This window comes from Oreochromis aureus, linkage group 7 (assembly GCF_013358895.1).
Source record: "Oreochromis aureus strain Israel breed Guangdong linkage group 7, ZZ_aureus, whole genome shotgun sequence".
NCBI lineage: Eukaryota > Metazoa > Chordata > Actinopteri > Cichliformes > Cichlidae > Oreochromis > Oreochromis aureus.
Genome location: NC_052948.1, coordinates 43,955,009 through 44,531,724, shown reverse-complemented (window position 1 = coordinate 44,531,724; position 576,716 = coordinate 43,955,009). Strand labels below are relative to the sequence as shown.

General features: G+C 40.3%; 22 protein-coding genes, 2 long non-coding RNA genes, 1 other non-coding gene and 4 pseudogenes across 37 annotated transcripts in view; 13 read left to right on the top strand and 16 right to left on the bottom strand.

Annotated features, from left to right (window-relative positions):
• Positions 1–15,841: 15,841 nt before the first annotated feature.
• On the top strand, positions 15,842–32,895 carry tbx5a (T-box transcription factor 5a). Its single transcript, XM_031757556.2, has 9 exons — positions 15,842–15,986; positions 16,683–16,853; positions 17,663–17,757; positions 19,112–19,231; positions 20,150–20,297; positions 25,841–25,993; positions 28,833–28,924; positions 30,336–30,568; positions 32,303–32,895. The coding sequence occupies exons 2-9, from the start codon at positions 16,710–16,712 to the stop codon at positions 32,893–32,895; spliced, it is 1,578 nt and encodes a 525-aa protein (XP_031613416.1). The 5' UTR covers positions 15,842–15,986; positions 16,683–16,709.
• A 43,381-nt stretch (positions 32,896–76,276) lies between these two features.
• On the bottom strand, positions 76,277–76,734 carry LOC120441152. Its single transcript, XR_005613826.1, has 3 exons — positions 76,594–76,734; positions 76,405–76,477; positions 76,277–76,313 (listed from the first exon to the last, which is right to left on the bottom strand). It is a non-coding gene; the product is annotated as an uncharacterized LOC120441152 (long non-coding RNA).
• A 16,021-nt stretch (positions 76,735–92,755) lies between these two features.
• On the bottom strand, positions 92,756–101,697 carry LOC120441083 (annotated as a pseudogene).
• Positions 101,698–102,314: 617 nt separating this feature from the next.
• LOC120441082 lies at positions 102,315–110,435 on the bottom strand (annotated as a pseudogene).
• A 2,642-nt stretch (positions 110,436–113,077) lies between these two features.
• LOC120441283 lies at positions 113,078–119,896 on the bottom strand (annotated as a pseudogene).
• A 3,546-nt stretch (positions 119,897–123,442) lies between these two features.
• On the bottom strand, positions 123,443–131,798 carry LOC120441081 (annotated as a pseudogene).
• A 336-nt stretch (positions 131,799–132,134) lies between these two features.
• Positions 132,135–144,374, bottom strand: LOC116322503 (DEAD (Asp-Glu-Ala-Asp) box polypeptide 54). The gene is given in 23 exon segments (XM_039615834.1): positions 132,135–132,658; positions 132,822–132,913; positions 133,029–133,142; positions 133,231–133,250; positions 133,253–133,346; positions 133,437–133,585; positions 136,962–137,161; positions 137,249–137,326; positions 137,443–137,514; positions 137,517–137,583; positions 137,585–137,664; positions 137,816–137,947; positions 138,049–138,259; positions 138,355–138,486; positions 138,812–138,873; positions 141,512–141,633; positions 141,728–141,823; positions 142,101–142,142; positions 142,233–142,282; positions 142,408–142,596; positions 142,699–142,769; positions 142,854–142,980; positions 144,083–144,374. Coding segments are annotated over 23 exon segments (2,559 nt in total). The 5' UTR covers positions 144,200–144,374; the 3' UTR covers positions 132,135–132,416.
• On the bottom strand, positions 143,855–143,926 carry trnac-gca. The gene has a single exon. It is a non-coding gene; the product is annotated as a tRNA-Cys (tRNA).
• An 8,733-nt stretch (positions 144,375–153,107) lies between the features above and the next one.
• On the top strand, positions 153,108–160,529 carry LOC120441210. Its single transcript, XM_039615438.1, has 3 exons — positions 153,108–153,320; positions 157,341–157,481; positions 159,847–160,529. Exons 1-3 carry the CDS (start codon positions 153,251–153,253, stop codon positions 160,032–160,034), a joined length of 399 nt encoding a protein of 132 aa, XP_039471372.1. The 5' UTR covers positions 153,108–153,250; the 3' UTR covers positions 160,035–160,529.
• Positions 160,530–162,133: 1,604 nt separating this feature from the next.
• Positions 162,134–178,266, top strand: rab14l (RAB14, member RAS oncogene family, like). The gene is made up of 8 exons (XM_031742502.2): positions 162,134–162,288; positions 168,027–168,085; positions 168,945–168,998; positions 169,674–169,851; positions 171,361–171,427; positions 175,235–175,322; positions 175,718–175,748; positions 175,848–178,266. The coding sequence occupies exons 2-8, from the start codon at positions 168,034–168,036 to the stop codon at positions 176,023–176,025; spliced, it is 648 nt and encodes a 215-aa protein (XP_031598362.1). The 5' UTR covers positions 162,134–162,288; positions 168,027–168,033; the 3' UTR covers positions 176,026–178,266.
• Positions 178,267–178,558: 292 nt separating this feature from the next.
• On the bottom strand, positions 178,559–211,361 carry abl1 (c-abl oncogene 1, non-receptor tyrosine kinase). Of its 2 annotated transcripts, XM_031742633.2 has the most exons (12): positions 210,806–211,361; positions 209,696–210,048; positions 188,551–188,715; positions 186,885–187,180; positions 184,637–184,909; positions 184,347–184,431; positions 183,920–184,097; positions 183,174–183,358; positions 182,867–183,019; positions 182,687–182,776; positions 182,418–182,543; positions 178,559–181,909 (listed from the first exon to the last, which is right to left on the bottom strand). In XM_031742633.2, the coding sequence occupies exons 2-12, from the start codon at positions 209,820–209,822 to the stop codon at positions 180,267–180,269; spliced, it is 3,321 nt and encodes a 1,106-aa protein (XP_031598493.1). In that variant the 5' UTR covers positions 209,823–210,048; positions 210,806–211,361; the 3' UTR covers positions 178,559–180,266. The 2 variants fall into 2 exon arrangements, with proteins under 2 accessions (XP_031598493.1, XP_031598494.1); XM_031742634.2 differs by lacking the exons at positions 209,696–210,048; positions 210,806–211,361 and adding an exon at positions 192,801–193,484.
• Positions 211,362–213,063: 1,702 nt separating this feature from the next.
• Positions 213,064–217,500, bottom strand: exosc2 (exosome component 2). Its single transcript, XM_031742534.2, has 9 exons — positions 217,330–217,500; positions 216,879–216,980; positions 216,741–216,786; positions 216,519–216,608; positions 216,343–216,408; positions 216,194–216,262; positions 215,506–215,682; positions 214,064–214,192; positions 213,064–213,487 (listed from the first exon to the last, which is right to left on the bottom strand). The coding sequence occupies exons 1-9, from the start codon at positions 217,449–217,451 to the stop codon at positions 213,407–213,409; spliced, it is 882 nt and encodes a 293-aa protein (XP_031598394.1). The 5' UTR covers positions 217,452–217,500; the 3' UTR covers positions 213,064–213,406.
• A 1,176-nt stretch (positions 217,501–218,676) lies between these two features.
• ric1 (RIC1 homolog, RAB6A GEF complex partner 1) lies at positions 218,677–256,125 on the top strand. 2 transcript variants are annotated; one of them, XM_039615199.1, is made up of 27 exons: positions 218,677–219,303; positions 224,390–224,497; positions 236,724–236,803; positions 238,841–238,948; positions 242,372–242,517; positions 242,684–242,820; positions 244,932–245,020; positions 245,684–245,772; positions 246,531–246,675; positions 246,755–246,803; positions 246,920–247,096; positions 247,191–247,403; positions 247,631–247,669; positions 248,006–248,116; positions 248,897–248,986; positions 249,099–249,259; positions 249,872–250,010; positions 250,096–250,212; positions 250,354–250,761; positions 251,126–251,437; positions 251,637–251,795; positions 252,065–252,201; positions 252,317–252,597; positions 252,778–252,990; positions 253,074–253,251; positions 253,342–253,530; positions 253,632–256,125. In XM_039615199.1, the coding sequence occupies exons 1-27, from the start codon at positions 219,163–219,165 to the stop codon at positions 253,945–253,947; spliced, it is 4,332 nt and encodes a 1,443-aa protein (XP_039471133.1). In that variant the 5' UTR covers positions 218,677–219,162; the 3' UTR covers positions 253,948–256,125. The 2 variants fall into 2 exon arrangements, with proteins under 2 accessions (XP_039471133.1, XP_031598366.1); XM_031742506.2 differs by having other exon boundaries at positions 244,929–245,020.
• A 1,504-nt stretch (positions 256,126–257,629) lies between these two features.
• LOC116322424 (endoplasmic reticulum metallopeptidase 1) lies at positions 257,630–279,355 on the bottom strand. Its single transcript, XM_031742489.2, has 16 exons — positions 279,222–279,355; positions 276,153–276,573; positions 273,908–274,212; positions 272,041–272,168; positions 271,789–271,894; positions 271,294–271,440; positions 270,735–270,827; positions 268,109–268,321; positions 267,570–267,790; positions 265,212–265,386; positions 264,140–264,330; positions 263,671–263,823; positions 262,580–262,782; positions 262,380–262,495; positions 261,996–262,159; positions 257,630–261,007 (listed from the first exon to the last, which is right to left on the bottom strand). Exons 2-16 carry the CDS (start codon positions 276,425–276,427, stop codon positions 260,831–260,833), a joined length of 2,667 nt encoding a protein of 888 aa, XP_031598349.1. The 5' UTR covers positions 276,428–276,573; positions 279,222–279,355; the 3' UTR covers positions 257,630–260,830.
• Positions 279,298–283,892, top strand: oaz1b (ornithine decarboxylase antizyme 1b). The gene is given in 6 exon segments (XM_031742490.2): positions 279,298–279,500; positions 281,798–281,849; positions 281,851–281,937; positions 282,041–282,213; positions 282,584–282,669; positions 282,787–283,892. Coding segments are annotated over 6 exon segments (654 nt in total). The 5' UTR covers positions 279,298–279,375; the 3' UTR covers positions 282,918–283,892.
• A 4,048-nt stretch (positions 283,893–287,940) lies between these two features.
• On the bottom strand, positions 287,941–330,844 carry LOC116322423 (E3 ubiquitin-protein ligase UHRF2). 4 transcript variants are annotated; one of them, XM_031742488.2, is made up of 16 exons: positions 329,308–330,844; positions 321,612–321,995; positions 316,693–317,012; positions 305,976–306,194; positions 305,722–305,831; positions 303,979–304,165; positions 301,059–301,182; positions 294,779–294,886; positions 294,550–294,654; positions 294,345–294,451; positions 293,929–294,091; positions 293,484–293,621; positions 293,142–293,379; positions 292,762–292,910; positions 292,394–292,492; positions 287,941–291,117 (listed from the first exon to the last, which is right to left on the bottom strand). In XM_031742488.2, exons 1-16 carry the CDS (start codon positions 329,458–329,460, stop codon positions 290,971–290,973), a joined length of 2,751 nt encoding a protein of 916 aa, XP_031598348.1. In that variant the 5' UTR covers positions 329,461–330,844; the 3' UTR covers positions 287,941–290,970. The 4 variants fall into 4 exon arrangements, with proteins under 4 accessions (XP_031598348.1, XP_031598347.1, XP_039470790.1 ...); XM_031742487.2 differs by having other exon boundaries at positions 292,762–292,913; positions 329,308–330,843; XM_039614856.1 differs by lacking the exons at positions 321,612–321,995; positions 329,308–330,844 and adding an exon at positions 318,659–319,828 and having other exon boundaries at positions 292,762–292,913.
• A 4,157-nt stretch (positions 330,845–335,001) lies between these two features.
• On the top strand, positions 335,002–349,811 carry LOC116322444 (uncharacterized protein KIAA2026). Its single transcript, XM_031742514.2, has 10 exons — positions 335,002–335,677; positions 336,197–336,899; positions 337,242–337,442; positions 337,560–339,184; positions 339,275–339,336; positions 339,459–339,548; positions 339,657–339,772; positions 343,322–343,527; positions 343,735–345,762; positions 347,108–349,811. Exons 2-10 carry the CDS (start codon positions 336,208–336,210, stop codon positions 349,096–349,098), a joined length of 7,011 nt encoding a protein of 2,336 aa, XP_031598374.1. The 5' UTR covers positions 335,002–335,677; positions 336,197–336,207; the 3' UTR covers positions 349,099–349,811.
• On the bottom strand, positions 349,681–352,159 carry mlana (melan-A). The gene is made up of 5 exons (XM_031742592.2): positions 352,013–352,159; positions 351,130–351,222; positions 350,901–350,997; positions 350,610–350,717; positions 349,681–350,144 (listed from the first exon to the last, which is right to left on the bottom strand). The coding sequence occupies exons 2-5, from the start codon at positions 351,216–351,218 to the stop codon at positions 350,076–350,078; spliced, it is 363 nt and encodes a 120-aa protein (XP_031598452.2). The 5' UTR covers positions 351,219–351,222; positions 352,013–352,159; the 3' UTR covers positions 349,681–350,075.
• A 2,755-nt stretch (positions 352,160–354,914) lies between these two features.
• LOC116322505 (nipped-B-like protein B) lies at positions 354,915–377,240 on the top strand. Its single transcript, XM_039614757.1, has 47 exons — positions 354,915–355,072; positions 356,321–356,467; positions 356,882–357,047; positions 357,296–357,426; positions 360,094–360,202; positions 360,296–360,444; positions 360,721–360,851; positions 361,415–361,505; positions 361,634–362,158; positions 362,262–363,010; positions 363,083–363,815; positions 365,024–365,206; positions 365,479–365,550; positions 365,656–365,745; positions 365,835–365,935; positions 366,060–366,146; positions 366,230–366,461; positions 366,931–367,082; positions 367,183–367,263; positions 367,385–367,485; positions 367,577–367,706; positions 367,820–367,902; positions 368,037–368,169; positions 368,262–368,405; positions 368,498–368,584; positions 368,696–368,913; positions 369,006–369,108; positions 369,196–369,294; positions 369,511–369,657; positions 370,033–370,167; positions 370,272–370,370; positions 370,479–370,532; positions 370,640–370,748; positions 370,842–370,978; positions 371,093–371,233; positions 371,333–371,426; positions 371,963–372,117; positions 372,312–372,402; positions 372,495–372,668; positions 372,785–372,975; positions 373,115–373,222; positions 373,478–373,678; positions 373,812–373,958; positions 374,057–374,406; positions 374,494–374,668; positions 374,858–375,046; positions 376,525–377,240. The coding sequence occupies exons 2-47, from the start codon at positions 356,404–356,406 to the stop codon at positions 376,882–376,884; spliced, it is 8,001 nt and encodes a 2,666-aa protein (XP_039470691.1). The 5' UTR covers positions 354,915–355,072; positions 356,321–356,403; the 3' UTR covers positions 376,885–377,240.
• Positions 377,241–379,810: 2,570 nt separating this feature from the next.
• Positions 379,811–394,649, top strand: nup155 (nucleoporin 155). 3 transcript variants are annotated; one of them, XM_039615340.1, is made up of 34 exons: positions 379,811–379,987; positions 380,372–380,544; positions 382,197–382,334; positions 382,463–382,559; positions 382,722–382,792; positions 382,870–382,962; positions 383,312–383,575; positions 383,659–383,732; positions 383,842–383,933; positions 384,059–384,156; positions 384,244–384,411; positions 384,526–384,626; positions 384,744–384,914; positions 385,025–385,135; positions 385,295–385,389; positions 385,476–385,561; positions 385,709–385,850; positions 386,009–386,075; positions 386,898–387,013; positions 387,488–387,585; positions 387,709–387,842; positions 387,964–388,155; positions 388,384–388,522; positions 388,612–388,747; positions 388,837–388,990; positions 389,069–389,173; positions 389,952–390,106; positions 390,271–390,400; positions 390,500–390,613; positions 390,753–390,873; positions 390,983–391,093; positions 391,436–391,572; positions 391,696–391,802; positions 393,114–393,252. In XM_039615340.1, the coding sequence occupies exons 2-34, from the start codon at positions 380,403–380,405 to the stop codon at positions 393,250–393,252; spliced, it is 4,098 nt and encodes a 1,365-aa protein (XP_039471274.1). In that variant the 5' UTR covers positions 379,811–379,987; positions 380,372–380,402. The 3 variants fall into 3 exon arrangements, with proteins under 3 accessions (XP_039471274.1, XP_039471272.1, XP_031598345.1); XM_039615338.1 differs by having other exon boundaries at positions 379,811–380,007; XM_031742485.2 differs by having other exon boundaries at positions 379,812–380,107; positions 393,114–394,649.
• A 403-nt stretch (positions 394,650–395,052) lies between these two features.
• Positions 395,053–396,177, bottom strand: LOC116322547 (rhodopsin). Its single transcript, XM_031742646.1, has one exon. The coding sequence runs from the start codon at positions 396,175–396,177 to the stop codon at positions 395,053–395,055; it is 1,125 nt and encodes a 374-aa protein (XP_031598506.1).
• A 1,272-nt stretch (positions 396,178–397,449) lies between these two features.
• zdhhc8a (zinc finger DHHC-type palmitoyltransferase 8a) lies at positions 397,450–410,295 on the top strand. Its single transcript, XM_031742595.2, has 10 exons — positions 397,450–397,843; positions 404,238–404,359; positions 404,465–404,622; positions 405,298–405,470; positions 405,585–405,687; positions 407,239–407,330; positions 407,421–407,544; positions 407,644–407,758; positions 408,322–408,434; positions 408,528–410,295. The coding sequence occupies exons 1-10, from the start codon at positions 397,740–397,742 to the stop codon at positions 409,833–409,835; spliced, it is 2,412 nt and encodes an 803-aa protein (XP_031598455.1). The 5' UTR covers positions 397,450–397,739; the 3' UTR covers positions 409,836–410,295.
• Positions 410,296–423,764: 13,469 nt separating this feature from the next.
• arvcfa (ARVCF delta catenin family member a) lies at positions 423,765–443,352 on the top strand. The gene is made up of 16 exons (XM_039614436.1): positions 423,765–423,927; positions 430,519–430,695; positions 431,313–431,929; positions 433,297–433,775; positions 433,855–434,038; positions 434,137–434,254; positions 435,820–435,985; positions 436,780–436,797; positions 436,924–436,995; positions 437,806–437,933; positions 439,231–439,381; positions 439,467–439,659; positions 439,928–440,039; positions 440,370–440,457; positions 441,525–441,604; positions 443,216–443,352. The coding sequence occupies exons 1-16, from the start codon at positions 423,907–423,909 to the stop codon at positions 443,306–443,308; spliced, it is 2,697 nt and encodes an 898-aa protein (XP_039470370.1). The 5' UTR covers positions 423,765–423,906; the 3' UTR covers positions 443,309–443,352.
• LOC120440918 lies at positions 429,712–433,522 on the bottom strand. 2 transcript variants are annotated; one of them, XR_005613624.1, is made up of 4 exons: positions 433,389–433,522; positions 432,704–432,753; positions 432,560–432,605; positions 429,712–429,756 (listed from the first exon to the last, which is right to left on the bottom strand). It is a non-coding gene; the product is annotated as an uncharacterized LOC120440918 (long non-coding RNA). The 2 variants fall into 2 exon arrangements; XR_005613625.1 differs by lacking the exon at positions 433,389–433,522 and adding an exon at positions 433,227–433,350.
• Positions 443,353–445,811: 2,459 nt separating the features above from the next.
• On the top strand, positions 445,812–447,455 carry LOC116322395 (bone morphogenetic protein 10-like). Its single transcript, XM_031742442.1, has 2 exons — positions 445,812–446,139; positions 446,407–447,455. The coding sequence occupies exons 1-2, from the start codon at positions 445,812–445,814 to the stop codon at positions 447,453–447,455; spliced, it is 1,377 nt and encodes a 458-aa protein (XP_031598302.1).
• Positions 447,456–453,857: 6,402 nt separating this feature from the next.
• On the top strand, positions 453,858–461,189 carry smad4a (SMAD family member 4a). The gene is made up of 11 exons (XM_031742638.2): positions 453,858–454,223; positions 455,561–455,853; positions 455,963–456,137; positions 456,371–456,400; positions 456,480–456,683; positions 456,915–457,022; positions 457,501–457,551; positions 457,663–457,846; positions 457,947–458,115; positions 458,277–458,415; positions 459,201–461,189. Exons 2-11 carry the CDS (start codon positions 455,614–455,616, stop codon positions 459,410–459,412), a joined length of 1,512 nt encoding a protein of 503 aa, XP_031598498.1. The 5' UTR covers positions 453,858–454,223; positions 455,561–455,613; the 3' UTR covers positions 459,413–461,189.
• Positions 461,190–461,228: 39 nt separating this feature from the next.
• Positions 461,229–481,617, bottom strand: rfx3 (regulatory factor X, 3 (influences HLA class II expression)). The gene is made up of 17 exons (XM_031742639.2): positions 481,467–481,617; positions 475,939–476,051; positions 475,731–475,819; positions 474,252–474,510; positions 472,022–472,096; positions 471,529–471,710; positions 471,272–471,391; positions 471,027–471,151; positions 470,790–470,905; positions 469,490–469,605; positions 469,187–469,341; positions 468,976–469,073; positions 467,046–467,195; positions 466,727–466,935; positions 466,468–466,621; positions 466,263–466,305; positions 461,229–466,128 (listed from the first exon to the last, which is right to left on the bottom strand). Exons 2-17 carry the CDS (start codon positions 476,044–476,046, stop codon positions 465,848–465,850), a joined length of 2,280 nt encoding a protein of 759 aa, XP_031598499.1. The 5' UTR covers positions 476,047–476,051; positions 481,467–481,617; the 3' UTR covers positions 461,229–465,847.
• Positions 481,618–484,371: 2,754 nt separating this feature from the next.
• On the bottom strand, positions 484,372–501,052 carry glis3 (GLIS family zinc finger 3). Of its 4 annotated transcripts, none has more exons than XM_039615881.1 (10): positions 500,798–501,052; positions 499,907–500,371; positions 499,102–499,279; positions 497,875–499,021; positions 489,989–490,150; positions 489,777–489,887; positions 488,274–488,415; positions 488,017–488,095; positions 486,150–486,307; positions 484,372–485,518 (listed from the first exon to the last, which is right to left on the bottom strand). In XM_039615881.1, the coding sequence occupies exons 2-10, from the start codon at positions 500,271–500,273 to the stop codon at positions 485,397–485,399; spliced, it is 2,466 nt and encodes an 821-aa protein (XP_039471815.1). In that variant the 5' UTR covers positions 500,274–500,371; positions 500,798–501,052; the 3' UTR covers positions 484,372–485,396. The 4 variants fall into 4 exon arrangements, with proteins under 4 accessions (XP_039471815.1, XP_031598457.1, XP_039471816.1 ...); XM_031742597.2 differs by having other exon boundaries at positions 499,102–499,276; XM_039615882.1 differs by having other exon boundaries at positions 485,383–485,518; positions 486,150–486,282.
• Positions 501,053–573,568: 72,516 nt separating this feature from the next.
• Positions 573,569–576,716, top strand: part of unc5c (unc-5 netrin receptor C) — a 125,108-nt gene continuing 121,960 nt past the window's right edge. The window contains exon 1 of one of the 2 annotated variants that reach the window (XM_031742617.2): positions 573,569–574,461. In XM_031742617.2, coding sequence (XP_031598477.1) covers positions 574,344–574,461 — 118 coding nt within the window. In that variant the 5' untranslated portion in view covers positions 573,569–574,343. The remainder of the gene's footprint in view (positions 574,462–576,716) is intronic. The other variant, XM_031742616.2, reaches the window with a different exon arrangement.

Here is a 576,716-nt window from a genome sequence, read left to right as displayed (position 1 = left end):
TCTTCACTCTACAAACATGTTTGGTTTTGTCTCTGTCAGGCTTTGATGAATGTAGCTAATTTGAACACACAGGCTGCCTCCCACACATCTCTCCATTCATTGTGTTTGTTCCCACCATCAGTAAACAGCAGTATGTCAGTTCTATTTGAATCCATATATACCCAAGTTATAAATAAATCAGTTATCTTTGATGGAGTTTTTGGTCATGTACAAGACTACCTCATTTGTCAGTTTCTAGTTTTTCTTTAAATAAACCCAATTTTTGGCCAGTCAACAACTATTGACATTTCCCCCGTGCTAAGAGAGTTATAACCCACACACACTTAAAAAGGATGTTGTCAAACTTATGGCATGTGGGCCAACTGAAAGGTCCAATCCAGCTCTCTGGGTGGTTTTTCAAATTGTCATATTAACAGAGAAGTCCGTAATAATTACGTAATAATTACATTTTTCAATAAAATGGACTCCCATTCCTCGTTTGAGGGCTCCAGCGTTACTACACAGGTGTGGCAGTGTATCTAAAGGTCAGCATTTTTAGATCTTGAAGAGTTGTTTGAATCACAAGTACTTTTTTTCTTGAGTTTCTAAAATTCTCTAATATGAGAAGTCATTTCATATCATATCTTTTGGCTTTTGCAGCTTTGTGTGATGTGAAAATTGTAACATACATGTAAGGAGAATTCCAATTTCTTAAGAGATCACCAGCTGTTCATCACCTGTTTCGTAAATGGGTGGTTTCATTAAACGCAAATAAGTTTCCTGTAGGTTATTGAGCAACTGTTTTATTGACTTGGACCACATCTCTAACGTGAGTTTGACACCCCTAATTTAGGCCGACTCTAATTAAAGGTGAGACTTGGTATTTTATTTCTTATTGAGTGTGCAAAGGCTGAAAGAAAACCATGCGTGACTACTGTGCTGGGCTGGTCTGTATATTTTATTGTATGATCTTGTAGCGCTTTGAAATGAAGTGATAGTCTAACCCACAGTTGCCTCATTCTGTATTTTTTTGCCTACGCAGTTGCCTCAGGGCGTATCACTGAAACCCACATCACAGAGAAATATTTCCTCAATGCTGTTTGAGGGCCCGCACACTGAACAAAGAACAGGAACACCCAGCACAACTCCCTGCAACGATTCTTGATTGTAAACACATATTCATCATTAGAAACCGATCATGGCATGATCTGAGCATGCTGGTAGCCAGAAATGTGTCAAAGGTAAGCTAGACATAAATCAAAAGCACTTTAAGGGTGTGACAATACCATGGTGAATTTTTAATTATGGCCTGGCACTAATCAACTCTGGCTTAAAATCAGAAGTTACAAATTTCCCACGTGTGGGACTAATAAAGGTTATCTTATCTTATCTTAAAATCAGATCCCTGCTTCGTTAGGGTTAGATGACACCTGCTGTCACGATTACAGTTGTAAATGCAATATTAATGATGAATATTTTATCAGTCCCATTCATTAACCCAAATTTCCTGTTGTCACATTCATGGCACCGTAACACCATCACCTCACTTTGTCCTCTGCTTGTATTTCTGGTACTAAGCCACTAGAGTGCACTGTCACATCCACACAACCATCATTCTGAGGGTATTTGCAGAGTTCTGTTTTTGTGTGCTGTATGAGTGTTTCTGAAATAAGTTTTTTTCCCGTAAGTTAATTAATTAATTTCTTTCTTTATTTGTCATCTTATCCTAGTTATCTTTTTAAATGTGTTTCTGTCATATCAGCTTTTTAGTATCAGTGTTTTGTGACACATGGGTTCATTTGTATTTTATTTTTGCCAGGATGCATGTCGTCTTTGACACCTATAGTGGCACTGTTCTTTATTTTTGGTAATATTTTAAAATCTGTGTGCTTGCACCCATAAAAAGCAAAAACCACAGTGGATTTAAATTCGGCCACTCATTTGATGTAGTCTCCCTCTTTGCACAAATACACAGCTCCCATTGCTCCTCCCACACTTGGAACATTCCCTGGAAGTTCTGTTTTGTGAGCATTTAAAGACCACTTGCAATGCGTGCTCAATCTCTTCCACATGTTAAAATAGCAATTCTTCAACTTGAATTTCACTTTAATGAAGAAGGTGAAGTTGCCTGGACCCAAAACTGCAAAATAAAGTTGGTAGGAGCCACCATTATGTTGGAGGAACAAAAGAAACTTGCATGTTTTCAACATACTGTGAAAGAGCAAGTTTTTATGATGGAGGTTTGTGCACTGAGCAATTCAGGCTTTTTTACTGAATGTTCTTCTTTGGATGTCTAAAGACATTACTTAGTGTTGACGGTCTGTCCTTTGGGAGTGCATTCACTTTGCACAAACTCTGTGGATGTTAAACAAAACAAGGGCAATTCTCCTGGTAACACTCCTGACCTGACCTGACCCATCTTCTAAGGTCTTGGAGACTATAGAGGCTCTTCCACTGTAAAGTCAGCTTTTCGGTCTCTTGGATAGAGTTGTAAACACGATACTCATCACCAGTGATCCTTGACAGAAAGGTTGGACATCACAAGCCTGTTGGTAGAGATGCACACAGACTTTTGCTTCTGCTTCATTCTGTAAGAAGGTAACACAGATCTTGATGTTGAGTGTGGAATTTAATATAAAAACTCAATGAGCAAAACTTTATTCTAGCACCTGTTGCATCTTCGCGACCACTTGTCATACACCCTGAAACTGCGTGTGCAACAGTGGCATAGATTTTTTTTTTGTTCTCACCTTGCTTATGACAATATTTCCTTGTTGGCTGCTGCTCTTTTTTGTAGCCATACTGTATTAGAGGTCTCTAATAACTGTTGTTATAAGGAAATTTAGTGCTGAACACTAAAAGGCTTAACCGTTAAGGATGCCTGATAGAAAATGAGGCACAATATGCATTATGTGTAAGAATAAAGTGAGAGATGGTGACGAAACATCAAGTGGACCACTGTATGTGCATGAACTACAGGCTAAAGGGTTAAAAGTGTAATGATGGAAGGCAAAAAAAAAAGAAGCTTGCACTGCCTCCTCTTTGCATAGTCTAATTCTTGCTCTGCACTCCCATCTCTGTCTCAGTATCTCCCAAGAGATTCCTGGTCTTTTTTCAAGCACAAGCCCCCTGCTCCACTTAATCAAAAGCTGTTTCAATATGTAAACAATAAAGCACCTATATACTTCAGTGCTCTCTTAGTACACTCACTAAAGGCCACATAGAGACATACATAAGAACTGGGAATATCCTGAAAAACAGAATCAAGGTAATATGAAAATGCTACAGCAGAGTCATTTGTTTGTGAAGAAACAGTCATCCATAACATATAAATGTCAAAGTCAGAGCTACGGTTCATGCTAACTAACAATACAATCAAATACCTGCACATGAAAGTGAACATCGTCTGACCAGAAATGCAAGGCAAAACCACACAAAAACACGGTTCTACTGTGCATCGACACGGTCTAGAAGGAAACCTATGACTCATCCCAGAGGTCAGTGACCGCAGAGTAAAACATCTGGATAACCCAGAGCTGATTTGGAAAAAACGCTGCACAGATGAAAGTAAAATTAGCCACAAGTCTGAGAAAACTGTAGTTAGATCTTGAAGCAAGGACGGTGTTTGTGCACAGATCTACAAGAAAACTGGTCAGTTATCAAAAGTACACAAGAGCACATTAGCCCTGATCAGTTTACAAAACACTCCAAAAACATATTTCTTTTTTGTCATGGAGTATTGTGTGTAAATTGGTGGAGAACAATGAACTGAATTTCAGAAAAATCTGACACATAAGTAATCCTTCAAAGGATGTAAAAACTACACTGTATGTTTGGGGAGGGGAAAAACACCTTCAATAAAATAAGTACTTTATCAACTCTTGAGCCAGGGACTGGAAATAATCTCCACTGAAGCTGTGGGGCAATCACTAACCCAGGAAAAACTGAAGAAAGAATGGTATTAACTCCACATCAGCAAACTTAGGATCTCTAACTGTAAACATTTTAAGCATTTTTTGTGTTGATTATCTTTTAAAGAAAATCAGTGTTTCCATTCTCATATTGTAACTATAGGTTACTGTATTAAGGATCCAGGCTTTATTATTATATAGCATTTCCTAAGATTATAGCCTGCACCTCAAAATATGCTCTACAACATAGCGCATACCTCTAATAACTTAATAAATTCAGAATGATTACATGGTAAATACTAGGAAATCACACAGTTAGTGGCTGTTTGTATAATGAAATGCTTCCAAGTTGTTTTCCAAGTCAAAATACTTCAGATTTCATATTTGCTTCCCCTGCACCTGGATGAGGAGTGAGAAATAGCTCTCAATTCATTACAAAACATTGGTTGCTTCCATTGACCAATATGTACCACATGGGCGTTACCCGGGAAACGAGCCTTAATGAGGACAAGATCAACTTACCACAGGGGGAAAAAAATAAGACAAAATCTTATGACCTCAGTGACTGTTTGGCTTTTACAAAATTCCACTATATGATGCATGACTTGCAAAAAAAAATTTTAAAAATCACTTTAAGCTGAGTGTGAGCTTTATTTAAAATTCCCACACAATCCCACGATGGAAATTTATTAAGCAATCAAATGTAAAAAAAAAAAAAAAAAAAACCAGAAAGGAACTGACAGGAAAACCCTTCAGAGGAGAAAACTAGTTTTATAGAAATGAAACTGAAGTACAAAGAAGCAAACGTGATAAAAGATCAAACATGAGGTGGAAAAACTGGCACAAAAAAAAGTATAAGGGTGAGCATCAGATGATCTAACAGAGCATGAACACATAGACAGAAACCTCTACCAACACAGCTCACTCTGTGGGTACAATTTACTTTTAAAGGAATACTGTTGTATTTTGTATATATTCATTTTGTTTTCTTTGTTTATTTGTTTTTAATATACTTAGTTTGTATTGCAATAAAAAACAAGTGCAAAGTGGAGTCTTTTGTTATTTGCCCTGTTAAAATCCATTTTACTATACTTGACATAATTTTGAGCACAGTTATTCTTTTTTTTAATTTCAAGTTTATTTTGTTTTCCAAAAATATATATACTTGGAACACTGTACGTGTATTGAAATTGTTATAACCGGTTACTGTAACGCAAATAACAAAATCATAATAAAATTATTTAACTATACTGAAAAAGTACCCCATGCCAACATGTTCTTGTCAGTCTGAAACCTTATTGTCATTTTAATTATCTCTATAGCTATTTGACATTCAGATCAATGTACTGACCATGAAGCAGAGGTCAGAGGTCAAATATGGCATGATAATTTATTATTATATTTGCTTAGCTTCCTCTAATCATTTTTGTTACAGTGTTTTCAATATTTAGCCCTATAGAGATTTTTGTAATGAAGGAACATAATGATACAAAAGTATATCAAACATCAATAGTGGCCATTATCTGCCCTGTTGACTGCAACAGTCCTGTCAGTAAATAAAACAAATGTAAAAGTTTGCTGAGGCATCTGAAGTGCCACACTGGAACAGTTAAATGTTCGAATATATTTACGAGGAACTTAAGAACAATTTTTCTAAAGTTACTGAGCTTATTTGAATTTACTCATTAAAGCCCCTAAAAGGATAAAAGAGGAGTCAGTGTGAAATTGATGTGATACATCAGACGCCATTATGATCTTTAAATTGCATTTTATTTAATGATAAGCTAGTTCCTATTAACGGGGCAGATATCAGCCAGTATCAGTGTCTCCCTGATATGTTGGTGTATTATTGAGGACTGGTTTGTTTTAAAAAAGAAAAACATAAGTGATTGTTTTAGGTATTCAGATTGGGTTTTAAAGTCCAATCTCAGTGCAACCATTATTTATGTGTGCTTTTTGTGTAGACTATTGCTTGGTTGCCCCTCGATGAAAATGGAGAAACACCTGGATTGTCGGGAGCAAATTTTAACAGACTGTGTGTTGCCTAAATGAATCTTGGAAGGCCACAACTGCTCCTTAGCATCTCTGTAAATATATTCCTTGGTAAATAAATTACAAAAGATCATTTGCACTATGAAATGGAGGCAGACGCAGAGAGGGGAGATACTCTATGAAAGAGAGTAGCTGAAACAAAAGTCTGCAATCTGTGCCTTCACTGATTGTAACTGCTCAGTGGTCATTTGTCACAGGATGGACTTTCAAAAGCAATTATCAGGAGCAACTAAGGACATCTATGAAAAAAGCTTAACCTACACAATGGGCCGAACAATAGCAAACCCCTTTGTTACACCGCCTTCACACACTCCAAAGTTATGACTTCACTTGACCAGCAGATGGCCAAGTCAGTGAAGAAAAAAAACTTGCCTCTTCAAGATGTTGTTGTTGTTCCTTTGTCAAACTGATTTCAGAAGGTGTACCAAAGATGTGCACGCAGTGCAGAATGGAGTAGACATTAGATAATACTGACAACGTGACACAGACAATAAAACACATATCTATGGTGCAGAATGCAAAGATGTTGGAATAAATAAGGGATGAATAACTAGTTACTATATATGCAGTATATTCATGAGGACTGACTATAAATTTATATATGTGGTATATAAATATGTGCAAGCAGAATAGCAAATGTGAACACACAGCAAATGTGTGTTCTAAGTGTTCATCAGAGTGACAGCCTATGGATAGAAACTGCGCTCTGTGGCTCATACCTGAGGGGAAGAGTTAGAACAGAATCTGATACTGATACTTATTTATCTGCGATTTCACAAGAACTGTTAATGTGAAAAAAGTACCCTATGATGAATCAACGGACATGTTTATGTTGAACAGATGTATATGTCCCATTAGCATAAAAATGTCTTGTGATTCTAGTATTAGATTCAAAGTTAACAAGAGTCTTCCAAAAGAAGAAACAAGTTGACTTTGTGCTTCCTGCAGAGTTCAAATTCATGCTGTTATATCCCACAGTTCTTCTCCCATCAGTATCATCAGTTTTGCATTTTTCTTCTTCTTCTTCTTCACAGCTTGTAGGTGTCTTTACCACCCCCTTGTGGAAAGAATGATTACCATATTATTCCCCACATTACCTTTGATTAGCGTCAATTTTTTAAAAAAAACAAAAAACCGGCCCTGTGCTATATGCCCCCTTACCACCACCATTGTTTTTAAACTGTAACATTTTCTTACACTGTTCTGCTTTCTGTTGCTTTGACTCTGCGACCTGTCTTTGTGCTGCATACAGAATGTTTGTATTATCTATGTGCATATGTGCTGTGAATAACTGGAGTGCTTGTAAAATCATCAGATTCTCTTTGTAGATTTTCTCAGATTAAACTTTAGTATGTATCTTATTTATATAGCACGTTCACAATAGTCATCTCAGTGTGCTTCATACTGGCATATAAAGACTCTACACCAGGAGATCAGGGCACTTACAGCCCACTTTGACCTTAAGTGGGCCAGACCAGTGAAATGCCCCTCTCTGCCAGTGTAAAGAAGTTTAACTACACATTAAATCCCTTAATTATCTTCATATAAGAAAAAGGTACTATTTCAACAGTTCGTCTCAGTTATGATGCTTCTATAGTAAAAGGTAGAAGTCTGACACCACGACTCTTTGGGACTAAATTGTAGGTAAGAAATGTGTAAAAATGTGCCCAGGCTGTCCTCTAATAATAAAATTAAGTTTTTGCTTAGCTTTTCCTTTTTTTAAATTCTTTTCTTCATTTTTTGTGTTTTGTTTTTTAAACTATATGGACCGACTGTAAAAAAAAAACCAAAAAAAAGAGAAATTTCTATTGTAGAAAGTGAAAAACGTGAAACTTTTCTGTTGTTTGAATTCTCATCTATTACTTTGATGTTGTTTGAATGAGCAACCCAATATCACAGCAAAGCATGTAATAGACATGCCGGTCCACCGTGTCCATTTCACACTTTGCCCCTACAAAACGTGAAATGGACATGCATGCAAAAGTTGCAATAAGTTGCAGTAACAGCAGAGGGAGATATTTTATTTCAAGCCAACATGAAAATAATCACAGGGAAGCATTTAAACCGACACTATTAAGACATTTACATGTATATACACATTTGCTGCCTAGCTAGATGATTAAGGACCCTGGAATGTATTTCATATGTTTTTTGCTCACCAACTTTGTTGCTTTAAATATATCTCCACCCTGCTGTTACTGCAGCTTACTGCATGCAGTATTGTGACTTCTGGATACATGTCCATTTCATGTTTTGGAGAGGCAAAGTGTGAAATGGACACAGTGGACTGGAATGACGTTTGGCTCAGTAGCTGTAAAACTTATAAAAACACACTTAAGAGTCTAAAATCTATGCTTTTCTTCAGCCATCAATGGACAGGATTGGAGTCTTTGGCGGGCCAGATCTAGCCCACGGGACATATGTTTGAGACGCCTGCTCTACACCATTAAAAAAAACTCTCTTTTTACGGTTTGTTTCAAATTTCAGAAAAAGGTGAAAAAAAGCATCCTATGGGGATAGATTTGGCACAACTGTCAGCCCAGTCACACCCAGAGTGTATTAAGAAACCCTAAACACAAGACATGCATTTAATATGCAGCAGTGTTTCAGGGATTTTTTTTTCAGTGGTATGTTTTATCCCTCTTGTGGGCTTGAAAGTAACTTACCAGTATTTCAGACCATTCTTGGACATACCAAGGGTTCAGACAGGCCAAAGGAAGTACCTAATGCACAACTTGTGCATTTGACAGTCATAATTTGTGCATTTGAACGTGTCAGAATTGAAGGTGCTTTGACCTCACCAAAGTGAGACGTGATGGCCAACAGGCCTCCAGGTTTGTCAATGCATCCGTGTTGGAGCAGACCACCCTACACGACTCCTATTCTCATTACCGCAGATTTGTAGGCAGTCGGATGCCTGTGTCTGGTCTGTATTTGAATATATATATATATATGTGTGTGTGTGTGTGTGTGTGTGTGTGTGTGTGTGTGTGTGTGTGTGTGTGTGTGTGTGTGTGTGTGTGTGTTTTCAGGATATGTTTTTTCTCTTCTTTTTTTCTGACATACTGTCAACTATCTTGACAACTCAGATTTAAAGCAGTATAATGCACATCAGGTTTAAGGATATAACCTTAATCACATCTGAATCTGAAATGTGTATATTTGTTTTGTTGCTATAAAACCTTAAAGCTTTTGTTTATTGGCCTTTTCTTTAATTTGTAAGTTCACAGGATCATACAGCCAATCAACAATCTCCACTATGTTCTGATGCAACACTTTAAATGTAATTTGTATAACTATTCAGAATTTTTTTATACTAACTACAGGGATACATACATATTTGATTAAAAATATGAGTTTCCAATGTGTGCACTTCATTTTATTCACTTCCTGAATTTGGTCTATTGCTAACTATTGCTGCTAAATTAAATATTGCAATCATGAAACTGCATACATTTGGTATTTTCTGTACTTGAACTTTACATTTCAGGTCGACACCCACCTTACTAGTGTATTCAACAAGGTGCTGAAAACACTCCTCAGAGATTTGGGTCCTTACTGGCATGATAGCATCACACAACTTTTTAAAAATTTGTTGGCTGCACGATCCATGATACAAATCTCCGGTTTCACCACGTCCCGAAGGAGATCTACTGATCGAGCTCTGGAGACTGTGGAGGTCATTTGAGTACGGGGAATTCATTATCATGTTCAAACAAACCAGTCTGAGAAGAGCTGAGGTTTGTGACATGGTATATCATTCTGCTGGAAACACTCATATGAAGATGGGTACATCTGGTCATAAAGGTATGGACATGGTCAGCAACAATATTCAGATAGCCATGTTTAAACATGGCCCAAATGCTATTAAGGACACCACAAGCAGCATCCCGAACTTCTAAAACAGAGCAGGATCCACACTTTCATGTCGTTGATGCCAAATTCTGGTCCAAATATCCAAATGTCACAGCAGAAACTGAGATCCATCTGATCATGTAACTGCTTTTTTTTCAATATTTTCAATTCTGTGTTTTTCTAATATGCAATTTTCATGAATCCATAAAAACTAAGTTTCCTGTTTTTAGCTGACAGCAGATGTGATCTTCTTCTGCTGCAGATTTCAGTGTTGTGCATTCAGAGATGCACTTCTGCATACTTTGGTTGTCTAGCCATTCTCATCTGACCTGTAATATCAACAAGATATTTCTGCCCACAGAACTGTTGCTCATCAAATAATTTTCTTCTTTTCAGACCAATCTTTGTGAGTTAATACATTTCAGCATCCAAACCTATTATGGTGAACTCATAAAAGGATCACTAGGGGGCAGTAGAATACACGACATGAAGTGTAGCAGCTACAGAGGAGCGCATAAGATTAGTGACCAGCTACACGTGAAGATGAACTAGATCCAGATGTGCTGCAATCGACTTAATTCCAGTCACTTTAATCTAAATTATTCCAATATTCGATCTAACTGTCAGTCCTTACCTGCTTTAATATATGTGTTCAATTTAACAGAGGTTTTCGAAAGTTAAACTCGCAGTCAGTCTGTTTTTGAGTAAACATCCTCATTAAAAAAAAACAAACATAAAATCTTAGTTCTCCCAGACCTGAATACAGTCTCCTGCACCGCTGCCCTCAGCGCTGTGCCTGTGGGGGGAGGAGGAGGACGACGACTGTTGATCGGGAAGTTGGAATGTGGGTCCCTGTGTGTGATGTGATTGTTAGCAGAAATGTGTCAGCCCCAAGCTCACCGCCACCATCACACCACCACCACCAACCAGTACTCCTGTGCGCACAGCTCTGCTCAGGTTGTAAAAGTAGAGCTCTGTACATGAACATGCCTTCGCACGCACACACACACACATACACAATACATATACACAATATACCGCTCAGCCCAGCGTTGCCATGGAGGCTCAGATACCTTATCTTCGTTTCTTCTAGTGGAACAAGGGTAAACTCATTCACGAGGTCGCCGGTGAGGAGGGGAGTGGATAACGAGACAGCCAAAAAAGACTCAGAGCGGGTGGCAGACCACAGGCCCATGTGTGGCTATGGAGGGTGAAACCATAGTGGATTAGGCTAGAGTTTATAACTCTTCATGCTTATGCAGAGAAACTGAAAGACATGGGAGGCTAGTGGTGGCTGAGTGAGGACGTGGACGTTACTCAGCAGCAAATGAGGCATCAGTCGGTGAAACTTAAGTCCGGTCACTCAAACAACGCAATCAGCAGTTCTGACACACATTTTGCTCTCACGAAGCTTTTCATCACGATGCTGCCACAAATTAGTGCTTATAGTCTTTAAGGTTAGGTACTGATACTGCCTTGGCTCCCTGGCTTCGAAGGTTTTCAGTGGTTTGGGTTTTAAAGAAGCACTCAAGAAAAAACATATATATACTCCTCTTCTTTTATTATCAAGTAATAATTTTCTCCTGTGATGCTGAAATTTCTGCCGAATAAACCAACAACTGAGTGCGGAGGATTAATAAGAAGGTATCATGATATTCAGTTGTTTGTGTTTGGTTATAAATTAGTCATAAAATCCACTCCATGCTTCTGTGAGGCCCGTTAAATCTGCAGATAGGGAAGAGGTGTATAAACAGAGAATGTTAGTTAGAGGTGTACTAACATTCTAAATGAAGGTGAAATAGCGTGTGTGTGTGTGTGTGTGTCAGTAGATCCATCATTGTTTAATCACATTTAAATCGCCGCTAGTTTAGTCCTTCAGATCTTGGAAAAGATTGAGCCTTAAACATTAAAGCTCTGCAACTTTTGTTTTCCTTCTGTCTCCTCTCCTCCTGGCTCAGCTCACGATAGCCAAACTGTGGATGGGTTTTCACCCACAAACCTCACAGATGGTTTTTGGCGCAGTGCATCTGGGCAGCACTTTTCCGTGATCCAGGAGTTCCTGGTTGGACTGGTGGTTAGCCACACCAGCGCTTTCACCTGCCTGACTGCTTAAGTCTTACCAGACTTTAAACGGCTCCAAACAAGTGGCAACATCAGCTCACACACTCAAGCAGCTTGGGACAGTCAGAAGGAAGGTAGGGTGTGTCGCTCTGATTTGTTTGGCACTTTTTCATTTGCACCTGGATGAGTGGGATTTGTAGTTTTTGAAGAGGGGTTTTTTTTTTTGTTTTTTTTTTCAGATATAATGTTAAGGCCTTTTGTTTTGGTTTTTTGGTTTTGTTTTGTTCTTGTCTAGATGTGAGGAGAGTTTTTTCGTGCTTTAAAGAATACACTAACATACTCTGTGAAAAGCTCAAAGTACCCTCTGTCCTGTATTATCATCAGCTGTTTGACTTTCACCATTTTCTCTGTTTCTCTTGGTGAAAAATAATTTTATCTTCCTGGACTGTTCACGTTTTCTCTCATGCTCAGCCAACTACACGTCGCTGTGTATGCAATTTTAGATTTCAAATGCATTGTATTAATTTCGATTTTTTAATTCCTTAATTGTATATTAATATAAATGTGACGATTAGTCTCTCTAAATAATTTCGGTTGTAGATGGGATGATGTTTGTTGCCTGTACATTTTGTATACAGTGTTTGTCTAAATTATACATTATATTGTCTAAATATAATGTAAGTAAGTAAATGTTATTTTTATTGCACGTTTACAAACAGAGTGCCCCATAATCCCATAATAATAATTTTATTATTAGTAGTAGTAGTAGTAGTATGGCAAAAAATAATTACTGCTGTTTTTGTAGTTAATTCTGTAGTGGTTAACAAGAAACTCTAAACTCAACTTTTACCACGTGATCTAAAACGACGTCATTTTGAGGCAAGCTAACCATTGTGATTGAAAGTGATATTCTTATTATATGCAATGACTGTATTGTTTTCAAAATTCTGCCAATATAATTACAAATACTAGTATGTTAATGTATCACTGTTATGTTATGTTATGTTATGTTATGTTATGTTATTTTAAACCGAATCATTACAAAATAAAAGTTTCATGTTTATTTTTTATAGACCATTTATCCTTTAAATACTTTTATGTAAGTATCAGCCTATCATTTATATATGTGCACAAAGGCAAGACAAGCGGAACTTTGGCCCATCTGCGAGGCTTATTTTTTTAAAGATAAACTCGTTAATAAACAAGTTTTTTCCTTGATTGAGCTACAAAAAAATTAAAAAAAAATAAAAATCAAAGATTGTTTAAAGACTCTGAATACACTTTCGTTTTAATTTTGATTTCTGTAGGCTAAAAAATACAACTTTATCCGCGTTGTTTGAGATGGCTGCCTTTAAACTTTAAAGTCATGTTTAGTTTATTAATTATTAGTTTATTAATTATCTAATCGATTACCACGTACTCGCTGGTTCTCCAGGACCGAGCGTCAAAGTGTTTTTACTCTTTCTTAAGTAGCCTAAAACATAAGAACGTAAGATTACAGCTTTTTTTTTTTCTCTTTCACACAGGCTTTAAATTTTGGATTTCATACCTGCAGCTCCTGCATGAGTACCTGTCGTTTGAAGTCCTCATGAAAAAGCAAATAAACAACCAAGAAAACAACAGTTGTGCGTTTCATTTTACAGAATGATGTGCACAACCTCACACTGCTGGGTTGTATTCCCATTACTGACATTTTACTTCTAAGATTGTTTAATGGATTTTTGCTAGACTGCATTTCAATTACTTTTATTTGTTAACATCAGCGCGCAGAGTTCTCGCCGTGGACCAGGCCAATAAATAAAGTATGTATTCGTTTTATTTCTTCACTCTGCTCACACGTGGCTTGTAAACACGTGGAGTATCTCTGAATAAATTGTCGTCTTTATCATTTATCAGTTATGCAGTAACGCTGCGTGATAGTCATGTTTGCACTGACAACAGCGTCAGTGTCATTTAAAAGTGCTGCCTGGTCTTCTCCTGCAAACTCTTCGTTTCGTTCCCACATCAGCCTGCTCGCTGTTTGTGTGCACACCCGCTGTGTTTAAAGTTACCCACTCGACCAAGGAAATAAATTCAACTTTGAGGCGAAAAAATGTGTGACAGCTTCCCAATTTTTTTTTATTTATTTCTTTACCGCGTTGTTTTGTCTTTAAAGGGTAAACAAATAAACAACCTGACGAACGCGAAGCTTCACGAAATCTGCAAAAACTTCAGAGATATTCATTTGAAAAGTGGAAAATTATTATTACAAAGTTTAGGCGATTAGTTTTTTCTCCGCGGAAAAATGTTGTTACTCAAACATAAGACTACATCCCAAAAATATGTGTACATTATTTTATCTTAAGGCAAAGACGAACCAAATTTAGCATTTTTTTTTTCAGTCAAAAAAAAAATGAGGGTAAGTGAGCACATAGGGCCACCTTTCGCTTTTATCAGGAGGACCAAATTCAAATTAATGATGCTTATGGCTTTTTCAAAATCCTCTGTGAGCACTGCTAAAGTAGTGCAAATATCGACGAGTCACCATGGAACAAACACATAGCTCGAGTGGTGTCCGTGTACAACACTGACTGGTGAGGAACGTCACCCTGGGGGTGACTACGTAATGAGATAACAGCCTAAAATGCAAATGAGACCTTTAAGTGGGCACACTGCAAAAAATGAAGCGTTTGGCAAGTTGCAGGTTGTCGTAACGCTCCCGTGTTTCTTCGGAACTAAATGCTGTCCTTAATGGTCGAGTTAAATCTTTATTCTTTTCTTCTTCGTCGTCTTTGGTCTTATTTCAGGAGGAAAATGAGAATAGAGCAATTTCATCTGCAAAATTCACGCTTAAAAGTTGCTAGTTTGGCAGTGGCAAAGCCATTATAAAGTCAGCTAGATACGCCTTAGGGTGATGTACAATATTATGTTATGTATACATGGTGCAATACAAATGGATGTAATTTAGGGGGAAAGTGCTGTTTTTTACAATCTAAACTCTCTGCGGTGTGCAGGGTAAACCTGTGTGAAGCCAGAGGCCTAAAGATAGACTTCCTCATGTTCACCCCCAACATACACACAGACACTGAAAGAAAGAGGGAGAGAGGGAGTGAGAGATAACTATATCCCAAATGGCCAAATGTAGATGTATTTATTTTTTCTCCTCGGTTCTATGAACCCAGCTTGGTTCCTTGTTCTTGTTGAATGATTAACTGAATAGTAAAATAATGGTTTAAAGCCAGAGTCAAATTTCGATCGGTAAATTGATATCGTTAATTGCCCAGACATCAGTGCAAGTACAGGCAAAACATAGCTTATGATCCTTTTATTAGTCAGCTGTAATAATAAAGAGGGGCAACCTGTTGGCCTATGCCTACTAATGCATGCATGACTGAGCGTCACGCTTGATGAACTTGATTCTATTGTGTGTAAATCTACGGAGAGGAGACTGGTGCTTAACAACGCACCAGGCCGTCAATATCAAATGAAAGAGGCTGGAGAGTGGGATCACGAAGAGGTTTGGAGTGGATAAATAAGAAGACCTGGGGTGTGTACCAGTAAGGAATTATTGCCGGGGACATAAACCAATGCTCTTCCTGCAAAGGCAACACCTCGCCACCTCCCCATCCTCCTCCCTCATAGCCCCACACCGGCACTTCTACGTAGCGGACTCACGGTTGGTCAGCGACTCGCAGCGGAGAGTTGGAGAGGGAGCGCGCACGAAAGAGAGGGAGACGTAGCTCCTGACAAACCAGAGGCTGGGAGAGAGAGGAGGGACGGAGGAGGTGACGGACCTGCTCCGCTGGGAATAGGCTACAGCTTACTGCTAAGTGCCATCGGCAGAGTAGGCTCACAAAACGCACCTCCGCTGTAAAATGCAACAATAAGGCACCGAGCAGCGCCGTGTAGCTGTCAGCGAGTTCCGCGAGGATCTGCGTGGTTTCACTCCGCTTTGTAGGAACTAACTGAGGGCAGAAACAGTGGGGGATTCATGGGGAGTTTGTGCAGCTTCTTCGAGAAAAAAAAGCCTGGATTATCTGGTTTTTGATTGATTTCTTATTTCTTGGACGGGGCGCTGGACGTTTTCAAGGCGACACAGCGTTGCTCTACTGGGCCAGCTGCAGCCTGCGACCTCTTTTTGGTTTTTAGGTAAGCTGATCCTGATCTGAACCGACTGCGTGTACCCACCGTGACTGCATTCCATAACTCGTCCACATCGTAGTAAATGTTACTCCACGTTGCAGGAATCGCAGCTGTCTGCTGAAGTGACACCGTCTGAGTACAAATAATTTTTTTTAGGAGGCACCTCTGCGCTATATTTTTGCTGTGATCACCGCCTCGCAGGGCAATACAGCTCATGTGTTTAATTCCAGGACCATGAATGGGGGGGAAAAAAAGCGAGGGCCTGCTTCAGTGTGTCACAATAAAAGTCCTCGTAGTTTTGTAATGTTGTGAACATTGAAGTTATTCTCCTTAGAATAGCATATTCCGATTAAAATGACCAGTATTTGTGAAAAACACATTGCACTGAGCTCATTATTAAGAGTATTAAAATGCTTTGGGTTTAAACTTTTAACTCATGCCATTAACATGAACGCTTTCCATCATGTGTATTATATTTACATATGTTATGCTTTCATTTCTGAGCTACCAAAAAAGTATTTTCTCCACTTAACAAAATAGTAACAGCAATCATAATAAATGTGATCACACAGTGCAAATGAAGCTTATTTGTGTCTCTAAATTCATATTAACAAAATGTCTTGAAAGCCTTTCTTCAGTTATTCGGTTAGCTGAGAAGGTCGAGCTGCACACACTGACATCTCTGTTTCCGTCTCCCAGCAGCGACGTGTAGTTGTCGGAGCTCCGGTCATGGCGGACCAAGAGGAGACTTTTGTCCTCCAAAACTCTCCAGGTGGCTCGGATTCGAGAGAATTACAGAGCGATAATAAATCAGAGAAACAGAACGGGACCTCAAGCAAATCCCCGTCATCACAGACAACTTACATCCAGCAGGTCAGTGCCGGCGTGCAGGCCTCACTCTCACTGCCTCAGGCTGCAAGCTGCGGACTTAGGGGTTACATTCACTCATTTGCAGGAAAAAATAGGCTAGGCGTTTTGGTCAGAAGCAGGCAGATACCCTGCTGTTCTTGGCGTTAAAAATATAAAATATAAATCATGACTTAAAAACAGATGTCCGCACAGTGAATTGAGTATTTCTGCTCATTTTAGTTCTTTCAGCGTATATATTTAGGCTGTTTGGAGATAGAAATGTGATTGGATCTGATATTTAGTCAACTAGTGATTTTTTTTTTATTTGTGAAATGAAACAACTTCAGCAAAGTGTCAGCAAATTTGTAGTTTCTGTTAAGCTTCATAGCGTGACTGTGTGTGTTATAGTTTATCGTCATATAGCATTACAGATCAATTCTGTGTGGATTTATGTTCATTGCTACACGTTAGCTGTGACTATATTATTATAAAATCTTGTTTGCTGCTTCAGTTTTCACGCCAAAGGCTTAAGAAGTTAAAGGCTACGGTGTTGTGGCTGCTTTTAAATAGCTAATTCATAAGCTTATTATCCTCTGCATTATTTACAGCTTAGCCCTCAGCGTACAACTCGGTTGTCCAAAGTATTTGAATTTAATTAGAATTTTTTAAAGTGTTTTAATCAAACACTAAAGATTAGACCTACATTTTTTTGTATTATTTTTTATAACCTCTGAACTCAGAAGGCCTTAAAAGCATGCAGAGTAGCGCATGACACCTCTATGTATAATGCAACTTTAGAAAAACCATACACACTAAAGTGTTTTACTTTGAAGGGAATGGAGGGAATAAAGGTCTACCTGCACGAAAGGGAACTATGGATGAAGTTTCACGAGGTGGGGACGGAGATGATCATCACCAAAGCGGGACGGTAGGAGCATCTAAAACGTTTTCATTATTATTATTATCGCGATTAGAAAGAGTTCAGTAGAACTAATGGGTTCATTGACTGCGTGTCTGCTTGTTGATGAGGCGTTTAGTTATCTTGGCCGATTTTCGAGCTTAAATATAAACTATAAACCAGACTGGAATTTTCTTGCGTGGGGATCTGGAACCGTACAGAACCACAGAGAAAACACAAGAGCATCTGGTGGACGCTTTAGTGTTCTGCAGCACTACCGGTCCATATTTTAGTCTGGGTGGCCTTGTTGGGAAATGCGATACAGCGAGAGAGCCAACGTGCAAAACGTGCCCTGTTGTGTAAAATGTTACCGATTGTTTCTTTGCGTTGAAATAAAGACATTAAGGAGCATAAGGGCTGCCATTTGCGCCGTTTTCTCTGTATCCGCTGCAGGTGTGTGTGTGTAATTGCGTGCAGACACTTCTTGTGATCCAACACGTGTGCAACAGCATGTTGTGCAGGGACCGCGTGTGTGAATGTGTCCTGCTGTCAGCTCCACGGTCGCCCTCAGACTGTATCCAGTCAAAACAGCTCATGTTGCCTGAGTGTGAACTTTTATATGCGCCCGATGACTTTTTATGTCAAATAGCTTCGGAGCACCGCGTGTACAGGCTCCTACAAATGAGGAATATTTACAGTTGAACATTGCTGCATTTCGATGTGCTCTCCAGCGCGGGCAGAAGGCAGTTGCTTTCTCACAGCTGCAAAAAGTCTCCATTATATTCCCGTCAATCATTTCACTCCTGTTTTTGGCAAGAGATGATATTACACAGCATCCATCCTCGTCCGTTAGCCCTTCCTTTTCACTCGTGGGAGAGCTTAGGCTTTCTCTCAGTGTATGTGTGTGTTTTCTGCAATATGACAGCTACCAAATATCCAAAAGATTTACTAGAGGGATGTTGCACGTAAAAAAAAAAAAAAAGTTCTGGAACATATTGAATTTTTTTTATAATGGCTCCTCTCAGATCCAACGCCCTGCCTTGAAAGTAAGATTTTCCTCTCCAAACACCAAAGAGGGATATTTATATGTTTTAAATCCTCCCACTATGCTTCAAAATATTATTTACTTTTGGTTTGCTTATTAAAGAGTGAATGGCGCAGACTTTATTTTATATATCTATATATATATAGATATATAAATATAAATATATATATATATATATATATATATATATATATATATATATATATATATATATATATATATATATATATATATATATATATATATATATATATGTGTGTGTGTGTGTGTGTGTGTGTGTGTGTGGGTAGTCATGTATTGTTTTCTCGTGTGTCCACTACACTTTATTTTTCTGTACAGGAGAATGTTTCCCAGCTTCAAAGTAAAGGTCACAGGATTAAATCCGAAAACGAAGTATATTCTACTTATGGATGTTGTGCCAGCTGACGACCATCGATACAAATTCGCCGATAATAAATGGTACGTAAAAACATAACACAACAACGCTTCTGTGGAAGGATTTGCCTTGCGAACATTTTACTTTTACGCACCGATGAAAATTCGGGTCCTTGTTTTTTTTGGGGGGGGGTTATTTTTGTTCTTTTGGGGGCACAGCTACTCTCTCGCTTCCTCACTCTCTCTGGAGTTATTTGCAGCAGGGAGCGTTATATTGTCGTGATGGACGGGAATCGGAAGTGTGTATATTATTTCCGGGAGAATTATGAACTGTGTTTTTTCTAATATTTGCCAAGAAATGAAGTCAGCAGGCAGAAATGTTTCTGTCAGTGCTGAGTTTTCGGCGCTGACAGCAACAAGATCTACAGAAGACTTTTCCTAAAGCTATACTTGCCTACATGCTCACTGCATCGAAGATGTTTTTCACACGGCTGTTTGTCTAGAGTCGTTCTCCAAGCGGGTCTTTCTTCTTTGTGTCAGAGCATTTAATATTACTAGCTACATGCCAATGATGGCACTGACCGACGCATTAAGCAGGCCCTGAAACCTCTCCCGTCGATCCACATATGTTGCAAGACAGTGCCTTTAACTTCTAACGTGACTAGAAGCAATCCACATCCAACAATGGCACAGTATAGACCGCTTCCTTATATACTTAAGTTTAAAATTAATAAAGCAAATTTTGAAAAAGAGGTAAGCAACCATAGTTTAGAACTTTAAGTGCGCAAATTCCCATGTTTTGCCATTTTGTGCCTAATAATTAGAAACAGTGCCCCACTAATTTAAGTTTTTCCGTTTATAATTAAACTTTAATTTATTGTCAAATTTTATCAACAGGCATTATCTTCTGCTTCTTTCGACATGTTAGGACTGACTCAGTTGCGGCTAGCATGTGTTAGTCCAGCAAGTTTCTAAGCGTGTGACTGTGTTGTTGTGTATCAGGTCTGTGACTGGGAAGGCAGAGCCTGCCATGCCCGGGAGACTCTACGTTCACCCGGACTCTCCCGCCACGGGGGCGCACTGGATGAGGCAGCTCGTCTCCTTCCAGAAGCTGAAATTGACCAACAACCACCTGGACCCGTTCGGACACGTAGGTGCCTGCCTATCATCAATACTATTTAACCACATGGTTGCTAACCTGGTGCTGCACTGACCCAAATCCCGAGAATCCGTTAAGGCCCGACGTGTTACATGATGGCACTAAATGCTTGTCTGCAGGTCTCTGCATCGCCATTTAAATAAAAATGCCCAACGGTTTGTTATTATTAATATTATTATTATCATTATCATTATTATTATTACTCGCAGCTAATTAAAAGTACGTTTTATTGTCTTCTTGATATTAAAGATTTTACACACATTTTTAATTGATTAAAGATAATGCTCCTGCCTGATCATATTTTTTTTAAAGAGAGGCAATTTGTTTATTGATTTATTTATTTGCTTAAAACTTTGCGTTTGATCTGTTAAATGTGCATTAAAACTTAAACATTTTGGCCATTCTTTCACTGCACCTGTGGAGCCCAATTTTATTAAGTTCTGCTGTAAAGATGTGCTTTAGTGAAAGTAAATCATTTGATAAATTCCCTCCATCCCTCCATCCATCGCTTGGATGGAGGCCATACGTTTTATTATATAAATATGTTTATATTTTTTACGTTTTGTCTTTTTTATCATTTTTTCTGTGGGAAATGTTACTTTCAGTGTTAAAATGACTACGAAAATAGTAAGTAATGAAATGCATTCTGATGTTGAAAACGTCACAAAATTAATTTAAAAAAGTGAAATAGTTGCGGTGTTCAATTAGATGCAAATACTTCTACCACCACCACTACTACTACTACTGTAATACTACTACTACTACTACTACTACTACTAATAATAATAATAATAATAGTAATAATAATATTAATAATCCTGATATACTTTAAACACACACACACACACACACAAAAAGATTTTGTGCCATGTGAAGTTTTTTCTACTTTACTTTCCCAAAGTTGAATCTCCTGAGATTACAAAAAAATTTTGGTGATACTCTGTTTTTACTATTGAACATAATGAAATAAAGGTAGTGTTTTGAAGAGTCGCTGTGATCTTTAGATAAATATTCCAGATTGAGACAAATAATTTTTTTCTTATCATGCCATCATCTTATTCTTTAATATGTAATATGTTTGCTATGAAGGTGTAAGTAACATACCTTTTGTAGCACAGTTTTATTATAGCACCCCCTAGGTGCATTAGCCATGGACCTCCTGGAATTCAGCTTGCATGAGTAGAAGAGATCAACTGGGAACTTTTTTAGGAAAAAGGAAAAGGGCAATTGCACCACCACCCACCATCTCCTTCACCTCTCTCAGCAGTAAGAGGCTGTATGGTACCTATTTCCTAGCTTTAACTCCTCATTATTCTAAACTCCCTATCTGGCCCCAGGCCTTTGTGATTCCTGTCTTACCCAAAGCAGAAAGTACAAACATCACTTACTTCATCAACAAATGGGCCCTTTGGCGGCAGGTTTTCATGAAGAAAGGTATCTCAACGGGTACATTTAGGCCTAATTAGATGTCTTGTTGTAGAAACAGAGCATCCGCACAGTTAACTTTCTTACTAACAGGCTTAGCCATTAAAAGAAAATACAATTATAAAGTTGGCAAAGGTTACCCCAACAGCTGGTTTGCTTTCATGAGAAAACATTCTTAAAAGCAAGCTGTGTTTGTTTGGTTTTGCTTTTAGAGACGTATTACTGCACAACGCTCGATTCTGAAAAAAAAGAGAAAAAGATCTAATTGCATATGACCAATTATTGAATGCATTGTTGCCATTATACTATATTCCTATGTATGCTTCTGCATCCACTTAAGGCGTCGGTTTCAGTGTGATAATGAATCAGAGTGAAGCTGGTTTCAGCTTTCAACGTTACCCAAAAAAATGCATATGAATTTCAGCACACACAAGCCACTATCTGTCCACATGGCACCTAAAGGAACTGCTCCCTTGCCAATGCCCAGCTGGTGAGATGAAATTGAGTCTCAGTTGGAATGTGAGCAGCTTTGTGAATTTTGGGTTAAAGTGCGTTTTTGATTGGTTGCAGTGGTTCCTGGCTCGCCCTCTTTCGTGCTGGGAGAGAGCACCATGGGATTCATAAATGAAGCACTGGTGGCTGGCCAGAAATATACTCCATCAGCTTGTTGGTCCAGCTGGTTGAAATAACTTGTAGATGATTTATAATTACTAGCAGTGAGACATGAGACCAAAGCATATTGCTGATGCAGATTAGACCAATTCAGGACTGGCCTGAGGTTTTCTTCTAGAAATGTCTGTAAAACATACACGTCAGCGGGCCGGGCAGGACTGAGCTCAGTTTAGGAATGAGTCTAAGAGGACGTGGTGCCTTTGTCTTTATGCAAGGTTAATTGTTCTGTTTTTGGTTTGTGACTGTTTTATAACCCATTGAACTGTATTGCATAAGAGTGGAGTGTAACCTCAGTCTTAAAACAAATTTGTAAAAGCAAACATTTTAGTGAGAATCATGAAAGAAGGTAGTTTCAAGGAGCTTTGGAAATGTTATGAGAAAATCTTGTGGATTTGCTATTTTATTAACAGTTTTGTGTAGAAATATAGTGAAGAACAGTGGGTTGAAGTGGGCAGAAGGATATGTGCAAGGAACAGGATTTTTTAATTATAGACCGTATGTAATAGGTTACATGCACATAAGTCATTTTTCTGATATTTTACATCTTCGTCATATGAAAGTGTTGAGGCGGAGGTCTGTTTCGCTTAGCAGTTTATTTCAATAGTAATGTGTTTTAGTTATAGCAAAGCTAGGTAATGCATTTTAAATATGTGTGTCTCTTAAAAGAGATTTATTTAAAAAGACAAATATTAATCATAATGTTCTAATTTTGTGAAGTAACTAAGTATATATACTCACTTACTTTAGTTAAGTATTACAGGGTAACAGTTTTGGCTAGCTATTTGCTTTTTAGTTTCCATGAGATTCTACTTACATAAGAATCTTCTTTTAAAAAAAAGTTCCACATTTAACTGCCCAAAAGTGTAAATAAAAAAATATTCTTATTAGTTTAAGGTTAAACTTTGCCATCTGCAACATTATTATTTATGAGTTTACTAGCAAGTGCTATTTTGTTGTAAGTAATTTTATTTGTGATTCAAGTATCTTAAATTTAATCCCTCTGTAATTTGGCTTTAACAAAGTGTATTGCTTTGTTGCTTGTTATTCATATCCGTCGATACATATCAAAACCTCCACAACAGCACTAGTTTGGTCACAAACTTACAGATTTAAGTGGTGTTTTTTTCTGTGTCTGAATTCCTGAAGAGTTTTTTTTTGTTTCTGTTTCATACCAATCTGTAGTTTTTGCTTTGATGTCCGACTCAACTCCCAGAATATTTCTCAGTGTTATTTGTCTTACCCATCAGTTTGCTGCTGCACTCCTCTCCCAGTCTTCCCACACATGTTTTGTGCATGAGGGTGGAGTGTGAGGATCACACTGTTTATATTTGAATGGCAGTGTGTGATGAGCAATAGATGGTGGTGTACAAAGACTGCTAATCCTGAAGCTTGGGGAAACTCTCTGATGTGGAGGAACTTGAAAGTAAAAGGGCAGCAGCCCGGGACCCAAAGTGATCCCTCACTATCATTAAATGCGATCATCCAGAAGCTAGCGGGGGGGATTGAGGCAGAGATACAGGGAACCAGGCAGGGCAGTGACTGGGCCGCGGAGTTGAGGCGTATGCTGGGTCCCCAGTGGGTGGTCTACAGCTACCCCCTCCTTACTACCACATCTCATCCTAATAGCACAGATACTGGACTTTAGGAACCCACAGTTAGTGGGCCATGCTATTTTCCATAGTGAAATGTGCATTTAGACATCTATGCAACTTCTAATATGTCTTCATGACAGACATTTTTAGCCTCTTAAACCATACAGGGTGCTGTATGACATGTTTGCATCAGTGGACTAGTTGTTGTGGTTTGTTCCAATCGTGGACATATATGCAAACTAAGAAATAAGCAGGCAATGAATGCATGCATGAGAAAATGTGCCATGTACTCTGCTTTTTCTTTGCACTGTTTACATAGTTTTGAGTCGTGTTTTGAAGTCTCATTAATGATTCTAAATATTAAGACATATGGACTGCTGCTTAACAGACACATGAAAGAAGTTTTTTTGTTTGCTTGGTTTTTTTTTTTTCAAATACACCCTGACAAAACTGCAATACTGGAAAAATCCACAAAAACAAAAAGCTGCGTCTGCTTATGTAACCGAAGTGATCCACTAAACAAATCCTGACTGATGTTTTCTGTCACTTACTTCCATTAAATAGTTTGCATCTACAAGGTGCATGGCAGGCAGCTGAAAAACACTTTCTCCTGCCCATTACCAAAACCTATTCCAGCATGAAATGAGATCAAGTTCAACTGGGAATTAATAATGGATGACTATTGTATTATCTATGTAGGTCTCTATGGTTCATTCGCCTCTGAGAAAAGACTCTGGGTTATGTCTGTGTAATACTGCAGGATGCCCCCATAGGTACTGGAGGTCAGGGCAATCCCCCGGCTCTTCTCATGCTAGCACTGAGACGCAGGTTCAAAAACACTCTTTCAGATAAAATATAGGAGGAATGGGTAACGGACAGAATGCAGGGGTAGGTCAATTAAAAAGCAGTTACCATAGATTTTATTAGAACAATTTAAAGGGAATAAAAATAAAATAAATAAATAATATTTCTTCAAGATTGATGGCCTTGACTAACTTTTGATAGTGCCTCAAAAGAGAGGTTCATTCTGTTCATTGTAGTTCTCATAGACTGGTTTACTAAGGTAACAGAATATAAAGAAAGAGGGCATGCATATGTCTATCTCTTGAATTGATCTGTGTGACTGTCATGAGAAGTGCTGTATAAATAACATGGTAAATCAGTGTCACTACAGTAATAATTACAGTGAGAGACAAGGTTATATAACAAGTATATTTTTAAAGGGTTTAATTAGAACATTTTAAATCTTTATTCTATTTAAAACACGAGGAATGTTTAAATGACTGTGCTTTAAAAAGAAGAAGAAGAAGAAGAAGAATGCACATGGGCCGATTTTATTTTAAATATCTATAAAAAGGTAAAAATAAAACTTTCATTACAATTTGTAGTTCAATAAAAGTTTTTTGGCCAAACAAGTGTTTGTGTTTTTCAGAAACTATAGCTCAGCTTAGACGTTTTGAGAGGAAAAATGGCTTCCATTACGAAGTAGACAGAATTCATAAAATTACAGGGATGAAAACAATTTTATTGAGAAGTATAAGCAGACCAGTGCGTTGGTGAAGAAAGTACTGAAATAGACCTTTTGCAAAATAGACTGTAATCTTAGCATGTCAGCATGTTGCTCATGACTAATGTCTTACTAACATTTATTATTTGTATTATTATTATTATAACAAAATATGGCAACGTGTTTTCTTACAAAAAGAGATTTTTAATCTTTAAAAAACTTCGCACTCAAAAATAAAAACATTTGAGGACTGGTTGGGTGTATCTCATTTTGTTTAATTTTATTTTTAGAAATGACGTCAAATATATGTGTGTAACGCCACTTTCTCTTTATTGCAGATCATCCTCAATTCGATGCACAAGTATCAACCGAGGATTCACATCGTGAAAGCGGATGAAAATAATGGCTTTGGTTCCAAAAACACGGCCTTCTGCACTCACGTCTTCCCGGAAACGTCTTTCATTGCGGTGACATCCTATCAGAACCATAAGGTAAAACCTCGGGGTATTTTTGGATATTTTTGTTTTTTTATTTATTTTCGCGAAAGGGGCAGTATTAGGTTTACGTATTTTACGAGGTGGTTAAAAATCCGCAGTGTTTCAAACGAAGGTAAATATAGAGGGGGCAAAAATCAGATGTGCAAACAGAACCGTGCAGCCTGTTGCGCTCTCAAAAATGCCCCCGGTGCAAATGCAAAATTGCGCAAAGGTCGAATTTCACATTGAAGTTATTTTTTTAAAAAGTGTTTATAATTTTTGCACAAATTATTTTCGATAATTTTTTTTGTCAATTTTTTACGCAGCTATTGATCTTCTGTTGGATTAAAGGAGAGGGGAAATAATAGTTCTTTGAGAGTTTAAAGTTTTTCACTGAAAATCGCTGATATTAAACTCAGCTGCTGGCTACATTAAGGGAAAACTTCTGTTTCTCGACTAGAACACGTTTCACAGACCCAAGTCCGTGGCATGTTATTATTAAGGCTTTCGTTGGAGATAAATAGCTGCATACTTTGAAACAGTTCTAGTAATTTTTTTTAATTCATTTGTTGGTGTTTTATTTTCAGTCTATTTCGGTGTAGATGAGACTGTCACTGCGTGCTTTATTTCGAAGCTTTCCTTCGCATTGCTCGTATATAGACTCGCAAAAACAGATCGCAGTCTAAAAACTTAGGTTTAATTACGTATACCCGCACTAGGGAAACCAGATTTTACATATGCTATTCAAATGTTTGCCTTTTTTCATTTATTTTCTAAGCTTCTCTTTCTGAGTTAACGACGGAGCTTTAATTAACGTTATTGAGTTGTAAATTAAGTTTCTTACCGTGTTTTATTGGAAGCAGAAAACCTTGGAATCACCCTTGTTTTTCACGTATCTGGAATCTGGAAACTTATAACATCAGATTAGAGTTAAAGATGTGATTTCTTGTGCCGCACAGCCTCGCAGTTTGCTTTTGTTTGTTTTGGGGTTTTTTAAGTTGCCATTGCGTGTTCAGACTTGTGAAAGAAGCAGGAATAAAATTCAATATTTACACTGTCCACATTTCCGGGAGAGGGGAAAAAATCTTGGGAATACAAATATCTCCAAACAGCATCTGTTTAACATCCTTTAACCATGCAGGCCTATATGTTTTTAGTTTGGGGAATATGGGAGAAAGGGGCGAAAGCTCATAATGTCCCCGCAGCCAATCCAGGTCTCCGGGCTTCTGGGAACAGGAAGCACAAATGACCAACATTCTGTAGAAACCATTCATTATTTTCGAGCCTGTTACTAGGGGCTGAGATCGTAACTCCGGGCTAATTATTAGGGCTTTCCAGACCTGCAGGAAAAAAAGGGGCATTTCGGGTTTCCAGGCTTTTTTTTTTCTTGCCACATTTGTCTAATCAAACAGTTTTAAGCCTGCCAAAAGGAGTGGACTACGTGCTGCAGGCATGTGTCCAATTCACCTGTTAGACTCTCAGCTAATGAAATGGTCAAAGTCTCTGGTTTCAGCTCTTTCCTGTCGTAGCTGTAATTAAAGCATTTTTTCCAGAAACTGAGGTTTCTGGAGTCTTATGTTTTCTTAAGATTTTTGTCAAACTGGGAAGATGAATTAAGACCAGCTCATAGTTTTCTTCTTTTCTTCTTTCTTTTTTTTTTTTTTTTTTTTAAATAATCTTACTTGCACTACTTCACTTCATTTTGCATCTGGAAATGTGTTTATGTCAGCCTCAGTTATTTTAATGAGCACAGTTTGGACACAGCCTAGTCAAACTACAGTCTTTGAATTTTAACTGATTGTCTGAGTCTACTCCTAAATTGTTTTTTTCTGTTTTTCCTCCTATCTGCTAATTCTAGTCAGAACAAAATCTTTTGCAGAATATTTAATTTTCTCTCTGTAAACTCAACTGAGAATAAGATTGTTGGACTGGATAATTATTTGTCTAGGTGTATTTTTGGAAGACATGCAGGGGGTAAAAAAGGGCGAAATAGACTTTGAACTTTTAATGCCAAACTTTTAAAATGATGAGACAATGTATAAATGATCTGACAGACAGCTCGTATTAACAAGAAGCTAGCGAAGTGTCACATGAGAGATTTTACAAGGTTTGGTGAAAGTGTCAGCCAGCGTGCACACAAACTTCCAGTCTTGTCAAAAAGCTGGAAGCACACGAGAGCTGCCAGCTAATTACCTGCCAGAAACCACTGCTCACGAGAGGGATATCCCGGGATTGGGTTAAACCACTCTGGGATTAACTTATTGTTTATGGGTGGCTCTGAAAGTAATTTCTGCTTCTATTTGTTTGGTATTGATAGAGACGTTTTTTACCAAAACATTAAGTCATAGAATAAGTCTTATGATTTGTATCTGTCATGCACGAGCCAGCTATCTCCTAAGCTAGACATCATCTAATGTAACATCATAAATTAAGCAATGAAAGATGATTTATTTAGACATGTTTTTATTGAACTATTGCACTCAGGAACTCAGCTCAGAAAGTATCTCAGGTTTCTGGAAATATGATCTGTTATTTCACTCTTGGGTAGCTTGTGAACACTTACATGCATCCAAAAAAAAACCGTAAAGCCCCGGTTTTCTCCAAAAAAATATGTTTAATATTGTCATCATAAAACCCCTGAGTTGAAGAGGACTTGTCTTGTCTGACAGTCTGGCACACGGCGAAATGCTGCTTTTAAATAGCTGCTATTTCGATGCGTGTGTGGGTTGGCTGTAATTGGGTGCTACGCAGTGTTTTTAAATGCAGCTGACAATGAAATGACATAAGCAGCACAACAAATGACTCTTACTGCAACAGTGTATGTTACTGACACTACGTGTGTTTGCTCTTACAGATAACCCAGCTGAAGATCGAGAACAACCCATTTGCAAAGGGTTTCCGTGGTAGCGATGACATGGAATTGCACCGGATGTCCAGAATGCAAAGGTAAATGTGGAAAAAAACAATCAAAATGCACGTTATTCTTGCTTTCTTTTCTTTTTCTTTTCTTTTTTTCTTTCATAGATCCTGCCTCTGACATATGGAAATACTGACCCATACTAAATGTTGTGAAATGAGTAGATAAATGTTACCTCAATTAGGCAGGGGTTACTGACATCCTGGTCACACTGTCACTTAACGAGCCCCACTTTAATCCCTCAATCACCCAAATGCAAACCAGTCGTATGTGTTATTTTCAGTGAGTGTTATTTTCAATGATGTAAGTGTAGCTCTTGATAGTCAGCCAGTTTTCATGCTGAAGACTTTTATGGCTGATCTGGCAGAACCTCTGAAACACAACTGTAACATCTCTCTTCCATAGAGCTCTTTCTACCAGGATGTTTCAACTCCTTATGTGGACTGTGCTGTGTATGTGTGTGTTGGTGGTGTGTGTGTGTGGGGGGGGGGCAGCACACATTTGTGCTGAACTGGTGGTATCTCTTGGTCAGGCAGCCAAGGCACTACACGACCACATTGATCTCTCCCCTCCCTCGCTCTATTATTCAGTCCAGATGAGGAATGGAGCATGAGTCCGTACTGCGTGGAAAACACTTTTTCAAAGGAGAAAATCTGGTTTTGAAAAAACCCAACCCCCTTTGGGCAGCCAGTTCAGACTCTATGTGAATTCAAATGAGGAGAAAAAAAAAATCCCAAATCAGACCAAACAGGAAAAGTTGTTTGGCGTTTCCATAAGGTGTTAGAAGAATGCATCCACTCTAAAACCTTTACTCTGATGCACAGAATAATGATCAAGTACCTCACAATCAGTGTTGCAGCAAAAAAAGAAGTAGCTTTCTAAAAAACTGCGTGCCTGATTGTACTAGACGCACGTTAAGTTTCTTTAAGTAGGTGCGTTCCACGAGCTAATAAAACGTTTCAAGTGAAATGCATTTCAGCTATCAAAACTTGTAAATCTATAGAAGTTGGTGAGAGTCCAAACCACACTATCAATCTTTCATGCCTTTGTCCAATCCTGCAGAGGACAGTAAGCAATGCACGTCTGCTCTTGGTTACAATATTAAGGGGAGAGCTTATTGCAAAACCAGGTCAGGTTTTCAACTGAATCTACCCTTGAAATCAAAGAACTAGAAGTAGCAAAATGATCTATTGATGGATCCTGAGGATTTACAGGGGTGAAATACATCCTGGTATTTTAGACTGAATGTTTTTCCCCCCGAAAGGTTTTTCTCTGTGTGTCCTAAGTAGAAGTAAATCACTGATGGTGATCCTCGTTGGTTGTCTTTGAGAAATGATCTTATGATGAAATGCGGAAGATTAAAATAGTTCTGCTTTGTTGACAGCAAATTATAGTTGAAGATAATAACTAACAACTGTGATCGTTTGTGTGTGCACGTAGTACCAAGGAGTATCCGGTAGTGCCTCGCAGTACAGTGCGGCAGAGAGTGGGCTCCAGCCAGAGTCCATTTAGCGGGGAGGTCCAAGGCCTGGCCACACCAAACAGCCTGAGCTCCCAGTACTCCCAGTGTGAAAATGGTGTCACAAGCAGTTCACAGGACATGCTGCCCCAGTCGGGTTCCTACCCCCTGCCTCATGAGCATGGCCAAGAGTACCACTGTATCAAGAGGAAAGGTAGGCGACTCTAATATGGAGACTAGTGCAGAAGAGGATAGATTGGGGTTTTTTCAGTAGTCACTCTCCATACATTGTTCTTAGCTATAACACACTTTGTTTCCATGTTTCTGAATTGTATCTTTTATTTATAATATTTTTTTAAAATAAATGTTTATTCTTGAACACATCATGTGTGTACACGGAAATTTGTAAACTAAAACAAATGATTGAGACGTGTTATGTTTAACAAAGAATAATTTAAAATACAGTATCTGCTATTAAATATCGCTTTAAGTCATGTACAACCCCAATTCTAGAAAATCTGGAATGCCATGCAAATAAACACAAAATGCTTTTATTGGAAAATCTAATAAAGCTACATTTTCTTCACAGTAGAACATAGAAAACATGTCAGATGTTTAAACTGAGACATTTTAACATTTCATGGAAAAAATACAACCTCATTATGAATCTGATGGCAGAAACATGTCTCTAAAAAGTTGGGATGGGACAACAAAAGGCTGGAAATGTAAGTGTTACAAAAAAGAAACAGCTGGAGGAAAAATTTATATAACATCCTAGTTAGGCTAATTTGCCACAGGTCAGTAACATGAGTGAAGATAAAAAAGAGAATCCAAGAGAGGAAGAGAAGCCACATCAGCAACAAACAGCATGTACAAATTAAGGAGCAATTTCTGAATAATGTTCCTGAATGTAAAGCTGCAAAGACTTTGAAAGTCTTATCATCTACAGTGCATAATAACATCAAAAGATCCGTAGAATCTGAAGAAATCTCTGTGTGCAAGCAACAAGGCCGAATATCAGTTGGATGCTTGTGAGCGCCGGGCCATCAGGCGGCACTGCATTAAAAACAGGCGTGATTCAGTCATGGAAAAAATTGCACTTCTAGAAATTATTTTCTGTGAAAAGAGTTCATTGCACCATCCAGAGTTAAAAGTATCATGGAAAGAAGTACCCATATGTGAATATGATCCAGAAGCATTGCTGTCTTCTCTGAGCCAAGGCTCATTTAAAATGGACCGAGGCAAAATGGAAAACTGTTCTGTGGGCAGATGAATCCAAATTTGAAATTCTTTTTGGAAAACATGGACGTCAAATACTGTGAATGAAGGTGGAGAGTGGCTGTAGAGGCTAAGCCTACGCTTTAAGCACGGTACAAATTTCAGAAGCCTTCATCTCTCATCATATGGACATGCATCAGTGCCTATGGAGTTGGCAGTTTGCATATCTGGAAAGGCGCCATCAGTACTGAAAGGTAGATACAGGTTTTACAGCAAATATGCTCCAATATATTTAGCACAACAGTGCTAAACCCCAACTGTATCTATTACAACAGTATGGCTTCATAGAACAAGAGTCCAGCTGCTCAACCGGGCTCCATGCAAAAGCAGAACTTCATTCCTCTCTTAAAAGTTCAGCAGCTGGTCTCTTCAATTTCCTGATATTTACAGACTGTTGTTAAAGAAGAGGGGATGCTACACAGGGGTAAACATAGCCCTGTCCCAACTTTTTTGAAACATGTCGCTGCCATCAAATTCAAAATGAGCTTTGCTTAATAGTTTTCTTAATGTGAAACATGTTCTCAGTTTAATCATTTGATATGTTTTCTGTGTTCTACTGTAAATTAAATACCAGTTTATGAGATTTGCAAATCATTGCATTCTGTTTGATGACAGTTTGTATTGTCCATCTCTTGAATAACATTGCTCGCCTTTCTAATTCCACCGGCAGTGGATGATGACTGTCACTCAGGAGATCACAGCTACAAGAAAGCATATCTGGAGAGCTCATCGAGCGAGGAGGACCATTACTACCGCCCTGTTGGCTACGCTCAGAGTCTCAGTCTCTCCGGTGGGCCTTACCGCAGCGAGTCCAGCCAGCGGCAGGCCTGTATGTATGCCAGTGCCTCGCAAAGCGCTGAGCCTGTTCCCAGTTTGGAAGACATCAGCTGCAACACTTGGGCCAGTGTATCACCCTATGGTAGCTGTTCTGTCACCACCATGCAGCCCATGGATCGACTGCCCTACCAACACTTCTCCGCTCACTTCACCTCAGGGTCTCTGGTGTCCAGACTAGGTGGGGTGGGAGGCCACGCCTCTCCACAGCTGGGTGATGGCCACCACGCTGCAATGTACCAGAGCTCTATGACCCATCAGACTCTGGGCCGCCAGTGCAGTCCCGGGGCTGGGATCCAATCACCAGCAGCCGGTCTGCAGGGAAATGAGTACCTGTATACACATGGCATACCACGTACACTATCACCACACCAGTACCACTCTGTACATAGTGTAAGCATCATGCCAGAGTGGAGTGAGAACAGCTAAAGTTGTCCCCCCCCCCCCCACTCACTCTATAAATACACAAAAAAAAGAGGAAAAACACAACAAAGGACCAAAACAAGGCAGGGTTTAGATGAATTTATATTTATATTTTTTTAAAAGGTCTTGCTGTTCATCCTAAAGAGACCAGTGATGGATCACAGTGGATGTGCGTAGTAGGATGGTGCTGACTAGAACAGAAGGCATCTTATCACTTACCTTGTTGTGACAGCATATGCACTTATAAACAAACAAACAAACAAAGAGGAGCTGGACAAAAGCAGAAGCAAAGACTGCTCAAGAGCAGAGCACGCAGACACGAAAGAGAAGGTCAGAAATGCTTCAGAAGCATGTGGTCTGCAGGTCGACTGCGTCCTCGTGCGGCGGTGCTTTTTTTGGATGTCCGCATTTTTAGTCAGACCATTAAATGTGTTTGCAACCACAAGTACAAAGCTCTTTTTGGACTATGTAACAAATTTGTGTAAAAAACAAAAAAAGGACACTTTTCTTCTGTTATATTAGCCCAAGTTCTCATTTTTTAAATAGTTTTTGTAGTTAACAAGTTACATTGTAAAACTGTTATAACTTAAACCATGAATAAGCAAGTGTGAGCCTTTGTTGTAGCTCTTGCTTACTCTTAAATCTGTCAAAAGGGTTTGGGTTTGTTTTTTTGTTTGTTTGTTTTTTGTGTTTTTTGCTTTGTTTTGCTTTGTTTTTGTTTTCGCATACTTACATGCACTTCAAAAATCTTATATTAATTTAATGATGTGAAACGTGACAGAAAAATTGTTCATTCGTGCCCAGACGTTTCAGGCAGACACCACCCCCACCACATGCAACAGTGTTACAACCAAGCAGTAGCACTGAAAAACAGTGACACTGACCATGTTGAGAAGCAGAACAGCAGAACTTACTCTGGTAATGATTCTGATTAACCTTGGTACCTGATTAAATCAAGATTTAATCAGGTACTTGTATAATTTTATTGCAATGTGCACAGCACTCCAGTGTTGAGAATTCAAGAAAAGTGCAAAAAAAATTCTTTACACCACATTGCCCACATGCATGTACTCACACTAATATAAACTCCACTTGCAAAAGACAATGAAAATGTATCAACATATCATCCTGTTTTTCTCACATGGCATGATGGAAAAACTAGCAAAAACAAAACAATGATAAGAAATCTAAAATTCTGTGTCAGCATCCACTAATAAATATACATTTTTGTTATTGATAAATGTAGGCTACATAATATAATTAAAAGAATTTGACCCAGAGTAATCACATGGCCAAAACACAACCCTACGGTATCATTTTTCAGTCATGCTGTGTGTTTGTGGCCTTTTTTGTGGAGTTCTTCTTGCCTCAGCCTCATTAATGCATCGCTGAATGTGTTAAATGTTTGATTACAGCTATTTAACAGTTGGAGATCGAGATGTAGTTAGCTCTACAATACACAAACTCACAACTTTAGACAAAAACAGCATTCTTTCTCCACAAAATGTATTATTAGAATAGCAATATTATGACTGATGCAATTAAAGTGTTCTTCTGGACCTACACACTATTATAACTATATTATTACAACTTTCAGTAAAATCAGTATTAGTTATAATCCCTGTTGCAGAGGGCTAACAATCTGCCATCAGTAAAGAATGTCCAAAATGTCTTTCCAGTGTTCCGGACACACAATATTATAGTGGAACTCATTCCACTGAATGTGTTTGTATGTTCTCTATATGTTATATTTTTTATTTACATTGTCAAGAAATCAAAAAATGTAAACATTTTCTCCACTCAAGTGTTCGATATATTTTACCCGTTTGTTACCTGACAGTCAAGAATGGCTCATTCCACAGCACTTTGTCATGCTGCCAAACCCGTGCCACAGTCCATGTACTCATAGAATGAAGTGCTCATTATTTATTTGGACTGTGGAGCGTAAGCTACACTACAAAAAATAGGGTTCTCGGTTGATGGTGAACTGTTGTGCCTCACTCACATCACAATCATCTGAATATGTTGAAACTTACTGTAGTAAGCACTACAACATCAGACAGTTTGACAAAGCTTTTTGTATCTGCAACACCATCAAATGCCATGTTCTCCACCCTCCTGACATAAAAGCCTTGCCATTTTAAAAGGATGTGGTTTTTTTAGGGGGGTGGTCAAATTTTGATTGTGTGTTTTAATGCACAGTCAACACGTTTATCTGGTAAACGCTTAACGTGTGACAAGGAGACAGGTAAAGTAGCAGTTAGACATCAAATGGAATGTAAATCTGAGAATGCAGATAAAATATACTTGATTTCATTATGAAGCAAATGTCAGTTCCATCATAAAAATGAGTGTGGGTTAGCGGTCTGTTTCACACGTGGACAAAGGCTAATTTTTAAGTGCTTGTAGTCAATAGAATGTTATTTGTCAATAGTATTTATTTAACAACTATGGAAATCAGCTTGCTCCTGCATGTATCAAAGATAGATGGTTCAATTTCTTTTTATAGCCAGCTTTTTATGATTGTATAGGATTTTCTAATCATGCTTCTATAGAAAACAGGAGATTACTATACAGCTGTCAAAAAGTATCAAAACAAGAATGGAAAACATGAAAATGTGGATATCTTTGTAAATAAACATGTACATAACAGAATACCTGCAATAAATTAAAAAAAAAAAAATAAGAAACTTGCTGGATTGTCTTTAAATTTTTGGTTGCATTTTGTTTCAGATGTGGATTCACTGGCCACTTTATTAAGTACAGTTTGCTAGTATTGGGTTATACACCTTTTCTGCCTTCATGGCACAGATTAAACAAGGTGCCAGAAACATTCCTCTGAGATTTTGGTCCAGATTGACTTGATAGCATCACACAGTTGCTGTGGATAGATGCCTGTTCCACCACATCCCAAAGGTGCTCTATTGGATAGAGATCTGGTGAGTGTGGAGGTCATTTGAGTACAGTCAACTCATTGCCATGTTCAAGAACCCAGTTTGAGAGGATTTGAGCTTTGTGATATGGCACCATATCCTACAGGAAGCAGTTATGTGGGTAGATTAGATGTATAAATGATGCTCTGCTCGTATTAAGGGGATGGCCTTTTTGTGTAAGATTTTGCATGATCTTTCCTGTGCCTCCTCTCAAAGGTTGACTGAGTATGTAAGGTAGATTAAGCATTTAAAATTCATATAATCAAATGCTGTACGAGTGTTTGGTTAAACATGACTTGTGCACTTTGCTTGGTAAGTATGACTAGGAAAGCACTTTATAAATGTCAGTCCATTTTCATACATTTTGGTGTATAAACTATCCAGTCAATGGTATTTTGTTGTTAGTTTTTTAGGGATTTGCTCTTTCACTTACCAGTTATGTTTAATGTAAGTCAACGTGTAGGTTTCCTCTATGTGCATTTTCTGCAGTTTCCATGTATAGTGATTTTATTGTGGTTGACTTGTGGCTGGTGACAAAAATGTGCAGAGTCACATACCTATCCATGCAAATCTCCAAAGAGAAGGGTATATTAACATGTGCTTTATTGGTCTAAGAAGTACATACGTGGCTTGCCTATTCTGTCTGCCTTTAATAAAAATGAAACAGAAATCTCAAAAAAAGAATGGGGGAAAAAACTACATATCCTGGTGAGATTACTATCAAGCAAGCAAATAGCAGGTAGACTTTGTCAGGTAGCAGTAGACCTGACAAAGACAGAACAGCTCTTTTATTTCAAATTTGCAAAGCATTTCCAACATTATATCACTAACAGGAAACACGAGTTATCACTGAGTCCTCTAGAAAGATCATTTCTTTTGCAAATTTCATCATAAAGTATTGAACTTTTATTAACCTAACAGAGAAAAGTCAAAGGGTCATCGCAGCTGATTGCATCACATCCTGAGGGGAACATGAACACCTGAAGCAAATGTCATGGCAAATAATTCTGATAAAACAGAAATCTGAACGTCTTAGAGATAGTAAAGATAACGTGACCCATCAACATAAAATGTTTAGCAACCTTGCATGTCTTTACCAAATAATGGAAGAATTTCTGAGACCTTCTGATAACCCCACAGAAAAAACGTCAGACGGTGATTGAAGTAATTAGAATTCATTATAACGGAATATACTGTACCAGTCTTTACATCATAAATCCATCCAATAGTTCTAAAGACTTTTAATAAATGTCTGATTAAAGTCAGGGACTCACTAAAGTCAAAAGGCACTTTCAGACTGCGCGATTGTTGTTGTGCCCCATGCCACAGTCTTCCCATGAGTGTACCTCCCAGAAAATTCACCACAAGATCAGACCATGCAAAATTTATCTACAGGCCTCGGTTAGCGAATTAAAGATTAAAGTAGAAAAAGAGAGAACAAGTTTGGCTTGTTTTGAAGGGTTGGCGGAGAAAAAAGCACCTCTGCTCTAAAAACAAAGTTACATCTGAATAAACCACAAGACCTCTGGAATAACGTTCTTTGGACAGACAAGAACAAAGTGAAGATGTTTGGGGAAAAAATTTATATATCCTATCAAGATTAGTATCAAGCAGCAGGATTGGTTGATTCAACTCTGACAAAGATGGAGCTCCTCATACCAACTTTGGCTTCATTTACAGTCACAGGACCTGGGTACCTTGCACTGAGTCGACTATGAACTCCTCTGTAAACCAAAGTATTCCCAAGTCAAATGCTGGCCATCTGTCTAAAGCTTGAGTGAAACTGGGTCTTGCAACAAGACAATGATCCCAAGCAGCGCAGTAAATTTACAGCACAATGAATCAAGGGGTTGCAATGAGCCATTCTGAGTCCAAACCTCAACCTGACTGAATTAACTTTAGCTGACTAGACTGAGCTTAGTCTGAACTTGATCGCTGTTTGATTGTGATTATTTGCATCTTCTTCCCAGCTTCTTCCGCTGGGCCATTGCTCCACCCCTGCCCACAAATCTAAGCCTTGGTCTTAGTAACTCTCATCCCTCAGGCCACTCACACAAGGACTCTATACTCAGACCAAGTCCTTGGCACCACATTCAAGCATTTTGTAACTTGTCCTTTTAATGTGTCCCTCTCTCTTGTTTTTTATTTTTCCCTATTATCCTACTATTTATTTTTCCTGCACAGCTGGTGTGGAGCACTCACATTTGTGTTGTACAAGGCTACTCTACTCTATTCTGTTCTATTCTATTTTAACTTTGATGTGTCTCTGACACAGACACATTTGTACATTTCTGCTTTCAAGTCAAGCAGGTCATTCTCAGACACTTAAGTTGTAGGAATAGGAAGTAATTTTTATTTCAACGATCCGTGGCCAGTTGGGACGTACAGTACTGCCCAAAAGTTGAGCCACTCCTTTTTTCTTTATATTTTGCTTCCAAGCTGCCAGTCATGAGCAAAAGTTTTCCAGGGTTTCTGAAGGTCTTTAAAGGTTTTTGTTTGGACATTAACTGCTTTTTCACTCATTTCCAGTCCAGTTCTTTTACCTGACCATTTTCAGAGAAATGTTTTTTACTCTGTTGAACTACTTAACATTGATCTGCAGCATCTAACTATAGGGATGAACAGTATAGTGTCTGTGCTTAACAGATATTGCCAATATTTGCTTGTCTGCCTTCACAGACATGTGAACTTTAGTGAGATCCCATTTTTATTTCATAGGGGTTTAATATTACGTTAGCCCACCCTTTGCAGCTATAACAGCTGGGAAGGTTTTCCATGAGGTTTAGGAGTGTGTTTATGGGAATTTCTGACCATTCTTCCAGAAGCTTGATATTGATGATTTATCCCAAAGGTGTTCTGTTGGGTTGAGGCAAGGACTCTGTGCAGGTCAGTCAAGTTCTTCCACACCAAACACGCTCATCCATGCCTTTATGGCAACATGACTGTGCACCAGTGCACAGTCATGTTGGCTCCAAACTGTTACCACAAAGTAGGAAGCATGAAAATGTCCAAATGCTTCAGTATGCATTAACGGTTCCTTTCCTCCTGAAAAAATATCCCCATCCACCAAACTTTACATTTGGCACAGTGCAGTCAGACAAGTACCATTCTCCTGGCAACTGGCAAACCCAGACTCATCCATTGGATTGCTATAGAAGCGTATTTTGTCACTCCAAAAAACACGTCTCCAGTGGTGGTGTGTTTTACACCACTACATCCAAAACAATTGATCGACTGTTTCTGAAAATCATGTCCTTAAAAAAATGAGAAAAAAATCTAGCAAAGACCTGACACATAACAAGAAGCCATTTTGAAGAAAGGGAAATGAGACCGGTGCATGCAAAATTACACTGGACTGAAAATCAGTGGAATGATGAATCCAAATGTATAATTTTTGGGTTAAAATCATCAACAATACACATGGAGGAGGTCAGGGGAGACCTACAACAGCGAGCGTCTACAGCCATCTGCAAAACATGGCAGAGACTCTGTCATGGTTTGGGGCTGCATTTCAGCCATGGTGTTAGATCTTGTCAAAAATGATGGAATTATGAAAGCAGAAAAGTACCATCAGATTTTGGTCCACCATGCAGTACCATCTGGAAAGTATCTGAGTGGCTTCATTTTTCCCCGTGACAAAGATACCAAACACACTGCCAATATAGCAAAGGCAAATCTGGATAGAAAAACATACAATGAAACCCTATCAGTCATGGATTGGCCCCTAAGAGCCTAGATCTCAATATACTAACTTCTAATCCTGTCCCTCTTGGTTACTCCCAACAAAAATTTTAATATCTTCATCTCTGCCACCTCCAGCTCCATCCACTGTCCTTTTGTTGTGCCACTATCTCCATCCATAGCAAGAAGTTATCCTTGCGTTACAACTCTGTCACACAGTAACGCACCACTTCTGCCTTCATTCTTGCTTATTCTTATTCTTCTTTTACCCTTGAATGGTAAACATTTTAACATTTCATCAAATTTTATCCTTGAATGGTAATTCTTTATTAGGATTTGTGTCACATTATTTTTGTTTATTTTGCTTTTTTTGACATTCAGATCATTTTAGCAACTGGACTTTGAACAGAACAGGATCTTATGATAAGTCTTAGAGATGTACTGCGTTTTGCATAACTGGAGACTAGCAGGCCCGAGCCAACGGGAATCACAGGAGAATGGACCTCACTCATAATTAATTACTGATGTGACACAACCCAACAATGTTTCCAAATCTTTCAGGAGATACATAGTTTGTTAACAAAAGTGTGCAAGTAAGCCATGACAGTGGGCCAGGATGCAGAATCCTTGGACTGTAAAAGGGGCTCACCTAGATGGAATGCAGTCATTTTTAATGTGAACAATTACATATGTGTCAAAACGTTTGCTGTGAGATGGGTCTATTTGGAAACGTTGCTATTTTAGACCTGAAAGAAAAGCTGAGGTGCTTACATTAAGAGAAAGTGAACATGGATGTGGAAGTGAACATGAACAAATGAGACAGCTCACTTATGAAAATGACATGTTTACAGGAAACTAGAAAATACCAAACCTTGCAAAGTTCCATCACTTTACCCTCCTTATCCCGTTCTATCGCTGCTCTATTTGTCTTTGTTTCTGTCTCTGCCCATCCTTGTGCTTCTTCATCTCCGTTAACTCCCTCTGATCCTGCTCCCAATCCCTCTAACTACCCCACCACTCTCTCCACAACCCCATGGCCAAACACACTGACCTAGACTCCCAGCCTCCTTTGATGTGAGTGATGTGACCCCTGCGCTCTAGTTGCCCCTACACCGCCAGTCTTATCCTCTCAGAGAGCCGGCACAGCCCACGGAGAGGGCCAGTCATTAACCCCATACAACCCAGGCCTCTCCTCCACCGCTTAAACACATGATGTATCGCAACACCCACCCCCACACATCCCCCCAAGATTCACCCAAACATGCATGTGTGGGCGAGGGCCGATGATGCAATAGGCTCTTTAAACATTTAAAGAACGGGTCAGCTTTTCAAAGGGAGGACTTGAAACCTTTGGCCACTGCTTCAGTTATCATGGTCAGCAGTTGAAAGTCTGGAGATATGTCAGGAGGAAAACAAATGAATGTCTAATGAATGGAAAGCCTGGATAATAAATGAAACTTCATACTGGAAAATCACTGGTTTATTTGGATTATGAGTGTATATCTTTGCCATACTGGAACCGGCGGGGTTGGTAGGATGAAAAGAAACAACACTTTTATGCTGATTGAATATGATGAAATGAAGATGATGCATGCATGATGAGATGTATTTGTTATAATACCGTCACGCTTAGATGAGTGCAAGTACATTAAAACATCACTGAATTCCTATTTAAGTATCTTTCAGTTGACCCTACTTCATTTTGTTACTTCTGGAGAGAGAAAATTAAAACAAGTCATCTCAGAGTAATGATGAGTCATGGCCTCGGTCAACCTTAAAACTTAAACCTAAACAAATCACAGTCTGGGTGCCACGCATGACAAAGGAGAAGAGTGCAAGAACAAGAGCATTCCTAGGAGCAGAAAAACGAGGGATGGGAGGGGGGGGGGATTACTTTATTAAGATGTACTGAAACACAGATAACCACAGATGGATGAGCACCTCGCACAAAGAGGGTTTTCAGAGAATCAAATCCATCTCTTGCAGGAGTTGCAAACATCTGTTTGAAAAGTCATACTGATGCAACTCTTTGTCTTTTTCTTAAAACAGCGGAGCTCCCCTTTTGAAAACCTTTAGAAATCTGTAGAAGTCAACGTTTAAATGAAGTCTAAATGAACAAAAAGAGGAGGGGGCAAAGAAATTAGCTTGAACTTTGTGCCTCTCTGTGCAGTTCTAATAAAGATGAACCCATGTGGGCTTCAATCGACAGAGCATCTGGACCATCCACTTAAGGAGTAAATGCTAATATTGTCTTTCTGGCAAATCAAGCAAAGTCTAGCACAAATATCTTGGCACATATCCAGAGCTGATATTAATGCCTAGCTTGAAGTTTGTGGTGGGGTAGCAGTTGTGGTCAGTCTGGAGTTAGTAGAGTCCTCCATCAGATAACACATTTTCTGGTTCATGTAAAGATGTTCAGCGTATCAACAAAGATATGCATCAACGTGATGTGCAATGTGCATCTGTGCTCAACAGCCGTTTTTGCCTTAACGGTTAGCTAAGACAAGTCCTGGCAACCAAGCGCTGACATGGGAGAACAGACCCTTCCACCTCCCACCATTCAGTCTTTCAGCACCACTCCTGGCCAGAATCCTGGGGAGAGCCAGCAGGCAAATGGGGAGGGCTGGGAGCGTCCTTCAAGGGAGGCAGACAGGGATGTTGCAGTGTTGAAAGGGTGAGAACCAGAGAGTGACTTGGAGCCAGAGAGCAGTGCAAAAGCTGTTAAGCTGTGTCCGTGCACTAGAGTGGAACTTCCTACGTACTATTTTGCACATCAGAAAACAATCTAAAACTAACTAAGCTGTCCTAGAATCATCCGTCAAGTCATAACTCTTTGTGAAGTGTAGAAATGTTAATTTTCTTGTGTCATAAAATACCACATTGTGGAAAATCTGTTACAGGGTCTTCTGCTGTGCTCAGTTTGGTACATAAATTTGATTCTGAATATTCTCATTTCAGAACTGCTGGTTCAGACCTTTGTTGTAGATGCCACGACCTCAGAGTCTAGATGGTATCAATAACAAGCCCTCTGCTTCTTATTTAATGCAGTGGTGACATAATAATCAAATGATTAAATGAAAATATGTAGATAGCCAAACTTGTTGGCGCAGGTGGGATAAACCATCACTTTTTTTTCTTTTCCCTTTTCATGGGTTTTTGTGTCCAATCACAAAATAAATAAACATAAATTTTAACAAACTCCAGATTTAGCCTAAAAACATCTATGGTTTCAATATATGCTCTATGAATCTATTTTCAGATGCTTTCAAATAGTTATTTCTAATCATTGCAAGACTGTTATTAATTTGTTTACCCTTGCAACATCGTCCTACTATTTACAGTGGATTTACAATGGAGCTGTCTCATGCTTATGTAGAGGCCAATAAATTTAAACCAGAAGCTGATTATTATACTCAAGTCAGGTCATTCCTAAAGTAATTTACCACTATGAGTTATATGAAAAAGACTGAATGGTCATCTCTGTCTCTGATATCTATCAGCATTCATGTGTTTTGTCAATATTTTCAACATATTTCATGGCTTTTCGAAGTTAACACCCATGACACCAGATGACAGGATTAGTTAGATTTTAAAAAAACAAGTCAGACATGGGAACAACTAGTTTCCAGTAGTTTGGAGATCAATATATTTTAAAAAAAAAAAAACATATAGAAAGTCAGAAAGGCAAGAGGAGGGAATAATCTTCATGACTTTGATCTTTCAAGAATGAGATTGCAATACTTTTTGAGAAAAATTGTTTTGTGTAAAAGAATATTGAGAAACCCCTACTGAATCTAGGGCCAAATCAATTTATAGTAGCTGATGAGAGGTCTTTTCATGCCAGGTAAAATATGACTTTGCAACAAGTCCAATCCCAAAAGCCTGTGGACATCAGTGAATTATTGCTGTACCAGTCATGCTATCCAGTTTAGCACAAAGAGCACACATCTGTTCATAAACTACACAGTGACATCTTGGCAACTCTTTTTAATCATTGTCTGCATCAATCAGGATTTGCTTTTACCATTATGTTTCATCAAACAAGAACTATTCACTCCCCTCCAATGACAGCACTTTTTTGTTTTTTTGTTTTTATTCAACCAGCCATATCTCTCCTTGGTTGCAAGCAAAGACTGAGTGAAACATCATCATATCACTTGCGCAGTAAGGTCATCATATCAGATTTGAAAGAATGGATAACACTGCAGAAGTCCCATCCATCCCCATCACAGAGAGACCAGACCGGGAAGATCATAAGTGTTTCAATGTCAAAACTGAGTCCAACTGGAAAATGGCCTCCAGCTGTCTCATCATTAGAGCTGATAAGGCACCAGGGCCAGGCTCCCTGCATGCCTCTTTCAGTCTATGGGAATTACAGGTAGAGGCTTTAAGTACTGGACAAAAACAACCCATTTTCTCACATACCTGGGTCATAGTTTCTCCATATGGAACACATTTAGACTAGTCTCAAGCTCTCAGAGACTAAGAGAGCTTGGGAATCCTGCTTTGTTTCTTTCCAAACATTTTTTTTTCTTACTGTAACCTTCTGAGAAACAGTCTTCTGGATTGTATGTTTTTTAAGGTTATTTAATAGACAAAAATCATATTGTACTTGCAAACTTAGACAGTTTGTGTGTAATTATGTCTTCCAACCATTTTTTTCATTCTCATAAACTTATAATTAATCTATTAAAAATACATTAGAGCAGGTTTGAGGTTTGTCGAAGCCAACAACTTACATCATTATTACTGTCATTAGTCAGAAGTGAGCGTCTTTGAGTCACTGACCTATATTTAACTCCATTCACAAAGTTTTACAGCCTCTTCCAGAGTAAATAAAGGTGGATGCTTCTCACCTGGCATTGACAGCTGAGGTAAACAGGACTGACTGAATATCACTTTTATATGTACTGCAACCTTTCTTCTTTCACAGACGTGGTGTACTTGGTACTTGGTTAGTAATAAGAAAGTAATGTCATCCTAAGGGTTGCTTACACCCTCAGCACATTCCTTTTTTCTTCTCATCTATTTTATGCATTCATGGTGTAGATGTAAATAAAGTTGTGGTTGTGGTACTCAGCATCTAGCAAGCAAAGGAGCAAGAATGAAGAGTAACTTTTAAAAAAAATAAGGTATTTTCAGATTGAATTTTTTAAACATTTCAATATATCAGCAAACAGGCAAACCTTCTGTGTTTGTGACTGTGTTTTCCAGGGAAGGAAGAACACTGAGAGATGGAGAAGGATTTAAGAAAGACAGGAAACGAGAGGAAGATCAGAGAATATGCAAGGACAAATGTAAATGTAACGACTTGTCTCAAGTGCAGTTTTATGAACTCGTACGTTTAAATTTATAATTTATTTTAGAGTTTTGGTTGCATGAAAATACTATGCAGATTGGTACAGTTAACAGAACAGGCTAAGCTGCCTGTAAATGCCCCACTGCTGTACTGTGAGGCATTTACAGTGATGCACTATGTTGGATAGGTAGTGATTAGATCCACTTACCGAAAACAATATATTGCTCAAAAAAATTAAATGAAGACTTTTTATAGTACAGAATATAGTAACAAGTCAATTAAGCTTCTGGATTTGGATCTGGTCAGTTGACTAGTATCAGCTGGTGTTAATGAAATTAACAACTAGTGCACCAGAGGGACCACAATGAGACAACAGGAATGGTTTTACAGGTAGATGCTACTGACATTTTTTCCCTCCTCATCTTTTCTGACTCTTTTATCAATCATTTTGCATTTGACTAGTGTCACTACTGGTGGCATAAGGCGATACTATAGATACTAGGCAACCCTATAGAGGTTGCACAGCTAGTCGAAATCCTCCAGGATGGCGCATTAATGCGTGCAATTGCAAAAAGGTTTTCCAACACAGTCTCAAGAGTATGGAGGAGATTTCAGGAGACAGCAAATTACTCTAGGAGAGCTGGACAGGGTCGTAGAATGTCCTTAATCCATCAGCAGGACTAGTATCTTTTACTTTGTGCAAGAAGGAAAAGGATTAGCACTGCCAGAGCCAAATCCCTACAAAATAACCTCCAACAGGCCAATGGTGTGAATCTTTCTGACCAAAAAATTAGAAACAGACCTGATGAGGTTAGCGATGGCGGGCCCTGTGCTCACTCCCAGCCTTGTGGAGCCCGACTGGCATTTTTGCCATAGAATACTAGAATTGGCAGTTCCACCACTCGCACTCTGTGCTCTGTGCTTTTCACAAATGAGAGCAGGGTCACCCTGAGCACATGTGATGACCGTGAGAAGATTTTTGCTCCCTGTACGGTAACATCATTCAGCATGACTGGTTGGTGGTGGGACAGTGAAGGTCTGTGGAGACATATCCCTGGAGGGAAGCACAAATCTCCACATCCTAGGCAATGCCACCCTGACTGCCATTAGTCAGGGTGGCATGCTGGGATGAAATTCTTGGACCCATCATCAGACTCTGAACTGGTAAAATAGGCCTTGGGTTCCTCCTGGTGCATGACAGTGCGTGGCCTCGTGTGATAAAAGTATGAAAGTAGTTCCTAGAGAATGAAGGATATTACATCATTGACCTTCTTCCAAAATATTATTGGCCTATACACTCACCTGTCCTAAATCTGAATCTCTGGGACATTATGTTTCGGTCCATCAAGCGTTGCGAGGTTGCACCTCAGACTCTCCAGGAGCGCAGTGATGCCTTGGTCCAGATCTGGAAGGAGATTTGTCATCTTATTAGGAGCGCGCCCCGACACTGTCAGGCATGCATACAAGCATGTTTTTTCTGTTGTTTGCTGTTGCTGCTTTTCTTTTTAAACCCAGGAAGTGTTGCATTTACCACAGAACCATCAAATGACAATAAAAATGAAAAATAAACAGGAAGGAACCAAAGGTTCCCTCACACTGTGTCGCTTTGACTTATCCAATAGAATCAAGTGAAGAAAACAGCCACACTGTAAATGTTTAAATCGACTGGTTGTCTGTGTTAAAGCAAGGATTGTGAACATGTCACACCTAATGCAGAGGCAGCAGGACGCACTGAGTATAAATAATTTGATCATACAAATCTGTCGATTTACCATCACAGTGACAACAATGTACCACACCCTGGCACGAAAACCCTGCCGCATACTCTGTGCTAACTATGGGACACCTCAAGACTGCTGCCATTCATCTATAGGAATACTCAACAGGGAGCTCCGTAACTGCTGGGGGATCAATACTGTGCCCACAGAGTAACTGAACCTAAGGGTACTCAGGCAACAACACTGTCTGACCCCTCTATGTCTTGAGAGACAGTGTGTCAGCAAAGCAGGTCAATAAGTCTAGAGGAAGCAGTATGGGGCCATCACAGTTTGGGACAGTAAGCTGGCTTATCAAGCGTGCCACATCCTTGTAAATGTAGTTCATTTAAATTAAGTTAAATCTGTAAACAAATGTAAATATTGTGGCTTTTCATGTTTATAGTTTGCTGAAGTCTGGGTTTTATTTTATATTTACATTCACTGTTTTATTTAATTTATGATGAGTTTTTTCTAAAAATGGTCACAAACAACTACTATAAAGTCTTTAAAGATAATTGTATTATCTTTTAAGTTTTTAATATTGTAACTACATTACAAGGTGGCAAGAATGGACCAGTCTCTTATGGGACTGGGTCAATTTTGCTTTAAAAACCAAAAAAAGAACAGAGAATACCAAATACATCGCCCCTCTCTATTAACACCAGCTGCAAATCGATGCCTTTTATCCTCCAGAGGCACTCTTAGCTGCTTGTGGCAAGGTATTGATCTCCCTAAATGCAAGTGTCTGCATGTTGCGCTTGGAGAGACAATATGGTCCGTCTGTGTGCCATGCACCCCCAAGCACCCCTTCCCCTTTTGCCTTTGCTTTGACTCCGTGTCTCCCTCTCCCACCAGCCAGGCAAAGCAGCCAGCGTAGCACCTCCACAGAGGCCGACGTGTGACTTGATGCCATCAATAAAACCATCATCTGAGATGGACTTTCATCGCGCCCCACACAGTTAGTCAGGTCCTCTGCGATGAATCACCTTGATAGAGGCGGGCCCTTGAGGAGACAAACACTCAATATCTCACCAGTAGGTTCCCTTGGATCCATACCAGTTTGTGTTTCTGTTTTTGTCTGTTTTTCTGCTTTGTATTCCACGTCTTGAGGGTTCTCGGTTAGTCAGCAGCAACATTCACCAGATGAAAGAGTGCTGGGTTAAAAAGTAGTGTGGGTTCAAAGTGAGCAGTGGAGGAATGGCGCAAAAAGTTAAGAAGAAGGATTGTTCTCTCTGAAAGCTTCTGAAAAAGAAAGCTGAGCTCGTCAGGCATGTTGATTTGGTTCACGGTGTAATTTAACACCATTGTAAAACTGAAGGCTAGGTTACAGTGCTAATGATTGCCAAGCCTTTTGTGTGTCTGTGAATCAGCTGTTCTGTTTTTATCTTATCACTGACAGGTTGTTTGGTTTTTGTAACAGCTTATTATCTATGCATGTGGAAAAGGTCACACATTTGTTAACGTATGAGTGTGTATGTGCGTGTGGTGAGTGAGTGAGAGAGAGAGAGTCTTCTGTGATATCATGTTGGTGGTCTTTTTTATTCCCACTCTTGGCTAACAAACTGGCCTGTTGGCTAAATGCTTGGTAAATACTCATTTCTTTAGTAACTCCTCAGATCAAGCATGAAGTTATTACTTAAATAACTTTGCACCCTCTACTAGAATTTCATTTGCATATTGAAAGCACTGGTTGATGGTTAGGTACTTGACAGCTGACAGTAACAGTATGGAAGACACCCCACGGTTCCATATCTTAAAGGAGCAGCCTATCAAGACAGATGGCTCTGAAAGGACAATAAATGGCTAAACTCACTGATAGGACAACCGACAGACACCACTTATGATAAATAGGTCTTTAAATGCTGCACGCAAACACACGCTAATCTCTACGTGTCATCTAGATTATACTGGTTTGGTCTTGGTGATGCATGTGCTATAAGTGACCACAGAGTAACTAATGAAAGCTTTTTTGGAAGAAATCTGAAAAATGATGGGCTGCTGATTTATTTTTATTTTTTTTAGAAAATCTGGTGATTTATGAGGTCTGTTACCATCATTAAAGTCTAAGTAGAGAGTAGAAATTCCCTGTTATGTCTATGAATACTCTTACTAGTGTAGTTTATACAATCTTTTTTTTTTTTTACCCTCTATTATCCAGACTGTAGGTAACCTACTTCTGCTCTGTTTGGGCTCTCAGAGAGCGAACTTCTAAACCCGGCATTGGCCCAGTATATAGCTGAGATGGATGAGTGTGTGACAGCACTCTCCCTTTAGTCACTCTATGGGAGGCTCACGATGAACTACAAAATGCGTATGTGTGTGTGCGCGCGTGCTCGTCTGTGTGTGCACGTGTGTGTACTTGCTGTATAAACTCACCCAGAGCGACCCCAGGCTTGGGGGAGATAAAGACCTCTCCAAAAATGTAAACACTCTCTGAAGTGGCAAGCGGAGCAGCTGTAGTTGCACACACACATTTAGAGAAATGCAATCCCAATGTCAAGGTTAAGCGATGCACTCTTTCAAGGCTCACTTTCCCTCTTGACCCTCCTTCTTGTTGTTGGATCTGCTCTGGAGATTGGGTGCTGAAACATGGGCCACCTTGACAAAAGAAAAACAGTGACAATGTGTAGAGTGCTGGTGTGAGAGAATAGTGATATCGCTGGCTCTCAAGCTTTGAAAAAAAAAAACTCTGACAAGCAACTTTATAATGTAAAACATGGAACAAAGATGGAAGAATATGGACCTTTAAAACAAATGCATGTGTATTTAGGTTTTAGGTAGATTAAGATAAGAAATGCATGAAGTAATTAATCAAACGTTTTTGGAGATAGTGAGCTGTTTTAGAGTTTTGGGGTTTTTTTAGTAGTAAAATGTATTTATCAAAAGCAGTTTTCCACTGTTAAAGTGCAGCCTTAACTTGAAGATTTTACAAACCTGATAGCTGAGAGGAAGTTGATTAGTTGGAGTGCAGATCTTGCTTAGGTCCCTAACAACTGCAAAGCAAGCACAAATATGAACTTAGAGCATAAATGGCTACTTGAGCACTCACAATATGGCAACAGTTTAATGCTCAAAGATGTATGGTATTAGATCATTTCAGGTCATGTAGGTAATTGACTGTGATTTTTTTTTTGAATAGACAAAGGAACTACATTTACACGAGAATTTCCACAGACAAGCTTCACTGTAGCCCACTATATTATAATACTCTTAGTTTGTTTGAGATCTAACTTAACTATATATTGTTTTAAACCCAGGGAACCCAAATTCAACTGATTTTATGTCCTTCAATTAGATCACCAACAGTGATGAGCAAACTAAGCCAAATGCATGAAAAAAGTGCACCAACTTAGAGCAAATTAACATGGCAACAAAACCTTCGAGTGCTGTGTGTGTGATTACCGAGGTGATATTTATGTGTTTAAAGAATAGCACTTTACAAGTAGCTAACAAAGTGCCTTCAAGTTAATGAGGATGCTATGAAAACTAAGAGTGAACTGGGACAGCTCGCTCGTAATCTTTGCTTGAGTCCATCTTTATTATCTTGGTCAGCAGACAGAAGTGGATCCTGAGGTAAAAATACCCCAGCCTGCTTTCCATCAATGTGATGCACTTATCTGACATGTGAAATACATTCAGCAGGAGAAGTGTGTATACATACAGTACTGTGCAAAAGTCTTGAGTCACCAAGCATTTCTATATATATTCTTAAAAGGAGCCAGACTTTGGTGTAATTTTCTTTAAAGTAGTCTTGAGCAGTGGTTCTTCAGACTTCCTGAATGTCTTTCAAAGTCTTTCTTTGGATTTTGGCTGCTTTTTCTTTTTACTTATCCTGATTTTAGTCCTTGTACCAGTCTTTAAAATATACATAAAAATCCGGCAAAGACCAGACCTGAGAAATGCATTGCAACAGGTTTTATGAAGTGATGAAACTGAAATAAAAATTTTTGGTTTAAAATGTCATTAATTTATATGGAGGAGGTCAGGTGAGAGATACAGCTATTGGTGTCTACAGCCATCTGTGAAACACGGTGGAGCTCTGTCATAGTCAAAACTGATGAAATTACAAACACGGAAAAATACCACCAGATTTTGATCCACCATGCAATATCACCTGGAAAGTGTCTGATTGGCTTAGTTTTTCAGAAGAATGGCGATGTTAAACATATTGTCCACACCGTAAAAGCATACCTGAATAGGCCATGGATTGGCCTCCCCAGAGCCTGGACCTCAACATTATTGGATCATCTTCACAGAGAATGAATAAAAAGGAAGCCAACATCAAAAGAAGAGTTTTGAATGTCTTTCAAGAAGCCTGGAGAACTATTCCTGGCTACTCAAAGAAATTACAAACACGTTTGTCTAAGAGAGTTCATTATGCACTGCCTCATATGCTTAGTTAATTTCCATGTATGCTTGCACATTTCAAAAAATCATTGTACCTATCTCCTATTTTCCTAGCAAAATGTCATGAAATGAGGTGTGGCTCAAGACTTTTGCATAATACTGTACTCACAGGCAGAGCGTGGGATCCATAGAAAAATTTAAATAAGGATGAAATGAGAATGGCCACATTAGGCTGAAGCAAGTCACTCTCCATAAAGTGTGAAACACTCAGTCTAAATGAACATTTATACCCTACAAGGTTTAACATAGATCTTTTGCCTCTTTGCTTTTGTAATACTTGCTACAACCACAACAACAATCTGTAAAAAAGCACAATAAATGCAGTTACACAATATGCATATTTTTCTTTGGCCTTTCAATAAATGTATAACTTTTTGCTGGTGTTTTTTGGTTTTGCATGATGGGCAAGCTGGGAAAGACACTCCTTAATTTAGGTTTGCAATCGAAAAACAACCATCTACATCTACAAGTGCAACAGATATCAATCCAGCACATGGTGGAGATGGGGGCAAGGTTAGCTGGGTTTCAGAACAAGGTGAGAAATTTCGGCTTACAGTCTACAATACTTCCACTCTAGTAAGCAATTGATTTTGTCCCCAGTTTTCCTAAGCTCTGGACACTCTGCTGCCTTTGGTGGCACTCTTTCATTCTCCTGTGGGAATTGTGATAAAAGGACACCGCCGCTGAACAAGTTACTCAAATGTGTACCAGGTCATTCAGGAAAACACCTCCAGAGATGAGTGCCCTTGTTTTTAAACTGAGACAATTGTCCTCGCTGACTGCAGCATCCCTAAGCTGCTTAAGGATGCAAACTTGCTTTAAGTGCAAAAAGAAAGAGGAAAAGACCTGGAAGTAAATAAGACCAGAGGGGAAAAAATAAAAATGCATGTGCAAGTAGACCTTGTTTGTCTTTGCTAACGCATCAGGAAAAGTCAGTGACATTCAAGGAAGAGTAAAGACACGAGGAACTGGGACTGGCCACCTCAAACAGAAAAACAAGGACCAGCCAGACAACTTTCAGCAATAAAAGATATTTCAGCTGCAGGAGTGTCACAGTTTTAAAAAGTTTTAATGATTCATATAAATTCATGGCTTGAACAGATAATTTATAAAACAATGAAAGTTTGAATCCATCATTAATAATATGCCCTTAATATGCAGAGTTTATTCAAATAGTGCATATTTAAAAGTAAATAAATAAATAAATATTCTTTTATAGTTTTGTAAGGGTTTTGACTTTTTTCCAAAACAAAAAAATAGACATTTGGATCAGCTTTTAAACTTACAGACAAAAATGTAAAAATATGATGTTGTTAATGAATTACCACTCTCAGTTTGAGTTTGTATTTGAATCATTAAAAAAAAGCAAAAACAAAAAAACAGCATTGTTGTGGGTATTGAGGTTGTTCAAGTACTCCATTAGAGAAACAATAAAAAATGCATTTTGGATTATCTCAGATTTCTAGATGAAAACAAGATTACAAACCCTCATATTGGTTTCAATGAGCTTTATTGTGTTATACAGTTTTGTGTTTTTCATCACAGTATAGTATATTGTGGCAACTGGATGGCTGACAAGCATATGATCATGATGAAGTTACTTAATGAAGGGGAATACTAAAGTAACATAATCATTTCAACCGCTGCTTCAGCGGTTTGCCTGACTGGATGCCAACAATTTATTGCATTTGTCAGTTTCTAACATTCTTATTTCATTTTCTTCTGTAACATTTGGTCTTGTTTCCCCCCAGGCCAATCTCTTTGACTTTATCCATGATTTAGACGATCTCTGCTAGCTGCGTTACTCTATGTTTGTGATATACAGTGTTAATCTGAAACATGAACATGTTTCAGATCATCAAACAAATATTGTTTGTATATATTAGACAAAGAAAACCTGAGTGAATATAAAAGTGCAGTTTTTAAATGATGACTTCATTTATTAAAGGAACTGCTGCATATGAAAAGGTTTTATGTGACCTGTCCTGGGACTGTAGATGTAAATTAGCAGTTTTGCTATAATCTGGCATGTTTACACTTTATACATTTGGTATGTTGATGCTCATTAACATTTGTTGTCCCTGCTAAATATAAGAAAGAAAGAAAACATTTATTGCCCCTAAACCTAATAACTGGTTGTGTTACCCTTGGCAGCAAGAACTGCAATCAAGCGTTTGCAATAACTGGTAATGAGTCTTTAACGTTGCTGTGGAGGAATTTTGGCTCACTCTTCCTTGCAGAATTGTTTTAATGCAGCCACATTGTTGGGTTGTCAAGCATGAAGGGCCTGTTTAAGATAATTCCAAAGCATCTTAATCAAACAGGATTTTGACTAGTCCACTCCAAAACCTTTATTTGGTTTTTCAGCCATTCAGAGCTGGACTTGCTGGTGTGTTTCAGGTCGTTGTCCTGCTGCATAACCAAAGTAAGCTTGAGCTTCAGGGCGTGAAGTGAGCAGAATTCATGGTTCCAACAATTACAGCAAATCATCCAGGTCCTGAAGCAGCAAACATGCTCCAGACCATCACACTACCACCACCATGTTTGAGCAATGGTGTGATGTTCTTTTTATAAAATGCTGTGTTAGTTTTACACCGGATGTAACGGGACACAAACCTTCCAAGACGTTCAGCTTTTGACTCGTCTTGTGGTCTTGTGGATCATCAAGATGTGTTTTCTGGCAAAAATGAGGCACTGTCTGTTTTTGTGGTCAGGACTGTTTTCACCTCTTTCCATGGATGCCATCTTTGCCCAGTCTCTTTCTTATTGTTGAATCATGAATCTTAACTGGGAAAAGTGAGACCTGCAGTTCTTCAGGTCTGATGTTCTTTAGATATTGTTGTGGGTTATTTTGTGACCCCCCTGGATGAATCGTTGATGTGCTCTTGGAGTAATTTTTGAGGGTGGCTAGTCCAGGGAAGGATCGCCACTGTTCCGTTTGTGTTTTGTCCATTTGTAGACAATAGCAAAAAATTCCAAATGGCTTTGTAACCTTTTTCAGACTAATATATGTCATTGACTTTGTTTCTCAGCTGGTTCTTTAGCTTGTGACATCATGTGTATCATTTTAAAATCTTTTAGCCTACTCCACTTTGTCAGACAGGTTCAATTTTAGTGATTTCTTGAATCAACAAGTTTGGCAAGTGAAAAAAGGGGTTTGCCCAAAAATGTTAACCTTAATAAATGAAATAATTTTAAAACTCTACGGTATTTACTTCGATTACTTGTGTCTGATATTAAAATTTGTCTGATGATCTAAAACATGTAAGTCGACAAACATGCAAAAAGAAAAAAAAGATAAATGAGGAAGGGGCAAATGCTTTTTTATGGCACTGTACATAGATCTGCTGAGCATTGTTTTAAAGAAAATCAGGAATAATCAATCACAATGAACAGATCTTATTGACATTTTTCCAGTCGTGCACAGACGCAAGCAGTAGAATGGCAGCAGGAGTGTTGAGGGCATTAAGAGAGCAGGGAGGCATTCAGACGGGCAGGCGGCAGATAAAGAGGACTCTATTAGTCTCAGCTCATTGTGCCACTCTGATTTCTTTCCACTTTCTAATTGGCCGGCTTCTGCAGGCTTGGCGGCCATATTTCAGTTTAAAGGGGAAAGCTTCGCAGGTCACGGGAATAAAGGGGCCTGCTTGACAGGTCAGCAGTCTGATGTCTGCAGCATAGTCTTAGGTCAACGGTCAAACTAACATCAAGATAGGCAGCGGCAGTGTGGCTTGGCTCCTGCACTGAAGACTCAGTAAGCAAGTCAGCAGACTCACTGGAATGTTGTTCCTCAGCATTTCACCCAGAATATTTCTGCAGAAGAAATACCGTATTTCAAAAAACTTATACTGAGCTTTTGCTCCTGTGACTTTGGTTGCTCCAAGGAAAATTCATGCAGCATGTAATCTAAGAAGTAAAACAACTGCCAAATTAAGCAGCAGCAATTGCCAATAACAGACTTTGTATCCAGTTCTTGAATTAATGAAGTCGTCCTTCAATCATCACTCTCCTTAAGTTTGAAACTGTGGATTTTTAACTGCAACTTTCAACAGAGTATTACGTCCACCATAGCTCACATTAAGTCTAAAAGTATGACGTTCAGTGAATAAGTGTTCTTTCATTTTTATTGCCCCAGCTTAAGTGTTCTCAGCTATTACTATCAAATAGCCCTTTGCAACTTCAACATTTAGCAGCATGGAGGTTGAAGTTAGAGAAAATTTATATAGATATATAATAATTTGTTTTGCATATTATCGGAGCAAACAAAGGCAATAAAATAACAAAAGTAATCCAATTATGAGTAATCCATGAATTGCAGTAGTCGGAAGGATTAAGTAACTGACAACAGTATTTAGGAGGGATTTGCTGCGTGCAGCAGATCACATTGGAAACATACCCTACTAGCTCAATTAGCATTAAAGTTCACCTCAAGGAGATGAGTAGTCTAAAAACATGAAATTCACAGTGTACATTTGGACACACAAATACACACATATATACAAATTTGTGCACACACGCACACAATGCAGGGCAGCCTGCCTGGCACCAGACAGCAGTGCGTGGCCAAATGAGATGTGTGAGAGCCCCCTGCTGCCAAGAGACGGACAGGAAGAAGAAACAAACCCTCTCTAATAGAGACATGACATGCTCGCCGGGGCGGAAACTCAAACAAACGATTAATGGGCCATGGAGCCTTTAGTACGGCAGCAAAATATCCTCCACTGCTCCCCCTCTCTGTAGTCACTTGTTCTTGTTCTGTCCCATGTTGGCCAAGGGGGGATTGACATTTAAAAACCCAGGCCTCTACCCAGAAGCGACGTATTTTCTGCCACCCCTTTACTCCAGTTCTGCTGAGACACTTCAAGCGATGTAACACAACACAACTTAATATTGTGAACATCTCAGAGGGATCTCGTGCACTAAAGGAGAGTGTAAGACAGAACTATTGCCTAACTTTTTCTGTACTGTCCTTAATCAGATGTTGCTTCTATGATTTGAAACAAAGGCATTCTTTGGCTGCAAAGCTATCTAAAGAAGCAAAAAGGTCTGTTCCTATCAGGACAAGTGCTGCAATCATGTCTTACGGCAAAGAGCAGCTCACTGAACGCAGTCTGTAATGATAGTGATGAAGCAAGTACAGAGACAAAAGGCTTAAAGATAGCCACAAAGATGCAAACAGAAGCACACATCCCAAAATATCCCACGTGAGGCCATCTCACAAGTATGATGGAAGCTACTGATGATGCATCTCATTCTCAGAATTCTCATTCTGAGAATTTTGCTTAAGCTTTAATAGCAATGCACTACACAACTATGAAATGTAACCTAATCTGATTTTGTGGCAATGTTTCTTTAAACCATTAGTTTAAAGCTGGTCAGCCAAGGCACCTGAATGAGTCCAGGAAGTAATAGGCTCAGTGCAGTGTCCATTTTCATGGGGCCATGGAGCTCCATCCAGTCTAGTAGCTGCTCCTGTCTCTTCCTTCGTTTACCAGCGCATCTCCTCCAAAGCCCCAGCTCGGCAAAGAATAGCAAAGAAAGGCTGGGAGAAGGGAAGCCCCTTATGTTCATGTGTTTTGATTAGCAGGTAATGATCTTTGATCTAATGCGCTGACTGGGAAAGTGCGGCTCCCATTGAAATCCGGTGGATGCTTGGCCGACCTGGAGCCAGTGTCACTTCTCGTTAGGGCCTGCAGCTCCATGACCTCCCCGTTGCCAGTCCCAGGCCCCTCCTCGCAGCATGAGCACCCTGCGTAATGATATCAATAGCAGCAGGGGTGCAATGAATACAAATCCGCGTGCAGAATGTTTGGACAAGAATTCGCTCCCAGCCCTCCGCTCTTCCTGCTACCCCCCACCCACCAACCCCGTGCACCACCGTTCAACCTCAATCCCCAACACAAAGGGCTGCAATCTGGACGGTTGATTTCACAGAAAGTACTGACTGCAAGGGATAAACACCAATGTTGGCTGGCTACAGCTGATTTATAAAGTACTATAAAGACTTTTTTTTATCCCACCCCCACACCCAACACAAACAACATGAACAATGGTGGGTGTAAGAAATACTACTTGAAAATGTGTGTGATTGCAGTGAATTGTTTTGATGTATTCATGCATACAGCCAAACCTATTCAGCTGGAAACTATATGATAATGGTTGTTACATGCATAACTGAAAGAATACAAAACTCAGTTGTTCATTTGCATGAAATAGGACAATTCACAGAAATCTTCAGTTAGAATTAATGTTTGTTTTTCTGTACTGCAAGCTAAAAAAAAAAAAAAAAAAAAAAATCTATTATCTATCCTAGCTGGCTCACAAATTGATCTTACTTTGTCACTAGAGTAAAATTCTATTTTGTTTCTGTATTTTTTGTAAAATAAACAACAGCTGGCGGAAAAGAAAAACTCCTGCACAGTTCTTGTTTAAGGCGCGCTATTCCCTATTGAACACTCTGTGCAGTGTTGGACCTGACATGGCAGCCACCAGATTTCCGCCTCTGTTATTGACAGAGCCAGTTAAAGCAGCCTGACCACCGCTGCCCATAATAAAGGTACGTTTATGGAGCTGGCCAACAAGAACCTCAGTTAAAATCAGGGAGGAAAGAACCAAACATTTCTTTTCTGAATTAACAAGACTGGAAAAGTAATAAAAATCCCCTCTATGAGACCTGTTTATTATCAATTACTGCAGCACAATACAGCCACCTTGTGAACACACGTACATGTGCTTTAGCCATGCGCCTTTCTGCGCAGACTTCATGCCATGTGCACACAGGAGTCCTCTCTTCTTCACTCGCCCAGGTCATTACCGCTGTCTGAACACACCTCTGCGGCACAAAGCTTTTCAGCTGCGTTCTTCAATGTTTAATGTGCTGTGAGACACAACCGTGTGAAGAACAATATCCAAGACCTCATGTTTTTAATTACTAGTGTATGAAGAACAGGAAACATCCACAAAAGTGATAAACAACACAATTTCATAAAGGTGCTGAAACTCCAAAGTCATGTTTTTACATTTTAGCCTCTAAGTTAAAGGAGAGAGAGATGAAATCAAACTGAGAAGAATAACATGCAGCAACATAACAAAAACATAACAAAAGCCAGTGTCATTAGTTCATTTCCATGTTTTTATCATTTTTCTTTAATGGGTCCGTTCTCTCCCTTCCAAGCCGTTAGGGAAGGGAGAGAAGAGCCTGCTCTGAGAGATGACTCACGGACACGTGAGTGTCTTTGACACTCCCTTACCAGTTTTTTAAATGAAATGTGGTTTTGATCATCTTTTTGCAACGCTCACACGTCCTGAACGATCCACATATATGAGCCATGCTCCTTGTCAGAGAGCTTTCATAGCCTGTGGTCTGTCATCACTGAGGATGACACCATGTAAACTCTGTTAATTGCACACAACAAGAGTGCACGCTGTCAATATGTGGTGCTAGAGACAAATTAATAACGTCTTGGAGGAAGTGAGGTTTGCTGTGCTTTTACTGCGTTCTACTTCCTAAAATTGCCCTGTACCAACACTGTTCATTAGTATTACCATTATTATTTTTAATAGTCATATTGGTGTTATTGTAAGTATTAATATATATCTGTATTTAAGAACTCAGGGGAGACAATGAATTAGTCAAATGTGGTGCGTGTTGAATGATTTATGATGTAATATACAGTTGCCCAGAGTGGCATTTACACTGGTGTGAGGAGCCCCATCTCCTCTGACTCAACACTCAGGCTGTCTTTGTCTCGAAAGGTTTTTCTCAAGTACATCTTAAATGCATTATCATGAATATTACTACAGTAAATTAAATCTTTATGTGTACATGAAGCAGCTTCCTGGGGTCACACATCTTTTGTCATACAGCGTCCAGATTATTTAAGTCCACAGCTATTCTTTTTTTTTTTTTTTTTTTGCAGGCATTTGTCTTTGGCATTTTAAACATATGGTGAAAATGTACTCAGCACGTCCTGATTTTTTTTTCACCTTATAACAACTTGTCCTAATGCTTGATAATGTAATGAAAAGAGAAATGGCATCAGACTTCATCTGAATGAGAGGTAAGATTAAGATAAATAGCTACATCTGGCTCTCACTTGAAACTCTGAAAGGAAGTGAAGATAACCAAAGAGGGTCTGGTTATTCATCAACATCCAGACATGTGCCCATACCCGACTGTAACAGCTTGGAAAAACAGACACAGGCAGACAGAAACTCAGCAGCCGTGCATGCTCGAATGCAGCACCTGACTTTGGCCCATGGTTGTTGGTTTTTTTAAACATTCTTGAAGTTTTATTGTTGAGGAAAAGAAGGGAAAGCGATGAATTGACAGCTGGGCCAGGAGGGCACCTGGTTAATGTCACCTGTCATCTAGACTCTTAGTGCCCCACACATCCGCTTGCATCCCTCTCTCTCTCTTTTTCTTTCCATTCTTTTTCTCAAGGGAGCAACTTTTCCTCCAGATCCTGACTGACATAAACCCCGGAGCCTCAGACCCCAAACAGAATCTGCTGCAGACTCTGGGCTGCTTGTCTTCTGTCTACTTCATCTATCTCTTTCTTCCACGATTACCATCCCGTTAACCCCCCCCCCCCCCACCTCCCTTTGTTCTTGCAGTCGATCGATGCGCCATAACTCAACTGGCCTCTGGTGTTTGATGTCTGAGCTCTGGATATCATTTCAACCATTTTTGTTGAACCACTGAGCTACACTGATAATACCATGTCTCACGAACAAAGGCGCACAAATGATGTGTGCACGCAAACACACACAGGCACAATATACCCACACTTAATCCTAAAAATATATGGAAGCAATGAGATAAGTTGAGAGAAAAGAAAAAGAGACTGCAGTAAGTCTTCGAGCGTACAGCAAGCGTGAAAACAGCAGGAGTCCTGTAAAAAGACTGGCCATTCTGGACAGTTCTTGGTTCATGGAAGAGCCGTTAAAAGTGGACGTGCTGTGTGCTGGTCGTCAGTTGTAAGTCAGTCATTGAGGGGGAAAAAATGTAAAATAAGCTTTACGCAATGAATTTGCTTCTGACAGCATAAAGAGGAGCAAAAGCAATAACTTGCCAGTCAGAGAGGCAAGGTGTGCTTTGTTATGCGTGTGCACTTTCCAGAATACCGACTTGAACTGATGAATTACGTGTCTCCTCTTCTGATCGCTTTAATTGGTTCATCTAGACCAGACTTTTGAATAAATCCAAGAATGGCAGTTTATCCAAAAAGACCAGTTTATGAAGTCAGAGATCACATTTAAAAGCAGAATCTCAAAGTGAAGGCACTACAAAGCCTGTAAATGCTAAAAAATTTCAGAAATATAATTACTCGTGTTGCGGGAGTATGGGGTGTCTGGCCCACTGTTACGGGCCATTCGATCCCTATACAACCGTTGCAAGAGTTTGGTTCGCATTGCCGGCAATAAGTCGGACTTGTTTCCGGTGGGTGATGGGCTCCGCCAGGGCTGCCCTTTGTCACCGATTCTGTTCATAATTTTTATGGACAGGATTTCTAGGCGCAGCCAAGTGGCGGAGGGCTTTCACTTCGGTGGCCTCAGAATCTCATCTCTGCTTTTGCGGATGATGTGGTTCTGATGGCTTCATCGGTGGGGGCCTCCAGCTCGCACTGGAACGGTTCGCAGCCGAGTGTGAAGCAGCGGGAATGAGGATCAGCACCTCCAAATCTGAGGCCATGGTTCTCAGCCGGAAAAGGGTGGAGTGCCCACTCCGGGTCGGGGATGAGTTCCTGCCCCAAGTGGAGGAGTTCAAGTATCTTGGGGTCTTGTTCGCGAGTGATGGGAGAAGGGAGCCGGAGATCGACAGACGGATTGGTGCTGCGGCTGCAGTGATGCGGACGCTGCACCGGTCCGTCGTGGTGAAGAGGGAGCTGAGTGTAAAAGCGAAGCTCTCAATTTACCGGTCGATCTACGTCCCGACCCTCACCTATGGCCACGAGCTGTGGGTAGTGACCGAAAGAACGAGATCGCGGGTACAAGCGGCAGAAATGAGCTTCCTCCGAAGGGTGGCTGGCCTCCCTTAGAGATAGGGTGAGAAGTTCGGCCATCCGGGAGGGGCTCAGAGTAGAGCCGCTGCTCCTCCACATCGAAAGGAGCCAGTTGAGGTGGTTCGGGCATCTGACAAGGATGCCCCTGGGCGCCTCCTGGGTGAGGTGTTCGGGCATGTCCCACCGGGAGGAGGCCCAGGGCAGACCCAGGACGCGCTGGAGAGATTATATCTCTCGGCTGGCCTGGGAACGCCTTGGTGTTCCCCGGATGAGCTGGAGGAGGTGGCTGGGAGAGGGAGGTCTGGGCTTCTCTGCTTAGGCTGCTGCCCCCGCGACCCGACTTCGGATAAAGCGGATGAGGATGGATGGATGGATGGAATTACTCGTGACAACATAAAAGGTGCAAGAAGAGGGCAGAGCTTCTTTAACATAGTTTTTTGATGCCTTTTTGACTTTATTAAGTAGCGTAGTGAAAAATAGACAGGGAAATGGATTGACACATGCAGCAAAGGAGTCAGAGTCAAACCTGGCCTGCGGCATTCAGCCTTGGGGCAAATGGCTGCCTGCTCCCCCTGTAAGCTAAACTGGCACCCACAGGGAGTGCTTCTGAGAGTGAGGGTGACACATTAACATAAAACTTTTTTTTTTTTTACTTTAATCATTTTATGTTTGCTGTGCTGACCCAGCAGTGAACAGCAGGAACACAGCAAATGATGTTTGTTCATTTCTCCTCAGCTTTTCCCCTCTAACACATCGGTTCAATCATATTTCTTTTTTTGTTTATTTATTTTGCATATATTATATATATACTTGAGAATGTATTTTTGAATGTGACAATTTCTTAGTTAATAATAATAATATTAATAATGATAACAAATCTCCAGTAACATTTTGCCACCTATAACTGGTTTATAGTTTTATTAGATTAGAGTTGATTACTGTTACATTAAATGCAAAGACAGAGGTGCTGCTTATGGTAAAATTAAATGAAGCATTGTGTAGTTACTTCTGTTAAAATGCCTTAACGCACATTTAAAGTCAACTCATTCAAAATGTTTAAAGATGCATATTGAATCTCACATTGTGTCAAGCTAATTTTTCACAATGAAGTTAAGTATGAGTATGCATTAAGTATGAGCCAGATTTGTATGTATGTTCAATATGGTGCAACCATGTTAGCCATTTTTAGCCATTGGTGTTGAACTTTAAACAACCAACACTGTAGAATTTGCTGGCTGTTAATGTAATGCTCTAAATGCTTTACACCAGAAATTAGACTGTGAGCAGTCTGCTGCTCCAGCACTACTTTGTGTAAGGCCTTTAAGTTCCAGTCACTTACATTTACAGCGATCTCTCTAAATCTGAAAGCAGTGACATTCATTCTGTACATTTTATTGCCTTCTGATATAAATAAGAGGAGTAGGTGACAAAGAAAAAACAAAACTTTAAGGATTTTTTCCTTTTTTTTCCTACAGTGCATTTTAATTACAGTACAGTTCAGCTCCACCAAACAGAATCATGTTTTTTGTAAAGATCCTAATCTATAACACTCCTTTCTCAGCTCCCTTGAAGCGGACTCCAACAAAAAGAGCTCTGACTTGACCTATCATGTCATGAGATAGAGGAGTGTGTTCAGGTGCATTGAACTGGGAGGGAGTGCAGTTGTCATGTTTCCTAACGTGTAGCAGGATGTATTGCTGGCAGAAGCAGCAGGGGAGATCCAGAGTCTCTCCTGAACACTCAGAGCCTCATGAAAGAATGATGGTTGATTACCTGCAGGAGATGAGCTACACAGACCCTCCAGAGTCACAGGATAGCACGCTGTCACAGCCGAGCTCCATCGCTAAAGACGTCAAGGAAACATAAAGGGGGAAATCAAACCATTTGGGGGTTTTTTGCTGTTTTTGTTGCTATTTTTGAATATCAGCAAGAATATAAGGTCTCACACATTTCATATGTTATAACAGTTGTGTCGCTTGCTTTGTGTTTTGGCAGAAATGTGTTGTAAGCAAATTAAATTGACAAAAATCTCAAGTTTATATTGTGCAAACCTTATTACTTGTTTATCTACAACACCTGTCAACACTGTTACCTTACATTGACTTTCTACCTTAGAAAACACAGTGAAGTCCAATTTTCCTTTATATCCATCCTTAGATTTCATTGCTAATACACAATTTTGTGCCACAGCCTGGCGTTTTTGGGAGAACAAGATCCAGATGGTTTGAGGGCCCCGTCAGTTTTCCTCCACAAGCCACTCTGGTTATCGGCAAGTTCACTTCACTTCAAGGAACCACTGACAGCCCTGTTAATTAGCACCTTTAGCCCTTTTCCCCCAGACACAGACAACAGTAAGACATCCATATGTCTGCTAACTCTGGTCCTTGTTCTGCATCTTTAGCCTGTTTCTCTGTTTTAGGTTGTATATGCGGAGCAAAGCAACATCATCCTACAGGCAACTAAAGTGTTGCACAAACAAGGAAATCTGAGTTTGAAGATAACAACGCACAGCAACACTTACAAATGAAAATTAAAATCCAGATGACTGCTGTAATTACCTGAATGAAGGAAAAAGTGCTAAACCTGTGGGCCACATCTTGCAGTTTTTATTTTAACTTTTATGTCAAAATTAACAGCAATTAATATAAAATATAAAGTATTGGGTAAAAATTGTGGCATAAGGAAAATAATAAAACACTGACTTTTTACCAAGCTGTCATTGCAGTGCAGCCACCGCAGAACAAAAACGTAACCCAGAGTAACCCAAACTGCTTTGTTTGAAAATGAAAGCCATAAGAAGCAGTTCATAGCACAGTGGCATCAGTCCAGGGTCAGTACAGGCCCGTGGCCTCTACCCTCAGCGGAACTGAGTTTCTGACCTGGTGGTCATTTGTCCGAAGCGTAGGCTCAACCCTGGACAGCCTGCAGAGGAGGAGAATCAAGCCACAGCTTTGATCTGCAGTTGCTGTGAATTGGGAGTAATGAAAGTGCCCCTGCTAAATTACAGTGGAGTTCAAAAGACTAATAAATAATCGTGTTCAACAGTTACAGGTGACTGACACAGACGTATGTCATACTCTGCTTTTACCCAGAAAGCTTGAATTCTGGTGAATCAACACATAGCTGCCTGTAATCTGCCCATTTTTACATATTTAAAGCTCTACTGGCGCCCAATTTGACCAAGTGATCAAAACAAAATGAGGTCATTTATACAAGAGATTAAAAAAAGCTGACCACGGGTGTGATCCTGCCATGCGTTTGAAGTGGTCAGCTGGGGGCGGGACAAATTGGGTTGATTGATAGTTACTTGGCCTATAGGGCCGGCTGAGCTTCCTCCAGGAGGTCGTGTCCTGTCTGGCCCCTGTCCACTGGACACTTCCACAACATATCCGGGGTCTCGGCCCTCAAAACTGACTCATGCTTACAACGCATGCGCGCAAGCACACACACATACACACCCACATACACACATACACTGTACCCTCTTGGCGCCAAGCTGCAGTGGTGGTCAGGGCCTTGCATGCCATCCAGGGTCTGGTGTGACGGCGAGGGGAGGAAGCAAGGGGGAGTGAGAGATGTGAAAATAGTCTTTAACCAATCACAATCCATAGTTCCACTTATGGAAAAGGTTACAGCACTCCTCATCCCCTCTCCAGGCACCATAACTGTAATTTTAAGTCATTCTGTCTTTTACATCTATATTACTCAACACACCAGATGTAAAGAATATAACCTTTTAGCTCTGCACCTGGCTGTACAAATATTAGGCTTCAGGAGACTCCTGCAAACACCCCAACGCGCATACTGCAAATGAATAGTTGGGGGCCACTTTTCAAAATATTGTTAGCTCTCAGGGATCGCTGATGAATGGCCTCACACACAAACCTTTCCACACTGGGGAGTGTCTGAACGTGTGCTCATTTTAAACTCACTCACAAACAACCAGAACTTGTGCCACGGTGGGGGTTCACAGAAATGATTTTAAGTCATCTGAGTCTGACCTGCCATCAATGGTAATACCGCCATCTTTTGGTGACTACGGTAATGACAGGAGTGTATGTGCCTGTGTGGATATCCTTTCTTGTAAAACATTAACCACAAAAAGGTAACGACAGGAAATAAATACAAGACCAGATTTGTAAAAATATATAACACTGCTTGAGTGTATTAGTTTAGTATTAGATTATATTATTATAAGGTGGGGTTATAATTAAAAATATATAAAGAAACTTCTTGAAAATCTTTTTTATGCAATTTAAATGCAATATTAGAGAGACAAATATAGAAAAAGTTCGATTTTTAAAAAAGAGTTAAATGTGTATAAAATTCATGTTCATCACTTAATAAAATGTGCAAAAACTCTCTAAACACAATTACACAAGTCAAATGTTTTGAAGCTCTACAACATGAACCACAAGATATTCATGATGTGAAAATAAGAGAATGTGCTCAGCGTTTACAAAGAAACTGAGAACTTGATAAATATGAATAAAAGATACAACAACTGTCTGGATTGTCCAGATTCTCGAGAGCCTCTGTCTTAACAAACTTTGTCATCTTGTTATCCAGGGTTTGCTTTAAGCATCCTACTGCTTCAATGTCCAGTGATTATTTTGATTTTCACTGTTTCTCTGATCCTGTGGAAGACAAATGAAGTGTGGAACCACAGAGAGACAGACAGCTCACAGAGGGTGAAAAGAGAGTCTAGGAAAACATTCCTTAGACAAGGAAAGGAGAGGAGGGTAGAGGGGGGAGGAAAGGATGGAAAGATGTGGTTATGCTATTCTTCAATATGTTAAGTCAAACGCAAAAGGCTTTATGACCTGGATCAGGATGCATGGACGTGAAGTTAACTGTAGAGGGATACAAATGCACAAACTAACAATCCACAGTTAAAGAAATCAAATCCACAATGGTTCTTCTGAGTTAATGTAGGTAAGCAGTTTTTTTTTAAATGCTTACCCACCGATGAATGATGGTATGGGGAGGGATATTGTATGCAATGAAAAAGGTGCAGGGCCATTGGTCACTTTAGGGAGCCGGGTTCTGTGCCAGAGAGGGGTGGAAGGTGTTGACTAGATGCAAACGAGTCGGCCCCATCGAGAAGCGACAGTGGAGTTGATAACTCACTTTCCACCCACCCAGAGAGGACCTCTTTATAAGGGCTTTCTGACGGGGCCCCAGGCACCTGAACATCCCCAAAAATAACCCTCTCTGAGTCCTAATCCAATGGGATGATGAGCTGTGGCTCCGTGCCAGCATGTTTCCCCTCTCCAAAGCACAGTGGACTAAAAATCAAAATGCAGATGCTCTTAATTGTGTACAAACTAAATGTATGTGTTCGCAGCAGACGTGTGTTGTTAATTTACAAAGGCCTACAACTGTATATTTAACTAACTATTCAACTTTGGAACACGCACAAGCAACCCAACAACCTCTATTTTCAGGGTTTGTGGTCAAAGTGACACAAAATAAAGAGAATGTGGGAAGATGCTGAGGGTAATAAAAAAAGGGAAAAAGAAAAAAGAAATCCAAATCAGGGAAAAGGCTTTGCATACTGGCTGCATTTTACTATAATAGCACGCAGGCAAGCAGTGGAAACGCCATCTAGCAGCTCGCTGTAGATGTAATTGTCCTCGCTGGAAAGCCTCTTTCCTTTTCGCAGAGGGTGCATCCAGATTTACAGCTTGTCAGCAGTAACAGATCATAGCAGAGACACAGCTCCGTGGCAGTGACAGATTTTCTTTACATAACAATTGGAAGATCGTGAATTTTAGACGGCATGGCTTTCCAGAGAGCATATACTCAGGCAATTTAAGAAGGGACTCAGCTTAGACAGCTTATGTCATACATCAGTTAATGTTTAATGTTTCAAATCCACAAAGTCACTGACATATTAAAGTAATCATTGCTGCGGTGATGACAAATTGTTTTCCTGACATTTCATTCAAATATTTCCAAATAACGATTAATAATCTGAAGATAAGCAGAGGACATGTCAGACAGTGCACGTGCAGTTTGTAGCCGGGCTACGAGTGTGCTTGGGGTCAGAAGTTTTCCATTATCAGGACTGAAGGATTCTAAGCTGTTTTACTCATTTATTTATTTTTACACAATTTGATATGATGCAAGTGTAAACAGATTTTAGAAGCATCTCAAGAAGTGTATTTCCTTTCACAATATGCTTGCAATAGGTACTGCTGCAGCGCATTTCTGAACTTCAGCTTGTAACACTTCATCACAGTCCTTTCAGATTTTAGACATTCAGATTGGTTTGATGCCAATCTGGTTCCTATTTGTTTTAGTAAAAGGCTTACAGGCTACACAATCCCAACAGACCTTTCTATTTTAATTAGGACATTTCTGGCTCGAGACAGCCTGCAGTCCTTCCCTTGTGATCAAGCTAATTTTAGGTTCCCTTTAAGCATCTGCATAGCAGGTTGTTCCAAACATCTTCATAGGCTGCCTGTTTCCAAAACAAAGCCACAGCACTGTAATTATAATTTGACAATAAACCAAGCTAACCAGCATTTGACCCAACAACATCTCAGCTCCACCCAGTCTGCGAGGCCAGACCTTGAAAGCTGTATAAAACAAGAACACAACAACAACACTCACACACACACTCACACATAATGCCCCATTGAAGGTATTCATATTGTTTTACTTTTAACGAGTTGTTGGCATTTTTCCCCCCATAGAAAAATGAAATTACTGAGAGCGGTTAATGTCAGTCCTGTTGGCCCTGTCATTCCACAAGTGGCCTTTTGCCTTGTAAGCGATAGCCTGAGAAAGGGCAGCAATCTTATCACTGGAGAGAGCACACAGAGAAGAGAGCCAGACTGCATGCAAAGAAGGCTGCTTGGGAAAGAATGAAACACACACACACATCTGCAAAGAGATTATTACACTGATAAAAGATTAAGATTAATGAGATAACTATGGGGGAAAGAAAATCTAAATATATTGTTCTGATATCAAAAATGGAGGACCAAAACTGCCAAAATCACAAATAAGTAAAGAACTAACCAAATGAGTCAATGTGTAAAATATTATGCCGTTAAATACAACAAATAATATAATCAAAATAAAGGTAGGTATTACTTTACAAAATGTTATATATATTTTTTCTCTATTTATTTAGTCTATTTTGTTTCCCTAAACTCATTTATTTCTGTATATGTTATTTATTTTACTTTTGCACATCATCTATGCATTTAAAGTATTAATAAAGTAACATAAAAATAATTTTATATGATAATTAAGATATTAATTGAATAGAGATTAAATTAAATAGAGACTGCATTTATTAACATTAATATTTATTTATTTATTTACATAATTATTTGTATACGGCGGGGGGGGGGGGTACATTTGATTGTTATTATGGTATTTTACAATACTGAATTGTGAAAATCAGCTTTTCTGTATTTTAAAGTCGGACTATCCTTTACAGCACCAAGAAGGACAGAACGCAACAGATTGAGCGCCAAAATAATAAGCAGCACTACTTCAAAGTTTGCAGAGCTAACTACAAATGTAAACAAAAGACATTGCGGCTTTAAATCAACTACGCTTAATAAAGCAGCATGTCAAATTCTATAATTAAACACATATATGTATAACTGTGTAACATTTGCATCCTAGTGTTATATGACTTGCAGCACTCTGATGCTCAAGCTCTTGTCATATCTCAAGTGGATGCTGTGTTAGTCCTGGGAACTCTAAACAAAGATAAAGCTGCCGTTCCTGATGACTGGAGAGCCGCTGTAGCACTAGAGAGTGCCAGGACGGGTAGTGGGGACTTGAGATAGACAAGGTGGGTGAGGGATGGTTTCACAGAGGATGCGGATATGAAGAAAAGGTAGGCTGTGGTTCAGTATCTGTGCATGGGGATTAACTGATATCATAGGCAACATTCTCTCCTCCAGTCCAGATACTTTGGAGACAGACGGTTCAAATTCCTCGTCTGGATGTTATTCTCCACACAGTAAGACATATTCCTGGTTATGAGCTAGTAGAGATTAGTTAGCTTGACTTTTTTTTTCTAAATTGCTTAATTGTTTAGTTTGTCTGCCTGTACTTTTTGTTCGGTACTTAATATTGGTCTGTAAACAGAGGACTGCAAAATTTTAATAACACATTGATTAAGTTTGCCCAGTGACACAGCTTCATTTTAATGGTGCTTTTAATACAAAAATAAAGATCTTATTTAATTCTAAAAGTCCCTTTTTGTATGTAAGTGCATGAATGGCTTTTATGCCCCGTTATATCTATGATGTGCTGATTGTGAGTTCATTGGTCAAGATGAACTCCACAGGGTGTACATGCTTATCATACATGTATCTTGCATAATCACGTTTCTACATGCTACATTCACTATAGAAATATAATGCATTTTATTTGAGTTATTGGTTTAGCTAGATTTTATATTGTATGCACTGCTTTAGTTGATAAATTACATGTAGCCTTATTTTCTCTCTCTCTCTCTTTTTTAACAAGTAACTGAGCCTAAAAATTATACCAACAAATTAAAATGCATTCAGGATTTAAATCACAACATGAATACCAGGTTCAATTTTGGCCTCTGTTATAAAAAGTACATTAAACACAAAGATCTGCTTACTTTACCCACAGAAAGATAAGTTTTATGAACGGGTGTGATATAAAGAGCCCACTACTGGGAAATATGACAGCGCTCTGTCTCCATGGTTACTGTGTTGTGTTTGCACCAATCAATTGTTTTTCATCTTCAGCTGCATTCACACAGACAACTATAAGCCTCAAGTCTTCATGAGCCAGGAGCCAGCAGCAATGAATAAATGGGTAACTTATAATGGTACGTATGCATATCATCCCGAAACAACAGGAGCATTGTAATGACATCCAGATGGACTCCTGCTCTTCAATTGCGTTGTGTTGCTCTTTCCTGTGCTGCGCATGTGGTCATGTTTTGCACCCGCCAAGCAGCTGAAGGAATGACAGAAGTCTCTTTGGTCGGATGATTGACTGTTGGATCTTCTGCAGGAAATAAATTACATGATGTATTGAAATGTGGTCCAAAAAACACTGACATGTGACAGAGCCAGCGCATCACTGATGAGTGGAAAAAGTCTGCTACATACTATTAGTTATGAATATAACCCCGAAGATTAGTGCTTTTTAAAAACAATCAAATAAACCTTTTTTTTTAATCAATCGACTTAATGTTAAAAAAAAAAACAATAAATATTAGAGAAAAAGCAGATACTAAAATCCACACTGAGTTAAAATTTATTTTGTAAATTTATCTAGTAATATCTTACATTTCCAAGTTTATGAATAAAAATAAATGTGGATATTATAGGCATATAAAGTAACTGATGGCTTGGTCATTGTGGCTTTTTATAAAACAGGAATTATATTTCTTATTTTGTTGGTTTGTTATTTTTGTTGGTTAAGTGAACATACCCAATACAGTTATAATAAAGGTCGTCAATGTCACAGTTATCTTAGAACATACACGTCAAATTTCCTTTCTTCAAACTTTCCTTCCCTAAATGTAAGTGACTGACAAAAAGAGAAAACTTTACCAGACAAGATTAGAAGTATTTTAAAACTGGACATGTAAATGATGTTTACTATTAGGTCTGCACTTTATGGAGCGGAGATGTGAAAATTACTAAATTACTTGAAGAAAAAAAACTTCTATACCAGAGCAATAACTGAAAAAAAACATACAATAACACAATACAGACTCAATATCCACTAACCTATCCAGCTGCTTGTGAATGCAAATATCTAATCAGCCAAACACACGCCAGAAAAAAAAAGGTGATTTAAGTGACTTTGAAGGCAGCATTGCTGTTGGTGACAGATGGGCTGTTTTACCTTTTTCAGACACTCCTGATCTTCTCAGATTTTCTCAGGAATTTACAGAGAATAGTCCAAACAGAAAAGCGAAATAAACATTTCCCTGGGTAAAAATGCCTTGTTGATGCCAGAAGTCAGAGGGGCATGGCCATGCTGAAGGCAAGAGGAGTTCTAAGCCAGTTTCTCAACCCAGCCCATCTGATATCAAAAACCACAACACATTCAAAGTCAATTAAAAGTCGCCTTTCTTGCGCGTTCTGATGCTCGCTTTGAACTTTGAAATGAGACCACTTGGACAGCGGTAATGATAAATAATTGCAAATAGGGCATGTTTACAGAATTTAATGTGGTTTTTATACAGCACCTCTTATTTTAAGAAAAGATAGGCGAGACGATTAATGAAATTAATTGCAAATTAAGCACACAATATTTAATCTCTATTTTACCAGTTTGATAAGACATATTTCAGTACTCCAAAACACTTTTATTAGACTGCCAACATGCTTACAAGTAGTAAATCCAGGTTAGTGGATCATAATTAAACATAACTCTGTGGCAAACGCAGAGTTCAGCAGGCCATCAAGGAAGAAGTGACGTGCATTTCTGCAGTGTAAAGATGCACAAATCATTTTCTCCTTAATCTACAGTCACACAAAGCGCCAGGAAAATCTTTGGTGATGTTCTCAGATGATTCTGACGCTTACTTCCTCGTGATGTCCTCCACACCATCAACCCTCTGTCCTCCTCACAGCTTCTTCCTCAGCTTGCCTTTCTTATGGCCACCCCTCCAAAAACCTGACTTTTCACTTCTCCGAGCCACTTTTGTTCTTGGAGCGGAGCTTGCTCATCCCCCGCCCTGCAGGAACTGGTGCTTCTGCTTTTTCTTGCGCTGCTTCATGATCTGATCCTTTGTTTTCAGCTCCGGCGTGCTTTGTGGTCACCGGAGCTCTGTACGTTTGGACCTCGTCGGCCACGGCCACGACCTGGGAGAGGCACGACACAACAAAAAAAGGTTGGAGGTTATAGCTTGCAAGGCTGGAAGAGTGACGTTAAGTATTTACTTTTAGACTTGAGTTAAAACATGGTGGCTGATGGGCTATATTTAACAGGCAGACGTGTTTGTGCTATTCATTTTGATGCCGTCCTACCTCTTGCTGGCTTCCTGCCTCCTCCGCCTGTTTCTCCGTCTGATCCAGATCCTGTATCATCAATCTTGTATTTTTCTTCCACTCCTCATAACTGACATGTTGTCAAGTGATACAACATCTTCACAATACAGCTTAACATTGTCATAGGAGTAGAGAAGAGGGTCATTAAGAGCAGCACACAGAGAAGCTTTTGTTGGAAGGATACAAGTTCTTCCTGTTCTTCTTGTTACTGATAACCTGACCGCTGTCTGTTTTGATCTTCTTCTTCTGGTCTTCTTTTCCCGTTTCTCTCACAAAACGCTTCTTCTTACGGTCCCTAATAAAACAAAGGGGGAAAAAAGACTTTAAATTATAGTTTTAAATGACCATTTTGTGGATATCGAGTCAAACATAGGGAAATTTGTACCATTTCATCATTTTTTTCTGCTGGTTAAGGCGATCGCCTTCATCTCCCATGAGATCAAGGACAGCTGAAGAGGCCTGCTGTTCAAAAGCACTGCCCTCTCCACCGAGACTCAACCTGTCGACGCGTAACACAGGACAAAACAGCATAAAACACAAAGCCATTCACATTTTTTTTAAAAAAACAGATGCAACAGTTTAATGCCTCACCCTCTCTCAGAGTCAAAGTCTTTAGGTCTGTAAGGGATATAATACTCTTCATCTTTGCCTGACTGCCTTTTTTTCTTGGTCTTTGGTCGTTCTTCACCATCTTCCTGCTGACCTCTTCTTTTACCACCTACCACCTCTGAAAACACCCCTGGTGGAAATGGAAAGAATTACATGGTACAAAGTGACAAAACATGATACAGAGATCCTACTATCTTCCTCTTCTAGTTTGTATACAACATCAGCTACATCAAAACTGCATCTTATTTTGCTTCATCTCCATCAGACAGCACAAACAACTTTCTTTTTGACTCAAATATTGGTTTTGAATGAAAATGATGAAACAATCCTGGGTGTTGATTCAACTTGTGAGCAGGTTTTCTAATCCACCGTACTATTATTATTGACACTAGTACATGTTCTTGCTGCTGGCGAACTAATACACTTAAGAACATAAAGCAAAGCAAAAAAAAAGTGAAAAGTAGGTCTTGCCTATATAAATAAACATAAGACAATTGTGAGACTTTGACATAGTAACATCTGCAGTAATATTTACACCTCTGATGACATCCCACAAGGGTTAGCTTTATTTTGAAACCAAGATTGTTCACACAAAGTTTGTAATTGCAGAGAAATACTCCATTTATTTTGGTCATTTCATTCTCGAGCAGGAAGCTCACCTTTTTGTTATACCCTTTAGATGAATAGAGAGTTTTTAATTAAATACATATTCTTTAAATAATGTTCCCTCTTATAAAAAGTAGGATAATTAAAAACATTTTAAATTAAACAGAAAAATGTCTGTTTTTCTGTTGTCTGTTATATAACATTAGGTATGTTCGTGGCAATTAATTTCTTAATCAGCTAAACAGGTCATTTAAGAAACAGTCAAATATTAAGTTAAATTTGAAAACAGTTTAAAAAAAAATATCCCCATTCCAAAATTTCACACGACAATCTCATTGGCTCACGGAGTGATGATGTCACAAGGTCGCCTTAAGAACCTTTAATCCTTTGAAGTTTTTTCCACAAATAGGGGTGAGACACAGCTATTCTTAGTTCGTTTCTTCGCAGCATTTGTGTTTGCAGCCTTCAAACGTTCACCACAGAAAGTTTTGAAAGCTTTTCAGAGTCGCCGTGTACAACCTTCAACATGTACCCAACAAGACACCAACCAGAACAAAAAGATCACGCCGCTTCTCCTTCCTGGCGTGGCGGCCAATTTCCCCAAAATGACCTCTTATCCATCCAAAGGGCATTACATGACAGTAGGAAGGAAAACTACCACCTCCAGAATAAAATTCAAAAATTGAAGAAGAGAAACTTCAACTGGAGGAGAAGTGTAGACAGATGGAAGCGCAAAATAAAACCTGGAGGAAAGACAACAACGCCAGCCCGACATAGAAATTATTAATGAGGGCTGGGGAATCAGGTTTGGACAAGCCGAGAGCAGATCGTCTTCTTGATTAAAGAAAACAAACAGAAGACGGCGGAACTAAAGGAGATGTCCAACCAGCTTCAAGACAGCAAAGCTACTGTTGAGAAGACAGAATGGGATCTCCAATATATGGACTAAATGAATCAGCTGCTCCAAACAAAGTTCGATGAAGCTGTGAAAAGAAATAAAGAAATCCTCCAACAGAAGGAAGAACAGGAGACAAAGCAAATAGACTTGCAGCACAAACTCAAAGTCACGGAGGAAAAATACAGAATGCTGAAAGAAAAGTTGGATGAAGCACTGTGCCAAAATAAAGTCCTTCTTCAAGAGAAAGTGCAACAGCAAGAAACATTGAAAGAAGAGAAATGTATTGTCAAAGACTTTGAGGGTAAAAATCTAAAACTGCAACAGTTTTGTAATGAACTGAAGAACAAAACAAGTGAACTAGAAGGGGAAAAGGAAAAACTGGACAAAAGATGCTCACAGATGCAGAAAAGGATTGATCACATGGCGAGAAACAACTCCGAGCTCACTAAGGGGATATTGTTGGAATACAACAACTTGAAGCGCAAACACACTGAAATGCAGGCGCAAAAAGCAACACCAAGACAAAATACATGACGACCTGCAGCGTACTCTCCAAGACATCCACAGAAGAAATGAGGAGTTAGAAGACATGTACAAAGAAGTACAAGAGAGAAATGCAGACATGCACAAGGACAAGCTAATGCAGGAGGCAACATCCAAAGAACTCAAAGAAAAGCTTGAAGAAAAACAAGCAGCATTAGAAGAGGTGGAGCAAACATGCAAGAAACTTGACAAGCAAAACGCAGAAACAATCGATCAGTTGAGAACCCTCATCTTGGAGAAAAAGGCGCTTGTGGAAAAGTCCATGAAAAAAAGGAAAAAATGCTTCCGCTTGCCCTGGAGGAGGGACTCAACTGCTTCACCTGATGTAGCCTCGTCTTGCTCCACCTCTGTCCTTCCCCCCAACCAGTCCCGGCAGTTGACTGTCCCCTCCTGAGCCTGGTTCTGCCGGAGGTTTCTGCCCGTTTAAAGGCAGTTTTTCCTCCCCGCTGTCGCCTAGTGCTTGCTCAGAGGGGATTGTTGGGGTTTTCTCTCTTTTACCTTGTTTCATTAGTTACTAGTTTGACATTTTTGTTCTTACTTCATTATACCTTGTTTCATTAGTTACTTGTTTAACATTTTTGTTCTTACTTCATTTTACCTTGTTTCATTATTTACTAGTTTAACATTTTTGTTCTTACTTCATTTTACCTTGTTTCATTATTTACTTGTTTAACTTTTTTTGACTTACTTGTTTATAATAAACCAATTGAATTTATCTTTTGAGTATTTTTCGTCTAATCTTTACAGAATTTTTCAAAAACATTCATATCTGTCGCTTATTTTCTTCTTGAAACCTCATAAATGGTGAAGGAAAACCCTGGAACATGGTTTGAAACACTGAAATTGTTTCAGCTCAAACCGCCAAAGTCATACGTGTGTGTGTGTGTGTGTGTGTGTGTGTGTGTGTGTGTGTGTGTGTGTGTGTGTGTGTGTGTGTGTGTGTGTGTGTGTGTGTGTGTCACAGGTGACACGGTGTCACTGATTAGGTCATCATGTTTAGGCTCATTCACTCGAGAAATTATTTAGGCCAAATCTTTAAAACTGTATCATTGCATACACATTTTCAATTCATTTCAATCACAAATGCAGAAGTAATTATTTGCAGTATCTTATCTCATTTATTATGAGAACGTCATGCCTGATCATTTGCACCCACACCATCAAAAATGGGGGCAAAAGGGAGGAGATCGCATTTAATCGGTTATAACAAGAGGTCAGAAATATAAGTGCTGCAGAAACCTCTGAATCTCAGCTAAAAGCTCATGTAAACCATTTCTACAATCACCAAACAAAGCAAAGGAGCAGTTACGTCACCATGAATCTGTGGACAGGTAATATCCATATTTTGATTTATGATTTCCTGGAGTTCAATGTGTGTGCTTAATCCTTTATGAAACTGATCTGAACCTGCAACTACAACGATCCAGGGAGGAAAGAAAGAAGCAATACTTCACCCATGCTTACATTTAGATCACTCTCCTCCTTTTCTGTGATGTCACAGTCAGCAGTAGTGGTGGGGTTGATTGGCTGCTGCAGCCTGCTTTCTGCAGCTCGGTCCTCTCTGCTGCTTGCTGAATTTGTCCACTAGCCGAGTGTCTTTAGAGCGTTTGGCCCGCATCACCTCACTGGCTGGTGTTTTACTACTGGAGTTGATTTCGAAGATGGTCTATTTCAGGAGAGAATTATATGTTTCTTTGCTTATTAGAACACATTTTACCAGAAAATGCAGCGCTGTGACGTGTCTGCATCAAACTCACCGCTTTGGATTTGTAGCTCTTGATGGCATCGACTATTTGAAGGCACTCCAGTTCCATTTTTTCAGACCACACCCTGAAACAAATTAAATCAAATTCTCTTACTTAACTGCCATCAGTTCCTCACTGTTCCTTTTGATTATTTTCATAATTTCCCTCTTCTTGTTATAATTTATCCTCCTTTGAACTTACCGAGTACTGGATGGACACCCATGCTGGACAGATCTATGTTTTTAACCCGTCTGATGGACTCCGGCGAGGGGTTTGGCCGCGACTTGAGGTACTGCTTGTAGGCGTTCTCTGAGACACGGAGCAGATTTTGCAGGTCCAGCGAGTTTTCGTGAGACATGATCAGATGAGCACTTTCATCATCCAAGATCCTCTGAGGGACTCGACCAAACACACCTTCTGAATCTGGAGTACGAAAAGAAATGCAGACATTTCAATACAGTGACAGATAAAAAGAGCACTAAATAAAGTTTATTAGCAACCTCAAATGTGTAGCACATCAGTTAAACTGTTCATCTGTCACTTTAAGACCTGACAGGCATGCAGTAGAGTCTACCTTCTGTGTGTTCAGGCGAAGCAAACTGAACTGGTCGCCCTAGGAAGAGGTAGAGGTCGTGACATAAGGCATTTCATCAGGACAAATCAGACTATAGGCTGTGCCACTTGACCCGCCGTCCCACACGCCCTGATGGGAAAGACAGGGGGAAAAATACACGTAATGCTGGCCTAATCATTTCAAATTAAAGAGGCTGAATCACTTTGCTCGTTCTGCATACAGCTGCTCACCAACTCTGTACAAGAAGAGTTTGGCCTTGGAGGGGAAGTTGTAATTGATGACATTATCCAGCAGGGGGATGTCTATACCACGAGCAGCAACATCAGTCACCAGAAGCACCATGGCTTTCCGGTGCACAAATTTCCCAATGTTGATCTTCCTGGCAGTCTGATCAAGGGCACTGTAGATGTAGGCACACTCTAAACCTTCTGACGACAGCAGCTGGACAACAGAAAAAGATAAGAAGTCAACTAAAGCTCTAGTTTTTTAAACAATATTTAACATTCTCACAAATCTATGCTATACTGTTATCTTACCTCCTTTAGGTACTCCACATGGTGTTTGGTGGCAGCAAAGACCACTGTCTGTTCCTGAGGCTTCACTACGTTCCTCAGGAGGTGGAGCAGCAGAGCCGGCTTGTCATCCACACGCAGGTGGAAGAATGACAGCTGATGGAAGTTAGAAGAAATGAAAACATGCTCAAAGCCATGGAAACATCCAGGTGACTGTAAGGACTTTTGCTTTGGGCTTTACATTTAAATCATTCAACATTTCTGGGAGAAGAATACAAAAGGTTTGAATAGCAAGTGTCTGAAGACAGAGCACCAAGTAGAAAGACCAAGACACTGACACAGAAGCTGAATTAGCATAAGTTAGCATGTAGAGTAGATGCAATAATCCTGTACCGAGGTTGTTAAAAATGTATCAAAACCTTCCATCTAATTTCTCAGATTAAACAAAAGGTAAATAAAACAAAAGCAAGTTCTGCCTTTTTACCTTCGTCTGATCACTGAGCTTTGAATCCACATCCAAACGAATCAGTACAGGTTCTGTCAGGCCTGGGAAAAAAGTTTGTATACACCAGTGTGAATATAATTCCACAGGGTGTTCATGCTTATCGTACATGCACATGTAAATATACAGATACAATGAATAATAATATCTGTAAATACATCTACGTTCATTTTGTAGAATATGATCATGTCGCAAAGCCCAAAATAAATATTTGTAGATGTGTGTGCATGTAAAAAATAAGGTTAATGGACAATCGCTTATATTTTCTCTCTCTCTTTTTTAACAAGTAACTGAGGCTTAAAGTGATACTAACAAATTAAAATGCATTCAGGATTTAAATCACAACATGAGTACCAGGTTCAGTTTTGGCCTCTGTTATAAAAATTGCATTAAATACAAAGATCTGCTTACTTTACCCACAGAAAGATAAGTCGATGCGTTTTATGAACGGGTGTGATATAAAGAGTCCACTACTGGGAAATATGACAGTGCTCCATCTCCATGGTTACTCTGTTGTGTTTGGACCAATCAATTGTTTTTCATCTTCAGCTGCATTCACACAGACAACTGCAAACCTCAAGTCTTCATGAGCCAGGAGCCAGCAGCAATCAATAAATGGTATGCATGCATATCATCCCGAAACAACAGGAGCATTATAATCACATCCAGATGGACTAAATTAAAATTTGATCTCATACTGCTGTTGTGATTTGGCCCCATATGCATAAAACTGAATTGAACTACATTTAATTTCTTTTGTAAATTTATCTAGTAATTTCCAATTTTATGAATAAAAATAAATGTGGATATTATAGGCATATAAAGTAACTGATGGCTTGGTCATTGTGGCTTTTTATAAAACAGGAATTATATTTCTTATTTTGTTGGTTTGTTATTTTTGTTGGTTAAGTGAACATGCCCAATACAGTTATAATAAAGGTCGTCAATGTCACAGTTAGCTTAGACCATACACGTCAAATTTCCTGTCTTCAAACTTTCCTTCCCTAAATGTAAGTGACTTACAGAAAAGAAAACTTGACCAGACAAGATTAAAAATATTTTGAAACTGGACATATAAATAATGTTTACTATTATGTCTGCGCTTTACGGAGCGGAGATGTTAAAATTACTAAATTACTTAAGGAAAAAAACTTCTATACCAGAACAATAACTGAAAAAACAATATACAATAACATAGTACAGACTCACTATCCACTAACCTATTCAGCTGCTTGTTAATGCACATATCTAAACAGCCAATCACACGCCAGAAAAAAAGGAAGGTGATTTAAGTGACTTTGAAGGCAGCATTGCTGTTGGTGACAGATGGGCTACTTTATGTTTTTCAGACAGTCCTGATCTTCTCAGATTTTCTCAGGAATTTACAGAGAATAGTCCAAACAGAAAAGCGAAATAAACATTTCCCTGGGTAAAAATGCCTTGTTGATGCCAGAAGTCAGAGGGGCATGGCCATGCTGAAGGCAAGAGGAGTTCTAAGCCAGTTTCTCAACCCAGCCCATCTGATATCAAAAACCACAACACATTCAAAGTCAATTAAAAGTCGCCTTTCTTGCCCGTTCCGATGCTCGCTTTGAACTTTGAAATGAGACCACTTGGACAGCGGTAATGATAAATAATTGTGAATAGGACATGTTTACAGAATTTAATGTGGTTTTTATACAGCACCTAACTAAGTACTCCAAATTACACATCAGACGCCATTGCTGCTGCCCTTCACTATTCCCTCTCCCATCTGGAAAACAAAGACTTATACATCCAAGTACTTTTTGTTGATTACAGCTCCACCTTCAATACAGTCATCCCTTACAAACTCACTCACAAGCTGGCAACACTCGGCCTGCACCCCACCCTCTGTGGCTGGCTACTGGACTTTTTGACTGGCAGGCCCCAGTCCGTCAGGATCGGCAACAGGACTTCAGCCAGTATTATTACAAACGCTGGCGTTCCACAAGGTTGCGCCCTCAGTCCCATCCTCTACACCCTGTACACCCACGACTGTGTCACCTCCAACCAAGATAACATCATTTTGAAGTTCATGAACGACGCTGCAGTGATTGGTCGCATCACTGGAGGGGAAGAAGCAGCTTACAGGAGAGAGGTGGCGGTCTGGTGTCATGCTGTGAGGACAACAACCTCACCCTCAACACTGATAAGACAAAGGAGATAATAGTGGACACGAGGATGAAGAGGAGGCCTCACCAACCGCTGTTTATCCGGGGCTTGAAGTGGAGAGGGTGAGCAGCTTTAGATACCTGGGCGTCTACATCTCTGAGGACCTCACCTGGACACCGAACACCACACAGCTGGTCAAGTCCAGAGTCCAGAGGAGAGCTGCCTCCATCCTCAAAGACCCCACACACACCCAACACGGACCGTTCACACTTCTGCCCTTGAGACGAAGGTTCAGAAGTGTGAAATCCAGAACATCCAGACTCAACAACTCCTTCTTCCCCACTGCTATCAGGCTCATGGACAGCTGACCTATTTTTGAACAGTAATAATAACTTTTGCACATCAGGTCATCCTGCATATTAAGCTCATTACTCTTTTACACACATCTCTGTTTCACACTTCAATATTTTGTCTTCTTTTTTGTCTTCATTTATTTATTTTTACTATTTGTATTTTATATGTTGTATTTCTATTGTACATATTAATCAGCATCTGTGTGTGGACAGCAAAGAAAGAATTTCATTGCACAGAGAAATGCCTTTTTGATCTTTGGACACAGGACAAAAAACAGTTTGAATTTTGAATCTTGAAATTAAGCACCTAATATCTGTATTTTCCCAATTTGATAAGACATATTTCAGTACTCCAAAACACTTTTATTAGACTGCCAACATGCTTACAAGTAGTAAATCCAGGTTAGTGGATCATAATTAAACATAACTCTGTGGCAAACGCAGAGTTCAGCAGGCCATCAAGGAAGAAGTGACGTGCATTTCTGCAGTGTAAAGATGCACAAATCATTTTCTCCTTAATCTACAGTCACACAAAGCGCCAGGAAAATCTTTGGTGATGTTCTCAGGTGATTCTGACGCTTACTTCCTCGTGATGTCCTCCACACCATCAACCCTCTGTCCTCCTCACAGCTTCTTCCTCAGCTTGCCTTTCTTATGGCCACCCTTCCAAAACCTGACTTTTTCACTTCTCCGAGCCACTTTTTGTTCTTGGAGCGGAGCTTGCTCATCCCCCGCCTGCAGGAACTGGTGCTTCTGCTTTTCTTGCGCTGCTTCATGATCTGATCCTTTGTTTTCAGCTCCGAGCGTGCTTTGTGGTCACCGGAGCTCTGTACGTTTGGGACCTCGTCGGCCACGGCCACGACCTGGGAGAGGCACGACACAACAAAAAGGTTGGAGGTTATAGCTTGCAAGGCTGGAAGAGTGACGTTAAGTATTTACTTTTAGACTTGAGTTAAAACATGGTGGCTGATGGTCTATATTTAACAGGCAGACGTGTTTGTGCTATTCATTTTGATGCCGTCCTACCTCTTGCTGGCTTCCTGCCTCCTCCGCCTGTTTCTCCGTCTGATCCAGATCCTGTATCATCAATCTTGTATTTTTTCTTCCACTCCTCATAACTGACATGTTGTCAAGTGATACAACATCTTCACAATACAGCTTAACATTGTCATAGGAGTAGAGAAGAGGGTCATTAAGAGCAGCACACAGAGAAGCTTTTTGTTGGAAGGATACAAGTTCTTCCTGTTCTTCTTGTTACTGATAACCTGACCGCTGTCTGTTTTGATCTTCTTCTTCTGGTCTTCTTTTCCCGTTTCTCTCACAAAACGCTTCTTCTTACGGTCCCTAATAAAACAAAGGGGGAAAAAAGACTTTAAATTATAGTTTTAAATGACCATTTTATGGATATCGAGTCAAACATAGGGAAATTTGTACCATTTCATCATTTTTTTCTGCTGGTTAAGGCGATCGCCTTCATCTCCCATGAGATCAAGGACAGCTGAAGAGGCCTGCTGTTCAAAAGCACTGCCCTCTCCACTGAGACTCAACCTGTCGACGCGTAACACAGGACAAAACAGCATAAAACACAAAGCCATTCACATTTTTAAAGAAACAGATGCAACAGTTTAATGCCTCACCCTCTCTCAGAGTCAAAGTCTTTAGGTCTGTAAGGGATATAATACTCTTCATCTTTGCCTGACTGCCTTTTTTTTGGTCTTTGGTCGTTCTTCACCATCTTCCTGCTGACCTCTTCTTTTACCACCTACCACCTCTGAAAACACCCCTGGTGGAAATGGAAAGAATTACATGGTACAAAGTGACAAAACATGATACAGAGATCCTACTATCTTCCTCTTCTAGTTTGTATACAACATCAGCCGTACTATTATTATTGACACTAGTACATGTTCTTGCTGCTGGCGAACTAATACACTTAAGAACATAAAGCAAAGCAAAAAGTGAAAAGTAGGTCTTGCCTATATAAATAAACATAAGACAATTGTGAGACTTTGACATAGTAACATCTGCAGTAATATTTACACCTCTGATGACATCCCACAAGGGTTAGCTTTATTTTGAAACCAAGATTGTTCACACAAAGTTTGTAATTGCAGAGAAATACTCCATTTATTTTGGTCATTTCATTTTCGAGCAGGAAGCTCACCTTTTTGTTATACCCTTTAGATGAATAGAGAGTTTTTTAATTAAATACATATTCTTTAAATAATGTTCCCTCTTATAAAAAGTAGGATAATTAAAAAAAAATTTAAATAAAACAGAAAAATGTCTGTTTTTCGGTTGTCTGTTATATAATATTAGGTATGTTCGTGGCAATTAATTTCTTAATCAGCTAAACAGGTCATTTAAGAAACAGTCAAATATTAAGTTAAATTTGAAAACAGTTTAAAAAAAAATATCCCCATTCCAAAATTTCACACGACAATCTCATTGGCTCACGGAGTGATGATGTCACAAGGTCGCCTTAAGAACCTTTAATCCTTTGAAGTTTTTTCCACAAATAGGGGTGAGACACAGCTATTCTTAGTTCGTTTCTTCGCAGCATTTGTGTTTGCAGCCTTCAAACGTTCACCACAGAAAGTTTTGAAAGCTTTTCAGAGTCGTCGTGTACAACCTTCAACATGTACCCAACAAGACACCAACCAGAACAAAAAGATCACGCCGCTTCTCCTTCCTGGCGTGGCGGCCAATTTCCCCAAATGACCTCTTATCCATCCAAAGGGCATTACATGACAGTAGGAAGGAAAACTACCACCTCCAGAATAAAATTCAAAAAATTGAAGAAGAGAAACTTCAACTGGAGGAGAAGTGTAGACAGATGGAAGCGCAAAATAAAAACCTGGAGGAAAGACAACAACGCCAGCCCGACATAGAAATTATTAATGAGGGCTGGGGAATCAGGTTTGGACAAGCCCGAGCAGATCGTCTTCTTGATTAAAGAAAACAAGCAGAAGACGGCGGAACTAAAGGAGATGTCCAACCAGCTTCAAGACAGCAAAGCTACTGTTGAGAAGACAGAATGGGATCTCCAATATATGGACCAAATGAATCAGCTGCTCCAAACAAAGTTCGATGAAGCTGTGAAAAGAAATAAAGAAATCCTCCAACAGACGGAAGAACAGGAGACAAAGCAAATAGACTTGCAGCACAAACTCAAAGTCACGGAGGAAAAATACAGAATGCTGAAAGAAAAGTTGGATGAAACAGTGCGCCAAAATAAAGTCCTTCTTCAAGAGAAAGTGCAACAGCAAGAAACATTGAAAGAAGAGAAACGTATTGTCGAAGACTTTGAGAGTAAAAATCTAAAACTGCAACAGTTTTGTAATGAACTGAAACAACAAACAAGTGAACTAGAAGGGGAAAAGGAAAAACTGGACAAAAGATGCTCACAGATGCAGAAAAGGATTGATCACATGGCGAGAAACAACTCCGAGCTCACTAAGGGGATATTGTTGAATACAACAACTTGAAGCGCAAACACACTGAAATGCAGGCGCAAAAGCAACACCAAGACAAAATACATGACGACCTGCAGCGTACTCTCCAAGACATCCACAGAAGAAATGAGGAGTTAGAAGACATGTACAAAGAAGTACAAGAGAAAATGCAGACATGCACAAGGACAAGCTAATGCAGGAGGCAACATCCAAAGAACTCAAAGAAAAGCTTGAAGAAAAAAAGCAGCATTAGAAGAGGTGGAGCAAACATGCAAGAAACTTGACAAGCAAAACGCAGAAACAATCGATCAGTTGAGAACCCTCATCTTGGAGAAAAAGGCGCTTGTGGAAAAGTCCATGAAAAAAAAAAAAAATGCTTCCGCTTGCCCTGGAGGAGGGACTCTACTGCTTCACCTGATGTAGCCTCGTCTTGCTCCACCTCTGTCCTTCCCCCAACCAGTCCCGGCAGTTGACTGTCCCTCCTGAGCCTGGTTCTGCCGGAGGTTTCTGCCCGTTTAAAGGCAGTTTTTCCTCCCGCTGTCGCCTAGTGCTTGCTCAGAGGGATTGTTGGGGTTTTCTCTTTTTACCTTGTTTCATTAGTTACTTGTTTAACATTTTGTTCTTACTTCATTTTACCTTGTTTCATTAGTTACTTGTTTAACATTTTTGTTCTTACTTCATTTTACCTTGTTTCATTAGTTACTTGTTTAACATTTTTGTTCTTACTTCATTTTACCTTGTTTCATTATTTACTTGTTTAACTTTTTGTTCTTACTTCATTTTACCTTGTTTCATTAGTTACTTGTTTAACATTTTGTTCTTACTTCATTTTACCTTGTTTCATTATTTACTTGTTTAACTTTTTTGTTCTTACTTCATTTTACCTTGTTTCATTATTTACTTGTTTAACTTTTTTTTGACTTACTTGTTTATAATAAACCAATTGAATTTATCTTTTGAGTATTTTTGTCTAATCTTTACAGAATTTTCAAAACATTCATATCTGTCGCTTATTTTCTTCTTGAAACCTCATAAATGGTGAAGGAAAAACCCTGGAACATGGTTTGAAACACTGAAATTGTTTCAGCTCAAACCGCCAAAGTCATACGTGTGTGTGTGTGTGTGTGTGTGTGTGTGTGTGTGTGTGTGTGTGTGTGTGTGTGTGTGTGTGTCACAGGTGACACGGTGTCACTGATTAGGTCATCATGTTTAGGCTCATTCACTCGAGAAATTATTAAGGCCAAATCTTTAAAACTGTATCATTGCATACACATTTTCAATTCATTTCAATCACAAATGCAGAAATAATTATTTGCAGTATCTTATCTCATTTATTATGAGAACGTCATGCCTGATCATTTGCACCCACACCATCAAAAATGGGGGCAAAAGGGAGGAGATCGCATTTAATCGGTTATAACAAGAGGTCAGAAATATAAGTGCTGCAGAAACCTCTGAATCTCAGCTAAAAGCTCATGTAAACCATTTCTACAATCACCAAACAAAGCAAAGGAGCAGTTACGTCACCATGAATCTGTGGACAGGTAATATCCATATTTTGATTTATGATTTCCTGGAGTTCAATGTGTGTGCTTAATCCTTTATGAAACTGATCTGAACCTGCAACTACAACGATCCAGGGAGGAAAGAAAGAAACAATACTTCACCCATGCTTACATTTAGATCACTCTCCTCCTTTTCTGTGATGTCACAGTCAGCAGTAGTGGTGGGGTTGATTGGCTGCTGCCGCCTGCTTTCTGCAGCTCGGTCCTCTCTCTGCTTGCTGAATTTGTCCACTAGCCGAGTGTCTTTAGAGCGTTTGGCCCGCATCACCTCACTGGCTGGTGTTTTACTACTGGAGTTGATTTCGAAGATGGTCTATTTCAGGAGAGAATTATATGTTTCTTTGCTTATTAGAACACATTTTACCAGAAAATGCAGCGCTGTGACGTGTCTGCATCAAACTCACCGCTTTGGATTTGTAGCTCTTGATGGCATCGACTATTTGAAGGCACTCCAGTTCCATTTTTTTCAGACCACACCCTGAAACAAATTAAATCAAATTCTCTTACTTAACTGCCATCAGTTCCTCACTGTTCCTTTTGATTATTTTCATAATTTCCCTCTTCTTGTTATAATTTATCCTCCTTTGAACTTACCGAGTACTGGATGGACACCCATGCTGGACAGATCTATGTTTTTAACCCGTCTGATGGACTCCGGCGAGGGGTTTGGCCGCGACTTGAGGTACTGCTTGTAGGCGTTCTCTGAGACACGGAGCAGATTTTGCAGGTCCAGCGAGTTTTCGTGAGACGTGATCAGATGAGCACTTTCATCATCCAAGATCCTCTGAGGGACTCGACCAAACACACCTTCTGAATCTGGAGTACAAAAAGAAATGCAGACATTTCAATACAGTGACAGATAAAAAGAGCACTAAATAAAGTTTATTAGCAACCTCAAATGTGTAGCATATCAGTTAAACTGTTCATCTGTCACTTTAAGACCTGACAGGCATGCAGTAGAGTCTACCTTCTGTGTGTTCAGGCGAAGCAAACTGAACTGGTCGCTCTAGGAAGAGGTGGAGGTCGTAGACATAAGGCATTTCATCAGGACAAATCAGACTATAGGCTGTGCCACTTCGGCCCGCTCGTCCCACACGCCCTGATGGAAAAGACAGGGGGAAAAATACACGTAATGCTGGCCTAATCGTTTCCAATTAAAGAGGCTGAATCACTTTGTTCGTTCTGCATACAGCTGCTCACCAACTCTGTGCAAGAAGAGTTTGGCCTTGGAGGGGAAGTTGTAATTGATGACATTATCCAGCAGGGCGATGTCTATACCACGAGCAGCAACATCAGTCACCAGAAGCACCATGGCTTTCCGGTGCACAAATTTCCCAATGTTGATCTTCCTGGCAGTCTGATCAAGGGCACTGTAGATGTAGGCACACTCTAAACCTTCTGACGACAGCAGCTGGACAACAGAAAAAGATAAGTCAACTAAAGCTCTAGTTTTTTTAAACAATATTTAACATTCTCACAAATCTATGCTACACTGTTATCTTACCTCCTTTAGGTACTCCACATGGTGTTTGGTGGCAGCAAAGACCACTGTCTGTTCCTGAGGCTTCACTACGTTCCTCAGGAGGTGGAGCAGCAGAGCCGGCTTGTCATCCACACGCAGGTGGAAGAATGACAGCTGATGGAAGTTAGAAGAAATGAAAACATGCTCAAAGCCATGGAAACATCCAGGTGACTGTAAGGACTTTTGCTTTGGGCTTTACATTTAAATCATTCAACATTTCTGGGAGAAGAATACAAAAGGTTTGAATAGCAAGTGTCTGAAGACAGAGCACCAAGAAAGACCAAGACACTGACACAGAAGTTGAATTAACATAAGTTAGCATGTAGAGTAGATGCAATAATCCTGTACCGAGGTTGTTAAAATGTATCAAAACCTTCCATCTAATTTCTCAGATTAAACAAAAGGTAAATAAAACAAAAGCAAGTTCTGCCTTTTTACCTTCATCTGATCACTGAGCTTTGAATCCACATCCAAACGAATCAGTACAGGTTCTGTCAGGCCTGGGAAAAAGTTTGTATACACCAGTGTGAATATAATTCCACAGGGTGTTCATGCTTATCGTACATGCACATGTAAATATACAGATACAATGAATAATAATATCTGTAAATACATCTACGTTCATTTTGTAGAATATGATCATGTCGCAAAGCCCAAAATAAATATTTGTAGATGTGTGTGCATGTAAAAATAAGGTTAATGGACAATCGCTTATATTTTCTCTCTCTTTTTTTAACAAGTAACTGAGGCTTAAAGTGATACTAACAAATTAAAATGCATTCAGGATTTAAATCACAACATGAGTACCAGGTTCAGTTTTGGCCTCTGTTATAAAAATTGCATTAAATACAAAGATCTGCTTACTTTACCCACAGAAAGATAAGTCGATGCGTTTTATGAACGGGTGTGATATAAAGAGTCCACTACTGGGAAATATGACAGTGCTCCATCTCCATGGTTACTCTGTTGTGTTTGGACCAATCAATTGTTTTTCATCTTCAGCTGCATTCACACAGACAACTGCAAACCTCAAGTCTTCATGAGCTAGGAGCCAGCAGCAATCAATAAATGGTATGCATGCATATCATCCCGAAACAACAGGAGCATTATAATCACATCCAGATGGACTAAATTAAAATTTGATCTCATACTGCTGTTGTGATTTGGCCCCATATGCATAAAACTGAATTGAACTACATTTAATTTCTTTTGTAAATTTATCTAGTAATTTCCAATTTTATGAATAAAAATAAATGTGGATATTATAGGCATATAAAGTAACTGATGGCTTGGTCATTGTTGCTTTTTATAAAACAGGAATTATATTTCTTATTTTGTTGGTTTGTTATTTTTGTTGGTTAAGTGAACATGCCCAATACAGTTATAATAAAGGTCGTCAATGTCACAGTTAGCTTAGACCAGGGGTCGGCAACCCTAGGCACGTGTGCCACCGTTGGCACGCGAAGGGTTAACTGATGGCACGCACGACCATAGCTGGACTGGCCATCGGGCATAAGGGCATTTGCTCGGTGGCCCGATTATTATTACTTTATTTTTTTGGGTGGTGGACTGACCAGACGCTGGTCGGTGTGTAAAAATAACTCAGTTGTTTGGTGGTGGCTATGGCGGAGCTTCCACAGATTCAGTAAAATTAACAAGTGGTGGAGGCCAGCAGGTGGATGAGGGAAGGGGAGGCAGGAGGAGGAGAGACCCGAGGCAGCTGCCGGTCGGAGCGTCAGGTGAACTGAACTTAAGGTAAGAAGTTATGACCTGCAGTCTATCTGGGTCAGATATAAACCAAGTTTAGGTGAAGTTTATTTTCGTTGTGCTGACTTTTTACAGTCAGTTACAATAACTCGTACTGTGTACTAGCTAGCATGACGGAGTTTCTATACTGCTGGGCGGGTGCTGTGATTTTATTGATAGTGAACTTTATTTTATTCATAAGGTTAGTTAGTAGAGTTGCCAACCGTCCCGTACAAACGGAATCGTCCCGCATTCAGAGAAATTATTACGCGTTTCGTGTTGAGCTGAGAAGGAACACAGTTTGTCCCGTACTTCAGCCAGGATGGAAAAAGACACAAAGCTGGAGTTATTCTGTGTCTTTGCTGCACAGCTGCATCTTCTTATCCTCTCATTCTCTCCCCTCTCTCTCCTGTTGCTACTTCAATCGTGAAACTGATCAATGATCAGCTGATCAGCTTTTCTCTCTTGTTTGTTTATCGCTCACTTTGCGCCAGAAAGAGGAAACTGCCGGATGTCGCACTAAACAACAGGAGCACGTTTAAGCTTGGTCAGCTGTTGTTAGAATGTATTTAATATTAATTTCTAGTATCAGCTGATGTTTGCTGGAGCCACAGCTGTGAAAGCTGCTGGTCATGATATCGGTTTGTATATCTGGTGAGAGGGAAACATGAAGATGAAACCAGGAGATGTCCTTACTGAATCATCAGAGCTGAACAGGTGATGGAGAAACAGGTTTACCTTTTAGGTGACATGAATGAGTTGAAGGGAAGTTATGAGCTGTTTCTGAGAGACAAATAACACCAGGATCCTTTTCTATGTAGCTGACAGCTGGTAACTGTGCAGGGGCAGGTCTAGCAAAGTTTTGCCAAGGGGGCCAGGTAGGGCATTAACAGGGAAAGGGGGGCACAAAGAAACACTTTCTTATTCTCATTTAAAATGTCTGGCTGTTATTAAATAATTATCTAAAGCTTACAACCAATGTTTTTATCTGACGTAAAATGAATAGAAATCATACATTTACCAACAAGACAGTGTACATCACTGTCACAACAGCATTTGTTTTCATTCAAAGGCTTTATGGCTTTAATATCTGGGGGGCCGGTCTTTAGTCAAAATGCATCCATAGACTCGAGACACAATGCATTTTTGGGACTTTCAGGTGTATGGACCAATGTTTTATTTTCTGATCAAACCAGAAATCTTTAATGAGCAGCTAGATTTGTCTCGCATTAACTGGCTGAGTTAATGCCAGTTAATGCGACATCAAAGCAGCTGGAATCCACAGCTGTGCGTGTTCATGGAGCTGCATTTTCACCTGCTGGACATCACTACCTGACAAGTTTAACTGTCTTCAGAACATTGCAGAGGCCTTATTGACAGTATTTGGCTCTACATATCTGTGTGAGCAGATTTTCTCTCACATGAGTGTCCTCAGGTAGCTGTCTGAATCTTGGACACTCGGAGACCTGTGTCTCTGAGTGGGAGACCAGAGATCACATTAACATGTGTGTCTCTGTATTAACAAACATACCATATTGGCCCAGTTTATTTTTCTTGTCATTGTTGTGAGGAGACCATAAATAGCATTTGTATGTTCTGTTGTACAGTTCATTTGCTGTTATGGAGTTCTTGTTATGAATAAAAAGTGTCTTTTTTTGTTTCAAAATAGCTGATAACTATTCGCTGATAGCTGCCAACATCTGCAAACAAATATAATTCTATAAAGTGGTTCTATATAATGTGTAACTGTTAATATAGAGCGTTATTAAATTTATTGCTAATACAATCATATGGCACACTGACTTCTGAGGAAATTTTAAATGGCACTCACCATCAAAAAGGTTGCCTACCCCTGGCTTAGACCATGCATGTCAAATTTCCTGTCTTCAAACTTTCCTTCCCTAAATGTAAGTGACTTACAGAAAAGAAAACTTGACCAGACAAGATTAAAAATATTTTAAAACTGGACATATAAATAATGTTTACTATTATGTCTGTGCTTTACGGAGCGGAGATGTTAAAATTACTAAATTACTTAAGGAAAAAAACTTCTATACCAGAACAATAACTGAAAAAACAATATACAATAACATAGTACAGACTCACTATCCACTAACCTATTCAGCTGCTTGTTAATGCACATATCTAAACAGCCAATCACACGCCAGAAAAGAAGGAAGGTGATTTAAGTGACTTTGAAGGCAGCATTGCTGTTGGTGACAGATGGGCTACTTTACGTTTTTCAGACACTCCTGATCTTCTCAGATTTTCTCAGGAATTTACAGAGAATAGTCCAAACAGAAAAGCGAAATAAACATTTCCCTGGGTAAAATGCCTTGTTGATGCCAGAAGTCAGAGGGGCATGGCCATGCTGAAGGCAAGAGGAATTCTAAGCCAGTTTCTCAACCCAGCCCATCTGATATCAAAAACCACAACACATTCAAAGTCAATTAAAAGTCGCCTTTCTTGCCCGTTCCGATGCTCGCTTTGAACTTTGAAATGAGACCACTTGGACAGCGGTAATGATAAATAATTGTGAATAGGACATGTTTACAGAATTTAATGTGGTTTTTATACAGCACCTAACTAAGTACTCCAAATTACACATCAGACGCCATTGCTGCTGCCCTTCACTATTCCCTCTCCCATCTGGAAAACAAAGACTTATACATCCAAGTACTTTTTGTTGATTACAGCTCCACCTTCAATACAGTCATCCTTACAAACTCACTCTCAAGCTGGCAACACTCGGCCTGCACCCCACCCTCTGTGGCTGGCTACTGGACTTTTTGACTGGCAGGCCCCAGTCCGTCAGGATTGGCAACAGGGCTTCAGCCAGTATTATTACAAACGCTGGCGTTCCACAAGGTTGCGTCCTCAGTCCCATCCTCTACACCCTGTACACCCACGACTGTGTCACCTCCAACCAAGATAACATCATTTTGAAGTTCGCGAACGACGCTGCAGTGATTGGTCGCATCACTGGAGGGAAGAAGCAGCTTACAGGAGAGAGGTGGCGGTCTGGTGTCATGCTGTGAGGACAACAACCTCACCCTCAACACTGATAAGACAAAGGAGATAATAGTGGACACGAGGATGAAGAGGAGGCCTCACCAACCGCTGTTTATCCGGGGCTTGAAGTGGAGAGGGTGAGCAGCTTTTGATACCTGGGCGTCTACATCTCTGAGGACCTCACCTGGACACCGAACACCACACAGCTGGTCAAGTCCAGAGTCCAGAGGAGAGCTGCCTCCATCCTCAAAGACCCCACACACACCAACACGGACCGCTTCACACTTCTGCCCTTGAGACGAAGGTTCAGAAGTGTGAAATCCAGAACATCCAGACTCAACAACTCCTTCTTCCCCACTGCTATCAGGCTCATGGACAGCTGACCTATTTTTGAACAGTAATAATAACTTTTGCACATCAGGTCATCCTGCATATTAAGCTCATTACTCTTTTACACACATCTCTGTTTCACACTTCAATATTTTGTCTTCTTTTTGTCTTCATTTATTTATTTGTACTATTTGTATTTTATATGTTGTATTTCTATTGTACATATTAATCAGCATCTGTGTGTGGACAGCAAAGAAAGAATTTCATTGCACAGAGAAATGCCTTTTGATCTTTGGACACAGGACAAAAACAGTTTGAATTTTGAATCTTGAAATTAAGCACCAAATATCTGTATTTTCCCAATTTGATAAGACATATTTCAGTACTCCAAAACACTTTTATTAGACTGCCAACATGCTTACAAGTAGTAAATCCAGGTTAGTGGATCATAATTAAACATAACTCTGTGGCAAACGCAGAGTTCAGCAGGCCATCAAGGAAGAAGTGACGTGCATTTCTGCAGTGTAAAGATGCACAAATCATTTTCTCCTTAATCTACAGTCACACAAAGCGCCAGGAAAATCTTTGGTGATGTTCTCAGGTGATTCTGACGCTTACTTCCTCGTGATGTCCTCCACACCATCAACCCTCTGTCCTCCTCACAGCTTCTTCCTCAGCTTGCCTTTCTTATGGCCACCCCTTCCGAAACCTGACTTTTCACTTCTCCGAGCCACTTTTTGTTCTTTCTGGAGCGGAGCTTGCTCATCCCCGCCCTGCAGGAACTGGTGCTTCTGCTTTTTCTTGCGCTGCTTCATGATCTGATCCTTTGTTTTCAGCTCCGAGCGTGCTTTGTGGTCACCGGAGCTCTGTACGTTTGGACCTCGTCGGCCACGGCCACGACCTGGGAGAGGCACGACACACAAAAAAAGGTTGGAGGTTATAGCTTGCAAGGCTGGAAGAGTGACGTTAAGTATTTACTTTTAGACTTGAGTTAAAACATGGTGGCTGATGGTCTATATTTAACAGGCAGACGTGTTTGTGCTATTCATTTTGATGCCGTCCCTACCTCTTGCTGGCTTCCTGCCTCCTCCGCCTGTTTCTCCGTCTGATCCAGATCCTGTATCATCAATCTTGTATTTTTCTTCCACTCCTCATAACTGACATGTTGTCAAGTGATACAACATCTTCACAATACAGCTTAACATTGTCATAGGAGTAGAGAAGAGGGTCATTAAGAGCAGCACACAGAGAAGCTTTTTGTTGGAAGGATACAAGTTCTTCCTGTTCTTCTTGTTACTGATAACCTGACCGCTGTCTGTTTTGATCTTCTTCTTCTGGTCTTCTTTTCCCGTTTCTCTCACAAAACGCTTCTTCTTACGGTCCCTAATAAAACAAAGGGGAAAAAGACTTTAAATTATAGTTTTAAATGACCATTTTGTGGATATTGAGTCAAACATAGGGAAATTTGTACCATTTCATCATTTTTTTCTGCTGGTTAAGGCGATCGCCTTCATCTCCCATGAGATCAAGGACAGCTGAAGAGGCCTGCTGTTCAAAAGCACTGCCCTCTCCACCGAGACTCAACCTGTCGACGCGTAACACAGGACAAAACAGCATAAAACACAAAGCCATTCACATTTTTAAAGAAACAGATGCAACAGTTTAATGCCTCACCCTCTCTCAGAGTCAAAGTCTTTAGGTCTGTAAGGGATATAATACTCTTCATCTTTGCCTGACTGCCTTTTTTTCTTGGTCTTTGGTCGTTCTTCACCATCTTCCTGCTGACCTCTTCTTTTACCACCTACCACCTCTGAAAACACCCCTGGTGGAAATGGAAAGAATTACATGGTACAAAGTGACAAAACATGATACAGAGATCCTACTATCTTCCTCTTCTAGTTTGTATACAACATCAGCCGTACTATTATTATTGACACTAGTACATGTTCTTGCTGCTGGCGAACTAATACACTTAAGAACATAAAGCAAAGCAAAAAAAAAGTGAAAAGTAGGTCTTGCCTATATAAATAAACATAAGACAATTGTGAGACTTTGACATAGTAACATCTGCAGTAATATTTACACCTCTGATGACATCCCACAAGGGTTAGCTTTATTTTGAAACCAAGATTGTTCACACAAAGTTTGTAATTGCAGAGAAATACTCCATTTATTTTGGTCATTTCATTTTCGAGCAGGAAGCTCACCTTTTTTGTTATACCCTTTAGATGAATAGAGAGTTTTTAATTAAATACATATTCTTTAAATAATGTTCCTCTTATAAAAAGTAGGATAATTTAAAAATTTAAATAAAACAGAAAAATGTCTGTTTTTCGGTTGTCTGTTATATAACATTAGGTATGTTCGTGGCAATTAATTTCTTAATCAGCTAAACAGGTCATTTAAGAAACAGTCAAATATTAAGTTAAATTTGAAAACAGTTTAAAAAAAAATCCCCATTCCAAAATTTCACACGACAATCTCATTGGCTCACGGAGTGATGATGTCACAAGGTCGCCTTAAGAACCTTTAATCCTTTGAAGTTTTTTCCACAAATAGGGGTGAGACACAGCTATTCTTAGTTCGTTTCTTCGCAGCATTTGTGTTTGCAGCCTTCAAACGTTCACCACAGAAAGTTTTGGAAACCTTTTCAGAGTCGCTGTGTACAACCTTCAACATGTACCCAACAAGACACCAACCAGAACAAAAAGATCACGCCGCTTCTCCTTCCTGCCGTGGCGGCCAATTTCCCCAAATGACCTCTTATCCATCCAAAGGGCATTACATGACAGTAGGAAGAAAACTACCACCTCCAGAATAAAATTCAAAAATTGAAGAAGAGAAACTTCAACTGGAGGAGAAGTGTAGACAGATGGAAGCGCAAAATAAAAACCTGGAGGAAAGACAACAACGCCAGCCCAACATAGAAATTATTAATGAGGGCTGGGGAATCAGGTTTGGACAAGCCCGAGAGCAGATCGTCTTCTTGATTAAAGAAAACAAGCAGAAGACGGCGAACTAAAGGAGATGTCCAACCAGCTTCAAGACAGCAAAGCTACTGTTGAGAAGACAGAATGGGATCTCCAATATATGGACCAAATGAATCAGCTGCTCCAAACAAAGTTCGATGAAGCTGTGAAAAGAAATAAAGAAATCCTCCAACAGACGGAAGAACAGGAGACAAAGCAAATAGACTTGCAGCACAAACTCAAAGTCACGGAGGAAAAATACAGAATGCTGAAAGAAAAGTTGGATGAAACAGTGCGCCAAAATAAAGTCCTTCTTCAAGAGAAAGTGCAACAGCAAGAAACATTGAAAGAAGAGAAACGTATTGTCGAAGACTTTGAGAGTAAAAATCTAAAACTGCAACAGTTTTGTAATGAACTGAAGAACAAAACAAGTGAACTAGAAGGGGAAAAGGAAAAACTGGACAAAAGATGCTCACAGATGCAGAAAAGGATTGATCACATGGCGAGAAACAACTCCGAGCTCACTAAGGGGATATTGTTGGAATACAACAACTTGAAGCGCAAACACACTGAAATGCAGGCGCAAAAGCAACACCAAGACAAAATACATGACGACCTGCAGCGTACTCTCCAAGACATCCACAGAAGAAATGAGGAGTTAGAAGACACGTATAAAGAAGTACAAGAGAGAAATGCAGACATGCACAAGGACAAGCTAATGCAGGAGGCAACATCCAAAGAACTCAAAGAAAAGCTTGAAGAAAAACAAGCAGCATTAGAAGAGGTGGAGCAAACATGCAAGAAACTTGACAAGCAAAACGCAGAAACAATCGATCAGTTGAGAACCCTCATCTTGGAGAAAAAGGCGCTTGTGGAAAAGTCCATGAAAAAAAAGAAAAAATGCTTCCGCTTGCCCTGGAGGAGGGACTCTACTGCTTCACCTGATGTAGCCTCGTCTTGCTCCACCTCTGTCCTTCCCCCAACCAGTCCCGGCAGTTGACTGTCCCCTCCTGAGCCTGGTTCTGCCGGAGGTTTCTGCCCGCTTTAAAGGCAGTTTTTCCTCCCACTGTCGCCTAGTGCTTGCTCAGAGGGGATTGTTGGGGTTTTCTCTCTTTTACCTTGTTTCATTATTTACTTGTTTAACATTTTTTGTTCTTACTTCATTTTACCTTGTTTCATTAGTTACTTGTTTAACATTTTTGTTCTTACTTCATTTTACCTTGTTTCATTAGTTACTTGTTTAACATTTTTTGTTCTTACTTCATTTTACCTTGTTTCATTATTTACTTGTTTAACATTTTTGTTCTTCTTACTTCATTTTACCTTGTTTCATTATTTACTTGTTTAACATTTTGTTCTTACTTCATTTTACCTTGTTTCATTATTTACTTGTTTAACATTTTTGTTCTTACTTCATTTTACCTTGTTTCATTATTTACTTGTTTAACATTTTTTGTTCTTACTTCATTTTACCTTGTTTCATTATTTACTTGTTTAACTTTTTTTGACTTGCTTGTTTACAATAAACCAATTGAATTTATCTTTTGAGTATTTTTCGTCTAATCTTTACAGAATTTTTCAAAACATTCATATCTGTCGCTTATTTTCTTCTTGAAACCTCATAAATGGTGAAGGAAAACCCTGGAACATGGTTTGAAACACTGAAATTGTTTCAGCTCAAACCGCCAAAGTCATGTGTGTGTGTGTGTGTGTGTGTGTGTGTGTGTGTGTGTGTGTGTGTGTGTGTGTGTGTGTGTGTGTGTCAGGGTGACACGGTGTCACTGATTAGGTCATCATGTTTAGGCTCATTCACTCGAGAAATTATTAAGGCCAAATCTTTAAAACTGTATCATTGCATACACATTTTCAATTCATTTCAATCACAAATGCAGAAATAATTATTTGCAGTATCTTATCTCATTTATTATGAGAACGTCATGCCTGATCATTTGCACCCACACCATCAAAAATGGGGGCAAAAGGGAGGAGATCGCATTTAATCGGTTATAACAAGAGGTCAGAAATATAAGTGCTGCAGAAACCTCTGAATCTCAGCTAAAAGCTCATGTAAACCATTTCTACAATCACCAAACAAATCGAAGTCACCAAACAGTTAAAAGAGCAGTTACGTCACCATGAATCTGTGGACAGGTAATATCCATATTTTGATTTATGATTTCCTGGAGTTCAATGTGTGTGCTTAATCCTTTATGAAACTGATCTGAACCTGCAACTACAACGATCCAGGGAGGAAAGAAAGAAACAATACTTCACCTGCTGCTTACATTTAGATCACTCTCCTCCTTTTCTGTGATGTCACAGTCAGCAGTAGTGGTGGGGTTGATTGGCTGCTGCAGCCTGCTTTCTGCAGCTCGGTCCTCTCTCTGCTTGCTGAATTTGTCCACTAGCCCAGTGTCTTTAGAGCGTTTGGCCCGCATCACCTCACTGGCTGGTGTTTTACTACTGGAGTTGATTTCGAAGATGGTCTATTTCAGGAGAGAATTATATGTTTCTTTGCTTATTAGAACACATTTTACCAGAAAATGCAGCGCTGTGACGTGTCTGCATCAAACTCACCGCTTTGGATTTGTAGCTCTTGATGGCATCGACTATTTGAAGGCACTCCAGTTCCATTTTTTCAGACCACACCCTGAAACAAATTAAATCAAATTCTCTTACTTAACTGCCATCAGTTCCTCACTGTTCCTTTTGATTATTTTCATAATTTCCCTCTTCTTGTTATAATTTATCCTCCTTTGAACTTACCGAGTACTGGATGGACACCCATGCTGGACAGATCTATGTTTTAACCCGTCTGATGGACTCCGGCGAGGGGTTTGGCTGCGACTTGAGGTACTGCTTGTAGGCGTTCTCTGAGACACGGAGCAGATTTTGCAGGTCCAGCGAAGTTTTAGGTGAGACGTGATCAGATGAGCACTTTCATCATCCAAGATCCTCTGAGGGACTCGACCAAACACACCTTCTGAATCTGAGTACAAAAAGAAATGCAGACATTTCAATACAGTGACAGATAAAAAGAGCACTAAATAAAGTTTATTAGCAACCTCAAATGTGTAGCATATCAGTTAAACTGTTCATCTGTCACTTTAAGACCTGACAGGCATGCAGTAGAGTCTACCTTCTGTGTGTTCAGGCGAAGAAAACTGAACTGGTCGCTCTAGGAAGAGGTGGAGGTCGTGACATAAGGCATTTCATCAGGACAAATCAGACTATAGGCTGTGCCACTTCGCCCGCTTCGTCCCACACGCCCTGATGGGAAAGACAGGGGAAAAATACACGTAATGCTGGCCTAATCGTTTCCAATTAAAGAGGCTGAATCACTTTGTTCGTTCTGCATACAGCTGCTCACCAACTCTGTGCAAGAAGAGTTTGGCCTTGGAGGAAGTTGTAATTGATGACATTATCCAGCAGGGCGATGTCTATACCACGAGCAGCAACATCAGTCACCAGAAGCACCATGGCTTTCCGGTGCACAAATTTCCCAATGTTGATCTTCCTGGCAGTCTGATCAAGGGCACTGTAGATGTAGGCACACTCTAAACCTTCTGACGACAGCAGCTGGACAACAGAAAAGATAAGTCAACTAAAGCTCTAGTTTTTTAAACAATATTTAACATTCTCACAAATCTATGCTACACTGTTATCTTACCTCCTTTAGGTACTCCACATGGTGTTTGGTGGCAGCAAAGACCACTGTCTGTTCCTGAGGCTTCACCACGTTCCTCAGGAGGTGGAGCAGCAGAGCCGGCTTGTCATCCACACGCAGGTGGAAGAATGACAGCTGATGGAAGTTAGAAGAAATGAAAACATGCTCAAAGCCATGGAAACATCCAGGTGACTGTAAGGACTTTTGCTTTGGGCTTTACATTTAAATCATTCAACATTTCTGGGAGAAGAATACAAAAGGTTTGAATAGCAAGTGTCTGAAGACAGAGCACCAAGAAAGACCAAGACACTGACACAGAAGCTGAATTAACATAAGTTAGCATGTAGAGTAGATGCAATAATCCTGTACCGAGGTTGTTAAAATGTATCAAAACCTTCCATCTAATTTCTCAGATTAAACAAAAGGTAAATAAAACAAAAGCAAGTTCTGCCTTTTACCTTCATCTGATCACTGAGCTTTGAATCCACATCCAAACGAATCAGAACAGGTTCTGTCAGGCCTGGGAAAAAGTTTGTATACACCAGTGTGAATATAATTCCACAGGGTGTTCATGCTTATCGTACATGCACATGTAAATATATAGATACAATGAATAATAATATCTGTAAATACATCTACGTTCATTTTGTAGAATATGATCATGTCGCAAAGCCCAAAATAAATATTTGTAGATGTGTGTGCATGTAAAAATAAGGTTAATGGACAATCGCTTATATTTTCTCTCTCTTTTTTTAACAAGTAACTGAGGCTTAAAGTGATACTAACAAATTAAAATGCATTCAGGATTTAAATCACAACATGAGTACCAGGTTCAGTTTTGGCCTCTGTTATAAAAGTTGCATTAAATACAAAGATCTGCTTACTTTACCCACAGAAAGATAAGTCGATGCGTTTTATGAACGGGTGTGATATAAAGAGTCCACTACTGGGAAATATGACAGTGCTCCATCTCCATGGTTACTCTGTTGTGTTTGGACCAATCAATTGTTTTTCATCTTCAGCTGCATTCACACAGACAACTGCAAACCTCAAGTCTTCATGAGCCAGGAGCCAGCAGCAATCAATAAATGGTATGCATGCATATCATCCCGAAACAACAGGAGCATTATAATCACATCCAGATGGACTAAATTAAAATTTGATCTCATACTGCTGTTGTGATTTGGCCCCATATGCATAAAACTGAATTGAACTACATTTAATTTCTTTTGTAAATTTATCTAGTAATTTCAATTTTATGAATAAAAATAAATGTGGATATTATAGGCATATAAAGTAACTGATGGCTTGGTCATTGTTGCTTTTTATAAAACAGGAATTATGTTTCTTGTTTTGTTGGTTTGTTATTTTTGTTGTTTAAGTGAACATGCCCAATACAGTTATAATAAAGGTCGTCAATGTCACAGTTAGCTTAGACCATACATCGTCAAATTTCCTGTCTTCAAACTTTCCTTCCCTAAATGTAAGTGACTTACAGAAAAGAAAACTTGACCAGACAAGATTAAAAATATTTTAAAACTGGACATATAAATAATGTTTACTATTATGTCTGCGCTTTTACGGAGCGGAGATGTTAAAATTACTAAATTACTTAAGGAAAAAACTTCTATACCAGAACAATAACTGAAAAAAACAATATACAATAACATAGTACAGACTCACTATCCACTAACCTATTCAGCTGCTTGTTAATGCACATATCTAAACAGCCAATCACACGCCAGAAAAAAAAGGAAGGTGATTTAAGTGACTTTGAAGGCAGCATTGCTGTTGGTGACAGATGGGCTATTTTACGTTTTTCAGACACTCCTGATCTTCTCAGATTTTCTCAGGAATTTACAGAGAATAGTCCAAACAGAAAAGCGAAATAAACATTTCCCTGGGTAAAAATGCCTTGTTGATGCCAGAAGTCAGAGGGGCATGGCCATGCTGAAGGCAAGAGGAATTCTAAGCCAGTTTCTCAACCCAGCCCATCTGATATCAAAACCACAACACATTCAAAGTCAATTAAAAGTCGCCTTTCTTGCCCGTTCCGATGCTCGCTTTGAACTTTGAAATGAGACCACTTGGACAGCGGTAATGATAAATAATTGTGAATAGGACATGTTTACAGAATTTAATGTGGTTTTTATACAGCACCTAACTAAGTACTCCAAATTACACATCAGACGCCATTGCTGCTGCCCTTCACTATTCCCTCTCCCATCTGGAAAACAAAGACTTATACATCCAAGTACTTTTTGTTGATTACAGCTCCACCTTCAATACAGTCATCCCTTACAAACTCACTCACAAGCTGGCAACACTCGGCCTGCACCCCACCCTCTGTGGCTGGCTACTGGACTTTTTGACTGGCAGGCCCCAGTCCGTCAGGATTGGCAACAGGACTTCAGCCAGTATTATTACAAACGCTGGCGTTCCACAAGGTTGCGTCCTCAGTCCCATCCTCTACACCCTGTACACCCACGACTGTGTCACCTCCAACCAAGATAACATCATTTTGAAGTTCATGAACGACGCTGCAGTGATTGGTCGCATCACTGGAGGGGAAGAAGCAGCTTACAGGAGAGAGGTGGCGGTCTGGTGTCATGCTGTGAGGACAACAACCTCACCCTCAACACTGATAAGACAAAGGAGATAATAGTGGACACGAGGATGAAGAGGAGGCCTCACCAACCGCTGTTTATCCGGGGCTTGAAGTGGAGAGGGTGAGCAGCTTTAGATACCTGGGCGTCTACATCTCTGAGGACCTCACCTGGACACCGAACACCACACAGCTGGTCAAGTCCAGAGTCCAGAGGAGAGCTGCCTCCATCCTCAAAGACCCCACACACACCCAACACGGACCGTTCACACTTCTGCCCTTGAGACGAAGGTTCAGAAGTGTGAAATCCAGAACATCCAGACTCAACAACTCCTTCTTCCCCACTGCTATCAGGCTCATGGACAGCTGACCTATTTTTGAACAGTAATAATAACTTTTGCACATCAGGTCATCCTGCATATTAAGCTCATTACTCTTTTACACACATCTCTGTTTCACACTTCAATATTTTGTCTTCTTTTTGTCTTCATTTATTTATTTTTACTATTTGTATTTTATATGTTGTATTTCTATTGTACATATTAATCAGCATCTGTGTGTGGACAGCAAAGAAAGAATTTCATTGCACAGAGAAATGCCTTTTGATCTTTGGACACAGGACAAAAAACAGTTTGAATTTTGAATCTTGAAATTAAGCACCTAATATCTGTATTTTCCCAATTTGATAAGACATATTTCAGTACTCCAAAACACTTTTATTAGACTGCCAACATGCTTACAAGTAGTAAATCCAGGTTAGTGGATCATAATTAAACATAACTCTGTGGCAAACGCAGAGTTCAGCAGGCCATCAAGGAAGAAGTGACGTGCATTTCTGCAGTGTAAAGATGCACAAATCATTTTCTCCTTAATCTACAGTCACACAAAGCGCCAGGAAAATCTTTGGTGATGTTCTCAGGTGATTCTGACGCTTACTTCCTCGTGATGTCCTCCACACCATCAACCCTCTGTCCTCCTCACAGCTTCTTCCTCAGCTTGCCTTTCTTATGGCCACCCTTCCAAAACCTGACTTTTTCACTTCTCCGAGCCACTTTTTGTTCTTGGAGCGGAGCTTGCTCATCCCCCGCCTGCAGGAACTGGTGCTTCTGCTTTTTCTTGCGCTGCTTCATGATCTGATCCTTTGTTTTCAGCTCCGAGCGTGCTTTGTGGTCACCGGAGCTCTGTACGTTTGGACCTCGTCGGCCACGGCCACGACCTGGGAGAGGCACGACACAACAAAAAGGTTGGAGGTTATAGCTTGCAAGGCTGGAAGAGTGACGTTAAGTATTTACTTTTAGACTTGAGTTAAAACATGGTGGCTGATGGGCTATATTTAACAGGCAGACGTGTTTGTGCTATTCATTTTGATGCCGTCCCTACCTCTTGCTGGCTTCCTGCCTCCTCCGCCTGTTTCTCCGTCTGATCCAGATCCTGTATCATCAATCTTGTATTTTTCTTCCACTCCTCATAACTGACATGTTGTCAAGTGATACAACATCTTCACAATACAGCTTAACATTGTCATAGGAGTAGAGAAGAGGGTCATTAAGAGCAGCACACAGAGAAGCTTTTGTTGGAAGGATACAAGTTCTTCCTGTTCTTCTTGTTACTGATAACCTGACCGCTGTCTGTTTTGATCCTCTTCTTCTGGTCTTCTTTTCCGTTTCTCTCACAAAACGCTTCTTCTTACGGTCCCTAATAAAACAAAGGGGGAAAAAAGACTTTAAATTATAGTTTTAAATGACCATTTTGTGGATATTGAGTCAAACATAGGGAAATTTGTACCATTTCATCATTTTTTTTTCTGCTGGTTAAGGCGATCGCCTTCATCTCCCATGAGATCAAGGACAGCTGAAGAGGCCTGCTGTTCAAAAGCACTGCCCTCTCCACCGAGACTCAACCTGTCGACACGTAACACAGGACAAAACAGCATAAAACACAAAGCCATTCACATTTTTTAAAGAAACAGATGCAACAGTTTAATGCCTCACCCTCTCTCAGAGTCAAAGTCTTTAGGTCTGTAAGGGATATAATACTCTTCATCTTTGCCTGACTGCCTTTTTTTCTTGGTCTTTGGTCGTTCTTCACCATCTTCCTGCTGACCTCTTCTTTTACCACCTACCACCTCTGAAAACACCCCCTGGTGGAAATGGAAAGAATTACATGGTACAAAGTGACAAAACATGATACAGAGATCCTACTATCTTCCTCTTCTAGTTTGTATACAACATCAGCTACATCAAAACTGCATTTTATTTTGCTTCATCTCCATCAGACAGCACAAACAACTTTCTCTTTTTGACTCAAATATTGGTTTTGAATGAAAATGATGAAACAATCCTGGGTGTTGATTCAACTTGTGAGCAGGTTTTCTAATCCACCGTACTATTATTATTGACACTAGTACATGTTCTTGCTGCTGGCGAACTAATACACTTAAGAACATAAAGCAAAGCAAAAAAGTGAAAAGTAGGTCTTGCCTATATAAATAAACATAAGACAATTGTGAGACTTTGACATAGTAACATCTGCAGTAATATTTACACCTCTGATGACATCCCACAAGGGTTAGCTTTATTTTGAAACCAAGATTGTTCACACAAAGTTTGTAATTGCAGAGAAATACTCCATTTATTTTGGTCATTTCATTTTCGAGCAGGAAGCTCACCTTTTTTGTTATACCCTTTAGATGAATAGAGAGTTTTTTAATTAAATACATATTCTTTAAATAATGTTCCCTCTTATAAAAAGTAGGATAATTAAAAACATTTTAAATAAAACAGAAAAATGTCTGTTTTTCTGTTGTCTGTTATATAATATTAGGTATGTTCGTGGCAATTAATTTCTTAATCAGCTAAACAGGTCATTTAAGAAACAGTCAAATATTAAGTTAAATTTGAAAACAGTTTAAAAAAAAATATCCCCATTCCAAAATTTCACACGACAATCTCATTGGCTCACGGAGTGATGATGTCACAAGGTCGCCTTAAGAACCTTTAATCCTTTGAAGTTTTTTCCACAAATAGGGGTGAGACACAGCTATTCTTAGTTCGTTTCTTCGCAGCATTTGTGTTTGCAGCCTTCAAACGTTCACCACAGAAAGTTTTGGAAAGCTTTTCAGAGTCGTCGTGTACAACCTTCAACATGTACCCAACAAGACACCAACCAGAACAAAAAGATCACGCCGCTTCTCCTTCCTGGCGTGGCCGGCCAATTTCCCCAAATGACCTCTTATCCATCCAAAGGGCATTACATGACAGTAGGAAGGAAAACTACCACCTCCAGAATAAAATTCAAAAAATTGAAGAAGAGAAACTTCAACTGGAGGCAGTAGCGGTTTTAGATACGGGCGACACGGGCGGTTGCCCGGGGCGGCATCGTGGTGGGGGCGGCATCACGGGCATCGGCAAAAAAAAATAAAAAATTGCTCGTACTCATGGTGCCCCGACATCAGCCAGCGCATATTGGGAATGGCATAGGCACCGATCGGCTTTCTATCGCCCATTTGCTGGGAGTAAGGGCGCCCGCTGCTTGCGGCGCAGGGAGGAGAGGGCGGGGCGGCGGGGGATTCTCTGGCTGGCTGGAGCAGCATCTAATAACCAACTCGCAAAATAAAACAAAATAAAAACAAACCAACAACACGAAAACACCAGACATTATGATACAGACTTATAATTTGCACCGATGTTTTTCTATATTTCCCTCGGGATGAATAAAGCATAATCAATCAATCAATCAATACGCGAAAAGTGAGCGCGAGAGCCCTCGGTGCGCCTGCTCGCTGCTGAAGTCAAAGTAAACTTTATTGTCATCTCCGCTACATACAGTTCAGTATATTATAGAGAGACGAGACGACGAGGCTCCAGTTACAGCAGTGCAAGTAAACGAACAATAAATATTTAAGAGTAAAAAAATGAATATACACTTTAGGACTCGGGGTAAAGGGATCAATAACAATTTAAAATGTATATTTTATATTTTGTTGATTTAAAGTCTCACACACAACCCGTTTTTAAAGTTTAAAAAAGAGAAAAGAGGAGGAGTGTAGCGACTTCCACAGTCGCTAGAGGCCGGGGACTGAGCCTATTTGCCTGACGCGCTGTCAACTTTACGCAATAATGCGAGAGGTGGAATTGCTTGCTTGTTTATTAAAGTGCTTGAAAAGTTTATAGAGCAATGTGATCGGCTCGCGATTCAAAGTCTTAAAACATCACAGGCTCTAATGCAACAAGGGGAACTCGTTGTGCTGCGGTCAACAAAAATACAGCTACCCAGCCCTGCTCTGTCAAAATCAAAGCAGTGAAAGACAGACTGACAACGCCCTCTTAATGTCACCGCTACCACCCACGTGACTCCTGTTACACATCACCATAGCAACCAAACAAATGAAAACCCAGTGATCATTAAAATTCAATACATTTAATTATGGCTCCTACAAGAAGAAACGAGCAAAAGATACAGGTAAGCAGATGTGTCATTGGATAAAGGCAGGTCATGTATCCTAAAACTTTCAGAATACTTTCTTAATTATGTGGGTTACAGCTCCTCCAAGAAGAAATGGTAAAAATAGTTACAGTAACAGACTAAACTCCAAACAATATATACAATAATATAATATTAATATAATAGTAATTAGTCAGTGTCAATTGTTGATTTGTCCTGTTCTCATTGTATGACGAATTATGATGTCTGTTTAGTAGCCGTTTGCATACTATATTTTCTCTGTCTTCATATATGTGTGTGTGTGTGTGGGGGGGGGGAGGGAGTGTTCGCCCAGGGCGCCAAATAGGCTAGGACCGCCACTGACTGGAGGAGAAGTGTAGACAGATGGAAGCGCAAAATAAAAACCTGGAGGAAAGACAACAACGCCAGCCCGACATAGAAATTATTAATGAGGGCTGGGGAATCAGGTTTGGACAAGCCGAGAGCAGATCGTCTTCCTGATTAAAGAAAACAAGCAGAAGACGGCGGAACTAAAGGAGATGTCCAACCAGCTTCAAGACAGCAAAGCTACTGTTGAGAAGACAGAATGGGATCTCCAATATATGGACCAAATGAATCAGCTGCTCCAAACAAAGTTCGATGAAGCTGTGAAAAGAAATAAAGAAATCCTCCAACAGAAGGAAGAACAGGAGACAAAGCAAATAGACTTGCAGCACAAACTCAAAGTCACGGAGGAAAAATACAGAATGCTGAAAGAAAAGTTGGATGAAGCACTGTGCCAAAATAAAGTCCTTCTTCAAGAGAAAGTGCAACAGCAAGAAACATTGAAAGAAGAGAAACGTATTGTCAAAGACTTTGAGGGTAAAAATCTAAAACTGCAACAGTTTTGTAATGAACTGAAGAACAAAACAAGTGAACTAGAAGGGGAAAAGGAAAAACTGGACAAAAGATGCTCACAGATGCAGAAAAGGATTGATCACATGGCGAGAAACAACTCCGAGCTCACTAAGGGGATATTGTTGAATACAACAACTTGAAGCGCAAACACACTGAAATGCAGGCGCAAAAGCAACACCAAGACAAAATACATGACGACCTGCAGCGTACTCTCCAAGACATCCACAGAAGAAATGAGGAGTTAGAAGACATGTACAAAGAAGTACAAGAGAGAAATGCAGACATGCACAAGGACAAGCTAATGCAGGAGGCAACATCCAAAGAACTCAAAGAAAAGCTTGAAGAAAACAAGCAGCATTAGAAGAGGTGGAGCAAACATGCAAGAAACTTGACAAGCAAAACGCAGAAACAATCGATCAGTTGAGAACCCTCATCTTGGAGAAAAAGGCGCTTGTGGAAAAGTCCATGAAAAAAAAGAAAAAATGCTTCCGCTTGCCCTGGAGGAGGGACTCTACTGCTTCACCTGATGTAGCCTCGTCTTGCTCCACCTCTGTCCTTCCCCCCAACCAGTCCCGGCAGTTGACTGTCCCCTCCTGAGCCTGGTTCTGCCGGAGGTTTCTGCCCGTTTAAAGGCAGTTTTTCCTCCCCACTGTCGCCTAGTGCTTGCTCAGAGGGGATTGTTGGGGTTTTCTCTCTTTTACCTTGTTTCATTATTTACTTGTTTAACATTTTTGTTCTTACTTCATTTTACCTTGTTTCATTAGTTACTTGTTTAACATTTTTGTTCTTACTTCATTTTACCTTGTTTCATTATTTACTTGTTTAACATTTTTTGTTCTTACTTCATTTTACCTTGTTTCATTAGTTACTTGTTTAACATTTTTGTTCTTACTTCATTTTACCTTGTTTCATTATTTACTTGTTTAACTTTTTTTGACTTACTTGTTTATAATAAACCAATTGAATTTATCTTTTGAGTATTTTTCGTCTAATCTTTACAGAATTTTTCAAAACATTCATATCTGTCGCTTATTTTCTTCTTGAAACCTCATAAATGGTGAAGGAAAACCCTGGAACATGGTTTGAAACACTGAAATTGTTTCAGCTCAAACCGCCAAAGTCATACGTGTGTGTGTGTGTGTGTGTGTGTGTGTGTGTGTGTGTGTGTGTGTGTGTGTGTGTGTGTGTGTGTGTGTGTGTGTGTGTCACAGGTGACACGGTGTCACTGATTAGGTCATCATGTTTAGGCTCATTCACTCGAGAAATTATTTAGGCCAAATCTTTAAAACTGTATCATTGCATACACATTTTCAATTCATTTCAATCACAAATGCAGAAGTAATTATTTGCAGTATCTTATCTCATTTATTATGAGAACGTCATGCCTGATCATTTGCACCCACACCATCAAAAATGGGGCAAAAGGGAGGAGATCGCATTTAATCGGTTATAACAAGAGGTCAGAAATATAAGTGCTGCAGAAACCTCTGAATCTCAGCTAAAAGCTCATGTAAACCATTTCTACAATCACCAAACAAAGCAAAGGAGCAGTTACGTCACCATGAATCTGTGGACAGGTAATATCCATATTTTGATTTATGATTTCCTGGAGTTCAATGTGTGTGCTTAATCCTTTATGAAACTGATCTGAACCTGCAACTACAACGATCCAGGGAGGAAAGAAGAAGCAATACTTCACCCATGCTTACATTTAGATCACTCTCCTCCTTTTCTGTGATGTCACAGTCAGCAGTAGTGGTGGGGTTGATTGGCTGCTGCAGCCTGCTTTCTGCAGCTCGGTCCTCTCTGCTTGCTGAATTTGTCCACTAGCCCAGTGTCTTTAGAGCGTTTGGCCCGCATCACCTCACTGGCTGGTGTTTTACTACTGGAGTTGATTTCAAGATGGTCTATTTCAGGAGAGAATTATATGTTTCTTTGCTTATTAGAACACATTTTACCAGAAAATGCAGCGCTGTGACGTGTCTGCATCAAACTCACCGCTTTGGATTTGTAGCTCTTGATGGCATCGACTATTTGAAGGCACTCCAGTTCCATTTTTTCAGACCACACCCTGAAACAAATTAAATCAAATTCTCTTACTTAACTGCCATCAGTTCCTCACTGTTCCTTTTGATTATTTTCATAATTTCCCTCTTCTTGTTATAATTTATCCTCCTTTGAACTTACCGAGTACTGGATGGACACCCATGCTGGACAGATCTATGTTTTTAACCCGTCTGATGGACTCCGGCGAGGGGTTTGGCCGCGACTTGAGGTACTGCTTGTAGGCGTTCTCTGAGACACGGAGCAGATTTTGCAGGTCCAGCGAAGTTTTCGTGAGACGTGATCAGATGAGCACTTTCATCATCCAAGATCCTCTGAGGGACTCGACCAAACACACCTTCTGAATCTGAGTACGAAAAGAAATGCAGACATTTCAATACAGTGACAGATAAAAGAGCACTAAATAAAGTTTATTAGCAACCTCAAATGTGTAGCACATCAGTTAAACTGTTCATCTGTCACTTTAAGACCTGACAGGCATGCAGTAGAGTCTACCTTCTGTGTGTTCAGGCGAAGCAAACTGAACTGGTCGCCCTAGGAAGAGGTGGAGGTCGTAGACATAAGGCATTTCATCAGGACAAATCAGACTATAGGCTGTGCCACTTCGCCCGCTCTCGTCCCACACGCCCTGATGGGAAAGACAGGGGAAAAATACACGTAATGCTGGCCTAATCATTTCAAATTAAAGAGGCTGAATCACTTTGTTCGTTCTGCATACAGCTGCTCACCAACTCTGTGCAAGAAGAGTTTGGCCTTGGAGGGGAAGTTGTAATTGATGACATTATCCAGCAGGGGGATGTCTATACCACGAGCAGCAACATCAGTCACCAGAAGCACCATGGCTTTCCGGTGCACAAATTTCCCAATGTTGATCTTCCTGGCAGTCTGATCAAGGGCGCTGTAGATGTAGGCACACTCTAAACCTTCTGACGACAGCAGCTGGACATCAGAAAAAAATAAGAAGTCAACTAAAGCTCTAGTTTTTAAACAATATTTAACATTCTCACAAATCTATGCTACACTGTTATCTTACCTCCTTTAGGTACTCCACATGGTGTTTGGTGGCAGCAAAGACCACTGTCTGTTCCTGAGGCTTCACTACGTTCCTCAGGAGGTGGAGCAGCAGAGCCGGCTTGTCATCCACACGCAGGTGGAAGAATGACAGCTGATGGAAGTTAGAAGAAATGAAAACATGCTCAAAGCCATGGAAACATCCAGGTGACTGTAAGGACTTTTGCTTTGGGCTTTACATTTAAATCATTCAACATTTCTGGGAGAAGAATACAAAAGGTTTGAATAGCAAGTGTCTGAAGACAGAGCACCAAGAAAGACCAAGACACTGACACAGAAGCTGAATTAACATAAGTTAGCATGTAGAGTAGATGCAATAATCCTGTACCGAGGTTGTTAAAAATGTATCAAAACCTTCCATCTAATTTCTCAGATTAAACAAAAGGTAAATAAAACAAAAGCAAGTTCTGCCTTTTTACCTTCATCTGATCACTGAGCTTTGAATCCACATCCAAACGAATCAGAACAGGTTCTGTCAGGCCTGGGAAAAAAGTTTGTATACACCAGTGTGAATATAATTCCACAGGGTGTTCATGCTTATCGTACATGCACATGTAAATATACAGATACAATGAATAATAATATCTGTAAATACATCTACGTTCATTTTGTAGAATATGATCATGTCGCAAAGCCCAAAATAAATATTTGTAGATGTGTGTGCATGTAAAAAATAAGGTTAATGGACAATCGCTTATATTTTCTCTCTCTCTCTTTTTTAACAAGTAACTGAGGCTTAAAGTGATACTAACAAATTAAAATGCATTCAGGATTTAAATCACAACATGAGTACCAGGTTCAGTTTTGGCCTCTGTTATAAAAGTTGCATTAAATACAAAGATCTGCTTACTTTACCCACAGAAAGATAAGTCGATGCGTTTTATGAACGGGTGTGATATAAAGAGTCCACTACTGGGAAATATGACAGTGCTCCATCTCCATGGTTACTCTGTTGTGTTTGGACCAATCAATTGTTTTTCATCTTCAGCTGCATTCACACAGACAACTGCAAACCTCAAGTCTTCATGAGCCAGGAGCCAGCAGCAATCAATAAATGGTATGCATGCATATCATCCCGAAACAACAGGAGCATTATAATCACATCCAGATGGACTAAATTAAAATTTGATCTCATACTGCTGTTGTGATTTGGCCCCATATGCATAAAACTGAATTGAACTACATTTAATTTCTTTTGTAAATTTATCTAGTAATTTCCAATTTTATGAATAAAAATAAATGTGGATATTATAGGCATATAAAGTAACTGATGGCTTGGTCATTGTTGCTTTTTATAAAACAGGAATTATGTTTCTTGTTTTGTTGGTTTGTTATTTTTGTTGTTTAAGTGAACATGCCCAATACAGTTATAATAAAGGTCGTCAATGTCACAGTTAGCTTAGACCATACACGTCAAATTTCCTGTCTTCAAACTTTCCTTCCCTAAATGTAAGTGACTTACAGAAAAGAAAACTTGACCAGACAAGATTAAAAATATTTTAAAACTGGACATATAAATAATGTTTACTATTATGTCTGCGCTTTACGGAGCGGAGATGTTAAAATTACTAAATTACTTAAGGAAAAAACTTCTATACCAGAACAATAACTGAAAAACAATATACAATAACATAGTACAGACTCACTATCCACTAACCTATTCAGCTGCTTGTTAATGCACATATCTAAACAGCCAATCACACGCCAGAAAAAAAGGAAGGTGATTTAAGTGACTTTGAAGGCAGCATTGCTGTTGGTGACAGATGGGCTATTTTACGTTTTTCAGACACTCCTGATCTTCTCAGATTTTCTCAGGAATTTACAGAGAATAGTCCAAACAGAAAAGCAAAATAAACATTTCCCTGGGTAAAAATGCCTTGTTGATGCCAGAAGTCAGAGGGGCATGGCCATGCTGAAGGCAAGAGGAATTCTAAGCCAGTTTCTCAACCCAGCCCATCTGATATCAAAAACCACAACACATTCAAAGTCAATTAAAAGTCGCCTTTCTTGCCCGTTCCGATGCTCGCTTTGAACTTTGAAATGAGACCACTTGGACAGCGGTAATGATAAATAATTGTGAATAGGACATGTTTACAGAATTTAATGTGGTTTTTATACAGCACCTAACTAAGTACTCCAAATTACACATCAGACGCCATTGCTGCTGCCCTTCACTATTCCCTCTCCCATCTGGAAAACAAAGACTTATACATCCAAGTACTTTTTGTTGATTACAGCTCCACCTTCAATACAGTCATCCCTTACAAACTCACTCACAAGCTGGCAACACTCGGCCTGCACCCCACCCTCTGTGGCTGGCTACTGGACTTTTTGACTGGCAGGCCCCAGTCCGTCAGGATTGGCAACAGGACTTCAGCCAGTATTATTACAAACGCTGGCGCTCCACAAGGTTGCGTCCTCAGTCCCATCCTCTACACCCTGTACACCCACGACTGTGTCACCTCCAACCAAGATAACATCATTTTGAAGTTCGCGAACGACGCTGCAGTGATTGGTCGCATCACTGGAGGGGAAGAAGCAGCTTACAGGAGAGAGGTGGCCGGTCTGGTGTCATGCTGTGAGGACAACAACCTCACCCTCAACACTGATAAGACAAAGGAGATAATAGTGGACACGAGGATGAAGAGGAGGCCTCACCAACCGCTGTTTATCCGGGGCTTGAAGTGGAGAGGGTGAGCAGCTTTAGATACCTGGGCGTCTACATCTCTGAGGACCTCACCTGGACACCGAACACCACACAGCTGGTCAAGTCCAGAGTCCAGAGGAGAGCTGCCTCCATCCTCAAAGACCCCACACACACCCAACACGGACCGTTCACACTTCTGCCCTTGAGACGAAGGTTCAGAAGTGTGAAATCCAGAACATCCAGACTCAACAACTCCTTCTTCCCCACTGCTATCAGGCTCATGGACAGCTGACCTATTTTTGAACAGTAATAATAACTTTTGCACATCAGGTCATCCTGCATATTAAGCTCATTACTCTTTTACACACATCTCTGTTTCACACTTCAATATTTTGTCTTCTTTTTGTCTTCATTTATTTATTTTTACTATTTGTATTTTATATGTTGTATTTCTATTGTACATATTAATCAGCATCTGTGTGTGGACAGCAAAGAAAGAATTTCATTGCACAGAGAAATGCCTTTTTGATCTTTGGACACAGGACAAAAAACAGTTTGAATTTTGAATCTTGAAATTAAGCACCTAATATCTGTATTTTCCCAATTTGATAAGACATATTTCAGTACTCCAAAACACTTTTATTAGACTGCCAACATGCTTACAAGTAGTAAATCCAGGTTAGTGGATCATAATTAAACATAACTCTGTGGCAAACGCAGAGTTCAGCAGGCCATCAAGGAAGAAGTGACGTGCATTTCTGCAGTGTAAAGATGCACAAATCATTTTCTCCTTAATCTACAGTCACACAAAGCGCCAGGAAAATCTTTGGTGATGTTCTCAGGTGATTCTGACGCTTACTTCCTCGTGATGTCCTCCACACCATCAACCCTCTGTCCTCCTCACAGCTTCTTCCTCAGCTTGCCTTTCTTATGGCCACCCCTTCCAAAACCTGACTTTTCACTTCTCCGAGCCACTTTTTGTTCTTGGGCGGAGCTTGCTCATCCCCCGCCCTGCAGGAACTGGTGCTTCTGCTTTTTCTTGCGCTGCTTCATGATCTGATCCTTTGTTTTCAGCTCCGAGCGTGCTTTGTGGTCACCGGAGCTCTGTACGTTTGGACCTCGTCGGCCACGGCCACGACCTGGGAGAGGCACGACACAACAAAAAGGTTGGAGGTTATAGCTTGCAAGGCTGGAAGAGTGACGTTAAGTATTTACTTTTAGACTTGAGTTAAAACATGGTGGCTGATGGGCTATATTTAACAGGCAGACGTGTTTGTGCTATTCATTTTGATGCCGTCCTACCTCTTGCTGGCTTCCTGCCTCCTCCGCCTGTTTCTCCGTCTGATCCAGATCCTGTATCATCAATCTTGTATTTTTCTTCCACTCCTCATAACTGACATGTTGTCAGTGATACAACATCTTCACAATACAGCTTAACATTGTCATAGGAGTAGAGAAGAGGGTCATTAAGAGCAGCACACAGAGAAGCTTTTTGTTGGAAGGATACAAGTTCTTCCTGTTCTTCTTGTTACTGATAACCTGACCGCTGTCTGTTTTGATCCTCTTCTTCTGGTCTTCTTTTCCCGTTTCTCTCACAAAACGCTTCTTCTTACGGTCCCTAATAAAACAAAGGGGGGAAAAAAGACTTTAAATTATAGTTTTAAATGACCATTTTGTGGATATTGAGTCAAACATAGGGAAATTTGTACCATTTCATCATTTTTTTCTGCTGGTTAAGGCGATCGCCTTCATCTCCCATGAGATCAAGGACAGCTGAAGAGGCCTGCTGTTCAAAAGCACTGCCCTCTCCACCGAGACTCAACCTGTCGACACGTAACACAGGACAAAACAGCATAAAACACAAAGCCATTCACATTTTTTAAAGAAACAGATGCAACAGTTTAATGCCTCACCCTCTCTCAGAGTCAAAGTCTTTAGGTCTGTAAGGGATATAATACTCTTCATCTTTGCCTGACTGCCTTTTTTTTTTTCTTGGTCTTTGGTCGTTCTTCACCATCTTCCTGCTGACCTCTTCTTTTACCACCTACCACCTCTGAAAACACCCCTGGTGGAAATGGAAAGAATTACATGGTACAAAGTGACAAAACATGATACAGAGATCCTACTATCTTCCTCTTCTAGTTTGTATACAACATCAGCTACATCAAAACTGCATTTTATTTTGCTTCATCTCCATCAGACAGCACAAACAACTTTCTCTTTTGACTCAAATATTGGTTTTGAATGAAAATGATGAAACAATCCTGGGTGTTGATTCAACTTGTGAGCAGGTTTTCTAATCCACCGTACTATTATTATTGACACTAGTACATGTTCTTGCTGCTGGCGAACTAATACACTTAAGAACATAAAGCAAAGCAAAAAAGTGAAAAGTAGGTCTTGCCTATATAAATAAACATAAGACAATTGTGAGACTTTGACATAGTAACATCTGCAGTAATATTTACACCTCTGATGACATCCCACAAGGGTTAGCTTTATTTTGAAACCAAGATTGTTCACACAAAGTTTGTAATTGCAGAGAAATACTCCATTTATTTTGGTCATTTCATTTTCGAGCAGGAAGCTCACCTTTTTGTTATACCCTTTAGATGAATAGAGAGTTTTTAATTAAATACATATTCTTTAAATAATGTTCCCTCTTATAAAAAGTAGGATAATTAAAAACATTTTAAATAAAACAGAAAAATGTCTGTTTTTCTGTTGTCTGTTATATAATATTAGGTATGTTCGTGGCAATTAATTTCTTAATCAGCTAAACAGGTCATTTAAGAAACAGTCAAATATTAAGTTAAATTTGAAAACAGTTTAAAAAAAAAATCCCCATTCCAAAATTTCACACGACAATCTCATTGGCTCACGGAGTGATGATGTCACAAGGTCGCCTAAGAACCTTTAATCCTTTGAAGTTTTTTCCACAAATAGGGGTGAGACACAGCTATTCTTAGTTCGTTTCTTCAAGCAGCATTTGTGTTTGCAGCCTTCAAACGTTCACCACAGAAAGTTTTGAAAGCTTTTCAGAGTCGTCGTGTACAACCTTCAACATGTACCCAACAAGACACCAACCAGAACAAAAGATCACGCCGCTTCTCCTTCCTGGCGTGGCCGGCCAATTTCCCCAAATGACCTCTTATCCATCCAAAGGGCATTACATGACAGTAGGAAGGAAAACTACCACCTCCAGAATAAAATTCAAAAAATTGAAGAAGAGAAACTTCAACTGGAGGAGAAGTGTAGACAGATGGAAGCGCAAAATAAAAACCTGGAGGAAAGACAACAACGCCAGCCCGACATAGAAATTATTAATGAGGGCTGGGGAATCAGGTTTGGACAAGCCCGAGAGCAGATCGTCTTCCTGATTAAAGAAAACAAGCAGAAGACGGCGGAACTAAAGGAGATGTCCAACCAGCTTCAAGACAGCAAAGCTACTGTTGAGAAGACAGAATGGGATCTCCAATATATGGACCAAATGAATCAGCTGCTCCAAACAAAGTTCGATGAAGCTGTGAAAAGAAATAAAGAAATCCTCCAACAGAAGGAAGAACAGGAGACAAAGCAAATAGACTTGCAGCACAAACTCAAAGTCACGGAGGAAAAATACAGAATGCTGAAAGAAAAGTTGGATGAAGCACTGTGCCAAAATAAAGTCCTTCTTCAAGAGAAAGTGCAACAGCAAGAAACATTGAAAGAAGAGAAACGTATTGTCAAAGACTTTGAGGGTAAAATCTAAAACTGCAACAGTTTTGTAATGAACTGAAGAACAAAACAAGTGAACTAGAAGGGGAAAAGGAAAAACTGGACAAAAGATGCTCACAGATGCAGAAAAGGATTGATCACATGGCGAGAAACAACTCCGAGCTCACTAAGGGGATATTGTTGGAATACAACAACTTGAAGCGCAAACACACTGAAATGCAGGCGCAAAAGCAACACCAAGACAAAATACATGACGACCTGCAGCGCACTCTCCAAGACATCCACAGAAGAAATGAGGAGTTAGAAGACATGTACAAAGAAGTACAAGAGAGAAATGCAGACATGCACAAGGACAAGCTAATGCAGGAGGCAACATCCAAAGAACTCAAAGAAAAGCTTGAAGAAAAACAAGCAGCATTAGAAGAGGTGGAGCAAACATGCAAGAAACTTGACAAGCAAAACGCAGAAACAATCGATCAGTTGAGAACCCTCATCTTGGAGAAAAAGGCGCTTGTGGAAAAGTCCATGAAAAAAAGAAAAATGCTTCCGCTTGCCCTGGAGGAGGGACTCTACTGCTTCACCTGATGTAGCCTCGTCTTGCTCCACCTCTGTCCTTCCCCCAACCAGTCCCGGCAGTTGACTGTCCCCTCCTGAGCCTGGTTCTGCCGGAGGTTTCTGCCCGTTTAAAGGCAGTTTTTCCTCCCCACTGTCGCCTAGTGCTTGCTCAGAGGGGATTGTTGGGGTTTTCTCTCTTTTACCTTGTTTCATTAGTTACTTGTTTAACATTTTTGTTCTTACTTCATTTTACCTTGTTTCATTATTTACTTGTTTAACATTTTTGTTCTTACTTCATTTTACCTTGTTTCATTAGTTACTTGTTTAACATTTTGTTCTTACTTCATTTTACCTTGTTTCATTATTTACTTGTTTAACTTTTTTGACTTACTTGTTTATAATAAACCAATTGAATTTATCTTTTGAGTATTTTTCGTCTAATCTTTACAGAATTTTTCAAAACACATTCATATCTGTCGCTTATTTTCTTCTTGAAACCTCATAAATGGTGAAGGAAAAACCCTGGAACATGGTTTGAAACACTGAAATTGTTTCAGCTCAAACCGCCAAAGTCATACGTGTGTGTGTGTGTGTGTGTGTGTGTGTGTGTGTGTGTGTGTGTGTGTGTGTGTGTGTGTGTGTGTGTGTGTGTGTGTGTGTGTGTGTGTGTCACAGGTGACACGGTGTCACTGATTAGGTCATCATGTTTAGGCTCATTCACTCGAGAAATTATTTAGGCCAAATCTTTAAAACTGTATCATTGCATACACATTTTCAATTCATTTCAATCACAAATGCAGAAGTAATTATTTGCAGTATCTTATCTCATTTATTATGAGAACGTCATGCCTGATCATTTGCACCCACACCATCAAAAATGGGGCAAAAGGGAGGAGATCGCATTTAATCGGTTATAACAAGAGGTCAGAAATATAAGTGCTGCAGAAACCTCTGAATCTCAGCTAAAAGCTCATGTAAACCATTTCTACAATCACCAAACAAAGCAAAGGAGCAGTTACGTCACCATGAATCTGTGGACAGGTAATATCCATATTTTGATTTATGATTTCCTGGAGTTCAATGTGTGTGCTTAATCCTTTATGAAACTGATCTGAACCTGCAACTACAACGATCCAGGGAGGAAAGAAAGAAGCAATACTTCACCCATGCTTACATTTAGATCACTCTCCTCCTTTTCTGTGATGTCACAGTCAGCAGTAGTGGTGGGGTTGATTGGCTGCTGCAGCCTGCTTTCTGCAGCTCGGTCCTCTCTCTGCTTGCTGAATTTGTCCACTAGCCCAGTGTCTTTAGAGCGTTTGGCCCGCATCACCTCACTGGCTGGTGTTTTACTACTGGAGTTGATTTCAAGATGGTCTATTTCAGGAGAGAATTATATGTTTCTTTGCTTATTAGAACACATTTTACCAGAAAATGCAGCGCTGTGACGTGTCTGCATCAAACTCACCGCTTTGGATTTGTAGCTCTTGATGGCATCGACTATTTGAAGGCACTCCAGTTCCATTTTTTCAGACCACACCCTGAAACAAATTAAATCAAATTCTCTTACTTAACTGCCATCAGTTCCTCACTGTTCCTTTTGATTATTTTCATAATTTCCCTCTTCTTGTTATAATTTATCCTCCTTTGAACTTACCGAGTACTGGATGGACACCCATGCTGGACAGATCTATGTTTTTAACCCGTCTGATGGACTCCGGCGAGGGGTTTGGCCGCGACTTGAGGTACTGCTTGTAGGCGTTCTCTGAGACACGGAGCAGATTTTGCAGGTCCAGCGAAGTTTTCGTGAGACGTGATCAGATGAGCACTTTCATCATCCAAGATCCTCTGAGGGACTCGACCAAACACACCTTCTGAATCTGAGTACGAAAAAGAAATGCAGACATTTCAATACAGTGACAGATAAAAAGAGCACTAAATAAAGTTTATTAGCAACCTCAAATGTGTAGCACATCAGTTAAACTGTTCATCTGTCACTTTAAGACCTGACAGGCATGCAGTAGAGTCTACCTTCTGTGTGTTCAGGCGAAGCAAACTGAACTGGTCGCCCTAGGAAGAGGTGGAGGTCGTAGACATAAGGCATTTCATCAGGACAAATCAGACTATAGGCTGTGCCACTTCGGCCCGCTCGTCCCACACGCCCTGATGGGAAAGACAGGGGGAAAAATACACGTAATGCTGGCCTAATCATTTCAAATTAAAGAGGCTGAATCACTTTGTTCGTTCTGCATACAGCTGCTCACCAACTCTGTGCAAGAAGAGTTTGGCCTTGAGGGAAGTTGTAATTGATGACATTATCCAGCAGGGGATGTCTATACCACGAGCAGCAACATCAGTCACCAGAAGCACCATGGCTTTCCGGTGCACAAATTTCCCAATGTTGATCTTCCTGGCAGTCTGATCAAGGGCACTGTAGATGTAGGCACACTCTAAACCTTCTGACGACAGCAGCTGGACATCAGAAAAAAATAAGAAGTCAACTAAAGCTCTAGTTTTTTAAACAATATTTAACATTCTCACAAATCTATGCTACACTGTTATCTTACCTCCTTTAGGTACTCCACATGGTGTTTGGTGGCAGCAAAGACCACTGTCTGTTCCTGAGGCTTCACTACGTTCCTCAGGAGGTGGAGCAGCAGAGCCGGCTTGTCATCCACACGCAGGTGGAAGAATGACAGCTGATGGAAGTTAGAAGAAATGAAAACATGCTCAAAGCCATGGAAACATCCAGGTGACTGTAAGGACTTTTGCTTTGGGCTTTACATTTAAATCATTCAACATTTCTGGGAGAAGAATACAAAAGGTTTGAATAGCAAGTGTCTGAAGACAGAGCACCAAGAAAGACCAAGACACTGACACAGAAGCTGAATTAACATAAGTTAGCATGTAGAGTAGATGCAATAATCCTGTACCGAGGTTGTTAAAAATGTATCAAAACCTCCCATCTAATTTCTCAGATTAAACAAAAGGTAAATAAAACAAAAGCAAGTTCTGCCTTTTTACCTTCATCTGATCACTGAGCTTTGAATCCACATCCAAACGAATCAGAACAGGTTCTGTCAGGCCTGGGAAAAAAGTTTGTATACACCAGTGTGAATATAATTCCACAGGGTGTTCATGCTTATCGTACATGCACATGTAAATATACAGATACAATGAATAATAATATCTGTAAATACATCTACGTTCATTTTGTAGAATATGATCATGTCGCAAAGCCCAAAATAAATATTTGTAGATGTGTGCATGTAAAAATAAGGTTAATGGACAATCGCTTATATTTTCTCTCTCTCTTTTTTAACAAGTAACTGAGGCTTAAAGTGATACTAACAAATTAAAATGCATTCAGGATTTAAATCACAACATGAGTACCAGGTTCAGTTTTGACCTCTGTTATAAAAGTTGCATTAAATACAAAGATCTGCTTACTTTACCCACAGAAAGATAAGTCGATGCGTTTTATGAACGGGTGTGATATAAAGAGTCCACTACTGGGAAATATGACAGTGCTCCATCTCCATGGTTACTCTGTTGTGTTTGGACCAATCAATTGTTTTTCATCTTCAGCTGCATTCACACAGACAACTGCAAACCTCAAGTCTTCATGAGCCAGGAGCCAGCAGCAATCAATAAATGGTATGCATGCATATCATCCCGAAACAACAGGAGCATTATAATCACATCCAGATGGACTAAATTAAAATTTGATCTCATACTGCTGTTGTGATTTGGCCCCATATGCATAAAACTGAATTGAACTACATTTAATTTCTTTTGTAAATTTATCTAGTAATTTCCAATTTTATGAATAAAAATAAATGTGGATATTATAGGCATATAAAGTAACTGATGGCTTGGTCATTGTTGCTTTTTATAAAACAGGAATTATGTTTCTTGTTTTGTTGGTTTGTTATTTTTGTTGTTTAAGTGAACATGCCCAATACAGTTATAATAAAGGTCGTCAATGTCACAGTTAGCTTAGACCATACACGTCAAATTTCCTGTCTTCAAACTTTCCTTCCCTAAATGTAAGTGACTTACAGAAAAGAAAACTTGACCAGACAAGATTAAAAATATTTTAAAACTGGACATATAAATAATGTTTACTATTATGTCTGCGCTTTACGGAGCGGAGATGTTAAAATTACTAAATTACTTAAGGAAAAAAACTTCTATACCAGAACAATAACTGAAAAAACAATATACAATAACATAGTACAGACTCACTATCCACTAACCTATTCAGCTGCTTGTTAATGCACATATCTAAACAGCCAATCACACGCCAGAAAAAAAAGGAAGGTGATTTAAGTGACTTTGAAGGCAGCATTGCTGTTGGTGACAGATGGGCTACTTTATGTTTTTCAGACACTCCTGATCTTCTCAGATTTTCTCAGGAATTTACAGAGAATAGTCCAAACAGAAAAGCGAAATAAACATTTCCCTGGGTAAAAATGCCTTGTTGATGCCAGAAGTCAGAGGGGCATGGCCATGCTGAAGGCAAGAGGAATTCTAAGCCAGTTTCTCAACCCAGCCCATCTGATATCAAAACCACAACACATTCAAAGTCAATTAAAAGTCGCCTTTCTTGCCCGTTCCGATGCTCGCTTTGAACTTTGAAATGAGACCACTTGGACAGCGGTAATGATAAATAATTGTGAATAGGACATGTTTACAGAATTTAATGTGGTTTTATACAGCACCTAACTAAGTACTCCAAATTACACATCAGACGCCATTGCTGCTGCCCTTCACTATTCCCTCTCCCATCTGGAAAACAAAGACTTATACATCCAAGTACTTTTTGTTGATTACAGCTCCACCTTCAATACAGTCATCCTTACAAACTCACTCACAAGCTGGCAACACTCGGCCTGCACCCCACCCTCTGTGGCTGGCTACTGGACTTTTTGACTGGCAGGCCCCAGTCCGTCAGGATCGGCAACAGGACTTCAGCCAGTATTATTACAAACGCTGGCGTTCCACAAGGTTGCGTCCTCAGTCCCATCCTCTACACCCTGTACACCCACGACTGTGTCACCTCCAACCAAGATAACATCATTTTGAAGTTCGCGAACGACGCTGCAGTGATTGGTCGCATCACTGGAGGGGAAGAAGCAGCTTACAGGAGAGAGGTGGCCGGTCTGGTGTCATGCTGTGAGGACAACAACCTCACCCTCAACACTGATAAGACAAAGGAGATAATAGTGGACACGAGGATGAAGAGGAGGCCTCACCAACCGCTGTTTATCCGGGGCTTGAAGTGGAGAGGGTGAGCAGCTTTAGATACCTGGGCGTCTACATCTCTGAGGACCTCACCTGGACACCGAACACCACACAGCTGGTCAAGTCCAGAGTCCAGAGGAGAGCTGCCTCCATCCTCAAAGACCCCACACACACCCAACACGGACCGTTCACACTTCTGCCCTTGAGACGAAGGTTCAGAAGTGTGAAATCCAGAACATCCAGACTCAACAACTCCTTCTTCCCCACTGCTATCAGGCTCATGGACAGCTGACCTATTTTTGAACAGTAATAATAACTTTTGCACATCAGGTCATCCTGCATATTAAGCTCATTACTCTTTTACACACATCTCTGTTTCACACTTCAATATTTTGTCTTCTTTTTTGTCTTCATTTATTTATTTGTACTATTTGTATTTTATATGTTGTATTTCTATTGTACATATTAATCAGCATCTGTGTGTGGACAGCAAAGAAAGAATTTCATTGCACAGAGAAATGCCTTTTGATCTTTGGACACAGGACAAAAACAGTTTGAATTTTGAATCTTGAAATTAAGCACCAAATATCTGTATTTTCCCAATTTGATAAGACATATTTCAGTACTCCAAAACACTTTTATTAGACTGCCAACATGCTTACAAGTAGTAAATCCAGGTTAGTGGATCATAATTAAACATAACTCTGTGGCAAACGCAGAGTTCAGCAGGCCATCAAGGAAGAAGTGACGTGCATTTCTGCAGTGTAAAGATGCACAAATCATTTTCTCCTTAATCTACAGTCACACAAAGCGCCAGGAAAATCTTTGGTGATGTTCTCAGGTGATTCTGACGCTTACTTCCTCGTGATGTCCTCCACACCATCAACCCTCTGTCCTCCTCACAGCTTCTTCCTCAGCTTGCCTTTCTTATGGCCACCCCTTCCAAAACCTGACTTTTTCACTTCTCCGAGCCACTTTTTGTTCTTGGAGCGGAGCTTGCTCATCCCCCCGCCCTGCAGGAACTGGTGCTTCTGCTTTTTCTTGCGCTGCTTCATGATCTGATCCTTTGTTTTCAGCTCCGAGCGTGCTTTGTGGTCACCGGAGCTCTGTACGTTGGACCTCGTCGGCCACGGCCACGACCTGGGAGAGGCACGACACAACAAAAAGGTTGGAGGTTATAGCTTGCAAGGCTGGAAGAGTGACGTTAAGTATTTACTTTTAGACTTGAGTTAAAACATGGTGGCTGATGGGCTATATTTAACAGGCAGACGTGTTTGTGCTATTCATTTTGATGCCGTCCTACCTCTTGCTGGCTTCCTGCCTCCTCCGCCTGTTTCTCCGTCTGATCCAGATCCTGTATCATCAATCTTGTATTTTTCTTCCACTCTCATAACTGACATGTTGTCAAGTGATACAACATCTTCACAATACAGCTTAACATTGTCATAGGAGTAGAGAAGAGGGTCATTAAGAGCAGCACACAGAGAAGCTTTTGTTGGAAGGATACAAGTTCTTCCTGTTCTTCTTGTTACTGATAACCTGACCGCTGTCTGTTTTGATCTTCTTCTTCTGGTCTTCTTTTCCCGTTTCTCTCACAAAACGCTTCTTCTTACGGTCCCTAATAAAACAAAGGGGGGAAAAGACTTTAAATTATAGTTTTAAATGACCATTTTATGGATATTGAGTCAAACATAGGAAATTTGTACCATTTCATCATTTTTTTCTGCTGGTTAAGGCGATCGCCTTCATCTCCCATGAGATCAAGGACAGCTGAAGAGGCCTGCTGTTCAAAAGCACTGCCCTCTCCACCGAGACTCAACCTGTCGACGCGTAACACAGGACAAAACAGCATAAAACACAAAGCCATTCACATTTTTAAAAAAAACAGATGCAACAGTTTAATGCCTCACCCTCTCTCAGAGTCAAAGTCTTTAGGTCTGTAAGGGATATAATACTCTTCATCTTTGCCTGACTGCCTTTTTTTCTTGGTCTTTGGTCGTTCTTCACCATCTTCCTGCTGACCTCTTCTTTTACCACCTACCACCTCTGAAAACACCCCTGGTGGAAATGGAAAGAATTACATGGTACAAAGTGACAAAACATGATACAGAGATCCTACTATCTTCCTCTTCTAGTTTGTATACAACATCAGCCGTACTATTATTATTGACACTAGTACATGTTCTTGCTGCTGGCGAACTAATACACTTAAGAACATAAAGCAAAGCAAAAAGTGAAAAGTAGGTCTTGCCTATATAAATAAACATAAGACAATTGTGAGACTTTGACATAGTAACATCTGCAGTAATATTTACACCTCTGATGACATCCCACAAGGGTTAGCTTTATTTTGAAACCAAGATTGTTCACACAAAGTTTGTAATTGCAGAGAAATACTCCATTTATTTTGGTCATTTCATTTTCGAGCAGGAAGCTCACCTTTTTGTTATACCCTTTAGATGAATAGAGAGTTTTTAATTAAATACATATTCTTTAAATAATGTTCCTCTTATAAAAAGTAGGATAATTAAAAAAAATTTAAATAAAACAGAAAATGTCTGTTTTTTCGGTTGTCTGTTATATAACATTAGGTATGTTCGTGGCAATTAATTTCTTAATCAGCTAAACAGGTCATTTAAGAAACAGTCAAATATTAAGTTAAATTTGAAAACAGTTTAAAAAAAAATATCCCCATTCCAAAATTTCACACGACAATCTCATTGGCTCACGGAGTGATGATGTCACAAGGTCGCCTTAAGAACCTTTAATCCTTTGAAGTTTTTTCCACAAATAGGGGTGAGACACAGCTATTCTTAGTTCGTTTCTTCGCAGCATTTGTGTTTGCAGCCTTCAAACGTTCACCACAGAAAGTTTTGAAAGCTTTTCAGAGTCGTCGTGTACAACCTTCAACATGTACCCAACAAGACACCAACCAGAACAAAAAGATCACGCCGCTTCTCCTTCCTGGCGTGGCGGCCAATTTCCCCAAATGACCTCTTATCCATCCAAAGGGCATTACATGACAGTAGGAAGGAAAACTACCACCTCAGAATAAAATTCAAAAATTGAAGAAGAGAAACTTCAACTGGAGGAGAAGTGTAGACAGATGGAAGCGCAAAATAAAAACCTGGAGGAAAGACAACAACGCCAGCCCGACATAGAAATTATTAATGAGGGCTGGGGAATCAGGTTTGGACAAGCCGAGAGCAGATCGTCTTCTTGATTAAAGAAAACAAGCAGAAGACGGCGGAACTAAAGGAGATGTCCAACCAGCTTCAAGACAGCAAAGCTACTGTTGAGAAGACAGAATGGGATCTCCAATATATGGACCAAATGAATCAGCTGCTCCAAGCAAAGTTCGATGAAGCTGTGAAAAGAAATAAAGAAATCCTCCAACAGACGGAAGAACAGGAGACAAAGCAAATAGACTTGCAGCACAAACTCAAAGTCACGGAGGAAAAATACACAGAATGCTGAAAGAAAAGTTGGATGAAGCACTGTGCCAAAATAAAGTCCTTCTTCAAGAGAAAGTGCAACAGCAAGAAACATTGAAAGAAGAGAAACGTATTGTCGAAGACTTTGAGAGTAAAAATCTAAAACTGCAACAGTTTTGTAATGAACTGAAGAACAAAACAAGTGAACTAGAAGGGAAAAGGAAAAACTGGACAAAAGATGCTCACAGATGCAGAAAAGGATTGATCACATGGCGAGAAACAACTCCGAGCTCACTAAGGGGATATTGTTGGAATACAACAACTTGAAGCGCAAACACACTGAAATGCAGGCGCAAAAGCAACACCAAGACAAAATACATGACGACCTGCAGCGTACTCTCCAAGACATCCACAGAAGAAATGAGGAGTTAGAAGACATGTACAAAGAAGTACAAGAGAGAAATGCAGACATGCACAAGGACAAGCTAATGCAGGAGGCAACATCCAAAGAACTCAAAGAAAAGCTTGAAGAAAAACAAGCAGCATTAGAAGAGGTGGAGCAAACATGCAAGAAACTTGACAAGCAAAACGCAGAAACAATCGATCAGTTGAGAACCCTCATCTTGGAGAAAAAGGCGCTTGTGGAAAAGTCCATGAAAAAAAGAAAAAAAAATGCTTCCGCTTGCCCTGGAGGAGGGACTCTACTGCTTCACCTGATGTAGCCTCGTCTTGCTCCACCTCTGTCCTTCCCCCAACCAGTCCCGGCAGTTGACTGTCCCCTCCTGAGCCTGGTTCTGCCGGAGGTTTCTGCCCGTTTAAAGGCAGTTTTTCCTCCCCACTGTCGCCTAGTGCTTGCTCAGAGGGGATTGTTGGGGTTTTCTCTCTTTTACCTTGTTTCATTAGTTACTTGTTTAACATTTTTGTTCTTACTTCATTTTACCTTGTTTCATTAGTTACTTGTTTAACATTTTGTTCTTACTTCATTTTACCTTGTTTCATTATTTACTTGTTTAACATTTTTGTTCTTACTTCATTTTACCTTGTTTCATTAGTTACTTGTTTAACATTTTTGTTCTTACTTCATTTTACCTTGTTTCATTAGTTACTTGTTTAACATTTTTGTTCTTACTTCATTTTACCTTGTTTCATTAGTTACTTGTTTAACATTTTTGTTCTTACTTCATTTTACCTTGTTTCATTATTTACTTGTTTAACTTTTTTGTTCTTACTTCATTTTACCTTGTTTCATTATTTACTTGTTTAACTTTTTTTTTTTTGACTTACTTGTTTATAATAAACCAATTGAATTTATCTTTTGAGTATTTTTGTCTAATCTTTACAGAATTTTTCAAAACATTCATATCTGTCGCTTATTTTCTTCTTGAAACCTCATAAATGGTGAAGGAAAACCCTGGAACATGGTTTGAAACACTGAAATTGTTTCAGCTCAAACCGCCAGTCATACGATGTGTGTGTGTGTGTGTGTGTGTGTGTGTGTGTGTGTGTGTGTGTGTGTGTGTGTGTGTGTGTGTGTGTGTGTGTGTGTGTGTGTGTGTGTGTCACAGGTGACACGGTGTCACTGATTAGGTCATCATGTTTAGGCTCATTCACTCGAGAAATTATTAAGGCCAAATCTTTAAAACTGTATCATTGCATACACATTTTCAATTCATTTCAATCACAAATGCAGAAATAATTATTTGCAGTATCTTATCTCATTTATTATGAGAACGTCATGCCTGATCATTTGCACCCACACCATCAAAAATGGGGCAAAAGGGAGGAGATCGCATTTAATCGGTTATAACAAGAGGTCAGAAATATAAGTGCTGCAGAAACCTCTGAATCTCAGCTAAAAGCTCATGTAAACCATTTCTACAATCACCAAACAAAGCAAAGGAGCAGTTACGTCACCATGAATCTGTGGACAGGTAATATCCATATTTTGATTTATGATTTCCTGGAGTTCAATGTGTGTGCTTAATCCTTTATGAAACTGATCTGAATCTGCAACTACAACAATCCAGGGAGGAAAGAAAGAAGCAATACTTCACCCATGCTTACATTTAGATCACTCTCCTCCTTTTCTGTGATGTCACAGTCAGCAGTAGTGGTGGGGTTGATTGGCTGCTGCAGCCTGCTTTCTGCAGCTCGGTCCTCTCTCTGCTTGCTGAATTTGTCCACTAGCCGAGTGTCTTTAGAGCGTTTGGCCCGCATCACCTCACTGGCTGGTGTTTTACTACTGGAGTTGATTTCGAAGATGGTCTATTTCAGGAGAGAATTATGTTTCTTTGCTTATTAGAACACATTTTACCAGAAAATGCAGCGCTGTGGACGTGTCTGCATCAAACTCACCGCTTTGGATTTGTAGCTCTTGATGGCATCGACTATTTGAAGGCACTCCAGTTCCATTTTTTCAGACCACACCCTGAAACAAATTAAATCAAATTCTCTTACTTAACTGCCATCAGTTCCTCACTGTTCCTTTTGATTATTTTCATAATTTCCCTCTTCTTGTTATAATTTATCCTCCTTTGAACTTACCGAGTACTGGATGGACACCCATGCTGGACAGATCTATGTTTTTAACCCGTCCTGATGGACTCCGGCGAGGGGTTTGGCCGCGACTTGAGGTACTGCTTGTAGGCGTTCTCTGAGACACGGAGCAGATTTTGCAGGTCCAGCGAGTTTTCGTGAGACGTGATCAGATGAGCACTTTCATCATCCAAGATCCTCTGAGGGACTCGACCAAACACACCTTCTGAATCTGGAGTACAAAAAGAAATGCAGACATTTCAATACAGTGACAGATAAAAAGAGCACTAAATAAAGTTTATTAGCAACCTCAAATGTGTAGCATATCAGTTAAACTGTTCATCTGTCACTTTAAGACCTGACAGGCATGCAGTAGAGTCTACCTTCTGTGTGTTCAGGCGAAGCAAACTGAACTGGTCGCTCTAGGAAGAGGTGGAGGTCGTAGACTATAGGCTGTGCCACTTCGGCCCGCTCGTCCCACACGCCCTGATGGAAAAGACAGGGGGAAAAATACACGTAATGCTGGCCTAATCGTTTCAAATTAAAGAGGCTGAATCATTTTGTTCGTTCTGCATACAGCTGCTCACCAACTCTGTGCAAGAAGAGTTTGGCCTTGGAGGGGAAGTTGTAATTGATGACATTATCCAGCAGGGCGATGTCTATACCACGAGCAGCAACATCAGTCACCAGAAGCACCATGGCTTTCCGGTGCACAAATTTCCCAATGTTGATCTTCCTGGCAGTCTGATCAAGGGCACTGTAGATGTAGGCACACTCTAAACCTTCTGACGACAGCAGCTGGACAACAGAAAAAAATAAGAAGTCAACTAAAGCTCTAGTTTTTTAAATATTTAACATTCTCACAAATCTATGCTACACTGTTATCTTACCTCCTTTAGGTACTCCACATGGTGTTTGGTGGCAGCAAAGACCACTGTCTGTTCCTGAGGCTTCACTACGTTCCTCAGGAGGTGGAGCAGCAGAGCCGGCTTGTCATCCACACGCAGGTGGAAGAATGACAGCTGATGGAAGTTAGAAGAAATGAAAACATGCTCAAAGCCATGGAAACATCCAGGTGACTGTAAGGACTTTTGCTTTGGGCTTTACATTTAAATCATTCAACATTTCTGGGAGAAGAATACAAAAGGTTTGAATAGCAAGTGTCTGAAGACAGAGCACCAAGAAAGACCAAGACACTGACACAGAAGCTGAATTAACATAAGTTAGCATGTAGAGTAGATGCAATAATCCTGTACCGAGGTTGTTAAAATGTATCAAAACCTTCCATCTAATTTCTCAGATTAAACAAAAGGTAAATAAAACAAAAGCAAGTTCTGCCTTTTTACCTTCATCTGATCACTGAGCTATGAATCCACATCCAAACGAATCAGTACAGGTTCTGTCAGGCCTGGGAAAAAGTTTGTATACACCAGTGTGAATAATAATTCCACAGGGTGTTCATGCTTATCGTACATGCACATGTAAATATACAGATACAATGAATAATAATATCTGTAAATACATCTACGTTCATTTTGTAGAATATGATCATGTCGCAAAGCCCAAAATAAATATTTGTAGATGTGTGTGCATGTAAAAATAAGGTTAATGGACAATCGCTTATATTTTCTCTCTCTTTTTAACAAGTAACTGAGGCTTAAAGTGATACTAACAAATTAAAATGCATTCAGGATTTAAATCACAACATGAGTACCAGGTTCAGTTTTGGCCTCTGTTATAAAAAAATTGCATTAAATACAAAGATCTGCTTACTTTACCCACAGAAAGATAAGTCGATGCGTTTTATGAACGGGTGTGATATAAAGAGTCCACTACTGGGAAATATGACAGTGCTCCATCTCCATGGTTACTCTGTTGTGTTTGGACCAATCAATTGTTTTTCATCTTCAGCTGCATTCACACAGACAACTGCAAACCTCAAAGTCTTCATGAGCCAGGAGCCAGCAGCAATCAATAAATGGTATGCATGCATATCATCCCGAAACAACAGGAGCATTATAATCACATCCAGATGGACTAAATTAAAATTTGATCTCATACTGCTGTTGTGATTTGGCCCCATATGCATAAAACTGAATTGAACTACATTTAATTTCTTTTGTAAATTTATCTAGTAATTTCCAATTTTATGAATAAAAATAAATGTGGATATTATAGGCATATAAAGTAACTGATGGCTTGGTCATTGTGGCTTTTTATAAAACAGGAATTATATTTCTTATTTTGTTGGTTTGTTATTTTTGTTGGTTAAGTGAACATGCCCAATACAGTTATAATAAAGGTCGTCAATGTCACAGTTAGCTTAGACCATACACGTCAAATTTCCTGTCTTCAAACTTTCCTTCCCTAAATGTAAGTGACTTACAGAAAAGAAAACTTGACCAGACAAGATTAAAAATATTTTAAAACTGGACATATAAATAATGTTTACTATTATGTCTGCGCTTTTTTACGGAGCGGAGATGTTAAAATTACTAAATTACTTAAGGAAAAAAACTTCTATACCAGAACAATAACTGAAAAACAATATACAATAACATAGTACAGACTCACTATCCACTAACCTATTCAGCTGCTTGTTAATGCACATATCTAAACAGCCAATCACACGCCAGAAAAAAAAGGAAGGTGATTTAAGTGACTTTGAAGGCAGCATTGCTGTTGGTGACAGATGGGCTACTTTATGTTTTTCAGACAGTCCTGATCTTCTCAGATTTTCTCAGGAATTTACAGAGAATAGTCCAAACAGAAAAGCGAAATAAACATTTCCCTGGGTAAAATGCCTTGTTGATGCCAGAAGTCAGAGGGCATGGCCATGCTGAAGGCAAGAGGAGTTCTAAGCCAGTTTCTCAACCCAGCCCATCTGATATCAAAACCACAACACATTCAAAGTCAATTAAAAGTCGCCTTTCTTGCCCGTTCCGATGCTCGCTTTGAACTTTGAAATGAGACCACTTGGACAGCGGTAATGATAAATAATTGTGAATAGGACATGTTTACAGAATTTAATGTGGTTTTTATACAGCACCTAACTAAGTACTCCAAATTACACATCAGACGCCATTGCTGCTGCCCTTCACTATTCCCTCTCCCATCTGGAAAACAAAGACTTATACATCCAAGTACTTTTTGTTGATTACAGCTCCACCTTCAATACAGTCATCCCTTACAAACTCACTCACAAGCTGGCAACACTCGGCCTGCACCCCACCCTCTGTGGCTGGCTACTGGACTTTTTGACTGGCAGGCCCCAGTCCGTCAGGATCGGCAACAGGACTTCAGCCAGTATTATTACAAACGCTGGCGTCCCACAAGGTTGCGTCCTCAGTCCCATCCTCTACACCCTGTACACCCACGACTGTGTCACCTCCAACCAAGATAACATCATTTTGAAGTTCGCGACGGACGCTGCAGTGATTGGTCGCATCACTGGAGGGGAAGAAGCAGCTTACAGGAGAGAGGTGGCGGTCTGGTGTCATGCTGTGAGGACAACAACCTCACCCTCAACACTGATAAGACAAAGGAGATAATAGTGGACACGAGGATGAAGAGGAGGCCTCACCAACCGCTGTTTATCCGGGGCTTGAAGTGGAGAGGGTGAGCAGCTTTAGATACCTGGGCGTCTACATCTCTGAGGACCTCACCTGGACACCGAACACCACACAGCTGGTCAAGTCCAGAGTCCAGAGGAGAGCTGCCTCCATCCTCAAAGACCCCACACACACCCAACACGGACCGTTCACACTTCTGCCCTTGAGACGAAGGTTCAGAAGTGTGAAATCCAGAACATCCAGACTCAACAACTCCTTCTTCCCCACTGCTATCAGGCTCATGGACAGCTGACCTATTTTTGAACAGTAATAATAACTTTTGCACATCAGGTCATCCTGCATATTAAGCTCATTACTCTTTTACACACATCTCTGTTTCACACTTCAATATTTTGTCTTCTTTTTGTCTTCATTTATTTATTTTTACTATTTGTATTTTATATGTTGTATTTCTATTGTACATATTAATCAGCATCTGTGTGTGGACAGCAAAGAAAGAATTTCATTGCACAGAGAAATGCCTTTTTGATCTTTGGACACAGGACAAAAAACAGTTTGAATTTTGAATCTTGAAATTAAGCACCTAATATCTGTATTTTCCCAATTTGATAAGACATATTTCAGTACTCCAAAACACTTTTATTAGACTGCCAACATGCTTACAAGTAGTAAATCCAGGTTAGTGGATCATAATTAAACATAACTCTGTGGCAAACGCAGAGTTCAGCAGGCCATCAAGGAAGAAGTGACGTGCATTTCTGCAGTGTAAAGATGCACAAATCATTTTCTCCTTAATCTACAGTCACACAAAGCGCCAGGAAAATCTTTGGTGATGTTCTCAGGTGATTCTGACGCTTACTTCCTCGTGATGTCCTCCACACCATCAACCCTCTGTCCTCCTCACAGCTTCTTCCTCAGCTTGCCTTTCTTATGGCCACCCCTTCCAAAACCTGACTTTTTCACTTCTCCGAGCCACTTTTTGTTCTTGGAGCGGAGCTTGCTCATCCCCCCGCCCTGCAGGAACTGGTGCTTCTGCTTTTTCTTGCGCTGCTTCATGATCTGATCCTTTGTTTTCAGCTCCGAGCGTGCTTTGTGGTCACCGGAGCTCTGTACGTTTGGACCTCGTCGGCCACGGCCACGACCTGGGAGAGGCACGACACAACAAAAAGGTTGGAGGTTATAGCTTGCAAGGCTGGAAGAGTGACGTTAAGTATTTACTTTTAGACGTGAGTTAAAACATGGTGGCTGATGGTCTATATTTAACAGGCAGACGTGTTTGTGCTATTCATTTTGATGCCGTCCTACCTCTTGCTGGCTTCCTGCCTCCTCCGCCTGTTTCTCCGTCTGATCCAGATCCTGTATCATCAATCTTGTATTTTTTCTTCCACTCCTCATAACTGACATGTTGTCAAGTGATACAACATCTTCACAATACAGCTTAACATTGTCATAGGAGTAGAGAAGAGGGTCATTAAGAGCAGCACACAGAGAAGCTTTTTGTTGGAAGGATACAAGTTCTTCCTGTTCTTCTTGTTACTGATAACCTGACCGCTGTCTGTTTTGATCTTCTTCTTCTGGTCTTCTTTTCCGCTTTCTCTCACAAAACGCTTCTTCTTCTTACGGTCCCTAATAAAACAAAGGGGAAAAAGACTTTAAATTATAGTTTTAAATGACCATTTTATGGATATCGAGTCAAACATAGGGAAATTTGTACCATTTCATCATTTTTTTTTCTGCTGGTTAAGGCGATCGCCTTCATCTCCCATGAGATCAAGGACAGCTGAAGAGGCCTGCTGTTCAAAAGCACTGCCCTCTCCACCGAGACTCAACCTGTCGACGCGTAACACAGGACAAAACAGCATAAAACACAAAGCCATTCACATTTTTTAAAGAAACAGATGCAACAGTTTAATGCCTCACCCTCTCTCAGAGTCAAAGTCTTTAGGTCTGTAAGGGATATAATACTCTTCATCTTTGCCTGACTGCCTTTTTTTCTTGGTCTTTGGTCGTTCTTCACCATCTTCCTGCTGACCTCTTCTTTTACCACCTACCACCTCTGAAAACACCCCCTGGTGGAAATGGAAAGAATTACATGGTACAAAGTGACAAAACATGATACAGAGATCCTACTATCTTCCTCTTCTAGTTTGTATACAACATCAGCCGTACTATTATTATTGACACTAGTACATGTTCTTGCTGCTGGCGAACTAATACACTTAAGAACATAAAGCAAAGCAAAAAAGTGAAAAGTAGGTCTTGCCTATATAAATAAACATAAGACAATTGTGAGACTTTGACATAGTAACATCTGCAGTAATATTTACACCTCTGATGACATCCCACAAGGGTTAGCTTTATTTTGAAACCAAGATTGTTCACACAAAGTTTGTAATTGCAGAGAAATACTCCATTTATTTTGGTCATTTCATTTTCGAGCAGGAAGCTCACCTTTTTTGTTATACCCTTTAGATGAATAGAGAGTTTTTTAATTAAATACATATTCTTTAAATAATGTTCCCTCTTATAAAAAGTAGGATAATTAAAAAAAAATTTAAATTAAACAGAAAAATGTCTGTTTTTCGGTTGTCTGTTATATAACATTAGGTATGTTCGTGGCAATTAATTTCTTAATCAGCTAAACAGGTCATTTAAGAAACAGTCAAATATTAAGTTAAATTTGAAAACAGTTTAAAAAAAATATCCCCATTCCAAAATTTCACACGACAATCTCATTGGCTCACGGAGTGATGATGTCACAAGGTCGCCTTAAGAACCTTTAATCCTTTGAAGTTTTTTCCACAAATAGGGGTGAGACACAGCTATTCTTAGTTCGTTTCTTCGCAGCATTTGTGTTTGCAGCCTTCAAACGTTCACCACAGAAAGTTTTGGAAAGCTTTTCAGAGTCGTCGTGTACAACCTTCAACATGTACCCAACAAGACACCAACCAGAACAAAAAGATCACGCCGCTTCTCCTTCCTGGCGTGGCCGGCCAATTTCCCCAAATGACCTCTTATCCATCCAAAGGGCATTACATGACAGTAGGAAGGAAAACTACCACCTCAGAATAAAATTCAAAAATTGAAGAAGAGAAACTTCAACTGGAGGAGAAGTGTAGACAGATGGAAGCGCAAAATAAAAACCTGGAGGAAAGACAACAACGCCAGCCCGACATAGAAATTATTAATGAGGGCTGGGGAATCAGGTTTGGACAAGCCCGAGAGCAGATCGTCTTCTTGATTAAAGAAAACAAGCAGAAGACGGCGGAACTAAAGGAGATGTCCAACCAGCTTCAAGACAGCAAAGCTACTGTTGAGAAGACAGAATGGGATCTCCAATATATGGACCAAATGAATCAGCTGCTCCAAACAAAGTTCGATGAAGCTGTGAAAAAAATAAAGAAATCCTCCAACAGAAGGAAGAACAGGAGACAAAGCAAATAGACTTGCAGCACAAACTCAAAGTCACGGAGGAAAAATACAGAATGCTGAAAGAAAAGTTGGATGAAACAGTGCGCCAAAATAAAGTCCTTCTTCAAGAGAAAGTGCAACAGCAAGAAACATTGAAAGAAGAGAAACGTATTGTCAAAGACTTTGAGGGTAAAAATCTAAAACTGCAACAGTTTTGTAATGAACTGAAGAACAAAACAAGTGAACTAGAAGGGAAAAGGAAAAACTGGACAAAAGATGCTCACAGATGCAGAAAAGGATTGATCACATGGCGAGAAACAACTCCGAGCTCACTAAGGGGATATTGTTGGAATACAACAACTTGAAGCGCAAACACACTGAAATGCAGGCGCAAAAGCAACACCAAGACAAAATACATGACGACCTGCAGCGTACTCTCCAAGACATCCACAGAAGAAATGAGGAGTTAGAAGACATGTACAAAGAAGTACAAGACAGAAATGCAGACATGCACAAGGACAAGCTAATGCAGGAGGCAACATCCAAAGAACTCAAAGAAAAGCTTGAAGAAAAACAAGCAGCATTAGAAGAGGTGGAGCAAACATGCAAGAAACTTGACAAGCAAAACGCAGAAACAATCGATCAGTTGAGAACCCTCATCTTGGAGAAAAAGGCGCTTGTGGAAAAGTCCATGAAAAAAAAGAAAAAATGCTTCCGCTTGCCCTGGAGGAGGGACTCTACTGCTTCACCTGATGTAGCCTCGTCTTGCTCCACCTCTGTCCTTCCCCCAACCAGTCCCGGCAGTTGACTGTCCCTCCTGAGCCTGGTTCTGCCGGAGGTTTCTGCCCGCTTTAAAGGCAGTTTTCCTCCCCGCTGTCGCCTAGTGCTTGCTCAGAGGGATTGTTGGGGTTTTCTCTCTTTTACCTTGTTTCATTAGTTACTAGTTTGACATTTTTGTTCTTACTTCATTTTACCTTGTTTCATTATTTACTTGTTTAACATTTTTTGTTCTTACTTCATTTTACCTTGTTTCATTATTTACTTGTTTAACATTTTTTGTTCTTACTTCATTTTACCTTGTTTCATTAGTTACTTGTTTAACATTTTTTGTTCTTACTTCATTTTACCTTGTTTCATTATTTACTTGTTTAACATTTTTGTTCTTACTTCATTTTACCTTGTTTCATTATTTACTTGTTTAACATTTTTGTTCTTACTTCATTTTACCTTGTTTCATTATTTACTTGTTTAACTTTTTTTGACTTACTTGTTTATAATAAACCAATTGAATTTATCTTTTGAGTATTTTTGTCTAATCTTTACAGAATTTTTCAAAAACATTCATATCTGTCGCTTATTTTCTTCTTGAAACCTCATAAATGGTGAAGGAAAAACCCTGGAACATGGTTTGAAACACTGAAATTGTTTCAGCTCAAACCGCCAAAGTCATACGTGTGTGTGTGTGTGTGTGTGTGTGTGTGTGTGTGTGTGTGTGTGTGTGTGTGCGCGTGTGTCACAGGTGACACGGTGTCACTGATTAGGTCATCATGTTTAGGCTCATTCACTCGAGAAATTATTTAGGCCAAATCTTTAAAACTGTATCATTGCATACACATTTTCAATTCATTTCAATCACAAATGCAGAAGTAATTATTTGCAGTATCTTATCTCATTTATTATGAGAACGTCATGCCTGATCATTTGCACCCACACCATCAAAAATGGGGCAAAAGGGAGGAGATCGCATTTAATCGGTTATAACAAGAGGTCAGAAATATAAGTGCTGCAGAAACCTCTGAATCTCAGCTAAAAGCTCATGTAAACCATTTCTACAATCACAAAACAAATCGAAGTCACCAAACAGTTAAAAGAGCAGTTACGTCACCATGAATCTGTGGACAGGTAATATCCATATTTTGATTTATGATTTCCTGGAGTTCAATGTGTGTGCTTAATCCTTTATGAAACTGATCTGAACCTGCAACTACAACGATCCAGGAGGAAAGAAAGAAGCAATACTTCACCCATGCTTACATTTAGATCACTCTCCTCCTTTTCTGTGATGTCACAGTCAGCAGTAGTGGTGGGGTTGATTGGCTGCTGCAGCCTGCTTTCTGCAGCTCGGTCCTCTCTCTGCTTGCTGAATTTGTCCACTAGCCCAGTGTCTTTAGAGCGTTTGGCCCGCATCACCTCACTGGCTGGTGTCTTACTACTGGAGTTGATTTCAAGATGGTCTATTTCAGGAGAGAATTATATGTTTCTTTGCTTATTAGAACACATTTTACCAGAAAATGCAGCGCTGTGACGTGTCTGCATCAAACTCACCGCTTTGGATTTGTAGCTCTTGATGGCATCGACTATTTGAAGGCACTCCAGTTCCATTTTTTCCAGACCACACCCTGAAACAAATTAAATCAAATTCTCTTACTTAACTGCCATCAGTTCCTCACTGTTCCTTTTGATTATTTTCATAATTTCCCTCTTCTTGTTATAATTTATCCTCCTTTGAACTTACCGAGTACTGGATGGACACCCATGCTGGACAGATCTACGTTTTTAACCCGTCTGATGGACTCCGGCGAGGGTTTGGCCGCGACTTGAGGTACTGCTTGTAGGCGTTCTCTGAGACACGGAGCAGATTTTGCAGGTCCAGCGAAGTTTTCGTGAGACGTGATCAGATGAGCACTTTCATCATCCAAGATCCTCTGAGGGACTCGACCAAACACACCTTCTGAATCTGGAGTACAAAAAGAAATGCAGACATTTCAATACAGTGACAGATAAAAAGAGCACTAAATAAAGTTTATTAGCAACCTCAAATGTGTAGCACATCAGTTAAACAGTTCATCTGTGACTTTAAGACCTGACAGGCATGCAGTAGAGTCTACCTTCTGTGTGTTCAGGCGAAGCAAACTGAACTGGTCGCCCTAGGAAGAGGTGGAGGTCGTAGACATAAGGCATTTCATCAGGACAAATCAGACTATAGGCTGTGCCACTTCGGCCCGCTCGTCCCACACGCCCTGATGGGAAAGACAGGGGGAAAAATACACGTAATGCTGGCCTAATCATTTCAAATTGAACAGGCTGAATCACTTTGTTCGTTCTGCATACAGCTGCTCACCAACTCTGTGCAAGAAGAGTTTGGCCTTGGAGGGGAAGTTGTAATTGATGACATTATCCAGCAGGGGGATGTCTATACCACGAGCAGCAACATCAGTCACCAGAAGCACCATGGCTTTCCGGTGCACAAATTTCCCAATGTTGATCTTCCTGGCAGTCTGATCAAGGGCACTGTAGATGTAGGCACACTCTAAACCTTCTGACGACAGCAGCTGGACATCAGAAAAAAATAAGAAGTCAACTAAAGCTCTAGTTTTTTAAACAATATTTAACATTTTCACAAATCTATGCTACACTGTTATCTTACCTCCTTTAGGTACTCCACATGGTGTTTGGTGGCAGCAAAGACCACTGTCTGTTCCTGAGGCTTCACTACGTTCCTCAGGAGGTGGAGCAGCAGAGCCGGCTTGTCATCCACACGCAGGTGGAAGAATGACAGCTGATGGAAGTTAGAAGAAATGAAAACATGCTCAAAGCCATGGAAACATCCAGGTGACTGTAAGGACTTTTGCTTTGGGCTTTACATTTAAATCATTCAACATTTCTGGGAGAAGAATACAAAAGGTTTGAATAGCAAGTGTCTGAAGACAGAGCACCAAGAAAGACCAAGACACTGACACAGAAGCTGAATTAACATAAGTTAGCATGTAGAGTAGATGCAATAATCCTGTACCGAGGTTGTTAAAAATGTATCAAAACCTCCCATCTAATTTCTCAGATTAAACAAAAGGTAAATAAAACAAAAGCAAGTTCTGCCTTTTTACCTTGATCTGATCACTGAGCTTAGAATCCACATCCAAACGAATCAGTACAGGTTCTGTCAGGCCTGGGAAAAAAGTTTGTATACACCGGTGTGAATATAATTAGGATTATTTGCCTTTAGATGCAAAAAAATATGGAAGCTAAGTTGAATGAATATGTTTTATGATGAGAAAATAAGCCAGAAAAACTTTGAGAAACTACACCGTGGAGGGTTAATTTTTTAGATGAACCCAATGTGTAAAGAAAAAATTGATCTTCAGTTATACAAAACATTTCATAAAACAGACTGGAACATATACTTGGGATAAAGCAAGTAAACTATACTGGTTTTAATTATATTTACCTGATAAATTTCAGGTGTTTTTTCCCACATAAAAACAAAATTTTCTACACACACACGTTTAACAATACTTATATATTTTACAGGCTTTCTTTAAATGCCTCGGCATAAAACTCAAATCAAACATGCAGAGCTACCCACTGTGGTGACCCCATATAACAAAGGAGCAGCCAAAAGGAGCTTTTCTATATGCTTTCCTTAGGAGAGGGGTTGTGCAGGGCATGTCCCACTGGTGGTTCATAGACCCAATGAATTCCAGTGTAGGTAACCAGGGTAAAATTTAGAGTGAAGCTATGACAGGCCCCGTCACACAGGCTTAGAGACCAGTTATCAACCACCTGGAAGCCTCTGGTTTCTAGGCAAAATATATTCCCCAAATGTTTGTCTGCTGGAGGCTCTGGCTGTTGCCAGGTTAAAAAAAATAAAAAGTAAAAACAAAAAGGTTTATGTCAACTAAAAGTATTCTTCACTCTTATTGGTAGTTGCCTCAATCGTTTAACAGGAAGTTGAGGAAAGTTTCTCAGGTTACGCCCACTTCTCGTCGTCAGCAGTTATTTCCCATAATCCCCTGAAGTCAAAGAATGTCATTCACTCTCTATGGTCTCTGGTCACATGTCCCTCTCCAGTGAGGATCCAGGTAACAACTGTAGAAGTTTGTGTATTGTATCTATCTTTAAAGCAGGCTTAGGCTACAAAAGAATTTCCCAAGCCTTGAACATCCCACGGAGCACTGTTCAAGTGATCATTCAGAAATGGAAGGAGTATGGCACAACTGTAAACCTACCAAGACAAGGCCGTCCACCTAAACTCACAGGCCGAACAAGGAGAGCGCTGATCAGAAATGCAGCCAAGAGGCCCATGGTGACTCTGGACGAGCTGCAGAGATCTACAGCTCAGGTGGGGGAATCTGTCCATAGGACAACTATTAGTCGTGCACTGCACAAAGTTGGCCTTTATGGAAGAGTGGCAAGAAGAAAGCCATTGTTAACAGAAAACCATAAGAAGTCCCGTTTGCAGTTTACCACAAGCCATGTGGGGGACACAGCAAACATGTGGAAGAAGGTGCTCTGGTCAGATGAGCCCAAAATGGAACTTTTTGGCCAAAATGCAAAACACTATGTGTGGCGGAAAACTAACACTGCACATCACTCTGAACACACCATCCCCACTGTCAAATATGGTGGTGGCAGCATCATGCTCTGGGGGTGCTTCTCTTCAGCAGGGACAGGGAAGCTGGTCAGAGTTGATGGGAAGATGGATGGAGCCAAATACAGGGCAATCTTGGAAGAAAACCTCTTGGAGTCTGCAAAAGACTTGAGACTGGGGCGGAGGTTCACCTTCCAGCAGGACAACGACCCTAAACATAAAGCCAGGGCAACAATGGAATGGTGTAAAACAAAACATATCCATGTGTTAGAATGGCCCAGTCAAAGTCCAGATCTAAATCCAATCGAGAATCTGTGGCAAGATCTGAAAACTGCTGTTCACAAACGCTGTCCATCTAATCTGACTGAGCTGGAGCTGTTTTGCAAAGAAGAATGAGCAACGATTTCAGTCTGTAGATGTGCAAAGCTGGTAGAGACATACCCTAAAAGACTGGCAGCTGTAATTGCAGCAAAAGGTGGTTCTACAAAGTATTGACTCAGGGGGCTGAATAATTACGCACACCCCACTTTTCAGTTATTTATTTGTAAAATATGTTTGGAATCATGTATGATTTTCGTTCCACTTCTCACGTGTGCACCACTTTGTATTGGTCTTTCACCTGGAATTCCAATAAAATTGATTCATGTTTGTGGCTGTAATGTGACAAAATGTGGGAAAGTTCAAGGGGGCCGAATACTTTTGCAAGCCACTGTATGTAACCGATTAGACCCTGCAAACACCAGCAACCTCTAGCACCCACCAACTGGTCAGGGAATACACATTTTGTGCTACCAACCAGTGGTTGGCAGGTGTTCACCAACTGTTCTCTAGATCTGAGTGACTGGGACTTAAATGGATATGACTTTGAATGTAATTTTGGTAGTGAAAAGGTAACAAGAGTTCTTCATTAGATTCTACTAACTTTCATTTCCCAAGAAAAAAAGATGCTAACTTTTGTCTTTGTTTCATGATTAACAAAAACTGAGGGATGTGGGGCATGAAGGTGAGAGAAAGGCCAGAAGACAGTTAAACAGCAGCCATGGGAAAATATTAGAAGACAGTTTATGTATTTTCTCTAATATGCAGAAGATATCTCTGCATATTATATCTCTATCTATAATTTAGGCTGTTTACTTACAACACAGAGTTTCAATATTGTGACTTGGACTCAACTGAATTAAACCTAACAGAATAGAAATGAAACAGTTAATCTTACCAGCTCTGGCAAACTCCACCAACAGTTTAGGCAGGGTGGCAGAAAACAGCAGAGTCTGTCTGGTGTCTGGAAGTCTGCGGATGATCTCCTGAAGCTGCTCAGCAAAACCCATTTCGAACAACCTGATTGAGGAAAACATTCCAGAATTCAATTTGGAAAATTAGAACAATAAATAAAAAACAAAACAAAAAAATCATGAAAAATGCAATTTCTCACCTGTCAGCCTCGTCAAACACCACATACTCCACACTGTGCAACTTCAGGTTCATCTCCATGACAACGTGCATAAGACGACCAGGGGTACCGATGATTCTGAAGGGGGAGAATGCAGCTTAGCACTTCAGCATAAAAATCCATAAAATCCTATCTACCCTTTTTTTTAAGTTAAAACATAACTTTCAAAAAACTTGACCTCTGAATCCTAACCTTAAGGTCAAGGTCAGTGGGATTTGATACCTATTTGCAGTAGACACAACTATGGTATCAATTTGAAACTTCTACATGTCTTTGTTAACATATTCATTAACTTAGGTCTCCACGTTGGGGGGTTGGTGGGGGATTAAATAAATAAATAATTAAAAGCACTCACATGTCAGGGTTTTCATGGAGAGCAGCAAACTGATCTTCCATCCTGAAAAACAGCAGAGGCATTCACATTAACAGACGACATCAAAGAGCAACAAGAAGAACAAAGTAACAAGACAGCTAAGTAGTCACGCACCTGTCTCCACCAAGGATCAAAGCAGTCTTGAGACCGGTGAATTTTCCCAGCTGCGAGACCCCAATAGAGAAAGGAAAAGAGGTAGTACATTAATGACACGCCTAAAGATGTAGATAACGGCTTTATTTCACACTTTTCACCTGCAAGACCTACATGAACGGTAATTTCCACTCACCTCTTTCGTGAACTTCATGGTCTGTAGGGCCAACTCCCTGGTGGGGGTCAGAATGAGGGCCCTGGCTCCTGTTTGGGCCTGAGGGGCCTTCAGCTTCTCAAACATGGGAATCAGGAAGGCAGCAGTCTTACCACTGCCAGTCCGAGCCATGGCTACAACATCTTTTCCATCCAAAATTACAGGTATAGTCTAAAATGGTGAAAAGAAGGATGTAATAATTCACATATTTACATCACAGTGTAACATGACACAAATGTTTGATTACATAACCTCGAACCAGCACAAACAAACCTTTCTTTGGATGGGAGTAGGAATTTTGTAACCCTTCTTCATGACGCCTTTAAAAACAGGGTAACTGAGACCTGAAATCAGATATCAGACAGGTCATCGGGCTTTGTTTAAGCTCAAATGGACACATCCAAGTAGGGAGATAGTGGAAAACCTACCCATGGACTGAAACCCTCCAGATTTCTTTTTCTTCTTGTTTTGAGCTCTGACCAGCTCCCTGGTGTCTGGCTCCACATCTGACAAGCACTCTGATGCTGCGGGGAACCGTGGCAGTTTCCGCCCAGGCTGTGAGACAAAGAAACACGAGCACCACTTCTTAGCAAGATGAAATCTTCAAGACGTCTAAAAACCTGATCAAAACGTTTTACAGTGAAAGATTTCCATATTCCATATACTGAGAATGAATTAATAAAAATCTGAAGTGAGGTGGTCTCAAAACGGTTGTTGCTGTGATGTAAGAGCGGGAGACCTACATCTCTGATGCAGCAAAACACTAAATATCCACAGTGGCCACTTTGTTATTTACAGCTAACAAGACCTCATATAGTGTAAAAAGATGTCATGACATAAAACACCTGTTCATCTGCCAATCTCACTGCAGCAACTTAATGCATTAAGAATGTCGTCATGGTCAAATTAAGCATCAGAGAGGGGAAGAAAGATGATTTAAGTGGCTCTGAACGTGATATGGTTGTTGGTGTCAGACGGGCTGGTCTGAGTATTACAAAACCTGCTGATCTACCACACAACCATCTCTAGGGTTTACCGACAATGATCCAAAAAAACGAGGAAATATCCAGTGAGTGGCAGTTTTCTTGGTAAAAATGCCTTGTTAATGCCAGAGGCCAGAGGAGAATGGCCAGACGGCTTGGACCTGAAGGTAACAGTAAAATTGTACCCAAATAACCACTGGGTACAGTTAATGTATGCACACGAGCATCTCTGACAAATATTATGGACAAAAATATAGAGAGAAATTAGGGCAGTTCTAAAGGCAACAGTTAGTTTAACCTTTTTCTTATTCTAGAGACTAGTTTTTCATTCTACTTTCAGGGTTTAGTTTAGTTTAAAACTAGAGCGGAATGAAACAAACTGCTTTTGTTATTGTACTAACAAATAATTCAGAGTATATGAGAAGAAATTGTTAAAGGATTTTTTCAGGGGGCATCCGGATTTGAACCGGAGACCTCTTGATCTGCAGTCAAATGCTCTACCACTGAGCTATACCCCCTCTGCCTTCCACTAGCTCAGCAAAACCATGAGTAGCTGACACAGGTGCGGGCTCAAAACAGTGAGGCTAGAAATCGATGAATCGCACAGATCGCCGATAAGATGATTGAGAGACTCGAGAGGATGTGTAAGAAGGTTTTAAGGATTCAAAACTTACCGAATCATCGTTTTTAATTTCAACAGCCAGCTCAAAGTCTCCGTCAGAGTCCGTCTCCGGCTCTCTGTTGGCTGTGTGTCTCTTCTTCTTCGTCAGCTTCTTCTTTCTCTGGGCCATCCCGTCACTTTAGTGTCCTTTCAGCCCGCGGCAGGAAATTTGTTTTTCTCTACAGATTTCTGAATTATCCAAATGGCATCAAGTTTTCAAAACACCCCATCAAAAAACACAGCACGCAGACATGTTGAAAACACGTGTGAGCTTCGTTTTCTTCTTCTACCTCCAAGTGCAGTCGTGTGGCTTGAAGCTCAAGGCTGCCCCCTACTGCCAGGGAGTGTGTAACACATCCTAGATCACTGCTGCGCGCGTTAGAAGCTTTTTTTCCACCACAACAATATTTCATTTACATTCATTATTTAAAGACTGTTTGAATAAGTCTGTGATTACGTTTCTTAAATTTCTAGAATTAATTTGTTCACTCACCCTAAAAGTTAGATTGGATTTTTTTTAAAGAAAGCACTTATATAGTTTAAAATCTGAACGCTTTTAAAGATTAATCTGAATGCTGGTGTGCAGATTTTGAGCTCTCTGGGTTAATCTTTATATGCATGCACCCAAGATTTCACTTTTTATATATATATATATTGCCAGACTATTTAAATTCTGTTAAAAGCAGCGCAACGTTTGCCACTTGGCCTCTCACAATGGTGGGGTAACATTCATTTCTTAATGTATTCATCTATTTTAATCAGTGTATTGTACAAATGGAACCAAACAGGAACGCTGCTTTTCATTACTTTTTGATACGAAGCATCCTCACCCATTTGCCCTATTGTTTTAGTGTTTCTATATACATATAAAAGCTGGCACAGATGTCTCATTGCTGAGTCATAGTTTGAATCTCTACGATGTATTATTCACAGTCACAGACAGTTCCCATGTCTTGCAGCTTCAGTGTATCCGGCAAATTCACATTAAGATCACTAGGGTTGCACATTTTCGCAAATATAATCTCTCTTATCTGACTGATAAAAAAATCAAAGTAACAAAGCTGTGTTCTTTTTTTCTTTTCTTTTTTTTGGCTTGGTGCTGGGTATAGCTTAGCCCCAGGAAACAACTAAAGAGATAAAAAATATTCTTCAAGCATGCAAAAGAGCGTTACCCAAATATGATTTCATTCTGATGACTGTGTTTTTACATGACTCAAAAACTCGTGGAAGACAAATTCTTTCAGTTGCATAACTTTTTGTGAGTGCACAGCACATTTTGGCAGGGAAAGTCTACCCATCCACGCCACAACTGTCCTATATACAACCGTCATCCTGAAATATGCTCCAAAAAAACAGATTTTAGTTGCTGGCACAAACACAGGCTTGGGGGACAGAATCTCTAAGTTTCCGCATTAATTACGTGCAGTGCTAAATTTAGGATTATGCTTTTTAAATGCCACCTTATGAGCACATTAAGCAGAAAAAAAGCATTTTAATCATTGGTTATAACACTATCATTGATGGTATTACTAAACAGAGTGCTCCCTCTACTCTTTAAATGCGCCGTGTCAAAGATATATAGAACACATTCCCCACAAATCTTTGAAATTCAAATTAATCTTACACAACCGGATGAATGAAGGGATCAAATATTAGGATCAAATCTGAGCTTTTTTTATTTCTTGTCTTGTGGTCTTATTTCATTTTAGGCTAAAATGGTTTCGCATAAGACATTTTGGCAATATTTGCCTCTGGTAGTCTCCTGTAATCCACGCATCCATGTATTGATTTTTGCACAAAATAAAATGTCCTTTGTGGTTTCATTAAAATGCAAGTCGTGGTGTTGCTCAAGAAAACAGCTGCCCAAGATATCACCTCCCCACCCCCCAACTGTCATGTTGTAGTCATGCTGTCCGTTCACAATCACTCCCTTGTGCTTTTTCACACCTTTTTGTTAAACTACTTTTTTGTTTCCCTCTCAAGGGAACTCTTTTTATTATAAGTATATCATGAATTAAAACTAACAACACGTTTTCTGTTGGGTCGGTGTATCTCCAGCTCAGAGCACATTGTGCCCCTGCTCATAAACTTCACTTGTTCACAGCCAGCCACAGTTGAATTTTTTAAATCACCCAGTGGAAATGTGTCCTTTGGATGATAACACTGACACTGACAGCCAAAAAAAAAAAAAAAAAAAAAATATGTACTGTGCTGCTTGAAGTCAGTGGGCTGATGTACAGTAAATAAGTCAACACCATGGCAACAGCCTGGAGCTAATGCCATTCACACACACAGACATAGCCTGACTTTGGTGGCCTGCACCCAAATCTGTTCAGGGAGCTGAGAGGGCTGTGGGGCTTGCACACAGGCAATAGGTGCAGCGAGTCGCCAGGATAGGATTCCGCTTTTGTCCTTATGGGTGATTTAAGTGATAAAGCCTCAGGGGGATTAAGATATGAAGCTGGCAGCAGCGGGAAAGTTGTGGTGGTTTCAACTAGGCATTCAAATAAAACCGGGATTTTGGCATCAGCGTGCCTTCGGGTCAGCCTCCAAAGCTCTTGGCAGTGTCTTAACTCTCAGTTTTCCTACTTTGCAGAGCCCTCCTGAATCACTGCTTCATCTCCACATCATGTGACTCGGGCAGTTTCTTTTCTGGGGTTATTTATTATTCATCAGGCAGGGCTTTTAATGTTTTTGTTGATGGGTATCTTGGGCTACAGAGAAAAAAAAACAAAGCTACAGTAGCATGTTTTAATTTTCCTGTTGGGGACGTGGCTGCAGAACATCCCATCTTTCTCTAAGTGTGATCATAAGATCTTTAAACTGCAGATGTATTTTTGGTTGGAGGAGACTTTGCATAGAAGCTAAAACCTCTAAAAACTCTGCAGTGTGTGTTTTAGTGAGTGCACAAATACACTCGTCTGCCATTCAGTCTGTGAGCGAGTGAACGCTGAATGAAAGTCATTAAGGAAACAGATGTCAACATGTGTCAGGTTGGATTTTTCTAAAGATGTTTCTGTGCGTGGCAGATGCTGCCTCTAAGCCTCGGAGATTGAGGGGAATGTTTAAATTAAGAGATTATTGAGCTTATGGTTCGTAAAGCTTAGCTTTTAAATGGGGGTAGCAGTGAAATATTCTTCCATATCTGTGTCGACTCAATAATTTATCACGGCGCTCTTCAAAAAGCTGGCCGTGGGTTCAGTGGACCTTTTAAAAATAGTCCAAACATCCAATTAGTGTTGCGACTGATGCACTGTAGCATATCAGGCATTCAAATCCCTGCAGCAAGCCTTCAAACACTGGTTTGATTTTTCATGCCAGACGCTGTACATCCAAGGGGCACATTAATCTCGGAAATCTGATAACAGCTCCTCAGATAGTTTTAAATGGCCGTATGGGAGGAAATATCTGCTTTGGATTTTTGTTTCATGAAAGAAAATTATATCCAAGTTGTCAAATGCAAGAATTACACTGAGTGATGACCTAAAAAATGCATTTTTTTATAGTATTATTATTATTATTACAGCAAATTCTTTCAGCCCTTAAAGAAAACTTTCCATTACCATAATTTTAAAATCAGTCAAGTACAGCAGTTTGGAAAATATGAAGAACAAGACCTCAAACATTTGGACGTGTATTTAAGTTGTATATTTATTTATTTATTATCTCTGTAGTTCTTATTTATACGTTCTGCTCAACATGCCAACAGGCAGAGTGAATCATGCTGATGTGAATAACCTGGTGAGGTAGATAAGTCTCAGAGCCCGAGCAGAGAGGATGTTCTGCACAGTGAGTGTAATTCTCCTACCCCTATAGTGAGAGCAGCAGATGGCGAGAGGGCCCTGGGCTTTAACTGCCACCCCCACCCCCCCAAGCTCCTGGGCAAGAAGACAGAGCAGCCATGCACAAAATATCTGGCCACTGACTGGACCCTGCCACGCTTAGTGCCACAGGCTGATAAGACGCTCAGAGGAGCAGCACTCACATGCTCGAGTAGACTTACAAGTATGTTAACCTGGTGATTTCTCTGGACCCCGACTTAAACCATCATGATAGACATTGTAACCTCTGAGATCAACTCTCAATAGGTGATTTTGAATTTTGAAATGTTTCGTGGTTTTTGATCAAATTCAACTGAAAATAAAACACAAAGACACTTTGAAATGTTGAAATGGAACTTTTATATTTGGCCTGTTTTTTAATAATATGTCTTAACTTTGAATTTGGCACTAGCAGCATGTTTTCAGAACTATGCAATGCTGTGTATTGATGTAATAAAAAGCTCTTTAGGTTAGGTGTTTTTTTTAAAAGCGTGTCGGAGAAACTGATCCTATCAGATGTAAAAATGGGCAGGGGCTCGCCACTTTGTAAAAGACAGAGAAGATAAAAGGTTCACCAATTTAAGAATAACTTTTCTAAACGTAGGATTGCAAAGAATTTAGGCATGTCATCATCTACTGTAATATTATTAAAAGATTCAGAGAATCCAGAGAGAAAGCTCTTTATGTGAGGCTCAAGGCCCAAAACTAAGCTTGTGTTTGCATTACACTTCTTGAAACCGCTCAGTCTTTTCTCAGAACTCTCACTAAACCTCGTTCTCTTGTGGCAATATCTCACAATCGGATCAAAACACTTTTATTTATGCTCGAAACCATACAGCACCATCACGCGCAAGACACAAAGCAATGACTCTACTGAGGTTTCATTACATGCTACATCAGAAAATTGTACGGGTGGGTTTTTCCAGCCTCATGAGGCTGTCTGGCAATTCTACACAAGTTGCAAAATATGGAACAAATCAGGGATTGAACGCAACCCCCTCGCCTTCCTGGATCTCCTGCAACATGACTATACAGTAAATAGCAAAGATTATGGCAGCAACAGAGGATCTCTACTGAGGTAGGTTGTTCAATGTGTCCTACTTGTTTTATTCACAAAAGAAACTCAAACAAAGAACAAACGATATGATAAACATTTATGCTTTACGTGTACGATACAGCTCATTGGACTAACTATACGTCTCATGCTGTGTTTACAGTTTTTCCTCATTTTATACCCCAAAAAAATAGAACTATGCAGACATTTCTAATATCATGAAGCTTGTGTGTCAACAACGTGACTTCAAACTGCTGAACTCTGAGCACAGTTCCATCGGTCTCATCCAAATGTAATTTGAAATCGGTTTTGGAAATCTCTCAACACAATTTGCATCATTTAAGCATTTAGCACACTTTGTATTGATAACTCAACTGGAATAACAATTTAATCCTGCATCAGTGTATGAAACAGCCCTCAAGCAACTTCGACTGACTTGTACAGGTGTTAGGCAAGACGATGGTGCAGCAAGAACACAGAGGAAGGTTAAGAGGAGGCCTCGGAGAGAGCAGAAGGCAAATTTGCTCTTTTTGTAGTACCTTTGTTACCTTTTTGCATCTGCACACTGTTTTTTCTTTATAGTGTTTCTCATTGTCCATGCATTATGTAGGCGAAATGATTAGTTTTGCTATTTATTACTTAAAATAGGTGATGTAGTACTGTGAAAGCTATTCAGGATCTTTTATGAATTTTATTTTTAAATAAATAAATACAAATAAAATTGAAACTGTGACACAGCATCATTATCATGTTTATTTGATGGTCTGTAAAGCATAAGCATTGTATGGCTGTGTGTACATACAATGTTTTAGCGGAAGGAATTGTTTTTCAGATGGGAGAGCGTGTTTTTAAGTGCTATGTTTCATTTTGCAAGAGAAGTGTGGAGCTTTGACAAAGTGGTGAACTCTTTTCTGATTGTGTTGAGAGTTTTGATGATTTCATTTTCTGGAAACGTGTTTTAACATCTGCCTCCGGTGGTGAATCACTGTGAAGAATGTGTTCTGGTGACTGTTAAGGTCTTTAGAGTTTTGTAAAAATGCTCAATGGGGCCTGGGAAATGTGTCTAGGTTGGAAACTGATGCCAAAACAGTGACAATTAAGAAAAAAAAAAGTTTAGGATGTTGAGAATTTGGTGTTTTGGGGATTTAGAAAAGCAGACTGACTCTGTGGTGTAATTCACTGCTCAGAAGCACTTCTGGAAACCATTAGGTTACCATGCGACAAAAAAAAAAACAAATACAAGCAAGATCCGGAAATGCTGCTTATTTAAGGACTGAGGGAAAATGGAAAAGGGTTCGGCGGTCTTACAGATGAAGAAATTTAAAAAGAAATTAGAGATGTGGCATCCACTGAGCCAAATGGGAGAAGGATCGTCTGGCTTATTACCAGTGCACAGTGTAAACCAGTGTCTGGAATGCTATGAAGGTGCCTTAGAGAACATGAAGTCATTGCTTATTCCAAAATGTCTTTAAGGATTCTAGCTGCTAAACTGAGCTACCTGCTGACCATTCAGAACATCTGGTTCATTCTGACACAGCAAAGTTGACACAGGAAGCCCTGAACTCTTAGCAGCTGAAATCTTACCTCATGAATAAATGTGGGGAAAAACATTTTGGAAAATACAGTAATTGGCTTCCTCATTTCTCAAACGCTTAGAGTGTTGGTAAAACAAGAAGTGATGCAACGCGGTGGTAAACATGCCCCTGTTTCAACTTTCAAATTCAAACCTCTGATATGTTGTCTCTGCAAACTTTTTTATTTAGATATACCTTTTAACTCTGCAACTTTTGGAAGCATGCTTTTTATACATTACAGCACATGCATGAAGTACTATTTCATGAGAAACAGGGAAAAAATGTTTCATTTTAACTGCAAAGACTCAAGAGGAAATGCACATAAATCCATAAGAACGATTTGAGCTGTTTCAGAGCAATAAATCAAAACGCAGAAGCCCTTACGTACCTCCAGCTGAACCTAAGCCTTTTGCTTAGAGATCTCCTTTGCTGTATAAGGAGAATCCGGCTTTTCACTGCCTTCAGTGTAAAACTGCAGAGGTATGTACAATCGGTCAAACTTTCAATTACTTTTATATTTTGGGCACTAAAAGGCAGCTTCCCCTTCTGGGCTCCCCCAGTTAATCTTACAGCTGGTGCCAGCATTAAACCAGTAATCACAGGACATGTCACAAATGCACAAAAATGCTCCCTAAAGGGGAGAAAAAGAGACCCGTGAGAATTTCTACAACCAGGCAAACTGGTGGTTCCTGAGACGACCTCAGACCTCACTGTTTCTCATGCAGCTTCTAGAGTTTTGTTTTGATTTTGCTCTGCATAAGCCCCCCCAGAGTGTCCTTACATGTTGTGAAGCAATGTGATCAAACACTGGATTACTGCTCATTAACACAGCAGAGAACCCACGAGGCTGCGGTTAGGATTTAATGGGCATTTTCAGTTTCATCTCCTCCACAATGTGTGTTTAAGTTGCTGCTTGCACAGCCTTGGGCTCAGTTCTTCCTCTGGTGTCTTAATTGCAATTTCATCAAGAATTTAAAGCCATGTAGTCTTCCCTATTCTTGTCACTGTCACTCTAAACTAGCCACCAGCAGGGACTTCAAGGGTATTTTAAGCGGCTATTGTGTATCAGAAGCGGCTTGGGAAAGACTTACTTTCATCATTGTACTGCTGGACCTCCTCTTCCCCCCTCGGAGTCGATCCTTCTCTCACTCTCTTTTTCATGGCTTTATCACTCAAAGACTCAAGCAGCTCAGCAGAATGTAAATGAATAAGGGCTGTGAGATGGTGAGAGAAGAAAAAGGTTGTGACTAAAACGGCATGTGCGCATCAGCACGGGGACTTTCACAAGCACTGCTCTTTTATTTGCTTTGGTAAGACGTGGAAGAAAATTTCACATTACAGATTCATCAGCCCTGACCATGACGAATCAGAACCATGGCACGCTGAGCTGCGCGTGTGTTTCCATGTGTGCAAGCATGGGCAGTATTACTTCCACAGTTAGCTGAATAATGTGTATTCTCTCCCCACATGGATATATTCTCCTTAGGCCCACAACAACCGTCCACATAAACCTTTCTACCTCACTAATGCCTCGCGCAGACACTGCTCGCACTTTTTTTGTCCTTGCTCTGCTTGTCGTTCTCTCACACGCTCACAAACAATGACTCATGGATAAAAACACAAAAAAGTGAGGCAACTCACACGCTGCTGCACTAATAACAAGAGGCACATGCGCACAAGTGTAACACAAAACACAAGAGAAGAACTGCAGGACATGATTATCTATTTAATTTCTAAATGTGCTCTCTAATGAAGTTATTCCGTATCTGCATTCCTCTGTGTTGAAAACATACAAACATATGTGGCAAAGTCTGGATTTGACTCTGTCAATATGTCTTAATATGAATGATAGCAATCATTGGCAGCCATCTATCAGGCCAGACCATATGTAGCTTTGGGTGGGGAGGGGATGAGGGCTTACCACAAAGCCTGCCTTATCCGCTGGTATTACAGTCTCTAAGAAAGGATTTAGTCTTTAATTCTTGATTAGATAGAATTTTCTCCACAGTGTGCAAGTGCAGTGATACACCAAGCTCAGATAACCTGCCCAATTGGGAAAGTGTGTTTGCAAGTCCTCTGGCATTGCTCCCTCTCTGAGAGACACACACATGCACACTTAGACCCACATCAACCCAGGACCCCTGCGTGCCATCTCATTTAGCTGCTGGGCTTTTAACACATTGTGATAGAGCTATTATTAGGAGCAATGGATTATCAATCAGGAATTAATCCTGACTGATGTGCTTGGCCCAACTGGAAAAGGACCACACTCGATGCTTCACTGTTCATCTGTGTGCTCATTTGCTTTCTTCAGGAGCTGACATGAGAGATGAGATGTTTTTTTCCTTTTTGTGCTCAAAGTTTTGCCAGCTCCTGCTTCTCAGGACACGAGGCGCTCGCTGAAGGAGGCACTGGTTTGTCTAGCTAATTCATTCAATCATCTTCCTCTCCTTTGTCTCTTTGCCTGACTGGCTGCTGAGCTGACTTGACTCCCTGGATGGTTGGCTCCCTTTCTCACTGGACTCTCACTGGCAGTTCGCTCACACGCTGCGCGAGCTTCGCTGAGGCAGGGGTGGAGAGAGACAGCAGGGCTGCTCAGTGTTTGGAAAGTGGGATCTTTGCTAGATTTCTCTCTGTGCCTGGTTTGGTAGAGTATTAGATGAGAGCAGGGAAAATCTGTGCCTACCTGTCCTTCAGCACAGACCACTGACTGTCATTACTGTGCTGCATCCATGACTTTACATACCTGGCTGGTGTATGGGTTTGGATTTATATTGGTTTGGACACTCTGCTTTGCACGAGGTAGGTAGGATGTGTTCTTCGGTATGAAAATATGTGTTGTGGGTGTTTTTTCAGAGCAAAGGAACAAATGAGCAATGTATGTATGTTTGTGTCTGTGGGTTGAGATAGAAGTGGCAGTGGTGGGAGTGTGTGTGTGTGTGTGTGTGTGTGTGTGTGTGTGTGTGTGTGTGTTGGGGGGGCATGCCCTGAGCCCTATTAGTATCTTCACTGTTTTAAGTGAAGATACAATAATCTTCACTTAAAACAGTCTTTTCCAGACAAAGTAATTAATAGCATGATTGCCACTGATAGAAAAAAAATCTATATATATATATATATATACTGCAGGATATAATAAATGCAGCAAAAGTATTGTTAACATTAATTGTATGCATCTGCAAAACACTAAAATAACACAAACAGTAATAATAGTAAAACAAACAACTCGATCAAAATTTAGACCAAAAGCAGAGTGCCTCACATTAATACGGTGAACAAGTGTGTTTGGAGCTCATTCCAGTTAATATAGCTTTGTTCTGCTCGTAATTGACCTGGGAGTTAAAATCTATGCCTCCAAACAATAGGTAATATCCATAAAAGGCAAAATGAATTTCCCTGTAGAGCAATAGCAATTGACCTGGCTCAGTTTGGCAATAACCTTTGTGTCAGTGACTGCCAGGCAAACAGAAAATGTCATTTTGCTTTGTTTTATCCAAGTGAGACGTACCCCGCTATCAACTTCAGACGCAGGGCTGAATTCACCTCCTGTGCAGATTATTGATTTGTTGTTTATCGAACAATCCACAGATATGTCAAAACAAATGCATATGCACACTTCCACTTATAAATGATTGCATTTCTGGAATATAAAACCACAAAAGCACACCATTTATCACCTATTGTGTAGTATAATGCTTGACTATAGCCATCATCCTTCACTTAGTTCTTTTTAATGTGTTTACGGTACGTTAAAAGATCATTTTGAGCACTCCTTTATCTCAGAGCTGCTGAGAAAGGGAAAAATCAACTCCACATAATGAGACAGAGAGGCAATAGTCTCTACTGCATTTAATCCCTGTGTCTCTTTCTTATTAAACTAATTCTTATTGAAAATCCATGAAGCTCATAGTAATACTATGGCAACAACATGGCTGAGTTTTTACATGATGACAGATAACAAATGTGGTGCTTGCATGTGCTTGAAACTAATGAATGAATAAAATTGGATTCGGGTCACAAAAGATTCAGAGTTAATCAGCATTTGCAATGCATACTGGGAGAGGAGCGTGTGTATACTCATATAATAAACTGCACCGTATCGTGGGAGCTGAATGTCGTTCTAATATGGCCTCATTATGCTGACAAATGCTCATATAGGGCAGCTTTTTAATGTTTCATGAGAGCTGTGTGTAACATCTCAGCACATTGGACAGTTAAATCAGGTTATTTGCCAGATGTAAATGACTATTTCACTGCTTTCATTTCCACAGCCATTACCTCACTCTAATGAAATACTGCAGTATTTATGTGAGCTTTCACTACCACCAACAGGGGAATATGACACATCCCCTACAGACTGGCACATGCTCTGTGTCCCTGCGAGGCTTTACATTGATTCCAGCAGATTTCTAAAGTGATTTTTGTAAGAGCATTTGCCTGGGATTAGTTTACTCCTGAAAGCTCCATGAGAGCTTTCGGTGGGCTATTTAACGGCACAGGGCAGCGAGAGGCTGGCGTCCTCTCTCTGCCCACTCTGAGTCCACAGGGCTGCACAGATAAAGAGAGAGGATTGGTTTCAGCCAAAGCTGATCTTCCATCTTGTGTGTACAGGATTTGGGAGGTCAGGCGCAGGTATGTGAGGGGTCTGAATTCATGGGCAATCCCTTTAAGCTCTGGTGGATTTGTTCTGGTTAGGCTTAGCCTCACTTTCTTAGAAGAGTTAGGCATTTCAGATGAGAGACAATTACACAGGAAAGGGAGGACGTTAAAGATGAAAGAATTCCTTGAGGAGCTTTATTTATTCAAAGAAATACTTCTATAAATTCCACTGTATTGCAGTCAGTTCAACTGAAATGTATTTGTATGGCCCAGTATTACACATGGAAATCCAAAGGGCTTCACAGGCATAAAAAACATGGAAGAAAAATAGGTGGCTCTGTCTAAATATTAAAAAAGACATTTTAACAAATAAACAACCCGTCATAAATATAGACATGCCCCCAAAAACTCTGTATCTGCCAGATTACTGAAGGCATGGCTGTTGAGTGGTATTATTATTAAGAAGAGACAGTCGTTAAATGCCAGATTTAAAAAGGTGTGTTTAGAAGAGTTTCTTGAAAATATCCATAGAGTTTGTCTCCCTAATATTTTGAGGTAGGCTGATCCAGAGTTTAGGGCTTAAACTTTTCTCTTTGAAGAGTTGGATACCTAACAATTTGACAGAGGAGGATCTAGGAGGGCAAGTTGGGACGTAAAGCGTCAGACGTGTAAGATGATCCAAGACCATTAAAGATTTTACGTACAAGTATTCTAAAATCAGTTCTATAGGATACTGGGAGTCAGTGTGGCTTTGCTAAGACTGGACTGTGCTCCCTGTTATTGATTTTCATTAATATCCTTGCAGCAGAATCCTGGATAAGCTCGATTAAATCAGTGGCAGCTTCTCTTTTAGTAACATAAGTGCTGGTGGAGCCAGAGCATTTTTTATATAACCCTCAGTTGATAAAAAAAAAAAAAAAAATCTGCAATAGCTGTAAAAAATAATTTCTTATTAATCATGGATAAAGTACAAAATTTAATTATTAAAATGGGTGGTTGCAGTATTAAAATGTGTCAGTGTGGGAGCAACAACTGTGGAGAAATGTTCCCACAAAAGGTTACCGGATGTAACTTCTGTGTGTGTAAAACTAAAGGGCCTCGCCATATGTTACACTTCAGTCAGCCCCACCCACCAGCTCCACCCCTCAGTATATGAACTCATTCTGAAAGCTGATTATGTTTACTCATAAATCTCTCATTCTTATGTGCCAGTTAAAAATGCAAAATAAACAGCAAACAGATCCTTCTTTCTTATAACTTCCACTACTTTAACTCAGTTGATTGGTAGACTTGGCTAAGAGATCACAAGCAGTGGAGTGGTGGAGTCGGTGCGTTACGCAGGAATCTTGGTCGCATGCATCTCATGAAATAACATGTTAGGTAGTGCTTGAAGTGAAGGATTGCTTTAAATTGTGCTCATTTTCAGTTTAAATGAATGCAAATGCATCATTACAACTCCCATAAAGATAGAACATACAAATCAGAGTCAGTGAAGATGTCACTTGTGTAGATTTGGATGCTAAGTAAAGTAAAATATCACCACTGCTAACACTGAAGGTGGTTCTTATGCATTCAGCATTAAACAGCCTTTAAAAGAAAAGGCCTGGCAGTTATGTTTAGCTAATATTCAAACCAACTCAGCGGACTTAGTTTATAATAAATTAGTAAACAACAGGAAGCCAAGAAATCAAATGACGTCATGCACCAAGAGCAAAGTTAAATGTGTCAGACATTCATAAATCCGAATTCTCTCAGGGATGAAACTGTGTTATGATAATCAAAGGGTTGACAAATGCAAGTAACTGCCATGAAAAGTAATACTATCCACCTTTCTTCCACTTCTGTACTCTTTTCCATACCCTTTGTTTTCAGAAGGCCTCTCGTGTGTTGTAGGTATATTTTACTGGATGGAGTATAATTTAGACAGATAAGCATATTATTTTCAAATCTATTCACATCTTCCCTTTTATATATAAGTGACATTTTGAAACCACAAAAATAACAATAAGAGCATATGGTGATGGTGCTAAGTAGGTCTACCAGTAAAAACATTGGGTTCTCACACACAATATGTGTGAGCTGATAAGACTAATACACTCTTCCATCATCTAAGCAATTTAATTCCATAATAATATCTCTTCTATCTGTACTTTTTCCCCCCATAATCTAAATACTAGTAAAGCACTCAAACACTGTATTTATTGTTCTATGCTTTCCTTGCAGTCCATAGTCTGCAGTGCTATGGCTGTAACATCATCCAGGGCCAGAGGTACGTTGACGTGGGCTGCTCCAACCCAGAGGTCATCACCTGCCCCCACTCTCACAAAGGCTTCAAACATCGTTTCTGCATCAAGACAGAGAGCAGTGAGTGCTTAATGATTATCTTCCTTTTCTCTTTATCCTTTAACACAGTGAGTTAATGCGCTTGTGTGTGATACTTCTTTGGAGAATATTTATGGAGTAGCAGATTATAAAATCATGACGAATTGACTCTAGCGTACCGCTGGACATTGGCGTAATCGTTTTTAATCATACTTTCATGTAAATGTTCTTTGTTCGCTGATGTGAATATTCGACTTGTCCCAGCGCAGAGGATAGTTACATAACTCTGCTGTAGTGTGCTTTGCTGACCAAATTGTAACTCATTCATTGTTTCATGTTAAGGCAAACTGGATGTTGATGGTAAAATGGATACATTCGTGGAGGTGTGGGCAATCCAGACCTTTTTTGTTTTGTTTCGTTTTTGATTTTTTGTTTTTTGCTTGACATCTGAAGAAACCTCTCCTACCCAAAAGCCTGATGAGGCACCTTTTTCCATTGGCTCAGAGAAACAGCAAGCTCAGACAAGCTCTGATGACAGCCTGACAGACACAGTATGACAGGCATTTTGTCAGAATCTTGTAGCTGTGTCTTGGTAGTAATACGTGGCTGGACAGGCTGCTAATCTTCCTGTGACCCCGTCCAAAGCAAATCAAACAGATGCTCCTGAAGTTCTGTAAGAGTCTTAGATTTTTTTGGTGCCATTTATCCTCATATCCCCAAGACATCTGCCCTTAACCCCCAACAAGTTCGTTGTTCCTTCCTCTGAGTTATAACAGAAATAAAGAAGAGGAAAATATCCAATATTGTAATTGTGTGATATTAAAATGAGCGCTGAGGTAATTTAACTGTTAAAAAACACCATTGTTGCCAAAATTTTGATAGTGCTCGCTTACTGTAAGCCACAACTTTCAGGAGACACTGTAATGCTTGTTATTAATTACCATTCAACATATGCAAAGATAGTTTAACAATCATTTAAACAGCAGATCGACTATTAGCCACGTTAATCTTTTCATGCTGGCACGGCTGATCTCAGATGTGATCACTCTGTTTGCGTTTAGATAAATAACAACTGCTTCGCCATCTGGGGAAGTCAAGAGATGTTGACTGGTGCTAATCAGGAAGGTGGTGAGTGAGGAAATGAAAAAAATGCTGAAAATGCATTGCTGATCAGAAGAACTAGCAAACTAAAAAGATGCATCAATTCCTTTTGAATTAAAAACATATATAAAATGCTTAAAAAAAACCTTTGGGACCCTCAAGGTCAAGTGGTTGAAGTGCATACCAAATAAAGTCCCTGAGCAGATTACAAGTAACAAAAATCCTGACAGCTTACAATTTTTTGTTTGAGGCATTCAAGAAAGAATTTTTTTCACCTTCAAAAGACATAGAGCAATAACTGTGAGTAAAATGAAACTGAAATATATAAAATCAAAGGCTTATTCGTTCAAATATTTAATGTTTAAGGAAAATGTGCTCAGTATAAACTGAATATATGACACAGGATAGCTGTGCGGTGGGCTGGGAGTGGACCCAAATGCAGAGGATTGACAACAACATAATAGGGAAATGACAGAAACGGAGCACTTGAGTACACACAGGCAGTAATAAGGCAAAGTGGAGACACCAGGGGACACAGCTGAACCGAATCTGAGATAGGAGGAAGCAAAACCAGGGACTGTCAAAATAAAACAGGAAACATAACAATGAGACAGAGACAAAGACATACAAACTTGACACAGACAAAATGGTAAACAAACACAGAGACGTGACTAACTGGGATGAAAGACTAACTTGACAAAAGTAAAGAGGGAGACCAGACAGAGACACACAGAGGTACTAACATCAACCAAGGAACAGAACTAGAAACAAAACAAAGGAAGAAATAATATAGACCTCTAACTTAAATCACTTCTTAAATCCTCAAAATAAATCTTGAATCCACAAATCTCAAAGCACTAGATCATCGACCCAAGAACCATGACAATATAATACGAGTCAAGTAAATTTCACTTGACCAGATTCCATCAAATGTAACATTTTACATTTTAATTGTGTAACGCTATTAAATTAGTTAAAGTAAGAATTTGGGGGCAGACATTTTGTGCATGTTAGTACATATTTAAGAACGTAAGTATTTTCTTAGTTATTATCAAATAATACACTACATCTATGCCAGATTCCAAACTGTGATGATGTTTTTATTCACGACTACAAAATACACTCTTTATCAGAGGATTCGTTTCTCAGCTGTGTAAGCATATCCCGTGGAGATCTCTAAATGTCTTCCTCATTATACACTTGCAGTATTTAATGCTTACTTTTGCTTTTTTTTTCCTGCTGAGCCAAACACCAGCTAATCACTCTTATCTGACTGACTGACTGTCTCTCCCTTCTGTCCCTGCAGCGGCCCTGGGTATCGTCCTGACAAGTGGTTGCGCTACATCCAGACACTGCCAGCAACAAGAACTGCCAGGGGTGCGAATCCACTGCTGTGACTCAGACCTATGTAACAGCACCCCCTTCTGGCATCCCAGCACACTCCACTATATCTGTGCACTGCTCACCCTCTTACTGCTAAGGATGTGGTTGTGATGTGAAATAACTCTCAAGAGAAACATAAAATCAGTGGCCTCTTTTCGTAGCTGCTCATGTGTAGAACTGAATTGGGGGATTTTTGCTCAGTATGGCTTTATTGGTATGCACCTTTACATTGTGGGGTTCACATTGCTTGGACTTACAGTCAGAGGGGTGGCAAAAATAACCTTGTAAATAAAAAATAATGGTGAAGCAGCCATCAGTGAATTTATGTCCACACCCACTTACTGTACCTTAAAGTATGGAATATTATGGAAGATTTGTTGCCATACAGCATTACTCTTGTCACAGCTATACTGTCATTTCATGAAAAAATAAAGTGAGTAATGACACTTTGTATGAGCAAAGCAGTAAGACACTGACTTCAGTTGAATTCACTTGTACAGGAAGACAGTCATTTCCTTCCTTGGTTAAAGTGTTCACTATCATTTTTAAGATAACATTTTTGTGTGGTGTCCTCTATGAATTCACAGGCTATTCATATTGAATTGTTTTATAATATTATTATTAGTTTGGGAACGCACACTGCATGTGGTTCTTCTGTCTATGTTTGTAAAAAAAAAAAAAAAGAATATATTGTTCAGTGACAGCATGTAATATTGTGGAAAATATATTAAAATGTTTGATATTTTTCAAAAGAAAATAGGTTTGAATTTTGGTCGTTTTTTTGTACATATAGTCTGAACTCGCATCAAAGCATTATCTTCTACCTGTTACATTCACCCTGCCTTTGGTCTGTGGGAGGAAGTTGGGGTACCCAGAGAGAACCCATGGAAGCAAGGTGAGAACATGCAAACTCCTTACTGAAAGGCCCCAGTCAGCTGCTGGATTCAAACGCAGGACCTTCTTGCTGTGATGCCACAGTGCTAACCACTGCACCGTTGTGCTGATCAGAAGAATCAGAACAAAAATCAAAAATTAAAAGAGCAAAACAGGAGGTAGAGCAGGTCATTTACTAATGGAAAGTTTGGTGGTTTGATCCCTCCAGTCTGCATGCCAAATATCCTTGGGCAAGATACTAACCACAACTTGCTCTCTGATGCATCCATCAGAGTGTGAATGTATCAGAATTTTAGACACAAGCACTTTAGCATAGAGAAAAAGTGCTTGAATGGGTGTATGAGGCATGTTGTATGAAGTGCTTTGAGTGCTCAGGTAGAGTAGAAAAACGTTATATAAGAACCAGTCCATTTACCATAACCAGCCCAAACAACAAAACAGTTCACTTAGTATACAGTATTGACAACTGTCTTTAAAAAACTGAAGGATGCTCAGGTAAGAGAGTTATACATTTACATATATTGTGATAATATATAATTATAGCACAAGTTTTATTTGTCACAAACTGTTATCTACAAAAGAAAAAATTCAGTGCAAAGATCACATGAAAGAAGAAAAACATGCTTCTTGCTGAATTATTTTCTTATTTAAGTTTCATTTTATTTTATTCTTCTATTTTTTGTGCATCTATCAAAATTGTGTATTTCTAGAGCCCCTACTGGTGATACATTTTTGAGGCAAGTGTTATATGGCTAAATAGATATAGATAGGCTTGCAAACTCTGCTGTGAAAGGATGTGAAGGCCTGTGTTATGCAGTTGTGAGTTTTGGAGGCCATTAGCTGGTAACATTGCCAGTTGTTATAAGAGTGAAGCACAGTGTCTGACATTTTATATTAACTTTACTATAAAATATATAGTAAGCATATTGCAAGAATATCACTGTTTTCCAGTGAAAATCCAAATGATTTCATGGCTGGGCTTAGCTCCCAGTGTTTCAAGATCTTAGCGATGCCCCTCGGTGGAGTTCTAATACTGCTTTCTGTTGCAATGGTGATGTTGTAACTCTACAAACATCTGATGAACAGAAGCATTTGAGCTTACACCACAAGCCTAAACCTCTCAGGTGGCAGATGAAGCTTGCTAAAATTTTGAACTTTCCCTCTTATAGTGGCTCATGATTTCACCAAAGTGATGATTTCATAATGTGACATGACGATTACTCCCTGTTAAGCAGTTTACGAGAGTAGTAACCTTTGCAAGAATACACCTGTGAAGGTGATTACCTTCGAGGAGGCAGTGCACAAGTTGCAAATCGCCGCATACGAGGCTCTTTGTCCCAGAAGCCCATTGTATAGAGCGGAGGAAACCCTGTGCCGTGAGCAGCCATCTTGGATAGACAGATCATACTTGAGCCAGGATAACCTGCATACCTCCTGTGAACAGCTCAAAGCGCAAAAGACTTAATATCTGGTAAGGACAGAAGAAGGGGAGTATTTGATTGCACTCATGGACGCCCGTGTAATGTGTAATAAACGTAGAGAAACTGATATTTAAACGACGAAACCCTTGGAAGTGTTAAGCTTTCTTGTGTTTTCTAGGAGTTAGCTAGGTGGAAAGCTAACTATGGTAGCTAACAGATGAGTAATGCAAGGTTGGGGTCTAAGTCCAATATTGTGAGGCATCACATATTAAACGGTTATGGAAAAAATGCTACTGTTTACGACAAAGGGCTTGGTTTGCTTGAAATAACAAGATAAGGCGTTACGTGTTTACCATTAGCTGACAAACTAGCCTGCTAAAACTGTCGCTAGCTTTCGTTAAGTTAGTGTATTGTGGCATTTTTCATGAAATTGGGCTCAGGCCAGGTTGGGTATCTGAACCTGTTTTTACTCAATAATGCATCTAAATCAGCTGTTTATGTACTGATGAGGGCAGGTGGCTTACGTGCTTTGATTTATGGGATTTGTTGTTATCCGTCTCTGTCGGCTAGCAGGTGACTAGCTAACGCAAACTTGTTTGTCAAAACATCCCATTTAGGGCCGTATATTTATCTGAATTTGCCATCTACATGTCTGTTCAAGACAGTATCGGGTTTTCCGCTTCGTAGTAGCGCTCTTTTTTTTTTCATGCATGGTGTCTAATCTCAGAGATTTAGACATAGAGACGCTGTCATTTTTGCCGGTTGTTAGGCTAACGTTAAGCTAGTCGCCGTCGGTAAGAGACAGGCATTTTGTTAGGGTGTCATATTGAAGGGTCAACCTCCGATACCCCAGTCGGGTTTGATGATGGATTTGACCGGCCCGTCCAATTCCTTGTTTTTGTGTAAGAATAACTGTAATAAAGCGATTTTTTTTCTGTACTGCAATGCTTATCCATTAGCCGGCGGTGTGTTAGCCTCTTATTTTGGTGTCCTTTTTCCAAAGAGCAGACGTACAAGATTTAAAATAAATAAATAAATAAATACAATTGCTCATTAAGTTAACCATTGTAACTTTTGTATGTTCGAAATTTGGATAGCTCTGTCTTCGTCGATATTAAAAGTGCTGCATCATTTCTGTTTCTGGTGTCAGTGCACTGGGTATTAGCGGACTTCATCTGAAATTATTACCGCGTTACTTAATATTTTGTTTTACTGTAAGCATGTATGCACGTCACTCATTTTTGTATCGCGGTAGCGTCCTTCTTCAAGAGTGTATATAATATCTATGGGGTATCTCATTTTTTAGAGTCACGTGATTTGAATGGTGGGTCTGAACATCACGGAGACAGTGTGACTATATATGTGTCATGATTTCCTGAAATCACATCATCTCTTTGCCTCTATGAGGAATGTCTGTTGAGAGGAAGAAAGGCAGTGTCCCTGTTTCTCTAGAGAAAGCTTCAGGAAAGGAGAAGTGCTGAGGCTGCAGTCTGATCACATGTTCTTGACTCGCCTTCTCTTTGACTGATACTCATGGGGTTTATTTCTGTGCCATGTGTAGCGGTGGGAGGAAAAAGGGTGTAAAATGAAGTCGAACGTCACAGCCGAGTCACATTTTACTTTTCCTCTTTCTGGGGATTGTGCAAGATCAACAGGCCATCACACTGGAGCTAGAGAGACCACATGAGGGTCATGTGACAGCAGGCAGCCTAGAAAAAGAGTGTGTGAAACGTTATGTTGGGAGTTAAAAGGATGGTAGTGAGGTGTGACTGCTTCAAGGTCGTATACTAAATCAGGGTGTGGAGCATAATTTCATTACAAACGTTCTTCACTTAAGTGAATGGTGAGCAAATAAAAACATACTGTGTAATTTATTACCTTTATGGAGCTACCCCAAGTCTGGTACCTGGATAGAATATGATGATTTATAAATAGCAAGTTTATACATACATTTTTTTAAATTATTATTATTATTATTATTATTATTATTATTATTAATTTGCTGTAGTTATCTGCTTGTTGTTGGTGTGATTAAACACTAAAGCACAGGTCAAGTTGCAGAGTTTGTGGAGGACTGTGCCAAATCTTTTCTTGGACCACCCACAGAAACACAGTCACAAAGGCACTGCTAGCGCTAAGAGTTGTTTACATCTCTTGAAAATATAACACTCAGGAACTTTTGCTCTTATTAATTAAGGGAAGTGCAACTACTACATTGTTAGCTGTCAAGTTTTAATTTGTCTTTGTGAACCTATATTTCTGTCTTGTTTTCAGTGGTCACATTTCCAGTTTTTTCCTCAGTCAAAACTCGAGTCAATATGAGTATGTGTAAACATGAGGGTTTGTGACCCAACATTGTTTTTACTGTTATTAAAGCTAAGGTTTAAGTGATGTCTTTATCTGACTCAGCCTCAATTAAGTAGCCTGCAGCGTCTTATGTCCTCTGTATTTCAACCATGTACTCAATTTTCTTTTTCTTTAGCTGTCAGTATTTTTCCATTTATTTGCTTTTTCTATTTCCACTTTTTCCTCTTGCTACATGCATTTCTAACAATTGAGTTTAAATTAAGCTGACCAGTCAAATTTGGTTACCAATCTGCAGATGTAGAAGTACGTGCGTAAAACCAGCATTGTGTTGTGTTCGGGCACTGTGATTTCAGTTTTTAGGAACTGCTTTGACTGCAGTATAGTTTCCTCTGAACTTCATGTGAGAGAATGACACTGGTTTAAGGCAGATTTTCTTTGCAAGTTACAGAGAAATCATTTGTCCGCTGAATGATTATTCTTTTGATTAAGCCTGAATTATTTACTACTCCTACAGCAGTCAATCTTGTACAGCAGCACCTCGATTTAATACTGTGCAGCAGTAATAAAGGTAACTATCACAAAATAATTTTCCTTCATAGAAGTATGAGATGTCAGTATAGAATTCATTCCATCCATGTTTTGACAGATAACACGAAAGGCCAGTGAGAATGACAATATCACTGCGCTGAGCCAATTGTGTGGTTGGAACAGCTGCATCACGTTAGGGTGATGCAAATAGCATATGAGAAGCAGCCAACAGTAGCAGTTGTATACAACAGTACATTAGGTTTGTGATTGAGATGAAACAAAATGACAACATAAAATATTGAAACTTGAGTAACAGCGTTACAGAACATAACAACCTGTCAGACTTGGCCCAAGGCCCAAAGATGAGGATATGATATAGGATAGGATATATGTTTGAGGAGTTCAAAGAGTTAAGTGGTGGGGAGGTTGGCTATATATTTTTGTCTTTTTAAAGTCTGACAAGAAAGAAAAGTAGCATACACTGAAAAATGTGTCAAAAACATGTTTTTACAAAAGCTTTGAATCATTTTTGCCATGTGCACAGTTGACCATTTGCCTACACAGCACAAGACTTTACAGTCCCAGAACTTTCTCCCATACCACACCTTATACAAAATACAGAGAGAAACAGACATCACTAATGCAACAACTTACTTGTATTGTAAAAGTCATGATGCCCATAAGCACATTTGAAAATTTCAGATGCAACCAGCTGATTCAAGTAATTGATCGTTGTCACAAACTCCCTGGGCATAAACATTTCTCACTTTGCCAACTACACACAGAGCGTAGAGAGACAGCTTGGTGACCCCATCACATTTGTGGTCAAGTCACATGTCTGATCCATATACGAGTCTCACTGCCTCTCAGAGGCAGTACTGTATTTCTCGTACATTTTTTGTTTGTTTAATATTATTCATATACACACAAATACACACATCTGTATAACATTCTACAGTGAATTTGTTGAAGTTTTGACAAAAAAGTGTTTACATCAAAATTAATTAAAATTGAGCTTGAAAAACAGTGATTTCATTTATATTGTGGTTTATATCAATAATCATCAATATAATCTGGTGAAAAGGAAAAAAAAATGGCGTGGCAAGATTCCCCCCCCCCCTTTTCTTGCCCAGCCCTAGTGTTAAAGGAATTATATACCAAAATTGACTGTTTAAAAAAATAAATAAAAATTTTATACCAAAATTGAAGAAAAAAATAAAATAAAATAAAATAAAATTAAAGACTGACACCCTCATATCAGTATTTGGTATTTATAGATCCTAACGATGCCTATAAAGGAACCTAGTCGTAATATAATCGTTGTAATTCTGGTTTCATTGTGAACATTGAAGTATCAGTAGTTGCTTCAGTGCTATGCCTCCCATGCAGCAGGTCTTTTGCATTGTTGAAAATTAGCACTGTCAGCAGCAACTGTGGAGTCAAACGACCACACCTTTGAATGTTTAGTTCTCTGGATCGTTTCTTCTAAGAGCAGAGTTTGTGGGTGTGAGTGTGTGTCTGTGTGGGTGTTTCTTGGATGTTGTCAGATTAATGGAAAGGAGTGCAAGTCTAAAAGAGCCTTCTCAGATGTGAGATTGAGACAGGAGGGTAATGTGATTCCTTCTGTAAAGTCTTTCTAATAACTGAAAAGCTCTAACACTGTTAAAAAAAGATCCATCAACTGTCTGGTCTCACCCATCAAAGGTTGTCATAATTATGAGTGCTCTGAAGCATATTTGTGATTTTCTGTAGTAAGGGTGTTGCAGACTGGTATACACCGTATTATTTTGTAAAATTCATAATTCCATCCATTTGGGCAAGATCACCAGCAAATGAAGCCTCAAACTATGACCAGGCCTCTGCAGCAAGTGTCCAAAGAAAAACTTTAAAAGACCTTCAGAAAGCCTGCAGAACTATTGCTTAACACTACTTTAAAAAAAAAAAAATAACACTGGAAACTTCCTTGGAAGAATTCAAGTTAATATAAATGAAATAAGCAGTGGTACAAGACTTTTGCACAGTATTGGAATCATATCCCCTGTTAGTTTAATATCCCTCCATCTAGTACAAAGTATTGTTGGATAGTTCATGCATGGAAATGTACTCTGTGGTTGCTGTACAATTAAAGCATAGGGATTTTCATGTTATTTTTGTCCATTGGATAAATAAAATGAATTCAAAGCATTATTTATAGGATTTATTATTTAAAGTATTTTGAATGAACCTAAAACAATTTAATTTACATCACAGTTCTGGTGAATTTACTTTGGAGGAAGGTCAGTACCTTTTATGCTTGGTGCCAAAATTGTGTTTGGCAGGTTTTCCCTTCATATTAGAAACAAAATCAACATTGGTTTATAAAATTACACATTGAAAAAATCCATGTTCAATTGCTGATGAGTTAAATTTGTTTGTGTTCTTGAAGCTCTTGTGTAGTTAGCCCTTTTGGTCATGAATGTAAGCGGCCTTCTCAGCTGTCTGAACCTTCACTTCAGGACTGTGCTAATACTGTAACTCCTCGCTGGAATTTGTACAGCTTTTACTGGAGATTAATGACTCTGTGTTACAGGTGTGATTACTAAACAGTAAGCGGCTCCAATACTGTTACTACAGGACTTGTTGTTTTATTTATATCCACACATGCTTTGTTTTGAATCGTGTTGTTTTTGCATAAAGTGCAGAAGGTGTGAGAAAGAGCTGTCGATACTTAATTGCCTTTGTCTTTTCTTATTCATTACATCATGTGCAGTTTATTTATATGGAGTCAAAACCTTACCAGATTAGTGAACCTCTTGATAATCTGAGTGAAAGATTAGTGGAAGTATTCAGGGAAACTGATTGTAAAAGTCAAATGATTATAATCTACACGTATTGACCTCTTTTAAGGAAAAGTTGCTTTTCTCTGTTAAAGGTTTTAAGTGGCTAAACTCTTCTTCTGTTTTTCCTCTTTCAGAGCCACAATGGCCACCGCACCGTACAACTACTCCTACATTTTCAAATACATCATTATCGGTAAGTGATCAGCACCAATTGCCAGCAGTTTGGAGGCTCTCTAGTGACCAACATTGATGGCATTTCTCACAAACTGCACATATATTGTACTTCCATTACATGGTGGCTTTGAGTGGGTCCAGCGTGTGTCATAGTAGTCTATTTTTAAAGGTAACATAACTGAGTACTTCTAACAAGGGGGTGTTCTGGCATCTAGAAATGTGCACCTCAGCATGCTCATGCTCTGTAATTGTGCTCCTCACTTGCAGACACACGTCCACAGCTCCAGCTTGTTTATCCTGGTTATCCCAAGTTTAAAACATGCTGCTCCACACTTGATGCTCACTTCCCATCTAAGAAGACTAAATAAATAAGTAGAAGAGATGGGGCCTGGCTTTTTACTTTCTTTATTATTACTTGGGGAACATGGAGGGGAAACTTTAACTGAAAGTTTTAATACTCTGTAAGTGTTGCAGCTCTTATTGATAATTAAGGTATTAAGAAGTATTTTTAGTCAGTTTTATATTGCTTTGACTTAGCTGTATGATATTGTGTTCATAGCAAGTTTGTTTGTGTGTTTGGGTTTTTTGAAGTGCAGAAGTACTTTGAGGCTTAATCAAATCACAATATAGATGTACCATTCATGAGAAAATGTAAACATTGTCAAAATCTGCAGGACCATATACACTCAAGTGCATCTATCCCCGTCTGTCTCCGTTTTCTCCTGTCTCTCTAATTAAGTCCACATGAAATTTTAAGTGTAGTTGCTGACTGTCACTGAGGGTCTGCTGCATCATGCATGGGGGCAACACTTCAGGCTTGAATAGAGAACTGTTGTTCTTCTGTTATTTCCTTGGTTGACCTGAGTTTCTCTCCACAGGGGACATGGGGGTAGGGAAGTCATGTTTGCTTCACCAGTTCACAGAAAAGAAATGTAAGTGCTGCCCTGCTTTCTTTTTTTTTTTCTTCTTTTTTCTTTTTTTTTCTTTTGACTCCTTTTCATCTGTGCGTGTGCCTCAGTGCATGTGAGATTTGCCAGGTTTAACTGGAGTGCCTAAATGTCTTTGGATTTCTTTTATACACCAGCGGAAGTCAGCAGCATAGATGTGGAGTGTGAGCTCAACAGTGAGAGTCTCTTCTTCTGTGTATGAGCCAGCTGCAGCCTCCCATTACCATTCAGCTCAGTTGTGTTTAGTGCTACTATTAACAAGCCAGATGCTGTGTTACTCATTCACTTGTCCACAATCGCATCCTGCCTGCACCTATACACCAGTGCACACATGCATACACACACTGGAGTGATGTAGAAGAGGGTTTCAGTGGCAGTTTCAAACAAATTGATACATCAAGAGTGTTTGCAGTTTAGACAAAGTGATGACTTTAAAGACTGCGATTAATTATTGATGCAACTGCTGCTGTACAGTAGAAACAAGTTGGCTATGTGTGACCCATACGTATTAAATAATGTTTGTTACTCTGTAATTTTAATTTCGAACTAGGCACGTGTTTTGTTAAAGTTCACAAAACAGACGACAGAAGAAAGACTTGAAATACAAAAACATTAGTAAGGGCAAAAGTAGAATTCATTGACATACTTCTTCTCCCCCAGTCATGGCTGACTGCCCTCATACTATTGGCGTGGAGTTTGGTACGAGGATAATCGAGGTAAGCGGGCAGAAGATCAAGCTCCAGATCTGGGACACAGCAGGACAAGAGCGCTTCAGGGCCGTCACCCGCTCCTACTACCGCGGGGCCGCAGGGGCGCTTATGGTCTACGACATCACCAGGTAGAGCATGCTTGTTATTTATTGATGCAGTCATGGTCACCGCTTATTACAGAAGCTTTTACAGTGTACGCAGTAGCCATGTAGTGCATTGTGCAGAAAGAGGAAGTTAAAGGAAAACATGAACATCTGATAACCGCACCATTCAGCCCAGCAGGCCTCCTCCTGAACAAATACGAACAGTTTGTGTTACAGCGTGCGACTGACCTTCTTACCTAAACTGCTAGATGGTATCAGTGGTATGCCAAACAAACACAGCGGAACATGTGGAATGTCTGTGCAAACTGCAACCACCTCCAGTATGGCCTCTAGGGCTAAATGAGTGCCAACGCAGTGTTTTCTCTGTCATCTATGGTTGCTGTGACTATACACCTAACTATAACCATATCCTGTAATGAAAAGATGTGGCTTTCATTTGCATTCTTCTATTTTTATGTATACATTTGTTATTTACATGGCCACACCAGTGTAGACAGTGGGTTGTGTTGGATAAATAACATTTAAATTATTTCTTATAGAGCAGGTCATCTGTTAATCTGAAGGTTGGTGGTTCGATCGCTGCTGCAAGGCAAATATCCTTTGCTGTGCAACATCCAGGTTGGATGGATGCATCCGTTATTACATGAATTGGTGTGAATGGGTGAATTAGGAAAGTTGTATAAAGTGCTTTGAGTGCTCAGTCAAAAACTGCTATATCAGAACCAGTCCATTTACCATATGAAGACATGTTTTTCTTTGTAATTACTATGTAACAAAGTGATCACTTCCCTTTCGAGGGCAAAGTTTAGTTTATATACTTATCAGTCCAACTAATCACAGCTAAACAGAGTTACTTTGACTGAGTTACTTTGGGAAATAAGTGAGCAGCTCAAAGGGTCACCACTAGTGGATGGATTCACATATTTGATGTGGCACAGATATCTAAATTTACGTCGGCTGCCCTTTCTGATGCAACCCACCTATTTATCTCCACACGGAGTAGCTTGTCACCCCTGAGGCTACATTTGTGTCCAGATGTTTTGCGTGTAAGACAAATGTGTTAACCACTATCTAGGAGAAATTAAAAATGTATTGGAAACAAGAGCTCGGGTCTCTGGAGGTTAAGAAACCAATGCAGAATTGTCTGTGTCCCATAACCTGCCTGAAATCTTGTGAGCAGACTTTAGAGCGTCTGGATTTGTTCATTTGATGGCTCAAAATAAAATTTTGAGGACTGGTTAATTTATTGGAAAATGGAAATGAGGTTTAACTTGGATAATGTGGCACTGGAGTTGGTAGCTGCATCGTCAGCCACAGGAAGCTGTTAATATAAATAAAGTTTATACTTATGATCTGGAGAGAGCAGTATCACTTCCAGATGTATCCATAACTCCCAGATGATTTCCTCCATGGTTATTGTTGCCTGTATTATATGGCAGCTGCTGCCTCTTTTCAGATCCATCCTCAGAGATGGCAGGATGTTATGTCTTTGCTTGTCGTCATAGAAACCTTTGTCCCTCTGATGTCAAACAGGAGAAGCACATACAATCATCTCAGCAGCTGGCTGACTGATGCCAGAAACCTCACCAACCCCAATACTGTGAGTACACGCACTGAAATTAATGATTGTCTTAAGCTGCACACGTGTTTCCACAGCCTTGTCTCTGCACTCTTTCTGTGTCGATTTCTCTTCTTTTAATTGCTTTAAGTTGTCGCTTTGCTGTTTATCCCTTTGTCATCCTCCTGTGAGTCTTTTTGGAGCCTCTCAGCCTTGTCCATTTCTTAAATAGGTTTTTCTTGGTAAATATGATTAGCTCTAAACCTTCCTGCTCTCACTCTCAGAGGTCTGTGTTCCATCAGGGAAGTGTGTTTGTGCAACATGACACTTCCTGTTCACATTTTAGATGGCAGAAAGCAAAAAGGGATGTTTCTGTACATCCAGTTAAACTATACACAGGCTTTGTATGGAGCTGTGTTATCCACTGCTCATTTTAATTACGAGTACAAGTAAACTTTACTAAGCTAATATGAACAGTATTAAGTTCTTCTCCAAAAGTTGAATCTGTTCATCTGGACGTAGCGTTTTGTGGGAGAAACGTTTCGTCACTCATCCAAGTGACTTCTTCAGTCTCAGCTGACTGCAGGTTTCCCCAAACCTTATAAACAGTACATTTGCATAATGACTGAAACCAGCCCACTGAAGGAACAATGTACTGTTTATAAGGTTTGGGGAAACCTGCAGTCAGCTGAGACTGAAGAAGTCACTTGGATGAGTGACGAAACGTTTCTCCCACAAAACGCTACGTCCAGATGAACAGATTCAACTTTTGGAGATTTACTTTCCTGGATGATTGAGAATGCATCAAGAAGTATTAAGTTCTTGCTTTCTCTCTGACACAGTCCACTTTTAACAACTTCAAAGTGTTCAGATTCTGTTAATCTGGGGCTTTTACTATGAAGTGAATCCAGCATACCCAGGCCAGCTTCTCTTTATCAAGCTACACTAACATTATTAATCCTGCTAAACATTTACACGAAGGTGGTTATCAACTTAAAGTCAACATAGACTTTTACCCAGTTTAGTTATGAATGCAAACATAAAAGAGGCAGTGTTGGCAGCATGTGATCAGTCGCGAACACAGAGGCTTACTGGTATCAGAGCTGAATTATTTTACTAACAGAACTGTAATGTTAGATAAATCTGAAGAAGTTAAACACGTGATGCACAATATTCTGAGCAGAGCTTCTGCAGCCAGTGTGTGAAAGAGTACAGTATGTATAGGAATAGTGCCATACAGCACTGCAGTTAGTGACAGTGCGCTACATAGCCTATTTAAAGTCAGCATGGAAGTTGCCCCAAAAACATTTTTAATTACATAAATTTGAGTAATCCCCCATCTTTAACTCATCGGAACGTCTGACAATATTTATAATTAAATTCAGTGCGACTAGGCTTTTCTTTTAGAGCCAGCCTGAAAGAAGATGCCAAGTAAAAGAAGAAATCGAATCCTAAAATTCAATAATAATAATTCATATTTAATTAATTTTATATGCAATCAACAACTTAAAGGTTTAGGGTGCTATTGCTATACTAATACATGTTTTAAAAAAAATAATTTAAGAGTTGCATGTGTAACATTGCTTGCAGCCATCCAGTTTTTGATGCTTGTCACAAAAACACAAAATCCTAGAGGCCCCGAAAAAAACCACTTTCTTACAAAGATCCACTGGATCTTCTAGAAATGATAATGTTCTAAATTTAATTTAATTTTTTTCAGAGGACTGATTGGTGAGCAGGCATTGATTTCTGTCCAAGTTGATCACTTATCTAATATAAACTGCAGCATAAGTTACCATGGTGATGTATCCTGGATCCTTGGAAGTGATCCCACTTCTAAACACTAAAAAGACTGGAGATAAACCTGAGGCCTTTACTATGAAGTAGAGCTGGGCGATATGACCCAAAATTCATATCTCGATATTTTTTAGCTGGATGGCGATATAAGATATAATCTCAATATTTTTTTTAAAGCCATAAAGTAAGAACAAAAAGAGAGTTCTTAGTCAAAGCTGTGTCCCAGATGTCACACAGGCACTTTTATTAACATACAGCATAGATGTACATGAAAAAAACTACTCAAAAATAAATTATGAGCATTTATTAAATAATGATGCTCTATAAATAAAAGAAAACTGTTGTTTTGTGCATAACAAAGAGCTCACAATTGTGCAGTCAAAATGTAAACTAAAAGACGCCGAGCATAATAACATAGACAGATTTCACAGCTGCTCTGTTCCCAACTTCTACCGCGTGACTGACAGCCTGGAGTTTGAAATCCGCTTCGTAACCATGTCTCTGAACAGGTGCCATTTATGGTCCTTATACACACACAATACGGTAATATTACGTTGAAGCACAGTACGTATCACTCCGCGAGGCTCCTCGGTAGCCGTAATGCTCCGACAATCCATCAAGCGGTGCAGCTCCGTAGCTTACCAAAGTCGAACTAAAACATTTTTTGACAGATTGCTGAGCGCTGTGTATCACATAAAATCGGTTCGCGGTCATCAAGCACAACCAGAATTCATACAAAAGGCGCGCAGTCAACTTTTGAGAAAATGAAAGGATTTCAGGCCGTGCATGGCGTTAGCGTGGCTAGCTCGTTAACACGCTGACGCCGTCCAGCCCCACGCACGGGCGGCGCGCAGTAACTCATTAACGGAGATTTGCCGTGTCCATCTTGTCGCTGCCTGCAGGTGAAGCGATGGGGGAGGAGGGGGAGTTGTGTTCAGTGAAGGAGAGGCGAGGTCGAGTAATGTTGCGTAAAGACAAAAGTGGACGAAAGAGAGGCAAACTTGCGGCTCCGCAACTATAATTATAACGTAACATAGACTATATCGATATAAAGGATATTGTCACATCTTATATCGCGTATAAAAATATATCGATATTTTTAAAAAACTCGATATATCGCCCAGCTCTACTATGAAGCAGAATGTGCTTCACAGAAAAGGCCTCAAGTTGAAGGAAAGATACATTTATAACAGCTTAGAACAATTTTGATTAGTCTAATGGGTTTAGTCTGTTTCATTTGTGCTATAAAGACAAGGATTCTTCTAAACTTGTGTTGATGTAGTGAAACAGGCAGATCTGACTCCACTGACAGGTGGTTTCTGATCTTGTTTGTATGCATACCAGAGAGGAGAGCGCCAGATCACAAATGAGTGTTCAGTGCACACAGTGCTGTGGGCAGTGATGACTGTACATCTTCCAAAACCCAAAGCCAAAACTACCCTGAGCTGTTCAGTAGAGAACTGCTGTTTGTGCTAAAGTATATAAAAATGGCCAAGTGGTGGCACCGTTGGTGTTGTCACCTCATATGAGCCATCTCCCAACATCTGCCTGCCTTGGTTTCAGACATTTATCATGAGCAGCACCATCTTAGTGGATTTAACTTGACGTACCTGTCACCCCTGACAGTCTTAAAGTCATGACCCCAGCTGAATAAAGATCGCCTAACCTACTCAGCTGAGATTTTTGTCATTTAGATACCACATTTGAATTCTCTTGACAACTGATTAATATGAGTGGATGATGTGCTGAACAATTCTGCAGTAAAAGCAAAAGAAATCGACATGTAAAAAGGTGGTGTGCAGCAGTTTTGGTGGAGTCACTTTGTCACTCATATAGAAAGAAGTTCAGTAAATCTCTAATTACATGGCAGTTGCTAAGGACCCTGTTGAGCACACGTGTTCTCTCAATCAATATCTTAACAATTAGCTAAGCAACCTAGTGAAGTCCTCCTGGATTGCCCTTCGCTTTAGGATTAGATAGCAAATTTCTCCCAGAGAAAGTGTCCAGGCCAGGGGATCATCTCACACTCTCTTCCCTTGTGTTTATCATCAGGTGATCATTCTCATAGGAAATAAAGCAGACTTGGAGGCGCAGAGGGATGTTACGTATGAGGAAGCGAAGCAGTTTGCTGAGGAGAACGGTGAGCGAGACACCAACCGCTGCATGCTGGGAGGTTAAGGTGGAACAGGGTTTCAGTGGGAGGCAATTTTTTCTGTCTAAGAATAACTTTCAACAGGATAATATTCACAGGATTCTTAACAAAATGTCCACAAATATTGACACTAAAAATGAGGTTTATCTGTGATCTGTCTCTAAGATGGTTTTGATTTGAACTGAACTGAATTTGAAAAAAAAGGAGGGAAAAAAAAGCCAAGATAACATCCTTCTGTTTACTTTGGTGGGACAGTAAATTCTAGGAGAAATGGAGCAATATTAATTAAAAGTGGGGGTGAATGATGACTTGGTATTTGAGGCATGCACACTTGGCGCTGTGTTTTAGTGACTCAGTCATTGTGTCTGTTTTATCTTGAACAGGTTTGTTGTTCTTGGAAGCCAGCGCAAAAACGTAAGTCTGCACAACTTCAGCTTTCCAGTTCCTGCAGAACAAGATCCAATCAGCTGTCTTCTGTGTCTCACATTGGTGTTATGCCCTGTCTGGTTTCAGAGGTGAAAACGTTGAGGACGCCTTCCTGGAAGCTGCTAAGAAGATCTACCAGAATATCCAAGATGGCAGTCTGGACCTGAATGCTGCCGAGTCGGGGGTCCAGCATAAGCCCTCGGCCCCTCAGGGCGGCCGGATAACAAACGAACCACAGCCCCAGAGGGAAGGCTGCGGCTGCTAATGACCAAGCAAAAAGCCCCTTTGCCCCCTTTCTCCCACTGTCTGTCCCCCCCCCCTTCCTGTCCTGCCAACCCCCTCCATTCCATCCATCACCTCTGTGCATTCACACCCCACCCCCTCCCACTGCACCAGGTGCTGCATGAGAGCAGGGCTGCGGAGGGAAGGAACAGAGGGGGGCGAATATCGACTTGGGCCAGGCTGAGCTGGGCTTTGTGGACTACATCTCCCCCTTCTCCTCCTCTTCCTCCTCCTCTTTAATCTCTATCAGTGTATTGTCATCCCATACCACTTCTTCTTCCACCTCACCCCCCCCACAAACCTCTCACACCATTCAGCCTAGTTCCCTCCATCATAGTATCGTAGAATCCACCACACATTACACAGGTCACTGACACTTTAGGTAGATGTAATGTTCATACGATAATGATAAAGCAAGACTGTTTTTTTATGTTGGATTTTATAGCTATATGCGAAATGTAAACACTGCGTTAAGTTTCATCCACCACCAATCAGTTGGAACTAAATTATATTCCCAGAGTCCGCCTCCCCTGCATGGGTTACATTTCCTGTATTCAGTACACGCAGGTGTGATATCTCACTCGTGCTTATTTGCTTGGGAGCAGAACGCAAGGGCGATGAAGTCATGTATCAAGCAGCCACACGGGTAGACGCTCTTAAGCACGCGTCCAGGAATGTGTAGTTGAGGGAGCTTTTTCCAGCGGTCTCGATTCAAACCTGCCTGTGGCTTTTAAATTCTGCTTTCTCTGCTTTGGCACAGTCCTATGCCAGATGTGGCAATGCTGATATTCTCAGAAAGGAGGGAAGGGGGAGTTCTAGAAAACTAGGAATTACCCAGAAATTCCTTGGGGATTATTCCCTGGGCCTCTCCGCTGAGTTATTACAGGGAATACTGGGTGTTTTCCAGCTTGTCTGTGTTTGTTTAGACCGAGCTAAAAATGACACTTTAGCAACAACAGCCACCCCGTGACTCTTTTTGTCACACAAAGATTTTTTTTTTTTTGCACCAGCTCTTCTTCATCTCCCATTTCACACCCAAACTCTCCCTCACGTCACATATAACAAGATTGTCTTTACCAGCATTTTCTTTGTCATTGTTTGTTGCCTTATTATTAATGTTATTACTCTGGAATTTTTGTTTTGCTGCACTTGCTCTTCACACTGCTCTCTGAATTCAATTTGATTCAATAAATCAGCTCTTTTAGATTCGTTCTCACATTTTAATGAAACAAATAACCGAAGAACTTGAGGTAGTCGGCACAGTCTCAGTATCTTAAATGGCAAAGTATTACGAGCATAGCCCCTACTGTTTGAGTGTGAAAATATACTCGTCATCCTGTATATCAGCGAGTCCGCACTGAAGGGCCCATTTCTTCTTCATTTGGGCAGTTGTTCTTCTGCCTCCCATAAAGCGACACCAAGCAGCGTGCCCCTCGAAACATGACGAAAGAAAACGAAAAAACGGTCTCCTTTTTCAAGTATGAATATTTGTACCATAGTGTTTCCCTGATTGGACAGCTGTATATATTGCTTCTTAACTACTGGTGATGACCTCGCTACTGTACTTTGAATTTAGAAATTTATTTGGTCGCTCTGCCAATTTCTGTACAGTCGGTGTGCTAGTGGGTTGCCTGTAATTCATGCTTGGGAAAAATTCTGTAACATAGTTTCTATTAATAAATGTATGTAAAGGACAGATAACTAGACACCCTCCCCCACCACCCCGTCTGCACACTACTGAACCTGCCGATTGGTTGAGGGGAGAGGAAGCGAATTGAGATGATGCGCAAACTAGTATTTATGTCTGCCTTGATTCTTCTCATATCTAACGGAGCGGAGAGTGGGGCACTCTGATGTTTATATTCTGTTTTCTTTTTCCACCCCTTCATCGCGCCTCTGTATGGGAGGGGCTGCATCGCTGTCTTAACTCTTTTGGGAAGTGGGGGATTGGTTTGTTATCGTGGGAAGTGGGCCGGCCGGGTCTTCCTTTTCTTTCTTTTTTTTTTTTTTTTTCCTGTGTCCCCCACCTGTTCTGCAGTTTGAGTGACCACTTCCTGCTTTTGTCTAAGTACAAAAAGAAACGTACATATGTATAAATTTTTAAGGAGCTGTGCTAACATTTAAATGCGTTCTCTTGCGTGTATATGATTTTAAAATGTTGACATTTTGATTTTAATGAAAAAAATACTCTAGACAGAAAAAAATAAATTATACATAACCTGTTGCTGTCCTTTTTTTTTTTTTTTTTTTTTTTTTTAAATCTGTGGCTGCAAATGAGAAGAGCACTTTTAATATCCTGTCTACTGCAAGCAATGAGCATCACACCGTTCCAGTTTGTGCTAGAGATATTGTGTTAGCACAACACACTGTCTGAAATTTTGCAGTGACAAGAAAAAGCTCTGCCTAGATGTTATCATACTCTAACCATTTTAGGTGGGAGAGAAGAGTCAAATGGTTTCTGAAAGATCATTTCTTTCACTTCACAGCCAAAATTACCAAATAAGCCATACACAAAATGTATTTCAAGTAGCACAACTGCTTTGTTTTTTATTGCAACGAAAATTGCACCAAGGATAGAGGGGAGAAAAGGGGGGGGAGGGGGAAACGACATTTACAAGTGAAAGTTTGTGTACAAAATTGGCAAGGAGGCTTAGAGACAAAAGTCGAGTAGTGGTATGGTTGGTACAGGAAGTTTTTTTTCTTTTTTCTGTTTTAAAGAAGCCAACACTGACAGTACCATGTTGAAGTCAAGGCAACTAGCAGTTGATTTTTGTCCTCAGGCATCGCAGTCAGACGGGGCACACGGGGATGAGACGACAACACAAATACTGACAATGTCCGAGAGATGCAGGTGAGGAAAGAACATGATGGAAGTGGAATTTGATGAGTTCTTTCAGTCCGTATTGGTCACCTTCTTACATCATTTTGTAGCACAGCAAGTGACAGCTCCATAAACATTTCAGTCCAGTGTTTCCCCCAGGATTTTTTTTTCTTCTGGGGTGAAATGGCCTCGAAACAGCATTCAGACCATTCGAACATGCAAGGGAGGCCTGTCAGAGTCGGAAACGCTGTTTCAGTCTGTTACCCCCTCCTAACAGATCAGACAGCGTGCTGCTGCGGGGCTAATCTGCTACTGATGGCTTTTGACATGTAGTGAAAGTTGAATCAAACTTGTTTAGTAAAAAGAAGTCCAGTCTAAGGACAATGCAAATCAACAGATCCACTGAGAACCCTGGTCCCTCTCCCAGTATAGACTGGAAACAAAGGTTTTTTTGGTATGGCAGACATGGAAATTCAAGAAACACGTCTAAAAACAGTCATTCTAAACCACTTAATAAAAGCGTGTTTCTGCACTTGTAAAGTGTCAAGAGTAAGAACAGCTCTGCCGGTAAGTGTTTAAGGCACTAATTGTTACCCAAGTGTGCAGAAAAGCAGAACTGTGAAGGCTAGAGGCTCATCCTGCCTCATTTGCTCGCTCCCATTATAACATTATGGCACGTGGATGCAAATACTGCAGAAGAGCATTCATACAAAAACACTGACACAATTCCATCACTCAGCACACAACCAGTCATTGATGGCATTATATTAAAAAAAAAAAAAAAAAAGAACAGGAAAATGTAGGGGCATGTGGGACAAAACACAGAGTCTTACAAACACTGTGATAAGAGAAGTTCCTTAACACTTACATTTAAAAATGGCATTTGTGTTACAAAGGCAAACTACAAGATGAGGTTAAGCATTTTTGTTTTTGTTCACTGTTGTCAGCATCAGTGATTAAAAAAATGAAACACTAACAGTGATGGAAACAATTATCACAGGTCTTTTTTTTAATACTCGAGTCAGTGATAAAGGGAAGAAACCAAAAACATAAGACATGATCATTTCAAAAAGAAAAATCAACCATGAAAGGTTACGTTGATGAAAGATTTGGCCCCTCGCCTCATGTGAAGGCCAAATGACAGTGTTTATTCATAGTTAAGGCTTTTCAATGTTACAGACTGTCTGATGGCATATACATAAAGCTTTCTTTGATTCCGTCCAGACTAACCACAGGCTTAAGTGTTTCAGAACATACTTTAGTGTGAACCTACACCTCTGCTGCTCTCCAGCATGAGCTGGGCCTGGGCGACAGTTTGCCCACATGCACGGAGGGGGGAAAAAAAGGGTAGTGTAACATAAAGTGTTATCATTTTTATGTCTGATAGTGTCACATTCTAGGCGCTACCTCTGAACAATGTCACTGATCTCTTTGACGGAGGACAGCAGCTTGCTGAAGTCCTGCTGTGCACTGGAGCCCCCCGTGGCATTGGGGCAGATCTGAAGCTCTCGCAAGCTGCTCTCAAGCTTGTTGATGGCCTCGCGAAAGGCAAACTTGTTCCTCATCTGCTGGATGGAGTCAACATAGCTCACGCAGTACTTTGACAGGTTCTTGCCGGCCTCCAGCACGGCGCTGTGGCTACCCGTTTGCTCGGAGTTGCGGGAAATGGCAGCGCGGAGCAGCTCGGTGCCCTCCAGCACCATTTCGCGTGTCACGGCTGAGTTTGGAGTGCGCTCGGAGGCTTGGCGCGGTGCAGTCTTGCGGAGGGAGGATCGGGTTTTCGCTAGAGGGGTGAATGCAGTGGGTGAAGTTGGATCGGTGGGGGAGGTGAGGGGAGAAGACAAACCTCCAAGGCTCTGGCTGGAGGGGGAGCTGGTTACTGAAGTGGAAGAGGCGGAGGTCTTTAACGGTTGAGGTTTAGAGGTGGAGCCCAAGGGCAGCTTCTTGGAGGCCTCACTCAGGGGTAAGCGGGCTTGGTCACCGGGAGTGGCTGTGTGGTGGGGATCTGAGATGGAAGGGAGGCACTTAGCTTTGATTTCTGAAGCAGTCGGGGAGGGGAGCTCTTGAGTGGGGCTGCGGGAGACCTTGCCCGTTTTTGCATTAGTGGGTGGTGGAGGTGGGGCTGGCTTGGGCTTCTGTATTTTTACTCGATCCCTGCTGGAGGAGAACTCTGTGTGCTTGTTTCTGCGAGCCCTGCACTCTTCTCCAGCTGCCCCCATAGGAGGGAACACATTGGGCTTCAGAAGCTCGGCATGCAGAGCGCTGGTCTTGGAGCTCTCTGGCCCTGACGCATTGGTTCTCTTCACCACCTTAGGTGTCAAAGCCTTGGGACTGGAACCAGGACTGAGATCATTATCTCTGCCTAAAAAGGTGGAGGAAATATCTGGAGATGTATTCAGGCGTGGTGGGGGAGTCAGGGTGCCCATCCGTGGAGTATTCTCTCCTTTCTGCTGCTTTCGTGGCAGAGCTGGCTTGCCCCCGACGGTGCCTGTGTCGAAGCGGCGATGGCTCAGATCTCGCGGCAGTGTGACAGATTTACATTCTGTGCCATCTGAGCCAGTGGGCATGGGCCAGAAAAACCTAGAGTTAGAAAAGGGTTCCTCTTCACTAGGTGGAGTTGTTGCTCCCTTTCCGCCTGGGCTAGTCACTACAAGAGGTAACTTCTTTCTAGGGCAAAAAGGTACTGGGTAGCTAGGAGCCCCATTAGTTATACCTGCTGCTCCATTATTATTGGTACTGAGGAGGCCATGTATGGCGTCATTAATGCCCAATGATGCCCCGTTGTTAAAGATATCACTGTCTCGAGGATCTTGAGTAACGCCCCTCCTATCAGAGAGGCAGTCTCCTTTAAAAGAGGAGCTGCGTGTGGGAGGAGTTGGCGCACTCTTTTTCTTTTTCTTGATGAGACTGAGAAAGCCACGCGTCTTGTCCTTGTCCTTGTCCTTGGGCAGCAAGCGATCGTCCTCATTCAGGTTGCTGTCCAGGACGGGGCGCTCTTTCCTGGGGAGCATGGGTGACGACACAGCCCCCTCCGTTTCCAACAGATCTGTGGAAGAGCATGAAAGAACCAGGGGACTATCAGCAAAGGCAATCAAACAACTACAGATTTTTATTTGTATTTTTTTCTAAATTGGTTAAAAAAAAAGCAAGCTCCACCAGTGTGTCTGCCAAACATATTTAGAGCAATGTTAGGGCAAAGAGAAGGGCAGGACGGCAGATCATGTGTAATTAAGTCCTCACAGCTGGAAAAAAAAATGCTTTGGTGGGAACAATCCTTATTATGTGGTTACAGCCAAACAATTCAGTAAGAACTTGATCTTGCAGGTTGTCAAAAGCTCAGACCATCTTTACTTCAAAGGGAAATTGGCGGTGAGACATTGTTTCATTTTACCCACAGAACGGTTTGTGGTCTTTACTTCTTACCGATTATTAAGATTATGAATGTGAGGATCAAATACTGCACTACTTATTTCAGGGTAATGTAAATAAAGTGTGAAGGTATATTTAACAACTAGCAATAAAGGCACCAGGCATACTCTCTAAGTTCATGTCACCTGGGCTCTCTGTATCTCGGCTGTCTATGTTGCTCTTGCGAGGTCTGGTCTTGGTGGGCAGCTCCGGAGCCTGCTGGATGGAGCCTAATGTCTTCTTTCCTTTCTTTCCTAACTCCTTTTCCACCTCTGAAATCACAAATACAAGAAGGTTTGGACATATTAGCAACAGACAACAGGCTTGAGTGCGTTTACATCAGGATATGTACGAGTATCAGAACAGTTTGCCCAAAACTGAAGGGGTTTTAGACAGAAAAGAAAGCAGCACTAACCATCAGAGATGCTGGATTCCTGGAACATGGTCTCAAAGGCTTGGTGGGTTTCAGCAAACGTTGGACGTTCTGAAGGGTTCCACTTCCAACCTGACAAAAAGAAAAGGAAAACAAAAAAGTTATTCCAAAACAGAAGCGTGCCTTTAATCATGTTTTTACAAGATGGGTTGTGGTACTCACAGGCCATCATGAGCTCATAGACCTTCTCGGGGCAGCCCTCTGGTCGATCCATACGATAGTCTTTTTCTAACAGTTCATAGACCTGGGACAGGTCAATGCCAGGGTAGGGAGACATGCCGTATGTGGCAATCTCCCACAGTAGCACACCAAATGCTGCAGGAACAAGTTGAACAAGACAATAAATCAAAAAAGAACAAAGTCAAAGACTACGAATTGAGATCATGTGAGGAATATGTGCAAAATTAGAATGAGGGAAATTAAATTTGTTTCTCATTGTTTAACAGCAGAGTAAAAGACAGGAGCTCACCCCAGACATCAGACTTAATCGAGAACTTGTTGTAAGCCAGACTCTCTGGAGCTGTCCACTTGATCGGGAACTTGGCCCCGGCATGAGCCGTGTAGGTATCTCCAATCATCAGCCTGCTCAGGCCAAAATCTGCAACCTTCACCAGGTGGTTCTCCCCAACGAGACAGTTACGAGCTGCCAAGTCCCTACAGAAGAAAAAGCAGTTATGAGAGGAAACGATGAATGGGAAGCTGTATAGAAATGCAGACTTTGAAAATGAGAAATGAGAATTTATTAAGCTGATATGAACCCAAAAGAAAAGAAACAACAGAACAGCAGTGTGTTTTGTTAGAGAATCCTCCCAGGTGCCATATTTCTCCAGATGAGTTGTGCGGTAAAAAAAAACAAAAAAAAAACAAACTTACAATTGCAAGCTGAGTCGTGTCAGGCTTAAAAATTAAAATCCAGTTTCACAAATATGCAAGTCATAAATCATATCATCGCTTCGAAAAGATACGGCTGGACGTGCCAGAACAAACGAGCTTTGCTACAACATCAACTTGTCTGTGATACAATGAGAGTGTGAGAGGAGCACTGCTCAGGAAGGAGAGGGGAGAAAAAAAAGAAAAACAAGAGAAAATGGGATATGAAGTGAAAGGTGTTTTTTGTCCCTTCCAGCTTAAAACTGAAGATGGGTACAAAAAAAACATTTGTCTTATAAACCCAGGACAGGTTAGCAATTTTGCTTTTTAGGCCTTCAAACCCACCTATGTATAAAGTTTTTTTTCTCCAGGTATTCCATGGCAGAGGAGATCTGTGTGGCCATGTGTAGCAGCACCACAGCATTGACCTCCTCTCTGTTGCACTCCCTCAGGTAGTCCAGCAGGTTACCGTGGGTCATGAACTCTGTGATGATGTAGAACGGGGGCTCCCGTGTGCACACGCCTGCCAAAAACACGAGTCCCACAACACAAATCATCATTTCACAGCTTTTTTGGGCGTAGTTTTTATTCCAGATGCAACCCCAAAGTGAACCATCTCTCCTCCCAGCTTGTTAGGCATCTACACTATGGAGCCACTAACAACAAAATACATCATTTCTAACAGAAGATTTTGCATACATGTGTTACATTTAAACACTGTTTATGTAAAACCCCCACATTAAAGCAATGATTGTTGTTTTTAGTCACATACCTAACAGCTGCACTAGGTTAGGGTGTTTGATCTCTTTCATAACCGCAGCCTCCTTCAGAAACTCCTCCACCTCCATCGTATCCTCCTACACAGTTTATGGAAAGAAAGAAAAAAAGAAAAAGCAAGTGAGGACAGCAAAGGATGGCTGGGTGCAGTTGCATCTGTGCTACACCAGATGGTAGTATTATTCAGCCAAATTAAAACCTTGGAATCTTAATATGTAACACCAGTAGGTGTCAAAATGTTTCCACATGAGTAGGTGGATGCTAATCTTCTCTGTGTCTTTGTACCTTTAGTGTCTTGACAGCGACAGTGAGGTTGTACTTCTTCCAAACGCCTTCGTACACTTCCCCATACTGACCCCCTCCTAGTTTGTGCTTCATGGTAATGTCAGTGCGCTCCATCTCCCACTTATCGTAGTTGGGAGAAACTCCATAGATGGTGGGCTTGTTACGCTTCGGCGCTGGGTAGTGCAGTGTCGTGATGAGGCCGTCGGCCACGGTGGAATGGTGGTGCACCAGCTCGGCCAGTGTGTTGAAACGGCTGTCAGATGAGACGTAAAGCTGTAGAGGAGGGGGGGAAAAAGAAAGAGAGATTCTATATTTGAGTGGATGCAAGAGATTAGAGATCAGATTTTTTTAGCCACTGCTGTGTTACAGTGAAAGGGGCACATGCCTGCTAAGCATGTACAGTAATTGGCAGGTGGAAGGATACTGGACAGAACAAAGTGGACAGATTTTCTAGCCTTTTCAGAACAAAAACTGATTTTTGTTCCACAATGTGACTTCTGCCTTTCTTTTATTCTTGTGAATAGGCTCTTTGCGCAAGATGAAGGCCTGTGGAGGGGGGGGGGGAGAGAAAGAAAACAACCTTGACTGCGGTGAAAAGCCCATAGAAACCTCAAGACGATTTAATGGTTTAAACCATGACCATTTACTAAATCTAGGAGGGGGAAGAAAAAAAGACCTTACCAACATGAAAATCGTTTTTTTTTCTTTATTCAGAGCAGTGTTAATCACAGAGCCAATGTGCAACAAAACCTGCAGCTCCAGGGAGTGCTGAGGTAATTTCAAATTATTGGCGAACTCTATCATACCAGACGCTTGACTTGTAGCTCAGTGGGAGGATGGAAAACAATATGCGATGGGGAACCAAGTGTGTGTATGTGTGTGTGAGATAGAGCGCCTGTGTTTGTCCATTCGCTTCTTTGTATGTGTGTGCATACTTGGCTGCATCTGTGCTAATGCATGTCTTTGCATGGGCGTCAGTGTCTGGCCAGGCCTCGCGTCTGCTGGTCATTATGAGAAGCACAGTGGTGGTTAGAGGCATTCTTCTCATAGCTGGCGTTCCTAAAGCTAGTTCACCTCGCTCCATCACAAACAGCAGGGTGACACGGCCAAAAGTGGCTTCTCGACCGATATAGACTTTGGGGGGAGGAGGGGGGAATCCCACTCAAGAAATTCAGCCACCTACGTGGATCTGCCATGAACATTAAATACTGGTAGTCTGCATTTTTAAAGTTCTTAAAATAAACTTCCTCTTAAGTTGTTGGTCAGCCTCAACTCCAAAGGATTTAAGCAAAAGGTTACAATTAGAAGTACAGAAACATGTAAAACTTGGAGGTCTTTAGTCTTGAATGAAATTAAATGAAGCACGAATTAAAAACAAATCTCTTTCATCTTTTTTCCCCCTCTAGAGACACTGCACATTTAAAACTCAGGAGTAAGACTAGTATGACAGTGGATTGTGCAAGCAGGAGGTTGTTTAATCCTTTCTTTGTGCTGGTGCAATTATACCTGCAGCACTGTTGCCACTGCTAGCCAATATAAATAATAGGCCTTCTTGTCCCCACTGGTTTTCCATCATTCTTCGGCCGGAATGACGGTGGAAACGGTATTAAATTATACAATTGTATGCTGTGTGGTTTTAAATATGCCATTAAAAATATTTGATTTAATTTGACTTGTACAGTGCCCGTAAGGCAAGACAGGAAGGCAGCATTTACTGTGTATTAGAGTGAGTGTATGTGAGTTGGTAATGCTGTGATACTCAAGGAGACAACAATATGAACAATATGTGCACGTAAGTTAAACGATTACTTCCTATAGATATTTTTTGGCAAGAACGCAGCACTCTATAAAAATACACTTACTAAATTAAATGACTTCACACTCATCAAACAGGGATTGGCCTACTGTGGCTTGCTGGTGTGTGTGTGTCTGTGTGTGTGTTTGTGTAGCATTAATTAATTAAATTACTTAAAAACACTGAGCTAGAGTTTTGAATGTGTTGCAAGCACACACATTTAAAAGCTATCATGAACACACTGTTAGCACTACCTGATTACCAAGACGTGCTGGCCAGTCAGACACAGATGAACCATCCCAGTACCAACTATTGTGGAAGCATGTGAGAAAACAACCACTTAGAGACGTGGAGTAAGTTGGAAAAGTGCTTGTAAAGAACCCATTTAAAAAAAAAAAAACAATACATAAATACTTTCTTATTGTGTGACTCTTTCTCTCCGCTGATACCCACCTTGCCATCAGACGCAGTGTTAATCCTGTAATGGTACACTCTCCCCTCATACCGCAGAGAAATGGACCTCTGACCGGGGCTGCTTTCGCTTTCACGGACCAGAAAGCTCCCGTTGATGCCCGAGCTGAGCAGGTACTCTGCCGCGTTCCGTGACACGGGTCCGTGGTACCAGCTGTGCTTCTCCAGGCTGTTGACTGGGGTGATGTAGTTGGACGGCACCCAACCTTGGCCATTCTTGGTCTGTGCTTCACACCACTCGCCGTTATGATTGTAACACAGCACACGCAGCTTCTCCCCTGGTCAACATAGAAAGTCAACATTATTGTATCATGTCTGGAATATTGTAATTAATTATTCAGGAGTTGCAAAAACTCCTCGGAACATCTCAAAGTTGTTTGGAACACCCCTACAAGACTTCTGGTTGAGTCTTCTAAGTACTCAGATCACACTGTTGCCAATTCACTTACACTGACTCTCTATTAACCTCAGAGTCCATTTTAAGATTCTGATTTTGACTTTTAGAGCTTTATTTGACTTTTACATTCATACAGTCCCAGCAGGTCCCTGAGGTCATGTGATCAGGGGTCTGTTGGCTGTGCAGTATATAAGGCTGAAAACTAAAGGAGACAGAGCTTTTGCAAAAGTGGTCCCCAGACTCTCCCTGCGACCCTGAGATCTGTGGACTTGCTAATCTCTTTCAAAAACCAGCTAAAAACTCATCTTTTAAGACTTGGGTTTGGTTAACTTTTGTTCTCATGATCTGGCATTTAGCTGTGAAGCACTTTGTGATGTTTATCTTGAAAGGTGCTATCCAAATAAATTGCAACTTATCCTGAAGACACCATAATATGAAAACATTCTGAGAATAAACTATTCATATACACAACATAAAAGACATTAAAAACATACACAATTAAATAATGATGGTGGCCTATTTTTGCTTTTAAATTAAATAATTGTGTAATCCTTTTGTTTGGCAATAAACAGCCAAAGTAAACTGAGACCTAATCTTTGCAACATTATAACAAGCTGGAAGGCAGCATTGTACAGGACATTTTCTTGTTTATTCCTGTGCTTAAGATCTATTCTTCCTTCCTCTGTTTGTCTGTGTCTGCAGCATTGTTTTACAATCGCTTCAGTGGAAAACGACCCACGTGTGAGGCCATCGTCAGGAAGTGAGAGTCAGATGGGAGCGAAGGCAGAACGGGAAGGAGACAGGACACTAATAAGTGGATTCCCAGCAATGGTAAGAATCGTATAAAGACTTCAGCAATCTCCAGTAGAGATCATTTTGTAAGTTACATCCCACTCACATTTAATAGATGTGTGTTGGTTTAGATTACAAACTCAACCAAGCCTTCTTCAGAAACTGACCTGACTCATTCTAAATTAGAGTTACTCTTACAACAACTCTTACAAAAATTGGGCAATGGTCAGCATTATTTCCTTCCTTGTAGTGCCCTTGTGACCTGGAGTTTAATAAGGTGCTTAGCTTGCCTGGTTCATTTCCACTTGCATACTTTTGTATGTAATCCTTTTCTTTCTGCCTTCACAAGTACTGCTTTGTAATTATTACTATTTGCTAAATGGAAAAACTGACCCCCCAAAAATTAAATATATATAAAAAATTTTATAAAACCTTCATTAATTACTCCCACCCTCTTACCTTTAGTAATGCTTAAAGTGTTGTCACCACTGGCCACAAAATCATAGAGGGCAACAAACAGGTTGGGGTCATTCTCACTGGGTCCAGCCAAAAGGTTTTCTTTGGAGTTCCAGCGGGCTGCTTCTGTCAGACCCTGACCCTCAATTTCTGGCTTCTGGAGAGCTTCTGGAAGAACAACAACAACAAGCCTGTCAGAATACAAGTATGAAACTTAAATATGAGCAAAAATATTAATTATGAAGTCCAGAAGAGACACCACAACACTGACCCTGTGAAGCATTTTCACACACAAATTGGATGATTCAGAACTGTAACCTCTCCATCTGTCATTTTATACTTTTTTCTATCACATTCAGCCCATGTTTTGCTTCATCAGTTGTGATCCCACCATGAAATCAAGAGTAAAGAGGCCAATCATGTGATCTAAATTGTCTCTCATGCCTCTACAACTTTTCATTTCCTGGATTATCCCTGCTTAGATTTAATTTTCCTAAATACCTAGACAATCACCCTCCCCCCCCCCCCAAGTTAGGCAATGAGAATATGTTTCACCACTGATCTTGTCTGTAAATATAAAATAGATAAGTTCAAAGTAGTTTAATTTAAAATTTTGTTATATACGTCTTAAATTATAACAAAGCATAAGAAGTAAACCTGATTGATAACATTCAGAATGTAACAGAAATAAAATAATACACAGGAAAAAAAAGAAGGATTTTGCTTACAGTGAAGAGCAAGAAGAAAAAAAAAAGAGGAGAAACTATTTAAATGCAGTTTGGCCTATAAAATGAGCTCAACTGTGCGGTTTCCTCAGCTGTTGTCACACGTGTTTTGGACCCATCTTGCATTTCAATCTTTCAAGCATTCCCAAAACACAAATGGCTAGCTACTAGCATGTGACAAATTAAGTTTTACCGGCAAAGCGCAGCAATGTAGATCTTATCATTTAACAGCTTTAGGCCATTTTACATCCATTTTATCTGTGAGCTCAGCAGGAAACTTCTTGACTCAGAAACGCTGTCAGCTGATCTGGGTCACCTGGGCATCACAGGCTATAAAACTGACCCATGTGCTCACTTTTCTCTCTCCCTTACAACAGCTGACAGTCATCTTGCATCACTTTCCTTTGGTTATCACCACATTCCTTGCTGTGCTCTTAGTGCTCACTGCTCCTTTTGTTTTATGTAAAAGTCTTGCATGGATTACAACACATACCACCATACCATACCAAAGGCCAAATGTTTGACTGAAAGGGTGAATGATTAAGAAAACATCTGATTTGGTAACAGCAGACAAAATATTCTGACTTGTAATTGTGTTTATTTAGTAATTTAGCAATTATGCTCAACAGTTGTGCCTCTGACCCAACTGAAAAACTGCAGACAAATCAAGACTCAGCTAAACACATGTGATTAATTGACCCGATGAAAATGAAACCAGACAATTTTCCATTAGTGCATCTATGAAAATCCTGTAACAGAAATAAGTAACCTATTCCAAGACTAACAATGGACTAAGGACAACTTACAGCTTCAGATGAGGAAGTTGGGCTCGTTCATAGAACAAGATAGCTCTACCTCAAGCCAATAATGTAACCTAAAAGGCAAAAGTCAATAAAATATAGCTAATTATGCATTTACATATGCATTTATCATTACAATGCCTATTTGCAATTAAAGAAAAGCATGTTCTTATCTACTCTACATTCACCAACCAAAACAAGCATGTACCCCAAGGGGTGTGCCATGAATGGTTCGTCCAGTCACGCTGTCACTGGTACAAACCTCCAATCACAGGTTTTTGCTTGTTTTGTACAAAGAAAACAATTTCTACTCCATTTTTTTGTAACTGCCTCATGGTGGGTGTAAAAAGATATTACACTAGTTTCAGTATACTGAATACATTTTTAAAGTGGATATCTCCAAAACTGGCAACTCACACCAACATTTTGAAGATTGATACCACAATTTGACTTAATGCATTATTATTGTATGAGTGAATAACCATATTGCAAAGATAACAGTTTGTGGAAAAAGCAGTGGCTGTTATTCAATAACAGCAGCAACAAATGTGTTCATTTCAACATGAACTTAAAGGACCATTGTGTAATGGACAAGCTTTCTAGTCACAGCGGGAGATGATATGACTTCCAAATTCCTCACAACCTAAAGTATTTCAAAGATTTAACATACAGGAGTAAACTAATATAACCCTATACAAAGTAAACAGGCCCACAACTTGTCACATGACATTGTTGACAAGTTCCAGGCATCAGTGTATTTGGAGGCTAATGAAATCCTTTCACACCAACTCTTCTGGCAAGCTAGGCTCACCAGCCTACTCACAGTGAGACTATCATAACTAAATGTGCTGCTTTTTTTTTTGTAGCTAAAGGACCAGATGGCTCAGCTGCTGATGACACACAGGATAGATCTGGCTCATACCTACATTTCTATATTTCTCCTGTCCTTTTGTCCAAGGTGTAAACCTTCAAAAGCACAGCCAGCCATTCATTCATAAGTACCAAGCTTTTTTAGCAACAAAAACAGATAAGACCAGAGATCGAGCAAGATAGGAAACCGGCTCAAATGGGGCGGGGGACTGCATACAGTTTGGGCTGGTCGTACAGTGTGTGGGCAGCGATTTTAACAGCCCATGCCACACATGCCCACTTAACAGGCCAGAAATACTGCAGCTATTTGTGAGAGGATGACAGCATGCTGACACATGGGTCAACAGAGAGAGAGAAAGAAGGGGGAAATGAAAAGTCATATGAAAACAGAAAAAAGGAGGTAAATGAAAGAAAGAAGCAAAGAATGGGAGCAGCCCTCATATCAGACCGCAGCTCTCCCCAGTCATGGAGTGGGAGAAGTTACAGCATGTCTTGGCTGCATTAGTGAGATGGCAGTCAAAATGATTAAATATGTGAGGAACTCCTAAAGAATTTACAGCCATGACTGCACTTCTATCAGCATTAGAAATGCACTGGAAGTCAAACACTGATGCAAGAAAGAAAATTTCTGCAAAAAACTAGGAGCTGTGTCATTCTGGTGATTCTACTTATCTCTAATGAACCAGTTTACAAATGCAACTAACCAGCTGGTACAGCTGTTAGTTCCCATCAATTAGTTCCCATCAACTGGTAAAACAGAAAAACAGGCTGATTTATTGCAGATGGAACACACACAGTACAAAATTACATATTTATGAGTGCTCAAAAAGGGAAACCCTCTACCCTAATATATTCCTTTTGCTTAAGATGCTATGACTGAAGTAGGAAGTGGTGATGTACTTCGACTGACTGTAGATATGTTTGCAAGATGTTCGTGGGAGATAGCAGGGAACCAGGTGAAAAAGTAGGCAACTATGCATGAAGGAAACACCATTTAAACTCCAAGTTCTCTGAAAATATCCACAATCTTCCTGCTATTATGCCCATGGATTATAATTATTCCAACAATGTCAAATAATTTGCTTTGTTCATGGATCAAAGACAAACACAGCCTCCCTGAGGCATAATCAGGAGATTTGTTGTGCTGTCTACAATAAGATCTAAGAGTTAGAGGCTCTTTATCACTGTCACTTACTTCAATGGGGCCGTACAAGTACTATTAACTCTATTAAATCATTTGGTTGTGCAATCTACAGAACACACAAGACTTCAGTCAGTCTCCCAGTACTAATCTTTTACTATGTACAGACCCAATATGTCCTGGATTTCGTTGAATTCCCCTTGTGTTGCATAGATAATCCGGAAATCAACTGTGCGTGACGCTAGGAAAAAAGTTCACAACCCCCCCTCCCTCTTTCATTATCTACTAACTTCATTATGGGAGCGCTAAACAAGACTGAAGTAGTGTAATACAGCAGAGAAGAAAAAGGGAGCGCAGACTGAGATTAGATCCCCTCTCCACATAAACAAGAGTTAAGTGGGACATGGGCAGGAGTCAGATTTCCTTGTATTCTCTTCTCCGTCTCATTTTCCACTTTTTTCCTCTCCAGCTAGCCAGTGTGTCTGGGCTCCCCAACCCTCCCCTGAGCTTGATCTCCGCTTTCCCCTCCCCATTCTTCACTTTCCAGAACTCAGAAATGATTGTTGAGATTTTACACGGTGATACTTCAACCTTTTCTTCCTTTCCCCTGTGCTCATAAGCCTTTACTTTTTCTCCATTTCTCACATCTCTCCTGTGACTGTTCCTATTTTGGCAAACTGTAAAAATCAATAGAAAAAGAAAAATAGATTTCTTTACCTGGCAAATAACAGCTGGAGGACGACGTGAGGCCTTTCTTAGATTTACACCCCACCAATTTTAGGCATATCTCCAACATTTTCATTTGCTTTCTTTCCCTTCACGCTGAAAATATTGTTGCTTGTTCAAACCAGACGTCCCTTGAACGTATCTCGTCTACATGTGTCCAACAAAAGAATAATAAAAAAAACCCCAAAGAAGCTGACAAAAGTAAGAAAGAGCACCAAGTAAAGAAGAAATTGATACTGGTTTGCTTTTCCCGGAGTCCTTCCAACTGAAATGTATCCTTTTATTCTTCTCACTCCTTTTCGAAACAGAAAGAGTCCGCTGTCCGGCAAAGTCTACCAACTTTTCCTTATGAGCGTCTCCATGTTTTTTTTCCCCTCTTTGGCTTTAGGTTGCCTCCACAGTTGAACAATCACCAAAAAAACCCAACAAAATAGCGCAGATTTGGTCCAAACATTTACTCGACTTGTAGATTTATCAGTTGAGTACACACTAGGGCCGTCTGTGCGGTGCCATTCCTCTCTCCTGTCCCCCTGTGTGAGTGAGTATCCGAGGCACAGGGACTACTCGTGCTGCAGCTGCCAACAAAGAGCCTCTTTCAGGCTCAGTTTGCTGCACTCAATGACATCAGCTGAGCCCTCCCACCTCAAAAGTAGGAGGGAGAGACCACTACCACACACACTCTCCGAGAAGAATACAAACAACACCCCACCAGTATCCCAAAACCCATGCCAACATGTGAGTCAAACGCTCTAATTTCAAACTATGAAAAGAGTTCAGATGGTGTATACTTCTAAATAAATTCCTCCTTTCTTTCTGCTGAAGTCATAGGATAATTACAAGACACTCCTCCTCCTAAAATGCTTAAATCCCCTCCCCCCCTTCATCTTTCTGCCACTATCCCCTCTCTCTCAGTTCTCCCTCTCTCTCTCTCTGCAGTCTGAAATGTTTACAGGTTGAGGAATCTGTTCTGGAAACAGGTTGTTAAAGGCATAGCTAAAGTGCTCAATCAACAGGGAGAGAAGTATAACTTCTGCCAGTGTGTGCTCTGGACTTCACACTCATTTACCACAGGTCATTTGAAACGGGAATTAAGTGAGCAACATATTGAAATTAATCAAAATGAGGGCCTGTCACCGTCTCTTGTATTTGTTTTACTTTTAGAGAAACATACGTGGCTCTGTGGTTTTGAGGCAGGGTCTCTGCCTTGACCATAACTAGAAGAAGAAATAACCCTTGGCAGAAGTTGCTGGACAACTTCACAACTCTCTCTTTCCCCCAGCTATCTCTGTATTAATCACTAAAGCGGAGGTTGCAACACACTACCGTACTAAATCTACTGAATTAAATCACATGAAAAAAGTCAAAATTATAATTAAAAGCAACAAAGTCTGGAATGTAACTAAAGCTGCCAATGGCATTTGTCAAAAAACCTCAAAAACTATAAACTATTTGACGCAAGCTTCTTAGCTAAATCTAGGAATCCATTCCTAAAAACATATGCAAGAAGCCCCCTCCTGTGCCCCAACTGACCATTATATTGTATGTGTGCGTGTGTGTGTGTGTGTGTGTGTGTGTGTGTGTGTGTGTGTGTGTGTTATTTAAAGACACAAATATTAAGACGCAAAGGTATAATGCAAAATAACTGGAAGATGAGACCAGATTTCAACCAGCCTATCTATGATTCCTCTTTTCATACATACAGCGCTTGACTCATCAAGTAGTCCAACAGGACAAAGAAAAACAATTACTACAAAACCTGCATAGCTACAAAAACCTACATCAAAGCAAATTACCATATATACTAGAAGACAGAGAGAAAAGGAAAAAAAAGTTCTCCCCATTCATCATAACAGGAATACACAAGTGAGAAAGTACGGAGTCTTCAATCATCTTATTTTGTCCCACCATGCTATATGACAGACCGTTGGTCATCAATACACTGAATCCTGAAACTGCTTTGAAAACCACAGCATTTAACATGCTTCTGACTACCCCTGGCAAATATTTTCCACATAAATGACTTACATTTCACTGTGTGTATGTGGTTGAATACAGAGATCAGAAGTCCAGTCATGTAGGTGTTGTTGGGAAGCTGACTGGGTGGACACCATAATGCATAGAAGGAGTGCCAAGCTAGTTTGCTTGGTTGACCTTTTCATTGGAATTTCATTTCAAAAGCAAGGACTAAACATACACCCTACACAGGAAAGCATACTGACGACAGTGACTTATCTTTGAAACACAATGGGAATGTAGTGACATTGTTGACTGATGTAAACTTTGTCAACTACTGGTTAAAATAATATTTTCATACGGGATTCTACAGAGTCATGTAAAAACTGTAGAAACTGCTTCATCAGCAATAACATGAAATCATTTTTTGTATGACTCTTGCACATTTTTAGAGGAATGGAGGAATTTTGGCCTGCTCTTCTTTAGGTTGCTTCAGTTCATTGAGGTTACAGGCAATTTCTCATGCAAAGCTCTCTTAAGATACCATCAGAACATTTCAATCAGATTGAGGTCTGGACTTTGACTAGGTCAAAGTAACACCTCCTGTTTCATGACCCAATTTCAGCCAAGCTGTTGGACGAATGGCCTCAAATGGCCTCACATCCGACTCTAGAATTCTTTGGTTTATAGAGTGATAGCATGTTTGTGGTGAGTGTGTGCTTGGCTTTCACCAAACGTGGTACTGTGGTACATGGTCCAAAGGACATTCTTCCAGAAATCTTTTGTTCAGATGCAATTCCACCAACCTAAACCACTGTTTTAGAGAGAAGAGGCTTTCTCCTGGCAACACTTCCAAACAAGCCATACTTGTTCCATTTTTATCTAATTGAGATGTCATTAAAATTTTACATGATACCTCAGGCTTGTATAGTCTGAGATGTTTTGCAGTTTCTCTGAGCATTGCATGGTCTGCCCTTGGGGTGAACTTGCAGGGATTCCTGAGAAGACTGTGGCAAACATGTGAATGTTAATCAAGTGGACTAGCAGCACCTGGCTGCTACTTACCCTCTTAATTCCTATGGATGCCAGTAAGGGTGTACTTAGTTTTTAACAAAATACACTGAGTCCTGTGAAAATATTCTTCTTCGCATGACTGTATATACATCTTAGTAAAATATTACTGATTACTGAGCATTAGACTGATTGTCCAACCTATAATTGGCTAGTTTTATGAGCAAGTGTATATGTCACTTCGTGTGTGGCTCAGTTAATGTGTAGACTGATGCAGTCAAGGACAAAGAGAGGAGAAAGCATGAAGGTTATTAAAAAAAAATCACTAAAAAAAAAATCAAGTTTTTGATCTTGTTAACATCTCCAAAGCCCTTCTTTCCAATGCATGTGAGTCTACACTGCACCTAGTCCTTTACTATTAGCTCTTTCATATCACAGTCAAGTAGCAAGCTCTGTCATGTACCTCCATTTGTGTTGTTTTAGCTCAGTGTGAGTCTACATTACAAAGAGCAGAGGAAGTAAGAATAACATTGGTCAGGTTGATGACAACTTATGTTCCTATGTGTGTAATAAAGGTTTTCCCAAAAATATTACTCTGTTTAAATCATAGGCAGTATAACAGTTGGACATAGCCACTGTGACATCACCTATACATCGATGAAGCCCGGTTACAAAGGCTCGAGGTGAACGTTTCCACTTTCCAAATCGGAGGGTCCACAAACTTAATGGCCAATGACTTATCAATCTGCTCATTTGTGATAATTTACAAAATGAAACCCATGTTTTATTCAACTTGAGATTAAACTAACCATTAACCCTGTAAAGTCAGTGGGGAAAGTGTTTACTTAGGTAACAGAGAAAGGGACTCTATAGCCATTTTCCCATAGACCTCTATACAATGACCAACCAGAGGAGTTGGTTGGTCATTGTTTCTATTTTTGGTCTCTCTTTTTTATATATATAAGTGTAGCTTAAGGTATTTCGGTGTTGGTATCCACTTTTTTCTACTCTATAGTCATAGGGTGCTTTCATTCCTGCACTGTTTAGTCGGTTTAAATAAAACTCTGGTTGTTTTTTTTCCCCTTTGGTGCAGTTTGCTTGTGCAGATGTGAACAGAGTAAAAACCAAATCAACTACAAAGAGACCCTTTGAAGTAGGTGGTCTCGCTACAGTTCCAAATGATCTCCATTTAACCTCGATCCAACCCAACTTCCATGTCTACGCTCCAAGTTTGAGCTGAACACCGTCCTGTAGCCAGGTATATTTTGATTTCAGGGGTGTGGCAGACTAACGCAGACGTCCCGAAAATACAAACTGCACCAACTAGCCGTAAAGTGAAGTTATAATTAGAGAAATTCTTCATGTTATCTACTAGTCCAAAAGGGACGCACTGTGGTTTGCTTGGAGTTTTCTTTGTGTGAAACAAATCAAACAATGGGGAAAAGGTACAAGTTCAACTCATCAACTGATTCTGACCAGAGAAAATTAACTGTAGGTGTAAAAATACCCTAAATTCTTTGTCTTGACAGTTTTGATTAGTGTTATTTAGTTTTACCAGTTAGCACCTGGCCACTGTACATTTTGCCCCAGGCATTGCAGATTTGTTTGATGTGTTTCATAACTTTTTCTCTTCCTTGCCCAGGCAGAAAAGCACCCTGTCTTTGTTCCAACTCACCTCCAGATTTACAAATTAAAAACAGGATTTTCCTCCTGCTTAAAAAAAAAAAAAAAAAAAAAAAAAAAATATGGATTCCATATCCGACGAGTGACGTCACATTGGGTACGTCCGTTTTATTTTGTCTACGAGATGAAGCTTAAGGGACAAATTTTATTCAATGCTGGGGAAAGGCTGAAAATGAATGCATAGAACGGTGCAGCGGAAACTGCAGTGATGGGGTTTTTCTTCCTTTCATTTTTTATTTGACGGGTATTCTGGAGGCTGCAAGTGTCAGCCAAACTCAGATTGGCTTTTTAAAATCTAAAACTAAGAGGAATCCCGCCAAGAGGTTGAGGTGACTCTATACAAATAACAGCACTGACATGGGTGGGCCTAAAACAACATATCCATGATACTCTCAGTACTTTAGCACACTATTGTATGCTTGTCTGTTAGTCTCATTAGTAATTATGGGAATTGTTCAATATGGCACAGTCTGACTGGCTTTGAGCAACAAACTCAATACCCTGAACATTCAGTCACATGCCACTAGGCCCTACATCATTGCTTCAGTGCTGGTATGGCAAACATTTGTGTTCCTCTCATGCACCACCCCAAACACCAATTAAGAAGAAATGCAGGCTCCCTCTGACTCCGAGAAGGGCCCATTAACTTACCGCAGTCACAAAGTGTTGGGGAGATGAGGATGAGGGGAAGAGGAGAGGGGCTATAAAAAATGGAGGAAAAAGGAAAAAAGGTTGCAGATGGAGAAACATGAAGCACATTGTTTGGAAGTGAGATCATAGGAGAATCATTCGCTCGCGTTTTATAATCTGAACCTAGTGTGTTAACAGTTAGCTGACGTACATCCACCCACGAGGTGGCTTTTAGCCCTTTATCTCTCTCTCTCTGTTTCCTATGTACCCCCCCTCTTGCCTTCCTGATTTCTTTGTCCAAAACTTGAAGTATGGGATGAGCGCTCATAATAAGGCTCAAACTATTTGTGCACAGACGTTCAGGTAACACTGACATGACCCAGACTCAGATTTCTCTTCCCAAAACACGAACAAAATTCAAAAGACCCGCTAGGAACATTTTCATATGATGACATTTGTTAAGGCAACGAAGGCAGAGGTATACAGTGAACTTGCATGATAAATCAAAACTGGAACAAAGAAGAAAATTAGAAGGTGATGAAAAACTACAGCTTTCATCAGTCTGATTTCTGTCCTGCACATACAAGAGCACAGAGACCAGCATATCCACACTGTGTAAAAATGCTATAAATTCCATGGATCTGCATTATGGAAAAATAATGAATATACATTTAAACTGCATAAACTTTTAGAATACAACAAGATGGGGTGTAGCGAGTGGCACAAAGCTATGTGGCCTCTTCTTAACAATTTCGCATTAATTTTTATTGTACACAATTTAGCACCCAAGGTAATCCACATCTGTCAGTTGTCCTTAATCTGTCATATGAACAGACACTCAAGAATCAGGTTTCATGTATACATGTGTGTACACATGTGGCTGTTTATCCAGGACCCTCTAGAGAATGCAGCCAGAGTGTCGGAGGCATGCAGACCAGCACTTGAGGTTAGGGGGTTTAGATTTCCACGTAATTCTCCACAGGGAGACACTTAAAAAGAAAACAGTTGCTGGTCTAGTTCAAGGTTAATGTTGTAGAAGTGTAGCTGCAGGTGGTAATAAGGTACTAATATTGATGGAAGGGAAGCTAACCATACAAGTACATTCACGTGTATAGTTTAATCCTCGCCATTTGATTGGACAAGAGTATACTAACAGCTCAGCTTTGCAGCAATCTTTAGTACAGACGGTCTGGCAGCTAAACCCTGCCGACCTATTGGAAAAGGAATGAGGGAACCATTTTATCATGATGACAGAAGCAAAAATAGGGCAACTCGTATCAGGTGACTAAGCAGAACCTCATTTTTCCACATGATGGAGTGTTGTGGCCCATCCAGAGAATGTGCCAGAAAGATGCAAACCTTGCATAAAAGTCATAATTATGCAAACCTGCGGAGTACTGGAACATATGGGTGATAGCCTAGAGTTAAAATTTCATATACCGAGCAAACAACACAGGCGGGGTCGAATATACACAACAATCCGTCATGTTTAAAATGACGACATAATCATCTGTGTTGCAAATGCCTGAAAGTTAGCAGAATAGAAGAAAGGCCAAGCAAATGGGCTATCCTCAGAAATAGGTGCTAATCCAGTATTGTTTCAGATTTTAGGGAAACTCTGAAATTTTACCCAGAGTGCTGGCATTAAACAGCTTATTTCAAACATATATCGCAAACATATATCACATATTATTTTATGAGTACGCAGATAAAGAATAGGAAAGAAACTTTCCAGAGGGAAAAAGAAAGCTGCACAGAAAAGGTTGGATGTGAGTAGATGGATTGCAGTGCTACAGAAATTAAGAAAGAGTGTTAGCACAAAAGCTTCTATTACTACTTTTGGATGTAAATCAGTGGGTAACACAATCACCACACAGTGACAAGACAGCACAGACACACAAAATAAAAGTAAAGAAAGAAACAGTCTTTGTGCACAGTTTTCCTGCTATCAACATTACATGTCTTAGAGACATTATCTAAATGCCTGGGGAAAGACCCATTTGTCTGAATGCCCACTGGAGTAAAAACAGCAACAGATACACAAGCAAGCCACTCAGGCTATGAGACTCTCAGGCTGCAGCAGTGGAAGTGCTTATGCTCTTCTTAGAGTCTAAGTGGATCCAGATGCAGCGAGCATTGCAGGCCCCCTCCTAAAGCTCTGTGAAGAGAAGCTTACTACAACATAAAGGGACAGGACGGCATGACATACTTCATAATAAACTGGACAAGGAGGGGAAAAAGTAAACAAATCAAAGAATGATTGCTTACTCCCGCTTAACTGACACTAGAACTTTTTTTTAAAGACAAACAAAGGGGCACTGACCACATATAAATGCCCTAACGTCAGCTTGTGCTACCCTCATGTCTGCCTTTGATCGTATCATCTGCAAGAGGAAAATTTCTGAACTGTAAAGCTGAACTGTTTACCAAAAGAAAGAGCTGGCACGCTAGGTAGCAGGTTGTCTGCAGAGAAAACAACAGCTGGGGCTGCCTGCTTGGGTACGGAGTGGAGAACAGGGTGAGTGTGTGACAGTGTGTGTGCTTGTGTTATGGAACCAGGTGGTGACAAGCTCCCACGCTGCATTCCTAACTCAACTTGGAAGTTCTCTGTAAGCACACAAGTCTGTATGTGCGATGGGGAGATAAGTTGGAAGATCCCACATGTTGCACTGAGACAGCGAAAACTGCAGTGATGCCAACATAAAAGAAGCCGATTCAAGTTTGAGCAATCTATCAGTAAAGACAGTCTAACTTGGCTACAAAAGCTTTAAACAAACACAGATGGTTCAGTAAATACTTATTTTCTAGTCAGAAACGGCGCAATCACAAGCCGAGATTTCATAACACAGTCTTTCTGATGCTGAAGTGATTTCAAATAACAAAAACCAGGGTGAGAGTCAGTGACTCAACAGGAGTGTTTGTCCTAAATCCACATGCATACACTTTCAATTGTTCTGTTTAAAACATTGTGTGCCCTACGCATATGGAAACGGCTTTGGTTTAAGCTTTGGTTTGGCCCTAGTGTCACTTTTTTCCTTTCTTTGCTTCCAGTTGGGATTTCTTTACGTCAGGTTAACTTAATTACATGTAGGCATGCGTGCAGCTCAATTTGTAGTTCATTAAAAGGGAACCTATTACTTTCTTTCATATACGTACTGCTGCACTGTTAAATCGGCTCATATGAGCCAATGCTTCAAATAATGAGGTCAGCATATCTGCAAGAAATACCTGTGAGCCAAAAACTTGGGCTTTGGACTGTTCTGCACAGTCCATTTTACAGTTTTTGTTTTTTCCCCCCACTGTTGGCTATGCATGATTTCAAAGAGAGCAGATATTCATAATATAATCATCTCAGGAGAGCCAGGTAGAAGGAAAGTGGGTTAAAAGACAGTGGTAGAGCTAAAAACAGATTTGTTCAAAGGGCAGCTGAACTAAGGGGCTCCACCACATCCCAATTCATGCAAAGTTACTCAAGTAGTTTCCAACAATAAAATCATGCAGTCAGAAAAGAACATAATAATACGTCCCCTTTAAGAATGTGATATACGGCATGATCTGAATGGAAAACAACTTGCAAAACAGAAAGGGGGATTGCACCAGTTATTTGAGAGAGGAATGCATAAGAGGTTGCATTCTTCTCTCCACTGCTGTAGCTTTCCCTGTGTGCATCTCTCTCTCTTTTTGTTTTTTTGTTTTTTTCATTTTGTTTTTTTGTTTTGTTTTGTTTTTTTAACTGTGAATAATAGGCGATATTACTCAACGGAGCCTGGAGCAACAGATCACATATAAACATATGTTATTCCCCAGGAAACAGAGTGGAGGATGAAGAGGCCTTGGCCAGAACCCATTGATGATATCATCATACTGGTCAGATAACAGTTACACAATAGGCCTTTCTGAAGGAAAACATTTGGATATGTCACAGTAAAGAAAGAGTACGGGTAAAAACAACAGCATTAATGAGAGCTGAATTATTTATTTAGGTGCTTTGTTCCACTGTTGTGTATACTGATTAATTGCAGCTTAGCATGACAACATCATTAAGAGTTAAACCTGTGCTCTTTTCTACAGGCATGTTAAAATAGGAAAAAGCCCATTTACAGCAGGTTTTAATAACTGCTCAATACCGTCTACTGTAGGCTTACATTGTCCCTCGACAATGTAAGCCTGCTCGTTAGAGAAGGTCTAAAACCAAAATAGTGTCTCTTCAGTGCAACAGACGAAAACTTGTAAGGCATATACTACCTTGATTTATACAGGCAGCTGTTTTGGCTACTGTGGCTACAAAGCAGACTCTTTTCCAGGTGGTCAAGACCTAATGAGAGAGGAAATGCTTACTAATCAGCAATGTGTCATCCAGACAGGGGCAAATTTATTTTACTCACATTTCCCAACAGTATGACAACATGACAGCATCACCAAAGACTAACCAACCACTGTCGAGATTAGGAACTAAACATTAGATAAGAGAAAAGTCCATTTAGTTGGGAGTTGCACAAGTCTTTGTGTGGGTTTGTGTGCCCGTTAGTGTAGAGACGGGGTCTGCCACGGTAAGGGAAAAGCCACCAGGGGCCTAACAGCTGGCCTGAATGAGTATTACTATGAGGCGCCTGCTCTGTGGGTATGTATGCGGGTGCGTACACACACACACACACACACACACACACACACACACACACACACACACACACACACACACACACACACACACACACACACACACACACACACACACACACACACACACACACACACACACACACACACACACCTCCTCCCACCTTCAGGACCCACAGGGATCATGGGAGGAGATTTGGTGTCTAGACTGTATAGATTCCTCGAGTTCCAGCCAAAAAAGAGTCAGTTACTGACTACAAGAGAAATGGACTCCCTTACTGCATACATGCTAAATGCAGCTGCTGCGGGAAAATACACAGATATCAAATGATGTCACTGTCTACTTTCTAGAACAACTTTATAAAGGCAATGTTAACTAGCTTAAATCACTCCAAAGCTCAAAGAATCCTCATTTGCACAGTTACGATTTTTACTCTAATTAATACAATCTTTGAAGTAGATCTGGCCAAAACTAAATGTTTTATAAATACCCAAGTTTGCCATTTATGGGGTCAAAGAGATGATGGTCAGCGTGCAGGAAGAAGTTAGTAAAACAAAGAGAGCGGCATCAGAGAAAAAAATAAATAAAGAGAGCACTGTTTGCTGCTGGGATTTCCAAGAGTGTCACAGGAAAGTAAAACACTCCAGGAATACTACGAACATGAGGGCTCATCTAACACGCCACCATCCTCACATAACATTAACCAAGGACTACAAAGCTAAACTTACATCAGCTCACTTTTAAGTTGACAAAGCCAAAAGAACAAAAATCAATCAATCACCTACTTTAAGTGCAAAGACCTGTGTCCATGCAACATTGTGGAAAACAACAGCTTTTGTTTACATGCTCAAAACAGCCAGATATTCCCACATGCAGCTTTAACAGACCCAGCTGCACCGAGACAGTAGCGACTGAAGTTGACGAAAGGTAGGCTACAGCAGAAAGGCTTGCATTAACTTGTGACGCGTGATCGTCACGGGCTGTATATTCCTGTGTCTGTAACTGTAGCTGACTATCTCACTGAGGACTTCCGGCTGCTGGCTCACATTCAAAATACCTGTAAAAGCACAGCAGCCCACATGTTTGCATTCAGTTAAGTTGGACTGTAATACAAACAGTTCAGTTTGTCAGGTGCATGTAACATTTATGACAGTGTTGAGCCATTTTCCAGCAATAAAAATGACTGAAATGAGGGGAACATAATAAGGGCGATATAGACAGATTAGAATTTGAAGTTTAAAGGTCATAAATTGTAATATATCAGGATATATCTTACTGCACTACCAAGCATATCACAAAATGTTTAAAAACTCAAAGATATCATATCGGCATTTAACTATCATGATAACAATTATATCACAGGGTCTCTGGTGATTCCCACCACTAAGATCTACCAGTCCCTCATAAACATGCAAGTCATTTGGTTTATTAATTTAACCACTGATATGTGTGACAGCTTTTCTGTGTTAACCAGAATATTTTGTTGCTCCAATATCCAACAACCCAAAATAAAAATTAGCAAATAAAGACAGGAATCATCTCCCTCTGTGCCCTGAACATACTTTCAAGTTTTGCCAGGCTTTCTTCAGGGCATCAAATAATGAAAAAGTGTGGGGTGAAGAAAAGTCCTGTTGTGCTCATGCTGAGAAATACCCAAGCAAGTATCTACATGCAAGAGCCTCATCCAGTTTCTGCAACCCACCTCATATGGCTGATGACCACAGGTTAGCACTGGTCGCTTTTTGTTGCCTACAAACTAAAATTAACTGCAATTAAAAACAATCAGTGTTTTCTGTTTCCAAAGAAGCATTGTACAACTACAAACCTGCAATATTTAAATGTATCGTTTTACACTAAAACCTTTACATTTGCTTTAAAACTGCACTTATATAATTGTGATTAAGTAGTGGTTACAAATGCCCCCTCCTCCTTACATTATGGTTGTTTGTTTTTATTTTCACAATAAATGCACTAAAGTATTGATATTAGGAACTGTGTGCACTTTTGGCCACAATATTCATGTAATAAGATTGTGACGGCACCACTTCTACTTGTCTGTGTGTATTCCCACCCAAAAACTGAGGTCATCCACTTAGTTTTGTTAAAATCAGCCTCTGGTCCATAGAGACATTATGAGCCCTATTTTAAAAAAAAACAAACATATATATATATATATATATACACAAGCTCAAGTACCATACGCAGAGAAAAGAGTTATTAAGAACACTTTTGATATGAAATGGTATCTGGGTCACCACTTCACTGTACTAAAGCACAACCCCTTAAATAAATGTGACCACCAGGGGGCGAATTTCCCTTTTTATACCACCAACATGTGGGTACTTCAAATATTAAAGCACAGTCAGATAATATTGTTGCAAGCCTTAAAAAAGTTAGAAACTCTTTTCTTTTCTCCAAAACGTTCACAGCTGTCCTGCTTCCAGCGTCAGCCCATTTCAGGGAATGAAAACAAAGGAAAAGAATCCTTTTAAGTCTTTCTATGCAGCCATTTCATTTCTTACAGCTTGCAAGTGGTGCACTTTAAAGCAGTTGCTGAAACATCTAAAGAGAAGATCTCTAACTAAAGTTAAATTTATGCTGACACCAACCACGGACACATCAACTGAAAATCTGGTGAAGTCTTCCAGATTCATTTTAGTTTCACTTAGTTTCCAGGGTGAGTCTGCTCAATTCTAGTTTGCTGTGATTTAGTTTTTGTTTAGTTTTGGTTTTAGTTTTACTTCTTTTTATGTGAGGCATTTGTCAGGGGAAAATTTAAGTCCACAATGGGTTTTACAATACAAATACCTGACTCGCAGTCACATACACATCCCAGTTTCCATAAACAGATATTTTTTCTCCGGCTAGTCGTGCTGAAGCATAAAACAAAAACTAAATAAATAAATCATCCATCATTTTTATAAGCACTTATTCAGAATTTTAGGCCCACTGAGCCTTGCTGTCACAGGGCACGAGGCAGTGGGCCCTCTGAATCTCTGAGCTTCTGTAGTGACAAAGCATAAAAAAAGGTGCTTAAAAAAACATTTGTGTCTTTAACTCTGTGACATCGGATGCAGCACCCACCACAAGGTTACAAATGTCAAGAGGTGCACCACTGGCCAAAATGAAACCGTGGCTTGACCCAGCAAATGCAATGTCAGTTTTGGAGTGTGGCACCCTTCGCAAGGCCAAGAATGGCAGGTATAATGGCGCCATAACACTACATTAAAAGACACAAATCAAAGCTCTGGACCCTCATCATTTTTAGTAAGGAAATCATCAGTTTAGAACAAGTGATGTTAACCAAGAACAAATGACACATGAAGAGTGTTGTAAAGTTGTCTCTGTGCTACAAAGTAAAAACTTATTCAATCACATGCCAACTTTCTGTGTGCAGTTTGTATGTTCTCCCTGTGTTTGCGCGGGTTCTCTCCGGATACTCCGGCTTCCTCCCACAGTCCAAAGACATGCAGTTACTGGGGTTAAGTTAATTGGTCATTCTAAATTGTCCATAGGTGTGAATATGATTGCAAATGGTTGTTTGTCTCTATGTGTTAGTCCTGCAACAGACTGGCGACCTGTCCAGGATGTACCCTGTGGTAGCAGGGATTGGCTCCAGTGCCCCCCGCAACCCTGAAAAGAATCACCGGGAGAAAATGGATAGATGGTATAGAAACACAACACAAACTGCATCAGCCATCGTCAACTTAAGCATTAAAAAAAGCGAGCCTGTATTTACAATGCATCACCTCATGCATCAAGCTCACAAAGATGCACTGAAATCACCAACACAATCTCACTTCATTTGTCCAATAGAACAGTGAATAACAAATGCTTAAGGAAAACAGTCAGCGTACTGAACAATAGATGTTATCCTCTTGCACACTTATTTTTCCAAAGTGACAAAATCTGAAAAACATTGCAGGGGAAATAGAGAGGGAGCTCACAGTGTTGAGTACTCTGCTACTAGTCACATCCATCATGCATGTACAATGAATGGAGGGAAAGACTACATTGTAACTGTAAGAGATGTACTTAGTATTTAAAATACCATGAATGTAACAAAATGAAAAAGCGAAAGCATTGCCCTGTAAGTTTTGGTGCATTTTTAAGTTAAATATATCTTTTATTTTCTTTTTAGAGATGCTCTGAATTTAGGTAAATAAGGAGGATAATAATACTGAATAATTTTGGTCATCCCTACTTTGAATTATGGGATAAAGTGGGAGAAAACCAAGACAAAAAAAATTACCTTAGTTGCTTTTAAAATGTTTAATATCCAGTTAGTTTTGGGGGCTGGAAGTTAAGTGTCATTGCTTTTTCAGTTAATTCCCCCATATTCTGTTTTTTAGATTAGTTTCAGTTAACTAGGATAACCTTGGACCAAGTACATCTGTCCTGGCATATAACAGGCTTGTTAACATAGTCCAGCATGTACTTTAATCATTGAACTACACAGTTGTATGTTTAACTTAAGCACGCACACACTGCGATTTGAACCACACAATGTGAAAGCAGCTAAAAATGGAATAGTTTTGTGCAGGCTAACCATGCCTAAACACAGCACATACCTACACACACAGCATGCAGAAGTGCCAAGAGCAGAAACAGGTCTTTGCTTGCCCCTCACTGCCTCTGTCTCTTTCCCAAGCAGCTGCATGCAGAGGTCTGAACCTGCCTGCTGAGAAGCAGCATGGTTCTAAAGATCCTAGTTTTAACTAGTTTGCTTCACTGGGAAGAAAAAAAACAAAACAAAACATAAAATCATGTGTTGATCTTGCCCTCCTCTTGCACTGTGACTCACATCCCCTCTTACGGTCTAACCTGCATATCACAAGAGGAAAAGGATAGAAAGGAAAAGCAAATGCATCCCATATCAGTGACCCTTTACAAAATTTGATCCATTTACCAGCACACAATTTCATTCTGTTTGCATGACCTTCGATGTCCTGTTCCCCACTGTGTTAAGCAAGCTTTAGAGTCAGTGGAAAGCAATCCTGCCAAGGCAATCACAACGCTAAAGACACATTTGGTAAACCTATCAGTTAGCTATATGTATGATTCACATCCACTAATTAAAAATCATATTAAAAATTAAATTAAAAAAAGATGCATCTCTGATAATAATGAGTATCTTTTTTTCTGCACCCCTTCCATTACTTTGAAAAATTGTCTTCTACACTGATAATATCTGTTTACCTCTCTTTCCACTGATGCCTCACATAGGGGTGCACCCAGGAATCAGCCAGTATCAATAATGCAAAAGTTCACCACTAAAATGACATTTACAGATGCCAGTGATTAATAACTTTGCACTGGTGTATAAATGTTAAAAGAACGTGTGCAGAGCTGAAAGGTTTCAAAAACATTTATACTTCTGCAGATTTTGTAAAAACAGTAAACATAACACACAAAAACCCTCATCAGAATCGACACTGTCAGCCATATTCTAAACACTGATATTACCCAAGAATTTCACAATCAGTGCATGTCTGGTCTTTAGACAGAAATGCTTAATGCAGTAATAATTCACTTCCTGTTTGATCCGAACTCCTCACTGAGGAAAATTTAAGACCAATTTTACAGTTTACAGGGACAAATTAAAAATCCTACTATCATACATTTCTTTTTTGATCTCAAACAGAGTGCAAGCCTTCCTGCACCTTTTTATTTTTTAGGCTTAACTATTCTGGGCAACACATTTAGACAAAGACAGTTTTACTAGTCAAACTGGAAAATAACGAGCTACCAATGACAGAAACATGAGGCAAAGTAATACATTAAGTCATGACAGAGTTTCATGAGCAATGTTTAAAACTATGGAAGTCTGCTCTGATCGAACATGTGGACAAAAAACAAGAGACTCAAACCAGCAGAAAAACCGAAACAAAATCAGACGGTTTTAAATGGACATAAACGATACGCTTCCCACCAAACACAAAGACGACACACATCCAGGTAAGGCTTCTCTCTCATACGTGGTGAAGCTCTGCCCCAACAGTATGCCAGCCAAACATGGCTCCCAAAGGTGTGGAGGAACAATGCTTTTTCTCATGCACCACAAGCTCACACAGACAAGACCATGAAAATTCATCTGCTATTTGACTATTCTGATAGTCCATTAATCACTGAAGTCTATTTTTAAACCAAACTACCAACATTCCTGGACTCACCACTCATGTTAAGATTTGACATGTTGACAATGAGCAGCCATTCAAAGTTTATCTCGTGTGTCTGACAGTGTAAAGTCAGAAAAACACTCAGCATACTGCACACATTTGCTAAAAATATTTTAAAGACTGTGTTGAAGGTTTGAAGGCCCAAGAAGCTCAAAAAACTTTTATGCAAGCAAGCAAGCAAGCAATTTATTTATATAGCACTTTCAGATCAGCCCCCAGCTGAACACAAAGTGCTGTACACTTGACATGCCAAAATGATACATTAAACATTATGACATTACATTAAAACATTGCTTCCATCTGTGGAGGTCAATATTATTATAATAAACACACATTTAATAAACTAAATTACATCTTGTAAAAGGTCAAGTGTAAACTCATCTCCTGGTAAAAACAGTTACTTTGGTAATGTTTACTGATAGATTTCCATCAAATACAAGCTACATGTCACCATTTTTCTTAAAAATGAGCTTTAAAAATATACTGCTTGTGCACAAAGTGTGCAAAATTTCAAAAGAACATAAATATAGCAGCTGGACAGCAATTTTTTTCATCTTCATTGATTAATTAGTCAGATCATAATCGATGTTTAGCTTTGACTAATATGTACAGTGGTTGCTCCAATGTGCGCATTTTCACTGTGGGATTTATTTTGCTGAAAAAAAAAAAAAAACTTTGTTATTTTTGACTCTGCCTGTGACAAAAAAAAAAAAAAGCTTCAATCAAGAATTTCCCCTACTGAGCAAATTTATTATACTTTAGGAAATCCATTTGCTGTCAATGTAATAAGTGACAAAAATATTTGATCTTACCGTGCACAGCAAAAACATTACAGGGCTGGTTCCCATGGCGTGACGATTCCTTCTTCGAGCCCTTGATGAAGGCCGGCAAACTGGGTCTCCTCTGGTCCCCTACAAGCTTCCCCGGCTGCTGCCCCATAAGGGCAGGGTGCCAGGCCGCAGCCGGGACTCTCCAAGCTGGACTCAGTTGCCCACCAGGAAAAGAGGAGATTGGGAAAAGAAAAGAATCCGTTCCCCTGGCTCGGGCACTCCCCTCCCAGAATTTAGGTGATGGAGGTCACCAGCACAAATCAGTGATGCTCCAGTATGTCTGTTTATCATGCATTAATGGAGCGTGAGTGCTTTACGGGACATTTCACAGCGATCTAGAGACAAATAAAACAAGATTCAGTGATGATTTCATTTAACACAAAGATATGTGACCCTAAAGTCAAAATAAAACAAGAACTAATTTGACTGGTAGTTTATGTGCCAAATAACAAACCACAAGCTAATCTTAACTGCCCATTTAGTTTTATTGTGTTCCACTTTAACTGTGATGTCAGGTGCTTCCTTTTCTATACAAATTAGTTTTCCCTGCTGCATATAGCCTAAACTTCAGCTAAATTTTCTATTTTTAATGCACGTCTATTTAATTCAGTTTTATCTATATAGCGCCAAACACAATATCAGTTGCCTCAAGGCTCTTTAAATAAAAAAGATAGCCATTAAAACCTCTAATCTAGGTTAAGCTACACTCATATTTATTACTGCTATCTGCCATTTACATTTTATTCCGCACAGTTGGTGTGGAGCACCCACAATTTAGTTGTACAATAACAATAAAGGGCCATTCTATTTTATTCTATTATAGATATGCAAAAAAAAACTGCCAAGTGTTAGATTTAAAAACTAGTCACGGAAAGAAAAAGCAAGAAAAGTAGCAAGTATTGATAGCCATAACATTACTGCCCTTATTTTATTGGAATAGCAAAGTTAAAAAAAAAAAAAAAGAAAGAAAAAAAAAGAAAGATAATTTAATCATCAGTAACAGGCACTGAAGTAAATGTGCCACATAAAGCAAACTTTTGCTCTAGTTACGAACGCCGTAGGGAGTAAAAACAAGTGTTTAGAGAAACTTACACGGTCACAGAAACATTTATGTGGCTTGTTAGCTGGCGACCTTATGCTAATGTTGGAGATAGCCATGAAAGCTAACCAACGTCTGCTGGTGGTATGCAGCGCCAGACCCTTAAATGCACACCAAGCAGGCAACAGTTGGCTGTCGCTGGCTCGCTGGTAGGGAAACCGCCGACAAGTGCACTTAAACGTCTCACAAAAACATGATTTGACCGCCACCCTTTCAACACTTTGCAGCTGGTCTTTCCAAAGCCACAGTTGGTTTCAAACTTCCGTGTCCACTTTTCTCGTCTTGCTGAGTTTCTTCCCCTGCGGTACCCGGACTAAAAGGCACTTCAATCAAGGCAAATCGAGGCAACTCAGCGGGGCAGAGAGCGATGACTCTTTTTACAAGTCCTTTCCTCTGTTCACAGTCGCCGAGCTCTTCGTTACCGAACCCCTGGCTCTCGTACTTATTCATAGCTTTCACGTGAAAATCGCAGCAGTAAACTTTGGCCGAGTAGTAGTTCTGTAGCTGGGGCCGCCATACTTCCATACGCAAGGTGGTTTACTGGGTGGGTGGGGCGACGTACGACGTCACGTGCGTGCGTGGACTAGCACAGGAGGACAAGAGCAAAGGTTTTGTTGTGCTGGAAGAGCAACAACACTGCAGCCACGCTGAGGCAGAAAGAGCACGCTCACACAGGGGAGAAAAGCTGAAGGTCCACAGGTTAAAGGTTCATCCACCCACACATATAATGGTGGATTTTATCAAAGCCATAAAGAACTCACTGCTCAAGAATATGATCTAGCCCAGGCCTAATAGTTTTAAGGATATATGCATTTTGGCATATCAAACTATGAAAACACTTGATTCTTTTCTTACAGATAAATTACACAAATTTAGTTACTTTACTCAGTTTTAAAGCATCTAACTCAACATTTATCCCACTTTGAAGTACTTATTAGAATCAGGGGTGGCATGTTATCAGGATCTCTGTAGGGAGTGAACCTATGATTGTATATAAATATATATTTTACACGATCTATGGGAATTTACCTCATTTAAATCTCTAACATATATATTGTTGTGTTCAGGTGTGTTGTCATTATTCACTTTAAGGGAACTTAAAGACACTAAAAGCAGAGAGAAGTCACAAACTTTCTTCACAGGGTTAGCAAGGGATTCTTACAACCGCAAGAAAGATATTATACAAATCTAACCTACATGAGAGGTGTCAGGGGAAAGCATTTATTGTCCAGGAGGAAAATTAGAATAAAACTACAGTTTACAGTACTAGTGAAGTGGCAAATACCAAAGCCATACTCATACTGTGAATCATGGTGGTGGAAACATTATGGTTTGGGTTTGCTTTAGGTTTTCCACTGTCTCAGTGACTGGGCAGTTTGGGCAACTACTGAGTCAACTATGACTTCTGAATTTTATCAGAGTTCCAGCTGCTCAAATATTTTTACAAGCTAGTGACCCCTAGCACATTAGCAAACCCACCAAAGGATGTGTAAAACAGAAGAAAAGGAGGTTATGGAGCAACCTATTCAAGAAAAGTCCCATTTCATCATTATTTAGCCGTTTAAAGTGGATGGATTATGCAAGAATACCCTCAAAAACCTAAAATAATAACTAAAAACTACCAATTTCCATGGGATCTACACACTTTATTTCACAACTATAGTATGCTCAAGTATAGTCTTGCACCACAGATGTTTTAATAATGCACACAGACACCATTAAAACCATTAAAATGGTGATTATACGTAACCTTTACTGCTGACGTGAGAAGTTTGTTCTTATGAGCTCAACCAATAGATCAGATTAATGTCTAATAAATTAACATTAAAATGACTGGAGAAAGAGCTCCACAACTCTGAAACTTTCCTGTTGCCAACATGTGTTTGGCACACCACAAACAGAACAACCAGCTGATCCAACCAAAGTTTGAAAGAGTGTAAATAAATAATGCGTAACTTGTTGCAACGATACAAAAAGATCATTTTAAACAGCACTGTCACATAATCTTAGTAAAGGGTCATTAGTAACTACACGGAAAAGTTCAAGAAATCTTTTTCATGTATCTGAAAGAAGACCAAAAAAAAAATTGGCTACTATGTCAGATTTTTAAAATTGCCCAATATCGATATTTAAAAAAAAAAAAAAAAAAAAAAAAAAAAAAATCCTGTAAGAACTAGAGGCCAAACAATAAAGGTTTCCAGACACGTTTTTTCCTTGTTCACAGACAGACCACACTGAGACGCAGTGAAAATTTATAGAAATCACAAAATTTATTGTATACAGCTTATATATATATATATATATATATATATATATATATATCACATATGTTAAAACAATGATTGACTATTCTTTTGTAAAACTTTAGAATAGCTGAAATGCTGCACACATTGAACAAGTTACACTTCACTTGTGTTTGCTGTTAAAAAAAAAACAACAACAACAACAATACTGGTTTCCTTTAATAAAACACGTTGGACTTTGACAATTTAATTATATCTCTAAGAAAATAAAGCTAATTCAGCTTTCAGATCAGTGGTCGGGTCCACAGCTGGCCTGATGTGATTTTGACTTCTGACAAAGCTTTGGGCTCTTTAACCCTCCTGTTCCAAGAGCTTCTGATGCGTCAACATTACAATCTCCTCCATCACCTCGGGTTTTAAGATGTCCTTCACCTACAGAGACAACATAAATCAAAAGCATAACCACATACACCCATGGATGTACATGTTTTCAGTCTGTGTTTATGGTAACAAAGTGTTTTTATTGAGTTGCAGCTTGAGAGCGAGTGCACAGTAACACTTTATATGGGTTGGCTCGATTGTAAATATAATACAGAAGAAAAATGTGCCACATAGCGGATAAGCTGTTGATATATGCTGATATCATTGCAAGAGTAGTGTTTGCGAGAAGCATGGGCGATTAAGTCATTTGTTCCCCACCCCAAAGGGCAATGAAATCAACCATGACTGTTCCACACTGCAAAAACAGCCGAGTCAAAGTTGAGAACTGCACAGTACTTTTTCCACTAGTGGTGCCCAGGAGCTGGACAATTACAGTATGACCACTAGATGGCACAATATGACACAGAAAAGATTTGAGGGGGTTGGTGTTGCAATAGTTTTGTAGACATATTGTTTACAAACATGAAACAACTGGTGTCATTATAACAAAAACAAAAAATGACTGCAAATTCTTGAAACTAAATTATTGACATTACAAAGGATGGTTTTTACTGGAGTGATTCCTACCTGGTGCTGAAGTGACGATTCGTAGCAGTAGAGAACACTGGTGTCATACAGGAGGACTTTGTGCGCAGCCAAAGCCAGCAGGCAGTTTCTCAACCGTGAAATGACCTCTCGATCCGACAGGCTGACAGGCTGAGGAACCAGAGATGAGAGATGCACAAACAAATAAGCTGTGTGTGTACGGTGTAAACCACAAGCATCTGGAGCATCATTACATATTTTATGTTGTCTAGCATAATCAGTTTGAATGAAACAATTCTTCATTCAAGCTCCACATCTCAGCTTTCATTCGATTAGGCTGACAAAAATAAGAAAGAACTGTGTGAGAGACACGCACAGCCCCTTTAATATTTTCTAATTACATAGCTATAACCAATGTCAAACAAAATCATCTAATATGGTAGAAATAAATCCCCTTCAGTCACTGCCTGAAGTCTTCAACTTGCAAACATCTTTTTTTTCTAATGCTCCTTCAGCTCGTGTTGCTGAAGGTGCTTTTTTACCAAGCCGAGTGCGGCACAGCTGGATCGAAGGTGACCAACTCAAACAGTCAAGGATGCTCCAACTTGATGGAATATTTGGTTGCTCTGGCCTTGCGTTTAGGTTGAATGATGAAAGTTTGTGCATTTGGTTGAAGCTAAGCACACAAAACACTACTTGTGTGAGCAGTAAAAATCATTAATGGATGGCAGCGTTCCCGTTCCATTGACAGCCATGCATGCCCGAGCCTCTTTCCAAGTTTTAGTTCATCAGTCCATAAAAATTTGTTCCAGAACTCTCACTGATTTTGCAAACTACAACCAGGCCTTTCCATTTAGAAAAAAAATAAAACTGTTCCTTGTGCTGAATGCTTAGGTTCTCTACATATTTTCTCCACTTAGTTTTTCAGTCCACACCTTTATTTTAAAATAAATGTTTAAATTAACTACCTTTTGATACAAAATATACAATATATTAACTATATATTTTTGCTTTTCTGTATCTTGTTACTTTCTTCATAAGCATGGTCGTGTGTTGAATCCTCCTACTGATAGACAAGAACAGCTCAATACTCTCAGTGAACTTTTAGCAGCCAAGCTGAAAACTAATATTGCAATTACTATTGCAGACAAAACTGGCACATAGTTCTTTCGATCTTGATGTAAACGTACTTAAATCAATGCTCAAACAGAGGCACAGAAGGTGGCCCACCTTTGATCTCAGTATGAAAATTCTAGATGGCTTCCTTTTCGAGTTATCGCATTCACACGAGATTTGTGAAGATCAGAGAACTTATTTTGACCTTTGACCTTGAGGTCAAGGCCGCTGAGATTTGAAGTCAACCAAGATTTTTAGTAAATGCACCAATTGTATCAATTTGAAATTCCTACATTTCCTGAAACAACAAGAAATTGTTTTACAAATTCATATGCCCATTGATCAGTAATAAAAATATGGCGTCCTACCTCAAGGCTGGTGTAGAAACCTCCAGCTTCCTCCTCCTGTTGGCCCGGTGTGGGATACAACCACACAAAGCCGTTATTCCCCAGGATAATGGATGCGCCACAAGGCAGGTTGTGGAAATGTGTTTTCTGCCTCTTGATCAGAGAAGGGGAAAGCTGGACCAGCACTCCTTGACCCAACTGATAGTCAGGGGAAGTGGAGACAGGGTGTTAGTTTAAATGAAAATGAAAATAACGATTGTTACTCTTATTATTGAACTAACACAGTTACTCCAGTTTTTGCTTGACTTCCCTGGCATCCTGTCAGTTTTAGGGTTAATTTGAATATTTTATTAATTGTTTTTTGGATACTGAATAGGTTGGCCTGGCACAACTGTATTTGTCTGGTCTTATTAATGTCCACACTCCTGTCAGAGCTCTGAGGTCTGCTAATCAGTTGATTAAAAAAATAGAGCTCGTTGAGCTTTTTCAGTTGTTGCCCTGAGTCTCTTGAATAAGTTTCTTTTTTTCATTAGATCTACCAAAACGGTTTCTATTTTTCTTTACTCAGTTTCTACTTTCTGGCCTTTAAAAAACCTTGACATCTTGCTCGTGAAGTGCTTTGATTAACTTTGGTCATTTGTAATGTGCTATATAAATAAACTTGCCCGTGACTTTTTCACATGTCTTTGTGTACACAGGAATAACTTACCTTTCCATACTTTAAACTGCGGGTGTGAAGTGACAGAGCTCCATCCATGAAGACAGACTGCACCTCTGCCTGAAACCACAGGAAAGGTTCAACACAGATTATATAACTGGGAAGCCAATGAGAGATTATAATAGAGAAGTCAGACTTACACTGATTAGATCTCCCTCCTGAAGATATTCTCTCATGGTCAGCTCATCTTCTGCTGATCTTCTCCTCTAAAAAAAAAAAAGAAAAGAAAAGAAAAAGAAAAGATGATCAAATATTAATTTTAATATGTCAGCCAAAGCTGTCTTCTCCCAGTGAATCACATTTTCTATCATCTCACCAGCTCTCCTCCTGGCAGGTTTACAGAAGACAGCAAGAGGACAGAGTCCAGTCGGGAGTTTGTCTCCACTTTCCATCTTTTCTGCTGCACCTATACATTTTAAAGAAAAAGAAGAAATTTTTTTTAAAAGCCTTGGAAACCAAAATGAAAACAAGTTGCTGCAATCACTGTCTTTTATTATAACTAGAGCGGTTGTATATGGGAACAAATACTAGGCATTACCTCTGTAATTCTGCCAACCACAACATCTCCAACTTCACCATTAAACCTGCAATCAAAGCACACTTCACAATGTAAGAATGAGTATATAGATAACAGGCCCATCTAAGTCTTTGACTGTTTAAGAGTTCAACCACTCACCTGGTTTTAAGTGGCCTGACACAGATGAGTTTGTCCACCCTCTGCACCTCTCCTGCGACTGAAGCTGTCAACTTGTCGTCATCAACGTAGGTGCCATGACCCCTGCGGACAGACGGTATCAAACATTAGTTCTGAAGAAAACAGCCAAAAAAGTAAAAAGAAATAAGGGGTAAAGTGCAGCATTCAGAGGTCACACAAAACAATGCTGCAGTTTATCCGATTAGAGTCCTTATCCGTACTTACTGTGTATCAGTCTAGAAGATAGCAAATGAGACAGGCTGACTTTATGCTCACCTGCTAATTCAGTATGGCCCTGGCTATCATCTGGAGCATTTTTAGTTTATTTTTTAAATTAGCTTTACAAGCCAGATACCAGAAACAGACCCGAACAGCAGCACACTCCTGTGTTTGGTTGATTTTCCATAATAATTAAAATAAAACCAACACCTACCTCATGAACCCAGTGTCTGAAGTAATAACATCCCCCGGTACGACCAGATCTTTTCGGTCAAACGCAGCCGCTGATAGCGACACGGTTTTTCTAATAGTCGGTAATCTCATATCTGCAGCCATGCTTCTGCCTTTGCTTCTTCTTCTCTTCACTTTTTTGGCGGTTTACGGAACTGATAAGAGTTTTACTGCCCCCTACTGACGCGTTAGTTGTATTTATTTACTTTTTTAAACCACCGAGTCTAAATAAATGTAAATTAAAAAAAATAAATATATGTCTTATATCTGTGGCGTTAGTGATATATACAAACAGTAAATGTTAATGAGGAGAAAAACTCACAAACACTGTTTCTTTTTCTTCTTTCGCCACTGGCATAATCTAGCTTCTTCCCAGCCTATCTCTAGCATCCTCTGTCACAACAACTGCACATCCTCCTTCACTACATCCATGAATCTTCTCTGTAGTCTTCCTGTTTTCCTCCTGCCTGGCAGCTCCATCTTCAACATCCTTTGTCCCCTATATGCAATCCTTTGCTCCGAACCATCTCAGCCTTGCCTCTCTTGACTTTGTTTTCAAACCACTCAGCCCGAGCTTTTCCTCTGATATACTAATTCCTAATCCTGGTCATCCTGGTGGACTGCCAGTGGTAATCTCAACATCTTCAGCTCTGCAACCTCCAGATCAGTCTCCTGTGTTTTTATTAACACTAACAAAGACACAGCGCAATTCCTCCTGACCTTCTCTATACTTTATCAAGTACCATGCATAATTTTAAATGTCAGTTCTCCCTTGTCTTCACACGAGCCTGCAGAGTGCTTCAGCATAGTCCTGTTCCACAAGCAATTAATATGGGAAGAATGATATACTAACATGATTAAAATGCCACGTTATTTTAATAATAGGCTACTCTCATTCTGCTAAATAGCGCCACATTTCATGAATGGATTTATGAGCTGGATACAAGAGATAAAATTGATGCACAGGCTCTAAATAATTAGGTTAAAAGCTTGTGTGCATATATGTTGATTTAAAAAGAAAAGAGCATATGTAATGTTGATTATGGCTGCAGGATTCAGTGTCCTGGTTCCAATTTTAATATGGAAATAATAATAATTATTATTATCAAAAGAAGAAGTAGAAATAAAAGAAAAATAATTTATTTCATTTAAAAGATGTCAGATAGACTGCAGTCGCACAGTTCAGAAGTCACACCGCAATTAAATTGTTTTTCCCAGGCAATTCCATTTTTACCACCAGGTGGCAGCATCGAGCCAAGCTGCCGCCACCGCCACCTGGATTCGTACAACGGAGCGGTGACGTCAGATGTCAACAGGACGCAAACTTCCACTGTCGCAGCCAATCAGCTTAGTCAGACAGACTCTTGGAAAGATGGCGACGGTGAGGCGCAGAGGAGTGAAAACTGGACGCTTTGCTGTTACTAAACACCGCAGATCCACACTTCGCTAGAACCCACACGGCACCGGGTGTGGAAGTTAATCGGGCCGCTCTTGAGTCTGAACCCGCCGTTTGGGGCCGTATGGTGAACCTGCGGGTCTGCGTGCTGTTGTTTTCGGTTACACTTGGACTGCTCATTAGCTTTAAGTTGAAAAGCCAGCGCTAGCCCGGGGCTAGCTGTGTAGCCTCCGTCGGCTGTTTGGAAGCTATATGGCACCCTTAACCGGTGTCAACACTGGCTTGTATATACCTTATAATTTTTTTTTGTATTTCCGGAGTCGCTCATGAGTCACCTGGATTAAATATTGCACTTAAGGAGGAACAGGGGGCCACAGACTATTTGGCACTGCTGCGCCGAGGCGGAGTGAGTTTGCCGTCATGTATTTTCTAACCGGCTGGCCACGGAGGCTGCTTTGTCCGCTGAGGAGCGAAGAGGAGCCCTTCTACATCCAGCCCAGCTCCCAGCGCTTTTACTTCGCTCTGCTGTCAGAGACCCAGCTCAGCGTCTGGTTTAGTCGGGTGAGTTGAAACTCGGATCGGTCTTGAAATCAGCTGACAAAAACAAAAAAACGCTAGCTAAGATATTGGATCTGGTATCGTTTTCATTTCAAACGCATTGCAGCAGAGGGTGATAGCCTGGCCGGCTGCCCTTCATGTTTTATTAAGTGCCGTAAATAAACACGGGGGGAAACTGTGGTGTCCCCAGATGAGTAACTCAAACTACTTCTTTTTTTTAACCTTGATGTGTTGGCAGAGGGTTCCACGTACACACATATCAGACGGCAGGTGAACTCGTTACACATCATTACACGTGGATGAGCTGTCATTCATTACTTAAGTTATAACAATAATTTGACAGCAAAACTCAACCACAGTGGATTGGTGTTTACCTGATAGACGCTTTATAGCAGTTCAGTTTAAAGTTTCCCAAATGTTAGTAAATTGTGTATTTTGGTAGGTGGACTGGTACTATATAGTGCCTTTATGCTCAGATGAGCATTCAAAGCACTTTCTTACTATAAGTGTTACACACATTCATACAGATGCCTACATTGCGGGGGTCAGTACCTTTGGTATCTTTGGAGGAGTCAGGGAGCAGTCCACGGACCTTTAGATTGGTAGACCACCTACTCTACCAACTAAGCCAAGTACAGCTACCTCTGCTGTACTCATCAGTTTTACTCAGCAACATACAGGTCAAAGGTTAAGTTACTGTCAACAAAACATTTGTAATAGTGTTCAAAACATGCCATGGCATGTTTTGCTTACCAGTAGTTTTCAGGAATTTAGGCAGTGCAGTTACAAAATAAATGTCAACATTTATCTCAGCACAATAATCAGGCTGTTTATTTTGCATGTCATGGCCACAAATGCATCACACGACAGGAACATTTCACAGTGACATAAAACCAATCAACCAATGTTAATTCTGTCTATTTATAAACTTATTGGTGCGGTCCATTAAGTTTATAAAAATTCCAACATGCTGTGCTGCAGCTGGTTTCTTAACAAAACACCAAACTCTGTCGAGCACTGCAACATCTAAAACATCTGGCTTAATTGACTCCATTCAATCCACTGAACCTGCTGGTATAGAGCCAAGGGAGCAGTGACTTTGAGGTGCGTGGTAACAACATAAACAGGGCTGACCAGATGGCGATGCCAGTGATGTGACATTTGGACAGACTGTAGAAATTAGTGGTAGGTCAGGAGCTTGTCAAACACATGAATGCTTTATTGGCAAGCTCTTCTTCCCAAGAAATGCAAATAAAAACATCAAGGACTTGATAAGTTGTTGAAACAAGGGTTAATTGATTAAATCTAACAGCATAAGAAAAAAATATATGCGTATATTTAAATATATATTTTGAGTCATTGCATGTGGGATTCAGGTGATGTTTGACATGGTGGCAGCTTCATCATATTAATTCCTGTTTTTCACACTTTTTAAAAAAAAATCTAAAATGTAAAAAAAAAAAATGCAGAGAGTAGACGTGGTTTCTCTTTTACTGTTTCCAGGGAACTTCTCTACCCACTAAGCTCAGCTTTCAATACCATAGAAATGTGGAATGGGTCATGAATTGTTTGGTGTGCCTCCATTTTAGTACTTCTTCAGTATCTTCATCAACATCATACAGAGTATTTTGAATTCTTCCCTGTTGGCCTTGTTTATTTGGACGTTTTTGCCATGGTGACATGGAGAGGGAGCATATGATTGATTTTTATAACCTGCACTTGGGTACATTGTTTATAATGGTCTGTGATACACAAACATGCACACACACAGTCTGAATATTATTGAGTTGTGGCAACAATGGATCAGGGTTACAGTTAATTTCCCGAGACCTGCACAGGATGCGACCTTGTTTTGTTTCCCCTCTTTCTTAAGAGTTCTGAGTGCCTGCAAGTATCCGTGGGGCATCCAGGAAAAGGAATGTCGATTGGAGGAACTTCTTCCTCTTAACATGTGCTGGTCACCCCTACTAAGTCCATTGTGTCCTTCAACTTTTCTGTAGAGCTTAGGGGTTATCAGATGGCTAACATCAAGCTACTGCAGGGCTACCAGAGGAAGAAGTAATTTAGAATTTTAAACAAAATAAGGAAACAAAAGTTGGTGAACTAAATAGCACCAAAAATTTAGCTTAGTTGTTTTGTTCAGTCTTGCCAACTGATTGAAAGAAAGTACCAAAAGTAAAGACTAACCTCACTGTGATGTTTCCTTTGAAATCCAGTGTGTTGATGTAGAAAGACAAAAGTAAGCTATTGAGCTGCCAACATGTCAGTGTGCTACGTCTATTTAACTAAGTTTTGCTTTTCCTATTGAGGAGTTGGGTTTCTGTTTCCATCTGGTTCAGGTGTCATTGGCATTATTAAATTTTAATTCTATGAAAGCGACACCATAAGGCAGGAATGGTGAACCCTGTTGTGTCATTACAGTGAGTAGATACCAGCATTAAAGTTGTACAGCTGGAATTACATTACTGCTTTACCTCACCGTAGCCAGTGCCCTATTTTTTTCTGTAATACCAAACCTTTTTTTATATGTTCTCAATGGAAACCGATTCAACAGCCTTAGACTCCAGGATGCCATACATACTTTGAAAATGATTATGGTGCTGATTGTGCAAGTGGAAGGACTGGATTAACTGAATCAAGAGAGGTCACCAGAGTGAAGCCCACACATGAAAAAGCTCGATTACCACTTTCATTGGCAGTAAAATCAATTGGCAGTCATACTTTTGTAGCAAGTCTCAAGCTTCCATTATTGCTGATGATCTGTGCTGTTATTGTTGAATGTTGAATTGTACTGCGCCAGATGCTTGATCTTAAGAAACCAAATATTTTCACTTTTTTTTTTTTTTTTTTTTTTTTTAAACCAACATTTCTCTTCAGCAGCTGTTTTAAAACTTGAAAATTTATTGGTTGGAGATACATGTTTTCTTTTTGAAGCTGCAGGCTAGTTCTTATTTTGCCGTAGAGAGAATAAAGTGAGGTAAACTAAGGGTGATAGCCTCAAGCATACAGTCGTGGTGATAATTATACTTGCAGATATCATAGGCATGAATGTCATGTTAACTTTGGGCTTGCAGTGATTTCTCTGAACTGTTTTTTTCCAGGGTGATTGTGCAGCATACATCTTTTAAAACACAAGAATTAGGTGCAGAACTTTGAATTCATTTTGGATTTTTCTTAAATCACACAGGGTTAAAAGTTTACTTACTGGCTCAAATATGTAAGTACATCCCCATTATATTTGGTATATTACTTAGCAAGTTGCACTTCGACCAGCTGCTTTTGGTAGCCATCAACAAGCTTCTAGGATCTTTCTGGCTGGATATTTGACCACTCTTCTTGGCAGAATTGGTAGAATTAATTTCAATTGATCAGTTTCCAGGTACAGACCATGGTTTTTAATCGTAGTTCACAAATTGTTTATAAGGTCGACGTTAAAGCTTTGGAAAGACCATTCCAAAAGTTAAATATTAGCCTTCGTTTTCTGTTCCAAAACCAGTTTTGATGTGTGTTTTGGATCATTGTCTTCCTGGAACAATGGAACATTCAACTGTGTCCAAAGTTCGACTGTCTAACTCTTAAGTAAGGGTGAAGTTAAAGAATTTGGAGGTAGTCCTCCTTTGTTATTCTATCCAATTTGTGCAATGTGCAAAGGGCAGCAAAATGGCCCCAGAGCATGATGCTACCACCACCATGGTTGATAGTTGGTACAGTGTCCTCAGGTTTGAAAGCTTCACCTTGACTCCTCCAACCATAACTGTCATTGCAACCAAATAACTGTTTCTTGTCTGAAAATAAAATGTTTCTTCAGAAGGCATTTGGCTCCTGAAGGCAAATTTAATTAGAGCTTTGAAGGTGTCGATTTTGGTGCAAGGGCTTCTTTCTTGGTCGACACCTTCTCAATCCAAACTATGTAATCATGCTTCACTATGGATGGTGATGCTAGTGATCCAGCATTTTCCAGGTCATTGAAGGCTTGAGCCTTGGAGGTTTTGGGGTTGTTGCTCAGCATCCTAGCCAACTGCTGCTCATCTGAGGGTGACCGTTTGGGTTAAGCAGTCCCTTTGGAAAAGTGGTGACACATTCAAGTAACTTGGACTTAAGTACATTTGTTTGAAATATGTATTTGTTTAGAAATGGCTTCCTGTGTCAACTTGTGTAAATCTCAAATTCTCCTTCTTAGATCATCACTGAGTTCCTTGGAATTCCCCATTGTTCTCAGTATGGGTCAGTCCAATGAGTGCTATCAAACAAAGCATTTTTATGCTGCCAAAGAAAAACCACCAGTTGTAGTCAATCATGATCACTAACGAGAATTTAATAGGCCTTGGTCTTGCCAATTTAAAAGACATTGTAGAATCTTGTGCACCCAGTTTTCGTTTTTTAAAGTCATTATAGATTTATGCTGTAAGGTCATTCAACCCTGGAAAAAGAACAGTTCATGAAAGTCATGAAAAGCCACAAAATTGCCATGACATCTATGCCCATGATGGCTGAATGAGAACTTCGCAACACACCTGTAGTTTATCCGTTTTGCATGATAGAAACAGAAGCCTCAACATGCTTTTGTTTTCTCAGTAAAAATATATTTGGGGCTCACTAGGTAGGAGATTTTTGGCATCAGTGAGGCATTATAGTCATCCCATTTTTGGAAAAGAATTTCAAATCAAATCTGTATTTCTTCTTTGCCAAATACCCACCATTTGAGGCAATAAATCATTCCAGACAAATCCCCTTCCAACACATTGGCTGACAAATATCTTTATAGATTATCTCTGTCAATCACAACCAGCACTAGTAATAAAGCTGCTGTCATCTTGTCACACTGACATTGTTTACTGGGCTGCAGCCTGAGATTTATTTATTTATTTATTTATTTATTGTAGATGGATGAGTTACTGGCTGTCACACAGCAAGTTTTTTTTTTTTTTTTTTTTTAATAACCATTTTAAAAATATTTCTATATTAATTACTTGATACAAGAGGTATGCTGTTTTCTTTTGTAGCTCCAGTGTTATTTTTAATATTGAATCAGATGATTTTGACCTCCAGAGCTCACTTTCTTTCCCATATTTCTGTTTCCCACCCACAGCCCAGTGTTTTGATAGTCAGCTATATCGAGTCTGCAAAGGCAGCGGCTCAGTTTGGCTTCTACCAGAAAGCAGAATGGAAACCAGACGACTCAATGATAGCTGTGGCGGTAAGTACACCATTTGGCAATGTCATATCATATTTGCAGTTTGACTGATCAGCTTACGTCCTCCCCCAAGCTCTGTTACTGCAAAACACTAAAGTGGATACCAACTGCAGAAACTGAGTTTTGACTCAATTTCTCTGGGACAAATTGTGTCGCTTATTAGAAACATCAACACATATTTTTCAGACCTTTTTATTTGTGTTGGCAAAAGTGTTGTCAAACGATCATATATCACAATTATGACTTGGTTAAGCAGAGTCTTTTCTGGCATACACAAACATATGTCTTAGACGTCTGACTGTTCACATAAGCACGATTGGTTCGCATGCAGTTAGTCTGTGCTGCCTTCTTACAAGAACTCTGCCTGCTTCTTTCTTTCTTTCTTTTTTTTTTCTAAATTGGTTGCAACATCAAAAACTCTTCGGTGTGCAGAAAAAACCCCAGTTAAAAAAGGTCAAAAGCAAAATCATGTTATGTAATATATAACATGTAGCACCCAGGAGTGGGCGATACAGCTTCACAAGTATATCACAATATTTAAAGGAAATTTGCAATAATTTTTTTGACAACATGGAAAACAAATTGTGAACAGTGTTGGGGTTTTTTTGTTTTGTTTTGTTGGTTTTTTTGATGCCCACAAGTTGCTGCATTTATAAGTTTAAATAAATGGGTGTTTTCCATCCTCCTTATGCACCGAGCTACTTTTATTGATGACCCACATCCTGCTTTGAAGTGTGAATCTACTGAACCAAGGTGCCACCAGCAGGAGCGTTATGGTGCTCTAGTTGTAACACAACACAAGTCAAAAGTTGACACAAACGTAGCCTCGGTATCTTTTCTAGAAATTTAAGGAAAAGTATAATATGACTGTGTAACATTTTAGTTTAACAATAGCTAATGCTGGAATTTGTCTTCTTCCTGATATTGTTTTGTCTTTGATCGAGTTTTATAACTAGCTGCTTAATGCCCTGCTTTTCCACCACGTAACCAAATCAATAATTTCCATCCACTGTTTGCTCTTCGTGTCATGGTGGGGGGGTCATTTGTTTACTTTTTGGTTGCACATGACCAGCTGCTAGCATCTCGTCATTTACAGCCTGATTGTGCTCACCTGTGTGGTTTTCTTTTTGCCTCAAGTGGGCAACATGTTAGTTGTTTCCATCTTTAGTGGGAGCAGTTTTACCTGTGCTTTGTTGGAGGCTTTTGAAGTAGCTCCCTTTTTAGGTTACTAAACTGTCATCAGAGGCTGACACACGGCTCTTACTGTCAGACATGCCTGGTTGGATGCACTAGGGAGCATAAATACATAGTTAGAGTAAAAGTTTATGCTGGGATTGGTGTTGTACATGACTGTCTGAAATCACTAATAAACATCTCTGTGTATTATGGTTAGTTTGTCCAACATTAATCACTTTTCTTACCAGTGAAGCTCAATATTTGATAGACACAGATGATGACTGTTGGGATTTGTTACATATGGAGATTTAATTAGTGGTTATACGATGCTTGTGAATGTAGCACTTTTACAGTAATATTAGTAGGACAAATTCAAAGAGAGGAAAATTAAGCTTTCCTACTCTTGGAGCCCCATGTACAAGGTGTTCACATGGCAATGAGAATAGCACTGAAACACAAGTCCATGTCATCAGACTTCACTTTCAGTCACACATACAGCAGCATTAAGTATGGTGTGATATTACTGTGAAGTTTCCATGTTTAAGGGCTATAATATAACGGTAAATATAATATTAAGTCAAGAAAAATAACACTTTGTGGATAAAAATAAGACAGAATCACACAAGCGGCATAAGGCATATGGCCTTGCTATTCAATAATAGTCATTTTAAAGATCATTTTGGGTACCTGTTGTGAGTATTTGTACATCAGTGTTCACAATTCTGGCATTTTTGATTGAAAAATATGAACTCTTGACGTACTGTCAGGTCCATATGTTTCAGAAAAGCACGTTTGATGCTAAACACGCTTTGACTTGTGTCAGGTTTGCAACTTTCAAAAGGACACTAGCAGCTCCGGGTTTAATGCTGCACAAATGGAATAGCCTCCTAAAAGCAATTTGAACATGTGCTGCAGCATTCAAAAGTCTACGGGAGCTGTGTAAGTAAATAACAGTGAAACATCAGCAATGACGCAAAGAATTGTAAAAGTGTAGACGGTTAGAGATAATTTAGACAAGATTAGCATGCTGTAAAGCACAGGGAATGTTGAAGGGAGACTAGTTGCGGAAGAACAGAAAGGATTTCACAGTGACGCAACAATGTCTGTGCTGTGGTTACACTTTGCTCCTTATCTATAGTGTCATACTTTGTCCTTTGCTGAACATAGTACACTGATTAAATATACAGTTGGCTTGAAGTGAAGCAAATTGTTCTCTGTCAAAGTGAAACCCTGCCAAACCAGCCTGGCCTCGTTGCAAAAAAATGAAATGGTCACAAAAAAGATCGATTTATTTGACTCTCTTTGACATGAGGGACAACTTTATAACTAATGTATATCAAGATGAAGAATATTTTGTGCCTGTAGCATGTTATCTAGATTCTTCAATGGGCATGCTTTATTATGGCAACAGAAATGGTAGGGCTTTAAAAGAAGTTTTTGTTATTTAAATGTAACTATTTTAATGATAATTTGGAAACGGCGGAGTGAAAGCCTGCAAATGTGGATTTGTTTGGGGTTGTTTTTTACCTTAAGAAAAAGAATAATTTTGGTGACCAAAAAAAGAAAGAACTCTATGTTAAAGAGCACTAATATGTAGATTAGAAGCTGTACAAAATGAGTGTGTGTTCTCCGTTTCCGTTTCAAAAGTACTGGTTTGGTACTGGTATCGGATAAAACCTAAACGATACCCATCCCTACCTGTGACCCCTTTCTGTGTTGAACTAATATCTTCTTCAGCAAAGTAACAGACGGACGTTGCATCTGTTGTATCAAACATACTGATGCACATAAAGAAGGATGAGCAGTCTTAGTGGAATCGGGCTGTTTATCTTCTCTTGCATGCAAAAAGAGGGAGCTTGTGGGGATAAATGTTTGATAGGAACTCATCTCATATATTATCATCTAGTTCCATTCAAAATTTCCTACCTTGATACCTTGTAAGAATGCCTGCTGTACATACAGGAAGTCGTTGGTTACAGTTAGTCATGATTGTTAGCTGAGCCACTGGGATTACCTAACCTGACACTTCCTTCAGACAGTTATCTCACAAAACGAGTAAAAGTGTCTAAGTCAGAAGATGACTCAAGCGGGTTCTAAAGGCCATGTGATCAGCAACACATAGCACGACTGCCAAGACAGAAAACAAAAGGATAGGCATCAAAACAACCCGCACACAGAGCATTGATTCATTAGGGTCATTAGTGTCTGCTCCAAAAAATCCACTGCTTTGTGTTTGGGTGTGCTTGTATCCATGCTTGCAAGTGTTTAGACTCTGTGAACAGCCAGAGGATGAGGAGTTTTAACTGTGTAATTTTTAAATTTACTTTGAATCTTCTCTTAATATATACTCTAGCTGGCCACTTTATTAGTTACACCTTGCTAGTACTGGGTTGGACCCACTTTTGCCTTCAGAACTGCCTTCATTCTTCACGGCATAGATTCAACAAGGTGCTGGAAAAATTCCTCAGAGATTTTGGTCCACATTGAAATGATGGCATCACACAGCGTCACGCGGTTGATGCAGATTTGTCAGGTGATGCATGATGCAATTCTCCAATTTCACAACATACCAAAGGTGGTCTTTTGTATTGACATCCGGTGACTATGGAGGTCATTTGAGTGCAGAAAACTCGTTTTGATATCAAGAAAACAATTTGAGATGATCTGAACATCATGACATGGTTTGTTAATCTGCTGGAAGGCACCATCAGTGTGGTCACAAAGGTATGGATGTTGAAGTAGTTATTCTCCTTCAACCTGTGGTGTTAACAAGACATTTTTCACCCAGAGAACTGCTGCTCACTGGACATTTTCTCTTGTTCAAACCATTCTCCGTAAACTCTAGAGATGGTTGTGCAGGAAAGTCCCAGCACTTTCTGAAATATTCAGTCCACCAGCAACCACATTCAAAGTCTTCTTTCTTCTCCATTCTGATGCTCACTTCTGTAAATTTCTGTAAAATCTGTCTCAAATAATGCTATGTATGGTCATTTTGCCACTCGGCTATAAATGGCAGAATATCCCCTGTTTATGTTCTGTGGAGTTTGGTATACCTTAGTTACATTCCCTTGCATTTCCATGTAAAAACTGTCAAGGGCACAATACATTGTTCAGAGGTGTGGCAGAAGCTGTGCTTGTTTGTCCCAAAACACTACCTCTTGCCCTTGAATCCATTCTGCAGAATCAGGTGTTAAAGAAGCTGCTCCAGTGTACAGACACTGCAGTGTGCAAAGCAGATATGCTTAAGAAAGTTGCTGAATACAAAAGATGATATTTTCTGATTGGCTTTTATATCTAACGAGCTAGAAAATATGGGAAATATACTGGTAATCCCCCCCCCAAAAGACACTGGAACAAATATTAGTGCAATAATCTCATGATGTTCACCTCTTTTCTCGCTCACCTCTTTTGTCCTTGCTGCAAGAGTGCCAAAATATACATGAATGAATGTTATGAATATGTTTGAGAAAGCAGTAAGTCTGACTCTGTCCCAGGCTCGGCTGTCAACACAACAGGGAGCAAGTGCAGAAGTTAAAAATACGAGACCCACACACCACTCACTTCCTGGGTTTACTTACTGCTGAAAGGAGTTATGTTCATGCACTTCATTTATTTGGCAAAAATGATGCAACCATAAGAAGTCATCGAGGCTTATAGGTCTTAAGTTTGCATGAAGCATTCACAGGATTTGTGGTGTCTTGACAAGCTGCTTATTCACAATGCCATAAATCCTCACACCTTCATTAGCACTGCAGTGTAATTATAGAGGGAACAGATTTGGACTGCAGAACAATAAAGGCCACCACTGCCCAGGCAGTAGTCCTTAATTCAGCTACCAGCTGTTTTCCAGATGTTTGACTGCAGGCCTTGAGGCTAACTAAACCATAGCTAGGACTATCTTTAGCTCAGTGTGTGTGTGTCTGTGAGTGTGAGAATGGTCGAGAAATAAGTAAAGCAACTGACAGAGCAGGGAGAGGGATGGACTTCTGCGTGTGGTTGGAGTCAAGAAAGGATGACGTTCTTCAGACACGGGAAATACTTCTTACCATTTAGCTTTTCTCGTGTGTGTGCTTTGGGATCTTTCCGAGGCCAAAGTGTTCCCTTTCTGTTTTTAGCCTCTCACACTGCAGCACTCAGGAAAGTGTTTTCACCAAAGACTTTTTCACTGACCAAGAATGCGGTGCAGTTTTCTATCACACAGATGCACAATATACATACTTATATTACTAGCTTACATTTATTAACACATTCTAAGATGAAAAAGGATTAGGCTTAAAAAGGTTGTTTTTTTGGGGGGTTTTTGTTTTTTTGTTTTTTTGTTTTTAAAGAAGGAACTGAATCCTAAAAGTAAAGAGTCAGCAGTTTCAGAACTGTTTCATATTTTGTAAACACAGGCAGCGCTCATTCCCGTTTTATCTTTATTATATAAACACGCAGAATGTTAATGTGTATGTGATTGCGCGTTTGTATCTATAGGATAATGTGACTTGTTGTAAAAAGTGCTTTAGCAGTTAATGTGGAAAAGCCCTACATAAAAGTAAATGTAAACTGTGTCCTGTAACTATATAACTAAAATTCAGCTGTAATATAAATGCTATATATAAATGTGATTATGGCCTATATATTACATAACTACATAATTATAACTATAAAACTATATCATATATGATAACATCCTATAACTATATATTATTGTTGCATTTAGTTTACAACTTGTAATGAGTAACTGTTACTTTTTGTCAAGTGTAGTTTGGTGCACTTGTTGCAGTTAATAATTTGAGATTTATTTCTGAAGTAGTGAACTCCTCTGCAAAGGCAAGCACAAAGGCTCATGGGACTGGTGCTGTGATCTCAGTTATGTGTTGTTTAGGTGTTTATACTAGTGGACGTGAGTAGTGGTTTCCGGTGTTGGTGTGTTACACACTGGCTGTAACAGGCCCTTAAGAGTGAGACTCTCATAGCGATGAATGCTTCCCAGTCGGGTCAGTGTGTAAGTGTGCAGTGTATAGGGCACAGGAATGCAACAAAAAACAAACCAAACAATCAGAAACAGACTTCATGAGGGTGGCCTGAGGGCCTGACGTCCTCTAGTGGCCTCTGTGCTCACTGGGCAGCACTGTGGAGCCAGCTTGCCATAGAATACCAGGATTGGCAGGTCCACCACTGACACTCTGTGCTTTTCACAGACGAGAGCAGGTTAACCCTGAGTCTGGAGGAGCCGTGGAGAATGTTATGCTGCCTGGAACATTCGTCAGCATGACCGGCTTAGTTAGGCTCGCATGAGACTATGTATTGTTATGTTTTGACCCACCTAATGCTGCCAGGTTGAATGTGAGACTGTCCAGGAGCTTAGTGATGCTCTAGTCCAGATCTGGGAGGAGATGCCTCAGGACACCACCCATCGTCTCATTAGACACATGCCCCGATGCTGTAAAGCAAGCATGCAAGCATATAAGCACCATACAAACTACTGAATTCTGAAATTTTGCAATCAAAGTTTGCGATTCTTTAAAAATCAACGTGACAAACATTAGTAGAGTTGCTTTGAATTCAGCCCTCAATAAGCTGATCATTTTGATTTCCATCAAACGATGGAGCATCCTTTTATTTCTGACATCTTTACCAGTCCATATCAGTGTAGATAACCCAGCACGAGTTTTTTCCTCCTGAGGTCTGATGTGTTTTCAAAGTGTTTCTTTCATTTTTGGAGTAGTGTAAATTAAGATTAAGTGATTTAGCTTCTTTAGGCATCCATAATAAGTTTAACTCACTGCTGTTAAACAGATCTTAATTTTCTGAGACCCTAAGTCTTCATATTTCTTTAAGTAAAAACCAGATTATAGAATTTGGTATCAGAGAGCTCTCTGTGCTGTAACAACCCACTCTCACAACAGTTTATGAAATTGCCACAACATTTAATCTAGTCATTCATGTTCCGCAGTACAAATTTCCTAGTCTTATATTTGTGTCCTTGAACATGACTTTTCATCGGGCTCTTTTTATTTGTACAAATTCATGTCCATAGACATGAAATGCTTTCCACTTTTAAAAGGCAAAAAAAAAAGTGCATTTGGAGGTTGGAGGTGGAGCAAATCATTTTGCCAGCACTCACAAAGACCCAGGTTTGAGTCATACACGTCACAGATGTTCGTTCGTATCACTTTAAAACACGCCAGTATTTAGTTTAGAAAAAAAGATCAGGTTCCACTTCTTTTAAAGCTTTATTTTCTGGGTTGCCATGGTGACACCTACCCGCTTTCTCTGGACAAAATACCTGCTCCTGACATGAAATATACTTTCTATTGAAATGCATTCCTTTCGAGCTGTCAGTGTTCACTGAAACACACACACACAAAAAAAACGTGACAGTTTGTGTCCATGAACACAAAGAAATGGACCGCTTTTTCACGGCCACTTCATATTTTGTTCTGAGACTGCAGGTTGTGTCAGATGTTGCTATTTGTTATGTGATCACAGAGAGATGTTGTATTTTGTTTTATTTCACTGTTTAAAAAAAAAAAAAAAAAAAAAAAAAAAGTGCTTACTGTTTACTATACTAATGATTAAATCAATATGAATTTCCACATTTAAACAGCACCCATCCTCTGCTGTGTGTTTGCCTCTGTTTGTCTGGCACTTCCACTCTTCTGAGAGTTAAATTCAAAGATACTCAAGATTTAACTACCGCACATATTTCCTTACCTGCCACGAAACATTGAGCATAACTTGAAAAAAAATAATTGAAAAAGCTAAACCCAAAAGTAGCGAGAGGTTTCTCCTCTTATGTGCTATCGCATCACCAGCGATTTATGTCTGTTATCGTCACCAATCTTGTAGTTGGTCGTCAAGCCAGTACACTGATTGCCAATCAGGTATCTCGACTTCCCATGGTTCATTTAGGAGTGTTAACATCTGTGTGTGTACTTTGAAACCACACTCGGTAAGACTTAACACACAACAGTTGTAGATAAACATCACACATCTGTGCTCTGCTATTGCATTATTTATACTTGTTTGTAATCCACACTGAAAGGTATCTAATATTTGTGCATCGTGAGAGTTTGCATCCATTTTTTTCCTTTTTTCTCTTTTTTTGTTATAATGCACTTAAACTTGAGGGAACACTGCAGTGTTATGTTCCTTTGTACTTGTGGAGCCTGTTCAGACATGCAGAAGAGCAGCTCATCGTTCTTTCTGTGTACACGCTTTCTGCTGACTTGTTACTTTTGCAGCAAAAACTTTCAGTCTTTCGTTCCGCTTGCAACACTGAACTGGAGCACTTAGCAGTCAGCTATTTCCCACTTTTCATTTCAGTTTTTAAGCGAGCTTTTTTTCCCCTCTTTATTTACCTTTTATGTATTTTTTTGTGTGTCCTTTCTGATCTTCCTCTTTTTCTTCCTTTTTTTATGCAATGCTAAGTCACAGTATAGTCCAAGCTGAAGAAGAGGAAGTTTTAAGTGACAAAAGTGAAAACCCTCTCTGGAGAATTAGAATTTCACTATTCTCTATATTTATCATGTGCCAGGAATACACAGGTGCACTGAAGAAATTTGATACTAAATGATAGATTTCTCTCATGTGATTCGCTTTTTCATAAGACTCTAGTGATCACAACATGGGCACAATGGGATACCAAGCCCTTTACTCTGAGGTTTCTTTAGATGCATCCTTTTTTGCAGACCTGCCCCACTGTTGTCCACGGGTGCTGCAGCTTGAGTTTGTGACTGCTATTAGTCAGAGGGCATAGATGGGGAAAAAAAACCAAAAGTGACATGTAACTTCCCCTGCCCTGGGTCACTGACTGCCTTTGAATTGCAGTGCGTGCTCGTTTACTGGGTTTCAGCAGAGAATGACTGACATCCTGCCTCTTCCTGTACTATCATATGTGCATGTGTGAACCCACCAAGAGTCCTAGAAACATGGGATGCATCCCAATTGAGGCCTTTTCCCTTAATCTGCGATTGCTTTCATCACAAGCATTCAGTTATGAGATAGGACAGGTTGAAATAAAGCTAATCAAAGGCCCATAAACAGATGAATGGATGTCTAAGTGCTTTTATTTGTTAGTGTGATCAAAACTACAGATTAAAAGGGAGGAGATGCGATGAGTTGCTAAGTTTTTCTGCTTCTGCACCTTCCCTCCCATCTTTGATATTTCAGTGAGATTCCCTGCAGTTCACATGCTAGTGTCCCTCACATTTCCTTTTTTAAATTTCCTCAGGGGAAGAAAGCCTTGTTTGTTTACTCCATATTATAACTGGCTGTCTGCCGTATTTCTCATTGCCTTCCACACTGTCTGTTTCTATTCCTGCTTGATTTGCGCCTTCCCCAATGCTGCAGAAGGTTTTCGTAACTGTGCTACATAACTATATTTAAATTTATGGCTCTTGATGATAAAATTATAGTCTTTAACAGAAGGCTTTGCCACTAGTCTGAAAACTCAAGCAGTTTAATGAATTCCAAACATTTTCTGTTGTTACAATAGTAGATGTGAAGAATTGTGCATCCTTTGCTGGAGGGTGCACTCTGCTTTTTATTTGTATGTGGATCACACAAGCATGTCAGGCTATTATAACTAACTAGGTCATTGTGATGAGACTACTGTTCATCTAAACTATATATAGTGCTAAAAAGAAAATGATGAAGAGGCTGTTTTGTCTCGGTAGCCTGAATGCACAATGACTTTCCTCAGCAGACTAACAGAGAATTCTTCAAGCCCACTCATCCCTCTTTAATTCACTTACACAGTAAATTAGACTCTTGATACACTCTTAAAGGGAAGATCATGTTGATAGAGGGGAAATGAAGTGCAGGTGATTCAGCAATGCATTACATTTTTGTAGAGTATTTTGTGATTCAAGTAAACATCTTTGTTGTGTGGTGATTTCATGGGCACATGTGCAGCCTTTTTACTTTTATTAGTGGTTGATTATCTCATACTGTTTAGACATGAAAATGTAATCTGTGAAGGTTATGTTTAATGTAGCATCGCTTCATTCCTTAACCTTTCTTTGAAAATAATATTTTCGTTGTCTTCAAGGTTAAATGGGGTGCCCTGAGATACATCCGTTTTACGGGTAACTACCACAGTGGTGGTTTTGAGTACGTTGGCAGGTGTTTTGTATGTCTGGATTCTCAGTGTGATAGCATCCCCACTGTGCAAGATGAATCTTTACAGCTGTGTAGTTGAAATCAAAATGAAGGCCTTGTTGGAAGATGTGCAGATTATCAGCTCGAGAAGTACTAAATAAAGTACTGCAGAAGTAGGAAGGTCAAGAAAATACCTTAGGAGAGCTCGCTGGCCTGAGCTCATTAGCTCATTAACTCATTCAGGCAAAGGAGTGGTGAGCTTATGCCACAGCAAGTTCACAGTAATCACTGCCAATCCTCTAAAATGAATCAAACTTCCTACCGTGACCACCTCATCAGGTTTTTTTACAACCTGTGCTTGATGTTAAAGTCAGATTTGTTGTTTTATGGGTTATAAGCTATGAAACATTCAGGTTTTAATATTATTCATCAATTAATTGACCTTATAAATGATACTAAAAATCTCTAGTTTTCACATTCAAGTCTTTGTGAGCGAGTCTTGAGAAATGAGCAGATAAAGCAGACCTTTTTGTTACTGTATTCTCGTCTTTTTTAAAGTTAATGCATTTTGCAGTGTTGTTGGTTTGCAGTTTTTCTTATTTTTACCCATCACTGAGATTTTCAAGGCCGTTGATGGCTTTAACAGACCTCAGTCTGGCTCTCTGTACTGTGTCTGGCAATTACCCTTTTTTCTTCTTGGCTTTTCTTAAAACTGTGGTAACAGCACTGTCACCACACTAGTAAAACCGTAAAGGGTTACTGCCACAGACAGAGCAAAATACTGTCCTACAATGGAGCTCAGCTCAGGAGACCATAAGCAGAAGAAATTGGGTTTCGCTTGTTCTTATTCAAGCACCAGAGCAGTCTTTATATGCAAACCCTGGATCGTTATCGTGGACACTGGAGTCAAGTGTGTGTGTGTGTGTGTGTGTGTGTGTGTGAGTGATGCTCTACAGAATGGAGCTTTCGGTGAAAATCAGCCATTTTGAAATGCTAACAAAATTTCGATTATCAGTTTTTTCTTAACCTATATAACTTTGAACTGTCTCAACTGGTGAGACGATTCAAGCTTGTGCAGTGAAGGGTCGTGGCACAGATGTGTGAGGTTGGATGTTTATTGTTCTACTGTGGCGGCGGTTGTGTTACAAATATAGATGTGGAAAACAACTTGGGCATTAATTAAATACCCGAAAAATGTAACCAAAAATTTTTTCCAGCATGTTTGTGCAGGTAATCCTTGTGGCCTTATACTCCAGTTTGGCAGACTGACTCTTCCCGAGGCAAACACCACATCAGATGGTCTGGTTGCGTCATTTTTCTTAAGATAACCACTATGATTATAAAAACATAATGACGTTAATTATAAAGGCCTTTAACTGATCTCAATCATCCAGTTACAGTACTGCAGTGATTGTCATTGCAGACCTGTTGATCCAGACCTGCAGCTTCAGTGTTTTCCGTTCTGCGAATTTAAACTTCCTCCCTTCCTTGCTTCCTCCTCCACCCTCCTGCTGTGATGTGGGCTTTTGTTTCTCCATTCCTTCCATTATCTAGTCTTCATAAAGTGTTCTGTATTAATTGACATGATCTGATGGCACATGAAAAGGATCGCCCAGCTATGGAAACAGCTTCACTGTAACAACAACAACAATGCTCGATTCTTACTGTAGCCAAATTATGATTTGACATTACAAGCAGAAACTGTGTAAAGTCCATATATACTCACAGAAATTTGCAAAAAGGCTTATTAGTCAGACTTTATCTGTGCTAAATTAGAAACCTGAGCCTGACAAGGGCTTCAGACTTAATCTGTTATAGTCTCTATCTTGTTGTCTGAAAAGGCACTCAGGGACTTGGTAATGAAGTTCTTTCATCTTATTGTCTCGCACCCTTTCCTCATGTTTCCTGTCAACAGTTACATTTATGATGTTTTAATGACTCTCCCCCCCCTCTCTGTTTTCAGACTGCCAAAGGCTACATCCTTTTGTTTGATGTGCTAGGTGGAGGAGATGACAAGTACCTCTATGAGCCTGTCTATCCAAAGTGAGTACACCACACATTCAGACTACTTTTGAAGAGCTATCAAACCATTGTTTGATAAATGTATTTAAGATCCCCATTAGTATGAAAGAGGGTAATAAACAGTGCGTGCTTGAAGAGGAGCCTACCTTGTGATTGACATTTTGCTGCAGTTTAAACGACATCCCTCCATTTGTGTCTTTGGGTACACAGAAAGAGGAACTATGGGAATTCTGTGGACTTGTCTACAGTATGTTGACACAGGAAAGAAAAGGGAACAACAGCAGCGCTCACAACAAGTTGAAACAGGGAAAAAAAAAATTCAGATCAAAAGACACTCATGAGAAACACAAATGACCATCTGCACAACTGTGCTAGGTGTTTTAGGCAGATCCACCCCTCGCTCTTCATAACAGGTTTGCAGTAACAGAAGTCTGAGCCACACAGGCCTTAGAGACTGGTCACTAACCAAATGTGTATTCCCTGATTCGCTGTTGGCAAGTGGTTGCTGCCTGCTGCTGAGTGAAATCTGTAACAAAGATCACAAAAAATCTCCTTGTAATCACTTTGGTCACTGTCTGATTGCCTCAGTTGTCCAACTTGCTAACAGACAGTCGGGAACTAACCACAGAGAGTTATAGCTCTTTTCCACTAGTACTACTTGACATAGCTCGACTCATTTTTGGGGGGTTTTCCATTAGGTGGTACCAAGTAAAAACTGGAATCGGAGAACCTCCTTCTGTGAAAAAGCTGTGCCTTGCTGTTTCAAGCATCATGTTATAAAGGCCACAGCTGTGAGTTTAAAGGCAAACAGTTTGTGTTTCAGGTTTGCACCCTTCAGTTTCACTTTAGTTTAACAAGGAGTTGGAGTGTTTTCAGGCATGTCAGTGTCTTCCATGCAAACTAGATGCAACCAAATCAGTTGCAAGGACATTATACCGTATACCTCTATGTGACCAGCAAGTACCCTCCTGCAACCACTCTGCAACTGGTTGAGAAATATACTGTGTAAGCTGGTGTTTACAGGAGGTCACTAACGTTTCTCTTGATTTTACAGTCAGTACTTTCATCCTTTATATACAGTTTATAGTTACATGCAGTGATTAGTTGAACATTGTCCACGGCCCAGATTGCATTAGTTACCTCTTCTGTCATTGAATGTTTGCCTCGCTGAACTGCTGCGTCTCGAACACCGGTGTCTACATATACAGTCAACCATAAGAGAGAGAACAGGAAACACTACCTTTAAGTAAAACTCTTAACTTATTCACTCATAACTTGTACTGCTCCCTGCATTGCTTTGAATTTGTAGGTAGCTTTTACTTTTCTTTTTAGTAACAGGCGGTTGCCAGTTTAATCTTTTACTGTGTCTGTAACACGAACTTTGACGGTGAAAGGTGGTTATGTAATGTTATGGGTGTGGTATCAATATGACTGTCAACATGTGTGGAGGGAGAAAAGCGGTAGCAGGTATACAGGTGCAGTTTACTAGTCAATATTCTCATGTTTCCTCATGATTGCATTTGCGTCATTAGAGCAGGCGGTGAAATTATAGCTGCAGTTTCTCCATTACCTCCATAACTGTTCCTCAGAGGATTAGAAATATTCAGAGCACATTCAGATTTTTCATTTATTTCTTTATTTTTTTGCAGGATTTAGCTTTTTATAACTGTGAAAAAAACATGTTTTCATTTTTTATTTTGCTATGAAGTCTTGATTAATAGGACCATAAGATAATTTAAACACTCCAAATCTAAAACACAATAAAATATCTGGGAAGTTTAGCAAAGTGAATGCTTTTCTGTCTGCTTAGGGATGTTTGCTCTCTTCTCTTGCTAATCCTCCCATGGTTGTTCTGCATATGAAGCATTTGTTTGATTGAAGTGCGGCTCAAAGCGTGTACTTCACATTCCTTTACAACACACCAGCAGCGTTTGAGCAAGTTAGGACATATTCAGTGTTCATTGTCAGCTCTGTGAATTTGGAATTTTAGCATTTCACTGGGTTTACTTTCACGTAAGTAGGAGTAAAATGTGTGTTTGGAATGATGTGGTTGCACAGAGGAAGCCCTCGTGTGAAGGTGACCCCGGGTTTTAAGGAGGAGCAATGTGCGCCCGCTCTCTCTCTAGAGATGAAGAAGCCTGTGGATCTGGAGGCCCCCATCACCAGGTAGGTGCTCTCTCACAGATACGTTCTTTCTGTTGTGTCTACCTGTCTGCCTCAGCCTCACACAGGCATCAACTCACTCCCTCTCGGTCTTTGATGTGTCATCAAGCTCACATTTACACAGGCAAATTCTCCTGCACAAACACACACACACACACTGAAGGTTTACTCACACTCTGTCTCCATTCAAGCACTCCCGGTAAACTCTTAACAATGTTTATGGCCACCCCTTGGGCCTAGCTTCATCATTATGTGTATATATTTCCATGTAAATAACTCTTTCTTGAACCTACAAATATTTACCTGGGTATAAATGTTCTTGTTACTTTTAAAACAGTGATTTAAAATGTCGTAAATTAAACACAGGCAGGATAGCTTCCATAAAACCTGCACAACAGAATCACTGTTATTTTGTCTGAGTGCTAACTATAGTGTTGCATTTGAAACATTTTAAGATTTAAGCTGTGCACAAACGCTTCTCAGGTAGTTTATCAGCAGCTATTTAAAGACTTTTTTTATTTTTTTTTAACACATGTAGCTCTTTGTGTATCTGTGAAAGCCATTTGGCTCATGGTAATGGCTCGAAAACGTCTCTTCTTCTGATGGAAAGACAGTGTTGGCAGTGAGAGACAGCTGAGGTGCAAAGAGAAGCTAAAGTCCTCTGATGTGGATTTTTAATGGCAGAGGCCCACAGAGAGGAAATGCATGAATTGGCAAAAATGAGAGGGATGAGTGACTGACAGATGAGCTAACTGATTAAAGCAAAGAAGTAACATTTGCCTGGAACATAATTAATTTAAATCAGGCTCTTATGTTTTCTGGATAGTTTGTATTCAGATCATCACAAGGCATTTTAAAGATGCAAATTGTCTGAGAAACCATCATTTTTTTTGTTTAAAGCTTTTGTCCGTTTCAGGTTTGATGACTGTGCTTTCTCACCAGATGTAACGTGTCTATTTTGCCTGTTGCATTTTAAAGAGCGTGAACGGTTTTTATTCCGTTAATTAGGTCTTTAATTATGTCAGACAACTTGAAGTTCATTTAAATGGCTCAAACTCATTTGTAAAAATTAGGCAAATAGGGCTTTTTTCTTTTTTTTATGTTTGTATATCAGTGTGAAGATGGATCATTTGCCTTTTACTCTGTGTTAGCCTTGAATAACAGGGAAAATTACTTGATGACCTCACTACATTTTCATGTTTTCCCTCCTGCAGAATAACAAACGTAAAATCTTCAGGTTTAAAATGTTAAACGAGTCTAGGACTTTGTGATGTTTTATATGTGATGTTTTATATGTGACGCACTGAATAAATTAAGAAAATAATCAACAAATTAATTGATTAAAAAGTGTGACCAAAGCATAAACATGATTTCAGAATTGTTACTGTAAAAGCTTTTAGTATATATTAATCAAATGGACAACACATTTAGAGTACTGGGCAAAAGCCTTGGAGGGAAATGGGGGCTGTGATTCTTTGAAACAAGTACAAACATAAATGGAAATACAGTATATAAGGCAACAACAGAGGTTTGTATAGTTCTCCTCAGATTGAACATCAGTATTTGGTGTGATTATTCTTCTACGTTGTCTGAACTCTTAGTCGAGCTTTCTTGTAATTTCTTTAAGTTGTCTTCAGTAACAGTTCTCCAGGCTTCTTGAAGGACATTCAAATCTCTTCTTTGGATGTTGGCTGCCTTTTTGTTCTGTTTTCTGTCAAGATGACCTGACACGACTTAGGGTTAGAGTAATCTTAAGATCTGGGCTCTGGGGAGGCCAAACTATGATTTACAATGATCCACAGTGTGTTTTTTTCCATTCAGGTATGTTTTTACATATGAAACAGTTGCTAATCAGAAATATTCCAGATGGTATTGCATGGTGGATCAATATCTGATGGTATTTTTCTTTGTTTATAATTCTATCAATTTAGACTAAATCCCTAACAGCACTGACTGAAATGCAGCCCCAAACCATGACTGAGCCTCCACCAGGCTGATCTGAGCCAAAACATTTCAAATTGGGATTAATCACCCAAAAAAGACCTGGTGCCATTCATTTTCAGTTTATGTCCAGTTCTTGTGTAATTTGGCATACTTAAGCCCTTTCTTACTGTTTCTCTTCCTTAAGAATGTTTTCCGGGTAGCCACCCATTTCCAATGAGACAATGAGGCTTCAGTGAACAGCAGATGGACCAACCGAAGAGCACGTTCTGCAAACCACTTTAAGATATGCCAACTTTGCGGTTAATAGTGCTTGCAAATTATCTTGTTGGTGGAAAAATGAGATTTTATGCCTTTCAACTTGTTAAAATTTAAATTGAGTTCTTTGTTCAGTTGTTTGTGGAGAAATGGCACTGTTTTATCCATTCAGTTAGAGGTCATTTATGCTTAAATGATAGGTCAGTGTTGAGGGGCGTAATGAACAACAACAAAAAAGAAACATTCCTGTAAAACTGGTGAGGTAAGGAGTGGAATGAAAATGAGTGAAAAAGCGGCCAATGTACAAAGAAAAACTTTGAAGGATCTTCAGAAATCCCAGAGAACTATTGCTCAAGACTATTTTCCAAAATGTATAGTTCGTGTGGCTCCCTGGAGGCACAGAGTGAGGGGAAGCATTAGAACGATGGAGCCAGTCTAATAGAATTGCTTTCTCCTCTTTGGTGGTTTGAGTTTTGTGTTGTTTTAGTTTCTGTCTTTGTTCCGGCTATCACCCACATGTTCTGGAGCTTGACGTGTTTGACGTTTAATGAGTGACAAGAACTTTTACTGTTTCTTTTTGTCCGCCTTTTTGTTTTTGTTTGTATTGTCCCGTGTTCATCTGCCATTTCTCCTCCGCTGTCTGTGCTCGACAGAGATTACGGGGTAGTCATCTGAATTAGAGCGCTCTGTTGGCATTTCACAGGCACAGCTTGATTGTGCAGGAGATGAGTGGGTGTCTCCTGCTGCGCGAAGCTGCAGTAAAAGACGTTGCCTCCTCCACAGTGTCAGTCCACTGTGCTTAAAGCCTTTGCTTCCCTTCATTTTTCCACTTGCTGACTCTCGGCTGTTGTCATCGTGCTTTCCTCTGTGTTAAACCTCTTACCCTTTTTTTTTTTTTTTTTTTTTTTTTTTTTTTTTTTTTTTTTTTTAAGGATACAATGAAGTACTTTACCCACACAAACACACTGTTGTTTGTTCTCCTATGTGTTAGAAGATGGGGAGACTTGGCACTAACAGCTACATGGCCTCATCACAGCTGCCCAGTAAAACTTTCAGTCTTTACACGGGGCACAGCTGGATGATGAATAGCCCACTGTTTTCTGTCTTGTTATATTGTTTCTACCCTGCCTACCTAGCTCCCCTGCCTGCTTTCTTGTACTAACTTCTTTTTTTTCCTCTGTTCCTTTGAATAAATATTAAATTTTTTTTTAAACTTCTTCCCACTAGCCTGCAGTCCCTCCAGGAGGATTTGCTGGTGTGTACCGCAGACGGTTACCTCCATGTGCTGCATTGGGATGGGCTGGGCAGCAATGGACGCAAGGCTATCTGCCTTACTACAATCCCCTTCTCATTGGACCTGCAGTCTGCTCGAGGTTAAAAAATCAGTGCACTCTGCCAAATACAACAGAGTAACAATAAAACAAAATCAGGCAGTTATTTGCTAATGTTAGTTTTAAAAATAATCAAACAGCCTACAGTAGCTTTTCAGCCTGGAAAATGTTATCTTATAAAAGACGTTCTCCCTCCCTGTGTATTTAGGTGGCCCTTCTCTGGACCTGGAGGGGGTTCATATCCGCTGTATGGAGTACTGCGTGACCCTGGATGGCTTTGCTGTCGTACTGAGTGACGGACGCCTGGGCTTTATCACCCCACTGAGCAACACCATCACTGCAGATGTAAGGATGCTCACAGACACGCACTGGTCACGTTCAAGCATACAGACGGTCAAAACAGTAGAATTAGTCATTTTCCACAATGTTGTAATAATCGTAGTCGAGACATTGTGCGCAGTTGGCCCTTTGTTTACGTGCAGCACACAGCAGGAGACGGTTTGTCAGATCTGTTCTCACTGCTCAAACTATTCTGTTTGGTCTAAGCGAGGGTGCTGCAGGCCGGCCGCATGCCATCCACCCGTCTGCAGTGAATTCTTGAATAATTACCTGCTCTATTTTCACATGGGCAAAATCACATTACACAGACCTTATAGTAGGGAGCTGGCAGCATAAGGGCCATTAAATGTCCAAGGCGACGGAGTCAGACCTTTGCTTTCTCACATAGCGTTCCACTCAGAAATGCTCAAGGCTGCAGTGCATGTGTGGAAAAACTGCTGTTGTTATGGCATTAAATAGCCAATTTATTATTACAGGACCTGCACACAGCCTGACACCACGATGACGGGAACACTACAGGCCCTATTTCATGCAGCCAAATCACTAACAGCATAATGATTTCTCTGTTATGCTTTTTATTCTGCAAATAAATTGAGTGCTCTGGTTGGCTTTTAGTAGACTAAAACAGCTTGTTTCAGGATATAAAGTTCAGAATTTCTTTTTTTTTTTTGTAGTTTTGCTTCTGTAGCTTTTCGATCAGACGTGATGTGATTGAAGTGCACACTTTCAGCTTCAATCCAAAGGGTTTTACGAAACTTTTATTTGGACTATTTAGCTATTGTTGCCATTTTTTTATACACATTTACACATTCAAGTTAATTGGGCAAACTAGCATAATTTTAAATAAAGAGACTGTCTTATTACTTGGAGGAAAATCTTTTTCAGTCAGTGACTGCCTGATGTCTAGAAAACATGGACATAAAAAGTGTTGTTTGCTCCCTGGAGATGCTCTGCTTGGCCTTTTCTGCATTCACCTTCAGGTGTTTGTGAGTCTCCCTGCATTCAGTTTTATCTTCAGTAACTGAAAAGCTGCTATACTCGAGTAAGATCAGGTGACAGACTTGGCCGTTGAAGAATATCCCATTTCTTTGCCTTGAGTAACTTTTACAGTATTCTTTCCTGTGCACTGTGAAGCTTAGTCTGTTTTGCAGCATTTGGCTGAATCTGAGCAGACAGTATAGCCATGTACACTTCAGAGTTCCTCCTAAATACTAATGAGCCCACTCCACTGGCTCCCATACATGCTATAACACTGTAGCCCCCACATTTAAAACGATGTGAGCTGATGGATCACCCTTTCACACTTTTCTCTCCTGTCTCCTTTGTTTTGAATAAGAAAGGAACAAGCCTCACCCAAACATAAAACTGCTTTTCAGTTAATTGTCCAGTTAATTTTGAGCCTCTGAAAAGCTGAAACTGTATAAAAATGACTCTAATTTTTGAACAAATGCAAAAGTTCTGTGAAACTCTGAATTAAAGCTGAAAATCTGCACTTTAATCATATATTGATTGTGGTGGTGTACAGAGGCAAAACCACAAAAAGTGTGTCTGATTATGGAAATTATGGAATTTGTTTGCGTGTTTATGTGGAAAATATTGAATAACATATAGTTGTATTATTTTATTTATTTATTTTACAAGAAATGAATTTTTAGTAGTGGCAGAAATTAGTCCCGGCCTTATTTACTGTCAGAAACTCTGATATACTTGCTTTTCCACCATGCAGGAGATGCACAGCAGTACTTCCAGAGAGCAATTATCCACACTAATAATGCAACATGTTCAAGTACACACAAAGCCAGAACAAAATGTTATTAATAATATTGCGGTAATGTCTCAGTTACAGAGCTTGCAGCTTTTAGTGTTCTTGGCACGGTGAAAACCGTAATGACCATCAGGAAAACATTTTCTTGCATCTCAGTTTACCGTTAATATTTTGGCTGGAAAATGGACAGTGGGTGTTGATTTTAACATCAAGACATAAATGTGAGATAAAAATCGTGACCAATCGAGTGATGATGTGCTTTACTCTCAGATTTATTTTATCTTTTTTTGCCAGTCGGCAGCATTTTACTGTTACCTGTTGTTCAAGAAGGCTTCTTGTGTGTGTCCAGCAGTTGCAGGGTGTCTGGGCAGCGGATGTGACTGATGGCACCTGTGTGGCTGTCAACAACAAGTACAGGCTGATGGCCTTTGGCTGCGCCAGGTACATGTCTCTGCAAACGTCTCCCTCTCTCACAGTCTCCCTACATCGTTTACAGAGCAGTGCTGAAAAGAGATGTTGGGTGTGTTTGTTGAATGTGTGTGTGTGTGTGTGTGTGTGTGTGTGGTACAGAGAGGTTGTTGTCAGTGTGGTGTGTGTGTGTCCAGTGTGAGAATCTGTCAGTTTGTGTTTGCTGAGGTTAAATAGTGTGTACTTGTCAGGAACTCCTCATGCAGTGCAATAATGCCAGGTTGGAAGGAATTTCTCTCCATGCTGCTTCCTTCTCCCCTTTACCATGTTTTAGACACTGTTTTGCACTTTACACATTTCCAATCTCTTAAAAAATAAAGTACAATTGTTTGAACTAAAATCTTTACATATTTGAAAACATGCTTACGCAAAATATCGTCAGGGAGTAACTGCAAATGTTCGATTTTAAAGCATCTGTGTTTAATGGCATTCACATACAGTACAGATGTTGAGCTGGTGTTGCTGTTGTAGTTGTTTTCATGTATGTTTGTCTCATATTAATGTGCAAAGAGACGCACAAACATGCTGGGAGAAGCTCACAGCACAGAATTGTAGCTAGGCGGTGACATTTCATGCAGTTCCTCTCATCTCACACAGCATGTTATGCTGGTTGAAATGCGTGTGTTGTCATTGCAGCGGCTCGGTGCTGGTGTACATGATCGACACCACGACAGGGTCGATGCAGCTCTCCCACAAACTGGAGCTCACTCCAAAACACTACCCAGGTATCCTCATTTACCCTCAATTCTTCTGCCTTGCTTTTTCACTCCTTTTTCAGATTAGCTTAGCTCCACTTGGCATGCTTTTACAGGATGTAATGTACATTCCTTCAGCTTTCTGTCTTTCTCTTTGTGTATCTGATATCCTGCATCACTTTTGTTGGATTTGTGATCCAAAGCCATAGCTCACCCTAGTGGCTGAACTGCCTTATAGACCCACGGCTGTTTAAACAATGAAAATGGCTGGTTTCTTGCTCTTGCTTTGTAGTTAAGAGCTTAGCGTAAAGACACCTTACTTTAAACTCCTGCAGAGTTTAAGGCCAAGTGTGTCACGCAATTCTCCTCCTCTTTAATTAAATAGCAGCTCAATTCCTGTAATATTATCCCAGTTGCATCACATTCTACAAACTAAGCCCTCATTAGTATACCATTTGGCAATATCATTCTGATTTTATATAAATGTTTCATCTACAAGGGCCAAATGTGGCACAGTTGTACCTGAAGTGGCCTTTCTGCACATTCAGTCGACTGTCATTACATGTTTGTGAAAATCACAGTGAATCTAGAAAAGCACAAAGTGTTTGGTATTGCAGTATTGCTCTTTTTATGTCACCCAACCTGCCATTCACAGATTTTGCTCGTCATTATGTATAAAATAAAAACACAATAAAACTTGGTGCATAAATAAAAAAGATCCTGTATACTGTCCAGTACAACAGTAAATCAGAAATGTTGTCATTTCTGTGCATTCTTTGCCTTTTCAGACATCTACAACAAGACGGGCCCTGTCAAACTAATCTGCTGGTCACCTGACTGCAGCGTTGTCATGGTTACGTGGGAGTGCGGCGGCCTGTCGCTGTGGAGCGTCTTCGGAGCTCACCTCATCTGCACTCTGGGAGAGGACTTCATGTGAGTGAAGGCACAGATGCGAGCCTGCGTAATTCATACAGCATGCTTTTAATGATTTTTGTGTGTTTGCTCCCTTTAGACATCGATCTGATGGTACCAAGAAAGACCCCCTTAAAATCAGCTCTATGGTATGTAGATATTTGTTTTAAGAGTGAAAAAATCAAAATAAAAGTCTTTATTTGTAATAGAGGTAGAAACTTTTTTTTTTTATATGTGCTGAATCTTGCACTTTGCCCCTTTGTAGAGCTGGGGTGCAGAAGGCTACCACCTATGGGTGCTCCCTCACAAACAGGAGAGGAGAAGACAAGAGGAGCAGGAGCAGGATGTGGAGATGGTTGCACCTCCTAACTCCAGCGCTTTGCAGGCCGGCATACTGCAGTTCCACTTCATTAAGAGCGCCCTCACAGTCAACCCCTGCACGGTGAGAAGATGCACGGCACTGATGGAAGCATCACCGCACACACACTCCATGCCCGGCATTCATGCTCAGTTTGCTCCTTTCTTGGTTGTTGCAGAGTAACCAGGAACAGGTGTTACTCCACGGTGAAGACCGCCTCTACCTGACCTGTGGTGACCCCACACAGATCCATAGCAACTCTGACACACACCCACACACACACTTACACCCGCATGACGGCAGCCCGCTGCACCCGCCCCCCAACCCCGACTCCTCTCTCTCTCAGGGACTCAGCACTTTACTCGGACACAAGCACTGGCACGTGGTCCAGGTAAGGACCGGCTTCCTCCTGCTCCTCTGCACACTTCCTGTGTGTCATTATCATAAATAAATTTGTGCATAGAAACTGCAGTCATTTCTGGATGATGAAAGACAGACGCAAATAAACTGAGTAACTTGAAGTGGCCTGTGTGTGTCTGTAGAGTTCAGTAAATTTAAAAATTTAGCTCACTGTCTTTTTATTTATTTAATTTTAATTGAATTTTATTTGTCCTCTAGATTCACAGCACATACCTAGAGAGCAACTGGCCTATACGGGTAAGTGTGTGTTTGGCTTTAATGTTGATCTCAGAGATGTTTGATAAATAGATGCACGCATTCAGTTTAGTTCAGTTAAATATGAAGTATAGTCCTATAGTCCTCTTTTTATGTGGAAAGTTTTGGCTTGGTTGCTCCTGCGGGCCTCCAAACCTCATTTTTATATGATGTAAAGCTCTATAAACAAGCTCAACTTAACTTTAAAAAAAATGTCATCACACTGGTAGCAAAAACGGTGAGAGCTGTTTTTAGTTTTATGGATTTGCTCGTTTTCTGTGTCAACACTTGAAATTGGTGTTTGGTGGATCTTAGTGACGTCTGTGTATGTTTGTAAAGTTTGCAGCAATAGACACAGCAGGCCAGTGCATGGCTGTAGCAGGGAGGCGAGGCTTTGCACACTACTCCTTGTTTACAAGGAAATGGAAGCTGTTTGGGAATATCACTCAGGTATGTTGACACCTCAATAGATGACTTTGGTGCAGTGATCAATAGACAGTCAATGACGCAACATTTTATCTGAGCTCTAAGCCACGCATTGAAAATACTGCCACTGTAACAGAGACAAATGTGCCAGGAATAACTTGTGACTTTATTTATATTTACAAATAAATAATGAACACCTAGCCATGCAGTCTGCCTACATGAACATTTGTGAGAGAATAGGTCGTTCTTAAGAGTTCACTGAATTTCAGTGTGGGGCTGTAGTAGGATGCCACTGATGTAATAAGCCAGTTTGTGACATTTCCTCCAACGTACGTATCCACAGTCTATTTGCCTTACCACAGTAAGTGGTGTTACTGAAAGGTGGAAGCATTTAGGAACCACAGCAACTCAACCACAAAGTGACAGAGCACATGAAGTCATAGAGCAGGGTCGCTAAGTGCTGCCTAGACGCATAGTGTATAAAAGTCACTCTGCTGACTCAATAACTGCAGAGCTGCAAACCTCCTCTGGCATTAACATCAGCACAAAAACTGTGTGTCAGGAGCTTCACAGTGTGGGGTTCCAATCCAAGGCAGCTTCTATAAGTGTGTTTATAGGTGACTCAGTACTTTTGTCACTATATTGTTTGTATGTATGTGCGTGGGGAAAGCTTTTTCATGCAGAAGCTCTAAAAATGCACTTGAAAATAAAGTTAGAATAACAGTCTGTTAAAAAATGAATTTGTGCACAAACATGTTTTTGTGGCAAAGTACCTGATAAATGTGTTGTTGCTTTTTTCTGTAGGAGCAGAACATGACAGTCACAGGAGGTCTGGCTTGGTGGAATGACTTTGTAGTGGTGGCCTGTTACAATTTTATAGACCAGCAGGAGCAGGTGAGACTGAAGCACCACCTATAAACCACCATCTCACAAATCCCTTTGTTTTTTTTGTCTAATCTAATGCTTGTCTTTAATTTTGATGTCTCCGTCTGTGGTCTCTCTGTAGTTGAGACTCTATCAACGCTCATCCAACCTGGACAATGCCTTTGCTTCAGTTACTAAGCTACATTCAGACACTCTGCTGCTCAATGTCTTCAGAGACATGGTCATACTCTTCAGAGCCGACTGCTCCATCTGCCTTTATAGTATAGAGAGGAAGAACGACAGGTGGGCTTCTATACACGACTGCAATCTTTACTTCACAAATTAAGATCCTCATCTGTTGGTGTTACACTGGGCAGTTTTTATCCAGCTCCCGAACAAATCAGTGCTTGTGCCAGTGACTGCTATGGATGGAGGGCCTTATGTTGTTGGGTTCTGCTTTCAGCTGTTCATTCATCACTTTTCATGAAGGTCATATATCTGGAACGCCTTGAGGGAATTTCCACAGATTTGATACATCTGTTTATTTGGATTTCAGAATTTGTTTGTTTGGAATACAGTGGTCAGAGTCAAGGTTGCTCGGCTCTTATTCAGGAAATTATATGGCAGTCATAACAAGATTTTATAAAAATGTCAAATCTGATAAAAATTATACTTATAAATTAAACAAAAAAACTGTCATGAATGATTCTTGAGATGTTGCTTTCCTGTGACCACTTCATGACTGCCAGGCTTGAACTGGTGAAACAGAAAAATCCTTTTAATGTGAAGCTGTCGCAGTAGAAAATGTACAATCATTGTGTGGTTTTCAGCACTTTTCTTTGCATTCTTGGATTATTTGCTTTCCCGTGCATTAGTCCTCTTTCATTAAGCTCGTAATTATTATTATCATTCCAGTCCAAACCCGACAGCCAGTGTGGAGCTGCTGCAGGAGGTGTCGATGTCCCGTTACATCCCACATCCAGCCCTTGTGGTGTCTGTCACTCTCACGTCTGTGCGCACCGAGACTGGCATCACATTAAAAGCCCCGCAGCAGGTAGTGCAGGAGCACAGCAGCATACAGCAACCACCGACCTGTAACTACAGGTGTTTTAATAATGCCTCTTGTGTGTCTGTGTCAGGCCTGCATGGCAGAGAGCATTATGTTAAATCTGGCTGGCCAGCTGATCATGCTACAGAGGGACCGTTCAGGACCGCAAGTACGAGAGAAAGACACGGCTGCTGTCAACAAGAAGCTGGTGAGTTCACACTGATATCTTTGCATGCAGAATGTTCTAATTATGCTGCTGTCTGTGCAAACAGAAATCAGACCTCACACCACTAAAACTGAATTTTACATTTTAGAAATCCCCTCATAACAGCTTTTCTTTTTCCACTAGCTCCCATTCTGTCCCCCTGTCGTGTTGGCCCAGTGTGTGGAGAATGTTTGGACCACCTGTCGATCCAACAAGAAAAAGCGCCATCTGCTGGAGGCTCTTTGGTTGTCCTGTGGAGAAGCGGGCATGAAAGTGTGGCTGCCACTTTTCCCCCGAGACCATCGCAAGCCCCACTCCTTCCTCTCCAGACGCATAATGCTGCCCTTCCACATCAACATCTACCCTTTAGCTGTGCTGTTCGAGGATGCCCTCGTACTGGGGGCAACCAATGAGACTGTGCTCTACGACGGGATGCAGGGATCCTCAGAGCCACTGGAGGCACTGTTTCCCTACTGCACCGTAGAGAGGACCTCACAGATCTACCTCCACCACATACTGAGACAGCTGCTGGTTCGCAACCTGGGTGAACAGGTACTTGGAGCAACCTGGCTCAACATATCTGCTTCTTAAAGGTTTTAAGATGAGATATTTGATACTGGAATCATTTTGAATGAAAAGGTTAAACTCTACCTTTTTCCCTCTGTAATTTTGTTTAGGAAAACTGTAAATAAAGACCAAAAGGCACTGATCACAATTATGATGATGATGATGATCAGGGCCTTGTCATTTTTTTGAGAAATGACAAAGCCAAGAGAAACTTTCTTTTTAAATTTGTATGAATTAGTTTGAAGTACAAAGAAATTCAGGTGTGAAAATATCGATAGTCAGTTAAACGGTTGTGCATGCGTTGTTAGTATATGAGTGTTTATTTCTTTCTTTACTGTTTCCTTTCAAGGCTTTGATGCTGGCTCAGTCATGTGCCTCCCTCCCCTACTTCCCCCATGTCATGGAGCTGATGGTTCATGTAGTGCTGGAAGAAGAGGCAACGTCGCGGGAGCCCATACCCGACCCGCTGCTTCCCACCGTTGCCAAGTTCATCACAGAGTTCCCCCTGTTCCTCCAGACCATTGTCCACTGCGCCAGGAAGACGGAGTACGCCCTGTGGAACTACCTGTTTGCAGCCGTGGGAAACCCCAAAGATCTGTTTGAGGAGTGTCTCATGGCTCAGGATCTGGACACAGCGGCCTCCTATTTGATTATACTGCAGGTAACGAGCGGAGTCAACAGCTCATGTTACCAAATTCTGCATGCCCCACTTCAGTTAACTTTATAATGTCATAAAGGCAGAGATTATTTGCATTTTCACCATTGAAAATCTTCAGAAAATCAGAGTGTAATTTTTTTCCAAGATCCTTAAAAAAATCCTGAACGTCTCAAGCTTCCTCTTTCTCTCCTCCTCCGTAAAGAATATGGAGGTTCCAGCAGTGAGCAGACAGCACGCCACTCTTCTCTTCAACACGGCTCTCGAGCAGGGCAAGTGGGACCTCTGCCGGCACATGATCAGATTCCTCAAAGCCATTGGTTCAGGGGAGATGGAGACTCCGCCCCCAACACCCACTACTCAGGTGAGGAGCTGAAAATGTTACAGGAGGACAGTGACTGTCAGTCTGTCTGCTTTCAAGCAAGGGCACCAACCTCGTACGGTTTAATCTTTATTCTTTCTTAATTTTACTGACTGTACTTTAATGATCTTTTATTGTCTCTTCCTGTTTTAATTATTTGTTTTATTCTGTTTAATTGCACAACCCTTTCCGACTACATCACCTTAAAAAAAAAAACTTTAAGATGAAACGCTTTAAACTGGTAACCTTCAAACATGCATTTCTGTGTTCAGGAACCCAGCTCAACTGGAGGTTTCGAGTTCTTTAGAAATCGCAGCATCAGCTTGTCTCAGTCGGCCGACTCGGTCACCACAGGAAAGTTCAACCTGCAGAAGACCTTCAGTATGCCTTCTGGATCTTCTGCTAAAGGGTACATGCACATTTTGCATAAAATTGGACAGTATAGTACTGCAGTTTGTTCGGAATGTGCTCTGTGCAGTATCTAACTATTCCTGTCTTTTCCCCGTGTTGCCTCTTCCCACCAGTCGGGATGTGGAGTGTGCAGAGAACATGTATATCGACATGATGCTGTGGCGCCACGCCCGTCACCTCCTGGAGCAGGTGCGCCTTCGGGATCTGGGATGCTTTTCCGCTCAGCTGGGCTTCGAGCTCATCGGCTGGTTATGTCGCGAGCGAAACCGCGTGGCCCGAGTTGATGATTTTGTAACGGCGCTGAAGAAACTCCATAAGGACTTCCTCTGGCCGTTCCCTGTCATTCCTGTGGGAAACCTCAGCTCACCACTGAAGAATGGACGGTGCCGCACAGGTGAGTGAAGAAGAGGAACGGTTACAGAGAATTCGATTATTACTTTAAATATTTAAAGGTGATGGTTAAATATCCATCCGGTACGGTGCCTCAGTTTACATACTACTAACAATTTAATCCATACATGCCATCACTGGTTTCATCGCAGTAATTGTTGCCGTTTTTCGTTGTTGTTTTCAGTGCTGAGCCCACGGTTGTTGAAGTCACAGTCAGCGGACAGCCTGCTGAACAACGACATGGACACGGCACCGCCTCCAACAGCTCCTGCCAACCACACCTGGATTGACGAGCTCGGGCAGAGACCCAAAGACATGGACACAGCCTCTTCTGCTCACTCGAACCAGCACTCACCACAGACTCATGAGGCCTTCCTGTCACTGCTCACCAACAAAGGTAATAAAAGCTCAACAGCTAGTCCCTCCTTTTGTTTTTATTCACTTAAGCTAACTTCATCTTTCGCTCACTGCCCTTTCTAGTCGAGGAGTACAGCATCGGCTCGGCCACAGACCTCACAGAGACCAGCTCGGTGGTGGATGGCGACTGGACAATGGTGGACGAGAACTCGTCCACTTTGAGCCTGAGTCAGGCCGAGCTGGAGCACATCTCCATGGAGCTGGCCAACAAAGGCCCGCACAAGTCCCAGGTGCAGCTCAGGTGAGACCTCCCTCAATCTATAGTCGTTTGCTTCAATTCAAAGCGAAAGCAACATGTATATTTAAGCTGCGCCTTCTCTGTGTCCATCAGGTATCTCCTCCATGTGTTCATGGAGGCAGGCTGCCTGGAGTGGTGTGTGGTGATTGGTTTGATCCTGCGGGATGCAAATGTCATCAAGCAGGTGATCAGCTTCCTGGACAACTCGGAGGTTCCTGCAGAAACCGTGCAGAGTGTCAGAAACGGATTATTAGCAGTCGATGCGTGGGCCTCCACGGACTGGTGGGTAGTTCTGTACCAATACTGGTATTGATATTTTTGATCTATTTTAAATTCTTTACCTCTTTATTACAATAAATGTTTTGTTTGTCTTCTTCCCGTAGCCTGGGTTACAAACCGTTCCTCAGCCTGATTCAGCCGCAGCTGCAGCGGCTGATGGAGTCGACGTCGGAGCAGGTGCAGCCTGAAGCCTTCCAGCCTGCCAGCCAATGCTCCAAGCTCAGTGGCTCTGAAGGTCTGGGAGGAGCCGCGGTACCTCGGGCAGAGGACAGCAGAGGAGTGGTGACCCCGCTGGGCCTGGCCCTGCCCTCTCTCGAACCCGCAGGAGTTTTCCCCCGTCCCCCCTCTGAGGACTGTCCTCCCGAACAGACGGAGGAGCAGGGGGAGGAGGAGGGAACCTACGACTGCACCTTGTCCTGAAGCCTCTTCTGGACTTTTTAACCTGTGAACCCTTCAAGGGCCGGAGTGGAGGAAGCTGCAGCAGTGGCTGACTGGAAAAAGACTTCATTTGTGTGAGCGAGTGTGTGTGTGCGCGCCTCTTTGTCGGTTCCTACTTCAGTCAGTATTACCCACTCTTAGATCGTGACGCTATCAGCCCGACAGGCACAAAGACATCACAGCACAAACGGTTCCTTTTTAACAGAGCTCATTTCAGCAAGTTGTGCTGGTAGATTAGAGAGGAGGGTCACTCATGTCAGTTGTTTTCCACTTGTGGTGTTTTGGAAGCTGTAGAGCAGCACGCGAAAGCTCGGGTGGAGCGATAGAAACAGTTCAAAGGGTCTGTTTTGATCATCGCGCTACACCGCGGAGCATAACGTAGAACAAAGAAGAAGAAAAAGCTTGTGTCGTGAACCGTTTACGGGACTCGCCGACGTGCGTCTGAGCCTACAGTACGTGAAGCGTGCCGTTCTGTCTGTGTGCACAAGAGGTGTTTCATACTTTCATACCTCAGTATAATTTTAAAATATTTTGTGATACCTTTTTTTCTATAATGTAACAGTGTACAGGATGACATTATTTTTCTATCAGTCATGTCCCTCTGCAGTCACCCTGTGACCAAAAAAAAAAGGAAAAAAACCCTCAGCGGATGATTCTGTGTGATTCTTAAAAACGATTGAATTTAAGCTTTCTAAGAAAATGATCTCTGAGTAGAATCCCACTGTTCTGAGTGCAGACTAGTTTCTTACCACTGATCAGCACCTTGCACGCTCTCTGCCCGCCCCCTCACTAGTGATGCTAAAGTACAGAATCAGCTGCCTCGCTCTTTCCCGTTTGGGGTTTTAAGCAAAGCAGATCTGTGTTGATCCTTCTGACACTTCGTGCACTGAACAAAAAAAGATGCTTCTTTTTTTTTTTTTTCCCATCATGCGAGAGGCACATCATTAGTGAGTTATTAAAAGCCATCAGGTGGATCGTTGGATTGTCAGCAGTGTTAGGAGCGACGCGTTAGTATTGTTTTAGTTTGAGGGATTGATTGTTGTGCAATAGATAAGTCGCCGTGTGGTTTTTGACCCTCACCCTCTCGCAATTCGTCCGGACCACCCGCGAGACGAGCGGGAGGCCGATCGCCGCGTTCCCGTGCTTCAGAGTGGAAAGCTGAACGTGTGTGCAGGGCTGTGTTCACACCACGTCGACACGATTGGTGACTCTGATCACGTGGAATTGATTTTTATCATATTAGTCCTCGTCATTACTATTATTTATTGGGATTATTAGCTGAGTGATCATTCCTGCTTTATTTTAATGACCGATAACAAAACTCCTTCCTTCTACTCTTTAGTTATCAAAGTCATGCATTGGCTCAACTACAAGCACTAAAAGAAAAACAATGCGTCAGTATTATATTGTGCAATGTATTGAAATGTTACTCAGCTTTATCTTTTTTATGCTTACTACTACTTTTGGGCTTTTTTGTTTTTCTTTCATTCCCCCAGCTGTGCGCTTCTCATCCTAGACCAAAATGATGTTTTATAGTTGGGTGTGTTTATCTGTTTAGATTAGATTCTCTTCTACGAGCTGCCCGTCACTATACACAAAAAGGGCGAGACGGCCCGAGCGGCTCTGTATCGTCTACTTTGACCCTCCTTCCGCTCTGAACAAGCCTACAGCTCCACTACAAGCTTTACTTGAACACGGAAACTTGATGAACCAAAGACTTTACGTCCAGAGGCCTTCTGTTTTAACCCCGTTGCTTCAATTTGAACGCTCGAGTCCTCGTGCAGAGGGAGGAGAATCTCACTCGCGCACATCCCAGCCCTCTCATCAGAAACATCATCGCTCAAATATAATGCTGACGGTATACGAGACAATTTCCTACGGAAATGAATATTTCAGATGTTTTATGGTTTCCTTCTCCGCGGGGGAGGAGCGTCGTTCGCTCGCTTGGTCAGACGTGGACAGCAGCTCCCTCCCAACTGTGTACAGTTTAAAAGTATTGCTCGTTTCCTCAGAGTCGAGATTTATTTCTGGGGCAGCAGCCATCCTCAATGCAGTGTAAAGATACTCTCTTGTACATTCGCCTTTTCTATTCATGTTTGGTTTTCTACTTCATTTTTTCCCCCTTGTACATAAAGACCAATAAATTATTTTTAAAAGGTTTGTCTGCCTCTTTGACCTCCTTATGTTTAAAGCAACCCATCAAGTGCAGACAAAGCAGCAACGTACGTGTGTGTGTGTGTGTGTGTGTGTGGAAAAGACAGAGTTAAGACTTATTAACTACAACTCTATGAATAACACACAGGGGAATCCGATGGCTTTAAATTTACTGTTTCATTAAATTCATGTTTACGTAAGACCAGCAAGTAGGAGTGGTTGCATTTTCTCTGCCTGTAGAAAGAGAGCAGTTATTTTACTTGTGCAGAAATTCTCATGTTAAACAAGTTTCAAATGGGTGCAATATCAGGGTCAGCTGAAACAGAACTGCAGGCATTTTGTTTGAAGATAAACTTTACAGCCAGAAAATGGACTTATTCACTCCAGTTCAACTCAAAGTGACACTGGTCAGTAGCCAGTTACCATGCCGATGTATCCAAGTAAGATGTAGTACGGAAAAACCAGGTTTAACCCTGAAGTTCTGAAGACTCTGAGGAAGAACCACCTGTCCTCAGACATCCTGGTGAACTTCTATCGCTGCACCATCGAGAGCATCCTGACCAACTGTATAACAGTCTGGTACGGGAACTGCTCTGCCTCGGACCGGAAGGCGTTGCAGAGGGTCGTGAAAACTGCCCAGCGCATCGCCGGAGCACCACTTCCTGCCATAAAGGACATCTACAGGAAGCGGTGTCTGAAAAGGGCTGGGAAAATCATCAAAGACCCCAGTCACCCATCACATGGACTCTTCACCCTCCTGCCCTCTGGGAGGCGCTACAGGAGCCTCCGGACTAAGACCACCAGGTACCGGAACAGCTTCTTCCCCACAGCTGTCAGACTCCTGAACTCTGCCTCCTGACATCTGACCCACGTTAAACTCAGACTGAACATACACACACCCACAACCACCTACACCCACACACAATGGACAACTGTACCCTCAAACACACAATAATAACATGGACTGAACCACCACTCACAACCACTAGCACTTTATATAGCCTCTGTAGAAATTATCCACATATCTCACTTATCTTAACTGCACTACTGTACAGTTCTGTGTAAATAATCATTCTGTACATACGATAATTTTTAACCCTACAACTGTTTATAACTTGCATAGTTCACATTTCTGTATAACTGTATATCTCATATTCTGTATAGCTTTTTTCATATTTATATCCTGTACATAGCTTGTACTCACTACAGCCTGTACATATAGTTATAGCATATTCATAACATACCATAATAGACCCATTTCTGTAATATACTTAAATATCTATATTATTGCTAATATATATTGTAATATATCTATATGATGGCTAAAGCACTTCTGGATGGATGCAAACTGCATTTCGTTGCCCTGTACCTGTGACATGTGCAATGACAAAGTTGAATTCTATTCTATTCTATTCTATTCTGAAGTTACCTGGGTAAGAGTGAAACCCCGCCTCACCATGTAGCTGATGTTTGTTTGTGTGGCCATCTAAAGAAGTGACACTTGCCAAGATTAAACGTAAGAAGCTTTTTAATTGCTGTACAAGTGTTAAATTAATTCAAACTTTTTGCATAATGTAAAATCATCCCGTAAATCCAATACATGGATACCCTGTTAACAGACCCAATAATCCAAAGCACAACAGTCAACAGTTCCAACTAAGGAAACAAAGATGTATTTAAAGAAAAACTGTTAACGGTTATGTGACGATCACAAAAAAAGGAAATTAGTCTTGTTAGAAATCAAAGTGAGAACAAAACTAACAGTTACAGATGTGGATGAAAGGTCAATTTAAAGAAAATCCCCAAAATGTAAATGTAATATTTTTAGATATGACATTAAGACATTTAAAAGTATCCCACAGTTAAAGAACGTATTTCTTGACTTGAAATGGACTTAACTAGACCGTTATGTGTGATGAAGATAAAGTTCAAAGTCTGAACACAGAAACGTTCAGTGCAGTGCCCGGTCAGCCTCTCAGCCTACACTAGCTCACACTAACACATTAGTAACGCATAGTAAATTCAAATCACTCACATCTGAAAAGGAGTGTGTATGAAGCTCTCGAACAGGGGGAGCAACAGCAGTGTAGGGTGAGCCATTTCTCAGCCTTCCCCCACTCTATTACAGCGGTACCTGCAACCTCCTTATGTCCCTTAAAGGATCTTACACCTAAGGACAAAATGAGACTTTTTACTGGTCTTAGTAAAGAAAACAAATCCATCTTTCAGTCTGGAGCAGCAGGATCAAGTACAGAGTCAGCCGTCAGTGAACAGATCAGAAAGGACTGGACTTTTTTTTTTTTTTCCAGGTTTTAGTGCCGCACTCAAATCAAACTGCAGACACCTGAAACATGAACAGCATGTCATGTCTTTACTCATTAGAGGGGTGAGGTGATGCATGTTATCATGAGGTAAATGGCAAAAAAACAAATAGGCATGGTACTTTAGTGAAAGCAAAAAGTACTTCAAAAATCTAATTTTATTAAATATTTGTCCTTTTGAAGGAGCACTGAGGTCTGGTGGATCTTTGCAGGAATCAGCTGATAAGGTGAAAAAGTCCAAGCAGGCGCTTTAGCCTGCATCACACGGGCTTCCTCAGCAGGTGGAGTCGAAGCGCTTCAAGTGCCTGTCGTCAAAGTTGAGACTGAAATTTTTTTCACTGCTATGAAACCAGTAAAAAGGATCCTCTTATCATTTGATCTGACCTGTGAGGCGGCACGAACACAAACTCCACTCACGTGCTGAGATATAACTCCAGAATAGCTACAGAGTGGCTTAATAGGAATGTTATAGCTTTAAAATTGTTTGACTTTTAGTTTTGCTTATGTGGAGCATAAAAAAACCCAAAAACACAGTGGGACAATCTGCTGAAGGCTGTGATGGATGTTAACAATCCACGGGCATGAAAACGCTTCGCAGTGTGGCACTTGATAGCTTTTAAGACCACTGAGATGTTTGTGTGCACAACAGTAAACGTTTTGTGCATCTTTGGAAGCAAAACTTTAAGGCCTCCTTTCATTGTGATTTCTCGTTTTGTGGCAAACGGACAACATGGTTCACGGTGACGCCTCGCTGGGTAGACTCGAGGTGGACAAAAGACTTTTGCTTCATTAGTCAACAACCTGATTCCACCTTTGACTCCTTTAATGATGAGTCAAACTCAGGGAGGCAGGGAAGTCAGACTTTCTGAAAACGCAGATATGTGGACATCTATAAACGGATGTAGCCCACAGATAAGCATGGTGACGCTTTATAAACCATTTAAATAATCTCTCTTTCCAACATTAGTTAACTTTTGTTAGCTAAATCTCCTCTAAAGCTTCCCAACAGTAACATTCAATCTGAAACTGTTATCTCTGTGTTGAGTTTGATCAGTCTGGAGGTAGTGGTGGCACCATGTGAAGCGGACTGTGTATGTGAGCTACGGACAAAACAACAGCACAAATAAAACTGAGCCCTCTCCAGCAGCGTCACAGATATTACATTCAAGAAAGGGAAAATCAAAAAGTAGGAATAAAAGCCCATCCCAGATTCCCGACGTTTTCAGACGCTTTAAATTGTCCAAAAACCCCAGAAGGCATTTCTTTTACTTACAAATGCAATAAACAAAAGCAGAGGATCACATTTGAAACTCCGGGAGCAGCGGAAAAAAAAAATTACAGCTCTGCTTTTGTTTGTGAAGCAAAAGATTTGTTAAAGTTGCTGCTGGAGACGGCTCGAAGCATAGTCAAGTTTTACTTTTTTCCTCTCTTTACAAAAAAAAAAAAAAAGTGCAGTTATTACTACAGTAAGAACAAATGTGAAACGGATGCAAAGGTACACCCCCTGTGGATTCACGGGGGCGATCATCCTGAACAATTTCAAACCCCAAAACAAAATTAAACTGCATAAACACGTCAGGTGAAATTACACTACCCTCCAGATTTAACCACCATTTCCAGAACAGCTTGAATTCAGCCATCTGTTTTCATTTAACACAGTTTTCTGTCTGCACGCCATGTCCTCTGACAGTTTAAGCGGGTGTTACATTCCTCGTTAAAACACGTGGCTCCAAAGAAAATTTTAAAAAATAAATGAGTGGTCTTAGTAAAGAAGGGCATGTCAGTAAATCAAAAACTATTAACACAAGTGCAGGTTAATGAAAGGTGACTTTCAAAGTATCCAGTTCAATTCAGAGAAGAGAAACAGGAACTCATGAATCATGCGTTATTGCACCCTACGATGCACGGAGTAGTTGGTAGTGACACATTTAATATGACAATGGCCAGAATGGTTTTGCTGATAAAGAGCAGTGGAGGTAGCCGTGTGATGTTAGTCGTTCAGGAGGAGCGCTGGCGTTAGTGAGGAAGAGCGGGGGTGGACGTGAGCAAAAGGAAAAGCGAGTTACAGCGAGTAAAGCAAAAGGCACGATCCACCGAGTAGAGAACAGAAAAGAAAAAAAAACTAACCCCTTCCTTTCACTAACCCAGGAGTGAGCACAGCACCAAGCATCTCTCCTTGGTTAACTACAGTGCCTACTGACACAGTGGTGGGGGTCTCTCAGGCTGGCTGGGGCGGAGCTCGTGTGTGTTGTGTGTGTTACAGTTTGAGTGAAAAGGCAGCGGGGGTCACTCCTCCGTATTGTTCCTTGTAATCTCTTCTACATCTGTCTCTTGGAGCCCTGTGGGCCTAAGCTCTCCTCAGCAGCAGCCTCGTGGGATGTGTGACATCCTCAGTATCGGTACATGTCATAGGTACTGACCCAGGATGAGGGAAAAGCCCACGTGGGGAACCTGTGAAGCATTTCCTCCAACTGAGCAGTCCTCTGGTCTTTCCCAAAGAAATAGTGGGAAGAGATGGCGACTGAGATGATCCCCTCGGGGCCAGATGGGTCAGGGTCTGCGGGAGGCTGACAAACAGAGGGACAGAAATAAAACAGCAGAACCACATAAGATTAGCAATGTCTTGATTATGCTGTGAAGTTAGTCTGAGCCACGAGGAGCTGCATGCAGCATTCAATGCAAGTCGTGGCTCAGTCCCACTTATTTTAGACCATGGGCCACATGCAGCCAACTTTGATCTTAAGCAGGGAGAATCAGTGAAGCTGATCAGTAAAGCAGGGGAGCTTGTTATAGCTGTAAAAGTTGTAAACTTGATGAAAATATAGTTCAAAGTCCAAAATTCGTCCCCTAATTTACATTTTACAAAGCCATCCTGTGAGCTGTTTTGGAGTTGTTGCCGGGCCGATTCTGGCCCCTGGGCCTTATGTTTGACAGTAACAACAGGACAAAAACCTTGTGACTAGGAAAAATCTGTGGTTTCCCGGTGACTGTGCTGGTGTTTTTCACTTTCAGCAAACAACTGCAAGTAGTGGGGTGAGCAGCTTCAGATGGCAGCTGCACAGGTTGTCTCCAAACAATCACGGGTCTCACTGCTGGACTGACTGCAGTCACTCAGGTTTGCAAATAATCACCGTCTAATTTATAAATGGAGGCAAATTGACAACATCTTGCTATTAACCAGTTAGTCATCTGTGACGAATTTATTTGCAATACTGGGATTGACTCAGCTGGTTATATTCTGCATCTATTATTCTCTATTAAAAATAAAGTTGCCAGTCATGTGTTATTTTCCACTCAGCAAGTATCTGTGGAGAAATTTCTGTCTCAAATCCATGTGGCTGTGGCTGGACTCTGAATGTAACAAGTTAATGTGAATTTCTGTGTATGTAGATGGCAACAGGTACATGATATTTGCCTCTTTATCACAGTTAATTACTGTAATTTGCAAAAATATTGCAGATAATTGTCGGTGCAGACTGCCATCTCTGTCATGATGCGCCAAAGTCACTTTGAAGATGGAAATAGGAAATGTAAATAAGAAGAAAAGGTCAGTACCTGTATTTCAAACCAGAAGGTCCATGTGGGGGCGTCAAGGCCGTGTGAATAGAAAACAAAATACTCTCCGCTCAGGTCAAATCGAGGCGTCCCGTCACCAAAGGACCAGGTGGAGAGGCTGGCTCCTCGATGAGGCATCAGATACAAAGACATGTGGCTCGGGCCTGCATGAGACAGGAAAGTCGAGGAGGAAGCACAAAGTGATACCTACAACTAAAAATCAACATGCTACACTCTCAGGTTCTTCACACAGCCTATCACATGTTCTTTAAAAACGGTCATCAATTTTCTTTCTTTCTTTCCATTTTGGGTTTGCTCCTTCTGCTATCACTTGGTACTTCTTTAGATCTCTAAAATCTTAACTCTCCATAAGCTGCTCCTGACCTTTCGCACTGAATGTCATCTTGATCGTTCCCCAGCTCGTCTCCTCTTTGGACAGCAGGCTGAACTCCACTGGAGAGCTCGGAGACACTTCCGGAGCGGGGATGTACCAGTTCTTCCTGCAAACACACTTGTGAAGTTCAAAGCATGACTGAAACAAGCATTTATTACGAGACCAGAGGCATCAAAGCTACAAGGCTGACCTGCTGAGGAACTTGACGGGCAGGAACCAGGGGTAACCACAGAAAGGTCGGTCCTCTCTGCAGCGGGTCCGAACCGTTTCGTTGATCTCGGGGATGTGGGGTGTGATGTGCTGTATGCCAGTGTAGTCAAAGCTGTTTATCCACAGACCCGAGTCTCGGCTCTCCACCTGGCCCTGGAGATTGTGGAAGGTCCGTGTTGTATGCTGCAGGGAGAGTTACAGGAAAAAAAACCCCCAAAACAACTAAGTTCTTTGTTAACATGTTCTCTTTTCTTTCTTTGCTTTGTGCCACATCTGTTTAGCTGGAATGACTTAATGGAAATTACATACGTGAGCACATCAGGGAGGAAAATATAATAATAAATAATAATAAAAGATGACAGAATTATTTCCATGTTTAAGAAACACAACTTAACACATCAAGAACACTCTCAGGGAGATAGGCTCCTCGAGAGTGTTTACAACTCGGAGGATTTACACCGAGGTGCAAACCACAGGTTACACTCAAGAACAGGAAGGCCAGATTAGACTGTCACACAAGATCAAAAAGAGCCTGCACAGTTCAGGAAAAAAATATTGGGACAGATGAAACCAAAATGGACATGTGCCGGAATGAATGGGGGAGAATATTATGGAGAAGGAGAGAAACAGCTCATGATCTGAAGCATACCACGTTACCTTTTAAATGTGGTGGAGGTAACACTTTGGCATGAGCACATATTGCAGCCAGTGGACATGGGTTTCTTGAGGGTATGACCGCTGATAAAAGCAGCAGGATGAATTGTGCAGTGTACGGGACTATGAACTCAGCTCAGATTCAGCCAAATGCTGCAAAACTGATCTGACCGTACCTTAGTTCAAGGGTTTCACTCATTTAGAAATATCTTCTTGCATCATTTTCTTTTCAAACCGAGTCACTCAGACCTTAAACTTCATGCAATGGACAGGCCAGAGCTTTAGGTTTTGGCTATTATGAATATGAACACATTTACTGGTTTTGACTTGCAGATCCAGTTTTTCCTTTTCTTACATACTGTATCTGTATCATTTCTGTGTATATTTGTGTTTTGTGTGCATGCTGTGAATTTCAACCTGCAGGAAAACTCTCTTTGGCCGCGGGCTGTCTAGATCGCCTGAATAAGGAAAGAAGAGGCCACAGGACACCAACAGGAACATGATGGTGAAGACGAACCCAAGACCTGCCATGATCCGCTTAGTGCTCCGCACCAAGTAGATAAAATGCAGCTGACAAAGACATGAGCATGTGTTACTGAACAGCAGAAGGAACGGGCCTTTGAAAATACAACAAAGGTGGCACGAAATACCTGATTCACCAACACATTCTCTAAATGAAATTCACTTCTGCAAATTATATTCTATACTGTACGTATATTTCCTTCCTTATCTAACATGAAAATAAAGTTAATACTACCAGATTAATCAAAACAGTTCTATAGTGAAGTATATTCTGTCTAATTCAAAATGGGATTTCTCTGTTTCTTCTGCTTAATAAAATTCCAGATTTTCTTATCACTTTTATATATATAGTAGAAATACTCACAAAAAAGGAGGAGAGGAAGATAGTTGCCAGAGTGACTAAGGACGCCAGCACCACCTCGGGGGGTATCTCTGTGCCACTGCGCCCCATGATGGGAGTGAAAATCTCAAACACCACCCAGATGAGAAACATGAAGTGCACATATGGCAACGCCAGGCCCAGCAGGTACAGCACGCAGTACTTCGCTGATGCTCCTGGAGAAAAATAAATAAATCTTTGTCAGGTATAACTGAGCCAGCCAAGAGAGACACACACACACACATACTGGATTCTCGTAGCTGCCCCCGCAGCTATGAAAATCCATCTTAAAGAGAAAAGTGTTTATACAGTGTTCAAAGTAAAACATGCAAACACTACAGATCAAATGCGACTCCAGCCCTGTTTTCTTCTCCTGCTGTGCAAGGAGAAAAAAACAACATGCGTTGCATTGAGTTTTGCAGATTCAGTGAATGTGTGCCTTATTTCCTGCCTACAATATATTTAGAAACACGTTTCGCTGAACTCTAAAGTCCGCCCAGGAGAAGTGTTCCTCCAATCAGGTGCTACTTAGGATTTGTCTGTAGGAGGCTGCACGATCTGCCCATCATATATTGTTACTATTTATCTAGCGACTTTCATTAAGGATCCAATCCTGAACCCTTTTGATCACTTGGGGGCAAAATCCCCCAAAAAACACAGCTTTTGTGTGTCATTTTTCAAAAGACATAAGACAGTCTGATAAGAACTTTAAGCATACACAGGCCTTTGGTCAAGAGGACAATAGGAGCTAGAAGGAAGAGGGTTCACCTCAGTTTATTTCCTGCAGTTACTTGGAGATCTACTTTGACTATTTCTGTGATAACACACTCATCTAAAATAGCCTGATAAGATTACAGTACAATGAGACAATGCTAGCTTCATCTTACTGCTAAGAGACCTAATAAAGAGCAGGTATGAGCATTTACATAATTTACTCTTGTGACTCTAGCAAAAGTATTAATAATTAACCAAAGCGTCCTTACTTTCAACAGTTTTTAGTACCCTGCGCTTCATTCAATCATGGTAACCAAGGTCGACTTTGAGATCAAGTCTTTACCTCTGTGTTTGAATTCTTTTGCCAGCAGCAGTCTGGTGGCCAGGGGGAAAGCCACCATTAGCATGGGCACGTAGGCCGAACACAGGCCATGTTGGGTCAACCACACCAGGCTGCAGCACCACAGCAGCAAGCTCACATCAAAGTAAAGGTCACCCAGCTCTACCAGGCGGACGCCCTGTGAGGAAAACAAAAGCTCAAAATACAAGAAACGTGCAGGGGAAGGTGTGTGCTGCTTTGACAGGTGAGGATTTAACCTGTAAGTATGGAAATTTAAGGGTTGTTTTGCCCCCCCCCCGAAAAACAACAAAAAAGTACACAGAAGTTCATCATCATAATCAGAACTTTTTGGGGATATGAGTAACAAATTAATGTCACTAATATACACACCTGCCCCATAAATTAGGCATAACAATCAATGGATTCACTTAAAAGTGCCAAACTTCCAACTTTCAAACCGCAAACAAGTGACTGCCGAGGTTTTTGGTCTGCTGTCAAGTTCAGTTCACATCATTTAATAGTGAAATAGTACATAGAGGTTCTTTTTTTTTTGAGAAATGGGATCTTCTCACATAAACTGCAAATAAGATCATCAACTCTCATCTGATGTGGATAAAAAACAAGAAATAAATAACTTCCACTGCTTTATCCCAAAATCACAACTGTAAACTAAAAGGAGGATAAAACCACTGAAGAAAAGGACAATGATTACAACTGTAACTTGTATAAGTTTTATTTGAGGACTAATAATTTCTTTCCTCTCTGTCCTTTGAGCTAGACATTTTTCTTGAAGAAAATACCATTCAGGATTAGAGTAAGGAAACATGCCGTTCTCTCAACAGTCATGTTGTTTCACTGAAGCGTTATGTAATCTGGGACAAAGGTTAGTCTGTGTCCTTACTGGAAAATGGCCATAATAAGCTGCAGTTCACATTGTGGTAAGCTGTGGCTCCAGATCTAAATCAATTCAGTGCAGCTCTTTCAGCTTTAAATTAATCCTTGTATTTTATAAATGTCACACATACAATGCGGCCATTCAATTTCAACCATCCGTTTCTACAAAGTATTCAACAACTTACCAAAGAAATCTATAACACTCTCTTTTAAAGGATGTGAGAAATGGATTTTGCTTTTATGACAGAGGTGCTAACATCTAAGAGCTGAATGAATGCCTATTGAAAACCACAGTGAGAGAGATCAAATTTGGCAAACCTACATGTGAAGCACAGAGGACACACTGTCTCACAAATCTACGGTTTTATAACCACATGTACACAAACACACACAGACGATCGTCAGCAGTTTACCGAGTCATCATGACGCATCAGTCACAGTGTAATCCACTTTACTACAATCAGAAAACAATCAATAAGAATAATTTAAGACCGATTTGAACTCTACAATCACCATCCAATTTTTTAGGTACACTTTGCTAGTACTGGGTTAGACCGCTTTCTCCTAATTCTTTGTAGAACATACTGAACAATGTGCTGGAAACACAGATTTTGTCCCATACTGACATGACAGCATCACGCAGTTGCTGCAGATTAGTCAGGTTTTCATCCAAAATGTGAATCTCCCATTCATTCCACCATACCCCACAGCTGGTACTAAGGAGCACAAAGTGTGCCAATAAAATATACTCCAGACTATTTCACTGCCAACAGCCTGAAATGTTCATCCAAGGCAAGATGGATCCATGCGTTCATTCCAAATTCATACCCTACTATCTGAACGTTACATGGGAAATTTAGATTAATCAGCCTATTTAACATTTTTCCAACCTTCTGCTGTCCAGTTTTGAACTGTAGCCTCAGTTTTCTGTTCTAAACTGACAGGAGTGACTTCTGAGTTTTTGTGACCATTCTCTCTAAACTCTGGAGATCCCAGAAGATCAGACTGCCAGCAACTGTGCCACATCCAAAGTCACTTAAATCGCCTTTCTTCCCCCATTCTGATGCTCAGTTTGAACATTAGCAGGTTGTCTGCGCACCTAAATCACTGTGGCTGCAATATGATTGGCTGATTAGATATTTATTTGCCTTAATAAGCAGTTGAACAGGTGCAACTAACAAATTTACAGAATAAGGATATTTTTTTCCAACTAAAACACCACAAATAGTCCAAGATTTGTCTGTGAAAATTATTTTTTCCTATTCTAAAAATATGAGTGGATTTTAGGAAGAAGCCCTTGGACAGTGATGCATAATGTTGCTTCTACCATGCAATCAGACAATGCTCCTAAAAGTTTTAACAGTACATTTCACATTCAATGTTACTGCTACTCTTAATCATGTCCTGCCACTCGGTCTCTGCTCGAAATTTACTGGAAGCTCTATATTTAAAACTCCACTCACTCACCCCGTAGTACAGGTTCTTGGCCAGTGTGTGTATGAGTATCATCTTGCCGGTGGCTGCAGCTCCATACAGGCAGACTGAGGCATAGAAATGGTTGTACCAAAACATGGAGCGGCCCAACAGAGTGACAAGCAGGGCCACAATCAGCACCGACAACAGGGTGACAAACCAGCTGAGCAATGCTACACCGGTGGCACAGGCCAGGTCTCGAACATAGCGCCCACCTTGGAGATACAGAGACAAGTCAATTAATTAGGATTTTACTCATTTATTCTGCAGATCCACAAGAGCTCATCGAAGTTATGTGTTCTAAATCTTAAAACTGTGAAATATCATTAAAATATATGCAGCTTGGGGCCATTAATGCAAATAAAACAAGCATTTCATCTTCATTACTTTTCTGCTAAGTGACATAACCCTAAAACTAAACGATCAATTTCTTAGAAAATGATCTCTTCAAGGACTCCCTTTCCCTTAGAGAGAATCCCTGATTTAAAGACCAATCAGTAACAAGCATTAGGGTGCAGGAAATGGTGACCTACCTCCATGGCCAGGCATTGAGGCTTTCTTGGCCAGGTAGAGGAAAGTAGCTGTGGCCACCATGTAGTTGAGGATAGTGCCAACACGGGCTGGGTAAGCTACTACAATTACACCAAGCAGGTCAAAAAACACCATATTGCCATGGCGGTACTCTGAGGAATCAGCCAACTTTTCTGACATTGCCAGATACTTCAGAACGGCCAGGATGTTGTCACCTGAAAACAGGACGTAAATATGGAGTTAATGCACTGAAGGTTTGACTGTCTTTTGCTCCATAAAGAACAGTGTGCATCATCTGGGCAGCCTGCCATATACAATCCAGTTATCCAGACAGTAAATGACAACAGAATAAGAGGAACTGGGAGGTTTAGTCAATAGAGGTTTGGAGTTTCCACCATTTGTGATTCTATCCTACATATGGGGAAGTAAACAGATTATATGACTGAATATGAAAGTGATGAGCTCCTATGACTTCACAAGACTAAAAGGATCCTCCTTTACAGAGCTGACATGTCACATGCATTACACAAGTTACTGTTGACTTAGCAGAAAAGGCTACACAGAGGGGGGGTGGCCTGTTAAATGGCACTATAGTGGTAAATTACACCCCCCCCAACACACTACTGCAACCTCTTACAAAAACAATAATATTGTAAAACCAATTAAACACATGTATACTGTTTTACTCACAGAAGAGTTTTCCCCCCATGACAGGACATGTAAGAAAGGATGATAGGATCTGACAGATAACGACAGTACTCTCTCATATTCCACTGCTGTGCCTTATGTGCACTATTACAAAGTGACTGTGTATACATGATCATGTATTTGTTGCAGCGAGGGTGGCTGTGGGAAGAGGAAAAGCTCAGTGGTGTGTGTGTGTGAGAGAGATGGAGAGCAAATCTTATTTACAGCTGTACACAAGTTTACGGGGCACCAAGACCAAGGGCGTTCTGTTTAAATTGGCTCCAAATATGAAGTTCAGCTCAGATCAGAAATCTGATTACAGGAAGGAACAGCAAGAGTATACAGTGGATATAAAAATACTGCCAGCGCTACCCCTCAGCCTCCCAGTAGATACACCTATGGTATCAATTTAAAAATCCTATGTTGCCTTATGAGCACACCCTTAAACTAAGACTTTATTGAAGCACCTTTTGATTTTATCACAGCATGCCATTCGTCAACATGGCATGTCTTGACTTGGGAACAGTTGCCCATGCTTCCTTGCAAACACACTCTAAATGTGTCAGATTGCTGTTCTACAACAGCCCTCTTCAGGTCACCCCACAAATATTCTACTGAAAACCTAAAAACCCCAAAACTTCAATTTGCCTCTGTTGAATCCATTATTTTGTTGATTTGGATGTATGCTTGTCCCTCCACCTTGACTAAAGCCCCAGTTCAATCTGGAATGGCCCAACCAGTCCAGATGTAAATCATTAGAAAATGTGTGGGATGACCTGAAGGGAGCTGTGCACAAGTGCTATCTGATAGATTTGCAGCACTTGTCTGAGGAAGAGTGGGCAAATCAAATCCAGATGTGGCATGCTAATAGAGTCCTACTCAAGAAAACTGAATGCACTCATTTTCACAGGTTGTGGGTCACATAATGGTAGGAAGACATTTTGAAATGACTCACTGTGGTCTCGTATTTTAACATTACAAAAACTTGGCATTTTTACAGGGGTGTGTAGACTTTTTTCAATCCACTGCAGCAAAAAAATCAGTTTTGTTTTTTTTCTCTGTACTACTGTACTATACTACCTCCATGTCTGCACAGTTAACAGCACAAAAACACAAGGCAAGACAAAGCTCCATTGTTCTTCCGCCTGGTAGCTTCACTGTGGCCAAAACAACACTGTACAAAATCTTGATCGTGCAGAGTTCACTGCTTGCAATTTACCCACATCTTTCTGTTTTCCGTTTCTATCACAAAGCCTGCACTGATGGTAATGATAAGATCCATTTTATAAACACGGCAACATGCTCTTTTTAAAAAAAAACATTTCACATAAAATCTCTGAGAGATCCGCGCTGTGTTTGCTTTTGACAAAAGTGAATCGCTTGGTCTCTAGATTTTTAAGCAGAGGCCAAAGGGTCTATTCATCACAAGCTTCAAAAGCGCAGAACCGCTGATAGATCCTCGCCTTCCGTGCTGTGTCCTACTCTCCACCTTACAGCACTGTTCTGCCCTCTTCTTTATAGACTAAAAATACCTTCTGCCTCCGTCTGAAATCTCGCCTTCTCTCTCTAATAATTCATGCCTTTCATGGTGAGTTGCTGCACACAGAAGAACAGAAGGGAGATGTCCAGTAGTTGCTGAGGGAGAGAGGAAAGATGCCAACTGATGCCAAGGTTTTTAGTGCTGTCTGACTGGATTCTCTGCTAAGCAAAGCAAAATTATTCAGCAACGCAGAAGCACAAGAAGCAACAGTCTGTGACTGCCGCTGTACGTGTGCACTTCTAAGTTCTCAGACAGACTGGTGGACAAAGCACAAATGCTCAGCAGGTGTGTCTGTAACAGAAAATGGTGCTGTAGTGACAGCTCTCATATATTTGCAATGAGTCTTGAATAAAAGCGTAATAAATATTTGAGCATGGAAGCATATGAGGTCCGCTGCTTACCCGCTCTCTGTATCGAGTCTGTTAGGATCCTGTTAGCTGTGTCGTACTTGGTGTGGTAGATGAAGCCGTTTTCAATGAAAGCCAGATCAATGCCTGCAAAAAATATATTAAACCAGAATGCCATGAATGCAACAGCTCATCTGGCTCACAAGTCATTGCAATTCACAGGTTACTGTAACGTGTGAAGCACAGAACGAAAGTGATACATTTCATTGTCAGTGGCTGTACTACGCAAACTAGCAAGTATTAAAATTCTCAGAGAAGTCAAGGAGGCTTGAAAAGTATTACATCACTAAAATCTGGTTTCAAGAAGAATAGGGATTCTTATGAAAATGTAAAATTACCCATGAAACAGGAAATGTGACCTTGAGCACAATTTAGGTGAAGACCTATTAAGTGGATCATTGTGTGCAAGCTACTGAATTCTGACCAGAGCAGCGGGTCATTATTAAAACAAGCACAATAAAGTAATGTTTATCTATAAACATATTCTGCAAAGGAAACGTGCACATCTTCCTTATTGGCTTCTGTTACGTAGTGTGAGTATCGGTGGACTTACCGGGGATGTTACCAAAGTCCCTAAATATGCGGAAGTCCGTGTCAGAGGGAATGACACCGCTCTGAAAGACCTCCTGGCCGACCACAGAGGCGAAGGGGTGTTTGGCTGCATGCACATAGGCTTGGACCAGCCACGGGTTCTCTGGACCTTTAAGGGAGAAGAGGCTGCTGAAATATTTTAGATACCTGACAATTAGCCTTGATTCCTAAATTCTGTCAAACAGATTCATCATTTTGTAGACAAGGATACATCATCGAGGTTATTTATCCCATTCCCTCCACTGTTTCTAAACCTGCCTACTTGTATTTCGGTGATGTAAGCATTTAAGTCTCCTTAAAGTATTAGACAAAGCAGCAGTAGTTGACTGCTTTAACTGGAGAACCTGCCATGCTTTTTTGCATGCTATAGATGGTAGGCTGCACACACATCCACCAAAAAAGAAGGCATCATAACAAACAAACAAGGCTAATTCATCAAACTAGCATGGTACAGTACCTGTCTGGAAAACAACCTCCTTGCCACCAACACCTGCAGCCTCCAAATTAATGAAGGCTCGCACCTGCTTGGCCCATGGGTGCTGGGTAATGAAACCATGACTGGCCTAAAGGAGAGCGTGAGGAACCCGAGAGACAAAGAAACAACAAATGACACAGAGAAAATAATTTTAAAAAAGTGATACAAATTAAATAAAGTGACACCAGTGCTCCTTACAGGCTAGTTTAACATCCCACTACGTGTTCTTTTTACCTGCAGTACATTTTCCTCTGCCCCGTTAAACAGGAAGATGACGCCGTGGTTAAGAGGAGTTGACTGGTTGGCCAGAGAATGGAGGACTTCCAGCATCACTGCACAGCTCACTGCATCATCACTGGCACCTAAGACAGAGAAACGGTCTTAGACAGGGAGCAGTGTGTCACGAATACCAATCGTGGGCTTCTAGTTTACTAAAACATTAGTGAGAGCAACAGAAATCAGTCTTAACCTGCTATTTACATCCAGAGAAATACAATTAACATCCATAACATCCATCTGTCCTGAGCTAGCAAAATAATGTGAGATAACAAAACACAGATGGTAGAAATAAAAGCTCTAAAGTATGGAGTGTAGAGAATAGGCCCTGTGTAAAGGAACATGTGACTACTTGATTACCAAAAAAAAAAAAGAAAAAAACTCCCACTGCTCCTGGTGAGAGAATAAAGAAAAAGGGACACCAATGAGAGGAAAAGAAAGGAGCATGTGATACAGAAAGATTACACAGCTCAGCAGTGAAAATATAACAAAGTAAGGAAAAAATGATCTGCAGATCAGAGGGGCAAAACTCATCATGTGCTCTGGCTTTCTACACTCAGTGAGTTCATGAGGTGGGGGTGGGGGCTTGTTCACCCTGTGTCTGCGTACCATCCACATATGACAGCAGCATATTAATTGCTATCTCTCAGTCGCACCGTAAGACTTCAGAATGCATGCATCTGTGCAGGTTAGCTTTAAACAGGAAAAAAGTATTTTCAATTAACTTATAAGTTTATCTTACCAAGTCCTGCCTGCCTTTATTCTTTGTTTTTCCATAAACAAACATTAAGAATTCCAAGAAATCAAAGGCTTGGCAAGCACCGGGGGATGTGAAAATATATGTGTATCTTCCTGGTCCACACCTTTTGGATCAATTTCCTTTTACCAGTGTAGCTGTGCGTAACGTGTATGTGTGTGAGAATGAGAGCTGGGAAAACATGCCTACCCACCAGGCTCGAGGGTGTAGAGTTAAAAAAAATAAAATAAAAAAAATGCTGAATTAAAACCAGACTAAAACGCGATGGTTGCACACTGCAATGTGCTACACATTTAAATCAAGCAGGGAAAAGAAAAGTTTACAATTCATCCTGTAGGGACCATAAATAGTGATGACTGTTGTTAAGAGTTTATGTACACCAGCGACATTATTTAATCTGTTTATAGATCAGATTCTTTATAGATATATCTGTATATCTGTGCCACTTTTACAATTGGGGTGGGGAGGGGGAGGGGGGTGTTTAACTACATTTTAAGCATCAAAGAAACTATTTTAACACAGTTTTAAAACAGAGTAGAAATAAAGCTCTCATGCACATGTTCTTGCATGCAACTCAGGCATGCAAAAGCTCCACTGCAATGACTGTCATTGCTCTGCAATGTGTAATTAGTCAGAAAGAGATGCCAATACTGGAAAAATTGAATTAATAAGGATAAAGCTATAGGATACTAATGGATTGGACACTTTGGACTGGAACCAGTTCTCACCTCCCATCTCTAACCATTAACTTTTTTTTAACCAAATGTCACTCAAAAAAATAAAAAACACCAAGTAGTTTTCTAAATGTGTCACTCTAAGTACAAATGACAGCAAATCAAGGTCTGATGAGTCCATCCTCTGGGGACCATAAATAGTACAAAAGAGCACTCGCGGTACAACAACAGATTTAAGAAAATGTTTTTATAAAATGCACAGAAGCGCTGTTGACATGGTCTCCAGGTGTTAATTTGCAAGGCGTGGACTATGAATAAAACAAACACCACCATATTCAGGGTTTCACCCTCACAGAGGCATGTCTGTTCAAATGAGTAATTAATTTGTTTTTACCTGGACTGTTGGCCACTGTGTCAAAGTGGCAGTTAGCGAGCATGAGGTGCTGCGCGCCACCCTTGGGCTCCAGCCTAACGGCAATGTTGGTGATGTGATCATAGAAGCTAGTGAAGCCTCCAAGGAAATCAATAGAGAAGGTCCCAGTGGGACGCTGAATATCAATCGTGAGTTGATGAGGCCCTGCGGCAGTCTCGACCTGGATGTCCTCGATTTGCTTCAACAGGTATCCCACTGTCAGGACCTCATTCTCCTGGCTGCCCACAGGCCGAGGGCCAGCACTAGTTATCTGCTCCAAGTGCTGCCTAGATTGAGAGGTGAGAGAAAAGGAAAAAGAGAGAAAGATAAATAATCTGCTATGTTTACTGTGAAACATCAGTAAATCAAGGTGACTTGTCCCAACACATTTTAGCATATCTCATCAATTTAATAACAGTTCAGTCGTGTAATTACACAGTCTGATTGAACGCCACTGTGCATGTGTAGACAAAGCATCAACAAAGTTTCAAAAAACTTAAAATATATTAAATGCATGTCCTGAAGACATGAGTGAACTCACTCACATGGCTGCACACACTTTTGTGTTTGTAAGAGAAACAACGAGACTTAAACATTTTTGTGTTAGACCGAACTGGCTGCTGGCTTTACTGATTTACAAAATGTTTGTACAAGTACTTTAACCCAACTGTTGTGGGTCTGAACAAGGTTGTATATGACAAACAATGGTAGATCATACTTTACTGTAATTGTGGCTCCAAATAGACAGCTTTTCATAACATATATGGAGGAAAAACTGCTTTAAAACCACAAATTTAACTGTAAAAGATTACAATTTTCACCCTTCTTGTCTTGCTTTCTACTGAAAAGCAATTTGAATACATGCAGAATAAGACTTGGAAACTGTACTGAGCAATCTGCAGTATTTCCTGATGCTTTGTATACAAGACATTTTTTGAGGAAACAAAACAATTGATCAAAGCTTAAGATTGGAGGTCTTGGGATTGGAGAACAGTGATATTGCCTTAGGAGGCGTTTACCCCTTTTCTTTTTTTATTTTAGAAGAAAACTGCTGTTTGCTTTTACAGATAATAAAATACTGCAGTGGTAACTGATACTTAAAACAAATGAACTCTGCCTGATATCAAACCACGACCTCTAAAGTCATGTGTTGTAGTCCAGCTGTTATCCGTACAGATTAAAAACCAATCTCCTGCTCAATTTGGTTTTCTTGTAGCCAGTGTGGCACCACATGATATTTCAGAAATCTAAAGTGCTGCTTTCACTCAGTTTTTCAATGACCTACTGCAAAATCTGGATTTGTGGGCGACAGACTCAGAGCTCTGATCAGTTCAAATGGAGCATGTCTCACTCATTTATAGAGCAACGAGCCAAAAGATGGCAAATCCAGCTGCTCGGCACTTTCAGGAGCTCAGCTGCAGCTCTGCTGACCTCAGATTCAATGCTATAATCCCTGCAGCCCTCTGTAACACTGTGAAACTGAATGAACTTTTAATCTGAAAATTCTACAGCATCTTTTACAGGGACAGGGTGTGTGATGTTTATTATGATCCCTCTTGCTCTGTTTGAACTTTATTTGATTTTTTTCTATGTTTTATAAAATGTCAGGGTTGATAAGTAGGATAGCTCCTGATGCTTACTGTCACTGATCAATATGGTGATTTTTTCTCCTCCTTCTCCTGTTTATTAATAATGTAATCTAAAAGCCTTTTCCCAAAGGTGTCTTTTCTGTCTCCCACTACAATGGAGAACTAACTACTGTACATGTATATGCTACCGCTATGCTCACGTGCTTTAAATCCGCATTTCCTGTTTCTCAACCGGTCCTTTAAAACCCTTTGTCATGTATTTGCATTGGAAATTCACCAAATAAAAAACGTACTGTGTGCTACCGTATATGAATAAACACCTACTTTTTTAACATCTTACAGCTTTCATTATTAAGACTTAGGCAGTAAACTTGTTATTCATCTACCCAGGGGTGGTTTTAAAAGGCTTAGGGGAGGAATAATGGTTAACTACATCAGATTAGTCCTAATAATCGCTGCTCCTATCCTCTCCTGAGACTGGCACCTGTCCACTTCGCTGCTTAGGTTGAAGGTAAAGGTGGAGATGGAGCGGAACAGGCACCCCGGCAGTGGTTTCTGGGCAGGTCTCTTTCCCAACAGAAGAAAGATTAACCGGGCCAACACCTAGAGAATAAAACTGGTCTTATCGTAAAACTCACCTGGCTCTCACTGCGTTGAACTCGCCCGTCGGTTTTCCTATGACAAGCTGCTGCAAAGACAAGTGAACGAGTGCCCACAGCACCAAAATAAATACAGAGACCAGAGAAGCTGCGAGCCCTTCCCGCAGCAGGTAAAGGTTCACTTCGGGCTTCCTCTTCGGCTCACCGTTGTAGCCGTTATTCTCGCAGCGGTCCTGGGCTCCGTTATTATCCTGAGTAACATATTGTTGAGTCCCGAAGGGTTTTACTCTCCGGACAGTGGTGTCGCCCTCCATTTCTGAGCCAGCGGTACATCAGCTGCAAGCGTCGCTCTCGGTCCTCGCCTTTTTCTTTTTCTTTTTTTTTTCCTCCTCTCTTCGGACGACAAACGGATCGCGCAGAGGGACAAACTTGAACGAGAGGGCGGGCGGAGGAGGAAAATCTGAAACCAATTGTGAGATTTTTTTCGAAACGTTATGCAAATTAAGTTACATTTCTGTGCTTACTAGGACTTCAAAACCACATAAATTATGTATATTTATTTATATTTGATTTAAAAACGTTTAAAAGTTTTGCTGACTTCGTCCTAAAATAAGGTTTCATAAAGCTTTTTTTCTCTCCTTTGAAGTTATGCTTCCACCTTCTCTATCTCTTACTGTTTAAATTCCCCAGGATTCAATTAAAGATTCTCAGAGTACCATATCTTTTTCTTAAAATGATTCATATAAAGGAGATATTGGGAAAAGACAAAAAAAGTTGAACTATTCCTTTAAAATGAACTCAATGAACCCCCTGTGCAAAGTAAAGCTTTATATACCCTTCAATTCAGTTCAGTTCACATTTATGAAACTAAAATATTTAAGTATAATTTACGGAAGAAGAAAAAAATAGATAGATAGATAGATAGATAGATAGATAGATAGATAGATAGATAGATAGATAGATAGATAGATAGATTTATTAGACTATACCACCCAGAGTAAAGTTAATGTGAGAGCTGCCCTAATATTAAAAGTATTGCTAATTACTAAAATCATATTTTATGTTTCTGTAATGTAAATACACAAGTATGTACTAGATCTTTATTTAAATATTAATATTTCTATTTTTAATGCTAAAATATTATTATTGTCATCCGTGAATTTTCTAATTTTAAGATTATAAATTGTAGTTGTATACTGTATACAGAAAACTTAGTGGTTGAAAGTTCACAACATTATGATAATAATTCATGTTTTTGACAGGTGTTCTAATAAATTTTCCAAGTGCTGCAAATATGTTTTATAACTAAGTTCAGTGTGTGAAAATTAGATGTGGTCATCCTTGTGTTTTGGGAGTATTGCTTCAGTGTTTTTGAGGCTGTTATGAGGTGTGTTATAGTGCAGATGGGACTGAAAGAAGATTCACAAATACAATTTATTTTTTTCAGCTCAAAAGACACACTTGGTTATGCTGTCTCGCCTACTTTAAAACATCAGTGGGGTCTTCTCCATGCAGCTTATAATTAACTTTTTTTTAATTTCAACCTATAACAATTATCATTGAACTAAAACGAAAATTCTGTATGTTGTCGCCACCTGGTGGACAGAGGGAGCGTTGCACGAAGTCACTGAATGCCATTCATGCCATCACGTCTTGATTGCAGCACAGAATGTATAAATTTTCCAATGAAAATTGACCCATTTTGTTATATTAACTTAGATGTAATTTTCATAGATCTGATTAAACTTGGATTAAAAAATGCTGTAAACCAAACCACCTATCATCTATGTAACTCTAGCAAGAAACGTATAAACACACATTTAAAGGTGGTATTTTTCATGTAACCCTTAACATTATAGTTACAATAAATTCAATCAAGTAAAAAATAGAGATTAAAGATTGACACATATTGTTAGGACAATGAAATGTCATTTAGGGGAAGAAGTAATCAGAAAATGCACAACTGTTACATTAACTAATACAGAAACAGAAGAAATGTTTGGGGTAATTTAGTAATTATGTTGTCGCATTCTTTGTGTGCACTGTTGCACACAACTGTGTGCACACAACGTGATGTATTAGTGTTTGCAATACAATACGTGATGTATGTAACCGTCACATCTGAGCAGACTACCTGAAATGCTCTTATTACAACTGACTAGCTTTTAAAATACACAATTCAAAAGTAAGATCATTTTCTATTACATCTGAAAAACTTTATAACCAGTTAAATTTTAAGTGAAACCACCCAGGTAAACATGACATAGGAATACACTAAGAAAATACAATCAGAGGAAAACTGCAGGTGTAAGCAGGTCATAGTGTAGCATCTTTTACTTTTTAAAACGCATACAAATGAACTTCTTTTATTAATAGTGCAGGCAATTACTGTGGAAAATACGAATTTGGATACCATATAGGCCTCATATACAGTCCTTTGTTCTAAGTTTTTCTCTCTAGGTGCCTCCGGGCCCAGTAAACACAGCCCCCCCCCCCCTCTACTGGTGTGTGCTAGCATAAGACAAGCTAAAGGATATAAACAGAAGAAATCGTCGTTTTAAATAAATGTTTCTATGCTTCGAGGAGACATTGTCATAGATCACCTTTACTATTTTCCATTCACAGATCAGGGAGAGTCAGTTTTCTCAGATAGTGGTAATGGTGAGATTCTACATTAACACCCTATCTTTTCCGTTAGCATTTTTAACACGGTTAGCATTAGCTTGGTAATGTAAAGTTAGCTCTAAATAGGCATAGCTGTTTTAATGCATCTTCCTCTTTCACAGTAATGGTCCCCGTTAACGTTTGTAATTTGAAATGAATAAAATATACAGACAATAAAGTTAATTTATGACATATAGTTATTAAGACAGAAATCATTGATGTATTACTAAAATACTAGTTGCTTGTTATATTAGAAATAATCTATTTCGACTTTTTAATTGTTGCGGGCAGCAATGTAATCTTATTCCAGATCAGTTTCGTTTATTTTGTAAATAATAACAATAATAATAATAATAATAATATGTAATAAAGTATACGCTATTTCCAATTGGTAAAAGAAGAATATCATGTAATAATGTGTTGCATAAGACGCAAGATACTCACAACTATTTTGAAAATAGGAAGTGGTGTTTTGTGTCGTTCTGTGTCGCTTGACTTAATCTTTTTTTTTTAACCAGCTCCCAGCTCCGTGAACGGTCACTACCGAGCGGAGCGCAGCAGCGAGCAGTCAGCCCGTCGTGTCTCTACCCGAGGCCGGATGGTAAAATCCAACCTCCAGCGGATCCTAAACAGTCATTGCTTTGCTCGCGAGAAAGAAGGAAAAACGCAGCCTCTTACTACCATGGCGAATTTGAGTAGCGGTATTTGTGACATGATTGGGAAGTAAGTACATGCTGAAAATCACCTCGACTAAGCTAACGGCTAATCGCAATGTGGGGGGAGGGGTGGCTAAGCTAGCGGCCCACCAGAAAAGCGGAAGTAAATAGCATTTAAGTGAAACGCAGTATCATCAAATAGCCTTAAGATCACACTTTTTTGTCTCTCTTGGTTTTAATATTCTTTTTAAAACTGTCATGTTGAAAGTACGTAGGCTTGTTGTGTGACCGAAGAAGCAGTTTGACCAGCATTAGTTAACGTTAGCCGCAGACGTCGTTGAACTTGAGTTGCGTCACTGCAGTTAGCAAGTAGGCAGCCTTTAACAGTTAATCGTTTTGTCAAAGAAAGTAAAAAGAAAATACACAATTTAATACATCATGTTGTGAAATACGTACCGACAGCGTAAACTGAGATCCGTCTTGAATGAAGCAGATCTTCATACGGCAGCTGTCGTGTGTCATTGTTAATGCTTAAAACTCGCCTCATATCGGGTTGTGCGCATTTAAACAGGGAAACAACGCTAGTCCACGCTGTTCCCGTAAACATTTGATGGCCTCAGATAAATAAAGGAAGCGAGAGGTGTGATACCACTGGACTGATTTTAAAAAAGTGAACACGTTTTTCTGAATTTGCCATCGTGAGCTGACTAGGTAAATTATTACGCAACTGCCATTTTACTGAAGGTGACGTGAGAAGATTACTGTACACAATGATGGACGTAGCGCTATAAATGCGCACACGTATAGCACTAACCGAAGAGGACGCTCTTACTGAAGACTTCTTAACGTGGTTTTTATTATTTAGTGTCTAATTTCGAGATAAAAAAGGATAGAAGTTCTGTTAAGTGGTCGTTATAGTATTAATTTATGGCACAGCTAGTGTATGTACTACTATTGAGTATTGTCTCCGAAATATTTAAAATTCTTATTAAATCGTTCCTTTTAGTCTAATCACTCTTTTAATTTGAGATTTTTCTTTGGCACGTGCTGGTGAAACCAAACAACCCGACTGTAGTCTTAGGCAGCTGGTAATTACAATTGGTACTTTTTAATTATTGAAGCTATTTTATCTTTTGAAAAAAAGTAAAATAAAGAGTCATAATTTCTTTAGTCTTTCTTAAATTCTTGCTTCTTAATTGTGTGGATGTGTTGCTGCTTTTGTATTCACTCTAAGCAGAGTAGACCGTGAATAAAGCAGTGCTTTATCTAAGATCAGATTTATGTTTAGCCACAAGGTCAGAAGGTCAGTCCTCTGCTGCTCTAGTCTTTTACATGTTGAAGTGTCCTTGGGCAAGATCCTAAACCCCAGTTTCCCATAGTGCCTGTATTGTAGTGTGAGCTAGGTTAAAGGTGGTTAGGTTTAGACAAAGGTGCTTGTTATAGGAAAGCCCTCAGTGTGCTAAGAGTCAGTAGAAAAGTGCTATTTAATTGGGGGTAACAAATAATAAAGAGCAGAGGACTTAATCAATATTGTGAGAAGTAATCAGGCTCAGCCCAATATGTGATCACTAAGTTATTGTATTGATAAGCAGTCATGTTACACCATCATCTAAAACAAAAGGCCTACTTTGATCAATGCTTTGTTCTCAAAGAACTTTGACCTGTCAGTGTAGCGCACCACAATCCTCCCACCCCATCCTTCTGTGTTGGTGCGCTGGCTCGTTCAGATACTTTGTAAACATATTGCCATTGTTGTGGGAACTGAAACTGTAAATTATTTAAAAGCTCAGACCTGCTGGTGTTTGTTTTGTAGCCTTTGCTAGTTTAGTTTGTCAAAATCTTTTTGGCAAGCATAATTCTTAGTCTTATAGATAATTAGTATACAATATTTAAAAAAATTTAAATCAGCATAACGGTGTGATCAAACACTGTAAGAACAAGAACTTCCTCTGAGATGAGCGTACACAGTGCAACAGTGGTTGGGTTATCTGTAGCCTAGGGTGTTAAGGTTTAGACACACCAGCTGCTTTACAGCTGCTTCACAGTTCAAACAAAACATTTGCACATGACCCATCGGGGTTTTGTTGGCTCCGCTGTGTGCCGTAAACATCCTCTATAATTCATTGGTAGGAATAGGAGCCTGCAGGTAGATTTCAGTAGTGCACAATGTGAAATGCTTCACAAAATCTTCAAAAAAAAAAAATCACAGGAAATGAATTTCTGCTCCTCTTTGCACACACAGGCTGAGTCTGTATTTTTCTGCAGTCCCGTGACATGTATGAGCCTGTACTTGCACGAAAGATGCCAAACAAAGTAAGGGTGCAATTTGTGTGACTACATTTTCTTTGTCTGCTCTGCCTGCAGCCTGTCCCTGCACTGTAGTAGTACCCGCGGCCCAGGGCCTCTGTGGTGCTCCTGATGCCCCTCTCCCACCCCTGAAGATCCCAGGTGGGCGAGGGAATGGCACACGGGATCACACTCCTTCAGCTCGACTGCTCTACTCAGTAAGTTGGAAGAAATGCCACTTTGTGCAGCGTTTTCAGGGGCTGATATAATAATGTGATGTCACAGACTGCTGTTTTCACGCGTGGCGTTTCTAAATTCCAGGATCGAAAGTTGACTGTAACGGAGGAACCGCCAGGGAACGGTCGCCCTGGGATACTCCACTTCCAAAGTCGTCCTACCGTTACCAAGACAATACAGTGGGATGCTGTCCTAAGCAGCAGTGCACTCTACGTGGAGTTACCTCTGGACCCTCTTCCTGATGGCAGCAAGGAGAGGTGAGGCCTGATTAGCAGCAATATGCAGAAAATACCTGCAGATCTCCAGGTTGGCAGACGTGAGCTGCCTCACGAGCAGTCACGAGCAATTAAAGTTAGAATAATTGGTGTGTGCATTTTATGATTAAGATGATTGGACCCTGACGTCTTTGCACACTTTAAACTTTGATCTGTTGTAAAATGACATTTTTGCTGACCGTGAAACATAGCAGGCGAAGCCAAGAGCACAGCGTGTACAGAAATCAGGAATACGCATCTAATCCTCTGAGGATAAGCTCCAGATTCAGCCAGAGTCAATTGTGGTTGAGCGTGCTTCTTGCTGGCTTGTTTTCCATTTTCTAAGCTAAGCTGCCCTCTGTTCTCCCTGCAGTTTCGCGGCTCTCTTGGAGTATGCTGAAGAACATCTGAAAGTCGTTAGCGTGTTTGTCTGCTTTTACAAGAACAGAGATGATCGTGGTATGTGCCAACAGCTTTGTTTTTTCATCTATTTGACTCTGTGTCCACTCTGTAAACAATGTTAATTTGGACTTATGTATTTTCAATCATCTTAATGTGTCCGCCTTCTCATTCCAGCTAAACTGGTGCGTACCTTCAGTTTCCTGGGCTTTGAGATTGTGAAACCGGGCCATGCCCTCGTCCCACCTCGACCCGACGTTTTCTTCATGGCCTACAACTTTGACAGGGACTCCTCAGACGAGGAGTAGCCCGCCGGACAACCTCCCCTGCTTACGTCTTTTGTTTTCCTTCCCATTGTATGGTTTCCCCATTCAGCCGCAGCTTACTCACATACTGTCTGTGTTAAACCCTGGGCTGTAGCTCTGTATGCAAGTACTCACCTCCCCATGCTTTTTGTGTTTAAGGGAATAAATTGTAAGCTGTGTATCTTCTGTTTTCAGCATCTATCCTTGCAGTTTTTTTTTTTTTGTTGTTGTTGTTGTTTTTTGTTTTTTTTTTCATAGTGTTTTCCATTTAGTTGATTTAAAAGGAGGGATTTTCTTTTTTGACTTATTGCAGTTGTCATGGCTTTTAGGTTCTCAAGTCTTTATTTCCCTTCACAATTGAGTTGGAGCAGTCTTTTGTTGAATGTACAACAAAAAAAAGTCATCAGGTTTACACTCGGGTACTCCAGCTTACTTTTAATTGGCTAAAAAAAATACATTACACTTCTCCCCATATCTCTATATCCTCCACCCCCTCTCTGAATTGATGAAAAAACCTTTCAGCAGGACCAGTTTCATTTTGCAGCACCGATATCCTTCTGGTAATATTGTAGATTTGGAAACTTTTAAGCTACACTCGTGATAATTGGTACTTCAGAGCTGGATAATGAATCCATTTCAAGTAGAAGTGGAGCGAAAAAGATGAAAGCTACTGCATGTGTCTGATGTAAGCGCTTCAGTTTCAAGTTAAACATCTTGTGGAGCATATTGGTACAAAACGCAAAAAGGAAAGTGAATAATCCAAAGTGCTTTTGCTTCTTTCTGCCATGTATATCTGACAATATTGTAAAAGTTTGATTTTGAAGGATGTGATGTTGTGATTGGATATTTCTTTTTCTCAGATAAGCATTCCTTTTTAACTATTTGGTTTGTTTTGTTTTTTTCATGATAGTATTGAATTTGTTCACCTGCATAGTGGTACCTGTTGTGCTTCTGTGATAATAAAACAACAACTGATCATTGGCCTTGTGTATTTGTTCATCCAATACAATTCAGTTTTTAGCAGATTTATTTTGTAGGTAATTTCTATGCCAGATATAATTGCAGGAGATGCTTGAATGTTTCTGTACATGTAAATATTATACCTGTAACTATATTTGTGCAAATATAGCTATATGCAGTGGGGCAGACATTGAGACTGTGCAATATGCTTGTACCACCAGGAGGCTCCAGGCCACTCGATATGATTTTTAGCCCCCTTTAGATGGCTCCACAGAGCAGCCAGGGTTTCCTTACAATTTGGTAGAACGGCCTTCGAGTAGTTTGCGTTTCATAAGTTGAGTTTCTATTATGTGTCCGATTTTAATGTGCCCAAGTTTCTCCCATGACAATTGTTGTACTCAATTGTAATTCTTCTGTAAGCATGTAATGATGCACTTTCGTTCGTGAGTTTTAATCTTAGTCAACAGTAATTTTAAAGTTTCATGTGTTGCTTCGTGTGAGACGTGCAGTTGCTAAACCCTTCTGAAGGTTACTTCCTTCTCGCCTTTATTTCCGTCACACCATCATTTCAGTAAGATGATGTGATGAACTTGGCTTGACTCATGTGTACTCTGTACTGTTACCTTGCAGAGGAACCATTTGCATGTTAATAAGTGTTCACAGTGTGTGGTTTACTAAAATTAGCTTCAAGGCCATGGACTCCCATGGTACACCCACACAGGTGATTGCACTGCTCTTGATTAACATTATCATACCTGTAAGCTCAGGTTTGTGGTCTGTAATGTATTTTATTGTTGGATATTTCACTTTAATTCTCTTTTATTTGTGTGCCTCTACTTGGAGTGCAAAAATAGAACCCTGCAGCCCTACCATTGTTTTTCTGAATGTATATATAAAAGGTTTGGATGAAAAAGGTTGTCATTTATGACCCCTAGTCATGAATTAAACAAACTAATGGAATTTGTAAATGTTAGCATTTACATATACCTTCAGTATGATAGCAGAATAAAATTTCTACTAAGGTGTAATCTGTTTTATTGGCAAATTGTAGAATATATACTGCTAAAAATAAAATATTTTAGTCAGAGTACAGCATCAAGTCAATTAAACTTGTAGGATATTGATCTAGTGAGCTGGTTCTTAATTGGTTTCAGCTGCTTTGGGATTAATGAAGTTAACAACAGGTGCACTAAAGGGCCAACAATGAGACAACCTCCAAAACAGGAATGATTTTACAAGTGGAAGCCACTCACATTATTTCACTCATCTTTTGTTTTTTCCCCACAAATTTTGCATTTAACTAGGGTCAGTATCACTACTGGTGGCATGAGGTGATACCAGGACCCTAAAGATTGCATATCTAGTCATACTCCTCCAGGATGGCGCATTAACATGTGCAGATTGGCAGAAGGTTTACTGTGTCTGCCAGCACAGTCCCAAGATCTTTTCATTTCCAGGAGTCAGCCAGTTACTCTAGAAGAGCTGGATGGGGCTGTAGAAGGCCCTTAACCCATCAGCAGTGCTGCAATCTGCTCCTTTATACAAGGAACAACATGACAAGCAAAGTCAGAGCCACATAAAATGACCTCCAGCACACAACTGGTGTGAAACAGACATCACGAGGTTGGGCTAAGGGCCCAATGTCCTCTAGTGGGCCCTGTGCTCACTGCCCGGCACCGCGGAGTCTGATTGGGATTTGCCATAGAATACCAGAATTGGCAGTTCCACCACTGGTGCCATGTGCTTTTCACTGATGAGTGCAGGTTCACCCTGAGCACGTGTAACAAGTGTGAACGGGTCTGCAGAAGCTGTGGAGAACGTTATGCCGCCTGTAACATCATTCAGCATGACCAGTTTGGTGGTGGGTCATAATGGTCTGTGGAAACCTATCTGTGGAGGGACACACAGACCTCTACAGGTTAGGCAATGGCACCTTGACTGTCCCTAGGTATCAGGATGATATCCTTGGACCCACTTTCAGTCCCTACTCTGGTGCAGTGTGTCCTGGGTTCCTCCTGATGCACAACAATGACCACTCATGTAGTGAGATTATGCAGGCAGTTCCTAGACTAAAAGAATCGATACCATTGACTGGCCCCCACACTCCCCTGACCTAAACCCAACAGAACACATCTGGGAAGTTATGTTTTGGTCCACCTGACGCACCAGGCTGCACCTCTAGACTGTCCGGGAGCTCAGTGATGCCCTGGCTCAGATCTGGACCAAACCATCACTCACTTAAAGGCAAACTTAAAGACAGATTTAGTGCTAAAAATTTGTAGACACAAAGCTACAATCATCTCTTTTTTCTGTTTCTTGTTAACAGTAGAAAATGGTGATAAAGTGTTGACTATAAGTTACATAATTCCTTTTCAATATGGCAAAGAGAACACTGCATTTTCAGATTTTATTCTAAAAAGAAGAAAAAAAAATAACCAGGTGACATAGTATCTCATCCAGCTGACAATCAATCCCAATTCACAGATTATTCCCCATAAACTGACAAGCACAATTTTGATGAAGACCCATTAAGTGATCACATCCAACATTTCTAAAAACAGAAATGACTAAAGTACATTTTGACCCATGAAATGTGGCAAAAATGGCTCAAATTGGAGTAGGTGCTAATTTTCAGATGGCCAGTTTTCCTAAGGTGGGCTTGCACTAATTGGAATTGTGTATGAAATGCTGTAGTGAAATTTTAAGTCTTATCTGTATTAGAGCTTTTGAACTCTAGTATGATCTTAAATTTGACCTTCCAAGTAGCAGGAAACCAGTAATTTCCTCTAATGGTGTCCTACATTGTTAAATAATTAAATACGTTCGGTTGTCAAGACATCTATAGAGAGTCATGGGATTTACACTCACTTGCCACTTTATTATGTACTGGAATGGACTCACCTTTGGCTTCAGAACTGCTTTAAGTCTTTGTGGCATAGCTCTCCCATTCCTCCACATCCCAAAGGTGCTCATATGCATTGAGATCTGATGACTGAAGAGGAAATTTCAGTTTTGAACTCACTGTAATGTTTAAGAAACTATGATCCTCCTGAGAGCAGCCATCAGACGGTGGGTACACTGGTCATTAAAGGGATGGGCACGGCCAGTAAGAGTACTCAGAAACGCTGTGGTGTTTAAACGACGCTCAGCTTATGTGTTTACACACCACTCTGCATTTAATCATTAGTTATTATTAATTTCTGGCTCTCTTCCACAGTGTCTGTTGTCCTGTCCTCCTCCCCTCAGCCCCAACAGGTCACGCCAGACAGCTGCCCCTCCCTGAGCCTGGTTCTGCTGGAGCTTTCTTCCTGTTAAAAGTGCTTGTTCAAAGGGGTTCATCTGATTCTTGGGGTTTTCTCTGTATTATTGTAGAGTCTCTGCCTTACAACAGAAAGCACCTTGAGACGACTGTTGTTGTGATTTGGTGTTATAAAAATAAAACTGAACTGAATCGTGCTGGTACCAAGGGGCCCAAAGCTGAGAAAATATCCCCCAATCCATTACATCATCACCACCAGCCTGACCTGTTTACACAAAAGCAGAATAGATCCATACTTTTATTTTGTTACTGAAAATTTCTGACCCTACCATCTGTCGCAGCAGAGATCGAATCTCATCAGACCTGCAACATTTTTCCAATTTTGGTGAGCATGTGTGAACTGTACCCTCAGTTTCCTGTTTCTTACCTGACAGGAATGGCACCTGCTGTGACTTTTCTGCTGCTGTAGCTCATCTGCTTCAAGGTTTGACATGCATTCAGAGACGGTGGTCTCCTTACCTTGGTTGTAGTGACTAGTTATTTGAGTTACTGTTGAGCTTTGAGCCTTCAGCCCAAAGCAATCTGGCCATTTTCCTCTGACCTCAACAAGGAGACTGGATATTTGTGTTACCTAGCAGTTTTGATAGATTTACTGACTGTCTTATTTTGAATATATAAATCTAACTATAATAACAAAATACATTATAAGCAGTAAAAAGAATAGCTTCAAAAAGAATAGGATGAAGTTTACACTGTTAATCCTACCTCATTAATACAAAAAAAAAAAAAAAATACTAATACAGAACATTGTTTTCTTGAATCCAAATATTTAATAGGTACATATCAAGTCATGACATGTATAAAATTTCAGATCACAATATGAAGCAATAAAACTCCTCAGACTGGCGTTTGCTGCAAATGTTTGAAGTCGCCAACATAAAAAAATGACTAATGATTAAAACAGAAGCAACTAAAATGGTTGAGGAAAAAAAAAAAAAAGTGTGCAGACACAGATAATAGTAAGCATTCTAGTAAAATCAAATGTGACTTCTTAAACTTTTTTCTCTTCAATAGAGTGCAATAAAAAAACGAAACAAAAAAAAGAACAAAAAAGAACAAAAACAACACAGCACTGAAGCCAAGCGTCCACAAGACGTCTAAAAGTTGTTAGTACTGTAGGTTCACGGAGGGCAGGAGACAGTGGAGTGAGAGGAGGAGGAGGAAGCAAAGGTCACGGCAGAGAAAGAAAGTAGGGATATCAGCCTGCCAGTCAATGCATGAAGAAATAAATCTGAACAATATTAAGCAACAGTGGAAGTAATGCACATCACAGTTAGCTTTAAAGACCATAGTAGCATCTGTACTTGCATGTTAATAAAAAAAGAGAAAAAAATAAACAAAAATAACCAAAAAAAAGAAAATCCTGAATGATTGAACAGAAACAAGGACATCACCACAAACAAACAGCCTGTCAATGAAGGGGGAGGTTCGAGGGGGAAGGGAGGGGGTCAGACAAGAAGACAGCGTTCACCTCTGATCTGAATGTCAGCAGAGTTAAAAAAAAAAAAAAAAAAAAAAAAAAAATGCTGAGGCTGCCCTCGTCTCAGCTTTACGCAAAACACGTCTGTGCCTCGAAGGCTTTTGCACCTTAAGGGCTACATTTTTCCCACAAAGCCGACTCGGATGCACGAACCGAACGTCGGCGCTCCAGGTGACCTCTGTCCGAGACTGCGCCGCTGCTGCTCTCCGTGAGGCGTTTGTTAAAGCTGCTATCAGACCTGCCAACCCTGGACATTTTAAAGTACCATATCAGCGCTCGAAAGAGATGCGAATCTGCCTCCCGCGCTCACAATTAAAGCAACAGGTTTTTAAAGTATGATACTTTCAGAGGGCGCAGAGGCTTGTGAATTCAATGTCAACAAAATATCTGATGAAAGGCAACAGCAGAAAAAAAATAACACAAGGTAAGTGAACATGGGGGTGAGGATGTGCTGTGTTTGGGTCCAACAGGTGATGACAGGACTGTTACCACATGTTACTATGCAGCTTAACGTACAAATAAAGAACAAGAAATTCAATAACGATTGGAGATTAATGTGATTTATGGTCAAACATTGGGGAAAAAACCCCAAACAACTTATAAGTAAGAATATTTTTGACTGTCAGTAGTATCCTGGAGTAGGTGTTGTTATAGTGTCTCAAACTCAAAGAAGCTAATGATTTATGCAGTGCACTCCAAGTGCTTTTAGTAGTCTAGGTTTAACTAGTTAAACATCAGGGATGGGTCGCTAAATATAAAAAAAAACATCTTTTTTTAATTCAAAAAAGTGTCTTAAAAAAGTAGTTTTCCAAAATAGAGAATAACATCATGCTGGATACGTCCAGAGCTCTCCACCGACAATTAACTAACAGGTAGAACAGCAGCAGATGAACAATAAAGACCAACCAGCTTTATGTGAAGGCCTTCTTGAGTGCAGGGACACCAGTCACTGAAACAGAAGTGCATCTAAAACCTCTTTAGTCTTTTATTCCTGTTACATCAAAGCATTTGTTAAAAAAACAAACAAAACACCAGAACATATGGACCTGACATATCAGGACAGTTCTGTCAATGTCATCGCACTTAACAAGTGGAACCGTGAACCAGAACTACATTTATAATCCTCCATGCGTGATGTTTATTAATTTCTGACACTGTTAGACTTTTTAGTGCTTCTGAAGGAGTTTCAACAGTGCGCTAGTTCTATTTTATGTTCAGGCACCAATCGCCAGCAGAGGTTACCCTTTTAAACAGACTCCTGCAATCTTTGCCCATAATCAGCCCTGTGGCCTTGTGTCTTTATTAAAGCAAATGGCTTTTCTGACTCCACATAAAACCTAAAGAGGGGACTCACTGGTGCGTCTCATCAGTATGTAAAGTTGCAGCTTTGTTGGAACCATAAATTTTCCAGCACTCTAAACAAACTGGATGCAGTTGCCAATTTGTGTTCCCTGCCAATACAAGGAAAGTTACCCCTGGTGAGACATCTGCTATTCCCGTTAGCTCAAGGCAAAGCAATGGCATTATTCCAAGTGACATGAGGAGCAGGATGTTAGCACTTGCTCCTGATTAACCTACAAAACAAGCCTGCTCCACATGTCGGTAATAAAGTGCTTCATGGGAATAAGACATTGTGTGCTTCATTTCATTATAAATGCACGTTAACAACAGATCAACTCTGTGGGCACCCTCTCAGCCAAACGACCTACTCACCCCCGCCGCCTCCTAGCACCGGCCACTTTTTATCAGCCAGCTCAGAAACGGCTCCGATCGGCTCGGTGCTTTGGTGTAAAGCTGCATGCATGGTACACAAAATGCAAACAGGGTGGCAGGAAACTAAACTCTTAAACTGCCGAGCTCGTGATGTTGCCGGGGGAGAATTTGCACTCTGACGGCATAACGCAATTAATTGAACCGGTGGACGACACGGTGGAAAGGGAAAAACTGTTCATGGCTAGTGTGAGCGTGATTTGGGGACTTTTTTTGTGCATTGGTTTTCGTGTGCGTTCGTGTGGCAGGAAGTTTTAAAAAATGTCCTCGGTTGATTTTTCAGGCTGGTGATGCTGATGGAGACAGTCCAAGTTCAACAGATGAGGTCAGTCCCTACTGAGGTTGTTTGTGTATGAATGATTGTATACATAAATGGCTGTATATGCAATATACATTAGCCCGTGGGTAAGTACATTATGTGTGTGCAATGCATTTTAAAGTGGAGCTCTAGGTACTTGACAGTATACGAGGGTGCACAGAATGGGTGCTTATGTGCGTGTATCCTACTTATAAACGTGATTTCGACCTCATCGGCCCTTGCTGTAGCCCGGAAAGAACTGGTCGAGCAGCATCTGAAGCGTCTTGTTTTGGGTCATAACGTAGTCCTTGCCCAAGTCGTGGCGGCAGGCGGGGCAGGTGTACACCTTTGCCCGAAATGACCGTTGGAGACAGGTCTGTGAAGAGAAGGGTGAACGTTACTGTAATACATGAATACTCTGTGTGTTTGTTCTCCCCCTACACAATCAGGAGCTGACTAACCAAACTTAGTACACATGTACACCTGAGCCCCTGAAGGTTCTCATCTACATCATATATTGTGATGTGATCATGTTGCCAAGCAACCACAGAGCAACAGGCTTAAACTGTTTTTTTTTTTAATTATGCACCTTTAACACTGCATCAAACATTTTTATTTCACAACAATAAAATCTAATTTATATTCGCAAAACTTCAATTGTGTGTGACATATTATGCTATCAAGTTGCCTGGCAACCACCTAACAACAGACTAAAACTCAATTCAATTCAATAAAACTTTATTGATCCTGAAGGTTGACCCCGAAGGAAATTGGGTTAAGGCTGCCGACCTTTGCCAGCGCCATCTTACCCTTCTGACCATACATACATTACACAACCATCACATGGGGAAGACAGGTCAGAGAGGTATAACAATGCAAAATGCACAACATGAGGAAAGATAAGGAGAAAAAAAATAACTCCCCCCAGACTGAGCTCCAACAGGGAGATCAGTTTGAGAACAGAAAAAAAACACCTCTGCACATAGCACATGAAAAAAACTCTTAATACACCAAAGAAACACATGACAAGCAACGGGGGTGGGTAAAGGGTGAGAGGCAGCCAACGTAGACAGTACATCCGGGCCTGCAGCATAAGCGCCTATCTCCTTGATCCACCGTCAGCATTGGACTTTTTTTTCCCGCTTTTACACCCCTAAGTAATGGGCATCACAAACTAAAAACTGAAATAAAATGTGAAAAAAACCCCATTTTTGACGAAAACAATAAAGTAATAAACTAGACTCTTGATATTAAAAGTAATATGTGATTTTGTGAACATGGACAAAAAACTAAAATATACAATATAAAATATAGGTAAAATTTCCTTATTTTAAGTATTTGTTTGTCCGATGAAGCTTTGATCAACATGTTTATACCTGTACTTACGTACTTGCTAAAATCATTCCCTTTGGCATAATACTTAAAAAGATTAAAACTAACACTGAAACTTATACAAACTAAACATTTTCAAACAATAAAAAGCTCAACTGAAACATGCAAACCTAATGTTGAAACCAAGTGAAACAAAAAGTCAAAATGAAATAATAATCAAAACAAATTAGAAAAATGATGATAACTCTAATTCCACCAAGAATGGGCCAAACAATAACCGCATGTCCACATAATAGTTGAAAAAGAAAAAAATACTATACCTTGCAAACATTGTGTGAGCAGACGGTGGTGATGGGCTGGAAGGCCAACTCCTGGCAGCACACACACATGAAGATCTGCTCCATCTTGCGAAGGAAATTCTTCAAAAAGAAACGTGAAAGGAATGAAGGTGGAAAAGAAACAAAAACACTAAAGTTTTAGCAATTTTGAATTATGGCAATGTTGCTGCCTTTTTAACCTGCTTTACTTTTAAAGCAACAGCAACAGACAGGCTCAAAATCAGTCAGTAAATCCTCTCACATCGAGAAGATTTATTATTTAGAGCACATGGAGCGAGTTGCTATGTGAGATACTTAACATTTTTAAACATAAACCAGAGATATGTATTGTGGTGTACTAAATTTCATACCGGTCCCTCTTTAAGGTGCTCCATGGCTTCATCCCAGAGTTTCTTGTTGGCTGTGTCCTCTTGGATCAACTGCTGCTGCTGCTCTGACAGCTGGAAGGTTTCCTCTATCTTCACCCGTTTAGAAGGAGGCTCTTCCACCGGTGTTGACTCTACTGAAAAAAACAAACTAAGACTTCAGAAACAGGAGGATGTATCCTCAGAGACTGAAAAAAAATTATTTACAGTGGTGTATGGCTGGGTCGAAAAATATCCTAGTGGAGTTTGTGCTTTTAAATATTCATTTCCCATCTTCAAAACAGTTTCAGTGATCACACTGGTCTCACCTGTCCTCGTCTCACAATACCTTGTCTGACCTGCTTTGAGCTTCTAAAAGCACCCACCACTATCTCTTGTTGTCTTCTGCACTCCATTACTTTGTGGAGACTCCTCTTTCACATCGGCCACTGGATGCTCGTCGTCCTCCTCCTCCTCATCGTTTTCCTCTTTCTCCTTGATCTTGCGTTGCCTCCGTGGCCGTCCCCTCCCGGGATAGTGCTTACTGCGGCCGCCCCGACCAGGTCGAGCACAAGCCTCCTTCTTTGATTTGTTGGCCATGGCCGCCAAGTAGCCTGGGGGGTACTGCAGACAGGGAGAGACAAAGAAAACTGAACCTAATTTTTGAAAAGTGGAGATGAACTGTACTAAGAAAGGCACACATGCCTAAGTTAAGACACATATCTAACCTGAACAGCAAGGCCCAGTTTCTTGATCCTCTCCACTCCTTCAGGGGTCCAAGGTGCTGGCTCCTGATCATCTCGTCTCAGCAGGTACCTCCACACCAAGTAACCACACTTCCCGATCTCTGGCCAGTACTTTACCACCTACGAGCCGCCATCAACCACAGCAAATTTCATTCAAAAAAAAAGTGAACTGAAGTTTTGAAGCAGCTCTGACTTAAGACTGGTGACAAACGGTTTCTAAGACAGAAGAAGATGAAGATTTAGAAGCGTAGTGTTAGTTATAGAGACACGGCTGTAATAGGATCCCATATAGCTTGAAAGGCAGCTTTTAAAACTTCCATTATTCTCTAAGTTTGTACACAACCTGCACTCTATACCGACACTGTATTTTATGAAGTGCTGCTTGGAGTAAGCAGATGTATTTCTGGTGCACAAGATTTGGCGATACCTTGTAAATGCCATCGTAGCGATTTCCTTCTTCGGGAGCGTACTTGCTGATGCGGCGACCTTTGGAGCTGCGGACCACTCGTACAGGTTTTCCTGCTCGCCAGTTCCTGGACTCTGCTCCGTCTTTGTCATTCAGAGGTGCATCGCAGTTTAAGGCCAGTGCCCTGGAGCGGTCAGGCAAAACAGAATGAGCTTCATTAAATGTGAGAATTAATAGAAATGATGGCTTTGGTTGAGAAATCCTTATTTCAGCACAGAAATAAGGATTTATTTACTAATTTAAAATTGAGACAATGAATGTGAAGGCTATACTTCATGTTGTTATTTAAATCAAGAGAGATTAAAGCAAATAAACCTGAAGCGAGGCAGCTTTTCATATTAAGAAGCGTGGACATCAGAAACAACTAAGTGCCCCACCTGTTCATGTGAGTCAGCGTCTGGTCAAAAGAGTGCTCTCCGATCCGTTTGTTTCCTGAGAGGTCACGACCCCCGCTGCCTGTGTAGGTGAACTCGTCTCCCCGGTCCTACCACAGATCACAGTGACCATAACATCACGAACAGCAGGTAAACGTGCAAGATTCACAATAAACTAGCACGGGGAGAGAAACATTATAGGACCCACCACTTCATCCTCAAAGCCTCCAGCCAGCACCAGCGAATAGGAGCCATCGTTACTGCGCCCGTGGATGCCGCCGACGTGTGGCCTGTGAACCCCTGCCTCGCTCACCTGAGCGGGATACATGGAAGGAGGAACAGAAGTACAGAGTGAGACATGATTTTTTTAAATGTTCAAAATATATCTGATTATCATGCACTGTAAAAAAGTAAATAGATAAATAACCCCAGCTAACCTGAACTCTAAACTTCCAAGTGGTACCAACAGGAACACCAGGAATGGGTCCATAGTGGTTTGAAGGAACAATAGTGCATTCTTTAGTACGCCCCACACAGGCCATACCCTGCAATTATAAGAAGAAAGAACAAAGATGTGGACAAAAATGAGCACAAATGCCTTTATATTGCATTCATTTAGCACAGCGGTCATGCAAATATCAAATGTACAGTAGCTTAAGCAGCAGTTATATTTTAACAACGATCAGCATCCCATTTAGGTAGCACATACGGTTCTTGAAAGTCAGAATGCAAGACACCTTTTGCGAGGAAAAGCGTTTTATTTTAAGGGTTCTAAAATCGTGTTAATAAGAAAAGTCAAGTATAAATGCTGCATGACTCACGGCGTATAAATGTGCCCAAACACACAAGCCAGGCTGTTTTCAATTAGTCCACCGAGAAAGGGAGCATTCTGGTAAAGAAAGGAGTTATTTTCCACTGGCAGTTCCAGGAAAGTGGCTAAGTCATGCTTAATGGCATTGTTCACATTACACACACCGCGGAGCAGAGCGTCAGAGAGACAGCAAGGCCAGGATGGAAACAGGCCATGAGAAGAGTCTGAAGGGATTTTGAGGAAAATATTTAACAGCATGCTTAGAAGAGATTCAAATTAAATAAGCAACTAAGTGAACGGGAGAAGTCTCCCCGTCTCATTTTCTGCTTCAGCAGCTGCAAGGATGCAGTTGTTGTTTTGCCAAGTAGGAAGTTTAAATGCGACCTTCTAACGCCTTGAAAAAGTGAATGAAGCAAGTTCACACTCATTATATTAATAATAATAAAAAAAACACAATCAATAACACATGAATAGGCGATCATCTAGCCTCTGATTAGCAGACGTCTGACACTTTATTCACTTTTTCCTTTGACCTCTCATTTACACACTGTGGCTCTCACACACACTCTACACTTTGCTTCACACCTGCGACAAGGCGCCAATACTCAGTCACTGTGTTTAATATCATGGTGCCATTTTTTTTCCTGTTCTGTTGTAGATTAAATTGTGTAGCAAAGCGGTGTGATTTGGAAAATAAATACTTGCTATGGCACAGAGCATCATTGCTAACTTTTTGTCCTCCACTTGAGCCGCAGCTACCAAACACTGCTCAGAATATATGATTACATAATTTACTCATACATATTTATATATCCACAGCACTTAACAAATTTATTAGACCTTCACATAGTGTAAGGTTTGTGTCACAGCTGCCCTAAATTTAACAGTACTGGTAACGATCAAAAAATATTTTTTTTTAATGTTTCTTCAATGGTTAATGCACCAGAATGTGCAAGCTCTTTCATCAAAATGCTAGTTTTAACTGACATATGATAAATTAATATAATATTTTATATGTAGTTCTGGTTGCATATTCAAATTTACCGCATTAAAAATAAGCAAAAATATAGTAAAGTAGATTATTTTCTGATTATGAAGCCGAATTTGCACATATATACACTAATGCATAAGTTAACTATATACAACTCAACTGGCCATATTTGTAAAAAAAAAAATTTTTAAAAAATGCAAATTTCAGTCAAATTCATAATTTCATCCTTCACTTTATTTATTGAAGTGTTTTGTGAATCAAGACGTTTGACAAAGTGGCATTATAAACCAGGACAATAAGACATCCAAAAATACTAATAATTGACTAATAAAAACAACTGACTAATAGGCAAATATGAAAAAAAAAGACACAAAAACATGAACAAATGTCGCTGATGTATGCAGTGCACCAAATGCACCAAACTGCAGTGACTCATCAGACCAGCCAGAGAACAGCTAGCGTTAACTCAGAACGGCGGCAAAGCACAGAGGAGTGTTGAGGAGCAGCGGCAAAAAACAAACAACAGATCGTTAATTAGGATTGAGGATTAAACGTTCAACAGTTCGCCGTCTGTAAGGTAACCACAGCGTAACTGCACCTGTGCTCAGTCACACCAGAGTAGAAATAAGACCTCCTTGCCACTACTAAAAAGTTTCTATTCTGTTGGATTGACTAAAATCACTCTCACACAAATCTGCGAAGGTTTGCAAATAATTGTAATTTCTACACAAAGACTGCCAACACACAGTCTGAGAGAGTCGGTGTCTCAGATTGTAAATAATGAATGTGAATTTTGGCTTAATGCACAGTTCTGTGTATGTTGACAGTAGCAGATTTGCAATTTTCACCAGTTTATCTCAGTTACTAATCACATTATCACAAACAGATCGCGTGTAATTGCCAATTTAACCCCATTCAAAATTGCCTGACACCATCTTATTGTCATTTCATTGCTGCTTTGCACCAAAGTTTCTTTGAAGACTGTAGCTGACCGTGAGTGGTGGCAGACCCGGTCCCCAGCTTTGAAGAGTGAGACTATTGCATCAGTCACTCACTCTAACTTAGCGGGTTTGATGTGGAACGTGAATCTCTTGGTGTAACAGGAGTAACCACAGCAGCATAAAAATGAATGCCTTTAGCAGCAGTAACTTTTATTTACTCAGCTGTAAAGTGTGTAACCACGCTGTAGTGTAGTTGTTGCTAATAGTGAAAAAGCTGTGATAAACTTTCAAGTGAACCCAATCATGACTGTACAGACTGCTTGGCCATTTACAGTATTATTATCTGCCTGTTTTGACACGACAATAAATTTTAAATTCAATATTAGAGACAAAATCAGTATATTGTGACTGAAAGTCTGAATTTATAAAGTCCCTTTGGGATGGCGGTATAAAGCATAATAAATGCTTAATTTATAATACATTATATCTACTGCTTTTTAAAAGGCTACTTTTGGCTGCTCCCGTTTATCCCAAGGGATCACCCCAGCAGATGGATCTGCATGTTTGATTTGGCACAGATTTTACACCGGATGTTCTTCCCGATGAAGCGCTCCCATTTATCCGGGCGTAGGAACAGCACTGTGTAAGCTAGCTTGTGAGCCCCACTGAGGCTATGCGTGTGTCTCAAACCAGGAATCTTTGGTGTGTAAGGGGAAAGTGTTAACCACAACACCATGGAGCCACATGTACGAGACGTTCAATAAAGCCTTATAAATGGAGTATGTCTGTTACGTGAAAACTTTTAATTTGAAACAAGCTACTCTGTCTCTGATCAAACATACTGTCTGTTGTGCATTTTGCATTAACTGACAGCAAACATGTAAAAAGTAAACTGAAGAAAAAGGCAGCTTGGATAAAGTGAATGAAATACAACGATGCTTGCTTGCATGGCCTGAGCTTTCTTCTTATAGCAGTTTTGATTTAATTAGGCCATGTAGCAAGATCATTAGAGTAAACTTAAACTAAGCTAAAACTCTGTGTGAAGAAAAATGATTTTGTCTCACTAAAACAAAAATAAAATTAAACTACTGCACAAAACTACGTAAAATAACAAAACTATACTGAAAATACATTTAATTTTAGTCTGGAGCACTGTAGACCTCACGGCCTCGCTGGTGAGACTTTCACACAAATGCTTACAGAAATTCAGAGTGTCTAAAGCAGGGGTAGGCAACCTTTCTGATGGCGAGTGCCATTTAAAATTTCCTCAGAAGTCAGTGTGCCATATGATTGCATTAGCAATAAATTTAATAACGCTCTATATTAACAGTTACACATTATATAGAACCACTTTATAGAATTATATTTGTTTGCAAATGTTGGCAGCTATCAGCGAATAGTTATCAGCTATTTTGAAACAAAAAAGACACTTTTATTCATAACAAGAACTCCATAACAGCAAATGAACTGTACAACAGAAAATACAAATGCTATTTATGGTCTCCTCACAACAATGATAAGAAAAATAAACTGGGCCAATATGGTATGTTTGTTAATACAGAGACACACATGTTAATGTGATCTCTGGTCTCCCACTCAGAGACACAGGTCTCCGAGTGTCCAAGATTCAGACAGCTACCTGAGGACACTCATGTGAGAGAAAATCTGCTCACACAGATATGTAGAGCCAAATACTGTCAATAAGGCCTCTGCAATGTTCTGAAGACAGTTAAACTTGTCAGGTAGTGATGTCCAGCAGGTGAAAATGCAGCTCCATGAACACGCACAGCTGTGGATTCCAGCTGCTTTGATGTCGCATTAACTGGCATTAACTCAGCCAGTTAATGCGAGACAAATCTAGCTGCTCATTAAAGATTTCTGGTTTGATCAGAAAATAAAACATTGGTCCATACACCTGAAAGTCCCCAAAATGCATTGTGTCTCGAGTCTATGGATGCATTTTGACTAAAGACCGGCCCCCCAGATATTAAAGCCATAAAGCCTTTGAATGAAAACAACGCTGTTGTGACAGTGATGTACACTGTCTTGTTGGTAAATGTATGATTTCTATTCATTTTACGTCAGATAAAAACATTGGTTGTAAGCTTTAGATAATTATTTAATAACAGCCAGACATTTTAAATGAGAATAAGAAAGTGTTTCTTTGTGCCCCCTTTCCTGTTAATGCCCTACCTGGCCCCTTGGCATAACTTTGCTAGACCCGCCCCTGCACAGTTACCAGCTGTCAGCTACGTGAAAAGGATCCTGGTGTTATTTGTCTCTCAGAAACAGCTCATAACTTCCTTCAACTCATTCATGTCACCTAAAAGGTAAACCTGTTTCTCCATCACCTGTTCAGCTCTGATGATTCAGTAAGGACATCTCCTGGTTTCATCTTCATGTTTCCCTCTCACCAGATATACAAACCGATATCATGACCAGCAGCTTTCACAGCTGTGGCTCCAGCAAACATCAGCTGATACTAGAAATTAATATTAAATACATTCTAACAACAGCTGACCAAGCTTAAACGTGCTGCTGTTGTTTAGTGCGACATCCGGCAGTTTCCTCTTTCTGGCGCAAAGTGAGCGATAAACAAACAAGAGAGAAAAGCTGATCAGCTGATCATTGATCAGTTTAATGATTGAAGTAGAAACAGGAGAGAGAGGGGAGAGAATGAGAGGAGAAGAAGATGCAGCTGTGCAGCAAAGACACAGAATAACTCCAGCTTTGTGTCTTTTTCCATCCTGGCTGAAGTACGGGACAAACTGTGTTCCTTCTCAGCTCAACACGAAACGCGTAATAATTTCTCTGAATGCGGGACGATTCCGTTTGTACGGGACGGTTGGCAACTCTACTAACTAACCTTATGAATAAAATAAAGTTCACTATCAATAAAATCACAGCACCCGCCCAGCAGTATAGAAACTCCGTCATGCTAGCTAGCACGCAGTACGAGTTATTGTAACTGACTGTAAAAAGTCAGCACAACGAAAATAAACTCCACCTAAACTTGGTTTATATCTGACCCAGATAGACTGCAGGTCATAACTTCTTACCTTAAGTTCAGTTCACCTGACACTCGGACCGGCGGCCGCTTCGGGTCTCTCCTCCTGCCTCCCCTTCCCTCATCCACCTGCTGGCCTCCACCACTTGTTAATTTTACTGAATCTGTGGAAGCTCCGCCATAGCCACCACCAAACAACTGAGTTATTTTTACACACCGAACAGCGTCTGGCCAATCCACCACCCCAAGAAAAAGAAAAAAAAAAAAAAGAAAAATAAAAAATTATCATCGGGCCACCAAGCAAATGCCCTTATGTCCGATGGCCAGTCCAGCTATGGTCGTGCGTGCCATTAGTTAACCCTTCGCGTGCCACCGTTGGCACGCGTGCCTAGGGTTGCCGACCCCTGGTCTAAAGTGTTTTGTTAATTTCTTCTATCTCACTCATTAAAAAGATCACAGCTAATATAATAAAACTGAAGCTACTGAAAACTAAACAAACTATTTTTTTCAGACTTTAAAGACTAAACTAAAACTGTCAAACTCACTACAGAAATGAACTGTAAGGAAACTAAATTAAAAACAAAACTTAGGTAAAGTAAGTCATGTTAAAACATGAACATTTCTATGAAAATGGTATTACACAGGAAGTATAAATGTTCACCGTTAGTTCCTTCAATAATCTGGTTATTCGATTTTTGAGAAGTAAACCTCATCTGTTAGAAAACGCCTCTTCTGTCTCTCATAGCCAATAGGATGGAGTGAAGTACTTTTTAGTGTTTTGATAATAAAACCGACATAAGGCCTTCGAGAACCTTGTTTATTTATATTTATCTATATGGCCTTCGCTCCTTGAGGACAATATGAAGACTTCCCTCCGGCTTTCTAATGAAATTCACTCTCATTCTTACAGAGCAGCTGTCAGTCCACCTTTCCTCTATGTGTGCCTGAGGGTGCCCTTGGGTCTCACCTTTCCCCAGTCTCTTTGACTCTCGGTGGTTGCAGAAGGCATTTTGGCTTTCTTCTTGCTGGCTTTAAGCTTCTCGCCTGCCTTGACAACCTCACTGGTGTCATTCTTACAGGTTGGACAGTACCTGGTAAAATAAGAAGGAAACAGTTTCCGTCAGTACTTCCTAAAATTTAAGGCCAGTCTACAAATGCCTCCACTCTGGCCATTGGCTAGCTTTGTAAAATCAAAAAACTTCAGCATAAATGTTACAACTTGACCAATATAGGATTTTTAAGACTGATAGCAACACCGATATTTGGCGATTTTAAAATTGTGATATATCCGCCGATATTTTTGTCTTTCAGACACGTGAAACGTAATTATTGATTGTCATAACATTTGTCATTTATATTATTTTATGAGCCCTTATTAAGATAATATGACGATGCTGTTTAAAGCAGCGTGGGTTACACATTCACATTCTGCCCAACTCTGCTTTGATCAGCTTCAACAAGTGTTGCCAACATGGAAACTGTACCCTCTGCTGAGTATGGATCATCAACACTTACAACATAGTTAAACAATATTTGTCCTGCCTCTTCTTTACTTATAAAATTGTAATTGATCAGCTGCTATAAATATTAATACTAGTATATCCACAAATAGCTACTATTGGCTGATTATCTGACTTAACATTTAGCAGCCAAAAACAAGGTGTTTTTTTAATGTACTGTTAGTATTTCTTCCTTCTACAGTAAAAAAAACAAAAAAACAAACATAATTTCTGTTTTCTAATTATGAGAAAATGTCTGGATAATGAGCTGCCAGTACTTCATTTCTCAAAGTGTGAGCCCAAGAAGCAGTACTAATGGGTTTCTTTGAGTTACAACAGCAGCACTGCTTTGTAACGTAGGGAAAAAAAGAGACATAATAAGTAGTTCATGATATGCGAACAAAATTTCCTTGAACAGTTTTACACTAAAAGGAAAAGCAACAATTTTTAGGTGTTTTTTTTTTTAGGGGTTTAATCCCATAGATTTAGTGGCCCAGCCAATTTTAGATAAAATTAGCCTTTATACTCCCCAGGATCTAAAATAAGAGTGAGAGCCCTGATTTATATGAAGATAATTTGACACAGTCATGTAAAGAAATGTGCTAATAATGAAAAAATTCAGATAAAAGCACACCAAATGTAATATTTGTATAATTTATTAATGTTTCTATATATTTTTCTTATTTTGACAAAACAGTACTTGAAACACCAAAAGGATCCCAGCTGCAGTCATCCACTTGAGAACAGCCAGAGTTTCCATATTTCTGATGTTAACCTTAATTTCACTGTCTGCAAAGATCTCTCAGAACTATATCTGGAACATGTCATGTTTACTGAACAGTTAACTGTTTTGCCCCAAATCTTCGTTCAGCAAACCTCTTGGATAACCTCCACTCAGTGAAGCCACACATGCCCAGGGGTGCGGCAGTCAGCCAGCAAAATTAGCCCCCTTAGTGATGCTTGCGACTTTGCTGCTCGCGCTGTGTGGATTGTGATTGATCAGGGGTTTCTTGCAAATCTAGCAGCATTTTTATTACAAGTTTTATCATTTGTGAATGTATTGCATCATAACTAAAGCGCATCTTCATCTTCAAAACGTATTAGAAGATAACCAAGTTAATCCAGAACATGGATGTCAGACATAAGGTCCAGGGGCCAGAAATGGCCCAGCAAAGACTCCAATCGGGCCCAGCTGGACAGCTTTGAAAAAAGTGAAGGAGGGCATAAAGTTTTTGAATGTTAAAAATTAAATGACACTAAAGTTCCTGTGTTTTCACTATGGACCATGGAAATTTCAGGTTTATTTTTTTTAATTATTATTGTTTTTATTATTTTTTAACAATAGATCCTCACACAGAAAGGGACATTTTCTGTTATTTAACCAAAGCTTTATGTTTTATAACTACAGGAGGCTCAATAAGTAAAGGTTACCAGAACCTTTTCCATATTTTATTTCTTACAATTTAAGCACAAAGAGTCGTGCTGACAGATTTCTTTCATTAACTAAAGCAGCATTTCTTTATCATGTATAAAAACAGATATATTGTTGAAATTGCACTTGCACTTTTTTTTCTTACATTGTGATATCTCAGGGATCTGATCTAATCACTAATCTGACCCACACACATCCAAGTGAACTGTATGTGGCTCATAATGTAAAATGAGTTTGACATCCCTAATCTACAAGTTTTTTTAAGTTTAGGAAACATAAATTGAAAGAATAAAAATTTTGGGATGTTATGCATGTAAATACAAAATTTATTTATTTTTTTTTGGGGGGGGGGAGATCAGTGGAAAAAGAAAATACATCAAAAACTTTAAAAAACGATAGATGAATGAGTCTTGTTTTATTGTCGTTTACAGGCCGATCTGTTCTCAAAGCCTGCCTTACCCGAGCTCTTTGTAAACCTTAATTATTAACAATTTCCATGATTTAATCTTTCTTAAGTTTTTTTTCTAACTTCCCACACTGACAAAATATTAACAATGTTTATTTTCAAAAGCCATTAGTATTATCTTCTCTCCGTACCAGATACAATCACTACCTGAACTGTTTTTCCAATAATCTCTCTGACTTCTTTGTAATACTGTGGGAGCAACAGACAAAACCCAGAACGCAAGATAATGAAGCTTTGCGCCATTTTAGAAAATGATGCCAAGAAAGGGTGGAGAACTGTTTGGCAGAAAGTCTTTCAAAGATTAGATTAACTCCCACCTGTGAGTGCATGGTTTCATTACTATATATTGATTTTACCCTCAATCACCGCTTAATTACTACACTAATACATTTCAGCCCACATTTAAACAGCACTCAGCCTTTTTTTCCTGGTTAAATGACTGCGAGGCTCAAAATCTCGCAGCTAAATGTCGAGCGGCGCTCTCTCTCACCAGTCCTCGTCATCTGGGATGGTGGCCAGTGGTGGGTTGAGGCAGTAGATGTGGAACGCCATGTTGCACTCATCACACAGCAGCTGCATGTGAGCGTCCTGCTTCCCCCCGCACACGCAGCAGGAGCAGAAACGGCACTCTGCGTCAGGGTCGGCCTTGCAGTGCTTACACTCCGGACCGCTCTTTCCTGCAGCGTTCATAAATGCAAACACACGTATGAACAGAATGATAATATCACGGTATTCCTGCACTACATAACGACAAAGGATTAGCAGACGTACGTTTTGTAGGAGCACCGCAAGGGGACATGTTAAGCATGAGATAAATGATTTTCTGCATTATAGCTATTAAGGCAACTTATTCCCAACTGTTTTTATTTAATATTACAAATGCTGGACAATCCACACACAGACATAATTTACTCTTCAGTCTTCAGACTTAACTTTGTTCAAGTAATCCATCTATAATGTGTATTTGTCACATGTTCACATCAATGACACATTAATTTATTTTGTATAATAGCTATTAGTGCTTCAGCTTGATATCTGCTAATTTCCCAAACTGGGATTTGTTTTCTGGGAAGTTTTTTATGCCAACTGTGCTACTGAGGCAGACTGAACAAAGAAGGATGGGCTGCACTGCTATAAGACTAGTTAGGCATCAATCACACAGTCAGCAACCACCTGGCAACCTCTGGTCGAAAAATATGTCCGTATTACTTGGCTGGCTGGTGAGTGGTTCCAAGAGTTTGCTAAATGTCGGTGGGTGAAATCGGTCACAAAGAGGGTTCTGCACAGAGCCTGTCTGCCAACACAACAACAAAAGTGCCACAAACCAGAAACTCAGAACGATCCCTTTCAAGGTAAAAATGGTTCCTTACCACTAAAACCGAGTTCTAAAAGGCACAACTTTCACTTTGAGCTGTGTTGCACTCTTCAAAGTTTCACTACTGCTTACAGAGTAGTTGGCAAATGTCTGCAGACAAGTTGGCGTGTTCCAGACAAATTACAGGCAACCGTGGCAAACTGCTGGCAACCAAAGCGATAGCAAAGATGTTTTCATTGACATACTATATTCTTCTTTGTGACCGATTTCACCTAAATGGTAAATGGCCTGTATTTGTATAGCGCTTTACTAGTCCCTAAGGACCCCAAAGCGCTTTACACAACCAGTCATCCACCCATTCACACACACATTCACACACTGGTGATGGCAAGCTACATTGTAGCCACAGCCACTCTGGGGCGCACTGACAGAGGCGAGGCTGCCGGACACTGGCGCCACCGGACAACCACTTACAACCAGTTGGGGGATACTCATCTTCCATGGTGACTGGTGGTTGCTAGGCAATCTCTAGGCCTGTGTGACTGGGACCTTAGGAAACAGCACATCTAAACTCAGAAAACAGTGGCTGACAACTTGGTTGGTTTTCATGCTTTTTAGCAAAATAAAAATCATTTAACATCAGTCTTCCTTTTTTTTCTCTGATTGACACTAATAACTGTGTAAGTGATACAGTGGCTCCACGAACACTTTTCATATTGTGAGAAAAACAACATGATGACTAAGAATAAAGTAAACCCACTATAGAAAATGTTTTTATTTCTTCTTTTTTCTAACTAATTCCTCAGCTTTTTTTAATTTGTTAACTTTGGGAACAAATGTATGCCTTTTGAATACTGGTGCGCAAACTATTAACAGCAAGTTTGGTATTATTTTCAGTGCTCGTGATCTTGTTCATACGTTTAAACTGTCCATCTGCAGCCGATAGTGCACGAGCTCCTGGTTTCTCCACTAGGTAGATTTCATCCAGAAACTGAATTTTACAATCCCCGATCACATCTCCAGGACCCCTAAATGGAGAGCATGTGACATGGAAAGAAAGAAGAAAACACACAAGATTTGCCAAACTGATATTCTGATAAAGAAAATAAAACTAGCACTCATGCCTTCACACCTGAAAGCATCACCCTAAAACCTTGAAGGAAGATGCTCACCCCAGGAGGATATTGACTCGGAGCTCTTTATTAGTGCGGGAGGTTTGCTTGAGGGTCACAATCTCTGCGTCGAACCAGAAGCCCCTTTCATCTGGCGTCTCCATGTTGTAGTTGACCATCACGTGCATGCCCACCTCGAGCTGGTCCCACCGCAGCAGCGTCCTGGCACGTGGTCGCACATCCACCGGTCGCATTTCCACCACACCATTCTCTGGGTAGCTGAGGAGAGACAGATTAAGCGCATGGAATCTTTGTAACAGTTAGATAACCCAATTTGCCTTAATGCTGTATCTAAGCTACTACAAACACTGAATATAGTGCTTGTGAAGTGAGCAGTTAACGTTCAACTAAAATATAAACCCATAGGTTAAATTAAAACAGGAAACTTCTTTCTATACAAACAAAAAAGGTCTTCACTTGAAATCTTAAACTTAAAATCATCACAGTTGTGATGTACCTTTGAGAAAAAAAAAAAAAGTAGAATCCCAGGGGAAAGAAAAGATGGAATATGGAGCCATGTTTCTGGTACAAACTGATGGATAAGCACTCCAAGTATTTCAAAGCACAATGGGTTAAGTCACAGACTGCTCCACTGATAACCATTACAACCATTCCTATGAAAGAACATGCAGATCTAAAGAAGTCTGCATGAACCTCCGAATACTGAAAGTCAAATACTGATGATACTGCACTATTCACATCTATTTGTTACAGAAAATCTGAATTCTACTTTTTTCTTTACATGTGAATTTAGCCGTCTTTGTGTCCAGTGAGAAAAGAATGCAGAGGAAATACAGTCGTCACAAATTGTGCAGTTTTTGTCATTTATGGTGTCCTTGTGACACCACAGGTCTACTTACTTGCACTTTTTTGTATAAAATCAAATCTATTCACATATTGTAGCTTTTCAGGGAAACATTTATATAGGAGACATTTGCCCACAACATCTTTCGGACTGGTGATTTGAGAGAAGGATCATAATAGATTCTTACCACCATGACCTCGTGGCACATTAATCTGCACAGAAAATCAATTGAATTCAGCAACCTTGGAACTGCAATTGGAATAACCTCTTACCACTTAACAACTGGGCTGTTTTATTTCCAAGAGCTCATGTGTGACTGACAAATTATACATTATACTTCTCAGATATTTTCAGAAGACCTCCAGTTGAGGTGTTGTTTTCAGAAAAGAAAATGTCCATTACTCTCTACAGCAGCTTTATTATATTCTCGGTGCTCATTTAACCAAGTCATACACTTAACAAAACAAGAAAACTAGTGTGGTTGGACTGAGCTTTAGTCATCTATCAACACAGCACAGTTTCTGGGAAGCACTCCACCTTTTGCTACAGTCAGCAACAGCAGACAAAAGCAAAATTCATAGTTATGGCGGGATTAGGCTAAATAAAACATCCACTCAGTTTCACAGTTTTGATAAACTACATTTATTTTACCAAGCAATATAAACACTTTGTCACATCTAAAACACGTCCAATAGATCCTCGCAAGACACTGACCTTTTCACGCCAACTGTGGTTGGGCTACAAGCGCAAAGCCGGAAATTTGGCAGAAAAGGTTTGCTCATTATCACGATTCTGAGGAGAATCCAGCTGCCTCACAAGGTGATAAACATCTACCAAAATTCTCAAACCCGTCTTTGTGTTAGTTCCAGGTACAAGAAGTTTCCAGGACCACATTTTTGGAATAGACACAAGCACACACAGATTCATGAGATGGAATAGACTGGGCTGGCATTTATATAGCACTTTTCTAATGTTACTGACCACTCAAAGCACTTTGCACATTTTACCCTTTGACATACTCTCACCAGCCACTTCACTGGATAAATCTCAGTTCTGCTGGATTAGAAATGCTTTTGCATTCAGAACTGTTTTAATTCTTCATGGCACAGTTTCAACAAGCGGCTGGAAACATTCCTCAGAGATTTTGGGCCGTATTGACATGATAGCGTCACACAGGTGCTGCAGATTTGTTAGCTCCACATTTATGGTTTAAATATGGAGCTAAGTGGTTACCAGCAACATCTGGCATCTCAGGTGTGTCTCCCTCTGCATTACCTCCCTTAATTCACCTTGTTGCTGCAGTTACTGCTTTTACTTTAAAGTCGAAATAGTGTCTCTCCTGTTGATCCAAAGTCAACGACTAGCCTGTTCTGCAGTGCTAGTCAGAGCTTTAAGAACTTGCCACTGAGCTTGCCTTGAATGCCCATGTCCGTCAGAACCCTGATGGTTAACTTCCCTGCAATATCTTATGCAGCCAACTTCAACTGTAAACCTATTGTCATGATCATAAACCAGTTTAAAATGATGTGAATTTTGTGACATGGCTATATTGGTGGAGGATGACAGATATACTGTGGTCATAAAGGGATGGTCAGCATCAATATTACTGTAGGCTGTGGTGCCTCAACTATTCCAAGTTGGTACGAAGGTGTAAGAGTATGTTTATGGACATTTTTGACCATTTTTCCAGAAGCGCATTTGTGAGGTCAGACAGTGATGTTGGACGAGAAGGCCTGGGTCGTAATCGCCGCTCTAATTCATCCCAAAGGTCTATCGCGTTGAGGTTAGGACCCTGTGCAGGCCAGTCAAGTTCTTCCACACCAAACTTACTTATCCATGTATTTTGGACCTTGCTTTGTAAACTGGTATGCAGTCATGTTGGAACAGGATTACACCATTCCTAAACTCTTGCCACAAAGTTGGGAGAATGAAATTGTCCAAAATCACTTGGTATGCTGAAATATTAAGAGTTCCTTCAAAAGCCAACTCTTGAAGAAGAAACCTACTTGGCACAATGCAGTCAGACAAGTTCCGTTCACCTGGCAACCTCCAAACCTAATCTGTCCATCAGCTAGCCAGATGGAGAAGTGTGATTCATCACTCTAGAGAGTGACAAATCAGCAGTCCAGTGGCGGCACGCTTTAAACCACTGCATCTCATTTGGGGATGTAAGGTGATGCAGCTGCTCAGCCACTGAAACCATTCCACGAAGCTCTCTAAACACCACTCTTGAGCCAATTCCTCCCCAGTGTAATGTTTATTTTGACCTCAAGCTCGCCTTGATCATACCTACATTCACTAATTTGCTGCCAGATTTGCCCTGAACATGTGTACTAATGAAGTGGCCAGTTAATACGTACTGTATTTTTCAATGAACTGGTATATTTTCTATATATAAAGCGCACCCGATTAGAAGCGGCATTAAGCGAAACAAAACAGATAAGTCAAACTTTATTCAACTCATTCACAATAACTCTCAACAGAACAATGCACTCACTTTTTCCGTTCATTCCCTCTCCGCGAATCCAACAAATTCTTCTGGATCGTCTTTTCAGTGATCTTATTCTTGCAGCAGACGCGAGAAATGACCCGCTTTTCATCGTAATCCTCTGGCAGTTGCTGCGAGATGGTACTTCTTGTGGAGATGGAGAAATTATGCCTTTTCATAAAACGGAAGCACCAAGAAGGACCTCCTTGAAAGTCGTCGATCTTCATGTCACGTGCTATCGCATTTGCCTTTTGTCGAATAGAGGCTGTAGAGACGCTTCTACCTGCTATTCTCTGTTCAATAACCCACTGTTCAATTTTGTCCTCCAATTGTGGCCATCTCGCTTTGTTCCCTCGGAAACTCTGTTGGGTCTTCTTCACGTGGCGCAGGTCATCTTCTTGCTTCCTCCATTTCCTTACCATTGATTCATGAATTCTGAATTTTCTTGAAGCTGCTCTATTCCCATGTTGAAGTGCGTGACGGATAGCCCTGAGTTTAAAATGCGCTTCGTAAGCAAGTCTCTTAACACGTGCCATCTTGGGGTCCTAAACACCTTTATGAATGAATGAATCACAGTACGTATTACTCCGCGAGGCTCCTGAACGTCACTACGGCTACGGTAGCCGTAATGCTCCGACAATCCATCAAGCGGCGCAGGCTTCGTAGCTTACTAAAGTCGAACTAAAACATTTGGACAGATTTTTGAGCGCCGTGTACCACATAAAATCGGTTCGAGATCAGTAAGCACAACCAGAATTAATACATAAAGCGCACTGTCGATTTCGACAAAATTAAAAGATTTTAAGTGCGCCTTATAGTTTGAAAGGTACGGTAATCCGTGCTTTATTCACTTTATACCTGGATTAATTATTTAACCTAATATGCACGTCTTTGAATTTTAGATGTTCATTGTCTGCAAAACAGTCTTTACAAAGTATTTAAAATGAACCTAATCAAATATTTTCTTTAGGATTATGTTTAAATGTTCATTTGAAATCCTCAAAATGGACGACTGAACACAAAAAACGCTTAAGTTATCGAAAACAACAGTTTTATATTTATTATATATATACATTTCTTTCCAGATGTGCTTGTGGTGAAAACCATTTTTGGCCAAGAGGAAAAACACTAGCACATCCTGTATAATTTTAAACCTCCCTCTTTTGCCAAATGGCGATTTAAACAAGTGAGAAATGGCTTCTTGTCTAGCAAACTCCCGGTGAATATACGGAGGTTAATTGTGCAGGTTTTCTGCCTGCCAATCATCATCAAGCTGTAAGGATCAGACCTAACTCAGGATAAACTGACAGCTTGTTTGCTTGCTTGCCAATAGCTGGGATTATGCGTACAGATGAACAATGTGTTTAACTGCATAATGGCCCGCACACTCGGTCCGTTCACACACTGGGGGGAGGGGGGGCGCTCATGTTGGAGGAAGTAGAGAATTGTGTGCATGAACGAGCAGTGCATGCGTGTGTTTCTCTGGAAAGCTGAGCCTAAAACTGACCACTGACTCAGAAACCAACAATGCCCCGTTGTGCTCAGCTAAAAATGCCTAGAACACCCAACATATTACAAATGTATTGTGGATGATTTTATGCTCCTTTACTTACTTCTTGCTTTACTGTCTATTGAGAAGCCTTTGGGGCCTATTTGAAGCCATTTTAAACTGACTCGAGAGAGCCCACAGAGACCAAAATGTAAGCTGTGGCACAACTAGTGTGCTCCCAGGAAGAGGAGGCTGAGGCTCATTTATGGGATTTCCTCTTTTAGGCCCAGGGGATTACTGTGGTTTTAGAAAGAGTACGGGGTGAATACAAGCAATAACCCCACCAGACAAACGTCAACGTGCACATGTGGTACAAACACACATGTGAGAGAGGAATATCGGCTTTGGAGCACAATGGGGCTCAAACAGGAAGCAGAGGCAGAAGTACCATAAGTTGTAACTCAGTCCTCTGCATGTAAATATAAACAACAACAAAGAATAATAATATGTGTGGACTTTTGGGGACAGACAATCTGATTAACACTGACGTCAACAGTCTAATACGATTCAGTTATTTTCATACGCTTGTAAACGGTAGCAGAATTACATCACGGGTGCACCACAATTAACTTAATGGGAAACATGACTGCACGCTGCCTCAGATGAATTAAAACAAGGCCACTGTCTCTGCATTGTGTTGTGTTAAAAGCTTCAGAAAGACCTTGCTATTATTTTTGTTTGGGGGTTTTTTCTATTTCTGGGATCAGACAGGATTGGTTATTAAGTTTATTCACACAGACTGAAGATGGTGCATGAATGCAGACAGCTCCAGATCTGTATATGGACAGCAGGGGCATTTTTTAGATATATGAATTCATTTTTTGTGTTTCTGTTCAGTTTGGTCTCAGAGTGATTTGTGATGTAACCGCATAGTTACATATTTCAGGCTGCTCAGACGTCCGCACGGGGGTCACACTGACCCTCACAGCTGCAGAAATCATAGGTTCTGCTGCCATTACTGGTGCACACTGTACAATTACAAACTATTTAAAACTGCGCCTCTACAGCTGCAAACAAAACGTCTTCTAATACCTCTTAAAGCTTGCAGCAATCATTTTTGTTTGGGGATACAGAACAATGACCCAAAGAACAGAAAATCGTCTGCATTGTTTTGTTGGACCGTTTTGGCACCGACAACAGCTGCCAGACTTTTTGGCAGCTATTCAGCGAAGACATCAGTACTCCATACAACAGTGCATGGTTAATGGGTGGAGGCTATTCTCTTTAGATGCTGCTTTCAACTACAATCTAACTGAGTACTGTCTTGCAGCCACTCTAATGCTCCCATTTTACCTGCATGGCTCACAAACCATGTCTGGACAACAGTTGTTAAAGCAACAGTGTTTAACTTCTAAAAGAAAAACACTGAAATAGTAAAAACACTGAAATAGTGACTACAGTGATTGGATAATTTGACCAAATGAGTAACATGCTGAGGTACAGACATGGTAATGGTAATGGTTTTGACCTACTCTGGTGTCCCACTAAGCCATGGGACAGCCACAGCGTGCACACAGGCACTACAACTGACACAGCTAAACTGAATTAGATTATAATTTATATGTGTGTAATATAAAATAGGAAAAGAGGCCATAAACCAGCCTGTCAGAGCTCACAGTCATACTAAACATGATCTTAAATTTAGTAAGCTACATAATGCCGGTGGATATTCTCACTACAACTGTAAAAAGCCAATAAAAGCCATGTAGTAATATGGTGCTGCAACTCAAACGTTAAACAATAACGGCTCTGTGCAGAAAAGGAAACAGAGAGTGGGTGAGGAGTGAGAAAGAGAACTGAAACTAAACTTTGTTTCATCCTTATTTCCTTGGCACTTACTAGACTAGGAATGAAAGGAGATAAAACTTCCTTAGCGATACTCTCGTGCTCAGATAATGGCAGGCTAACCGCCAGCACTTTAGATATTAATAAGCCCTCCTCTTCAGCATACATGGATCTACGTTAATTAGAAGACGGGACCCACTGAAGCTTCACTTTAAGTTAAACCGACCAAAAAAACACCACCTTTAGCTTAAAAACGTAAATATCGAGTGGGATTAAAAACACATCTCAGTTCCTCACATGAGGTGCAGAACTCCTGATAGTAGCAGAAACTTTTTACAACAGAAGTTTTGACTTCTCATTGCAGGTAAAGTATCTACAATGATAAATAAGTGCCCCATTAAAGAACACAAAAAAGAGAGCCAGGATGCTAAATAACAGGACACTAAAATTAAAACACTTATTTAAAGTTCTGTGCCGTATCATAAAAAGTATTCTCTCACAATATCAATGACACAGTGACACCGTGGGTATATGTTCCCCAGCTCGCATAATAATGACAGAAGCCCAAGCATGTCTGAAAGCGAAAGCAGCATGTTAATCTCGGATGACAATTTAACACCTACAGAGGGAGATAATTCAATAGCAGGAAGTGGCTTGCCTACTAAACACCAGACCTCCACAAAAGCACGATACTTTGCAAAAAATGCAAGTGTTAGCTAGCATCTCATAACATCTCAGGCAGGAAATATTTTTCAAGTCCTATTTTATTATGTGTGCAGGCTCCTGAAGAGTTACAAGTTACTTTAATGACTTTTGTATTCAACTGAAGTATTAAATAGCTCTCCCCCGAAGGGAGGGAGTATGTAACTGGTTCTGTTTGTTTGTTACCAGACTAGCAGCCAGTTTTCAAAATATTGTTTTCAAATTTTACCTGATGGTAGATAGCACTAAAAACTCGAGCTGATTTAATTTTGATCATCGTATGGAAAAGCACGTTGGGATTTTTTTCAATACGACACCCTATGACGTCACAATGACGTCCTAACACGCTGCCTGCATTCCACATTTCCTTGTAATATCGTTATATATAATTTTGAGGCTACATAACCCACCGCTATTCTTTAACCAAAATTTCATTCAGCTATTTTCTGTAGCTTTTTGTGGTACTTAAAAGACAATAAAATAATAATTAACCATTAATAACACGTCGATATACTGACTGAAAAGCACTTTAAATATCATACCACCCCACTTCAGTCAAGTTATGTCCAGGTCATCCTAAAACCAAAATTATCATCTTTTTCTAAACCATCTGTTTTTTTTTAATTTGTGGATTTTGTGCCATTGTCTTGCTCCATGACCCAAGGTTCAGATCATGGACTGCTGCCCCAAAATTCTCCTATAATGTTTCCTCACACAATTTTGAATTTGTTCTTTTCAACAGGGTTTTTTAGGATGACCTGACCATAATGTAGCAAAGCAACTTGAAATCATGATGCCACCTCCACCATGCTTTACACATGAAGTCTGGATGTTGGTATCCAGGGTTTTATTATGGTTTTATTATGTCCACACTAATATGTTTTCGTTTGAAAACACATCTTTTTCTTTCTGTTTTGGCCTTCCGTCCACACAGAGACGGCGTTTTTGGTCAAGGAAAACTGAGCTTTTTGAAAACACTCTCCAAAGTGGATAAATTTGAAAACGCCGTTTTCGCGTCACGGTGTGGGCTGTGAAAACGGAGGCTTTACGAAAACAATCACAGATTTTAGTCATATTATGCAGTCATGTGGCCAATTCAACTAAGATGGCGGACGGCGTTGTACAGCAGTTGGTTTGTTTGTTCTCAATTTTGACAGCCCTATTAAAGATTAATATCAGTTTGTAGATGCTCCAGATGAAACTTGGCACTTTTCCTCGACGTTTTGCTGCGACGTTTCAAAGAGCCGGAAAGTAAATAAACGGCAGACGGAAATGACGCATGTTGAATCGTCTTACATTTCATGCATGCGCAGTACAGGAACGTTTTCAGTGTGGATGAAAATGATTGAAAACAATAGTGTGGACGCAGAGTGTTTTTAGACGAAAACGCTGTTTTCAAATTTATCCAGCTCACTGTAGACGTAGCTTAACTGGTCGCTTTGAAATCTTTTGAAAGTGGCTTTCCTATTATTATAAATAAATCTTCAGTTTTCATGTTTAGTTTTTCTTATAGTCTTTCATCTAACAAAGATTTTATCAACTTGTCGGGAATTCTCTTACTCCTCGGAAGACCCCTGAATTTTTCTCTATTTGTATTAAATTTATCTTACAATGGACTTATTAACATCTGGGTCTTTAACGTAACAATAAAGCTTCTTCTAAGGTCAAAGGAAAGATGAATTAAAAGTTTAATTTATATTCAAAGCTCAATTAAAGTGGACCACACTTCTTAAGCAGATCCAATCCTTCTTAAGAAGAGGATTGAATAAACCATATAAATGATTTTTATTGGTTAAATTCTCCAGGCATGTTTTGGAGAAGTTCACTTACTATGAATTACCTATGAATAGCCTAATTGTAGTTTAGATAAATATCAGCCCATATTTTAGGGGTAGTCAATGCAGAAACCCTCCAACTGTAATTTAGATTTGCCTGTGATGTCCTTAATGATTACGAGAATCTTACGCTTATTTCGGGTTCAGCAAAAATGTAACAGTCTAACGCACACGCTCAGTTCCTCAGAGCAGCCAAGAGGAGATTGTCCCAACATTTAGCCCCGTTTCGATTTTTGCGGCTCATTATGTTCTGTCGCAATACTCTCCCAAACATTGCATGCAAAAACATGGCGGCTCATTTCGTAGGGCTGGTTGTCTTTCTCAGACTGTACAGGCAGGTGTTTGAGGGGGAGTGCGTGTGCGTGGGAAGGCAGAGGAATCTTAACCACCCTCGACTTTTCTCTGGCAAACAAAATGATGGAAAAAACCTGGAATGGCGCTCAGGACAGAGAGGTAAATATGCATTTAGCAGGAGGCAAAAGAATATACTGGATAAGCTCGTACTGAAAACGAAAGCTAATAAATGCGGATAGTGGGAAGAACATTAACTGCAATCATATTCTTGGCTGGTGAAGATGCAAATCAAATATTATGGTAACGTCCTGCGTTTAAAGCTGTTCTAACTGGTTTCTCCCTTTCTCTCCCTTTTCTGTCTCTCTTGACTTTCAACAATGAAATAATCCAAATAAGGAGCCTGAGACTAAAGCAAACTAAATAAACAGAAGCATATGTGATTCATAAGAATGATATTTTATATGTTTTAATGAAAAGGGGGGAAACAAAATGATGTGGATTTTTGAATTCTCCCTACAGGAGCACTCTTGTCCTGCTGCAAATGATACAAAACTGAATCAAAGCTGAATACTGGAGATTTGGAAAACTGGGGGATGCCAAATGGGAATGAAGCCTACATAAAAGAAAACGCAATGACTGCTCAACAAACCCCCGATACCATTTCTCTGGCGCAGCATCCCTTGACAGAAACACATGCACACTACGATAGACACGGCGAGGAGGCTATGTCTCACCGGTGGCATGTTCACAGCAATTACAGACAAAGCTGAAGAAGGCAAGCAAAGAGGTAATGCTCCTGAGAACTCATGAGTTGCCATGGAAACATCGGCTTTTGAATGAATTTGCTGGAAAAGGGGTATGCGAGAGATAGAGTCCAAATTGTAGTATCAACTACACAAACCCCCTTTCTCCATCCCCCGGACTGCCAGGAGAAAACAGGTTGCTATTCCCAATGAGCCGTACCTCGGTTAGTGATGCTTGCAGCCAGCAGTACCACACACAAGCACACAGCACATTTATGTTTAGTGGTGAACGCACCGGCTGCATGAACAGAAATGTTTTTAATACCTGGGATATGAAACCGTACTTTCTGCTGTGAGGAAGGCAAACATTTTGCATTGGCGCTAAAAAATTCCAAACGGGAGCAGGATTTGAGCATCTAGAATGATTTTCTTTCACCAGAACAAAATGCTGCCGCACCGAAGCGCCGCGTTTGTTATCACTGCTAGGCTGCATCAGTAGAATGGGCCACTACTTACTCTTCATATTTAATGTGGTAAATTACGTCCTCTTCTCTCTCCTTGCTCTCCAATGCTGCTGTAGAGTCTGTCTGAGAGGTGGAGGCTCTGTTACTCTCAGAGTTTAACACAACATTAGTCCTGTTACTGTCTGTGTTTTGACCGTGGCCGTGGGCCTGTCCCTGCTCGGCCTCCAGTTTTCCATTAGTCCTTTTTGGGGGCCGGCCCACCTTGCCCTTGGTGGGCGTTATCTGTCCTTTGGGAGCGCGTGTCACATTTTCAATGCAGGCCTCAAACCAGGCACCGATGCTGACGTCTCTGCAGTCCACCAGCTCGTTAATCTGAGGAGAGAAAATGACTAAATTAACATCCTGTCCTGTTCGAACCCCACACACAAAAATCTTCTTTTGAGGATCTGATATGTAAGGGGATTATAAAATCCAGTGTCAAAGACTAATACAACACATGCCAGAGTCAAAATTATAAAACAGCAATGCCGAAAAGATAATAACCGTGTTATTATCTTTTTTACTTTGTAAAAACAAAAAACAAACCATCACACAGTGAATGTTATGCAGTGGATAGGATAAAAAACATAAAACCTTTGACTGGAAAGAATAACATTATATATTGAAAGACAAAAAAAAGACATCCTTTTGGGGTTGCATCAGGAAAAGCATCCAGCGTAAAAAATAAATAAATAAAATCTGCCAAATCAAACATACGGAGCTACCCACTGTGGAAATCCCTTATGAATAAAGAAGCAGCTGAAAGTAGCTTTTAGTGAAAGTGAAAATATTTCAAAAGTGATGACTCTTTTGGGATATCCTCTGTAAAAGCACATGCATGTTTGGTTATGTATTTTGAGCTTTCGTGGGCTGAATTTAAGGCTACGTCCACACGTACACGGGTATTTTTGAAAACGGAGATTTTCCGTTTTCGTTTAAAAAAATAATCCCGTCCACACGTAAACGCAGAAATGAAGGAAAACGCTGCTAGGAACATGCCAAAACAACAGGTGGCGATATACTCCTAACCGTGTAGAAATGTTGGCCAATCAGAAGTCTAGAAGCCTCGGTAGGAAATAGTAAACAAAGATGGGGCATAGAAGCAGAACCGAGTCGTATGTGTGGAGGGACAGTAACTGTGTGTGTATATGTAAGCATTTAAACACTGCAGAGAGTACAATTAACAGTAACAGTATTGTAGAAATTCATTTCACCGAAACAATAACGTGGCGCACAGTGTGACGTCAAAAAAGGCGCACACCTTTGACGCTGCGTTTTCTCCGTTTTTCTTGTCCACACGTAAATGCAAAAACGGAGTTTTCGAAAATATCCACCCTGGCAGGCGTTTTTAGAAATCTCCGTTTTCAGTGACTGAAAACGCCGTTTACGTGTGGACGAAAGGTGCAAACGCATAGAAAAATCTGCGTTTTCAAAAATACCCGGGTACGTGTGGACATAGCCTAAATGTTTTGTTTGTTCATTTTTGTTTTGGTAAAGAATAAAAAATATTGTTAAGGTCTTTCACTCAAAAGATAGAGTTAGATAACACAGTTATGTAGCATTTTCAGTTTTTAGGCTAAAAGAATAGCCAGAAATAGCATAATGCTAAGATATGCCAAGCTAATTAACTGAAAATACAACGTTACATGACTCAACGACTCCTTCATTGCAAATCAACTCTGGATTAGCCTCGCTTTGTTGTCAAAACACTTATATTAAAACTAAGTACGACCACAGTGAATGATTGCATGATTGTTACAATGTCTCTTTTTTGTCATATATCTCTAAGCTCATTTTTTTCTCTTCTCTTTCCCATCACTCTCCAACTGTTTGAGGCAGATGCTGACCAGTTCTTGATCTCTTCCAGCTATAAAAGGAAGTTTTTCCTTCCCACTATCGCCAAGTCTGTGGGGTTGTCCTTCTAAGATTGTAGGCATCTTTACCTTACAATTGAGATATGCAGACACGTGGCTGCTTACCATGTGATGTTAACTTGTGTGCCAAAGGAATTAAAGCAGTCCGATTAAGGCTGCTGATGCAGCGCCCTCTGCAACGAATTTTGCCTGGCGACAGCCAGCAACCGCCAACAACCATTCACCAACCAGTTGGGGGATACACATTTTTCCTACTGGCTGTATCACAGATTTAGCACCATGGAATAACGTCCAGCAGTAAAGTTGGAGTGGTACAAACTGTGTTGGGCTGTCTGACTTTTTATTTTAAACTACTGGAGTTGATTAGTTATATTTGTAGGCTATTTATCACCAATGACTGGTGTGCTTTTCAGTCAAATAAAATTAATTTATTTGGAAAAAAAATAAAGCAATTCCCATGTCTCCTTTTAATTACGCTACGGGACAGTGTCAGAGCTGAGCCCTCTGAGTAACTATTAATTGTATGCAGTAAGGTTGGGCGATATGTAAAAATTTTCCAACCGACAAGTTCAAGCTAGTTCAATAACCGACGATAGGCGATATATTCGCACATGTGCAGACTTTTTGATGGGTGGAGAAATGTAACCATACACAGAACACATAAGTTTAGAACACAGAAGAAGTCCAAACATGAACGAACTAATTGCCAAATTGCACAATGGAGGAGAAGGCGCAGATAGAAATGCACTGTTAACCTCAGCGAGGAAGTCGAAGACGGAGAAGACGACCCACTGGCTTGGTGGAAAATGCATGAAAAACGTTTCCCATTGATGTCACACAAGGCATGGAAATATCTGTGTAAACCAGCCACAAGCACTGCTTCAGAACGTGTCTTCAACACCGCTGGTAAGATTGTTAACCACCTGCGCACACTGCTAAAACCTGATAAAGTAAACATGCCTGTTTTCCTGTTAAAGAATATATACGTTTTGTTTGGAGGGAATATTTTACCTTCTTTTCTTGTTTGTTTCAGTATTAATATAGCTACTTTTTGAGTTATTCATTCATTTATTTATTTATGTATTTATTTGAGATGCGCTGTTTCGCACAAAAAACATCTGAGATTTTTTTATGTTTGTTGGAAGAGACACTCTAATTTTTAACTTATTTGTTGTTTGGTCGAGTGTGTAAGACAGATAAACACTGGAACGGCCTGTAAACACAGTTATAGTGGAAAAAAGAAGCCAATTTCTCTTGTTTCCCTCCCCACCATTGTGTTTTGTTTCTTTTTTAAATAAAATTCTTTTCTTTTTTCTGAACATAGGCTACTGCCATTCTTTCTTTCTCTTATGAGTTTGAGTAAACAAATCGCTGCTGCATTTGCTCGCAGCTGAAGGAGGGTGCCGTTAAAACAGCACTATTGTTTATTTCTGTTGACTGCTTCTGTTAGCTCCAACCAACATCATTAGCAAACTTACTCATGGACAAATAAATAAATAAGCTACCCTTATTTATCGATCGCCCTTGTAAAAACGATCGATAGTCGATATATTCGTCCAATCGCCCAACCTTAGTATGCAGTTTAATGTTTAATGTGCGGCTGTCACGTTAGAAAGAAACAGCACTCATGAGTTCCATGAGTGGAAAAATGAATATATTATTATATTTATTTCACCACTCTGTAAGCTTGTGATGATCAAATTAACAATTTTATGCAGTATTAGGCCTACCATCATGTCTCATTTACAGCACCAGTGTTGCATTTTACTGTCATATTTTTTATATTCTTCATAGATCTCTATCACCCATTCCTCTGATCACATCTGTGATTGCAGCCCTTAGTTGATCCAAACACACTGAAAAAAATTGGTGAGCTTGAAGTAGAAAGCCTGGTTTAACAACGAAAGTTGATAACTATCATTGTGATAGCCATTAAACTGGGGTTTTAGGTTCTGTCAAGCCAGCTAACACAAAGAAAACCTGACTATGTTGTATTTGCTACATTGTTAAAAAAAAAAAACTTTTGTTAAAAAATAAACATATTAAACCTTAACATTGCACAACACTCCAAGAAGACAAAAGATTTGAAGTTTTTCATATTGAACGAGTTTAAACATGCAAACCACTTATACCTGTGTGTCAATTTTGTGCTCATTTTGTTCATTTTTAATGCTTTTGTGCCAAACTATTTCACAAGTATTCGTTAATTTATTCTACTCCATGTGTTTATCTGTCAACACCATGTCTGTGCTGAATACTTAGAGACTGTGAATGCACGTGAGCTTAAAATCCAGTCAAGTCAGTAGCACAATTTGCACCTCATCTACTTGATTATTGATTTTCCTGCATGCTGGACGGGACTGCACGCATCAAACTGAGTCCAGTCCCACACATATAATTCTCAGCCAGACGCATCCTTACCCAGTATGGGCTTTGACTTTCTATTTATAATTTTTAAGCTGGTTAGTGACCCAGTTGTATAAACCTGTTTCTTATGTGTGGTTGCTATCCTGACAAGGTAAGCGGCGTGTTGTTTATACCCAAAGCAATTAGGGTATCAGACCTACAGACACACTTGAAGAGCGAGGAAAAAACAAAGTATCAGCACACCAGAATATGGTTATATATGAGAAAGTTTAGGGTAATTTGTGGCTGGAATATTATATCTAAGCAGATGTGCTAAAACATAAGACAATGGGAAATGTAAAAGATGATTGCTAAGAAAAAAGGAGTACTCAAATCAAACGTTTCAGGTTACTTTCATCAGGCAGGCTTAATTACACGACTGCAACAGGCCAACATTTAATGCTCAAAATGACACTGACGTCATCTTTGCCATGCAATCTGAAGTTTTCAGCAGCAGTGAAAGAGCAGAGACACATTTACTCTCTAATTTGATTTGACAGCCATACAAACAGGAGAACCTGCCCAAGCGTCTCTGGCAGTGAGTTAGCTTATAGGGCACTAAACTCTCTGTAAGCTGGCCTAGAGCCAGAACAGCCACTCAAATACAAAACCGCGCAAACAGTTCCAAAATATTTACATCCGTCATCCTCACCTTGTACATGCCAATTCCTGGATCGACTAGTGTGTTCCTGCTGGACGTGGGTGACTGAGTGTCCTGCGCAGGGCTGCAGGACTTGAACCCATTTTTGGTTGCGTTACTGGTAATGCTGGCGTCTGGCTTGGTTTCATTAACAGTGCTGGTACTGAAGCTGCTGTCATTGTCTATACTGGTGGTTTCCATAGCAGCGGGGGAGACGAGAGCCGAGGAGTTGTGGCTTTCACACTTAGAATCGGGGGGAGAAACGGAACTACATCCAACACCCGAGGAGTCCTTGGTGGCAGGGCTGTCTGGATGGTCGGTCTGTGAGCGAATCAGCAGCTGAACAATGTCATTGAGACCCACGTTGTAGTCAAACAGTGTCTGGCCATCCTCCATCTAAATGAATACAAATTAAAATGTCACTCTTTAACATTAACAGGCAAAGATGTACAGATGCAGAAAGCCACAGCTGTATAAAGCACTGCAACCAATCATTTTCACTGCCTATAAATAAACACAAGCTATTAAAATGTTGCTAAGACAATAATAAATTTGAAATAATAATAGTTTACCAATATATTTTAACTTTTATAAATAGGATTATTCCAACCACTACTAAACAGTGCGTTAGTAATACTGTATCTCATTTTAATTCCATAACAAACCCGATCACTTGTTTACTTTTGTTCTACATTTCTTTCTAAATGGACATCTGTGTAAAATGAAATAACCACCGCTGCACTGCAGAGTGCCCTCAGACAAATACACGAGGCTGCTTGTCAAGGACAAACAACACCAGAATACAACACTGGGCACAGTGAGTAGAAAACACACTGTTACGGCACTCGAGAGAGGGAATTAAAACACACGCGGCACTTCCGATACGTCCACGTGCCTTTAAATTCAAAAAGCACGCGGTGCTTAAGGACGCAGCAACAACATTTACTCTCTGTTCTTAAATTGGGCAATTTTCTGCTACTGATTGAATGCAATTAGCTACATGTACAAGTTAAGTGTTTCACTGATTGTTCTGAGCGTAGAGGAAAAGGGAAAAAAAAAATTACATTTGTAACAATTAGCACCTATCGCTGCTGACGATGACAGTGGAATATGTGCTGAAATGCGGGCGCCGCTCTCTAGCATCCGCAGCGGTTTTTCTCAAGAAAAAATAAATAAGAGATCTGGGTGCATGAATTAAAGTGATAGCAGATGTAGCTGGGGGGAAAGAAATGACTGGGTTGCCATGACAACCAAAAGAGAGCACCCCCCACCCCACCCCCGATGACTCTGAATCATATATAAAATCACTGTCAAAACCAACCTACCGCCAGCGCCACCACCACCACCATCATCATCATCATTATCATCACCAGCATGGCCCTAACAGGCAATGTGGTATATGAGCTTCAGCAAATGTTTCTCCCAAAAAGAGACTGGGGGGGGGGAACATGAGGGCCCATTACAAATCCAAATATGCTCTTCTACAACATACGATCTACTGTTTAGCGTACAGTGCAGCCACTGCCTTAGGAGTGAAGCTTATGGTGGACACGCCAACTCATTGCAGAGATCAGCTATTCATTTCAGCGCTCAACCCCACAAGCCCATTGTGCCGGGGAGACAAGCATGGCCGCCACTCTCTCTCTTTCGCTCTCGTTTTCGTTATTTGACAATGAGGTGGAGAACGCTCGGACGTGTGGCAGCCGAGCAGTAGAGGGAGCAAGCACAATTTCCCCATCCGTGCATGCTTTTTTTGTGGGGGGTTTTCATAGTCTCATGAAATTTAGATCAGAGAAGCGGTGGTGCAAATACAGCCATACAGTGGTTGTTATGCTTACCTGTCTATCTTTCTGTGGTAGTCTATATCAGCATTTTCTCTGTCTCCCTGCCTAAGCTCGGTCTTCGATTTAGCCTCAGTAATTGCCTATCGTCCGCTGCCTTGTCTGTCTGTCTGTCCATCTTTCGCGACTTGATACTGCATTAAACCAAGAAAAGTACACAAAACAAACAGAAAAACCTCCCCCCAAAAAATATGCATTAGGACTGCAGGCAGAACCTGCAAAGAGGCAGCCTCACTGCTGAGAAGTGCGGGGCAGAGAGATGGAAAATCACCCAGACAGACAGACAGACAGAGTAGGAGAACAACAAACAGCAGAATTGCACTGCACCAAACGCACAAATGATATCTGGGCTGCTTCTACCTGCTTTCCACAGCGACTTCATTACCATTAGTGTGATCAGCCTCTCGCTGCGAGATGTTACAGTCCTGACTTCAGTCATACTCACATGAATAATCCCCAAAACAAAGAACAAGCAACTAACCCAGCAAGTGTTGGGGGTGAAAAAAGGGCTTTAACATTCATGGAGGACGAGATGTATTTGACAGCATGCCGTTAACGTTGACTAAGGACATGACATTTTATTCCCCACAATAACTGCGGCAGTATTTAAAAACACCTTGCTTCTGATAGCTTCATTGCGTGACTCACTGAAATGTCATTTATTGTTCCAGAGGGAGACTGACTTTAGTCACGACCGCACATCACGGCAAAGCTTTAGATTAACCCGAGACATTTGACTTGAAGATTTCTCAAAAGGCTCGAAGAGTCGAAAAAAAGAAATATCCTTGGCATGGCAATGTTGCGCGTGAGCGTGTGTGTGTGTGTACGTGCGCGCGCCCTCGCCTGTGAGTGTATCACAATGTCGAATTGAATAAAATTAACAGCTACGAACAAGGCTAAATTCTCTGTTGAATTTCGACAGCCCTTTAAAAGACTAATGGTTTATCATACCAAAGAAAACACATAGTATAATGTCAGAAAGAAAAAAAAAATCAAACAGAGATAAGACAAAGACCTGTAGCTGCTGTAAAAACATGCTGAACATCTATGCTCTTCAGATTACTCTTGAGATATTAAACCACAATGCCTTTTCTGTTTCAGACCTTCCATTGTTAAACTAATCTGTTTATATTGTTTTGAATGTACACCCAATAATACCTACAAAAGAGCAGAAACCGGGGTGTGTGTGTGGGGGGGTGGGGGGTGATTTGGTAATAATATTGCACTCCATCGTTCGCTTTTCTGACAGCGTACTGTCACACAGTATCACAATGTATGACTTTAAAGGCTTTTAATGCACGAATCACTCTGCCATTAAAGTCACTAGGCAACCTGCTTAGTGTAACGATGAAAAGGTGGAATCAAATAAACAGACCAAGAAACCAACGCAGCGCATTTAATACCAGCACCAGAAGGTCTGAAGTGACTGTGAGAATAAGGCAGAAATTAGCCTCCTTGCTCAGGCAGACCGCCCCGCTCCGGCACAATTACTTCTTTTTCTTCACCCACGCCCCATGTTTGCAAGGAGTTGAGCAAAATAGGTCAAATTACCAAAAACAATGACACGGGGTGTGTCTGCTTGCCTGCAACATAAAGGCTTCCATCTTGGCTCTTTTATATCCTTCAATCCGCCCACAGTCATCCAATCTATTTACCAAAAATCCCCTGCTCGCCAGCACAAATTACCTAGAAAGGTGACAAAGGTTACTTCCACTCGCAGCTCTTTTCATAACCTGGCGACTGCTCGCACGGCGGGTTTTAACAAGAAGGGGGCGGGCAAGGTAACACATGTCCGTGCTGCTGACGGTGCTGCTTTGCATCGTTTATGCAAAACAGGTCAATTACTTAATCATTAAATCATAAAGAGTACCAGTCGTCTTTGGCCACATTCATTCATATTAAACAAGTTTGCATAAACATGAATATCTCATAGCTTGTTGCTCATTTGATTACAATTCAATAGGTTTTTTTTTTTTAACTTTTCTGTGTTTTCAAACATTATAAAAACAATCTTTTGTGGTTATCAGAAAGCATCCGTGCACAGTTAAGAGTTTAATGGTCTTTGAATGAGTCTACGTATTAAAATAACGTATTACTCTATTTGAAAGTAATAGAGCTTGCATTGCGGGGTTAAACAGGCAGGACATCTGATCACACCAAGCAAGCTTTTTTTTAGTGCCATGAGGTGGAGATGTAGAGCTGTGAAAACATGAAAGCCTATGGTTGTAGTTTAATGCCTCCCTTTGTATTTGCCCTTTGTCCAGTCTATCAGTTGGAGAAGGGTGTGACTGTGTGCACTCAAGGCTGCAGAAAACTCCGCTTGCCTTGAAATTTTCTATGAAATCTACAACTCAATAACAACAAAAGAAAACCCATCAAGTGAGCAGGCAAAACATCAATCCATGTGTAATCAAAGAGTAACCATATCTAGGTCACGGCGAGCGCCTGTGTGAATGGGAGCAAGCCAATAACCACAGCCCGACAACAGGGCAGGAGCAACAGTGGAAGACATCCCGACTCTCTGCGCATAAAACATGTTGCTGCTTCGGTATTAAATTTAAAAAAAAATAAAACAAGCTTTATACTTAAATCAAATAAGCGCAATGCAAGCTGAGCTTGAAACCACTTAAGGAAAAAGCCAAACCTCTAAGTAAATGTGAAGCCTGCTGCAAAATGAGTGTAGGCGCTGAGCAGAAAGGCCGCATGGCCAGTGGAAGGTGTGTGTGAGCCTGCTCGCGAATGTGACTGACTAGAGACGTTCAAAGTGAAACAGAGACACTAGGAGCGCTCGGCGAAAATGCAAACAAACAAAGAAACATCAAAACACCGTGGCAAAGTTGTGCGGCTTCTGGCTTGAGACCCTTCCGACTCAAGGGCAAGCTTGAGTCTGAACTGGTGAGGCAGCGTGAGCACTGAGCTGGAGGGAAAAACAAGACGCCATTTTGAAAAGAGAATTAGACCGAGTTGCTCTGCTACAAGTCTAAATCCTAACACAGAGCGCAGGCACCACTGTGCGTGTAAGGGCACTAGCCAGTGCACGTTGCGTGTCACTGGCTCATTCCATGCATTACTTAGCACATGGAAATCCCCCAATCAACGCTCTCCGCTTGTTTTCCAGTGAAATAAAGGAAGCATCGGATTTAATACACAGGCCTAGCTTTTGCAGCCACAGCTACGACAGTACATAACAACTGCAATGTAACAGCTCATTAATTGTTCATCGAGCAAATAGCACTACTATACTGTATGTACTACCCCTGATTAAATCACAAACAGTTTAAAGAGGAGCAGTTTGCTTTGTGCTTGGTAGCTATTATGGATTTTATAAAAAGTGCTAAGAGCACTGAAATTAGTTTACTAGCCAGAGAGGTGCAGAGGTGTAAAAGCAACTACTCAACCATTGCTTTCCATCACAACAGTTTGTTCTTATTTGATCTACCGTAATGAGTGCGCAACGGCGAGCTAGGCTGTAAAAATCTGCCTACAGTTCTCGAAGTTTCCTTTCACTCTGTCATGCAGTATATGCGGCAACAAAAAAAAGACACAATAAAATCAACCCATTGTGACACGCATGAGTCAGAATCGAGCGCCTGTTATCATTTAATTAGACAAAGAAGAAGAAAGTTAGGCCCGCTTGAAACTACAGAGGACCATTTTGCAGAGGAATGCCTCGGCCTATAATACAGCCTGACACATGTGAAGAAGGAAGCAAAAACGAATGTAAACAAAGTGAGATCAACATATCATGTAGGCTGCCTGCTTCCTCGGGGCTTTTTCGGCTGGCTGACTCACACTGTGTTAATATCAGCTTTGTAATATTATGCTAAAACTCAGTATAAATCAAGGCACCAGTGTCCTGCCAGCAGCAACCATCCTCTGCTTATTACTGATAGTTACAGCCAGTAATCTTTCACACATTACACATCTTCAGATATCGCAGGTCATGCTGTTATATTTGGATGCTTTCATGTCTTATGCACATATATTTGAAGCAAGACAGAATAATTAAGACCCTGAACTCAAACCTGCAGGACTTGAAACACAGGTGATAGTCATGGATTTTCCTAATGGTTTTTGCATAGACTCCTTCAGCAGGTAGAACGTAAAATGCGGCAGCATGCATTAAAATAAAGAAAGAAAGTAAGAAATATGCACGGGCTGTGAGGCTGCTAGCTGCATGCGACCGTCCGCCATGACACACACAAACGTGCACGTCTGTCTCATGGAAGCTGATTACAGCTTTCACGATCGTCTTCATGGAAAGCTAGTGATGATGATGGAGCTTTTTTTTTTTTCATTAATATGAAAGAGAGATAAATTGTGCACTAAAATCTTGCAAGCCAAAGCCAATTACTACATATTCCTGCCATATTCTAGCCTGAAAACCAATCAGATATTGTCTTAATCTCAAATTAGTCTTGAGCTCTTTATTTTTGTAACACTTCCCCTTGAACACTGCTGCTATCAGGTGTGACATACTAAATTACCACACCTCCACTTATATCTCAAAAAATGTTACATTTTGCCTTTCTTTATGAAAGCAGTATAAAAAGCCAAGGTGGTCTATGCGGGAAGATTAAATTACACACAGTATAAATGTTAGATCGTTTACATAATACGTGTAATAGTATTTAAAAGCACACACTAAAAGGTTAAAGCCATATTTATTTGAGAATAGTTAAGAACACACATTAATGCTTTTCTTTAACATTTGACATCTCATACGCTACAGAAAACAGTTTACTATCATTCATTTAGCAATGCCTTAATGTAATAAATAAGTAATAGTGCGATTATAATAAAACATAACCTTTTAGTAGCTTAGGTATAAACTCCTGGTTGTTCTAGAGCCTGGACTGTTGAAGTAATAAAGGGCACATAAAAGAGACTTTGTCTAATATGAACTCCAACATAGTTTTCTATATATGCCATATTAACTGTGCATTTATGATATAAGTATTAGACTTTTATAGCGGCTAAATAAATACTGGATCAGTGTCTTGCAAATCAAAATCATATGGCATTGACGAGAGTCTCAGAGTCTGGACCCCAGTTCTGTGTCTAATGCAAAACATGCCTCTGATCCGTGTGAACCTGGATGTTACAGAGCGCAGTGTGTGCACAGCGGTGTCAGGCCTGGAAAAGGCAGACAGGGCAGGCAGGCAGGCATGTTTACAGTAGACAGCCCTCACTGTCCTCACTGTACAGTGAGAGTACCGTGGTGACGCCACATTGTAAACACTACACTTGCTTTTAGATGTCAGGGCACGTGTTGTACTTCCTTAAAACCCACCACGAGCGCAAACACAATACAGACTCAATAAAAGCTTGAAAAACGACTCACCCCAAATTAGAAATACAGTGCAGATATACGTGAGCGTGTTTTCAGGATACTTAAATGTACAAAAAAAAGAAAGAAAGAAGAAAAAACAGTTAATGGGGTGCACATCTGTGAGGGATGTGGGCTGTTTTGTTTGCACTGCACTGCTTTTGCTCTACATGTGGATACAGCTTCCCTATTCTCTCGCGCGGCAATGTAAACAAACATGTCTACTGTGGTGGGACATTTGTTGCATGCAGCTCTCCACAGCACCAACCTAAACAATGTGGGGAGGGGGGGGACAAAAATGGGGAGGCACACTCATCCGTGCCGTCCCAGAGGACTGCTGCACACGGTGTACCCCCGGTTCTCTTGCGCAAGAACTATTGGCGAATTCCTATCAAAACAGGAAGCTCGCAAGGGTCCGAAACGGCTACAACACTCAGAGGAGGACCGCTCACTCTCCGACGAGCAACCCGTAACCCTCTCGCCAAGCGTCAAAAAACTGACTGTTGCGTGACAGGGTGAAACAAAAACACGGCTTTACCTGTTTCCCTCGGTAGAAGAGGCGCTGCTGTTGCGGGCTTACATTGAAGATGTCTTGTATTTTCAGGCGTAAGGACTCAATTTTTGTCAATCTAGAAAGATCCTCAACGGTTCGTGTCTCCTTCCCGTCTATAGTGCGAACCTGGATCCACATCGTTGCGCCGCCGTTTTACGCCTCAGATAAACAACAGTTAAAACGGTAATTCGGGGCAACAAATTGTTTTTCCCCCCCAGGGTTAAAGATTTTTTAAAAATGGTCAGTGTTTTTAGGGCTTCATTGCGTTTTCCTCTGCAGAGGTAACGTCTGACTGGCTCGCGCAGGAGGTGCCTCACATGAGGTCGCGGCGCCAAGCAAATCTCGCGAAGTAACGTTAAGCAGGCACAATGTGCAGTTTTAAAGGCACAGCTCCCCCTTTTAGTGTAAAAATAATGGGGGGACCATTTGAATTTGACTTCTTATTGTGTACTTACGAGGTCAAGTTGGCTCTCTTACAATAACACTGCGGGTTTTGTGTGGAAGGCTTAAATACGTAATAACGCAGCAGGGACTTAGGAGTGACATAAAAGGGCCTTTGCAGTATAACACAAGCACAGACCACCGAACAAGCTTATGGTATGTTTAGCAACAACACGTGGGGGCTATATGTTTCTATGTGTGACGTATGCTCCTCGGCCTAAACCAGGGTCCTAACATCAGACCGCTCGTAAAAGTCTACAGTGCTGAAGGCTCCAGTGATCCATATCGTCCTGCAAGGAGTTCTCCAGGCTGTCTGGAGGTCTTTCTTGAGGCCACTCGCTGCTTTTCCCACTCATTTTCAGTCCACTCCTTGTACCGGACCATTTTCATAGGAATGTGTTTGTAGGCTGTTTTGACTTTTTTTCAGTTTAGTTTTTATTAAAAAGGTTTAGTTTTAGTTTAGTTTTTATTACTTTCAGTGTTTGTTTTCTTTTTTGTTGTATGGAGAGCATATATCAGAGGAAAGATTTGGGCAAATCAGTGCCGGTATTACCATAAAACACTGAACTTTTTGAAAACAGTTTACTCACAGATTTTTAGACATCCAAAGTCTCAAGATGTTCATCAATACCACAACAGGCAGGCTGTAATAGAATTTTATCATATTACCTTTCTATTTTTTAATTTAACTATAATAACTATAAACCACTTAACACTATCTATAAATTAAAAACTGAGCCTAATTCTTTTTTCTTTTCTTTCTTTCTTTTTTTTGCCTGTCCTGTCTGAAAGTGTAGCAATCACAACCGATGTATGGAGGCCAGAAAAAAATGCCCAACATATTTATATTTCGAATTGGACCATTACGGCTTTTGCTATACTGGTCCACTTGATAGTCATATTTTATCACAGCACGGGTAATGATTTTTATTTAGACTGGATGAAGGAAATGGCATCATGTATTGTATTGGAACAACTTACTTATAGAGGAAAGGGAGTAGAGTTTGAAGAAGTATGGTTACCTTTAACTGAGTTTCTGAGACATTATGAAGGGAATTAACTTGGAAAATGATACTCGGTCCTGAGTTTTTTTTGGGGGGGGGGTGTTGTCTTTATTTTTCATTCTCGTCTTGTTTTGTTTGTTTTACTCATGCTGTGATTTGGTTTTATTTTATTTTTTTTATCTATATATGTTTATTTTGGGGACTATGTTATTTAATGTAAATCTTATGTTAACTGTACGATTATCGTTTGCTTGTTCTGTAATATAAAACTTAATAAATATATTGTTTAAAAAAAAGATTTTTATTAGACTTTTTTTAAATTTTTACAATCAGTTTTTACAATCAGGGATGGAAAAGAAGAAGAAGAAAGAAAGAGAAGTGGTGGGGAGAAAGTTAACTAAGGAAAGGGAGAGAAAAATAGAGAAGAAGAGGGATTAAAAGAGAAAAAACACTGAAAATCTGTTTCACCACCTGCTGAAAAAAACAAGCAAAAAACAACACAGCTTGGAAACCACAGCAACAACCAACATATGCATAGCTAACAGTAAATAATAAATATAAAATTTTATTGAGCAGCACACAGTATTGTGTGCACACCTGTGTGTGTATGAGCGTGCTTGTGTTGATAAGGTTTTTCCATTTAAGTATCTAATAATGCAGCGGTCCCCAACCTTTTTCGCGCCACGGACCAGTTTATGTCCAATAATATTTTCACGGACCAGCCTTTAAGATGTTACGGATAAATACAACAAAATAAAACCAGTACCGGTACCAAAAAAAGAAGATTTATTCATAACACACAGGAAAAGATCCAGGGAAAGCGAGTTAATGATAAAAAACATTTAAAAAAAATAATGATAAAAACCCTGGAAACCATACATTTCTCACCCGAGCCACAACTCTCGCGGCCCGGTAGCAAACAACTCACGGACTGGTACTGGTCCGTGGCCTGGGGTTGGGGACCGCTGTAATAGTGTGTGTGGGGAACCACAGCCCTACCCCCCAGGACATGAAGCAGGCATGGAGGAGACCTGGGCCTTAGACATCCAGAGGCCGCCCAGAGCATGAGAGCCCCAGTAGGACCACTGCAGGGGCAATCGCAGCAGTCACCTAGAAAAGAGGTGAGGAGAGCCCTGGAACGGGGGTCTCACAGCAGCCACGGTGCAGAAGCCACAGGGGGCCACGGTGATGAGCCCGCAGGTTCCATCAGCAGCTGGCTAAGCCAGAGCAGACCGAGCCCCAGGCCCAGAGACCCGAGGCCGCCCCCAGTCCCCTTTAATCTGGGGTACAGACAAGGAGGTCCCACAGTAGCAGGGAAGCACATCAGCCCAGACCCTGACCAGACGGCAAGTTCCTCTTCCCAGCCGCTCAGTGTGCCCACCACCAAAGCCCTATATATACTGAGCTTAATATAACTGCTGAACCAGTGTTGTGTCTACACATAACAGACAACTTACCAAAGAACCCTTTTTACATTTTTAGGCACTTTGTTACTAGGAGACTGTCACAAAAACACACCATTTGTTCGTATTTTTTTAGTGAGTATTAAAAAATACTAAAGACAACAGAGCCTGACAGACATAAAATTGTATTTTTGCACCAACGAGGGGAGTGCTATTAGCTGAGAATTTGACATATCTTAGCATGGTGTGCAGGACAAAAGGAGATGTGGCAGGCCTGAGAAAGTATCTGAAGCAGGTAAGCAGTATATGGAAGTCATGTCCATAAAAACAGGGGGAAAATCCAGCAAAGACCTGACACAGGACCCGAGAGATACATTCAATTGCCAAAAGCATTCACTCATCCAAATCATTGAGTTCAGGTGTTCCAATCACTTGTATAAAATGAAGCACGTAGGCATGCAGACTGTTTCTACAACATTGGTGAAACAATGGGTCGCTCTCAGGAGCTCAGTGAATTCCAGCATGGCACTGTGATAGGGTGATAGGATGCCACCTGTGCAACAAGTCCAGTCATGAAATTTCCTCACTCTGAATATTTCACAGCCAACTGTTAGTGGCATTATAACAAAGTTGAAGCGATTGGGAATGGCAACTGAGTCACAAAGTGGTAGGCCATGAAAAATCACAGAGCGGGGTCAGTGCATATTGAGGCATATAGTGCACAGAGGTCAACAACTTTCTGCAGAGTCAGATCTCCAAACTTCATGTAGCCATCAGATTAGCTCAAGAACAGTATGTTCTTTTTCTTCAGTAAGTTCTGGGGTGACAAATAATGGTTCTTCATCTGGCAAGTCAATGGACAAGTCTGGGTTTGGCAGTTGCCAGGAGAGCGGTACTTGTCTGTCTGCATTGAGCCAAAACAACGCAGACAGAACAGTTTGAAGATGGCCTCTTCATGTTCCAACATGACTGCACACAAAGCAAGGTCCATAAAGACAGAGATGAGCGAGTTGTGGAAGAACGTGACTGGCCTGCACAGACTTTGTGCAGTACAGTATACATCTTGCTCTTCAATTGATCTATTTTTGCCAAAACTTCAGCAGAAATTATTTCAGTGGAAGGGTAACGGTCAAGAAATGATTCTTAAGTGAGGAAAACAGGGAGAAAAGGATGAGGTATGCCATATTACACAATAACTGCACTGAAAGTCATTGGCAACGGGTTTCATGGAGTGATGAATCCAAATTTGACATTTGTGGTTTAAATTGTTGTTAATATTAGGAAAGACCTAAAGCGGAGGTTCTATTGTGTTTGTGCCCACAGTTCAGTCAGTGGTCTTGGGGATCTTGTTAATATGGCTTTATTAAGCCAGAAAAGTACCATCAGATTTTGATCCACAATCCAATATTGTCTAGAAAGACTGATTGACAAGAGCATAACAATGATCTAAAACAGACTAGCAATGCAGTAAAAGCATATTTGGATAGAAAAACAAACAGTGGTACGCTATCAGTCATGGATTGGCCTCCTCAGAGGTCAGACTTCAACATTACTGAAGCAGTGTGGGATCATCTTGACAGAACAGAACGAAGGCCAGCCAGCATCCAAAGAAGAGCTTTAGATGTCTTCAAGAAGCCTAGAGAACTATTCCTGAAGACTATTTAAAGAAATTACAAGAAAGCTTCTTGCTGTGCTGAAGAACAAAGGTGGTCATACTAAAACACTGACTTTTAAGCTCTTCAGAATTGTATAAACTGTTTGTTTTTTTGTCTTGTATACTGAATTTCCATGAATGTTTGCATATGTTTCAGATAACTCTGGCACCTATTTCTAATTTTCCTCTTAAAATATAAAGAAATAAGGGGTGACTCAAGAGTTTTTCCACAGTATTGAATTTTAGTCAAGTCTTCCACCTTCTCACAAAAAGGCCTACAGCTGCATCACTTTGAGATGGATGCTGCTATTGCTCCAGCAAGGAAAGCAATTGCTCTTTTTGGTCATTTACATTTTCACTTAATGACACGTGATCAAATATATGCATTATGTTATACAAAAGCTTGTTGGGCACTTAAAATGCAGTCATAGTATCTCAGCTATGCTACAGACATATGGAAGCAATTTCTTGACCATCTTCAGTATTTCCAACCTTCTGGATATGCCTTTTATGATTTACTGGAGAAAGTACACAGATTTTCGTATTTGAGGTTTTATATATTAGTCGTATTTTCTAAATGTATTTCTTAAGTGTCATATAACTCACAATTATCCATTATTGCGCCAAAATGAGGGCCCATGCTGGACTGAAAACCCACCTCTTAGCTGCGCTGAAGTCTCTGTACAGCACGGTTCCCTGTTGGCATAATTGGTTAATTAACAGTTGTCCCAGCAGGAGATCTCCTCGGTGTCAGGGTTGCTCATTTTACTTTGCCTCCATGTCATGCTTTGCTAATGTAAACCTATGAGTTGTATTACATGTTGTGCTAAATCACACTCTAATCGCAAGTATAGCCATAATGTGTTTTGGGGTCATTAATAAAGAGGTTAAGGGACGACCTGAGAGATTAAAAGAAGGGAAATCTTCACTCTAATCACAGGCGTGTGACGCTCATCTGCCGTACATTGAGCTCTAGCGACATCTAGCGGCCAAACGTCAGACGTGTGCGTTGCAGAAGTTTACATCGTATACGAACATTCTTTTATCTCACCTAACTTATTTAAAGGCGCTTAAGCCCTAAGGTGTAAATGAACTTTAAACAGTGTCATTCCATGCACTGTGGCTTTATCAGTTGGTGGATTTTTACGCTTGTATTAATTTGTTTAATGATAACTGTCTCAGCGCGTTCGCGTTTTCCATGATGATAAGAGACATAATTATAAAAAGCTCAATGATACAGCATCGAGTGTATGTAATGTATGTGTGTGCCGACCTTTGCCCCCTTATAAGAAATAAACAAAACAAAACAACGGTTCGGCGTGACACGGAACATGCTAGCTGCGTCAAGCTGCGCACATTTGCATCGAGGGCACGCAGGGTGGAAGTGAACTGGACCCTTCAGTAGTCTTCAAGCAACCCAGAGGAGTCAGTTTATAGCTTTTTTTTTAAGTGCTCAGCGTTCATAGTATACCTGCCACACGGTGTATATTTGTCTCTGAAGTGAATGTGTACATTTTTACCCGCCATAAAGTAGCTGTCAAGTTGAAAACCTCGCTGGTTAGCTGGGTAGCTAGTGACAATGAACTGTTGTGCTTTTTGAAACAATCGGCTAGCCCACTGTTAGCCGTCCAGTTGTCACTGACATCATTCCGTGCGATGGCGACATGATACGCCCGCTGAACTTTTTTATCTGGACATGTAACCGCTGCAGCATTTTCAGTATGGAGAGCAAACGCAGCAATTGCAGGCCCTAGGCTGGAAACAATACCAAAGCTAGCAGAGCTAGCAAGCCTTCGTGGCTGCTAAGCTTGCCCTGCCTGGTACGTCTGAGGAGCCGAGCTGAAAACGGCGAGGTATGTCGTTGAACCAACCAAATTCTGTCTGTGGTCACTTTGTTTTGTTGTTATTTTGCACGTGGTCAGGATGCGAGGCGCGATAAGGGGGTGCCCTTTAGAATTTGTTGAAGAACAGGCAGAGCAAACTTTTGTTTGCTTACTGTTATTCTCACTTGGTTTTGCGCTAGCGTGCGAACAGCTAACTTCGAGTTAGCTAGACACTGATGCAGGGAAAGTTTTGAAAGATGGGACATTTAGGGTAAGGTAAGTCAACCCGCTAATTCTACGAGGTAAACACCCCAGCGTTTTATCATGTGTCTCTGATAATGTGTTCACCGTTCATGACATCGCTTAAAATGAAAGCAAACTTAGCTCAGCGATGTTGGGCATCAAATTAATTTACAGTTTTCCCATTTTGCGTTTTTTTGAGGGGGCTGTATAAATGCATTGTCTATTTGACCAAGTCTAGTTTTTCATCACTAAGTGTTATTTGTAAAATGAAAAATCGCCATAGGTGACACCTGTCACCCTCTTCAGGCGTCCGTGCTATGGATCAGGGGGACATGACCGAGCAAATCACAGCAGATGTGACTGACCGAGACTCCGCACTCCAGCAGCTCGCCTCTGACATCATCATGTCTTCACAAAGTCAAAAATGGGTGCGCAGCAACGCTGAAGACACCGGCTTGGGTATAACAGAGGAGGGGCTCAGTAATGGCACCTGTGACATTGATACAGTAGTGGCGTTATGCTGCCCTGGCGACACTGGAGATCTCACTGCAGAGGGTGACCACCTGGCTCTGAGCAATGATGGTATGTCAGAGTTTTCCAACAGTGACCTCTCACTGCCTGAGGTGTGCATTTCCACCAACAGCAATACCTTCGAGGAGGACATGAACTATGAGGTCCAGCAAGCTTATAGGATATTTAATGGCTTTCTTTTGGATAAGCACAAAGGGATCACCACCCCATTCCTCTATCCCATTGGCCACCAGGAGGCCCAGCATGGTATCGGAGGGGTCAAGGGTCGGGTGCAGTCACAGCTCAGGCAGTCGATGTGCTTGCGGAGGATGGAGGAGAAGTTTGTCAGCCAGGAATACGAGACCATAACAGAGTTTGTTGCCGACTTCAGACTGATGTTGGAGAACTGTTATCGCTACCATGGTGTGGACCACTGGATCTCCAAACAGGCACAAAAGCTGGAAATCATGCTGGAGCAGAAGCTGACGCTGCTGTCCAGGTAAAGATAATGAAACTACACCCTTTGGACATTTCTCTCGGCAGAAATATGTTAAAGTATTGTAAAGTTGCAATCACTTGTTTAACAAGTTTCCGGTCAATAACAAATATTAGTATTAATCTTTATAAAGTAATGTGAGAGGAGGTAATTATGTCTCAACCATCCTAATTAGTGTTTATTTGCTTATTACAGTTATGACATTTTAAATAATTGTTTATCTGTTTGATTGCATTAGTAGTGTTGATGTACTCTATGTTCATTTGGTTTTATAAAATAACTTCATTCATTTTGGTGTACCCGGCTTTTTGTTTTCCTTTTTTCTTTCTCCATTTGTCAAACTAGAACGCTGCGGGAGAAAACAACTTTGGCAGTTACTTCTAAAGGACGTTTTGGGGCAGAGGAGGAACGGGGCACGGGGGGCACCTCCACGCGGCGGCGATCCACACCTCGTAGCCTTGCTACGATCACTGTCGGTGGGCACGAGTCGATCATGGTGCAGACCCTGCGGCTAGAGGAGCAACAGAGGGCCAAGGAGGAGAAGAGGTGAGTGAATTGCTGAAAGAAAAGACTAAAAGTCTCTGTCACACGTTGACTTCTGTGATGATTTAGTGCACAAGTAAAGCAGAGTTTAAAACCACGACTATACCTTTGCATTTGCAGGCAACGTGAGCTTGAGAAGAAAGAGGCCGAAGAAATGTCAGCCAAGGAGGTGGAAGAGTGGGAGCAGAGCTTGCTTTCACTGGCTTTTCCCCACACTGTGGAGACCCTCTGGGAACTCCCTGCTATAGGACACTTTCTCTGCCTGGCTCAGACTGCCCTCAACCTCCCTGAGATCATATTTTTTGAGCTGGAACGTTGTTTGCTGATGCCCCGTTGTAGCCTGCTCCTCTCCAAAATCATGTCTTCCCTGCTCTCGCCTCCACAGAGGAGGGCCACACTGCACCGCCGGCCTACGTTGCCTTACAGGCGATGGGAGTCAGAGCTAAGGCAGCGTGTTTTAGGCTGGTATCGAGCCATTGGTGCCTCCCGTGATCAGCCAGGTCGCGCTGAACAGCTGGGACTTTGCCACCAATTTTTTAGCACCCTAGGGGAGGCTAGCCCTTTAGAAGATAAACCCTTCCACTTGTTGCCCTTCTATCAGCGAGTATGGCTTCTTAAGGGACTATGTGATCATGTCTATGAGACACAGAAGGATGTACAGGATGCTGTGCTCGCCCAGCCCATCCACGAATGTAGGGAGTCTATCTTGGGCTATGACAGCAAGGAGAATGCCTATATACATTTCCCACATTTCTGTGGCGCAGACCTGAGGATCTATCGCCAGAGCCCCAGCACACCCCCAGCATTCCCGTTTCCTTCAGTATGGGTGAAAAGAGTTGATTTTAAGCCAGGTACGGAGGATGAGTCAGATGGAATGCGGGATGAGGGCAATAAAAGTGATAGGGGGTGTTATGGAGTCTCCATGGAGACTGCAGAGACTGGCGATTTGGGAAAACGGAAAAGAGAGACATTTAGTGTTTTCAAAAAGGAAAACGAGAAAGAAGAAGAAGATCAAAAAAAGTTTAAGTTGTGGTCACTGGAGCAGATTTCTGAATCAGCGTCCTCTGATGGAGACTCATGTGAAGACTCTAAACTGGACTTAAAAATACACACAAACTCACTGCGCCACACACACAACAGCCCCAGTGAAGGAGGTAGTGTAAGAATTCATTTAAAGCAAGAGACTTTAGATGTGGAGCAACAAGCAAAGAGAATCACAATAAAACAGGAGCCGGGCTTCTCACTGGGTGCGGTTCGCACTATTAAAGCAGAAACACAAGAGCCTTGTCTGAATGTTGGGGAGCACAGCTACACAGGCAGGTCTCCCGCTCGATCTGTGAATCTGGCCTCTCCAACTAAACCCTTGGGAGTCAAAATGGAGGGAGGAAGTCCCACTCAGGGACACCAAAGATCACCGTGTTTTGAATGTTGTAAAAAGAAAACTAGCTGTGTTAAATCTGAGGAGCGTGGCTTCTGTTGTGGTCCATCAGAGCTGGTCACACAGCTGTCTTCTGAGAGCACTCAAAACTCGACTGAAGAGAGGGCGAATGACAAAATATGGACTAAAAAAAAAAAGCGGAAGAAAAAGCGAGGGAGGGAACAGCTGCTGAGGGTAAAAGGAGAGCACAAGCAGCTGCAGCATGTGGACAGGATGAGGCTGTCCCCAGCTGAGGCTGCCAAGTCCACACTGCGGAAAGTTGGCACAACGATCAAGAGAAAAGACAAGAAAAAGAAACATAAAACAGGTGAGGGGAAAAAGATTGGTAATGATGTCGTTTATGTGGTTTCTGTCAGTATTACATCAAAATCATTTGTGTATTAATTATTTCTGACAGGCAAAAAACCTGAATGCTCAAAGAAAATCAAAGAGGAACTTTCAGCTGAGCCCTCATTCAAGGTAGTCAGACCCACTGTATACTCTGATCTTGTTCCTTTGTTAGTCTGTTTTTTTCCTATTTTAATTTTAAACCCGATTTAGTCCTTGACAGTTTTCTGTGCTTTTTTTCCCCTCTTCTATAGTTGGTCTGCACCAGTCTCGAGGAATTACGCGAGCTGATCGGTAAGACTGAAGATGAGCTTGATGACCTGGAGAGCACTAAAAAGAGATTGGTAGGTCACAGTCATTTTTATTAAGCAGAGGGGAAGAAAAAGTTTGTTTCCTGACATTTCAGTATCGCCCACTCACGTAGGTTTTCCTTTACACGTTTGAACTCACAGGGTCGGTGGTACTATAGGAGAGAAGCGGTGAAAGACCTCCATAGCACTCTAATCAGACTACTAAATGAGCTGTCACCCTGGGAACCCAAGCTTGTCAAAGCACACCAAAGGAACAGGTTTGACGTTTACACAATAATTGGATTTATTTTTCATTCATGATTATGCAAGCTCACTGGGCACTTTATTAGGTACAACAGTAGGTTTGACGCCCTTTTGTCTTCAGAGCTTCCTTAATTCTTCATCGCACAGCTTCAACAAGCCACAAGGTGCTATAAACATTCCTCAGAGATTTGGGGGGTTTTGACGTAATAGCATCACACAGTTGCTGCACACTTGTTGGTTGCACGTCCATGATGTGAATCTCCCTTTCCGCCACATCCCACAGGGTGCTCTGTTGGATTGAGATCTGGTGACTGTGGAGGCATTTGAGTACAGAGAACTCACTGTCATGTTCAGGAAACCAGTTTTAGATAATTTGAATTTTGTGGTTTGGTGTGTTGTCCTTCTGAAAGCAGCCGTCAGTCATCACCATCACTATGGTCATAGAAGGATGGTTTGCAACAATATTCAGGTGGGCTGTGGTGTTAAAATGATGCTCAACTGATACTAAAGGGCTCAAAGTGTGTCAGGAAAATAATATACAAAATAATATATTTCGTAGCAGAAATGAAGAATTGTCAGATCAGACAATGTTTTTACAATCACCTATTGTCGATTTTGGTAGCCTGTATCATTTGTAGGCTCAGTTTCCTGTTCTTAGCTAGGGAGTGGTACCTACAGGGAGTGCAGAATTATTAGGCAAATGAGTATTTTGTCCACATCATCCTCTTCATGCATGTTGTCTTACTCCAAGCTGTATAGGCTGGAAAGCCTACTACCAATTAAGCATATTAGGTGATGTGCATCTCTGTAATGAGAAGGGGTGTGGTCTAATGACATCAACACCCTATATCAGGTGTGCATAATTATTAGGCAACTTCCTTTCCTTTGGCAAAATGGGTCAAAAGAAGGACTTGACAGGCTCAGAAAAGTCAAAAATAGTGAGATATCTTGCAGAGGGATGCAGCAGTCTTAAAATTGCAAAGCTTCTGAAGCATGATCATCGAACAATCAAGCGTTTCATTCAAAATAGTCAACAGGGTCGCAAGAAGCGTGTGGAAAAACCAAGGCGCAAAATAACTGCCCATGAACTGAGAAAAGTCAAGCGTGCAGCTGCCAAGATGCCACTTGCCACCAGTTTGGCCATATTTCAGAGCTGCAACATCACTGGAGTGCCCAAAAGCACAAGGTGTGCAATACTCAGAGACACGGCCGAGGTAAGAAAGGCTGAAAGACGACCACCACTGAACAAGACACACAAGCTGAAACGTCAAGACTGGGCCAAGAAATATCTCAAGACTGATTTTTCTAAGGTTTTATGGACTGATGAAATGAGAGTGAGTCTTGATGGGCCAGATGGATGGGCCCGTGGCTGGATTGGTAAAGGGCAGAGAGCTCCAGTCCGACTCAGACGCCAGCAAGGTGGAGGTGGAGTACTGGTTTGGGCTGGTATCATCAAAGATGAGCTTGTGGGGCCTTTTCGGGTTGAGGATGGAGTCAAGCTCAACTCCCAGTCCTACTGCCAGTTTCTGGAAGACACCTTCTTCAAGCAGTGGTACAGGAAGAAGTCTGCATCCTTCAAGAAAAACATGATGATTTTCATGCAGGACAATGCTCCATCACACGCGTCCAAGTACTCCATGGCGTGGCTGGCAAGAAAGGGTATAAAAGAAGAAAAAACTAATGACATGGCCTCCTTGTTCACCTGATCTGAACCCCATTGAGAACCTGTGGTCCATCATCAAATGTGAGATTTACAAGGAGGGAAAACAGTACACCTCTCTGAACAGTGTCTGGGAGGCTGTGGTTGCTGCTGCACGCAATGTTGATGGTGAACAGATCAAAACACTGACAGAATCCATGGATGGCAGGCTTTTGAGTGTCCTTGCAAAGAAAGGTGGCTATATTGGTCGCTGATTTGTTTTTGTTTTGTTTTTGAATGTCAGAAATGTATATTTGTGAATGTGGAGATGTTATATTGGTTTCACTGGTAAAATAAATAATTGAAATGGGTATATATTTGTTTTTGTTAAGTTGCCTAATAATTATGCACAGTAATAGTCACCTGCACACACAGATATCCCCTAAAATGGCTAAAACTAAAACAAACTAAAAACTACTTCCAAAAACATTCAGCTTTGATATTAATGAGTTTTTGGGTTCATTGAGAACATGGTTGTTGTTCAATAATAAAATTATTCCTCAAAAATACAACTTGCCTAATAATTCTGCACTCCCCGTAGTGTGGTTTTCTGCTGCTGTCACTCACCTGCTTTAAGGTTTGACCTGTTTGTGCAGTCAGATAGGGCTGTGCGATATAATCAAAATCTCAGATCCCGATATAAGACATTTCTCATCCCGATAACGATATATATCACAAAACAGGCCATTTTCTGTAAATTCTGTGAATCTCGGGCAACTCGACTTGCGTGAAGTGTTTTCAGGTGGGTGCCGTGTACCTGGAGTCGAGTGTTTTGACCCATGCATAAAACTATATATTTTTAGCTATAAGTTGTAACAGCCGCCATTGTCTTTGTGAGCATTTATTACATGGCGTAATGCAGAGAAAAGCCTGTTCTAACATTTGAGTCTAAGGTTTATTTTGAGCACCTGACGGCTCTTCTTCTCGTAGACGGCTTCTCATCAGTAAACTCTCTCCGTACTCTTTCACTAGATTCTTACGTAGATGGTAGAAGAGGTTTGTCGTGTTTGAGTCTGAGGTGGGGACCGGTTTGTGGTATAATTTGAATAGTACAGTTTTATGGTCCGTGTCAGACTTTTCATAACCAAACCATGCCCATGCTACAGAGGTCCTTCTGTTTGGAGCTACCTGGTTCTGCCTCATCTTGACTGGCCATGCTGGTATTCTCTTTCTTTCCAAGCGATGAAAAAATATTGCCGTAAACAGTGTTTTTTTGCGACACCATGAAACAAACGATAGCGTATAATATGAAACGATGGATGTTTTAATTTCATCATCCGATATATTTCGTCATATCGTAAAACCCTACAGTCAGATATGATTTTTTTCATACTTTGGCTATAAGGCATGGCCATTTGAGTTATTGTTGCCTTTCTATCTTCTTGAAGTAATCTGGCTTGTTTTCTGATTTCTGGTATTAACAAGGCATTATTAATCAGAAGGCTGCTGCTCACTGGATATTTTCTCTTCTCTTTTTTTGTCCGTTCTTTGTAAGCCCTAGAGAGGGTTGTGCTGAAAAATCTTAACTTATTTGTCCTTATGCTGATGCTGCTTTTGAACTTCAACAGGTCATCTTGTCTGCGTGCCTAAATGCTTTGAGTTGCTGCCATGTGATATGCTTGTTAGTTATTTATGTTAACAAGCAGTTAAACTACTGTAATTAATAAATTGGCCAGTGAGTGGATATTCAGATATATTCAAATTTTTGTTGATGTTGTCCTCTGTTTAAGTTGTATTGCTTGGTGGTCATTTGGTGCTCATCTGTCCAGAACAAAGTATAATGAAGACAAATTTGTTTAAACGGCTCATTGTATTACAGCATCATTACTGAAGTCTTGATTTCTTCATTGTTTTTCTATGTCAGGCTACGTTTGAAGAAGGAATTTGATGATTTCAAGACACACCCAGAGTACAATAACTTTGTGCGCGAAGAGTGCAATTTATCGTCATCAGATGATGAAGACGAAGAAAGGGATTTGGGGAAGGAGGTTCCTTCACTGTCAGATCATTACGGGAGATCAGAAGAGGAAGACATGGAAAACAGAGTTCCCAGAGGTCTCTGGAGTGGAGGTGATTACGCTTTAATCTAACGTTGTTGTTTTGGTTACTGAAATGTAAGACTTTCCTCATTCTGTAGGCAGTAGTGCAGTCAGATTACACTGTTCTTAGCTTATTTGACTGTACTAGATGAACGTCACTGTCTGTTGAACCTGTATAGGCAATAGTAAAGCTTATAAATCAATACATCTCTAATAGACTTTTCTATTTCGTTCTCAGCAAGCACTAGAGACATTAAGGTTGAGTCTGCTGGAGAAAACACGGTGACGTGTGTACCTCCAAACCACCTAAAACACCCTCAAGCCAGTGCAGAGAAAGGAATTGGTCTGCGGCAAAAAGATCAGACTGTAAGCAGCATAATTTCTTTTGCCGACGCCAGGTCACAGTCGAGATCTGACCTGAACCCAGCAAATCAATCCAGGGATTCAGCATGGGCAGAAAGGGTAACAGCCCATGTTTCAGCGCCTCCTAGATCCCCCATCCTTCACCCAACCATTGGACTACCTAAGGGCTACACGCCCATCCCCACCCTGCTGGCTAAGAGTGTGGGAAACAAAGTGACCTTAATGAATCGACCTTCTGATTGCCCAGGCGTTAACAGTGAAGATGAACAGAGCAAGAGGTCTTTGGTCTCCCTGCCTACAACTGCAGTAGCTAACACCAAATTTTCAAAAGCACAAAGTTCTCCATTCAGTTCCCAACAGAACAAGCAACAGATTCAGGTACGAGGACCACAGCAGACAAAAGCCCCTGAGCAGTCAGAAGTGGCCACTGTGGCAGCAGTTCTTCCTAAATCTCCACAAGGCAAACCAACACAGACTGCACTTAAAAATCCTGTCCAAGTGGTCTACAAGGTGCCTGAGGGACTAGGTCACTTTGTAAGGAAAGACAACAATAGCCCAATAAAGATTTCAGTTCAGCCCGTCCTGGGCCAAGACACTGGAGAAAAGACTGTCCAGCAAGTAGTGATTCTGCCTTCTAACCTTCTCGTTCATAAAACTGAAGCAAAGTCTTGCTCTTTAGATCAACAACAGACTAAAGGCTTTCAGGCAACAGTTTCCAAAGTGGCCAGCTCTTTTTGTATGTCTACCGATGTGCCTGGGTTCAGGATTCCTGAAAACAGAATTCCTGTTCAACAAGTGGCACCCCTAAAAGATGCCAGGACAGTGAAGACCCCTTCTCCTTCGGTTTCACCTCGTCTTCAACAAGGGACCCTAAACACAGCAGGGTCTAAAGAGGCACGGTTATGTAGTGTCCAACCTAGTGCTTCACAAGATACCACACCAAACACAACCTCCACCACAGCAATTTCAAATACAGTTTGTACTGAGACTGGGAAGCCTACTGACCCGAAACAGGAGCTGAAGACTGTGTGCATCCGTGACTCACAGTCAATCCTGGTAACAACTAGATGTGGCAACACAGGCATTGTCAAGGTCCAGACATCCTCAGACCAGAACGCACTTGGCTCTGTGCACACCAGTCCAGTCATCACTATCTCGCCTCAGTTTAAAGCCTTCCTTCTGTCCAAGGCCACACAGTCTACTTCTGCTCCCAGTCAGACTGTACCTTCTGTTGTCCAAGCAATGACAACAGCCCAACCCCAGAAGCAGGTTCATCCTGTGTTAAAAACCCCTTCCTCTCTCAAAAATACCATGCTCACTGCGACCACTGGGAGCATTCCTATAACATGCTCAAACAGTCAAACTACAGTCAGTGCTGTTGCTGTAAGTCAGGGCCTCAGTACCTCAACTGGTTCTACAGTTGCGACAAACATTTCTCAGCCAGTCCACACACCTGCTGCTGGTTCCCATTTTCAAGCTTCATTAGTGAAAAACAGTGTTGCTGTGCCACTACAAAGTGGCTCAGGGTTTTCCCAAGCAGCCACCAGCAAGACTGGTATGAAACGCACCACTACAGATGAAGGATCCCAAGTTACCAAATTCATCCTGGTTACTCCATCTTCGTCCTCCTCCTCAAATGTAGCTGCATCCAAAGGGACACCCTCCTCCCCGAAACCAGTTCCTAGTTCAAGACTCATGTTTGTCACTCAGCCCACATTGACATCATCAGCCACCATCATTGGAAGCCTTTCAGCACCGGCGATGGCAACGTGTGCAAGTGGACAGGGAGCGACCACTTCGTTATCAAGTCAGACTCTGAAGGTGGGATTAAGACCAGGAAAACCTGCCAGCGGTATCAGCTTGGAGCCATTGTCCAAGGGCAAAAACATTACCCTGCCCCAAGGTGAGGTTTTTTTGTTTGTTGTTTGTCTTGGGTTGGTTCGATTTTGAAAACTTTGTAAAGTTTATGTGTATAACATGTATCCCATAGTGGGTGAAATGTCACACTATCCAATGTTGGCATATAGGTAAATCGAGTTTAGCAGAGTAGCAGAGCAGGTGAAGCTTTTTAAGCAGTTGAGTTGATGATCTGCTCTGAGCCCCTTCTTGGTTGCAGTGGTGATAGACAAGTTAACTTGAGGTCAGGCAAGACTCAGCAAAGATTATAATATTTGCAGATGATGTTGTGATATGTAGTGAGAGTAGGGGGGTGGAAGAAAGCCTGGAGAGGGAGAGGTATGCACTGGAGAAAAGAGGAATGAAAGTCAGAGGTGTGAGAGACAGCACACTAAGCTAAGTAAAGAAGAAGAGAGCAGGGCTGGAGTGGATGGAGATGAGTGTCAGGGGGTGATTTGTGACAGAAGTATAGCAACAAGAGTGAAAAAGAAGGTGTTAGCGAAACCTGCTGTGATTTATGGTTTGAAGATGGTGGCAACAATAAACAAAGGAGGTTGAGCTGGAGGTGAACAAGCTGAAAAAGCTAAGATTTTCAGAATGGATAAAATGAAAAATAAGTATAAGTAAGCTTAGGGAGCAGTTTGGAAGAAAAAGACAAGGCTGAGATGGTTTGGACGTGTGCAAAGGACGGATAGTGGATTTACTGGAGGAAGATGTTCAAGATAGAGTTGCCATGTGAAAAGGAGAAAAAAAGGAAGACCACAGAGAAGATTCATGGATGCAGTGAAGAAGGACATGGAGAGGGTTGATTTGAAAGAAGGGGAAGCAGATAACTCGCTGTGGCAACATTGAAAGGATGCAGGCAAAAGAGAAGATGGTTTGATAAATGTCTTACCCGTGATGTACATAGCGATTACAGTAATGTGTGCTGCACTTGTCTTCTCTAGAAAGCGTTATCTTGCACAACAACTGAGCACAACATGTCTTGGTCATGCTGCCTTCTTTGTGTGTGTGTGTGTGTGTGTGTGTGTGTGTGAGGGAGAGAGCATGGCTATATGATAATGTCATCTTCACATTTGGGTTGGCTGGAAAAAAAGACTGATGTGTTGGACTGATTATTATACTTAAGCAGCATGTGTATGAACATAAACAACATAAACATTTAACAATCTGCACATTACATTGTATTATATTACATTATATTATTGTAGGGTTTTTACATTTTATTTCTTTTTGTAACTTTAAGTGTGATGAAAACACTACTTCACTGTAGTGCTTGATTTGCTGAAATCAAAGAAAAATTTTCCACCACAAATTTAATAAATATCTTTCTCATCTTTATGTTTCACCAGGGGTTCAAATCCAGTTACCAGGGAAAGCAACTATTGGACAGACTACTCGTGCCCTGTCACAGTCTTCTTCCAGGTTCACACCAGGGTCTGTTTCAAATGCATGTGGTCCAACAACCTCCACCACTACCACTGGACTGCTCCCAGCAACAAGTTTAAATGCCATCACTAGTTGTTCTTCCCAGCTTGTCTCTCATGGATCTGTCAGCACCAGCTCTCACCTCCAGGGACTCTCGGCATCCTCCTTGATGTCACAAACAGGCTGTTATACATCCATAAACACTGCTGCTGCTCAGCCAAAGGGACACATGATAAAGAATGATGTTAATATCCCGGGAAGTGTAGTGTCCGTCACCACTCCTGTTCAGACAGCTACTACTGTGGAGAGTAGGCCAGACCGAACTTCCACACTCACTCTTGACTGTCAGAGGGGTATCGGTGAAGAAACCACTTCCTCCTCCTCCTTCTCTTCATCTCAGTTTGCTCGCAATAAAACCCAACTCCCTCTCTCCTCTACAGCAACCACCTGTACCCCATTCACCACCTCTGCAACCAGCACAATCCAGCAGAGGATAGTCATTAACACTTCTACGCCACTTGCTGCTGGCACACAAATTCTCCTCAACAATGCACGCTTTGTAGTCCCTCCCCAGGGTTTGGCTCCAGGCAGCCACGTCCTTATCATCTCTAGCCCTGCACAACAAGTGCCTCCTGCCAGTCCTACAAGCACTGGACCATCAGTACCTTCTCAAGGTGCAAGCCATGCCATGGTAGCCCCCCGGGTGCCAGTTTTACCCCAACCCCCAGCCAGACTGCCTGGTGTGCCAGCTGTAAGTTCTCCCTTTGTGGCAAGCACTCCTGCTGTTGTTCCACCGTTGCTGGCAACCACTCCTAATGTCTTGTCACTAAAACTAACAGGAACGCCTGGCCTGGGCTCAAATTTGTTACCCAGTAAAACAAATGTAGTATCGGCACTTCCTAGGTTGCCAACTGCACACGTGGGTAACTTTGCGTTGCCTCCAGTAGGTACATCCACTCTGGTCTCTCCTACAGCAAGGTTAGACAGTGTACCAACTGTACCAGTGGTAACAAGTGCCCCTTGTCTTGGATCAGCACAGGGCACGGTCAGACTAGCTGCCGCTACACAAGCAAAATGTTTATCAACCATTTCACCTGTAGTGGCACCCCCCTTGGCCAGATTGTCGGGACCTCTGTCATTGCCTGTAGTACCCAGGCCATCACCTGCTACCCTACCCAGCCCTGTTATACCAGTTCCTGCACCCCTCTCTTCAGCGGTAGCACCCGTAATAGCAGACACACCAGCTTTGCATGGTTCTCTTCCTGCCCAGCATGTGATTGCAGTGACAACACTGGACCTAGGCATACAGCCTCAGCAGACAGCTGTCCGATTTGCAGCACCGACCACCGCTCAACCGCAGGTTTTAATGCATTCAGGGTTGAGCAGCACATCAATCAAAAAACAGACCCCACTCGTGCAAACGGTGCCTGCTGGCACACGGACACAGGTTTTGCCAACTGTGGCTGTCCCACCAATCATCAGTGGAGTCTCTAGGATGCAGACACTGCCCATTGCTACTGTTCCCCCCATCGGAAGCACTGTCAACACATTTGAAACGGCACCCGTGGAGACCGCATCTTCATCCAGCACAACTGTAATAATCACTCCAGGTCAAACAATGCCATCGATTAAAACAAACACCACCATCTATCCACCTGTTGTACTGACCAATCAAACACTTGGAAAACACTCTGTGCAGCCCTCAGCCCTGGGTCTGCATACAAGTGTAACTTCCAAGATGCTAATTAGTCCTGATGGGGCTGTTTTGAGCACTGTTCAGCGGCCGGTCAGTTCAGCAGAGCTGACTGCCCCTCCTGAGCCTCGGGATGCACTGGTGATTTGTACCAACAGTTCCACTGGAGCACTACAAACACATGATTCCTCTTTACAGCCTTCAACGGCAGACACAAAGTGAAACCAGTTAAAGTGGAGTGTGAGGGCTCAGACACCACTTTTCAGCTGCTTAGTTTTAGCAGGGTTCATATCTTTTTGCTTGTTTTAATCCTGGTTAAAGAACTACTTTTTCAGCTTAGTTTGACTCCTAACTTAAAGTTATGCTACATTAGGTTTTATCCTATGGTTAAATTGTCTTACATGTAAACCTGCTCAGTCAGACATGGTGAAAAATGTATACTGTGAAGAGTTTCTGGAGGGGGACACTACTAAGGTTGCCCTGATTTCAAATGTGTAGACTCTTGCCTTGAGTAATTACAAGTCTTATTACCAATCAATACAACAGGACGGTAGATGAAATAGATTTCAAGTTGAGCTTTAGCAGTTTAGCATTTAAGGCCCAGTATTGTTTACGATTTATCATTACAACTTGCTCTACTTTTGTCTGTCAGTTTGAAAAGAAAAGAAAGAAAAATCCATCAGCATCCATTCTGTCATGTCCTTTTTTTTTTTTTCAACTAGTTACTGTTTGAAAGCTGCATTTTACTTTTTAGAAATAAACTACTAGATAAATTTGTACTACATATTTGAGCCCATATAAATGTTTTAAAGTCACATTTATTTATTTTTACCATATAGATTTTTCCAAAAAAAAAAAAAAAATTTACTAGGTACATTTTCATGGAACAATTCTGGACGATACTGCATGGAAATAAACAATGCAACTGTCCCAAACAAGCGTGTCTGCTTTCTTATCCTCAGAAATGTGCAATAATAGTGTGTTACTGTTTATTGAAACAAGCTATAGTATTTAAGCTTTGTTCATTCGTGTAGTTTTTAAATTTTACAAAGTGAGAGATACAGTAGTTTCACCTATATTTAGCTACAATGCGCTATATTGCTAGGGACATAAGATTATATATTTTCAAACAGCAAGGTGAACTTGGAGTTCCTTCTTCATTGTCTTCCTTTGACTCTTCCATCTTCAGCCACAGTGCTTCAGGGGGAATAGGGAGGTGGCAATGGCCCCGAGGAAATCTTCTCATAGGCTGGGGGTGCATTAGGAACCTGGAGAGAAGTGGAACAACAACAAAAATGAAAGCTACAGTTCAGTTATATGTGAATAGTATGTTTATGCAGCGTTGAAAAGTGAAGCCAAAGTTTATTTCCCTAGGGGCGTGTCATTACAACAAATGCGAAATGTCAATTTTTCACACACGGGATTCTGCATGCTATTTGAAAGACTGCTGCTCTGATCCTCTTTTCACTTTTCCACCATACACACATCTCCCCTGGGAATTAAACATTTTTATACCTCCCTCCAGTCTGGTGACATAATCCCTGCTTCAGGCATCCACTGCTTTGGCTTTCACGTGCTCTACATCATTTTTCAGAGCTCTGAGGCTCTGTGTGGAATATCAGGTTGCAGAAAATTTGAATGAAATACCTACTGATTGGTGATTGGGAAGGGAAGGGGGGGGGCATTACTATGGCCTGTATATGTGGCTATTATTCCTGAAGTAATTGTCTCACCACAGATCGGAAGCTGCCAAAATCAGTAAGAGCCATCTTGTTATCTGCTGGAGATCCTGCCTCCGAGTACTGGCTTCCTGTATAACCTGATGATCCAGATCTGGGGCTCTGCAAGTTACAGAAAGGTGTATGAGGGTTTGTGATGAAACAAAATAAGAACATAGTGATACAGGCTTGGAAAAGATGGGTACAAACTGAACACATGATGCACTCTGAAATAGGGTGAACTGAATTTTCCTTTTGAAACAAATCAGAATAACATAAATCACTTATAAAGTGTGATGGTCTCACTCTGATAAGTTTGTAGCCACTCCTTTTCTTGAAGTACCAGCAGCCCAGGATGAGAAGTGCTGCAAGGATGACAACCAGCAGAGCTATGCCCACTGCCCTGTGGTCCACAACACAATTCAAATTGAGAAAAACTTTACTTTGCACATGGGTTTTACAGTGTTCACAACAATACAAATTTGGGCACGGCAGTAGCTTAATAGCAATGATTTTAAGATATCAATAGACATACTCCTCAGCTCTGACGTTTCCTCGCCTGCTGCTGGCAAAATAAACGTTGAAGTCCCCACGAGGCATGCCGTGTGTACGATTACACAACATCAAGCTGAAAGTCAACAAGGGATCATTTTATAAGGAACAAATAGACAATACGCTCACGTGACTGACTATTTAAACCCATTGTAGCCTATATAGCCATATAACAATTGAAACCGGGCTATGATGTGAGGTGCCGCTTTGATATTATCACAGAGGGAGGTCCATAAACTGCCAAACAAATAGTCTGGACACAACTAAATGCCATAAAGCTTAGCTGTGCACTGTGAAATCATTATTATCTACCCAGCATGCAAAGTTTTTAAGTGAAAATATTATATTGTACCTTATCTTGTTAAGGTAAAATTAAGTTCAGATAGTTCTCACTCTTTAATAGTCTGTAATGTAAAGCCATTATTTCTTGATACAATTATTAAAACTTTTAAAATAACACAAAATTGTAACTGTGTAGGGATTCTAAGATTTGGATCACTTGCTTTTTCCACTCTGTGTCTCCGTCCAGTGTATACACCGGACTTGGCTGCATCTCTTCTGTCTATTGTCTCTGTCTTTGTGTTGAGTGATGCTATCTCACAGACTTTAAGTGCACATCAATACAAATCACATATATATTATGTAGATACAATGGAAATCGACCGCTACTAAGGTTGCCTTTGAGTATCCTACGTGTGTGCAGTGAAATGAACCTTATCAAGAGGAAGACCCTAATTAGCATTTCCTTAATTAACATTAATGTCATGTCAAATTGAGACTTTCATAAAAGCACAATGCTCCACATGCCTTTAACAGGCCTTCTTTTTTTAGAAAAGTAAGACAAACGGAAAAACCAGCTACCTTACCAGGTTTGACAGAAAGGATTCAGAAAGCAGCTCTTCTGGTCGGCTTGCCTTCTCAGAAAGATTGGGTCCACGGAGCTCTGTGTTTCTTCACTCCTCAAATATCTTACCTCAGTGTGCTGGAGAGCAGAGAGGGGCAAAAACCCCTCATGACCGTCACGGGTTAGAGACTCATGGTTAAACCCATTGAAGCAGAGTAATTACCGTGAAACCCTACGGCCCTGAAGGCAACATTATTATCCACTCGTGAAACTACAGGCGTCAGCTGCTGGTCTTTCATATGACTGTGTGTGTGTGTGTTTGTGTGTGTATACCAACTTTATTATTATTGATAAAAATCCTAATGAAATTATATAGATCTAAGGAAAGGAATACAAAAATTCAATACAACACCAACCCAAGTATCTCAATGATATTACGCCTTTATCATAAAATATAAAATACCTTCAAATTACCACAATGTAATATAAGAATTTCATAAATACTATAAACCTAAGCAGTTATTTGAGTCATAAAGTCTAACAAACAAACAAACAAACAACAAAAAGAAACATTTCTGATCCCAGTATCACTGTTTTAGATTTGTGAAGAGGATTTGCCTGGATTATCTCAGCTCCTAAACAAAACAAAACTTACAGTTTTTTTTACTAGTTCTGCTCATGTAATTTTCCAGACTTTCTTGTGATTTTCAAAGTACTCTTATAGAATAGTTCTCCAGTTTTCTGAAGGTTTTTTTGACTCATTTTTAGTTTAGTCCTTGTACCTAACAATTTAAATAGGAATGTTTTTTCTTCTTTAACCTACAAATCATCAAGTATAAAAAAAGGCACCTAAGTCAATGAACCAATTTTGTGTTGACATATTACAGACAACCAATTTTAAATTGTACCTTTTTTACACTTTTTTACTTGCAGCCTGTCACAAAAGCACATAACTTGTTCTCATTTCTGAAAAAATGAATCTAAAAAACCCCCAAACAAACACCAAAGATAACACAGTGTGACAGCCGCAAAACAGTATTTTTGCATTAACAAGGGGATTACCAAAGAGCTCTTAGCTAAAAACTTGGCACATCTCTGTGTGGTGTGCAGGACAAATGAAGAAGTGATAGGCCTGAAAAGCTAGCTACTAGCTATCTAGATGTAGATGTCCTTGAGAAATGAGAAAAATCCAGCAAAGACTTGAGACAGGACCTGATGATGCATCTGGTCCTTCAGTTGACCCATCTACTGTTCACTGAAACCTCATCAGAAATGGTCTCAGGTGACGGGTGGCTGTCAAGAAGCCATTCAAGAAGTGAGGTAGGGAGAAAAGGCTGAAGTATGTCAAATTACACAAGAACTGGGCTGAAAAATCAGTAGCAACAGGTCTCATGGAGTGATGAATCCAAATGTGAAACTTTTGGTTCAAATAGTCATCAATATGTAAGGAGGAGGTCAGAAGAGAGGTACAATAGTGAGTGTTTGCAGCCATCTGTAAAACACAGTGGATGCTCTGTCATGGGTTGGGTATGCATTTTGGCCAGTGGTGAATGAATTTTGCCTAATATATGTTAACATATTTCAATAAACCTTTAAAATTATATCAAATTTTCCTTACAAAATATAAAGCAATGACGGTTACATAAAAAAACACCCTTCACAGTTTAAATCTAAAAAGTAAATTTTTAAAGATATATAATTAAACTGAGGTAAATTGTGGGCTAAACGCTTTCTGTGTTTTCTACGTTCTTTCTGTGTCTGTGTGAGTTCTCTCCGGGTATTCTGGCTTCCTCCCACTGTCCAAAGTGGGGTTAGGCTAAATGGTGATCCTAAATTGCTCGTATGGGTGCAAATGTGAGTGTGAATGGTTGTTTGACTGGCAAACTTGTCCCTAGAGTGGAATAGAATAGATGGAAGTATAGTAAATATGTTCTTCCTTCTTTGGAATTATGATAAAATGGCTTTTAAAACTTCTTTTTTTGTTCTTTTTCATTTTACTGAAAAGAAGATGGAAAATAAAAGAGGACTCATTCCACTGGCCCATTCTCAATTATACAGTAGTTGTTACTGTTTTGGGTTTGTTTTCATAAGTCAAACTGTTGCTGGAGGGATCTTTTTTTTTTTTGTCTCAGGAAATGAAAACACAAACTTTTGATAGTTTTAGAGAGAGACAGAGAGGTTGTGGGGAGTGACGTAGGGGAGGCTGTTTGCTTTAATCTGGGATAACTTGACTTTTCCTCCACAAGAGGGAGACCAAATCCTGTTTATGAAACTAAATCTTAATGTGTCTCAAACCGAAGCTAAATGGTTTACTACTGGTGTATTATGTAGTGTTGTAATGTAGTGTGAATAAATGATTTAATATACTCACGTGTCCCCAAACTGCTATAGTCCTAATTAGTTTGGGTCATGTGAGAACATTTTAAAGAGGGGCCAGTGAATTTTGTAGCTCTGGGCAAGCTGTGGTTAAGTTTTTTAGTGGGAGGCAGTCAGCTGATTGACTGCTTTCTGTCCACCCTTGAATAGACCAAAATATACATATAATAAAAATAAAAAGTCATCAGAAAACCACATCATTTTATTTAAACAAGTGCAGCATAATGGGGAAAGCTTAAAAAAAACTCTAGACATTATTATTATTATTATAACAGGGTATAAATATGTGTATAAACCACAAGCTCTGTGATAGCAATAATGAAACACAAGTTACACAATGCGTTAGTTTAAGGCTTTTTCTTAAGGGTCACTCTGTAGGGGATACATTTTGGATTTCCCCTTTCCCCCCTCCATCAACCTTTTTATTTTTTGTCCTGAAAAATGACCTGATACTCGTTAGCATCGCCTCTAAACAAGCTGCTCTCCCCTCACGGCAGATATGTCCGCCGGGAGAAAGAAGGGGTAAAAAAAAAGAAAAGCCAGGCAGGGATTATGTGTCAGCTCCGAGGGAGCTGTTTGAACAGTGGGACGGAGAGGGAGCTAGAGACTCTTCTCCTGCTCCAGCTGCCATCCTACTCCTGCTCCTCCCCCTCCTCCTCCTCCTCCTCTCCACCAGAACCACTTCTCTTTCTCATCACATCCAGAGGTAAATAAGCTAGGTTCAACTGTTACAGCCTCTTTTCGGGCAGATTGTTTACCTCCCTGCGCGTTTTCCGCTGTCAGACAGCCACCGGGAGCCGTTACAGAAATCAGCCGAGGGGGTAATTCTGATTTGTGATGGGGGGTCTGTGCTTTGTACCCCTGCCTCCTTGGCGTCGGGTCGGGGTTACGCTTCCTTAGGCAAGTCCGAGGTCCACTTTCAGAGCTGGAGATGCGACGATGAAGGCCACAGCAAGTGCGAAGTGTTAATCTAAAGCGATACGCGACCCGTGCGATAAAAAGAGCGATATCGAATAAGCAGCACACGGCTAACCGGGTTTGATGCACTCCCGGTGATGCTAGCTAATGCAAGTTACAGATAAGGCTACACCTAGCCAGTTAGCATACATTAGCTACATCTTCAGTTGTTGCTAGCCGGCTAACCGCGAGTTCATTTTTGTCACTTTCACAGACGTCGTCGCTCCGCTCTTCCTCATAGCAAGGGTATGAAACAACTAAAATAATAACAACAGAGTATTAACGTAGTTATAAGTGTTGTCAAGACGAGCTAATGTCTCTGTTTTGTTTCCGGGCAGTCCCGGGAATCTTAACTGGCTCTGAAACAAAAGAAGAATTTTGAGACATAATTAGCTAACAGTGGCTTTTTCTTTTTAAATCGCCTTTGGATTTTGTTTTGTATGTTCCGTCGGCGAAACTGAAAGTATAAACACGGACAAGCAAGCTCAAGAGGCCAGAGACACAAAAACAACACACAGAAACACAATCGGTGTCACTTTATTGTGTTTTTTAAATGAGTGATTAAATGAGAGCTGTCACCACTCGAGTCTACATGCCAGTGTACGACGTGCGTTTGAGATCTAAAGTAGTTGATTGCCGGTGTGTTTCCGCTCTCACTGTATTTTCGACTTGGAGCAGGTTGAAATTTCGCAACTGGATTGCATATCCTCAAGTTGTGTATGTATATAAGGGGAAATTGTACCGGGGAGCAAGGTGGCATTTCCAACAGAGCCTTAAATCAATAACTGATAAAGCCATGCCCAGGCTTGTTGTGGGGCCTGTGTGAATCGTGTACCTCAGAGATTTAGTTATGCTGGCACTGTAATAATGCCCACTCGTGAGCTCACACCATTTCTAATCCCCATCCCAGAGCAAGTACATTATAGCTGTCTGTAAAATAACAGGCCATTTCTTAATATAATCCAATCTTGTTGCCACTTTTTTCTGTCTTTTGCAGCACTTTGGCGATGTGACATATAGGACGATTGGTGATATTGACCAACCTGTACATTGACACGACCTCTTGACCTCATCTTCAGCATGAATGGTGACATGCCTCATGTTCCCATCACTACTCTTGCTGGAATTGCTAGCCTAACAGACTGTAAGTGCAACATCATCACAGCTTAAACACTAGCATTCAGACTAAAATGAGGCAAGACTAGTGATTACTTGAATGCCAAGCAGGCCGAAATTAACTGGGCATGTAGTTAAATGAACGTCTGAATACTAGTTATTGTGATTGCAGAGGTTATAGATTTATGTACCCCATATCAGTTTCAGAAATGAAAAAAGAAACATATGTAAAATATATTGCATCCATTATTGCATTTAAGTACATGTTCTGAAACCTTTGGATTGTTTATCCAGATTAGATTGTTGCTGCAAATTTAAATAGTGCATTGCCAAACAAAGTGTTACTGACATTACTTCTACATAGCGCATGCAAGTAGCGTGTCCTTGCAGGCGTTTCCCTGTACAGTTTTATGCCATGATTTTCTTTTAACTGTCCTTTCAGTGTTGAACCAGCTTCCTTTGCCTTCTCCCCTACCTGCCACCACTGCTAAGAGCCTCCTCTACAATGGAAGGATCTCAGAAGAGGTCAGCAGCCTGCTGGTGTGTCGAGACGAGAGTCTAGTGACTCAGCTGGCGCATAGCCTTAACCAGGTTTCCACCGAACACATGTAAGTTTCACTCGCTGGTCTTTCATACCTCGCTCCAGTACTGTTTTTTTTTTAAACTCTTAAATTATTTTTGAATTGCACAGAAACTATTGCCCTGACAGTGTGTTATTTCAGAGTAATGACTGTTTAGCTCAGCACTGTAGTCGGGTATTGCCATTTTAATGCCAGTGAGCACATTACAGTAGCTGGCTTTTGGGAATAGGTGGCTCTTGCCTGTAACATAGATTGTTCTTCTGTTTATTTTCCAGAGAGTTGAAGGACAACTTGGGCAACGATGAACCCGAGGGCGACATGCCAATGCTCCTACAAACTTTGCTGTCCAGGAATCCCAAAATCTTCAGGGACAAAAGTATGCAAACCCAGCACAAGGTTCTGGGTGGTAAGGAGGAGACACTGAGACATTGCTGTTGACTCTGCAGTTGATCTTGCTGCATGCTTTCTCTCTGCGGGTACCTTAGTTTAGCTTAATTATTCACCTGAGCATATCTTTTGCCGGATGTGCTACTTAGGCTTTGTTTCACCCTGTGTGATTCCCACACTGCAGTCATTGTCACCACAGGAGGAAACTGTGGAATCATCACACAATACAGAATAAGCATTTTAGCCTGTTAGAGGAAAGTGCAACTATTCACACTGTTATTGCTGGATTGGATCGCGCTGATTAGAAGAACTGAGCTGTCATTGATGGGTTTTTTGGTTGTTTTTTTTCCCCCCTTCTAAGACGTACTAGGGAGTGACAAATATGGAAACCACTGGCAAGTGTGTTGCCGACTTTTGTGTAAATGTAGGTTTAGTTTTCATGGGTGAGCATTGGCGGTTACATTGTTTCAGCACAAAAGGTGAGGACAAATGCTAAGGCTAACTATAGATACTAGTGTATCTGCCCTTTGCACCGATAGACCTGTGTGTAGAAAGTGAAAAACAGGCCCTGTATGGATTTTTGAAGAAGTTATCTTAATCGCTTGATCAACAACAGTAATGGTCCAGTAAGTTTTGTCTTTGTCGTGGGATGGCCAGGCTTGCGCTGTCTCGTTACTAACAACAAAAACAGGGCTATTCTTTGTTTTGGTGACCAGCTTTCTAGTCAATTGGCTACAGCGTGCATAAAATAATTGTCTTAAATCAGTTTCGGCAGTCACAAGGCGTCTTCACCTAGTTGTTTGGACAGATCCTGGCTCTTTTATCTCCTAGTCTTTAAATGAAGCTATGTTCCCCTATTCACATGGGGTCACCACAGTCAGCTCCGCATGTTTGATTTGGCAGAATTTTTTTTTCTTTTTTCTTTTTTTTTTGCCAGATGCAAACCTCAAAGGGTTTTGTGTCTCCTCCTGGGGTCAAACCAAGAATCTTTAGCTTGTCAAGTGAAGCTACATTAAAGGTCTAAGCCAGGGGTCCCCAACTCCAGGCCTCGAGGGCCGGTGTCCTGTAGGTTTTAGATCTCACCATGGGTCAGCACACCTGAATCAAATGATTAGTTCATTACCAGGCCTCTGGAGAACTGCAAGACATGTCGAGGAGGTAATTTAGCCATTTGAATCAGCTGTGTTGGATCACAGACACATCTAAAAACTGCAGGACACCGGCCCTCGAGGCCTGGAGTTGGGGACCCCTGGTCTAAGCTATAGGACCAAAAATACCTTTTATACAATTTTATTGTTCAGCACATCCTTTAATTAGTTTTTTTTTTACAGAGGCTGTTTCTCTGTTGATTATTTAAAATAGGGAATTTTTATTTTTTCATTTGTTTCTAGTAGATTGCGGTGGCTGTATAAATCTGATATACAAATGTCTCAAAATCTGGCTTCCCATTAGAGGTTAAGCTCTTCGTTGGCACTTGTGTGAAATAGCCCTTTAAATCTGTCTTCATATTGGTCATAAAGTCAGATAATTAAAATTAAAAAAAAAGGGAACACTGTTTGTTTGATGTCTTCATTAAGTTAAAAAATAACTGTTGATGTTTATTCACCCTAATATAATTCGGGTCTTTGGAATTAATAATAAATGGCATCTGTCAAAAAAATTTACAGCCAGAGAGAGAAACAGCCTAGCTCTGTTTGTTTTGTTGTCATCGGCTAGATTGCTCATTGCCATAGACAGTTTCATATTTGTCTTTGGCTTTAGCTTGGGAAAGTATTATTATTATTATAGGAACAGCTGCAATATCTCGCAGTCACAGGTGGTAATTGTAGCAATTATTAATAATATTATAATAATATTAAATATAGCAAGCAAACTTTTAGGCATCATTATTGAGGACAGTGACAAATGCAAAATGAAAACAAGAAAAAGTAAACAAGTGTTTGTGGTAATGACCACACTCACAGCCCGTAAAAATGTGGAGTTGAGCATCATTTAATACTAATGGATGATAATGTACATAGCCTTCTCCTTTGCTTTACTCTCGCCATACTAACCTCTTTCTTCGTCACTCTGAAATTCACTTTGTCAGATTTTATTTTCATTACTTGAAAATATAACGCTGCTCCTGCAGTTTAGTACCAAACGCTCTGACATTGCAAACAAACTTGCATTATAACACGATTACCCCACTGTTAGGACTGTGAAACCATGTTTTGTGTAATGCAACAACCATCACTAAACATGCCCTCAAAATGACCGCAGACTGGAATGGACACCTTTCCTGCATGGTTAATGGAAAAGGATGGTCAAGATTGTACCAGGCCTGTTGTATTAAGTGTTCACTTCATTTTGCATCTGAAATGTTGTCTTTATAGGACTATTTAACACAGTTTTTCATCCTGGATATTTAATGTTGCAACTTTCTTCCTCATGCCTCAGTGGTAGAGAAAATATATATTATTATGTTTGAACAGGATCAGGATAATTTATAAAATACTTACTTGCTAATTACTTATTATAGACTTACTATCCTGGAACGAGAAAAATAACCTGCTTTATAGTTTAATATAGTGAACCCAGTATTCCTACTCAGTAGGCAGGCTTGGTTTAGCTGGAGAAATGCACATGCTGAGCTTCTTGTTTGATATGTGTCTAATTTTATTTTATTTTTGTCTTTATCTCATAGGTGTAATGCCGCAGCCAATAGTGCAGCAGTATAAGATTACTCAGAATCAGGTCCATGGGAGTCCAGCCTCAAACTATCAGCAAACCACTGTCCCTCAGAGCCCCTCTGGGTAAAGCAGTGCCACCGTATTGTCTGATGATGAAAAGCAGAGGCATGTATTCCTCAGCTAAGACTTCTTTTCCTTTGCTTTCCTCATCTGCAGATGCTTTACATCACCGCAGTCTGGTTCAGGGCCACGCTTTGTACCCCAGCAGAACAGCCCTATACCTAGTCCCTACACCCCCCAGAGTCCCGCGGACTACATGCAGTACAATCCACCCAGTTATTCCCAACACCAACACGCTCAGCAAGGTGAGTGTAATGTTTGGTCAAGAGAAAAGTATCACATAAGCTGCATGTCGAATTGCTTTTAGTAACGACAGAAAATAGCAAACTTTTGATAAGTTTTATGTGCATTTGTGTACTTCAGCAACCAGTGCCAGTGCACATGGTGACTTGGATAGACCTAGCTGGTTGTATGCAAATTACTTAACTGATCCCTAATAACATAATTAACTTATATACACCGTTAAGTGGTGAGAAAATGAGCAAAAATCTAACTAGAATTTTAATTCACTTTTGTTTCAGTTACAAGTGGCTTGAGAAATATCCATGACAGCAAAGTCTCTGGACATCTATCAACTGATTTATCGAATCACAATGCGAGACTGGGCTCAGATGAAGACTACATGAACGTGGCTCACAGACTGGGAAATGAGGTAATGCCGAAATTCAAGATATCATGAACTGGACCTCAGCTCAAACTAGGCGTGGGTGAAAAAAATAAATAGAGCAAAGTGTCGGGATATTTTACATGGCATTATTGCATCAATACAGGGAGACCAAATATTGATAAATCAGCTCAACCAAAAAAATACCCAACACTGGACACACTTAGCTTGACAACACTACCGAGTAATTCAGAGCAAGCTAATGGGTCAACTAATGAGTAAAAACAGGACAGCTAACTTGATCCCATTCAGTCACAGACTGATAGCAGACTGACCCCATCTTATGGCAACATTTATGGCAGTGTGTGCTTAACAATCTCAGTTTGTCACAACTGAAGTAAGATAAATTATTGGATAAAGCAGATATTGACAAAGGTTAACTTTGAGGATGTAATTTGCAGTTGAAAAAGGTGATAAATCACAATATGTGTTATCACAATACTCGGGATATCCCAAAATATAAAAAATCAGAAAAAACATTGTATCGTGTCTGGTGACTCTTATGTCTAGCTGACTGTTAAAATAATAAGAAATGTCTTGTGTTTCAATAGGAGCATGATTCTCCAATGAAGGCTGCTGCATTTTCAGTGAGATCACCACAGTCGGCATGTTCTCCAGCTGGGAGTGAAGAGACTGTACAAAGTATGCTGCCTTAGCAACAAGTTAATTCTTCATTTTTGTGTCTTCGAAAGAACCTAATACATCGTTACAGAAATCATGTTTGGCTTAAATCTGTGGTCTTCACAATTCCACAATTTGTGTTTCTGCAGGGTCTAGGCCTTCCCTCATAATGCAGTCGCCTCCAGCTGATGTGCCACGAGGTGCACCGCCTGACCAAATCCTCACCTCGTCTGATCGCAAGAAGAAACATAAGGAGAGGAGTAAAGAAGAAAGTGATCCGATGGAAAAAAATGCCTTGTACGATATAGTTAGTTCACCAAAAGACTCGACCAAGCTGACCTTAAAACTGTCCAGAGTAAAGGTTCAAGACGTGGATCAATCTGAGGAGCTTCCCCCTGAGGCACATATGGAATTGGAACATGAAACGGTTATGATCAATAATAATAATAATAATCAGTTATCAAAACCTGCCCAGGATGTTCCAAACAAGTTAGGAGCTGACGATCAAGCAAACTGTCAACAGGCTGCTGTGCGGTCAAATGCCATTGAAACTGGAGTCACTGGCAGAGTTTCCTTTGATGATACAGAGATAGACACACTTGCAGAGATTGAGAGGATAGAACGCGAGTCAGCCAGTGACCGAGAACGATGGTCTAAAGAAGTTCAGGACAAAGGTGAAAATCTATGTTTGCTTTTCCCCTGTGCTTCTTAGCATGTTTTTCTCCTCTGTCAGGTTGTTTGTGTAGAGTTGCTAAGTTGAAGTGTTCTTTCTTTCAGACAAGCCGCTGAAGAAACGAAAACAAGACTCGTATCCCCAGGAACCTGGGACCGAGTCAAATGATGGGGCTGCCATTCATGGGTGCAACAGTGTCAACAAGATGACACCCAAGAAGACGAATGCTGCAAGTAATGGTGCCAGTCGGCCTGCTTTGATGGTCAGTATCGATCTACAGCAAGCTGGCAGAGTAATAGGACAGCCTGTAGTGGTCTTGGAATCACAGCCGCTGTGTGAGGATCACCTACGTCGCCTGAAGTCAAACCCCGATGGAAAGGTCAAAAGGGTTGGCGATGACAGACCTGGGATCATCAAGCAGCATGCTGACACTCTCCAGAAGTCTGGCTCAGATGGACAACCGGAAATGTATAAACAGAAGCAGGAAAGCCGGCGTGAATCAAAACACAGACATGACGACAAAAGTGACAGCAGCAAGGGACCGTCAGATGACAGAAGGCCAGACCCCTCACGGCAGAAACATGACAAGCATTCAAAGTCACGCCACAAAGAGGAAAAGAATCACAACAGCCACCGAATGGTTGAAAACCGACCCGAGACCCCAAAAAACACGAGCAAGACAGAGCGCTCCAGACATGGAGAAGACAAAGGCAGGGATAGAGACAGGGATAAGGACAGAGAAAGACACAAGGATAGAGACAGAGCAAGAGACAGGGACAAAGAGAGAAACATAGAAAAAGAGAAGGAGAGAGACAGGGACAAAGAGAGACATACAGAAAAAGAGAAGGAGAGAGACAGGGACAAAGAGAAAGAGAGAGACAGGGACAGAGACAAAGAGAGACACATAGAAAAAGAGAAAGAGAGAGACAGGGACAAAGAAAAACACATAGAAAAAGAGAGAGACAGGGACAAAGACAGACACATAGAAAAAGAGAAAGAGAGAGACAAAGCCAAGGACAGGGACAGGAAACAGAAGATGTTAAGAGAAAACTGCAGTCGAAACTTAGCTGACCTGCATACTAAACCTGACAGCACCAGACTAAAGCACGATGGAAGCAAAAAATCAGCTGACCCCAATAGTCGACAGAAGACAGGCAATTCCAGCCTTAAAAATCCCCAAAATAAGGACCAAAAGATAAGTGAGGATGGCAACATTAAGTGCCAAGCAGGAGACAAACGTCAGTCCTTTGAGGCCAAACCAAGCGAATTCCCTTCATACCTTCTGGGTGGCAAGTCAGGGACCCTGAAGAACTTTGTGATTCCTAAATTGAAACGAGATGGAAAAGATAAAGATCCCCCAAATAAATTGGTCGAAGGCTGGAGCGAACCGCGAGTAAGGCTGGAGAGAGTCTCATTGGTAGATAACTTAAACAAAGGCGCTAAACCCGTTGTCGTGGTTCAAAAACTCAGCGTTGACGAGGTGAAAAAGATCATTAAGGAAAGCAGGAACGCACACGGCTCCAGATCCAGGAACTGGTCATTTTGTGAGAGGACAAACAAGCGAAGCCACAGTATGATTAGCAAGAGATCCAAATATGCTGAGTTGGCCTCGGATGATGACCAAGACAAGGATGACGATGAAGACTCTGACAATGAGCGTGAGTATCACTGCCTTTTATAATCTCATGTTCTCAGTCGTGTAAAAACTGAAATCATGTATCGCCTCTGCTCTCACAGTAGCTTCTAAAAATGCTGCTCATTTTTTCCACGATCTGCACAAGGACCTGAAATAGTCAGAACCTGTTGCTATGGTTCAGTTCAAGAGAAAATATTACTCCTGCTGGATGTGCTTCCTCTTAAAGTTGCACTGAAATTTCATTGAAATTGTACCTGTTTTGACCTTGAGCTTTTATTGCATGTGTTCTGGCAATTGTGTTCATCCTTTTTGTAGTGCTTTTCTACCTGTTTTTGTTTAATAGTGTCTGCTGCCCACATGTCCAGGCCACTATTGAAGCATGTTTAATCTCAATTACAGTTAAATTACTGATATCGTTAGGCCTTAAAAATTGCAAGTCTTTAGAAGAGCACATGGGAATTCTGTAAAATCTACCAAAGTGCTTTACCGTCTCTACTTCTGATGGAATTTCCTTTTATTTATTGACAGTATTTTGACAGTGATGCATTTTTTTTTGTTTTCTTTGTGCACCACTATGGTGGATTTTAAGTCAAACCAGTATTTCACAAAAGTATTACATGAAACTTTTAGCAATTATGGCAATTTTTATACATAGTCCCCCATTTTCAGAGGCTCAAAAGCAAGTGGACAGTTGAATTAAAAGCAGGTTCGTGGCCGGAAGAAGCCAGTTCCCTTGTTATTTAATGACAAATGGATCAGATAAAATGTCTAACTCCCAAGTACTTAACTTGAATTTGGTAGCTTTTAATTGGAACTTAGCATGAGGTCCAAAGAGTTATGAGAGAAAGACGCCATCATTAGGCGGGAAAAACAAAACAAAACCTGTCAGAATGACAATAAAACCTTTAGACTGCAGAGTCTTTTCAAGTATTAAAAACAATCCTTATTTTAAAATTTGTATTAGTTTGTCCAATAACTTTTGACCCTCTAAAAATGGAGTTAATGAAGTACTTTTACAAAACCTCTTGGATTACAGCTCAAAGTGTGCACTTCAGTCACACCTTGAGTTAAAGTCATCAGTGTTGGTGTACAGAAGCAAAAGTACAAAAATGTAACTTTGTCCTAAAAATTAGACCTAATTATAAATTATACACCTAATTGCATGTAAAGCAGTAATTTACAATGCAAATGCTGTCTCAACGTGTACTCTTCTCTGTTGGTGTTTTTTAGATGCAAGGAAAAAGAAAAAGAAAGACCACGATAAGACATGGAAGCATGAAGAGAGAAGAGGTTCTGGAGAACACCGTCGAAGTGGAGGTTTTCATAACGCTCGCCGAGGGTCTGGTAGCCGTCAGCGCGACTGGAGAGATGAAGATTCAGATGAAGGCTCTCCCCCACCGAGCCTGAGTGATGGTGAGATTTTTTTTTTTTTTGCATACGCTTACCAGTGGATAAGTGGATAATCAAATAACGTGGTGGCCAGTGAAGCCCGTGCTTTCACTTTTTGATTAGATTCCAGCTGTCCTGTCATTCAGATTATCGTTATTTAAAATGATTGGTCATTCCGGTTCCTGGGATGTGTAGAATACGACATCAATTTCTTTCTCTGTTGATGGCTTGAGGGTTGGTTGTTGCTGCTGCTGATTTGGCTACTATTGTGTGTGTGTGTGTGTGTGTGTGTTTAGTTGCCAGAAAGCAGAAGAAAAAGGAAAAACAGAAAAACAGGAAGATTTATGATTCCAAGTTGACACCAGAGGGTATTGACCTGCCACTTTGAATTCTTTTATAATTAATTCATAATTTATTTTATTAAAACATAACGTATTTGTATTAATCAGTTCTCAATGACATTAATCTAACAGAGATGATGGACTCCTCCACATTTAAGAGATTTGCATCAAATATTGACAGCGTTCTTGAGAATCTCGAAGACGTGGACCTCACTGCCGCAGGTAGTTATGATGTACTCTGCTGTTTTCAAACTCTTTGACATTTATCGAGTGTTACATTAAAAAATAGTGACATTGTAACTCTGTGCCAGATGATGACGAAATACCTCAAGAGCTCTTACTCGGAAAGCAGCAGCTGAGTGAGCTGGGCAGCGATTCTGCTAAGATTAAAGCTATGGGCATCTCTAACAAGGTGAGAAGGACATGTTCTTGCAGTGTTAAATTGTTGCACTCATGCTGACAGCATTTTGTTATTGTAAACAACCTTAATTTACACCTACTGTACTGTCAAAGTAACCAATTATTTTTTCCCGCAGTTTTCATCTAGTAAACTGGTGAAGTTTTTGAATATTTTGGAGAAGAACATTCAGGACAGCGTCAAACTTTCTACCCTACTGAACCATGTAAGTTCTCAGCCTGATCTTAGTTATGCTGTTCAGGCTCAAAATGTGAAATTTATTTCTTTTTTTAAAAAACTGAATCACAGGATAATGATTCCATGGATGAGGAGCGGTTGTGGCGCGACCTCATCATGGAGCGGGTGACCAAGTCGGCCGATGCTTGTTTGACTGCACTCAACATAATGACATCTCCGCACATGCCAAAGGCTGTTTATATAGAAGATGTGATTGAGAGGGTGCTGCAGTACACCAAGTTCCATCTGCAAAACTCTTTGTACCCTCAGTATGACCCAGTCTACAGAGTGGATCCACACGGAGGTCAGCCACAGTTTTATTACGTTCTTTTTAGCTGTTTTAACAAGTACAGCAATAATCATGATTTCCAAGGGATTTAAAAAAATGTGTATATTTTAGCATTTTGGAGTTTTTAAAACTTTACTTACTTGAATTTCTTACGGCATTTTGGAAATGGTTGATAATAAAGCCAGTGACTTTTGGTCTAATTTGACTAACACAAGTTTTTTATACATTTTAAATTCTCTTTTCCTCCTTTTGGCCACAAAGCATTTTGAATCTAAAACTAATGCGTTTACCAAAGTTCCTCCCATGTAACATACATTGTGGGCTGTACCATCAAGTATTTCTTATCAGCTGATGTTAAGACCCTGGATTTGAATCTAAAGATTGTGTCAGAATATCTGAGAAATTCTAACATATTCCTTCTGGGTTGTTTTTTTTTTTTTTAAATAATTTCTTCTTGTTTATTTATCGGATCTTCCTCACCCAGGTGGCATGCATTCTTCAAAGTCCAAGAGAGCCAAATGTTCTACCCACAAACAGAAGGTGGTAGTCCTGCTCTACAACAAAGTGTGCGATATCATCAGCAGCATCTCTGAGCTCCTTGAAATCCAGCTGCTTACTGACACCACAATTCTGCAGGTGCAGTTTTGGATCTGCCCTCACATCACTCAGATTTGTGTCCTCATGTCACCTTGGCTGTTGAGTTAGCTCATATCTCACTTTTCTGCCCATCTTTTAGGTCTCCACCCTTGGCATTACACCATTTTTTGTGGAGAATGTTAGTAAACTGCAGTTATGTGCCATCACACTAGTGACTGCGGTGAGTATTACTATAGGTGCTTCTGAAATTGATTCAGATTAGGTTTTTGATGGGATGCTTCAGTGTGATGTCTGGACTGGTGTATTTTGATGCGGTTGTTTCTTATTTGACTCTTGTGTAGGTGTTTTCTCATTACAAGAAGCACAGGCAGCTCATTCTTGAAGAGATTTTCACCTCCCTGGCCAGACTGCCGACTAGTAAACGCAGCCTGAGGAATTTCAGGTAACTACAACCAGAGTAAATATTTGCTCAGTATCAGATGTTTATTGAGGCCCCCAGTGTAACATAAGGAAACATGTCTCATGCTCCCCAGGCTGAACAGCAGTGACTCAGATGGAGAACCTTTGTATATCCAGATGGTCACAGCCCTTGTTCTTCAGCTGATCCAGTGTGTGGTCCACCTTCCCTCTGAGAAAGAGACAGACGATGAGCACAATAAGAAGGTAATATTAAGGTTTTAATAGAATTTTTAAAACCGTATTTGCCTTCAGTAAATAACCAAAACAGGTATTTAAAGAGATGCTCAAACTGTTTTTATTGGCCATTTATTGTCTAGGTGGATAAAGATGTCCTTATTACAAACTCTTATGAAACTGCCATGAGGACAGCTCAGAACTTCTTATCTGTGTTCCTCAAGAAGTAAGTCGTTGTTCCTACTCTTGCTATAACCTGTCATGTCTGTGTGACTGTGACTCCTTATAAGTTGTATCTTTTTCTGTGGAATAAGCTGCACTGCATGTGTTGCTATTCTGTAAGTACTCTGCATGTTTCAGGTGTGGCAGTAAACAGGGAGAGGAGGATTACAGGCCGCTGTTTGAGAACTTTGTTCATGACCTGCTGTCTACAGTTAACAAGCCTGAGTGGCCTGCTGCTGAGCTGCTCCTCAGTTTACTGGGCCGGTTGCTGGTGAGTGTCACCACTCATCATCTGCCCACTAGGAAAAAGTTGCAGATGTTTGGTTTTCTTATGACATTTCTCCTCCATGTCTTGTGCTCCAGGTGCACCAGTTCAGTAACAAGCAGACAGAAATGGCACTCAGGGTGGCATCGCTGGACTACCTCGGCACTGTCGCTTCCCGTCTGCGTAAAGATGCTGTCACTAGCAAGATGGACCAAAAGGCTATTGACCGCATCCTCAGAGAGGTAGACTAACAGTTATGGAATAGGTTTAACAGATAAAAAACCAACCAAGATGTCGATCTGCTTTTAAAATGCTTTTGGCATTTTTTTCACAGACTGAAGGCAGCGACGAGATACCAAAACTACAGAAGGCTTTGCTCGGCTACCTAGATGAGAACATTGAGACCGATCCGGCATTGGTGGTGTGTTTTTAACTTGATTTTTCATGAACTAAAATCTACGGAACTGCTTTCGTGTTTTAAAAAAATGTCTTGTACTCTGCTCTTATATATTTATGTGTTTGTTTCATCCAGTTTGCTAGGAAGTTTTATATTGCCCAGTGGTTCAGGGACATTACAAGCGAGGCAGAAAAAGCAATGAAGTCTCAAAGTGAGGACGACGAGGACTTGAAAGGTCACCATCATTCCAGGGATGTTGACTTGACCGCCGAGATCATGCAGAAGGCGGAGGGGAGGAAGAAATTCCTCCGCAAGGCCGTCAAGACGTCAACATCGCATTTCAGTTCCCTGAGGTAAATAGTGCTTCACTCACGACACTACTTTGCCACATTGCTCGTTTGTCCTCTCATCCTTATAGTAAACGATCCTACGACTTTTCTTTCAGGATGAACTCTGACACAATAGACTACAACGACTCCTGTCTGATTGTTAGATATCTGGCCTCCATGAGGCCGTTTGCACAAAGCTTTGATATTTATTTATCACAGGTAAGATGATCAATTTAGCTTAAACATGAGTGTGTTTATATTGTGTCAGCTGTCATTAATTTTTTTCTCTCTGTGGCTTCAAACTAGATCCTGAGAGTGCTGGGAGAGAGCGCTATTGCAGTCAGAACTAAAGCTATGAAGTGTCTCTCTGAAGTAGTGGCTGTAGATCCAAGTATCCTGGCACGGGTAGGTCATTCAGTATCGACTGCTACTTGGCTCTTGCAGCTTGTCTGACACAGAACGTGTTTCAGCTGTTGTGACTGTGCAGATTTGCCCGCAACTGAGCACCAGAGCTGTAAATGCTGCCCTGCTAACGTGCTGCTCATGGCTCGATGCCACAGAGATTGATAGCTATAGTTCTGTCCTGTCACTGTCCTCAACTAATTTTCCTTTATTTTTAAGCTGGACATGCAGCGTGGGGTTCATTGTCGCCTCATGGACAACTCCACCAGTGTGCGAGAGGCTGCTGTGGAGCTACTCGGCCGTTTTGTGCTAAGTCGACCTGAGCTCATTGAGCAGTACTATGACATGCTCATTGAAAGGATACTGGTAACTTCTTCTTTCCTCCAGTTCTTTTACGTACATGAGTGTTAACCTATTGATGTGCTAAAGTCTGGATTTAGTTTAATCACAACATGTGTTCTTTTATGGGTTTGTAAAGAGAAATTTGTCCTGGAAAGTTTAATTCAAAATGCAAAAGTTCATAAGAGTTTAAAACATCTTTTTTCCTGCAGTGCCACCTAAAGATCAAGTGAAGAACTGCAGGAATATATTTCTGATATTATTTTCTCTTACTCTTCCTGTCTGCTATTATATTTATCTATCATTTTCAGTGTTATATTTCCACTGGATAAGTAACACTTTTGATCTATAAGTGACAGCAAAAGGAAATTAATGTTCAGTTGTCCCTTTGTCTTTACACAGGACACAGGCATCAGTGTGAGAAAAAGAGTCATTAAGATCATGAGGGATATTTGTCTAGAGCAGCCAGACTTTCACAAGATCACCGAGATGTGTGTGAAAATGATCCGGAGGGTCAACGATGAAGAAGGGATCAAGGCTGGTGTTTTTTCGTTGTTTTTTTTATTGTACATTTTTACAGTTGACTGTTGGTAGTAGCGTTCATATACAGTGTGTCTAACTAAACATCTTTTCCTCTGCAGAAACTGGTGAATGAGACATTCCAGAAACTCTGGTTCTCCCCGACTCCCAGCCACGACAAAGAAGCCATGACCAGAAAGATCCTGAACATCACAGACGTGGTGTGTATTATCAGGGCAAAAGGGGGAAACAAAAAACCAAAAAGCGATCTTATTTAAATAAGTAAAATGAACTAACTTGTGTTGTTTTTTTTTTAAATTTCATTCCAGGTGTTGGCATGTAAAGACTCAGGCTACGACTGGTTTGAGCAGCTTCTCCAAAATGTTAGTTGACTTTGTTGCTGTCTCAGAAGATGCTTGTCTGCACTTTTTCATTTGGCACACTTTTTAATTACTGTGTTGGGTAATTTTTAATTTCTTTTTCTTTTCAGCTGCTGAAATCAGAGGAGAACGCTTCGTACAAACCTGCAGGGAAGGCTTGTGTTCAGCTAGTGGACAATCTAGTGGAACATATACTGAAATATGAGGAGTCTCTTGCGGGTAAATGTATTCTGCTAAAAAAACAAACATAGGTGTGTATTTGCTGATAAAAGTCTTATTACAAATAATAACCCTGTTATGTTTGTGTCTCAGATTGTGAGGACAAAGGGGTCAGCTCAGGTCGTCTGGTAGCGTGCATCACCACTCTCTACCTGTTTAGTAAAATCAGGGCAGAGTTAATGGTTAAGCATGCCATGACTATGCAGCCCTACCTGACCACCAAGTGCAATGTAAGTACTGTGATAGTTTTCTTTCTTTTTCGAATGTTTGAGATGATCACACGCAAGCTAAACACGGACCTGGACAGTGCAGCTGCCATGTGTTTTTGTGCTGTCATCTATCAGAGTCAGAACGACTTCATGGTGATATGCAACGTGGCTAAGATCCTGGAGCTGGTTGTGCCTCTGATGGAACACCCGAGTGCGACTTTCCTCACTACCATCGAAGAAGACCTAATGAAGCTTATCATCAAATACGGCATGACGGTAGGTCTCGTTTGCAGCTCGCTGCTTTCAGAGGTAGCTTTAAAAACCACAAACAGCGTGTGAGACAGTTGTTCTGATACAACTTTTTGTGCTTCCCAGGTTGTGCAACACTGTGTGAGCTGTCTTGGTGCTATTGTGAACAAGGTCACACACAACTACAAGTTTGTTTGGGCTTGTTTTAATCGGTACTATGGTAAGGATGTTTTTTTCTTTTTTAAGATAAAACATAACATTTCCCAAACATTTGTTATGTTTAGTTATTTAACAGTCCTTACTAATCTAATATGACAGTGGAGTTTAAAAACAAACACTTGTTTATGCTCTGTCCAACACATCTCAGATCAGCTGGTTGTTCTCTTTGTGGCTCAGAACAACTTTGCCAATAGGGAAGTTGCAGAGTGCCCTCTGGTGGACAAACTATCCAACATCAACATGGTTGTGTCCTCTCTCCTCCTTGCTTTTAAATTTTCAATCACCGGCTGTTAAAAAACGCTGGTAACAATATATCGACAAATGATCAGTATCAGGTATTAATAGAGCCAATACATTGGGCCAATTATGAGTTCGTGCCAAGCTGACGGACAAAACACGATGTTGTGATTTCAGTCCTAGAAATGAAAAGCTCTGTGAAAACCTAAACTATATAAGCGCAGGCCAGGAAATGCAATTGTTCACCTTATAATTCGACTTCGCATTAAAGCTCACTTGACTGTTTGTGTTATCTTATAGGAGCGTTAGCAAAACTCAAGACACAGCACCAAGAGGATCCCACCAGCTCCACTCTGGCTGCTAACAAACCCACTCTTCTGCGCTCGCTCTTCACTGTGGGGGCTCTGTGTCGACACTTTGATTTCGATCAAGAAGAGTTCAAAGGTGCTAACAAGGTAAACCCCGGCCTTTCGCTTAAATGTTGTAGTGGCTCCATGGAGTTGTTGTTAAGACATTCTCCTAACTCATGAAAGATCGACCTGTTTTGATACTGGGAGACAGGGTTTCAGCATGAAGGGTACCCAGCATGAGTGAATGTGAATGAAGACTGCAAGAGCTGTTTTGATTGCTGGGTCTCTTTGTCTCTTAGATTGTCATCAAGGACAAAGTGTTGGAGCTTCTGCTGTATTTCACTACTCACGAAGAGGAGGAGGTCCAGATCAAGGCAATCATAGGTTTAGGTATATATCCTACACCTCAGAAAAGGCTCGTATAGATGTGTTTATAGTGTCACTTAATGTTTACAGCTTTCAATCAATTCCTCTCTTCCAAGGGTTTCAGTTCATCATGCACCCAGAGCTCATGTTTGTGCAGGAGGTGAAGGTTCTTTATAACAGCATCCTGTCGGACGAGAACAGTTCAGTCAATTTGAAGATCCAGGTCCTCAAAAACCTGCAGACATACCTGCAGGAGGAGGACTCTCGAATGCAGGAGGCTGACCGTGAATGTGAGTTTAACAGTTCCAGCTCACGTCCATTGTTATCCATGCACATGCAGTGAAACATGGTAGCCACTTAATGTGACACCTGCGCACTCACCAGGCTGATGTTTTTGCTTCTTCAGGGAAGAATAAAGCCAAGCAAGAGGATCTCAAGGAAATGGGGGACATCTCATCGGGCATGAGCAGCTCCATAATGCAGATTTATTTGAAGCAGGTTCTGGAGTCCTTCTTCCACTCGCAGTCCACAGTTCGGCACTTTGCCTTGAGCGTCATCACCCTGACTCTCAGCCAGGGCCTCATTCACCCTGTACAGGTGTGTTCACAGTCTTACATCAGTCTAGCCTGATAAGGTTTATTTAAATTTTCTGAATATTTTTCTAGGTGGGGTTTTTTTATTTATTTTTTTATGTTTTACAGTCTGCATACTCGTAAATTGTAAATTGTTGTTTCAGTGTGTGCCCTACTTGATCGCTATGGGAACAGACCCGGAGCCAACAATGAAGAACAAGGCCGATCAGCAGCTGGTGGAGATCGACAAAAAATACTCAGGCTTTATTCATGTGAGTTGGCTTGTGGTTTTTGACAACTGGAAAAATGTGAAAGTTTAAAAAAAGGTGGGATAGAATAGAACTTTATGTGTAATAAATACATTTACGTCTAATACATTTATATTATTATTACGTTCTGCAGTTTGTTTTTTTAACTCACACCTGGCTTAAAAAACACAGGCTTTAAAAATAAATTGTATTTCAAATGTCATCATTTAACTTGCCCACCTAATGAGTTATCTCACTGCTTTTGGGGTTTTTTTGCAGATGAAGGCTGTGGCAGGGCTGAAGATGTCTTATCAGGTGCAACAGGCCATTAATGGATCCAAACACGCTGTCATTCGCGGTTTCCGTCACGACGACTCCGACTCGGCTCTCTGCTCTCATCTCTACACCATGGTCCGTGGGAACCGCCAACATAGACGGGCTTTTCTAATTTCCCTGCTCAACCTGTTTGACGACAGCTCTGTAAGTTCACCTCTTTACTTTGGCATGATTGACCTTTGTCAGGGGATATTTACGTTGCTGTATTTGCCCTCAGAAGAGCAATTACACCTGTTTGTTATTTAAAAATGTGCATTTTTGACTTTATCTCCTGCAGAAAACAGAGGTGAACATGCTGCTGTTCATAGCAGATAACTTGGCCTGCTTCCCTTATCAGACCCAGGAGGAGCCTCTTTTCATCATGCATCATATAGACATTACCCTGTCTGTCTCTGGTAGCAACTTGCTCCAGTCATTTAAGGAGGTGCAAAGCTTTGTCTAGTTTTGTTTATCAATTGTTATGCTTGGTCGCTGTGCTCAAGAGAAGATGCATATCTGACCTCTCTTTTGTCATTTGTGCAGTGTTTACGGAAAGAGCCTATAAGGCATGAAAAGAAGATGAAGATGAATAAGAAAAAGAAAAAGAAGAAGCATTCTCGGAGGAGGAACTACAGCTCTGATGACGACGACGATGATGAAAAGGATGATGAGGAGAGCAGCAGCACATCCAGCAGCAGTGACGAGGAGGAAGATGTAGTGCAGAGGCGAAAGGGTTCCGATTCCGACTCTGACCTGGAAGATGAGGACGCAGTGATGGACCGTCTGCCTGAAAACACCAAACCTCTGCTGGAGTTTGCCAGTGCATCACAGGGCATTCTGTTGCTGCTGGTGCTCAAACAGCATTTGAAGAATCTGTACGGCTTCTCGGACAGGTGGGCCTCGGAGAAAACGCAAATCTTTTATAATCTCTTTGTGAGCAATGCAAATCGCTTTACTGAGCAATTTTGTTTGTGTTACAGCAAAATCCAGAAGTATTCACCGACAGAGTCTGCCAAAGTATATGACAAGGCAGTGAACAGGAAATCTAAGGTGCACTTCAACCCTAGTCAGACACTGGACTACCTAAGGAGTGATCTGGCCAACACAGATCTCAGCTATGAGGCCAAGAAGAACATTGCAAAACAGTATTTGGATGTAAGCTTTCACTATACTCGTGTCTCAGCTTGGAAACATAAGCAGTAGCTGTGTCCATTAGTCTGCATGTAATAATCACGGGAAGCCTTATTGGTTTTCTGTCCGAGAAACTGTTTGTCCTTTGATTTGTAAAACACATGCAGGCTAGAAATTATTGTTATTACATTTTTCCTGCCTTTAATTTCTTAGTTCAAGGTTCTAATGGATCATTTGGATCGGGATGAAGAGGAGGAGGACGGTGAAGCAAATGCCAATGCCAGAAACAAAGCCATTACTTCGCTGCTGAGGGGTCCAAAACCCCGAAATCACAACCACAGTAATCATGCAGCTCCAGTGGAGACAGATGATGAGGAGAGCGAGGATGAAGATCCCCCTGCTGTAAGAACTTTATTTGTTTTCCTCATGGTATCTGCTACAATGCTGGAAATATGTGGTGGTGTTTGTTATGCTGGGGAAGAAGTGCCAGAAAATGACAGATTGAAGCAAACTGACTTTTATTGCATGCATACACATAAAGACGCCCACACCATTGAACATTTATTGAATTTTCCTCTGTAGAGAGGGGCTTATGGTAATGTTAGTATGTACAGTGTTATGACTTGAGCACTTCTACAGAGGTCAGACAAATATTATAGATATAAAAGTCATGTGTAAAAGATGGCTTTCAGCAGACTGGAGTCCTGTGAAAAACACCCCATGATTCAACACCTTGTAGAACCACCTTTAGCAGTAATAACTTAGCAATAACACAGCAATAACTCTGTGTGATTTTATCAGCCTCTTACATTTTTATGGAAGAGTTTTGGCCCAAACATTACTTCAGTTCATTGAGGTTTGCAGGCATTCATTTAGACGCAGCTCTTTTAAGGTCCCGGCACAGCATTTCAGTCAGGCTGAGGTCTGCACTTTGACTGGACCGTTACAGCACCGCGATTCTTTTCTTTTTCATTCTTTTTCTACTAATGTGCTCTGGATCATCGCCCTGTTAAATGACCCAGTTTGAGCCAAGCTGCTGTCAGCTGCCAGACAGACGACCTCACATTTGACTCTAGAATTCTTTGGTATAAAGAAGAGTTCATGGTCGATTGCAAGGTGTCCAGATCCTGTGGCTCCAAAACCCTAAATTCTCACTTAGTTTTCATCAAACATGGTGCTGTGCATTATGAACAAATATCTCCACTTTGGCATCATCTGTCCAAAGGACATTGTTCCAGGAGTCTTGTGGTTTGTTCAGATGCAGTTTTGCAAATCTAAGCCCTGCGGCCGTGTTCTTTTTAGAGAGATGAGGCTTTCTTCTGGGAACCCTTCCAAACAAGCAGTACTTGTTTAGTCTTTTGGCTAATGAACTTTAACATTTAACTTTCTAACTGAGGCCTGTAGAGTCTGAGATGTAGCTTTTGGATTTTTTTTTTGCAGTTTCTCTTAAGGATAGCACAATCTGACCTTGGGGTGATTTTGCTGGAATGTCCATGGCACTATGTGACACTATGTTAACACACATCTGAATGCTCTAGAGCAGAAAACGGCTAAAACCTCTGCTTTTACAAAGGTGCTCAAATTTGCTGACGATCAGCTTTAAAGTGCATTCGATTAGCAGCATACTTATACAGCAGCATACTACTTAGCTACAGGGCAGATCCCTGTACTTAAACCCTGCAAAGCATAACCAAATAAATTACAGTAGATTGCATTCAACACCGCCGATATTGCAAAGTTGTACATTTATATTAATGTTTACAAACAACAGACGTGAAGAATGATTTTCAGTGTTTAACAGTGCTTTGTATCTACAGCATATCCATTAACATATTATCCCCACATAAATAAGAGTTTCTGACACTGCCTGTCATTCACAGCGAAAGCCAAGGAAAGGTGGAGACTGTGCAGAGGATTCAGGTAACATGAACGAGACAGTAGAGGTAATGGACATCGTAGCCATCTACTGTCCCAAATACAAAGACAGGCCGCAGATTGCCAGGGTCGTCCAGAAGACCAGAAATGGCTACAGTATACACTGGATGACTGGATCTTACTCTGGACCCTGGGCTGTCGCAAAGAAACGGGACGGCCGCAAAAAGGTGCCTTGGGTCGACAATATCAAGGAGTCGGACATTATTTGCAAGAAAATCTCTTTGACAAGCGGACAGAAGCTCACGAACAAAGTGGCACAGACGTTACGGGCGCTGTACGCTGCCAAGGAGGGGACTAAGAGTTAATCAAAGAGATTAGTGAAACATCTCGCACAGCTCAACACTATGGATTCAATATGTTACGTACACAGAAGTTAGATTAACGTCCTGGTGGTGGAAGAGTGTTGTAAACATGTCTGTTTAAATACAGACATGTTCAAAGGCAAGGAAAAGACAAGAAGGAAATGTTTAGGAAAACATTGTGTGGGAGTTCCTTCGCTGTTGTGCAGCAACTTGGTTGTTTGATTTTTACTCCCACTGTATTATAGATGAACTAAAAAAAATGTGTTTATATCTGAACATAATTCTGTAAAAAAAACAAAGTGAATGTTGGAAATTAGTGTATTGATGATGTTCTTAATAAAGTGTTTTTTGAATTTAAACTAGCACCAGATGGATTTATTCACTTGACCTGAACTTCAAAAACTTCTAACTTTCGTTTTTCTCCTGTTTTAGACATTTTTGTTTATTACCTTCATTCTATAATGGACTATCTTTGATATAATTTATTTATGTTCAGACAAGTGCAGTATCTGTGCCATTATTGTTTTTAATATAGATTTTTGATGTTATAGAGCACAGAGGAACAAAAAAGAGCGAGCGCCTGCTCTTCTGATGGAATAAATACTGCAATAAATTTTTCTTACATCTTTGTTACTTGTTTGCGTTTTTTTCTCCCGCAGGCATCAGACCGTGTAATGTGCTTGCTTTTTATTTTCCCACCGTGTGTTTGACACAGATAAATAGGAGTGATTCTATGAAGTTAATTTCAAAAAGGCACATAAGCCCATGTGACAGAAAGATTAAACTCATCCGTCAATGATTCATAAAATGTTACCACTTTCAATTCACTGAGCAAAATTTGTCATAAAAGGTAAGAATTTTTAATCTGCTGTGGGCACTTTGTTCCTGTCTAACGAGCTTGTGTGTTTTATGAGTATTAGTGTAAATATAATCATGCTAATAGGTATATGCAGTTTATTACGTACACCTTTCTACCACTGAGTTTACCCCCCTTTTTGCCTTCAGAAGTTCTTTCATTTTTGGGGGCACGGATTCAACAAGGAGCTGGAAACATTCCGCAGATATTTTGATCCGTATTGACAGTTTCACACAGTTGCTGAAGATTTCTTGGCACCGCATCCCAAAGGTGCCCTATTGGATTGAAATCTGGTGACTGTGAAGGCCATTTTAGTACAGTAAACTCACTGTCATGTTCAAGAAACCAGTTTGAGATTATTTGAGCTTTGTGACCTGTTGTGTTATTCTGGTGAAAGCAGCCATCAAAAGATGGGTACACTGTGATAATAAAGGGATAGATGGTCAGCGACAATAATCAGGTAGGCTGTGGTGCTTAAATTATGCTCAGTTGGTACTAAGGGGCCTAAAGTGTACCAAGAAAATATCCCTCACACCATTACAGCACCAGCAGGCTGAACTGTTGATACGGTGCAGGATGGGTGAACGGCTACCCTGATGTACCCCTGAGCAAGGTCCCGTCCCCACACACTGCTCCCCGGGCGCCGCACTGGTGGCTGCCCACTGCTTCACTAAGTGAATGGGTGAAATGCAGAGAAGAATTTCCCCACGGGGATCAATAAAGTATACATTATTATTATTTTTTAATGTTGTTTACCCTAAATTCTGACCATAAGAAATTGAAACTAATCAGACCAGGTAACATGTTTCCAGTCTTCTTTTGTCAAGTTATGGTGAAGTGTAGTATCGGTTTTCTGTGTTTAGCTGGCACGAGTGGCACCTGGTGTGATCTTCTGCTACTGTCCATCTGCTTCAGATTTCAGTGAGTTCAGAGATGCTCTTCTGCAATGTATGGTTGTAAGGATTTGCTATTACAGTGACTGTTGCCTAGTTTTCGACTCAAAGCAGTCTAGCCTGTCCTCTGACCTCTGGGATCAACAAGGCATTTTCACCCCAAGAACTGCCGCTTGCTGGATATTTTCTCTTTCTCAGACAGAGGGTTTACAGAGAATGCATTCTCTGTAAACCCTAGAGATGGTTGTGTGGGAAAATCCCACAAAATCCATGCATGAGATACATGCCATGTGTCACATTGTTATCCCAAGCAATCTGTTTTAGACTCTTTCAATCAGCCCCATTTTTCTGAATCTTTACATTTGTATTGAATCTACCATTTCCAAATCACATTATTTTCGTTTTTGATCAAATTTAATGATAATTAGTTTTTATCAAGCCAGATCTTCAGAACAATTATTTATCATCATCTCATCCAGTACATATTACAAATCATCACAAGAGAAGAACATATTAGTGTCATCAACAAAAACTAGCATTTTTAACACGGTGGACACCTCACATTGAAGTACTGTGTAACTTAAACAATTGGGGACCAACACTGACCCCTGGGGGAGGCCACAAGCAATGTCCATACATATGGAGTAACAATCATTTAACTTCACAAACTATTGTTTGTTTCTTAACTAACTCCCAACCAAATTTAAAACTACACAGTAATACCATTGAGTTAATTATCTGTTATTAAAATATCATGATCTATTGTATAAAACGTCTTTCTTAATAGCCCAAACACACTGGGTTTTTTTTGTTTGTTTGTTTTTTTGTCTAAGGAGTTTGTGATGTATTTTGTTTAGTCTGATAATGCCAGTGACGTTGATCTGTTTGAAATGAAACCATACTTAATATCTGTCATTAGTTTATTGTTGTCTCATGAGATTCAGCACACATTACAGATATTCATATTTAATCACTATTTGGAATAAAACATTATGTTACACTCTAATGTTTAATTTTTGATTGCGAACCTTTTTTGAATGCATAATAAAACACAAAAGTTGCGTTTCTGCTTGAGAAACTAAAACTGCTGACCTTTATAGAATGAGCGTCTCACCTTTAAAAAAAAATCAAATTTACAAGAACAGTTGAATACATAGATTTGAAAACATCGTTATTTGAAACAGCACTGCAGATGAAACAGAATACATCACGTCTTTCAATGGTTTAAATGGTTATTTTGCGGAATATTTTACACCTCTTCTTGTGTATCTTTGGTGGATGGCAGTACAACACACTTTGAAGGAGACGAAGAAGACGTTACACCGGAAATAACCCTTTCTCTACTCCTGTGCATGAGGTTGGCGGGCTGCTAGCTGTGTATGTGTATTGTGGGTAATTCTTTGAATTTTGCTGCTCAACTGGTCAACTCAACTCGTTGACCTAACACACCAGAAACACGCGGAATCGTTTCAGTCGGGTAAAGCAATGACCGCACTTTTAAATGCTTTATTTCACTCTTAGCTGGCAGTTAGCTGTATGCTAAATAATAGGTTCTTAGTGGCAGCAGAAAGCTAACCGGTGTTCTGTCGACTAGCTAACATTAGCTAGCAGCAACTGAAAAAAAACCAAGTTCAAGTTATGTTTTTGGTGTCTCGTTTGATTATTTCTCTCGGGTCTTCACGGAGGGCATCTGGCCAAATGGTGCAGTCGAATAATTGTGGTTGAACTGCTTTTTGTGCAGATAGGATAGGGTGAGCGGTGGTTGCCCAGCCATGCCGTCCCCCGCTGGACCCAGCAGCCCCGCCGCTGCGCTCGCTGAAGCCCTGGAGAACTCCTCCCGACTCATCGACAGACACCTGCAGGATGACCGATACTTTCCTGACCTGTCAGAACTGCTCGGAGTCCCCTCACACAGTAAGCTAAGGCGAAGGAAAGACCTAATGATAGCTGTTTGTTTACAGCTCATGCAACACTAGGAGTAGCAGGAAAAACTGGGATGGATAATATCGGTGAAAGCAAATGTTGTAGGAGGTTTTGGACAAAACTTTCCTACAGAGGATCTGAGCAGTAGTTGTTGCTCATGTGTGTGTAAAATACAGCTTTCAGGAGTGACTGGGAAATATGGATGTGTTTGGGTGAAGAGAGACAGTTTAATAGTTCAGGTTGATGTGTTGTAAAGCATGAAAATGTGAAGGTTTAGCACTTAGGGTTTGTTTGGTTTTTTTTTTAAAATTAAATAATCTAAGGCAAAAAGCTTAATCAAAGTATTTGGTTAAACTCCCATAGATCATCTCATTGTAAGAATTTATTTGCCATATGTGATTTTTTTTTTTTTTTGTTTGCTTGTTTTTTGTTTTATTTAACTGTAAAAGGAGGAAAGCTAAATCTGCTCAACAGATTTATAAGCAAATGAGGCATCTTTATGTTACGCTTGCATCATGGTATTTTTTTTAAGGGGCTAAATTATTCTGTTGCTCAGTAGTTAAAAAGATAGATAAGGGAAATGCAAAGTTCACATTGGAATTATTTCATATCACTTGGCCAAATTTAGGATAAAATTCCCAGCCTAACCATCTCTGATTTTCCTGACAAAAATTCGAAAGCCAGGGTACACCTTAGACATGTTTCCAATCTGTCGAAGTCCTAGCAGATAGTGACAGGCAACCATTAACGCTCACATTTACACCTTTAGAAGTTTAGGCAATCACCAATTAACCTCACCCCATGCTAGCCTTTGGACTGTGGTAGGAAGCTGAAGTGCCCGCAGACACTGGGAGAACATGCAAACTCCACACTGGATTTGAACCCGGTACCTTCTTGCTGTGAGGCAACAGTGCTAACTGTGCTACTTATTATCAATTTGTTTTTGTGTTTAGGGGGCATTTTTAAGACTTTTCTAAACACTATTTTCTGTGGAGCCATTTTCATATAGTTTAGGTAGTTCTCAAATTCTCAAATTTTTTAGGCCAAATATCTGCTATGACATGACTGAAGGAATATGGAATTTCAAAAGTGTAGCTGTAGTTCAACATATGTTTCTGACAGCTTGAATTTTGATGAAAATTTTAATAGTTTTTGGAACACAGATTTCCATATATGAGGTGTTCGCTGTACTACAGTACTCTGTACCCCCCACACACACACACACACACACGCACACAAAAACCCATCACCAAACAACTTAATTGTAACTTTTTTTTTTGCAAACATTTGGTGTCTTTGTTTATAACTTCAGCCCCACTTTCTCAGCATGACTTTAAAAAAAAATTCTTTTTACAGATGGTATTTAAGAGAGCTTAAATTTCACAATGTGAGTCTCATGCACTAGGCTAAAAGCTAAAGCCTGTCAGCTTCCTTATTTGGAAGTATAGTCCTGGAATTTTCTTCAGGAAAATCAGAGACGGCCAAGCCTGATGCATTTGGTCAGTTGATATAGAATGAACCATTGTCTTAACACCTTTCAGTGTAATGTCTTCATATATTTCAACAACTATATTGCTTACCTTATTTTACAGTGATGGAGAAAAACTTAATACTATAAACAGACTTCCTGTTGTTCTTCACAGATATGCCGTCCCTCTCCGGGGTGTCAGATATGGACTACCCACTCCAGGGGCCTGGTTTACTCAGTGTGCCTAACCTGCCAGAGCTCAGTGCAGTCCGCCGAGTCCCTCTGCCACCTGAGCTTGTGGAGCAATTCAGCCGTATCCTTTGGTTCATTCAGGAAAAACAAATGCAATGATTTTCATCTGACATATCGAGTAGAAAATATGTTCATTGCACTTGTTTTTGTTCCACAAGTAATATGAGTTTCAGCTTAACCAACTTGTAGACATGCAGTTCAACTGCATGATGGGAGTTTTCCCTGAAATTTCTCGAGCGTGGCTTACAATCGACAATGACATCTTTATGTGGAATTACGAAGATGGGTGCGTACCTCTTGGATAAAACAGGACTGACTGACATTTACAAACCAAGTCAAGCGCACAAACTCTGCTCATATTATTAGTAATAATCTTTTTATTGTGTATTTTTATTGATGATAAAACCAGGAGTTGAGGCATTTTTTTTCTCTCTTTTATTCCTTGCAGAGGAGACGTGGCCTATTTTGATGGCCTGATTGAAACTATTTTGGCAGTCGGCCTAGTAAAACCAAAACAAGGTACGCCTAGGCACTCGCAAAGCATTTGTCATCTTTTGTTTGAGTAATTCTTATGAGTTCTGTTCTTCTTTTCTCAGGGATTTTACAGCCACACATTCACTACCTCTTAGTATTGGCCACTTCTGTGGACGTGGTCATCCTTGGGCTCAGTTTCCCCAAAAGTCAAGCTGGTAAGTGATTTCTCAACAGAATTTTTGTAATATTTTGTAGGTGACAGAAAAGAAAAGGTTTTCCTTTTAACATTAACAGTTAAACATTCCATCTTAAATCCTCCAGCGACCCTGGTATTAAGCGGCAGTACATTAAATGATATCCAGCTGTTTTAAAGGCATTTATATTCAATTTGTTACCATTTACATTGTCAGCCATATACAAATGCATGACATGCACACTTTTCAGAATCAGTGTGATGATACTTGTATGGATGTCAGGGTGGGGTAATAGGAGTAGTGCCTATCATATCATGATGTGCTTATGCTGGTTTATCTGGGTCATATTTGTATCTCTCTCTTGTTTCAGGGTTGAATGACAGCATGTCTGGTGGGATGCAGCTGCTACCAGACCCCCTGTTCTCAATCCCCACAGACAACACCTACATCCTGTCCATCACCTCCACAGATCTGGGACGCATCTTTATGGCAGGAAAGGACGGCTGTCTCTATGAGATCGCTTACCAGGCTGAGGCAGGCTGGCTGAGCCAACGCTGCAGAAAAATCAACCACTCTAAGAGCTCTCTGTCTTTCCTAATCCCTTCTGTGCTTCAGTTCTCCTTCTCTGAAGATGGTAAGGAACAGGTTCACGTTTCCAGGTGGAGTGAAATATGTCTGCCTGATTAAAGCTGACTGGAACATTGCTTCTCTCCACAGATCCCATTGTGCAGATTGCAATCGATAACTCTCGTAACACACTTTTCACACGCTCAGAAAAAGGTGTCCTTCAGGTATGAGGCACATTTTGTGCGTACATATCTTTCTGATCGGGCTGGAAAGCAATAAATGTGCAGCAATCACCTGTTGGTTAAAATAATGAAGTACTTGCATATTTTTCAGGTGTATGACCTGGGTGCTGACGGGCAAGGAATGAGTCGTGTGGCAACAATGTCACAGAGTTCAATTGTTGCGGCTGCTGGAAACATTGCCAGGCATGTTTTAGTTTAATAAACATCAATCAAGCTTCTTTTGTGTGTCATTATCTTCTCAGGGGAGAGTATTTCTTTTTTTTTTTTTTTCTCTGCCTGTTTGAAAAACTCAGTTTTTCCATTTTCAGGACAATAGATCGTTCGGTCTTCAAACCCATCGTACAGATCTCTGTGATTGACAGATCAGAGTCCTCAGATTGCCATCTGCTTGCCGTCACCCACGCAGGTATGTTATGAAATATTAATCAGTATGGGATGAAATACTAGAATACATGCATTATGTAACGTCTGTACTGATACTGTGTTTCTGCAGGTGTGCGTCTCTACTTCAGCACTACACCTTTTGCGCCTCCGCACCAGAAGAACGTTGCAGTGCGACCTAGTTTGCTAGCTTTGGTACATGTCCGCCTTCCTCCAGGTTTTTCTGCCTCCTCTACCCTCCAGAAACCCTCCAAAGTACATAAGGCACTACACAGCAAAGGTAATAAGCAAATGGCACTCAGATCCTGAATCATTTATTTGTTCATTCAGTGACGTATGGGGACTTTGTTGGCAAGGAACCACATCTGTCTTTAATACATTTGAAATCTTTCAGGTGTTCTTCTTATGGCCGCTTCTGAGACAGAGGACAGCGACATTCTGTGGTGCATCAATCACGACTCCTTTCCATTCAAGAAGCCCTTAATGGAGACACAGGTTAGCACAAAAAAGTCATGCAATAAATAAATAAAATGTATGTTTTGCCTTTCTTTGGCACTTTGTTACATAATGATCAGTTTATCTGTCATGTTCGCTGCACATGTTGCATTGCAGATGATGTCTAACGTGGATGGACACTCTTGGGCTCTTTGTGCCATTAATGAAGAGCGACCGGCCAAGATTTTTACTCCTCTGAACAAGGACCATATCCCCATCACCAGTTCTCCTGTGGTGGTCCAGCAGCACAACATCCCTCCACAGAAGTTTGTCCTCCTCTCTGCAAAGGTTAAAATTGTTGTCATGATGCTTCATGTTGCATACGTAAACTTAATCTTGTTACAGCGTGACAAGACATTATCATAACTGTACAACTAAAAGTGTCAAATCTCCTTCAGGGGAGTCATATTTTTCAAAAGCTGAGACCAGTGGATCAGCTCCGTCACCTCCTGGTGAGCTGTGCTGGAGGGGAAAGTGAAGAAATTGAACGCTTCTTCAAGCTCCACCGGGTAAAATCGCAATGACAATCACTGTGTAATATTTTATAATCCCCTTATCATAGCATGTAGCAGTAAGCCTGAGCATGTGACTAGCTAGCAGCCTCTGTGACACACAGGCACCTTCATGACATGCAACATATTTTTGAATCATTGCTGTTTTCTGTACAGGAGGAGCAGGCTTGTGCCACAGCCTTAATCCTCGCTTGCTCCAGTGCTGCTTGCGACAGAGAGGTTTCACAATGGGCCACCAGAGCCTTCTTCAGGTCAGTTAACGGTTTGATATATGTAAATTTTACAGTCACACTAAGCACAAACTAAAGGCAGTGGGGTTTTTTACAATTTTGATCAGATATGGAGGAGAAGCACAGATGAGATTTCCTGCAGCCTTGGCATCACCCAGTACTGTTGGGCCTGTGATGAGCTCTCCAGCACCGGGTAAATGAGCAAACATTTTGCTGTGTCCACCTGGCTGGTGGGATGTGACCAAATCATGCAAAACCAGATCTGTACGTGAAGAAAACAATAATTTTAATGGCTAACTATAATATTCATACCATTGTGCATTATTAATGCCCCCTTCAGGTGTTATACCCCCAGCACTGGCCACACCCTTTGCACCAATGCATTCTGGCTCTGCCCCCATCACACCTATGTCAGCTGGCCCTGAAGTGATTTTCTCCGGGAAGCACAACGGCATTTGCATCTACTTCGCACGCATTCTCGGGTTAGTAAATCCTGTCATCATTTGTCACATTTTTCTGGGTCACAGCTTAAATACTCGGCCTCAGATTCAAAGCTTTGGTTGCTGATGTGTGTTGATGTTGTCCTTAAACTGCTGAGTCACATGTCTTCCTCTCCTGTTTTCCTGCTGACTCTGAACAGAAATATTTGGGATGGCAGCCTTGCTGTCGAGAAAACTATCAGCAAAGGGAATCAGACTGTCAGTATTGTAAGTACCGTTGCAAGTAACATTACATTTACTCACAGCAGAATTGTTTGGATTGTAAAAAAAATCCTGGATGTCAAGATAATTTTCTCCAGTTGGATGGGAATAAAATGTGGGCTCCTGCCAGCTGTCCCCCTGGTTCATTCAAAATAAGGATTTGCTTTCCATTTATTAGAGATCTAGGTTTTGACACTTGATGGGTGCTTGCCATTGGATTTGCATGTTAAGGACCTGGTTTGTTCTTGCTTTCATCAGCTGAGAAATATTAGTATTATTTCTGAATTTGTCCTGTAAGTCACTCTTTAACAAGCTTTTACTAAGGCAGGTAGATCGTCTACAGTTTGGACGATCTACAGAAGATCCTCCCAAACGTTCCCATGTCATACCTCTACTGATCTCATTGCACTGTCTCCCCATCAAGTTTAGAATTCAATTCTGGTTCTGGTTTTTGTCTTTAGGGTTTTGTTTGGCAACACTTAGCTCCATCAGTGAACTTTTGCAGCCATGTCACTAGTAGGACCGCTCAAACTAACTGTCGGTCTTCTCAGAGTTTATTGTCCATCTAGATTAAAAACTAAAGGTGACAGAACTTTTGCAATTGTGGACCCTCTCTTTGGGACTCTCTGCTCCCCAGTCTATCATCTCTGAGCTCAGTGGACTCATTTTAGCATTTTATTTTTCCTCATTGTCCTCCTTTTGTGGTTTTTATTTGATGTGAAGCTCCTTGTGATTTTTATTTTGAATGGCGGTATGTAAATAAAACTATTCCTATTACTTACATGCTGTTAATAATTAACACTAGCTTTTATCTTTTGCCCACCACAGTTGGAAAGCAGTGTTAATTCATTTGATGTGGAGTCAGTCCTTCATGAGCTCTGCGGCTTGCAGGAGTTTCTGGATAAAAACTCTCAGTTCAGTCCCTCCTCTCTCGGTGCTGCAAGGTAAAGCTCCTTACAGATTTTGTTTATTCTTATTTTGAGTTAATTGCTGTATTGATACCTCAGAAAGTTGTGTTAGATCTTTTGCAACATTGCCTTCAAATTAAAGGAGTAGAGTAAAATAAATGTACAAAGAATTAAAGATTTTCCTTCAGTTCAGTGAGCAGAATGCATGATGTAACACCAGCTGGGATATGAGCAGATGGTTTAACTTTGCTGAATGTTTTAGTCTGTGGAGAACAGCTCAGCTCGAGTGATTAAGGACAGAAAAAGCTATCAAATAAAGTTGTGTTTAGATGAGAAGTCCCCTCAAACTAGCTTCTGTTCAAAACCTTCAAAAAATCAAAACACTTTCCTTTTTGATATTAATGCACAAAACAGGATCTGTAGATGCTAAAAAGATAAAAATATACTTCAACAGACTCTTGTTTCCTATCTCTTTTGTATAACATCTGTGTTGTTTCCTGTTATCTTCAGCTCCCCTGCCAACCTGCAGCAAAGGCTGCTGGGATTCATGCGTCCTGATGGAGCCAGCTCTCAGCAGGTTCAGCAGGAACTCCAGAGGAAATATCACAGTGAGTCATGAATACAGGCTTCATTTTTTCCCCTGAATAATTTTTTATTACACTATATATAAATGTGGGAAAGGAAACATAGTGTAAGTTTTTTTTTCTTTTCTTTGTCATCTCCGTTTCCAGCCAAGGCTCAAGTCTATGAGAAAGTGTCCCTGCAGGCCATCCAGCAGTTAGTGCATCGCTCATATCAGACTCTGGCCCTCTGGAAGCTTCTCTGTGATCATCAGTTCAGCCTCATTATGTCTGAGCTGCCAAAGGTGCATATGTGCACTGCAAACAGATGCTCATAACCCTGCAGTAAAACCTGTTATACAGTTGAAGCTCCCCGTTGTTTTTGGAGTGCTCCTTTGTCATTCTGCCATTTTTTGTTATTTGCAGGAGTTTCAAGAGCAGATGAAGGGAGCAAGTTTTAAAGATGTTGTGATAAGAGGCAAGGAGTTATCTGGAGCGCTCATCACAGGACTCATTAATGTCTACATCAAAGATAACGCCTCCGTGGATGCTATCAGCAATCACCTGCGCGACATCTGTCCGCTGCTGTACAGCAGCGATGACAGCGTTTGCTCCAAGGTTCATACACACACCTTGTTTTTCACCTCTGTGTTAAGTATAGTTACAATTATTGCTGCTTCAGGGGTATCACATTCGTACTTTATTGATGTGTGCGTCTTGTTTTCACATTTCTTATAATCCTCAAGGTATTTTTTAAGGCAATGAGGTCTTGTACTAAGAGGTTATTGATTTATCCACATCGATCCATGTGTCTCAGCACTGAATTTGCTCTTGTCCCCCACTCAGGCTAATGAGTTGCTGCAGAGCTCCAAGCAGATCCAGAATAAAGCAGATAAAGAGAGAACACTGAGAGAGTCTTTACGGCTCTACCAACAGATCAGCCAGCACACAGACCTCCCACTTGTTTGCTCCCAGTACAGACAGGGTAAGGAGATGCAAGACATCTCCACTATCTCTGTTTATATATATCTACTGTTCGTGAGATTTATTTTCTAACGCTGCTTATCTTCTCAGTGCGTTTTTACGAGGGAATCCTGGAGTTGTGCCTCACTGCGGCAGAGAAGAAGGATCCACAGAGGCTAGGGCCTCATTTCTACAAGAATGGAGAACCTGAGCAGGACAGAGTGGGACAGCAGGCCTTCCAGGAAAGGTAACACAAAGGAAAGAAGCCTTAAACAAATCACCCACATCAGAGATGTAGTCGTCACCGTTCTTTATCTTTGCTTTTTAAACCTCCAGACTTTCATGTTATAAGTGCATCACAGACACCATGCAGGAGCTGGTGAACCAGAGCAAAGCTGCCCCACAGTCCCCCAGTGTCCCTAAACAGCCCGGACCTCCTGTCATGACCTCTGACCCCAACATGCTCAGCAATGAAGAAGCGACCGCTCATGTGAGTAGGAGTTGCTCTCATTTCTTTCTGCTGCACTGTGTATCATCTTCCTTCTAATAAAAATCTGTTACCGTGTAGTTTGAGCAGATGCTGGGTTTGGCCCAGAGGTCTCAGGACGAGCTGTTTCACATCGCGCTCTACAACTGGCTGATTCAGGCCGACCTGACTGACAAGCTGCTCGAGGTACTGTCTGCTTGCTCGTAAATGTTTTGTTTCAGTAAAGCTTGTTTTCCTTTTTATTTTTCTTTCTTTTTTTAGTTGGCAGAAATCAGTTCTTACATCAGTTTAGATTCTATTTTCAACCAGATTTTATTGCCCCAAACACAACAGCTAATATACATGGAAGACAGATGCTGTTAAAATCTGAAAAAAATAGTTTCTTTAAATTCAAATTAATCTAGGAATTAATTGATTTCTAGTTTTAATTTGTTTGTAGATTATTATTTACATTTTGAAATGACGCTCCCCATTTATTTGCTTTCCCAAATGACCTTTTTATTTATTCATGAATTTTTCACATCTCCTTTTTATTGATTCATCCAAACCTTTTGCACCTCAGTTTCATTCAAAGAAATTGTTTTATGAAAAAAATATATAAATGAAGATGTATAAAAATAAAATGGTATTTAACAAACTAGGAGAATTAAAACAAATTTAAATACTTATCAAAGCAAGTTGAAACTGCATTTTTTTTTAATAAAAAATGTTTGGTTCCAAAAATGTGTTTCACTTGAAGTAAGACTACTAATGTAAATAAAAACTCCCCTAAAATAATAAAAAATGAATAGAAAAATGTTTAAATCCAACATTTTCAGTGTTGTTTTACTCTGATTCTTGCAGTTTTATTTTTTACACCTCCACACATTCGTGTATGACCAAATTGAAGATGCTTTTAGCATTGTCATGGTGATTACACACCAGTATATCATACCTGTGTTTGTCCCTGTGCTCTGGGGTCCAGGTGAATTCTCCATACTTGGAAGAACATCTGATGCATATGATCAAGCAGGACCAGAGTAAAGTTCATAATATGGACCTCCTGTGGCGCTACTACGAGAAGAATCGTAACTTTGGCAAAGCCGCCCACGTACTGGCCCGCCTCGCCGACATGCACAGGTTTGGATGCAGCAGCAAAATGCCAACGCCACAACATGCAACACATCTACATGGAAAATTGGCACCTCCAACACAGACTCCTTCAGCAAGTGTATACGTTATATTCAACTTATTAAAAAACAATTTAGAAAAAGTACCTTGTTGTCTGCACTCTGATCATGTAGCACGGAGATCTCACTGAAGCAGCGTTTGGAGTACATCGCTCGAGCCATCCTGTCTGCGAAGAGTTCATCCTCCATCTCAGCTCAGGCATCTGATGGAGAGTTCCTCCATGAGCTGGAAGAGAAGATGGAGGTAACCCTGACGTTGTAACGCTTACAGTGAAAGAAATCCTAGCCTGAAATTCAGCACATTCTGCTCATGCTCTGTTTGTCTACTTCCCCTCTGCTGTAGCTTGTGCGTATCCAAGTACAGATACAGGAAACCCTGATCAGACAGTACTCCCATCATCCCTCTGTGAAAAATGTCATCTCTCAGTTGGACTCGGAGCTAATGGACATCACAAAGGTAACGTGCAACTGTGGAACAGAGAAGAGTGTTTTTAGGAGTATTTTAACACGCTAGCCCTAATTTAAAGGTGATGGATAAAGAGTTTTGTTTTTACAGTGAATGGAAATTTGTTTGTGGAACTGTTTTTGTTGCATAGCTCTACGGAGAGTTTGCCGATCATTTCAAATTGTCTGAATGCAAACTGGCCATCATTCACTGCGCTGGACACTCTGACCCGATCCTGGTGCACTCGCTGTGGCAGGAGATCTTGGAGAAAGGTGAGCCAAATTTCAATATCCCACAAAAATGCAACCTGGGGCTTTATATTTTTATTCATTTATTTTTTTGCATGCCTTATATCTCACTTATGGCTCTTCTCTCTTTCAGAACTGGAAGATACTGTGGCCATGAGTCCAGTGGATAGAATGAGGTCTCTTAATCTGAAGCTGGTATCGCTTGGAAAGATTTATGCTGGAACACCGAGATATTTCCCTTTGGGTAAGCTGTAATTACATTGAGTTTTAGTCTGATTAACATTTGCCAGCTTGCACTTTAAAATTTTGTCAACAGTTATGTAATTGGAGTTCCCTTTAGCATCATTTATGTCAGCATGTCTCTGGTGTGCAGGTCTGTAGGGTCATGTTGGTGATTGAGGCGATTGCTTAATTATCCTCCTTTTTATAACCAGCATGTTCAAGCTTGTCATGCCTATGGAGGCATTGATTAATTTTATATAAATCATCGGTACTTGCATGCGTACACATAATCAATTACGTACCCGGGAGTGAACATATTGCTGAGTATGCGATGCTAAGGAGCTGATGTGTCCTGTGATTGCAGAGTTTCTAGTAAAGTTCCTGGAGCAGGAGGTTTGCCGGCTCAACTGGGATGTGGGATTCGTTACATCTACCATGCAGGAGATTGGAGTGCAGTTGCCACGTCTGTTGGAGGTCTATGACCAGCTCCTCAAAACTCGGGTACATGCATCGCCCCGTGACTTTTTAAGCTGAACTTCCTTTTAGTCTTTTCAATAATGACCCAGTTATCTCAATGAATCCAAAAACCAACCCTTTGTTTGTTCGTTTTAAAATTTTTCATAGGATCCTTGCTGGCAACGTCTGAGGAAACCGCTTCATTTAGTGGAGTGTATTCATGTGCTTCTCTCAGGATATGTAGAAGACCCCAGCAGGGTACCAACTTATGACAGGTAATTAGGGTCTGTTCAGCTCCTGGCCTGTAGTGGCTGCTGTAGTGTTCACAGCATTAACCTAAGGTCCCCGGTGAGCATTACTGTCACAACTGTTGCCATCAGTCAGTGTGTAAGCTGATTATTTTATTTCTTTTAGATACACATTCATCAACTTTACTGTACATGTGCCAGTGTTAGCTAAATCTCTGTTGAACTTTTATCCCCTGGACAGATGTTGAAAGGAAAAAAACAACACTATTTAAAGCCATTTAAAAGAACAGAGCAAAAAAGTCCAGGAAAATGAACCATATACAATAAAAACCACTGATATTAAATAGTACTGGAATAGGGGGTTTAAGTTTGCAGAGGCAGTTAAAACACAACCACATAATCTCTCATTGTACTACAGATGAACCTGTGAAACTTTAACCGAGATTACATGCAAAGGAATCATAAGAGGCATGCTTTTGTTTACTCAATGGGGTGAAGATCAGAACTGAGAAGCTCTCAGGCCCAAATTATACTCCATTTTGGACAAGGACAGCTGCAGATCCGACGGCCGAGCAGGCATTCCTGTAGTGTTCCTTCTGGTAGTCTGCTGGCTATGCACGTGTGTAGTTGGTGCATTAAAACATAAATTCTCCAGGGACGAGTCTGGCGAGACGTTTACACTGGAGAGTATGATCTTGGCTTTATTTTCAAGACTTTAGATATAATCTTAAGCTAAATTTTAAATGCTGTCAGCACAGGAAGAAAGTGCTTACAAAGCATAACAGAGAGTAATGACGCTGAACATTTTTTTTTTTTTAGTAAGCAACTGCATTTTCTAATTTTACACCAAAAATAGAAAATGTATTAAATGTTCCATAAAAGGAGCAAAATGATCACACTTTAAATACAGGTTTATCTTGATCACACTAGTGTTTTCTTTTTCTTTTTTTTTCCCCTCTTCAGTGTGATGCATTTTTGCTGTTTCTAAGCAACAGATCATGCCCATCATGCCAGCTCCCAGCAGGCAGTCAGATACCGTGGACAAACATGTAAAACCTCACCTCGTTTGGCCACGCGTGATGTTTAGTTTGCACTTTGATCATTTCTCTGTGATTTATTCAGGTCAGAGCTCACTAAGACTATCTGAAGCATCCCATCTATATCCATCAAGGATTTTAAAGTTTCTCCCAGCTTTACTTTGCCTCTCTCCGCTGAGAAAGAGAGAACAGTTAGATCAACCATGAAATTTTCTTGGATGAGATTTAAATGATTGAGGGAAGAACAGAGCGCCTAGTGATTTACAAACATTGTAAAGTTGTTTTGTTTTGTTTTTTGCAGACGTCGCTTCACTAACGTGTGTCTTGACAACATCTGCGGTTACCTCGTGGAGCTGCAGTCCCTGAGCCCAAACTCTGTCCTTCAACAAACCATCGGCAACTTCAAGTCCCTTCAGGCAAAGCTGGAGAAACTCCACTGATGTAACTCATAATTTTATTACATCAGGACAAGAGTCGGGTGACTTGTGGGTGTTGCCCTGTTGGCCTTAAGTGAAAACTGCTGATTTAAAGTGTGTTTACATTGTCAGCAAAGGACAATATGATGATGACGTTTGTATTACAAAGTAGTTTGGCTCTTTTTTCCCCTCCAGTTCGTCTTGCAGCTTGGAGAGACAGGTTTTTATAACTTATTTGATACATTTTGTTAGTTTAAACATTATCCAGAAATACACCCTTGGAAAGAATGACTGTTATTTGCATTGTGTGCAGATAGCTGTCATATATCTAAAGATGAGAAGACTTTTTTTTTTCATCACAAATATAAAATCCCTTTAAATTTTACAGCTTATTGGTTATAGTGGAAATGCAGGGTTGATTTTTCTGGTAAAATGTCCCCGACTGAAGCCATTTCTTCACAGGGGAATGATTTTGATTGTTCTATTGCCTGTCTGCCAACAGTTTAGTTTTATATGTTGTAATTATGTACATAACTTGGCCATAATGCCGTCTTTTCTGCCGCAAGTCATTTACACATTTCATTTTATTAATTACAATGAATGTTTTGTCTGCTTGGGCGTTAGATTTAACGGTGCCATTGTGTGTGAGTGCTTTTTTGTGATTGTTTTGAAAGCGGAATGATTTTTTAACACTGCAAACTCTGGCCCACTTGGAAGAAAAATAAATAAAACTCATTTTTAATGAAATAAAACAGCACTTTTGAGGATGTTTTCAAAACACTACACAGAAACTGTGTCTGTGAACTAGACACACATGTTCTTGGTTGAACTATATCTGTGTGAAACTTTACAAATTATCAGCAGAAAGGGGCATTTAATTGCTTTGGGTGGATGTGACACTGTTTACATAATTATCTTTAATTGAATCCCGCACTCATGCTTTCTTAGAAACATCAGCCCTACAAGGCAGTAATTGCTAAATTACAATTAGCTGTGTGCTGGAGTACACAATTGTGTTTTAATTCTTAGCCTCATGAGAAATAAACTGATTTTGACCTGATGTTGGGTTGATTTTTGTTGGTATACTTGCACATGCTCCAGCATAGTAAGCCATGCATAATGTCTGTGAGGGGAAAATGTTTGAAGGTTTGCATCTTGATAGTGTTTTCCTAATGCTTAAATGTTTTTGTAGAAAACTAAGCCAGAACAAATACAGGGTTTTCCTTGAGTATGTGTAAACATTTTCCATTTGATTGTTTTAGACACATGATTGTCAGATATGTGTTTTTATAGCTGAGAAGTAGCAAACTGAACATATGGCAAACTATTGGAACAAGCTAAAAGCCATCTTTTATTTGTGATGATGTAATCTCAGATACAATAAAGATGACAGTACCTTCTGTTAAGCGTACAACCAGTCACATTGAAACCATTTACACTCTGTCACTCTGAAATCACCAGAGAGCTCGTTCTAAGTAGGTGAGGGCCACTTGTCATATTGAATTTTCCACTCTTTAAATGATAGTCAGGAGGTCTTGAATATATCGTGCTTCTCTCAGAAGTTTAGAGGCAGCTGTGGGCATTGCAAAGCCTTCAAAATATTTGCTTAAAATAGGTCTGAGTTCTGACTTCTATGTCCACTTTGTAAAACGGTGTGCTCTGACTGATTTGGATCTAGCCTTTTATAGTGCAGGAGAAATAAAATGTATAAATAAATAAATAAATGCAGATGAATAAACAGTGAAGCAGTTTGATATAATGTGTTGGACAGCTGAGTAAAAAGAGAGTACACTGAGGATCAAGAGAAAGAGCTGGAAGTCATTTTTATCTTTTGGATGAGCAAGTGAGTTTTTTCACTCCGTGCAGGAAGATGTAGGGAATGATGCACGTGTAGGAGGCTGCGATGTAGCTGGACACCTCCACTACTATTGATGAAGTGTGGATGTTGTTAGTAATGTGCAGAAGCAAATGAGTCAGCCAGCATACCAGCACCACGCTGGCTACAGCCACCACGCTCTTGGCTGCTCTCACCTGAGTGCTCGAGTTCGGATGGGGTTTAGATGGTATCTGAGAGGGCCTCGAGAGATTTGGCTGAGCTCCAACGCTGCAGTTCTGGGGAGCGTTGCGGAGACTATGGCCCGATGGCTGGCGGTTTGGAGAGGAAGGAGCAGGCACACCTGTATAAATGTGGTTTGTAGATGTAGAATCTCTGAGATCTTTTAAGCTGGTTGGACCAGAGATGATGCTGACTGACGCCTTGTTGCGTTTGCTCTCAAACCTCTTTCGTTCCTCTTTAACCATCTCCTTGGTTTGATCAGAGTTATGACTCCTTATACGTTGGTGGTTTTGAAGCAGAGTGATGACAATCTGGGCGCTGGCAAATACAATCCCAGCCATAGGTAAAGCGTTAGCCAGGGTTAAATAAATTGCTTCATATGTTTGCCTAGCATTTGGATTAGGGAAGATCTCTATGCAGTCTTCGTGGCTGTCATTTGCCCCCTCCAGTGTGAAGAAGAAGAAGTGTGGGACGCTGAAGACCACAGCCACCGTCCAGCTCCCAGCAAGCAGACAGCCCACGAGGCACAGGCTGTCCATCTGCACCGGTGCGCCGCCTCGTTTCAGGGAGCCGACCAGCTTCTGGTGCCAGAAAACGCTGATGAAGAAGGTTGTGAAGATGCTGCTGGTTTCAGAGAGGCCGGCACAGAAGCAAAACACTCCGCAGTAGGTCTCCCCCAGGAACCATCGCCCAGCAAAATCTGCCATGGTGTCAGGCAGGTCCACTAGGTAGTTGGTGATGAGGTTGGAGATGGCCAGATTGATGAAAAGGACCTCGTTTGTGCGGATGCTGGATTTGTGCCTGGGCAGGGAGCATATAGCCAGCCAGTTGTTTCCCAGGATCCCTGCAATAAACATGAGTCCTCTGATGATGGATTCAATCAACTCTTCCATTGTTTCACAAGATCAGGCAACAACTTGTCAGCCTTTAGATCAGTGTGGGAGCTTCACAACCTTAATATAATCTGAGGAGGATGCTGTTAGCGTTAGACATTTATAGAGGAGGGGAGAAATGGCCCAACCCCATGGAGCTTTCATTGTGCAGTCCCACTGAGATGGATGTGTGTGTTTCTCATGTCATGCCTTCCCAGGAAACTTCCCCTGGTAGATTATAGAAACTGCCATTTGAGTAAAACACAGAAAGAGGTAAATCCAAAGCCAAATCTTCAGTTCAGTGAACAAACAGTCCAAGTAAAGCTTGTTCAAAGACATGTGAATGGAGCTCTGACCGAATGAATTCCTGCCAGCAGTTGAGAGTTTATTGGCACTAATCTTTGGTGTGTAGAAAATCATCACAAAAGTGTCCTAATTATCATCTTTTGTATTGTAGCTAGACTTTGTGATTTTCTCCATGATTTTTTATTTTTTTTAACGATTAGACAAGGAACATTGTTCTTTTAATTTGACAAAGTTTCTGCCTCTGCCTGCCAAACCTTGAAAATATAACTGTTGTGCATCCTTAAATCTTCTAATCCCTTGGTCTTCCTGGTTAAACCACAGCAGGGGCGTGTCTGGTGGGGTGGAGGTGGCACCAGCCCCTCCCCCCAGTTTTTAAAGCTGTAGTTTTTTTTATTCATCTGGTGATAAATTGCATCATTATAGCTCAAATTACCCAGCAAGCAACTACGATAATTGGATACAAAGTTAAAATAATACAGTGTGCACGATTTTGTAAAGTGCCCTTCCACATACTCATTATGTGGAATGACACTTTTGAGCTGTTTTTTTTTTTTTCACTTTGCAAAACAACACAAAATGATTGCCACTTTCAAGTAATAAATCTGTAGCAGGACACAGGGCACAATTTTTTTTATACTGATTCTATTTCTGATTATTGCGATTTCTGGGACCCCCCCCCTCACGCCCTCTCCTGCCTAGTGGAAACACCCCCGAAAGCCTTCAAGACAAGGCAAAGAATTTTCCACAGCCTCTTAAGTGAAAATGAATGAATTTCTTAGGAACCACGCACCAGTAAATAACTTACTAACTTCATCACTGCAAACCCTTCACCGATCTTAACCGTGTTATTATTATTAAGCACCGGTATGAGCAGCAGTGGTCATGTGCAACAATGGTGGGAAGAACTGGAGGAAAAGAAGTAGTTCATGAGATCACAGCAGGGGGTCTCAGTCGGCCTAGTGTAGTAGTGCTTCACGTCATTGATGAGTAAAAGCACCACCTTTGGGACAGACGAGAGGCGGCATCTGTGCGCTGCTGGCGGCCGGGACAGACCAACCGGGACGCAGGAGTGAGCAGCGGCTCTGCGGGCTTTTATTTGTATTTTTTTTGGAGCTTTCGGGCTTTTTTCCTTCTTCCTCACCCCTTGACTATGATTGTCGTTTCTCGGCGTTTTGCGATTTATGAAGGGCTTTGCAAACACACGAGCAGGGACTTTTGCGGTGTATTCGCCGTGCGTTTGGTCGGTATGAGACACTGATGAGCGTGGAGAGGACAGGATGCCCGCCAGCGGCGCCGACTCGCTGAAACCCAGCGCCTTCATCCCGGTGTGCACGGCCGCCTGCCTCCTGGTCGGCTCTTCCTCCCTGTTCTTCGTCTTCACGTAAGTACGAAAGAGTCACGGGAAACTGGTGTTTTACTGCACGGATCATTCAGCTGAGCCATGCATTCAGACACCTGTCGTCCACAGCTACTAAATATCAAATAGATCTATTTAACCGTTAGAAAAATATCACACATATCCCCAGTATCCTCTCTGGCACAGCTAAGATTAATAAACTGAATGCAATTTACTCCACTTTTATTCTCCCTTTTTTAAATTAACATTTTATTTTGAAAATCCAAGAAGCTGTTAAAAAAGAGCAAAATTTCCTCTCCTTTCCACTGTCTTCACTCTGCTGGCAGACCCACAGAGGCTGCTAACATCTGACCTGGTTAGCTGGCAGTTTGGACTTGGGTCTGGGTGCCTGCCCGGTGCACCCTGAGGACCCAAGTGTGAGCTCAGTTTATGGGATAAGCCACCCACAATCAGCATGTCTCAGTGTGTCACTGTGACCCATATGTGTCATAAATTTAGCTAAAGGAAATCAAAAGAGGCTACTCATCTTGCAAAAGCCCTGAAAATTCACTGCAAGGTTTCTCGCAATATGTGACAAACTGAAGAAAATGTAGTTTTAAATACGCTATAGAGATGTTAGAGGTGCTGTTTCAGTCATACTGGCTTTGACCTATTTGTGAGGAAATTCAGGTTATGTCCAAGACTGAAAAGACTCCACCCAAGCCAAATTTGAATATAATATCCAATAATACCCTGAGAATCCAATTTAAACGATGACTATAAATTTGTGTCATTTCTCCAAACATTTCAAAGCTACACAGAGAACTACAAAGTAATACTAATGAGCTAAATGATAAAGCTTTTCCATATTCATCATTGACTTTCTGCAGGCTCCCACATCATAGGCTATATGTCAGCCTTCTGACCCCTCAACCTCTGTAGCCATATCTGCCCTAGTTTTTCTCTTTATTCTCAGGCTGTGCACCGTTTCCACTGGAATCTGACACCAGATTGGGGGTATGGGATTAGATTCCTCTGGTTGATGTCATGTCATCCCCCATCTGGGAAAACCAAGTCTGCAATCTTTGAGTTCACAATAGGTTATTTGGAGATAAGAGTCAGAATAAGTGGAAATGTTTACTGTAAATGCGAAGGGATAGTTTCGCAATTCCTTTACTTTGATAGTTTCCTGCAATATTTTTCCTGTGTATGTGTTTGAAATGTTTTAAATATTCCTGTTTTAGAAGAATGTGAAAATTAAATTATTGTTCTCCTGTTTATAACAATGCACATTTAATCTGGTTAATCTGGCTGGTGGATCAGCCACAACATTAAAACCATCTGCCTAATATTTTCGGTTCTTCCTGTACTTCTGAAGGAGATCTAATTATTTAGGGCATGAATAAGTGACCTTTAGGGGTGTCCTGTAGTGCTGGCACCAGAACAGTGACAGCTGAACCTTTGGGTCCTGTGTGTTGAGGAGTGGGGTCTCTGGTTTGTTTTGGTACACCTTGTGGATGGTCAGTTGGATGGCATCTGGGATTGTTGGAGGCTGAGGAGAATGGGCTCTGTTCTTAAGTAATTTTTGAGATTTGTCTATACACATACATAGACATAGCTGCCATTTGGCCACCCACTGGTTTGCGAAGTCCAGCTTTTAAACCTCAAGCTGAGCATTTTGGCCTTGGTGTGTTAGCTCGGATCTAACTTAAAAAACAAGGGGCATACAGTGGCACCTTGTCAGCCACAAGTTAGGCCCTCCTTAAAGCAGCGGTCCCCAATCTTTTTTGTGCCACGGACCGGTTTAATGTCCGACAGTATTTTCACGGACCGGCGATTAAGGTGTCGCGGATAAATAGAACAAAATAAAATGATACGACCAAGACAAAAACTGTGGTATTTTGTAAATATAATAGTAAACGCGAATTCACTGTGTAATAACTTTATTAGCAGCTTCCTCCTGAAATGCGCCCACAACACTGAGAGTAACATCCTCCTCTCTGCCCCTTAATGCTCTCTGGTCGCTATGGTAACGCGTAAATATTTCTTTCAAAATAAGACGCACAACTACAACACGGGAAAAGACCGAGTTAACGATAAAAACCCTGAAAACCATAAATTTCACACCCGAGCCTCAACTCTCGTCTGTGGCCTGGGGATTTGGGACCGCTGCCTTAAAGCATATCCACCTTAAAACACTACAATAATACAGAGAAAACCCCCGAAAATGAACAACTCTCTATGAACAAGCACTTGGTGATAGTGAGAATGAAAAACTCCCTTTTAACAGGAAGAAACCTTCTTCTAGAACCAGACTCAGGGAGGGCAGCCATCTGCTGTAACCAGCTCAGTGAATAGTGTATCATGGGAAGTGGGAAATGGATTGGCTTCGCTTTTATATACAGTCTATGGCCAAGGATTGCATTGCATTTTTATTATGGAGTGTTTTAAGAAGAAGTTTTAAAATGTGAGAATCCAGAGATGATACAAACAGGGAAAACTCTGCAAGTATTTAAATTCGTCAGGGCTGAGACGTATAGAGACATAGAGCTCATAGGCCAGAAACTCTCAAGCATCCCTGCAGACCATCTATATCCTATGAGAGAAAAAAGAAGTCGATGAACTCCTGACATGATAGATTGAAAAGAGACTGCTTAATTGGGACTGCAATGCCAAACCAGCAAAACTAGGACACTGCAAGTGATTGAAAGTGAGTGCAAGTCAGATGAAGCGACCTTATAACATAAACACTTTAAATTATCACATTTCTGCAGAATAGAGATCGACATATTCTGACCACAGGACCTCTGAATCCCACAGACTGTATCCCAATCTTAAGATAGACAACAAAACAATCTGTCTGTCTTACTGGCCAACAGTATAACATTTTGTTATTATTTGTGCAATTTAATGTAAATGTCTAAAATGCTCTTCTAGCTGTGTGGTCGTACATACTGCATGCAGCTAAAGCAGACTTAAAGGTCACTCATAACTGCCTTAAGCAGAAACATCTTTGAGGAATAAACAGCAGACACTGAGTTTTGTGGACTGCCGGTTAAATAGCTTGTTTATCATCTTGTATTTTTTCCTTGAAAAGCAGAGATGGACAGGTGCTGCACTCTGTTCAGCCTGTCCCCTGTAACACTGAAACAAAGGGACATCGCTTGTCATCTGCCATAACATCATCGTTTAGTTCCTGTGACTCATGGAAACACACAGTAGTTAGAAAATACCAGCCAGGACGGCCTTGCACCCTTGAAGTCGTGTCCTTTGTGTGTGCTCACATGCACATTCACAGTATCATTGTTCATGTTTTAAAGTGTTTTTAGCTTTTAAACCAGAGCAAGGTGACATGAAAATTCCTCTCCAGAAATCGCAGTTACCCTGCAGCCACATCTCCTTTCATCTGCTAATATTCATGCAATTATCAGCGTCGGCAGCTCTCTATGAGCATTAGCAGTACGAGCATGCATACATTCATTTCTGTTTCCAGTGCAGGCTTTGGGAGTGTCAGAGGACGACCTTTATATCCGTGGCGGCTCCTTTGTCTTCCTTTGCCTGATAAAATTCACCAGTTAACCGGTTTCCTGCTTTTGTTCCTCTGACCGTGAACTTTTGTTTGGGTCAGTGTTTAAGGTGTGGTGCATTGTTGAACACTGCCAGATCACCCACAAGGAGCAGAAACGAGAGAGAGCAGCAGAAATCCCCCTTGTGATGTGTTCCAGTCTGCTAGGATGCATTTTTGCACTGACAAATACTGAAATTTAAAAAAGCTACAGTTTCTTAAGTGGGCCCTAACTCCAAAATTACTGGTTTAAAATTTCTCAAGATCTTGCATGTGATCTGCTTATTGTATAGCAGTTTCATATTTCACAATAATCAAACAGTTATAATATGCTTAACGCTTAAATAACTTAGTAAAGACTTTTCAAAGTTGTCTGATCGCCTTCAGCCTCTAACGGTCATACTAGACCAAGTTTATGCTGCACTACCAAAACCTTTGATTGTACTGATCCCATTAATCTGACATTTTATTGATAAATTGCTTTTTTTAAAGGCTATTTTAAGTTTTTCACTGAAATTCAAAACACCAAGCTAAAGGTGCAAAAATGCATTGAAACTGCTGAACCATTTCTGCACCGTTTCAAAGCTTACATGACTCGTCTAGCTTGCATCACGTCAGAAGTCCAGATAAAGTGAAATTAATTTGATTTTCTCCTAAACGTCCTCCCATCTCATTTGCATGCACGATAAAAATGGGGGACTACGAATAAAGAGGGCAAGAATGGGAAGGAGAAAATGTGGACGACACAAATCTCATAAAAAGGTTGAACCCACGACCTTGTGAGGACACTGTGGAGAACGTATTCACGAGTGGCGTTTTCTGCACGGCTATTGTCTCTAGAAATCTGACAGATTATGATGTCATTTATGTAACTGCAGCGCTCACAAAAGGAGCCCTGGCTGCTGGCAGTAGTGAAATTGCAGCTTGACCGACTGAGTGGTGTCTGCCGTGCCACTGACCCACTGCAGGGATGAGCGCAGTGTGCAGATTGCAGAGCAGCTTACTGTTCTGCATGATTTAATAGCGCCCCTGCCCAGACTGTTTCATTAGGTGGGGCCTACGGCGTAATGAACTGTCCCTCCCTGCGGTCCAGATGGTCTCAGATCAATTGGTGGAAGCATCCACATTACAGTCTGGTCCATATCTAGCTTCTCTTTGGTTAAAACGTGGTTTGTGCTTGTAATTTAAGAGATAACTGCAAATAACAATGAGCAGTGTTAGTCAGCTTAACGTAACCAATAAACTATGACAGTTTAAGGTCATGTGAAACATGACCACACTATGTGAGATGAACTTGGACACAAATCCCCCCAAAATTATGTGGGCTGGAGGCTCGTATTCTGCTCCTTAATGTTTTTCTCACATATTTTTATATTTTAAGATTCAAATCTTTTTATTGTGCAGCATTTTGTCATGTCTAAAAAGACGTGTTTTGCTCTGAATGCGCTGAACAAAGATTGCAAGTGTTGTGAGAAGTTCCCTCACAACAATAAATGTAGAGGATTTATGTCATGTTATAGAATATATAGTATCATGCTGTGTGATATATGGTCTTCTTGACTGCATATTCTGTGTGTTAAGCGTCTGATGTGAGGAATCCACAATGAACTGGACTGGCAGAAATTGTCTGTAATCCAGAGTTCATAATCCAGGGATTACTGTGTTTGCAGCTGGCATGGCATCAGCAGGCATTCCTCCTGCAGGGCGAGACCCCTCCCCCTTCACCGCCCTAAAACCAGCCTGGGTGTGGGTTTGGTGGGTAGGTTGAGAGGGGGGTTTGGGGATTGGAGGACTCTTAATTTTGTGGCGTTTTCACTTTAAATCAGACTTCATTTTTAATCAACTATGTTCCATGAAGTCATGTTCGAAATAAATAAATAAATCACGTAACCCGTTTTGACTCGTTTTCCCGGTCAGTCCTAAAAGATACATCATATTATAGCATTTTATTATTGATCTGTACCCATACTGATAAATCAATATGCAAAAGGCTCATAGAGTAGATAGTCCAATCAACTGATGTTCAATCAAACACTGCTAACATAATCCAGTGGATATTAGTCTCTCTCTCGCTCTAATCTCATGCATTCACAACAGTTTTAATTAGTTAGTAGTGCTCACAGTTTGCAACATTTTATGCAATTAAACAGATCAAAATCCAACTTAACGTTCAATCCGCCAAATCTTCTTTTGACATTTTTTCTGGCAATTTGATTGCTTATTATAGTTATAATATTAATAGTTATATCCGTATAAGCCACCCTTTATTGTAGTTCTCTGTCTAGTAGCAGTGTGCATGCTGTTGTTAGAGGGCTGAACATTTAATGAGTTAGCAAGGTAATTATCTGCAGCTTTGTTTTTTTTGCCTCATCACACAGACACTAACTTTCACATCATTGTGCTGGGATCAGGGATGTCGCGGTGGCCGTCGTTCTATTTTCTGACTTTTCAAAGAGTAAACGATTCAAAAGTAATCAACAGATTATTCGGTAATGAAAGTTATCTATCGTTCACACCCTGTTGTGTAACGGGGCACAAGGTGCACAAGGATTCTGTGCAAGGAGAGACCTCCATCGTTTAATCTCCTGTTGTGGGCACTGCCGAGCACACGCTAATACATGCTTATCTGTCACTGTAAACAATTACTTTTGGGATCCACAGCTCTCATCACAATAAATGGGATGAAGATGATCCCTTACAATCGTTTTCTTTTTTAAAATTTTTATAGCTGTGTTAAAATTAACCTCTAAGTGATGGATGCTTGCAGGGCTCAAAAACACCCCTCCAGTTATTACAGCAGGAATTTGGATTTGCGTCAGCACAACTGCAGGAAATGGTGTTTATGAATATTCTCATGTGTGTGTTTGTGTTCAGGTGCCCGTGGCTGGCTGTGACCATCTGCCCTGCGGTGCCACCATGCTGTGCCGTCCTTTTCCTTTTCGTGCTGGCCAACTTTACCATGGCAACCTTTATGGATGCCGGCGTGCTCCCAATGGGTTAGTAATCAAAGCGAAGGGGTCATGTTTATTATGTTTACAGCAGAAGAGATCACTGGTTTATTTGGAAGTTTTATTTTAGCAACTTCGCATCTTGTTTCCCAGCCAGCGAGGATGAAGACAAGGATGATGAGTTCCGCGCTCCGCTGTACAAGAACGTGAACGTGAAGGGCGTCCAGGTGCGGATGAAGTGGTGCGCGTCCTGCCATTTCTACAGACCTCCACGCTGCTCCCACTGCAGCATCTGTGATCACTGTGTGGAGGTGAGCGGAAGTGTCGGCCGCTTGCAAGAAAAACTAGATGATTGAGAGGGTAAAAAAACAAAAAAACACAAAAACAAATGCCGTGAGAAATTGAAATGGAGGAATTGTGTGATAAGGGTGTGGAAGGCACCGAGGGACAGATCAAGAGGGAAAATGAGTTGTTGCTTCTGAGTGAGTGTAGCAGTGTGTCGGGAGGAAAGTCAATAAAGGGGATTTCTGCAGGGTGAATGATGGCCAGAGGGTGTTGGAGAGAGAGAGGGAGAGATCTCATTAATCAGGTTAATCCTTTCCTCAGATCCTTTGTGGACTCAGTAGAAATACAATTTGAAAAAAGGGCTCAGACAGCATCTACTGAAAGTATGTGTTTACAAAGCACAGCAGGTATTACTGTTCTATAGCTGCCTTTTTTATTTTTTCTCTCATTGTCTGTGTTTTTGTTGTGCTGTGAGCTTTGTGTCTTTATATTTCTGTTGTGTAGCTCGTGTTTTATAGAATTTTCGTTGTGCTTTTTGCATTTTAAAGGCCCTGTTTTGAATAAGCATCACAAATGAGCTTAAGCCATAAATGCTGCAGTGCGGGACACTGTTTCATGCTTCATACATACAAAGTGTTCTACACCATACCAGCGAATAACTGATTTTTAGTATTCCCCCCCACACTTTCTCAATCTTTCAGGACTTTGATCATCACTGTCCCTGGGTGAACAACTGCATCGGGAGGCGAAACTACCGCTACTTCTTTCTGTTTCTCTTGTCACTGACTTTTCACATGATTGGTGTCTTCACTTTTGGCCTCATATATGTCCTGCACCACATGGATGAATTATGGAAGCTGCACTGCACTGTCACGTATCCTTATGCGCACTCGATATATGTGTGCAGCTATCTTTGCTTGTATATGTTGACTATTTTGTCTAACTGATTCTAACTAGAAGCAGTTTTCCTTATCGTCGTTTTTCCCAGTTTGGTAGTGATCAGTATATCCGGGCTGTTTCTGATCCCTGTCCTCGGTCTCACTGGATTCCACTTGTATCTGGTATCCAGAGGACGCACCACTAATGAACAAGTCAGTATTTTCCATACATGTAAATTACTGTTGAGAACAGTCACATAGAAGTGTATGAATGAAACTGAAGAACTTAACGATGTTGTGTTATACAATTCTGTGCAAAAGTCATTTACTCCTAAGGAGCCAGACTTGTAATTTTTTAAAGTTGTTTTGAGCAATAGTTCTCCATGTTTTCTGAGGGTCTTTCAAACTTTTCCTTTGGACAAGGGCTGATTGTCTTCAATTATTTTCAGTCCAGGGCTTTTAACTGACTATTTTTAGAGGAATGTTTCTTTAAAAAAATATTGTCAAGCCACTAAACAATGACCTATAAATTGTCCAAGTGTAAAAAAGCACCTAACTATCTACATAAGACAGACAACTTGGCAAAGAACCAGTTTTATCTGTATCTGTGCTTTGTTACTAGCAGCTTGTGGCAAATGCACATCATTTGTTCCCATTTCTTTAGCCGAATCTATGAAAAATGCCAAAGATAACACAGTTTGACAAGCATAAAATAGTATAGAAGTACAGAAGAGGAAGGTCTAAAAACTACTTACAGCAGCGTGGAGTATTAACAGTATCTGAAAGTCATGTCGGTACAAAATAGGTAAAAATAGAGCAAAGCCCTGACACAGGACCTGAGAGATGCATCTGACCCTTCAGCTGATCCATTTGCTGTTCACTGAAGCCTCATCAGAAATGGTCTCAGTGCAAGGCTGGTTGTCAAGAAGCCATTCTGTCATTTTCAGTCTGCCCCAGGGCAGCTGTGGCTACAACAGTAGCTTGCCTCCACCAGTGTGTGAATGTGAGAGTGAATGAATAGTGGCATTGTAAAGCGCTATATGAAATCCAATCCATTATTATTATTATTATTCTTAAGGAAGGGAAACAGGGTGAAGGCTGAGGTATTCCAAATAACACAAGAACTAGACTAAAAATCAGTGGCTGACGGAGTGATGAATCCACATGAGAAATGGTTCAAATTGTCAATATGTAGAGAGGTCAGGAGAAAGGAACAAGACTGAGTGTCTACAGCTGTCTGCAAAACACGGTGGAGGCTCTGTTATGGTTTGAGCTATATTTCAGCTGCTGGTGTTGGGAATCATTTTTACTGTTCAGCATGACAAAAACACACTGCCATTACTATAAAAGCATAGCTTGATATAAAAGCACACAGCTGAACACTATCAGTTATGGATCGGCCTCTTCAGTGGACCTCAACATTACTGAAGCAGTGTGGGATCATGTTGACAGAGAGCAGAACAAAAGACAGAATCAGCTTTGATGTCCTTCAGAATCCTGGAGAACTATTACTGAAGGCAAGTTAAAGAAATGAGAAAAAAGCTGCCTAATAGAGTTCGGACTATGTTGAAGAATAAAGGTGGTCATAACAAACTTAACTTTCAAGCTTCACAGACTCTCCATATACTGTGCTTCCATGTATGTTTGCACCTTTCAATAAATCACTGCACCTATTTTCCATATTCATAGCAAAATGTATGACTTTTACACAGTACTGTATGTATACACGTAAAAACTCTAATATATTTCCTCATACTTTCACAGGTAACTGGAAAGTTTCAGGGAGGAGTAAACCCTTTTACACGTGGCTGCTGTAACAACTTGGAGCATCTAGTTTGCAGTCCCATTTCTCCAAAGTAAGAAACATTCTCTTCCTCCATCTTCTGCTTAATTTAAACCCTTAAACTAACTTTGTTTTGCTGTCTGTCTTTGTCCTGGGGCACCAGGTACACAGCAAGGCCCTGTAGGAAAGCAGTCATCCACATTCAGCCTCCGTTTCTGAGGCCAGAAATTGACAGGCAGATGCCAGTGAAAGTCAGAGGCAACGGGATACAGAGTCTCCAGAATAAGGTATGCACGAAGAGCTTAATATTTTTCACACACTTGTCAAGTGATATATGATGTATGAGCTATATCTCTCATGTCTCTGGCTTTTTTTTCTTCTGCCAGCAAACCTCAACTGGAGCTGTCAAGCTGTCAGACATCAAACAACCGAAAACTCCACCGCCGCTGCCTCCGAAACCAGACCACGGTCTGTTGAAGAGCCAAGTAGCTGCCATGGATGGTAATTTAAAATGACACATATGCCTATATCCTGTGATAAGCATGCATCTGTAAAGTGTAGCGGCCACATTTTTTTGGTAACATTTTTTAATCAGGTAAGAGAAAAGGGGGACACTTTGAGGACTTAATTATAATTTGATAAATAAACATTTACTGTTGGATTGTGGGCTCTGCAAACTGCAATGATTACTGCATCAAATGTGCAATAATTATATCTTAAAAGTTTTTTTTATATATAAGGTCTTTTAAAAAAGATACATCTTCTGTTATAAGTACTTTTGGTTTTAAAAATCTGTAAAATGGAAACTTGTGACCCACTTTTCATAGGTTTACATCTATATTATCTATCAGAGGGCTTTTGGTGTGTGTGCTCCAGAGAGATTATGGAAAGTATTTAGAGACAAACTAATGCACTGTTGGTTTGTTTTTTATTTTTTCCATGGGATTTGTTGATGATGAAAAAACAAGAACTCCTTTAAGCCATCTTTGCTCAGATGCATTGGCGGTTTTATTCCATACGTTTGCTGTTGCATGCCATTAATCTGAAGCTGACTTCTTTTTCAGATCCGGGGCATCATAATAAAACCGTCCTTCCTGCATCTATTCCCACCGTGCCACAGCTACGACCTGTCCTTGAGGCTATATCCAGAGGATCATCGCCCGTTCCTCCAGAACAGGTGACTTTCAGAGTTTATTCCTCAGTATATAAGTCCTGGTTTTGATTTGTGTCTGATAGATTCTGCTGTCTGTTTTGTATTGTTATGCTTAAGTTGCTGAAGACATCAGATCAGCAAGGGAGCAACAAAGGTCCTGACCTCCACTCTGAGTCTAAAGGAAGCCCCGTGAGATGCAGCCAACAGGCCAGCCTGCCTGTCCAGCCATCCCTCCAGACCAGCACTGTCTCCAGCTCGCTGCAGCTCAACTCTCTGCCGCTGAACTCCCGTTCTCTCACCCTGAAACACACCAGTCGCAGTGGCAGCAAATCCCAGCTGCCAGCCATGCATGCTGACAATTTGGAATCCAGTCCCTTGCCCGGCATCCTGTCCTCTTCCAGCCTGCTGGCCAACCACAACACCAGCAGCAGCAGCAGCATCTCCTATGATAATCTCATTCCTGCAGACCCTCAGGTCATGGCTCAGAGAGGGGCCGCTCCAGTCAGCTACCCCCATCACTTTATGACCCTGGGCACAGACGGGAACCTGCAGCGGTCGCATCCTCGCACATACAGTCCCGTGTTTATGGGCATCAGCAGACAGTCTCCTCAGCCTCGAGATCCCTCACCTTCTTTGCAGGGTCTAACCTCCAGGGATGCCTCGCCTTCTTTCCAAGGTTTTATTCAAAGAGTCCCTTCTCCTGCTTTCCAAGGACTGTTGCCAAGAGAGCTTGCATCCCAAAGCGTAATGTCGCGAGACGTCCCACCTCTGGGTTTGGCGATGCGAGACGCGGCTTCTCAGAGTCCTCGAGGTAGTCTTCGGGACCTCATTCCTCCAGACATGACACCTCCGCTGTCTGCTGCTGCGCGCTATGATAACTTTTCAAAAGCCATCATGGCTTCTATTCAAGAGAGACGGGAGCTGGAGGAGCGGGAGAGGATGCTCCGTCGCCCGGCCAGGACCCAGGCGCTCTTTGGCCCTGATATGGGGATCTATGACATCCCAAGCAGGAGAAGTTTACCACCGGACAACATTCGACCTCCGGGCTCCCGCGGACCAACTCCGCCGGCCTACGGCTCCAGGGAGTTTCTCATGAGTACGGGCGTCCTAGGTTACAACATCAGGACCTCACCTCTCTCCAGCTCTTCCACATCTTCTCTCACACATGGTCCAAAAACCTCCAGCTCTCCTCTGCAGAATAGCAGCAGCAGCCTACAAAGCAGGGGCAGGTCTTCCTCTCCAGCCTATTACCCTCCTGAGAGGCCGGCCCCAGGCTTCCCTTCCTCTATGTCCACCCTGCCCCGCTTTTCCTCTTCCTCAACCTCCTCTGCCCCCCTGTATGCCTCCTATGCCAACACAAAACGTTCCTCGCTCCCATACTCCGGCGAGGGGAAAGACTCTGTCACTTTGGGAGTCCTGAAATGAAAAAAAGAAAAAGAAAAAAAGAGTCATGTTTCTGGTGGTGTGAATGACTCATCTATGCAGCGTTAGTCTCAGTCTTCACAGCTCTGCAGCGTGTAAATAAGAAGCCATTTGGGACTTCCCTTTGTAGGAGGGTGTGGGACAAATAAATACACAATGATGGATGCACATAGAAACTATATTCTTGCAAGGTCATGTAAGTTTGAACAAATAAAAAAAAAAAAACCCCTGTGAATCTCAGGATAGCTGTGCCTCCTCTTACAGACAGAGGGAGCTCTATAAACTCAGAAGAACTATGTGAAGAATACAGATTAACTTATTTGTTTGTATGTCATTTGATAATGCTTTTGTGAAACAGTGTAACAATACACTTTGCCTCCTCCTGAACAACAAAAAAAGAAAACTCCCTGTTTAGTAGAATTTTGTAGCTGTTTATATGAATAAACCTATTTTGTAATTTCCACTTATGTTATTTATTTGTGATGTGAATTGCCACCAAAACACCATCCAGGGTTCCAGCAGTTCATTCAGTATAAAGGGTCTCACAATAATATTTTGCTATAAATTATAAAATTCTCCTATAATACTAAAAAAAAGTGGATATACTCATAAGAACCTATAAAAAGAGCAGTTGTGTCTCCTACTGCCAGCCATGTTTGGGCCAATCGAAACTCAGATATGACTGGGACACATCACGTCACAAGCAAAATAACAGTATTTCCAGTAGGACGTGAGAATAAAGTGTTTTACTTCCCTTCTATGTAAAGTTTAACCACACCTGTTACAAATGAAAGCCTGCAGAGTGTGTAATAAAACTGAAAAAGGCTAAATAAATAAAGATAATCATAAAAAAAACCTCTCATGCTTAAATAGAAATTTTAGAACACATATTTGTTTAGCAATGATGATAATACAAGTGGATAAAAACATATTATGAGTCCATAAGGGGTGCGATAGGTATATTAGGGTAGTGGCGCCATACTGCCATTCTCTGCACCAAATTTGTGCACGGCACCCTCTAGTGAACAATTTCAGAAGGAGGCATAATGTTCAGCTAGAGCAGCATGATCCAGCAGATGATGCAGTTTTGGGTAAAATGCCAGAAAACAGCATGATGATGTCTATGTCACGGGCTACGAGTAATGGAAAAGACCATAGGAGGCTCTAGCTCAAATGCAGTTTTATTACATGGTATGAGTGGGTCACATTAAGTTAATTAGAAACAAAAAAGAAATATCACCAAGACTTCATTCATCTACAAGAGGTGGTGTTAATGCTTCACAAGGATCAGATGAAGAATCAAGTGACAAATTTTTCTATTTTTTTCTGCTTCCAACAGCTTTAACGGGTCCGTTCTTCTGGTCGACCTTCAGCGTCAGAGCGAACTTATGACTAATTCAGTGTTTGAGGCAGAAATATTTCTGATAACAGGAACTTTTACTACGTCGAGCCCTGATAGACTGTCTTTGTTTAGGCAATAAATGACAAGATTCAACGCTCTGAGGCCAAGTTTTCAGGTGAGTTATTGTTCCGTTTGACCTCAGGGCGGACAGAAGTGCAAAGATGACAGAAAGCGTTGAAAGGCCTGAATGATATAAAGCGCTGGCAGGAACTTCCAGCACTGCTGACAGATCTCTCACCAGACTGGTAAATTCAAAAAAGCTCACGCGTCGCAGCTTAGTTAAAGACCTGACAACAAAAGCCGTGAAACATGACACACATACACACACAAAAAGGAAACCTCTCCATTACGGTGCCAGAGAGCAACAATTAAAATGTAAACAACATTGTTCGGCAGTCATCAGAGTGCTTGTTATTGACAAAAATGTCTAACACGTTTACAGATTACATTACACAGCCTTTTCTGTGAAGACTGCGAAGATGACAGTGAGAAACTCAGAGGGGGGAAGATGACAGACAATGTCGGGACCTTAAAAGCAATGCGAGAATCCAGGAGGAATATGAATAAGCTGCAAATTATACGAGTCACTGACAGATTCTTGTCAACGATCTGCGAACCAGTGCTCCATGCCACTTTTTAGAAGCACGCTTTTATTTATTTGCAGTAGCAACAAATGTGTAGCAGTGAAACGCTGCAAAACCCAACACAACAGTCGCACAAAGCCATAAAAGACTCAATCAGGTCAATCGTGACGAGGCATTTCTGATTCCTCTTTAAAAGCCTTTTCAGCTTAAATGTAAAAGGATCGGGTTATTAAATATCACTTTTTTAAGATAACAGGCACATTTCTTCTCTAAAGCTCTGATTCGGGTTTATACTTACTGTTTCCTTGGCTACTAATGTAAGAGCTAGTAGGCAGCGCTCTTTTTATATGTAAACACTGAGCTGGCTAAAGTTTAAAAAGGAGAAGCTTCAGAGTATGTAAAGTAAAACAACCCAGTGAGGACTGGTTGGATGTGTAACAGTAGGGGGAAAAAAAGAGCTTCCTTGGCAGCACCTCAAAGCAGTTAAAGATGTAGACATGATCAAGACGACCTGCTGAAGTTCAAACGGAGCATCAGAATGGAGAAGAAATGTGGTTTAAGTGACTTTCAACATAGCATAGTTGTTGATGTCAGACGGGCTGGTGTGAATATTTCAGATTTTCCCACACAACCACCTCTAGGGTTTACAGAGAATGATCTGAAAAAGAGAAAATATCCAGCGAGCAGCAGTTCTCTTGGTGAAAATGTCTTGCTGATAGCAGAGGAAAACGATCAGACGGCTTCGAGCTGTAAGGAAGGCAACAGTAACTCAGGTAACCACTTGTTACAATCACAGTATGCAGAAGAGCATCTCTTGAAGCATCTTTAAGGCTACAGCAAGTAAAGACCACACGGATCCCACTGATGTCAGCTAAGAACAGGAAACTGAGGCTACAATTTGCGCCGGTTCAAAATTGTCCAAAATTGGACAATTGTTCAGCTAAGACGGTTTCTGCTGTGATATTTGGATCATAGGGCCAAAATCTGGTGTAAACAACATCAAAGCATGGATCCATCCTGCCTTGTATCAACAGTTCAGGTTGCTGGTGGCGTAATGGTACGGAGGATAGTTTCTTGGAACACTTTGGGCCCAACTGAGCCTCGTTTTAATGCCACAGCCTACCTGAGTGTTGTTGCTGACCACGTCCATCCTTTTATGACAACAGTTGGTCAAAATCTCTGAGGAATGTTTTCAGCACCTTGTTGAATCAATCCCATGAAAAATTTGCTCTGAAGCCAAAAAGTAAGGTACTTGCAAGTTGTACCTAATAAAGTGTCCAGTGAGTGTAGACTTTGGTTGGATTATGTCAAGATTTTTAAAATGACAGTAATTGAGCTGCTGGGTTGTCTGTTCCACTCGGCAGATGTAGGCTGTGATGTGATGCATGGTTTTGTTTGCCAAATGAAAAGAAGATGAAAAAGAAGAAAATATTTTTTTTGTGGCTGAATTGAGATTTTTCTTTCCACTCTGGACAGATGTCGTTATGAAAATGTCTGGGAAACAGCGTGGGCAAACATCACATTTTAAAAAAAATAAAAATAAGACAGCTCAGCGCGGAGATAGATGCCACGGGCTTAAAAGGGAGAAAACGTTTCTGTTTCTGCTCCATTGAAACTTAAAACAATGGCATCAATCAACACACGAACAAATCGCGGCAACGATTTTCACACTTGGTCAGGTTTTCTTTTTAAGGATGGTTAATTTAAAGCGCTAATGCCTTGTACTTGTTCAAATGTACATCAGGGACACAATGAAGCATCACAATCCCATTGTGACAGATGAACACACAACACAGTAGCAGAAACCCACACATCACATCACATGCATGTGATATGCATTTCATTTGAGGATACATATCCAGAAGCACACATCATTCTTGTGGTTTTCATATTTTCCACTTTTCACCCTTTCAACTTTAAATCTTACTCATGCTTGTGCTGTAGAAATCACTCACTTTAATGAAATGCATTTGGATGCCATGATGTGATGTTTTTTCCTCCTTCGCTCTGTTGTTTTCTTGCTGTCTCGCCCTCCTCCCCCGTCTCCCCATCTCCAGCCTTCTTTTTTTTTTCTAGCCGGGGGTAAAGTGATAATGACGGTAATGACAGGGATGCTGTGCAAAGACGGGATTGCAGGTCGTTGAGTTAGAGGAAAGAGATCAAAAGTACTCTGTGCAGGCTGTGTTGTCTGGAAAGCCCTCCATCTTACATCATGCTATTTTTACCGTCCATTACAAACATGTCTGTCTAATCTACATTGTCTCAGCTTTAATCTCAAAGTGCGAAACTATTGCAGCTTGGTTGCTGTGCAAAAAAAATTATTAAACCCCAAATATGCATGCTGGCGGATTTAAATGACACATCCAACTTTAAACAGTCATTAAAGGGTTTGTGTGCGCGTTGAAAGAGTTATTTGTTTCTGTAATTGTTCCCCCCGTGGAGTGAAGAAACGCACAGCCCACCACGCGGGGTTTTTGAACGCAGGCTTTTTCTCTTTTGTGCTTCCTCGGCTTTCTTATCAGAAATGTTTCGGTCTTATTTTTGTGCCAGTCAAAGCAGCAGTAGCTTCACTTTTTAGTGTCCCGAGCACCGCTTCTGCGTTAATCAAAAGAAAACCCCCAATTATATAACAATTAATATTCAGTACTTAAACCTATTGAGCTGTACTCTTTAATATATGCTTTCCCCCCCCTGTATAAATAACTCTTTTCTGCAGTGCTGCTGTTCTTCTTACATACATGTTATGGAAAAAAAGGAAATCGCTTGCTGGACTCGTGCTAACCTCTTTACATGATCTGATTTGATCCCAATCAATCCGGAAGTCGCCTAAATCTTTGATGAAACTTCTTCAATTGCAGCTGACTGACCTACATTCGTGCCAATGACTGTGGAGCTGTATCTTCCTCCCTCTCTCTCTATTTCTTTCCACCTCATTGATATGCCTGATGATCAGAGGCATCGCTGAACTAGCTGATTGTCATTTTCAGCTGCAGTGGCACTGATGCATTTCATTTCCCTCCCCGGGCTCTCTGTTGGTGTGATTAAGAAGTCGCTGCAGTGACACTCGACAAGGAGGATTTGGATTAATAGCAGCACTTGCTCTTTTTCTTCATCAGACGGGGGCACATTTTATAATATTTACATTATTTATAAAGTCACTGGGAAGGGGATGCCACGTAGCACCACTTGGAGCAAAGTTGCTCTCCGTGCAGGTGATGCTGGGAGGCAGCTATTGCTGTTTCTACAGGCTGCCAACGGGGCGCAGCATTTAGTCAAAGTGAAAAGTCAGGACACAAGGTAAAGCTTTGCCATCTATAGTCTGATGACAGACTCTCAGTCTGACAGGAGCCCTTCTACAAGCAGCAGGATTTGCACAGATTTTTTCTTCTTCTTAAGTTTCACTCGCTGAAAATAAATGTGTAGATCATCTTTAAATATTTGAATATGAAAATGAAAGCTGACCTTTCTCTCCTGGAGCCGAATCGGTGACCTTTTCTGGTATTTCCAGCGTTATTATGCGCTCTGGGTGGCACCACCATCTGAAATATGAGCAGCATTCAACACTGCTGGCACCAATTTCCCGTGTTTTTTTTTTTCTTTTTTTGTAAACTCTTTATAGATGTTTTGTCTCGGTATTGAAATGAATTAGCCTCAGCTGCACATGCCAGCCTGAACAGAGCAGAGGTGGGTAGTGCGGGGGTTTAATTAGGACAGAAGTCTGCATTGACTGTGTGCCTCTGTGCGGCTGCAGGAAAAGGTTGTGAAATGCCCCGCTGAGCACCAAAGACTGTGTGGGCATTTCATTGCAATTAATGTATCACAATACACAGTGTAATGTAATATGTTTTCTTCTCTGTGGGTGTTTGTCAACAGACCCTTCGTGTTGCACTGTACTGCTCAGCCTCAGTGTGTTTGTGTGTATAGATAATGGGCAGCAATAATTACATTCATCTCTGCCATACTGTAGAAGCAATTCAGTAGCCTTCATCACATGCACAGCAGCCACAAACGGCATTATTTAAACTTAAAGGTGGTGTGCGTGACTGCAGAAGTGTGTGTGTGTTGAATTAATAAACAGAGCAGAACAGGGTTACTATTCACTCTTTACTTTAGAAAACATAGTTTCATGTACATATTTGCGTAAAGGTGTGGGATAATAATAAAAGATGTGAGAAAATCTATAAAATGAAGATATTTCCTGGTATAATAGTTGGTCGGAGTCTTGGCAAATGCTCATATATTAAATAGATTCTAAGCACTCAACAATGACCTTAACTGATAGAAAGTGTGGATTGCAGTCAAAATAAGTCAGAGGGTTTCAGCTGTAGTGTGACTGCAAAATACTTTGTATTCACCACAAAGGGTCCTGGCTTTCTGAGTTTCAAGGAAAGTCTTGTAATTCATCAGTTTGTGACAAAAGAATAAATTGCACTTGTTAGACTATTAAACTATCATAAAAGGCATGAAAAAAAATCTTTAAACCTTGAATCTGTGGAAAGTTTTAACCCTTTCATGGTGCGATTCTCAAAGAGGGACTTGTTTGAATGGCCTGTGTGGGCATAAAGCTGCAAAGGGTAGAATTAAAAAGGTTTCTGATTTGTCATAGTGCAGTGGTAGTGTTATAAAACAATGCAGCTCAGCACAAACATCTATTTATCTGACCCGAGTATGTAAAATAACGCATTTACCTATAAACATAGATTGCCCCAGTTTTCAGTGATTTGTCTTTGTCTAATAGGAAATGTGCAAACTGGATATAAATTTCTGCATATAGTGCTGGCTGTTGTATTTTTAGCAACGATAGAGTCCAGTTTTACATTCTGTTCCCAATTGCACTCATTGAATAAAGAAATATTGGAGACCATGGAAACAAAGAAGACAGAAATCTCCTATTTATCTCAGAAAGTCAGTTCTCACATTTCTAAACAACACAGCAAAATGATGGACTATTTAAAATCTTATACATGTACTGCAGTCTTTCTATTATGATCTGAGATGTGCTTCAGGTTTAAGAGCAGTGTATCCCTTGGAAACTAAAGTAGAGTCACTGAATACGAAACCACACTGATAGCTGAATCCTTGTCTAGATGCATGGTGCAGTTTTCCACCATGATCCACAGACCCTGAGGGGATACTGCGAGACAGGTTGATGAACGTTAAAATAATGCGGCTGTTATTGCATTAATCAGTGTCACTGAATAAAGAAGTATAAACATAAAACATGGCACAATTATACAATAACCTACTTTTTCCTCCTTTTTTGACTTTTTATTTGCATAATATCTAATATAAATACACTGACCTGTCAATAAAAGTTGTACACTTGAATATTTTATTGGATGAGCTTTCATGGTGGCACACATTCGCTGTGGCATCGTTTCAATTAGCTGATGCAATGTCACAAGCTTGTTTTACCAAGATCTGGCATCGACGATTGGAGAATTGGGCCGCTGTGTAAAGTCTTCTCCAGCACATCCCGGATATTCTCAAATTTCCACTCCTCTGAGTCTCTTCGCTTGGCTGTGACTTCGCTGTGACTTTTACAGTTGACTTTTTACAATTTCAAGATTTTTTTCCAGACCACATCTCTTCTTTGAATCAGTCCAAAATGATTCTTCCAAGTTTTAATAATGCATTGAGTTCTTAATCCAATATTTAGTTCAGCACCCTCCTTCGATTTTCCATTTACTTGATGCAGGCTAATAATGTGGCCCTCCTGCAATGGAGTAAAATCTTTTTCAACCCACCAGATATGCATTCAAACATAATTAAATAATCTGTTGTCAGCAACATATATTAATAACTCCAGTCATTACTCAGTGGTATACTTTCACTTGCTTAAATGCTTGTTAAATCCAGGTGGTGGTTTTACCACACAACATAGAAAACAAACCCACTCATTGATGGGTGTGTCTAAAACTGATACTGTATATCTATTGAATAATAAGTAAAACAATGAATCATCACTCAAATGATGAGATGCAGGATTGTATATTATTAATGCTTTTCAAAAATAATACCAAATAAGTAACAGGAATGGAAATAACACTAGTAAGCTGTTGATTCAGGTTGTGCTTAACTGGTTCACGTCCTCTCTGATTAAATGAAAAATGTTTATTTAAGCAAAAAATTATCAGTCCAAACTGGCCAGAGTGAGGCACTAATTAGGGGCAGCCACTTACATTTATTTCATATATTCCTCCCTTTTAGAAATATTATGTGCTGAATCTTTGAAATTCCCCTTTTCAGTGCTATGCTGATGACACCCATCTATTTAAAGCCAAATGCTGCTCTCCTCTCTCTACCAGCTGTTTTCAAGCAAATTTTAAGTCTTGATGTCGTTTTTGACAGTACAGTCTCCTTTGACGGTGTCACACCCCATCTTTACCCACCTGTTCCCTGTGTCCTCTGTGCTGTGCTGTCGGTAGCTTCCCCACCCCTTGAGCTGTTGATCAGACTCTGGACCTTGATTTGTTTTTTTCTTGTCACAAATAAAAGTCTTGAATAAAAGTACCCAAGAAAAAATATAATAATATTATAATATTTCTCTTAAAACTGGCATATTGAAAGTATTTTCTTTAAAAATCAGCAAGTCAGTCAAAGATGTGTTGCATGTATTTTCCAGTGATTACAGCAGCAACATCATGGATAATTCCTGAATGTTAATGTCCCCACACCCCCGCACTCTCTAATATTTAATGGCACTCTACAGTGTTTATGATCTGTTCACTAACTGATTAAACAAATACAAAATGCACAGCAGCATCAAGACTTTGCTGATGTTATCGAGGAATTTGGTCATATTTCTTTTAAAATCAATAAATTCATGTCCCTTTTCAGTCTACCTGGACTACAGGAAATACTTTTATTTTGATGTTATTCTTAAGTAGGTGATTTATTTCCTACACATGAAATCTTTCAGCAACACCATTTCACACACCCACGTGCTGTTTTATCAACAGCTGCTGAAGTATTGACGTCTGCACATGTTTGAGCTGGACTTTGCTGTCTGGGTCAAAGCAGAGAAAACTAATTTATTCAGCTCATATGGCTTATTTATTACATCCTCATCCTCTTTTTTTTTTTTTTTTTTTGCTGCTACTGTCGTTATGTTTTGCTGTAGTGTTGGATATTTATTTGGTGTTTATTTTTAAATGAATGCCATGGTAGATGAATGACATGGTAGATGAATGACACCTGATGATTAAACATGTGGCAAACCCAGCGGAGAAAGGTCTCCAAACACTGGAAATGTCTATGGTAGTTGGTGTGCTGAGGCTCACATGGGTGAGAGAGGGTAAATGGTCACTTGGGGTTTGAATCCAGAAAGGCCACTTAAGTGGATGGACTGAGTAATGAGTTCACTGTAGGAGGCTGAAGTTAACGGCTGGAAGTTAAAAGCAGTTCAGTAAAAATGAAGGAGCCTGCAGGCAACACATGCTGTCACACTGAAAAGATGTGTGTATATCAGGTGGGTACAGACTCTTTGTGCCACAGCAGCTCTTATTCAGCAGTATCAGCTCTTATTCATTCAGCAGTGAAGCAATTTCTCTATTCAGCCTGTAGACAAAATAAAGAAAAAAGTCCTTGAGTCAAATTTGCGGTTTAGACTTATTTAACGCTTATGCGTGCGCAATCTGTTGCAAGTTTAAGATCTGAAATATGGAAAGAAGCCCATAGAAAAAGACAGATTAATCTTGGCTCACAGATTAATACAGCTGGCATTCTGTACCCTTAAGTGTAGTAAAGTCAAAGTAATTTCCCAAAATTCACAACCTTGTAAATGTCAATAAATGTCATCAAATTCATTTTAAAAATTAAAAGGCCTCATCCATCATAATTCACATTTAAAGTGCTCAGCAGCGTCATTCTCTCACACTAACTCAAATTCATCTGTCAGTATCAAATATTAAATCTGGTCACTTATAACTTGAAATAGGCCTGAATATATTAATGTTTTTTTTAACAAACTGGAACAAATTGAGACAAGGCTTGGTCAAGATGTAAGATTAAGATTTAATAGGCATTTGGTTTAAAGAGCACTCTCTAGGTTTGTGAGCTTTTAAAAAAATCCATCTCCGTCCCATTCACGAAGTTTTGCGTCATCTGCTGACTAATAATCATGTTTTGATTTGTGACCAAATCCTCTCTGAAATCCTCCACCATGTTTTTCTTTGTCATGATCCCTGACATGGTACCAGGATCTTGTGTTTTTATGGCTTGAATTTTTCTTTACTATTTGGTTCTTAGTTTTGTTTAATACTTTGATTCTGATTCTCATTCCTTAGTATTTCAATTCCTTGATTATCTCATGTGTATAAATAGTCCTTCCCCCGAGGATTTGTCTTGTCATATGGTTACCATTCTGTTTGCTCAGTTGGTTTTATGTTCTTTACTTTATTAAACTGTGTGTAGGACTTCATTAGTTTTGTTTATGGATTTTGCAACATTCACATTGATTGACTTGTACGTTTATATCAGTCTGCCTCTTTGCACTCCTATCCAGACTCAACAGCTGTAACAGTTTTCATATCTACAGTGGATAGTGATAGTGAAGATTATTTTAGGGGAAAAAAAGCAAAAGATCAGCTAAAATTATTTTTTGCACCTCTGAATAACAGAAATGCAGTAAGCAGAAATGCAGGTTTGGTGATGAAAACTGTGTAGGAAAGCAATTCTAAGGAGAAAACGGAACTGAAGTTGTATATACAGTATCTCACAATAGTGAGTACACCCCTCACATTTTTGTAAATATTTTATTCTTATTCTTATTTTATTCTTATTTTAATCTTTTCATGGGACAACATTGAAGATATGACATTTTGATACAATGTAAAGTAGTCAGTATCCAGCTTGTATAACAGTGTAAATTTGCTCTCACCTCAAAATAACTCAACATACAGCCATTAATGTCTAAACTGCAGGCAACAAGGGCATGGAGTTCACTAGAGCTTCACAGGGTGCCACTGGAATCCTCTCCCACTCCTCCCTGATGACATCATGGAGGAGTGGATGTTAGAGACATGGCGCTCCCCGACTTTCCATTTGAGGATGCCACACAGATGCTCAATAGGGTTTAAGTCCGGAGACATGCTTGGCCAGTCAAGTTTACCTTTACCCTCAGTTTATTTAGCAAGGCACTGGTCTTTATGGAGGTCTGTGTAGGGTTGTTTTCATGTTGGAATACTGTCCTGTGGCCCAGTTTCGGAAGGGAGGGGATCATGCTCTGCTTCAATATGTCACAGTACATGTTGCCATCCACAAATCCATTCCCTCAATTAACTGTAGCTCCTCAGTGCCAGCAGCACTCATGCAGCCCGAAACAATGACATCCTACCACCGTGCTTGACTGTAGGCAAGACACACTTGTCTTTGTACTCCTCACCTGGTTATTTGACACCATGTGAACCAAATAAGTTTGTCTTGGTCTCATCAGAACACAGGTAATCCTTAGTCTGCTTGTCTTCAGCAAACTGTTTGCAGGCTTTCTTATGCATTATCTTTATCAAAGAGGCTTCTTTCTTGGAGGACAGCCATGTGATGCAGTGTGTGGCGTACGGTCTGAGCACTGACAGGCTAACCCTCCACACCTTCAACCTCTGCAGCAATGCTGGCAGCTTTCATACATCTATTTTCAAAAGACAACCTCTGGATACGACACTGAGCACGTGCACTCAACTTCTTTGGTCGATCATGGCGAGGTTTGTTCTGAGTGGAACCTGTCCTGTTAAACTGCTGTACGGTCTGGACCACCGTGCTGCAGCTCACTTTCAGGGTGTTGGCAATCTTCTTATAGCCTAGGCCATCTTTATGTAGAGTAACAATTCTTTTTTTCAGATCCTCAGAGAATTCTTTGCCACGATGTGCCATGTTAGACTTCCAGAGACCAGTATGAGAGCGTGTGAGAGCAATAAGACCAAATTCAACACACCTGTTCCCTATTTGCACCTGAGACCTTGTAAAACTAACGTGTCACATGACACCAGGGAGGGAAAATGGCTAACTGGGCACAGTTTGGACATTTTCACTTAGGGGTGTACTCACTTTTGTTGACAGCGGTTTAGGCAGTAATGGCTGTGTGTTGAGTTATTTAGAGGGGACAGCAAATTTACACTGTTATACAAGCTGCACACTGACTACTTTACATTGTATCAAAGTGTCATATCTTCAATATTGTCCCATTAAAAGATCTAACAAAATATTTACAAAAAATTGAGGGATACACATACATATATATATTATATACTATTTGAACGTGTGAATGAACATAATTAAACTTTGACAAACCTCTACTTTCAGCAACAGCGTAAACTACAAGTTGATGTGGTCCATTATTTCCCTCGCTATAGTGAATAGTGATAAGGCTGCTCTGGTGTCTGCTGTTAATCTTTGACCATTAAGACAGTTATTGCTAGTAATTTTCATCTGATCAACCTTGTTTTTTTGATTAGGAAAGGAAGATTAATTTCTGCCCAAAAAATTGATCTGTTTTCACATCTTTCTAATGTGATCACGTTCTATGGATGTTGCTTTGATTTCCCTTTGCGTTGTTTTTTTTAAATTTCATGAAAAGGTTGTATTAAGCATAATCTGTTGATCTCTGAGACACGTAAACGAAGGCTCCTTTGCAAGAGCCACATGAGTGATTTTAGTTGCTACTCCGGTGATGTGTATATTTTAAATGTAATTGCACACGACAGCTTTTTCACTAACAAAGGATTACATGAAATGACAAAGAGAAAAGGATGATTGCCTTACTGTTAAAAGAAACACACTTCAAAGATGCAGATGTGTTAGATTAAAGAAGGACAAGCTGTAGACTGTGAAAGACTATGCAATATGAAAGATCAATGATAGCGAGGGGTTCTCTTAAATCAATAAGACAGACAGCTGGAGAGCACTGGTCTGTGGATGATAGCAAATCATTTTTTATGTGAATTACTGCTGTCTCAGTACAAGTGGTCTGGTGGAAAATTGGAAGATGTCCTGGACTGCTTTTTTTTTTTCAGCTGAGAAAGTAAGTAAGACAGAAGACTTTATCATGATCTAGTCGAGTGGTGGATTATGCCTCAGATCAGCTGTGATATTCACAAAGGACATCTGCAATGAGTAATTCAAAATTTTATGGTGATGACACCTAAAAAAAAGGTGCCGCATTTACCTCACCTGCTGTTTTAGTGTGCTTTTTTGGGGGGGTTGGGGGGAAATTTAAACTAAATGATGATGAATTGAGCAGGTGCAGAATGGAGTGGCTTTGCTGGCAGACAGTGATAGGCTGTGAAAAGGGGCTTGATTTGTTTGTTTCACTTTTCTGAGATAATCTTTTAGTTCACTAATCATGGAGCCTGTTCCTCTGCCCAGTGCTGCATGCAGTGTTTAGCCATGCTACCATCCCTCCACTGCTCAAATCCCCCTTGTTCCTTGTTATGCTGCACATGGGTGACATAGTACTGAACTAGTGCGGGCTGCTCTGCTCCAGCTGCATCAGCTCGTGAGCCCACAGGGGATGGTGTGTATCTGCATGTGTGTGCGTAGTACACACTTATAAGTGTGAGTGCATGTGTGTACACGTGTTTCCTTGGACCAGAGCTGGCAGAAAATATGGGGGAGAGCACAGGGATTGCGGGGCTCTGCACTTACCTCAGCTCGGCATCACACAGTTGATTCAGCACCTCGCTAATAGCACACACATTAACTGCAGTACAGATCAGAGGAGGAGCGCAGTAATGAGAGAGAGCCCCGCGTTCATTCTCGCTCAGAGCATGTGTGCGTGCGTGTGTTTGTGTGTGTGTGTGTGAGAGAGAGAGAGAGTGCATGCGAGGGAACGTCTGTGTTGAGCAAATGTGTGCATGGTGCGTCTAGTGTGTGTTTGTGAGAGAAAGAGTAATAGAGGCAGAGAGAGTGAGAGCGGGAGGGAGAGAGAGAGAGCGGACGTGTGTTAGTGCAAGCAGGGAGGAAGGATGGCTGCTCATGTTTGAACTGCCTCAGATGCTGAAAGAGAGTCAAGGCAGCAGAGGCAGAGAAACACAAGTCTCACTGGGGGACGCATCTTGTTCATCATTTGCGGGGAAGCAGAAAAGGTTTGGCAATGCCTGCTGAAGTGAAAGAGGTAAGTGTGTGTGGTGGAATGGCTCTATTTGCTCTGTACCCTCCCTCTTTTTTTTTTTTTTTTTTGCCCATCAGTTTTTTTTCTTCCTGCAGAGAGAAAACTGTAGCAATCCACAGCTTTGCATTCTGCCTCTGTCATGATGAATGAAAGAGGCATCAGTAGCTTCACCTCCTTACCTCTCGCTGCTGGTCGGTGCGGTCTCCTTGCGTGCATGGGGACATGACGCTAAGGTCTTCATCAAGTGTGCGCATGTTTGTGAGTGTGCTCGTGTGAACATACGTGCTTTTTTTTGTTTTAGGCAATATCATGAGGGGGATCATATCTGATTGCAATAAGAGGAAAGGTTGTTCCTCTTGAGGGGTGTGGGGGGTGGCAGCGGGGGTGATGCTGCACACACTCTGGTAAGTGCATTGCCATGATGTACTGTATCAGTGAGACATTAAATCTGACCATGCAGCATTTAACTACTTGAGGATCAGCCTGTAATCAGGAGTGAAATCTGGCTTCTGATGGAAATGTTGAGGAAGAATTTCCTCTCCCCATTTTTTTCACTCTGGATTGACATTTTGAATCAGTATTTCTTTCAAACAGAGAAGCGTGGCTACATCAAGCTTAAACATGATGCATTGCATAATGGCCCTTCTGCAGGAAACTAGCCGCAAATAAGAGGAGTTTATTAAAGCGTCTGCCATTTCAGTGCAATTTTAACTCACTATTCTGCACATTTGCGCTTAAGCATCACTGATTCAACAGATAGTAGAGGGCAGATGAGTTGTGACAAAGTTGTGACTAATGTCTTCTGACATCAGCAGGCTGATGTCATGTTTTATTATCCCGTGGCAGCATTACTGTTTCAATCCTCCGTTCGGATAAAGACAAGCTGTCTGTTTAAGCAAATTTATACCCCAGTTTGATCACTCCTAAATGACTTTGACCCTCACATGTAAATGCAATCAAGAGTCCCCGCTGTTCTTTTTTTGAAATAGACCTGAGACCAGATTGAATCATGGCTTGTGTCTGTCATGCCCTTGAGCTGGTCACCAAAATCTGAACTTAGTCAGCATTAGATCAGCCTCTTTCTCCCAAAATAAAACCCTGAGTGCTGCTGCTGCTGGCCTCGATTCTGAGAGTTGATGGGAACAAGATTCTAATCATGTCATTCTGTCTCCTGCACCACTGCACCTAACATCTATATACTATAACTCGTTTTTTTCCCCTTTAAATCTCAGTCGGATTCAGAATCATCATCTTGACCTATTTGGCTCTGCGAGCATACTTAGTGATGGTGCAGTGAGTTATTTAAATGAGCTTTGACTCACAGGGGCCTGGCCTTCCCTGGAGCTCGAATCAGACAGAGACAGCACACGGGCCACTGTCCAGCCTATTAACATCCTCCAAATCCTTAATCAAGCCTTCTGTAGAGGACAGTAGTACCCCTTCTGTCTTTTGGCCAGGCCTTCATTTAATGCTGCCTAACAATATCCAATCAGCCTCCCCCAGAGGTGTTCAGGCTAGGATCATCCCCCCGCTGCCAGTTTCTCCTAGGTGACCCTTTCATCTCCACTCCCCACTGACACATTTTGCACATGGATATGAGGGGCTCTTGTGTTTGGTGAGGTGTTTGAAAGCGAATCAGGCTCTCTTTCGCTCTCTCCACACATTCAGTTAGCTGCTCACTGCAGCCTGATTTAATGCAGTGGATTTTAGTTCTCGCCTCTTGTTCGGTTTAATGCCGCAGCCTCAGAAAGAGGAAAGCTTGGGCAGATTTAACAGTTTATTTTGTTTTATCTCGGTATATTGTGCATGTGCCGTTGAGTGATCACAGGGAAAATTGATTTAGATTAGTTGGAGGACTTGTTGAGAATGGTTCACTGATGATGCAGTTGAATGATTTTCTTCATTATAAAAGACTTTAATTGTACTCTACTGTTTTGATTGGGCACTTTCATTATTGCCTGTATAATTTTAACTCTTCACTCAGAGGGTCTTGAAGACTCAAGGATGTACATTAGCCATTTATTACAACGAGAGGAGCCGTTAATCATATTTCTGCAGACACACACTGAAATAAATGTGAAGTTAAAGTCAGCTGAAAATGTGTTTACAGTCAAAAAGTTCCTCCAGTTATTTCTCAGACCAAGATGTTCAATAATTAATCCACTCTGCTTAATGAAACCAGTTTTGTTAAATTGGAGGGGAAATTTAACTTCTGCCAGAAATAAACAAGATTAAATTATGGAAATATCCACATTTTGTACCAGAGCAGTAGCACAGCTCAGGGCTCAGAGATGCTAAACCACGTTTCACCGATTTGTTTTAAGTAATTAACTGTCTGAGACTCGTACAGTGCCATTACAGTGTCGCTCTGCTCAGAGTTTCGCTAATGGGCCATTTCAAGAAATTCTTACTTAACACATTGTGAATAAGGTAGATACAGTTTTTAACAACACAGAGGAACCAGTATTACCTGCATGATGTTTCAGCCAGTGGAGCTGATCTGATACATACTTAATTCTGAGGAACTCAGCATTATCCTATCCACTTCAGTTTGCAAGCACCGAAGATACAGCACTGTAAAAAAGCATTTGCCCCCTTCCTCATTTTCTGATTTATTTATTTACTGCATATTTTTCACACTTACAAGACTCAGAATATCATAGAAAACACAGTTAAGAATACATTTAGGCTAATTAACATTAGACTAAAATAACTTTAGTAAGCGCATGAACTGATGGCTGGTGATTCTCCTTCAGGATTTCCTGGTAGAGAGGAACATTCATAGGTCCATCAATTATAGCGTATTATCCAGATCCCGAAGCACCAACACAGCCCTAGACCATCACACGTGTTTGACTGTTCATATGATGTTCTTTTACAAAATTCTGTGTTAGTTTTTACTGACGCAAATCTTCCAAAAAGTTCAACTTTTGTCTTGTCGGTCCACAGAATATTTTCACATCAGTCCTGGGGATCATCAAGATGTGTTTTGGAAAATTTGAGACAAACCTTTGTGATCTTTTTGGTCAGCAGCGGTTTCTCCTTGAAACTCTTCCATGGATCCCACTTTTCCCCAGTCTCTTTCTTATTGTTGAATCATTAACTCTGAACTTAGCCGATGTGAGTGAGGCCTAGATGTTATTCTGGGTTCTTCTGTGACCTCCTGGATGAGCTGTCCTGGAGTCATTTTGGTAGGCTGGCCAATCCTAGAAAAGTTCATCACTGTTTCAAGTTTTCTCCATTTTTTTGATTACGGCTTTAATTCGGTGGTTCAGGAAGTCCCAAAGCCTTAGAAATGGCTTTGTAATGCTTTCTAGACTGATAGATGTCATGACTTTGTTTCCTAGTGGCTCTTGGGTTTCTTTAGATTGTGTTTCCCCAGGTTATCTTTGTCTAATAATAAAAATAGTCTGATGATCTGAAACATTTGAGTGTGACTAGTATGCAAAAAACTAAGAAATCAAGGGCAAATACTTTTTCACAGCACTCTATCTTTGCTTAGTCTTTGAAAGCTTCCTTGTAAAATGACTGTCAAATATATATTTTTTTAATATTGAAAGATAATTTAGCTCCCTGAAGTCATAACGTTTTAAGTTTTCACAAGTGCTGAGAAAGTTGGCTGATAACTTTATCAGTTTAAATAAGGGGAGTAGTTTCTCAATTTTAACGGGAATTGAGTGTGAAAGTTCAGGAATTGCCTATTACAGCTAAAACAAATGGAAGCACACTCCAGTGCACATAAGTAAAAAAGCAATTATGCATATATCCAGGGATTCTAGATATTTTTGATTAGATTACAAGATGGCAGAAACAAGCCAACTGATTCTGTATTGTGCACTCTAGTATGCATATAAGGCTTCCTTTTAGGGTTCCTTATTATGTCGCTACGTTTCTTTTACTTTCTCTTTCTCGCTCTCTCTTTTTTTGTGCATGATAGACATGATCATGGACAGAACTGCCCTGAACCAGCTTGAGTCATTGTTTTCCCAGTGGACATTTTCCCCAATTAGATTACAGTTCACAAAAAAGCTCACACACAGAGATTGTTGTGTTTTTTTTCTCCAGACTTATATTAGTCAAATTTAAAAAGTGAGTATATTTTTCATCAGGAATTCACAGTTTGTGTTTTGAATTACATAAATTACATGATAATTGAAAGGAGATGAGCTCTCAGCACTGACTCTGCTCACAACCCAACATTAAGTGCAGCTTCCTTATTATGTGCAATGGCTTTAATGACACAGTATGCTATCATAATGTTGTTTACTAAATTGCAATGTCCTTTTTAATGTATTGTAAGAATTATGTACATTAGAGCAAGGCCAGCAATATATTTCTCAATTTTAGGCAGTTGGATTTCATTATATTCTATCAAATATGTATATGTAAATATATCCTATATATTCTTATGCATACGGTTATATTTTGGTCAGACGTCTACACACTGTCATCATCGGCATGAATGTCATGATAATTTGGGGTGTTTAATGATATCTTCAAGCTGTTCCTTTTCCAGGGTGGAATGACAACATATATCTTTAATGACTTTAAAATATAAGAATAGGGTGCACAAGTGCACAAGGTTCTAAGTCTTTTAAATGGACAAGGCCAGGGCTTATTAAATTCTCATTAGTGATCATGATTTTCATGAGTGAGTTTCTCTTTGCCAGCATAAAAAGGATTTGTTTGATAGCTCTCACTGGACTGACCAATAATCAGAACAATGGGAAATCTCGAGGAACTCAGTGAAGATCTAAGACGGAAAATTGGAGATTTATGCAAGTTAGGAAGGAGCCATTTCTAAAAAACTGCATATTCCAAGATCGTTAGTTCAGACAATTGTACAATTAAAATATTTGGATGTGTCACCACTTTCCCAAGGTCTGGAAGAAGACCCAAAATGAGAGGAAACTGGTTAGATGTTTAGGAATAGCAAAGGCTCAAGTGAAGTTTTATGGTCAAGAGACAATGGATGAGCTATTTGATAAGACGTATGTTTGGAGGAGTACAGATGAAGCTTTCAAACCTAAAAACACAATACTAGCTGACAAGCATGGTGGTGGGAGCCTTATACTGTTGGACAGTTTTGCTCCCAGTGGTGAAGACTAGGACTATCTCCAAATTCTTCAACTTCACCTTAAATCAACAGCTAAATAGCTAAAACCAGCTTAGTTTGGTGTTCCAACAGGAAATGATCCTCCCAAAAAAACAGGTTTTGGAATAGAGCAGGTTAGCACAAAGCCTCGACCTCATCCTGGCATAAGGAGTGTGAAAAAGAAAGAAAGCAGACTTGGAGGACTTAACTAAAATAAAGTGGGGCTTTTATTGGGGCTGAGGCAGGAAATTCACATGGCTAGAGTCCAGATATCAGAATAATGATGTGAAGAAACACAACAGTATGACACGTCACACGACAAGAAACTAAGGAAAACTGAGGGCTTACATACACACATGAGGTAATTAGGGAGAGAAGACACAGATGGGAAAAAGAAGACACAGGTGAACAGAATCAGGTGGTACAGCAATATAAAGATAAGCCAGGGAATGCACAAACAAGACAACATTGAAAACACTGGGTCCTAGGCCCAGGGACCCAACCATAGTAAGTACTAAACACCAAGTGATTAAAGATGGAGATCTGACAAAAAGACATAGGAAAGACATAATAATTAGAACTCAAGAACCAAAATATAACCATCCATCCATCCATCCATCCATTCGCTTCCGCTTATCCTTTCCAGGGTCGCGGGGGGCGCTGGAGCCTATCCCAGCTGTCATAGGGCGAGAGGCAGGGTACACCCTGGACAGGTCGCCAGTCTGTCGCAGACAGACCTTCCAAAAAAAAATAAAAATTCCAGCGCATAATGCAAAACAACATTACAAGAACACAGGAACTCATAAATATGGAAACTCTTAAAAAAGGACCAAGAATTACAAACTCAAACCCTAACTTGAAACTACAAAAATGTATGGACTACGCTTGAAAGCTGGGTCTGTGGCAAGAAACCACACAATTTAAATGAATTCTAACACAATTCTGCCAAGAATAGTGGTCAAACATCCACCTAGAATGATCCCAGAAGCTTGTTGATGGCTACCAGAAGCATCTGGTTGAAGTGCAACTTATTAAGGAAGATTTGAGCCAGTGTGTATGATTTTAACCTGTGTGGATTCCACAGAAACGTCTGAACTTAATGTTTTTTTAGCATGACATTTGTCCATGATGAGTGTATTTAAGCTTCTGACCACAACTATATATAAAGATAGAATATGCTATAGTTAGTATAGTGACAAAGGAAAATGATGGGGCGATTGTTTAACATTTCATAAAACAGCCACTGCTTGACTCCCCACCATCATCTGCTCAGCTGCGTTGATACACTGCTGCATGTGCTGCTGCAGAAACTATTTCACAAAACTTTGTCTAAATTACTTTTTTCTGAATGATGTTATGTATTTTATTTTCCATATTTCATATTAGTCAATGCATTTCCTAGTAACGCTGACTAATTGATCGGGTCGGGTTGTACACAGTACACACCATTAATGTGATCACTAACAAAGCTTTACATGGTTCTTTTTTTTATTATTTAGGAGCAGAGTGCAGAGGGGCCTCCTCCACTGTCTTTGTCCCAGGAAGCCAAAGAAGGAGCTCTGGATAACCCATCAGCCAGTGACGAACTGGACACGCCCACTTCCATTGCCTCTGTGATGACCTCGACCAATGAAAGCTCCACAGAAACCGACACCCCACAGCAGACAGACACTGAGGTTAATGACTTTACGGTCACACTTTGCCACCACCTGGTAACTTAATGCACCTTGTTAATGTAGATTTTGATTGATTGGCAAGTCCACAGACTTAAAAGGTGTATCAATCATTGGTCACAGAATTGAATGTGGTTAGTTTAATTTGACAATAAGTTATCGTACACTCTGCAATCCAAGAGTTAAAGTAAAAATCAATTTACTACACCAGACAATTAAATTTCCAGCAATTGACTCTGCTTCTAAACAGTGGCTGGACTTCAACTTCTTTTGCTGGATTCCAATCTAAACTCATTTTCAACTGAGGGGAATTCATTATCCTTTGGCAGAAACAAAGAAGTCATTATTTACTGTAGGCTCACTAAGCCAGGGATGTGCTAAAATGATGATGATTGATCATCACTATAAGAAATGGGATATGCCGTAGAGTTAAAAACAAAATGATTAACACACTGCAGGTAACAGAAACAATTTTGTGCAACTGTAGTACATCCAGACCAAATACCTCTCGATCTCACTGTAAACACCAATTTTCTGGGATTAAAAGGAAAGAGAGAAAAGTGGGAAGATTAACACAGATTCTGATAAGACTGGGATAACAGCTGCATCTATCTTTGTAGGAGTCCAAGGCTGTGGAACAAGAGGGTGAAAAGGCCACGAGTGACACCCAAGAATCTACAGAGGTACAGCTGGAGAACCTGCAGACATCAGCCTCGCCTGATCTCACATCACCATCAGTGGTTCGAGATGACGCTACCACTGAACAACCTACTCCCGAAACAAGCACTCAGCCCTCTGAGGCTGTTACACCAACCACAACAACCATCAGCACCACCATGGCACCCCCACAACCCCAGCTGATAGTGCAGCCTTCTGAGCCTCAGTCGGCTAACCCAGACAGTCAGAGCACAGTGTACGCCCTACCTGATGCCTACAGAGGTATCGGAGGTGACTTATGTGCAGGATATGGAAGCCTGTCCCGAATTAACCTCCATGGCTACTGGTCCGCCAAAAACTTCCAGTCGGGGGCTCACTACACCTTACCCTTCCTCAGAGACAGCTATGCCCCTGCAGGCCTGAGCAGCCAGCCAGAACAGGACGGCCACAGTGAACGGGGAGAAAACCCTGTGGATATAAAGACCAACCACCCACCTCTCAATTACCCACCACTGGGGGGAATCCACCAGTTTAGGCCAATCACCACCATGGAGCTTCTCAGGGAGCCCTCGAGAACCAGGTAGGTAATGATACATTAGTTGAAATGTTATGGATCCCACAATCTTTTTCAGTGTGGCCTACAGATGGAGACAAATATTGATCAGTCCTTATGTAGATAATTTGAGGGGAGAATTTGTAATTTGTAATATATTCGTGTTGGTTTGTCAGTCAGTCACTATACCATAGAGGTGAAGATTTAACAGGACATTCTTAAGTAAAGCAGTTGAGCAGGTTTGGTGTGGAGTGAGTTTATTTAAGGTAATTTATGTGTGTGTTTTGAGGAGGGCCTAGTCGGAGGTGAAGGAGCAGTTTGGTTTATTGAAATATCAAGAAGGTCTCTGGTAATGAGTTCACCTTTTACAAACGGCCTCAACAAACTGAAGCTAATCTGAAAAGCCAGTTGACCTTTGACATTCATAGTAAGCATAAATCCACACTACAACTGATTAGTTTTTATAGCATGATTAAAGCAAAAGGTTATTGACACATTTCCTAAAAAAATCCTGACAATTTCCTAAAAAAAAATATTATAAATCTCACAACATATCATTTTAAATATTTACATCTAATCTTTTATCAGTTCCAACAGGTTGCCAAATTCCAATCACACAGGACCCACCATGATAATATTATATACTAAATTATTTACCTGCACAAACATCCAGGTTCTGTCTTTGCTCCAGTCTCGAGTCAACCTGGATAATAGAAAGACAGATGGACAGCAGTTAAGTAGCAGCTGGTATCAATCGGGGATGGCAGCCTGCTGCAAAGTTGATAAATAAGGAGGTTTCACCTGTTATTGGCTGCCAGAAGCTTTTCCTTCGCTCGCGCAGACAGACAGAACTGTTTACCAAAGATACAACACTTGTAAATTTACTGAAGCTCAATCTATTAGACACAGTGATTGTAATATGAATCTGCTTAATTAAGTCTGTTGAATTTTAAAGAAACAATATGATGGTTTTTGGGAAATGATTCATTTTCTTGTTGAGAATATGCAGACGAAAGATACCACCTCACATACAGTACTATGAGTCTGAAGCTATGTGATTGTTAGCATAGCTAAGCATAAATTCTGTATGCAGGGGCAAAGAGATAACCTGGCTTTTGTTCAATGATGAAAAAAAATGCTGAAGTTTTAAATTTGTGGCCACTCCACAACCAAAATACAAAAGCAAATTTAGGCACATTGTTTATTAAGCTACAGAGGAAGAGGTAAGCAGCTACTAGCTAATTTTGGTACTGGTACTAGCTAAAAAACTGCTTATTTATAATCTCCACTTTTAGCAAGAAAGTAAACACGTGTTCCAGATTACTTGATATAAGAGATGCATTGTTTTCAATCCTGATCCACACATGAATGTGTGTGTATATCTGTCTCTATAGAAGTGGCTACGACGACGCCTTCATGGCACAGCTGGAGGGGAACCTGAATCCTTTCTTCCAGGCCATGTGTCGAGCGCAGACCCTGCAGTTACCCCACAAACGAAGCAGCATGGTCAGCCTGGACAGCATCCGAAGAGACCCGCGCTGGAGAGATCCCAACCTGCATGAGGTGATCTCCATGCTCAGCCACCCAATGGACCCGGTCAAGTCCAACGCAGCAGCCTATCTGCAGCACCTGTGTTATGAGAATGACCGAATCAAGCAAGAGGTCCGCCACCTGAATGGAGTGCCAATCCTGGTGGGACTATTAGATCATCCTAAAGCAGAAGTCCACCGCAAGGCCTGCGGGGCACTGCGCAACATATCTTTTGGGAAAGACCACAATAATAAAATGGCCATCAAGAACTGTGATGGAATCCAAGCTTTAGTTAGGCTGCTGAGGAAGACCAGCAGCATGGAGGTCAAAGAGTTAGTGACAGGTATCGCTGTTTTTTTTTTTTTTTTAAAGCTACTTCTTCAACTTTCTTCTTTATTCATAATTACATTCTATCACTGCAGGCACCCTGTGGAACCTCTCATCACACGAGCCACTAAAGATGATGGTAATCAACCACGGACTTCAAACGCTGACTGATGAAATCATCATCCCACACTCAGGCTGGAAGAGAGACTTAGCAGACCCCTCGAAACTGCAGAGCGCCGAGTGGACCACAGTCTTCAAGAACACCTCTGGATGTCTGAGGTAACCCCGCCGGCCGTTGTGGAACATGTGACAAACAGCCGGTAAAAGCTCAATGTGATGGAGTTTGTGCAGCTTTGCAAACAAAGTTGTTTCTGCAGGAACGTCAGCTCAGATGGGGCCGAGGCTCGACAGAGACTGAGAGAGTGTGAGGGGTTGGTGGCTGCGCTCCTTCATGCCCTTCAGTCAGCTGTTGTCAACAAGGACACAGACAATAAGGTCGCTGCAGTCACTACTCTTATTTCAAGTTTAAGAGTAAATAAAAATCTAAATGTAGCTTCTAATGATGACAATTATTTCTCAAAGCTGCAGAGAAATGTAACCATGCTTAAAATTGTAACATCATAACTGGTAATGCTGGTGACTCCTAATATACAACAGTGTAGCTGGATATTTGTGACATTATCACTGACTGCATGTTTATACACCATATAGTTTTTAACCTTAATAACCCTTTATAGCTACTTACACCTCTACTATACAGTCATATACATTTTTATCAACCGCTGTTCACCAACCCTTTAACAAAGTAGTGAGGTTCTTATAATTGTGAATCCAAACAGGTCTGTGGGAGTCACTTGATGGAGTGATAAATTGCTTGTATCACTCTTGGGATGCCCGACAGATGAGCTTCAGTAACTCTTCGACACTACCAGTCATGGTCCAAACTTATTTAAAATGGCCTTTAGTATTGTTACAATTCATTTTACCCAGCTGACCTGTCAGTGCTGGGACCAGTTTGGTAAACTTCATATTTACTCCACCATTTGGACCCAGAACCTAAATGTCTCAGCCATGTAGAAATTTAATCCAAGAAATTTAACTAAATATTGAACTATTTTTTCCACAGCTCTCCCAATCTTTGTTCAGTTTTGCCCTTTTGCTTTTAAAACTACTTTTCATTATTTTTAGCAGTAGAACAAACATAGCTATCTATAGTGTTCATTTATAAAATATTTATCTACTACTTGACTATTACAGTTAGTAAAGTATTTTGAGACAAGTAACTAAATTTTTAGTTTCTGTTTGCTTTTGAACCTGCACAGCACAACAAGTACACCATGGGTATAAATACCCCTCTTTATGTAATGCCCATGAAACTTAACAAGGGGAATTTCAAGTGCTGCTCTAAACAACAGTTTGTAGAAATTCCACTTAGAGAAAACTGTGTTGCTCTCAGTTTGTTCGTTTCAGTGTCAGTGGACAAAGGACGGATGGGGTATATCAGGATGTATTGCTCCGGGCCACAGTTTTTTTTTTCTCTGATCGTTTCATTGGGAAACTGGAGCACAAAATCTTTAAATCCCGGTCATATTGTCTTATTACTTGTGCTCATTGTTTAGGGGTAAAAAATGCTTTATTAGTGTCTGTCTTTCTAATTAAACCCGTGTTTAGTCTCTCTTACTGCTTAAGTGGAAGTTCTGTTTTTATTAATTTTTTAAAATGTTCTGTCTTTTAGAGTTTAGGGATGGTTTGTGAGTATATTTATTGAAGTACTTTAACTATGAAGTACTCGAAATAGAAAATCCACTGAAAGTCAAGTTGCTTTAGTCTCAAATTTAAGTTAATATTGGAAACAGCACCAGATTCAGACAGTTATTAAACGTCATCAAAGCAATCAAAGCAAAGTATGGATGAGGTTCTTCAAAGCTCTTGAGATTTTCTCAAAACTCTCCTTTTTATAAGGAGACTCTAATCTAATGTCTCTGATGTGGTATTTAAAGAATTATTTTTCTATACATCCTTTTTTAAACTGCAATCTTTCATCACTGCTCTTCACGTAGTCGGTGGAGAACTGCGTCTGCATCCTTCGGAACCTGTCCTATCACGTTCACAAAGAAATACCAGGAGCGGAGCGATTTCAGGAGCCCCACGGAAATCATCTCATGAGATCCATCGGGCATCCAAAGAAAAATGAACCGGACTGTTTTTCAGGAAAAAGACCCAAAGGTTGGTAAGATACATCATAGTGTGGACTCTATATGCTGTATACAAGGTGAAAATGTCTAAAACATATCCACAGTAATTTTATGAGGGATGGACAGTTTACTATCAAAATGCTTATTCTCTTCTTCCTCCCTTTTCAGTGCTTGACACACATTTTCTGTACTAATATTCAGTGGGATACATTTTGTTTGTTTACACTTTAGAGCTGTCATCTCTGACCAGATTTTCGTTTTGCCTTTTTTGCTGTTAGGCCTCACATTTCTTTATTATCCCTTTATGCCTCTCAGAGCCTGAATATTTCATATTCCTGCAGACGGAGGAGCTGATGATAGATTTTACTTTTGGGCTGGAATGCAAGGTTCAGAAATTGGAAAAAGCCTAGATATGCTTTGTTACATCAGTTATGCAATTTTTGCACCATGCCACTGATGCAACAATAAGGACAGCGAAGGCTGGACCATTATTTTTAACATTATATACCTAAATAAAAATTAGACATGTTGCTGAGAATTAATAGGCTGCAGCGTTGTTTAAGTTGTTTCCTTCTCTGTGGAGAAGGAAACAACTTAATGGGGAACCATTAGGGTTTGAGTTAACAGTGATTTAAAGTTTTATGATTCTCAGCAATGCTAAAGCTGACAAATACCTCTGTGAGCAAAACATTAGTCTGATGAGTTGCTCAGTGTCTCGCTACACGAAGGAGTCATGTGTTTTCTGCTGATGTGTCCTTTTTTGCGGCGTAATTACATTGTTCTGACATTGTTCTTTCTTCTTTCCCTTCAAATCACATTAATCAGAAGAGTGGTTCAATCAAGGTCAGTCTGCTTATTCCTCCAGAATCTTTCCGTAGCGGTGATGTTGTGATACCACGATCGATTTGTTGACATTATCTCTGTCTAAAAACTGGTGTTTGTGTGCATGTGTGTATCTGTGATGTGCAGGTTGGAAAAATGGATTTGTGGACAGAAAATACAGTACATTGGATTTACCAAAATGTGCAGAGCTAATGAAAGGTATCCAATAATGCAGTAATAAGCCTCACACTGCACTTTAAATACAACAAATGTAGAGTACCTTTGCATCAGGCTTACTGTAAATAGCTGAAAGTTAACTGTATTAAGGACTTCTGCTGCCTATCATTATTATCAGTCATCAGTACCTGCTTTCTGCGTTACATTTATTGCTGTGTGAGCATGATTTTGGCATGGCCTCAAAGAGAATTCATTGAAATGCAAAGCCACACATCAGCACCTGCGCCACTTGTGGAAATTTTCATTACTAAAACAAAATGGCCCATCAACTCGAAGACTGAACATTTTATCTGGCGTTTGCTCAAAACACTGGATGACCCACATGTCTTTATGTGGTATTGTATAAGATAAAAAAAGAGAAAAGAACAGAAATCACTATTGTACTGTATGCTTGAATACTGTATATGTGGATCTGGCTGTCATTAGAAAAGAGATCAGAGAACAGCTTATGCCTCCCACGCTGCAGTCTGTGAATGCAAATCAGAATGACAAGCATGTTATGGTTCAGGGTCAGCTTTATTATACTTGTCAGGCGTCCAGCAGCCTCCGCTCCCCTGGCTTAGTACAGAAAAAAAGTCTCTGCAGTAGGGAGTCAGCTGGAGTAGTAATTTTCTACCATACACTTCCATTAAATCAATATATATTTAGCCCCTGACCTACCAACCTGCTGACCTGAACTGACCTACATAGACAAACGTCTTGAACACAAACATATATTTGCAAAATGGTTTGGGAACTTCTTCTTCTTCTTTTTGTTTTTTAGAGTAATATTTCTCTGACTTTGTGTTCAAGGGTTGGAGCTGCTGTACCAGCCGGAGGTGGTGAGGCTTTACCTCTCTCTTCTCACCTGCAGTCACAACCACAACACCCTGGAGGCAGCTGCAGGAGCGCTGCAGAACCTCGCTGCGGGACACTGGGCTGTGAGTAGACAGAAGAGTTATCTCTTATACGCACGACTACCTGGGTTGCTGTTGTGAAGTGTTTAAACTTTAAATGAATGCAGTTTTAAGGTGACACTTGCTTTGATTATACTCTCTGTTGTTATAGAGAAGCTATAAAGAATATAGCTAAAGAAGAGCCTTAAAAAGGGGTGTTGAAGAGGTTGGCACTGTCGCCTCACAGCAAGACAGCTCTTGGTTCATATCCCAGCTGGAACCTTTCTGTGTGGAATTTGCTCTCCATTGTGCATGCTCCAAAGACATGCATGTTAGGTTAATTTGTGTGCTGTGGATCTGGGTTAGATGAAATACTGCATGAATGCTATGCTTAAAACGTGACTTGCTGTCTGAAATGCTTTGAGCGGTCAGTAAGATTACAAAATCACTAAATAAATGCACGTACATTAGGAGAAGAGAAGAAGATGCTTAAAATAAAGTTCTATCCTAAAGAAATACCGTAAGTGAATTAAACTGGAGCGATCGATTTACCCTCTATTCCAATCACTGCAGCGCACAGTCAAATGACAACCTCTTCAAGCCCTTCCTTGCGGATACGCGAAGCTTTCTTTTCTTGACTGGTTGGTTTTGTTTTTTCAGGCGACATCATTACGCAGCTTACTCTCTAGACTGACCTTGTCATCGGCATCCAAAATAGCTTTTGCCACTGTGTCCCCCTCAAGTGGGTCCATAGGTCTTCTAACTAATGTGCTTTGTAACATATAGTGCACCATGAATGTCACTACCATTTAAGAAGAAGGCTGCTCCAAAAATAAAAGGACTTTTAACAGCTAATCATGTCAAAAGAGAGCAGATGAAAGTGTATAATTGGATTTCTTATTCATTTATGTATGTATTTTTAGATTTTACCATAGTGTAGTGGTTGTCACATTCGCCTAACCATGTTGATCCCAGCAGGAGATGCAAATCCCTTCAGGAAGGGCATCCAGTGTAAAAAATTTGCCAAATCATGTATGTGGAGCTGCCTGCTGTGGTGACCCCCTTGTGAAGGCAGCAGCCAAAGCTAGCTTCCTGTATTTTACCTTACAGTTTCAAGATTTATACACTTAAAAATCTGGTTAAACCCATTCAGTTTATACCAAGCATATTTTCCTTATTCAGTCATTATTTGAATAAACAAACCTTTATTTTTATATATTTCAGTTGAATTTTACTGAAAAGTATTGCTTCATGTTTATGAAGGCTAAGAATTAAGACCAAACAACCAAAAACCACGACGTCTTCCCTCTGCTATTTTTCATTTCTGTGTTTCCATCTGAAGTGGTCCAGCTATATCCGGGCGACAGTGAGAAAAGAGAAAGGTCTGCCTATTCTGGTCGAGCTCCTGCGCTCAGACGTGGACAAAGCTGTGCGAGCCGTGGCCATTGCTCTTCGCAACCTGGCTATGGACAGAAGAAACAAAGATTTAATAGGTACAGGTTTCTAACGCCTGTATACGTTTGGCTCTATTCGCACAGCCGCGCTAACATTTTCATCGTTGTCTGTCACTGGTTGCAGGGAACTATGCTCTGAGGGACCTCGTCGGTAATCTGCCGTGTGGGCAGCAGCATCCAGCCAAGAATCTCGAGGGGGATACGGTGGTATCCATACTGAACACTATTCACGAGATCATCACAGATAACCCAGAGAATGCGCGGCTGCTCATCCAGGGTCATGCTGTGCAGAAGCTGGTGGCCATCAATAAGTCAAGGTTAAAAACTGAACTGAACATCTACACATTTTTAAATATACAAGCTTAAATAATAAAAAAAAGGCAGATCAAATAACATTTTTATAGTTAAAACAGAAAAAAGATTTGATCATTGTAGTTTTATTGGCCGTAATATCTTCTTAGACTACTGCCTCAGTGCATCGTTTCGCCATGTTCCAGTGCATTTAGAGTTTAATCATTGAGACGTTACTGTCTTAGAGATTTCCTCTGCTTTTTTTATACAATATCCAATATGATCCGTTGTCAGCCAATCAGCGCGGGAGACAAAGGCAGCCTCCCATGTGCTTCAGACAATATGGGCCTACAAGGACTTGAGAAACACTCTGAACAAAGCCGGCTGGAACAAGAGCCACTTTAAGGTATCCGTGTTGATTTTGTGCCAATTTAAAACTTCAAGAAAAGACTGATTTTAACACAAGCGTGATCATTCAAACCTTTTTACACATAGCAATGCATGCTGCCAAATAGTTATAAGGAAGAAACAAGAAGATCTGTGTGGAAAAAAAGGAAAGAAAGAAAGGTTGAGAGCGTATTTTTGGCCTTGATTTAAATGCAGAAAAGCAGTGTTTATAGTAAGCTTTAAGCCACTTAGCAGAGGATTTCAGTGTCGTGCCACTTTATAAAATTAGAACATCACAAAAAGCAAACCATCCGTCATCCAGTAATGTTACGTTTGTCGTCTTTCAAAGCCCACAACTACCGGAGTGCCAAAAAAATCCAAGAGCGGAAAGCAAGGAAGTGATGACATCACCTTGCCTCTCATGGACAAAACTCAAGGTCAGAAAATTGCAGCGTGCATTCCTTCAGTGAATTTTTATTAAATCATCATCTAAATGAGAAAAGTGTCCTCTAGCTCTGGGAACAAAAAGCTGTCAAACACACTGAGGTTCTTCTCATGTCACGGACAAAGACATAAACATTCGCAGTCCCAGACTACATTCTTCTTAAACACTGCCCCAAACCAGTGATGTGCCGCCAAGGTTATCAGTGCACAGACTCGGCTTATTAGCCTGAGCAGTCTCTCCTAGAGGCAGGACAGGCTCATGCATCACCAGTCACATTTGATTTCAGGAGGACACCCACTTTCCCACGTCAAGAGCGACCTCTAGCTTCCCCTTAAAACAGGTTTACTCTCTTCTCTCTCAGGGCTGTTTTGCAAAACATAAACACCACTTAAACATCCTTTAGGGGTTGGTGAAGGGTGGAGGTTGTTGGGCAATCTTCTCAGTGGATGATTGCATTTGCTTGTTTCTCTCTGAGCTTTTTGGTTTTAAATGGAACAAAGCAAATCTGTAAGGTAAAAGTTGCACACCTTTTACCTTTTCTTAGCTTGTATGTGCCCTCCCTAAACAGATACTAAATAAATGAATAACATGCATAGAAATTGACATGAATGTAGTTTATTTTAATTGCTTATTAGTAAAAAATCCTGCTGAGTGAAGATTGATGCATTTAAGATGGGATTTTTTAGATTAAGACTGCCACACACTGACTGAAAATACTACTGATTAATGGTTATAGATTTTTAGGCTACTCATAAACTCTTATTATCACATCATCATATCTGAGTGTGCAATTATCTTCACTTTATTGGCCCCCAAAATGTCTAAAGTGAGGTTAAAATCTAGTGTTTGTGTAATAGTCTTGTCCTTGTTACTACTGGGAGAGGCTCGAGCCCCTCAGTGACCCTGGAGTGGAATAAAATGGATAGATGGTGTTATTGTAATGCTCACTGCACCATAATGATTAAACGCCACAGCTGCCACTGGAGATGCAAAATGAAGCTGATCAGTATCAGTTTCAAGAAATGATACTATCGATATAATAGGATTTTTCTCTTGCAGATGTTTATTCAAGCTTGGAGCCAAATGATAGAATTGGAGATGGAAAGGCGCCCGTTGTTGTGGAAAGAGACGCTCTTCAGGTAATCCGGCTTTTTAACATTTAACACTGAGTTTGCTTGGATCTTTCTGGTGCTAAATAGATGTATTGTGCAGAAGTCTTGAGTGACCTGTTAATTGTTTATATTTTGCTTACAAAGAGCCACAGGGGTCTCGAGCAATAGTTCTCATGGCTTTCCGAAGGTCCTTCATAGTTTTTCTTTGGACATTGGCTGCTTTCTCACTCATTTGTAGTCAAGTCCTTGTACCTGACCATTTTCATAAGGTTTTTTTTGGCCCTTCATCAGAAATGGTCTCGATGGAAGGATAATTGTCAGGATGCTTTTCTTAAGGAAGGGAAACAGGAAGAAAAGGCTGAAGTATTCCCCAACTACACAAAACGTTGCCTGAAAGTCAGTGGAAACAGAGGTTATGGAGTCTCAACTCTGAATTGGAAATTTCTGTTTCATCTAGCAAACACACTGGCAATGCAGTAAAAACCCATACGTGCATAGAAAAACAACAACAATGACACCCTATCAGTCGAGGATTGGCCTCTCCAGAGCTCTGACTTCAACATTATTAAAGTGTGATCTATCTGACAGAGAACAGAACAAAAGGCAGCCAACATCCAAAGAAGAGCTTTAAATGATACTCGGCTGTGCATCTTTACAGGATAACAGTGCACAAAGCCTAAATGTTTAAGTTTATGTCATTTTAATGATTTCATTTAATGCTTTTCTGATGCTTTAAAAAAAAAAAGCATGATTAAAACCTTGCTCTGGATGCAGGTTCGGTTTTTCCATTTTTTGAGAACTGTGGGAGTGCAGTTACTAATCAGTAAACAGCCCTGCTCTCATTTTCAGGGTAGCTGTTGAAATGTTTAATAAAGGAAAAAGAGAAGGATATATCATCATAGTTTGAAAAAAGACACGAAAATAAATTCAGGTTACTTGAGTCAGGTGTACACAGTCTGTATTTTATTGTGATAAACTGTTTATGGAGATTACAGTAGGAACAATATATGACAACCAACCTGTTAACAGCACTGTACAGTAAAGCTTGTATTCAACAGAGCACAGTGCAGTCATTTTTCTTTTACAGTAAGAAACTTTCACAAAGGCACTTTGGACATTTTAGGAAGAATCTCATCAGGATAGTTTATATAGTTGTCCTTTCTCACATTCATACTCCTTGAAATGCTGTTTGTGCTCAATCGGCCGTTTGCATAGACCATTCAGGAGGCTGACCACGTGACAATATAAAATATGTCTGCAGTAATTGCACATTGGCACACTCCAATATCACATTACTTTTTATTATTAGGTAGCTGACAGGTTAAAGACATGCTAATGCTTGAGATCTCAGCGCTGGACATTTGCATTCTCATGTGCACTTTCTGTCATGTGATGCCTGGAAGCCTTCTTGGCTGTGGGCTGGGCTGCTTGTGTGAACGGTGCTTTATGCAGTCAGTACACTGAAAGAAAAAAAAAAAAGCTGCAGCTGAAAACTGACAAATATTGCTGCCATTTTACTGTAATTTAACAGAGTAACTGCTACAGCATGTAGGATTAGCAGATTGAAACTTGGTTACAGAATTTTGTTTTGAAGGATTTCTTTCTTGTGGCTTGTTTTTCTCATGCAAATCGGCCTAGGCGATAAGTGAAAGAAAGCACTTCATCAGAGCTGGCAGGCCTGCTGTGGGCCTCATGGATAACAAACCTCCACCACTGGACTCCTGGGTGTAAACGGAACAGCACGGCCAATCAAACCAGTCAAATCCTGCAGAGACATTTTCCACTGAGGATACGTGGACTCGTGCTATCTGAACATTCTTGTACAGAGAAACAAACAGATCCACTTAAAAATGATTTCCTTTGTTTACAATAATAATAACAATGTGCCAAATGCCTACATGTATTCATGTTTATTTGCTGATAGATTTTATGGCTTTTTGGGATGCTATAGGTGTACTGGATTCCTGAAATTTACGAGGGATTAAGTATGACATATGAAATAGCCCAAATATGCAAACTGCGGTGAATCATAACTCCAAAGAATATGACATGTGCAATTTGTATTTTACTCCTTAGCTACAGTATACTTCTTGTTTCTCAAGCTATTCAATTCTAAAATAATGTGGATTTGATGTTGTTCACATCAATAGGTTTTGATCTAAGTTCATTTCCAAACTATTTTTGTTCAGTGTTTGAGACATGTAGGATTAAGGCTATCACTGACCTAACCATCGAAAATATACTTGGAATTTTGTTTTTTCTCGATTAATCTGAGTAGACTGTATGGCTATTTGCCAATCTCTGTGTCTCTATTCCATTTGTTTCATGAGAGGAAAAATGGGATTGTACATGTGTAACAAAGGACTGTTAATATTCTAAATTTAGGCATTTATATTGTAATGTTTATTGTAATACTCATGTTATTAATTAAGAGTTATTTATGTGTATTAGCAAAGACCAGTAAGTGATCCTACATTCAATACAACTCTGCTTTGCAGTGGTCCTTTTTGCATTGCGATGTTGAATGAAAATGAAAATAAATTATGTGCATAATTTCTCATTTCTGCTTTTCTTTTTATTTTCCAGACTGAAGTTTATGCCGTGTTCTGTTTTATCAGTGTGCACCTGTTAGATTAAACACCTCCCACTAGTCGGCCAGATTTTTTTTCCGAATGCTTAAACAGTGATTATTGAAGCTGTCTTTCTGAAAGCATTCACACTATGACACTAATTTGTTTACCAAGCATGCCGAAACTGAATGCTCATTGTCTGCTTTGCACTCAGTTTGCAATTTTGCGACACTCTTTTCTGCAGAACTTTGAACACAGCAGCACTCCAGGCGACGCTTATAAGCTGCCTCAAGATATCATTACATATGATGCGAATTACATTTGACTTTGGTTTTCCTTGAGGAAAGCTAGGAGAATAATTTAAGGAAAAAAAGAGTGCCTATAGTTTCAAAGATAGTGTCAAAGACATCAAAGATTATTTAAACAGCCCCATTAATAGCTGTATTAGACAGGTAACAGATGAAAGTAATATATAATATAGACATTAGTCTTTAAAATATCTCATAAACCAGCCTACATACAAACAGTATTTTGATTTGTTCACGTATTCCGGAGCACGGCTAATTCACAAAACTACTCCCGTTTTGGATACAAAAATCAAATAAAACTATGCACAAACAGGATTATGATTTCATCACCGTTATAAAAATGTTTAATCTTATTTAAGACGGTGAATGAAAAATTGAGATACTGAGGCATTTTGTGAAGATTGCAAACCATAAAATGCTAATACTTTTTACTTAATATTAATAACAATAATCGATTTTATATATAGGTGCCTTTCACCACACTCAAGGACGCCTTACAAGGACTTAAAGAACAAAATCACAGCACAGATAAAATAACAGTAGGAAAACACCATAAAAATAACTGTCAATACAGCAGTCAATTTGTAGTCTATTACCTGCATTTAATGGGTCACAGTCATGTTGAGATCAGTCTCAACATCAGGCAGGAAGTGCTGAGAAAAACTCTAAAAGACAAAAACTGAAGTCATTTACAGTATATTTTATTTTTAATTAGTTTTGCAAGTACACAAAGTCAAAGACAACTTTTCTCTTAATTCTGCAATACGTACAGAATGTATGACGAATTGAAATGTTTCACCCGACCCACAGCGTAAAGCTTGAATAAATAAATACAAGACATCTATGAGATAATGAGATGAAAGTTAAAGTATCAAGTATAAATATGGGTTGCATGAGTTATATGAAAGCCTATGTGCTATATTTAAAATTCAATTTGTGGTTAAAAAATATGGAAAACCACCCAAATCACACGGAAGATTATTTGATTTTAAAATGGTACATTCTACTCTGTTTTTACAACTTTTTTTTTGCCTAAATTCACTGCATGTAAATGAGAATATCAGTGGACTGAATGTCATAAGATCCTTGTGCAGAGAGAGAGGAGGGCAGCCCATGCTTTAGTGACATCTCCAAACATGCACAGCACATTGGTCAGCACAGCCCTGCCCTCAGAACCTAACCACCAGATCAACAAGGGCAAAGCTGTTTTCCCTTTGTCCCCAACTGCAACCTGTTGGCCTTTAACAGAGAAACCTCTGGAACAAGGTTGCACTTTCTGCAGGTGTTTTCTCCAAAGGCTCTCATCTTCCTTTCTTATGTCTACTCTTTGGAATTAAGCATTTCCTCCATTCAGCCATGATCACTTCACTTTTCTCCAACCTTGGGTTTATCTACTTCCTTCTGGTGATCATTCATCTGAGCTTGAGCAGTCCTATCAACCCCGCTGAGAACCATCACAGGGCATCACTTGGTAGTGTCGTGGTTGATAATCCACTGGTTGATGCACAGGACTTTCTAAGCCAGTTTCTGTCCACGCTGAACCTCACAAAGCTGAGGCCCCAGACCCGGCAAATTGCTGCATACAAAGAGCCGCCAGAGTACATGCTTGAGCTGTACAACCGATTTGCTAATGACCGGACTGCTGTGCCGTCAGCCAACATTGTGCGCAGCTTCAATAATGAAGGTACAAGCTTCTTTTTGTTTTGTAAACATTTAAATATTACCACTCGCATTTTTTCTTTCTTCACACTCTTGTCACGTTTAATGTTGTGTTCAGGAATTTAAATTATTCAACAGTTTTGACTTATGGAGGGGAAAGTGATGTACTATAAATGCGAATTATTATTGTTTCATTTCATCCTGACAATTTATGAGTGAGAGTGCCATAAGTCTGACCACGCACATTCATACAAAAAGTTTTGAAGCACGCTTTTTCATCCTTTAATTTCAGATTCATCCCCCTACAGTATAACACCCAGGGGTGTAAGGATATATCCCTTGCTGTTTAATATCTCCTTGCCCCACCACGAGCGAATAACATTAGCTGAACTTCGACTTTTCACTTTGGTCTGGAAGGCCCAAAGACCGTCTGCTGGCTTTGATTGCAAGGTGACAATCTACAAAGTACATGAGGGAGTTGTTTGGACTAAAGAGGTGGGGAAAGAAGGGAGAAGGAGGGATAAAGAGGAGGTGTTGGAGATGAAGGATCTGGAGGAACTGGTGACAAAGCATATCCATGCAAAAGATAATAGCTGGGTGTCATTTGACCTGACGCATGTGGTTACACTCTGGCGGAAGTCAGGGTGTGCAACTCACAGACTCGAGGTTCATCTTGCATGTATGGGGTCAGAGGATGAAGGTGCCACACAAGAGGCCACAGAGGAGGCAGAAACTTTGGTGGACATTGACAGGAGCTTGGACGGGAAACACAATACAATAATGATTGTGTTCTCAGATGATCAGAGCAGAGACCACAAACAGGACAAACAAGAGCTCATCCAAATGATTAACCACGAGAATGACCTTCCTGAGAACATGGGCAGGGGCCAAGAACCCTTCTGGGAGCATGTTAATCACAAGAACGGCCATGCTAAACAGGACGAGCTGAACCAACAGTCTCTCATGCAACCGCAGTCCAACCTTATCTATGACGCACCTCCTCGAATCCGTCGCAATGTTAAGAGCGAGTCATGCAAAAGAACACCTCTCTTTGTGGATTTTAAAGACATTGGCTGGGATTCATGGATCATCCAGCCTCTGGGCTACGAAGCGTACAAGTGCAACGGCGTATGCAACCCGCCTATGACTTCTGAGGTCTCCCCCACCAAACATGCCATAGTGCAGACTCTGCTGAGCATTAAGAGTCCAGATAGAGCACCGCGTGCCTGCTGTGTGCCCACGAAGTTGGAGCCAATCTCACTACTTTATCACGATAATGGGGCGATCACTTTCAACCACAAGTATGAGGGAATGGTGGTGGCAGAGTGTGGCTGCAGATAGTCCTCAGAATATTACTTATTACTTATTACTAAGACTGTGTTGTGATGGATCTAAAAGTCATCATCTTAGAAACATCTCTATCTATCTATCTATCTATCTATCTATCTATCTATCTATCTATCTATCTATCTATCTATCTATCTATGATCTTATGCATTGGTGTGTAAAAAGCACAGGTCAGGACTTAGTTGTAAATTAGAAATGAACACATGATGTAAATTTGCAATTGTATAAAGATAAATCAATAATCCTTATATTAATGTAGACTATAAGCCTTTCGATATAATGCTGCAAATCTTATTAACCACAATGATCTATTACTGTAGTCGAAACAAGAGAGAGGAAACGATTGTCTGACAGCAAACATCTGAAAATCAAAGTATAAATGTTGTTCCCGTCTCGTGCCACATCATGAGGAGTAAGCCAAAAAGCTAAATAATGCAGACAACAGCAATAACCTTCTGAATATTTTGGGATTCTGAGAGAAATTAAACAAAAAACTTCCTCTATAAGTCTCCACATTTCCTTCAATATCTATATTTATTTCAATAATTTATACATATTTTATGCACTACATAAACTGTAATGTGTGTTTTTTTAAATTATGAAAAGCCTTATGTGTTATTTGAATAACAATCCTGCTGAAATGCTTTATATTGAGATATTCAGCCACAAATTTCTAAATGACATAATTTGCTTCTTTGCCCTGTGGCATGTTGGAGCCAGCCAGATGATTTAAAGACTGTGACATTTTTTCTCCTATTTGCTTGCCATACTTGCAGAAAATGTATTTTCGATGGCTTTTGACCAGGAGAGGATTTTACGGTGTGTTGGAGCTCTTCGGGGGCTTCTTGTCTGAAAAATGTTATTTCTCGTGCTTAATCTTGCAGTCGACTGCTGTGAAATCATGCTTTATAGCAGCCATTCATATCTTGCTTTTTGGCTTTCGACATAAATGCTAATACGGTTGGGAAAAAAAAATAAAATATCTGAAAACAAATATGTTCACTGAGCAGTTTTTGAGCTTGTGCAACATATTTCATTGTCAGGTAATCACCGCACTCCCCATCAGTCAGCCGTAATCCCCGTCCCTCTAGCGCCACATGCCTGGCGGGCCTCACTCTGCCCGCTTCCATACCAGAGTGATAAAGAGGTGTCAGAGCCTGGAGTCTTGTAGGCCATCACTCAGGATGAGACGCCACTCCAAGTGGTAGCATTTGTGAGAAGGTGGTGTCAGATTCCTGGTCTCGAGCGCCAGCTTGTCCTAATGACAAGTCTACCATCAGGTTCCCTGCTGCCCTCTGAACCCTCCCACTTCCCTTTTTTGACACTGGCATGCTTACACTCTTATCAAGGCCAAGGCAACGGTACAAATGGAAAAAATACATGTCACATCATCACCTAGCTTTTGCTGTTAACAGTCGGAAGTAGATAACAATAATGGAATAACACTGTGGAACTTAATAGGATCCTCACGTAACGAACAGATTTACATGGGCCAAGTGTGCAGGGCAGAGATACGGACAGGCAGTGAATGGATTCATTTATCATTGTGGAACTTATTTAAAATGGAAGTGGGAAATATTTTATTTTAATTTTGGATTTTACAGTGCTGACTATTTGACACTTTAAATCTGTTATGGTCTGAACTTATAAGCGCCTTCAGTTTATTTGTAGACATGTTTGGGAGCTGTTCTGTAACATACCCTATGCTACTTGAAAAGTTAACCTACATTTTAACCAGAAAGTGGAAGTATACACTCATATACTCCACACTGAAATGGGTTCGACTTTCTAGTTCATGATGTTTAAAATGTTCCCAAAGGGCCACATGAGAAACTGGGACTGTTGTGGTTGTTGTTATTGGCGTGGCCTTCCACAACAGTCCCAGTTTCTCATGTGACCCTTTGGGAAAATCAGTTTCCCACTTCTGACTTTAAAATAAGTGTTTTACCTTCAACTTTATTAGTGTGCACATTCTCACCTTCTTACATTTTGGCTCTTATGCAGGTTTCATTTTTAAACCCTGCAAATGCTGACTCATGAAATAATTGCCAGAAAATGTTATTTTTTTAAGTGAACTAAAGAAAAAGTGGCATGTATGAGTTTTAATTTGCAATTTATTGCCCACAGTTTGTTTATGTTAAACAATCAAAAACGTATGAAGGAGTTAGGGATAAAAAATGGTGTAAAGCTCTCAAAAACTCATGTAACAAATATGATAGACTTGGGATTACAGGTTAAGCATAAAGCATGAGCCACAAATATATACCAAGAATGAAGCCAATAGGAGAGCTTCAATGAAAATTCATGACAAGAAAAAGTCTTACTGTTTGTTTTTCTTATCATTAAGAACTTTAATTTCTGCAAAGTGTTTTTTTTTATTATAAACATAATCTCATTAAGCTTAAACTTACATTTTACATGTAAACACTTTCTACTAAGCCTAAAATATCTACGAAACATTCATTAAATAGGCTTTCCTTTCTTCCACGGCAGCAAAACCCATAAAAGGTCAAGCTGGCTGTTACAGCAGTTGCAGATTAAAGGTGCAGAACGTGACATTTGAAAAGCTTTCTGTTCATGTTAGACCATTTCTTTTATGTTTGCTCTCACCCACTTTGACACGTTTCTTGGGCCCTTTTTAGATTTCTCAGTACTGAACATGCACTTTCCACAAAAGTTCATTATTGAAACAAAACACTGTTAACCTCCAAAATGTTTTAACTGGCAAAATGAAATTTCACCCGCTGAGTCACAACATTACTTTGATGCTGTATAAACCAGGGTGGTAAAAATGCATATTCTCTCAGAACATTAGTGGACTGTGTAGGTGTATTCTTCACCTTCTAATTCCATAATAATTGTGTGCTACATATGTTGACTGACACTGAGTAGCTGCTATTACAGACTATTAATTTTGTGATGATAGCTGACTGCTGTTGTGTTTTTTATTGTATTGTACTCAAAGAAATACTCTTCAAGAACAAGTGGTTCTGCATTCTGCTTTATTCTGCCATTATATTTGCATATAATGCAAAGGACACATCATTCTCTCGTTCAGTGTAATGCAGGCCGAACAGCATTGTGTGATTCTAACATCATCTGCAAGTTTCTAAATATAATTTTGCTCAAGTTGCTTTCGATTATTTCTGCTGAAGTTTTCAAAATACGTAAAATCCCCCTAAACATGTGCTCATAATAAATAAAAAGGCAAATGACTGTGCAATTGTTTACAGTGTGAAGAGTTACAGCCTGCTTATGTCTGTGTGAGCGAAACAGACATTTATATCAGTTCAATACTTTAATTGTCCAAATTAATGCAGCACTATCGCATTGTGTGAGTCATCATATTCAGAATAGCCTGTTTATTTGTCAAAATCTGCCAAACACACACATTGGAAGTCATGAGTATGAAGACTGTAAAGCATTTTTATAGAGTTACAGTCATTTGTGGTCTTAGAGGAGCTGCTAAGATAAACATTTAATGGGGGCAACAGCCTGCCCATAAGAATAAAGATATGTGATGATATAGCAATGTAAAGGAAAGTAAAAACAGAGCACAACAGTGTAAAGGAAGATGTAGGAGAAAAGATCGTGGATGAAAATCTGTCAGGATCACCCTCACTTTCCAGCACTGATTTGTTACTATAATGTACTATTGTACACAGTAGGCCTGTGCTCTGTGTCGACAGCCATGCATTACATCTTGCAGACCATTAGGATTTTGTTCTGTGCTGTGTACAATTTCTTTTTCTTTCTGTGACTGTTGTCTACATCCATGTAAAAAAAAAGTTTTAACAGGATTTCTATGAAAAGCTAAGAACGGCCTGTGATTCGATACCTCGTAAAACCACCTTTATCATCAATAACTCGAGATGATTGTTTTCTGTATGACTGTATCAATTTTCACATTGTTATGGAGGAATTCTGGCCCACATCATTTTTAATATTGCTTCAGTTCATTAAAATTTTCTTTATGCTCAGCTCACTTAAGGTCGTACCACAGGACTTCAGCCAGACTTTGTCTGGGACATCTTGATTTGTTTCTTTTTCAGATTTCTTTGTTAGATTTGTTGGTGTGTTTAGGATCGTGTATCCATACACACTTAGCTGCTGTATGGATTTGTTTGTGTATGTGCTATTAATTTATGCAAATTATGATTGCACTGCTGTCCTGCTTGGCCAGGACATTTTTGATATCAAGAGTTTTTTCCCCGGTTAAATAAAGGTTAATAATAATAATAATAATAATAATAATAATAATAATAATGATAATAATAATAATAAAAAACCCTTCCTGCTTCTCCAAGGTAATTGTTGATCTCTTTCCTCCTTGGCTTTGGGTTAGCACACAGCTGAATGTGCTCAAACTTCTTCTTTTATAAAGATGCTCACACTTTCTGATGATCATAGAGTGTATTTGATTAGCAGCACTAAAAGAAGCAATAAAAGTGTCCTTAGTTATTCACAGGATTGCATTGAGTCCTGTGAAAACATTCTTTTTCACACGACAGCAAATATATATATATTCTTTCCAACCTTGCTTTTGAATGCAACGTTTCATAACTACTACAAAATGTCAGTCTGTTATACTCACAAAATTAACAGTGTGGCACAGCAGGAGTTCAATGTCAGTGAAACGTTGCAGAACAAAACTCTTAGGAAATTAGACAATGAGTAACACACTTCAAGAGTCATTGTGACAAAATAGCTAACCATTTTCACCCCCCCGGTTTGCACTGTGCCAGAGGAATTTTTAATTTTGACTGCACAGACTTATGCGCTGATGCAAAAAATCTTGATTTTGACACATGAATCACAGGTTTTAGATGATATTCAGTCTTTTGCAGTTTATATATAGTGTTATGCTGCATGTATGCTGCACTTTACTAAACTTTACTAAACTGTGGTAAAACAATGCTCTGTTAACAGTGGGAAGTAGCTTCATGTTAAAGCTTTTTGGGACATGATTGGCTGTGCATTTACAGGTAGAAACTAGTGACATGCAACAGGAAATAAGTGTTTATTTGTATGCAGAACCAGTATAGATCTTCCTGGAAAAACTAGTGTTTGAGTGTCCCGGTTGTTTTTAATCATTTATTTGAAATCATGACTTTTGTTTAATGATTATAGTTTGATCCACCGTAATTGAAAATAGCTGGAGACATAAAGTAAATGTGAGCAGATGTAATTAAATGATCTGTCTGTGTAGCCCATTTAATTTAGCCCAACCAAAGGTCATTTTTCACAGTCCCTGATTGAGACTCGACTCATTGTCTCCAGTTTAACTCTGAGTCTGACATATGTAGCAATGACAGGTATTCATGTTAAACATAACCAAAGCAATTTCACACAATGACGGCAGCATATGTAGCATACAAATAAACCCCAAGACTAATGGCATAGTAATATGCTTGTATGTATTCAATGCATGTATGATATCACTGAGAACATAAGGCCTCTCAGATGGTCATCTCAGGCCCAGTTCAAGATTGAAGATTGAAGATTCAAGAGCTTTATTGTCAATACAACAGTATACACAGTATACAGTGTACCGAAATGCTGTTTTACCCCAAGCCCCCATGGTGCATTTAGAAGTATATAAAAGATATTTCTCCAAGAGATATAAAACTATGAATTACAAATAAATACCATGCTAAATTTGGGTAAAATTAAGGGATAAAACAGTAATTGCTAACTATACAACACTAACTGTACAATAAACAAAGACAGTTAATTGTGGCTTTGAGCACAAAGCCATGCTGTTCAAAAAAGGAAATCTGCAAAAGAGAGAAAACTGCTTGTTGCAGACACTGGATAAAGTGATGAGCAACACGGACACATAGAATTAACAGCTTATTTTATAGGTTTTCTTTTAATAAATGGTTAAGCTCGAGACCTCTGAGGTAAAAAAAACAAAAACAAACAAAAAACAGCCAGCTTCTGACTGTTACATAGTACTCTGAATCATCTTTAAATACCCACAGGCCGCACATGACATCTTTCAACCACACACACAAAACACTAAAGCCACTGAGCAGTTTCTCGTTTGCCATATCTGTAAATCAGCCCCATCCTTTGATGAAATTTTGACTTTTGTCGCCCTATGACAGGAAGTCATGGTATGAATAACATAAATAGTATCTGATCAAGTAGAGAGGAACACATCTTTTTTTTTTAAATAATTTAATATTTGGTGCAGTGTACACGTTGAATATCCCAGAACTCACTGAGACTTTGATACTCGAAAAATGAACCGGTTCGCTGTAGCAATTTAGTTTTCGCTCTCAGATATCAGCATTAAGCTCACAGCAGCGCGGCGATTTTCACTGTCTTTACTGTAAAATAAACAAACAGCACCGCAGCGGCACGTCTGTCACATCCTGCGTGGGCATGCGCAGATGGAGCGTGGTGGGTGGAGATTTTTTTTTGTTTATTTTCGTGGCTAACTAGCTAGTAAAACGCGTTGTTGTTAGCATTTATATTTCCCCCTCACATTATCAGTAAAGTATAAGAAGTCGAACATATAAAGGAGTGCGAGTTTAGCGAGTATTACACTGAAACATTTGACGAGGCTTTTAGGTTTGGGTCCATCACAGAAGACCATCGCAAGCTAGGCGTGAAGTTGATGAAGGTTAGCGTGTGCTAGCAAGCTAGCCGAAATAACGCTAAGGCAAGCTAGTTAACGCTGGCACTTCGTAGATAAAGTAAACCACATATTATCTCCTGCCGCCACGAACAAGGCTACAGCTCGGTGGTATCACTGTAAGTGCGCAACATTTTCTCTTTGATTTGTGTCGTGATTTATATATTAGAATTAGTTGACGAGTAACCCAGTGTTAGCTAATGCTAACAGAGGATGAATTGGAAATTGCTGGCTCTCCCTATTCTGTTCATTAATTGTACATTTGCTCAACGTGCATTATTATGAATACACAGTTGTTCGTGATCATGAGCAGTGTAGTTCCGATCATGCTGGGTTGCAATATACTGGGGTGTAAGAGATAGAGGAACTATAAAGTTACCCGCTTCCATTAGCTATATGGTGATCTCATCTTAAATCACCATTTAAATAACATTTTATGCTCAGTCATCCCTAAAAAATTTAATGATCCTTAGTTTGTACAGGTATAATTGTCGGTGTGAAGTTTTAGCTTCATATATCTAATACTTTCAAAGATATATATTTTTCAAAAATCTGTCGACCAACTTCCAGCATGTTTTTCCCCACTTTGAAATCTGAGGCCATGTTTGAACACGAATATCTCAAAAACTGTTAAAGATAAAAGCCTGAAATGTTTTACTAGCCTCTCTTAGCGTGATAGGGAACTAGGGGTTGTAATTTGTGACAGATACCGAAAACAGAAAATTAGAAATGTGAACTTTTCTTTTATCTTGGTCCCAAATTGCAGACTCTGATTGTCTTTCATGATAAGAAAATTTCATGCTTGTATCTTTTTGAGATATTCATGTTCAAGCATGGCCCCAGATTTCAAAGAAGAAAAATATATAAACATCTAAGTTCAAATTTCACAAATTGGTCAAGCAGAAAGTTTACACTGATTTAAGATGGAATTACTTTATTAGGACAAAGGCTAGTTACATTTTTTTGTGAGACTGTATAATAAGTAAAACATTAACTGAGTATCAAATTAATTTTTCAGAAACTGAAATTATTTTGCCCCCCATACAACATACTGTATTTGTCAATGCAATGGATGAATGGGAACTTTAAAGCAATGGTTACAAATTAATTATGTGCCTTACAACTCAGACGTCAGAATGACAACATTGTTGTCAGCACCGGTTCATATGTGCATAAAGTATTGAATCAAAGATACAGAGACAACCTTGAGCAGTCTTCTTTGGAAAAGTTGCCAGAAAAACTCTTCTTTCTGTGGCCAGTACATTGAGTGTTATGTCAGTCAGTTCTCTTCCCCACCTGCGGTGATTCACAGGTTGATTTTTACTTTATGAATTGTGGTGTGAAATCCTGATTATTATCTGAACTCTCACTGAAGACACTTCTCCTGCTTTAGGTTGCTAAATTTGGGCAACAGTGGCTCGACAGTAACTTTACCTTCTCATTTCTTCTGGTAAAGGCAAAGAGGACACAGCTGGAAAGCCTCCCCAAGGTTAAAACCTAAGGAGCAAGATGTCAATCACAAGCACCCCCACGAGTAATGATGCCTGCTTGAGCATTGTGCACAGCCTCATGTGCCACCGTCAGGGAGGAGAGAGCGAAAGCTTCGCTAAGCGAGCTATCGAGAGCCTCGTCAAGAAGCTCAAGGAGAAGAAAGATGAGCTGGATTCCCTCATTACAGCCATTACTACAAATGGAGCTCATCCTAGCAAGTGTGTCACCATACAGCGGACTTTGGATGGACGCCTACAGGTAAAGCAGCACATTCATTCTTCTGTATTTGTTGGTGTTACACACTGTGATTGTAAATTGAAAAACTTTAAAAAAAACCTGTCCAATTTGATCCACCTCTTTGCTTTAGGTGGCGGGGCGGAAAGGGTTTCCCCACGTTGTCTATGCCAGATTATGGCGATGGCCTGATCTACACAAGAATGAGCTAAAACATGTGAAATATTGCCAGTATGCGTTTGACCTGAAGTGTGACAATGTTTGTGTCAACCCATACCACTACGAGAGGGTTGTGTCTCCTGGAATTGGTGAGTAGATGTTAATTTTTGAGTTATTAATAGATATAGAGTAGTAATAAAGGGTTTATATAAGAATGTTACGGTTTATTCAATGTGATAATTTTCTTTGATATCATATCTCATGTTTATATATAATATTTCGTTAAAAAAATCGAAGTTTCTTGCCTAATTTTTACTCTGATTATTAAGCCACACTTAGAGTGATGCTGATTAAAATGTCTCGCTGTTAAATGTGTTTGCAGACCTATCAGGACTGACCCTCTCAAGTTCAGGTAGGGTGAGCAATTTCTGTTTGATCAAATTAGATTTTTGTGAATGTTCTTCAGTTCTAACCACGTCCTGTTCTGCTAGGTCCACTCTTAGTAAAGGATGAGTATGACTACGATAACCAGCCATCTCACTCCAGCTCTGAAAACCACCTGCCGACGATCCAGCATCCACCGTCGAGGCCGGGCCCACAGGAAACATTCAACAGCCCTGCTCTACTTCCCCCATCAGAGGGCAGCAGTTCAGCTTCTACTTCTGCTTTCTCGACCATTAGTGCCGGACCCTCAAGTAAGTTACGAAACAGTGTCAGCACCTTCTGCAAAATTAAAATAATGTAGCTACTTTAAAAACACTGTGAATCTAAATGTTGCTGTTTTACACTTGGGGTTTGTTAGATTTAAATAAGCATTTTTTAAGGAAATGAATTAATTTGATTACTTATTTAGTCAAAGTTACTTTTATTCAGTCTTTTGTTTTAAGCTATTTATTTATGCAGCTGTTTTAAATGTATGCTTACAGATCCTACCCCGAACTGGAGCAGAAACCCCAGCTTCACCCCAGCGGTGCCTCAGCACCAGAACGGGCACCTACAGCATCATCCGCCCATGCCTCACACAGGGCATTACTGTGAGTGAATATAAAACATGCACAAGTTCTGCACAGCTTGGACAAGTCAGATCTGATAAATTCATTTGTAATTTTCTGCGTTCAAGCCAGTGGAGACAAATGTGCTATTAGGCTAATTAACCCTGTTAAGTAGTTTAGTTAAAGACTGGCTGCTGTAGCAGGGACACATTAGTATTCTACAGAGACGTGAAGCCAAATAGGTGATGGTTTATTTATGAGTTATTGAAGATATTAGTGTTAATACTTCTAATGTGTGAGTGGAGTTAAGTTTATCAAATTTAAAAGTTGATTTGAAAATTACTAAAATAATCTTCATCATCGATGTCTGGGCAGTGACCTTAATGCATTATATGTTTATGAGTCAGCCTCTTTTGGTCATTTTTAGCTCTAGCTTTAGCTGCTTTGTGTTCAGTGCTCATTTCTAAATAAAATCTCTCTGTTTAAATACACGTGTAATTATTTTCAACATGATTTACAGGGCCTGTTACCAATGAAATTGCATTCCAGCCACCCATATCCAACCACCCTGGTAAGTACTGGAAGAAGATCAAATACAGTTTGCTTTTTAAAATTTTTTTTTATCCCTAATTGTGCTATGAGTGAACTTGATTGACCTCTGGTTGCTTGCTGGTTGTTTCAGCTCCAGAATACTGGTGTTCGATTGCATACTTTGAGATGGATGTCCAAGTTGGGGAGACGTTTAAAGTTCCATCCACATGTCCAATAGTGACTGTGGATGGCTATGTCGATCCATCAGGAGGGGATCGCTTCTGCTTGGGTCAGCTGAGCAATGTCCACAGGACGGAGAACATAGAGAGAGCCAGGTACTATGTCACACACTTTAAAATATATCATGATATTGTTTAGTGAAAAAATTCATGTCAAATATGGTTACTATTTACTTCCTGTCCTTCATGTCGTTAGGCTCCACATCGGCAAAGGCGTGCAGCTGGAGTGCAAAGGTGAAGGAGATGTCTGGGTGCGCTGTCTGAGTGATCACGCAGTGTTTGTGCAGAGCTATTATCTGGACCGAGAGGCTGGACGCGCGCCTGGCGACGCAGTTCACAAGATCTACCCCAGTGCTTACATTAAGGTGCGATTAGCATAACCATGAGAGTTGGACTAATGATAATCTCAGTAGATTATGCGAAGTGTCCCCTTTTCTGTGTACTAGTAGAGAATTTTGACCATATATACACGGAGTCTCTCAATATTTGTAGACAGATTTTTAGCATTTGCCTTATCCCCTGCCAGGTGTTTGATTTGCGTCAGTGCCACAGGCAGATGCAGCAGCAGGCAGCGACGGCTCAGGCAGCAGCTGCAGCGCAAGCAGCTGCAGTTGCTGGGAATATTCCAGGTCCAGGCTCCGTGGGAGGCATCGCCCCTGCGATCAGTGAGTCTTTTTACTGCCACTCTTAGCCTTGAACAAGTATATTGTTATGATTACTTGTGTTTTTATGACAAGCTCTTTTTATGTTTGGTAAATGTTAAGTATCAGACAAGAAACACTGACCAAAGCACTTTTGAGATGAGGAAAGTGAAAGGTGGTAAAATGTATTTATTCATTACCTGTTATGCACAGTTCCTCTTTTTATACATTAAAACAAACAACGTTTTCCTTCCTTTACTTGTTGGTTTTGTCAGACTGTTTTGTGAGACTTTTTAAAAAATACTTTAGATTTTTCATCTTTATTATCTTTAACTGTCAATGATGTCAGTGATGACGATGATGAAAGAAACCTCTTTATAGCTGACCGGTGGTGCAGTGGATAGACTGAGGCTTTTCTGTGTGCATCTTGCATGTTCTTCCTGTGCCTGTGTGGGCGTCATCTGGCTACATGCATATTAAGCTAAATTGTCCATGGATGAAAGGTAGAAAAAGTGCTTGAAGGGTGTAGAGTAAAGCACTGTATGAATGGATGACCTTTAGTCTGCAGTGCTTTGAGTAGTCAGTAAGGCTAGAAGGCTAAATGAAATTTAGTGGAAATGCAGTACAATATGCAACCTGATGTGAGTGGGAGGAATGAGTAAATTAGTAGTACTCTCTGTGTGGTAACTGTACCTACTTGGTGTGTTCCAAACAGACACACAGATTCAGTTGCCCCACGTTTCTCTGCTTTGGTTTGGCCTGTAGTGCCACATCGATCTAAAAATTGCCGCCTGTAATTTCCCCTGCAGGTCTGTCAGCTGCTGCAGGCATTGGGGTCGATGACCTGCGCAGGCTGTGCATCCTCCGGATGAGCTTTGTGAAGGGCTGGGGGCCGGACTACCCGCGGCAAAGCATTAAAGAGACACCGTGTTGGATTGAGATCCATTTACACCGAGCCCTGCAACTACTGGATGAAGTTCTGCACACCATGCCCATAGCTGACCCTCAACCTCTTGACTGAGTTAAACCATATGAACTGTATTAGGGAAAAACTAAAAAACTAAATAAATGAAAAATAACAGTTAAAAACAGAAGAAAAACAAATCAGACTCTACTCTTAAGAGAAAAACTCCAGCTATAAGCCTGGAGTGCCAAAGGAGGACTGCAAACACAGGGATGGTTAATAGTTTCTAGGAGTAGGAAGGAGGACATGAAGGCCAGCAGTATACTCCAAAACACACTTCTTTAAAAATCCAGCGCTGCAAGCAGTTTCCAGAATTCTGAGAGACTCCAGGTTTGCAGTTTCAGTGACTTCCAAACAGCTGGAGGAACATGTGAGTCACACTGGGAGGACTGGCAGCGCAGTGGAAGAGAACGGCCATGAAAAAGGAAGCTGATTGTTTACTAAGCGAGGCTGCTTAACATCAAACGAACACGGCCTGTGCCTCTCTAACCTCAAGGCTGAGGTTACAAAAACACTCAAGGTACAATGATAAGAATTAAAGAAAATATTTTCACTGAGAATATTAATGCAGCATTAGTGTTGATGCTGTGCGAAGCCAATTCATCCATTTTCTTGCGTAAATTATTTATTGAAATATTTGGCTCTTAAATGATTTAGGTGTTTGATCCCAGCTCATCCCAAATGTGATTTCAGCTGGAGTATACGGCCGGTCCAGTCCTCCTCGTATGGCTCTCTTATACGGCTTCATGTACACGGAGTTGTTTCCCCCTCACAGATCAGGCCATTAATGTAAAATTATGTTATACATTACCCATGCTCTCGTAAACTGTAATCTTGCTTATTTTTCCAGTGCTGGCAGTCCTTGTTTGATGTGCTATGATTTATATTCTCCTTTTGAATTTTTCTTTTTGTAATAACAGAGCATTTTGAAAAGCCCATTTTAGATGAACTCTGTTTCTCTTTCAACGCCATAAAACCTTCCTTTTTTTCACAACCAGTCAAGGCTGTTCTAACCCAGAGAAAGTAATGGCTTCGACTGAAAATTTCCAAAGCCAAACTTTCATTGAAATTAGGAAATAGTAAAAATAAAAATCTCACGCCTGTGTTGATATGTTACTGTATTTCTTTTACTAGCTTAGTGTCCTTTAGCACTTTATTAATTTGTAATTAATTTGTCTTCTTCATAGTCTCATTTGTGGTTACTTGTGGTAATCATATAATCTGTTAGCATAGCTGAAGGGTTTTCATTGCAAACTACTTGCGGTTTATATGCTATCTGCCCAAAATCTGTTTTTACTTTCACTCACCTGCAGCAGGTGTGACTGGTGTATTTGGCTGACTTCAATACTTTAGAGACACTTTAGGTGGAGTATTTCTTTAAGATGGCTCACAATTACCCATTTTTAAATTAACATATTCTAGCTGAGTAACTGAGGGGTGAACTGTGAGAGGAAGTGTAAGCCATATTGATGCCAAAAAAAGCGAAAAGGTTATTGGACCGTAGTCATTTCAGTATTATGTCGCTTGTACAAGCTTGGTTTTAATGATCAGAACCATTCTAGTTTTGTTCAGCACTATTGATCAAACAATATTTTTGTTATCTGGAGCTCTGTTTACCTACAGCTGTTGCAGTATTTTATACTCTTTTTGCTACTTTTACAGTGATGAACCACCCGTTCTGAAAAATGATTAAAAAAAAACTGTACAATTTTCAAGAAATGCAACTTCATGCTTTTCTTTACAATTCTGTCATACAATCTGAATACATACAGAGTTCGAATGCTATTGATGTTTATATGTATGCATATGGTTGAATAAAATTTAATGGGCATCGCTCGGTGAGTGGATCAAGCTTGTTAAAAAGGACGCCGGCTTTGAACAAGAAAACGTTTATTACTGCAAAGACAAGTCACAAATTTTAAGAAAAACAACACTAAAGCTAGCCTGAGCTGAGATCTGAAATATTCAGAAAAACAAACTACATGTGTCTTTAATAGTTTCTATGATCATCAATACGACACACTAAATGATAATGTCGTAAATATAAAAGCCCCCGAATCATCCTTGTTTTTTTTTTTGCTTTTTTTTATGCAAAATACACGATACAAATCATCCTACACACATCGGTTTGCTTTGCCAATTTTGAAAAATATACATTATATGAAGAAAACTTAACAGCACACAAAAGGAAAGTCACATGAAGTTTGTGTGTATATATTATATCAGATACTATACATTATCCAAAAAAAGAAGGGGGGGAAAAGTAATCACAAAAGCACTTTAAGCCAACATATCAGATAAAATGTTCACCAAAAGAACAAATGAAATAGTTAAGACACAAATAAATATACCTTTTCTTTTTTTGATATATACACACTTTTGTCTAGGGTGAAGCCAAATAGAAACCTTCCCTAAACGCCACTCCCAAATGCTTGTGCTTGCATTAGAGGGTGCTACAGATGGCCACGACTCACCGGACTGTCAAATGGCACTTAGAAAGAAAAAAAAAAGAAAAAAGGAAAATTACAAATCTCAAAACGGGTCACAGCATTCAGAAAATATTCAAAACAAATCACGATCATGAGAAAAAAATAATAATGAGAGAGCATTTTACTTACAGTTTTTGTCATGGTTCATTAACCAGTTCTGTACAATAAAATGCAGGCAATCTACCATGAGCAACATGAGCGTCTGTGTGTGTGTGTGTGTGTGTGTGTGTGTGTGTCAAATCCAGTAAATAATCAGGAGTCCAGTCTGAGGACATGTCTTTATGCTTCCTCAGCATTCTTAGTGGCAGCACCTGTGCAAGGAAATGTCTGTTCTGTAGCCTCTATCTGTAGCCCACCAGAGACCCAATAGTCACCAAGGCCCACTGCTCTGGCCGGGGTGAAATTAAAGGCACTGGAGTCCGCTATGGGTCAGTGAAGCTGCCATATTGTTCAGCTGAAGAGGCAATTCTCAGCTTTCACTAGGGTCATGGTTGGAAATTTGCAAACAGCGGTTACAAAAACAATCTTCATCAATCTCAAAGACACTCAGAAATAAAGTATAATAGTGTTGGCTGCATTAACATTGGTCCAGCTTTTGGGAAAGAGGCAGGCTTTGAGATTGTGCCAGATGCTGATTTGGCTTTCTCAATGTGGTAAAAGTAAACTGGGTAAAGAGCTAAACTTAGAAAAATAAGAAGCTTCTAGCAGCACATGGCAGGGTGTGCAAGACCAGAGAGCACTTTTGATCCTAAAGGAAAACCAGTAAATCCATTTTCACTTAGAATGCACAAAATAACTTCTCATCTCTGAGTGACGATAATGATGAGAGAGCTGAGATTCCTTTTAAACATAATCCAGCTGGAGAAAGGTAAAAATGCCATTGCCAAGGAAAGAAGAAAAGTATTCTGCAAAACCTTTATTCCTAACAGTACACCCAGATTTACAACACATTTGAACATTTTATAGACACAACCCCATTAAAGGAGCCTGTGGGAATGGTGCATTTCATTTTTTTTCCAATTACGTGAACACATATTTATATAAGGATTTCCACAATATAAAAGAGATTAATAAATTCTCCATTTATTGGACATTTTTCATTACTTTCTCTGTTCTCTTAAGTTGCACTCAGTTTAATATCGAGAGTCAGGGCGGCAGTGTCTCGTCCGACGCTCTGTTCGCTTGGCTCTTTTTGGAGACTTTCCAAGCTGTTCCTATTCAATACAGTTAAAATCTTGGATTTATGTGAGCCTAGTTCTACAATATGATCAGTGACTTTTTTTTTTAAGCCAGCAGGACAAGTACGGCTAGTGTTACACGTTGGCAGGGCAAGCAGGGCTAGCGTTACAGATGTAGCATAGGTTTAATTGGTGAGGAAGCTGGGTTTGGAAATGTCAGAATTTACTTTTCAGATATCCTCATCCCCAAAAGGCTGAACATCAAGTAGAGTCCACTGACCCAATAGCTGAAAAGACATTTGCACTTTCCCACACTTCCCTAATGTTAAGCATGTTTTCTACACAGGCACACAAGCAAGACTAAAAACAAAAAGTACCAGTGTACTGCTAGCATCTAAAGATAGCCGCTGAAGGGCTGTGATAACAGCATTTTTTTACCCTTAAGTCGACATAAATGACAAAAAAAATAGAAAAGAAAAGAACATCCAGCCTTTCTGTACAGGTCTGCTCTTTTTTCAGCGGAATAATCAAGAGTTATCATTAGTACCCATTTTAACATATGCATAAGCAATTTAACAAAAACAAAACAAAAAAAAATCACAATAAATATCAATAAATAAACATTTTTGCAGAGAAATCGTACAGAGCATTTCAACAAGCATGAAAAAATAAGAACAGATTTATTTTAGTAACAAAATGTTCCTATTTAGAGGATTAATCTCAATATTCTCCACAACATAGAAGGCTATAACAGTTCAAGTATAGATGTAGTCTAAGGAATCAGAAGTTAGTCACCATGCCTTTCCCATTTCACAGTCTATGAACTAATTACAGATGAGCTACCATAAGAAACATTCACATATAAACAATCAGATCAACCACGTTAAAAAAAAACAAAACAAAACAACAAATATATGTAGTGTATCATCATTATATATACTATACATATATATATCTCTATATCTCTTTGAATATCAGAAAATATCTACTTTTGGTCCACTGTACAAAGATGATCTTTAAACAGGGAACAAAGAATGAAGCATGTCACGGGCTAAAAATTGAAAGGAACGTGTGTCAGAGGTGAGAGAAAAGCAATGCAGATTTTCTCTATCGCGTTGAGATTTGTGCAGTACAGTGGTGTGTGTGCAATAAGGTTAGGTGACTGTGCTGCACGCGTCAAAGGGCTGGCACCACTGGTTTGAGGTAGGGTGACTGATGGATGTGTTCCAACAAATACACACAAGCACACAGACGCACAGGCATAAACACACACATGCGTACATAAAAACGCAGCGCACACATAAGCATCCATGTTCACAAACACGCACATTCGCACACTTCACACAAAAACGAAGGCTAATAATGCAAGAATAGGCCTCGAGAGGGCAGAGTGAGGGCAGGGGAGAGGCTACAGACCACGATTCAGATAAGTAGTGGGCTAAGTAGAGCTGAGCCGGAGGAAACAACGGGCGTGTCTGCGCCTGCATCCCTTGGTCTCAACACTGATGAGCCAGCCCAAATCCAGCCACGAGTCACCAGAAAAGCCAAATCTGTGGCTTGGACAATGCAGAAGGGCTGTAGGCTCTCTACAGCACACAGTCAGGACTACATGGGCAGCTGCATTTAAAGATAAGGCACTATGATAAAGCCGAGGTACATTAAATCCCTGACATTCCTTCTGCTCTGCAACATGGCACTGTTGGACAGGAAACAACTTCTGTGCGCCCCCAGTTGGCTCACTCTTCAGTTTCCTCGCGTTAGTTTTTGGTCCACTGCAAACTTAAGGAATTTCATTAAGACAGAAATTGCAAAAACAGGGGAACGTGTCGGGTGGGTTGTTTTCAAGATTACAGCTTGTCACATAAACAGCATCACAGAGCATCTAAAATTAACAAAGGCAAGCGTTATGCACAGAGTGCATAGAAAAGCTAGCATTAGAGACTTTTTTTTCCTTTTTAAACAGCCTTTCTTCTCAATTTCCTATATACAAGAGTAGCAGCAGTGACATCTCTTTAGGGTTTTTTTTTCTTATTTTTCCTGTGGCTAAAAGCTATAAGTGTTTATCGGCGGGTGGCTACCAAATCATTCTCAAAGGGAACGGAAAAAACTCCCCCATGATCCTTAATTAAAAATCATATATAAACATAAAGTTGTATCTTTGTCAGTTTCGTTAGCTACATACAGAAACATTTTTGTTCAACCAAAAGTGTATCAGCAGTTGGAATGCGTGACAACATGAAATCATACTAAAATTAGGAGGATTAACTAGAAAATTAAGGAAAAAACGAAACAAAAACCCAAAACACAATGATAGCACCATGATTTCTTTTTTATGTAATATTAATTGAAAGTATAGCAAAACTATTATGTACAATAGGTAAGGTCTTGAGTCAATCAATGCCTTTGCTCCACTGGGACTAGTGACATGGATTTGAGCTCTGAGACATCAGTAGTTATCAGTAGTAATTTGTCTTCGGGATAAAACCCATCTGCATACACAGACAGAGGCAGAAACGGGAAACATTTAACGGGTCGAATTAGTCCTTTTCCTTCAGGTCCCTTCCATCAGCTGCCGAGCACAGACTTAACGGATGACAGCACATCCAGAATCTAAGCAGTAAGACAAGGACAGAACAGTGTGGCCAGTGTATCAGCACTTCATCGCTCCTCCACTGACCCGGTTGGAAGAGGAGAGCACATCCACACCGGTGCAAACAGAGACAATGTGTGAAAAAGGACACAAACATCAAGACTTACAAAGAGAAAGATATGTGAAGAGTAACAGGGTAAAAAGGTCGGACAAGGTCGGCTGTGCCCCCAGACCCTCAAACAGAGGCGTAGGTGTTGCCCGTGGTGCTGCAGTGGCGGATGGTCGGAGTACCAACAGAGGGGGTAAGGATGTGCTCAGTGTGGTCCTGTGGGGGCTGCGGCAAAGAGTGGAGTACACCAGGCTGGACAACACCCACCACAGGGTGAGACCCATCTTCTAGTGCCCCAACCTGGATCACCTGGATTACCTCGTGCTCCGACTTCTCCCGCTTGGCAAGAGGCTCCCCGGACTCCTCCGTGTCCTCTTCTAAGTCACTGTCCATCCCACTTGTTTCATCTAGACAGGAGAAAACAGCAAACACATGCATTAAAAGGAAGCTTTAGAGACGGCTGAAAATGCAAAAATCATCACAATTCAATGACATAAAAAAATCTCACATTATTTGTAGCAAATATTATCATTTTACATACCTTTGTCAATGTTAGTAAGGGATAAGGTGTTGAGACTGTCAAACTGCAAAGACAAACAATCATCATGAAGAAATTTGTATTTAGTGGTTTCTATGATTTCACAGGTTGTTATTTAATATAGTGTATGACAATGGCACTAACTAGGAAACATAATTTTAAAAAGTCAGAGAGAGTAAAGAGAAAACAAGATATGCAACATCTTTACCTCCCCCATGACACCAATAGGTGTCTCTCCGGTAGCTTGAGCGACACGATGTTCCACCAGGTAAAACATGTATTCGTCATACAGCAGTCGAATCAGGTGGAAGGAACCAAAGCTGGCAGCACTGCGTAGAGTCAGGTCCCTGATCACCATCGAGCTTCAGAAATATAAAACACCAAAGTGTTTTTGTCTTTTCAAAACAATGCTGCACACTCTCATGTGTGTCTCAGAATACACTTATTTCCCACCCTCTACCACAGACCTGTAGAAGGACCATTTTAGCAGGAACTGTCGAGCCGCTCTGGGGAAGCTGGGCCGGTGCTCGTAGGGCTTGAGGACCTGAGTGACCACATTGTCTAGCCACGCTGCCCATTGCTCCAGAGAGCTTTGCTGCTGTAATGTGGCCTTGAAGTCCTGCTCCAAGTGCTGAACCATTCCTTCCTCACACTGGCACACCCACGATGCCTGCTCCTATGCAACAGTCACACGGGGGTTTTATTTGGACATTTTCAGGAAACAATCGACAAAAAATGAATAAGAGTCTATTCTTTGACACAGTAGTTAAGATCTTTAGTTCTTACCTGTACATTGGCAAAGTCAACACGATTGAGATCGCTGAGCATCTGGTTGATCTGTGATGTGTTTTGCAACACAGCACGTGCCGCCTGAGCCAGGTGGTTCAGAGATGTATATCTGCGCAATGTTTGCGCAAAGGCACTAACAGCGGCAATCTGTTAAAAGAAACAAGAGCCCAGATGTTATCGTTTTTTAAGTACACATGCATACGTATCGTAAACACATTAGTCTGCTCTAGGTATTCATGTTATCTATTAATAAACCGTAGTGTTATTACAGCCAGGCCTTGAAGTTATGCTCAGCCGCAATCCAACAAAATCATTTGAGCTCAGTGCCAGCCACCATAATTCAATTAACCTCCTAGGACCTGGCGTCCACATATGTGGACATCACATTTTTGGTTATTTTGACCAAAATACTCAATTTTGCTCTACATGGGCCTGATATCCACTTACGAGGACATTATACTGCTACTGTTCTAGGGATGGGTACCGGTGTCCGGTTCTGACATAAACGGTAGTAACCAGACCGAAAAGCAGCGCACATTTCGGTGCTTTTTTTTTTTTTTCCTGAGCCAATTCTAGCCAATCATTTTACGTTTCCGAGGATAGTAGGCGGGGCCAGGTACGTACGTTCTTTTAGAGCAGAGCTACAGATTAAAAATGCCCAAGGCGAAGCGGTCCGAAGTCTGGCTGTACTTCACAGCAAAAGATGCAAACTCAGCAGCCTGCAACAAGTGCTTTAAGCTGATACTGTGATACTGTCAAAGGAGGTAACACCTCGCATCCGATGAAACACTTGGTGACGCACAGTGTTTTTTTTAAAGCCGAGAAATGCGCCGTGTTTGATAGCTTGCTGTGAGACCTCACACCGTGCACATCTACTGCGGGTGTGGTGCCTGTTATCGGACCCAGAATTAGCAACATCCCCCAAAAACCCGAAGAGGAGAGTCCTGGCCCCTAGCCCTGTCAGTGTAGCAGAAATGATGACGGATGATGATGGCAGCAACAGCCGTTCTTCTCTGCGTGAGTAGCTTCATGTTGTTCGTGTGTAATTAACGTTGAGTAGGCTAACCACATTATTACATTAATGCATGTAAGGTGAACTAGCAAACACGGTCGTAGTTACATGCGGCTGTCTTCTTGTTTGATGGCAGATACTCCCTTCACCCTGGCCAAAAAGGCTAAAATGACCAAAGAAAAAGTGGAAAACAGTTAAACATGAGAGGTTTTTGGACAAAGTTTGTGTTTTTTCCATTGTTTAAGCACTGCTTCCAGCCAAGAGTGATACCATATATGCCCTATAGCTGCAGAAAAGGCTAACATTGTTATCTTTTTTACAAAAAAAACAGCTGAACATGAGAGGTTTTTGGACCAATTTTGTGTTCTCCATTCTTTAAGCACCGGTTCGAGCACCGTTTAAGCACCGGCACCGGTATCGGATAAAACCTAAACGATACCCATCCCTATACTGTTCTATCAAAATTTTAAATGAATATCCTCATTTGTGGCTCTCATTTTTGTTAAAAACAAAAATAAGGTAAAAAAAAAAAAAAAATCTGGAAATTCTTTGTTTTTACATTCATTGGGCCCCAATGTGCCCAAATATCAAAGAGAAATTAAAAATGCATGTCGTGGAAGAGTTCGGGTCTTAGGAGGTTAAGTTTTATTTATGTACCTGATAAGCTTTAATGCATCCTACTGCAAATCTCACTTTGGTAGAACTACTTCACCTTATTTAGCCTGCACACAATTGCTATACATCTGCAAGCCACTTTACAACTCATCTCCTTGCTGTTGATCTCAGTCTCTAGATTTTGATGTATGCATACTTAAGGGTGAGGAACACACTCATGCTTTCTAAGTATGTGATGTGAGAGCCATACAGCCAAATACAAAAAAGCTGCAGATGGGAATAATGTCTGCAATAACATACCTTGGTCTGGATCATTCTCTGTGGAATGGCATTCATGGCATTAGTGAGCCAACCTTCCAGGCTTTTGGCAAAATTGCGAATGGCTTGAGTCAAGGCACCTGACAAATGATACAGAAAGGCAAATCTGACAACACTGCATTAATGATTGAGCTGTCATAAACATTAACACAACAAACAAATAAACCATGAGACATGTGTGACTGTGGCTCACTGGGAATGGGTCTCAGGACATCAGGAATAAGGATCTCCACAAGGGCCTGGTACATTAAATGGTCACAGGTGCTCATCCACTTGAGTACAGTTTCGTTTCTGCACAGCACCAATAGCTGTGATTTGGGGAGCCGTGCTTCAATTTCACTTATGCTGCTGCAAAATGAAAAAAACAAAACAAACAAACAAACAAACAAAAAAAACCCAGATTAACCCGTTTTAAAAAAAATTTCTGACATTAAATATTTTAATATTTCTCCTTCAGACACCACATACTGCATGTATATCATTTGCTTGACCTCACCTGTTTTCTGTGACAGTAGCACCCTCTACAGTGTCAGGGGGAGAATAACGCCAGAATGTCTGCCACAGCTTCTCAATCAGACTGAACTGGAGGTTGACAACCACATCCAGGATAGCCTGAAATGAAAAGAGAACAGTCATGAATGATACTGCTTTCTTTGTTCCTTTGAAAATAATGACTTCTAAAAACTAATGCCAGTCAATTCTGTTATATTGTCAGTTTTTTTCATTGCACTTAGTGGCTAAAATGAAATTCCATTCCTTTTATATTAACAAGCAGAAACCTTTCACACGGACATTAAAATACCAAACCATTTACAAGGTTACACACTACTATGGCTTTGTAAGGACATTTTTTTGTTTAACTTTTTTAATTTGGATAAAACGAAAATTTAGAGCTGTGGTCAACACTTGTGGATGATTTGATCCCTAGTTTCCTGGTCATTATCAGAGTTGAGAACTTTCTGTTTCAAAATGTCAGCTGCTGGCATTTACAGATCTCTGTCACACATGATCTTTTCGAAAGTTCCCCCACTCTCAATCCAAAAAAACCCAACAACAACAAAACTTTAAATTCACAGACTTCTTTAAATTAAGCAAAACTGTACTTCAGTATTTTTAGTATTAGCAGCTATTTGTGGGGTGGCCGTGGCTCAGATGGTAGAGCAGGTATACGCATTTGAAGGTCGGTGGATCGATCCCTGGCTACTCTAGTCCACGTGTCGAAGTATCCTTGGGCAAGATACGTCCATCAGAGTATAAGTGTGAATGTCATATTAAAAAAAAAATTCAAAAGTGCTTAGACACAGATTGAAAGAAAGAAAAAAAAATTACTGTATGAATGTGTCTGAGATTGGGTGAATGAGATTTGCAGTGAGAAAGTGCTTTGACTGCTCAAAGTGAGTAGAAAAGCACCATGTAAGTAAAAGCTAATTTACAGTAGTTCCTGATTAAGAAAAAAGATTGTGTTATGATTGATAAAGAAAAAAAACTGACCTTATTTTGACAGAGAAAAAGAATCTTATTAGAAAATAAGTGGAAAACATGTGGGCCCTACAGATATTAAGTTAAGCCCGGGTTAAAAGTTACACAGTTACCACACACACACACACACACACACGCACACACACACAATGATGATGACGCATCAATGAAGGCGATAACATTGAAAGGGATTACTCAGACATCTTTTAGCATGAAAGAGGATCCTGACCCGTTTCCTTTGTGACATCAACTTAAGTGCCCAGTGTGCCATGTGTGTGTGAGACGCTGCATTGAATATAAAAAGCACTTTGTCTAACCTCACAGTGCTCTCTGTAAAGGGACTGGAGAGCTTTCACATCATCTGGGCTGATGTTCTCTGTATTGCTCTGTCCAAGGTCCAGCTCTACAAAGTCGGGGAGTGCCCGCGACGCATCTGTTGGAAATGAACACAACAGAATCATCTAAAAGACATAATAGCCAGGATATGTCAGTTCAGTTTTTTTCTTTTTTCTTTTTTTTAAACAGACTTTCGGGTAAAAAGAAAAGCCGCTGACCTAGGAACTGCTGGTGGTGCTGGCTCTGTGCTATAACTGTCTGCTCTGCAGCACCAGGATGGTGCTGCCCTCCACCTGAGTAATTCTCCCCAGAGCCACCATCAAACTTCTGCACTGGCTTGAACCTAAAAAAAAAAAAAAACAATAACAAAAAAAACCCCCAATACAAAAATCACATTGCTCACCTTCCTACCTATTAAAACTACAACTTGCTAATACTGAAGTCCAGGCTGTGTGTGCTCTACCTCTGTTTCTGCTGAACTGGCTGCTGTCTGAGTGCCATGTACTGCATGTCTTCTTGGAGTCTGTTGAGTGGGGAATCTGGTTTCACACGTATACCATAGTAATGATATTTGGAGTTCCCTCTGCAACACAAACCCCAAAGTTAAAACACACTGATAGACTCACAGTGAGGAGGCGGGCATATTTCTAATAGATTAAAATGTCAAATCCCTAATGTAACAGCTTTTCTTTACTTAAGAAAAACATATAAGGCGCTAACCTTGTCCCGAGGCGTCTTGTACGGAGACCCATGAAGATGGAGCGGATGAGTTTGCCAAAAGAAGCTGCATTTACAGGGTCCAATTTCTGCTCCTGGCAATGGCGCAGATAATGATTGTAGAGAGTGGATCGTGGCAGACTTACTCCCTCTGCTGTCTCGTAGTTGTCCAACAGCCACTGGAGCTACAAGAGCGAGAAAGAATTGTTTTTGATTACATTTTTTTAATCTTCTTTTTTAACTTAACAGACTCCCATGTTGGTCCTTACAAAAACCTTAGACCAACAGTTAGTAAATATAATACTGTTCCATCACTGCTCTGCAAAAGCTTCTATAGCAGCCAGAAAATTTAAAGCGGTAATAATTAAAACCAGCAACGAAAATAGCAGGCACCACACTGAACTTAAACGTACAGAGACTGGAGAGAGGCAGCAAGAGAGCGAGTTTAGCAAAAGTTAAGGTTAGACGTGGGCGAGCGTTCATAAAAGCAACTTACATGGCTGTTGAGCAGCGAGCTTCTCTGACTGGATAAACCCTCAGATTTTTGGAGAGTCTCAATCGCCATTTCAATCTGATAAACCACGAAGCACAGGACAACAAAATGTAAGAGGGGAAAATGAAAACAAAAGCAAGAAAAATAAAGAGTTGATGTACACACATTAATAGGCCACAAGCGAAAATAAAAAAGGTAATCTAGAAAAGACTCCAAAGCAAGCACCGCTAAACCCAAGCAGAGCAGGACAACCTGTCATTCAGGAAAACCTTTCGAGATGACAATGACTCTGTAATACCAGACTGGCTCTTGTTTTACAGGGAGGGGGGGCATGAACACGAGGCATAAAGTTAACCATTCTCAGCTCAAAACTTTTTAGTGCTCTTCTGGTAAATATGTGCTGTGTCTCAGCGTGATTCCAATAGTGTATATTAAAGTAAAAACCAAATACTTAGCTCAAGTGAGGGTGATTGCATACTATGTACACCTGGCTCTTAGTGGTTCTCAGGTCATTGTAGTGCAAGAACACTTACTTCCAAAGTGAGATATGCAGTAGCTGGAAATATGACTCTTAAAAACTGTTTGAAAGCTAATAATTTAGATGAAGTGTACATAAAAGTCCAGTGAAAATCTAAGTAGACCCAGTGATTCAACACCTTGTACAAACAGTTTTAGCAGCAACAGCTTTTCAGTATGACTATCAGTGTCTCTCAATGTTGTGGAAGAATTTTGGCACACTCTTCTGTACAGCGTTGGTTTAGTTCCTGCTGGTTTGCAGATATTTATTATGCACAGCTCTCTTGCATGAAAGTCCAGATCTCATTTAGATCGAGGGCTGGACTTTGACTAGGCCACTGTAACACCTTGATTGACTGTTATAGATCTGGTGCTGGGCTTGGGCTCATCATTGTGTTGCATGACTCAGTTTGGGCATGCTTTAGCTGTTGGACAGATGGCCTGACACTTGATTCTAGAGTATTTTGGTCTACAGAGGAGTTCGTGGCGAACTCGATCACTACAAGCTGCAAAACAAGCCCAAATCATCAGCCCTCCACCACCGTGCTGGTATGAGGTGATTGTGCTGATATGCTGTGTTTGGCTGTGGTGCTGTGACATATGGTCAAACATCTCCACTCTGGTATCGTCCATCCAAAAGACAGTGATGAAGAAGTCTTCTGGTTTGTTCGGATACAACTTTGCAAACTGAAAACTAGCCACCATGTTCTTCTTTTTAAAGAGAAGAGGCCTTCTCCTGGTGACCCTTCCCAACAAGCCATACTTCTTCAATCATTTTCTAATTGTGTGGTAATGAACTTTAACATTTAAAATGCTAACTGAGGCCTGTCATTTTCTTCTTCTTCTTTTTTGCAATTTCTCTGATTATTGCACAGTCTTGGGGTAAATTGCTGGAAAGATCGTGACATTGTGTTAACCCACACCTAAATGCTCCAAACCAGCAAACTTCCAAAACTTCTGCTTTTATAGAGGTGCTCACACTTGCTGATGATCAATTAATAACGTATAATTAGCAGCACCTGGCTGCTACTTAGCCTCTTAATTCCAATGCGAAGCAATAAGGGTGCACGTAGGTCTTCACAGACCTGCATAGAGTCCTGTGAAACCTGACTGCACATGTTGATTTACGAGTAGATATTTTCTAAAATGCAAAATATTTTCTTACAGTGAATTTAGATCATCATAGCAAAATAAAAAGGCTGCGATTTTCCATAAGCATGCCCTAATTTCCCCTCCTTACTGCACCTGTCTCTTAGCTCTTATCCCTTCCCTGTCTTCTTCCTCAAAGATCGGAAATAGTAGACATATAAAATAAGGGATAAAAGCAAACCCCTATATTGCTCAAATAACATTAAAGATGATAGTGAACACTGCTGGTAGAAGTTATATCACTCCACAAACTCCCAGCCCACACAGTGCATTTCATACATCAGCCCCACATAATGACCAGAGATAAAGCACACACTACACAATGAAGGAAGAGTAGCACACTAAAATTGTCTATGTATGATATTGTATAATATGTGTATACATGATACATATGCTAATAGGGAGATTCTAAGCAAACTATTACTGGCCTGGATCTTATCAGGCAAAATTTCTAAGTTACCAAATCAAAACAAACTACATAACACTACTCAGATCAAGAAACAAACACACAAATGCAAAGAGGGAAAGGTAGACTGAGGACCCACACAGTCGATGCTATGCGACTTACAGTAGCTGGTGAAGCTCGTGCGGTCTGGGTTGCAGGGTGGGGTCCAGCACTGTCCATGAGGTAAGCCCCAGAACTGCTGCTGATTACCTGACCCCCTGCCAGACCCATGCTCATTCCTCCAGTGCCCCCTCCTCCATTGTTGGTCATGCCATGTGACGTCACCACAGTGGACACCTGTGCTGAGCTGCCCTGTGTGTCAAAGTAGTTCCCTCCACTGTTCTGGCTGTATAGCTGTGGCTCTGAGTAGGAATAGGTTCTTCTGTTTAGAAGAGATGACAACAATCAGCCAGTGTGCCCAAAGTAAGGACAGAAAAACTACAAACCTTTATACATGGTAAATTTATTTTACAGACAATTTAAATATAGCTGTTATTGTGGATTTTGTCCTTTTAAGATAATTAAGTGCCACAGTGGTGCACTGGTTAGCACTACACACTACCTAATTTGAAATGTGACTCTATTGAAACATCAACCACCAGCATGATATACAGTGACGTAGCATAAGTCGAGTAAGCACAAAAGTAGCCTAAGCAGCATTTTCACTGGACATCCGAAGTAAAATACGAAAAAAAAAGCCCAACACCGATTGTCACATTATACAACTGAAAAATATTTTCTATTTGGGATGTTCCACCTTGGGTCGAGCTTTTTAACCAGCCGCTTAAAGTCATGCTTTTCTACCATGATACTGAATCAATAATGTCCATCCACACTTTGTTCTTCCTGTTCCATGTAGTGCAACTAAGGAGTGCAGCTACTGATGCTTTCTTGAGTCACTTGTTTACTTTTGGGTTGCACATGACCAGCTGCTAACATCCTCTGTAACAGCCCGGTTGTGCTCGACAGTATATTTTTCCGTCAAATGGTGAATCATCTTTGTTGTTTAAACTTAGAGTGGAAAAGTTTTTTTTGTATATTTTGCAAAGTATTGTGTTTGAGGTTGTTGAAATGGCTCTCTTTTTAGGTACTAAATCGACATCAGACTCTGAGATGGGCCTCACGCAATAACATGACTGTGCTTGTGTCACTGTTGTACATACTAGGGAACATTAAAACATGTAGTTGCTACAGCGACGATGTCATGATAAGACACTTTTATATCATGTATTATCGCAGCTGATATAATACAGCATAGCCCTACTTCTGCATTTTGTTTGCATCATATATCGGCTTGGGCTTGTTATTGAGTGTGCATCTAACTCTGTTCCCTAGACTCAAGAGACTCTTGGAAAGCATCACCATTTAAAAGAAAAGACTACTTCAGGTCAATTTCAGGTGACTAAGCACCATCAAACACAGGTCTTCACACCACGAAGAAAAGAAATCTAACACAAAAACAACCATGCACTCCCACCAACATCATGTGCTTGCGACATGAATGATGGTGTGAAGAGACCGGGGAGGAGAAAGAACAGGCTTCAGAGATTTAACGTTAATATCTGTGGAGTGGTGTATGAGCAGTCTGGCTAAGTGACTCACATGTTGCCATTGGTGAAGACGCCACTGTTTTCCTCGACATACTGCACCTGTGCTGGGTAAACATGCTGAACCTGTTGAACAGTCTGGGCCTGGAAAGATAAATCGCAAAGGTTATTAATTAATCAACTTGTTTACTACACTTCTATATTGAACTAAGTAATACAAACATCCATTTCATATGCACTGGCACCAGACAGGCTGGATGTACCTGCTGCTGGACAGGGACCTGCTGGGTGGAGCCAGTAGGCTGGACAGGCACAGTGGTCTGAAGAGGGACAGTGGAGGTGGAGTCAGCGCCTGCTTCAGGGGTCTGCATGGCGCCTAAATAAGAAAGGGAAAACACAAAATCATTGTAGACCTGATAGTCTAACCGGTAAAGCAGCTTTTTTTACAGACCAGTTTATGACAAGTTTAAAATCATTACAGGACAATATTTTGTATTTAATCTAATATAGTGCTGAACATAAGAAAAGCTGTGCTTAAAAATGTGTGCAAATTTTCAATTTGGCACCAGCAACACATTTAAAAAAGTTGCGACCAGAGCAACAAAAGACTTGATAAGTTATGTAAAGATAAAACCTGGTGAATTGTGTCGCTTCACCGGCAGCATAGAGGAATCCTTGAGCGTAAAAGACTTTTATGGACAAATAGGTACAGGTTAAAGCTCATCAATGTAAAATTACAAAGAAACTGAGGGGAGTTTCATCATCTGTGATATAAGGCTGAACAGACAAGACCTTCAAGGCCTTGTGGAGTACAAGCACAGGCACAACTCAGTTGTGGAAATGAAATCATGGGCTCATGAAAACTTGTGAAATTAATGTCCTTGGACACAGTTTGTTGCTGTACTTAAAAAAGAGAAAAACAAAAAAAAGAACAAAGAAAACCCAAACAAACAAGAGACCCTGAATAATCATAGTGTTTTCTGGATGGGAGGACAGATTGAGGTAAAGTGGAAAGACTGTCCTGAGGTTTGACCAAGAAAAATGATTTTTGGAAACAGCAAACACTTCATCCTCTGGAGTAAAAAAAAAAGAAAAAAGAAACAGACCATTCAGCTGGCAGTGTAATGCACATCTATGGAATATGCATTAATGCTGAATGATATGTAACACTTGGAGGGGAAAATATGGTGCGATTTGGGGAATCTTTTTACAGAAAAGGGTTTATTTCCTGCCTAACCACATTGTCCACTATAACAGTATGGTTATGAGTTCAAATCTGCTAAATTGGCCTGTCTGTAGTCTGGACCTGGTGACTCGATCATCTGGACCATTACGAAAGCAAAAATATGACAAATAAGGCCCCAAACTGTTTGAGCAGCTAATAAAAGCCTACATGAAGAATGGAATACCTGCTTTGCTTGCTCCTCAAATTTAACATCTGACTTTTCAGTTACCAAACGTTGTACAGATTTTTGTTTGAAGAAAAGATAATGTGCCTTAGTGTTCAACATGCCTCTGCCCACCCCGAAAAACCAAAAAACTTAATACTCTATTCACAGTTAAATAGGGGGTTTATATCATTTGTAATTATCAGTGTTGCACACAGCTAATGCTAGTGTGTTATCAAAGATCAATGAACACCAGTTCTAATAGGCAAATACTTTTGACGCACCACCCAATCCACATGATTTGGTTAGGCCAGGACATAAAATGTAGGAAACCTTAGGTACCATCACAGAGCTTTGTATGTTTTACTGAAATCAATGCTAATAAAACAGCTCTAGACCAATCCTACGGAAACACCTGTTTCTGCCCTCTGGTACTCAGTGTGCCGAGAGCCTCATGCTTCAGTGACGCATGATCCTGTCTCCATGTTCACAGCCATAAACCAAGTTAATATTTAACAAACTCCAAACAGATGCTGCTTCTCGTTTCTCTAACAGGCACTACTTTCACAGGTTTATGTTACTTAAGACTTGCATGAAATAGTATTAAAAATAAAATAAACTGTCAAGAACAAAATACCTCATTATAGGTCTTTACCAGATGGGTTCATTAGTACTAATCAAAGAGCTATATTCTACATCTTAAATTTAAGACTGCATTTATATACCTACTAAGACAGACTTTGTGAAATTAAGGACAATAGGGAGAAGAAACCTGATGGTGAACCTGTGTTTGTGAGTTAATAATAGTATGGCTACGCTCGCCTCCATTCCTTTCCTTTCTAGGGAAAGGCCACCTCCTTCCCACCATAGTTTCCATGAACAAGCCTCTCTTGGTTAATTAAGCTGGGTCTCCTAACAGCTTCAAATCTCTGCAGGGACAGCTCGATCTGTCCCTTCACCTGACACTGGCTCCTCTCTTTAGACAAAAATGATCACTTGATTCTTGTTGGGGTGACTAACCTCAAACAAAAACAACAGGGTAGAGCCAATAGTAGCAGGTGCAATGAAAATGAAATACGTTGACATTATAACAACAGGATTAACATGCATCCTTTACATGCATGCTACAACAAACCAGTAACTTGGTTTAAAAGCTGGTGAATCAAAGCTACCAACCCTATAAAAGTGCCACACCTCACAAACTTCAGCTTTTAGTTTATAGGAAAAACCATGATGGTGTCTATCACAGGTGTTTAGCCACCATTTCCTCACACGGCTTCATCGTGTCTTGATTTTATTCCTGCAAGTCTCTGTATCTCTAGGACTGGCATTCTTCCCTCATTTGCTGTTTTGGTCATGGTGGCACAGACTGTTTAACACTGTCTGTCAGAAATCTACGATGGATGTTCAAATGATCTGGTTTTGGCAAGCTGCAGTTAATAATTCACATTGTTTTCATACCCGCTGATTTATTTGGTAAACTCGTTTGCCCTTGTGCAAAGGGGAGTCTGATATTGGAAAACACCACTCCCTTCAGAATAGAAATGTTTCATCATAAGATAAGGTGACCACTTGGAATAACTTTGTATTGATTTGTAGTGACCTTTCCATCTAAGGGGGCAAGTGGACCCAAACCGCATCAGCAGAATGTCCCCCACAGCATAACAAGGGTCAAGGGTTTAGGTTTTTCCTTTAATCTGTCAACCATCTGCATATGAATGCTGAGAAAGGAACTACTTTGAGAGAGGACGTAGGCTTATATTCCCCAATGCAGGTGGAAATCTCAAGTACAACTGATCCCACCTAATCGTAGGAAAATAGACCCTGCACCGCAGCACACTCTTGCTGCCTCACCTCAGCCCCCTCCACAAAGACACACACACATTCATACACCTCCTGCCACACCATTCAGGCACTCCCTTGTGGCCCACTTAAATGCTGTGCTCCACTGAGCAAGTGCAAGCCCTACAAAGACTCAGAGGAACAAAAGCCACCAAGGAGTGCAACATTTTGCTCAGAGTTTTTTCCCCCTCCTCAGTTTCTCCCACTAACGCCACAGGCAACAAATAGTAAAGCAGGGAAGGTTCACAGTCACAGCTACCAGAAAATACAAAGAACTATAATTTGCCTCTCTAATGATTATGTATGACAAAGTTGGAGTTCTTATGCACTAAGCCAAGACATAAGAACAGGTGAACAAGCTTGAAAAGTACACCACACTCAAAGTCTCGCTTTCTCTTTCTCTCTCTCACACTCACACAAACACAGCACCATGATCAGCGCTCGTACAGCACCTGTGAAATGTAATTGGGAGCTGAAAAGGGTGGGGGTAGGGGGTATGCAAAGTACCACGTTTGTTTAGGAGCTGCGTTCTAAGATCGTAAAGCAGGAGTTGCTTGTAAGGACTGCCGATTCTGATTTTGATGTGAAAAACCTGCATAAATAAAAGGCAAGAATTAAACATTAAAACACTGATATGCCCAAAAAAGCATAGCTGGAAAATTAAGTGCTGATAACTATGGTATAAATCTAAATGCATCCTTTATAATCTTTAAGTGTCCCCTTTTTACATTACTATTGAAAAGCTGTGGCAAATAACAAAACAAACGTGCTGCTGAGCGATGAAAATGGCTGACTGAATAATTGAATTAATCAGCCCCTCTTTAAGTGATTGGAAATGCAACAGGATCCAGGCAGCAGGTGGCATGGTACTATTTCTGCCCTAGTGGACTACAGGTAAGTGGTAACATGATCTTATAACTAGCAGTCTCCAACATCCTGTTTATGTGTGTGTGTATGTGGTGGGAGGGATGACCTATTTTGGGTTGTATATGCAAACAGATTAATACATTAACATTATTTTGAGCTTTAGCTTTTATTTTACAGGTGGTATGAATTACTCTGGTGCAGTGAGGTCCAGCTGCATGGGAGAGACAAGCGTTTCTCGTACAAAATACATAAGCAATCGCAGTAAAAAAGCCAAAGATGACCAACAGTTGTAGTTTATTGTTTCTGGATGCCCTCTCTGTGACGGATGAATACAAATAAGGGAAGATGGTAAAGAGTCCCCACAATGCTGCAGATGTGCCCATCTTCCCCTTCTCAGTGCGCGCACACACCCACACACACACACACATACACCTGCTCTCTTGCCTAAGGGGAATCAGAGGTTGCAGGTGAACAGGTGGACTCGAGAGTAATTGTGATGCAACGTTAAGAAACCTACTTTTTTTTTATAAGAAACTGCAATCAGATTAAGGAATGTTCAAAACGTGAATGAAATACAAAAACAGAATACTTTTACTCAACTCAAAAGCAGCCTGGAAAAAACAAACAAACAAACCCCCAAACAACCTCCTTTCTGTTGAGTGCCATAATAAAAACAACACACTTAACCCTGCTTCCATTCTTTGATACTCAGGGTACAAAAAAGACGAATAATAAAAATACAAAAATGAATATGTCTTTAACACGGAATCAGTAATTCTGCATTATTCTTAATGGAGGATGGGGTGTATTAACTGTTACCGGTCCATTTGCTGAATCAATAATACAGATTAACAAAACGATTCAAGAAAACATCACGCTGTTTAAAGGATAATCCGTTAAGTGTTGCTTTTCTCAAAGCTGCCCACTGTAAAACTTAGCCTTGGGTTATCAGTCAGCTTATCATTGCCATCTGATGCCACAAAGAGGGCAGATGGAGAGCTAGCGAAGCTATCTTGCTCCCTAAGACAAAAGGGAAAGTAATGGCTTAGCTATTGTCAATAGCAGTAAGTGTGTGTGGAAGGCTAGCTCACAGCACTTTCCATTGCTAATCGACGCACTGATCTTGTATGAGCAAACAGCTGAACCACCCGAAACACAAACTTACAATATCCCCATAACGTTACCCCCTCCCAAAAAAAAAAACCGAAAAAAAAAAAAAAACAGAGATACCAACAGGCATTGTCAGAAGGCATCGCTGGCGTTAGCAACAGACACCTGCTCCTGCTCCAGCTGACCAGTTAGCATCACTGACTAGCCAAGACCTACGCTACCATTCAGCATGACAAGTTTAAACAAATAAGTTACGCAGAAAACACAATTTCCAGTCCAGCTGGACGCGTTTCGGCCAGTTTTAGCCTCACACAACGCAGTGAGAGGCCGTAGCTAGCTCCCGGTAGCGAACAGGACCTCTCACAGCAGTGGGCATTACAGGCAACGTTAGCAAGCAGGCTAACACGTTACAAAGAAACACCCTCGCTAGCAAACTACCCCAGCGATTCACCGAGCCTTCATTCATCAGCAGACAAACATAAACCCGAGCGATAATATTTTCTTCAAAAGAACCAAACAAACTACAACGTGACGCCAGATCAGAACTGTGCGTTGGCTAAAAATAGTAAAGAGTTTAAGCAAACCTGAGCTGTGGACTAGTTGATGAAGATGAGGATGGTGGAGGAGGTGGTAATGATGGAGAGAGAGGTTGTTGTTGGTGGGTTACAGTCGCCAGGACTACGGTGACTATGGCGCTGCCTCACTGGGCAACAGTTGCTATAAAACTCGCCGGCAGCGCGCAACCTTACAGGCAGGTGGGAGGAGATTATAGCGCACCTAAAACTTAATTAAACACAAAACCATCTAATCATTTTATTTCTTCATATATAAGGATGTTAAATAAGAAAAAGAAACCCAGAATTTACTAACAATTACTTTCAGGTGCAAAGACGACGCTATATTATTTTAATATAAATCTTTAACTAAGATTTTTGTTTCTCTCAGGCACATTTTATGAGGATATCCAACCACGATTTAGGACCTCCATAATAACGCTAATAATGTAACTTCATTACTTCGTTTCTGTACTGTACATAATATCATGCCCATATGCTGATGGTGATTCCAGCGTGTAATTCTTTTGTAGGCAATTTTGCAATTTGCAAGATATTATTGTTATTATTTGCATTGCGATCAAAGACAGAGATAGATTAAGATATGGTTAACTGTCAATTTTAATAATCCCAGTAACTATTAGTTGTGATAGCAAGAGTTAAAGCTCTCTCTTAAAGGCTCAAGTCCTTTTCTCTCTCATTGAATGAGTTTAGTTTTCTACAGATACATGTTTATTTTTCCTTTTGTTATTGTGTTTAATCAGACCTAGAATTTAGGGAAGAAGTCCTTGTCACTGTTTTATGTTTAGAACAGGCCACGATCCTTTTGGGACCATTTATACTGGCAAAACAACAACAACAAAAACAAAACAAACAAAATAAAATAAAATAAAACGTGTTTGTTAGGATAATCAAGTTCTGGGATATAATGGGGGATTTGATGTAAAATTTAAACTGAGTGAATCACTCAATTTATTAACCTGTTAATAAACTGCAATGGGTGCCAATTTGTATTCATAATTGTCCACAGTCGATGCTTTGTGTGTCTTACTCACAACTTGACAGCCATTCTCCACTGTTCTCCTTACTATTTACTGACCACAATTTAGCATTTCTGCCAAAATTCTTACTTTCCAACTAGTTTTAAATTTAGTAATTGCATCTCACTTTGTGAACAGGTACATTGTAGTGATGCATATTGTTACTGTGCTACCTCGTGGCCTTTGGTTATGACCTTTCTGACATGCTGTAAAACAATTGGTTGTTTTAGTTAAAACTGGAAGTTTTCATTAGCCAAAGGGAAAAAAAGCTCTTGATAAATTTTTTTACAATTATGCTACTTATTGCTGAAAAAATTAAGGGAAAAAAATTTGCTTTTTGGTGTCATTTTTAATCTTGCACTCAGAGGATGAAGGATTTTGTTTTCCACAGGCTGTTTTTTATTTTATCGTCAACAAATCACACGGCATATGCTAGTAAAAATTTTCAACTTGAAACATGTTTTTTATTAAGATCAGACGTTTGATTCAAGTGTTCTGATTTAATTGCTCCCTTAATTTTTCGAGGATCATTTTGGTAATACCTGCACAACTTTAAAACTGGGACAAGTGAACAAACAAAAGACAGCATTGTTAAGAGGCTTCCTACTGCGTAGAAAGCTTAACCAACCACCTGTGTCCACTGCACACTGCACTGCTTTTTTTTTTTTGATTTACAGTACTAAACAGATGCTTTTTAGAAAAGCTGTTGTTGTTGTTGCTAAGCAACTACTGAAACCCCCATCTGAAGCATGACTCTCTTGCTAAAAAATTATTTTCAAGTAAAACAGTTTGTTCTTTCAATTTCAAACAAGAAGAAAGCACTGCTGTGAAGACTGTAGCCAAATGGACCCTTACATGCTTTTTTACTGAAACACAGCAGTTGGCAGTTAATTGTTTTTGTAATTTACATTAGCTTATTGCCTTCATAATTTGCTTGTAATACTTATCACAAAGGAGTCGATCTCTTGTTCCTTTTAACTTTGTCTTGTTTTGCATAATGCAAATAAATCTAGGTATAGTTAATAATCTAACAGAGTCAAACACATAAGAACAGTTACATGAGTTTTCCTTTGAATGAGATTCATTGCTGTTATTTAAAGCAGTTTTATAAATTCACTATCTGACTTTTTCACATGTTTTCGCAAGCCACAAAAACTCAACAACTCGTACCTTTAATTTTGTATTATATGAGTACTGTGATATTCAATATGTAAAAGCAAGCGCGTGTCCTTGTAAATGATCAGTGTGGTAAGTTTTCAAAAAAAAAAAAAAAAAATGTCAGTCAGAAACTTGAATGAAGTGACTCACACAGTGTTTGAGAACTGCCTAGCAAGAGAACGTTTGATTTACCTTCCATTTCTTGAACTGCTCCCAGTGTAATGATTGCATTTATGTGCCATTGCTTTTGTAAGTTATCATAACCACCAATGTTTTAAATTCTCCACTGGTATGCCACTTTTATGTTTTATAATATAAATGCTTATAGGTTTGATCTGTGCTCACATGCCTTTGTTTTTGAGTTTTCTTTTAATGTACATACATGCCATTAACCTGCCAGAGACTGCAGATGAAAATTAGCCTGTTCATCCAAATGATTTACACATTTGACCCAAGCACTCATGTTAATTACTCTCCACTGTTCCTAAAACAAGCAATCCTCCAAACAACAAAACACATAAACACCACGTCGGTGGTTTTGCATGCAAGATATTAGCTGATTTTGAAATCATATGGGTTGCTGCAGATTTAAAAATTTCCTTTGTGTTAATTGCGAATACAATATATTTTTGTGCTTGCTTGTTTGCATGGTAATAAAGCTTAAAAACACCTTCAGCTCAACCCAAAGCAACAAACCTCCATCTTTTTAGATGTCCATTTAAAATCAGTGGTGCAGATGATAGTGTTAGTGTTTGATACATACCCAAGACTCAGAAGAATTGTTTGAAGTGATCCACATGGTTTATCACAAATAGTAAGGTCATCATTTTCACACATTCTGGCACACAGGCTCATTTACCATTTTTTTTTCAAGAAAAGTAGAATTATGTAAGACAGACTGCTATTATTATATCTAAACTTGTGCTGAATACAAAAACCTCTAAAGTGGCATCATTATCAGAGGATGCCCAAGTATCCTGAATGTTTGAAAATACCCCGTGATGCTGGCGTTATTACAATATACAATATTAGTTAGCAACATTTGCACTGAAATCCAATGCAATAAATAAAGAAACAGGCAACAATTAAAAGGTATATATACACACACACGCACACAAATATTTATATACTGTAATAGTGCTTTATCTCCAGAAGCTTGTGTGGGTTCCACAATGTAATTTTCTTGCTGTGTGGACACAAACTGTAGTAAGGAAAAAGCTTAATAAAAAATATTTAAAAACATTTAAAATCATTGTTCACTCACACTCACAGCAGATTGCTAAATTCAAACAACAGCTCCTGAACATTATAGTAAAAGGCTTTCTTGCTACGTAGTTACACAGCCATGATTCTAAGACAAAACCTTAATAAACGGTTCCTTGCATACTTTGATCGCAGTGTTCAATATTATGCAAAATGCCAACATAAACTACTCAAAGTGCTCACTACTTGTTGCACAAAGTGAGGAAATAACCTAAATTACTCTAAACATAAAAATCTTCGAGGCACAGACATTACTTTACATTGATTACTGGGAATAGGAGCCTGGGTGTTGAGTCAGACAGTACGGTACATTTACAGGAATTTAGTCGCAGTTGGGTGCAAGGGTCAATTCCTCGATTTTGTCTTAACTCAGGGAGCTGTTTTATGATCGAATGTTCTTTTGTAAAAGAAGCTTCCTCCAGGTTCCAGTGTCACGTATGTCTTCTTCTCATTAAACACAGAGCAGTTCAAAAGGAAAGGAACCCACACGTGAGCCAGATCATCCCTCTGTATAGATGCAGGAGATGTGATTTGTGTCCTCGTCCATCACACTGAAGAAATCCCCTCCATGTAATTCTTGATTAGCAGCTAAATTTTCTGCTTGATAGTGGACACCAAATCCTGCACACACACACACACGGAAATATAAAAATACATGCATTTATGTAGAGGTTAGTTGAAGAGTTGCTTGATTCACATTGTTAGGATTATTGCTAGCTGAAGAGAGGGCGTTATTAAAGGTATGAATGTGCATACGGTCATAAGCAAATATTCCATTAGAGAACAAGCCACATCACCCTTTCATTCTTACTATAACAAAGAGCACAATTTAAGAATGTAGTTTTTAGATACTATAATGCTATAATCCAGTAGAAAAGCAGCATTAAACATAAAAAACTGTTTCTGAACACCTTGCAAACAACACCGTCGTTGTCAAGACTGGGAGGGGGGAAGAGGTAAGGTGATATCTATTTAAAGGTACACAAAGTGAAGCTGCCTGATTATGTCTAACTAGAAAAATCACCAGCCACCTGCTACACATCATAAAAATAAAGATAAACTGCACGATTATTGTGCATGTGAGAAAATCCATTTAAACAGACTGTCAAACCGCCCACACATTTGCTAATAGGCTCTTCACATTTGCACACTTTTCAGAAAAAACAACAACAACAAAAAAAAAACTCGCTTCGGGCGTAACTGCGTTTACATGAGTATTTTGACAAACTTGAAGAATAATGTGATTTCAAACCTGGGCTGCGATTTGCCATGTCAGGAGGCTGGCTAACCTGCTTCAAATCACAGCTGTTCTGCAGGGATGTCCCACAGGGAGGATGCGGGAGGCAGGTGGAAGAACAAGGTCTGCACTGGTCCCCAGGGAAGAGCTGGCAAGGGGAAGGATCAACAAACCTGAAATATTTCACAGTAAAATGAATACTCTGCTTGTTGAATTAAGATCATTTTATATAAATTAGCTTAGCTTTTTTTTTTTTTTAACATATTGCTTGTTTTTTACAAACCACCTAAAGAATGGAGAACATCTCCTGCTGTCATCTCAAACTCAATCTTTGCTACATTCATGTAATGAATGAAGAATTACAGCTTTCACTTCATATGTGGCACGACTTCCCATGCAGCTGGCTTCACCTTTTTCTCTTTTTAATTCTCTGCCTAACATAACTTTTGTTCGCCAGTGAAGACACGTGTGCTCTTTATCTTCTGCTCTGAATGGAAAAGCATGCGCAGTGCTGCTAATCTCAGGTTTTTAAGTTACGGAGTTCATGCAGATTCATTCGCTGTGATTGGTAGTTCGTCTAAGCATAACATATGTCGGTACTTAATGATGTATTACACCATGCCATCTACACACTGCAGTCTGTGCAGCAAAAGCTCATTCATGCTGTTATCAACCATCACAGTGTAAGCAAAACAGTCTGCCTGCTTTACTCCAGGCAACGTACGTTTTCTTTTAATCTTCATATATTACTTTCTACCAGTCAGGAATAGCAGCATACACATCTTTAGTTTGACATTTTTATCACTCAAAAGTCATCAACATTACTTTTAGAAATATACATTTGTTTTTTTTTTGTAATTGCAGAAAGAGTACATTTAAATATCACCCAAGGCCCACTGCAGTCTACTCTGCTTTTATTTGGGCCAAGTAACACATTAGCATGTCTACTTGTGTCTATCAAGTTTATCAAGTATAAACAGGCCAAAGCTTGCAGACAATCCACAGACTGAGTGGGAACTGAAAGGAATCACAGAAAAGTGTGCAAAAATGGCAACCAGGATTTTACAATTGATTTAACGTCTAAAAGGTAATTATAGCACCCTCTCCTCCCATTCAACCTTAAATTGTATTTTTGGGGATTTTATGATTCACTTATTGAATTCCTCAGCTACTCTTGTCGGTGGCTATAGCATCCATTAATGCTAGCAGTTGAGACCAATGAGGCAAAGTAAGGTTTTCTTTCACATGCTGAATGTCCACACTGCGTCCTGCAGTGAATGCTTCGGCCTACCGCTGATATTAGGACAATAAATGCCAGCAAGGAGTCGTGAGCATCTGGCTGCTCGGGACGACAGAAATCCTTTATCACATGCATTGAAGTGTATAGATGAAGGGATGTTTTCCTATGGGTCCACAAGTAAAATGTGTTGCTGGTCATTCCCAACCCCCAAAAAAAGAAAAAACAAGAAAGAAGCCTCTCCTCTGCCATATGATCCACCCACACACCAAATAAAAAAAGAACGGCAACAACAAGAACAAAAAACAACTAGCCTTTGGACTCCTTCATCAGGGTGGTTTCTTTTAAACTTATTCTGATTATGAGCTTAGAGTCTTGAATCCATGACAACCAATGTTTAAGTCGACTGTTTCAGTTAATCAAGAGAGAGAGACAGAGAGAGAGAAAGGTTTGTGAAGAATTTAAATCAGTCATGGTTAGACTTCTAACTGTGCCAGTGGGAATACAAAATGAAAAGACGACATCAATACTGAAGCTAATGTGTTTTAATTTCACAGTATTAAATATAAAACATGAAAACAAAGCTATTCCTATAACAGTGAGATGATTATAATGACATTAAACAAAATCTAGATGGAGCAGTACCTGTAATTATCTTGCAAGGAGGAGGAGAACAACAGACCCAGGTGAGGATTGCTGCAGGAGTCTTCTCCCTGTGGAGCAGCTGAGGAACAGGGATGACAGACACTTCAGGGCTGTCCACCACAGCCTAAATCTAATGGATAAACCTATTATGTGCACATGGTTGCAGGGGCATATGCTTACTTTACAACCCCCCCCCAAAAAACTATATATATATATACATCTTTGCATTAATGCAAAGAACCACAGCTTACACATACCGGAGTATGACTCATGGGAGGCACCAGGCGATAGGTTCAAGTTGTTGTCTAGCCTTGCCAGAGGAGAGAGGCTTGGCTGCAGAGGGTGGATGGTTAAACAGTCTGTCAGGGTGTCCTGGGTCACATCAGCAGTGGATTTTATCTATACAAATAAAAAGTCAACATAAACAACATAAGGAGTGATGATAACAGTTCAGTATTAGCAATGCTGTAATATTTAGTCTCTAGTTCTACAGCCGTTAAACATTTCTAATGAATAGTTTTGAAATGTTGTGGAATCATGTGTGATGCATTTTATTTTTATTTTTCATGTGTGACTAAAACACCTTCAAATCTCTCATATTTGACATTCTTATCATGCCTGATGTGATAGGTCACATTGAGCACTTCTTATTTTTTGAATGTTTAAACGCTAACATGGAAAGTCAGTCATACCGAGTGAAGTTTAGCCTTTATTTTCTATGAAAATAAACAAAAGCTATATTAAGGTTAATTCAAAGCATCTTCAGTGGGAATCTGGCCAAGATATGACGCATGCCAAACCGTTCTGGACCTAGCTTCATCACTTCAGTATCTGAAAGCCCTTTTAATTGTACTTTGGACTCAAGCCCATTTATGGCCTTCATATATTCACAAAGACGGAGAAAAAGAAAAGGCTATAAGATCCTTGTGAGTGTTGCTATATCATATATGGCAAAGATTCTGCACGTGTCGTTAATCTCAGGCAAATACAAAATCCAGCTGTTCTTGAAAATCACACGTACAACAAAGATTCGTTATTTAACTTCTAAATGAAAAAAGTTGAGAAGATGCGAGACTTTTATAAAGTGTCACCTTTTTTTAGTAACAACTTATCTTCTTTTGTCTGTATCTATGGCGACAGAAACTTTGGGTGCTAAAGAGCATCGCTCACATTCATGGCAAAATCCAAAGTGCAACACTTGCGGGCTCTAAAGAGAAACTATATAATGGAGTGGCCTTAAGTGTAAAATAAAGGCTGCGAAAGAGAACAAACTACAAAACTGCATGTAGCTTTTGTGCACGTTATGCCAATGTTAACATAAGTATATTGCTAGTTATTTTTATTTAACAGCTTGCACACCTACATGTAAGTTAATAAAAGTCAGGTTGAAGTGAAGTACATTTTTCTGCGTACGCTTAAGTTGCAGAGTAAACAGAGTGGGATGGAAGGCACTTCACATATAGTGCCTTGAGTTAATTAAGACAAAAGAAAGCACAACGAAATGAAACATGTAGCTCTCTCAGTAATGTGGTCTCTTCTCTCTTCATAATTTAACTGTTGACAAAGTGTGGTAGTCCTCTCACTGTCATCACTCACTGAGGTTCACATAAGGTCTTTTATTAATCCAGTTTAATTTTTCAGTCAGTGATCGGTCCATTGTCCATTCAGTGTGATGTTTCTGGGTATTAATACTCTGCATTGTAGGTAATGTATTGGCAAGAACAACTCTCTTTGCGGTGTTATAGAGACATGGTACTTGCCTTCTTTCGTAAGTGTCGTTCTTTTGTTGAGTGGGACTTCATATGTTTCCTTAAGGAGCTGGGATCAGTGTAACGCTTTGCACAGCCAGGCACCTGGCATGCATATGGCTTCTGGACAAGCACATATAAATACGCATGTAAGCCCACGATGATGCAAAGTACTGAAATACCATGCATAATTGTACATGTGTTGTTGCTGGGTTGCCGCTCACTGTGTCCAGGTGTGTACGCTGGTGCTTAGCTCTGTCACTCGAGTTGCTGAAAGCCTTGTGGCAGCCTGGGTGCTGACAAAGATAAGGTTTTTCCCCCGTGTGGCTACGCAGGTGGATCTTTAGATTTTCGAGCCGAGAGAAAGCCTTGTTGCAACCTTCGAACTGAAAATACAGTAAAAGTGTTTTCACAGATTAGCAGCATTTTGAATAGCACTTAAAAAAAAAGTATGAGTATGTGTTTGGCATATCAGTGTCTGACAAAAGGCAGCTGACCTAAGAGGGTGAAGAAATACTGAACAGAAAATTTACTGTCCTTTATTTTTAGCTGACATTCAAGTAAGGCTTACTGTTCACTGCTGGTTTCATGGATGACTGGAGATGAGCTTTGAATCAGTAACACCTCAGAATGGACAAATACTTGGGGGAGACTGAGGTGATTTTACAGCAAGTTTGTTATGTAATCAGAATTAGAACGTGCTGTAGTGAACAGCAACTTCTGTTTTTAATATCATGCAAGAACATTGTCATCTGTCAGTACCTACAAAGGTTGTAATGATTGTGTGGAATTGTACATATAAATCAAATGTTTTGAACAATGGACTTGAGTGTTTGGAAAGCGTTAGGATTTATTTTTGTTGGAGAAAAGGCACATACAACTACAGTCCACTGAAAAAGTATTTGATCCCTTTTTCATTTCTTAGTTTTTGCATATTTGTCACACTTGAGTGTTTCAGATAATCAAACAAAATTTAATATTAGACAAATATAACCCAAGTAGATAAAAATGGTTTTAAATAATGATTTTGTTTATTAAGGGAAACAAAACTATCCAAACCTACCTGGCCCTGTGTGAAAAAGTAACTGCCCCTCCTGCCCCTGCCCCTCCCCTCCGAGTTAACTGATTAACCACATTTTTTTTGGGAGCTGAGTTCAGTTTCACTAGCCACACCGAGGCACAAATGGAGAAAACTTGGGACATTGGTGAAACCTCCCTAGCAACATTACTCCAAGAACATATCAACGACTAATCCAGGAGGTCACAAAACAACCACGAACAACCTATTAAACAACTGCAGGCATCACTTGCTTCAATTAAAGTTAGTGTTTATGAGTCAACAATAAGAAAGAAACTGGGCGAAAATGGCATCCATGGGCGAGTTCCAAGGAGAAGACCACTGCTGATCATAAAGATCATACATCACTTTTGTGAAAATATTTTGATGAGACAAAAGCTGAACTTTTTAGAAGGTTTGAGTCCCCTTACATCTTAACAAAGCATGAAGTTAAGAAACATGGCAGTGTGATGGTCTGGTGCCTGTTTGCTGGTTTAGGACCTGGACAACTTGCAGTAAATGTCAGAACCATGAATTCTGCTCTCTACCAGAAAGTCACGAAGGAGAATGTCCACCCATCAGTTTATCATGCTCTGAAGCTCAAGAGAATTTGCGTTATGCAGCAGGGCAATGACCTGAAACACGCCAGCAAGCCCGCCTCTGAATGACTCATAAAAAACGAAGGTTTTGGAGTGGCCCAGTGAAAGCTTTAAATCTGATTGAGATCCTTTGGCATGACCTTAAACCCTTTGATGTGGCTGAATTAAAAAAAACTCTGCAGAGAAGAGTGGGACAAAATTCTTCCACAGCGATGTGAAAGAGTCATTGTCAGTTGCCGCAAATTCCTGATTGCAGTTGTTGCTGCCAAAACCAACTTTTACGTTTAGGAGGGCAGTGACCTTTTTCACATATATAGGACCTGGTAGCTCTGGATAGCTTTTTTCCTTAACAAAATAAATCATAAACGCATGATTTATATAGCATTTTGTATTTACTCAGGTAATCTTTGCCTAATATTAAGATTTTTTGATGATCTGAAACATTTAGGTGTGACAAATTTGCAAAAGTACTAGAAATTAAGAGGAATAATTATATATAAAAATATAATTAATGATTATAACAGAATGGCAATCCATTCAACAAGCCCTCTCTCTATGCTCAACCTTGGGAAACAGTAAAAGCTCTTGAAAAGGTCGTTCTTTTTTTAAATAAACTTTTTTTTAGATAAACTCTTCTACTCTGAAGCTCTGCATCATAGTCCCCCCCCACCCCCCACCCCCCCTTTTGGTTTACATTTCACACAAATACAAAATTTGAGGTAAATTAATACCTTTGATGCTGGTAGCAACACCAGCAGGGGTCAGTGTTTATACACTCATACTCTATTGTTTTTGTTCTTGTGTGTTTTCAGTCTTCTGCCTTGTATCACCTTGACAGCAGTTGGTTGCAACAGAAAAAAAGAAAAAAGTAAAAGAAAAAAGTTGACTTTTTAGTAGACTTGATAGATTTACTGTAAATCTGATGACTAAAAATTAAAGAAATACGCTGCAACAGCATCATACACATGACCTCCCACATGCTCAGTGGCTGGAGTTTCTGGAAAATACTAATGCCCTGGTAATTCCAACGAAGAAAACAACTACTTCTCTAGTATAATGTGACCACAGTGACTTCATTGTGGAAATATGTGAATCATCAAAGCTTGTCTTTGGTAAGGCCAGGACCTTACTCTCCCTCTTCCTGCTCACAGGGGGGTTTGGAATGTCCTTAGTAAGCCTCATGGACAAAACACATAGACCATGTCTGATATTGTTATTTTTCCTCCAACACTGAATTCCTCACATACTGATACCTCTCAGTCATCACTGCCGAAGCTAAATTAATTGCTAATCTTTTTTCATCACGACTGCTATTTATTGTCAACATCTATTCTCTAGAACACTAACGAGCACATACTGTTTGCAATTAACCTCACAACAACATATTTTTCACATCACAGTTTGCTAAATGTTTCCAGCAAAACTATTGTTCCAACTCGCTGTTATGCCGATCATTTTTTGCATGTTGCACGGAAGCTGGAAAACGCATTTGGTCCAGGCTGGCGAAGACCGGATACAAAGAATTCGTAATAATATCTCAAGGCAAATGCACTGCATTAAAAACGTAACAAAACGGTACAGTGGAACAACCAATCAAATGCTTTACATAACCTCTTTCAGTGCATGAGAATAATGGAGCACTCTTTCCAATTCTGATTGTTCCCTTACAAAGGGTTGCATTGGCAAAATAGACCAATCCTAAATACACGGTAAAGAAAAGAATTAACAAAATACCCCAAAACCAAATTGCCTCAAGAAAAAAAACAGCACAGACAGAGATAAATAGTCTCTCAGAGCCACAGTGGACAGACAAGTGAGAACCAGCATGCAGCTGAATCCCTGCCAGGACTCCAGGACTATCTGAAGGGAAGGTAACTGTGTAACTCTCTTTCTTTCTGTCTGTTCACGAAGCTCTCATAAAGCATAGGGGGCTTTTTAGTCTGTAACAAGGGACATTTGGCCTGAAAAGAAAGCAGTATGGCTCCTCAGTGTTGATGAGTGTTACAGCCAGCTTCTGACAGGCCCTGGCAGGTACTAATGCCCTGGCTGAACAATGACAGCTCCAGTCTGTGCCAGCAGACTCTGCCCGGTGCCCAGTGTTACTCTGAGGTCAATTCACTCTGGAATCCACTCTTCGCTGTTTCACAAGTGATATTTCTGCTCCTTTCTTGATCGTATTGACTACTATTTTTTCTGTCTCTGCCGTCACTTACTTCTAAATTTCACATGGAATTTAACATTTTAAGTGAGACTCTGCAGCCTCTCAGAAAAACACAAACAAACAAAAAAATATGAACTATTTTGAAGTGATGACTGAGTTAGATCACTCTGAACTATTGTAAAAATAGCTCTTAAAATGTTGTCAGACCTGAAATCTCATCAGGCATGCCTTTAGTGGCATTGGCAAGTGATCAGGTTACAAGTGGCTCATGTAAGGACATTTAAAGTAAAGAAACTCCAATTTCATCATCATACACCGAAAAAAGACAATGGCTGATATTGAAGGAAAAGCAGGCAAAATTAATTATAGTTTCACTTGATATACACTATTATCAATCTTTCTGATCAATGAGAATTAGGTAAGGTAAGTAAGATGGATATATATATATATTTAAATTATTACTTTCAAAGTTGAGGTGATATTAGAAAACACTGCTTCCACAATGTACAAGCGACTCATACCAGAGAAGGAGGCATGTCTCTACCACCTGAGGAGCCATGCAATCTGTGCAAACAGCACAGAATATAAAAAAATCAAAAAAATCCTGCTGCCACATCATGGCTGTGAAAATCTGTTGTTTGGACTCAAACTATTCTTGTAAAATCTTACATGCTTAAATCATAGAGACACACAAACCCAGGCATACATTAACAAACTCATCAATCATCATTAAACAGACTGTCAGATATCAGGTGCAAGTCTGGGCCTGCCCTATCTTTACTGTGTAACAAGAGCTACCTCTTTGTTGTGGTGCGGGCTTGAACATTTCATAAACCTATAAAGCATCTTTTTTTTACCTGCCAGTAAATCCCTGAGAAAAGCAAGGCTCTACATCCTGGATGTCAGTTTCTCTAAATATAAATGTATCAGTTGCTCTCCTAACTTTTCTCATTTTGTTTTAATATCTTACAAAAACCTTAATAATAACCTTTGAATTGTATTCTGGTTAATGAATATGTTCATATAAGCAGAGAAAAAAAAAGAATAAATTACAGCAATAATGTTTAGTTATGACCTTAAATAGAAATATCTTATTAAGGCACATATGCAATAAGTTTAAATGTGTTTTCTCCTTATTCTTAGAATTATTCTGTTGCAGATGTCGTATCAGTTCTGCTTTTAGCAAGTAGGTTGTACCCACTGGATTGAATCATTATTGAATGATTACAGGGAATGCAAACCCATCCAACGATTGCAGCCCCATGGCAACAGACCTGGTTTCAACTAATAAGTGAGTATTTTGGATCAAAAGGTCGACTGCAGGCATGCACGCTGTTAAAAATTAACTTGATGAAAGCAGCGACATGAAGCATGTTTGGCCGGTGGTTTGTTAATTAATCAACTTACTTTGGTATTTTCACAGCCAGAGTGATGACAAAGCAAAGCAGATAATACAATTCAAACATTTTATTTTACCTGCCTGACTATAAGTAACAGTGCAGAAGTGTTGATGGCATCAACTTTTTTTTATTACTTTGGTTTAAAATTTAATATTTTAACAATTACCAAACGTGTTAGGTCCAGACATTTAATGGTCCGAGGTAACGTATTCTACTGATTTTAGTAGTTTTCATAAAACATGTCAACAAATAGTGGCTGAAGAGAGCCACATTATCCAGGCAATGAGTCCTCACTACTTCCCCTTGAATCAGCCCTCATTTCTTTATATTTTGCCAGACTTTCTTGTAATTTTTTAAAGTGGTTTTGAGCAATAGTTCTCCAAGCTTTCAAAGTTTTCTTTGGACATTAATTGCTTTTTTAAAAACTCATTTTGAGTTTAATCCTTGTACCTCATCATGTTAAGGGAAAGTTTTTTGTTTGTTAAGCCACTTGACACCGATTTATGAATCATACAAGACTAAATAGGGACCTTACTCAAGGGATGAACAGGTTGTGTCTACCCACAACAGACAACTTAACAAAGAACAAATTCTAAATTGTATCTTTCTGCACTTTTTTACTAGCAGCCTGTCACAAAAACATGTAACTTGTTCCCATTTCTTTAGTAAAATTGAAAAACTGAAAAAGATAAGTCCATGGAAAATGCCAAAAAATAAAATAGTATTTTTTTTCTGATGTGAAGGACAAAAGAAAAAGTTGCAAGCTTAAAAAAAAAGCCCAGCTCTACAGCAGAATAGTATCTGAAAGTCACGTCCTTAAAAAACAGAAAAAATATCCAGCAAAAACCTGGCATAGGACCTAAGAGATCCATCTGGCCCTTCAGTTGATCCATCTACTGTTCATTGAAGCCTCATCAGAAATTCTTAAGGAAGGGAGAAAAGGGTGAAGTATGCCAAATTACACAAGAACTGGCCTGAAAATCAGTAGCAACAAGTCTTGTGAAGAGATTGCTCCATACTTTAAATTAAATTATTTTCCTCACCAATGTGAAAAATGTCAGGAGAGAGGTACAACAGTTAGTGTCTACAGTCATCTGTCTCTGTTATGGTGTTGGTGATGGTCACAGTGTCAACACAAAAAAAATACTATCACCAAGTACCAGATTTTAATCCACCATGCAGTGCTATATGGAAAGGAACTGACTGCCAGTGCCTTCATATTCCAGCATGACTCTGATGGCAAACACACTGCCAGTTCAATGAAAGCATGCCCAAACTATCAGTCATGGATTGGCCTCCACAGTGCCCGGAGCTCGACATTATTGAAGCACTGTGGGATCATTGTGAAAGTGAACAGAACAAAAAGTAAAACCCATTGAATGTCCTCCAAGAACTCTGTAGAAATATTACAAAGACTACTTAAATAAATAATGAAAGCTGCCTAAGAGAGTTCAATCAGTTATAAAGAATAAAGGTGAATGACAGTGATCATACCAAATATTGATTTTCAAGCTCATCAGAATTGTATAAACTCTCCTTTTGCCTCATAAACTAATTTCCCATGTATGTTTGAGCATGTTTAAATTAGTCACTGTTTAGTCCTGTTTTCAATTTTCCAAGCAAAATATAAAGAAATGTAGGGTGGCTCAAGCTGTTTACTACAGTAAATCGTCCACTGAAAAGACAACATAAAACTTGATATAAGTAGACATATTGGCTATTGTTACTGATCAGCGACCTTTTCCTCCTGTACTGCCAGACATTAAAAATGTTAAAGTATCTTTAGACCTAACCTTATTATAATATTTTCAGAGGGTTTTGTTGTCTTATGAGGATGACTTGTAACTACTTTAGGATTTAGTGATTTGTTTTAGCCATTATCCCAACAGGCCAATTTAGAAGAAACTAGAAGATGTTATCATAAATTTCTGGATTACAATTTTTCTGTTAAAAGCTTATGAAAAGATAATATCTGCTTAATATTTACATGTTAGCATTTAGCTCAAAGCACAGCCTGAATTGAAATCTATGAGTGAATACAACAATAGCAAAGATGATGGTTTTAAACTGGTAAATGATGGCTGCCAAGTTTTGTGACTTACTTTTAGAAGGAATTTGGTACTACAATGTGAATATGGACTCATAGTCTTGTTTTTACATTGGATTTTGACTCTAGGATGGAAAAAACAACCAATAAATAGATTATTAAACTGCAACAGATCTAAGAGAATTACATCACTTATCTCAGAGACACAAATCTTCATCAATAATCATGGATGGATAAAGTCTGTCTCACTAGCCAAACAGCTCCTGACTACAGGGCATCAACCTTCCCAGAACCACCGCCAAGTTTGTCAGATGGTGACCTGGCAAACTCCTGGCAGCTGACAGGCAGAGTCGCTACTAGAGGGCTGTAGTGCCATGCCAGATCTAAAGTTCTGTTCTGTGCCTCCTTTGTGCTGATATAATAAGGATATAATCGAGTTAACTCCCATGTCAATTATCACAGAGCTGTGCTAATTATTCCATGGCTTAAGTTAGAAGAAGAGAGGGAGCCTATACTTCTGATCTAAACACTGGCTATAAACTCAGAGCACATGAAGGAATTTGCTGGAAACTAGGCACGGTGGCTTTGAAGCACCAATCCGAATTGAAAGCAGCGAGCCTTGACATTCATTGTCTATTTGCTTTGACTGTATTTACTCAGTTTTTTTCACCAGTTGAGTAAAATAAATATTCATCTGATTAAAAGGAAGCTTTTGCTATCTGCGTGTTGTTTCAAGTGAGATAGCGTGCAGCATGGTTTTTTTTCAAGAGGCAAAGAAAAAAAGTAAAATATTGAATTTAGTTGCATGAAAACTTGAATGAATATAGAAATGTCTGCAAGATATACCGAGCATTTGTTGGGTTTTTCTCCTGAATGGACCCTCATGTGGATAAGAAGCTTGTATCGTGCATTGAATGGCTTGAAGTTGCGTGGACAGGCTGCCCAGTAACATGTGAAATCCTCAGCCTTCCGCTGGTCCACATGTAGCTTTTCTATGTGCCTTACCAACTCCTCCTTTTGGTCATAAACTGCATTGCAGTCCAACCACCTGCAGCAGTGAGCCCCATACTCCTCCAGTTCTCCTTCTTCTTCCTCCAGCATTGGAATCTGGGGTAAAAAACTGACCCCGTGCCTGGGATGGACCGGGGGAATGGCACCCTTTGTGACAGGGTCCTGAGTAAGGGGCTTTTTTTTGCACTGATGTCTGGAGAGGTGAATGTGCTGGTGTGAGTGGTAGGGTGGTGGAGGCCCATGTGGAGGAGTGGGTTCTGAGACAGGAGTCAACAGCGATGGCTCTAACTGTAGAGGTAGCAGCATTTTATTGATGGGTGGGCTGCAGCTGTCTGAGGTCTTCTCCAGCACCCCTTCTTCATCTGGGAGGCACTGCTGTTCCACCACCATGTTAGCCATCTGGCTTTCCAGGCCCATTCCCTCCTCAAGCATCTGCATATTTCCACATGTTGACTGCGGGGCCAGAGCTTGTGAAGAGCCTGTCATGCTGTACAGATGGCTCTGTGGGATGCAGCGGCCTCTCACGCCCAGGAAGTGACCGTAACTCTCGGACAGAACAGGTGAGAGTGTGGGGTGGGAGGCTGGAGAGGTATAACCGTTGATATATGCTACAAGTGAGGTAGGCGATGTGCGTATAATGGAGTTAAAATCTAGACCCATGACATCTGACAAAGGCGACATGGAGAGTGCTCTCTTCTTAGCGCGTGTCTGTCTTGGGCTTCCGGCCTCACCTGCAAAGAGGTATGAAGGCAAGGAGGCAGAAGTGCTTGTGCCACCGGATATGGTCGTGCCCGACATGGCCGTGCCAGGGGAAAGGCTGAGCTGCTCGCTGCCCTCGCTGGCTTGGGCAGAGCACTGAGGTAGTCCCAGAGGAGGAAGCACACGGTAACCATATGGCCAGTCATGTCTGCCACTAAACATTGACTGTGTTTCAAACAGACTGAGGGTGGTGGATGCCAAGGATTCTCTAGACAGTAAGGACCTGAAAAAAATGGTTGTGATTCACTTGAGCAACACTCTTAACTCTTTTATCGGCACATAACATTTACTGATATCACTCACCTGGTGTCAGAGTGGGGAACCGGCACACTATGAGACTGCGGAGGAGGGTGAGGCACTGCGGGCCCTGCAGTATATGGCTGGCCTTTGACAAGAGCCATGGGACTGCTGGTCACTGTTACATTAACAGCAGCTGCTTGACCAAATACATCCATGGTAGGCCCAGACAGAGAGCAATCTGCTGGACACAAGCCCAGAATTAAATAAGCATAATATCCACATGGGATATGCAAGCTAAGCAAAAACAAATGTCCACAAATCAGTTTAAAGCTTTGCAATAACATTACGCCACTGTCAGGAAAAGCCACTGAAAACAGTAATTCAAACTGAAATACTGCACATTAAGTGAGCTATTCTTTAACTAATATTATAGAGCAGATTATTTCCCTCACCAACCAGGACAGAGACACTATCTGCTCTGTTAATCACTAATGAGCTCTTCATCTGCTTGCCCTTTTCTGTGGAAAACTGCACTTTTAGGCCCTGTGCTTGGTACATTGTTAGTAAATATGAGAACAAGATGTCTAACTGAAGGAAAAAAATACAGAAGATGTCAAGAATGCAGAGGAAAAGTACACTTTTGGCTCCAGGGAAGGGAAGAATTTTGAAAACATTACTGCTATTGTTTTATTTTTTATTTTTTTATGGGATGTGTGCACCCTGATTTCTCAGTTAAAATTGAGACAGATTGTGTACTGAGCTGGGCTTTCAGAGTATTGCACTGTTTTAAAGCTAGAAAGTCTCACTTTTCCTCACACAAGTGGGTTAGTTAGAGTTGAGTAGACTTATTTGTTTTTTTTGTTTTTACCTTTAAAGCTGTCAGAGAGTCTCGTCTGTATGGTAGTTCCCCCTTTTGTGTTTATAAGATGTTGAGTAGGTGGTTGCTGGTGCGGGGATCCACTCGGCATGTTTAGATGTTTTCCATTGGTCAACACCTGTCTGCGAAGACTCAGGCTTGGCAGCACAACATGACTTTCACTCTGTTTCTCAGAGGCAAAGGAATGAACGGTCCCTCTTTTCACTTTCTGCATTCTCCCAGAAGAGGGACTAAGGTTGCTCTGCTGAGAGGAAGATACAGGCATCCTGATGGACTGGGACTGGTGTCCTCTGATCACACTTAGCGATGGGGACACACTACAAGGTGACACCAGGAGCTGACACCCTTTCCCGCTCATGGCTATGGCAGATTTCCCAAAAGTCTGGAGTGCAGAAGGAAGCTGATTCAAGTAGTTATGTTTGCTTTATATAGAAACTGGTAAACCAAGGCTCACACCTAGGAAATAACCCAAGCACAACAAAACATAAAACATATGGTATGTGTGCAATAAAATATCTAAATAAAGCATTTTAAAAGTAAACCAACAACATACAGTCTGTGTACTTTGGCACAGAACCATTCAACCATAACTAGCTCTGTGTATTTGATTACAATGTTTCCTCTTGAAAACCTAAAAGCATATTAATCATCAAGCAAAGCTATCCTAGAATAAAACATGGTTAATTCAAATAAAAACATGGTCAGTAAGTGTTAATGTATTCAGGACCATAAACAGGAACTTTCTTACAAGTAAGCCTATAGTGTTTTCACTTTTCTATACTGAAAGCATCTACTCATCTAAAAAAGTGCTCAAACTGGTTAAAACTATGACCTCTGCAGTGAAGTTTTGGGTTCGCTACAATTCATGACGCATGAATTTACCTGCCGCTGCTGCTGTTGTTGTCGCAAATACTTTCCCCTCAAGTTTCATGTCAGGATGAATGGCTCCTCCAGTCCTCCGAGCTGTGACTGTAATCTGGGTAACTACCGGGTGATCAACTGTCGCGTTTCTCTCGGTGTGCGCGGAGCAGGGCAGCGAAACCTCTGCGGAATCCGCGGCGTCCCAGCTCACTCCGTTTCCAGGAACTTTCCCGATTACTCTTTTGCCCTTGACACGGCATTATATCAGCGACGTCATTTCAGACTGAGTGCACATAAGAGTCAATAATTAAATTTTTTTTGTTGTAGCCCTTAATGTGCTTGTGAGCGTGCACTCGAGGCAATGCGTTCAGGTGAGCGCACGCGCCACCGTGATACATTTTTAACACATATTCTTTATCACATATATATTTATATATGTATTTGTTACAGAGAAACTCTGACCTATTTATTAATTTTTTAAAGTCGTTTCGATTTTTTCTACCGCAGAAAGGTTTTTAAACATCCACCTCGCGCACCGATTTCACATTTTAATATGGCTTCAGGTAATCTTTGGTGTCATGTGAAAGACTTTGAGGTAAATCATCAGCTGTGAGTAAGGGAAGCAGTGTGAGCCAGCTCAGTGGCCTACTTTTTTTTCTTTTTAAAGGTGATTTATTGATGTTTTTATTGCACGCTTACACTGAGGATCTGAAAAAATCTTTTAAGTTTGCTCTGAAAAGGAGGAAAATCCAATCAAAATTCTTTTCCAGTGTAATTACTGCAACTCATACTTTGCTCAATCCAAATTGCAGAAATTCTTTCGTTTCTCCTTTGTATCGCTGACGGACCTCTCCAGTCACAACGATTTAATAATTAGTACCTTGCTTTGTGACTTTGTGTGGCATAGATCTTCTGTACCTGCTCTGCCCCCTCCCACACACACAAACACACACACGCCCTCTTGCTTTCCTTCTCTTCCTCCTCCTCCTCCAGCCCTCCACATTGTTGGGCTCTTTTCTGCTGGCTGCTGGAGTGTTTGCTCTGTGGATCCTGCTCCAGGCTGGCATGGAAACCAGCATGTTTATAGAAGGAGGGCAGGTGGCTCCCCCCCCGCCCCCTCCCTTTTTAGGGGAAGATAAATTGAGAAGGGGGGGTCTGATTCACAATCTGTAGTAATGATGAACTTATTGTCAGACAGACAGCATGGACTTACTGAAAATACACGAGCAAATACAGCACACAGACTGAGTGGTGCTTGAATAGTTGGAGTCGACAGTCAGTCATAATCACTGCTGTGAATCCACATCGATCAGAATGGTGGGCTGTATAAGAGCCATTAATTCCTTATGTCTTATCAGCTTTTCACTGTATTATCCAAATTAAGCATCGGCTATGTTGCTTGGTCTTTGTTTTTTGTTTTTTTCTTAGTTTTTTCATTTTAATTAAACTGCATGCATCAAAACTTTTAAGTTTTGCAGCTGATTATGAACTGGTTGATGATGTTGATGAATGAGGCTGATCACTCGAGTAGCCTGCCTACCTCCAGGGGCTCTAAAGGGATAATATCTAATTGCTGCACTTCAATCTGTAAAAGCAAACTAGGCCCTGCATGTATTCAGCGCCTTCAGTTTATCACAGTGTTGCCTTTTACTCTACCACTTTACATATTCTTCACATCATGATGCCTTCACAAACATTTTATTGCCGTCTTTTCAATAACAGCAGTGAGTGCAGAACAGGTCGCTGTGTATGTGTTCCCTCTTTTGCCAGCAGGGGATACTGTTAGTACACTAATGAGTGGATCAAATCTTGTTGTGATGATAGCTCCACAGATTCTCAGATGCAGTAAGAAGAATATGGGGGGAAAAAAGGGCATGCAACAAAGGACAAAGAATGATGTTTACCAAGGTCACAAAGAAAAAGACTGCTGCTTGTTTGCATAATTATATCAAATATACCCCGTCTTTCAGGGATCTTGTTTGCTTCGAGCACCGATTTGGCTTATTCTTCTCTCGAGTGAGCAAGTCACAGTGTGTTTACAAAAAGTCATTGTGTAACAGGATGGCAAAACACCTGAGCCAGAGGCAGAGAAACAACACAGATATGCACTTACTGTTCTTTTCAGCACCAAATGCTGCCACTTGGAGCAGTCAACAAGTGCTCTGACATTCACACATATGCACATAATGGATGATATTTACAGGTTAGAGCCCCTTATGTCAAACATGACATCTTTCTGGAGGTTTTAAGAAAGTGTTAGGAGGAGAATAAGGAATGGGGACTTAATGCAATAGAGTGAAAAAAAAGGTCTGATGAGATTTAAGTGTTGACCATTTCTGAAGAGCTCCCATTTGTTGCAGAATTAATGCAGTAATAGACTCTCCACCACTTACAGAATCCATTTTCTGCCTCTTGATGACAGCATCAGCACTCCTGGAAGTAGCAAAGCATTCATTCTGGTGTCAAGATGAGAAATCATGGGTGATTTCTCTTTAAGTTATATTACAATAGTCACTTAAGGTAATGTACACCCCAGTGGACCCGTGATTAATTAATCTACTTTTGATTCGCTAATGACAGTTCAAGTCAAATACAAGGTTAGTGAAGGCTGAGTCAATCCTTTTAACTGCAGCAGGAGGGTGTACAGTAGTGAGTGTAGGAGATATCAATTTATTGGTATCATCCCTCATTATAACGGCTCCTATTAGCCCGCGGCACCTCACATGCTTTCTCTCAGGATATTAAATCTCGAGTACAGTATTCATAACCAAGACTGCGTTAAAAGTTTCCCATAAAAATTAGCATTATTTATGTTGTTATATAGCCAAAAGTGTTAAATTAATGTTTTGTTAGATGTCTAAACAACAAAAAGGACCGTTAATAGGGTGCTCTTAAGAGCTGCAGCACCTTTTGCTACACATGAAGTACAGTAGGAAGATAAGACCCATCCATCCATCTCCTCCTCTGCTCCTCTACTGTCAGAACCAGCACCCAGATGAAGATGAGTGTGAAAGAGATGGGCTTCTGAGCATCTTTCATCTCCATCCATCAATCTTAGTTGACTAGTCTAATAATCTTTACAGAAAAGTGATGAGTGATGAAATAAAATAAAGGACGGCAGGGAGTGTAGGCCTCCATGTTTTCTCCGCCGGGCTTCGTCTTTTTCCCTCCCTCCCTGCTGTGTTTCTGAACAGGATGACTCTAATAAAAGACTGCTGACACATCAGCCCCCATGTTTAGAAGTGCTGTTAAGGCCATGGGCTTGTTTTTAATTTGAGCGTACGTTCAGGGTGAAGCCTAAGGGTGTTGGTGCTATAAGCTCTCTCCTTCCTTTTTGGATGTTATTACCACCGAAGCTCTGGAATCGCATCTAGGACAAAGAGGCCTGAGCTTTCGAGCACAATCACAGAGTTCACTCTGACACTGCCCAATCAACAGAAACATTTCCCAAGACTTCAATACAAACACAAAGAGTGAAAAGAAGATCGGGCAACAGAAGTTGTGGATCAAAAGCGAAAAGGAATTTAATTTAAGTAACAGAAATCCAATTAAATCTGTGTTAGTCAACCATTACATGATGTGGCTCAGTCACAAAGCCTAATGCTTTCTTTTTACTTGTAATACTTTTGTGCACCAGACCTAGAGCCTCTTCATGTGGGCACATTTGTACTGACCCCTCTGATCTTCTCAGCATGAAAATTAAGCATACAACAAGATACAAGCATGTATTTCTACTTACATTTTACTTTAGAAAAGCTTTGAATAGCAGTTCAGTTTTTTTCATCATGTATACTTTATACAGTCTAAGTTTACTAGAGTTTTAAACTGCTTAAGATGTGTGTCTTCACCATTCACCATTAAGTGACACAGTGCAGGTTTGTGAGTGTGTGTGAGTACTTGCAGTTTCAGGAAGCTTGTTTGAAGTCTTTGGTACATGTGCGATTGTGAGGGCTGTCAGGTCATGTAAGACAACCTAGAAGGTCCAGACATAGAAGGATGTGTCATTAGACCCCTGCCTGTAGCCCCCTGGTCAGATCCTCCCAACATCCGTCTTCATTAAAAAGGTTGCTCTCTGAGCAGATGGTCATTAACAGCACCCCCCTCTTTAGTCTCGGCACCCACTATGCACTTGGACACTTCCTAGAGGGCACCCAGTGTCTCTTGAGAATTATGGGAAACTGCACTAAAATGGAAAAAAAGTGGTGCCAGTTGGTAATGACCACTCTGGGATCTTTATAAATCTCTTTTATTTTCCGAAATAACAGAATACCCATGGAGCTGTAATGTCGCTGAATGATCACTATGGCAAACTGAGGTGGAATGATCACACAAATACACAATGAAAGGTCACAAATCTGATTTTGAGGCTGTCAACACTGATTTGTGTTGTTGTGTCTCTGGGTTTCTTAGATGAACTAGAAGCTGATACTCTGAGACAACAAAGAAAAAATGAAGCCAATGATGCAGTGCATTAATTGCAGTTCCTCAAATCACTACCTGAGGCTAACCCCAAAAGTTAGCCAAAGCTGCAGTTTAAAAAAAAGAAGCTAATTTTAGCTGCTCCCTTATTCACAAGGCATATTTTAAAATATAAAATTCAATGCAGAAATAAACATACTTTGAGTCTAGCATATGCAACTCCTCCCTTCATTAAATTTGTTCAGAGGGTGATTTTTTTTTATAAGTCACCCATTTAAATTTGATCAGGAGTTAAAGTTTTGCATTATTACTAGCATTGCCACTGTAAGTGACGGGTGTGCCGTCAAAGGTGGCTGTAGCTGTTATATGTCTGCAAAGGCTCACCACAGTTAATTTGAGTCACAGAAAAGGGCCTGCCCATTAGATCTATACTAGTTTTTTAGAGTGTAATGCTGTAATTTACTCAAAGGTTACTTTGCACCAGTTAGTAGTGTGTAGCTTGCTAAACAGGCTTGCTAGCATTAGCTGACAACGCATTAGCTGATGATTTGAGCCTCAAAATGAGACTTCACAAACCCATAATTGATAAAATTGAGGCTATATCTGTTTATTGTATACAGTCTGTCTGACTAACACAACTAATACAAATGGCCAAAAAAGTATTTTGTTTTTTTCCAGTCTGTTTTATATGACTAGCATATCAGTGTTGTTTTTAGCATGCACTTGTGTCCAGACAGGTGTGGCAGAGGATTCCTAGCGAAATCCCAGGTGAAGCATGTCAGAGTCAGTTAGGTTCTTTTGCTTCACTGAGCCCATCAATTCTGAAGCTTTTTGAACCTGAAGTGAACATATCTTAACCGAGTCCTCGAAAACTCACTCTAGGAAGAATTTCTTATACTACACATACAAATCCACAATGAAAGGTCACAAATCTGATTTTGAGGTTGTTAGCGCTGATTTGTGGTGTTGTGTCTCTGGGTTTTAATAATGTAAATGTTATCTACATTGCAGTTGAGACAGCCTCATCACAAGCATCTCCAGTGGCAGCCACCACGGATCCCAATTACTAGAGTAATCACTCCCTAGCTGAGAGCGTGGTTTCAGACAGGGTAAAGTATTATCCATCTTCATCATATTCATTATCAGGCAGCAGACGCAGGTGTCCTGGCCTCCCGCTGCTCCATGCCATTAGTGACTGATAGACAGAGATACTATAATGACTTCACAGAACACACCCACAATAAAATAATTTAAAAAACTCTTAATTTAAATAAATTGCTGAGATACGCACACAATTTTTTCTGATAATTTCAGATCTATTTTTCATTTTAGGCTGTAGCTATGCAGCATCTGAGGACAAGCTAGCTTGTCTACAGTGCATGCACGGTCAAATGTCACGCAGCAGGGGATTTGCAGCACATCATTTGTCCTCTCCTGATTATCCTCTCCCGTCTCCCTAACAAAGAGGGTCGGTATGACAGACATATATGATCTGTGTTTGAGACGAGCACAGGACAAAAAGGTGACAGAGCTCACTTGGAGATAGTGGTGGTATGTTTGTCACATATCCATTCACCTTACATACACACACATATATAGGTGGAGAGGGCAACCTGCTTCCTGCTGAAAGCACCTGTACACGTACACCCAGCAGAGACTGAGTCACTGATATGCGTCGTGCAGATTGTTGTAGGTGCTGCGTGGTAACAGAAATAAATCATCTAATCAGCCTACTCTCTAATGGGTTATTGTAGCACCAGGTTGACACCGTGTTCCAGTGGAAGCTCACGAGATTTCAAAATTCAGAAATGCTTTTGGGTGGGATCGTTTTCCTATCCTCTGGCACCTGGTTGAGGTCATTCTATTAGGAGGTTTGATTTACATATAAATTGAACACGCAGTATTACGCACCTCCTTAAACTCATCTGTTTCACCGCCGTATCCCATTATCTGTCTCACATACTTCAACAAGCATTTAATCTCATCTTTCATATTGTCTTATGTTTCATTATGTCTCGGGCGTTATTTATTAAAATTCATTTAGCTAATAACGCCCATGCGTGCGGCCCCTTCGTGTTGCACTGTACCTATTCTGATGCGTTTGGAGTCTGAGTATCCCGAGGTAAAATGGGAAATGTTGAAAATTCACTGGAATATGAAAAGCAATCACATTTTCTGTATCAGTAAGCAGGTCTGTCGTAGCTTGGGGTCATTCGTGCTCTCTGCTGTTGCTTGGGGAGGCATTTTGAATGATCCCCTAAGGCTCACCTAGTTAATTAAGTTTTTCTGATATTAGAACAATGTAACTTGTAATTTTACTGCTTCACAAAGCCACTTCTCTTCCGCCGCTGAGGTAAGACTTGATGGATGTTACGTCTTCTCTGCAACAATGCTTTAAGTGGAATATATCACCAGCAAAAACATTGTGTTGTGACGTGATACACGCCAATAACGTGCAGGATATAACTCTTACTTCACTTGTATATTTCTTAAGTCAGAGATTTACATTCTTGCAAAAACAAAAGCAGAAGAAAAACTGAAGAAAGTGAAAGAAACTTCTCTGAGTACACTATGTGCACATAACTAGGTACACACAACTATGCAGTGGCGTTGTCTTGGTGATATGAAGTTTGAATGCTATGAAGAGGTGGAAAGGAAGCTCCAGATATAGAAATGTGTGGGTGTGTATGTGACTTTATCCACTGCCAAGAAATAAATTAAGCAATAACATTGGCTAGGTGAGGCACTTATGAAGAGTGAGAAAACAAATTGATTCAAACCTATGTGGAAAAAGTGCAGCTGAATGGTTTTCTGCTCCACCAGTGCTAATAGTGCACTATTTTCTGCACCCCTTGAGCAGACGGTAGGGAAGGGATTTAAAAAAAAAAAGCTCAATATTTAGTCTTCAGAAGGTGAAAAGCATGGCCTTGCAAAATGTTTTCAAAGCATTAAGAACTCATTAAACCGCAGTGTTTTGTTGCTTTCTCAGATGAACTAAACTAATAGGATAAGGAAGAACACAAATTATATTCATTAAAATTTCATGAAAGGAGCCTTGCAAATTCAGATTTTTTTCTTGGCATTTTTTAAAGACATTCCAACATTTGATGTCCAGGTAAGACATACAAGAAGATGTATAATTATCACAAACCTCTGAAGCCAGGAAGTATTTTACCTTGTTTTTTCCCCTCACGAACAAATAGCTTTTACTGAATTTATCAACCTGTTTTTTGGGCTACAGAAATCAGGAATGTTCAGAATAAGACCTGAAAACCCCCTATGTGCTCCTCCGCGAAATACCATCTTATTGTGGTGAAGGGTTTCTGTCTCCAAGTGATCTCAGGGACTGTGACGTTGGGGGCAGTTCACCCCTGGTAGGGTCTTCCAAGGCAAATTACTCCTAGGTGTGGGGCCACGAGACCCCTATAAAGAGAAAATTAACAGAGCACATCACCTTGCCCATGAGAGGGTGAGTGGGGCCCCACTCTAGAGCAAAGCCTGGAGGGGCTCATGGTTGATTACTTGGTGGTCTTATCCCCTAAGGAAAGCACTACACAGCTCCGTGTTCAACCTATAGGAAGGGCCCTAGGGCTTGGGTGTGATGTGGTCTGAAAAATCTTCAACTGCTATCATTTCAACAGCATTTTGAGTGACATTTGGGTCGTTGAGTTTTGCAGATGTATTGCTGGGGTTGCTGCACAGATCTGCAGATGGTCAGCACACCCTGAACCACAGAGTGGACACCAGAGGTGAAGGGAGCCTGAGGTCGAATAATAAATCCAAACTTGGTTAGCTTGTGAGACTGTGGAGACAGCTGACAGAGTCGGGCCAAGCGGAGTGTGGCTTTGGCAATGGCTGATGCAAAAACACTAGACCATGGAGAAAGACTTTCTACTGGCATTGAAATGACTCTGGCAAAGTGTCTGATGACTCAGGAGGGGGAAGCGGTGTTCTGCCGAATAGTATATGCAGTGACAATGAAGTGTTGCTGACCTCAGCTGGGGACATAGTCAGGGGTTGGAAGGAATACTTTTATGATCTCCACAATGCTGCCATCACACCTTCCATAGGGGAAACAGAGTCTGGGGAGGAGGGGGATGACTCGCCCATTACCAGGAAAGAGGACACCGAGAAAGTAACAAAAACCCCAAAACAACTGATACAGTGTATGAGTACCTACTCCAGGTGGGTGGAGGAGTTTAAATATCTTGAGGCCTTGTTCACGTGTGGGGGGGAGAGTGGAGCAAAAGATTGACAGACAAGTTGGTGCAGGATGTGCAGTGATATGGATGCTGGGCCATCTGCTGTGCCGGAGAAGAAGCAGAGTGTGAAGGCGAAAGCAGTGATTTATTTATGTTCCCACCCTTACCTATGGCCAGGAACTGTGGCTAATGACTAAAAGAACAACATTATAGATACAAGTGACAGAAATGAACTTCTTCCAAAAGGTGTCTGAGCTCAGACTTAGAAATAGGGTGAGGAGGAGAAGGGTGGAGAGTCACAGCTCCTCTCCATCAAAAGGAGCCATTTGATGTACTTAGGGCATTTGACTAGGACGCCTCCGGAAAACCTCCTTGGTGAGATTTCTAGGGCATGTCCTACTGAGATGAGACCCCGGGGTAGACGCAGGATGAGAGATTGTGTCTCTCAGCTCTAAATTGTCCCTCCTGAAGAACTGATGGAGGTGAAAATATAACCCAGGTATTTACTAGACAAAGCTATTTATAAGACTTTGATATTTTAGGACTGTGTAGCTGTTAGTTACAAATGGATTACTTTGTCTCAGTTGCCCTAGTTATTGCAGCAACTACAGCAACGGGGCACAACATTAATACCACTGGTGAAATGAGTCACGAGACCATGTCATTACACTACAATGTTCAGCTAGAAAACTCAGGGTCCCGGCAATCAAATGGATGTTGCTGTGCTTAACTATATTGCAGGCAGAGGTGGGGAGGCACAGGGATCCTTTTGGCCTGAGACATAATCCTGTCTGCTGTGCAGCGTGTAATGGAATAAGACAAAGCTGGCCATCATAAAGAAAAAAATAATTTAGCCACATTCTTGGGGCATTTTTTAAATAAAGACATTAGATTGGTTCACAAATAATGGAGAAAGGTGTGATAGACTATCTGTGCTACGGACCACCAGACAAAATGCATTTTTGTCCCAAAACAAAATTTTCTTCAGCGCTGTTTGATGCGGATATGACTTCAGGCTTCTGAGTCTAAAATGTGGCAGCAGCAATTTCAGATAGAAATATGTAATGAAAACATTATGTGACTGGCATGTTGTAATTAACCAATAACATATGCAAATGAGTGCACATGATCTGAATTTGAATTCAGGCTGTGTTTATTATAAATTATCTCGGAGAGGTGGTTTGTTCGTGCCTATGCTGTATACATTTTTAATGTGAAATGGATTTCCACGGTTACAAACCACGTAACAAGAATTTCTGACTTACCTGGAATATCACTGATGAGATGCTTGCCGAGAAGACTAGGGTCAGTGTCTCCTAACCCCCACGGATAACAACCATTTTTTGTCACCGTGCTGCAACACACTTAATGATGTTGATTTGAATATGAGAACATTTCCTTTTACATATAACCACCAGTTACTGGAAAAAAAAAACATCTCAGAATGCCAAACATTTGATGGTTACAAATGATATTGTGAATTGCAATGTTAATACAGTTTTGCAAATGACGCTGCGAGCAAACAAAACACAAAACAAGTAGCTAGAAATTATAATCAGTGATTTTATAAAATGGTTTTGTTTTGTTGCCTGGAAAATCTCTAACAGCAAGTCTGCATTGTAGTGACTTCATATTATTCCTTGTAATTTTCTATCATCACAGCGTGGTTCGTCCCATTGTGAATCACTTTGCTTCTCTAGTTCGAGTCCTCGTTTTTTTTGAATTTGGCACAAGCATAGTGCAATTTTTCTTCCTTGCTGTTTAGTGTAACAGTAGGCAGGGGGAAAAATAATCCCACAATGCATGAATTGTGGAAATGGGACATGACACATGTTGTATTTATTAGAAAATCAGCCTTAGAACAATGATGATTATGTCATTCTAAAAAGATTTAGAGCGCATTTGCATTGTAATAAAAAAGTAAAGTCAGGCAGCAGGCATCTAACATTCTCTCAAGTATATTATTAATGATTCACACATGGTTTCTGACCTATAATAAATACTGTAGAGATCCTAGAGAGAAACCTCAAACGTTAGACGCATACGATGCCTTTTGTTATATAATATTGCCTTTTTGATCTCCGTGGTGCAGTGCACATCACACAATGGTAACTGTGAATGTTAATGTAGACTGTGTTTTATGTCAAAGGTGCTGACATACTCCTCCACAGGAGGGCATCTGTCATCTTTCCATCTATCTCTCCTCAACAGAGCAAAGCTCTGCTGGCAGAATAATGAGGAGCCACAACTACAAGGTAGTTTTCTTCCCCTGCAGCAAAGCAGATTTAACACCTCTGCAACCCTCTCTCTCATGTTCAGCTCAAACAGAAGATGCAAGCTGAGGCTGACAAGTGTCTGAAAACAAATATGATGATAGACAGACTATCATGTTTTTCCAGCAAGAGCCAATAAAGTTGAATGTTATCAGGCCTCTGCTCGGCTTCACAAGAAGAAAACTCTCTTGCCTCTTATATCTGCAAAAATAGACGGCAAAACCACCTTGCTTTTGTTTAAGCATCAGAATTATTAAGGGAAAAAAAAAAATCCCCTGCATGTCTTGGGAAAAATGCACAAACACATAGATCTTTTTTACATTAGTTGCCAGTTAATCTACCCAACTGATTGATAGAAAAAAAAAAAAATTTGCCTGCAGAAAATAATATATGGGTACAAGTATACGACCCAGCTACAAGATTACAGGAAGCTTGTCATCTTGGTTGTCCTGAAACAGGATAAATAAGAAGAATTGTCTCAATAAGGATATCTGGAATAAAATATTTACCAAATCAAACATGTGGATCAGGATAATCCATACAAGGCCCGTATGGAGCTAGACAGTCTACTGTGGCGACCCCTAAAGGAAGCAGCCAAAGGAAGAAGAGGGAGAAGCAGACAAAGCTGCAGGTACAACTGTACACACGTTTATAGTGTTAGAGAAGTGGCAGGTAGAGCTGTTGATCAGGTCCATGGATGAGAGTAATAGATCCGTTTAGCGTTAATCAATGTCGCTCACAGGCTCATTGAGCAGTGCACTCAGCATCCCGCTTTTGTGTCAGAGAGCCTTTTAATCTAATTGGACATTAAACTCCTGTCATTATTCCTCATGCTCTGAGACTTATTTATGGCTCTCCTGCTTGCTTGTCTTTACCTTTTCATTACAGCATGCCAGTCTACATCAGCAAACTCATTAAAGGAAATGAATCAAAGGAGAAAGCTGATGTGTGGCTGAAAAGTGTAATTTAATAAATGTGTGTTAGGCTGCAGTGCTCAGCACATCATTCATGTTGTTTACGGGCTGTAATGTGTTAGCAGGTGAGGGCACTTTAATAATAAAGGCCTTTCCACAAAGGCAAACATCAGCGGTGCATTTTAATACACGGACCTGCAGGGAGTGCCAGGATTATCAATGCTGAATGCAGCCAGCAGGAATGCTGGTGTGTATGTGCTTCAGGATTAAGCAACTTTCACGTTGTTCACTCTCATTAGGTTTACAAATAAATAATGTACGATAATGTGGCATGCTAATGTAAATTTGGTTATTTTGGGGGGTTTTTTCCCCTCAACTTTTATTGAGTTTGAAATATTTTTTACTGCAAATGGAAAGTTTATCTAGGCAATAAAGCAGATCCTTGCTCAGGAAAATCCACCTAGTGGTTCCACACCTGTGTAAAGTAAAAAATAAAAAAAAAAGTAAAATAAAGCAATTCATGGTTTTTAATTTTTGCTAATTTTTCCTATATAATTTTCCTATAAACCTCTCGAAAAAGAAAGGATAATGCACCAGAAGGAAATTCACAAGGCATTTTCTGCTTTTTTTTCACTAGATCTGGTGTGACCACTAATAGCAGCTAATGTTGGTGTCACCTTTCCTCAGGCCACCTGCTCTGCTTTTGTTGCTGTGACAAGTCAATATGTATGATGTGTTAATGTGACAACCTATCCTGCAGGTGGAGATGGATAACATTAATAAGAAAAACTGGCAAAGCTAAATTTGCTTAGAAATCAGGTGGCTGAGGCGGATTCACATTTCCTCTAGCCGTCACCTGAGAAGATGTCAGCTGGTTTTCCCAGTGCATTAACTCTCTCACTTTAAATCTGCACCAATCAGTGTTTCCTTTCTGTTACAAGCGGGTCAAATGAGCAGTGCCCCTTTCAGGTGGACTCAGTGAGCTAAAACCATACCCAGGTGGGAGATCTGTTTGGGTCAGCATGTGTCAGCTGTTCCTCTCGGGTTTGGTCACCCATTGCAATCAAAAATCCATACTGTGTCAGTGATACCAACAATTTTATGTCTTTACACCAACCTCTGCCTGAACTGAGATGCACGATGGCAGTAGTGTCCCTCAAAACACTTTGTACTACAAGCCATGTGGGTCCTTTCTATGTAGAGCCACATCATACTATGTTAATGTCTGAGTTATGTTATGTGTAATGTATCTAATTAGGAAATAGTACCTAACTCTGCATTTTACCTCTGTTTTAGTATCGTTCGCCTCATTGTTTTGGTTTAATGGTCTGCAAGTTTCCTGTTTGTGTTCAGGCTCACATTCTTCATCAGCATCACTTTCACACCCAGACGGCTGTTTGTGGAACAAAAGCTCTGATCTGCTTCATACAATCTTTACAACAACAAATAGCAAACAAAGTCAGCAAATGGCTAGTCGGCATACTGTAGTGGAATAAATATAAAAGGTGCAATCGTTAAGTTCCTCATCTTCTCCATTAAAAAAATCAAAAAAACATACCTGATTTGAATTTTGCTGATGCCCACATCAGGGTAATGCTCCTGTGAAATCCTGGAACTCTTCCATCTTAAAAGCTCAGTGTCCTTTAGTTTTCAGCCTTGCATGATGCACAGCCAGCAGGCCTTGATCACATGACCTCAGGGTCCTGCTCAGGCTGTATGGATGTAAAAGTTCACTGATGTACGCTGGTGCTTGTCCATGCAGACAAAAGTCAAAACCAGAATCTTAAAGTGAATTTGATGGTGAGCCGGTGAAACTGGATTAGCTATTCGCTGAATTATTAAAGTTCCGAACAACCTGCAGACGTTCCAGCGGGGTTTTGTTAAGACAAGTGAACAATGAATTACAGTAATCCAGACATGATGAGGCATGAATAGCAATCTCCAAATCAGTGTGTGACACAGAGGAACTCAACTTGGCAATATTTCTTTTGTGATAGAAGCAAGAGTAAACCAGTTTTAATGTGAGCTTCTAAAGTGAGAGCAGCATCAAAAGTCACTCCAAGGTTGTTGATGGAAGATTTACCAAAACATGACAAGGGGACCTTGTTTTTCTATGATCTTAGGCAGAAATCTTTTGGAGACACAAACAAGGACTTTTCTTTTCATTAAGCTGGAGAATATTATCAGCCATCCACTTTTTAACTGAGTCTAAGCACCTACAGTATGCACAGATGTGTAATTTAGAAACCTCTTGGGACTTAAAAGAGATAAACAACTGAATGTCATCTGCGTAACAGTGATAAGAAATGCCTTTAAAATGCTCAAAATGTGCTGAAGAGGGAGCAGATACAACAGAAACAATAAAGACTCAGCCTATCAGGCATATTGCAATGGCCAGCAGGGTCACTGAAACTCCTTTTCTGACCATTTGCATGGACCTCAAACCTCCTCAGAGAATAAGTAAAGCAAGCAAATATAAAACTCACCCAACTTTCATTAGGGGAACATAACTGTAGCTTCAACCCATGGATCAAACAGCAGTGTTAAAATGCACTGGATCATTAGTGTGAGCACTTGAATGCCCGTGACAGTGTGGTTTGCACAAAACCTCCCCCATGAGGCTTCTGACGAAGTACATTTAGAGTAAAAAAAGCTGACGCTGAAAAGCCGCACAAATACAATCTTTGCTCACCCCAGCTCTTAGATTTGAAGGGTAGCATTGTCTGTTCGTCACGGCAGAGGGGGTCCATAATGGATCATGGACTCCCAAATGCACGTGGTCAGAACTGGACTTTCATGATTCAAAAAATAACAATGACTGGAAACGTTGCAGTGCTGGTAAAGAAGACCACCTTAAAGGGGAGCTCAGTAAAATGATGATTTTATTCCATTTGCCTTTAAGGGCATGATGGAGAACTAAACCAAGATAATGAAAAGGGAATTTTGGACTTACATTTGCACAGACACATTACACTGTTTAAAGCAGAGCCAGACGAGGCAAGGTACTGAGGAAGAACATGGCCATTACAAGGCTTGAGGGTCTTAGGAGACCTCCAGCTATTACTGTGTGCGGTGCGCCCGTAGAGCACCTCTTCATGGGTGTTTAAGCAAGCACTTTAAATGGAAATGTACTTGACACGTTAAGAGACGTAATCATTGGGTATTTGAATTGAACTCACTTTGCCCACAAACGTCTCGGTTTAACTGGCTCTCTCCCAGTCTCGTCATTCTTTGATGCTTTCTCACCTTTTGTGTTTCTCGTTTTGTTCTTGCTCTTGCTCTCTTCCTCCCACTCATTCTGGTTCTAAATTATTTGTGTTCCTCACGGCATCCTTGCATTTTATGATTTGTTAGTGTTTGTTGGTAGTCTATGTTCATTCCCGAACTGTGAAATTGTCAGAGAGCGTGTGGGCAGCACCTTTTATAGTTGCAAGGTTTGAGGTTATTTGGTGGAAATTACTAGGCTGTAGCTTCAAGTCACTAAATACGACTGTGCGACCATACGACTTTTTCTGTTTCGCGAGCAGAAATGTCTTGTTTTTTGCCTCAAAAGCCATATTTTTCGTGCTTTAATAAAATACTCAGGACGTGTTTAGTGAAAGCCATTGAATGACAAAATTATAAAGAAGTGCATCAGTTTTTTGTGGGAATTTGGAAAATCCAATTATCAGATGTTCCCATATCGAATAATCACCTCTGGCTAATTTGAGTAATGTTCACGTCTGATCATTGATTGAAGTACAAAATTGTTCTCCAAAGGACATTTTGTACTATTTTTCTCAGCTACTGAACCTATTTTCTTTTGTGGAAATATAAAGTTCCAACTTTTCTAATTTCTTAAATTATACCTTCTCTAGTTTCTGCTCTGCAGCCCTTAATTGCGGCCCTATGTTTCTCACCCTTCGTCGCAGTCTGCCCTCTCATTACACCAATTACAGCCTGTGAACATTTCATTAGCCTAATATGCCTAGGCCGGGACATACAGCATTATTGTGCTGAGCCCACTGTTTCCATTACACTCTCATTGCACTGACCCCTCCCCTTGTGCCAGCCTCAACCCTCGCTGTCAACTGTAAAGCAGGAAAATTAATTGTGCGCTTGTCCAGTGTTTTCCTAACAAATCAATGCATGAAAATCATCATGTTATATTATGATATTTAGAAGCACTCATCTTATTTGCGGTTTAATTAGAAAACAGGGAGGAGATGCCTTAAGGACAAGAGGTTTGCAATCAGAGTGTGGGCGGCGAACAAAGGTATCCAGAAAATCTTCCAAACAGATTCCAAACATGACTATTCCCACATGAACACTTTTCCTAGGAGAGCTCCTCCTTTGTTCTTTTTGCTGTGATGGCCTGTCATTTGGACTTGTCTTGCCAGGAACAGTCTGTTCCACATTAACTGCTTGAAAAGTCAAACCAGCTTGATCATTAGCCTTCACACGAGTCTCGGTCTCCCGCCCACATCTGCTACATTTATTTTAAAGTGCTCCTCATAACTTCGTGCCTTTCTTCTAGTTTCTTCATGTTCTCTTTTTAGCTTGTTTTTCATTTTCTTTCCTCACGCAATTGATGTTTGTTGTATGGATTGAGGGAGTAAAAAAAGCATAAAAACCCCCCAAAACAAAAACAAAAAAACCTCCAAAACAGCAGCAGTCACACACTGCTGCCTTTGCTATAATAGCTGTTTATGCTGCTGGAATAAAAAATAAAGTCAAATTGTATTAGACGTATGTCCTCATGGCAGTGTTATATAGCAAAGAATTAAATATGATCATCATAAATTTAATCCTAAATAATGTGGTTATCATTTCTTCTATCGTAAATTCATAAATCTAGCAATATGGCACAGTCTGCCTTTTTCTCCTTGAAATGGAGCCGGCTCTCTCAGCTCCTTGTGCATGGCCAATCACATACACATTGCACGGGAAATTAATTCCATTATTAAACATGCCGCACTTCAGAAATTTCAATTACCGATGGCAACGTGAGGAGGAGAAAGAAAGTAATGCAAGCCCTCTCTAATGCATGAATATTGTATTAGGCCAAGAGAGTAATCATGGCTGATAGCTACAGAAGTCAAGTGTCTCCAGGTCCATTTATATACATGACTTTTGGCCAGATGGCCACCATAGACAACAAGTTCATTTCTGAAGGCTACTTATGCGGCCATCAAGAATTGAAATGTATGAAAGTGGTCAAGAGTGTGACAACCATGGGCTCCAAAACAAAATGGCCACTCTGCTTAATGGGTTTAAGTGGTATAATAGCAAATGCTACATAAGTGGGCAGCTCCGTTGCAAATGAATGAACACTGCTGACCTGTCTGCTTGGCAACAGCAAGAGTTTGAAATAGAGAGGAACATTTGGTTGTCCACAATCATGCAGTCTGTATACTAATTTAATTTTCTTTCAGAACACAGTGTTGAAATCAACGCGTAAGCTTTTTCAGATGTCTTCTTGAAAAATTGGCAAAGCATAAACACGAGGGAACAAAGTGGTGCGTTTTGACCCCGTAGAGGACAAACACTTACCACTGTTAATTTCCTCGCTTGCCATTTCCTCATGTTTTGCAGACTTGAGCACTCTTTCCAGTTGGGTAAAATGTCCCTTGTTGCCATCGAGCCATGAGTCTGAGAGGAAAAAAAGGTCAAAGCAATTTATATGTGACACATAGAGTTTGATCGCTTTGTCATCGCCTCGGGGGCCAAACCTGCTGCTCTTATAAGTACACCCCATGCACACACACGCACACTCACTCGTTATGAGTGTTGTGCCTGGGCACGCACAGGGACACACACACATGCACAAGCAGATGTGTGCACATGTGTATGCACAACGCACACACGCACGTAACCGCTATCTGCATAAGAATGTGAGAAAACAATTTTGGTTCAGCCTGCTTTCATGCCTTTGGCGTGTCTTTGTCCTCTATGTGAAACACAGCAAAAGCATCACAGTGAAGAGGTTAAATAAAGGACTGATTTAAGATTCAACCTTATTAATAGATAATCTAGAAAGCGATTCTTTACAATGAGCAGCTCATTTAGTGAAATGCATTAATGTTTTAGATCATCCTTGAGCCTGGAATCATGATTTTTTATTTTTTTCAGCCTGCTGCTCAGTGAAGTTTAAGTTTTAACATCAGCACTCGTTGTCAAAATGCGTCATATCCCCTGGTTCGCATGAAAAAAGGTGCACAAAAATGTCTCACCACTGGTTTCCAATAAACTGCAGTGACAGATGTCACATTTGGCATGACAACTTGTGGAGAAGCATATTAATTTTAGCAAGCATCTGACATCAGTTGTTAACGAAATACTTTGACATTTGGGAAATATGCTTGACTGCTCTCTGGCTGTTAAAAAACAGAGCTGCAGCAAGCAGCCAGTTAGTTTAGCTTAGTTTCAAAATTCTGGTTAGTAGGACCTCCAATGCTCAGTGTGCAACTTTTTCTTGGCCGCCATCAGTAACCTCCTAGAGTCTCTGCTGGTTGCCTGGCAACTGCTTGCAGCCAAGAAATAGAAGGAAAGGCATATGTGTGCTATATACATACAATAAATTGCTATTAAGTGATGTCTAAAATACATTTTAGGTATATTAACTTTTCTCTGCAATATTTATAAACAGTCAAATGTTTTTCAATTGATTCTAAACAAGCATGAATCAGAAGTGAATGTGGGAATAATCATCAAATGAACAATTATTATTATCTACAATGTCAAAAGCCAAGTAAAGAACTAAAGAACTTATCACTGTAGCCAGCATAAAGGTAGGTTCCCATAACTCACTGCACTGAAATGCCAAAATACTGGAAGGCAGAAAAAAATGAAGTCGTCTCACAGGATAGTGACCATGGAATGTCTGCTTCAACTGTACTGTAACAGATGAAATTGCCCAGATGTGTCATTATTTATCGTACACATCTGCTTGGGTTACTGGCGACAAGGAGAAGATGGAAGGGTGGAAAGACTGGGAGGCAGTAGCTGCCTCCGCGAATACCCATCATGCCAATTCCACTGTGATTTATTGAGAGTCTTGCCAACGCAGGGGACAAATGACCTTCACACATAGTTATCAGTGGAAGATATCATTGGACAGAGATTTCTTTATCACATCCCTCGTTGCCCCAGGACCCAGTCTAGACTCCGCATGCATGTCTGTGTGCAGGTGTGCAAGTGTGTGTTGTTGTGTAAAACTGACATTGAGCTGGGCCTCGGGGCAGAGGAACACTTCTTTTCAGTTGCTGGTTCCACTTGTGGGTCTGTCTTGCTTGTAATACCATGTCTTCACGTTGGGACAATAATGGCCAGTACCTTTTATTTCCACTTTCTTTTACTACCAATAAATGAATGAATGAATGAATGAATGGATGAAACTAACTTTACCCAGTCTGTCTTGCCATATTGAAAGTTTGAACACTTTTGCTGCTGCTACAGCACCACAATAGTTCCAATAGGCTTATTTAATTTCAGCTGAAGGGTGAGGGAAGGTTTATATAGTTTACAAATTTTTATAGACATTTTTATATACAGGTTTTTGGGGAAAAAAGGGTCTATACACTGAATACTCTTTCATATGTGGTGCACGAAGAGTAGAAATATCATATGGTACTTTGTAACAATCTCAAGACATCCCCTATTTCCAATCAGATGTTTCCCATATGGTATTGCATGGTGGACCATTGCACAGAGGTTACTTTTCTGGCTTCATGATTCTACCAGTTTAAATAAGATCCTCATCCTATTGAAGTTTAGAGCCAGTTTAGAGCAAAACCCTGACAGTGCTTCACAGTGCTGCATATGTATTGATGATGATTTTGATGATTAAGAATTTCACATGTGATTCATCGCTCCACCTGTTGCCACTGGTTTTCAGTCCAGTTCTTGTGTACTTTGGCATAAGCCTTTTCTCTCTTCCCTACACGTGGCTTCTTGACAGACACCCCTCCACTGAGACCATTTCTTATTATGCTTTGCTGAACAGTAGATGCGTGAAGGGTCAGAGGCTTCTCTCAGGTCCTGTGTCAGGTCTCCCGTGTTGGATTTTTTCCCTATTTTTTTATGAACATGACTTTCAGATACTGTTCATCTGCTGTAGATAGGTTTTAGGTCTGACATTTCTTGTTTTTCCTTCAGTTGTCTACTTTCGTCAAATTTTTTAAGGATGTGCTCCATACCATGCAAGATATGCCAGGTTTTTATTTTTATGCTGTATCATGCCTGTCAAACTAGGCTTTTTCTTTGTTCATAGATTTAAAAAAAAAAAAAAAAGTAACAAATTATAGGTCAGATTTAAAAACACCAAGTGTCGAAAGACAAACTTTTAAAGTCTGGAGTGACACAAAATGACACAAAAGTCTGGCTCTTGGAAGAAAAAATATAAAGAAATGAGACGTGGCTCAAGCCTTTTGCAAAGCCTTTTGTCTATATTTAATTCCTAAATTTAAGTAAAAAAACAACAACAACAACACTGGCCTTTCTTAACTACAGTAGTTTCACAACTTTCCTCAACATCTGATTGAATTTCTCATCTGTGTGATCCTGTGTCTGTCAGTCAGTCCCACTGTGGCCGTGCTGATTCTGGATGTAGGAGTACAAGCTGTTTTCTGCAACCCCAGATGGTGTGTGTCATTATGTCCCTGACTTAGCTCCTGCTTGCTATTCTGGGTCTCGCCACACTGACTTTTCAGAAATGTTTTCATTCTTCTTTCATAAAACACACACAAAGAATAAGCTTTTCTAAAATTATGCACTTTTTCAGACTATGACTGTACTGACATCTTGTAAAAATAATCTACCACATCTTATGAAGCTAATCTACAGGATTACAGGTTCTTTGTTTGAACTGCTTTGAATTCTGATAATCACTTAGAGCAATCACTAGACTTAAAGGCAAAGGTGCATTGTGCACTCTTTCTTCATAAAGCTTTGTAAAATCTTTACAAAAACATTATTTTACATGCAGTGTTTGCTTCCATATTTATGCACTAGACTTTGCAGTCCTCCTTTTTATTGCCTTTGCTCACTCCTTGCTATATTTCTTGCTACATTACCTTCACTTGTAGATCAAAGGAATAGTCTGAAGCCTTCACACCATCGGCACAGTTGAATGGCTAAATATAAATCTTCGTAAAACTTTGGTTCACATCTCTACTAGAGGCCAGAAACTTCACAGAGTACCTTAAAATTATGTCCAGAACTCATACTGAGTATCAGCTTTGCTCAAGATGTAATGTAAGAAGTCAATAACATAATCAACTGTGCTTCAAAATACAAGGATGGAGTGCAGGGAACTCTATTGTGGTACCTTGCTCACAGCTAAATAGAAAAGATCCAGAAGAATGACTGTACCATACTTGCTTGCAGAACTCTTAATTGCATTTCTGGTCTCTCACTGACATTATTATCTACAACATACAATGATGTTGCAGATAATGAGAACACAAACACTTTTATTACCGCTAGTTAAGTTTGTTAGACTAATTCAGGATCTTTTTCCGGGTCCACTGTTCTTTATTACAAATCAAAGTATTTCCTATAAGGCCTGCCCGGTTTTCCCCATCCAGGTGATACAAAGCCTTTCTCTTTCTGCAGACATCTCCAATATTTTCCCAGTCTTTATAACGACACTAAACGGTGCTAGAAATCGGTATGTCTCATTTGTCAGCCCTTTTTACTGGAGGCTCCTGACACTGTAGTCCACAGATCACGAACCCAATTAAAGCAAGCAATTTGTGTTAAATTTATTACGGCGAGAACTGCACTGCCATTGGCTCACAGCTCGTCAGGCCTCACCTTTATCACATTTAGCAGTTCAGCCTGGTCCCTGAGAGGTCTGTGGTCATTTTTGTTATTGTTCCTTTGATTTATCTTCCTCATAGCAGAGAAACTGGCCAGATACTGCCCTCACTGCCCACTGAGAGTAAAATAAACTACTGCTTCATTATGAACTCTCTTATACTAGACTGTACTCATATACTGGCAGCAGTATGTAGAGGGAATCGATGCTGAGTCGTTCAAATGTCTTTGCTCATCACATTTTATCCACTATTGACTATGACATCACGTTAAATAATATTGCATTTTTTAAACTCAGTTACAGTCATGGTAAAAAGAAAGTACACTCTCAGGTTTTACATATCCGGAAAAACTAAAAAAAAAAACTCTAGTCCTTACCAGGTTTTAAAATTAGGTAAACAGGACCTGAGACAAACTACACATGACAAAAAAAGCCAAAGAACTGTGAAACGTACGTACACCCCATGATTCGATATCTTGCAGAGCCACTTTTAGCAGTAGCAGTGAATTTGAAGTAACTATTTTCTGAATGACTTTTTCCCTCTCACATTGTTGTGGTCCGCTCACGCTTCTTTACAACATTGCATTAGTTCACTGTGGTTTGTAAATTTATGCACATCTCCTGCACAGCATTTCAATCAGTTTGGGGTCTGAACTTTGGCCGGGCCATTGCAACACATTCATTCTTTTCCTGTTAAATCATTCTGTTGCAGGCTTGTTGGTGTACTTGGGATCGTAGTCTTATTTCATGACCCAATTTTGGCCAAGGTTTAGTTGTCAGATGTCAAATGGCCTCACATTTGTAGGAATTTCTTTTAATCACATTATTTTATTGTATAATGCCTTGGTGCCACTGGATTTTAACATGTCTCACACTCATGAGACAATGGTGGGGGTCTAGTAAGGAAGTTGGGGGGAAGCAGACAACTCCACAGGAAGAATCTTTTGTCTCTTCTCTGACTCTGGGAGGTAGCAAGGGAGTGTGAACCTTAAGGTGTGAAACAGCTGTGTACTGCCTTTTGTTCCTGAAGAAGGTATTTAACTGAGAGCCATGTTAGGCTCGAGAGACTCTGCTGACCGTCTGCCCCGCGGTCATGCAGGCTCTCCACCAACTTGGTTGTCTGTTCTTTGTGTTTTGATTAAAGAATGTTAGCTACCGCTCACCGCTCGTCTGCAGGCTTTATTTAAATGGAAAACTTCCACAACACGTTCAACTAGAATACTTTAATACTTTGGTATCCAGAGGAATTGACTGCAAGGTGACCAGTTTGCTGTGGCTGCAAAACAAACCCAAGCCCCTCTTTCCCCGCCCCGGACTTGCCCCTGGAATCCCTGGCACCTCCTCTCCCTTCATCACTGTATGTATTGGTTTGTAAATAAACAGTTTGACTGCACAGTACAGAGTCCTGCCTATTGAGTCCAGCATCAGTAACCATGACAGGCCTCATCTGTCCAAAGGATATTGTTCCAGAAGTCTTGTTGTTTGTTCAGATGTAATGCAGCAAAGCTAAGCTGTCCTGAAACATCCTTTCAAACAAGCCATACTTCTTTGGTCTTTTTTTTAATTGTTCTGCCCAAAACTTTTAACTTTTAACTTTTAACATGCTAACTGAGGCCTGTAGAGTGTGAGATGTAACATCTGGGTTTTTTGCAGTTCCTCTGAGCATTATACAGTGTGATCTTAGCATGCACTAGCTGGGATGTCCACTCCTGGGAAAACTGGCATTCTGTTAACGAATAGCTGGTGTTTGCTGGTCCCTGAATACTTGAGACAAGAAAACTGCCAAAACTCCTGTTATTACAGAAGTGCACATACTTGCTGATAGTTAATTAACCAAGTACATTTGATTAGCAACACCTCGCTGCTACCTACCCTTTTATTTCCTATGGAAGCAGTAAGGGTGTAGTTCATTTTTCACACATCTCCATTTTTGCTTAATTGTAGCTTAGTAAATAACAACACAGTATAATATTTCAAGGGTTTTAGCCCACCTGAGGTTGTATTTATCTCATATTAAGAGCTGCTAAGGACAAATAACTTTTATGATGTCTTCATTAGTAAAACCCTAGAATTTAAAGAAGATGTACTTTATTTTTTACCATGACTTCAGGTATAATGAGTCATTATATTACAATATCTCAAACATTAAATATTTGTTTTGCTATAAGTTAAAGATACATTAGCATAAAGGACACATCACTGTTTATGCATTTATTCTACTCGGAACCTCGATTGTAATGAGCGAGCGCTGTGGTCTGAAACGAACAGATTAACAGTCATTTTTAACATTCCCCTGATTGCCACAGTATAGGTTTGGAGCGAGTACTCGGAAGCAGCCTCATGAATGCAAGAGTTATTTAACAAATACTAAAACAGTCTGCAGCCCAGGAGGGGTGGAGACAACGGTATTGTTCCATTTCAAGGTTGTCAGTCTGACTGATGACTTCTAGGCCTTACATCATTCCTCTCTTTCTTTTCATTGTATTTATGATTTGAAGCAGAGGAATTACAACACAGGAGGCCTGCAGAGTCCCTACATTCATTTTAAATCTTCATCTGACTGTCAACTGCAGCTGTAGCTACTTTTTCCTCTAAAGGACATACACATTTAAACAATATGAAAACATGTACAAGATCTATAGAAGTAACCTGTTTTGTGCAGGCTTAATGCAATTTTCAACCATTTTTCAAAGCACACAGTGTTTTAAATTTGGTCCCTGCCCTCCAGACAGCTATTCATGCTTTTCATGCAAAGATGCTGTATGAAAATCAAAAGACTTGAAACTTGCTTGAGATAGCTCAATCCATTCCAATGAACTGCGCCTAGTTTTTCCTTTTTTCTTCCACTTTTTTCACCCTTTTTTTTTCAAAAGTCCATTATCTCGGTGTGGCTATGCATTGATTATAAAAGTTTGCAGTGAAGTGGATTCACTTTTGGAAGCTCTGAAGTCTTAGATTTGTCTATTAAAGAGCATTTTTTAAAGCTATGGCGACCTAGATTAAAAAAAAAATACATTTAGTGTTTTTAAAGAGGAAAAAGAAAACCTTGGGAATATGTTTCAAATTGCTTACACAATGCATTGAAAGTCTTGAAACCAGTCTTCACTTGATTATAAGAGAAACAGAACTTTGACAGGTGTAATATATATAGTGTCTACTACGATAAATGACAAAACTCAAATGAGTTTCACCAAGTTTTCTGACCGTACAGAAATGAACTGATGCTTGTTGTTGAAAGGCTGAAAAGAGTGCATTAATCAAAAATATTGTGCAATGTTGTTAGAAATTCTAGACTGGTCAAAAAAATCTATGAGGACACTCGATCATCAAAGTGTAACAAAAAGTCAGTTAAACTTCAGGGATACCATTCTGTCCAGTTAGCAAGCACATGTGAAGCTATTTCACCTGCTTTGGTGTGAATGAAAGTGAGAACAGGTAAACTGGAGAGGCAACAGCAGAATAAACCACAAAAAAGAATGCTTTTACAGGTGGTGGCTTCAGACCACTGGTTACTCCTCATTACTTGCTTACTGAGTTTTCTCCAGTTTTGCTTTTTGCTAGCATTGTTGTTGCTGCTGGTTCCAAAAAATGTGCCTGCAGCCCATTCCGATTGCACAGACAGCCCAGGTTGGCACCCATATGTGCTAACACCAATCCTCGGGGTAATAAGTTCCAAAGTAACTGACAACTGTAATTGAATTACATTGCTAACACAACTTTGCTACCATTTGTACAGACAGCATGCTAATACATGAGCGAAGAGCCCAGAGTGACGTTAAAGCTGAGCGCAGCCCAGCAGTTACAACCTGAGAGCAGTGATGAGCAGTCAGGCTTGAAGCACTGTAGCCTCAATTTCTACCTGTAAATGTTACTACAGTAGGACATGGTCTTCATGGTAACAACATCTCTTTGGTTTTCAACATTTCTTTGTGTTTTTTTGTCTTCAAATTTAAACACTAAGAGAAAGATTTTGTGTGTCTTTGTTAGGATACAGTAGTGTTGGCGTATGGGATGTAGCCTTGTTAATTGGTAATATGCGACAATGCGTTTTAGGTCTCTAATTACTCTAATTAAGTAAAATATATATACTGCATTACATTCCAGAAAAGGAATACCTAATTTGTAAAGCATTACTTTTTTTGAGTAATGGCCCTAACACTGACCATCACAGAGTTTGATGCGTCTCCCTGAAGGATGTCAGGCCCTCACAGAGTCTGATTTCGACAGTTTAGCTGTAGGGCTCTGGTGGTGCTCCTCCTGTTTCTCCCGGCACAGAGGAACAGATATTGGTCCTGCTTTGAAGTTGACATCCTTCTGCACCTCTGTCTCCTTGCGTCTCCTCCACAGTCGTGACACTGCTGGGAGATACATCATGTGCAATGACTTCACAGTAAAAACAATACTTCCTAAGTGGACAAATTGGTATCCTTGAATTGAACTAATTTGGTGTTAAACCGAGATGATCAAACCTCCCCTTGAATGTTTTTTTGAGCATATATATAGCCAAAATGAGCCAAAGTTGTTTTAAGGAGATCCAGTGCCTTTTATCAACACTTATCATTTCCTAAAACGTGGGACATAATGGTTTGCTCTTTGCTATCTCTGCATTAATGCAGTATGATGATCAGTCAGGTTCTTTCCCTTATAATTGTCACCTCATTGGTCCTTCCATCTTCATAAAAGACTGTTTTTCATTTAGTTTTCTGAGGGAAGCCTAGAGGAATCCACTGAGGGGGTGATTAACTGTGCTGATAAAAAAGAACTTTACACTATTCATCTGCTGTATATTAAAAAAGGAGCCATCAAGCAGCACAAAAATCACAGAATGTTTTGATTTTATAATTTTTGTCTCAAGCAAGAGCAGACAGAAAGCATCGAATTTAATCAGGGAGCAAATCAGAGCAATCTTCAAAGTCACAGGGGAAGCATGTATTCTATACAGAGCTGTCAAGGAAATGATCACACATGAGCACACACATTTCCTTTTTATTGGCAAAATAAATAGAATTTGTTAAACAATTTTTTCCCTAAGCAAACACACGTGCATATATGTGCATTCGCACCAACATGTGTGTGCACTCACCCATACGCACACACCGAAACCGAGGCATTGCATTAAAGGAGAGTCCCATCTGGTAGCTTGTGCGAGTGTAGCACTCAGCGGACCCTGATTTCATTATCTCAGCGTGTTCTCTGTGACCCGGAGAAAAGTGACATCTGATTTACCTCAAGATCAATTTGTATGTAAATCAGTAAGAAACTGCGGGGCAATAGAGGGGTGGGATAACAAAAGCTGTTTTTCAGTCTGTGAGCAGGTTTGCGAGTTTGGTGGATGCAGCAGTCCCCACAGAGACACTAATAGCGCTCATTTAAGTAATAGGACCCCTTGGTCTGTAAAGATAACCCCGCGCAAACCATGCTGTCACATCGCGTCCACGAGCAGCGAGTTGGTGTGAAATATATGTAATTTTCTGTTTAATGCTCACATAGCTGATCATTTATAGACTCTGTTTACATGCTAGAAAGCGACTTAACTTTCCAAGGTCTCTGCAAGTTGAAAAGCCGGCATTGCCCTTTTCATAATGTACTGATTATATAAAGATGCGTGGAATTATAGAGAGGTCACATGCTAATCACTCCAGTGACCTGCAGCCATGGTACTTTGAACAAGACACTGATAATACTGAAATAATTATGTCTTAGATGGTGAAAACATTTTTTTTTAATTCGCTGATGTTTTGATCAGTTTCTTCCTTATTCACTTGCAGCCACTTCATTAGGTACACCCCAAATATCTGATCAGCTATTCACATGGTAGCAGCTCGGCACACTTAGACATGGTGATGTGGTTGAGACAACCTGCTGCAGTTCAAACTGGGTATCGGAACTGGAGAAAAAGGTGATTTTAGGTGACTTCGAATGTGGTTGTTGGTGTCAGAAGGTGTGGTCTGAATATTTCAGAAACTGCCGATCTACTGGGATTTTCCCACAAAACCATCTCCAGTGTTTAAGAGAACGGTCCAGAAACAACAGCCACAATTCTCTGAATGATCCCAGAGGTCAGAGGAGAAAGAACAAACTGATTTGAACTGATAGGAAGACAACATTAACTCAAAAAAAACCCAACCCCCAAAAAATGTTCATTGCAATGAAGGCATGTCTGAAAGTACAACACTTAAAACCTCCTCCTGTCAGCTAAGAACAAGAAACTGAGGCCACAAGTGCTCACCAAACTTGGCTGATAAACTTGGATTCTCAAAATCTGCTGCAAAAATCAGATCATAAGGTCAGAATTTAGCATAAACAACATGGAAGCTTGGGTTCATGCTGCTTTGTAACAGCTCAGGCTGATAGAGGTGTAAGGGTGTGGCGCACTTTAGGTCTCTTATTACCAGTTATTGCTGACCATGTACTGCCTTTTTGACCATATTCTGATAACTGCTTCCAACAGGATAACACACCATGTCACAGAGCTCAAAATATCTCAGACGTGGTGCCCTGAACACAACAATGACTTCACTGTACTCAAATGGTCTCCACAATCACCAGATCTCATTCCAATAGAGCACTTTTGGGAAGTGGTAGAAAGGGAGAATCACTTCATGGAAATCGGCAAATCTGCAGGAAATGTGTGATGCTATCATGTCAATAAGGGATAAAATAACTGAGGAATATTTCCAGCACATTGTCGAATCTGTTCCATGCAGAACTGAGCTAACACTGGGTTCAACCCAATGTTAGCAAGGTTTACCTAACAAAGTGGATGTTATTGCTACAAGTGGGAAGCTCTCATACGGTAAAATGTTGTACTAAAAGCCACAAGAAAAGAGGAAAATCCATTTTTAATTTGTTAAACAATGTCTGTTTTTGGTATGTAATCTTATTAGTGTCAGTTGTCAGTAAATTAAACAACCCGAGGCAGCTCAGCATGGGGATGCAGTTTTTGTTGTGTGACAATATTGTAACTTTATCAGCTTGAAACAGTTTGTTTGAAGTCAGCAGACTTTCAGGAACTGTACAAATTACAGCTGGCTTCAAATGTAATGTCTGTATTTATTACACTTTTACATGTGCACACATGCGCGCGCACACACACACACACATCAAACTGTCATATCAAATATGAGCTTTTGGACTGTCCAACAAAATTGCATCAATAAATTATGTTGAAGGTAGTTTCATTTTATCTGCAAGGCGAAATGGCCAATCAAAGTGGGCCAATCCCAGGGACACGGTCATATAAAGGCTCTTTCTATTATTAAATGAGTAAATCTTTTCAGGTTGACACTGACAGTTCAGATGACAATGGCTGCATTAACAACAAAACACCTTTAACTTCTACATGAAGAAGAGTTGACTTACTGCTTGATGATGTTTCCAAAAGAACAACCTGATTTGTTTACGTAATCAAGTTGTCTGTTGACTTTGCTAACAGCAATGCTTATAACTTATTATTAGGCATTATAATCACACATTATAATTAGTGATATTTTATGTTGTGGTATGGAGCCAACGTTCAACTGCAGACTTTTGGGACAAAGAAGCGAAGTTTCAGTTTGGCTGATTCTTTCCCCCAAACATCTTACTTTGATCATTACAGAGGTTTATGATGTACAACTGTTTTTCATTTTAATATATACTGTATGTACACTACTGTACATCTCAGGTTTCAGTGAATGACTACAGGTTCTCTTCACACTTTTCCAGCTCCTAAATGAAGCGCACCCCGTCCTCTGTTAACACTAGAAGTCCCAGGCTTTTCTAACCCTCTGTCAGCCAAGTGGAAGCTAACTTGGCTAGTCTGTTAGCATCAATTCATATGTAAATTGGGTCGTTACCTGAGAATTGTGGAGGGAGTGGGGTGTGTGAATGATTGCGGATTTCTAACTGCAAACTGCCTCTTTGTTTGTGTGTGGGAGGGGAACTGCTAAAAGCTGTGAACTTCATTTTGTGTTCGTCTTGATGCATTCTCAATCATTCAGGAAAATAAATCTCCAAAAGATTTATTGATAAAAACAGTACAAAAAAAACAAAAAATATTTCTACAAAAACAACCATTTGTACACATATTTACAGATAATAATAAAAAGTGAGTGAGCACATTTCAATCACTCACAATCCTGGCACTGCCATGGTAGCTGTAGTCTGCATTTACCACATGTGTATCTGTAGCAGTGAACACATCGCACAGTGGCATGATTGTTCTTGCATTTGTGTTTGACCTGACACGTGGCTCTTTTTCCAGGGCTAGGTGTGGAGGGTTGTGTCTGAAGCAACTGTTCTTTTCTTGCCTTCTTCTCAGCCATATGAGAGTTAGCCAACTCTCTTGCAAACTCCACCAGGAAGTCCACCCGTCTTTCCTGCGTCCCGGTGCATGCTTGATACAGCACATGTGCATTCAGTGCTGCCATGTCAATCATGTTATAGGACCGTGTACTCCCGCACCATCTGGTCCATCACATCCACGCCACACTTTGTGGTGTTGCAAAGGTGACAGTGTTTGGCTTCCTTTTGGTGGTGTTATCAGTCTGAACCACGCTGTGCATGCTGCTAAGAATATAGACTGTCTTCTTCCGTTTGGCCGCATACGCCGTCACCGTGGCAGCAGTGGTTGAAAATACCTAAGAAATAAGATAAATTGTTATTTCCATAGCACTTTTACACACAATGAAACACATAAACATAGAACCACAAAGACCTGCAGCCTACCTGAGTGGTGAATTCATTGCGATTTGTGTATCTAGCGGATTGAGGAATTTCCTGGCGAATCTTGTTGACTGTGCCGAGGATGGTGGTTTTCCGTCTAAGAAGTTTTTGCATAGTGAAAGTGATGTGAAGAAATTGTCCGTGGTAACATTTCTGCCCTTGTCTAGGAATAGTTCCATCAGCCTCATCACTACATTTTCAGACAGTCTCTCCCCACTGGGACGATTGGGGTCCTTGCCAAGATATGGGAGGACATTGCAAATGTACTTGGATTTTAGGTCATGAGGCCACCCAAAACTTGATCCCAAACCTGTTAGGTTTACTTGCAATATACTGCAGGAAACAGCACCGAGTCTTTGATCTTGATCTTGATCAAAGATCTTGATCTTCTTGAGGGGTTACTAGGGTTCCATCACTACGTGACTGCTGGTCAGCAAACCTGGAAAACCCACAGATCATTGGAACTATGCCGCGTAACCGCTTCCAAGACATCATGCAACACCTACGCTTTGATGACAGGTCCACCCGCAGTGATTGAGCAAAGACTGATAAGTTCGCTGCAATTTCCAGTGTGTGGGGATCATTTGTCACCAACTGCATCACGTGCTACAACCCTGGTCTACATATCACCGTTGATGAACAGCTCTTCCCATCAAAGACTCGGTGCTGTTTCCTGCAGTATATTGCAAGTAAACCTGACAGGTTTGGGATCAAGTTTTGGGTGGCTCATGACCTAAAATCCAAGTACATTTGCAATGTCCTCCTATATCTTGGCAAGGACCCCAATCGTCCCAGTGGGGAGAGACTGTCTGAAAATGTAGTGATGAGGCTGATGGAACCATTCCTAGACAAGGGCAGAAATGTTACCACGGACAATTTCTTCACATCGCTTTCCCTTGCGCAAAAACTTTTTAGACGGAAAACCACCATCCTCGGCACAGTCAGCAAGATTCGCCGGGAAATTCCTCAATCCGCTAGATACACAAATCGCAATGAATTCACCACTCAGGTAGGCTGCAGGTCTTTTGTGGTTCTATGTTTATGTGTGTCATTGTGTGTAAAAAGTGCTATGGAAATAACAATTTATCTTATTTCTTAGGTGTTTTCAACCTCTGCTGCCACGCTGACGGGCGTATGCGCCAAACGGAAGAAGACAGTCTATATTCTTAGCAGCATGCACAGCGTGGTTCAGACTGATAACACCACCAAAAGGAAGCCAAACACTGTCACCTTTACAACACCACAAAGTGTGGCGTGGATGTGATGGACCAGATGGTGCGGGAGTACACGGTCCGCAGAGAACACGGCGCTGGCCGGTTGCCGTGTTCTATAACATGATTGACATGGCAGCACTGAATGCACATGTGCTGTATCAAGCATGCACCGGGACGCAGGAAAGACGGGTGGACTTCCTGGTGGAGTTTGCAAGAGAGTTGGCTAACTCTCATATGGCTGGGAAGAAGGCAAGAAAAGAACAGTTGCTTCGGACGCAACCCTCCACACCTAGCCCTGGAAAAAGAGCCACGTGTCAGGTCAAACACAAATGCAAGAACAATCATGCCACTGTGCGATGTGTTCACTGCTACAGATACACATGTGGTACATGCAGACTACAGCTACCATGGCAGTGCCAGGATTGTGAGTGATTGCTGAAAATGTTGAAATGTACTCACTCACTTTTTATTGTTATTTGTAAATATGTGTACAAATGGTTGTTTTTTTGTTTTGGTTTTTTTGTACTGTTTTTATCAATAAATCTCAGCAACAAAGGAAATACACCCATGTGTGTTGATTTCTCCCTAAGGCAAACTGAAACACAAGTTTCCTTGTGGCTCAGGAAACTAACCACTCCCAGTGGTTCAGCATGGCCCCACCTTATTTACATAACAAAAGCAGCTGTTCACAGGTGATTAAGGATATTAGCTAAAAGCCTACCAGCCATTTGGCTCGACGGTGGGTTTTATAGGTAGAAAAGCCAAATGGCTCTTCTCTGGGACTTCTAGTGTTAATGCATTAGTCTATTCTATAGAGCTTTACAGAATATAGGCATGGTGGACGCTGTCGTCCTCGGGCCATTTCCTCCTCAGGTATCACTCACTCTCCTCAGCCCAGGGGGTGTTCCTAGCACTCCATGGCTCTCCTGGGCTAAAATGAACACGGACCACTCACAAAAAGGGCTAAAAGTTTATGATGACCTGTTTTGACTTCTCCCTTCCATAAGTTACTTCATTAATGTCTGCATAACAGCACCAATAAAGGCACAGCACTCAACATCTGCTTCTTAGGACTTGCAGAGAGCACGAGTTTTGGCTCATCAAGTATTACTCAGAGTAGGACCCAAAGGCACATGAAATACTCAATGAAAAGCAGCCAAGGTGAGCTTTCTTCTTCAAATTAAAGCTGATTTACCACAGCCTGACAAAATGACATTAAAAATGCAAAAACTAAACATAAACACAGGGGACAGAGTGAGAAGCACAGGAACGCAGCTGATGGTCATCAAAGGAAAAGCAACTGATCAATGTCAAAAGGGAAAAATAAAAAACAAGACTAAATATGCACAGAGGGATTAGGAAATGAGACACTGGTGGAAACGCAATACAGAAACAATTTAAAGCTGGACAGACAATCAGGAACAAGGAGGGCAAAAAGCCCCAACTAACCTCCAAAGTAAAACAGTAAGTACTACAAGACAAATAAGACTGAGGCAGGGGAGCACAGGGGGAAAAGAGGAAATTGGAGACATGAAGAGGACCATGACACGTCACACAAAAAAGCCTATAACAACAGTAGGAAGTTGTAAGGTGTTAGTTAGGTAACAGTATTGCACTCAGCGACAGGCTCGAGATAAAACAGGTAATTGTGACTGTACGTAGTTAAGTATTCATATAAAACAGAAAGAGTTCAGAGTGGACCTTTTATGCGTTTCCATAGTTTTAGTCTGCTGTGTTTCCAGCTCTATTCACAACAGCTGGCAGAGTTTTCCTTAAATCTTAGTCACAAACAGCAGTCTGCTTTTAAGTACTGTATGGATATCAATCAACTTTTCAGGAATTGCAAATATTTTGACTCTGCTTAGGACTGTGTTCAAGTTTTAATGCTGTTTAAAATGCTTTATTGGTTGTAAAAAAGAAATGGAATATAATTTTAACTTAATAATAATACAGTCTATTTTTTGGAACCAAACACAGCCAAAAGCCAGTATGTTTCTTTTTGCTTAGAGTGATGCTAAAAGATTATCATGCTAAATGGGCTCTCCACTTCACTGTTCATTATCAGCTGTAGCAGCTCTGGAGTGCAGACCTCACAACCCTGACACCTAGACCTAGACCCCCCCCCCCAACAATGTTGACTTAATGGCTAAAGTGTAAAAGCGGTCAACAGTAACAGCAGGCTAATGAGGCTATATTAGCATACTTAAAAGGGTTTTAGCTAATGTCTAGCAAGCTATTTTTTCCCTACAGACAGCCCCACCATCCCCTCACCCCAAGACAGTGGGGTAATGTTAATTTTAAGAAGAGGAAAGCTTTCTCTCATTCCAATCAATTTTATAATGCATATTTTTTCTTTGCTTCCGCTCTCTATGGTTTTAAACCACCAATCATTTATGACATGTTATTTATGTGATACATGAGTCAGTAAGCAGTTTATTGTTATGGTTCAATTACTGTCATGTATTTCTTTTCTTCAACAGTTTACTTTTAGTTTTAAACTTACTTGTTATGATAATGTTTTACTGTGTCTTTCATAGTGGTTGTTTGTGACACTGGATGATGAAAAACTTAAAACATCGCCCCAAATTTGGACTCTTCCTGTTTAGGTACCAAGAACATCTAGGTTTAGATGTTTCACTCCCCAGTTGGTCATATATCACATAACCATATGCCCAGCCTGTACTGGTCGATAAATATACTGGGCACACATGATTTCAAATATTCTTATTAGAATATAAAATAAGAAAGTCATTATTTTTTAGATTCTTCATTTGGATGGAAAAAGGGATTGGGATGAGTGCACTGTGCACATCAAAGTATACATTTTGTTTTGAAAATAAGAAATGATGTTTTTTAATAGGTTTCAAATCTGTTTTCAGAACCACTGCAATGCCAAGCCAAGAAGGAGGCGCTGACAAGCACCAAATTCTGTTTGCAGAAGCCGCAGACATCTCACGAGAGATTATGAGCGATTATGATAAAATTGAACTTTAGCAGTTACTTACTGGAGCTGCTTTAGTGGAGTGACAGAATAAAAATCTGGAGCTGGAGATAAGCATATTAGGTCCCCTTTAAAAATCTAATTATGGGATTTGTTAAACACACACAAAGATCTATCCGTCCATTAGCTATACCTGCTTTATCCTGTAGAAGGTCTGGGTAGGGTGCTGGAGTCTTTCCCAGCTGGCAATGATTGAGAAAAAAAATATAAACCGACTCCAAGAAATCATTTTAAATGAATCACAGAGGGGGGAAAAAAATGAGCATTTCTAGAGCCCTGCCTCTGCTGTGTCTTTGATCAACATAAATCCTAAAAATGGAATCCAGTCTTAATTATTATTCACCATTTTGTCAATCATTACCATAAAATATTTGTTATGCAGGCCCTACATTGATTGTTGAATGCAATTCACTTTCATTTTCTAAAAATATGGGTCAGTGATCCTGTAAAAACTTTATATCGTGTGATATTTTTCATTTGATTGTATAACTTTAGAACAAAGAACAAAGGACAAAAAAGGAGCCTGCCTATACATTTTTCTCCTCAACACTCCAAAGAATTAATCTCTCAAGCAGTTTTGACAAGTGACCCTGTGGGGGGTTGCTAATGTTATGGCAAGGGACCCTATTTAAGTAGTCCATGTCTTGCTTTTCTTTTTTTTCTCTCTCTCCAAACTGAGTGATCTAATTATTGCATGTTAAATAGGCATCTGGTAAATGGTGCATATAATGATGCGCTTCCACAGAATTAAGTGCCTGCCTCTCCTGCTGCTGGGCTAACGCACAAATTGGCCTTCCTCTGTTCTCTCCTCCTTTTCCCTCCTGCAATCCCTCATTTGAGTTCTGGGGTTAACCTCTTGCAGAGACATGCCTCAGGTTCTCCCCGGATTAATGACACTAGACTGAGATGAATTTTGGTCTACAAGCCATGTCACTTAGACGGGACAAAATCTAACCAAATGCAACAGATACGTGAACTGAATCCTCAAAATGTTGTATTTGTCCGATTTAGCAAAGCTGTTGTGTTTATTTACATGCCGTACGGAAAGAAATACCCACCTTGACTGACATTTGAGGGGATCATTCTGCCTCTTCTTTAAATCAGCTCCAGGGCTGGACAAGAATTACTGTGAGAACCAAACCAAATCTCCCCCAATTCTTCACTAGACTGGGCTTTGTAAATATCAGCAGCCAGCATCATATCTGCTCCATTTCAGTATAAAGCCTCACCAATGTTGCTGACATTTATCTCTATCTGCTGCCAGAGAATAACCTTTCTGAGTTATGAGAAGCTGCTCAGACCTGCCCGTTTAAATGTCGTAACACATGAGTTCATTATCAGAACTCTGGGGACGAGGCTTAAATGCCCTTCTGTGTTACAAATGTAAATAAAAGGGGAGCCCTCCCCTCCCCCCCCCGACTACCAACCCTCAAAACACTGGATTAAAATCTATTTTTCGCTACCAAAAGAGTGATAACAACAAGATTATTATGGCCATTGTCATTAAGCACCAAATAAATCAATACACAGCTGTTTGAGCTCATCATACTCAGTAGGTGGGTGTGCAGGAGGTTTTGTGTGGAGACACGCTTTGTCTTTTTCATGCAGATTCATAATTCATCCCCGTGCCTTCAGGGGGTGCTATTTTAGCCACCATCACTCTGTAATCCTAAATTGTGCCCCTCCACACCCTCCTGCATATGGTGTAGAGATCTTGTAAACTATTTATCTAAATGAATTGTATAAATGTTAGAAAAGTCAGTGTGTTTAACGCACCAGCGCTGCAATAGGAAACTCACTCCAAACCAGCACAGATGGGACTCTGGATCCAAACCTGGCAGTCTCACGAGTGAGAGCTGTTCGCTTTGTGTCCGAAATCCACCCTAATCTAGTACCGCAGACTCCAGTGCAGTTCATAAATGTGCGCTTCATTCATTAGAAAAAAATGCATGCAACCATGAAATTTTAATATAATCCATCTATTTGTACTGCAGATAGGCCTAGTTGGAAAAAAAAACATTGGTATTGTTAGCGTGGATTTAAAAACTGCCTTACTTTTGGATTACTAAACAACACTGACAGAAATCAACATGGTGCACTGATCTGTATTTGTGGAGGTCTGAGCATCTGACCATGTGCTCTGTGTGGACCTTTTTTGTCAGTATAAAACCAAATCACATGACCTTGGCCTGAGTGATTGATGACAGATACTGAAGTATGCTGCATAAGCGTATTGTCTCATATCTCATTAACTGACATGCCTATTAGTCATGAGCAACATGTTCATAGACACCATTACCCATGACAAGATTAGAAGATAAAGAGGTTTTTGTAACAGTATATAAGAGAATTTATTAGGCAGACTTATGCGTGCTTTTATAAGCCTGTTTGAAAGGGATATAAAATAATCATGGGTAAAATATAGATTAAAGCTAAAAGCGCATTAATGCTTCTGATCTCTTTGGTGATTAAAATTAAGCAGGTATTCAAATATATAAACTGAGCAATTAATTATTTTTCTATAGGAATTTCAGAAATACTGTATGAGTAAATTCAATCACTTGCAGCTGTGCCCAAGGCAGATGGGCAATAAAACTTCCCATAAAACTCTAAGCGTACTATAAATGTTTCGCACTTGTGTTTCTTGAACCCCTGCACTGTATGTAGCTCAAAACTTGGTGGTCTCATTTTTACATCAACTCTCAAACTAATGAATAAATTGAGTAAACTGCATTTTGACCATAAAAAGCCAAACTTATTTTATTATTTTAAAGCTTTGCGAAACCTTTGCATATAAATTAAATACCCTTATGTGAAAAAAGATAAGAACATTTCCAGGAAAATAGCTTAATTTTTGAGCAAAAACTATAACAGGATTAGTTTTTGAACAAAAGCAAGAGTTGGGTGACCAAGCCTGAGTCGTGTGGCGTTTGTATTCTGCCTGTGCCATGTCTGGCCTGGTTGGCGGGCCCAGGAGCGACTGGGAAACAAGTGAGGCCGAGGAGCAGCAGACTGGAGCTGTACACTCCAGTGCCTCTGCATGCTGAGGACAGCTGACACACGCTGGTATTAAGACAGACACATCTACAGTCCAAAGTTACAGAGAGGCGAGGCTGTTCCAAAAAGCTGCCTGTTCCCCCTACATCTCTCACCTGTCCATGTATTCAGCCAAGTCCCCCTGGAAACATGCTCCATGTGAACATGCATACGTGCACAAAGACAAAAGGACATACGGCCTTAAACGTACACATGAAGGCGTATAGCTGCTGACATGAAGGCAGGGGAGGGAGGGAAAGAACACAAAGCCAAAAAATGACACACACACACATATGCGCGCACATAACAAATACCCTATTACTGAGTCTCACATGGTCCAATACAACTGTTGTCCTGACCACATGTTCTGACCACATGTATTGACCATATCTGTTGACCTGAAGTGCTGCTTGCATGGGGAGGGGGGTCACTGGCTGTGCTGCCACACTGGAATGGATTAGCAGACAGCAGGCCTAACAGCTTGGTTTGGTGCTATCCTGCATTGCTGCCATCCTGCCTTGAGCACTGCAGATGCCGCCTCACTAGTGGGTAATGCGAATGTGCAGCGAAGGTGATACTTTACTCGTAGCAGACCCCGGCTTTCGAATACATTTTTTAACACTTCACAATACTCTTTTACAGCAGTCGTAAAGTTTTATCATATTATTCTGAGCGACGCTGTACAGTTAAAGCTGAAAAGGAGCGGAAATCATTCATACTGGACAATGCAAAGATTTAGTGATACAGGTTTTTATTAAGTCACAGCTCAGTGCAAAAGGCTAGTGGACTATGGTTTTATTGGTCTAATAGCTATTACGCAGGCATCATAGTCCACCAGGGAATGTCTTATAGAGGAATTCACAGCTCAAGGTCGTTCAGGTTTACAGCATGCCCACAATAAACAAACAAGCCTCACATGCGCCAATCCACTCCTCTGATACTTCCCTATGGGAGTCTGCATGTCTGCACACACGACTAGTAAAGTTGCCTTAGCTGTGAAGGTCACCTTGAGTGGCTTCCCCAGGATTTTACCTGCACTCCACTAGTGAACATGAAATCCATCACCTGGCACCACCATGGTAATAGACTCATTTTTTTCTGGCGGCTGGTTGTCGGGGAGATTCACGAGGGACACAGGTGTATTTCCCGAGCAGTGAATAATTGACCCTGTGCCAGGGGGAACGTGGAGGTCATCGCTGCCAATGACAAAAAGGACGCCGCGGAGCCCGTATTTTCTTTCTCTTTTTTTTTGAATGGGGAGGTAGACACGAGAGAGGGCGTGGGACAATGAAACCAAAGGAGAAAGTACGAGCAATAAAATTAGTGATGAGGAAGCAACGGCAGTGGAAGAGTTAACAGAAACAAGGAAAATAGTGGACTAACTCCCTTAAACAGGATGAGTAGCAGAGGGGAGAAAAGAAGCAGAAATATTTTGGCTAGTTATTATGGCCACCATAATTTCTTTTTATTTGATTGTTATGGCCATCAGCTAACTGCAGAGTGTCAAATATGTGAAATTTGTGTTTATTTAGGGTAATTAAATTTGTGATGTTTGCATTTTAAAAGGCGGAAAGCTGACTCACTGGCCAAGAAGCATTACTTCAAAACTGCAACCAGTCAAAAAACCCCAAACAAACTCCCATAGATCATTTATTTCATTTTGCTCACCACAGAGTAGATGAAGAAAAAAAAATCTTCTCAGATCAGTCATTCCCTTTCTTTTTGTGCTGACGTGTTTGCTAAACAAGCATGTAACAGTTATTGCCCCTTTATACCACGCTGCAAACCTAAATTCATACGTTAGGGAAGAGCGAGTGAAAGAAAAAAAAGAGGCAAAAGTTCACAGCCAGTTCAAAAACGGAGAGTCAACAGTACTATTTTCCCAGTGGACCAGAGAGCGGATATTACTCGATGTGTTGTGGATATTAACGTGCAGTCTGGTCTTGCGATGTATTTACCCAAAGGGCATGGGGTCCTTGCGTCTACACATGTGATGTGTGAGGGCTGTGGCAAGAAATCTGTGCCTGGCTGCAGAGCTGGCACGCTATCCGAAAATGATGTCAGAACCGCTCCCCTTCTGTTCACATATACCGTACACACAGCCATAACGTCTTCTTCTTCTTCTCCTTTTTTGAAACACTCGTATTCCCTTTATTCTGTCTTTTTGTTGTAATATTAAAGCCCTTCTTTCTTTGACGTGGCTTTAAATAAATAATTTCTAAATCGCTTCTGTGCAGATAAAACTGGCAACAGTAGATAAAAGACTAATTGCAAGAGCAGAGAGATGTTTATGTAGTAGTGTGATAGAATAATAAATGCCAGAGATGCCAGTTTGATGCTGTGCTTTTTCTTCCTTTACTGCATAACACTTACTCAGACACAGAGAGTGTACATACTCCCCCGGAATAAATACATTTCAACAGATGAAGGCTTTATGAAGCAAATTACTTTTCAAGTGAGCTCAACCTGGAGTATGTCTTCACAGATCCATAGTAGTAACAGTCAGCGTAATAGCTGACCTTTACTTATTAAGATGTTTTTATATCACTGTTATTGTTTAGTAGCCCTTATGCCATTGTCTCTGATAAATGATAAATAGCCTAACCTTAAACCATAATTAAATTGAGTTATCTACCTTTTAGATTAATCCTTCTTCTCCAGTCTGGATCCTGTTGACCTCTTTGCTGCCACAAATAACTGTTTTTTACTTTATGTTTATTGCTTTTACTGTGTTTAAAGTTTTTTCCTCCCACCGCTTTCTTTACATTTTCTCTTCTTGTTCTGAACCACAACAGTCAAAATTTTTAAAAAAAGAAAAAAGAACATGCTAAAAAGCAGAAAATACATTTTTACATGTTCGTCAACAATGTGTGAAAAGTGTGAACTTTGTGCTATTGAAAAAATCGCTTTTAAAAATGTAAGCTGCACCTGTTTTGCTTTCCACTTACCCCAACGCATGGCAGATGGCTTCCCTCCGTGAGCCTGCTTTTGGCAAGGTCTCATAGGTGATTTTCAGATTGTTGAGCTGCTATCTATAATTTTGTAGGGTCTTCACCTTACAACATAGCTGATACATACAGTACTGTTCCAGTCTTTAGTCACTCCTCATCTCTTTACATTTTATACTCCCTCTTTACATTCAAAGTCCATTTTGACCACCTTCCTTCTTAAACACAGCCTGAACTCTCTTACACGAGCTTTCTTGTCATTTCCTTAAGCAGTTTTCAGGAATACTTTTTTATGACTCAAACTTTATTAGATTTTAATATTTAAAAAAAAAAAAAAAAAAAGATAACAGAATGGACATTCCCAGTCACAACAACAAAATTAATTGAGAATCATTACATATTCTCATCACAAAACAAAATCCAAAATAACGTAAATACACAATGATGCCAATATTTCACATAGACCCAATTACAGCTATCATAATTAGTCCGACCTTAACTACTTTAGCCGGATGCGTCACTGACCTGTATATGAAAGGTAGTTGGCCCACTTATCATTATAGTCATCCAGTCTATTTAGCAGCCTATATGACAATCTTTCGTAAGCTGCCACTTGTCCCAAAGAAATATACCATTGAGAGAAGGTAGGAGTCGATGAGGCCTTCCACTCTTTCACCAACAGCTTCCTCCCCAGCATAATAGCCGTTTGTACCCAATGAGCAAGTGGAGTGGGTAAGTGACCCAAAGCTGAAGGGTCTCCTAGTACATAAAGACTGTTCATAAATGGGACCCCTTGGCCTACAACCTTCTCTACTACAGTGTGAATATCAGTCCAATAATCTTGGACTTTGGAGCATCCCCAAAGTAAATGTAAAAGTGTGCCACTATCCTGCTGGCACTTCCAGCATGCATCGTCAGTCGCTAGACCCACCCTGTGCAACCGTGAGGGTGTCCAGTAAACTCTATTTAAAATCTTAAATTGAACCAATCTTGAACGCAGTTCACGTGACATTTTTTTCAGATTCCTAAGAATGCCATTCCATTTTTCAGGAATACTTCTCCAGGCTTCCTTATGGATATTCAAAGGTCTTGTTTTGGTGTTGGATGCTTTTTATTCATTCTCTGTCAAGATGATCTCACATTGCTTCAATAATGTTGACGTCCAGACTCTGGGGAGGCCAATCCATGCCTGATAGTGTTCCCCAGTGTGTTTTTGTCTGTCCAAGTATGCTTTTACTGCGTTGGGAGTGTGTTTTGGATCATTATTGTGAACCAAAAACCTCAAGTTTGGATTCATTTTCAGTATAACTTTTGATGGCTTCTTGACAGCTACCTTAAGACCTTAAGAAATCTTGGAGAACTATTGCTCAGTACCACTTTAAAAGAAGTCTGGAAGTCTGGAAGCAAAATATGAAGAAATGAAGGGTGACTGACTTTTAGACAGTAGTGTACAACACTGATATTTCTTCTGTCGTGAGTTTTGTGAGTATAAACTAAAACTGAGCTGAACCTGTTTTCTAAATTATATAACATAAAAATTTATATCACCTAATATGACAGTTGTGGATATAATGTGATAGATTTCCAAAGGTATGAGCTGATGTTTTTTAGGGTAGCCTAAAAGTAACAGTGAAGGTTAGGTATTTAGGTCAGCAGCTGCCAGCCATTCGGTTTGCCCACCTCACTTCTGTGGATCAGGTGACCGTTGACTGTGTTTAGTCCACTGCTGTTATGAACTTTGACATAATGTCCAGATTATCCACCTATGGGCACAAAACACTTCATGATTTGACTTTGCAGATATCAAGGGTATTTTAAAACCGGCTGTAATAATAATCCATCCATCTTACTAAAAGCCTATCCACCATAAGGCTGTGGGGGGCTGGAGCCTATCCCAGTTTTCACAGTGGGACAAACAGAATAAATCAGAGAGCTTCTCGCTGTGAGGTGACAGTGCTGACCGCTTACTTTGCCACCCTATGATGATACAACTACACAATAATACAATAATATTAAGTATATTTCTATGCATTTTACACTGACTGGAGACACAAGTTTATTGTCTTTGAACAAGCTGAGTCACAGCATCTTCTGATCACAGTCAGAGCAGCCGCTCTCTGCCCTTTTCCTTGATCTAACACCAGAAATGCTTCAGTGCGCACTCCAGCTGCTATAAGTAGATAACTGCTCTCTAGGAAAGGGCTTTGGGGAAAGTAGGACCTGTTCAAAAATAATGATAGCAATATTCTAAAAATTACTTGAGTCCAGAATTGCCCCTCTTGATTTAAGACCTACAATGAAACTTGTGATTAATCGCACTGCAAACCTGTCCAGAGTTGAAGTATTCAGCTACTATTAATCAGTCTAAGAACCAGAAAAAGTGTTTCTCCCTCTTTTTTTCTGTTGATGTGCACCTTGTGCTGCTGATCCCAGAGGTGTAACAAACTCATTTGTTGTAATCTGGATTTAAATTTCCCTCTGTTTATGTTTTGCAAATGTTTTTTTTTTAAGCCAGAAGTTCTCTCTTGATTAAAACACGAGGTGTCCCCGCACTGGCTGAAATTTCTCCCCTGTATTACATAAGGATACAAAATGAGCCTGAAACATTTCTGGTATCTTTGATAAGGGGCACGTCTGGTCCTAAAGTATAAAAGGAAGTCAGGTGTTGGGCTTGATAATGAGCCTCAGAGGGAGAACATATTACTAATCGAGATGTTGAGGAAAAGCTGCACCAGAGCTGCTTTAAACCAAAGTGAAAGTCAATACTTAAAGTCTTTCAGGTCTGAGGTTGATTTCAATAATGAATACTGCATGGTATTCAGACACTGTCTTTTCAAAGCCGTGCTAACTGTATCTGTACATAGCTGAGATAGCTGAATGTGGAATGTTAATGATCAAATATTAAAAGTTTGTGGTCATGCAAGGGCTGTGTATTTAATAGACTTTTTGTTGCCATTGTACAAAGTCTAATTCTAAAAAAAATTACAAAAATAAAAACTTGAAAGGCTTCAGAGTTGTCTTTGCTTTCATGGTCAAAGTCGTGTAAAATCTCAGGTTACACAGGAGCTGGAGCATTTCAGTCAGATCCAGATTTGGCTCAGTACACCTGCAAGCTGCAAAAATGAATGTTTGCAGCTGTACATCTGAAAAAAAGAGAAAGACGGAAAGAAGGAAAGAAAAGCACAGTTTGATCATTATTCTAATGAGTTTGTTTTTTCAGGTGTCTATCGAAAGCCATCATGTACAATAGTAGCATGTTGAAACTGAAGCCGTTACAGAGAATGGAAGTCAGCCTGTTTTTTTCATTTTACATTTAAAACTTTGCTTTCCCTACCATGACACGTCAAAATTTCCTCCTTAATAAAAACATATGGCCTGAATGAAAGAGACCATTTCTATCTTTTTTTTCAGCAGTGCTTGAGAGGTTCCTGAGAAGACTTCCTGTCAGATTTCCTGTCACTCAATTTGCATTTTCAACATTTTTGTTGTAAGTTAATGCCACAGTGTCCTGGCCCTCGGGGGAAAAAAATAAAAAAGTAACATGAAAGTGATCATAACGCTAACAAAAATAACTCAAGCCTTAATATCACGACTTATATGTTTCACTCGTGTCTCATTTCTTCAAAATTTATATACACCATTTCTTTTCCCATCCTCAGTTGTCTGTATGATAACAAACCCCCGTTTGCACAGATGTGCTGCAATAGCTGCCTTTTCTTGTGTGCGGAGCTGCTGGAAGGACCCCACACTGAGAAGCTCCATCTTAGCTCTCCGCTTCCACTGAGCCACCAGCTGCAGAAACGAGCAAAGCGGGCTCTTCACAACAGGGTTATTCCACAAGAGTCTGCCAATCCAGCCCTGATAATAATGAAATCTTTTCTTTTTTTTTTTTAAAGAGGAAGATGCTGAGCTGCTGCTCTGTGGATATGCAGCTCACACAGGACAGGCAGAAACTGGCGCACTGCAAATTGTCCTGATCCTGGCTGCAGCTTTATCACGTTTGACCACGAAAGCCGATTAGTGGATTTCACCCCAGTCTGGTAGAGCTGCCTCGCTCCCAGAAGAACTTTCTTGAGGAATCCAAAACCCGAGCACTCAGTGTGGGAATGTGTGGATTCTGAGAGGGAACCATTAGTGAGGAAAATTAATCAACCCAACTAAATACATAAAAGTACATGTCAGTCATTCACTGAACTGCCACAACTGGTTCACAGTTCATCACTGTGAACATCATTACCTTCACTGTTGCAAGTGAAATTACTGCCGTGTAGTTGTGTGGTGTAGATTTTTCAAATGTTAATCAACAGCTGATCACAATTACCACAGATAAATACTTTTATAATAAACACTAATATTTTGCGTAGGTTTTAAAAAGAAATTTATCACTTGTGATGTTCAACTTCTCATGCGTATGGTGGAAATGAATGTAAGCTACTGCACTTTGTAGTAAATGGTACGGCCCTTTATGATGCTCAGCTATTTCCTCATGATTAGCAAGCTGAACAAACACTCACTCTCTCTCTTTAAATGTGATTTCCGTTCGTCTCCATTTTAACTGAGTTGCATTTGTTCATTTTAGTAATGCAAAAAGAAAAAGAAGGAAAAAAGATGGGGTGAGTCGAAAGTCAGTAAATGACTGTAATAGAACATCCTTATCTTGTCTGTGACTCAGACTAGAAAGGAGTGTCTGTCTGAATGACCGTGACAGAGAAAACAACACAAAAGACGACTGCAGTCAGTACAGTTCAAAATGTGTATCGGAGGGGAGCAGCTGGGATCGGCACTGATAGGCCCAGTTTTAGTTGCTCTTATGTGTTGTGTGCATCATGAGGTCTGTGTCTTAGTTATGCAGGCAGTAATGCTCTAGCTTGGACTTTTTGGGGCAAATGTACAAGTGTACAAAATGCTGTTAATGTCTTGTTGTTACCTTTGATACTTATTTCATATTATTGAGCCACATGAACGTTACATTTTATTGTAACCAGTCACAAAAAAGAGGAAAAAATCACTTTCATCATCTTGTTTCTTTTGTATAAGTTTAATTTTACTCATTGGATCTGACTGGCACCCCGACTCATTAATTAAAATGTCATTGTCACGGGCCATGATGTTTTTTTTGAGTGTAACTTAAAAGCAGACATGTTTGTTATTTCCTACACTTTAGAGAATGTCATTGCTGCCTTTTGTATGTCACCCATGCTGAGAGATCTTTATAGCCCACCTGTACACTGTCTGTGCACTGCCTCGCTGCCACTGACTGATCTTTCAGAGAATTTTGCCAGCATCTATTAATGTTTTACTTCACTCACCCGCATGCTGTATATCACATGTCTGTGTGCTGTTTGGATGTGTTTGGGTGCAAAGGGGCAAATATATTTTAAACCTAAAAAATTTGCATTTTATTATGGATTCGTTCTCTGCCACTTTACTTGTACAGGCTTATAAGCTTTTATCTGTTAATGAGTTATATTCTCCAGTAAATAAAAAGAGCTATGAACAATATTCAGTCTGTGTGTGTGTGCTGTCAGGTGCTTGCTAATTTCTATTTGTTTAGTATTGATTTTTTCCTACTTTTTCATTTATTAAAGAGATTTACTGAGCAGTAAATGCATTTTAGAGCTGTGCGGCAGAACATTAAATGCATTGTATGATGGCACTTCTGTATTTTCTTATCACTTGGAAATAAAAAGTTACAGTGTTTGAATTTATATAAAGTGGTTAAGTGACTTATACTTGGGCCTAATAGAGAGAAAATCATTGAGGTGATTGAGTGCTTTAGTAGCGCCACGTGGAAGGTATACATTTCATTGCCACAAATAAGCCTGTTAAGGGTGCCTTAGTTCATCTATGGCCTTGTTTTGATTGGATAGATTCTTATAGTAGAACTCACTTCCATTTAAATGAGTGTGGGAAGTGATTGCTAACCTCCTTTGTACAACTCAAATAGGTTTTGAAGGCTTGTGTACCATCTCAGCGCCGTCTTTGTCATGAAATAAATTGTTTGTCTGCAAGTCAGAGAGTGTTTTATATTTGATTTGGGGTTTTTTTATTTACCCACTGAATGCATTTTCTGTTATTGTAACATAAATGAATTGTTCTTACAGCATCTATTTAATTCAGCAGAATGAGAAAAGTTTCCTAAAACTGTTATTTTGCTATGCAGGTAAGTTTTTTAACAAAAAATGTATAAATTGGTATGTATTAAGTTGTCTTCACGTATCTTGTTCTACATTGTGGTGTTACATTGATTATTAAATTCTTTTTACTTTATGTTAACTCTCTTTTTCTTCTGCATGTATATATTATATACAAGTAGAACTGGAGTGCTATTACCATTTTCTTCATCCCCTTGTGCACCCTGGATTCCTTTCAGCACTTTTTTCCCTTGATAACTCTATAAAAGAACACTCGTATGTACACATCTTTGTTTTTACCATATATCTCAAACTTTTTGGTCAAACTGACCAACCTTTCAGTTTAGGATAGCCACTGGTGGTGAAACCTGGGTCTCACTGGCTATGATCCAGAGATCAGCAGCCTCCAGCAGAATAGTCCTGAGTGTCCAAACCCAAAGGCGGTGCATTAGGTCAAAAGCACAAACAGGAGCACTTTTATCACTGAAAAAAAAAAACATTAACAGGGTTGTGCACCAAGAATTCACTCCCCAAAACTGTCAGCAAGGATCTCTACCGTCATGCCCCTGAAGTGTCTGAGGGAATATACGCAACAAACAAGTGCATGTGTGTTTGCGCACTCTCACAGCTCATTTGAACATCATACGTTTTTTTAGTCACACAAACACATTATTCAATAACAATGTGGCCGCTTGCCAGATTTGGCTCTCTGCAACTCTGAATCATTCCCAAAATGAAATTCAAGCTAAAAGCACTAACTGCACATGTCCAAAACTATTGTGTTTTCAGTCCTATTGACACGGGTGTACAAAACCAAACACCTAGTCGTGCAGTCTAACTTTACGGTACAAACTTTGCAAAAGAATGGGTTGGGCTAAAACAGGGGTGTCAAACATTAGGCCTGGGGGCCAGAATCAGCCTGACAAAAACCCCAATCTGAACCACTCAGCAGCATTAGAAAATGTGAAACCTTTAACTCTAGTTAAATATATTTTACAGCTTTTCCTATTTCCATTTCTTTCCCTATTGATAAAGACCCCCACCCGTTACTGCCATCCATCCATCCATCCATCCATCCATCCATCCATCCAGCCAGCCAGCCAGCCATCAAGTCCAAGGACATTCTCTGTGAACTAGGAAAACTTTTAAAACTGTATGTGACCCACAATGTAAAGTTCAGTAGCATCATACAACCACTGTTGGATGTAGGATGCCACAGTTGTTGTAACAAGTCAGCTTGTTAAATTTCTACCCACCTAAATATTCCACTAGTAACTGCAAGTGGTATTATCACAAAGTGGAAGTGTTTAGGAACCACAGCAACTCAGCCATGAAGTAGCAAACCACATAAAGTTTCAGAGCAGAGTCACTGAATGCTGAGGTGTATAGTGCATACTAACTGTCAACTCTCTGCTGATTTAGTTACTGCAGAGCTCCAAACCTTCTCTGGCATTAACATCAGCACAAAACCTGTGAACCGGGAGCTTCATGGCATGTATTTTTTCATGGATCAGCAGCTCCTGTTGGTGTAATGTGTAGGTAGCTTAGCACTTTTTGTCTATATAGTATGGCAAGAGGGTGTGACATGATCCAGTGGTGCACAAGGTCCGAAATAGTAGGAGTTGCTTTCTGTTGACTTTTCGTTTGCATTTTGTGTGGCACCATTGCATCAATGAATGTACACATTTGTAAATTTAAAAAAAGGAAAGAAAAAAGAAATAGGTAACTGTACACTTAAAGTATTTTAATTCTGGTTAAACACTGTAACTTCATCCTTCATGCCTTTCTAGTCTAATGCCAGACTGCCCTGATTTTGTCAATAAGCTTTTCACGTTTATGCTGTTACTCGATGTACCTTAAAAAAGTGTGTGTGTGTGTGTCAGTGCATGCGAGTCTGCTGTGTGTGCACTTCTAAAAGAATCTCGAGACTGATTGGAGGAGAGATAAAGATACATCTGATTGTCATTATTTTTGCTTAACTGACAATTTCCAGAGAATATTCCAGCCCTTGCTCTCCAAACCTACTCCATCCCTGCTGTCATTCCAGTGCATGGGCCTCTAATTGATTCTCTCTTCCATGCTGCCTTCCATATCAGGCTGACTGTCAGAAGATGGGAAGCACTGAGAGGTACACTGCTGTTTCAGCAGATCCGATGGATAGCACAAACTGTATGGACTTCTGCCTTGCAGACATGCAGAAGAGGAGAGCATCTTAGTCAGTGTGCTGTTTCCTAAACTGCTCAGTTCTGTGTAACCTGCAGAATGGCTTATTAGATTTAGTATTTCAGTCTACGTTGTCTTGTGTTCATTCTGTCCTGTTTTGCTGACACATGTTGTTAGAAAAGAAACATTTGGTAATATTATTTTAATTGCTAGAAATGAAGTGAGGAGACTTTGCCGACCTTATTATTAACAAGGCAATAAAAGAAAACATTGCTTTTAATTTTGACTGAATCTTAGCTGTAAAAAGTGTGCTGCCTTTTGTTTCATTTATTAATGTTTTCACTGGACATGTGAATAGGATCACCACATTATGTGAAGGTGCTGCAGTGATGCTCTTGGACTGCACTTGAACTGATCCTGCTGCACTGACACCTCATTCATAATCCATGAGTGCAAATATAGTAGTGCAATAAGACTATAGTTATGCAATATCTTTAGTCACGTGAGCATTGTAGATTGCCATATTTAAAATATACAATATATTTTTAATGCTGTTCTTCTTTTTCTTGTTCAATACTTATTTTTATCTATCTATCTATCTATCTATCTATCTATCTATCTATCTATCTATCTATCTATCTATCTATCTATCTATCTATCTATCTATCTATCTATCTATCTATCTATCTATCTATCTATCTATCTATCTATCTATCTATCTATCTATCTATCTATCTATCTATCTATCTATCTATCTATCTCACATCTTAAGTGGTTGAAATCCATCATGTACTCTAGAATAGGCAGTTTTGTTTTGTTTGCTTGTTTTTCATCGTGGACTGCTACATTCATAAACTTTTGAGGATTTGTATTTATTATGTTGAGGCAGATGATTTAAGTCCATTAAAATATTTCAACATTGAAAAAAAAAAAACGCCATAAAACTGACATTGCACATTATTTCACTCCCAGCTAGTGTGACACTGGAGTTACAAGGATTTGGGAGTTAAATGAATGGCTCTGACAGTTAATTTTCTTTTTAAAAGGCACACTCCATTATTTAATGTAGTTTGTTAAATGGTACTGAAATAAATGAGGAAATGAGCAGTAATACTGTGAATAAACAGAAATGCTACAGTGATTAATGAGCTGGAAGATAGGTTGCTGCAGAACAGTAACAGAAAGACAGCTTGGTGCCTCTTTCTTCATTCTGAAGTTATTGTGGACAGGATAATCTCCTCTTTGTCCCGTGCTCTCAGAAGTTGGGTGCACTGAAGACTTTACGAAAGTCTGTGAATATATATATGGCACCACTACAGCAAAGTTTCTGCAGTGAGCCAAATGTATTATCATCCAGCCTGTGAAGCACAGCTCTATAAGCATCTTCAGAAGGCTTTACTGTACAGCCCCGGTAGCAGTACATAAATTAATAGGAGAGCACAGTGTTCGCTTTAGAAAATTATGCAGAGAAGGCGTCATGGGCTGTCTCTTGCGCCACTGCAGCAACATTACTGTGATTAATGCTGTGTTTCACCCATCCCAGAGAAGAAAAGTCCTAAAACTGCCTCTTGTCCTTCTGCTAATGCACCAGCCAGTTTGACCTAATTGTAGCTCATATCAAGCTTGAAAGTTGTTCACTCAGAGAGTTATTAACTATCCCATTTCCCTGTCATGAAATCGCAATTGCATCAGAGCATTTAATGTTTAATACTTCTATAAATTTGCCAGCATGTGTCCTGCAGTTGGAAGCTGAATTGTCGATGCACTTCCACTGTCTCTGACTGTGACATACAGCCGGGGCGCTCTCCAGTTCACCCATTTCTTTGTCTGGCACAGAATGAGGGTGCAGTACGTCTACTGTGTAGTGCATGGTGATGTTGGGTGTTCTTGGTCTTGAGTCCTAATAAGGAAAGTCACCAATTTGCTAAAGTTGAGGAGAAAACACTTTCCAAAGAATTTCCCAATGAAAGGTTTCACTCATTTATCCCACTTTTAATCCACTAACCACTGTCAGTCCTTTCTAGTGCAATATAGAAATCACAAATACATTTTAAAACCTGTTTAAAATAAGAATATTTATTTCATTTGTCTGAAATACAGTTAACAGTCTGTGCTTTTTCCACTCTTCAATCAGACATGACAAACTAAATATGAGTACATTTGTAAACCTCAAGGTGGCACCCCAGCCACTGCCTTACTTCCCACTGAGAGCATCTCATAAACAGCCATGTCGTCATCAGCCAACACACACTGCATCACTGATATTAACCAGGGCTTTTGGGGTATATATAATTATGTCATGACCAAATCTCTTCTTCTTTCTGATTTTGAAAGATATATTATCCTCAAGCATAAGCTAGATGACTTATTATTTAATACAATATAGCATCCCTTGCTTTGTAATGAGAGTCAGTGATCCAGTTAAGTGGCAAGGACGTTATTTTTGGAAACTTCCTTTTCTACATCCGAGTTCACCTCATCACCGCGCTCCCAGCCAAACACATGGTCGGTCCCAATCTGTGCCCAAATGCAGTCCAGCTGCCTGTTGTCTCCTGCACTGTTGTAAGAGGTTAATGAAAGAGTCCAGGTCCCCTGATGAAAAGACCTGTGCCGAAGCCTTTTCAAGTTAGCTTTTGCAAAACCTTAGGCAGGCCTGCAAGCAAGATATGTTTCTCTGTTTAATGAGGAATGCGTATGAGAAGGAAGTCGAAACTATCCCCTTAAACACAATGTTCAGTAATAGCAAGTGTTTGATTGATGTGAATAAAGAACACCGACTCTTTTTAGACCTGTAGCTTACCAAATCATTAAATCGTGCCCTTGTAGCCGCTCAACAGCCTATTTTAATCGTAAGGATTTCATATTTGCTTCATTACATTTTTTTTTCCCTGACAGTTTTTAAGACCGCTCCTCCGATCCAATGCAGAAGGTGACAGATCAATACACTGACTCCAAGAAATTTCACACTTTTTTCCTGAAAACCCAAGCTGGTGTCTCATCTCAATATTCAGTAGGGTCAGACTGCCAAGAAACAAGAACACACAATGTGCCATCTGGTAAATCGTAGTCCTCTCATCAACCCTGTCCAATCTGGAGTCTCCTTCCCTCTCAAAAGAAGGAAAACAAAAAAAAAGACATCAATACACTAGCTTGACCAGACCAGAGGGTAGGAACATTTTTATATAGAAAATTAACAGCATCCTTAAAAAATATCTAATTCCTTTTTTTGTTTTTGTCATTCTTTGTGAATAAACAAAGAGGGGACTCCACTAAATACATGCTCACTCTTAATAAACAACTGATATTTAAGGCAAAAAAAGCTCCTGAACATGAGACCAGTACTCATCCAAGATAAATGGTGTTTGTTGATGTGTGAAAAGGGGTGATCACAGCCATGCCTGGCTTCACTTCAATGCTCAGATATACAAATATTGTTTGTGTTTGTGTATGCGTGCTTATGTCTATCTGTTTGCATTTACCCCCCATCCTGGCGTCCTCTATTCTTACTTTGGGGTTAGAGGACCTGTAATTGATTGCCAAGGCCCAGGAACCCTGTTTTTTCTTGAGCCAGTCCCTGATGACTGAGCAGGAGGGCTGGACAAATGAGAGGAGGGGGCCTCTTCAGTTCACCACGATCCACAGACTGGAAAAGTGGGAGTATGGTGCATGCAGCTGATTTACATTTAGAGCTCTTAATTGCCTTCTTCTGAGTCCTTTTACTGGAGTTTCATACCTGTTTATGTTGCCAGCCCCTTATGTTCCTCTAGGATTTGAAATTCATGTACTGTCTCAATCGTCAATCTTACTGACAGCTCGAAAGAGCACTCCAGCTGCCACAGAGACCAAAGGCTTAATAGTTTGCCTATAACACTAAACAGTGCTTCAATTAGAATAAGTGGCATTCCTATAAAGCTGGATCTATGACTAAAATGACTAACTTGTATTTTATAATGATATATTTTTTAATTTGAATATACAGTATCTTCAGTTTTTAGTGAAGAAAAAAATTCCTAAAGTAGAGAAAACGCAGACATGTATGCATATATGTAACATTCCTGGTGGCAGCTCCTCACTTTTTGTACTTTTGATGTTCCCATATTAACCTTAAAACACTGATCTCAATATGCTGTGTCATGACAGGTCTAGTATCCAGAGCTTATAATAAAAGCCGCAGTACTGTGCTTTCCACGGTCGTCTCCAACATGAAAGAACAGCAGCTCATCGAGTGTCCCCATCCTAATCACCAGAGTGCAAAAAGCTGAAATGCTGTATTAAAATACCCTCTTTGCAGAAAAGTTCCTCAGAAGGTTGCAGATGTAATACCGCGTATGCATATCAAGAGCTGATATGCGGTAGCTTCACAAAACCATAAATCCTGCAGTGTCAAAACACATTATTTGAAGTACATTTGCTTAAACAGATACCCTTTGGTTTGGTCATCAAGGCGAAGTAAGACAAGGAAACGCTGTTGAATGCAAAGGCCAAGTTGATAATTAAGTTTGTTGGGGAAATTACTTTAGTATGAGAAGAATATATTGTATCACTCGTATATAGTTTTTTTTTTTTTTAAAGATCCAAACGAATTGAGTTTTGGTTATGTAATGGAACTGCTATCACTAGAGTCATACAGAAATGCCTGAGTAACTTGGAAATTCATGGGCAACCAGTAGGTAGGTGCCCCTAAGCTAAATGTGGTTAGACCTTGCATTAAAAGTGTAGCCACTGATTTTACATCAAAGTCTGTTTACAAGTCTTAAGGAGGAGTATTAATTTATAGGTCAACAGTTTGAAGTGAGGTCTGATTGCTACTGACGTAATATGATCCATATTGCTGATGGGCTAACTATATGATGGTCACAGTAACATTTTGAGGTTTTGGTAAGAATAATGTGTGTGATAAAAGTGTTTTATTCTGCTTCAGTGTTATTCTGGTCATTTATAACAAATTTCATTACACTTGAACTCAATAAGCCTTACATACGCTCATTACCTACATTCTTAAGTTAAACCTGTTCAACTTCATGTTAATACAGATATCTAAACAGTCAATCACATTGCTGGAACTACGTACATTTAGGCATGTAGACACGGTCATGATAACCTGCTGAATTTCAAGCTGAGCAGGAAAGAAAGGTGATTTAAGTGACTTTGAATGAGGCACGGTTGTTGAGAGAGTGAAAAAGAGAAAATATCCAGTGAGCGGCAGTTCTCCGGGCAAAAATGCCTTTTTTGATGTTAGAGGTCAGATGAGACTGGCCAGACTGCTTCAGGCTGTTTGGATGGCAACAGTAACTCAAATAACTAGTCATTACAACCAAAGTATGCAGAAGATGATCTCTAATCGGACAACATATTAAACCTTTCTCAAGCACTTGAAGCAGGTGGGCTTCAGCGCTAAAAGGCCACAACAGGTGCCGCTCCTGATACAATTTGCAAAGACTTAGATTTCTGGTGCAACATATGAATCACAGGGTGTTAGGGTTCCTGGGTCCAGTGTTTTCAGTTGGATTTTGTCACTGTATAGTTTTCCATTGCTGTTTCTCGTCTTATTGTGTTAGTCATCTGTCTGTGTGCATTATGTTCAGTTCTACTTCCTATATGTCACTAGTTAGATTAAGTTCAGCTGTGTACTCACCTGTTTCTTGTTATTGTCATTATCCTGTGTATTTAAGGCCTCAGTTTCCCTCGGTTCCCGGCCGCGTCATCGTCCATTCTGCGTGTGTGTTTCCAGTTCTGGTCAGTCCAGTTGTTCATGTTCAGTTCTGTTAATAAACACTCAACCAGCCTGCGAGTACTGCGTTTGGGACACTGTGCTCATCTTCAACCAGCCTGCAAGTACTGCGTTTGGGTCCTCTCTTCCCTTTCTCCACATGGTAACTGACACAGGGTCAGAATGCTGTGTTAACAACATGAAACCATGGATCATTCCTGCCTGGTATCAAAGGTTCAGCCTTGTGATGGTGGTGTAAGGGTGTGGGTGATATTTTCTTGGAACACTCTGGGTCTCTTAGTACCAGCTGAGTGTTGTTGCTGACCATGTTCATCCTTTTATGGCCACAGTGTATCAACCCTCTGATGGCTGCTTCCAGCAGAATAATGTCACAAAGCTCACTGGTTTCCTGAACGTGACAATAATTTCACTGTACTCAAATGCAGTGAAATATGAAATTTGCATCACCAACTTTGTGATCCTATCATGTCATCATCATTGTCCAAAATCTTAGCAGCACCTTGTTGAATCTATGCCATGAAGAATTTAAGGCAGTTCTGGAGGCAAGGGGGTCCAACCTGGTTGTTTTGCAACAACCAGGTTGGACCTGTGTGTGGGTAGTGGGAAAAAAGTGCTTTACATAACATGGATGTCTTGAACTCTGCAAGTTTCTTGCCATGTGTTGGCAGTACTGAGTGCTGCACCACCAAGCTGCCTGAACTACACCCATAAATACACCCAGTGTCCATCAAACACTCCTCACAGCAACTAATTAATGCTGTGTTATAAGCTTTGGTTATTTTATAATAGATCATTTCTGCGTTGTGTATTAAGTGCTACAGATCTATCAACAGGCCATAATTTATTGTTTGTTCTTCCTTAAACCTCCCTATTATTTTTAATGAAAACAGTTCAGGCAGAATAAAAAACTTTCCCCCCAAGTTTAGGTCAAACGTAATGGCTTACAACACGACTGATGTCTCTAAAAGTAGGTAGCTAACAGCATGAAGGGCTTGGTGACTTTGGAGGTGGTGTACACGTTGAATGACACACAGTAGATGAAGGGAAAATGTGAGTGAACAGCATTTCCCCCAGGACTTAACATCAAAGCCTCACCAACAGGAAACACAGTTAATCTCCCTCTTCTTCCTCCCCAGTGGGGTACTGGGAGCACAATGAAGAAAAATATGGGCCAAGTGCAAGGCCTATAGAAAGATAAACACATATGTGCACACACAAATGTGCATGTATGTGCTTTAGTGGCATTCAAACATGCGGCATAGTCATAAATAAGTCCATTGTGTTTACAGTGACTACAAGCAAGCCTTTCATATTGCTGCTGGTTTTTTTCTTCCTTTTTGATAGATCTACTTCAAAATGTTTGTCTCAGTCCTATGAGATTATAGATCTCGAGTGGAGTGTTTACTGGCACAGCAAAAGAGGAAGAATACATTTTACCTTTCCACATATCAGAGCTGTATCCAGCCATGACACAGTGCTCCACACTATACGCTGAGAGGAAATAGAGTTAAGGACCAAGCCCAGCTTAATGGCCTACGCTCCCTGAAAGGAAGCTATAATTAAAGTTAAGTGAGCAGATGCTGAAAGAAAAAGCATTTTTTTGCCATAATAAATGTGGTTTTGAATTTAACACCTCGGGTAGAGGAACCCTATCTAAATGACCCTCCAGCTCCCACCACTTCTACAGTATGCTATAATGGTGTAAAGTGCGGTGACAACACCCTCCTCCACTCGTACTCGGCTCTCTCCTCCCCTCCCAGCCCGCTGGCTAAGGTTGAAACCCTTCTGTTTCAGAGGGGATTAGGTTACTGCACTTAAGTGTAGCAACAATGTTGATGAAATTGAGACCAGCAGTGTTTGTGTTGTACCTACAAGGTAGCTAACCCCAAGAGCAGGAAAAGGTGTGGGAGACAAAAGCAAAGTTTAAAACTGTTTTTTTGTTGTTGTTCTTGTTGCTCATTTTACTCCAGACTGTCAAGAAATGAAAGTTAATGACATGCAAACTTGCAAGCAAGGATACATTTGCATTTATTTATTTTCATCTACAGTTTCAGAATATGTGATTTTTCAAGAAGATGTTGCTCTATTTGCAATTGAAAATTGGCTGTGGCTGTTTTCACAGTAAGACAGACAACAGAAAATGTTTTTTCGAAAAGAAAGTAAGTAATTTTATGTGTTTTGTCTTTGATAAATATCATACGTCAGAAATAGAAATAGATTAAATTCTCCTATCAGTTAATATTGAATTTAGGTATAGTCTAAATTTTCTTTTTCTTTTTCTTTCTTTCTTTCTTTCTTTCTTTCTTTCTTTCTTTCTTTCTTTCTTTCTTTCTTTCTTTCTTTCTTTCTTTCTTTCTTTCTTTCTTTCTTTCTTTCTTTCTTTCTTTCATCTCCATTGTCCTTCTAAAGGCTGATTAAAGGGGTGAATGGTTCCGTTTGAGTTCAACCTCTTTTTAATTGAGGTTCAACCAGAGGGTAAGGACACCCTTTAGGGACTTAAAGATGAAGAACCCCCCTACTATCGCCAGTGTAACCCGGAGCAGAAACAGAACAGGGGTCCTGGAAGATCATCCGCCCCCTGCCCAGGAGGAACCCCACCAGCTCACGACTCCCCTGTTTCTGAGCCTGAAGTGAAGCCTGACTGAAAGCCCCAGCTATTCTGCCACAGCCCGTCTCAGCAGGGGAGTGGAGGAAAGCTCTCCGGGCTTCAATCTGGTGCAGTGGAGCAACAAAACTGGAATTAAGGCCTTCTTTTGTTTTCTCATCAGCACCTCCCTCAAACGTCTGGTTTCTGCTCCTAGGGCAGTGGGATCAATAACATTATTGTCTGTATTAGCTTTTTATTTTAATTGATGTGCTTTTTACTTGTTCTTCTGAACATTACCCCAGCTACTAAGTGTACTGTTTACTGGGCATTAAAGGTACTAAAGCAGATGTTTAGAATGATATATTATAAGGTGTGAAAGTAAATGCCAGCCTAATATACAATATATTTTATATTAATGGCTAATAGTTTTACATGAATGGACTGGCATAAAGGGCTTATACAATATGATTAAATGAGCCCTTGTTTCTTTGGAAGCAACTGTTTATTTACAAATTAAAATCCTTACCTTTCAGGACTTCAAGTGCTTTTCGAGCAGCATGATTTAATGCACCATAACTCTGAGTGTTTATAATGAGTCAGACAATATATATTCATTTTACATTTTTCCCCCCTCTCGGTTTGCATATTGCTCCCCTCTGGCGACAACCTAATAATGAGACAAGCAGGTCATTCCTTGAAAAGGATGCTTACATGTACTACAACTACTCATGAAAAAAAAGCACGGTTTTTGCCCTCTATTGTTCAGTGGACACACACACATACACATATATACAACGTGCAGAAATACACTTCAACTATTCCACCGTTCTTTTAGCTTGTTCATGGCTCGAGAAGGGCCTGCCAGCTGGTCTTCGATTGATCTGACCCCGCACTCACAGCTTGCTTGTAAGCCTACGCTGCAGCAGCGCGGCGCACTAATAGCTTGTACTTTATGCAACAAGGATGTAAATCCCAGCTCTCCACATCCAGCTCCTTCTCCCCGTTCCTCCCTTTGTGTTTACACGTCCCCCTTTCCTCTGCAGCTGTGCAGATCTGATGGCTGATGCATTAATGGGACCTGTGTTGACTAATGGGGCAGGATTGGAGTTTGACACACTGACCCCACCCATCAGTGCTGGTTGCCACCAAGACCCCCACAGGACGTTCTCTGGAAAATGTCTCCACTGCTTATTGGAATTTCTTTGATGAGCCCGAGTTTCAGGTTACAGTAGTGCTCTCCACAGGACTGGAGAAGACTCATGTCATGTTTGTCTAAGTATCATAAGAGTGTGGATGACAGATTGGAAAGTTTATTGTGGCAACATTTTCTTTGTCACTGAGATCTTTCTTCTGGAGGATTTCCTTCTCAGTTCACTTATGCAGTCAGGAAGTAATACGTCAGCAGAGCAATTTCTCTAAGATGTTTAGATGAAGTACTTTGGCCGTTCATTGCCCTGGAACGAGACTGTTTTTCATGCGAGATCATAAGAGTGGAATGTGAAAGGGTGTAATGGATTCCTGTGTGAGCTTTCATTACATGTCATACACTGTGTTTACAGTAGCTTTCTCAGTCTGACTGCATTACCGCAACCCGCCGCTGCTCCCTACCCCCCTCCAGCGTTCATAAATCATTGTTAACAGACAGACCTGACACCCGGCTCATACATCACCACGCAAGCCTTTACTCCTCAGTAATTCAAACACTGGATGTACAAACACCCCTCGCTGTGTCATGTCAGCTCATAACGCAGACGAAACTCACACCCTAACAAAGAACAACGGGCCTCACTTTCAGACGGGCGAGATGAAAGCATCTTCGAGAAAGTGGAGAGCTCTTACGCCTCGGAACATTATGCCAACCTTTTTTCTCTCATCTAACAGGAATTTGAATTTTTGTGTGTGATCCTGGCAAACTGAGACAGCTAAATGAGACTGATTCAGACTATTGCGAAACTATTAATTAGATGCTGGTGAACGGGCAAAGGCAGCTGGAAAGTAAATATCGTAAAAAACTTTTGCTTTTTAAAACATATTTACCGTAGTTCATAATGAATATTGCAACTACATGCAGTCATGTGACTATTTCGGGTCAGAGAACATGCCGTAGAGTCTTTAAAAGTCCTAAAGCATAGATTATTGAAAATGTGACAGCTTTATGAAGTTTTAGGTTATATGGAAGAAATGAAAGATAAACTTTAAGTGTGGAAACGGCTTTTTCCCCTCCTTCTCAATTACATCCAAACATTGCTTGGCAGCCATCTGGCAATCAAAGAGCTGCTCCTGCTTTGCCAAGACTCCAGTTGTTGTCCAACTGTCACTCCACATAAAGCAAAGGACCTTTAATGCCGCTTACTCCAACTGCAATTTAAAAAAAAAAAAAGTGTGATATGTGATCTAATGACATATACATATTTATAACCAAAATTACAGCAAAGCTAGTGCATTAGAAACACCATTAGGACTGGGTCAATTGAATATGTGCAGCAACTGTTTTATTGAGGGTAATCTGACACAGTTTTTTAAGCATTTCCTTTGGTCTGGTTGGGCATTGTTCGTGATACGGCCATCACAATGAAACAGACAGAGAAGTCTCCTCACTGATCACTTACTAGCTGCTTTTAAACCATCAATACCTTTTAAAGCACCACTTAGGACGAGGAACATATGTCTCCCTGCTGTCTCCCAGAGCGGCTGTAACAAGCTGGAGACCGGCACGAGCCATATAATGGTTTTAAGACATGCAAGAGTCTGATTCGCATCCAAAAAGGGAAACTTGACAAACCACACGTGCAATGTAAATAACACAAAATGTACAAATGAGGGTGTTGCCGGTGGCTGCAATTACACCTCCTGTCTGCAGTGGCCAAGGAGAGATTGCTTAAAAGAAATGCTATTTGGATAGAGGTGATAGAGTTGAAGCGAAAGCCTCGTGGCACAAAACTCTATTTTTGTGCTCCTGTATCGCAAGGAATCACAAATGAGTAATTCATTAATAACACGACTACAGTTTCACAAGATATTCCCCTGATTTTCCTACCCGCGCATTAACCTCAGCAGGATTTTAGAATAACATATTTCTTTCCCTGTCGCTTCTCATCACTAAAATACATCCCAGCAGATCTTTGATGGACTGCTGGGGTGTATTGGGGTAGGTAAAATCAGGAGTCAAGCATTGCAATGTTTCATTACTTTTAAATAATGGAGTTGGGAACCTGGAATAGAGGCATTGCAATGTGTAAAGCCTGAATCCATCAGTTGTTGATGGGTCACCTGTTATTGTTATTATTATTATTTTTTATTACTGCTGTTATTATTAACGCTATACCAATTAACACATTTCACTCCTGTCAGTACATGCATGAAAGGATAATGTTAATGGCTGTTATTTTTGCACTGGGACTGTAATTGTGTTCAAAGCACATTGGGGGAAATAAATAATATGTTGCTTAAAAAGTGTTGGTAATTGCCTCGAGTGGGGAAAAAAAGTGACATTTTTGGTAAAAAAACTGCCTCATTTGTGAGTGCAAATTAATCGGCCATCTCTAGAGTTAGCTGTCACAATAAGTTACCTAAAAGTTATCTATTCACACATTCACCAAGAGACCTTCAATGGTGCTCACGGGCATATTCAACTAATATTTGTGTCTTTATTAGGCGATATTTGTCAGAAATCCCATGTCAAGTCCAAGTCAAGTGTCTTTTATGTTGAGCTGCATGTGAGATTTAAGTAGACAGCAGCAGCTTTTCACTCATTGCATATTCATTACTGTGCAGTGTATTGTATAACTGCGTGTTTGACTAAAGTGCAAGCAGCTTTTATCACAGTCTGCTTTCATGCACTCAGACCTAGACCTTTTGTTGCTCCCCCCGTTGTCAATAATATGGCTACTGCCTTTATTATCCACGTTTATCAAGGCATCTTTAATGTCAGGGTATGAGTCCTTCATCTGTGACTCAGCACAATCTACATTAAAAAGCAGGATAATCATCCTAAATATCAAAGTCAATCTGATGCTGAAGGGCTTCAGACAAGGAAGAAAACTTTTTGGAAGAAAAATGTAAAGATCGGGTCGGATTTTATGACCATTGTATGCAGAAAAGCAGAAGCAGGTGCTGCAGAGAGCATCACATAGCCCTCTATTTTTCACACTGTACATACTGTAGAACTAGATTGCAAAACTTACCTTTCTAACCACCTTATCAGCCCCACCTTACTACTTTTTAAGCAGACCACCCAAAAGCTGTTCAGTCTTTCTCATTCATTTTTCATCTTCTGGCAGCTCTGGATGCCTAACTCAGACCGAGAGACACTGCCATCCATAAGGCTCCATTGCTGCTCCCATGATGTGCACACACTTTGGTCAACTCCTTTTGTTTTATAAATGTGCCACATAAATTTAGGGGACTTTTATTAAAAACATTACGGCAGTAAAAACACACCAACAAAAAGGAAAACATTTGTTTTCCTTCACGTTCCCCTAAAATGGTCTTTAAATATTGGTTAACCATATATTTATGAGGCTATAAGAGGATTAAATAAGTTGTTGAATTAGCAAATGAGAATGTTTTTGGAAGAGCTGCTCAGAACTAATAAGCAGATGCATGCAGTCATCTTGCCATCAATGGAAACTGAAAAAAAAGAGAAAAGTATTGCTGCGGTATTTCTGGATCCTGCTTCAGAAGGTAGATAAATTATTAACCAATGTCATTTCCGATTCTTGTGGTGCCTATGGTATCCATGGTCGCTGGTGCTATTTTCATCTTGTACCTTCTGTGCTCCCCAGTCTCTGCCTTTATGGTTAGTCAGTCTTTATGCTTCAGAGTTAGTTAGTTAACAGTTATGCAGTAGTGGGTAGTGGGCCCTGTGTTAGTCCACCTCTTGTCTTAATTCTCCTCGTACATTACTGCTTTTGAATATGTGCCTTTGAGTTACTGTATCCATTGGACTCCTGTGTTTCTTTCAGTTTTCTTTTGTCCTCTGCCTCTGTGTTCTGTATTCAGACTTGACATTAATCATCTTTTATTTGGATTGTCTTTGGATTAAGATCAACTTTTTAGCTGACAAAATATATTCTTGTCCACAACATATACCCCTCTATAACTTCAGGAATTCAATCACAGTTAGTGGACAGGATAATAATGTCTTGCAAACTGTACATGTTTGTTAGCAATTAACTGGAGATTTTATTACAGTGGCAGTTGATCAGTGGTCTGCAGTCACTCAGTGGCATTTTAATGCAAAAATGGATCAGTAAACATGTCATGAGCATTACTAATGTTTTTGTTTGTTTGTTTGTTTATCATGGAAAACTGTAAAAATGTTTATTTAAAAAGCAATACAAGGGTTAAGGGCAGGGGAGCAGTATACTTGTACTTGCCCCACACATATGTGAGGTATTTTTTTGTTATTTTAGTACAAAAGTCTGAAACAAAATCCAGATTACCGTAGATATTTGAATACAAAGGCTTATTTGTAAAGCTTTTTGTTAAAAAAATGATTCATAATGCCCCATAAAAAGTCAATTTGATGTGGTCACTCAAGAAGAACTAGTAATTATGACTAAAATGACTATTTTATTTCTTACATGGTTCATGAATTGTGTTAGATTGTGTTATTTCGCTATTGTGGAACTAATGAAGAAACAGACCAAAGAATACAAAGAGATGATCTTGAATCTCTAAATAAATATTCTACAACAAGTAAGCTGTGTGCTAAAAATCAGAGAAAGACTACAAAATACCAAAATAACACCTCACACACACACACACACACACACACACACACACACACACACACACACACACACACACACACACACACACACACACACACACACACACACACACACACACACACCTTAATTTTATATACAGATGTCAGGACAGACTAGATTTTGTTTTTTATTTTTGACATTTAACATTGAAAATGTGGCTTATTTTTGTTACTTTGTGACATTCACAACACATAACTCTTTTGTACTTGTTCAGGCGTAAACTCCTCGCTTGTTTCTAAAAAGGAGGTGGAGGGGAAAAACGAGAGGAAACAAAGAATTTCTCTTAGCCCACTGCTCCAGTTTGCAACAGCATTTTTCAACCATTGCCAAAGTCTCACCTCCTCCTCTCACTGTCCTTGACACACTTACCCAAGGTGGACACGCTGACCCCATCAGCTGGTGCTGTACACATCCCATAGGGAGCCATAACACCCACCACCCCTCCAGCATCTATCTCACAGTCCCATGTGACTTTGTGTGGCCCCTTTCAAATGCCTTGGGCTGTCCCTCAGACAATTCCCTCTCAAGAAGTGATTAATGCCTGTTTACTTCAGAAAGGCCAAACCATTTCCCTGCATGGGAGGTGGGGACTGTAGGAAAAGAAAAAAGAATGGAAGAGGAAACGAAGAGGGGCCGAAACAGATTCAGATCGTGAGATGCCACAGTGCAGAACATGCCATGTGTGCCTGGCCTTTAAGCCGAGGTAGCGAGGGATAATAGGGGTCTATTATATAGTTAGCCAAAGAAATGCAGGAACCTCTGCAGATCTGAATCATAGCATGTAGTGAAAAGAGGCTCCTTTTTTTTCCAGTGATGTTTTTTTTTATTACACAATGAATCACAGACATTCTGTCTCTGCCTTGGGGATATTGCAGTAATGCTCTTCTGTTGAAATGCCACCAGTCCAGGCTGCAATTAAGATGATGTGGTTTTGAAGGACAACAGTCTAAAGAGTCTTAATGAGCTTAGGTCTCCAGTAAAAAACATCAGTGGGACAAAGAATACTAAACATAGAAGAAGAAAAAATGCATGCATCCCACTGTGTGTTAACATGTGGTGGCATTGTGAGTATTTCCTAGAACTTTCCACAAGCATTATTGCATGGCACACAGGATGCTGTTCTAAAATCAGTTAATTGGCTGTGTATATTTATGAGCTGTTGGCTTGTGTGTGACCTGCTAATGTTTGCCACTGTGTCTTGCATTGCTTTTGATGTTTCGGTAATAATTAATGAAGCGCCACTATTCCCCCTCCATCTAGCCTTACTGCTACTATTACTGTACATAAGTAGCCATGAATCTTTTTTTTGGTCATTTTTTTTCTGATCAGATTGTGACCTGCTTAGATGGATCTGATCTTGGGAAGTTTGGACTGGTGCTGGGTGCTTTGATCAAACCGGGACAGTGGAGACGATATAAGATGTGTCGAGGTAGGGGGATATCTGGTGGCACAGCAGGGCGTTCACCTTCCCCCAGGCTTGAGTGTTCAAATGAGAAGTCTGAACTATCAGTACCTGGTACTGATAGTACAGGCTCAAGGCCTGGCTTGCATCAGCAGTCACACTGAAGCCACCTGGGTGGTCTAAGGAGCTACAGGAAGCCAATATTATCAGCACCAGCACTTTGAGTATGCTATACATGATAAATAGGTAAACAGAGCTACTGAGTGTTTTTCTAGCTTATCTACGTGAAACTCGGCAGACATTTACTCATAAATAAAAATGCTCAACAATCAGATGTATTGGTCGCTCAACGTGTCCGATGCCCCACTGTCAACATTATATTTAATTCAAATACTAAAAAATTGCAACAACAGAGAACCAGCAAATCATCAAATAGATAAGATCAGAATCAACATGCAATGATTATTTTTTATTTTTATATTTTTTTATCAAAATGTGCTGCAAATGTGATCAGCTTCACATCTCACTTGTACTGCATTACATAATTTAAGGGGGGGAAGCTGTGTGCACTGATTGTGTAACTGTCATGTTTAAACACTCCTGGTGGCAGCAGTGTCTTCGGCTTGGTGTGTTTTACAGGATGACTCACAGTCTGATGGACAGGCAAATCGATATTTTGACTTTGTCCACTAGATTTTCTCTTACAGGAGGAGAGATGGTAATGGAAGAGGACTGTAAATAAGTGGAAGGTTCTTGACAAATGAATCCATTAACATTTGCCTGTGTCGCCTGGCGAGCAGATTTGCTGTTTTATGGAGCAAGAAAAAAGAGCTAGTAAATCTGAGGACGCTGTAAGGGTGAGGAGCTGAGAGCAAGCTGGGGAACACATCTCCCATGATGCAGCACTTTATCTCCCTCCCAAATGGCATCTTTATCTGCCTAAATTAAGTTTTGATTCCTTGCCACATACGGAGCAGCAAATCACTTTTAATACTGATATCAAGAGCAGCAGTAAAGTGTGCCCAAAGCGATGGAAAGCAGCTTTACTGCGTGGCACATGACTGCCGTCGCCGCCATTCACTGTCTCACCGCGGCTCACTGTCGTAAAGTTAAAAAAAAATCAGCCGCAAACCATTGCTTTGTCTGCAAATCATATTGTGCCATTTGTCATGATTCAAAATCCTCAGTATTCTGGAGCTTGGCACACAGGCTGACTTTACCTAGCTACCTTTAACTCTGTTAACGAGGCAAAAGGATACCCCTAAAGGTGACTTAATTTATAGCTGTGATTAATTTCCAATTCCATTTTCACTCAGTGATGTTTATCTTTAAAATTAGAACGAAGCCAGGGTCTATTTGTGAGTATGTGTGTTGCAGTGGGAAAGGGGGATGGGCTTTCCACATAGAAATTGCATTACATTGCCTCTGCATTATCATCAGTCTGCCTGCATATCTCTGTTTGTTTGTCTGCCTATCAATCTGTCTGTCACTGTCGGTCTAATTGATCCACAGGCTGATGGGAGAGACAGAGGTTTTGTGAGTGCTCAGCAGGAGTATGCGATGTCTGACATGAACAGCCCAGAGAGCCATGTCTCTCTAAAAAAACATGAAGGGTGTGTGAAACTAGGCTAAGAATCTGCAACCATGCTGATAGCTCTGTAAGGCAAAGTTGGGCATGATGCTTTAACTGAATGCCAACATTGTCAAGCTAAATATAATTTTTTATTCAAAAGATGGATATAGACAAGGTGACATCTCTTATAAATTTGTAGGCCTCAGTTCTATTGTAGTGGCCATTTCCATATTTTAAATAACAATAGTGAGCTTGCTTAGCAAGGGGGAGTACATTAGTTAAGGTCAAAGTTCATGATTCAACAACAAGAAAGAGACTGGGCAAAAATGGCATCCATTGGACAGCTCCAAGGAGAAAAAACCACTGCTGACCAAAAAGAACACAAAGGCTCATTTCACATTTGCCAAAAAACATCTTAACAATCCCCAAGACTGTTGGGAAAATGGGATTGATGAGTTAAGTGTTCAACTTCTTGGAAGGTCCGATTCTCATTATCTCTGGTAACAAAAAAGAAACAAGAAAGATGAAAGAATTGGTCATTCTAAAGCGATCGCTGAATTTGAATGCAACACTGTAACTGGATGCCACCATTGCAACACGTCAATTCATGATATTCTTCCTTCCTTGTTATTTCAAAAACTGGAAGTGGAATTATTCCAAAGTGGAAGCACTTAGCAACTCATCCATGAAGTGAAGTTACCTGTTATTTCAAAAAAAAAAAATGTTGTTATAATGTTCAATGGCCACCATTTTCATGGCATTACAAGAAAAGGTCAGGGAATCAAAGCTATTGGGATTCAACATCAGGGGACCATGGCCATGGTAAGTCTTCTAGAATACAAATAAAAACATTCATTAAGTAGTATTCCAGATGTTTTACAGGACAGCACTGACCCCCTTGTGCCTACAGATTAGAAGCAGGAGGATCGTCAAAGACCGCCATATTGATCCTCTGGGGAACGTGAATGTTTATACGTAATGTAACGGCAATTCACGCATGAAGGTCTGACACAATACTCGCTGGAATTATTTTGAGGAGTGTCAACTAACAAAGTCTAATAAGTGTTTGTACCATGTGTGTTCTCCCACGCTCAGAGGTAATTTGCTTCCTTGTAATCTCTGCAAGGATCATACACAACTTCCCATTCCTTCCCATACAAACTAACCACTAAAAACACAAGTTTCTGTATCAGGTTCCCAGATATATTTTTCTGTGTATTCTCATTATGTATTCTCATTATGTAATGCCATTTACATGAAGTAACCATGTAGTTTCAATTTCCTTTTAGATATAGCTATCTTTGGACATGCTTTCCAGTGTAAGCAGTTACTTAGTTGGTCCCATGACAATAAAGGCACGGTTAAGGCATTAGAGACAGAATGTTTCCTACAATGTTGAAACATCCATTTAGCAACAGTTCTGTGCACTTATTTCTGGCAAAGGCATGCAAGTGAAAAGAGTTATTTGCTGAGAGGAATTTGTGGGTCAATATTTCTGTGATACTCTGGCTTTTCACTCCTGACACACGGCACACTTCTCAAAAGCTCCAAAGGTCTGTGGCAAATGTTAAAAGACACTTTGCATGAATGTGTCCCTTAATATTTATCTTATTCATTATGCACAAAGAACACCTTCCATCACTTCTTTACACTATACAGTAATTGCCAAATAGAAGGCCACTCAGCTGCACTGAGAGGCAGTTAATAATTTTCTGATTTACTAAACAGCTACGGAAAATCTTGGAAGGCCTGCTATAATTCAAGCCGACTGACTCACACAAGGTGCCGCTTGCTGCTTTCAGGATACGCACCTCAGAGGCTCGCGAGAGACGTCAGAGGAGAAAGTCAAAATTTGTTCAAGTTAACAGGCCACAAATAAATGACAGCTCAGTACAGCAGCGGTGTGCAGAAGGACGTTTCAGAAAGCACACATCATTTAACCTTGAATTGCACTGGCTGCAGCAGCGGAGAGCTATGCCACTTTCCACTCCAGTCAGCAAAGAACAGGAAAATGAAGCTATGTGAACCATGACCAGGACTGGATGACTGAGGAGCAAAAAATAAATAAATAAATAAAGTGCTATCTAAAAAAAAATAAAATAAAAAAGCTCGATTGTACTGTAACACACTGATGAGTGGTTTGGGATATGGCCTTCATGGTCACGGTGCACCGCCCCCCCCAAATGGACACACATGGCAAGATAACACGCCATTCTTGTGCACACGTTGAATCAAGATTATTTAAAGAATGTGGCCGTGGCCTCAGTTTTCTTCACATTACTCGCTCACTCTTCATATCTCAAGCATACAGACCACCTTTGAGACAATGTGAAAGGTGTTGATAACAACATGAATATATTACTGAGAAATCAGCGTGGACCAACCCCCACATGAGAAATCAGCTTGTTGAATCTAAGCTGTTGTGAAATGCTTAATGGCATTCATTTATTTTATAGTGCTCATTCAGAGTTATTTTGTAGCGGCATTGGACTTAGGTCCCTCTCCAAATGTTTTTTTCAGCTCCTGTTGGGGGTTCATGAGATATACATGACCAGATGAGACACATAATCTCTCCAGCATGTTCTAGGTCTTCCCCTGTGCCTACTACCAGTTGGATGTGCCTGGAAAGCTTCCAGCGGATCCTGATTAGATACCAACTGGACGCCACCTCGACTGTCTGAGCAGCACCCTTCCATATATCGGAGGATGACAACACCTAAAGTAACATCATCTGCTTATATGTGCAATTTCATTCTTTTGCTCACTATCAATATTTCATCTCCATAGGTGGAACCAGAACAAACGGGTACGTTCACAGCTTTCTTACCACCACAGGGTTCACCCTGCATTTGACCCTAACTCACAACCAAAAACAAAACAATGGGCACAAACTTGGAGGTGCTGGTTGTTTTACATTTTATTCAAAACTCGTTCCAGTGTGTGATAAAGCCAACATATTCCAAAATCATTCCTCCCCAGCTGCACCTTTAAAGCTTGTCCATGAAAATCACAAACAGAATCTGTGATAAAGGAGGACGCCAGTGGAGGCTGACACCAACTAGGAGTGCCACTTCCTGCCAAGAATACAGATACAGCTGCAGCTTCCTAGTAGCCCCCTACAAAACTTCTTGAGGTCATAAGACATTTCTACAAAACACACGCAGAGTGCTTGGACTTGGTTTAGCTGGTCCTCTTTTGACAGGTGAAAAAAGAAACTGCCCTGTCCTTCCTGAATTTCAGGTTGAAAAGTGAGGAAGTGAGTTTTGTCTATTCCTAGGTCTCATCTTGCTCATAATCTATTTCGTTAACCACAGTCAAAATTTAGAACAATCTGCCATTTCATAAGTTCATATTGCGCAAAGTGTAACACTTATACTTGTTTTGGTGAGTATGTGATAATGTTCAGGCTAAAAGTGGGCAACACCTAGCCTTAATGTAACCATGCTATTGACAAAAGGTAGTTGGAAAGAGTCCACATATTCAGGTCTATATTCAAAAACCTCAAAGCCCCTCTGATTCACCGTGGTGATTTTCAATAAAACAAATACACTCAGTGGATTATATACAGAATATGTAGAATATATACCTATCATTCCTTTCAGAAGACTGAATTACTCAAATGCGAAAGCAGTTTTGTGTATATAGGTGCCTCATCCTATTCATGTAACCCCTTCCGCCGGGGTTACTTGCTTGAGAAGATCTCGAGAGCTCGAGAAGATGTGGAGGGTGAAGGTAACTGTGGTCCCAGTTGTAATCGGAGCACTAGGTGCGGTGACTCCCAAGCTAGGCGAGTGGTTCCAGCAGATCATAGGAACAACATCGAAGATCTCTGTCCAGAAGAGCACTGTCCTAGGAACAGCTAAGGACCCTCAAGCTCCCAGGCCTCTGGTAGACCTGAGCTTGAAGGATAGACCGCTCACAAGGGCGAGAGGGGAATTTTTATACACACACACACACAGATATATATATATATATATATATATATATATATATATATATATATATATATATATATATATATATATATATATATGTAGCTACTATAGACATCACCATACAGTCCTGTGAAAAAAGTATGTGGCACCTTCCTGATTTCTTATTTTTTGCATATTAGTCAAACTTACATGTATCAGATCATCAAATGCATTTTATTATGAAACAAACATAACCTGAATAACCTTTAAAAAGGCATTTTTAATATGATGATGATTTAAATGAAGACGAGCCCCAATCTTCTTTGCATAGTTGTTTAATTCAGCCACACAGAGACATGTTGAGCATGAAAGGCCTGCTTAAGATTCTTTTTGGTCAGCAGAGGTTTTCACCTTGAAACTCTCCCATGGATTTTGCCCAGTCTCCTTCTTATTGTTGAATCATGAACTCTGACCTTAACTGAGGAAAGTGAGGCCTGTTGCTCTGGGTTCTATTGTGACCTCCTAGATGAGTTGTTGATGTGCTCTTGGAGTAGTTTTATGAGGCTGGCCACTCCCGGGAAGGTTCGCCACTGTTCCAAGTTTTCTCCATCTGTGGATAATGTCTCTATCTGTGGTTCACTTGAGTCCCAAAGCCTTAGAAATAGCGTTGTAACCCTTTTTAGACTGATGGATGTCAATGACTTTGTTTCTCATCTGTTTTTGAGTTTCTTTAAATTGTAACGTGTGTTGCTTTTTGAGATCTTTTAGCCTACTTTACTTTTTCAGAGAGATTCTACTTAAGTGATTTCTTGATTCAGCAGCTCTGGCAGTAATCAGGCCTGGGTGTGGCCAGTGAAGTTCACCCTCACCTTTCCAAAAAGTGTGCTCAATTACAATTCATTTTTGATATAACAAGGGGGGCAGTTACTTAGCCAGGTAGGGTTGGATAGCTTTTTCCCTTAATACATGAAATCATCATTTAAAAGCTGCATTTTGTATTTACTTGGGTTATCCTGATCTAATATTACAATTTGTTTGATGATGTGAAACATTTAAGTCTGACAAATGTGCAAAAACTTAAGAATTCAGGATGTGGGCAAATACCTTTTTCACAGCACTGTGCATAAAAAGGATGACAGAGAAGGGGAGAATACTGTTTCTTGAATTAGATTCATATTTGAAAAGTTTAATTTTGGTACAGCGATAGTGTCAAGTTCACACGCCACATTAATCACAGTGCCAGGAGCATTGCCTAGGCATCTCTGATGCATATGTAATTACTTATCAGCTTTTATTGAAATCACTGAAACAAATTTCCCCCTGCAAAGCAAAAGTCATGTATATGTCTGTCTGTCTCTGTGTGTGGGTTTGAAAGTCTGCGAGGGTGAGCTCATCATCGATCAGGTTTTGTGACACGCTATTATTACTTCAAAATAGAGCAGAAAATGGAAGCACCTATTTGCACTATACTGGTAGGGAATATAAGAAACATTTTGTGCTCTACTGTACAGGAAAAAATTATTTGATTTATTCTGCTACTTTATATTGTAGCTGTGTAAACAAGGAAATGTGCAGTTATAGGTGATGGATGCTTGTGACTAAAAAGTGGCCGTATCTATGTGGGGATCATTTTCATGTTTTAGATGTCTGAGTTGTTGTCTCCTTTTAATCAACAAAAACCTTCAAACCTTTTACCAACTTCGGCGATACTTTAAATTCTCAAGTGGTTATCCTCATTCCCTGCTGAAAACCAAACAAAATTTAGATGTATCAAAAAATTATTTTGTTTTTTCTTCTTTCCTCTCCAGTTAATCATCTCACAGCCACTTGTACTTATTTTGTGACCCTTTGCCAGAGAGCAGTGGGTATTCAGGTTTTTCTTAATGTGCGGTGGAAGACCAGGGGAAATATGTTGTTTTTAAGGAGCCAGAAGTTCTTGTATTTATTTTAATAGTCTTGAATAATAGCAGTAGTCTTTCTTTGGTCATTGGCTGCTTTTTCACATATTTTCAGTCCAGTCCTTGTACCATACTATTTTCAGAGCAATGTGTTTGTTTGTTTGTTTGTTTTTTTAAGCTACTTAAAACTGACCTATAAGGTTACCTGTGAATTAGCATATCTCAGCATGGTGTGTTTTTTTTCTTACAAACCCCCCCCGAGGAAATTGAAATAGGAAAAAATCCAGATCACAGAGCTGTCACGGGACCTGAGAGATGTGGTCTTACAGGATAAGTAGCTGTCAAGAAGCCATTTTTAAGAAAGGGAAACAGGGAGAAAAAGCTGAGGTATTCCAAATTACACTAAAACTGGTGTGAAAATCAATGGCGATATGTCTGATGGAATGATGAATCGACATTTGAAGTATATGGTCAGTATGAAGTTTATCATCAGTTTGAATGGAAGAGAGGTACAACAGTGAGTGTCTACAGGCATCTGTAAAACACAGTGGAGGCTCTGTCCTGGTTTGGGGCTGCGTTTCACCCAGTGGTGTTGGAGATCTTGTTAATATTGACGGAATTATGAATGCAGAAAAGTACAGTGAGATTTTGAGCCACCTTATAGTGTCTGATTGGCCAGTGCTGTATTTGATCCCAAATGCACTGGCAACGCAGTAAAAGCATACCTGGTTAGAAAAACACACAATGGAACACTATCACTCATGGATTGTCCTCCCCAGAGCCCGGACCTCAACATTACTGAAGCTGTTTGGCATCAACATATTGACATATTGACTTTTAAGCTTATATACAGCATTTCCACATATGTTTGCACGTTTCAGTAAACTTTCCAATTTTCCTTGCAAAATATAAAGACATGAAGCGTGACTAAATATTTTTTGCAAAGTACTCTTAAATTAACGACTTATATCATATATGTGGGGGGGATTGTTGATGTTATGGTGCTGATCTGTATTTCTAAAGTTCAAATGGAGGTAAAAACATTTTCACATCTCTAAGCCTTACTACACATAAATTAGTATTTAAAATAGTTTTTTTTAAAAAAGCATATTGAAATGGGCTTAAACAGATTAAAGGGATTTTCCCTAATGATACTTTAGTTTTGGATGCAGGAATTTACGCGCAAGTACAAGCGTTACATAACGGATTTATTCCGCCACTGCATACACTCATATTTCTGTTAATCTAATTTCTGTCTCGTAGTCTAACCTGGATGAATGCATGATTAAAATTCTCAGCTGAAAAAAAAAATCAGCATCCATTCCTCGATGTTGTCCGTGCCAGGTTTTGATGCAGCGCCGCCACTTGCCGGAGCACTTGGATTGGCTGAAGGAGCAAGGTAGCCCGCAGAGACGGCTCCTTGCCCTGGTTCGTTCAGTGCCGCCAGTGGAGCGCTGGAGACGCGGTGCACGCACACACACTGCTCTCGCACTGCACGAGTGAAAAAGGGTTCTGCACAGACTCGGACTCTGCTGGACGGACTTTGCTTTCATGTGGGAGCATGAATTTGCCGTCAGAACATCGATCCACACCTCTAGCAAGTGAACCTTTAGAGGGAAAAGCAAGCGGATACAGATTTTAATGCAACATCCTCTGTGACGGAGGGCGATGCACCCACCTCTTGTTTCATAAAGTGTCACATGTTTGCAAAAACACTGCGCTGGATATATTTTCTCGAAAGCCATTTTTTCTTTCTTTTACGCCCGGGTTGTGAGGGTTTGTGGAGTGCTGCGCAGCGTAACGAGGGACACCAGTGCGCGTTTCATATCAATTTCTCAGTGACTGGGACTTGCCTTAGAGCGTAGTTTGACTCCTCATCATGGGGTACTCTGCGCGGACTGACAGAGAAGGAGGAAGATCGCCGAGATCCTCTCCTGAGATGCCGACCGTATCCTGGCTTTTGCTTTTCCTCCTGGTTGACATCGGTGTGGCTCAAGGTAAACTTTAAAGTGTATTCTTCACCAGTAAACCTTTCTGCTTTGCTCTCAGGAAAACTTTTATGAACTCTCGTGGCGCTGTTGTAGTGGGCAAAACAAAACTGAATCATAATTAGTCACACTCCTAATAGAAGAATACATTGTGCCACCTCATGCCCCCGAAGTTCGGCTGTACTAGAAATAATAGGCTGTAGCCTTCATTAAAGCAGGCTGCCTACTGCTAAGCAGCTTTATGTGAGGTAAATATGAAGATACTACGTCTAAAGAAGCCTTCACTGGGGGAAAAAAGTTGTCATTCAATAATTTATATCAACTACGCTTTGCACTTGGAAACCAAAGCATCACAGCCCTGCATCTGTTTCTCCGAGGAAAGAAATGGAGAAGTGTTCCTCTGAAGCTCAAGACATGCCCTTAATATTGTGGCTGTTGCTTTACATCTTCCTAACCCGTTAAAGATTTTAGTGTAGGCACACAAAAAATAGCATTACACATAAAAAAAAAACCTATTAGAAAAGTGTAATTAGCCACAAAACCCTGAATCACAGTAAGTTATTACAGGTAAAATATAACATGTAGACCATTACCTGCAGTCATATTAAAATATCCCTGTTCGGGCTGCTATTAATCAAATCAAGAAAGCTGAACTTCCATTCATTCTCATATTATTCAATCTTACTCAGTGTTGATTGATGACTGCTGTAATCCCAAAATTAGAGGTCCACTATTTGAAAACAATCAGATCATCTAAGAATGAAGAATGATCTCAAAGCCCAGTGAAGCTAGTAATGCTTAAATGATCTTGACTTTTTGCTCAGGAGAATGTCTAATTAAATAAGGAAGTTTCAGTCGTGAAGTTTGCCAAGAAAATCTTCAACAAAAAACCCCCCACACACATCTCGGCAGCGAGCTTTAATTTCTCATTATGCTCGGTTTCAATCAGTAAGCAGATTTACAAAACCTCTCCTTCAAAGAATTGCCTGGTGAAAGATGTTTCTGTAAACTGCAAAGTGGCTGTCAGTCACAGAAATCTTGGAGATAATGCCACAACACCTGAAGCCATTTACTTAATCTTCTTTCTCCCGTGCAAGATTGTCAAACAAAGGGAGCTGAGAAAAAGCCATCTGTGTTAGGATTTAGTGTTCAGTATGTGTTTGTGCATGTGTATCAGACACCAAGAGTGTATGTCTGTGGAATTAAGGTAGGTGGTCTGTCTTGTCTGGAATCAACTGTTGTCTGAATAACGTGATGAGATGGAGGGGATGGGAGGGGAGGTTTGGCCGTTTCAGATATACTCCCTTCTGCAGTGACATCATGAACAGTTAGGGGTTTTTTTTTTTTTTTGTGAGGCTTCAGTGCTCATGCAAAAGTGTTACAAGCTCAAATTGAAGTCTAAGCACATATCCCAGACAGGGGAAGAGGGTCTGTGAGCAACCTTATCTAGCTGCTCCAGACCTTCATCTCACTCCTACATAGTTAATGAGCAAGAGGAGGAAGAGGAGGAAAGAGAGAGGAAAAACCCCCCCAGCACAGGTCCAGTTTCTGAAGGGCATGGTGAGATGACATAATACCCATTCCAAAACCCCAGAGAGCCCTATGCCATTGACTGGATGGGAATACGAACAAGGTTCTTATCTGTCCATTAAGAAGTCGATACACTAGGAGAACATTGTTTGAGCCTAATTAATGGGCCTCGCTATTTTGGGGCACTGATGAGCTCTACACATTTTCTAATCGGTGGAGAGTCACTTCTTCAGTGTAAAACTACTGGTGATCAAAGTGGCTCACTTACCCAGGCGCTCCCTGTAACGCCGCGCTTCTGCTCGCAGCTCTTCAGACCTACTTTCTGTGGCTGTAAATATGTGTTTACAGTTTTTATTTATTTTTTGAGAGTGCTTTCTAATCCCATCCAGACAGAGGCGAGCACCGGGAAGTGATCCTTCTCATTAACCTGCTGAACTCTTCAGAAAGGAGACAAGTTGAGACAGATATAGGCAATGAGCTGCCAGGAAGGTAGCTGAGGGCTCTGACAGCAGCTTGATTTGAAACCCTTGGTGCAAGAAAAGATACAATTCAGTTTTTTCCGTGGAGGTGTCAGAGCTCCACCGTACTGGTGTTTGCGTTAAAAGCTGATGGAGGATGTCAAGTTCTTACAGGGAACATATGGAATAGCTTCTCTGATAAAAGATTTATTTGGCAGGCGTGCAATCAGGTTGTTTTTTTAATTATTATTATTATTTTTTTAAATCTTGGAAAAA

Coding starts and splice junctions, on each gene's coding strand:
- tbx5a (XM_031757556.2), top strand. CDS start 16,710: ATGGCGGACCAAGAGGAGACTTTTGTCCTCCAAAACTCTCCAGGTGGC. Junction 17,758..19,111: donor ATCATCACCAAAGCGGGACG/GTAGGAGCATCT, acceptor TTTTCTGTACAG/GAGAATGTTTCCCAGCTTCA. Junction 30,569..32,302: donor CCACTGTATCAAGAGGAAAG/GTAGGCGACTCT, acceptor TTCCACCGGCAG/TGGATGATGACTGTCACTCA.
- LOC120441210 (XM_039615438.1), top strand. CDS start 153,251: ATGACTTTACATACCTGGCTGGTGTATGGGTTTGGATTTATATTGGTT. Junction 153,321..157,340: donor GACACTCTGCTTTGCACGAG/GTAGGTAGGATG, acceptor CTTTCCTTGCAG/TCCATAGTCTGCAGTGCTAT. Junction 157,482..159,846: donor CTGCATCAAGACAGAGAGCA/GTGAGTGCTTAA, acceptor CTGTCCCTGCAG/CGGCCCTGGGTATCGTCCTG.
- rab14l (XM_031742502.2), top strand. CDS start 168,034: ATGGCCACCGCACCGTACAACTACTCCTACATTTTCAAATACATCATT. Junction 169,852..171,360: donor ATGGTCTACGACATCACCAG/GTAGAGCATGCT, acceptor GATGTCAAACAG/GAGAAGCACATACAATCATC. Junction 171,428..175,234: donor ACCTCACCAACCCCAATACT/GTGAGTACACGC, acceptor GTTTATCATCAG/GTGATCATTCTCATAGGAAA.
- abl1 (XM_031742633.2), bottom strand. CDS start 209,822: ATGGGGCAGCAGCCGGGGAAGCTTGTAGGGGACCAGAGGAGACCCAGT. Junction 183,359..183,919: donor AAAAAAAACTTTATACATAG/GTGGGTTTGAAG, acceptor TTTCTTCTGTAG/GGACTTGGCAGCTCGTAACT. Junction 183,020..183,173: donor GATTAAGTCTGATGTCTGGG/GTGAGCTCCTGT, acceptor TTGTTCCTGCAG/CATTTGGTGTGCTACTGTGG.
- exosc2 (XM_031742534.2), bottom strand. CDS start 217,451: ATGGCTGCAGATATGAGATTACCGACTATTAGAAAAACCGTGTCGCTA. Junction 216,981..217,329: donor TCAGACACTGGGTTCATGAG/GTAGGTGTTGGT, acceptor GTCTGTCCGCAG/GGGTCATGGCACCTACGTTG. Junction 216,609..216,740: donor TGGTTGGCAGAATTACAGAG/GTAATGCCTAGT, acceptor TAAAATGTATAG/GTGCAGCAGAAAAGATGGAA.
- ric1 (XM_031742506.2), top strand. CDS start 219,163: ATGTATTTTCTAACCGGCTGGCCACGGAGGCTGCTTTGTCCGCTGAGG. Junction 245,773..246,530: donor CACTCCAAAACACTACCCAG/GTATCCTCATTT, acceptor TTGCCTTTTCAG/ACATCTACAACAAGACGGGC. Junction 250,213..250,353: donor CTGCTGTCAACAAGAAGCTG/GTGAGTTCACAC, acceptor TTTTTCCACTAG/CTCCCATTCTGTCCCCCTGT.
- LOC116322424 (XM_031742489.2), bottom strand. CDS start 276,427: ATGGAGGGCGACACCACTGTCCGGAGAGTAAAACCCTTCGGGACTCAA. Junction 267,791..268,108: donor CTCAATGCCTGGCCATGGAG/GTAGGTCACCAT, acceptor TGTATCTCCAAG/GTGGGCGCTATGTTCGAGAC. Junction 261,008..261,995: donor CCTTCTGGTTTGAAATACAG/GTACTGACCTTT, acceptor TCTGTTTGTCAG/CCTCCCGCAGACCCTGACCC.
- LOC116322423 (XM_031742487.2), bottom strand. CDS start 329,460: ATGTGGATCCAGGTTCGCACTATAGACGGGAAGGAGACACGAACCGTT. Junction 305,832..305,975: donor CGAGTCAATATCCTCCTGGG/GTGAGCATCTTC, acceptor CTCTCCATTTAG/GGGTCCTGGAGATGTGATCG. Junction 291,118..292,393: donor GCTCACACAATGTTTGCAAG/GTATAGTATTTT, acceptor TTCTCTTCACAG/ACCTGTCTCCAACGGTCATT.
- LOC116322444 (XM_031742514.2), top strand. CDS start 336,208: ATGGATCAGGGGGACATGACCGAGCAAATCACAGCAGATGTGACTGAC. Junction 336,900..337,241: donor AAGCTGACGCTGCTGTCCAG/GTAAAGATAATG, acceptor TTGTCAAACTAG/AACGCTGCGGGAGAAAACAA. Junction 337,443..337,559: donor AGGGCCAAGGAGGAGAAGAG/GTGAGTGAATTG, acceptor TTGCATTTGCAG/GCAACGTGAGCTTGAGAAGA.
- mlana (XM_031742592.2), bottom strand. CDS start 351,218: ATGTTGTGTAATCGTACACACGGCATGCCTCGTGGGGACTTCAACGTT. Junction 350,998..351,129: donor GGAAACGTCAGAGCTGAGGA/GTATGTCTATTG, acceptor TGTGGACCACAG/GGCAGTGGGCATAGCTCTGC. Junction 350,718..350,900: donor GTGGCTACAAACTTATCAGA/GTGAGACCATCA, acceptor TGTAACTTGCAG/AGCCCCAGATCTGGATCATC.
- LOC116322505 (XM_039614757.1), top strand. CDS start 356,404: ATGAATGGTGACATGCCTCATGTTCCCATCACTACTCTTGCTGGAATT. Junction 362,159..362,261: donor TAAAGAAGTTCAGGACAAAG/GTGAAAATCTAT, acceptor TCTTTCTTTCAG/ACAAGCCGCTGAAGAAACGA. Junction 363,011..363,082: donor CAGAAAAAGAGAAGGAGAGA/GACAGGGACAAA, acceptor GAGAAAGAGAGA/GACAGGGACAAAGAAAAACA.
- nup155 (XM_031742485.2), top strand. CDS start 380,403: ATGCCGTCCCCCGCTGGACCCAGCAGCCCCGCCGCTGCGCTCGCTGAA. Junction 382,963..383,311: donor TTTCCCCAAAAGTCAAGCTG/GTAAGTGATTTC, acceptor CTCTTGTTTCAG/GGTTGAATGACAGCATGTCT. Junction 390,874..390,982: donor GCAGGAGATCTTGGAGAAAG/GTGAGCCAAATT, acceptor TCTCTCTTTCAG/AACTGGAAGATACTGTGGCC.
- LOC116322547 (XM_031742646.1), bottom strand. CDS start 396,177: ATGGAAGAGTTGATTGAATCCATCATCAGAGGACTCATGTTTATTGCA.
- zdhhc8a (XM_031742595.2), top strand. CDS start 397,740: ATGCCCGCCAGCGGCGCCGACTCGCTGAAACCCAGCGCCTTCATCCCG. Junction 405,688..407,238: donor GACGCACCACTAATGAACAA/GTCAGTATTTTC, acceptor ATACTTTCACAG/GTAACTGGAAAGTTTCAGGG. Junction 407,545..407,643: donor TACAGAGTCTCCAGAATAAG/GTATGCACGAAG, acceptor TTCTTCTGCCAG/CAAACCTCAACTGGAGCTGT.
- arvcfa (XM_039614436.1), top strand. CDS start 423,907: ATGCCTGCTGAAGTGAAAGAG. Junction 436,996..437,805: donor ATGTGCAGAGCTAATGAAAG/GTATCCAATAAT, acceptor TTTGTGTTCAAG/GGTTGGAGCTGCTGTACCAG. Junction 437,934..439,230: donor TCGCTGCGGGACACTGGGCT/GTGAGTAGACAG, acceptor TTCCATCTGAAG/TGGTCCAGCTATATCCGGGC.
- LOC116322395 (XM_031742442.1), top strand. CDS start 445,812: ATGATCACTTCACTTTTCTCCAACCTTGGGTTTATCTACTTCCTTCTG. Junction 446,140..446,406: donor GCGCAGCTTCAATAATGAAG/GTACAAGCTTCT, acceptor CTTTAATTTCAG/ATTCATCCCCCTACAGTATA.
- smad4a (XM_031742638.2), top strand. CDS start 455,614: ATGTCAATCACAAGCACCCCCACGAGTAATGATGCCTGCTTGAGCATT. Junction 455,854..455,962: donor CTTTGGATGGACGCCTACAG/GTAAAGCAGCAC, acceptor TCTTTGCTTTAG/GTGGCGGGGCGGAAAGGGTT. Junction 458,116..458,276: donor ACCCCAGTGCTTACATTAAG/GTGCGATTAGCA, acceptor ATCCCCTGCCAG/GTGTTTGATTTGCGTCAGTG.
- rfx3 (XM_031742639.2), bottom strand. CDS start 476,046: ATGCAGACCCCTGAAGCAGGCGCTGACTCCACCTCCACTGTCCCTCTT. Junction 475,820..475,938: donor AGGTCCCTGTCCAGCAGCAG/GTACATCCAGCC, acceptor TTATCTTTCCAG/GCCCAGACTGTTCAACAGGT. Junction 466,129..466,262: donor CCTTACTAACATTGACAAAG/GTATGTAAAATG, acceptor TCTCCTGTCTAG/ATGAAACAAGTGGGATGGAC.
- glis3 (XM_039615881.1), bottom strand. CDS start 500,273: ATGAGCGGGAAAGGGTGTCAGCTCCTGGTGTCACCTTGTAGTGTGTCC. Junction 490,151..497,874: donor AAAAACCCAACAAATGCTCG/GTATATCTTGCA, acceptor CTGTATTTTCAG/TTCGAAGGTTGCAACAAGGC. Junction 489,888..489,988: donor AGCGTACACACCTGGACACA/GTGAGCGGCAAC, acceptor GTGCTTGTCCAG/AAGCCATATGCATGCCAGGT.